We start from the raw sequence: 569,928 nt of genomic DNA, 5'->3' as shown, positions 1-569,928 counted from the left end.
GGAGTATTGTTGGTGGCTTAACATGGCTGCTTCTCTTTCCTTCTCACACTGAAAATTCTATTCCAGAACCCAGCACGCTTAAAAGTACTTTCCAGGTCTATTGCTTCCAGTGCAAGAAATAGAAAGGCTGAGAGGGTGGCTGATTCCAAGGGGAAATACACTTTTAACGTATGATTGCTTTGTTGAATGAGCCACCGAGAACTCCAAAGCCACTGTTAATCAGCGGGTAGCAGCCAAGAAGACTGCAGCCATGTCAATGGGGGGATGTGGCCCGTGGGGGGGGGGGGTGCGGACAATGCTGTGAAACCACCTCATCCAATTGTCCAGCCCTCTGAAAACTTCTGTTTTAGTCGCAAGGAAAATGCTTTGGGGACTCTATTTTTTTTTAAAACTGACCCTGGTTTGTATGCTTTATGGTGCATAATGCTAGGTGTCAAGAGTATGTCTGACAGCAACATTACTGACACATTTTAGGAAATCCACCCTAAGGAAATGGAGGTGGGTGCACCTCCAGATGGACAGTCAGAGGGCTTGGGTTGGAATCCTGACTCTTGCCACCTTTGTGAACTTCAGCAGGTTTTTAATCTTCATCCGACTCAGTTTCTTCCTTGGTAATATAAGAAAGTTGATTGAAACCAAGAACTGCTAACCTTTTTCCATCTCATGAATCTCTTAAGGAGTCTGGTGAAATTTGTGGACCCTTTCTCAGAAGAGTATTTTTAAATACATATGCCACTCAAGCCCCAAATCTCATTGACATGGGACTTTCACCTGGTTAGTAGCAATCAATGCCCAAGTGGTGGGACTGGGATTGTCAAGAAAGGGAAAGAAGAAAGATCCCATCTCTTTGGTCTTTTGGGGTCTTCTGGCCTCCAGCTTCAAGAAAAAAGATCATGATGTCAACCTCTCTTGATGTCAAGGAAGGGAGAAAAAGACTGGGAAGAAACTAACATGTAAACTTTGCTCACAGCTGGCTACATTAGAGGCTTGGAATTTCCCTTTAGGTGAAATCTGGGACTCTCTTTCTCTTGGTTGAACTGTTACTTTGCTCCCAATGGGAAAGCTCCTTTGATCTGTATTATCTAGTCTATAGTTCATACATATACTTTCTCTGATTTCTGTTTTACTATTGACTTGGATCAATGTATTTCTTTGCTATTTACTTCATTATAGAATTGGTACTGTTGTGAAATTAAAAACACCGAATTACAATGGAATACTATTGTGCTGTAAGAAATGATGAGCAGGAAGAGTTCAGAGAAACCTGGAGGGTCTTACGTGAGCTGATGATGAGTGAGATGAGCAGAACCAGAAGAACATTGTACACAGTATCATCAACATTGAGTGTTGACCTACTGTGATGGACTATATTCTTCTCACCAATGCAATGGTACAGAAGAGTTCCAGGGAACTCATGATAGAAGAGGATCTCCAAATCCAAGAAAAAAAAAAAAAGAAAGAACTGTGGAGTATAGATGCTGATTGAACCATATTATTTCTTTTGTTTTGGGTGCTGTTGTTTTTTTTTTCTATTTTGAGGTTTTGCATCACTGCTCTGATTCTTTCTCTTGTAACAGAATTAATGCAGAAATAGGATTAATGTTATTATGTGTATATATATATATGTGTGTGTATATATATGTATATATAGAGAGATATATAGATATAACCTATATCAGATTACCTGCTGTCTAGGGGAGGGGGGAGGGAGGGGAGGGAGGGAGAAAAATCTGAAATTGTAAAGCATGTATAAACAAAAGTTGAGAACTATCTTTACATGTAACAGAAAAAATAAAATACCTCATACATTAAAAAAAAAAACCACCGAATTGAAATGAGCTCTAAAGGGGGCAGCTAGGTGACACAGTGGATAGAGCACTGACCCTGGATTCAGGAGGACCTGAGTTCAAATCTGGACTCAGACACTAGCTGTGTGACCCTGGGCAAGTCAATAATAATAATAATAATAATAATAATGCTATCCCTCATTGCCCTGCAAAAAAAGAAAAAAACACCAAAAAAACACAAAAGAAATGAGCTCTAAGGTCCTTTCTAGCTCTAAATCCTATGATTCCCAAAAGCTCAGTGTTGGAAGGGGTCCAGGAGCCACTGGGCCCCCCATACTGGAACAAACATATCCTGTACAACATACAAGACAAGCTGTCATTCATGTGTAATCCTGGCCCCAGACGGGGCCCTTTGATTGTGTGACTCCAGTACTGTTTTCCTTAAGCTTATAGAAAGACAGTGTGTCTCAGTGTTAATTATCCAGAGAGGGAAGTTCATTAGCTGAATTTGATATTTGAATTGTCCATCTGGCAAAGATCTACATGAACCACCAGCCCAGACCTTTTCATGTTTTCTCTCTGACTTAGTATTTTCCTAAGGGTCTTTAGTGTCTCCTTGGTCTTCCCTCCCATGCTCAGTCTGCAAGGACCTCAGCTGCTTCCCTAGCACAAGCCCACACTGCTTCAGGAGCACTCCTAAAGCATCTCCAATTAACTTTATCACTGCCTGAGTCTGAATTTAATCTAAGAAATGGAAACTTGCAGAAAAAAATAATATATTAAATCTATTGTCTACAACTATGATCTATACCTAGCTTATGGGCAGGTCGGTGGTGTGGTGGGTAGAGGGAAGGGCCTGGAGTCAGGAAGACTCATCTCCGTGAGTTCAAATCTGGCCTCAGACACTTACTAGCTGTGTGACCCTGGGCAAGTCACTTAACCCTGTTTGCCTCAGTTTCCTCATCTGTAAAATGCAGGTAATAATAGTACCTACCTTCCATGGTTGTTGTGAGGATCAAATGAGATGATAATGGTAAAATACTTTGCAAACCTTAAAGAACTATATAAATGTGGATTATTGTTATTATTAAAACTGCTAAGTACCTTAGAAGTCAATTAGCCCTTCCTCCATTTTGAAGATGAGGAAACTGAAGCTCAGAAAGAAGTCATTTGTCCAGGGTGACACAGGTAGTAAATTGGGGTTTTAATCCTGGTTCTCTAACTACAAGTATAACGTAATAGTCATGGATTTTCTGCTTCAAGCATGACCAGTTCCTTTGATCAATCCTCCTATGACATGATCTCAAGGTTTTTCACCATCCTGGAAGATCATCCCATAGTTCAAACTCTCATTCCCTTCTCCAGTTCATTTTACAGATAAGAAACCTGAGGCAGACTGGATTAAATGACTTGCCTAAGATCACACATCTATGTGGCAGGCACTGAAGGCAGCCTCTGCCCTCAAGGTGCTTACAGTCTAATTGGGAAGGCGAAATGCAGATTTATATGCTATCAAGCTATATACAGGATTAATAGGAAATAATAGAAGGAAAGTGCTGGAATAAAGAGGAATTGGGAAAGTTTCCCATAGAAGGTGGGATGTTATCTGGGACTTGAAGGAAATCAGAAGCCAGGAGGTGGAAATGAAGAGGAAGGGAATTCTAAGAATGGAGGGCAGATAGTGGGGAAAGGGTAGGAGCTGTTTGAGAACCAGCCAGAAGGTCAGTGTCCCCAGAACATGGGCCAGGAGCAGGAGAGGGTGTGGATAAGGTGTAAAAATATTAGGACAGGGGCAGCTAGGTGGTGCAGTGGATAGAGCACCAGCCCTGGAGTCAGGAGTACCTGAGTTCAAATCCAGCCTCAGGCACTTGACACTTACTAGCTCTGTGACCCTGGGCAAGTCACTTAACCCTCATGGCCCCACAATAATAATAATAATTATTATAATAATAATAATTATTATTATTATTATTTAGTTCTAAATACCCCAAACCACAGGCCAGTGAGTTTAATGAGGAGAAGTGCTGAAGCAAAGACTACCAGGCTTGGTGTCCAAAGATCCAGCTCAACACCCGCCTCTTCCATCTGCTGACTATATGACCCTGGACAGCCTTCTCCTCTATTTTTCTCACCTGTAAAACAAGAGGATTGGAATAACCACTGTCCAAGGTTCCTTCCAGCAATAAATGCTATGACCCCTAGTTAAAAAAAATTACTGCATGAATTATTAAAAGGGTGATTTGTGAATATTGAGAAAGGAAAGAAATAATCAATAAAAGCCAGCATGGGCTCCTTAAACACAAGTCACCCCAAACTAAGCTCATTTCCACTTGTGACAGTTACCAACCTACTATAACAAGGTCCCCATTAGTGCAAAAAATGAATCCCCAGAAGTTTCTCCTGATCCAAATCTGAACTATTCAAAGTATAATGATATTATATTGGTTCCAGCCCAATGGAAATATTCAGTTCAGATTACAATAATTTGGCTACTTCAAGGGATTCATTATTCCCACTAATCAGAGGAAGGAGAGTCACTGTGGCACAGGAGATAATAAGTTGGCTTTTCAGACAGGAAGAGCTGGGTTCAGGTCCTCCCTCTGACCCTACAACCTGTGAGGCTCTAAGCAAGTCCTTTAACCACTTGGTGCTGCTGACCACCAAGATGCTAACTTTGCCTCTCTTACTAGCTGTGTGACCCTGCGTAAGACACTTAACCCCAATTACCTCAAAAAAAAAAAAAAAGACTAACTTTTAGAATAGTTTTCAATCTGCCTTGATGGTAGTAGCTATGTACATTAATGAAATCATAGACCTAGACAAAAAATATAAAGTAGAATATAAACTTCCTGAGGATAGTGTTGTGCACATAGTAGGCACTTAATAATTCTTGGTGATTAATTAAGTATGGAGGCAGACCAGTACACTGCTGTCGGGTCAGCAATGGAGTAAGGACAATGGGGCCCTGCCTCTGGTCCAGAGGGCCTGTGTGATTCTAAACAAATCTCTTGACCACTCAGTGCCTCCTAACAACCTTCTCAGACTATGGTACCCAACTCTTGCTGATCTGCAGTGGAAAGGGGGATCTCCCAACTCCCACAGAGGCATAGGGTAAAAAAATCCTATTTAAATGAGTTCCGTGAGAGTGAAGACCTTTCTTCCTCTGACAATAATAGGAGCTACCTCTTTCAAGGTCCCCTCCAGCAGGAGGTAAGAGCTCACAAACACCTCCTCGCTTCTGTCCTGCAGCAAAGAGTGAAACAAGACCAGCTCAGGCTGACTTCAGCAGGGAAACAATATCTTGGCAGCCTGTTAACTTGGGTTTTCACAGCTGCCCCCAGGTCTCTGTGTGGGTGAGCTTTGCCCATTTCAACTGGCAACTAGCATTTGTGTTTTTAAAAAGGATTTTTACTTCCATTACTTGTATAATACAACCACAAAAAAGACCAAAACTCCACCCACCTTACCTCAAAACGCAAACCATCATACCCTTTGGACGCTTAAACACAAGAGACCTTATTCAGAGGCACCTAAAAAATAGGTCACAGTAAGCTCACATTTCTCCCGTGTTTTCAAGTTTGTAAAGCACTTCCCATCTATGATCTCATTTCAGCCTCATAGCAACCAGAATAAGAACAACAACTAGAATTATGGGTTTGCAAAGCCTTTACAAATATTATCTCATTTTGACAAGAAGAGGAGGAGGAGGAAAAAGAGGAAGGAGAAGAAGAGGAGGGGAAAATGGAGGGAAAAGACGAGGAAAAAAGGAGGTGAAGGAAGAGGAGGAGAAGGAGGAGGAACATGTCTATAACACTTTAAGGTTTGCAAAGCCCTTCCCAATATTATCTCATTTCAGCCTCAACACAACCCTGGGAGGTAAATGCTATTAATCCCATTTTACAGCTGAGAAAACTAAGGCAAATAGGGGTTACGTGACTTGCCCAAGGTCACACGGTGTCTGAAGTTAGATTTTAACTAGTCTTCCTTACTCCAAGTCCAGCGCTCTGTGCACTATGGCGCCACCTAGCTGTCTTAATCAAGGTGAAAAATAGGTGCTATAGATCTTAAGCACATTTTACAAATGAGCAAAGCTCAGAGGGTCTAAATGACCTTTCACTGGTCATACAACTAGTGTCAGAAGCAAAATTTGGGTGGTCCCAAGTCTTCCTAACTCCAGGTCTTAGCAATAAGTCATAATACCATTAGTGATATATGTATCAAGCACTACTGTAAGATAGACACTATATTAAGTACTGGGGATACAAATGAAACAAACACACACACACACACACACACACACACACACACACACACACACACACACACACACCCTGCTTTCCTTCAAGTAGTTTACATTCTGATGGGTAGAGCCAGAAGGGGAGACCCAAGGGGGAAGGAGGTTGCTGGAGAGGAGATAGCATAGTCGGGAAAGTGAAGAGTAGACCCAGCAATGAAGGGAGCAGGACCCAGCCCTATCACAAATGGTGGTCCAGACTAGGAGCTCAGAGGACCCCAGGGCAGAGGCATCTCCAGGGTGGAGGAGGCTGCCGTCATGGAAGTGCAGTGGAAGTGGATCAAGTCAAACTGAATAAAACTGAACAGTTATGAGAGTCCTGTAATTACAACACTTTCAATGGCATAGTGGTTAGACTTCTGGCCTTGGAGTCAGGTAGACCTGGGTTCCAGTCCTACCTCTAACACTTTCTACCTCTGTGACCCTGGGCAAGTCACTTCATCTCTGTTTGTCTCAGTTTCCTCACCTCCAAAATGGGAGCAATAATAGCAGCTCTTTCACTGGATTGTTGCAAGGATCATATGAGATAATGTTTGTAAAGCATTTTGATAGAATGTAAGGTGTCTGGTTGCTATGACTATTTCATTTTTGTTTTTCTATCTTGGTACATAGGCACGTAATAAATGTTTGTTCATTGATTAACAAACCTTAAAGCACCATGCAAATGTCAGATATTATTCTTAGTGTTGTTATCTAGTCTAGTTTTCTTTTCTTTTCTTTTTTTTGGTGAGGCAATGGGGGTTAAGTGACTTGCCTAGGGTCACACAGCTAGTAAGTGTTAAGTGTCTGAGGCCAGATTTGAACTCAGGTCCTCCTGACTCCAGGGCCGGTGCTCTATCCACTGCGCCACCTAGCTGCCCCTAGTCTAGTTTTAATAAGAAAAACGTATTGAAGCCAAGGCAAAATCCCAGAATAATAGAATGTTAGGGCTGGAAGGGACCTCGGAGGTCATCTACTCAACCCCTGCATTAGAGATAAAGAAAATGAGTCCCATAGAAATGAAGTGATTTGCCCAAGACCATAAGGATAGATGAAAAGGACTAAGAGTAGAACTCATGTCCTTAGAGAATCCTGGACCATTGGAGCTAGAAGAGACCACAAAAGTCACCTTCTCCCAGTCCCTCATTTGACAGATGAGTAAACAGAGACTTTGAGGGGTCAATAGCCTTGTGTGTGGTCACTGAGCTAATAAGTGGAAGAGAGGGCATTTGAAGCCAAGCTTGTTCTGATGCTGCTCTGAGCCTAACCCATACTAAATGCTTTAGGAGACTTACAATAAGTTTTTTTAAAAAATAGAAGATTAGGGGGCACCTAGATGGCACAGTGGATAAAGCACTGGCCTTGGATTCAAGAAGACCTGAGTTCAAATCTAGCCTCAGACACTTGACACTTACTAGCTGTGTGACCCTGGGCAAGTCACTTAATCCTCATTGCCCCACAAAAAAAAATAATTTTTTTAATTTAAAAAAAATAAAAAAATAGAAGCTATAGTCCCTGTCCCTGAGCTAATAATAATAAAAACTCTTGTGTTTATAAAGTCATGGGTGGTTTTTAAATATTTCACATACATCATCTCATTATATTCTCACAGCCAAGAAGCTGGAGGGCAAATAAAACCATCCCCATTGAATAAGTAGTTACTTTGACGTGCTGATGGACTTGTGTACTCACTGAAAAGTCTTCCTTCCAATGGTGTAAATTATAATCATAATAGCTGGCATTTAAATAGCTCAGTAAGATCTGCAAAGCACTTTATAAATATTGTCTCATTTTATCATTCCAACAACCCAGGAAGGTAGGTTCTGTTATTATCCACATTTTACATTTGAGGAAACTGAGGCAAACAGGGTTCAATCACTTGCCCAGAGTCACACAGCTAATAAGTGTCTGAGGTTAGATTTGAACCCAGGTCTTCTTGACTCCAGGCCCAGAGCTTTATCTATTACACTGCCTACCCATCTCTATACACAGCCCATCCATACCTTCTTTTACTAGAGGGTCATCTCATCCAGTAAGTCATCCAAAGGGATTCCACCGGACATGCTGTTGGCTTTTCTCTAGATCTTTTGACATTGTGTCAATAACAATGGAGTGTCCATAAGTTATCCTTACAGGACAATCCTGCCTTCTTTGCCGACTGCACATATCATTGGCCTCCTTTCTATTGCTTTTCCTGCCCAGTCTTCCTTGGTAACGTGTTTCAGCCTGTGAAGACCCATTGTCCTTTGAGTAACCTTCCATTTTAATTCTTTGGAGACCATTGACTTCTACGACTCAGAGTGATAGATGATCCCTGGGAGAATATGGATGTTAAAAACATCAGTCCCTGGAGTCATCAAGAGCACTCTGCAGTTTCCCAAAGATGAACCAGTCTGCTTGTTAAACTTATAACCCTAAAGTCAGTGGAGCACAGCAGAAATGGTGATGAATTTGGAGCCAGAAGACCAGAGCTTGCACTTGGACAGGTCTACTTACTACCCATGGGACCAAGGTAAGTCACTCAGTTCTCTGGGTTTCCTTTCCCTCATCTGTAAAGTGAGAGGTCAGATTAGATGACCTCTAACATCCCTCCAAGTTCTAAATCTTTCCACATTCAGGAGTTGACCTTTCAAGCATACCTTGTGGAATCAGCCTCATTACTGGTAGCCCTTCAAAAGAAATTCTCTCCCTCTCATTCATCTGCTGTTTTAAAAATCCCAGTTTTGGGGGCATCTAGGTGGCGCAATGGATAAAGCACCAGCCCTGGATTCAGGAATACCTGAGTTCAAATCCGGCCTCAGACACTTGACACTTACTAGCTATGTGACCCTGAGCAAGTCACTTAACCCCCATTGCCTTGCCCCAAAACAAAAAACAAAACAAAAATCCTAGTTTTGTATATTTGGTTTTCTGATAGCAGGGCAGAGCTATAAAATGACCCTCAGAAATGAAAGAAATCTCCCAGCCAGGAGCCCCAGCCTCCCTCCCCTGCTTATTGCCCATTATTCACCCTCCTTCATCCTTCATTCCAGCCCAGTTAGCTTCCTTTCTCCTCCCCATATGCAACATCCTACATCTGTTTCTGACCCTGCACAGACTGCCCCCCTCCCTGTGCCTAGAATGCACTCTCTCCATCCAGCACCATAAAATCCCTAGCTTTCTTCAGTGGTCAGCTCATGAGTAATCTCCTACCCAAGACCTTTCCACAACACCTCCCCATAATAAATGTTAAAATATTATTTTTGAATTTACTTTACCGAATACATTTCTCCCTAATAAAATGTAAGTTTCCTTCAGGGCAGGGACTAGACCACTTTTGCTTTTTGTATCCCGAATATGCGGCACAGTGCTTGACACACAGCAGGAGCCTAATAAATCCTTATTGAATGAATATATGAATGGGATCCAGGGGCTTCTACCCCCAGAAAGTCATCAGACACTTTTAATACTATAGTAGCAGAAATGTAAAATGTGGCCATCCACAGAGATGGGAACCATTTTTCTCTAAGGATTTGCCCTGTTGCAGACCACATCCAAGAATCTCAGCCCAGGCTCTGAGTTCTTTGTTGATAGGTAGCCACCCCAATCGGATGGAAGATCACATTTCCAACCAAGTATTAGCATATGGCTAGGTGGGACGGAATATGAAAGAAGCCTGCCCTCTAGCGGCCGTCAAATCAGCGCCCTTTATCTCAAGGCCTTCTGAAAGCAACCTCAATGGGATGTGTGTTATAAATAAGACAGTAGATGCCAGGCTGGAAGAAACATCAGAGGCCAATGGCCTCATCTTAGATTTAAGGAAACTGAGGCACAGAGAGGCGCCCTGACTTGCCCCCAGTCACACGAATGTACTATCTCATATTGTCTATATATTATCTTATTTGATCTTCATAAACACCTTGAGAAGTAGATGCTATTATCCTCGGCCTCTTGGCTGAGGCTGTTAATTCAGGGATTCTGTCCAAGCAGAAGGCTAACACCACAGTTCAGGCAGGGACTGGAGGGAGAGATGGGGAAGAGAAATGGCAGGAGGGGCATTAGAGGTTTCCTGTCTTGGAATCTAGGTTGGAAGAAATCTTGTGTCTGAGATGCATCTGGGTGAGTGTGTTGATTCTCCCCCCAACCCTAGCAAAAGTTCATTCATAGGGGCAGCTAGATGGCACAGTGGTTAAAGCGCTGGCCCTGGATTCAGGAGTACCTGAGTTCAAATCCAGCCTCAGACACTTAACACTTACTAGCTGTGTGACCCTGGGCAAGTCACTTAACCCCCATTGCCCCGCAAAAAAAAAAAAAAAGTTCATTCATACTAAGATAAAAATATTGCTGAGAGATTCACAGGAGAAGCACTTCTGGAAGTGCCAATAACCCTCTCTGCCTTAGAGAGGAATCCTCTGATCGCACAAAACAAGTTCATTGGGAATGGCAAGATCTTCCTGTTATTTACACTTGGCAGATCATAAAAGCAAAAGGAGTGGGGGTAGGGAGGAGCAAGAAAAATCAGCTTTAGTGCTCCCTGGTATTTTTTATCCCTGTTAAGGGCTAAAATTCTAGCTAAACTGTCTAAAATATCTAATGAGTGGTCGCCAATAAATTATAAGCTTTAGCAAGAGTTAGACTTTTAAGCGTTTATTAAGGAGAATAAGAATTTGGTAAAGAGAGAGAGAAAGGCCTAGATTCCTATCTATTAAAGGGAGAGCACATTTCTAGCTCCCTTCTCCGCCAGCGTCCTCAGGAAAAAGCCCCAGACTGAGCGCCAGTCTCTTCCTTCCTCCTCCCACCAGTCCGCGTCACTTCCTGAAGCCTGGTCTTGCCCTCAAAGACCTTTGCTTCATGGGCAGAACTCTTCTACAGTAAGTATCCAGCAGGTGGCGTCATTCCAATCGTTACAGTCCCCCCTGTTGTTCCTCAAGAAACAAAATGTTTCCTTGACGGAACAGTAAAAACAATATAATAACTATTGCTAACTAATAATATGTGAACAACAATATAGAAAAGGAAGAGAGGAAAGTTTTGTCCAGAGGGGCGATTTTTTTTTTTTTGTCCTCATGAACCGACGCTTTGACATTGGTCTTGCAAAGGGAGGGCCTCTGCAGAGAATACATGTTACAGATGGTGTATATTATAACAGAAAGAGAAAAAAAAACAACAAAAACAAATCAAAACTGTTCATTTAAAGTCTCTGAAAGTCTTTTCTCAGATGTCCTCTAGGTGTAGTCGTGGAATGGAAGTCTTTTCAGGAGTTGAGGTATGGATGCTGGTAATCAGCCAGGAAATTTCCTACAAAATTGAGCTTAACACAACTTTAAAATAGCTTTGTCAATAATAAAATCAAACAATGAAAGTTCTCAAAAACATGTCTAAGGGAATACAGAATCTTAGTTGTTACACATGAAACATATAATAAAACAAAAATTGAAACATTCTTTAAAATTATAATATTACTATAGTCCCCCCTCATGGAGGGTAATTGAGAAGACAATTGCTGCAATATTAATTTTTAAAAATAATTTTTATCTTTGTTTCATCACTTTTTGCATCATCTGCCTAATTATCCTCATGCCATTATGAGAAATTAGAAAATCTAATATAATTGGTAACAGGTGTCAAGGCCAAATTCAACACTGTTATTTATCATGACACCTGAGATAATTATGGGGGTTACCATAAAAGAACAGAGAAATGATGGGATATGAGCATTCCCACACTTGAGCAATATGTACTGCCCATACAGTATGCCAGGCTTAAAATAGGTGGATGGAATATATGTTCATGCCACCGAACATATTGGAAGAAACTGAGTCAGACTTAATCAGATGCATGGGATTGAGATGTCCATGGCATCAGGCATATAGGAGGGAGCATAGAAGCCAGGTGTAGAAGTGAGATGGGTGGGATGAATACTTCCAGCCATCTGTACAATATTGTGGGGAAAAAGAGAATAAAATATTAAACCAAGAGAATCCAACCTCAACATTTGTCAAAAGCCGTTCCCTCGGCCATACCTTGACTTCATGCATGTCTCCCCTCATGTGACAGTTCAGTGTCTGCTCTTGCATGTATTCCTCTTGTGATTGGATGGCATCTTGGCCAACTGGCATCTGATAACTCAGAATAAAGGCAATTAATGTCTTAAATGATAAGTTCCCATAATCCAAGTCTCATATGGATTTAAAATTGAGGATAATAAATGATTGCAAAAAATGTGAATACATCTTGACTCAAAATATAATATATAATTATGCAACAATTTCAAATAATACCCTTTTTTTTTACTTAGTATACAATTACTTTTGTGAAAAATCAGAACATACTTAAATACAAGTTAAAGCACAACAGAATCTCAAAGAACTTTTTTTTTTGAAAAAAGAAAACTTTTACAAATGTTCCCCTCTTTTTTTTTTTTGAATATGCTTATCAAAAATAATATTTCTAGAATCAATTTACACTTGCCATGGCAAACAATTTGCCAGGGAAATGCTTTAAAGAGTTTGATCAAATAATCAGTTGAGAAAAAATAACAAAAACAAACAACTCAGAATATGGGAGCACAATACTCCTAGAATTAACATTGTATAATAAAATCAAAACCATCTTGCAATGTTTCAAAATTAGATAGACAAATGAATAGAAGAAAATACACATGGAACAATAAAATACAGTGAAATTCAAACTAAGGAAATCTAAATGAATATGAACTTAATATCAATAAGAGTATTATAAAATATAAACTTGATCACATGACTATAAAAAGCTTTTACAAATATTCTCCTTGTTTTAGAAACTAAGTATAAGACACAATCTCAAAAGCATGAAAATCTCTATGAAAATAAACCCATACCATTAATTTCAAAATGTATATATAATAGCACAGAAATCCTATGTAACCTCTGAACTGATACTATTACTCTGAGTGAATTCAGAACACTTTTGATTCCGATATCTAAAATCCCCAATACTCATATCAATACCTTGCTGTTTACTTCTACATTTCTGTAAAATATATACCCTTCCATGGCAAAAGAAGCGGAGTCTTGAACTATGGTGATGATTGTCATTCTTATTCAGCTTAAGTTTTTCTTCTTTAACCCCTCTATATTGTCTGTCGGGCTTTTCACCATACAAACGCTTTATAAGATTACTAATTAAAGACAAAAGCAGGTTAGCAAAATTATGAACAAATCGAGCATATCTGGAATTTAAAGGGTTTTCTAAAGTTGTCTCAGAAGCACAGCCAGGCTGGGGAAGGGCTGAGCCTGAAGCTGCAAATGTAGTTAGAGAAAGTTGCGCATGAGCATTAGATCTCTGGACTTCCCAGGCGGGGGAAGCAATGGGCTTGGCCATGGGAGGAGTAGAGGGTGGGGTCTGGAGAGGAGGGGAGGGACCAGAGCAATTTGAATCAGACTTGATTTTGAACTCAGGCCTGGATTCCTCTTCCCCCACTTTGCCTCCAGGTGCTAGGGGATTAAAAGCTTCTAGAGGGTGGGTCATTGCCTCCAGGCATGCAAAATTAGAGCAACAATTAGTGTTAGAACTGGGAAAAGCTGTGGGAATCTCTTCAGGTTTCTCTGAAAAAGCATGGTTGGGAGAGGGAGAGATATTTCCTTGTGTGAGTAAGTTGCTGGCTCTTTTAACAAAAATAAAAAGAAAAATAGAAAATCCACAAAAACAAAGCATTAACATGATCTTATCTCCCATTTGTCCGGTTAAACAGACTAAAATCAAAAATAGGATAATTAGGGAGTTTAAAAGGTCCATTCGAAAAAATTTAAAGGAAAACACAGCCAGTACACCAGTACTTAGCAGTTAAAAGGGTAGGGGAAATTTCTTACCCAACCGGAAGATCAGAAGTGAGGTTCAGCTTTCCTCTTCGTGGTCAGCCATCTGTTAAGGGCTAAAATTCTAGCTAAACTGTCTAAAATATCTAATGAGTGGTCGCCAATAAATTATAAGCTTTAGCAAGAGTTAGACTTTTAAGCGTTTATTAAGGAGAATAAGAATTTGGTAAAGAGAGAGAGAAAGGCCTAGATTCCTATCTATTAAAGGGAGAGCACATTTCTAGCTCCCTTCTCCGCCAGCGTCCTCAGGAAAAAGCCCCAGACTGAGCGCCAGTCTCTTCCTTCCTCCTCCCACCAGTCCGCGTCACTTCCTGAAGCCTGGTCTTGCCCTCAAAGACCTTTGCTTCATGGGCAGAACTCTTCTACAGTAAGTATCCAGCAGGTGGCGTCATTCCAATCGTTACATCCCCTTCATCAAATCTTGTCCTAATCAGCTAGTTCTTACCTTATTCTTCTTGCTGAAAAGGAAGCTCAATAGTACTAAGAATGCACATTACTTTAGTGATGTCAGATTTCAGAATCTGCATTCAGAACAGCTCAAGCATCCCCTCCTAAATGAAGCCTTTCATGACACCCCCCCTGCTCCCCAATGTCCTCCCTCCCAAGAGGCAGCCTGGAGTATTGGGCAGAAAGTTATTTTTGGAGCCAGAACACTGGGTTCGAGTCCTGTCTCCGACATATACTGGCTATGTGACCCTAAATGGATCACTTAACCTCTAAGTGCTCTAGGCAACTCACTAAGTTGCAGAGATGATGCTTATCTACATTGGAACAAATTCCTCCTCAGGAGCCCTCTGCCCTGGTAAAATCACCAGTACAATTTAAAAAAAAAAATGTTTTAAGGCAATCAGGGTACATTTGTATGAAGCAGGAAGAGAAACATTAATTAAGAAGAGAGTCAAGATGAGAGATGAAGAAAGACTCAGAAAGGAAAAACTCTCGGAGGACAGTTGAAGGCATGGAATAAGACTGTGAGCTCCTTCCGAGTAGGGGCTATCTTTTTAAAATATATTTTTATCTATTTCATTAACCATTTCCCAATTACATGTAAAAAAATTTTAATGTTAATTTTTTAAAATTTTGAGTTTCAAACTCCCTCCCTCCCCACCCCCTTGAGAAGGCAAGCAATTTGATATCAATTATACATATGAAGTCATGCAAAACATATTTCCAAATTAGCCATGATGCAAAAGAAAACAGACAAAAATGTAATAAAAGTAAACAAAGTTTTAAAAATGTTGCTTTGATCTACATTCAGAGCTCATCGGTTCTCTCTGGGGGGGGAGGGCATCTTTTCATCATGAATCCTTCTGAATTGTCTTGGTTCATTGTCTTAATCAAGGGAGCCAAGTCTTTCGCAATTGATCGTCATTACAATATTATTGTTACTGTGTGCAATTTTCCCTCGGTTCAAGCAAGGACTATCTTTTAACCTTTCTTTGTATCCCAGTACTTAGCACAGTGCCTGGCACATAGTAGGTGTTGAATAAATTCTTATTGACTGACTGAAGTATATGGGGTGTTCAGGAGGACTAGCACCTCTGGTGTGAGAGCTTGCCAAGTCCTTTTCAGGGCTGCTCATCCACCTGTGGTGTTTACTTTTGTCCAACTTTCACCTATGGCTCCAAAAAGTTGTAGTATGTGCTGTTGCTACACCCCCCCCCAACCCTCCACCCTCGTCAAACTGTTTTGGCAGATGGGTTAAACCAGGTTGAAAGTAACTGACAGGCCTTACACCGGTTGGTGAGTAGGAGTATGTTTACCCCCAAGCATGTGAAGATTTTTCCCAGCAGAAGGGACAGATGAGAACAATTTGTTCCCACAGCCATGGAGGTGCTTAGAACTCGGGCAGACATACAAGACATCAAGGTCACCCACTGCATCATCAAGGTCGTCCTGACTTTTGTCTCGCCGCTAGACTTCTGGAAGAGAGAGGCTGATGACTTTGTGCAACTCTGCCTCACTTAAGTCTAATTAACAAGAAAGTCCAAACATTACCTGTGATGTCATCGGTCCTCAGAAATGAAGGATGAACAACAATATTGACTGACTGATCACAAGCAGAGTAGTTGGAGACTGGACCAAACAAAGAGAGGATAGATGTCAGGATGTAAAGGAAGGACGTAGAGGTGTTTTGAGGTGTGAAATAGGAGAGAACAAGGAGATAATTATCTTGATTTGGGCATGTTAACAGGAGACTCCTAAAACAAGATGGTGCCTGATGCATGGATAGACCCATGGTTTTTAGGAGACAACCATGAAGGAGTAAAAAGAAGAGACTCAGGTCTAGGAGTATAGATAGCCACCCAAGGAATAAGCATCAAAAGTGGGGGTTTAATCCAGGTCCTCTCATTACCTACTAAACCAGTAGGCTTTACAGCTCTTCCTTAAGAAACTTTTCTGGAGGAAGACCATCAGATTCAACACCACTGATGCTTATTTATCTGGGTCCATGTTATATCATTCCAATAGAATGGAAGCTCATTGAGGGTAGGGCCTGTTTTTCATCTCTGTTGCCTAACCTAATGTCTTGCACATAGAAATGAAGGAGGGAATGAACTCATGATTTCATTGAGAAAGGGAACTCCTACATGAGGAAACTCTCCCCTCCTAAAGCAAGACAGCCCCTCCAATGCAACGAGTTGTCTTAAAAAGTTGTCTTGAGCACTGAGAGGTTAAGTGAACTTGCCCAAGGTTGCACAGTCAGTATGTGTCAGACCTGAGACTTGAACTTGGACCTTCTTTATTGCAGAGGTTGGCTGTCTATACATGCCCCCACACTGCCACTCATAGCCTTGCTTGCTGAATTAATGCTTGCTGAATTGTCTCAACTCACCTGAAATAGTCCAGCCTCACATGGTTACAGAGGATTAACAGAAGTACGGACAGGCAGAGGCAGATCCTCTGTGTAAGAATAGCCCATCGGGGGGCAGCTAGGTGGTGCAGTGGATAAAGCACTGGCCCTAGATTCAGGAGTACCTGAATTCAAATCCAGCCTCAGACACTTGACACTTACTAGCTGTGTGACCCTGGGCAAGTCATTTAACCCCCATAGCCCTACCAAAAAAAAAAAAAAAAAGAATACCCCATTGGCCAGCAGGACCCAGAGTATGCAAATTCAGCCAGTGCAGTGGTCATGCCTGGCTCCCATCCAGTCGTCTCTCCCCGTCTGCCTTCAACTCCAGTTCCCTGGTAATATGTCTGGACCTTCAGCATCAGAAAACCTGCACTCAACCCCATGCTTTCCACCAATGCATCAGCTTCCATGGAGGCCCAACCTCAGCACACACCATCCAAGTCTTTCAGGGGATGTTGCCTCCAGCAAAAGTTCAGTCCTAAGCCTGCCTGTCTCCAATGAGTCCTTTGCTGCCACGCTCAGCAGGTGCCTGGAGGAGACCTATTTAAGGCTTCCCACACAAGCCTACTGTGGAAAAGGTTTGGGACAATTACTGCAAATTTATGGAGTCCCTTGGACAATTCAGAGGAAAGCTCCTGGAGAAAATGAGAGCTCCCCTTATGGATTGGCCTGCTGAGCTAATGTTTGCGGAGCAGAAGGGGCTAGCTAATTAAATCAGAAACGCACCCATGGAAAGCCGACATTTCATTTACAACTTTCTTAAAACCAGCTTCCCATCTGCCTGTATAAACCCCCAGTGAAGGCAGACATCACACAGAATGGGGATTTGTTATCAGAAAAGCAGTTGGCTTAATTTAAATATGATTTATTCTTAATAATAATGCTTATGCAAATAGAGTTGGAAATCAACTGGTTTAGCTAGAACAGGAAGAGATTTTTGAGGTCATCTAATCCTGGGGTCATAAGGTTTGGAACCCTAGAGGTCATTTGACCCAATTCTCTCCTTTTACGGATTCATCAGGAAGTGAAGTGGCATTGCAGATAGAATGGTGAACTTGGAGTCAGAAAGAGCTGAGTTCAAATCTTCCCAGACACCTCCCAGGCCCACGCCTCAAGGCAAGTCACTAAATCTCTTTGGATCCTTAATTTCCTCATTTGTAAAATGGCGATGATAATAGCACCCAACTCCTGAGTTGTGAGGATCAAATGAAATGCTTTGTAAATGTTCATTTTAACTCTATTTCCCTCAGATATCAATGTGGGATAAGGAGGATAAAGCAGTCTTTCCCCACTGCAATCCATCCATCCTCCATTCAGCTGCCAGAGAAATTTTTCTAAAGTACACGTCCGGGGCAGCTAGGTGGATAGAGCATCGGCCCTGGATTCAGGAGGACCTGAGTTCAAATCCAGCCTCAGACACTTAACACTTACTAGCTGTGTGACCCTGGGCAAGTCACTTAACCCCAATTGCCTCACCAAAAATAAAATAAAGTACATCTCTGATCATGTCACCTTCTCTCCCCAACTTTGGGAACTCTAGCAGCTCCCTATTATCTCCAGGGAGGCCATCTTCAGTCCTTCTGATCTATATCCGGACCCAGATGGCTCTGAAGGAGAGAGTGAGGCTGGTGACCTTGCACAGCCCTGCCTCACTTCAATCCAATTCAGTGCAAGTCATGACATCACCTCTCCAATATCATGATCCTCCAGAATGAAAGACAAACAACAACATTATCTCCAGGATCATGCATAAACCCCTTCACAACCTGGCCCCTTTCCAGCCCCCATACACCTTAGCTCCCTCAGTACATTCTACATTAACTGACCGGATGTTCCTGAAACATACTCCATCTTCTATCTCCATGCCTTTGGCTGGGATGTTCTTCCCCTTCTCCTCCACTTCTTAGCTTCCCTGGCTTCCTTAAAGACTCAGCTCAAATCTTGAGTTAAGGAACTTGCCCAAAATTACCTCACTAGTAAGTGGCAAAACCAATATTTGAAATCAAATTTTTCAATCCTCATTTTTTCATCTAAATCCTATGAGTCCAAATCTAACACTCTTTCCACAACACTGTTTCCTACTTCCACCCTAGGTGTTCCCCCTAAGGATAGTCCTACCTGTAATAATTCGAGCAACTCCCATTCCTATGGTGTGTTACCAGTTACTCTACAGTGCTTCCAATAGAAGGGAAATGCTCTGAGGACAAGGAACTCGAGTTTACTTTGCCTAAGATTGCCTCTTTTTAAAACGGCATTTCCAGAAAAAATGTGACTCACCCAAAGTTGAAATTCTCTGGTCCTAGGGTTAATGAGCAGAAACCAAGTCAGCTAAGCAGTATTAGCAAGGGACTGAATAAACAAGATAAGGTACACATATGCACATCTCACAGATTGGGTCTGTTTTTATTCCTGCAAAATTCCTTCTTTGTTTTGTTTTGCTTTACCTTTTTTTACTTTTAAAGAAGGGACGTGATTGGTGAGAATTAGAGAAAAATGGTCTCCCCCCCTCTACTATTTATCTGGCTTCTAGAGCCCACTCCAGTGGTGAGGTGCCCTACATTATATCCCAGGAGAGAAGTCGTTCCCATGACTTGGCATTCAGCTCAGGCAGGCATCATATTTGCTTCTGGGTCAGCATCCCAGGTTTCTGAATTTCCTCAACACAGTGATGCTTTGTAGGAATGAGAGAGAGAGAGAGAGATTGCAAAACCCCATGGAGAGCCTGCCTGCTCATCCAATAGGACCAGAGATAGACCTATGACAACAAATTCAGGGATTTCTTTGAAGCCGGTCCAGGATTCTCAAAGCCTCCTTTAAAATGTTCAGAAGAGAGAAATAATAACCACCAGAAGCCATGCCGCTAAAGAACCCTTATTCCTTTCTTGTTTTTCCAGTAGACCCCACGAACCTTTACCAACTGAGGTTCACAGATTAAATTGATGGTAGTGGAAGCAGTTGTTGGTACAATGTTATTTACATGATGCTTTGTTGTTGGTTTCTTCCCCTTTAAAAAAATCCTGGCCAGGAGATCTAAACCTCTGAACTGGGCCACCTCCCCTCAGTGGTTCTCCAGATGGTCGGGATTCCGGCTCCTGGTGCAATGAGGTCCTCTCTTTCCCTCCCCCCTTCAGGTCTTGGCATTTGTTCCCCTCAGAGTGAAGGCAAAGACAAAGGCAGTTCTGAACAGATACTGGATGGTGCTCTTCAGCACAGCCAGCAAGAGAATCTTCCTTAGGTCTGACCCCTTCCTGCCCTTGCAAAGGACTGATTCTATTTCACTGGTTCCAGTCTAAGTCCTATCTAGTCCAACCAGCATTTTTAAAGTACCTACTATGTTCAAGACCCTGTGCTAGGTCCTGAAAAGAGAAGGGAGAAGGTACAGACACAGGATTTCATCAAGAAGGTGAATTCCTGGTGAAGAAAATCTCTCTGCCAATACCAAGCAGCACCTTCTGGGCAATTTATAATCTTAGAGAGGTTCCTAGAACTGCATTGTCAAAAGCACAGCCCACGACACTCCTGAGTATAATCTAAACCAGATTAAAATGCAACTGGGAAATATTTAACAAAATGTTATATAGAGATAGATATAGATCAATTCATATCTAATAAATCATATATGTAATACATATTATATATAGAATACAATCCTGCTATTATACATATAATATAATGCAATATATCACTATATGGCATGACATAATAACTTATAATGCAATATAGCTCAAATATACATTTCTTTTATGAGATATTGTTATGTGAAAAATGTATCAAATGAGATAACATGTATAAAGTGCTTTGCAAACCTTAAAGAGCTATGTGCTCATTATCATTGTTGTTATTCTATAGGAGTTACAACCCATACACAGATAAGTATATCAAATTTCAGGAGAGGGAGAACTATAATCATTAGGGAGATGAGAAAAGGGTCTCTCTTTTCTGTTCTCTCTGGTCCAAAGCTACTTAGCGTAGTTTGTGTAAGGGCACTCTTGGGCAACAGTCTGGTGATGCCTATGGACAGACCCCTTCTCAGAAAACATTAAATAGAATTACAAAGGAAATTAATTGTTCTGAACTACATTTGTCAGAATACTTAAAACAATCCCTGGTTCCCAAATTAAAGCTCATCTCTAGGGGCCAGAGGTCTTGCCCTTCATGGGTGATGACAACTGAACTGAGACTTGAAGGATGCCAGTGCAGAAGAACCAGAAGGCTGAGTTCAGGGAACAACAAGACCAGTTCACCTGGAATGTAGATTGTAAATTCCATTGGATTATAAATTTCTTGAGGGATTTTGCCCTTTTTGTATCCCCAGCACTTGGCACTATGCTTGGTACACAGTAAGCACTTAATAAATGTTTATTGATTGAATAAATGGGGATAAAACACAAGAAGTATGAATAAATAGAAATCTGGGAGCCAGGTTGCAAAGGGTTCTAAAGGCCAAGATGAGGAGTTTACACCTAAAATCAACAGGGAAAAGTCTTGGTTATATGGGTAGACTTCCTGGGAGAGGGAAACATGGTGATGTAAGGAACACTGGCTATCCTGACCTTCTTCACTCTGCCTCAAGGCCAAGTAGGTTAGAATTCACCCCTCTCCCAGGATTTGCCAAAATCCTTAAGGGATTGGGAGGGGGAGGGTTCATCTAGCCTCTTTCCCAATGGCTTCAGCCCTCATTGATGGGGCTCCCTTATGTAAGTGGTCTTGGAGTTGTGCTGTATGGTCTTGCCCTTGTAGGTTATATGTGCCCACATGAGTTTGTCTATATGTGGCTCAAAGGGAGGCAAGAACAGATACCTATAGTATCTCCTCCCCTCACCTTTCTTCAAGGGAGGCTTTGATTCCAGCCAGGATGGGGAATGGGAGGTTTGAGGCTAGAGGCCAGCCACTCTGCTCTTCTCAGAGATAAGAAGCACTGGGATAGAATTATGTCTATTTGCCCCCTTAAATATTTTTACTCTAGGGGAATTATTTTTTATGTTCAAGATGCACTCTTGATTGCTATTCTTTAACAAGGAAGAAGGATCCCAAGTTATATATCCAAGGCTTGACTCCTTGCCCAGTGAATTCCAGTTCCACAATAAACATGTAGATAGCAAATAGCAAACAAACCTACTTATATAAGCCCATGGCAAAACAAAAATCAAAGAAGGCAGAATATATGTCGAGTGCCTTAAAATGGTAACACCAGAAACTAATATTTATATTTGTTGTTGTTGAGCCATTTCAGTTGTGTCTGACTCTTCATGACCTCATTTGGGGTTTTATTGTCCAAAATGCTGGAGTGGTATTGCCATTTTTCTCCAGCTCATTTACAGATGAGGAAAACAGGCAAACAGAGTTAAGTGACTTGCCCAGGGTCACACGGCTGTCAAGTGTCTGAGGCTGAATTTGAACTCAGTTCTTCCTGACTCCAAGCCGGGAGCTGCTCCAGGCCGCCTAGCTGCTCCCAATACCAAGTGAATGAGCTCTCCCATTGGAAACGAGAGACTCAGAATTTATGCAAGCAGAAGATCCCCAAAGTGTAGCAAGCTGAGTTGATGCAAGTGCCCGCCTCTCTACAGATTGTCTTCTTCCTAGAGTCTTTCTCTCTCCGAGGTCCTGAAGTCTGGAATGGTGTGACTTCTCTCTTGAAGGTGGAAACCACAGCACGATTTTTCTTCTCTCTGGCTCTCACCAACTCTGCTCATGAGTCAAAAAGTAATATATCTCCACCAATGAGGAGAAAGTCCCCTACAAATGGGCTTTGAGGCTCATTTTGGTTAAAAAAAATTTTTTTTTCAATAAGAAACAATAGGGGGCAGCTAGGTGGCACAGTGGATAAAGCACCAGCCCTGGATTCAGGAGTACCTGAGTTCAAATCTGGCATCGAACACTTGACACTTACTAGCTGTGTGACCTTGGGCACACCATTTAACCCTCATTGCCGTGCAAAAACAAAAACAAAAAAGAAGCGATAGGGAGCCACTGAAACTTAACAAAGAGGGAAATGACATGGACAGACATACTTTAGGAAGATTTTGGAGGTGAACCATTAGTGAGTAATGATAATTTCTGGTCATTTTGGTCACCCTCAGGGTCAAGGCATAGTCCAGGGGTCCTGGTCACTTGTAAATGAACCTAATGATCTTTTTTGTCCAGTACACATCTCTTCATCTTTTTCTTAAGAATAATGTAAGTGCCATACCTGAAATCAGGAAGACTCATCTTCCTGAGTTAAAATCCAGTCTCAGATACTTACTAGCTGTGTGACCCTAGGCAAGTAAGTTACTTAACCCTGTTTGCCTCAGTTTCCTCATCTGTAAAATGAGCTGGAGAAGGAAATGACAAAACCACTCCAGAGTCTTTGCCAAGAAAGTCATAAATGGGGTCACGGAAAGACAGACATAACTAAAGAACAACTGAAATAGAATAGCTAGACCTGCTTCTGGATTCAATTCAATTCAATGAGCATTTGTTATTGTTGAGTCATTTCAGTTGCATATTTCAGTGGAACAAGAGCAGCTTGAGGGGAGGGACTGTTGCATACTTGTCTTTGTAACCCTAGTGGCTAGAATGGTACTTGGCAGTCAGTCTGTCATTCAATAAATATTTATTAAGCACCCAGTTGTGCCAGCCTTCTCGCTAAGTGCTGACACATAATGGAAACTGAATAAATGCTTGAAGCTAGATGGTGAACTGGATGGAACATCAGAACTGAAGCCAGGAAGACTCATCTCTGTGAGTTCGAATCTGTACTCAGACACTTGGTAGCTATGTGACCCTGAGCAAGTCACTGACTAGCTCTCCTTCCCCTGCTGCGGTGAAATACACCTTGTTTTGTTAAATATCAGAGATATTCTACAAGTGTCTCTCTCATCTCATTGAACCTGAACCACCAGCCCTGCCTGAATCAAGCTTATCTTAGGATTCATTTGTCATGAAATAATAACTAATAAGAGGAACTGAGGAGGAAGAGGCAGGACATCCTTGACCCCTATTCCTTGGAGACCCAGCAGTTTTCCTTGGCTGGAGAGATCCACTGAGGCACCTCTAAAGATCTTAGGCTATGCAAAGCAGTGTAATCAAAGGAATTGAGCTGAAATTGTGATGTAACTTGAGTTTGAATTTCATCTTTGTGCCTCACTCCTAGTGTCACCACTACCAAATTACTTTATCCCTCTGGTTTTCTCATCTACCCAACAAAAGAGTTGGGCCATATGAACTCTGAGCTCCCTTCCAGCTCTGGAGCTAGGAACCTAACATCTCTGCTTCTTGAGAAGTCTGGGAGGCAGCCTCCAAATGCTGAACACTACTTGGTTTCTATAACAGCTCAGGATCAGATACACAAACTTAGCTTAGAGAAGAGGACTGGAAGGGAGTGACTAACAGCAGCATGTGTCACTCAGTGAGGCAGCATCTAAATTTGTGAGATTTCACTGGAGGGTGTCACTCAGGTGCCACTAAGCCCCTCTCCAAGCTGAAAACCTACTAATCCTCACTGTTGAGAAGGTGGGCAGAGTACGTGGGGTGGGGGTCCTCTTAGTCATAACCATGGTCCTGTCTCGGAAGAAAAGATTTTTGGAACAAGATAAAGGAAAGTCTAACCAAATGGGTGGGGGAAGGCTTGAAAGTGGAGAATATCATAGCTATATTTGGAAATCACCTTCAACGCTGACAAACCTGATACAAGAGGCAACCCTTATTCAGAGCTGGCTTTTCTGCAGAGGCTGAGACTGCCTATAGTTTGTGGGGTTTTTTAATGTTAAGCCACCCAAAGTGGGTGTTATTTACTGCTGAAGAGAGTAGAGAAGGTGGGGAGTGAATGAGACAGGAGCATAAATCTGCAGATGGCATCTTAGCTACAAAATCCAAACCCAATTTGGATACAATGTGGTAAGCCATTAATTAGAGAATTTCAGAGCTAGAGGCCAGCTAGTTCAAACTAAACTTGAAACAGGATTCCTTCTACAATCCATTTGACAACTGGTCCTGCAGCATAAATCCACAACCTCTGGAGACTACCCATTCTACTTTGGATTAACTCTCATTGTTAGGAAGTTTTTCCTTGAATCAAGCCAAAACTAGCCTCTTTACAATTTACCCCTGCTGCTCCTGGCCCTGCCCTCTGTCATAAAACAAAACTAGTCTAATGTCCCCTTCACTTAATGATCCTTCAGCTACTTGAAAAGTTATCCTGTCCATGTCCTCACCACCATCTTTAGTCTTCCTTTCTCCAAACTAAGTACCCCCAATGTGGCACAGACTCACCTTCACTATGTTGGTTTTCCTCCTATAGATGGAGCACACCAATTCCTGTTCTCACTTCATCCACCCATCCCACTGCAAGGACATAGCTAAAAATTGTTTGGTTCCAAGGTCCTCCTCCACCTTCCCCCCCCCCCAAAAAAAATACTTGGTAAAGGATGGCCAGCCTCTATGAAACTGTGCATACCCTTTGATCCAGCAATACCACTACTAGGTTTGTATCCCAAAGAGACCATAAAAAAGGGAAAAAGAGGGCAGCTAGGTGGCACAGAGGATAAAGCATTAGCCCTGGATTCAGGAGGACCTGAGTTCAAATCCAGCCTCAGACACTTGACACCTACTCGCTGTGTGACCCTGGACAAGTCACTTAACCCTCATTGCCCCTCAATAATAATAATAAATAAAAATTTAAAAGGTAAAAGGACCCACATGTACAAAAATATTTATATCAGATCTTTTTGTGGTATCAAAGAATTGGAAACTAGGGGGATGCCCATCAATTGGGGAATGGCTAAACAAGTTGTGGTATATGAATGTAATGGAATACTATTATGCTGTAAGAAATGATGAGCATGTGGATTTCAGAAAAACCTGGAAAGACTTACATGAATTGATGCTGAGTGAAGTGAGCAGAACCAGGAGAACATTGTATACAATAACAGCAACATTGTGCAATGATCAACTGTGACAGACTTGGCTCTTCTCAGCAATGCAATGATCCAAGACAATTCCAAAAGACTCATGATGTAAAATGCTCTCCACATCAAGAAAAAGAACTATGGAGTCCGAATGCAAATTGAAGCATACTATTTTCACATTTTTTGTTTTTTTCTTTCTTGTGGTTTTTCCCTTTTGTTCTTATTCTTCTTTCACAACATGCATAATGTGGAAATATATTTAACATGATTGCACATGTGTGGCCTATATTGGTTTGCTTGCTGTTTTGGGGAGGGGAGAAAAAATGGAAGGAGGGAGAAGAATTTGGAACTCAAAATCTTACAAAAATGAATGTTGAAAACTTTATATGTAATCAGAAAAAATACATATATATATTATTAAGTGAAAAAAAGGATAGCCAGCCCCAATAAATCTTTTTTTTTTTTTTTTGGTGAGGCAATTGGGGTTAAGTGACTTGCCCAGCGTCACACAGCTAGTAAGTGTCAAGTGTCTGAGGCCAGATTTGAACTCAGGTCCTCCTGAATCCAGGGCTGGTGTTCTATCCACTGCACCACCTAGCTGCCCCCCCCCAATAAATCTGAAGAGGTTTATCACTAAGTAGACCAAAGATTCACTTTATCACAGCAATTCTTGAATACCATCCACCAAGTCATAGAAACATCGTAATCAGCATGGGTGGAGAGATTTGATGAAACTGTGACTTCTTGGAGTACTGAGTCGCAAAAGAAAATGAACTGAATAACTACCACAGCATTTATTAAGTATCTGGCCCTGTGTGGAAGTATGCTATTTTGTATAAAATGACTTGAACAGACAGTCTCTCTACTCTAAGGGTTTCCCAAGATAAATTGGAATGATTCAGAACATACATCTATTGAACAAATGCATAAATTAATTCAGTTCAATTAAGCAAGTATTTATTAATCATCTGCTTAGCATAGTGCCTGACATGTTGTAAGTATTTAATAAATGTTCACTGATTGATTGTTTGATTGAGTGATTGACTGCCAAGAATTAAGGTAGGTGCTGGGGATACAAAGACAAAAAGAAAAAGGAAAGAAAGTACAGCCCCTGCCCGCAAGAGTTTACATTCTATGAGTAACATAGTCATATTCTATTCAAGCAAATGACTAGATGCATTTAAGCAAGAATTCTTAACCTAGGTTATAGTCGTTAAACTATATTTTAACATTATTGGATTCCTTTTTAAAGCATAAATTAAAATTTTAATTTCATGCATTTAATTTATGCATTTTTTTGGTGGGGCAATGAGGGTTAAGAGACTTGTCCAGGATCACACAGCTAGTAAGCGTCAAGTGTCTGAGGCCAGATTTGAACTCAGGTCCTCCTGAATCCAGGGCCAGTGCTTTATTCACTGCCTCACCTAGCTGCCCCCTAATCTGTGCATTTTTTAAAATTCTACAAGAGGTTCATAAGCTTGCCCAAGGGGTTGTTGTTGTTGTTTCTTATTCAGTCAAGTCTGACTCTTCATGACACCGTTTGGGGTTTTCTTGGCAAAGATACTGGAGTAGATTGTCATTTCCTTCTCTAGTTCATTTTATAAATGAGGGAACTGAGGCAGAAAGGGTTGAATTACTCGTCCAGGGTCACATAACTACAAAGTGTCTGAGACCAGATTTGAACTTAGGAAGCAGAATCTTCCTGACTCCAAATCTAGTGCTCTGCGTGCTGTAGCATCATTTAGTTGGCCAAGGACACCATGACATAAAAAATAATCTGCCCCTGGTTTAGTGGGATGGTGAGAAAGGAGGAAAAACTTTTCTAGTCAATCAAGGAAAGCTTTGAAGAGGCAAGATTGGGAACTGTTTCAATAACAGAGAGAGGCTAACAATTCAAATTTATGCAGCCTTAAGGTTCATAACATGTTTGGCATGCATTATTTCATAATCCCCATCTTTCTACAAAGCATGGAACAGGTGTTACCTCCTACTCCAGATTGTCTGCCCTGGTCTCCCCAGTTCTTTCCATGGTCTTCCTCTTGAAATTACTTAGTATAATTTTGTGTAGGAGAGACTAACCAGAGGGAGCCAAATCACTCAAATCCCCTCACAATCCATATCACGAAATGACATGAGGGACTCTTTTCTAACAAAGGTCCACTCCCTATAGTTTCTGCAAAGCAGGTAAGCGACACAGTGCACAGTGGTGAGCTTGGAGTAAGGAAGACCTGAGGTTGAATCTCACCTCAGGTACTTACTGGTTGTATAATCCTGGGCAAATAATTTAATATCTCTGTTTCTTCATCTATGAAATGGGAATAATGTGAAAGGGTTATTGTAAGGATCAAGTGAGATAACAGATTAAAGTATTTTCACAAGCATATCAATGATAGCTATTATTATCAGGTGGAAAGAGTAGGTACCTGCATATGCCTGGTCAGTCAATACTTTCTTGTGTACAAATTACATTGCCCCCTTAGAATGCAGCTCTTGGAAGACAAGTATTGTTTTTTCGTTTTTGTTTTTCTATCTCCAGCCCCTGGCACAATGCCTTGCACATAGTAGGTGCTTAGTGAATATTGAATTGAATTGAACTCTCAAAGCGACTCTATGAGAAGCAGAATAAGCAATATTATCCAGATTTTACAGATTAGGAAAACAAGGTTTGGTTGAAGAGGCTAGATTGACTGGCAAGTCAATGTGATAATAGTAGCCATAATAGTGAGCATTTATATGTGCTTAAGGTTTACATAGCACTTTCAAATATTGATCCTTATAACTACCCTGGAAGGTAGGTGCTGTTATTATCCCCATCTTACAGATAAGGAAACTGAGGCAGATAGAGATTTTAATGACTTGCCCAGAGTCATAGAGCTAATAAGTGTCTGAAATGGAATTTAAACTCAGGTCTTCTTGCCTCCAGATCTAGTGCTCTGTTCATTGTACCACCTAGATTTAAGTGATCAGTTTGGAATCTCCAGTGGTCTTTTCACTACTCCATGTTAGAGCAGGGAGGACATTCCAAGCAGAGCCTGTGGGATGGAAGAAGGCAGACTAAGGACTGGGATGATCAGATGGAGGAGGCAATGAGAAGTGGAAGGACATTTGGGAGGCAACAGGAGACTACCAGTAAGATGAAGTCCAGGGAGCCCTTTAAAAGAAGGAGGCTAGGGGCAGCTAGGTGGTGCAGTGGTTAGAGCACTGGCCCTGGAGTCAGGAGGACCTGAGTTCAAATCCAGCCTCAGACACGTAACAACTTACTAGCTATGTGACCCTGGGCAAGTCACTTAACCCCTATTGCCTCACCAAAAAAAAAAAAAAAAGGAGGCTGTACAAAAAAAAAAAGTACTGTAATGGGAAGTGATTATAAGTTGCTAAGGCAGAAGAGGAGCATGGGCCACTCTCAAGGAGGAGAAATAACAAGTTGATTCATGGAAGCCTAACATCCTAGCAAGGAGAGATGTGTGAAAGACCTGAAACCCATTGGCCTGACCATCCAAAGAACTGTATCCATTTGGCGGGGGGGGGGGGGGGGGGGGGGGGGGGGGGACATTATAGTAATTAGTAATTGAGTAATTAGAAAGCATCCAAAAGACACGTGGTTGAGATTGTGACAGGGCTGAAAATGGGGCCATACTGAAATGAGTTGAGACAACTGGAAATGTTTAATCTGGAGGAGAAAAGGCTCAAGGAAGGACATGGCTATTGCCTCCTGGTGTTTGAGGACTGTCAAGAGGAAGAAATTTGAGACTTGCTCTGCTTAGCCCCAGAGGGCAAAATGAGGAGCTGTGGGAGGAAAGGCAGATTTAGGGTCAATGTGCAGAAGAATTTGCTAACACATAGCTCGTCATTCAGTGGCTAGAGATCTGGCAGCCTCAGGCCCTGGATTAGTCACTTAGCCTCTGTTTGCCTCAATTTCCTCATCTGTACAATGGGGATAATAATAGCACCTACCTAGCAAGGTTGTTGTAATGATGAAATTATATAATATTTGTAAAAGCTCGTGGCACACAGAAAGTGACATATAAATGCTTACTCCCTCCCTTCCCTCCTTCCCTAACAGTGAAAACTACTCAAAAGTAAAATGCTCTGCCTCAATGGATAGTGAGTTCCCTGTCCGCAAAAGATGGATGCCAAAGGAGTTTGCCACTGTGATGGAAGATCAGGCATTGTTCCTGGAAAGGAGAAATAACTTTTGGATAGAAAGATCCTCCAAATCCCCCTGCTTGCCAATGAAACTGTGTTGATTGCCTCAAGCCCCGAGGACATTGCAAAGCAATCTGTAATCCCTGAAATGAGTTTGGCCACACAAGAAAGACCAAGTGAATGAGAAGCAACAACAGCAATAATAGCAAACATCTGTTAGCTCCTGCTATATGCAAGGCACTGAACTGAGAGCTTTCCCAAATATTATCTTGTTCCGTCCTCACAACAACCCTGGGAGGTAGGTGCTGTTATTATCCCCATTTTCCAGATAAGAAAACTGAAGTAAACAGTGGTTAAGTGACAACTAGAAAGTATCTGAGGCCAGATTTCATCTCAGGTCTTGCTGACTCCAGAGTAGGTCTATCCACTGCACTGCGTATCAGGACCATAGTGGGAAATCCACACAGAACCTACCTGCACATCAACTTTGTAATCCATGATGTGAAAATAGCACAAGCAATTATGATCCTTTCAGTGAAGCAGCAGGAAGGATTAGTTATGACAGTGTAAGGTTAGCAAGTAGAATCTCAAAGTTGGAAGAAACTTGAAAGTCATCTGGTTCAGCCCTTGGGTTTGAGAAGCACGATGTTCTTTCTATTCTACCAGAGAAGCCTTGGCCAGGCCTCAACCTACATGGTCTATGAGAGGGAAGATATCACCATGGTTACATAACCTCACTAGGAGAGAAATATCGTTCGTTGCAGGGGCAGGAGAGAATCTGGTCGGCCTGGAAAGGATGGAGGGAGGGAGAAGCCCCTTTGAAGGGATGGAAAGAAGTAACTTGGGTATTTGGAGAAAGAAAGTCAGAGTGAAAAGTTTTAGTTTACTGTCCTCACAGCCTACTGGAACCCACATCTCCTCTTCCCCAGTCCTGAGCTAGCATCTGAGTTCACCTTCCCCTCCCCTATTTCTAGTCTGCTGAAGCCATGAATATTTAAATTTTAGCACCCTCTAAATTTTCCACCCTGGGGGAAAGTTCCTATTGCCCCACCCTAGTTACTTCTCTTTATATGGGAAGGACAATAGTAGCAGGATCCTTTTATTTCTTGAAATAAGAGAACAGCATATTCCCTGTCATCCAAATCTAATTACTGCAGCAGCCCTCCCACCCCCTTCCCCACCAAAGCCTATATATACCCCCCAAGGATATGGTTTTTGAGGCTCCTGCTGTTATGGAGAAAGACTAGTCCTCTGAATGACAAAGCTCAGCTTGGAGCCGTTTAAGGAAACAGAGCAGCCAGGCTGGGGATCAAGAGGGAAGCTCCGAGTTAAGATGAACAACATCGGGGGAAGCAGCCTATATATGGAGTTGGCAAGGGAGTGACAGCAACTGGGGTGAGCCATTTTTGTCTTTTAGGCAGAGGGGAAACTTCGAACTTAGCAACAAAACTGAAGGCTGGCTGCCGAGCTCACCTCCCACCCCTCTGGCTCCCAGCTCCCTCTCAGGTGATCCCAGGCTGCTATCAGGCAGGGTCGGCTTTTGAAGATTGAATTCTAATTCCCAACAATGCCAAACTCCCACAGAGCTCAAGGACCTGTGGTACAGGGGAGTGCTTACTAAGGATTCTTGGTATGCTATGGAAACAGTTAGACTTAGGGTCTGGAATTTCCAGCCCATCTCTTATTCGCTCTGAGGCTGTGGACAAGGCAGGTGACTTCTTGGAACCTCATCTTCCTCATCTGTAAAATGAAAGTATCTCCAGTCTGTGGTAAGATACAAATGCAGAAGGTCAGAGCTTGGGGAGACCTCACAGGCCATATGGTCCAGTGGCATCATTGATGGTTGGATGGGAAGGTAGGTAGCACTGGAGTGGTTAGAGTGACAGGCCTTGAATCAGGAAGATTCATCTTCCTGGGTTCTAATCCAGCCTCAGAAACTAGCTGTAGGACCCTGGACAAATCACTTACCCCTATTTGCCTCGGTTTCCACATCCATCAAATGAGTTGGAGAAGGAAATGGCAAAGCCCTCTGGTGTCTTTACCAAGAAAACCCAAAATGGGGTCATAGAGTTGGACATGCCTGAAACAACTAAACACACATCATTTCATCCATGTGAGCACCCCTCCAGCAGCGCAGATCATAGCCCATCCTGTACCATTCTTCTCTATTTTCTCCCAGAAATCCACCAATGGGGGAGGTGGCCAGTATGGACCCAGTGTGGACCCAGCATACCCAAGGCCTTCCGTCCCTCCTCTGTCTCTCCTGATGTCACATTGGCACCTTTCTTGAGATACCCATTGGTTATCTCTTACTAAATGATTTTTTTTCTGCTAATACATCTCTCTGTCAGTGTAATAACCCTCACTACCTTCAAGACTTAAGAGTCTTTCCTGAGCCACAATGCCCCATCCTGCCCCACCACGCTCTCCCTCCCTAAACAACCCTGCACTCATTGTGCATTTATTCTGTATCTACTTAACTTGGGTGACCCAAAAGTCTTATGCTATTAAAGCTTTAAACCGCACTAAGACTTTGCAGACATGTTGTATCTGTACCTATGCTCTCATCTGATAGAATGTAAGTTCCTTGGGGGCAAGAACTTTGTATCCACCAGTGCTTAGCATAGTGCCTGGCACATAGTAGACATTTAACAAATGCTGACTGGGTGACTGGTTGACGTCCTTCACACCATTTGTCAGAGCAATTTCTCCTTATAGCCTCTGTTAACCAAAAAAAAAAAAAAGAGAAAGAAAAATCACAAGTTTGTGAGATATGCGTTGCAACTGGATTTATCACAAGAGAAATGAGTGTGCATGTGGCACTTACTCCTCCACCAAATACAAAGGAGTTCACAATCCAGGCTGAAACTTGCATATTTATGAGTTGCAACAAAGTGGGAGTTGTAGAGAACAATCCCCTCCCAAATGGGAGTGGCATGGGAGGAGGAAGGGCGCAATAGGGGTGGGGAAAAGATTCATCCACTCCTGAAGAGGAAGAGAAAGGGAGGGGGACCAGGAGTAAAGCTGCATGCCTCTCCCTTGGGAACTGCTAGACTATGAAGACAGAATGGTCTGCTTAGCTAAAAGGGTCCCAGGTGCACAGTTTCTCAGTCTGGTGCAGACTGATTGGCATCTATCTTGTTGCTGGTTCCACTCCCAAGGATACATAGGGAGTTCAGCTAGGAATGCAATCAACAAATTATGTCAGCTCAGGGTGGGGGAATTGTCCTTGACACATTCAGGGCCCCTTGGATACCCGGGTCTATTGTTTCTGGAAAATATGGCAACTCAAGGAGTCAGGTTAAGTTGGCTTCAGGGCAATACTTGCACACCCAGAATGCACTGCTCCATTGTCCTTTAAATGATCTTCTCTCTTGAAAGTGCACTATTCCATTACTTCCATAAGCTCCCTGGCCTCAGTTTCCTCATTTGTAAAAAGAGAGAGAGAGAGAGAGTTAAATGAGATGGCCTCTGAGATTCCTTCCAATTCTAGATCTGAGATCCAAATACTGGGGGTAAAAAGGAGAAGTTTGGGGTCATGAAGAGAATGGCACAACCCCCACCCCCCACCAAAGGCAATGCAGCCCTCTTTTGTCCTCTTGTTCGATGTTGGACCAGCTCATTAGACTTCTTCACTGTCGGTCCAACATGTATGCACTGATGGGTCAGGTCTATGGATTGTCCAGCCAACTCCATATCATAGCCTAGACAAAAGATGCTTTTCATCCACTTGTGTTACCCCCCATTTTGAGACAAAGTCTCCAATGTTCTTCTTTATGGGTGACTTTGTATGGATGAAATCAAACCCTAAAACAATCCAGAGGCTCCCAAAAGAGATCTATGGTCACTCCAAAGAGATTGGCCCTGCTTATAAAGAGAAGAAAATTGCATCCCAGAAAAAGGGAAGGAACCTTGATGTCACAACAGACCTGGACTTAGAAGGCACATCTGAGGTTGAACCCCCTCATCTTACAGATGGAGAAATGGAAGCCCAGAGAATTAAGTGACACTTCCAAAGTCACACAGCTGGCAAACAGCCTATACTCCAATAGGATTTAGAGTTGAGCCATCCAGTCCAACCCTTTCATTTTACAAACAAGGAAACTGAGGCACACAGAGATTTAAAAGTTTGCCCATGGTCACGGTCAGAATTAGAGCTCAGATGATTGACTTCAAATGCAGTGCTCTTCTCTATGACACCAGGCTGTATTGTGAAAGCCTTCCAACACTGTGATGGGAAGACAGAGGTAAGATGTTTTTATCAACCAGAACAACCTAGATGAAAAAGGAAACTCAAGCAAGCCAACTGACCTAGAGGCATGGAGCTTGAAAGCACCAGCCAAGACCATACCCAACAGCCTCCTCTCTCAGTGTGTGGTTAGGGCAGAAGGTAATTTTACTCTTAATCACTGAGTGAGCTGACTGGCCTCAGGGGATACATTCAGTGAAAAGGAGGTCATAAAAAATAAGGACATTGATAAATCAATCAAGGCCAATTATATAAGCAGAGAGGCATGGGATGAACAAGAACTCTAGAGAAAGAAAACTTGGGTTTAAATCCTATCTCTGGCACTTAGTACCTCTATGACCTTGGACAAGTCACTTAACCTCCTCTGCCACAGTTTCTCCATCTGTAAAATGAGAGATTTGAACTAGATAGCCTCTAAAATGTCTTCCAGATGAAAAGAGATGATCTTACTATTCTGAACAAAACTAATTCTGACATTGATTAAGCACTTACTATGTACAGAACACCATACCTGCACTGGAAGAGACCCATAGTTTAGGCTATACTCAGTTCCTGCCCTCATGTAGCTTACAGTCCAGAAGAGTATGACAACAACATATTGTTATTGTTGAGTTGTTTCAGTTGTATCTGACTTTCTGGGGCCCCATTCATGGTTTTCTTGGCAAAGATTCTGGAGTGGTTTTGCCATTTCCTTCTCCAGCTCATTTTACAGATGAGGAAACTGAGGCAAAGAGTGTTAAGTGACTTGCCCACCATCACATAGCTAGAAAGTGTATGAGGCTGGATTTGAAGTCAGGTCCTCCTGACTCCAGAGCTGGCATTCTATCCAATGTGCCACCTAGATGTCCCTATGTTGACGAAAATATAGATATCTCTAATAAGCAATATGACATAATAAATTCACAAGAAAGACAGCATGTGGACAAAGCACTGAACTTAGAGTCTGAAAGAAATGGGTTCAAATCCTACTTTAGATGCTTATTAGCTAAGTGACACTAGGCAAATCACCTTGACTTTCTGAGGTTCAGTTCCTATTTCTGAAAACTTGGGATGATAAGATCATAGATTTAAGGCTGGAAGAGACCTTAGACAGCAGTGAGTCAAACCCCCTCATTTAACTGAGGGAGAAACTGAGACCCAAAGAGATAGAGTGACTTGTCTAAAGTCACAAAGTTAGGAAATATCAAGAGCTAGGATTTGAACCCAAATCCTCTGACTCGAAATCCAGGCAGCATCTGTTTTTAAGGATGGGTAAGAATTGAACAAAGAGGGAGAGAAATATAGGTAATAGCAAGAGCATAGACTGGGAAACAGGAAGACCAAGGCCATGTTCAAGGCACAGAGAGTTATAGGGTTGGAAGAGAAATAGAGAGCCCAAAGAAAGGACAAAAAAGATGGAGCGACACCATATCATGAGTTTCTGGTCAGCAGCCGTGGCTCCCAGATCCTGAAGATGCACTGTTCTTGTGGTGCTCAGCAAGTTACTCTCCCAATGTTTCCAGTTGCTCTAGACAGAGCTCTAGATGGGCCAAGGGCACAGGACCAGACCAAGCTAAATTTGCCACCTTCTATCTCTGTGTGATTGGGAGGAGATGAGAGTTTTGCTTGTGCCATAGGTGCTGGGAGTACTTTTTAATGATGTATTTTCTTGACATCACCCTACTTTTTTTCAAATTTTACTGCTTCGCCTTTGATTATAACACGAGATCGAAGTGATTTGTTAGCAATGGTTGGTTTTTTAAATGGGTAAGGAGCTGACAATGGGAGTAGAAAATTACCCAAACAGAGTCTGAGGGTAACAACAACAGCTAACATTGACATTAACCTTAAGGATTGTAAAGTGTTTTCCAAACATTATCTCTCTTATTATCACTGTACTGTCTGCTCTCCAATCACCCTCCTTTCCTAGCCTGCTCCCTTCTCTGCAGTCACCTGGATTCTACCCCTGCAGCCCCCCTCCGACCAGCCCTGATATGTCTCCCATGTCATGTCCTTGAGGGTAAGGACCATATTTTTGCTTTTCTTTGTGTCCTTACCACTTAGCACAGTGCCTAATAAATGCTTGTTGTCTGACTGACAAGTGAGATTTTACCTTATCTTACTGAGGTGGAGGTCTTCACACAACTTTCCATCCATCTTCCCATTAAAAGTTCCTCTTTGGTAGGAGCTATTACTATTCCCATTTAGAGATGAGCAAACTAAGGCTAAGAGATAGCATGACTTGCCCAGGTTCTTACAGCTAGGAAATGTTTGAGGTGGGATTCAAGTAATGGTGTCACAATCTCCTGCAGTATTTTGGAGGACTTGAATAGGGTAACTTACATTTAGATCTATTGGTTACACAACTTGGCAGGAATGTGGTACAACCTAATATAAAAAGTGATGGTGGGGCAGCTAGGTGGCGCAATAGATAGAGCACCGGCCCTGGAGTCAGGAGTACCTGGGTTCAAATCCGGCTTCAGACACTTAACACTTACTAGCTGTTTGACCCTGGGCAAGTCACTTAACCCCAATTGCCTCACTAAAAAAAAATTAAATTAAATTAAAATTTAAAAAGTGATGGTCCTGTCATAATAACTAGCATTTAAGTAGTACTTTAAAGTTTGCAAGAATTTTACAGATATCATCTCTTTATCCTAACAACAACCCCCTGGGAGGTAGGTGTTGTTATTATCCCCATTTTACAGATGAGGAAACTGAGGCAGAGGCTAAGTGACTTACCCAAGGTCACACAAGTAGTAAGTGTCAGAGACAGAATTTGAACTGAGGTCTTCCTGATTCCAGGTGCAGAATTCTATCCATTGTGCCACCTGGTTTCCTCAATGATCCACTTCTATCCAGACAGATGGACCAATGGCTCATCCCAGCTTCCTTTTCAGCAACTGGTACCACCATGGGATCCTGTCTCTAAGCCAGGCAGTCAACTGTCTTCTCACATGATCAACAGCCTCCAGGACACAGAATGTGATTGTGCAAGATTCTGCCCACAGACCTTGGGACCCTGGGAGACCTCAGGACCTGCTGTACCCTGGGAGACCTCAGGATTCTGCCCTTCATTCTTCGTGGACTGGCATCCTCTGGAGTGCTCTTCCAAAGGGGTTGGTTCATACTGTGTAAATGTGGATGCAATTAATAAAGGTTCCTTTGCCTCTCTGGGCACATTCCCCAAGTCTGCTTCTATCCTGCTGGCTTTGATGAACAATGGACACAAATTCCAAAGCCTATAGCATAACTGTAATGAATGGGGCACTAGACTTTGGGTCTGATGCATAAGTCATAGGACAGTGAAGGGAATAAGCATTTATTAAGCACTTACTATATTCCAGGCACTGTGTCAAGCACTTTACAAATATCTCATTTGAATCATCATTGTGACAGTCATCTCTTCCTCATCTGGAATGCCTCTGTGCCCTAGTGTCCTCATCCATAGAATGAAGAATTTGGACTCACGGACTTCTTAGGTCCTTTCCCGTTCTAGGTCTATGATGCCATGATCCAAACCCTCCTTTGCTGAGCTGCATACAGGAACTCTGCTCTCACATGGGATTCTTGACACTGACTTTGACCTTCTGGACCGTTCACTTTGTGGAATTGGGCTGTGAAGTATGTTTGTATACATGTATGTGACTATATCTTGGGTTGGTGGGTATATAGCATATAACATGCATTCCTAGCTGGGTTTTAAAGGTTCTTGTAATGCCTCCTTTGCATCCTTTGCATCTTCTTATCTTTCCTATTAAACAAAATAGGTCCTTTGGTAGGGACCATGTCCCAGGAACTCTCCTTGATATCAGAGGAGGAGCTCTCTGAGGGCAGGGGCTTTGTCTCTCCTATAAGACCAGGGGTCTCCCATCAGTCATGGGCTTGTGTACCCACCACCATGCTAGAGACCAGGTTGTCTCCACAAGCACAAGTGTTTTCTGATATCAAGAAATCTTTATCCCTCTTTAGCCCTGGAGTTCCCTGAATCCTGTGATTATATGAATTCTGGGAAGCCAGAGGTTCTCTGAACAAAAGCACTGAGCCTCCCTCAAGGAGGTGGTCCCCGAGGGCAAAGACTGCTGCATCCTGACCAAACCAGAAGCAGAAACTCTCTCTTTGCTCTCTACTATGAAGCCAGTGACTGTTCCCCCCTTCCTCCTGCCAGCACTCAGCAGGGGGCTCTGCTCACAGTGGGTGTTCAGTGGGCACTGGCTATGCATTGACTGAGTCAGGGCACACCTCTACAGATGAAGAATTTTGTGAACCATCTTTCCAAGAGGCAATAGTCCTTCCCTATTCCTCTCTGTGTGCCCACGCAGAGGCCGGCATCCTGAAGCTGCCCCCCACCCCCCAGCCAGTAAGTGAGATTCAGGATTGCTTTGATTCATCCCTTTCCATGGCATGTTCTCAAGTTAATTTAAAAGATTATTGCTTTCTTAAAATACAGGCCTCCCCCCGTCAGCTAATTTGGGTGCTTTGCCAAATATATATAATCTGCTGGTTCTCAGATCTTACTTTTTTTAAAGGAAAAATAGTCTGAATCATTAGAGAAATTTTAGCTCCTGGCACCTAAAAGAAATAAATCATCAAGTTTGAAAGTAGAATCGGACCTTCTTTGAGGTCATCTAGCCTGAAGGAAAGAAATCCAGTGAAAATCCCCAGCCTAAATAGGACCTGTGACATGGGTACAACCTTCTTGAGACCCCCCCCCCTACACACACACACACAATGCTTTATGGTTCTAGGGATCACTCCCCCTCAGCACCAACATGTGACCTCTCCTGTCCATCAAGTTCCAGCTTCTTCCTTCATGCTATTGGAGGTCAGGAGATGATGGAAGAGGCACCAAAGAGTCATGAGTGGAGGGGACAGACTTGGAGCCAAGAAGCCATGGTTCAAATCCTGTCTCTGTGGGGCAGATGTGTCTGTGAGACTTTGGGAAAGTCATTTCCACTCTCTGAGGCTGTTTCCCTACCTGTAAAAAAGGGGACGGTGGTGCTAAATATTATAGGATTGTTTCTGGGAAAGTGCCTCAGAAATTAAAAACCCTCCAGAAGGAGGAGTTCAGAGAAATCTGGAGGCTCTTGCATGGGCTGATGATGAGTGAGATGAGCAGAACCAGGAGAACATTGTGCATAGTATCATCAACATTATGTGTTGATCAACTGTGATAGACTAGATTCTTCTCACCAATCCAATGGTACAAGAAAGTTCCAAAGGACTCATGATGGAAAAGGCTCTCCAAATCCAGAAAAAAAAGAAAGAAACTGTGGAATATGGACGCTGATTGGACCATACTATCTCTTTTGGTTTTGGTGCTGTTGTTTTTCTTTTTGGAACTTTTTCCTTCTTTCTCTGATTCTTCTTGTATAACATGACTAATGCAGAAATATGTTTGATGTTATATATCAGATTACCTGCTGTCTAGGGGAGGGGGAAGGGAGGGGAGGGAGGGAGAAAAACTTGAAATTGGAAATCTTATCTAAACAAAGGTTGAAAACTTAAATAAATAAATAAATTTTAAAATTTAGGGAAAAAACCCTCCAGAAAGGGGAGTTAACATTATGATGAGGCATCCAGGCAGCTCAGTGGACAGAGCCTTGGCCCTCAAGTCAGGAAGACCTGAGTTCAAATCCAGCCTCAGATACTTTTGTTGTTCAGTCATTCCAGTGACATCTGACTCTTCATGATCCCATTTGAGGTTTTCTTGGCAAAGGTACTGAAGTGGAGTTTGCCATTTCCTTCTCTGGCTCATTTTATAGATGAAGAAACTGAGGCAAACAGGGTAAAGTGACTTGTCCAGGGTCACACAGCTATTAGGTGTCTGAGGCTGGATTTGAATTCGGGTCTTCCTGACTCCAAGTCCAGTGCTCTGTCCACTATGGTGTCACCTATCTGCCCTCCAGCTCACTTACTTACTTACCAGCTGTGTAACTCTGGGCAAGCCACATCACCTATAACTGCATTATTTTCATTATCTGTAAAATGGGGATAATCATGGCACGTATCTCCCAGGGTTGTTGTGAGGATAAAATGAGATATTTATAAGGTGCTTTGCAAGCCTTCAAGTGCTCTATAAATGCTTTAATATTAGTAAAATTTAAAATCAATCATTCTTAATAATATTGATTATTATTAATAATATTTGTTATTAGTTATTGTAGTTGTTGTTATGAGTATCCTATTTAATGTCCATGGGGCTTTCAAGTGACACATGGGAAATGACAGGGTTAAAACTGGGCTGGAGGGGCGGCTAGGTGGTGCAGTGGATAAAGCGCCGGCCCTGGATTCAGGAGTACCTGAGTTCAAATCTGGCCTCAGACACTTGATACTTACTAGCTGTGTGACCCTGGGCAAGTCACTTAACCCCCATTGCCCTGCAAAAAAAAAAAACTGGGCTGGGGGGCCACTTGGACCCCATGATTCCCAGAAGATAGCAGAGGGCAGAAAATGACAGTCCACAATCATTTGCTAAACATCTACTTTATGCTAGGCAATGTGGGAACAAAGACAAAAGAAAAACAATCCCTGCCCTCAGGAAATTTAAATTCCAAACAAGAGAGAAAACATAGAAGAATTCACAAAATAAAAGCAAGATTTGTTTGTCCTTCGCTCTCAAAGAGGACCATGACATCAGGAGGTGATGTCATGACTTGAAGTGAATTAGATTTAAGTGAGGGAGGGCTGTGCAAGGTCACCAACCTCACTTTCTCCTCCAAAGTCATCTGGGTCTAGTGGCAAGATATACATCAGGACAACTGGAGATGGCCCCAGATGTTTGAGGCAATCAGGGTTGTGACTTGCCCAGGGTCACACAGCTAGTAAGGGTCTGAGGTGAGATTTAAACTCAGGTCCTCCCAACTTCAGGGCCAGTGCTCTATCCATTGTGCTACCTAGCTGCCCCAAAAGTAAGGCAGTGTGGTACCCAAGAGGCATTCATTAATAGCTGGAGTGATCGGGAAAGGCATAATGTAGGAGATGGTATCTGAGTCAAACTTTGAAGGAAGCTAGGGATTTTAAGATGTGGCAGTAAGAAGAGCAAGTACTCCAGGAATGCCAAGTTCAGGAAACAGCAAGAATGCCAGTTTGACTAGACTAGAGATTTCCTGAAAGGGAGTGATGTATGTAATAAGTCTAGAAAGGTGGGCTGGAGCAGCTAGGGGGCACCACAGTGAACAGAGCAATGGACCTGCAATCAGGAAGACAAGTCACTTAACCTTGGCTGACATTTCCTCATCTGTAAAAGGGGCATGATACTTCCCAAGGTTGTTGTGAGGATCAAACAAGAATCTATTTGTAAAGAATTCTGGAATCCTTCAAGTACTATGTAAATGCTAGCTAACTATCAATATATCATGAAGGGCTTGAATACCAAACAAAGATATCCATATTTTACATTAGAGGTAATTTCCATGGGCATTGGACAGACCTGGCCAAGGGACTGACATGTTCATTGTCCATGTTCGGTTGAAAGGAATGAGGTTGAAAAAGACCCCAGTTGAAGTCTGCACATGAAAGCTGTCAGGAATATTGTAGAGAGAAATGACTAGAGCTCAATGGCCTCTAAGATCCCTTCCAACCCTAAGATTCTGTGATCTCAGAGAAACAAAGGAAACCCAGTCATGCATCCTGATTGAGGGAACAGAATGGATAAAATGTAGTCATCAGTTCCAAAGGGCAGGCATGAAGAATGCCAGTGAAAAAATCATGATATGTGGGAGAAGCTGTGGAAAAATTGGAAAACTAATGCATTGTTGGTAGAGTTGTCCAACCATTCAGGAGAACAATTTGGAACTATGCCCAAAGGGCTATAGAACTGTGTATACCCTTTGAACCAGTAATACCACTACTAGGTCTGTATACCAAAGAGATCATAAAAAAGGGAAAAGGACCCACAAAAATATTTAGAGCAGCTCTCTTTGTTGTGGCAAAGAATTGAAAATCAAGGGGATGCTCATCAACTGGGGAATAGTTGAACAAGTTGTGGTATATGAACATAATGGAATACTATTGTGCTATAAGAAATGATGAGCAGGCAGATTTCAGAAAAACCCAGAAAGATTTAAATGGATTGATGATGAGTGAAGAGAACAGAACTAGGAGAACATTGTACATAGTAACAACATTGTGTGATGATCAACTGTGATAGACTTTGCTTTTCTTGGCAATACAATGATCCAAGACATTTCCAAAGGGCTCATGATAGGAAATACTCTCCATATCCAGAAAAAGGATTGTGGAATCTGAATGCATATTGAACCATACTATTTTTTACTTTTTTTGGTTTTTTTCTTTCTTGAGGTTTTTTCTCTTTTCCTCTGATTCTTCTTTCACAATATGACTAATGTGGAAATGTTTAATTTAATTGCACACATATAACCTATATCAGATTGTTTGCTGCCTTGGGGAGAGGGTAGGGAAGGGAGGAAGTAAGAGAAATTTGGAACTCAAAATCTTATAAAAATGAATGTTGAAAACTATCCTTATATGTAACTGGAAAAAATGCTGTTAAGGAAAGAAAGAAAGAAAGAGAGGGAAGGAGGGAGGAAAGGAGGAAAGGAATAAAGAATCATGATATTGAGGAATTGGGCCAAGAACTAAAGCAAAGAGCTAATCAAGGTGAGCAATAACATAGTCTGGAATAGCAACATTTCAAGTTTACAGTCAACATGCAACCACGAAAGACAGGCAAAGCCAGAGAGAAATCACAGCTGAGACACATTGGCCCTGTGAGGCTTCTGCTGTCTGTCCTGGTTAGTAGGTAAATGTTCAAAGCTAGAGAAAGATCATTCAGAATCAAGGATTTCAAAGACTTAAAATTATCCATTCGTCTTTGACTCCTTCCTCTCCCTCACTCCCCACACCCAAACAATGGCCTCCAATGTCTCTCATGTCCGTGCCTTCATCTCTGCTCATTTGGCCACCATCATAGTCCAGCCATTTATCTTCTCTTGCCTGTATTTTAGCCTCCCTCCAGTCCCTCCCCTCTCCAATCCACAAAGACACAAAAACCTCTTCCTAATGGCAAAGGCATGACTGCATAACTCTCTTGTTCAGTACCCTTAAGGGGCTAACTATTGCTTCTTCTTTTTTTAATTTTTTGGGTTTTTTTAGTGAGGCAATTGGGGTTATGTGACTTGCCCAGGGTCACACAGCTAGTAAGTGTTAAGTGTCTGAGGCCGGGTTTGAACTCAGGTACTCCTGACTCCAGGGCCAGTGCTCTATCCACTGCACCACCTAGCCACCCCGCTAACTATTGCTTCTAAGATAAAACACAAACTCCTTGGTGTAAGAATTTTTCAGTTGAATCTCACATCACTATGTATTCTCACCTTCTATGTTTCAGACAAGCCTAAATGCCATTTCCCAATCTACCCCTGCCCTCTCCCACTTCCCTGCATTTGTGCAGGAAATGCTGCAGGTCTACATGCACTGGCTCTCTTGTCCCTGTCTACTGAAATCTTTTTTCTCCCCTTCCAACTCTAACTCAGGTGCCTCTTTCTCTATAAAGGTACCCCTAATCCCTCCAGTTGAAAGCAATCTTGGGCTCCTCCAATCTTTCTAGAGCACTTCGTCTGGACCTCTAGTTTCCTTTATAATACACTCTGTGTACACACACCACATGCATAGTCCATATGTCTTAGCCCATCCCCCTTATTACCAGGTAAGCTTCCTGAAGGTAGGGGCCATGCCAGTTTTCATCATTACAAATCCCAGTGCCAATTACAGAGCCTTGCAGATAGAAAATACACAATCTGGGATTTTGGAATTGAATTGAATTGAAAAGAATTATTGATACTATTTTCACTTTTGTTGTCACTTTTTTGGTCATTGTTTATTCTTTCTTGCATTTTTTTCCTTTTGTTCTGATTCTTCCCTTACAAAATTACTAATGTGGAAATGTGTTTAACATGATTATAACATATAACGTATATCAGATTGCTAGCTGGCTTTGGGTGGGGGGAGGGAAGAGAGGGCAGGAGAAAAATTTGGAACTCAAAAAAATCTTTATATGTAATTGGAAAAAAAATTAAATAAAATAAAAAATACACTAAAAAATAAATGAATTGTTGAAGAGGTTTTGAGGTCATAAAGGAGATGGTATGAGCTAGAAAGCTGGAGGGGAAATTAAAAGCAGGTCATCCAATCCAATTGCCTAATTTAACAGAGGAGAGAACTGAAGTCCAGAGGGGTTATGTGATTTGTCCTAAATCACATGGGTAGGAATATAAGATAAGGAATTTAGAGCTAGAAGAGGCCTTGGGATTATATTATTCAACCCCATCATTTTTCAGAGAGGAAGTGACTCACCCAGGGTCACACAGGTAGGATCATAGATTTAGGCCTGGAGAGGACCGACCCCATTAACTAAGGACCAAAGAGGTTATATGATTGGTAAATCATATATATATATATACATATATATATATATATATATATAGTGATCCAAGACAATTCCACAGGACTCATGATGAAAAATGCTATTCACATCCAGAGAAAAAACTGATGGAATTTGAATGCAGATTGAAGCATACCAATTTCACTTTATTTTTTTCATATTTTCTTTCTTTTGGTCTGTTTCTTCTCTTACAACATGCCTAATATGGAAATATGTTTTACATGATTGCACATATATAACTTATATAAAATTGTTTACCATCATAGGGAGAGGGAGGTAAAGGAGAAAGGGAAAAAGTTTAGAGCTCCAATTTTTCAAAAATGAATATTTAAGCTTGTCTTTACATGTAATTGGAAAAAATAAAATACTATTAAAAAGAAAAAAATCATGGTGCTGAACAATGATCATGCACTTTTGACTTCTCATTCGAAGTTGTTAGCAGTCACACTTGACTATTTCAACACCAGCTTCTTTTCCCATCCCCATTTATATCACATTATCCTGGAGAGCTTGTGGCCACTGCAAACTTGGATATTTCACAATGCCTTCCCTGCTTTATTAAGATATTACTTGGGGGCAGCTAGGTGGCGCAGTGGATAAAGCACCAGCCCTGGATTCAGGAGTACCTGAGTTCAAATCCGGCCTCAGACACTTGACATTTACTAGCTATGTGACCCTGGGCAAGTCACTTAACCCCCATTGCCCCACAAAAAAAAGATATTACTTGGCCATGAAACCCCCACTCGTCATATTTTTCCTTCCAAAGAAGTACCTACTTACTCTTACCTTTCATTGCTATATCCAAATCAGTTCCCTATTCACGACCCAAAAAACAACAGCAAAATAAATGCATTACCACTAAAAAATTCCTAAATATAATTTGAGGGTGAGAGATTAAAGGAAATTGTCTTGCAATTAAACAAATTAGCCAGGCACAGTGGGTGCCAGTCTGTAATCCCACCTACTGAAAAGGCTGAAGCAGGTGGATTTCTTCAGCTAGCGAGTTCTGAGCTGCAGTAGACTAATTCAATCAGGTGTCCACTCTAAGTCTAGTATCAATATGATGAGTACCTGAGGGAGAAGGACCAGGCTGTTTAAATAAAGGCCAGTTGGTACAGGTTGGAATAGAGTAGGGCAAAGCTCTCATACCAATTTGAGTGAAATCAGGCCCATAAGGAGCCCTGCATTTCCAGACTGAGTAAGGGAGATCTAGTCTTTTTTAAAAAGACAGATTAATGAATAAAATAATCATTTGTTATGTCCAGATGTTGGTGCCTATGACCATAGCTCTTTGGCAATGTAATGGGTTCTAAATAAGGAAAAAGAGGAAGAGATATTTCTTGACTTCCTGGCTCTTGCCATATAAGGCAGACAACGTGTGTAAACATATAAAAGAGAAAAGTAGATGGAAAAGCTTGTAAATTATATACTTGTCAGGGGTGAATTATTTTGGCAACGTTCTTTCGGATGCCATTCCTCTAAGTGCCTTCCTACCCCCCTCCCTTTGCTGATCCCAGTGACAGCTGTCCCTCCCTTGTCCCCGGGCATTCTCTGCTTCTTTGTGTGCCAGCAATATTTCCAGCATTAACCCTCTTCCTGGTTCTTCTTTCCATGTCACAAATCTGGCTCCTTTTGCCAGCTGCTCTGATTCAGTTTGGAGAGTTGACTCTCTGTCTCTCTGTCCCTGTTTCTCTGTTTCTCTCTGTGTGTGTCTCTCTCTCTCTGTTTCTCTCTTCCCCACTCCATCCCACTGCCCCCACCAATTACTTGAAATTCAATAAACCAAATAAATTATTTTTCCTTTCTTTTGAGTAGGGGCTTCAGTTGCACAATATCTCATCCTCTGAAGGGTCACAAAATGGAAAAGAGTAAGCACACAGGGATTAGGCAGCTGCTCCCAGCTAGAATCACAAGGAACAGAAAGGCTCTGAAGGATATTGGGGAAGAGGTCCCATGTCTTATGTGTTTCCCCATAGCTTTACATCAGGCTTTTTTCTAAAAACAAGGGATAAATGCTTGGGAAGGACAAACCAAAAAACTTCATCCAAAGAGTTACTGCTCCTCTGTAGTTCTCTGCGAGGCATCTTCAGAACCTTGGACAGATCCCTCATAACAATTCCTGTGCCATCTTTCCTTCTAGGTCAGTTTCCTCTACAATTCTTCACCTGAGCTCATGCAATGGAGGAAATGTGCAAACAGCCTTGGTTGGTTGGTTTCTTTGCTTGCATGAATACATTCTTCCTGGCTCCTGTGTATCTTTTTGTTTGTTTGTTTATTAGGCAATGGGGGTTAAGTGACTTGCCCAGGGTCACACAGCTAGTAAGTGTCAAGTGTCTGAGGTCGGATTTGAACTCAGGTCCTCCTGAATCCAGGGCCAGTGCTTTATCCACTGTGCCACTTAGCTGCCCCTGGCCCCTGTGTATCTTTGCAAAGCAAGGAAAATAGATGAAAACAAGGACATCTAAGGACTGTATCCATCTGAGAGGGGGGAGGAGGAAAAGAAGGAGAAGAGAAGGAAAGAAAGAGGAAGACAGGAAATAAGCGATAAAGGGAGAAGATTCTTAATGGGGAGGGCTGGAAGGGAGATGTATGAGAAAACAGATGTTTGTTAATCAAAAAAAATTAAAAAGAAAGGGAAGAGGAAGGAAGGGAAAGAGGTTGAAAGGAATAGAGGAGAAGAAAGAGAGAAGGTAGAAGTAGGAAGGGTTCAGTGATTAACAATGTTTAATAAATGCTTGTTGAATTGTATCAAAAAGAGGGAAAAGAGGGGCAAAAGTCAAAGGGAGGAAAGAAGTTAAGGGAAAGCGAGGGAGAGAAAAGAACATATGGAGACTGGAGAGGGAAAGAGAAAGATTTGGAAATTAAATGAAATAATATGTGTAAAGCTTTTTGTAAACCTTAAAGTGCTATATACATGGTAGCTATTGTTAGTCTAAAGAAAGAGGAGGAAGAAATATGAAGGGAAAGGGAGAGGCAGGAAAAGGGGGAAAAGGTAGACATTGAAGTACATCATTTTTTTTTGGTGGGGCAATGAGGGTTAATGACTTGCCCAGGATCACACAGCTAGTAAGTGTCAAGTGTTTGAGGCTGGATTTGAACTCGGGTCCTACTAAATCCAGGGCTGGTGCCCTTTATCCACTGCACCACCTAGCCGCTCCCTGAAGTACATCTTTAAACAGTAGTAGCATTGTGGCACAAATAGCCACCTTGGTATTAATTTTTAAGCTAAGAAATAATTTCAGCCATAGCAATTTTGAAAGTGCACACATATGATTAAATGGACCTCCTGAACTGGAACATGATGGGATGTTTACATCAAGGTGAATAATAACACCATAGTCATTTATGATTGAAGATGACACTTCTCCTTCCCTATGGCTGCAGTTGGAAATATGCCCAGACCCCTGTGCCCACTAAAGCCTCCAAACTTAAAGGACACACCCTAAACCTGGGCTACAGCTCAGGTCTGACCCCATTGATCCCCTAGACGGAGTCCTCATTTACCCTCCCCTATATCCCATAAGGTGTTCGCCAATCATGCAGGCTGATGTGCTGTGGTGGGGAGCAGGCTTCTGGAATGTTTTCTCTGCATCTCTCTTGCCTCCTGTGCCTGAGACCCTGCAACACCTGCCCCACTGAAGTTCCAAGGGAATTCACCACATGCGGCCAGCTAATCACAGTACCAGGGTAAGAAATATTCCCTACCCTCAAGACACTTACAATTCAGTTGAGGAAGTGACTGACAGGTGTTAAAATTAAGACCACCACAATGAAACATATGCCAAAAAACTCCAGAAATATTGAGAGGTTGTAGAGGAATGATCTTAGAACATTTGAGTTGGAAGAGACCCTAGCTGTTATCCCTTCCAACCTCTTGCCCAATGAATGTGTGAATGCTCTTTCTTTATTCTCTTCTCATTTCCCCTCTCTTCCTCTCAGATAGATACTGGTTCTGTTTCACTCCATTTTACAATACTGCCCCAACCACTGGTTATACTTGCATACCTTCATTGACAGGGAAATCGCTACTTTACAAGGCAGACCATTCAACTGTTTTGAAGCTCTAAGTATTAGAAAATACATTCATATGTTAAACCCAAATCTGCTTTCCTGTAACTTCCACATATTAGTCCTAGTAGAGCTTAGATATGAGGAAACACATAAGACATGGAGCCTTTTCCCCAATATCCTACAGTGCCTTTCTGTTCCCTGTGATGCTAGCTGGGAGCAGCTGCCTAAACCCTGTATGCTCACTCTTTTCCATCTCTTGCCCCTTCAGTGGAACAGAGGATGAGATTTTGTGTAACTGAAAAAAGCCTCATCCTCAGAAAAAAATCTTCAGTCACTTTAAGACAACTAATATGTCTCCCCTCAGTCTTCACTTCTCCAAATTAAACATTTCCAGGTCTAGAGCCTTGTATATCATGATTCCAGTTCTTTTGCCATCTGAATGAATCTCTCTCCTCAGGGTATGCTCTAGCTCTTCAATGTCCTTTCTCAAACATGACTCCTAGCAATGGACTTAGTCCTCTAGGTGTGACCTGACCTGGGCAGAATACAGCAAGACTATGACCTGCCCTACTCTGGACCCTCCATATTCCAGTTAAGTCAGCCTGAGTTCCCACCAGCTTTTTTTGGCTGCAATTTGACATCACTGACTCACATTAGAATGCAGTACACAAAAAACCCCAGGGCTTTTTCACAGGATGTCTAACCACCTCTAACTATGTATCTCAATTCTATATTCTGCAAACCATTTTTGTTTTTAACCTAAAGGATCAGAATCAGGAAGGATTAGTCAGGGAAGATTTCCTGGAGGTGAGTTTTGCATAAGGATTCACAGAAATGGGATCATAAAAGCATAGATTCAGAGCAGGAGAGAGCCACTCCTTAGACTCATGATGTCATTGAAATTCAAGTTGATTCCCAAAGAGATCATTAAAAAGGGAAAAGGACCCACATGTACAGAAATATTTATAGCTGCTCTTTTTGTGGTAGCAAGGAATTGGAAATTGAGGGGTTGCCCATCAATTGGGAAATGGCTGAACAAGTTGTGGTATATGAATGTAATGGAATTCTATTGTGCTGTAAGAAACAATGAGCAGGAGTTCAGAGAAACCTGGAAGGACTTGCATGAACCAATGATGAGTGAGATGAGCAAAACCAGAAGAACATTATACACAGTATCATCAACATTATGTGTTGATCAACTGTGATAGACTAGATTCTTCTCACCAATACAATGGTGCAAGAAAGTTCCAAAGGACTCATGATGGAAAAGGCTCTCCAAATCCAGAAAAAATCAATGTGTTGGTTAGTTTTGTTGAACTGGGATTTTTTCTATTTTTTATTCTTAGTTATAAGGGAGTCTATGTAAGGGGAAAAGATATATTAGGAATGTAAGTTATATAGAAATAAAAGATAACAAGAAAGCACATTTCAAAAATAAAAACAAGAAGAACCACATTGAAGCAGGAGACATCCCCTGCCTTAGGTAGCTTCCAGACTGTTGGGAACAGTTCCCACTCAGGGGAAAGAAACATGCTCCCTAATCTCATGGAACTCTACCAGATGAGGTAACGCAGACCAGGACTTTATGGAATCCCCAGTCTATAGAGGCAGGTAACACATGGGGCTGCTCTCTGAAGATCCTCCCAAAGGTAAGATATTCAAGCAAAGGCTGGATGACATCCTGTCAGGGATGCTATGGGGGAGAGGTGGAGTTTCATGTAGCAGGCAGGGGGTTAGCAACCTCTGAAGTTCCTTCATTTCCAAAGTTCTAGGAATCCAGCTGGCTTAAAGAAATATAATAAAGGGGCAGCTAGGTGGCACTGTGGATAGAGCACCAACCCTGGATTCAGGAGGACCTGAGTTCCAATCCGGCCTCAGACACTTGACATTTACTAGCTGTGTGACCCTAGGCAAGTCACTTAACCCCAACTGCCTCACCAAAAAAAACAAAAACAAGAAATATAATAAGGGTGATATCACACCTCTACAACAGCAGCAAAATTCTAAAAGATTAATATAAAATTTTTTAAAAGATGAGCAGGATGCTATCAGAAAAACCTAGAAAGACTTACATGAGCTGATTCAAAGTGAAATGTACTGTATATAACAGTAGTATTGTAAGATGATCTACTGCAAATTAGTTAGTTATTTTCAGCAATGAAATTGCAATGATCCAAGACAACTCTGAAGGACTTATGAAAAATGCAATCCATCTACAGAGAAAGAACTGATGGTATCTGAATATAGATGGAAGTATATTTTGTTATTGTTGTTGCTAGTTCCTCGTTCTAAATTTTTTTGTCTGCTATGTTTTATACAACTGTACATGTATAACTTATATTGAATAGCTTGAATTCTTAAGGGGGGATAGGGAGAAAGGAAAAAAATTTTGAACATAAAGTTTTAAAAATTGATGTTACAATTTGTATTTACATGTAAGGTGGGGGAAATTCTAAATATAGAAAAGAAAGAAAGAAAATCTTTTAAAAGATTAATATAAAAAAATTTCTCTCCCTCTCTTCTCTCTACTTCTCTCTCCCTGTCCCTCCTTTCTATCTCTCTCTCTCCCTCCCTCTTCCTCTTTCCTTCTTCCCCCATTAAAAGTCCTCCTCCCACCGCTGCCACCACCACCACTAGCACTACTGCTGCTGCTGCTGCTGCTGCTGCTGCTGCTGCTGCTACTACTACTACTACTACCTCTAAATCTATGATCTTCTAAGAAAGTCTCTCTCATGTGTCAGGTTATATTGTCTGCTCAAAACTCCTACTATATCACAAAGTGCTAAAGGTCTACATTTGGCTATGATAGCAAAGATGAAATGATAGATATGAAATCAGGATGCCTAAGTTCAAATCCCACGTTTGATACAAATTAACTGTAAGACCCTGGGCAAGTCACTTGACTTCACAGTCTTCAAATCCTCATCTGTGAGTAGGGCATAGTAACACCCACACTACCCGCCTCACTAACCTTTAGTGAGGAAATGAAGCAGTCTATAAGGATGAGTTAAGGGAGGCTGCAGTGTGGTTAAGGGAGGATGTAGAGGGTATGACCATATAGATGCATCCCCTATCCTTTTTTTGTTTTGTTATGGTTTTTTGTATTATTTAATCATAAAAGTATTTTATTATTTTCCAGTTACATATAAAGATTGTTTTTGACATTTGTTTTCATAAGATTGTACCTCACCTCCTTCATTTTATTTGTTCCCCCTAACAGTCTCATGAAGGAGCTAACACAGGTGTCATTGTTCTCATTTTGAAAAAGAGGAAACCTAGGAACTGAAAAGCTGAGGCAATGCCAGAGAGGACACTTGAAATCACATCTCTAGGCTCCAAGCCCAGAGGCAGGTCCCTTGTTCAATGTAGTAATATTCCCCTTAGGGACACCAGGGATGACTGGCTGAGGGTTGGAGGCCAGCAGCTCAAGATTTCAGCCATTCCCCTTACCCCGTGTCCCCAATATTTCAGAAACACTATTGAGAAGTCATAAACACTTGGGACCCAGGAGTAGCATCTGGTTACAGCCATGCTGACCCATTGCAGAGCCTCTCCCTTTATGGCCTTATCACTGTGTCTTCTTTGAGGGTCATCCCCTCACTGTAGAGATGAAAGGTAAATCCAAAGGGAAGCCCAATTCTCACTCTCCTTGACCCCTGCCAGTTCTATTTACTGCTCCTTTGGAAATGAAGCCTCCTAGAAGGAAAAGGGCCAAGGTTAACTGTTGAAGCCCTTCATTTTCTGGTAGACCTACCCAGCCAGATTCATTAAGGAGAGGGCTGTTCTGTTGCAACTACCACCAGGACCTCCCTCATCCCCCTGGGATACCTGGATTTACCTGCTCTTGTATGTTGGTGAGAATCAAAGTTTTCTTCCCTTAAATTGACCCAGATATGCTTAAAAAACAACAACTTATATACGATAACAAAAGGCAAGAATAAGAACCAAGAAAGAAATCTAGGAGCCAAGATGCTTAGGAGAGTCTCCATCCACCCTGCCTTTTTTGATAGATGAAAATCTTAAATTCAGAGAAATCAAGGAACTTGTCCCAGAATCAAATGGGCAATAAATAGGTAACTGATCCATCAATGCCAATCTGACACTCTTCATCCCTACTGCCTCTCCCCACACTAATTTGTTTATGTTAAATCTATGTGAGTCTATTACTACTGTGAGACAGGGAGGGGAAAGCTATACCTGCAATCAAGGGTTCAAATCCTGGCTCACCTGTTTGAGTCTTACTTTCCATGTCTGTAAGATGGGTATATTGTCACCTGCACTATCTCTCTCATGAGGTTTGTAAACCTGAAGGTATTACAGAAATGTGGGGTTTTATTTGAGATTAAATAAAGCCTCCCAGTGAGTATCCTGGATTCATCGCAGCTTCTGTCCCCACTTTCTTCCTGGGGCAGGACTTTACATCTTTATAGTCACTTTCCTGCAGCTCGTTGCATCAAAGGATGAGGTGGGGGCTGGAAGGTGGGGAGAGTGGCAAGCAGAACTCAGCTCCAGATTATTCTAGGAAACAAACAAGTTGTTTTGCTCCGGTTTTCCGGAGTTGCTAATTAGCGATTTTTATTTTGGGCGGTGTTCCTTAGAGCTGTCAGACAGATGGAGTAGGCGACTAGCATTCTGGGAGGGATTGCTAACTGATAGGAGCTATACATTTCCATCCCTGGCACCTTGGACCCCAACTGGAGCCACCGTGATTGAAGGAGCCCAGCTAGTCCCTTTGGATTCAGTCATTCCCTCTCCCATTTGATGCCCCCAATCTATGGGAGAGATATGATCTGAAGACTGAAGCACCCTCTGATATAAAAGGGGGAAAGCAGGTACTATTCTTAGGGAAACCTAGGGGAGAAAATGTCCCTAACCTCAAAGAGTCCTTGGTCTAATGGGTATATTTGACTTTCAGTTGGGAAGATCTGAGTTCAAATCCTACCTCAGAAAATCAACATGATTGTGAGAAAGCCACTCTCATCCTCAGTTTCTTCATCTGTAAAATATAGATAACAGACTCCACTTCATGGGGTTATTGTGAGGATAAAATAAAATATAATATGTCAAATGTTTTGCAAACCTTAAAGCCCATGTAAACGCTAGCTAGCTAAGATGGGAGAGACATAGTTTCTGCCCTCAGGGAGCCCCAAGTACAGGAGGAGAGACTTGCTACCCTGTCTTGGAAAGCTTCCATTTCTTCTGCAAAAGGTCTTTCTAGCTTCTCTCCAAACCTGCTAGGACCTTCCCTCTAAAGATTGCCTTCCATCTACTCAACATATATCCTCCATTACCTATTTATTTACATGTTGTCTCCACCAGCAGAATGGAGTTCCTTAAGGTAGGTGACAATGTCTTTGACCTTCTTTCTACCCCCAGTCTTTAGTGCAGTGCCTGGCACATAATAGGTGCTTAATAAGTGCTTGTTGATTGATTGAGTGATGCCAGACAGAATGCAAATGGAGAAGACATGGAATTCCTCCCCACAAACAGTATGACCAATTTTAGTTGAAAAGAAAGCATATTGGAGAATGATTTAAATACTAGCACAAAAACACAACTTGCATAAAGAATCACAGCGTAATTGAGTGCGAGATGATGAAGACTAGGGAAAGAAAGTCCTTCAGTTGTGTGCAATTAGTCCAAGAAGGCTTCCTAGAAGAGATGAGTCTAGTGCAGTAAGGACATGTGTTAATCTCCTAATAGCAGAGCCTGGAAGTGAGATTGATTTTCTTGTCCTTCCCTTAAGAAAACATAGCGGCAAAAAAAATTAATTAATTAAAAAATTTTAAATTAAAGAAAATTAAAAAAAAAAAGAAAACATGGAGGCTCATGGCATGGACCCCAACTCGAATTGTAGAATGGCAGTCTATTGAAGAGACTACTAAGGCTCAGGCTTTGCTTTCCTGAGAGTAGACCATGAAGAATTTAGGTAGTGGGGGAAGGGCACAAAGCACACCAGAAGATTGGAAGGGACTCAGAAGAGGAGTGTGTCTTCTAAGCCTAGAAAAACTTGCTTCCACTTTGACTTCTCCTGTGTGACTATAGGTTACTCATTTAGCCCTCCCCATTTCAGTTTCCCATGTCTGTAGAATGTGAATCATTCTGATCAACTTTTCACCTTATGACAATGCTCTGAACTACTCTTTATTACCATTAACAAGTGAATCAATTGGCAATAATTAAATTCCTACTATGTAGCAGGCATTGTAAGGAAGAGAAAGCACTGTAAAACTTGGTCCCACCCTTAGGTTGGGAGTTGGGGTGGGGGGGAAGAGGTCCTTTCACCCATTCTTCTAACTCTGGGTCAGATTGGACCTTCCAAAAGCAGGGTTGCCTTTTTTCTTCTTCTTTCTCCCATAGACCCTTAGACTCTGCCCCTGGAACCACTCTGGGTTCTGATGGGTGAGCTTTCACTTTATCTTGCTCAAAATAAGGTCTCCACATACCAGCTACCATTCCCATACCATGACACAACACCTCCCCTTCAATTATGCCTTTATATGTTGTCTTCCCCCATTAGAACATATAAACTACTCAAACACAGGGACCATATTACTTGTTTGTACTTGAATGCCCACTGCTTAGCATAGTGCCTCGTAGTAAGCACAGAACAAATGCTTTATCTACCATCTATCCATCTATCTTCTATCCATCTCTCTCTATCTGGGGCAACTAAGTGGTACAGTAGATAGAGAACTGGCACTGGAGTCAGGAGGACCTGAGTTCAAATCCAGCCACAGAAACTTGACACTAACTAGCTGTGGGACCCTGGGCAAATCACTTAACCCCAATAGACTCAAACATCTGGACCATCTCCAGTCATCCTGATGTATATCTTGCCACTGGACTCAGATGGCTTTGGAGGAGAGAGTGAGGCTGGTGACTTTGTACCTCACTTAAATCCAATTCACTACAAGTCATGACATCACCTCCTGAAATCATGGTTCTCTTTGAGAATGAAGGACTATCAACAACAATGACAATTTCTCTATCTCTCTGGTCATCCATCTATCTATCTATCCACACAATGGTCCATCCACCTCTCCATCCATCCATGTATCCATCCATCCATCTTTCTATTTCTCCAACCATACATCCATATATACATACATTAATCTATTATCCATCCATCCATATATCCATGTATCTCTTCCTTAGCCCTCCACCTGAGCACCTCGGTATTATATGATCAGTACTTCATATCACTTCCTCCCTCTCCATTCCACTCTTGCCCTGAGCCATTCAAAGTATCTGGCTGAGATATGAGTTGGTGCCTGGGTTGTAGGTATAGTTGAGAGACTGAAACACCCTCTGATATGAAAGAGGGAAAATAGGCCCTATTCTTAGGGAAATCCAAGGTTTTAAATATACCTCAGAGCCACTCAATATATGACCTGGAAGGGACTTGACATATTTTCCAGCTCAATCCCCTCATTTCACAGATGAAGGAAGTGAGGCCTAGAGAAACAGAGACACAGCCACCGTCCCACAGGAAATGGAAGAGCTGAAACTCCCACCTGGGTCTTCTGTGTCCCCAAATCACAAATTCTCAGAATTGCAGGAGAAGCCTGAGAGAACCTAGTCCAGCTGTGCCTATTCAGGAACTGTCCCTCCAAGACCCATGAGAAGTGGGCTTTCATCCTCTGCTTAAAGTTCTCCAGTGGCAGGGAATGTCACCTGTCTACTTTCAAATAGTTTCCCTGGTTAAGTTGGTGACTTTTCCTGAACCAGAATTTGCCTCTAAGCCATTACTGCCTGTTGCTTCCAAGTCAAATCCATCTTCCCTCTCCTACCTTTGCTTTACTAGTGGGAAGGGATGAGAAGATTTTTGGGGGACAAGTTTCATTTCTCCAGGCTACAGAGGCCCCGAAGAGACAGTGAGCTCTGCAAAACATCATAAATGGAAAAGACCCCGGTACCATCAAATGTCCCCCCTCCCCACCACTGCTCTCCAATGCTGCCCTTTACTTCCTTAGGCTCAGTACTGCCCCCTCCAGCCTCCTTTGTTCAAATACCAGGTTTCTCTGAAACAGAATATACAGTCCTTTGAAACAAGAAGGCCTGGATGTGCCCATCTCGACTCGAGGACCCTGGCATTTGGAGGGCAGAGAAGCAGGGGGGAGAGAGGACAGAGCTGACAGAGACAAGCTTCACTTCCTGATCTGACTAGTCTCCATTCCATATAATTGGTAGGATGTTATTGTTTTTTCTTGTCTGTTAGACTTAATTAGAAAAAGGAAGGGGAAGGGATAGAGAGGGAGGAAAATTGAGAAAAAAGAAAATCTGGGGCCCTTCCCTCCCATCTACACCTGTTTATTCTCCCATTCCTTCTCCCCCACCCCCACTCCCCACCCCAGCCCTGGAGTCTGCCCCAGGAAGTGGGAAGCACTAACAGATCGTCAGATCTCATTGTCAGGCGTAGCTATGGAGACCAAGAGCTGTCCTCGAGGGTGATTAATTCTGCCTGACAGTTATCTTTTTAGGGCTTTTAAAAAATTATATTATTATTATTATTGTCTCCATTAACATTCTCCTCCCCTACCTACCTAATTGTAGTGTCTGTGTCCCTGTAGTGTCAGTGACCCTGGGATCTGAAAGGTTCTGCCACCAAGATCAAAATCTATGACAGGTATAATTTGAGGTGAAAATTATGTGAATCAAGGCCTGGGATGGGGCTGCATATCTGTCCTCCAGTCTAGCTAAATTGGAGGGGCTCAACCCCATTATTCTTGACCACAGTAACTTTCTTTACATATCCATTGCCAGTCCTTCCAATGCCACTGTCTACACCTGCTCCAGTGGCTACTGCCACCATTCAGTTCTTACAATCTCCCAAACTTATAAGGTTACCTGGACACTTCCATCCTGGAATACTCTCTTGTCTAAGGCCAGGAGAAAACAAGCACAAGAGACTGTGTGCTCATAGCGTGGCCATGCCTGGGTAGAAAACAGGGCAGCTACTCAAAAAGCCTTCTCATTTGAAAAACAAGAGGCATTGATAGAGAGAGCCAGCTAGACAGAGACACACAAAAAGAAAGCCAAAGACAGAGAAAGAGAAAGAGAAAAATGAACAGACAGAAATAGAGAGACAGACAGATACAGATAGAGAGATAGCAGATAGAGACACACAGAAAGAAAGAGACAGATGGAGAAAGAAAAAGAGACAAATGGACAGACAGAAATAGAGACAGAGACACAGAGAGACAGACACAGGCAGACAGAAACAGAGATAGAGACACAGAGAGAGACAAAAGCAGAGATAGACAGACACAGTCACAGAGAGGGAGGTAGAGACAGACAGACAGAGTGATGGCTGGTGATCCCTTTTGTATGTACAATGAGTTCTAGTTCAGCCACCTCTTTCAGTTCTAGTCAATTAGGAGACTTGTCATCATCACACAATACAAGACTGTTCATCTCAACACTGGAAAGTGTCTTCCCCATGTTTCTCTAGTCATTGCACCAAGCAAAGAATGGGTTATTACTCTGGGTAAGAGTTTCCTTTTAAATAAGACAGATGATTTCTGAGGTCTCTTCTAGTTCTAAATGTATGATCTTATTCTAGCTCCACCTCCAGGACTACCTTCCCAACTCCTACTTGCCTTGGCCAAGACCCTAGAGGGTGACTGGACCAGATACTGGAATAATAACCCATCACCTTCTCCAATAGACCAAGGCACTCCTGCCACATCTTCTTCCTTGCCCACTCCCAAACACACACTCCATTTTCCTGTTCTAGACCCACATAGCACATAGAACCAAGGTGCCCTCGAGCATTTCCCTGATCTGGCATTTCATTATTTGCACAGTGAAAGGACTGGATTAAACAATCTCAAAGCCCCTTTCAACTCTGACATCCTGTGATCATAGACCACTATTCCCCCTCCCCCCAATTAACAGATGAGGAAAATCAAGTCCAGAAATTGTAGGCAATTTGCCTAAGGCCACACAGCTAGAAATTTATAGAACCAGGTTCTGGACCCCGACTCTCCAACTCCAGAACCTTTCCTCTTTCTATTGTACCAATGTGTCTCTCCTTGGGCTCCTTCCAGAAGAGGGAAGGGAAGGGAGGAAATAGAAAAGGATGTTTTTCATCACCCATTTATTCATCTAAGAAATATTTCTTGAGCCACTCCCCCCAGCTCTCTAGATATGAATGGTAAATTTTCCCAGTCCTCCCATCTAAACACACAGTTCATTCTCCTATATCATGCCACTCCTCTCCTCCATTCCTCCCTTTGCCTAAATAGATCATCGATACTTCATGGTCTGGTAACTCAGCTCTTCTCAGCTTTGTCTCATTGATGCAGCTGCCATCATCCTCTTCTGAGCCCATTCCAGTATCTGGTCCAGCCACCCTCTAGGGTCTTGGCCAAGGCAAGTAGGAGTTGGAAAGGTAGTTCTGGAGGTGGAGCTAGAATAAGATCATACATTTAGAGCTAGAAGAGACCTCAGAAATCATCTGTCTTATTTAAAAGGAAACTCTTACCCAGAAAAAGGGTGGTAACCTGCCCAAGACCACCCAAATGTCAGAGTCAGGACTGGAAACCGAGTCCTCTAATACTAAATCAAATTCCCACAGTCCTATAAATCTGTGGATGAACATAGGGTCTAATCTGTGGGTGCATTAAGGCATCAATATAGGACCAGGGGCAGAGGTTGGTCCCTAGGTAGGGTAAGTCTATGACAGGGCTTAGGGTTCATTCCATGGCTAGTATTAGGGTTATGGGTCAAACAGTAGTCAGGGTCAGTGGTCAGATGGTATTCATTTATTCAGCTAACATTTATGGTCTAGAACAAATGGTCAAGGCAACTTGGAGAATGGAACTTGACTTTGTCAAGTCCTAACCACATCCCTTAATCCTGCCTGTCTGTTAACATAGTAATAATAACAATAACAGCACTTTATGGGACACATTACAGCTAATGAGGTAGCTCATGAAAGCATTACAGTAATATCCCCATTTCACAGATAAGAAAATGAAGGCATGGGGAAGGGGAGTGTCTTGCTTCATCCAAGGACACACAATGACTCTAGGGATTCATGGCCAAATCCCCCAGGTTCTCAATCCTGACAGAGAGTGGTGGAGTAGAGCATCCCTTACTGAGAAATGACTGCCCACAAAGCTGCAGCCTTAACAATTTTTTTAAACAAAAGGAATGGGGCATCAATAAGAAGAGGTTGAAAAAAATCACAGTAGAAGAAAAAAACAGCAGACGGCCTGGGGATGGTCAATCTGGCATGTCGGTACAGGGGGGAGGACTAACCTGCAGAGTAGGAAAGAAACCTGATGGTGGAGGGGGGGGGACAAGAAAGGAAGAGATCTGGAGGGAGGGGGCCACACTGCAGAAAAAGACTCCAGGTAACCATTCCAGTAAGGGTGGGCCTTGGTGGGCCTAGGGCCAGAGAAATGCATCCTTTATGTCCTTTGTTCCGTTGGGTTCATTCAGGGCCAGGGCGGAGTAACCTGGCCATAGGCCCAGAATAGGGATTAGAACTGAAACCCACGTGTCTGAAACAGACACAAAGTTTGTATAATCCCTGGCTCAGCTCCCACACCAGGGCCCCCCTGTGATTTGTCTGCATTTTACATGAGCTACGCAGGAACACACTAAGTCTCCATGTCTGCACGGGTGTAGGGAGGGAATATCTGGGCTCCAAGAGCCCAGAACAGGGATGATGCCTGTTTAGGATTCATGAGCTGTATCCACACATTCGTGCGAGGGTGTCTATAGAGAAATTTGTTCTTTCAAAAACATTATGTTTACTATGGATTTAACCACCTCAATAAAAATCAAAGAAGAAAATCATACATAAAACCATAAAATCCCAATATCTATTGTTTTCTTACTGTCTTTGTTTCTCCAGTGTCTAGCACTGGCCCTTGCTCATGGTAGGTGTTTGATGGTAGATGCTTGATGAATTAAATTTGTACTACTTATAGGCTGCAAAAAAAGAAATACATACCTATATGTACATATATATATAATTTAACAAAATATTTAAATTCAACAAACATTTATTGAGTAGTTACCATTTGTAAGACATTATACCTATATAGCATCAGAGCAGAGGAAGGAAAATGTCTCTTCCTTCAAAGGACATTCCACTGTTGAATTCAAGTAACAAATGGTCACCCAATTTGGCTGAGAAGTAGAATGTATGAAGATGTGAATGAAGCAGAGTGAAATCAGTCTACAACTGTAGTTTGGAGTCATTTTTAGAGGGCCTTGAATGCTAGACTGAAAATGTGTATTTACTCTGAAAGCAATAGTAATGCCCTTCCTTGGACTCTTGGACCAGCCAGTGAGAGCTTGCTGAGCCCTTTTCAGGGCTGCTCAGCCACCTTTGGTGTCCACGTATCAGCCAACATTCACCTATGACTTCAAGAAGCATGGGCAGTGGCCACACCAGGAAAACATCTTGACAGACTTAACCAGTTTGAGGGTAACCAAGAGGCCTCAAACCCGTTGTGTTGACTCAGGGAAATGTCTTCTCTTGGCAGAATGGGAAGATGGGATCAACTTGTTCCACCAGCCATGAAGGCAACTGAAGCAAGCTCTGTGGAACACTTGATCAAACATGGAAGCCACCAAGGTCATCCACTGCATCCCAGGCCATTGCCAGTTGTCCTGATTTTTGTCTTACCACTGGACTTCAATGACTCTAGAAGAGAGAGGTTGATGATTTTCTAAGCTCTGCCCCACGTAAATCTAATTCACACAGGAGTCAAGACATAACCTTCTGACATCATTGGTCTTCTTTGAAAAGGAAGGACAAGCAACAAGAGGAAGAAAACAAGCTCTTAGAGATTTTCCTTTAACACTGATCTTTGCCCTGGTGTCCATCAAGTGGCTGAAAGAGGAACTCCACAGCTGTTCTGGGCCTCCGGCCTGGAATCCACCTGCTTTCACCTCCCCACCCTTTTCCTTGACCCTGGGGAAAGTTCCAGAGACTTGCTGTCTGACCTCCCTTAGCTCTCTACCTGATTATTATTCTGACTATGAAAATCATCCCAAATGTCAACCTCCCCCCACCCCAGACAAATTCTACCTTGCAGTTCTTGTCATGATGGCATCAGGTTAAACTTCAATTTCTAAAAAGAGAACAATGGGGCAGCTAGGTGGCGCAGTGGATAGAGCACCGGCCCTGGAGTCAGGAGGACCTGAGTTCAAATCCAGCCTCAGATGTTTGACACTTACTAGCTGTGTGACCCTGGGCAAGTCACTTAACCCCAATTGCCTCACTAAAAAAAAAAAAGAGAGAGAATAATGTAAAGGTGTGTCCAGGGGCTGCAATGGCAGCCCATTGAGGGTGTGTCCTGGACAATATAAAATGTTGAATTCTACCTTTTTGGGGATTTGTTCAGGCAAAATCTCCCACTACCACCCCCAATCCTGTCACCCAAGTTTTAGACTGGAACTTGGTTGTGCCTTTGCCTTTGCCCTGCTGTCCATTGTGACTGAGAGAGACCTCCCTGAGCTGTCCTGTCCCTCCTGGAACTTTGCCATGAATTCTAGAGGAAGTCCACAGAAGCCACCTCCAATTGTCTCAGGAAATAGGAATGGATTCTCTTCTAGAGAGATTCTCTTCTCTAGAGAGAAGGAATCCTTCTAGAGAAAGGACTTAGAAATCTCTCCACATGCTTGGTTCCTATCAGTCCATCCCCTTCCCCAGCATGGGCCAGGTCTCCACAGCAGTGGGAGAGGGATGAAGGGATTTCTTTCTCTCAAGCTGTTCCTCAAATAAGAGGAGCAGCCCAGTGTCTGGCTCTCTTCCTTCCTAGTACCTGTGCCCTGGGCATGACTGATGGGTTCAGAGCTTAAACTACTTTGGCCTTTCTGAAGCTCTGGTCTGGACCCTAGGAGAAGTTGGCAGTCACGGCCTAGAGGGCCTCCACTCACAATCCTTTGATTTGCCCTGGGGGTGGGGGGTGGCAATGCTGTCCTGGTTTTGGTGAGAGGTCTCAGTGTGCACAGCTGTGTGAGTGAATGGAATGATTGAACTGAGGGTGTGTCTCATGAGGGAATGGGTGAATGTGTGTTGAGATAAACAGATGGATAAAGAGGAGGCAGCTCAGGGGAGGAGCTGGCCTAGCTCTTTCTCTTCTGTCTCAGCCTATAGGGCAAGTGGAATCAGACTCTCTGGTTTGGGTGCCCCTATAAGAGTGGGAACCTGGCTGCTGTTCTCCATCTCAGGCTCTGGAGATGCCTGTCTACCCATGAGGGAAAGGGGCAATAGCTGGGATACTCGGCCTTGGCCCTGGCACCTCTGACCCTGGGGCTTCAGAGTCTGAACCCTGGAGTTATCCTTGGACACTGGTCATGCCCCTGGGGGAGGGGGGCAAGAGCACAGAGGTTCAGACACCAGAATTTCAGCTCCTTGTATGTAGGGATTGTTTCATCCTTTGTTTTGATATCCTCAGAAACTAGTACAGGACCTGATACATAATAGGCCCTTTATAGCCAGCATCTATATAGACCTTTAAAGTTTGCAAAGTACTTTACAAACGTTATCTTATTTGAGCTTCACCACAACTCTGGGATGATGTCCCAAAGGCACCGTGGGCAGGAAGAAACCTTGGGATTTACATATGGAGTGAGAGGAAGAGGACCTAGGGCGCAAGGGAGAAGTCTGAGGGGCAGAGGAGGAGAGAGAGATGGCCGCCTAGCATAGTGCAGCCTCTCCTCACCCACCCAGGCTGACATCCACTCTCCAGCTTTCCAGGATAGGCAAGAGCTAGGTTCCCCCCTCTCGGGGCTGCATCCCCTCTTTTTTTTCCTCCCCCCATTCAGGCAACAAAGTCTATGAAACTCCCAACTTTTAACAAGTGATGATCATTTCCTCCTGGAACTTCCTGGACCATATCCCAGTGGAGGGGGTGGGGAAGAGAGGGCGGGGTGAGAATTATAAAAAGACGAAATATTTTTAAAAGCCCAAAGCCAAGAGGCAGAACACCACATCGGGGTGTGAACAAACGTGAATATACACACTCACAGGAATACAAATGCAAACTGCCACACTCCGACACAGAGAGAAAACCCAGATCCACAGAGGAGTGGTTGGGGGAGCAATCAAGGTGGCACACACACATAGATGCGCACACAGGTGCACACTCAGGGAAACACACATTCATGGTTTCCTGTGCGAAATCATGGATTCACCCAGGAAGACTCAGCTCTCCCTCTTATCCCTCTCTCATCCCCACTCCCCCCAAAAGCGCAAATGTAAAGCTTTGCACGTACACACACAAACACACACACACACACACACACACACACACACAGCCAGCTCTGGGCAGGCTACGTCACCCAGCGAGCTTTCCTTATCGGGACTCCCTGGACCACATCCTGTGTCCATATTTGGGCATTTACGTCACAGCGACCGGGCCGGGGACTCCAGAAATGGAAGCGGCCCCGGGAGGCGGAAGACCCGCGCCAGCCCAGCAGCCAGTATATAAATGGGGGCTGCAGGTTGGGGGAGCCCAACTGCACCTTACTAAACGCGAGGAGCCTGAGCCCGGACCCCTAGCTGCCGCTCCAGGAGGGAATCCCCAGAGCCCCCAAGCCTCACAGCCTGGCAGATCTCGATTCCCCAAAGCCCAAAGCTGGGAGGCAGGATCCCTCCGACCGCAGGGTACCTGTAGGGAGCCCGGATCGGCATTCCCCTACCTCCCAGAGGCAGTGTCCCCAGGGCCCCTTGTGTGCGTTTCCCCATCCTTGAAGCCCGGGCCCCTGTTCCGCCATGCTGAACATGAGCGAATTCTGCCCAGAAGCGCTTTTCGCCAAGTACCCCGAGGGATGCGTTGAGACCAGCCAGGAGACTTTGCGACCAGGGAGAGACCCCTCCCTCGCTGGCTTCCCGGGAGGTAAGGAGAACCCCCCAAACAGACACACAAGCTAAAGAGAGAAAAGAAGCCCCTCTTTTCTCAGCATGGGGGACAGTCAGGTCCCGCAGGTGGCGGTAGCGGGGATGGATGGATGGATGGATGGATGGATGGATAGATGGATGGATGGATGGATGGAAGGATGGATGGGTGGATGGATGATGGACGGATGGATGTGCGTATGCGTTGGCAACCAGGGAACTGAAGCATTGCTATGCACAATGGTTCAGGAAAGCGGAGGAGGGAAGGTTGAGCCCTGTGGGGGTGAGAGTTGGGGATGGTCCCTCTCCCCCAAAGTCCCCAGATCAGCAATGCTGCCATCTCGGCGTGAGCCCTTGCGCTTATCAGGGTCCATCTGCGTGGGCATGCGTGTGTTCCTCCGTGTGCATGTGAGAGATGTTGTGTGTGTGCGTGGTCATCGTGTGCGTGCACCTCTGTAGATGCCCCCGTGGCTCGCTCCCACCCAGCTACAAGGGCTGCAAGCTTGCCTTGGGTCTCGGCGAGCTTTCGCGTGACCGCCTGCGGGCACAAGCCTGGTGCAGCGATATTTGTGCAAGATGGGGGGCAGGGAGGGGGGGGGGGAGTGAAACCTTGTGCACTAGTGTTTGCTGGGGCAACGCAGCACAGCCTGAAAAGACTTTCAAGTCAATCAGGTCTCCCGAGCTTAGGAATTTGCTTTGCTGACCCTCCCCACCCCCCTCCTATCTCTACCCTCTAACGCCCTCGGTCTCCGCTGTTCTCTCCCTGCAGGTGACTTCCTGAGCTCTGCGCTAAGTGGCGCCTGTGACACCTCAGATTATTTCTTTCTAGAGGGTCCCTCTCCCTCACCCCAGCCGGGTCTCAGTTACACTGGCAGCTTCTTCATCCAGGCCATTCCTGAGCACCCACACGACCAGGAGGCACTGTTCAACCTCATGTCGGGGATTCTTGGTCTGGCTCCTTTCCCTGGGCCGGACGGGGCGGTCCCTCGGGCTCCGCTGGACGCCCTGTACGCTACTAGTCCTGACACCTCGTTGCCTGGGCCCTTGGACCTCTTCCCGGCTGACCTGGGCTCCGCCACCTCCTTTCCGGAGACTCCCTGGGAGACCTCGCCGACTGCGGGCACCTCCCCGCAGTGCCTCTACGAGCCCCAGCCGTCCCCACCCGACGTAAAGCCGGGCCTCCGAGCCCCTCCAGTCTCGCCTGCCCTGGACGCCGCTTCGACCTTCAAAGCCCCCTATGGGCCTTGGGACCTCTTGTCGGCAGGCGCTCCTAGCTATCTGCCCCAGGGAAGTTACCAGCCTAGCCCCGAGGCTGGCTTCCCCCCGCTGGGCTCCAAGATCGAAGATCTGCTGCAAATCAGCTGTCCCGCGGACCTTCCTGGCCCGGCCAACCGAATTTACGGCGGCACCTACGATGCTTTCTCCCTGTCCACCTCCAGTCAGCTGCCCTCGGGCGATTTTGGGGAAGGGGGCGAGAGCCTAGAGCCCGGGCTCAGCCTGAGCCCCCCAGGGGAGGGCGGCGGCGGCGGGGACCTCCTAGGCCGGGCCCAAACTTCCCCACTCAGCCTCACCCTCCCCGGCCCAGCCTCAGACTTCTCGGTAGTGCCACCAACTACAAATGATTTCCCCGGGGCTGAGCAGCTCCCAGCACCGACGGCAGCCCAGGCGCAATCGCAGCCGCCGCAGCCGCCACAGGCTGAACCTAAGCGTAAGGGACGGCGGGGCGGCAAGTGCAGTCCTCGCTGTTTTTGTCCTCGGCCCCATGCCAAGGCCTTCGCCTGCCCGGTGGAGAGCTGCGTCCGCAGCTTCGCCCGCTCAGACGAGCTAAACCGCCACCTGCGCATCCACACGGGCCACAAGCCTTTCCAGTGCCGGATTTGCCTGCGCAACTTCAGCCGCAGTGACCACCTCACCACGCACGTGCGCACCCACACGGGTGAGAAGCCCTTCGCCTGCGATGTGTGCGGCCGTCGCTTCGCGCGCAGCGACGAGAAGAAACGTCACGGCAAGGTGCACCTGAAGCAGAAGGCCCGGGCCGAGGAGAGACTCAAGGGGCTGGGCTTTTACGCTCTGGGCCTCTCCTTCGCAGCCCTCTAGGCTCTTGTTCAGTTCTCCCTGCAGCGGGTCTGCGCCACGAACAGAGAAAGCCTACTGTCGGCACTGATGTCAGAGGGACAAACCCTCGACTAGCTTCGTCCTCATTCGTCACCCTTTGAGCTGGGGACCAGCACCCCAAGGATCCTCCAATCCCATTCCTCTAATGGGTCCCGCCATCCCCTCTCCCCACCCCAATCCCGTCTCCCTACTGCCACTCCGGATCAACGCCAGGGGGCGATCTTGGTTTTGCTCGGCTTTGCCCGAGGGTCGCCACAAGTTGGTTTCAGCGAGTGTGCCCAGCCAAGCCTGGAAGGTTAGCTGTTCAGCACCACGCCCGAGGACAGCTCCTCCGGAGCTCCTGGCCCAGGGAGCCCTATCTCTCCTATCAGGCACTTTCTTTATTTACACAGACTCAGGACACGGACGATTGTCTTTTCTACTCTGGGTCCCGACACCCCTCACCCCGCGCCCAGACGCGGGGGGGAGGACGGAGGTATAACCCTCGATCCAGCCCACTGGACGGGGTAGGGAGGGCGTTTCTTTGTACAGATCTGTCTGAGCGACCATCGGGTACAGCGTTCGGTTTTCTGGTTATTTATTTATCGATTTTGTAAAGCAGATGCTGCTCTCAGGCAGGTGATAAAGCTGTGTTTATTTTTGCAATTAAAGCGTTTGTGAAAAAAAAAAAGAAAAAGGTCCGGTCGCTAGCTTCCTTCAGTTTGCTGCAACTTGCCGCCCTCCCCCCCACTCGTTACTATGAGACCCCTGGTCTGTCTCTGCCCAATAGAGGGGAACCTTTGATCTAGTAGGAAGACTACCTGAGAACTCCTTCCCTCAAGGAGAATCTGGTCTGAAGGAAAGAGACTCAGCCTTTGCCCTCAAAGAGCCTGGTTTGATAAGGGTCTTGAGGATGGCCTTTGGCTCTTCAGAAACTCATCTGATGGGGACAGTGACACACACAGAGAGAGAATCAGGTACATACCATAGCAGCTCACAGGACTGTTGTGAGGATCAGATGAAATGTGTAAGTAATAAAAAAAACTTAGCAGCAATTAATATGTAACTTACCTTGGACCAACCTGTTGGGAAATGGGTAGAATCTGCTCCTGGAGGAATTGGATCCCAGATATCTATCCCTCTACACATATCAGAATGACATGCATGGGACAATATGGCCTAGAGCCTAGATTGCCAGACTTCAGAGGCAGGACTTATGTGCAAATCTTACCCAGGAATTAGCTTTGTGATTCTAGGCAAGCCATTCAATGTCTCTGAACCTCAATTTCCCTACCAGCAAAAGGAAACTAGTAATAGCATCTACTCACAAAGTTAGTGTGAAGATTAAATGAGATATTATACTGTACATAAAACAATGTGCAAACCTTAACTCGAACTATAAATTGTCAGCCATTGTTATTGTTATATAATATCACATCCAGTCAGAATGGTAGAAGAAAGGAGTACTTTGGGAATGATTGGAGCAGCATGACATCATAGGGTGGAGTTAGTCTGGGAAGGTTTCCAAAAGGAGGTGAGTGGTGGAGTTGAGTTTGGAAGGAATCCAAAGATAAAATTTGGTAGCAGAGAACCAAGAAAAGCTGGTTTCCAAAATCATGCCAGGGCAATTGGACACAATGATAATAATATACACTAAATTTAGTCTTTGACATAGCCTTGCTGTGTGTGTCAAAGAATCACAGGCTCTGGAAATGATATAAAATAAATCCTTCATTTTACAGATAATGAAATACACATATTTCTATTACATGTAATGATGACAATCAGAACTCATTTGTATAGCACCTGACCATTTACAAAGTTCTTTCCTAAATTCCAGTGGGTAAACATATTCTTAACCCCATTTTACAGATCTAGAAGTGTGCCTGAGGTATATCATAGCTATATATATATATATATATATGCATGACATATAAAAGCATGATATATAATATGTACATATATACACATGCACAAATACTTTATAATATATAAAGATAAAAATGGTTCTGATATCTAGTTGCTTATTATTAAGGAGATCCCAGCTTCTATGCTCCTGAGACCTTTTCACCCAGTAGTTCGATTGTGATGCTGATAGGTGACAGCCTATATGGGGCTTTTAAGATTTGCAAAGCAGGAGAAGTGTAGAGTTTTGTAATAGGTTCTGAGTTTTGAATCAAATAAGGATCAACTATCAAATCTGCAACTTATTTCTTAGTGTTACGTTGGCTTCCCCATCTGTAAAATGGGGGCAATAATTCTGAGTTGCTTGTCTCACAAAGTTGTAGGGGAAATACTTTCTCAACTGAAAAGTGCTATATAAATCTGCATGTGTAATTTTTAAGAATAGGGGATGGAAAGACTATACCTGTGATTCCATGGCTATAAGGAACTCTCAGGTGAGGAAAATCCCTCCACCAATGCAGGTTGGCACTTCTCTACAATGTAAAGTCTTAGAGAGTTGTTCATAGTCAGTATGTATTATGGACAGGATTTGAACCCAGGTCCTCCTGGCTTCAAGTCTCTCTATAAACTAGACCAATACTGCTGTTATTGTTGTCATTATAAATTTGTCCTCTGTGAAAATGAAGGGATTGGATTATGACTTCAAAAATCTCTGCCACCTTGTGAGACAGGTGAGATCCTCATCACTGGGAAAGGCAGACCACAGAAATGGGGCACAGGTTTGAGATACACTCTGAACCTCATTTTCAAAGGATTCCACTAATAATGGTTTTAATGGAGGAAGCTGCTCTTCCTCCAGGTTTTAAATTCAACAGCCTTGCTGGAATACAAACAGTTGCTTAACATGCCTGTGGTTCAGGGGAGGCTACTCCCACAAATAGGAAGGGGCCCCCTCCCCAGCTCTGCTTAAACAACCTTCATAAACTTAGGAGTTCTTGCTATTTTCCTCTATTCTGGTGCCAAACCTAAAACTAACCTACACACACACACTTTCCCCAACAGCCACTAATGGGAATTAATAGCTCACATTTATATCATACTTAAAGGTGATTTCCTCACAACAATCCTGTGAAGAAAAGTCGTGTGAATATTATTCTCATTTTACAGATGAAGCAATTGAAGAAACTGATTTGCCCAAAACTACAGCTAAGTAATGTTTAGAACCAGACGCCAATCAGGGTCTTATGTCTCTAAAACCAGTGCTCCCTCCACTTTACCAGGCTGCCTCAGGCCTTTTGAACTCTAAAGTTACAGACAATCTGTCTATCATCAGAGACTAATTTCCATGATATGACAACCTCTTAATATTCAAGTGAGGGGGCCGCTAGGTGGCACAGTGGATAAAGCACCGGCCCTGGATTCAGGAGGACCTGAGTTCAAATCCAGCCTCAGACACTTGACACTTACTAGCTGTGTGACCCTGGGCAAGTCACTTAACCCCCATAGCCCTGCCAAAAAATAAAAATAAAAAAATATTCAAGTGAACTGGATTCTTGGCCCCTTCTTCTGATGCACCCTATGTTCTCTCACTTCTGGTGACACATGTGTTTACCAAATAAAGGACACGAACAACCAGAGTCTAGAGATGCTCCTGGTTGGTCCCCTAGTCACCATGACAAAGATACTGTGCCAAAGAGGATTGGTTGCTGAGCTGAGGCCACCACTTGATTTCTCTTCCCCCATTTTCCAAAGTGTGGTTTGGAACTCCATTATCTTTCATGGACTCCTAGCAAGGATATAAGAGGATTTCCTTCCCTTCTCCATGCCCCCCACCCAGGAACAGGGTTGCTATAAGCAATATGATGGTAAGAGAATGTTTTACTAAGTTGAGCCTGAGACTGGATCTCAAATCTTTCACTGCTTTTTCTGCTTTGTGTGTTTTTCCTGAGTACAGGTAACCCAGCATCAATCCTGAAATAAATGTTCCTAGACTTGGTAGCTACCTTGCAAGCTTGAGAGGTCTAAAGTCATTGAGAGGTCCAGCCAAGGCACTGGTTGTCCAGTGGGAGATGCTTCCTTCACCTTTGTTTTGGAGGAAAAAACCATCACACACACACACACACACACATACACACACACACACACACACACACACACACACACACACACACACACACACACGAGAATGAGCCATGCATTCCTGACTGGGCAGAAGATATGGGTCTTGAATGAGTACCCAGACAGTACATATCTGAGGTCTGTTCAGCAATCCTAAAACTCTCCTGAAAGTCTTTGCCTCCCTGAAGAATATAAAAGTAGTTTCATACTTCAACTATTTGTCAATCAATGAACACTTTTGAGTCATTTGTGTTTGAAGTATTTCTTTTGTGGTAGAAGAAATAGAGCTGTTCTGCAGTGACCTTATATCTACTACTTTAGGGACATTGAGTATTTTTTAGAAGGGACCTTATTAATACTCTTTTGAAAACACCCTAGACATGAGCCACACCTCAACTTTAAGAGATTTGCCCCAGTCTGGAAGTTCTACTCTGGGCTGAGGACAAAATGAGCTCAATAGTTCAAGAAAATAAGTTTCTAGCTTTATCTTATTGTACTCCATTCTACATCCCAACCCTCTAAAATATATGTATGTGTGTATGTATGTATTGTGTGTTATGTGCTCTTGTACTTTCCCACTGCCACTTTTGTTCATGCTGATCCCTGTGCCAGAATATCCTGTCCTTGCCTCATCCTTTGTGGAATTCAAAGCCAATTCAAATGCCTTCTCCTCTATCAAGCCTGTCCCCCGGTTGTCATGATCTTTCACCCCTTCAGATGTGATACAGGTGCTGTTTTGTCCCTCTCTCCTAAACTTGCATTAATGTATTCTTTCACATTTCAGTTATCTGCATTCATCTGTCAGCCTCATGCTATGAGCTCCAGGTCTAACCAACTTTGTCTAAGGACTACATACCACGGACCTTCACTCCCCCACCCTACACTAGGCTGTGTACACAGAAGGCACCTAATTCATGTTTGTTGAAATAAATGAAATCATAGGATCTCAGAATATGAAGAACCCTCAGAAACCACCTAGTCCAACCTGTACCTGACCAAGAAGCCCCAATTGTTTTTCTGAAAAGGTCATCAGACTTTGGCTTAAGGTCTGTCGGTGGCAGGGAACCCTTTGCCCTCTAAAGCAACCCATTCCACTTTCAGATATCTCTAAAGAGAAAGAAGTTTTTGAGCCTAAATCAGCAACACTTCAACTTTTCCCCATGGCTGCTTAGCGCTGCCTTCCGGGTCAAACAGAACAACAACAAGAATAACACTAGCTAACAGTTATGGAGATTTAAGGTTTACAAGGTTCTTTGCATGTATTATCTCATTTAATCTTCACAACTACCCTGTGAACCGAATACTATTATTATGCCTATTTATAGAGGAGAAAAGTGCCCAGGTCATTCATCAGCAAGGTCTGAGGCAAGATGCAAACTCTTGCGCCACCTAGCGATTATTGGAAGCCACATGCATATACATTCTTGAAGATAACAATTCATTCCCATTCCCTACCCTGCAACTCACCCCAACTTTTCTTGTTCTTGTCAGAACTACCTATTTGGTCCTTTTTTATGTGGTAGCATTTTATACAAACATATCTATATACACGTTTCTGCTGGTCTACGTGTGTGTGTGTGTGTGTGTGTGTGTGTGTGTGTGTGTATATATATATATATATATATATATATATATATTACTTTCGGCACTAGACGTAAAAATTCCCTGGGATGGGGAATCCTTTGGCCTCTATCTGTTCTCCACTTGAGTTAGTCTCAGAGACTTGCCTGGGGCACTGAGAGGTAAGTTCAGTGGTTTGCCCAGGGTAGCAGAGACAGGACCTGAACCCAGGATCTTACAGACTCAAGACCCTTGTTCTCTGCCCCTCCTGGAGATGTGTGTGTTTCTAAACGTATTGTTGTAGTATATGAAAAACGTCCATTTTATGCAAATTAACAGAGGACCATGGTGTGATCAAGTTCTGTGCTTAGGTCCAGGAAGACCCAGATTCCAAGACTAACTCTGGCCCTACCTGTGAGAATCCTGGACAAGTCACTTACCTTCTCCACTCCTTAGGATTCCGTTTCTAAGTCATTGAAGAAATCCCCTTTACCTTGCGTATTCAAAGCTGACAGCACCATAGACGTAGGCCTAGAGGGGACCTTATGTAGATTTTGGTCCGATCCCCGCATTTTGTAGCACTTTTTCCATATGTGTAGAAAAATAGCATCAGTGATTGGATAGATAGAAAGGCAGGCCTAGTCAGGAAGACCTGGGTTCACGGCCCGCCCCTCACCCTGGTTCTATGACAAATCTCGTAACCTTTCAATGTATGCTGGCAATCTCTACGACTAGAAGTTAGGATCTGCATTGGTAGGGGGAGTTTGCTATGCCGCTAAAATCACTGATCTGGGAAGGCTTTAAAAAATGCCCATGTAGGGGGCAGCTAGGTGGCGCAGTTGATAAAACATCAGCCCTGGATTCAAGAGCAGTTCAAATCCGTCCTCAAGCACTTGACACTTACTAGCTGTGTGACCCTGGGCAAGTCACTTTTGGGGGGGGGGCGGGGTATGGGGGTTAAGTGACTTGCCCAGGGTCACACAGCTAGTAAGTGTCAAGTGTCTGAGGCTGGACTTGAACTCAGGTCCTCCTGAATCCAGGGCCGGTGCTCTATCCACTGCGCCACCTAGCTGCCCCCTGGGCAAGTCACTTAACCCTCATTGCCCCACAAAAACAAAATGTCCATGTAAACCATGTGTGTATATAAGCATGCATATAGGTATTATACTCCCAACTAGACTATAGACTTCTAGAGGGTACGGGCTCTTGCCTAGCCCATACATACTTCAACTTACAGGATCCATGGTTTTGTCAACAAGCATGGGGTTTTTCAGGCCAAGAAGTTCACCATAGAGCTATGAGAGACCTCAGAGGTCACTGAGTCAAGCCCTTCATTTGAACCCAGGTCCTCTGAATCCAGAGCCAGGGAATATTCTTTCCACTGTACTATAATGCCTTTCACCATATGAACAAACTATGAATGATCCTCTTGGAATTTTGATGGGCTGGTCCTTAGCTGAGAGACCTATGAGCATTAGCCTTGGGGGAAGAAGCTAAGTTTTTCTAGCTCCATAGAAACTGTCTGAGCTCATGTTCAACTAGTGGAGCCTTGAACAAGTCAGAGTCAGGTCCCGTGCTTCAGTGAGGCATAAAGGCTAGTCTTTGTTGGAAGTCTACCTCTCAAAAGGCATTTAATAGCTATTTTGCTCAGTTGAACTGAGGAAGGTTAGAAGAGGGGGGATGAAGGATTGGAGAAAGAGGAAGATTCATAAGGAGGTGGAGTTGGGAAGGAGGAGCTAGAGGAGGTAGGGAGGAGGGAGAGCATTATTTAGGAGAAAAGGAGAGGAAGAAGAGGGTGGAGGACAGTGAAAGTGAGAGAGGGGATGACAACGGGGCAGGTCAAAACAGAAGAGGTGAATAAAAGAGGGAAAAGGAGGGGCTCTGGAGGAGAATGAAGAGGAGCAGGAACAGAAGCAAGAGGAGGAGGAGAGAGAGGAGGAGCACAGGTGAGAGCCCAGGAGGCGAGAGACAGCTGCTGAGGTTCATAAAGAGCACAGCTCAGGATGGCTGTGTCTCTGTGTCTCTCTTTGCCAACCTGTCTGCCTATCTCTGTCTCTGGCTTCATATTTCTCTTTGTCTCAGCTATTTCCTTCTGTGAATGTGTAAAATGCCTCTCTGTCTCTACATCTCCCTCTTCCTGTCTCTGGCTTCATTTTTCGATGTCTCTGCCCCTCTGGCACACAACTAGGTAGGTTTTAAGATAAACATTTTTAGAGCCAGAGTTCCCATAACAACCAAGTGGGAGCTGCTTGTCTGTGAGATATGGCGTGGGCATACACACACACAAATGCACACAAACACAGACACGCATGGATTCACACACAGAAATGCACATAAGCAGATATACAGAAAAGATTAAAAAATGGAGATATATGCAAACAGATACACAGATCCACACAAACACATAAAGAGATTCACACAGACACCAAACCCATATACACACAAACCAGATGCACATGGATATGGAAACTGGAAACAGAGAAACCACACAAACACATCGAGATACATACAGAGATATACCCAATCACACAGAGACACAAAGGCACACAGACCACCCCCAAAAGCAAGATTGTATACAAATACAAGCACACAGGTATACACTGACACCCCCAGGAGATACACACAGACACAGAGAAACACAGGGACTCAGAGGCACATGCAGATCCATGAGAATAGATGAAGAGGGGGACAAAGAGGTTGAATTATAAATAATGAACCAATTCTACAAACATTTATTCAACAAACATTTAACCAAGATATAAATCGATGTCAAATCAATCAATTGATTTGACCAATCAAAATTTGCCTTTAAATGACATCCAAGGGGGGCAGCTAGATGGCGCAGTGGACAGAGCACCGGCCCTGGATTCAGGAGTACCTGAGTTCAAATCCAGCCTCAGACACTTAACACTTACTAGCTGTGTGACCCTGGGCAAGTCACTTAACCCCAATTGCCTTACTAAAAAAAAAAATGACATCCAAGGTACAGGTAAATATGTGGAGGGCAACCAAATTTAGACAGGATGTTCACTTTTGGAAACCCTTGAATGAGGCCCTTGAGGAAGTCATTTCTTCTTTGACCAGTCCAGGGATCCTTCTTGGTAAAGAGACCAGTTCAAGAGACAACCCTGGGGGCAACTAGGTGGTGCAGTGGGTAAAGCACCAGCCCTGGATTCAGGAGTACCTGAGTTCAAATCCGGCCTCGGACACTTGACACTTACTAGCTCTGTGACCCTGGGCAAGTCACTTAACCCCCATTGCCCCGCAAAAAAAAAAAAAAAAAAAAGAGACAACCCTTTTTTATGTTGGAATGGGCCATCATCCTCAGGTGTTTCCTGCTCCAAACTTCCTGCACTGGTCCTGGGAACTAGACCAGGAGAGCCAGGGGAACTAAAGTGACCCAATGAGCCATATAGTCAGATGTTATGGCTGCCAGATGTAATGATGGTGGCATGGGTTATCTTGTCTCCAAATCCTGGCAAGATCTGAGCCTTGAGTGTACTTGTGAGGAAGAAGTACTTATTGCATGAATGAAGAACCCAGGAGAGAGCACGTGCAGTCACTGACTGAAGCCCACATAGAACCCTGGAATTGTACAGGATGGAAAAGGGATTAAGTACAGAGTCTATTCCATGTTCATAGTGTGGGAGGCGGGGCAGCTAAGTGGTGCAGTGGATAGAACACTGGCCCTGGATTCAGGAGGACCTGAGTTCAAATTCAGTCTCAGACACTTCACACTTACTAGCTGTGTGACCCTGGGCAAGTCACTTAACCCCAATTGCCTCACCAAAAAAAAATACAAAAAACAAAAAACAAAAAACACTTCATAGTGTGGGAGGAAAGAAGGCTGTGGGGCCTAGCTCCTCAGAACCCATTCAGTGTTAGACTCTGGACAGAGTAGGTTCTAGGACCAAGCAAGAGCTAGCAACCCTTTGCCATGGAGCTGGCTGGTACAGTTATGGGAGCCTTGGTTCCCAAAGCCAATCCCCACTGAATGATATCAGCACTTGGAGAACAGAATGAGGAAAGAGTCCCAGGAGTCTCCAAGTGGGAAAAGAGCACTCAGGGAAAAATCAATGTCCCCACTCTGGAAGTAAAAGTCATTGGCAGCAAATGGCAAATGCTTGTGAGTGTGTAAATGTATGTCCATAATAGATGGAAAGAACTGCATAATATCAGAAAGAATCTGTGGATCTAAGTTCAAATCCTGCTCTCCTATTTACTGCCTTGTAACCTAGGGCAAGTTATTGACCTATAAAATAAAAGCCTTGGGCCAGATGACCTCAAAAGTCATGCTTCTAAGGGCAGCTAGGTGGCGCAGTGGATAAAGCACCGGCCCTGGATTCAGGAGGATCTGAGTTCAAATCCAGCTTCAGGCACTTGACACTTACTAGCTGTGTGACCCTGGGCAAGTCACTTAACCCTCACTGCCCTGCAAAAAAACAAAAACAAACAAACAAACAAAACAAACAAAATCATGCTTCTAGCTCAAAATCTACCATCTGAGAAAGCAAGCTCCTTAGCCTTTTTTGTGTCCTGGTCCCCTTTGGCAGTGCCTCACCAAGCTCATGAACCCCTTCCTGGAACCACGTTTTTAAATGCATAATAAAATACCTAGGATTAATTACAATGGAAAGCAATTGAAATACAGCTATCAATTTTTTGAAAGCCATGTTCCTGGATGGACTTCAGTTTAAGAACCCCTGCTCTAGAGCACTGGCCCTGGATTCAGGAGGACCTGAGCTCAAATCTGACACTTGACACTTACTAGCTGTGTGACCCTGGGCAAGTCACTTAAGCCCAATTGCCTCACACACAAAAAAAATCCCCTACTCTAAAGAGTGGGCAACAAAAGATGGAAACAAAAAAAGTTTGGCCTTATACTGTAAGGGATGCTAAAGTTAGGAATGAGCTGAGCTTGGCAATGATTCTGGTTGGTTGGTTATTGTCCTTCATTCTACAAAAGGACCAAAATGACACCAGTACTTTTGAGTCGAATTACAGTGTGTCTGACTGGCTGATCAGACCAATACAAGCTCAGAATGCTCTACCACAGGTCGAGCACAAATAAACCATGTGAACATTTGGGTTGGATTCTCTACATTTGCGCATCTCACATTTCTTTTGAGCTACTTCAGTTCTATTTTGCTCACAGAGTACAGAGCCTTCTCTGATGAAGTGGTCCTGTGCTAGTGTCTCCCATGTCATGCAATCAATCCCAAAGTTCTTAAGAGGCAATGAATTTAAGGACAACACAAAACGAATAGGGGATCGTTTTATCTAGATTAAGAAAAACAGGATAGGACCACTGCCCAGAGGGAAAGAAGGGATGATAAAGGATGATGGGAAGATAAAAGCACTGGATGCTTATTTACTTCCACTTTCTCTGCCAAAGAGAATGGTCTCTGATGAACTGATGCTGAGTGAAGTGAACAGAACCAGGAGAACACTGTACACTGTAACAGCAACATTATGTGATGTTCAGCTGTGATAGCCTTAGCTCTTCTCAGCAATACAATGATACAAGACAAGTCCAAAAGACATATGATGGAGGAAAAAAAAAAACAAGAAAAAAAAAAGACACATGATGGGAAATGCTCTCCACCTCCAGAAAAAAGAACTGTGGATTCTGGATGCAGATGGAAGCAGACTATTTTCACTTTTGTTATTGGTGTGTTGTTTCTTCTTTCTTGAGCTTTCCCCCTTTTGTTCTGATTCTTCTTTCACAATGTGAATACACATGTTTAACATGATTGTGATGTATAACCTGTATCAGATTGCTTTCTGGCTTTGGGAGGGGGAAGGGAAAAGGGGGAGGGAGAAAAATCTGGAACTCAAAATCTCACGAAAATGAATGTTGAAAACTTTACATGTAATTAGAAAAAAGTTAAATACTATGAGAGAGAGAGAAATGGATGAATAAATATATTATGAATAAAGGAATGAATACATAAATAGAACAAATGAATGATTAAAGGAACAAATAAATAAGTGAATGATTAAATAGGTGAATGAATAGCTAAGCAAATGAATAACTAAATGGACAGCTAATAAATAAATGATTTAATTAACTGACTTGTTAATTAATAAGCCAAGCTCCCCCGTTTGGCACTTGAAACCCATCAAAAATTGACCTGCAGGGGCAACTAGATGGCGCAGTGGATAGAATACCTCATCTGTGCTTGTTAGAATCCCCATTTCCTCCATGGCTCTGCTCCAATACCACCGTGCCCGCACATAGGTCTTGCCTACCTTCTCCCCTTTCCAAATTACTTTGTATTTACTTTGAGTTTATTTCTCTGGGTTCACATTGTTTCCCATTTAGAATACAAGCTCCTTGAAGACAGGGGTCATTATGGTTCTGCCTTTGTATCCTCAGCACTGGCATGGGGCTGGCATATAGTGGGTACTCAATAAATGCTTTGACTGAATTGAATGTATGATAATAATAAAATAAGTCAGGGGCAGCTAGATGGCGCAGTGGATAGAGCACCGGCCCTGGAGTCAGGAGTACCTGAGTTCAAATCCAGCCTCAGACACTTAACACTTACTAGCTGTGTGACCCTGGGCAAGTCACTTAACTCCAATTGCCTCACCTAAAAAATTTTAAAAATTAAATAAAGTAAGTCAAATTTCTATCACACATTAAGCTTTGAAAAACACTTTTCTCACAATTCAGTGTGTTGAATCTGATGAGAATTATTATTCTTATACAGATGGGGAAAGGAGGGACTTAGTCACTTCATGAGGCAGCCTTTCTGAAAGAACTGGGGGGCAGGTGTCACGGCTGAGCCACTGTCAGTGGCTTGAAAAAATATAGAGAATGGGAGAGGGGTCCCAGAACTGGAAAAAGGCAAACGTCGGGGCAGCTAGGTGGCACAGTGGATAGAGCACCGGCCCTGGAGTCAGGAGTACCTGAGTTCAAATCCGGCCTCAGACACTTAACACTTACTAGCTGTGTGACCTTGGGCAAGTCACTTAACCCCAACTGCCTCACAAAACAAACAAACAAACAAAAAAAAAAGGCAAACATCCCCTACTTCAGAAAAGAAGAGAGTAGAACCTACAGACTGGAAGCCAGTGAGCTTGACTTCGATTCCTGGCAAAATTCAAGAATGGCTTATTAGAGGAGAGATGTGAGCATCTCAAAGCAGTGATCACACAAAGAGCCAACATGACTCAATCAAGAACAAGTGATGGCAGATTCACCTTAGTTCCTTTTCTGATAGGGTAACTAGACTGGTAGATGGCAATTCTACAAATAGGATATACCTGATATTTAGCAAAGTATCTGACAAATTCTCTTAGCCTTTTCAATTGATTTGTTGATCTTTAAATTTTTTCAACTTAAAATTTAATTTTTTTAATTAATGAAAATCTAGTTTCTCTCCCTCCCACTGGAAAAAGAAAGAAAAACAAAAACCTCATAACAGATAATTATGCTATATTTTTTAGAAAAGATGGAGGTGTGACCTAGACAAGTGAAGAAAACCGATTGGATGACTGATCTTAAAGACAAGTCATTAATGAGTCTATGTCAACTTGGAGTCCCCTTGGGTCTGTTCTTGACCCTACAGTGTTGGCCATTTTTATCAGTGACCTGGATAAAGGCATAGTTGGCAAATTGATCAAATGTTCAGGTGCCAAATTGCTAGGAGAGAGAGTTAACATGATGGATGATCAAATCAAGGTTCCCAAAGATTATAATGTGCTAGAAGGAATCAATTCTAACAAAATCCAATTTAAGAAGAGATAAACGTAAAGTCTGATGAATGGCTTAAAAAATCAGCCTCACAAGTACAAGATGGAAGAGATATAGCCAATGGCCAGTTTGTGTGAAAGAGATCTAAGGCTTTAATAGCCTGCAAGCTCCCCATGAGGAAGAGATTGGCTATTTTCGCCAATGTGAGCAGCTGAACTGAGTACCCAGAATGTGGGAATTAATCTGTCTGGTATGTCCTGGTTAGACCACATCTAGAGCATAAGGTTCAGGTCTGGGAATGTTTTAGAATAAATACTGGCAGGCTGAAGACTATCCAGAGGTGAGAACCCAGTTTGATAAGAGGTCCTGATTCCAAACCATAAAAGGATCCATTGAAAGAACTACCTGAGGAAAGAAAGGAAGACTCAGGAGGAACTCGAGCTTGATCTTCAAGGATTTGAAAGATCATCATGTGCAAGGATTAGTCATGTTCTGCCTGGTCTCCCAGGACATAACTTGTAGCAATGGGTGGAAGTTACAAAAAGATCATTTTAGGTATGATGTCACCAAAAAAAAACAAAAACAAAAACCCATCCTATCAATGAGAGCTGTCCAAAAGTGGGATGGTCCACTTTGGGAAATAGTGATAAATGGTTACTGGTCGATTATGTAGAGAGAATTCCTGGTCTGGGGCAGGTCAAACTCGATGTTCTCAGAGGCTCCTTCCAACTCCAAGATTATGTCAATAGCTCAATGAACAAGGGAGAAAACAGGTCCAGACAAGAAAAAGAGATTTTTTTCAAAGTCACCAGAAAAGAGATTTTTCCAAATTCAAATATCTGAACCACGAAGGAAGATTTCTCCAGCAACTGAATGAAAGATGTGTTGGAGATGGGAAGCATGGAAGTCCATTAAGATAGTTCAGGAGATGGGGCAGCTAGGTGGCACAGGAGATAAAGCACTGGCCCTGGATTCAGGAGGACCTGAGTTCAAATCCAGCTTCAAACACTTGACACTCAATAGCTGTGTGATCCTGGGCAAGTCACGACTCTCATTGCCCCACTCAAAAAAAAAAATGATAGCTCAGGAAAAAGGAGCTGAATAAAGGAGGCAGCAGTGGAAATACTGGGAAATTTCTTTAATGCTCCATTTGCTTATAGCAGACATAAATATGCAAAGTGCATATAATAGCATCTAAAGGATCTAATAATAGTCAGCATTTGCAAAGCACTTTTAAGGTTTGCTAAGTGAACTTAGTTGATCCTTACATGAACCCTAAGAAACCAGAGCTATTATTATCCCCATTTTACAGATGAGAAAACCAAGGCAAATAAAGGTTAAATGATTTGTGCAGGGTCACAATGCTACTAAGTGTCTGAGGTCAGATTAGAACTCAGGTCTTCCTGTCTCCAGGCAAATCACTCGATTCACCTTTCCACCTAGTCATCTATATTTACAGGATTGTTGGAAGGAATAAATAAAATGATAGAGAAAATGATCCATAGACTTAAAAATATTCTATATTCCTATAATAACATTCTATAATTCCCATAATCCTATATTCCTATACTTCCTAATTCCATCTTTTATTTGTATCGCTTATCATCTATCCCATGTAAGAAGTTCTTAAAGACTATGGACAAATTCTATCTTAACAGCCATTTAAAAAAAAAAAACTATGGTGTAGATGTATTTTAAGAGCTCATTGCCCTGTTTAAAAAAAAGTCCCTGTGGAACTATGGATAGCATACTTCCCCTCTCTGGCCCTTGGTTGCCTCAATTTTTTGTTGTTGTTGTTGTATTTTCAGGGCAATGAGGGTTAAGTGACTTGCCCAGGCTCACACAGCTAGTAAGTATCAAGTGTCTGAGGCCCAATTTGAACTCAGGTTCTCCTGAATCCAGAGCCAGTACTTTATCCACTGTATCACCTAGCTGCCCCATTGTCTCAACTTTAAAATGGATGCTAAGGTCCCCAAGAACTGTAAATCCCAGGATATATGTGAGAGATTAAATCATGGTCAGGGGACTCAGTGGGCTTATATTTCAATGTTATTTGAATTATGATATTAATTATTTAATGTTATTTAACATTTAATATAATCACAATGATTTTTTTGGTGAAGGAATAGAGGTTAAGTGACTTGCCCAGAGTCACACAGCTAGTAAATGTCGAGTGGCTGAGGTCACGTTTGAACTCAGGTCCTCCTGATTCCAGAGCCTGCGCTCAGTGTTCTATCCACTAGACCACCTAGCTGCCTCAATCATAATGATTTTTAAATATTTTGATGGCATTACTATTTTACTAATTGGTTTTCTTTGGATCCCATATATTTCACTCTATTCCAAAAAGAGGTCCCTAGGCTTCATCAGACTGTCCAAGGGGTCCAAGATGACAAAGGGTAGACATCCCCCACTAGTCCAACCCCTCATTCTAAAGATAAGGAAATGGAAGGCAGAAATAATGTGACTTACTTAAGGTCCCCCATGAAATTAAATGGTAGAGGAGAATCTGAAATTCCAAATCTACCACACTAGTGAGCTAGTGAGCACAATTATAATTCTGAGAGAATAAGCCCCTACCTAGTTCACAGCTATGCAGCAGCCGGTAAATAATCAGGGAGCAGAGCTGGGATTGAAATGGAGGGCCTCTGATGGTCAGTTGGGGTGCCCTTTTCCCTTTGACATGCTCAGCTCTTTGGGGAACAGCTCCAGAAAGGTGATTGGTGTACCAAAGGGGGAGGCCTCCCCTACTGCCCCACCACACCCAATCCCACCACAAAATACCCATACTCCCAGAAGAGAGAGGAGGTGGTGCTATAAATTCAGTTCAATTCAACAAATAAGAGCCTACTGTGGTGCTTAAGGGCTGGCGCCTTCGGCACCAAGCCTTGATGCCGGGCGCCCTCTGATGGTCAGCGGAGAGGTACCGGCCGAAAGGCTGCAGGCTTGGCAGAGTCCTCCACGTGTGGCAGGTGCGCCGGGGGCATCTCACGCTTCTCGCTGCTTCCGAGGCCGTCCAGGCAAACAGCAGGATGGAAAAGGGCTGGACGATAGGGATGTAGAGACCCGAGGCCGTCTCTCCTCCCTCTCTATCCCCCCCCCACCCCCAATAAAGGTGCTTTCCCTTGCAGCCCAGGCTCCAGGTGTTAAGCACACCTGCACGCAGCCCGGAGGAGGGATAGTCCGGGCCCGATACTTCCCGAAGGTCACCCTGCCCCTCTCTGATCCCTGACCCTTCCCAGGCAGGAAAGCAGGCACGGACTGGGGGTCCCGGGAGTGGCGCAGAGCAGAGACCCGGGCGGAGATGAGGCAGAGCTGCGGCCCAGCCTCGGACCCGGCACCAGCTCTGCCAGACTGTTGGCTCACAATCCCAGGGCCAGACTAGGAGGCTCCCAGGGCCCGTGGTGCGTTTCTAAGCAGAGTCCAAAAGCGTCTACCCTCGGCTGACCTCCCCCTCCCGAGGTGGGCTCCTTCCAGCTTCCTGGGGCGGTGGAGAGGGGTCTTTGGCTTTGAGTGGTGAGCGGAGGAGGGCCAGAGGCCCCAGAACGAAACAGGAACTGTTTGGAACTTTGGCGACGGTCCCTAAAGGGGGTGAGGGGTGGGGAGGGGGCGGTGGTGGTGGTGGTGGTCCACATCTGGAGCTGCCCAGGAGTGGGCGCGGGAGCTCGCGTAGAGGACACAAGGTGGGGGGTGGGAGATGCCCAGGAGGAGGAGCTAGGAGGGCTCCCTCGGAGCGCCTGCGGGGGCGCAGCCTCCATCCCCACCCCGCCCACCTGCCCCACACCCCCGATCAGGCTCGGCCCTCCCTTTCCTCCCTCCACCCCACCGAGGCCTGGCTCTCCCGCGCTGCCCACCTGGGAAGAGGAGGTGGGCTATGGAGGCTCGGAGCCGAGCCGAGCCGAGCCGAGCCGAGCCGGGCCGGGCTGGGCCGGACCGGGCCAGGCTGAGCCGAACTCTGTGCTGGGCGGAGCTGCGCTGAAAGGTCGGAGGCGGCGGCGGTGGCTGCCACTGCTGCTGCTGCTGCTGCTGCTGCTGCAGGGCGGGCAGGGCAAGGGAGGGGGAGGGGGTTCGGAGCGCCCAGCCCCCCGCAGCCCTGACTCCGCCCCTTTCGCCCTACTCCTTGCACACTCCTCCCTCCCATCCACCTCCTCTCCTTCCCTCCTCCTCTCCATCCCTCCTCCCTCCTCCATCCTTCTCCATCCTCCCTCCTTCACCCCCCTCCTCCCCGGCGGCGCATCTGTCTGGGCGTCCCTCCCTCCCCCGGTGCAGCCCCCGGCGGCGGTGGCGGTGGCGGCGCTGTCCGCTGCGGCTCGACTCGGTGGGAAGACAGGCTTGGCCGCCCCTCTCCCGAGGGGAAGGGAGGTAGAGGCAGGAACAGCGGCCGGGGACCCGGGGAGGGCAGGGCAGGCGCAGGTACCGACCCCTAGCGCGGACCGACAGACCCCAAGCCTGGGGGCGTTTGGGCCCCCAGCAGGGTCCCACCTCGGCCGGCCCCGGAGGAGGTAAGTCAAGGGGAGCCGGCGGCTGCGGAGAGGGAGGATGGGGAACCCAGATCCCACCCGCACCTCTTCTTCCTTCCCCAAGATCCCCCAGCACCGTAGCCACTGGGCCTGGCGCGACCCGAAGGTCTCGGGAGACTGGGGGCGGAGTGGGGGGGAGGGCTGGGGGGGGGGCTGGCAGTGCGGGAGGGAAGGGGTTAATGCTCCCTGGGCGGGGGAGGATTAAAAAGAGAACGATCGGGGCTCTAGAGGCTGGGCCTCCCCTCCCCCTCGGCCCCTGGGTTGGGGACCGATGGGGGGAAGGGAGCATAGGACGCGATTGGGGAGGGGGCGAGATTTGGGTATGGAGGAGGGGCAAAGCTGGGCCCATCCGAGGGCCCTGAAGCCACCAAAATGGAGGGGGAGAGGTTGAGGCCGCGTGGGAAAGGTCAGCTCCAGTCCCTCCCCACCCTGCAATCCTCCAGATCTTCCCCCACCCCAACCTGCTTCTAGAACAGAGGGGGAGGGGCTGAGGCCAGGCTTGGCACCTGTGTGTATGTGTCTGTCTGTGAGCATGGGGGTATTCAGTGTGAGTGTGAATCTGCTTCTCTCCTGGCTTGCACGTAGGTGGATGTATGTGTGCACGTGTGGGGGTCAGGTCAGTCTTGTTCATGTATGCAGCTCGGCACATATGTACAGCCAGGTGCAGCTGGTCTCAGAAGTGTACATTGGGACTACATGTGTGTCTGCACATCTGTGGCATGGTCTCTGGATCTGTCTCAGAGTAATGTCATGGAGCCTGCTCTCCACCACAAGCTGCAATAAGTCGATGGCACTTGGGGTTACATGAGTCTGCATGGGACGCAGACTAGAATCTGTGTGGGCATGTGGGCGTATTTGAGGCTGTGTATGCGCCTGCAGTTCATAGGCAACTCTGTGTGTGTGTGTGTGTGTGTGTGTGTGTGTGTGTGTGTTTATACAGGAGATGCAGCCCACCCACACACCCCTTTGAAAACTGGGGGAAGGACTTCCTGGAGGCAGGAGGCTGGATGAGTTGACCCAGGGACCTTGCAGGAGGGCACAGGGTTTCTGGAAGTTCATCCAACCCAGAGCTGGGGGGAAACAGGACTTACAAGAGGTTGTCAGTCAATGACCCCTTAAGACTCTGGGGGCCACACAAGGTCCCAGGCTTGTGGTCCGCTTGGAAAATCGGGATGAGGAGAATTATGGGCAAAATTCCAGCAGAACCAGAGCATTTCTTTTCAGGACACCGTGCTGATCTCTGGGGGAACCAAGTAAGATAAAAAACGCAATCTGTCTTCCAGAGGTTTTCACCACATTCAAACAATTGTTCTGTCTGAGATATATGCAGTGTAAATAGTTGGTCATCCCAGAGGGCCAAGCTATGGGGAAGGGAAGGATTTGAAGTGAGTCTCCTAGGGAACCATGGAAACCAACGGCAGGTGAGGGGCACACAGCGTTCCAGCCATTAAAGCACAAAGGCCCAAAGTCCAGAGATGCATCGTTGGGTTTCAGGAAGAACAACTGTACCTGGATTGCAGAATGAATGGAAGGAAAGAAGCAGAGAATGAAAAGACCGGGAAGGGAGGAAGGAGCCAGCTTAGGAAGGGCTTTAAATGCCAAGCCAAGGATTCTATATCTGATACTGGAGGAAGAGGGAGCCACAGACACTTCATTAAGCAAGGGGCTGACATGGCGGAACACGTGACCCAGAGAAATTGCCTTGGCAGCCAAGTAGAGAATGGATTGGAGTATTCATAATAATGAAGATAGCTCACATTTCTATCGGGCTTCCCATGTGCCTGGCACAGTGCTGAGCCCTTTACAGGTATTATTATCCCATTTGAGTAGGAAGCGTTGAAGCAGGGAGAACAGTCAAAAGGTTCTTGGAGCCTAGTCAAGAGGTAATGAGGGGGTTCACCATGACTGTATGAGAAGAAAAAGGGAAGGATATAAGAGATGTTATGAAGGTAGGAACGACAAGACTTGGCAATAGGTCAGATATATGGGGTGAGGGGCAGTGAGGAGTGGAGAATGGTACCAAAGTTCTGACCCTTGGTAACTAGGAGGAGGATGGTGGTGATGCCTTCAACAATAAGGTGGGAAGAGGGGAGGGTATAAGTGGAAAGATAATAAGTTCTGCTTTGGTTTAAGATACCACCTGGTGGCATGGGACCGGAACTCGGAGCGGGATTAAGGCTGGGTATACAGATCGTGAAGTTATCTGCATTGAGAGATGAGTGAACCTATTGGAGCTCATGAGGTCACCAAGGGAGAGAGTATCCAGAGAAAAGCTCGCCCAGGACAGAGCCCAGCGGGGGAGGGGATGCCCATGGTTAGTGGGCATGACCTAGATGAAGATCTAGCAAAGGAGACAGAGAAGGAGCCACCAGACAAGTGGGAGGGAAACCAGGAGAGAAAACCTAAACAGGAGAGAGTCCCTAGGAGGAGATGATGGTCGAATGTGTCCAGTGTTGCCAAGAAGAGTGAGGACTGAGGAAAGGCCTTAGATTTGGCAAATACAAAATCCCTGGGAGCTTGGGAGGTAGCGGTTACCGTTGAATGATGAGGTTGGTGGGAAGGCAGATTACAGAGTTCAGAAGAGAGAGACAGAGGGTGGACACGCCTTGTTTGGTTCTGGTGGGTTTGGGCTCAGATGTAATGATTGGTTACTGCTCTCTTCCCCTTCCAGTTATGTTGGATCCGTTCCCTTGCCTGCGCAGTGGGATTGTCTCACTTTTGTCCCTCTGTCCAAAGTGCCCGACACTAAGCATACAGTAGGTGTTTATTAAATGTTGAGTTGAATTTATATCAGAAATGTGTAGGACCTAACGGGGTTGAATTTAGGGGGCAGCACCACACTTCAAAAGACCCTAGCCTCCAAATCTCCCACCTTCAATTCAGTTTCACTTTTATTAAGCACCTACTGTATGTGGGAGGTGCTGTACCAGCTAGTAGGGGAGATAGAGAGATGGAGAGGACACAATCTTTGCCCTCCTAGACATTATAATCTAGCACAAGCACGACTAAGGATCATAGGAAAGAAGCCTAAGTGCATGAAGCTGGGGCTTTCTGAGGCGTGGGGGAAGGGAAGGAGAGAAATCATAAAGGGCACCAGGGGCCAGAATGTGTCAAAGGCTCCAGGAGCTGGCTGAAAAGAATGGTTTACTTGGTGCCTGGAAGACCTGAGGCACTTGCCTCAGGCATTTACCAGCCATTTGACCCTAGCCAAGTCACTTACCTCTCAGCCTCAGTTTCCTTTTCTATAAAATAGGAAAACAATATCACCCACCTCCTCGGGTAATTGCAAAGACCAGATGATATAAATAACATGTAAATTAGAGTTTTGCAAACCTTCACTAACAATAGCTAGCATTTACAAAGCATGTTAAGGTTTGCAAAGCTCTAATTTACATGTTTCACATTTGGTCCTCACAACAACCTTGAGAGGTGAGTGCTACTATAATGTCTTAAAGAGCCATAAGCGTGTTGTCTGCCGAGAGAATGAAGAATTAAAAATGCATTCGTTAATAAGCCAATGTCAACTTAGGTTAGGGTTGATAGATAGTTTGCTCCATTGATAGCTTCAGGATATCAAGAGAAATCAAGGGGGCAGCTAGGTGGCACAGTGGATAAAGCACCAGCCCAGGATTCAGGAGGACCTTAGTTCAAATCCAGCTTCAAACACTTGACACTTACTAGCTGTGTGACCGTGGACAAGTCACTTAACCCCCATTGCCCTGCAAAACAAAACCAAAATAATAATGGATGAATGAATATATATCTATATAAATGAAAGAGAAATCAAGGAAGACCATGAGCATCTTGGGTGGGCCACCTGGGGTGAACTTGTGAGAAGAGGTAGAGGAGAGGTACCTAGGATGGACAGGCATGGATGGGATGGGCACGCCTGGAGGGAATACCCACATCTCATGAGATTGCAGAGCCACTGGAGTCAGCTTGGAGGGAGGTCTCTAGTGGAGTACCCAATGAATCTGACATGGCCTTACATTCCTTCATTTTATTTTTTATCAAAACCTTAAATAAAGACATAGAAGGCATGCTTATCAAAGTTTCAGATGACTCAAGCATGAAGGGATAGATAACATGTTGGGTGACTGTCAAAATGCAAAGAGATTTCATCTCTCCCATTGCTCAGGCTAGAGCTAATGAGATTCAGTTGAACAAAGCTCAATGCAAAGTTCTACACTGGTTCAAGAAATCACTTTCACAAAATCAAGTTTCATGGGATCTCAGGTTTATAGCTGGCTTGAGAAGGGTGAGGGCTGACTTTACAGATCATCCCACCTAATCTCATCATTTTACAGATCAGGAACCTAAGACTAAGAGAGTCTAAAGGACCCAGGTGCCCTAAGTTCTACAAATCCACCAATTATATAGGTAGTGACAGAGCAGAGATTTGAACTCAGGTTCATTGACTACACACTTAGGACTTTTCCCAAACACTGAGCTACCTCCCAAATAGGAGAGGTCTGGCTGCAGCCTTTAGCTGCATTCACAGATGCCTAGCAAGGTGGTGCAGTGGAATAGAGTGCCAGGCCTGGAGTCAAGAAGTCACATCTTCCTGAGTTCAAATCCACCAGCAAACACTAGTAGGGTGACTCTGGGGTCACTTAACCTTGTTTGCCTCGTCTGTAAAATGAGCAGGAGAAGGAAGTGCCAAACCACTCCAGTATCTCTGCCAAGAAAACCCCAAATGGGGTCACTGAGTCTTACATGACTCAAAAATACTGAACAACAAGTATAATCAAAAGAGAAAATATTTATAAAGCACTTAGCACAGTGCTTGGCACCTAGGAGATGCTTCATAAGTTCTGTTCCCTTCTCCACCCCCTTCAAATGTGTCCAGAATTAGGAAAGGTCACAAAAACAAAAACTGATCAAATCTTTCTGAGGGCAGCTAGGTGGTGCAGTGGATAAAGTGCTGGCCCTGGATTCTGGAGGACCTGAGTTCAAGTTCAGCCTCAGACACTTGACACTTACTAGCTGTGTGACCCTGAGCAAGTCACTTAACCCTCATTGCCCCACAGAAACAAAAACTGATCAGAATTAGGGAGGGAAAATTCCCCACTCTGCCCTGGACAGACACATCCGGAGTATTCTATGGGGTCCTTGGAACCAAGTTCTAGGAAGGCTATTGACAAGCTGGAGTAAGGCATCCAGGAAGGTGAAGGGCTTTGAGATCATCTAAGAGCAAGTGGACAAAATATGGCGGAATCCAATCCTATTCTCACCCCCAAACTCATGTCCCTGTTGATATCTCCATTTGGAATCTCCATCAGCAACTCCAACGTAACTTATCCCAGACAGAATTCATTATTTTCCTCCTTACACCCACTCCTCCTCCAAAATTCCCTATTGCCATGGAGGACACTACCATCCCAGTCACCTAGGCTTGGAACCTAGGTCCTCCCCCTCCATCACTCCCCAAAGCCAATCAGAACTGTCTGTGAGTTCTGCAGTAGGAGATGGTGGGTTCCTCCTCCCTGGAGGTCCTCAGGCAGAGGCTGGAAAGCCCCTCACCGGGTAGATCATAGAAGGCATTCTTTCTCCAGTTTGGGTTCTACTAGATGTTCATTGAGATCTTCTTCAGCTCTGATATTCAGGGCTTCTGCTCCTGATTAGAATGGAATACAAACATATTTGCACCCAAACCAGTTGAGCCCAGTTGAATAAGCATGTTCTTCACTTTTATTCAAAGGAGAGGAGAGGAGAGGAGGTGAAGATACTGGACATCTTAGGGAAACGAATAAAAGAAATAGGAGGCAATGGAGAATTGTAATTTCACCATTTTTCCTGAGAGCCAGCTTTGTTCTGAACCTATTGAGAGTGAGAGAGAAATCCTGTATGTGCATGTATGTGTATGTGTGTATATATATATGTATATATAATTATAAGGTTTGCAAGATGTTTTACCTATGTTATCTGATTTGATGTTCATAAAATCCTTCTGAGGAAGATACTCATTTTTTGGAGGGGGTGGGGTCTGCCAGCCCACAGTCAACAAGCATTTACTAAATATTTCCTACATAATACCAGCAGCAGCTGGGTGCTCAGTGGAAAGAGTGCCAGGCCTGGAATCAGGAGGACCTGAGTTCAAATGCAGCCTCTAGACACTAGCTGTGTGACCCTGGGCAAGTCACTTAACCCTGTTTGCCTCAGTTTCCTCATCTGACAAATGATCTGGAGAAGGAAATAACAAACCACTCCAGTTTCTTTGCCAAGAAAAACCCAAATGGGGTCACAAAGAGTTGGACATGACTGAAATGACTGAAGAGCAAGAAAAACAACACATAATAATTATATATAATGATAATAATGAGATAGAGAGAGAGAGGGAGCAGCTCAGTGGCAAAATGGGTAGAGCACTGGGGCCCGGAGTCAGGAAGCTGGTGGTTTTCAGTCGTGTCTGTCTCTTTGTGACCCCATTTGGGGTTTTCATGGCAAAGATACTGGGGCAGTCTGCCATTTCCTTCTCCAGCTCATTTTGCAGATGAGGAAACTGAGGCAAGCAGCCAGCAATCTATTTGCTGGGGCATCTAGTTGTGTCCCTCAGTCTGGCCTCAGACACTTACTGGTATGAAAGTCATTTAACTTCTCTTTGCTTCGGTTTCCCCGTATATAAAACAGGGATAATTATAGCGTCTACCTCCCAGGGTTGTTGTGAGGATAAAATGAGATAATATTTGTATGCTTCTTAGCACATAGTAGGTCATTAATAAATGCTTGCCGCCTTCCTTTCTCCCTACTATGTGCTTATTGCTGTGGATACAAAGAGAGGCAAACATAGTCCGTCCGTGTCTCCCCCACCACCACCCCCGCAGGAGTTGGGGAAAGCATACAAACCAATGTACACAAAACAAGCTACCTACAGGATAAATAGGGGATCATTAAAAGAGAGGGGGTCCTGGAATTAAGAAGACTTGGGGGGCAGCTAGGTGGTGCAGTGGATAGAGCACTAGCCCTGGATTCAGGAGTACCTGAGTTCAAATCCGGCCTCAGACACTTAACACTTACTAGCTGTGTGACCCTGGGCAAGTCACTTAACCCCAATTGCCTCACAAAAAAAAAAAGAGGACTTGGGGACAGCTATCCCTCTATCCACTAAAACTTGCTCCCTACAATTGTGTCCCCCCACAAAGCCTATTCCCCTGAATGGGTTGGCCCAGGAGGGGGATGGGGAAGCAAGCTTCGAAGTTTAAATAGGTTGAGATTATGTGCAGAGCATGATAAAAGTAGGAAGAGGTAGGGGATTGGAAAGGCAAGTGCAACTGGATGACAGAACCAAAGAACTGGGAAGGGCTCAGGGATGGATGCTAAGATAACACCAATAGGGGGCAGCTAGGTGGTACAGTGGATAGAGCACTGGCCCTGGAATCAGGAGGACTTGAGTTCAAATGCGGCCTCAGACACTTAACACTTGTTAGCTGTGTGATCCTGGGCAAGTCACTTAACCCCAATTGCCTCACAAAAAAAAAAAAAGATAATACCAATAAAGACTGACTTGGGAGATCAGAGGAAACACCTGTTGAGAGAAGATTGATTGATTGATTTCTGTTGGGTAGAGCCAGCTGTTACTCTAGACCATGGAAATGTCTCTGCCCAAAATGAATAAAGGACCGTGTGTTACAGTGAGAAGTACCTTGGCTTTGAAGGGAGGGGACCTGGGTTCCACTCCCAGCTGTGACACTGCCTGAGTGACCTTGGGCAAACTGACTCACTTCCCTGGGCCTCAGTTTCCTTATCTCTATGGTGGGGGAGTAGACAATTTCTAAGGTGCCTTCCAGCTCCAGATGTGTGATCCTCCTCTCCATCGAGGATCCTCTGTCTCCTTTTGTCCCTGTCTCTTCCTATCTCCATCTGCAGCCGTCTCTGCCTCTGAATATCTTTGCCAGTGCGCCTCTGCGTGCTTCCTTGCTCCTTCCTCCTCTGGACATCTGCCTCTCCTCTCCTTCCTTTCTCCGCTCCCATCTCAGCTGATCTCAGACAGCTGTGCCTCCCGGGGAGATGTGTAAAATCCTGACCAAAATATCCTGAAGGATGATTCATAGTCATTCACGACCCATCCATCCTTCAGAAAAAGGGAAGGCCGGTTCAGACTTGTTCTGCTTGGTCTCAGAGGCCAGAACAAGGAGCAATGGGTGCAAGGCACCAATTTGGGCGCGCTACAAATAAAAACTTCCAAATAATTGGCCCTGACACAGAGTGGAAGGGCTGCCTTGAGGGGACGTGGGCTTCCCCTCGAGGAAGTCTTTAAGGAAAGCCTGCACCAAACAGTAGCGGGGTTGTTAGAGTGGGGCTTCCTTGGGGGTGTAGATTGGACAGATAGCTACTGAGGTCCTGACCTACTCTCACCCTCCATGGTTCTGGATGAGCTGAGACGTGGGGAGCTGTCTGTGGTCCTAGGAACTCACTCCTAGACTCATCCTTCCACTTGCCTACTGCTTCCCCCCCATGGGTACCTCCTCTCCACGTCTCCAGCTCTCTTTTGTATATGGTCTTCTCCCACTGGATTGGAAGGTTCTTGAGGGCAAGGCCTGATGCACTTTCATATATTTGTATCCCAAGTGCTTAGTACAGTGCCTAACACAGAGTAAGCACAAATCTATCTGTCTAGGAACCTCTTAGGACCATATATTTAGAGAAGGAAAGAAACTTAGACAAAAAGCTCATTTTACAGATGGGAAAACAGAGACCCCAAAAGATGAGATGACTTCTTTCCTTAGTCTTCTTTTCTTCACCCCTCCAATCACCATACTGGTCAAGGAGCATTAATTAAGCACCTACTGTGGGCACCATGCTAGGCAAGATCCTTGTTGTTTAGTCATATCAGTCATGTCCAACTCTCTGTGACCCCATTTGGGGTTTTCTTGGCAGAGATATGGAGGGATTTGCCATTTCCATCCCCAGCTCATTTTATAGATGAGGGAACTGAGGCAAACAGAGTTAGGTGACTTGCCCAGGGTCACATAGCTAGTCAGTGTCTGAGGCCAGATTTGAACTCATGAAGATGAGTTCTCAAGCCTAGTGCTCTATCTGCTTCACCACCTAGCTGCCCTGTAGGCATGATCACTCCTCCAAATGTCCGAGTGCCTTCTCAGTGGCAGGATCTATGTCCAGGCAGAGGAGGGCATCCCTGCAATCACCGAGGAGTCAGGCCACCACTGATGTGTTTAGTGTCTGGGCCTCCCCATCTCCCCTGTCGAGTTCCATTTTAAGCCTCGGCTTCATGGGGCAAGTGAGATGGCAGTCAGACATGGGCAATGTCTAGGAAACCAGATGACCTGAGGAGAGGATCCAGGAGCACACACGTACCACACATCACTATCCGATAGCCATGTTCCAGAGCACTTTCATATAAACTCAATGTTTATCATTTGAATCCTGGCTCTTAGGGAGTAGCCCATGTGTTCATTCATTCAATCAATGGCCAACAAGCATTTGGTAAGCACCTTCTGGGCACTGGGCTGAGGGCTAAGAATACAAACAGTCATCTAGGAATTGCTTACTGGGAATGGAGTAAACTTTAAATGGGGTATGGTGCTTACCCCTTTAGTGGTTATGGTCCAGTAGGTGGCAACGACACAAATAAGACACAGACTGTGATATATGACATTCCACACTAAGCATGTTAGAGGCCACTCTGTAAGAATGAAGATACTCCTCTGTAAGGATTTTGGCTAGGCAGTTCTTACCAACAGGGGAAAATCAGGGAAAGCTTCCTGTAGGAGGTGGCATCTGAGGTGGACTTTAAAGACTGGGTGTTGAGCCAGAGGAAGGAGAAGGAAAGAAGCTTTTACTAGACACCTACTAGTGCCAGACTCCATGCTAAGCACTTGACATCTATTATCTCATTTGATTTAGCAAGTGAAAGGAGAGAGGCAAGGCATTGCTCACCCCCGGGAAGGGTATGAATCGAGAAGTGGGACAGCAGAGGATGACAGTTCGTGGGACAGGGCCCCAGGCATCTGGACTTGACTCACTAGATGACAGTCACCAAAGCTTGTTGGGCAGGAGAGCGACATGACCAGATCTCATTCTACCCTCGCTTTAGATTTGGAAGTGACCTTCTCAGTCAGGTCATCTTAATCTGGAGTAGGTGATTCTGTGGTTTTTTTAAATGTTTTGATATTTTTGTATTTTAATATAGTTGCTTTCCTTTGTAATCCTGTGGATTTTATCTTGTGCATTTACGGATATTCTGAGGAGGGTCCTTGGGCTTCACCAGATGGCCAAAAGGCCATCCCTGATCTAGATCATCTAGGGGCAGCTAGGGGGCTCCAGGGTGCACAGAGCACTGGGTCTGGAGTCAGGAGTCAGGAGTCAGGAAAATTCATCTTCCTGAGTTCAAATCTGGCCCTGGACACTCCCTAGCTGTGTGACCCTGGGCAAGTCACTTAACCCTGTTTATCTCAGTTTCCTCATCTATAAAATGAGCTAGAGAAGGAAATGGCAAACCACTCCAGTATCTTGGCCAAGAAAAATCCCAAATAGGGTCACAAATAGTTAGATGTGACTGGAAACAACTGAACAAAAGATAATCTCTTCCCCCCCCCCTTTGTTTTATAAAGGAGGAAACTGAGGCCCAATAGGAGTGAAACAAGTTGCCCAAAGTCATTCAGGGAGGGAATGGCACAACTGGGATTTGAACTAGGCCCCTTTCACTCCAAATCCATCCATTTTTCTAGTGAAAGATGAGTCTGGAGGCAGCAAGGTGAAGGGAGATGTCAGGAAAACCTGGAAGGAGACCCTCTCTGGGCCCCATAGGTCAGGATTAGAGCAGGAGGTGGGAGTCACAGGAAGGCCAACTTCAGCTCCATGGGAGAAAAGAGTTTTCTCACCATTACTGCCATCCAACAATAGGATTGGCCGCGTTACTGAGTTCTCTGTCACTGGAGGTGTTGATTCTGTGGAGGTGGTGTCCCCGGCTGTCCCCAATGCCTAGAATGCATTCCCACAGCACCTCCCCCAGTGGGAACCACGGCCATCCCTCGAGGGCTGAGCTCAGCAGACACCTCCCTGGATGGGGGAGCGGGATTAGGCTGGTTATTAAAGTGTCCCACCCCCAGCCCTCACCCCAATCACTGGGACCCTGTGAACACAATGTCTCCCCTCCTGGAGGAGGTTCTATTTTTTATTTATATCGCCAGCATCTGGTGTACATTAAGCACAGAATGTGCTCACCTGCTTCCCCAATTTCCTCTGGGGTTTTGACGCTATCTCCCCTTCGAACCCATCACTCTTTATTTGTTTGATTGCTTGTTTGTGTGAAGGTTATATCACCTAGTGGAAGGTAAGATCCCTGAAGGTAGGGACTATTTATATTTATGTCTTTGGTGCTTAGCCCTATACCTCAAGCATAATCTGTTTTTGTTCAGTCCTTTCATTTCAGTGATCCCATTTGGGGGTTTCTTGACCAGATACAGGACTGGTTTGCTATTTCCTTCTGCAGCTCTTTTTTTTTTTTTACATATAAGGTATTTTATTTTTTCCGTTACATGTAAAGATAGTTCTCAACTTTTGTTTATACAAGCTTTACAATTTCAGATTTTTCTCCCTCCCTCCCCTCCCTCCCCCCCTCCCCTAGACAGCAGGTAATCTGATATAGGTTATATCTATATATCTATATACATATAGATATAGATATATATCTATACACACACACATATATATATATACACATAATAACATTAATCCTATTTCTGCATTAATCCTGTTACAAGAGAAAAAATCAGAGCAGTGATGCAAAACCTCAAAATAGAAAAAAAAAAAACAACAGCACCCAAAACAAAAGAAATAGTATGGTTCAATCAGCATCTATACTCCACAGTTCTTTTTTTTTTTTTCTTGGATTTGGAGATCCTCTTCCATCATGAGTTCCCTGGAACTCTTCTGTACCATTGCATTGGTGAGAAGAATATAGTCCATCACAGTAGGTCAGCACTCAATGTTGATGATACTGTGTACAATGTTCTTCTGGTTCTGCTCATCTCACTCATCATCAGCTCACATAAGACCCTCCAGGTTTCTCTGAACTCCTCCTGCTCATCGTTTCTTACAGCACAATAGTATTCCATTGTATTCATATACCACAACTTGTCCAGCCATTCCCCAATTGATGGGCACCCCCTCAACTTCCAATTCCTTGCCACCACGTAAAGAGTAGCTATAAATATTTTTGTACATGTGGGTCCCTTTCCCCCTTCCATGATCTCTTTGGGAAAAAGACCCAAAAGTGGTATTGCTGGGTCAAAGGGTATGCACAGCTTTATCGCCCTTTGGGCATAATTCCAAATTGTTCTCCAGAATGGTTGGATCATCTGCAGCTCTTTTTACAGATAAAGAAATTGAGGCAAACAGGGTTAAGTGACTTGCCCAAGGTCACACAGTTAGAAAATGTCTGAGTCTGAATTTGAACTCAGATCCTTCGTCCTGATTCCAGGTCTGGTGCTCTATGCACTGTGGCGCCACCTAGAGGTCTCTCAAGAATAGCTGGTGTTTGTTGAATGGATAAGCAATACAGTTCAGAGGAGGAAAAAGAGGTCAGTGGTAATTGACAGGGTGGCCAGGAAGGATTCATAGAGGAAGTGGCATGAGCTGGGCTTTGAAGGTTAGGGTTTGGTTGGACAGAGGAGTGGAAGAAGAGGCTTCTGATGAAAAAAAAGAAGAGGCAGGAAAGTTTAAGGCCTCTTTGAGGAGGCTCTGAGCCAAGGGAGAACAAAAGCTGCGGGGTGGTGAGTTGTTGGAAATAAAGATGGAGCTTTAAGATTGGGCTAGGTCCCAAAGAGCCTTGAATGCCAAACTAAAGAATATAATCTTGTTCTGATGAGTAACGGTGAGCCAAAGGAAGTTTTTGGTCATGGGAGTCTCATGATAAAAAATATAACTGACTTTTATATAGTGCATTAAAATGACAAAACCTTTTCTATACGGGATCTCACCTGAGCCTCCCCACAACCCTCTAGGGGGCACAGTGGGTAACATGCTGGAGTTGGAGTCGGGAAGACCTGAGTTTGAATCCTGTTTCACAAAGTCCCTCAGTGGTCCTGAGTAATCGCTTAACTTAACCTCAGTTTTCTTATCTGTAAAATGGAATGATGATGGCATCCACCTCCCAGGGTCATCACGAGGCTCAGGTGAGATCATTTACATCTGAAGTACCATATGGATGTTAACTTATTATTGTCTCCATCTTACGGATGAGGGCCCCAAAAAGCAGTGCATTTAGAGTCAAAGGACCTGGGTTTGAATCCTACCTCTTTGCCCCCACCCTTTTCCTCTCTGTGCCTCAGTGTCCTCATATGTAAAATGAAGAGGTTAGACCTGGTGGCCTCTAATGTTGCTTCTATATCTCGGATCCTTTGAAAGAAAAGAAGGGAGGGGGAACCAAAGATGACTCTGAGATCAAGCCTGGGGAAGGAAGAGAGTGGTAGGAAGTCAGCCCTAGGAGTTTCTTTGAGGAGCGGGGAGACCTTCAGAAAAAGGACTTTAGCATTCAGAGGGGCCTTAGAGGTCATCTGATTCAAACTTTCCATTATGCCAAGGGGGAAACTGAGGCCCAGAGAGGTCAATACACTTCCCAAGGTCACACAGCCAGTCAGTAAATGAACCATGGCCTCATGTGGCCCAGAACCTACCTGGTTAGAGATGTTTCCACTTCAGTGGGCTACTCCCTGAGCAAGAGTTTGGTTTTAGATAATGCTGACTTTGAGGTCATGCCAGGGGACATTTTCACTCTCCAGGCGACAGAAGTTCGTCAGTATGGGCCTGGAGATGAGGTTTTTGCAACAACACTGTGAGAGAATTGGTATTATTCTTTCCCTTTTGTTGATAAAGTGGTTAGGTGAATTAATTGCTCAGTTGCACAGAGCACCAGGCCTGGAGTCAGGAAGACCTGAGTTCAAATCCAGCCACAGATACTTACTAGCTGTGTGACCCTGAGTGAGTCACTTAACCAAGTTTGTTTTGGTTTCCTCATCTGGAAAATGAGCCAGAGAAGGAAATGGCAAACACTCCAGTATCTTTGCCAAGAAGACCCCAAATGGGGTCACAAAGAGTCAGACACAACCGAATAGCTTCCTCCCTCCAGGTCTAGCACACTATCTAGCACACTACCGTGTCTCTATAGTATACATCATATATGTATGCACATATAGACACGCATATGTGTTGTGCACATGCCTTCCCATCTTGGAGCCTCATCCTGGCATTTAGGGAAGGAAAGGACCTTAGAAATCATGTCTCCAAAGAACTTCGGTAATCACATACAGATGGGGATGAGAGAGAGACAAGATGCTGATGAAGGAGACTAAGTCTTAGTCAGAGAGCTGGGAGGAGAGCTTGCCAGGAAGGAGGCGCTGGCTGATAGCTGCAACAGGTCGATGCCACAGAGGGGCAGAGGATGCAGGCAGAGAAAGGGCCCTTGAATGAGGAGATGGTTAATGAATGAATGACCTTGGAGAGAGTGGGCCAGACTGCAGGGTGGGGAGTGGCGCAGAGAGGAAGAGATTCTCCACCACAGAGGTTTCCCAGGGTATGGGGTGAGGAGGCAGGCGGTGAAAGGAAGGACAGAGGTGGGGTGGGTGGGGAGGGTGAGGGTGCAGCTATGGGGCAGGGGAGGAATGGGGGATGTGTTTGGCAGGCTGGGGGAGAGAGGGAACCCTGGGAGGACAGCTGCTCAGGCAGCCACGGCTCTCCTGGGCTAGGAGATGGGGAAGTGGGGACAGGAAGCCCTTGGTGGAAAAAAAAAAAGAATGGGATACAGATGTGGAAGGAATGCCCAATTTTGAGCCAGAGGGCCTGGGTTCGAATTCTCGTTCTGCCACTTCCTTAGTGGTCTTAGACAAGTTGTTTTGCCTCTAACTCCGGGCCTCAGTTTCCTCAATTTAAAATGAGGGACTGGATGCCCACAAAGGTCTCTTCCATCTCTAAACTGATGGTCTTGTGGACTCAGGATACCTGGAACAGGAACAGAGTGCCGCGAGCACCTGGGCTCAAATCCCACCCTGATACTTTGTAGCTGTGTAACCTTGGATTAGTCACTGTCTGCCCCAGTTTCCTCATCTGTAAAATGGGGTAACAGCAGCAGCTACCTTAACAGGGTTAAGGGAAGGTCATCTACATATACGGTTTTGCACACCTTACAGGGACCCAGAGAGTGGCCACCCTGCTAAGCCTCTGTCTAAGCCTATCCCCAGGAGGCCAGTCCTCGGAGCCTCAGCCACTGGCTGGGGGCTCAGAGCCTGTTTTCTACCCTTCAGAAGGAGCCTGAAGGCCCAGGTTCATTCCTAGGGACCTTCCCAGAGGAAATTCTCTGTTGGATCTTCCTGGGGCAGGGGTGATGGGGGACACCCCCCATGGAGGTAAGCCCTAGAAACCCCATCCCCCTCCACATTCCTTTCCCCCTTTCTTTGAAGGGGGTATCACTTCAGCAGGAACCGCTTCTCAGAGAGGCTGTCAGGAGCCTTGTGCCCCCCCCTCAGCCCCGTGTAGAAGGGTGAGAGATAAAGGAGGAAGGGGCAACATGGACGTGCTAATCTTGGTCTCTTCTCTTCCAGGGTCTCTCCCCTACAGCTGGCCTGATGCCCTATACCTGCCTGGCCCTTCCTGGTGGGGCTCCCCAGCCTCCGGCCATGAACTTGCCCTGAGCCAGCCCCGCCCCTCGGGCTGACGGGGCGGGGCTGCTGGGCAGAGGGGCCCCCCTGTGAGGGTCGGGGTCATGGCCTCTCTAGACCTGCCTTACCGTTGCCCCCGCTGTGGGGAGCACAAGCGTTTTCGGAGTCTGTCCTCCCTGAGAGCCCACCTAGAGTACAGCCACACCTACGAGACCCTCTACATCCTCTCTAAGACCAACAGCATCTGTGACGCAGCTGCTGCTGCGGCCGCTGCAGTCTTCCCCCTGGCACCCGATCCCACCGCCATGTTGGCCGTGCCTGGTGCCCGCCGGGATGTCTTTGAGAGCACATCCTTCCAAGGCAAAGAGCAGGGGGTGGGACCCCCAGCCCAAGCTGCCCACCACCTGCACCACCACCACCACCACCCCCCTCTCGCTCGATTCCCCGGAGACTTGGTCCCTGCAGGAGTCTCCTGTGAGGACCTGGGCGAGCCTAGCCTTGTGCCCACCACGACCCGCTATGCCCTGCGGGAGATCGAGATCCCACTGGGTGAACTGTTTGCCCGGAAATCGGTGGCCTCTTCGGCATCATCCACGCCACCCCCTGGCCCAGGCCCCGGCCCCAGCCAGGCCTCTGCCTCCCCAGCCTCTCCATCCCCAGCGGACATGGCCTATGAAGAAGGCCTGGCCCGGCTCAAGATCCGGGCCCTGGAGAAACTGGAAGTGGACAAAAGACTGGAGCGTCTGAGCGAGGAGGTTGAGCAAAAGATCGCGGGGCAGGTGGGCCGGCTACAGGCCGAGCTGGAGCGGAAGGCGGCCGAGCTGGAGAAGGCCAGGCAGGAGAGTGCCCGGCTTGGCCGGGAGAAGGAGGAGCTGGAGGAGCGTGCCACCGAGCTCTCCCGCCAGGTGGACGTCAGCGTGGAGCTGCTGGCCTCGCTGAAGCAGGACCTGGTGCGCAAGGAGCAGGAGCTGACCAGGAAGCAGCAGTGAGTGAGCGCCACCTTTTACAAGGCTGACTGGCCTCATGTGTGCCTGTGTGTGCCTGCATGACTGACCGGGTGGGTGCCGTACCTCCCCAGAAACGTGCCTGGGCTCAGAGATGGGGCTGGACCTAATAAGGAGAAATTGAGGAGAGAGGTAATCACTGTCCATCGACAAGCATTAATGAAGCACCTACTGTATGCCAGGCATGGCGCTTAGCGCTGTAGAGATAAAGAAAGGCAAAACCAGCCCCTGCCCTCAGGGAGTCCCCAGTCTAGTGAGAGGAGACAGCCTGTGAAGCAATAGGTGCATACAAAGTATCAACAGAACAGATGGATGGTCATCTCAGAGGGAAGGCATTAGCTTGTCTTTACAGACGATGGGAGTTGAGATGAGTGATGTGCTGGAACGAGAGCTGGGTTCAAATCCTTCCTCTGACACATTGTCACTGTGATGTCGAGCAAGTTGGTTATGCTCTCGAGGTGCCAGGCAATGCCTATAAGGTTAGAAGTTGCCATAGAGGGAGTTTTCCTGGGCAGGGACGAATCTCTGCCCTGGACTGAAAGGCAAGTCTTGTCCCAGGGTTCAAGATTGTCCCAAGTACAGGATCAGGAGGTCTGGGCTATGTGGGAGTTTGTCTGAAGGACCCCTGGGGTTGGGGTGCTGTGATTTTCAGCTGTGGCAAGAGAAGAAGGGCTTGTAGGGCTAAGCCTGGTCAGAACACAGCTAGAGGCCTTGGGTACCACATTTAGAAAGGATGCTGATGAGCCAGGGTCCCGAGGAATGGCACCAAGGAGCCGAAGGCCCCGAGTCCATGGACTCGTCTGCACTTCATTTGGAAGAGACGAGGATATGTGGCTTGGAGGGAAGAAGACTCAGCACTGACAGAGGGGACAGGTGGCCTTCCCCCCCTCGGCCATCAAGCATTTATTAAAGGGATTAGATGGCTCTGACCCCACAGGGTGGAAGCAGGAGTAATGGGGGGAGAGGATGGTGCTAAGAGGCAGGTGCAGGCTGGATGTCAGGAAGAACTTTCTAACAAGAGCTGTCCGAAAATGAGGTGCCCCCCCCCCGGGAGGTGCTTGAACTGAGGAAGGGGTGGGACCGATTGGCCCCTGAAACGGTGCACACGCGTGCGTGTGTGTGTGTGCGTGCGCGCACACGCGCACGCATGTGTACTGTCTCCTCGCTGTCATACCCGCCCCCCAGGGATCTCCTGAGGTCTGAGACATGCAGGGAGCTTGGGCTAGGAGGTGGGGGGACCCAAAGTGAGGGAGTTCTTGGAGGGGGGATCACAGAATCTGGAGGTAGAAGTGACCCTGAGGGCTGCTGAGACCAGCTCATGCCCAAAAGGAATCCCCCCCAGCATACCCTCCCCAGGCTGCCCACCCCACTTGGGAGTAGCTCTCAATGTAGGGAAGCCTTCCCCAACATGGAGCTCAAAGAAACTGACTTCTTGGCCATCCGCCCACCACTCCTCCCATCCTCCTGTGGACTCTGGATTCCTGGGGCCCTTCCTAAACTGTGCCTAGAATTGTTTTTGGTTTTTTTGTTTTTTTTAGTGGGGCAATGAAGGTTAAGTGACTTGCCTGGGGTCATACAGCTAGTAAGTGTCAAGTGTCTGAGGCTGGATTTGAACTCAGGTCCTCCTGAATCCAGGGCCAGTGCTTTATCCACTGCACCACTTAGCTGTGTGCCTAGAATTGAACATGATGTTTCACATGGGGCTGACCGGGGGACCCAGGGGTCACAGGCAATAAAGGCCCATAGAGGTCATAGGTCAAAGTTCACCCCAGAGATGAGGAGAGATTCAGGGGTCACAGGTGAAGGACACAGATGCTGGGCTTCCAAAGGTCAGAAGTGAGGAAACATCTAGGAAACATGGATGAGGAGGTTCCCTGGAGGTGGGGGGTGGGCCATAGGTGAAGGTTCCCCTAAGAGATAAGGAGATATCCAGGGATCACAGGTTAGGGAATCCTTGGGGTTCACACCAGAGGATCATAGAGACAGGGCCTCTAGAGGTCAGAGGTCAGGGGGTTCCCTGGGGGTCACAGCCAACAGGTTCATCTGGGGACAACAGGGGAGCCAGAAGTTGCTGACAGCCTTCCTTCACCCCGCAGGGAGGTGGTTCAAATTGACCAGTTCCTGAAGGAGACGGCCGCCCGGGAGGCCAACGCCAAGGTGCGCCTGCAGCAGTTCATCGAGGAGCTCCTGGACAGAGCGGACCGAGCCGAGAAGCAGCTGCAGATCATCAGCAGCAGCTGTGGCACCACGCCCAACGCCAGCCTGGGCCGCAGCAGCGTGCCTGGGACCAAGGGCGCCAGCAGAATGGTGAGTGCCCAGCCAGCTCCCGGACTCCCAGGCCAGGGCGTGGAGATGCTTCAGAACTATTCCATTCCATGCCTATAAGAATGGGCGCCCAGCAGCACCCCCTGAAGGTCCCCCAGGCCACGACCATCCAGCAGTGCCTGGAATTCCACCATTCAAGTTCAAACAATGCATCAAATACTATCCTCTCCACTTCTAAAATACCAGGGTCCCCAAAGGAAGGAACAAAATAACAGCTAGTCTTTATGTAGCATTTCACAGGTGAGGAAACAGGTCAGGAGAGAGGTTAAGTGACACCCAGGGTCACACAGCCAACATGTATCAGGGGCAGGTCTTGAATTCAGGTTCTCTGGGCTCTGAGACCAGCTCCCTAGCCACTGTGCCCCCTGCCCACTGGTAGTTAGAGCATTTCTGACGGCTTCCATAGCCCGATGGGAGGCTGGCATCTTCCTCCCATCACTGGCTATCTCCTCCAGTGCCTCCTTAGGTGGCAGTGGTCCGGCCGGCCAGGAAAGGCTCCCAGGCCAGACCCATCCATGGGCCTTGGGCCTGTTTCCTGGACACAAGCTGAGAGCAGAGGGGCATCCCCAGGTGCCCATGAAGACCCTCTGTAGCACAGAGGGTTGGGGCCTCCACCGGTGAATGACTTGTCCACCCCCACAAATCAGCAGAGGCTGTGACGGGACGCGCAGGAGGAGAAACGGTGCTGATGGGCTTGGGGCGTCCAGTCCCATCTGGGACCTGCTGACTGTGCCAACATGAGCAGCCAGAGCTGGGAGGGACCTCAGATTTCAGATCTTACAGATGGGGAAACTGAGGGCCAGGGAACTTAGATGACCGGCCCATAGTCATACAGGTTTAAATAAACGGGCTGTCACTAGTTAATGTCAGCGCTAGTAAGGCCTAGAGCTGAGGCTGAATCTGCTGCTGTCGGCCAGAGAGAAGGAAAAGGGTGGGGCTGCAGGCCCTCTGGGACCTCACCTTCCTCTGAGGGGTGGGCAGCCAGCCATAAGAAGGCTCTCCCAGAGGTGCTTTTCCCATGGGCCTCCCGGGGATTCAGTAGCATCTCCCTCTGGTTGGAGCCGCTCCCAGGCTGAGCGGACCAGGCCCATGCGGCCCAGGAAGGGGAAGCTGAAGTCCCTTTGGAGCCTGAACCTGGTCCAGGCCAAGAGCTGGCACCAGAAGAGTTCATTCTGGACTGGGGTCCCCCAGTGGACCCTTGGGGTCCCCATCTCTGGGGTCCTCCCTTCCCTCAAGGATGAGACTGAGCAAGGACCCCCTCAAGGCCCAAGAGCTCAGGACAGTCGGGGAAGGGAGGGTGGAGGAGGGAGGGATGAGGCCGGGAGAGGGGTCAGGAAGGGGACAGGGAATGGGGGAGGGGCAAAGGCAAGGGTGGGCCAATGACACGGGAGAATTTCATGGAGCTCTCTCTGGGTCTGTGTGTCTGTCTTCCTCCTCTTTCCCTCTCCCTCTTTCTCCTCTTCTTCTCTACCATTCCCTCCTTGTACCTTCTCTATCCTTTCCTTTCTCTTCATTCTTCTCTTGGCCATCACTCCTTCCTTCCTCGTTTTTCTCTCCCTTCCTCTCACTTCCCCTTTCTCTCCTTTCCTCCTGTTCCTTCTTTCCTTTCTTCCCTCCCTTTGTCTCTTCCTTCACCCCTTCTCCTCCTCTCTTTCTCTCCCTCCTCTTCTCTCTCTTCCCCCCTCCTCCCTCTCTCCTTTCTTCCCTTTCTCCTTTCCTCTCTCCCTCCTTTCCCTCTTTTCCTTCCTCTCCTTCTCTCCCTCTCTCCTCCCTTTACTCCCTCCACTCTTCCCCAACTCCTCACCTATCCCTCTTCTCCCATTTGATCATCCTCCTCCCTCCCCCTTTCCTCTTCTCTTCTCTCTTGTTCCTCTCCTTCCTCACCCTGCCACGCTCCCTTCTTTTCTCCCGTCCCTCCCAATCCTACCCTCTGCCCCCTCCCCACAGCGGGACCGGCACTCAGGTCCCATCATGCACAACACATACGCCGTGTCTAACCACCGCTCCTCCTCCAGCACAGGGTAAGCTCTTGCAATCCCAGCCCCCCACCCCCCAAGCACCCCTTCCCCATCCTACCCCCACCCAGCTATTCTCCCGGGAAAAGCTGTTGACCTTCCACTCTCCCTTCTTCAGCCATAACGGCAGAGCCTGCACTGACCTGTCTGCTCCTCTCTGATCAATCTGGGAAGGCTTCCTGGAGGAGGGGGAATTTTGGAAGGTTGTGTTAATAGTGGGTCGTCCTTGACTGGGGCTTCCTCAGAAAGCCCCTCCTCACTGCTGCCTCCCCCCAGGGCCTCCAGCCGTGCAAAGGCTGTGTCCCAGAGCTCCGGCTGCTACGACAGTGACACGGCAGACCCGTACCCCTCGGAGGAGGCGGCCATCGGGGACAGCGGGGCTGGAGGACCCGGGGCCCGGGCTGAGGGGGGAGGGGGCTTTGAGAGGCCCCAGGTACCCCGCAGCTCAGGCCTGAGGCGCCAGGCCATCCAGAACTGGCAGAGGAGGCCTCGCCGGCACAGCACAGAGGGTGAAGAGGGAGACGTCTCTGACGTGGGCTCCCGGACCACAGAGTCTGAAGCCGAAGGGCCCTCCGAAGCCTCGGCCTCTGGACCCACGCCACCCCGAGCCCTGAGCAGCTGCCGTCTGTCGGGTGAGTGCCCAGGCCCTCCATTCTTGGGGTTTGGGAGGGGAGAGACAGGGAGACGCCGTCCGCAGCCTAATGTCCTTTCCTCCCCTGACCCTCGGCACCACCTTTCCCACAGCAACTCCCTGCGATCCAGGGTACGGGGTAACGAGCCCTTACCGGCTCCCCAGTCAGAGGGTCTTAGTATCCCACCTCTGATGCTCACTGCTTGCGTGACCTTGGGTAAATCGATTCAGTCACGTGGGTCTCAGTTTCCTCATCCGTAAAGTAAGGGGGTTGTACTGGAAGGCGTCTGAGGTCCCTTCTAGCCCCTCCCCCACCCCCAGCAGAGAAGGGAAAACTCACCCGTGTGTGTATATGGCTCAGCTCGTCATAACGTGGGAGTGAAATGACTGTTTCCATTTAACAGAAGGAGGACACTGAGGTCCAGTGGTTTACCCAGGGCCAATGAGAAAGTCAGGGGCAAAACCTATGCTTCTGCCAAAGTAATTTAAGTTCCAGAAGCAGAGGGGAAGCACAGAATAGATCTCTTCAGCCACGTGGCTGAATATTTCTTGGCCCTTGGTGTTCCTTTCTCCCCACCCCTTCCTCTATTTAAAGGTCTATATATGGACAGGATTGGCTCCCCCTACTCCCCAGCTCACTACCCATGCTCTCCAGGGGTGTCCATGGCCCAGCCCCCTCCTCCCCCCAATGCCTGACATGCCCCCCTGTTACTGCCCAGCTCCCCACCACTCCCATCCTTGCCTTCTCCTCCCCTACCCCATGCCTCAGTTTCCCCACCGTGCACCCCGCTGACACTGTGTTAGGTCCTCCAGCCCGCTCTGAAGGGGGCAGCGGGCGGGGCCGGCAGGCTGATGGTGGCAGCCCTTCACGCTCCAACGAAGTCATCAGCCCAGAAATTCTGAAGATGCGCGCAGCCCTCTTCTGCATCTTCACCTACCTGGACACCCGGACCCTCCTGCATGCTGCTGAGGTCTGCAAGGACTGGAGGTTTGTGGCCCGGCATCCCGCTGTCTGGACCCGTGTGCTGCTAGAGAATGCCCGCGTCTGTTCCAAGGTACTCAGCCCTGCCTCCCTCGCCCTTCCATCCTCTGCTCTCCCCTCCTTCCAACCCCTCCCAGCTGGTCACTGCCATCAGCACCATCTCCTTGTAGTTCATGGGACACACAACCACCTTAGTCATGTTACCCATTGGCCAAGACCCTTCAGTGGTTCCTCATCATTCAACTGTTATTAAGCACCTGCTGTGTATAAAACAATGCACTTAGCACTGAAGGGGGAGAGGGAGATACAAAGTTTAGATTCCATTCAAGTCACCATTTATTAAACCCCTATTACATGCAAGGCACTCCACTAGGCTGAATGGTGGTGGGATGAGACACTGACACAGATAACAATAATATCCAATATTTACACGATATTTCTGAAAAAGACAACCAAGCAAACACCTCTCACTTTGGACCCCATGTCTAGTCCCCCATATCTATAAAATACTAGAGGATAATCTTAGCTTACATCAAAGGCGTCCTTGATACAAGGCTTGAGAAATAGACCAGCTTTGGCCAAAAAAAAAATTCCTCCAGTAGACCACATTTTTATGGTAACAGAAAGTACAACATCCCACTGTGACTCAATGCTTCTGGACTATTTTTACAAAAGCACTTGATTCAGTAGAACAAAACATCCCCTTGAAGGTTCTCATACAAGGTGTCTCCCATGGATATGCCAAAATTATACCAGCTTCCTTGAGAGATCTGACAACAAAGATAACTTGGTTCAACCCTCTGACTATTCACATGAGAGGTTATCCAACAAAGTCCCAGTGGACGGAGGGATTCCCAATAGACAGTGACACCCCACAGATGCTCCTGTTTGCAGATGAAATTGCCCTGATTAAATCAATTATAAGAACATGAGATCTGTAATCACTCTGAGAAATTTGACCTAACTATGCACATAGAAAACACCAAGTGGATGAAGAATACCGATTGTCCATGCGTGTTATGTCTAATATGTAGTTGGGTGGACAATCCAACTGGAGCTTGTCTATCAGTCCACGTGCTTTGAATAGAGATGGCACAAGGGTAATGAGACAGACCCTAATTGAAAAGAAGTTGAGCATACCAACCCCTTTACTCCCCCAGTCCGGGTAGTAAGAAGAACGGGCTCTACTTAAAATAGCCGCTAGGGACAGGTAGGCAGTGCAGTGGATAGAGCTCTGGCCCTGGAGTCAGGAGGACCTGAGTTCAAACCCAGCCTCAGGCACTTACTAGCTGTGTGACCCTGGGCAAGTAATTTAACCCCAACTGCCTCCCAAAATAAATGATGTAGCTGCTATGTTGCCCCACCAAGTTCATTTCTGAACTTGGCATTACTACTGGATAAATGGGCTTGACTCCTGCTCTTCAAAGTTCAGCTAATGCCTCACCTGGTAACAAATTCTGTCCTATCCTCCTTTCTCCAGACTTGTAAAGGTTCACTCTTCCAGCCTTTCACACTCCATTATGTCATACCTTTTTGCAATATTCCCTCACCTAAAACCAGGAAAAAATAAACATGCAGAGGCAAAAGACCAGAAGCTCATATTTGCGGCCACGTGGGGACCCAGGCGGGAAGATTATGGTCTGAGGTCTCTCTCCCCACCCAGAGGCTTAAAACATGTATTCCTTTTAATTGCATCCAGGCAGGAAAGAGGCCAAGAGTTGCCCTCTTGGGAGATATTAGCCTGACTCTCAGTTCCAGTTCAGCAGCTAATCAAAAGGATTTTTCTTCACCTTATGGTTAGTGGTCCAGAAAGCAGACATAATACTTAAGCCTGTACCAAAGTTCACATAAAGATTACAGGAACCAAATACTCTGCAAAGGCTAGGATTGACCAAGCCCCTATTACACATGAAATTGAAAAACTTTTACACAAACAAAATTAATGCAACTAAGAAGGGAAGGAGTCAACTAGGAAAAAATGTCTATGTTGCATATCTGTGATAAAGGTGTGATATTAAAGTTATATAGACAACTAACATAAAGTGTCTAGACCACTGGGCTTGGAATCAAGAAGACTCAGCTTCATGAGTTCAAATCTGGGCTCAGACACTTATTAGTTATGTGACCCTGGGCAAATCACTTGACCCTGTTTGCCTCTGTTTCCTCATCTGTAAAATGAGCTGGCAAAGAAAATGGCAAACAATTTAGTATCTATGCCAAGAAAACTCCAAAAGGAGATGGACATGATTGAACAACATTAATTAATTAATTAATATATGAATGAATAAATAAATAAATAACCCCCAAAGCCATCCCCCAATAGATAAGTGGGCAAAGGATATAAACAGTTCTAACCAGAATTGTGGACTTTGGGCAACTACATGAAAGAATGTTCCAAGTCACTAATAACGAGAGAAATACACACTAAAAGAAATCTGGGGGCAGCTAGGTGGCGCAGTGGATAAGGCACCAGCCTTGGATTCAGGAGGACCTGAGTTCAAACCCAGCCTCAGATACTTACTAGCTGTGTGACCCTGGGCAAGTCACTTAACCCCCATTGCCCTGAAAAAAGAAAAAAAAAAAAGAAATCTGAAGTCTCCCCACACACATACTCAGCAAACTGGTAACGATGACAGCAGTTGGAAATAGTCATGTTGGTGGACAGTAAGTAGATCCAACCATTCCAGAAAGCAATTTGGAATTGTGCCAAGGAAGGACTAAAAGTCAGTCCCCTTTGACCCAGAGATTCTACCACTAGGCATGGGCACACTCCAAGGAGGTCACTCATGTAAAGAAAAGACCCATATCCTTCAGAATATTTATAGCAACAATTTTCATGGTAGCAGAGAAATGGAAGCAAAGTAGACATGCATCCACTGAGGAAGGGCTGAATAAGTTGTGGCCCATTAATGTCATGGAATGTTACTACCCTGTAAGAAATGATGACTGATGAAGACAGAAGCATGGGAAGACTTAGATGAACTGATGCAAGAAAAGGCAGCAGGGCTAGGGAGGCAACACATGCAATGACTTCAGTAACATGGTTGTAGGAAGAGGAACCACAGATCAAGTGAGACTGGAGGCTGTTAAATGATAATGACCAAGCTTGTTCCCAAAGAAAAAGAAGAAAAGTCAGCTTCCCTCGGTTCTTTGCAGAGGTGGGGCACTGTGGGTGTGGAATGCTATAGATGATACCAGACCTTTTTGCTGGATTATTAGTTTGGCTGAACAGGTTTTGTTTTTTGTTTTCTGGGGGGGGGGGGGCTTGCTTTTTGAAAATTCTTTGTCGTGAGAAATGGATCTCTGCAGGTCGATAGGACAGTGGACAGAACGCTGAGTCTGGGGTCAAGAAGAGCTGAGTTTAAATTCAACCTCAGATGCTTACTAGCTGTGTGACCCTACAACAGTCACTTAATCTCCTATCTGCCTCAGTTTCCCCCTCTGTGAAATGGGGATAATAACAGTTGTTGTGAGGATCTAATGAGATAATAGTCACAAAGTGCTCAGTACATAGTAAGTGATCAGGAAATGCTTCTTCCATAGTTCCCTCCATGAGGGAGAAGGGAAGAGGAAACAGTGGGAAGTCTAGATCTTGTAAAAACAAAAGATATCCATAAAACTAAAAAAGAAAAAAAGACCTTCTCCCTGTTCTCGGAGGCCCAGCATGATCCCCACCACCTCCCCTTGTCTCTCCTTTCTCCATCCTCTATATGGGGGCCATTGGGCTTTTCTGCACGGTCTCTCTTGTTCTCCATCTCCTGTGTGGGAGGAAGGCCCCTCTCTCCAACTAGACCTTGCAGTTGACAACTTCTTTGTACACCCAGGGCTGAGCGCACAGTAGGTGCTTCATCAGCCTTTTGGGATAGGTTGATTTTCCAGCCTTCCTCTGCCTTCCCTCTCTGGGTGTCTCCAGGGCAGGTGCCCCGGTGCCCTCTCACGTGCCTCCCCTTCTCCCCTCCCAGTTCCTGGCGATGCTGTCCCAGTGGTGCACTCAGACACATTCACTGACTCTGCAGAACCTGAAGCCCAGGCAGCGGGGAAAGAAGGAGGGCAAGGAGGAATACCTGAGGAGCACGAGGTGGGGGAGCATGAGGGCTGGGGACGGGACGGGTAGGAGGCCAGACTGGGATCTAGAGGCCAGACCCAGGAGGTCCATGGACAAGCCAGATTATGGTGGAATTAGGCAGGGGTGGGGGGAGTGCCACATCTTTGGTCTAATCCAACCAAGCATTTATTAAGCACTTAGTGTGTACCAGGAACTAGGCTAAGTCTACAAAAACCAAAACGTGTCACTACTCTTACATTATACTGGGAGGATAGAATATGGAAGTCAAAAAGAACTGAGTTCAAATCTTGCTGGCTGTGTGACCCTGAGCAAGTCACTTTAGTTCTCCCTCAGCCTCAGTTTCTTCATTTGAAACATGGGGACACTAATGGCATCTACATGATAGGACTTTTGGGGAGACCAAATGAATAATATATGTAAAGTGCTTTGTAACCTAAGTGCTAGATAAATGCTAGCTGTTATTATTAGAAATGAGGAAACGGTGACTTACCCAAGTTCACACAGGTCACATCTGTTAGAGAATGGATTTGAACAGGTGCAGAGTCAGCATCCTCTCCACGTTGCCTCCTCTGGGCCTTGGTTTGCCCATCTCCAACATGCTGACCTCTACCATCCCCACCAGATCAAAATCCATGAGTGAATAATTTCCTTCCAACAAAATGTAAGCTCCTTGAGGGTAGGAATGGCTTTTTTTGTTTATTTGTTTATTCCTTGTATTCCCAATACCTTGTACATCTTAGAGACGTAATAAATGCTTGTTGGACTAGACAATAGAATTGGTGTCAGGACACTGTTGGGTGGCCTCCTGACCTCGTGGCTACTATTCCCAGGGGGTGCCTGGAAGCCGGCCTAGAGTCTTTACTGAAAGCTGCCGGCGGGAACCTGCTGATTCTGCGCATCTCCCACTGCCCCAATGTCCTCACGGACCGCTCCCTCTGGCTAGCCAGTTGCTACTGCCGGGCCCTGCAAGCTGTCACCTACAGGTGAGTCTGATGATGGGCAATGCCTGGGGTTGGGGTGGAGGGGGCATAGGGGTGATCCCACAAGGCAAAGGAGGATGCCTCACCCCCAAATCTCTCCAAAGCCACCCCCAAATATCATTTGGTTACTAAGGTTCTCTGGTCTCTATTGCCCCTAAGAAGCATTCTCTGACCCCCTGGTCCAAGATGACCACTGGTTTACGCCACTATTTCAGTGGCATAGTGAGAGGCAGTGGGTATAGAGGCAGGGACACTGGACACTTATCAGCTGTGTGACCTTGGAGAGGTGGCTTAACCTCTCAGGACCTCAGCTTCTGCATCTGTGAAATAGAGATGATAATACATACACAGCTTTCTTCATAGGAGTGTGATGAGAAAAGCTCTTTGAAAATGTTAATACATCCTGGATTCAGGAGGACCTGAGTTCAAATCCAACCTCAGACATTTGACACTTACTAGCTGTGTGACCCTGGGCAAGTCACTTAACCCCAATTGCCTCACCAAAAAAAAAAAAAGAAAAGAAAAGAAAGAAAGAAAATGTTAATGCACACACCCCTTCCCTCCCTCCCTCCCTTCTTGGCAGAGGTGGGGGACTGTGGGTATGGAATGCTGCATTTACAGTCAGACTCAACTGCTGTGTTTGATAGTTTTGCCAAATTGTTTTCAAATTTTGCATATTCTGTGTTACACGGAGATGACTCGCTGGGGAGGGGGAGGGATATATTTCGAAAAGAAGGTCATATAAAAACAAAAGATGTGATTGACATTTTTAAAAGAGAAACCCTCCTTGCACTGTGTGGCCTCCACAGAGGGAGGCAGGCAGAAGGGCTGGGTGAAGGCAGCCTTGGCCATGGAGCACCCAGGAGTGGTCAGAAGTGGGCCCTCACTCCGGTTCTCTTCCCAACAGGAGTGCCACAGATCCCGTAGGCCATGAAGTCATTTGGGCCCTGGGGGCCGGCTGCAGGGAGATCATTTCTCTCCAGGTGGCCCCTCTTCACCCCTGGTGAGTAGGCCCAGGGGCTGCTGGGGGGTGGGCACCTGATCCAGAAAGCCCCAAGGTGAGGCACTCAAACACAGGGGAGAGGGCAGGCAGCTCAGGCACAGAGCATAAACACCCGAGTCTTGGCTCCACATGTTGGAGCAGCCGTGCTTGTATAACACACTGATCCCTCCTCTGAGCCTTAGTTTCCTCAGCTGTAAAAGGAGTGATTTGGACCCAATGAGCCCTAAGGTCCCTCCAAGCTCTTATTCCTATCATTGCACAAGTCAGCACATCCCTGAGCCTTAGATCCATCATCCAAAAGATGGGCACAGTATCATTCAACACGACCCCCTTAACAGGGTGGCCATGAGGACCAAGCAATCTTGTTTATGAAATGCTTTGTAATCACAAATTACCTCTCTCCTCTCAGCTTAAAAACAAATTTACTGATGGAAAGATCATGAAATTGAAACAATACAGCATGGTGTAATAGATAGAAGATAGATAGATAGACAGACAGACAGACATAGAGATAGATAGACATAGAGATAGACAGATGATAGATAAAAAGACAGATCGATTGACAGATAGATGATACATAGATAGATTGATTGATAGATAGACATAGATGATAGACGGAGGGAGAGAGAGAGATAGACAGACAGATAAACAGACAGATAGATACAGATAGATAGACATAGAGATAGATAGATGATAGATGGATAGATGCATGATAGGTAGATGATAGACACACATATATGTATTATTTCGTGTATATAGTATAGCATTTAATATGTATAGTTTAGTATCTAGTGTGGAGTATATAAAAATAGAATAACCAAACTTGGCCCCAAAGAAGAGACATGAGGAGGCACCTCTCCTTGCTTCTCTGCAGAGGTGGGGGACGATGGATGTGGAATGCTACATATGTCAGTCTTTTTTATGCATTGGTTGGTTTTACCACTGTTTTTCCCCTCTTCCTCCATTCCAGTGGATCAATGAGTGAATATTTATTAAGTGCCTTTGTTATCCAGGCACTGTGCTAAGCACTGTAACAGACTCTCTGAGAAGGGAGAGGTGAAGGGCTACATTGGGAAATGCAGGTGACAGAAAAGCAAAGGTATCAATAGCTGTCATTGACACTTTGTTTCCCATGACTCTTCAAGAGAGCAGACACATGCTAACATCAACAGGGGAGTGGCGACCAGGGAGGGATGCTTTGGCTTAGCACGTTTCAAGGATAGGGAGGAGACTCAGAGGAAATAGATTGATTTGCCCTTTTCAGTGGCAGTAGTCATTAGATTGTGGTCTCAGAAATAGAAAGTGGCTGGGAGGGAAGGATGGGATAGAGAGGGGGAAAAGTACCCCTGGTGAGGAGATGTCCAGGGAGTAAAGTGAAGCATGGTTGGCACCTGCCTGGATATTGGAGGTGACTGAGGTCTTCCCTTGTCAGGAAGGCATGGCTCTTGGCAGGGCTGGAGGGTGGGGCAGAGAGGAAGGGGGTGAAGTCCTGCCTTCACAGGGCCCCCTAATCTAGAACAGGAGAGAGTGGGGCAAGGAGGTGAGGTCGTATGCAAGAGGGAAGAAAGGCCTTCGCCATCCTGGGTGTCCTTCCCAAGGAGGACACCAACATTTATCAGGATGCACCTCAAACCTCAGTACCCAGAACTAACCACGGCTCTACATGAAGTCTGCCGAGGGCAGAGCACAGTGGGACTGTCACCTCCCGATGTGGGGAAGCTCTGCTCCCTCTCGATGCAGCCCACAATTCTGTTAGGTTTTCTGGCCTCCCCATCCCACGGCTGACAGGTCCCATTAAGGCTCCAAGCCTCCAAAGCCGCTAAATCTAAGGACCACTGAGGAGTTAATGGGGACAAAGACAAGGAGACTATGCAGGATTAATGATGAACTTTGGCACAGACTGAAGAAGCAGCAGCCATCATGGGGAGGCATGGTGGGATAGGTCAATCTAGGAAGCCTTTCTGGAAGAGGAGGCATAGGAGTCATCGCCAGATTAGGGGCTTGGGTTGAGGACATTGGGTACTTCCAGTGGCCATTCTGACCTCTCTCCTTGCTCCCCACTTTTGCTCCCCCCACCCTGTCTTCTAGCCAGCAGCCCACACGCTTCAGTAACCGGTGCCTGCAGATGATAGGACGGTGTTGGCCCCACCTAAGGGCCCTGGGTGTGGGAGGAGCCGGCTGTGGTGTGCAGGGCCTGGCATCACTTGGTGAGTCCCCCACCGAGGGGAGAGCAGAAGTCCTTATTCTTGTGGGAGGGAGGGGGACTTTCCTGGGGGCCCCTTCCCCTGAGTTATTCCCCTCAGGAAGCCAGATGATCCATGCCTCCAGCCGGGGGCAGGGGGGCCACAACTTGGGAAAGAGGGAGGATCTGGTGGGGACCAAGGAGCAGGACCCAGAATTGAGCAGGGGATAACCCAGGGTCTACCCTTAGAGAGGAAGGGGTGAGGGCATGAAGACTGAGGTTGTGACTTAGCAAGATTGAAGGGAGGCTAAGAAAAGTCCCCTAGGGTTTTTAGTGGTTCGTTTCCAGGGGTTGGGGTGAGGGGAATCCATTCTAGTTGCAGGGAAATAATGGGAACCCTCTCACTGAGGCTGGAGATTGGCTTAGCCAAGGAAGGGAGGCTGTGGGTCAGGTGAAATCTGGGGACTGTCTCTCCTTAATGGGGAAGCATGGCTGGCCAGAAGACCGAGGAAGTTACGACCCAGCCCTGATCTTCCCTCCGTTTCCCTCTACCCACCTCTAGCTCGGAACTGCATGAGGCTTCAGGTGCTGGAGCTGGACCACGTGGCAGAGATAACCCAGGAGGTGGCCGCTGAGGTCTGCAGAGAGGGGCTGAAAGGCCTGGAGATGCTGGTGCTCACAGCTACCCCAGTCACCCCGAAGGCCCTGCTGCATTTCAACAGTGAGTCACCCGAGGAGCCAAGGGGATGCCTCACAGTCAACATGCCCCACCATGCTTGGTCTTGTCCTGTCATGGCTCATGTGTCAATCACATGCCAACATAACCAATTACTGTGTTGAGGGGGACTCTAGGAGGAAATCAGTGGGGACTAGGGCTGATGGGGAATTAGGTTTTTATTGAGTTTCAATTCTGGGGTTCTTATCTCCACATGTCAGAGCTTTGCACATGGAGTGTGCTTTGTAAGTGTTTGATGGGTGAATGGATGGGTTAATGAATGGTGGGATGGATGGATGGTTGGATTAATGAGTAGAGGGATAGAGTGATTAATGAATGGAGGGATGGATGGATGGATGGATTAATGAGTGGAAGTAAGGATGGATAGGTGGATTCATGAATGGAAAGAGATGAGTGGATAGATCCATGAATAGAGGGAAGGGTTGGGTGATTGTATTAATGAATAGAAGCTTGGCTGGGTTGATTAATGAATGACTAGAGTGATAGATGGATTAATGAATGGAGGGATGGATGAGTGGATGGATTTATGAATGAATGAAGGGAAGGATGGATCGATGAATGGATGGTTGGATGGATTAATGAACAGAAGAAAAGATGAAAAAATGCATAGTTTGCTAGTCCTCTGTTAGTCCAGGGGAAAATCCCCCACTCTTCTTTGACATCTGAGTTTGGAGTATTAGTGTAATAATATATATTAAATAATAATAATAATAATATATGTTGACCTCCAGTGCCTGAGAGGTTCAACAAGATATCTTCCTCTCCCATTCCCCAAGCTCTGGGTCATTTGCCCAGCCAAAGCCTGTATCATCTCTCCCCCTGCTCTTTCCCAGGTGTTTGCCGGAACCTCAAGTCCATTGTAGTACAGATTGGGATTGTGGATTACTTCAAAGAACCTGGGAGCCCAGAAGCCCGGAAGCTGTTTGAGGAAATGGTGACCAAGCTCCAGGTGAGAAAGTTGGGGGGAGGCTGTGCCTGACCCCCAAAATATTTTTTCTAATACCACAGTCACAGAACTTGCTTCTGGGGTGGGGTGTATAAAGGCTTCAGCCTCCCTAAAATGGCCAGGACCCAGGGGAGGCACGGTAGAGCTGGGGGCAGTCCTAAACAGAACCCCTCTTATGCTCTAAGCAATGTCATGTGACAGCCTTCATCTGAGGACAGCCTGAGATCCTGAAGCCCCTGCAGGCTAGATGGGCAAAAGCTACTGCTGGCCTGCTGATGTTTATAAACTCCTAAAGGGGGGGCAGCTAGATGGCGCAGTGGATAGAGCACCGGCCCTGGATTCAGGAGTACCTGAGTTCAAATCCGGCCTCAGACACTTAACACTTACTAGCTGTGTGACCCTGGGCAAGTCACTTAACCCCAATTGCCCCACAAAAAAAAACAAAACAAAACAAAACAAACAAACAAAAAATAAATAAAAAAGCAAAATAAAAATAAATAAATAAATAAACTCCTAAAGGGATGGAAAGTTGGGCATACATCTTCCTTCCCCAAACCCCAGACACAAAGGCCATGATCCTCAGGGAACTAGCCCTGTTTAGAGCATGGTAAGATGACAAAGATGAAAAAATGTAATGATGAGAGGTGAATGAGGACAGTGGAGGCAGCTAGAGACAAAGGTAAGTACATCACTTCCTAGAGCCCCAGTGGGCATCATTACTGTGAAGGATTCCCCAGACCACACATCCTGCACCCAAGAGCTCTCTTGCCTCCCACACCTACACCTCTCTTCTTATTATTTCTGCTGGGGTTTTTTTTGTTTGTTTATTTTTTGGGTTTTTTTGTGGGGCAATGAGGATTAAATGACTTGCCCAGGGTCACACAGCTAATAAGTGTCAAGTGTCTGAGGTCAAATTTGAACTCGGGTCCTCCTGAATCCAGAGGTGGTGCTTTATCCACTGCACCCCCTAGCTGCCCCCCTTCTTGTTATTTCTTTTCTTTTTTTTTTTTTGTGGAGCAATGTGGGTTAAGTGACTTGCCCAGGGTCACACAGCTGGTAAGTGTCAAGTGTCTGAGGCCGAATTTGAACTCAGGTACTCCTGAATCCAAGGCTGGTGCTTTATCCACTGCGCCACCTAGCCCCCCCACCCCTTCTTGTTATTTCTAACACTTCTATGCATCAGCCTGAAGATGGTTGGCGATGGCGTCCCAGTGATCTCCTAGTCACCAAATCTGATGGGTTTTTCTGCCCACCTTCTTTTTCCTAACCTATCTGCAGTGTTTGCCATCCTTGACCCATGCCCTCATTCTCAATACCGCTTCCTTCCCCTTGACAACATACCAACAGGTGTTTATCCAGCCTTTGACTGAAGACCTCCAAGGAGGAGGAAGCACCCCCCAAGGCAGCACATTTTCCTTTGGGAAAGCTCTCCTTGTTAGCAAGTTTCCCTGGCATCCAGCCAGTGTTCCTCCTTCTGCCCCCAGGATGAGAGCAAGTATGCCATCGTGGGGTAGTGAGAGTACTGGACTTGGGGTCAGGAAGACCCAGATAATTTCTAGGTGTATGATCCTGGGCAACTCACTTCAGCCACTCTAGGCCTTAATTTCCTCATCTATAAAATGGAAGCATTGAACTAGTGACCTCTGAAATCCCTCCAAATCCACGACCCCCAAGGACCCCTCCGGCTCTCATCTATGTTCCAATAAGCCTCTTCCCTATTCTGCAAGACAGCCCTTCAAAACACTTGAAGACAGGTCACCCCAGAGGTCACAATAGATGGCCCTTTCTAGAGACTTCTCAAGTAAACATTGCACTCCTTTGCCCTCTACAATCTGGTGCCACCTTTCCTTTTCCAGGTTTATCAACTCTTCCACATACCAGATGCTCCAGCCATAGTAGACTGCTCACTTCCCCATGTGTGAGACCCTTCCCAACCCAGAAAAGCTATTCCGGGTTCCAGATTTTCTGCAAGTCTGCATCCACTCAAAACCACAGCTCAGGGCCCCCACCGATGTGTTCGCTCCCATTAGTCAGCCAAAGGACCCAGATCACTAAGAAAAGTGGGAATAGAATCATCTTCCTCTTCCATAAATCTTAGTCATACTGTCCTGCAAATACACAGGCCATTAGTGGGAAGAGTAAACCCATAAAGGGATCATATAGGGGACACACACTCAGAGAACACGTAAAAGAAAAACACAATAGACACACCAAGGTCTTCTGGTCATTACATTGCCCTCCCTTCTGACACCGTTCTTAGACTTGCACCTGGGTGTCAGGCCACTTCTCCGAGGCTCTCTCTCTGTCTGTCTCTATCTGTCCCTCCCTCCCTTCTCTCCCAGCATAGCCTCCAGGGCCTTTTGAAAGCCAAGCCCTCACACAACCAGTCCCACGGACTAAAACAGAAAATCTCAGCTGCTTTCTCATCACAAGGAGAGGCTTATTAACTCCCAGTCTTCTCCTACAGGGGCTTAGCTCTTTTGGAACACAGAACAGCCAGCCAGCTAATTAGAACACACAGACCTTGAATCTATCAGCTGCGATTAGAAGAATCAAAGTCATTTCCCCAAAGCTCTGACTTTTGAGTCAAAGGAACTTTCTGCTTCTAATATTCAATTGTATCAATGTGGGTGCTCCCTCTAGAAGCAGTAGGTGTTCTAGTGGATGGACTGCTAGGCCTGGAGTCAGGAAGACCTGAGTTCAAATCCAACCTCAAGCACAATAGCTGTGTGACCTCAGTGAGTCATTTAACCTGTATTTGTCTCAATTTCCTCATCTGCAAAATGGGGATAGTAGGTGCACCTACCTTCCAGGGTTGTCAAGAGGATCCAGTGAGTTAACCTACATAAATCCCTTTGCAGATTTCAAAGTGCTGCATCAGTGTGAGTGATCATTACTGATGGCTACCCACCTTCAACTATTCCCCTTGTGCTACTTTTGTCCGTGTCATTCTATAATTTCATAGCAGGGGATCCACCCAGCATGAAGGGGCCTTTATCCAGGGTCTCTGGGTTCAAATCCTGACTCATATACTCACCAGCTGTGTGACCCTGGGCAAGTCACTTAACCTGTAAGATAAGGATCATAGTAGCACCTCCCCCCCCCAAGGATATTGTGAAGATCAGATAAGATAATATTTGTAAAGTACAATGTCCAGCACATAGTAGGTGCTTAATAAATGCTTATTTCCCTCCTTCCCTCTCTTGACACCACAAGAATACCAATAGAGGATGGGCATCAACCAATTGCTATAACTGACTCTTGCCTGTGGCCAACCTATGTTCTCTTCTCTTCTCTTCTCTTCTCTTCTCTTCTCTCTCTCTCTCTCTTTCTCTCTCTCTCTCTCTCTCTTTCTCTCTCTCTCTTTCTCTCTCTCTCTCTCTCTCTCTCTCTCTCTCTTTCTCTCTTTCTCTCTCTCTCTCTCTCTCTCTCTCTCTCTCTCTCTCTCTCTCTCTCTCTCTCTCTCTCTCTTTTTGATCCTACAACTATTATGCTTCTCCTGCATAATTCTGTGTCTATAGTGCAGCAGAGTCTGATCATGGCCGCCATGTACTCTCCAATGACCCCTGCAGGATCCTCAATATCCATTCTTCTGGGACTGCTGTGGCCTGTGATGGTCACAATGTCCTAGAAGAATGTCACTTTATTTGGGGTTTTGTTTTCAGGGAAAAACTTAAGATTGCCAAAAGAAGTGGATAGAGCACCAGTCCTGGAGTCAGGAGGACCTGAGTTCAAATCCAGCCTCAGACATTTGACACTTACTAGCTGTGTGACCCTGGGCAAGTCACTTAACCCCAATTGCCTCACACACACAAAAAAAAAGATTGCCAAAAGAATTGGGGGGGGGGCATCTAGGTGGCTCAGTGAATAGAGCACCAGCCCTAGAGTCAGGAGGACCTGAGTTCAAATCTGGCCTCAGACACTTAACACTTACTAGCTGTGTGACCCTGGGCAAGTCACTTAACCCTCATTGCCCTGCAAGGAAAAAAAAAAAGAATTGTGTGGTTCCCCGAATGGAGCCTGTGCTCTTCTTGTTCAATTCTGAGCCCATCTTGTTGTCCATTTACAGTGTGTTGGTGTATACATACACTCATAATTAGAATAATAACTAACATTTATATGGTGTTTACTATGTGCCAGGCACTGTGCTAAGTACTTTTTGCAAATATTATCTCATTTTATCCTCAAAGCAGCCCAGCGGTGTGCAGTGATTATCTCTGTTTTACAGATGAGGAAACTGAGGCAAACAGGTGAAATGACTTGTCCAGGATCACATAGCTAATAAGTATCTGAGGCCAGATTTGAACATATGTGAGCAAATACACACATGTGCACATGCAAAAATACATATACTTTGGATGGATGGATGGATGGATGGATGGATGGATGGATGGATGGATGGATGGATGGGTGTTTGGGTGGATGGATAGATGAATGGATGGGTGGTGGGTGGATGCATGGATGGATGCATGGATGGATGGATAGATAGATGAATGCATGGATGGATGGATGGATAGATGAATGCATGGATGGATGGATGGATGGATGGATGGATGGGTGTTTGGGTGGATGGATAGATGAATGGATGGGTGGTGGGTGGATGCATGGATGGATGCATGGATGGATGGATGGATAGATGAATGCATGGATGGATGGATGGATGGATGGATGGATGGATGGATGGATGGATGGATGGGTGTTTGGGTGGATGGATAGATGAATGGATGGGTGGTGGGTGGATGCATGGATGGATGCATGGATGAATGGATGGATGGATGGGTGTTTGGGTAGATGAATGGATAGATAAGCTCTATAGGGAAGCTATTCAACTGTATAACATTGTCCAGACAGTAGGAACTTTTCATTCACTTGGTATTTCATTTGTGGATGGTGATGCCAAACTCTTGAGAATGATTAGGGATCTCATGTAGGTGGCCTTGTGATGTCTCTGGGCTTGAAGCCATCAGCACAATATAATTTGCAGATAGTGTCTGGAAGGCTTCACCAATCCACAGCCTTCCATGTAACTACAAGATGGTTGTCCAGGTCTGAAGCACCCACTCCCATTTTCCTAGACCCCTAAAATCTTTTGGGTCTCATCATACAATTTCCTCTCCACAGTCACAAAAGCTGAGCAGACAAGGTCATTGTCTCCCTCCAGTTCCATGTTCCAGTTTGTTTGTTTTAATTAAAGAAGCCATTGTGGAAGAGGGGAAAGAGTCAAAGGGCCTGAGTTTGAATTCAGACTCTGCCACTCACTACCCACATGACCCGGAGTGGGTCACTGCACCCCTCTTGACCTTGTGAAATAAGGGGGGGTGGGCTAGATGATCTTTGAAGACTTCCAGATCTAAATCTAGGATCCTTTGAGCCTGTGCATATGTGGTTGCTAACAAACCTCCCAGACTTTAAGTTGGTCCATGTTTTCCCCAACAATTAAAAAATTTCACTCCCTACAAATTCTGTGGGGTATACCACGATACCTGTGTATATACAGAGAACAGAAATTAGCCGTAACATAGTTCTCGGTAACCTTCCCTACATGAGTAACCACTTCTCCCATTTTCCCCTTGAGCTTATGGAAGGCCCTGGCTGACAATTCAGTATGCACAGACCATCGACCTGTGGTCCCATACTTGGGTTTGTGGGAGGCTCAGCCTGAATCTTATAACCTCTCTCCAGGCTGTATAAAATCCCTCCATTCCCTCAGGGCCTCCACCACTGGAGTATTAGTTTAGAAAGGGGCTGTGTCTGGATTTGTCCTTCCCCATTGTCTGAACAGAAGAATTCCTGAGTCTGGGACAGGCTAGACTGAGTTCTCTGACCCTCCAGTAGGTACCAAAGGCTCATAGATCTAGGGTTGAAAGGGACCTCAGATGCTGTCTACTACAACCCCCTTATTTTATAAATAAGGAAAATGAGGGCCAGGGAAGTTAAGACACATGTCCAAGGTCACACAGGTAAGTAAGCATAAGAGGTAGGATTTGAACTGTGATGTTTAAAATCTAAATGTGTGGTCACCTTAAATTAGAAGCTTTAGCACCAGCCTTTGGGCATTAAGCATTTATTAAAGCATACTAGTTATTAGTAAAAAGGAAAACACGTGGAGTTCAGAAAGTGAAGAAAAGGCCTATCTAGCCTAGAGTTCCGGCCTGGTCTAGTTCTTCCTCAAGCCCTCCATCGCCAGCCTGCTTCAACCATGAACTTCCCCTCAAATTGAGTGTGGAAGCTTTTTATAGGTCCAGATCAGAGGCGGTCCTTATACACTGCTTCGAATCATCCAAATCCATTGGTTCACTGGACTTGAAGGTGGTCTCCTGTTGAGTTCAAAGTCCTTAGCTTCTGAAAACAATACCGTCTTAAGGGCTAGCCAGGTGTGGTTACAATCTAATTAACCTAAAGTAGGCTAATCAGCAGTCAATCACTCTCACTTAATTCAATCAATTTAGATTAATCTCCAGGTAGACCTTTGAGTATCTGCAAAATCCCATTATTTTCTCACAGAACCCAGATCTAAGTCCTCTGACTTCTGAGCTAGGGTTCTTCCCACATCATCCCTGTACCTTCCTGCATGTAGGATGTTCAGTTTCTTCCTCATCTGAATCATTATCTCCTGAGCTATTATTATCTAGCACTAATGGCTTCTGCAAATTTTAAGAAGGTAAATCTTCCCAGAATCCATTTCACCAACATCCAATTCTCTTTTCCTCTGATCACCAGGGGCTCTCACTACCTCCCCCATAGGCAATAGGAATTTGCAATGCATTGTTTTGTTTTGTAGGGCCCGTCCCCTCTCTGGGATTACTTTATAGCCTGGCAAGGGGCCCAACCTTTGGCGCAAGGCCGCTTCCCATCTATCCATTATCTCACGTGCCCCCTGCACATCAAGGTTTCTTTCAGAACTCTCTGCCCTTGCAGAGACCATGAATTTGGACATTATGCCATTATTGTAACCATCAGAGCTTTTCTGAACTGAAGCCCTGGTTGGCTGTAGGTGATGGGTGCATTGCCCTTCATCCAAAGACAAGCACTACTGATGGCCCACTTTCCAATGGGAGTCCCAGTTGACCAGCTGCACTTTATGAGACAGAGGCCTGTGTGTCACAGGTAACCTTCATCTCTTCTATGGGTATCACCCTCTTTTCAAAGTCACAGGGCATGTTTGATCATTGGTCTTCCCTATACTAGAGTGTAGACTGAACTCCTAGCTGGCTGGTGCCTCAACCCACCCTTGGCAGGCAGCATCCAAGTCAGTGCTAATAGACTGGGGTCAGTACTTGCTCTGGTCACATACTCAAAAAACTTCTCCGGGGCGGCTAGATAGCACAGTGAATAAAGCACCGGCCCTGGATTCAGGAGGACCTGAGTTCAAATCTGGCCTCGGACACTTGACACTTACTAGCTGTGTGACCCCGAGCAAGTCACTTAACCCCCATTGCCCCACCAAAAAAACAAAGAACTTCTCAATGATGGGCACCCCCCTTCAACACCAAGAACTCCCAATTTGTGTTTGGGGTAATAAGCCTCTCACTGCCATAGAGTTCTTGTGACTATGATTCTCTTGGCACGAAGCTGACCCCATGTCAGGCTAGTGTGTACATGCCATGAAAATTTACCTGGGGCTGCCTAAGGCAACATCAGCCCTTGGGGGAAGCATTTTACCCAGTCCTTGGTTCCAAAATTTCCAAATTGTGTGAATGGGGTTGGTCCAAATTGACCCTTCTTGCCCTCCTGCATTTGGTTCTTCCCAAACATAAAAATAAGATTGAAGTTGTTAAGAAGCTTAGGAGTGATAACATCATAATAAATTTGTGAGGGCTACTAAGCCCTAGGAAGATCTTTAGTTGATGAAGACTCCTCGGACATGGCCACATGGCTTGCGCCCCTACTCGAGGTCTATATTTACTCCTTCTTGAGATGCTGCCACCCACATACTCGACAGAGGCTCTTAAAAACTTGCACCTGGCCACTGGCCCTACAAACCCACATTTCCCAACCACTCTCATTCTTTGTTCATGTTTCACAGAGGAAGAAGTCATTCTGATAACACGAGAGCTCCTTGAGAGCAAGGACTCTCATTATTTTTTTTTTTGTCTTTGCACTCCCATCACCTCTCAGGGGGCCTGGCACAGGGCAGCTACTTAACAAAGACACATAATTGACAGATTGATTCAGATGTGCCTATCAGGTAGCTCGTGTGCCCTAAGCCACTGAAACATGGCTGGTTCCCTTTGGGGCATCCTTTCAAAATGGTTGAATTCTGTTGAGCAGATAAAGGCTATCTTCTTCTCCCTTGTGCTGAAGTCAGGAAGATAGAAGTTTGAATCCTGCCTTAGACACTCACTCTATGCGACCCTGAATAAATCACAGCTGTCTGCCTCAGTTTCTTCATCTGTGAAATGGGGATAATACCACCTACTTCATGGGATTGTTGTTAGAATTGAATGAGATATTTTTAAGGCATTTTGCAAACCTGAAAACAACGTATATGTTTCTATTTCTCCCTTTTTCTCCTTTCTTCTTTTTTTTCCAATAATAAAAACCACCAGCTGCCTAAAAAGCAGTCCAGGGCATCTTGAACTCCCAACATGGTAGGCTAATGCACTTTACTTCTTTCATCCAGTATCCAATACACAGTCTGGAACTTCCCAGGCTTTTCCCATCTTACCCCTTTGAACATGCAGGTGCCATCAACTCATACTTCTCTCACTTGATCTCTCGGCTCCACCGCATCCAAGAAGGCATTCTTCTGAGGCCAATCTTGCCAAGGTCGGAGGTTATCGAAGCAGAACCTAAGTTGAACATTGCTCTTTGGGTACACCACCCACCTCACCCAGGCTGTGATATCGCTCTGGCATTGACAAGGCAGTTGATAATTCTTCAGGCACTGGAGCCTGGCTCTGCTATCAAGAGGTGGAAAAGCCAGTGCTCCTTCAATATTTGCTCTCACCCCTGACTTCTATCTATCTTTCTATGGTCTTCCCACAGGAGGTGAGAATTGTGAGCTTTCAACCCAATAAGAACAGTGTTCTTCTAACACTTTGCCAAAACTAGAGTTGGTCCCAGTCAATACTGATGTGGAATCACAGAATTCAGAGTTGGAAGGAAGCTCAGTAGCCACCTAGTCCGGCCCGTACATGAGAGGACTCTCCGCTATGACAACCAATCCAATGGTCCTCTGGCCTCCATTGACACCAGAGATGTTCATTTGGTCTGGATATGAGTCATGCCCTCCTGACACCAACATCCTCTTTAGAGAACTTCAGTCTCCCCTCGTATAGCCCAAATACAGTCAGTCTCTACCCGTTCCATACAGGCCTGACCCCCAAAAATATATGCTGATGAGGCATCTTTTGCATGTTTTGGAGAATGACTAGAATACAATCCTCCCTGGGGTGACTAGCCAGCACAGTGTACTCTACATCATCAGTCTTCAGTCACTGCTGAGTCCTATGACTCAGACAGAGAGAACTCAAAGGAATGTGGTCTGGGCCCAGCTTGGTGTTTGGAGTCTGAAGTGCTCTCCCTCCTCACCCCCATAAGCATTTCATGAGGTTGCTTTAGTGGATCTCGGTTTCTTTATTATTATTTTGTTTTTGGTGAGGCAATTGGTGTTAAGTGACTTGCCCAAGGTCACTCAACTAGGAAGTGTCAAGTGTCTGAGGCCAGATTTGAACTCATGTCCTCCTGAATCCAGGGCTGCACCACCTAGCGGCCCCCTAGTAGATCTTGGTTTCTAATGGACATTCAGTGCCTACATTCTCCTCTTGAATGTACTTGGTTATATGTCATGGGGGAAAAATAAATTACTAAATCTTTTTAAGAAAAAAAAGATGGGGGGCAGCTAGGTGGCGCAGTGGATAGAGCACCGGCCCTGGAGTCAGGAGTACCTGAGTTCAAATCCGGCCTCAGACACATAACACTTACTAGCTGTGTGACCCTGGGCAAGTCACTTAACCCCAATTGCCTCACTAAAAAAAAAAAAAAAAAAAGATGTACTTGGGGGGCAGCTAGGTGGCGCAGTGGATAAAGCACCAGCCCTGGATTCAGGAGGACCTAAGTTCAAATCCGGCCTCAGACACTTGACACTTACTAGCTGTGTGACCCTGAGCAAGTCACTTAACCCTCATTGTCCCTCAAAAAAAAAAAAGATGTACTTGGCATTCATGTGGCTAACATAAGCTAGCCTGTACCTCTAGCTTGCCTCTGCTGGTCCTCTTCTTGCATCAGGCTGCTCCAAAGGCCCTTCTCCCTTCCAGGAGAGATAGCTCTTCCCATTTGCTCTTCCGTCAGCAGACCTGCCTTGATTTCCCACAGCAGAACTTGATTTCAGTGACCCAGACCGGTAAAGATGTCTTAGAACCCCATGGCGCTGTTTTCTGTTGTATTAGCAAACCTTTCTTCCTCTGTTACTCTTCTTCCACTTAGATTGTACCAGTTCTGAGTAGCTGGGAAACTGTCCTTTTCATCAATGAAGTCGTAGCTGTATCAGCAACAAAGTGCCACGTACATTCTTGAGACCTTGAGCCAGCCTGGTATATAGAGGTGCTGCCTCCCTGATCATGACCCTCCATAGCACAATGAGAGACCTCGCCTCCTGCTTCTTGGAGATGGCTAGGCACGTCACGTAGGTGTTGTCTGCTTTCCCCATTCTAGCAAACCGGCTGTTCAACAGTCAGTTCCCATTTCATCAACAGACATTTATTAATGCTTATACCAGTAAGCTTATGGCTTGGTAGATTCTGGTGTCATCTCAGCTACCTTTTTTGTAATACTAAAGTTCTAGATTTTCCCACATCTTTCATATTTGTATCTTCCCTCCTCCTGATAACTTAAAAACCAGTCCCTTGATGTCCTCAAAACTGTGTTGCTTCCAGAACAAACTTATTCTGTCTCTTCTTAGTCTAGACCTGTCTGTTTTCTTCAATTCCAATTCCACTTCCCTTCTGGCCACATCTGGGACTGTGATTCTAGAAACCAAATGTGACACCTCCACTTTTCCTTGATAGTGAAAAGAGTTTGCTATAAAAATCTTTGTAGATCTTTTCCAATTTTCTTCTGTCTCTCAAACTCCTCTCCTTTTTATCCTTAAAGGCCCTCAGAATGATGGTGCTTAAATTGGATCTCTCACCCTGCTCTTCACTTGTTTTATGAGTCAATATTGCTTGTGAGCATCTTTCTCTGTAAGATTTTACAGATGTACACATTTCTCTGCTTTCTACCCAAGGCAATGCACTAAGCACTGGGGGTACAAAGAAAGGAAAAACCAGTTTTTTTCCCTCAAGGAGTTCACATTCTAATAAGGGAGACAACACGGAAATAACTCGGTAGACACAAGATTTATTCCAAGTAAACGGAAGGTAATTTCAGAGACAATGGCCACAGCCATTGCCTTTTCAACATATGCACTTCCTAAGCAAGCCCCCAAGACCCTCCAATAATTACCCAGGTTCTTCTGTGTTGGTCCCATACCACCCACTTATCACAACTGTGATGTTCCAGCCAGGACTCAAAGGATTTATTAGATGAGGCCACACCCCTACAAACCTTTACCTCTTGAGTTCCATTTATTAGAGTTGGTTGGTGTACCACCTTAATGCCTGTACTCCATCCTTCACCATTGATGCCGTATCTGGATTTGCTGGAGTTGTTGCTATCATTGCACCATGATCCAATGAGGATAATACATGAGTAGCTCTAGGTGAGGAGCAGGGTTGTGAGTTTGAAAGAGAGCTTGTCCTGGGTTCAAATCCCAGCTCTTCTGTTGACTACCTGTGTGATCCTGGGTGAGTCACTTACTTTCCCTGAACCTCAGTTTCTTCGTCTGTAAAATGAGGCTTTTTGAATAGATGGCTTCTGAGGCCCCTTCCAGTTTAAGATCTATGGATGATCTTTGATATTCTTCTAAGAAGCATGGCCTTCATTTGTCTCTTCTTTCACCAGGAAGTCCCCAACCTTTCTTACTAATAAGTCTTGGTCATATTCATCATTAAGGAGTTTACCAAAAGAATTCCTAAATAATCCCATTAATAGTTGTTCCCATGAGACTATCTTGTTGTTTCAAGAAGTGTGCATAGTACCAGTGCTCTATCTCCAGCCCTAGAATCCGTACCCTGTACTTTCCATCTCTCCCCCTCTGCCTTACCAGTTGTTTCCAGTATATCATTGTTATCATAATCAAGTCACCTTTACAACCTTAGTATGAATTAGTTCTCATAAAAGAGCCCCAAGATTCTAACCACATCCATGGCAGTTCCTAGACCTGATTCTTAAGCCCGATGTCACCCAACCATTCTGTAGTGCTGATAAACAACCTGAGTGCATTTTCCACACAATAGAATAATAGCTATTTTCAGTAGCTGGGCTGACCTGTATACACAAAAGCATGCATCCGAAAGCCTCCTGTTCATTTGTGACCTGAAGATGGAATTTTTTTTCCCTCCACTGGATGCCTGCATTAAATAGGACAAGTGAAATGGAGGTCCCAGATAAGCCTAAACAATCTAGCACCTGGAGCATCCCTCTCTTGCATGTGGCATCCCCAAAAATCTATGCTAGTTTCAGGATATTGTGTTGATCAGCTTAGCCCCAGAATCTGAGCATCAGCTCTTTTTTCAAAAGGCAGAGCCATTCCTTTCCAACCCCCCTAGTCATCAGGCTAGGAAAGAAAGCCTCAGCTACTTTCTCTTCATGAGGAGAGACATATGTCATCTCCCATAGTCTTTACTTTCCAGGAACCCAGAACAGGCCATGTGGCCAATTAGCGCCCACGGGCATTAGTCTGTGTGTGAACTCTTTCCCTGGTCACAGAATTATCTCCGTCGGGAGCCTGGGGAGGCCTCCCCTTCAGTTGGAGCCAGTTCCTGAATGCCATCGCACATCCCCAGCAAATCGTGTTAGGGGCTGCCTTCCAACCAACTGAAAAGGACTGCTTGGTTCTCCTGAGCCCCTCCTCCAACCAAAATGCTCTGGGCTTGCCATGCCATTGAAATGTATTGGGGGAGGGGAGAGGGGAGGCACATGATCAGATCTGGCATAGGAAAATCACTCGAGCCGCTGTGGAGACATCATGTCAGTCCAAAGCAAGTCCAGTCACATCCATTTACTTATATAACTTTCCTCTTACTTAAATCTTCCTTTTTGAGTTACATTTCTTTTTTCTTTCTTTCTTTCTTTTTTTTTTTTTTTGTTGCGGGGCAATGAGGTTTAAATGACTTGCCCAGAGTCACACAGCTAGTGTCAAATGTCTGAGGCTGGATTTGAACTCAGGTCCTCCTGAATCCAGGGCAGGTGCTTTATCCACTATGCCCCCTAGCTGCCCCCAATCACATCCACTTACAAAACAGATTAACAATACTCCCTCCCTCCCCCTGCCCCAGCCTAATGGGAAGGGGTGAAAACCCCTTGAAAAAGTACTACACAAATCCTGCCTGGGGTAGCACTTTCTTAACCTTTCGTGGCATAAAATAAAATATGTAGGATTACAAAGGGATCCAGTTAGACTGAAATACAGTTACTGAGATAGTAAAAAGAAAGTTTATGCAGCCCTGATTTGTGTTTCTAATAAGGAGGCTTCTGGAAGGCATATGAAGTGCCACCCCCCCCCCAACCCCAGCCAGCTGCTGTCCTCCTTGGAGTCCCCTCCCCACTCATCCTGGGAGAGCTTTCTGGCTATTTGTGCACCCTGTGTGAATGGAGACCCTTGGGCCAGGGGAGGGGGCGGCTTGTCACCAAGAGAGTGGGGTGGGGAAGGGAAGGCCAGGCCTCTGGCTCTGGGCTCCCAGGATTTCCCACACGGTGCAGAAGTGACCGGGTTCTTGGCCCTCTGTCCTCTCCCCAGGCACTGAGACGACGGCCAGGATTCTCCAAGATCTTACACATCAAGGTGGAAAGCGGATGCTAACCCCGGGCAGGGGGGTGCCAATGGGCGCCCCTCACCCACCACCTCCACCCGGAGGCTCTGGAGCAAACCCAGGCCTCCCTCAGGCGACATCTTTGGACACCCCCACCCAAGGGAGGCAGGTTTGGACTTGACTTCGACGGGCCAATTAGCAGATGCTGGTCTTGGGACCAGAGAGACCTGGGTGCCCTCCTGAGGCCTTCTGTCTGAGCTCTGGGTCAGCCACATGGAATACCATCTGCTGTGGAGTCGATGGCTGGGGGCCCTCTTCTCCTTCCTTGAGACCCAGGAGCTGGGTGCCCCTTTGCCTAAGCCCCCACCCCAGGGCTGCCTCCCCCACAAGGGCTCTTGGACTGAAGCTACCATCTCCTCTTGGGCCCCTGATGATAACCTGGGGCAACGTGCCCAGCTGACCCAAGCAACCCCATGAGAACAGGGGCTGATCCTAGGCCCCACAGGGGACAAGAAGCTCCAGTAACCAGCAGACAAAGGCGCTGACTCCCTAGCCCCTGGCCTGGCCCCTTCCTTCAGGGGGTCCTGCAATAAATCCCAACTGCCTCCCTAGACCCTTGGTCTCTGAGCCCCACTACCCAGGGCTGCCTCCCATAGCAGATCTAGCAAGGCTATGGGCCACGAGGCACCCCTTCATCCTCCCATCCCCAATTGGGGGAGGGTGCCAACACCAACCTCAGTCCCAGTGGTGCATCAGGGGAGCAACCCAGCAGGACCCTGGGTCCCTGTCTGCCACCGGCCTCCATGGAAACTACAGGTGGGCCTGGGTGGGGTGAGATACGCTGGGACCCACGGCAGCTCTCTTTGGGGGAGGGGGGGAGAAAAAGAGTTCAACATCTTAGGCCAGACCCCAAGCCCTCTCTCCCCGACCTTGGGGAACCTGGCCACCTCTCCAGACTCCAGGGGACAACACCAACGGCCCCCTGTGTTCCCCTGCCAGGGCTGTCTCCAGCCAGTCTGGGCATCTCCGGGCAGAGAAGACAGAGTTAGTATTTATTTCTGTAAGAAAAGACGATCCAGAGATTTTAAAGCAGAGTTATATAATGTGCATGTTTCTGAGCTCTCCACTCTAGCCCTTGCTCTTGACCTTGACCTGAGCCCCCCAACACACACAACCCCACCCCAAGCCTCTGCCTGAGGGGAAGCCCAGGGGTCTACAGTAAGGAGGTCCTAGGCAGGGAGCCGCGGAGGCCTTGTTTGGTCCAGCCACTTTGTGCCCTGAGGGCCACCAGCCCTGGCAGAGAGGGAGCTGAAGGAAAAGCAGGCCTGGGATGGGGGGGGGGGCGTCTATAACAAATTGGATGTTTTAGGACATTGGCATATGGTCGAGGCAGAGGAGGCAGTGCGTAGGCTCACCCCAGGGTCTGGAATGAGGCTTCCCTAAGAAGTCACTTCTGATTGACTTGGGTCTGGGACCTCTCACCCGGGACCCCCTGTTGGGGGCTCCCTGTCAGGGAATCTGGCTCTGAATCTAGGCTGGGGAGAAGTCTGCTGACCCCTGTGTTTTCTCTGTCTCTGTCTCTCTTTGTCTCTCTCTGTGTCTGTGTGTCTGTCTTTGTCTCCAGCTGTCTGTGTGACTCCATCTCTCCCTCTCCCTCTCTCTCACTCCTCATTCTTATTCTGGCTCACAGAGAGGCCAGGCCCCATAAACCAGGCACACTTGTTCCTCAGAGCAGTAGGAAGAAATCCAAATTTGGAGCCAGGGGACTCTGCCAATGACCAGCTGTGTGACCTTGGGCAACTCTCTTCCCCTCCTTGGGTCTCAGTTTCCCCACCTATCAGTGAAAGGGGTAGCAGCTTCAGAAAAATGAATCTGTATGATTCTCATGGTGTCCTTCACAGAGCTCAGGGGAGCAGGGTGGCGGAGGGGGAGGGGGCCTTCATGTGCTAAGTTCCTCTAGCTTCCTAAGCTGGGTCCTTGCCTCCTATCCCGTGTTTCCCCCTCTGCTGACTGGGCCGTCTCAGCCCCGCACACCTGACTGCTCAGTTTAAAGACATCCCTGATGGTTCTGGTCTTGCCCCTGCTCCATCCTCTTCTGGGGCCTAATGCCCGGCCAAGGCTCAGCTGCCCCAGCAACCTGGTGGGATATCCCCCAAAGGCAGCCGTCAGCATAGGGCTCTCCCACCCTCAGGCTCACTCGGTGGTCCTGCCTCACTCCATCTCTCGATGTCTCTCTGTCTGACTCCTCTCCTCTTTGTCACCCCCCCCCCTCAGGAGCCTGGGGGCTAGAGGATTTCTGTGGTACTTCACCTACGCCTTTCAGAGGGAGAAGAGCCCCCAGCCCCACGACCTTCTCTCCAGGGCAACCCTCCCCTCCCACCTCTACCCCAACCCTTTCCAAGGAGGGAAGGGCAGGGAGAGGAGACTGCAATGAGAAAGTACAAGGCTCTTCTAACTATCCCCCCTCCACCTGGTGCCTGATGTCACCACCAGCCTTGGGTGGGTGGCCACTCCTCGGGCCCTCCACAGCCCTCTTTGCCAAGGGGTGCCCAGGAGGAAAGACTGGTCATCTCTAGAACCGAATCTCCACCTAAGATAGCAGCAGCAAGAGCTGCTTTGACAGCTGGACTCAGGCAGAGGACATAGGGATAAGTGCCCCCTCTGCCCTCTGCTAGATGTGTGACCTCACGAGTCATTTCCCTTCTCTAAGACTCCATTTCCTCATCTGTAAAGTGAAGGAGGTTGAACCAGGTGGCCGCTAAGGGCCCTTCCTACTCTAAATCGGAGACACTATGACCCTTCCTCCCTGGTCCCTGGGAAAAAGCACAAGGGGGTCCTCTCCTGGCTCAGGGACATCTGGCTCCTCCCCACAGCCCATCGCCCATATGGCTCCCAGGCCCCGGCCAGAGACCCTTGCTCCCGCAGCCTCCCTCCTGCCTTCTGACGGCAGGGCCCAGTAAGAGCAGGAGGGGTGTGTGTGTGTGTACACAGTACTTGAAGGCAGAAGAACACTGCAGGCAGGCGTCTGGTTCTCTGTCCTTCCTGACATGGTCACCAAGCTTGGGGCAGGATGGGGCCAGGCCCCTGAGGAGGGTGGATTGACTTCCTTCTCCTGCCCTCTCCAGTCCTCCCTTCCGTCGGGGCTCTGTGTGTGTGTGTGTGTGTGTGTGTGTGTGTGTGTGTGTGTGTGTGTGTCCATTACACTGATTCATCTGGGGGTCACAAGTACATGGTCCCGGAGTCACCAGGTTTCCTTCCTGGCCTCGCCGTTGCTTCTGGCCTCAGTTTCTTCATCTGTAAAATGAGGGGGTTGGTGGGACAGGGAACACCTAAAGTCTCCTCCAGAAGCACGGTCCTGTGGCAAGGACAGTGGTGTGCCTTCCCCAGGCGTGGTGGCTTCTCTCTGTCCCCTTGTAACTGTCCCTTTGCTTCTCACTGCCAGGTGGCTCCAGTCTTGCCCATACCCAGGCATGGGTGGCATCAATGCCCGGGAGGAAACCCAAGCTTCAGCTAAAGTCCCTCAAAGAGAGAGAGAGACACACACACACACCCTCATACATACATACATACATACACACACACCCCCTCATACACACACACACACACACACACACACACACACACACACACACACACACACACACACACACTACTGGTTTTTCTGACACTTCCAGGGCCTGGGGACTGAATGTATTCTTGGTCCTTCTGAAGCTTTTGGGGAGGAAGGGGGAGTGAGGGTCACAGTCCACTCTCCCCCGACCCCAATAGAAGGATGCTTGCTACCTGATGGGGGAGGAGGAGGAGACGATTCCTCACCAACACAGATCCGGGTCTGGGCGGGGTTTTGTTGGTTTTGCCTTTGTTTGACAATCAGTTGGAGCTTAGGACGGTGACCATTGAGTTCAGTGAGTTGGGTCCTCAGCCCTGACCTCCTATTCCCATCATCCTCAGGAGCCAGGGTTATTGGAGTGGGGCAGCTCCAAGCTCTGCACTTGGAGGCCCCCCTGGTCAGCAGTCCCTCCCCCAGGCCAGGGTCTTAGGGTGTCTGCCTGAAGCACTTTATTTTGGCCCTCAGAGCTACCTTTCCAGAAGTGTGATGCTGAGATGGGGGAGGGAGGTGAGAGAGGGCCCCGTGTCAGGGGCCAAACGGGCATCCCAACTCATCCCGATGACAATGAACTCAGGCCTGAGTGGGGCAGATGCCAGATCTGGTGGGCATCTGGATAACCTCTAGCTTTGCCCCCCTTCCCCAATATAGTTCACTTGAACTCCTTAGCAAACAATTGTGGGGAAGGGAATCCAGCCCCTCTCCCCCAGTTTTGGGCTCCCCCAGTGGCCTCACTTCTCCCTTATTGGAGCAGAGAGACAGCTGCATTAGCCTCTGCGGAGGGCCCCACCTGAACACAGACCCAAGGAACTGATGGGCCCCAGGGACTCTACAGACTGCCAGGGTATGCCGAGCCCAGCCTGGCGATTGGTGCCATCAGGCAGGCCGGTATATTGTAACTAGAAATGAGGGGCGCCTCCCTAAGCCAAGGTGTCCCCCACCCACCATGGCGTGCCAACCGCCTAGGAGGCACTGTGCAAACACTAGCTCACCGCCCACCCTGCCGCAGCCCAGGGCCGACACTGATCTCTAGATTTCTACATGGAGTGTGTATATAGTATTTATTAGGGATGGACATATTGATTCTGTTCTTGGTCCCAGTCCCACCCCCAGGCAAGGAGGGAGGGGAAGCTCAGAGCTAAGTGAGTTCCTGGGGCTAAAACTGAAAACCCTCTTCCCCCACTGGCTGGGCCCCAGCCCACCTTGGTCCCTCCCACTAGGGCCTCTGACAATCAGGCCAGATCTCCCCGCCCCCCAGCCGTCCCAAACAAAGATAGCACAGGGTTGCAGAACCCCACCCCCCACCCAGGTGAGCCTGACCACAGAAGGTTCCCAGGCACCAGGCAGGAGCCATGGTCTTGGGGGTCTCCCTTTTGTTTCGCCCCCTGCCCTGGGGGCTCTGCTCCTGCATCACCCATAGATGCACTTTGGTGTTGTTGCTTTGCCGAATGTATTCTGAGCGTGTACGTTATTTATGAGGACCTCATTCGGGCAGCCCCGTTGATGGCTGGGCGTCCAATAAAGATTCTGAAAACCGACTGTGGCTCCCTGGGCACAGGCTGGGGGGCGTGGGAGATGTACACAGTAGGCACCAAATAATTGCTGACTGGATAGCCAGAATGATGTAATGCCAAAGGCACTAACTAGACTGAGAGGCAGAGGACCTTGGTTCCAATTCAGGCTGGGATACCGGGTACCCACAACCTTGGCCTGGTGACTTCCTATCAGCAAAATGGTAGGACGCCAGCCCTGCCAGCTCCCCACCCTGCAGCCCCTGGCCCTGCCTTAAGGAGCAAGCCCTCCCCCAGCAACCAGCCCCCTTTCTGAGAGCAGAAGGTGGCTCCTGGTAGGCTAGGCCCATCCCCTTCCTGGGCGCAGGGGAGGGGGGCAGCACCGCCTGTGTATGGACATTAGGGCAAAGTCTGGCCTTTAGCAGGTCGGGATTCCTATGGGAGCAGGCATGGATGGGCCACTCAACTGGCCTGGCCGAGGGCACAAGGGTCAAGTAAGCAAGGACCCCTAGTGGTCCTCCCCCCATGCTGGGCGGGGGAGGTGGGGTCCTCTTCCCACTGAGGCCTTTGTCTTAACACCCTCCCCAAGGGGCAGCCCATCCGCTCCCCAGGGTAGGCTCCAGACACCAGCAGGAGCCGCTGGACTCAAGGTCCCCTTCCTGGCTCGCAGCCCTTCCTTGTCCACGCTGCCCTCCCACGGGACCCCAGAACTGAGCACAGGCGGCCAGAGGACCAAGGCGGACCCCTTTGTCCCTCTGCCGTGGGCCACAGCAGGGCTGCCCCCAGCATTGGACCTCGACATGTCACTGCTGCTCCCCCCACTGTAAAAGGAGGGGGGCAGGGGTGGGGTTGAGCTTCTAGCTCAAAGGCCGGGGCACCTCAGATGCCCCAGGAAAACCCTCCCCACATTCAGTCCCTGCCCATCCCACAAGCTAACAGCCTCCCAAGCTCTGCCCCGCCCCTGCTCTGGCCGGGGCGGGATGAGGCCAGCAAACATCCTACCCAGGCAGCCTGTGGCAGGCTGGAGACTGAGGGCCGATCCATCGGGGAGAGGCCACCCCCTCTTCCGGAGCCAGCAGAGGAGCAGCCCCTCGCATCGGGTCCAAAGAAGCCACCCTCAACAAGACTCAGGCCTTGAGTTTTATTTAAATAACCTTCCGGGAGAACAGAGTCAGGCGTGTTTGTCCCCTCTTGCCCCTCAACCCCAGCTAAGTGTGCCCGCCCTGCAGACAGATGGGAGAGGCAGAAGGGCCTTCTTCAGTGGGGGCGCCCCCGGCCACGGCCACGGCCCGCAGGGGGCCCGTCCACAGTGGAGCGTGGGTTCTTGATGGTCTCGTCCACAGACACGATGAGGCAGGCGGCCTCAGAAGCAGCCGTGAGGGCGTTGATGCGTACCACGGCGGGCTCCCACACAAAAGCTTCAAAGTTGTCCGCTATGTCCTCATTGTTGATGTCCACACCGTACCACATGCCACCCTGAAAGAGACAGGACCCTCCATCAGCCACACAGGGCCACGGCCAGGGGCAGGGGTCTCAGGCCCAGACACCAGCCAGGGCCCTCTTCAAAGCCAAGGGCCCAAGGAACGAGCAAGCTTGCCACAGCCTGGCCAAGAGCCACGGCAGGGACAGCCTGGACGGAGGCGCACCAGGGAGGCCCTGCCCACGGCCCCCATGCCAACATCCACCACCCAGGACAAAACCCAACACTCACACCAGCAGGACTAGAGAGGGGTCCACAGGGGCCCACAGGGTCCCGGGGCTGAGACATTAAAATAACTTGGATCCCGCACATGGGCACAAGGTTATCTCGCACCCAGACCACACCCATGGATCCTCTGGGCATAATGAAGGACGATGGTCAGTGTGGTCTGATGTGTGAGGAGTCACCACTGTATAAACAGGAAACCACCTCAGCCAAGTAAGCCTTTGTAGAATGCGGAGGTCCGTGTCGTGTTCCCCCCCCACCCCCGCTCTCGGGAGACCCCATGACCTCCCAAGGTCAAACAGCAAGTATGTGGCAAGGCCAGGCCATGCTGTCCGTCCCCCCCACCCGGACCCCCGGGTGCAGGGTGGGGCACCCACCTGGGCGTGCTTGGCCCGAAGCTTGTTGAGGATGTTGGTGGCATCGAAGCCGGCGTTGTCGCACAGCTGCCGGGGAATGATCTCCAGGGCCTTGGCATAGGCCCCGATCAGCAGCTGCTGCTTGCCTGGGATGGTCCTCGAGTAGTCCCGCAAGTACTTGGAGAGCTCCATCTCAATTGCACCCCCTCCTGCCACCACTGAGTCATTCTGAAGAGAAAGCATGGCCGACAGTGGGGCAGGATGCCCACGGGACCCGCTGGACCAAGAGCCTCCAGGAGCAGGAGAGCTGTGCCAGCTGTCACTCTGGACTGGACACGTGACCCGCCCCTGCGAGAGCCCCCAACACAACCTAAGCAGGCATAACCTCCCCACTAACCATGCCTGGGATGCTGCCGACACGAGGAAGCTGATGTCCCAGACCTTGACGGTCCCCACTGAGCAGGTGCCCCCTCAACCTCAGCGGGACACGTTTCCTGCCCCGCCTTCACCCCACCTCCCTCTCAAACCTCGAGCAGCGGTCCCTCTGCTGTCTGGCCTCCCATGTCCCCAGCCAAGGCCACGCACCTTGATGGCTCTGCGCACAATCATGATTGCATCGTGGAGCGAGCGCTCCGTCTCCTCCATGAACTGCTCGGCGCCCCCTCGAAGGATGATGGTGCAGGTTTTGGCCTTGGGACAGCCGGTAAAGAAGTTGTACCTGGGGATGGAGAAGGCCCCAGGACAAGCCCCCATTCATTCTTCTGCCCACTCACCCTCCTCCAGCCTGCCCAGTGCTCCCAGCAGCAAGGCTGGGCTAGGACACCCCACTGCCAGATCTCTCTCCCCCAACCCCCAAATCCCCAGGCTCTGGTGAGCAGGACAAGCCTCCTGGCCCAACCCAGACACACACACACACACACACCTCACCCACCAAGTGCAATGGCAGCCCCAGGATTTCAGAGCCAGCCAGCAGTCCCATGCCCGCTGACCCTGTGCCCAAGCGTGACCCTGGCACCTTGCCTCAGTGCTGCCCATCAGTCCCCCCCACCCCCTACCCCCCCCCCCACAGAGCCAAGCTCCCTGCGTCTCTGCTGACTACAGCGAGTCAGAGCAGCCCAAGACCCCTCACCTCTCGCCTCCAATCTGTGTCTCCTCAAACAGCTGACAGCTGCCCAGCACGTCCGGGGTCAGAGAATTGACACTGGTCTGGATGGAGCCCCCACAGGCCTGGGGAGGAGAGAAAGCAGAACCGTCAAGGCCTGAGCCCAATGGCTCTCCTCAGAGCCCCTCCCTGCCCCTGCCCCTCCCTGCGCCCCTCAGCGCAGTCCCAAAAACGAAGGGACAGTGGATAGAGCACCAGCCCTGGAGTCGGGAGGACCTGAGTTCAAATCTGGCCTCAGACACTTAACACTTACTAGCTGTGTGACCCTGGGCAAGTCACTTAACCCCTATTGCCTCACTAAAAAAAACAAACAAAAAAAAACGAAGGGAACAGCTACAATGCAGATTGTAGCTCTCCCTCCTCAGGGAGCGAGAGCCCAACAGAGGAGCATGACATACAGTCACTGGGCACGCTGGTGGGGGTCCTGCCTCTGAGCCCTGCCCTGCAGCTGTGTGGATGCCTGGGGGACTCTCCTAAGGGAGGGGGGAGCAGCCAGCTCGATAGGCTCCCCCCAAACCACGGCAGGGGAGCCTGACAAAAGGCCTGGGCCACAGCATTCCTTGGGATTTCAGGGAGCAGCAGACGCCCTCCCTAATTATACCCTGCTTAGGATGACGGGAAAATGAGCTCTCATCGCAGGCCCCACACTTCAGACTCAGGAGTCAGATGGCCCAGGAGCATGCTGGGGGCTTGGGAAAAGCTATCTGGGGATCAGCCATTCGCCTCAGAGCCTCCCTGGTCACAAGGTAAATGGAGTAAGGTTGGGCTCCACAACCTCCCAGCAGCACCCATGGGGGCCTAGAGGCCACCCGCCCCACCCAGAGCCCCGCCCAGCAGTTACCATCATGGTCCTCCGCAGATCCTCCTCCGGGACACGGCCAGCACAGAACATGTCCCGGTCAGCGAAATACTGAGTAGCCACATCACCAATGGGAAGCTTGGACAAGACAACTTTGGCCCCCGAGCTGTGAATCTTCTCTAACTTGTCATATAAGATGTTCCACTCAGCGTCTACGATGGCCTGGTAGTCCTAAGCAAAGGCAAGAACGAAGGCTCAGGGCCCAGCTCATCTTTGCACCCCACTCTGGTCCTTCCAATCTGGGGGTACCAGCCAGCAAATCAAGCCCCGAAAAAGGTCAGAGACCACCATGAAGGATGTAACCCCAGAGAGGAAGACAGATCCCCCCAGCACAGGCACAGGGAGGGCCCGGGTCCCTGCCGCCTCCCTCCGGCACCCCCAGAGATGCCTTCGGAGAACCACGCCCCTGGTCACAAGGGTGGGAGCTGACCGGAGCCTCAGGCACACTCCTTGCACCCCACTCCTACAGCCCAGGGGTGAAAACAGGGAAAGCAGCATAGACCAAGGAGCGATCGTGGGCTGGCGGCCCACCGCTTGGGGCTCGCAAGGCCCACCTCCACTGTGTGCACTCGGACTTCGGCATTGTCCTTCTCGGCCTTCAGCTCCAGCTCGACGTTCAGCAAGGCGATGGTGGGGTTGGTGTACTTCTTGGGCTGCATCTCAAACCCAGCATACGAGAATGTTTTCTTGAAAGCAACACCGGCCACCAGCTGGGACTCCTGTAACAAGTGTGCGAGGTGAGGCCAGGAGCTGGGGAGCAGAGAAGCCACACCAACCCAACTCCCCGGGACACTGCCTCCACCTCAGGACACTCAGTGCAGCTGGGCCAGCAGCTCCCAGGGCAGCCCCTCCCCCATAAGGCTCCCTCAAATGGGTGGGACACACTTCTCCTTCTGAGAGTCACTGCCCTGGAGGCCAGCAGGACCCCAGACTCTTCTTCAGGGTATGGTCTCCCTACACCCTTGTCAGCTTCCCAATGTCTTTCCAGATGTGGCCCGGGCAACCACAGCCTACCTACTCATTCAGAAAACCAGGCCTCCATTCAAGGGACCCAGTACTGACTGCATAATGCCAGGGCCCCTGGCTGACCTGGAAGGTCACACCCGATTCACCAGATCCCAGCTTTCTCCTTGAAGAATTAGGAACAGTCTAGAAAACACCTGTCCTACCTCAAAGGAAATCGCACCGGTGGCCTTGTTTCCCTTTAGAATCACACTTTATTTTAGGAAATGTTATTTCATTAATTTATTCATATTCCTGTGCAAAGTGTGTCTTTCCTTAGATTTTTTTTCCTTTTAAAAAAAAACTACTGGCTGCTGAAGTTTCCTCAAATAAGCATTTCTCTGTAAAGCAGACGAAAAGCCAAACCGCATCTTTCCCACTTGAACTGCTGCTGCCTCGGGCCGCGAGCACATGTGACTTGGGGGGCTGCTGGCTGGTGTCACCGCCCCCCACCCTCAGCCTCCCTCCTCACGGTAGGGGCCTGTCCTTCCCAGGGCCAACATTCCCACTCCACGGCCATTGGGCAGCTCAACCCAAAGTTGCTGGTTCTGTTTCCTTTAATGAGCCCCCCGGAACCCCTGAACCACCCAGAATCCTCCATGCAGGAGGCAGAGCCTGCTCTTAAGCTGGGCTGCACAAGCTCAATGTGGGAATGGCCTGGTCGGTCTGTGGCCTCTGAGGAGGCCCCGTCCCCTTCCTCAGCTCACTCGGACCCCTGCTCCAAGTCTCAGCAATGTCCTCCAGAAGACACGATGGACACGGAGGGCAGGCCAGACCTTATTTCCTCCTCTTCCTCTTTTTTTTTTTTTGAACAGGCAGAAATCTGTTCTGTGTGACGTACAGAGATCTCTGTGATGGTTTCAGAGAGAAGATTTAGGGAGAAACGTGGGTCTCCTCAAGGTTCAGTGACTTGCAGTCTTCTTCCTGGCCACTCGATGCCTACAGTACAGGCCACTTCCTCTTCAGAATCACGGTCAAGCCGCGAGCGCAGCCCACAGGCGAGGGCACGGGCAGTGTCTCCTCTGCCCAAGGCTGGTTCCCTCCCCATTCTTTTCTGATGACCTGAGTCCGTCCAACACTGCCCACTCTTTTCTGCCCTCACCAGCCATCAATGGCATTCTCTCACGACAGGGCTTTCACCCGCAGGTGACCTCTGATGGCCACATGCCCAGCAAGACTGGCGGCCGGCCAGCAGCCCCCTGCAGCGCGTATGGCTGTCTGGATCTGAGGACTCCAGCACTGTCATTTCAAGTTCAGGATGAGCCAGGTGATCTGACACGGCAAACTGCTTTCAAAGATGGTGCCAACAGTGGCACAGCCATTAGAAGAGAGCGTCCAGTTGGCTTCCCTTAGCCCAGCTTCTACCAAGTGGGGTGGCTCAGAGACCGTCCACAGCGCCCTGTTCCCCCAAACAAACCCTGGCACGGGGGCCGAGGGACCGGCCACGCTACCACACAAAACCACGACAGATTCACTCGGCAACTTTCGCACGTCACCAGTCCAGAGTGCCCAGATGACACGGACACTGAGAGCCCCACGGGCCTTGGGCGACACCAGCACTCACCTCCAGGGCACCGCCCTGAACCTTCTTGATGCCAATCATCTTGAGCTGCAGCAGGTCATCGAGCATCATCACAGCATCCACCACCATAGTGGCGAAGGCGGCTTTCTGCTGGGAAATCAGCTTGGAACTCAGCGCGGTCACGGCACACTTCTCAAGCAGTCGCCTCTGTTCCCTGGCACACACGGCAAGTCAGGGCCCAGCCCTCAAGGGCCGCCTGCCCCCTCCCCTCCCTGCCAACCCTTCCCATTCCACCTTTCAGACGCATCACCGGGGACAGATGGTGCCTGTGGGCCCGAGAGCCCCCAGGACGCCCATTAACTAAAGCCCACGGACTGGCACTTGGCTCGAGCTGGGCTGCTTCCTAGAGCACCCCAGGCCCATGTGCTGACTACAACATGTTTCTGCGTCTGACCTGCCCCGGAGGAACCTAGGACTTTGGGGATCAAGCAAACTTACTCTTTGTCTTCATTCTTTACAGTCACAGCAATCTCCTTGATCTTGTTAACTGCCTGCCGAGAAGAAGGAAAAAAGCCACTTCATTTGGGGCCCCAGATGTTTGAGCGTGAAGCTGCTTCTCACTAGTCCCCGTGAATGAAGGTCCTTTCAAGGCCCTGCCCCTGCCCTGCCCGCTGTGTCGGGGGCCAGGCCAATGCCAAAGGCTGGCCACGGCTGGGAACTTCCAGAGGCTCTGAATCAACTTCAAAGCACTTTGTGATTTGACAACACCTTCAAGTACGTCTTCAATTTACCCTCACAATCCCGCTGAGTCTGGACAGGAGCTAACACCCTACGAGGGGACAGCCTTGCCCCCAGCCCCACAGAGAGTTCAGGCCTGGAGCACAGTCTCCTGGCTACTGTTCCTAATGTTCCTCCTGTCTACCACCCCAACCGCAGACCCGGTGTGTGGGGAAGACACACAACCCTGGCTCGGGAAGATCAGGAGCCACCAACTGTGGCACCAGGACATTTTCTTCTCTCCTAGAAAAGACAGTAAGCCCCGGCCATGTCCACCACAGCCCAGGCTTCACCTACCAGCTGTGTGGCCGTGCGGAAAGCCCGAATGATGATCTGGGGGTGCAAGCCCTCCTCCACGTAGGACTTCACTTGCTTCAGGAATTCTGCTGCCAGCAAAGTCACTGAAGTGGTCCCATCGCCAACCTGCAGCCACAAAAAGGCTTTATTCCCAAAGCTCAAGTGGCCCTGCCATCTGCCCCCACCGCCCCCCACAGTCAGGGCCGTTGGGCTGGGTCCCTCCCGGGGCTTCCCAGGCAGAGGCTGGAAGAGCTTAGTTCTAGGGCCCAGAGGGAGCCGGGGGAGGGGGGGGGGGTCATACGGTCCAACACGTGACCCAGAGAAGGGAGTGACTTGTACAGGGGCACAGGCAGGACTTGAATCCTAGAGAGACCATCTCTATTCATTTGTTCACAAAAATCCCTTTTACCACAAAGTTTAACAATTAACAGGCACCACAGAGGCAGCCTGAAGGCTGAGAGAAAAGCTTTCCAAGCCCAGGACGGGGTGTTCCCTCATCAGCCCAATGCCTGGCACACAGTAGCTGCTTAATGAACTGCCTAGCCATTGGTGGATTCACCCAGGACTCACACCGGCCACCGAGCGCAGTGGTGCTCAGACACTGGGAGGTGTTACTGTCCTCCCTTTCCATCCTGTCCAGGCTAGCTCCCTCACCTCAGCATCCTGGGACTTGGCAATGTCCACCAGAGTCTTTGCGGCAGGATGGACGACATCAAGGAGCTTCAAGATGGTGGCACCGTCGTTGGAAATTGTTGCTTTGCCTGGAAGGGACAGCAATGGGTTCAGGCCATTTTCTTTCTTTCTTTTTTTTTTTGGGGGGGGGGTGGTTTGCAGGGCAATGAGGTTAAGTGACTTGCCCAGGGTCACATAGCTAGTAAGTGTCAAGTGTCTGAGGCTGGATTTGAACTCAGGTACTCCTGAATCCAGGGCTGATGCTCTATCCACTGCTCCATCTAACCGCCCCATTTTCTTTCATCACATCCAACCCACACCCAGACGCCGGGGGCAGCAGCAGACAGGACCATGGCCACGGCTCTGACGTGTCAAGTCCACAGTGGCTGCCTGGCCACCCTTTCCTCCAGACACTCCTCTCTGCACCTCACAAGTGTGGAGCATAACGTCACCAGGCAAAGACAATCCTGGGGACGCCACATGACTTGGGGAAGGGGCTGCAGGAGCATCCCTACCACATGTCACAGAGGCAGCATGCCACCGAGAAGAGAGCACCAGAAGGCTTGGGTTCCAATCCTGCCTCTGACACTTACTAGCTGTGGGACCGAGGCAAGTGACTTCACCTGTGTCTACCTCAGTTCTCTCCTCTGTAAAGGGTCATTAGGGCCCAGAGAAGGGGCTTCCAACTTCTGGAAAAGCAGGCCCCAGCCTCCTGGGGCCACCAGGCCAAGCGTGTAGGAAGGCAGGCAGCACGGTCACTTACCCTGCATCAGGGTAGCCACAAACATGGCTGTGCTGCCTCTACTTCATTAAAGAGGCCTTCCCCGCTCCTTTCAGCCAGCGGAAATCCTCCCTCCCTCCCTCTGCAGGCCCATCTTCTCCAGCTCTCCCAGATTTTCTCCCCACACTAACCTCCCTGCCCTGGGAACATCTCCCACTTCCTCTCTGTGCCCCCACACTGGTTCAGTGTCTGTGTTTTCTGCCCCCTGTGCAGGGTTTTTCCTTCCTACTATCCGTCACCCTTCAAACAGCCTGATGAAATGACCTCTACGTGTGCCCTGAGAATGGGCGGCCAAGAAGAAAGCAGTGCCCAGACTCACCTCTGCCGTCGACGATGAGCTTGTCCATCCCTCGGGGGCCCAGGGTCGTTCGGACGGCCTCTGCGATCACCTGGCAGGCGCTGATGTTGCTGACGAGCTGAGGGATCCCTTGGGAGCTGTCCGTGCCCTCCTTCAGGAGGATAACTGGCGTGGGCTGCAGAGAGAGAGAACGGACCAGGGCCAATGGGTAACCAGCAGAAACAGCACATGCGACTATACCTTTGGAATGGGTCGTTTTCTTGCCTTCCACAGGTAGGAAAGGGAGAGAGTATGGAACTGGAATGTTTTTAAACTTAATTTTCAAAGAGATTTAAATACACCCTTCACCCTCCCCCAACCCCATCCTGCCAGCGCTGCCTCCAGGAAGAATCAGGCCACTGGAATTGGGATGAAGCAGGAGGGAGGGGACCCTGTCCCTTAGATCCCTTGTCTCAGCATCACAGCTCAATCAGAAGAGCAGATGGGGCCCCAGGGAGAGCCATCAGTGCCAAGCGCTTCAGGTGCGATCCAGGGATGTTTACCACAGAATGGTAACCAGCTGGCAGCTGAGGGGTGGGGGGGCCGAGGGTGGGGGACAGCCTTCTTTAGCTTCTTAAGCAAACACCAACCCGCCCATAGCCCAGTGTCCTTGGTCAAACCCCTGAGTTTTGATGCCCTTTCGAGCTGACACCATAGAACTCCCCCAGTAAGGAGCCCTAATGGCTGGCTGAACACCATTCTATATTGTCCAGAGGTGAGAAGAGATAACCAAGAGGTTCCTGGAGTCCCCAAAGTCACAGTACCGGGGATGTCGAGGCTACTCTCCCAAGACATTCTTCTTCATCTGCAGGGACTCCCTGGGATTTAAAGCAGCGAGACGCCTAAGAAAACTACTTAGCATTTATAAACACTGCTCACCATGTGTCAGAGGAAACGAGACCTACCAGAGGGAGAGCAGGCTCAAAGGCACAAGATCTGGGTTCAAATCCTGCCTCTGACAAATGGAGACTGCAGGACCTTGGGAAAGTCCCGTTACCTTCAAGGCGCTAGACCACTCTCTAAAAGTAGCAAGCTGCCTTGGTGGAGGGAGAGTCATCAGTCGGGCCTACTGAACACCAGTGAAAGCACAGGTGATACTCCCATCCTCCACGCGCCAAGTTGGAAGGAGAACAATCTCTGCCCTCCAAGAGGACTCACTCTACCAGGGGAGAGCCTCCCTTTTCAGAGCCCACTGTGAGCTGGTGAGCTCGAGCTCTCTAAGAGGCCTGGCTGGAGAAGCCAAGTCCGGAGAGAAGCTTTCTCTCCTGCCTTTTTGGCTGTTTTAGGTGCCTGAAATGCATCAAGCACTTCAAAAATGCTTGCTGAGTGACCTAGAGGGCTCCACCATCAGCAGGGACCTGGGCTTCTCTGCCACACCTCCCGCAGTGACCCCAAGGCACACAAGCATGACTCCACCCCTAGAACTGGCGCTGGCCTTGGGCTGGCAGGGGAAAGGTCCATGAAGAAAGGTGGGCCAGGAATTACCCACCTGCCTAGGCGGCCAGTAAAGGCTCTGAGTCCAGGCCAAGGTCAAGTCGAACACAGATGGTCAGGCCAACAGCGAGGCAGCTGATGGAGAAGGTGTGGCTGGAGAACACAGCAGGATCCCCAAAAGGGCCTGCCTGAAGGCAACAGTCCTCAAGGTCTCCCCGACCACTGCACCCCAGAAGAACTTGGGGAGCCCTGGGAGATGGAAGCAGGGACAGAGGCCAAAGGGGAGGGAAGCATCCACAATGCCTCCTATACACTCCCCAGATGTAACAGGCAAGGAAGAAGAGGAGGAGAAGGAGGAGGACTGGCACTCACGGCCTATGACGCTATCAAAAGGGAAGGCCCTGCTGTCTGTCAGGAGATCAGCACATCCGTCCAGATCTTGGACAAGACAGAGACTCACAGCTTCTGAGATGGAAAGGGTGCCCAGGGCCATGAGGACCCAGGCACCCCGCATCCTCTGAAGAGGAAGTCTGGACAGTCAGAAAGCCTTTCCTTAGCTTCCGCTGGAGCAGAAATCTGTATCCTGAACCCCCTTCCATCCCCTATCAAGGAGAACAAGTCTGGTCCCTCATTCACGAGATGGCTAGAACGTGCTCATCCCTCAAAGTAAACATCCCTTTCAAGCACTGTCTTCAGATGATCAATGCCCTGCCTACCACATGGTGCCCAGAACTGTGCCCACTGGACCCCAATGTGGCCTGGCAGGGCCAGACACCAGGAAGGCTCCATCACGTCCTTAGTCCTGCCCTGCTCTGTGACCTGTTTAACACAGCTTGCCTTCACAGTAGGCGTTTTCCCCCCAAAGCTCTCTGAGGCAGGGGTTCCCACCATCTTGAGAAAGAGGGGGGCTGTCTTTTTAATAACAAAAAATATCAAAGCCTTCTGTGTAACAGTCATTTTTCTAGTGGTTTCTGTTCATTGAGAAAATGCTTGATGCAGGGGAAGCTAAGTGGCGCAGTGGATAGAGCACCAGCCCTGGATTCAGGAGAACCTGAGTTCAGATCCAGCCTCAGACACTTGACACTAGCTGTGTGACCCTGGGCAAGTCACTTAACCCCCATTGCCCCACCCAAAAAAAAAAAAAAGAGAGAGAGAGAAAGAAAATGCTGGATGACAAAGAGCTACCCTGAATTTCCTAACACTTTTAAATGAATGGGTGTTTTTTTCATCACAACACAGACACACATTTTAAAAAAGACAGACACAGAGTGTGCTTAGCTCTGGGGGTACAAAAAGAGGGAGAAGAAAGTCCCTGGCCCCGGGTAGGCAGGTTTGCTGCATATCTGGATCTGCAGTAATTCTGCAGATTTCTGGAGGGAGGAGCAGCTACAAACTCCAAGACTCCATCCAGCCTCAACATCCCATGCTCTGGTGGCCCGCTGCCATCCCACTGTGATCCTGTGACTTGTACAAGCTGAGAACTTGGACCTCTTACCCAGTCATCAGGACAGAAAAATAGGTTTATTAAAGCATACACTGGGATGTCGAGTGGGCCAAGTGCTTACAATCTAAACCAAACAATCCAGAGAGCAGGAAAGCCACAGGACCACGTGCTGCATAGAAACAAAGGAGGAGAGCAAGGACAACAAGCGTGGGCCCTAGAAAACTACACAACAAAACTGCTTTCAGTTACAGGGGCACTTTCCCTCGGGGTCAGTTTATTAAAATTACCGCCTACGTTAGACTGCCACTTAGGAAAGCTGCAGATTTAGCACAGTGGTCAAGCTTGACTCCAGTGGAGAATGAGGCCTTCACCACAGGGTGGCCTGGGAACTGAGGGGTGCAGAGCGGAGGGCACACATGGAAGGAAGCCTATGGCTGAATTACTGTTTTCTCTCTTTTTAAATCTCTGGAAGGAGGGATGGCTGAACAGGGAAATACTAGCCACAAATGGATATAAATACAAAAGCCATCAATAATGTGTTTATTTCTATGTGTCCTGGGCTTTTTCTCTTTTGTTGTTGTTTGTTTGTTTTTTCGGGGCAAGGAGGGTTAAGTGACTTGCCCAGGGTCACACAGCTAGTGTCAAGTGTCTGAGGCTGGATTTGAACTCAGGTCCTCCTGAATCCAGGGCCCGTGCTTTATCCACTGTGCCACCTAGCTGCCCCAGGCTTTTTCTCTTTTATATTCAGCTGTAAAGCCCTTTAAGGTTCCCAAAAACCTCAGGTGGGTATTATGCCTATTGGTGAGATGAGGCTGAAGCAGAGAGGTTAAGTGACTTTCCCAAGGTCATACCTCTAATAAGTCAGAGAAGAGGAAAACAAGGTGGAAAGCCAATGCCTTGGATTGGAACTTGGACTTCATATTTCATTTTCAGTTCAATACACATCAAATGCCTACTTTGGGCAGGAGGATTTTAGGCCCCGGGGATGACAAAACGGAAAAGAAAAGTGACCTGCCCTCCAGCAGCTCCCATTTCATAAGCTCTCAAAGGGAAAAAGGAGGGAGAAGCCAGACAAGGAGCCTTAGGGAAAAGTGGGGAAAGGATGGAGGGGTGAGAGCCTTGCCCTGGGCTGAGTCCTAAAGGAAGGTCAGATGAAGGATGAAGATTATCCTGGGCATGAAGAGAGAGGTATCCAGAGAGGAGGGACTGAAGACAAGGAGACTTTCTTGGGCCCAGGCAAGAGAAGGGAGGGATGAGATACGGCAATGCAAAGAACAGCACATGGGGCCACTGAGGGGCGCCTGGACCTCCCCTGGCTGTTGGGGGCCAAGAGCCTGGTGGAACTGGGGGGGGGGGGGGGGGGACGGATGACTCTGTCCCAAGAACGTCCCTCTCCGCTGCAGCTTTGGGCATTCTCTTCCTCTGGACCACTTGTGCCTGGGGGGGTATTGGGTTGCTGATTTGAACCTTCGGGTGGACCAGCTGGGACAGTGGGGCCCTCAACAGACCAGACAGGCCAGCCTGGAGGTAAGGCCATGAATGGACAATCAGGGGGAACTGTCCAGAAGCGCTCCTCCCCCATCTGGGAGAGGAACTGTGCACTGTCATTGCTCTCCACCCCTTGGAATTCCCTGCTCCCTGTTGAGGGTCAGCTCGGATGCCAAGGCCTAATATAGATCTTTATCTATCATCTGTGTGTGTCTGACAGTATATGTATTTGTTGAGGGAATACCACAGGTTTATAAGGTATCTTAGAGGCAACTAGGTGGTAGAGTGGGGCAGAGCCCTAGACCCGGAGTCATTGTGTGACTCAATTTCCTTATCTGTAAAATGGGGATCTTCCCAGAGTTGTTGTGGGGATGAAAGGAGATAGCTTTTGTAAAACTATCACTTTCCCCATGACAGAATTGTGGGGACCAATTTTTAATTGGGGAGTGTTAGCTAAATGGCTCGCCGCAATATTGAGGCAAGGAAGGAGACCGGCAGCCTCCCTCAAAACAGCCTCCCTCAAAACAGAACAGGATTTATTTTAACAAGAACTAACTTAAAAAAAAACCAACAACAAAAACAGGATCAGTAGGATCAAGGGAAAGGAAATAAAATGGGGAAAGGGAAATTATAATACCTGTAAAGATACCACTGCCCAGGAATCAGCTGAGAATACACAGAACTCCTGTGGTTCCAGTGTCCAGCTAGAATGCCCAATTCTCCTCCCCCAATCCCAGAAAAACCCCACCCTAACCCTCACTAGGCTTCCAATCATTATAATTTTGCCAGGCCCATGCAGGTGTTGGGGAGTGGTGATGACATGAGGTGCCAGGGCCATGGCAACAGCTACAACCAGTGGGTGGAGCACCGAGCAGTTTGCGGAGCCTGTGGAGCCCAGGCATAAAAACCTCAAATAACAATTCTTTACAGAATATAAGCTCTCTGAGGATTGTGTCTATTTCCCTAGCACAGAGGGCAGCTTTAAAAAGGAAGAGGGGCAGCTAGGTGGCACAGTGGATAGAGCACTGGATGGGGAGTCAGGAGGACCTGAGTTCAAATCTGGTCTCAGACACTTGACACTTACTAGCAGTGTGACCCTTAACCCCAATTGCATCACCCCCCCCCAAATAAAATAGTACAAAAGCATTAAAAATAAATAAAAAGGAGGGGAGGGGAGAATGTTGGAGGAATGGATGAGAGCCAGACCTAAAGATCTGAGAATCATCTCCATAGAGATAATTGAATCCAAGTGATAGAGATGAAAGACCCATGTTCAGTGGCCAGAAAATGGATGATGAACCAGCAAAGGGGCCTAAGGAAGAGGAAGAGAGAAGGGCAGGGAGAGGAAGAAATAGTGAGAAGAGAGGAAGAAGAGGCAGAGGATGTAGGAGAGAGGCAGAATGATCGATGGGTGGGGCGGGTGTCAAAGCCCCCACCTAACAAATCACTGTGGTCCAGTGACATTTATACCAGGCATGAAAGGCTGGGTCAACATCAGGAACACGATTAGACAATGTCCATAAAGAGCAAAAATAAATAAGAAAGAACGCGGCCTGCGCAGGCATGAATGAATGAATGACCAGACTGAACGCCCAGGGCAGGGACTTTCTTCAGCCTCTCTTTGCACCCTCAGAGCTAAGCACAGTCTGTTATACAGTAGGCGCTCTATAAATGCTCATTGGCTGGCTGGAGGCAGCCGGTTAACAGCCCGCGACAGTTGCAACCCGTTGGAACTTTGGGGTCGATGGGGTCCAACCCCTTCCTCTTGGGTTAGAATTCAGAGGACCAGACTGAGAGGCCCGCGTTCCTCTGCCCTGGGTTCGAATCCCCGGCGGTATCCTAGCAGAGGTGGGGGCAGGACAGGCGCCTCCGTCTCCCTCTCTGAGCCCGTTTTCCCCACCGTCTCTCTGCAGCTCCACAACTACCCTCGGGTTCAACACAATTAGTTCTCTAATAACCCTCGTGGAACCCCCCCGCCCGGACTACAGCTCCCAGCATGCCCCGCGCCCGGGGCCCGGCGGCTCCTTCAGGGCCGGGCCCCGGAGCATGCTGGAAGTCCGAGTCCCGAACCGGCCCCCCGCGGCGCGCTCCTTCCCCGGTCCGGGCCGACCGTCCCCTCCCGGCGGCCTCCCGGCCTCGGCCCCGGCGCCGCGTGGCCGCCCCGCTCCCGATCGCGGCCAGCCGCTTGGCTCCGGCCCGGCTCGAGAGGCTGTGCCAGGCCCCAGGCCGCGGCTGGGCCCAGAGCGCGGCTGTCGCGCCGAGGCGGCCCCGGCCCCGCTACACCGGCCCCAAAGGACGCATCGGGGCGCGGGGAAATCCTCAGGCACCACCCCCAGCCGCCCGGCAGGCGCCCCGAGACGGATGGCAACGGATGGAGCCGGCGGCCACTCACCATCATCTTGGACTGCGAATCGGGAGCCCTCCGGTGGCCCGCTGCTCTCCCTACTCTGGAAGCCTCCGGCGGCCCACAATCCCTCGCGCGCCAGCGCGGCCCAGAACCTTCGGCGCGAAGCCGTTGGATGCGCTGAGCCAAGGGGCGGGGCCCTCCTGTGGCTCTATGGTTGGAGCTTCCATAGAGTCGCGAGCGAAGGAGAGAAGGGCTCCACGGACCTCTAGGCGCGCGCCCTCTTCCGCTGGGAAGGAAGAGGCTCCACAGGCAGAGAGGCTTGGAATCTGTTCCCTAGACGAAATATGCAAAAAGACTCTTTTTGGACATGGCCAGTTACGAGTTTTGCTTGATTATACTTACTTGTTACAAGGGTTTGGTTTTTCTTTTCTTTTTTCCGGGACGGGAGGGAGGTGAGGGGAGAAAAAAGAATGCTTGAAAATTGGAAAAAAAAATTCAATACTTAAGTCGGTCAATGATCATTTTAGTAAATGACTATATGCCAAGACTGCACTAAGCTCTGGGGTTGTATAAAGAAGTAAAAGTTCCTGCCCTCAAGCAGTTTACAATCTAATGGAGAAAACAAGCAAACAATTATGTACGGACAAGGGCAAATAGGAAATGGTGGAAGAACTAGAATTAAGAGACTGGAAAAAGCTTAAAGTTAATTTTAAACACATGTTGCCTAGGGGCAGCAAGGTGGTACAGTGGATAAAGCCCTGGATTCAGGACGACCTGAGTTCAAATGTGGCCTCACACTTGACACTTACTAGCTGTGTGATCTTGGGCAAGTCACTTAACCCTCATTGACCCGCAAAAAAAAAAAAAAGAGAGAGAGAAAGAGGAATGGATGAATAAATATATTATGAATAAATTAATGAATACATAAACAGAACAAATGAATGATTAAAGGAACAAATAAATAAGTTAATGAATAAATAGGCAAATGAGTAACTAAATAAATGAATGACTAAATGGACAGCTAATAAATAAATGATTGTTATTGATAGATTTTGTTTTACATTGCCTAAATTTGTCCCCTCTAAACCTCCTCCTCCCCCTCCCAAATAACAAAGAATAATAATTTTTAAAGAAAAAGAGGAAGAAAAAAAATCAACAAAACTGATCAAAACCAAAATATATACAGTGTTTCATACCCATGGACCTTATACTTTATAAGCATCTTTTTTCTCCTTTGGAGCCTTGCTTGTTCTTTGTTAATTTCATAACATTTGCTTTATCACTGTTGCTCTTTTTACATTGTAGCCATTATATAGATTGCTTCCTTGGCTCTGCTAATGTCACTGCATCAGTTCTTGTAAGCCTTCTCATGTTTCTCTGTATTCATCATATCCATCATTTCTTACAGCATAATAACATCCTATTACACCCATGTACCACAATTTGTTATAGTTATCATTATTATTAGTCTTCTTAATTTTGTAGGCATTTTTTGTTGTTTTGGGTTTTTTTACTACTTGATAACTATATTTCAATATAATTGGTTTCCTTGATAATCATAGGTGTTTTCTTTCCTTTCTGGGGCGGGGGGGTGAGGCAATTGGGGTTAAGTGTTTTGTCCAGGGTCACACTGCCAGTAAGTGTTAAGTGTCTGAGGTCGGATTTGAACTCAGGTCCTCCTGACTCCAGGGCCAGTTCTCTATCCACTGCGACACCTAGCTGCCCCAGGTGTTTTCTTTTAAGCATTTAAAAAATATGATTCTCAGGAGGAGTCCATAGACTTCACCAAACTGAGAAACTCAAAACAGAGAGGGGGGGGGTGGTTAGGAACTGTGATCTGAACCTAATCTAGTCAAACTCCTCATTTTTAAAAATGAAACTGAGAGGGGCAGCTAGGTGGCACAGTGGATAAAGCACCAGCCCTGGATTCAGGAGGACCTGAGTTCAAATCCAGCCTCAGACACTTGACACTTACTAGCTGTGTGACCCTGAGCAAGTCACTTAACCCCCATTGCCCCGCAAAAAAAAACCAAAAAATGAAACTGAGGAAGTGACGTACTCAATGATACATGAAGGAATAAATATCAGGAGAGGAATTTCAACCTATGGCCTCTGACTCCAAAGCCAGCACTGTTGCTATTTGCTGTCTGATGTATTGGAAGGAACTGGCTTTGTTGTCTTGGTCTCAGGAGATCCTTGCATCTCTGGAACTTACTAGCTGTGTTACCCTGGACAAGTCAGGCTATCTCCCTGAGACTTAATTTCTTCATCTGTAAAATGGTCAGTGAAGTTCAAATGAGATCATGTATGGAAGTGTTCTCCAAACCTTAAAGCAGTATATAAATGCTGATTACTTTTTTTTTAAGTGAGGCAATTGGGGTTAAGTGACTTGCCCAGGGTCACACAGCTAGTAAGTGTTAAGTGTCTGAGCTGGATTTGAACTCAGGTCCTCCTGATTCCAGGGCCGGTGCTTTATCCACTGCGCCACCTAGCTGCCCTACGCTGATTAGATTACTCTTATCATTTGGGAAGGGCTTGCTGTGACAACTTATAAAGGCTAACTTGCAAGCTATAAGCTCTTCCCAAGGAACCCTAATCAATACATGAACCATATCAGAAAGCATTAACATGTCTACTATACACCAGACCCTGTTTTAGACCCTGGGGATACAGAGACAGAAAGACAATAGTTTCTATCCACAAAGAGCTTGCATTCTAATGGAGAAGACGACATGCACATATTTAGGTTTGTACATAACACAGAGAGAGGAGATAAATGGGAAATAATCTTGGAGGGGAAGGTACTAGCTGCTGGGGGCTGGGGAGAAGGGGCACTTCATCTGAGTGTGTGTGTGTGTGTGTGTGTGTGCGTGCGCGTGCACGCGCGCACGCGAGCTCTCTCGTGTGTGCACGTTCGAGTGTATGTTAAATGACATGATCAGACCTAGGTTAGAAAAATCATCTTGGTAGCTATGTGCATGAGGGACTGGAATGGAGAAGAGATTGAGACACCACCCAGGAGGCCATTGCAATAGTCCTGGTGAGAAGAAGGAAGGAAATAAACATTAAGCACCTACTATGTGCCAGGTGTTATGTTAAATAATTTATAATTACGATCTCATTTGATCCTCACAACAACCCTGAGAGAAAGGTGCTATTATTATCCCCACTTTACAGATGAGGAAACTGAGGCAGACAGGGTTTAGTGACTTGACCAGGGTCACACAGCTAGTGAGTGTCTGAGGTTGAATTTCAGCTCGGGAAGATGAGTCTTCCTGACTCCAAGCCCGGCACTCTATCCATTGCCTCACTTAGCTGCCTCATGTGAGAGGTGGTTTAAATTTGAGTGGTGGCTGCGTGAGTAAAGAGAAGAATATATATGAATATAGATGTTGTGGAAGTAGGAACAGCTAAATCTGGTGGCTGATTGTATGAGGTGAGGATGAGTAAAAAGAGAACAGGACTGAACCTGGGTGAGCAGGAGGATGGCGTTGCTGTGAGCAGAAATAGGAAAGTTGGGAATAGAGATGGGTTAAGAAAAGATAGTGTGGGGCAGCTAGGTGGCGCAGTGGATAAAGCACTGACCCTGGATTCAGGAGGACCTGAGTTCAAATCCAGCCTCAGACACTTGACACTTACTAGCTGTGTGACCCTGGGCAAGTCACTTAACCCCCATTGCCCCGCAAAAAAAAAAAAAGAAAAAGAAAAAGAAAAGATAGTGTGGGGCAGCTAGGTGGCGCAGTGGATAAAGCACTGACCCTGGAGTCAGGAGTACCTGAGTTCAAATCAGGCCTAAGACACTTAACACTTATTAGCTGTGTGACCCTGGGCAAGTCACTTAACCCAATTGCCTCACTAAAAAAAAAATAATAATTAAAAAACAAAAGATAGATGTTTCAGAAATGTTGAGTTTGAGATGTCATGAGTTCCCTCTCCTCCCCTCTTCCTCATCTCTTCACAGCCAGGTCCCCTCTGACCCAGGTCCCCTCTGCCCCTCTTTCCTCTTCCACCTTTGTCTCCCATGATGAGGTCTCCTCACTCCTTGCCAAGACTAACCCCTCTACTTGTTCAGTTGATCCCATTCCATCCCTTCACCACCAAAAGATGGTTCCCTCTGTCATCCCCACTCTTTCACTTTTCTTTTTTTTATAACTTGTTTTGTTTTGTTTTGTTTATGTGGAGCAATGAGGGTTAAGTGACTTGCCCAGGAGTCACACAGCTAGTAAGTGTTAAGTATCTGAGGCTGGATTTGAACTCAGGTCCTCCTGAATCCAGGGCTGGTGCTTTATCCACTGTGCCACCTAGCTGCCCCCTCTTTCACTTATTTTCAATCTCTCCTCTACTGGTTCCTTCTCTTTTGCATACAAACATGCCTTTGTCTCTCCCATCCTCAAAAAACTCTCACTTGGGGGCAGCTAGGTTGTGCAGTGGATAAAGCACCGGCTCTGGATTCAGAAATACCTGAGTTCAAATCCAGCCTCAGACACTTGACACTTGCTAGCTGTGTGACCCTGGGCAAGTCACTTAACCCCCATTGCCCCGCAAAAACAAACAAACAAACAACAACAAAAAAAACCCCTCTTACTTGACCCTTCTCCTGTCCTTTTATATCTCTTCTGCCTTCTCTAGCTAAAAGTTCTCAAAAGATCGTCAACAACAAAGTGCTTTCACTTTCTCTCTCTTCTTAACCCTTTACAGCATGGCTTCCAACCTCATCATGCTACCAAAAATGCCCTCTCCAAAGCTGCCAGTGATCTTAGTTGCCAATAGCCCTTTCTCCATCCTCATTCTCCTTGACCTCTCTCTCTGCAGCCTTTCACACTGCTGATCACCTTCTTTTCTTTGATACTCTCTTCTCTCCAGGACACCATCCAATTATGGAGAACTCTGAAATTCCTTTATCTAACCATATTCTCCTCTCATTCCATTTCTTCCTAGGCCTCACTCCTCTTAAACCTTTTCCTTGTCCTCATGATGACTTCTCATCACTGAACACATCAGTACGTTAGTTGGCCACAACCCTCCTGCTCTGACAAGTGTCTTCCCTTAGCAATCTGGACCCCTTAATGAGTCAGTTGAACAACTACACACTATGTATGCTTAAATCTCTGGCTCTCTGGTCCTTGCTGGACCCAAGCCCTGGATAATAACTCCCATTATCACCATCACTGGCTGCTAAACAGAGCTAGAGGAAGTCACAATCCTATGGTGACTGGGTCCATTACAAGCCCTCCCTGAAGGGGGAAGAGCTTTTGACTCCTCCTTAATGAACTGCCTCTCCCACTCCAGGGCAGCAGTGTGGATTTGAAGGAAGACCAGGACTCAAATCCTGCCTCAGATACAAACTATAAGTTCCTGGGCAAGTCACTTCATCTGTTTGCCTCAGTTTCCTCACCTCTAAGGTGAGTCTATGATTTCCAAGGTCCCTTTCATGTCTGATGTGGGATGGAATTAGGGTCAAATAGATTGTGAGTCATCCCAAAAGAATTACAAGACTCAGTGACTCAGTTTCCCAAGTTTTATTGCAATACTGTGAGTGACCACGGGGGGAGAACCAGAGAAGTGGAAATGTATCTCTTGTGATGTTTAAAATCTAAATTGTGGTCACCTTAAATTAGAAGCTTCAGCACCAGTCTTTGGGCATTAAACATTTATTAAAGCATGCAAGTGTTCACAAGGAGTTCAGAAAGTTAAGAAAAAGCCTATCTCGCATAGAGTTCCAGCCTGGTTGGGTTCTTCCTCAAGTCCTCCTCCAGGAGCCTGCTTTAATCAGAAACTGTCCAGCAAGCTGACTGTGGAAGCTTTTTATAATTCTGGAACAGAGGCGGTCCTTACACACTGCTTCAAGCTGATTGGTTGGCATCATCCAAATCCATTGGTTCTGAAGGTGTTCTCCAGTTGTGATTACAATCCAGTTAATTTGAAGTAGGCTTAATCAGCAGTCAATCACTCTCACTGGATTCAATCAGTCTAGATTAATCTCCAGGTGGGTCTTTGAGTATCTGCTAAATCTCATTAATTCATCACACTCTCCAGTAGGGAAAGGAAAGACAGTTATATTTATAGTGTGGATAAATTGATTATTAGTCTCAATATAATAATCTCTATTTGGGGGAGGTACAGGGGAGGGCTTATCCTAATTTAGAGTTCTTGGGGTCCTAAGCCAACCCCCGAGGTGGGTACCTTTTTTCATGGAGGTGTGTTTTGGGGGTTTACACATCATAAGGTGAATCTGGGGACAAATTTGGCCTTTTCTGAACATGTCTCTTTCTGGTTCCCATGGCTAGTTTCAAAATATCTTCATTTATCATTTATTTCTAATCTAAATTTCTATAGTTTGTCATTTTATCATTGTTCTATGACCTGCCCCTTTATGTTCCCGTTATGGGTACTGATTACTGTGGGTAAGAGAACCTAGCATCCTGACTTGTAAGTTATCTATTAACTGAGGTCTGAATCCCTTTTAGAGCTCATATCAGAATTAGAGCTTGGGTCTTAGGTTTTTCTGTTAACCCCTTTTTCACCTCCTACATCAATGTCTAGACCTAAGATCCTACAATTTTCTCCTCAAACCTTTTTTTTGGGGGGGGGGGTAGAGTGGGCAATGAGGGTTAAGTGACTTGCTCAGGGTCACATAGCTAGTGTCAAGTGTCTGAGCCGAATTTGAACTCGGGTACTCTTGACTCCAGGTCCGGTGCTCTATCCACTGTGCCACCTACCTGCCCCAAGACACCCCAATCCTTCAGGGGTATTCCTAGGACCCTGAGGTGAAGAAGTGGCCATCTTCTGGGGGCCAATTTATCAGCGGGAATAGGAATTGGGTACGTAACAAAGCAGGGCAAGGGGAAGGGGGTAGTACACATGCCAGTCAATAGCTTCCACTCTAGGCTCTTAGTACTCCGAAACTCGTTGACCTCGGAAGGGACCATTCAGCTGACTCTTCCCCCCGTCCCCTGCTGTCCCAGGCCAGGACACGATGTTTGGGGAACCTTAAAGTGTGAAAGAAACGCAATCCTCCCCGTGAGCTCCTGGCGCAATTTCCTGCTTCCCGTTTATTCGGGATGCGTTGGTAATCCCGAACAAAGTTGTAGAGGCGTGGGGAGGAGCCAAGGTGAGACTTGGGCCCAATCAGATCTCAGTCCCGCTCCCCTTCCCCAATGGCTCGGGACAACGGCCAGAGGAGGCTCCGAAAGTACTAGGCTGTTGACAACCATTTTCACCAATCAGCTCTCACTCACGCTACTCGCTGTCGCCAATGAGCATAGGGCGTAGGAGATCGGTGAAAGAAGGTGGGGGCAGGAGGCGGGAACAGAGGATATTGAAAGGCATTGAACCCAATCATCCCTAGGCGTCTTCCTCAGTAACCAATAAAGTGAAGGGGGCGGGAGGAGACGGTCTATCGACGGGTGTTCTTCCCAATCAGACCTCGCACTCGGTCCTCCAATGAACGTAGGCAGCGGGGGCCGGGGGCGGGCCGACCGGAACAGCTGTCAGGAGGCGCGCGGTCTGGAGGCGGCGGCGGCGGCCCCGGGAGCGAGTGTCTCCGGCCCGCCCGAGATGGTCCGGGGCGTCGCGGGCTGGGGCTGCTTCTGGCTGTGGTGCTCCACGTGTGTGCTGGCCCACGGTGAGCCGGGCCGGGCCGGGCGGGGACGGGCGGCCCATGTGCCCAATGTGCTGGAGGGGTGGAGGTGGGGGGCAGACTGACCTCTGACCCCCCCCCCTTTCGGAGACCTGGACTCCCCGCGGGACCCGGGGCTGGGGCTCAGTTTCCTTATCTGTCACATGCCCGGCCACGGAGGGAGGGGTCAGACCCTCCCTCTGTCGCTGAGCCCCGGGGACGCTCGGGGCCAGTCCTGGGATCCCGCTCCAGGCTGGGCCCCTCACTACCTGTCCGTATGACCTTGGACAAGTGGCGCCCAGGCTCCGAGCCGCATTTCTCCCCCCACCCAGACGACGGGCCGGACACGACGGCCTCTGAAGCCCCTTCCAGCGCTGTCTCTGACCTCATAAAGTCCCTGCCTCTGCCCGGGCCTCAGTTTCCCCCCCTGTAAATGAGCGGGTTGGACTCTGCAACCCCTTCCAGCGCTGTCTCTGACCCTATAAAGTCGCTTCCTCTGCCGGGCCTCAGTTTCCCCCCCTGTAAAACGAGTGGGTCGGATTAGGTGCTTCCAGCTCCAGCTGTGATCCTAAGACTTGCCTGACATGGCAATGGATAGAGCCCTCGGTTCAAATCCTGACCCACTGCCCAGGTGACCTTGGGCAAGTGGGGATTTACCCGAGTCCAATGAGGAGTTGGGACTCAGAGATCGCTAGGGCAGGAAGAGATTGGTGGGCTGGGAAATTCACTTCCAAAAGACAACTTTCGGTGCCTGCTTCCTGCAGAGAAACCCGAGCTGGGAAGTAGGGAAACCTTACAAGTGTGGTCACGTCTGACGTGTTTGAGGGGCCTCCCTTCTCGTCGGGGAAGGGGGGTGTAAGGTACACCGGGCAGATGGATCCCTGCGTCACCCCAGGGGGCCAGCTATATACAGGGGAGGGGGCCGGACCTACGGTCTCATTGGCGGAGGGAGGGAACGCCCCCTCTCTGAAACTTGTAGTCTGGGAGAGTCGTTTGGGGACGCTTGGCGCGGACACAGGTCAGACATAGCGCTCTTCCTCAACCCTGCGCCCTTGACAACTCTGGTCCCGATGTGGGAGGCGAGCGCCGTGGGGGGTCTGGGAATAATGGCAGAGCAAGTCCGGTGCTGACCAGATGTGGCCTAGGAGCCGTCAGAAAAGCCTCTGCCGGAGTCTTAGGGGACCCATGGGGGGCCCAACTCCTCTACTGAGAAAGGAAGCCTTTGCCCTAGATTACAAAGGCCCCCGCTGGGGACACCTCGGATTCACTTGCCCTACTTTCGACTCCCCATGTACTTACTCCTTCCTCACCTGCCCTTCTTAAAATTCCTTCATTGGGCTCAAGGATGAGCCTCTGAATCTGAATCCAGGATGCTGCCCTTAATAGACTGTAAGCCCCTAAAGGTGGACAGTGCTTGGAATCAGGAGGACCCTGAGTTCCAGCCCTTGTTGTTCAGTCAGGACCCCATTTGGGGTTTTCTTGGCAAAGATCTTGGAGTGGTTGGCCATTTCCTCCTCCAGCTCATCTGACAGACAAGGAAGACCAACAGGTTGAAGTGACTTGCCCAGGGTCACACAGCAAGTAAGCATCTGAGGCCAGAGGCACGGTGGGCTATCCACCGCACCGCACTTCCAGCCCTTCCTCCCACTTACTAGCTGTTTGACCCAGGCAAGTCAATTGACCTCTAAAATGAAGGGGATGGATGCAATGCCATTCAAGGCCCCTTCCAGCTTTAGATCTATGATGAAAGTGGGCAACAATCTTCATTTTGTCTGCCTTCAACCCCTGGCATGGTGCCTGGCACAGAGTTTTTGTTGAATCGGTTGGATTGTTTTGGTAACAGATACCGAATGTCTATCTTGGCAACTTTAGGCAAATCACTTCCTCACTCTGGGGCCATTTCCTCTTCTGGACAATGAGGTGCAGTTTAGCCAGAGCGTCCGAAGGATCTCGGCCGAGTCTTTGGACTGGGTTCCCGGCCAGGGCAGTGCCACACTTCCAAGCCCAGCCCTCCCTCTGAGGTTCCCACAGGAATATTGAGATGCCAGACAACTGTATAAAGTGACCAAGAGGATCCCTGCAGGAAGCCAGGGCGGTGGGCACCTGCACCCAGGAAGCCCAGAAACTTCACTCTCCTTAAGTCAGACTTCCCTAGTCCAGTCCTGCCGTCCACCAACTTGGCCCTAGGCCCCACTGGAAATGGGAGAAGCCAGGACCCCAGCTCTTCTCAGTGCTGTCCACCCTGCCTCCCCTTTTGCCTGGAGGCTCCCGGGACAGGGCCTGAGCCTCCCCCCTCAATAGAGCTCCCTGATGGCAGGTCTGTGTCCTCCCCATCACATCAGGGGCTCCTTCAGGGCTCAGCCCTGACGATATCCTTGCAAGTGAGGGGATGGACTAGCCCGTGCTCCCCCTCCTGGGCTGTAAGGCTTGCAGGCCCCCCAGTCTCTCACCTCTCTGCCTCTCCATAGGTTTGCGCATCCATGAGTATCTGTACTTCCAAGTGCTGAGCCCAGGGGACATTCGCTACATCTTCACTGTCACTCCTGCCAAGGATTTTGGGGGTGTCTTCGTAAGTGCAGGCCTAAGACTAGGGAGCCTTGCCCCCTCTCCTTTCTGCCTGGGGGAATTGAGGCTCACTCCCCTTCTGATCCCCATCAAGGGCTGGACCACCCCAGAGCACATGCAGTGCCCCCTGAGGGCCTTACACCGTCCTAGGCACAGTGGAAGCAGGCAGGCCCTTCAGAGTACAGAGTCCAATGAAAACGGGAGCCCCAGGTTCTTCTGCCCACTGTGCCCTGCCCTGGCTGCCTCCCTGGCTGAGCCCCTGCCCCACCTCTCTGCCCTTGGCTCTTTGCTGCAGAGCTCCATGGTCTGTCTCTGTTCTCCAGCACACCAGGTACGAGCAGATCCAGCTTGTCCCAGCCGACCCCCCGGAGGCCTGTGGACCGCTCAACAACGGGTTCTTCATCCAGGACCAGATTGCCCTGGTGGAGCGGGGGTGAGGGGCACGAGGCCGGGTGGCAGAGGATGGGGCATCAGACAGCATGGGCCATGGCCTTGGCAGGCCAGGGTTTGGGGGTTTATGGATGGGTTTGGGATTTGCTTTAGTCCACTTTCCACATGGATTCTCCCTGTCCAGGTGCCCCCTGCTCTTCCTGCCTCCTCACAGCCTCATCTCTCTGCCAGGGGCTGTTCCTTCCTCTCCAAGACAAGGGTGGTGCAGGAACACGGGGGTCGAGCAGTGATCATCTCTGACAACGCAGCCGACAATGACAGCTTCTATGTGGAGATGATCCAGGACAGCAGCCGCCGCACGGCGGACATCCCCGCTCTCTTCCTGCTGGGCAGAGATGGGTGAGGGCCCCCAGAGGGAGGCAGGGGCCACACTAGGCAAGGAGCCCGAGTCTGCAGGGAGAGAGCTTCCCCTTGTGGGTCTTAGGAGGGGTCCTTCACTATGGGAGGCCTGTCAGGTAGGGAGCCCCCCAGGTGCAGCCTTCTCTTCTTCTCTCAGCTACATGATCAGGCGTTCCCTCGAACAGCACGGCCTGCCCTGGGCTATCATCTCCATCCCTGTCAACGTCACCAGCATCCCAACCTTTGAGCTGTTGCAACCACCTTGGACTTTTTGGTAGAAGAGACACCGGGTCCCCCGACCTCAAGACTCTGCACTGGGAGAAAAGGAGGCGCCAGAGCCTCTAGCTTCCGCTGCTTGAGGCCAGCCAGCACTGGGGGAAGGGAGCCTGGGACATGCTGAGTGAAAAGGGGGCTCCCATCCTCTGCCTTGGCTAAACAGATGTACCACTGACCTCTTCTCTCCATACCCTGCCTCACCCAAGGTCCCAGGCCTCTGGGGGACAGTGCCCAGAGATGCCATGGGCTGGACCAGTCACAGGCTGGGTGGGGCTAAGGGACCAGGGAGGTGGGGGCAGAGAACAGTGCTGTTCTGCTGAGGGAGGAACAAAGGGGGAAGCCCCTTCCCTCACCCCCCTGGGCAGCCACCACTGTTAGCACAATAAAGCCTTCCTAGATTTGTAGGGATGTGGTTAATTATCTGCCTCTCAAAAGCTGTCAGAGCCCCCAGGCCTCTAGTCTGAGAGGGAAAGGGAGGTGTCCAGACTCCTGGTGTGTGTGGTGGCCAGCCCCTCACTTCCCCAGGGACCTTCAGCAGGTACAGGAGACAAGAGCAGAATCATGTTTAAAACCCAACCAAATGGGGCAGCTAGGTGGCGCAGTGGATAGAGCACCGGCCCTGAAGTCAGGAGGACCCGAGTTCAAATCTGGCCTCAGACACTTAACACTTACTAGCTGAGTGACTCTGGGCAAGTCACTTAACCCCAATTGCCTCACTAAAAAAAAAAACAAAAAAAACCCCACCAAACCTTTCTCGGGTTCAGTAGAACTGCTTTCTCCTATACCCGCTAAGGCTTCCCAGCCTGTGCCCAACAGACCCTCAGACTGGGGCCTGGGGCTGCCTTTGAATCTGGCCTCTGGCCCAAACTAGTGTTTGGCAGTGCCCAACAGCTCCTGCCTGCCTCACCTTCCTCATTTGTAAAAGGAGAATTCCTGAGTTCACAAGGTCACTGAGAGACTCTATGGGGCAGAGGACTACCTATGAATGCCAGTTACTAGGGAGTGGGCAGGGCATGATGGGAAGGCCCCCTCTGGGTCTCAGGGTAAAAGCTTTCTACCAAGGTAGAATGCCCCTGGAGGAGCCAAGAGGCATGGGGGGGGATGACCTTAGATCCTCAACCCCTCCCACCTGCATGACCTTGGGAAAGTCAGCCACGCTGACTGAAGGGGGGACAATGACACCCATTCTCTGCTCCCGAGGTTGTTGGGAAGTGCAAATCCTGTGCCACAGGCACTTTGCAAACCCCATGATGCTCTGAAAAGCTGTGGTTCCTGCCACAGTCCCCCAGCCTCCAGGAAAAAGCTGGATAGGGGGGTGAAGGGTGGGGGCCCATGGGAGGCCGGGACAAACTGACCCCAGCTCCTCTCTCAACCATACAGAGGGGCCGGGCCTGTTCACCAGTCACGGTTTATTGAGAACACTGAACAGTAGGGTAGGGTGGTGGTCAGCATGGCATGAGCACCAGGTGGGGGGGGGAAGGTCATGTGACATGGCCCCTCAGGGTGGGGGGCAGGGGGGAGAGAGCACACATTCCTTTCACCTGGCATAAGGAGTAAGAGCCCTGGGGCGGAGGCAGATGGCCCAGACCAATGAACGGCCCCCCCTAAGCCCAAGCGAGGGGCAGGCACTGTTTAGATCCTTGGGGAGGCCGGATGGAGAGCCCCAGGTGGAGCCACCCTAGCCCCTTTAGGGGGTCTCCACTGCCCTCCTCGGTCCCGGAAGACTGCTCACTTCCCTCGGTCCCAGCTGTTACCGAGTCTGCACACACAGCACCAAAGGTGGGAAGGAGAAGGGCCTTGCAGGAACACAAGCTCCCCGAAGTGCCCGAGGCTGGAGGCTCAGTACAAATGGTCTCCAAACTTGGCTGGGGGGGGGGGGCAGGCAAACAGGGGCTCCCCCCTCCCCAGGAGAAGACCTAGTGCTCGCCCCCAGTTGTCTGCAGGGCCCGCTCCTCCCCTTCCTGGGAAAGGGTCCAAGCCCCAGCCCTGCCCAGGCAGGGAAGAAAAGGCACAAGATGAGATTCTGAGGGCTTGGGGAAGGGCTGAGGAGCCCACAGGCAGGCAGGGAGGGAGGGAGGGGAGCCCTGCCCAGCAGAACAGGCCCGCAGCCATGCCCCGGAGGGCCAAGCGGCCTTCCCTGCGGCTGGGGAGGGCCAGGACACCCCCACATGGAGAGCGTCCAATAACTCAGCTTGGTTCCCAAATAAATACACCAACAAGGGCTGGGGTGGGCAGGAGTTCCAAGAGCCTGTGGCCAATCCTGGCCCCCAACTGGAATGCTCTCAAGGGGAGGGCCTGGCCCCCACCTGGGCTGCACCACAGGCCCAAGGTCCCCAGCTTTGCACACAAAGCTCCCCCTCTGCCTGGGCCTGGGGTCCTGCCCACCACCTGCTCCCTGGGCAGCCAGACTGGGGAGCAGGGAGGTCAGATGCTCCGCTCAGGATGGGGAATGAGGTGGGGGGGCGGCTCCCAAAGCCCCCTTTCCTGCAGGAGGAGGTCAGGGTGAGGGTCGGGGTGTCAAACATCAGTCATCTCATCCTCCAGCTCGGCATCCTCTGGCTCACCCTCCTCCTCCTCCTCCTCCTCCTCCTCCTCAGAGGTCACGCTGGGGTCCTCGGCCTCGGCCAGGCATTTGGGGCAGGAGCAGACAAACAGGTAGTTCTCCCTGTGGTGCAGGGAGCCTGCGGTCAGGGCCCTGGGGGAGCGAGTGCCCCCCCCCATGCCCTCCTTTCCTTCTGGGCTACCTGAGAATCTTGTGACGACTGTGTCGGCTTCGCTCACGTTGGCAGCAGTCCAGGTAACTGATGCAGATTTCCTAGGGGATGGGGGGGATGGCAGGGGGGGACAGAGAGACAGACAGGGCCCTCCCCTCAGCCTGGTGCACCACCACCCCCGTGACCCTCAGCTGAGTCTCCCTGTCTGCCCACTAGCCTGGGTTCAAAACCAGTCTCTCCCTGCTTCCCCTTGGGGAAGGGGTGCTGTGTGAACAAACTGGGGGGCAGGGGCGCTTACTTGGAGGGAGGCCCTGGGCCCCCCAAGTGGGACGTGGGAGAGCCAGGGGCTGCCCTGGAAAATGCTCCAGGACTAAGTTTTTTTGTGGGTTTTTTTTTGGTGAGGCAATTAGGGTTAAGTGACTTGCCCAAGGTCACACAGCTAGTAAGTGTCTGAGGCAAGATTTGAATTCAAGTCTTCCTGAATCCAGGGCCAGTTCACTGCGCCACCTAGCTGCCCCAAGGACTAAGTTTTCATTCTGGGAGACGGAAGGACAGCAGGTGCGGGGGACAAGGAGAGGAGGTGGGGGGACAACCCTGCTATGAGCCTGAGCCCAGACAGCCCTTCAGCCACCCCCCCCAACCCCCCCACTCCATCCAGGGCGCTGGCCACACCCCCATTACCTCTCCAGGTTTGATGTCTTCGAGGGCCATGACATGGAGAAGGAAATTGTTTTCTGGGAAGGAGGTCTCTGCATTGGGGACACAGCTGTGGTTGCCTGAGAAATAAGGGGGGTCAGGAGCATGGTAAATAAAAAAGGCAGCCAGTGGGTCCCATGGCTACACGTCCTCACAGCTTCCAGGACGCTGCCTCCAATCACTGAGGTGCACGGGGTCCCAGGGTTACCGCCAGAAGGGGCCTATGAGCAATCCTCCCTTTATGGGTGGGGAAGCTGAGGCCAAGGTCACCCAGCTGGTCAGGGAAGCAGCTTCTCCACCTCCAAAGCTGGCATTCTTGCCAGGGGTAGTGTGGCCTCCTGAAGGCAGGAACGGCCCAGCACAGTGTCCAGGACACAGCAGGTGCTTAATAAACGCTCAAAGATCCAGCCCAGCCCAGCTCAACTTGGAGAGGCTCTTGACCAGCAGGGAGCTGGGAGGCCAGGCCAGCCCCTCACATCTGGGAGAAGTGGAGGCTGTGCTGGAGGGTCAGTGAGGGCAGCCCCGGTCTCCACCTCCCCACCCTGGCCCCCACCGTCCCACCAACTCTGAGCCAAGGGCTCAAAGCCAAGACTTTGTGGGATTCGTTTTCACTGGCCCAGAGCGGAAATAGAGTATTTCCTTCACTCAATTCTTTAGAAAATCATCCTTCTGAGGACGGTGTCCACGCTTCACCAGGCCGCCCATGTTCGGGTGAGCCCCACAAAGGGAAGACCCTCTGCCCCCCTGAGACATTCCCCAAGGTCAGGCAGGTGGTGCCCAGCTCCCCTTCTGTGGGGCAGCCTGGGACATCCAGAAGCGACTGGGAGGTGCGCAGCCCCAGGGGGCCCGCAGGGAAGATTCCCTTCCCCCCTTTGTAGGTGGCCCGCTGTAGAGCTCAGCACTGAGGGGGCAGACGATCTTCACCCCCCACCCCCACCCCGACCACTCACAGCAGCTCTGGAGCACAAAGAGCCCAGATCCTTCACAGTTGAGAAACTCGCCGTTCACTGCAAGAAAGACGGACAGACGTGGCAGCGGCAGACACTCCTGCCGTGGCTCGTGACACCCAAGCTGGCTTCCCTTGGGTTCAGGCTCACCTCCCCCCATGAACACCCTGCCTCCCACCCAGCCGGGGCCTTCCAGGCGTGGCTGCCTTGGCCCCTCTCGCTCCCATCAGACAAGGAGCTGTCTGGGTGTGGGGTGAGGGGGTGAGCAAGCAGCTCATCCCTCTCCTCCATGCCCTGCCCACCTCTCTCGATGTCCTTGTACAGCTGATCAATGAACGCATCCAGCTGCTCACGTTCCTGGGGCTTCAGGTTAAGGGCGTCACAACCGTGGACCCACTGACTCAAGGAACTGGGGGACATGGAGCAAGCCGAGCATTGGTGGATGAGGAGGGAACCCCCCCACCTCAGAGCCACCCTGTGCTGGGCCATTCCTGCGTTCATGAGGCCCCACTCTATCCCTGCCGAGAATGCTGGCTTCGGAGGCGGGGGCGCTGCCTCCCTGAGCAGCTGAAGCTGCAACTAAGGGAGGCAGCAGAGGTGCTGACCCAGAGCGCCAACACTTAAGAGGTGCAAAATCAGAACCAGACTCAAATAACAGCCTTTGGGAGCTGGACTGAGGGAATAGTCGGTAAGAAGAGAGAGCTGCTGGCGGGTGAGCCCCAGCCTCCATCTGTCTTCAGTACTGGCTGAGGCCCACAGTAGGCGGGAGGGCAGGACCCTAAATGGTTAGCTCTAGCTCAGGGCACATCCTGTACCTGCCTCCAGAGGAGTCTGCCCCAAAATGCACTCCAGACACCCCAGTCTCTTCACCCCTGCCCATGCCAGGGACCCCAGAGAACAGGTGGCACCTCCTACTGTCCTTGGCTCCTCCGGCCCAGGTCCAGTCCAATTGCCCGCCTTCCCCCTGCCCCCCAGGAGACATCCTCGTTACCTGGTCCCAATTCCTTGGCCGTTGGTCCCAACAAGAGCAAAGAGTGACCGGAAACCCTCTGGCGTAAACCACTGCACATGAAGTCCAGAGAGAGATGATGAGGTGAGTTGCAGCCCTGAAGCTGCCCCCTCTCCCCTGTCTCTGCCCACTAATGTTCTGCACACTTGGACAGCCCTCAGACTTCTGTTTCCAGACTTGCAGTCTCCCAAATTCCAGAAATTTTAAGAGTGGGGGGGGGGCAGCTAGGTGGCGCAGTGGATAGAGCACTGGCCCTGGAGTCAGGAGGACCTGAGTTCAAATCCAGCCTCAGACACTTAACACTTACTAGCTGTGTGACCCTGGGCAAGTCACTTAACCCCAATTGCCTCACTAAAAAAAAAAAAAAGAGTCAGCAGGGAACTGTTGCCCATAGGTACCCCAGGGGCTGTCCTGTGGGTGAAGGGGAACTGGGGGACGGCGGCTCTTCTCTCTGCCAAGGGCAACGTCCTCCTCGCCCCCTCCCCACTTCTCCCTCATCCCCACCTCCTAGCCAAAACCTTCTTGGCCAATCTCCTCGAAAAAGCCACCACACCGGCGGCCTCCACAAGCTCTCACTTGCTTCTTAGTCCTCTGGCCCAAAGGCCTCAGGCGGCAGTGAGGGGGCCTAGTGGTTGGCTGGAGTCAGGAAGCCCCAAGTGCCAGTCTTGCCTCAGACCTTCCCTAGCTGGGGGAGCCCGGGGAAGTCCCTGGACCCTGCCTCAGCTTTCTCATCTACAACACGGGTTGTAAAGCACTTCAGCACTGAGCTGGCGCACACGAGGGACAATCTCATGGGTCACCCCTGCTGCCTCTGACCCTGCTGCTTCCCCATTCTCCTGGACACTCACCACGCTCCCTCTGGTTCTGCTACTGTTTCTTCTGGCCCCTGCCTGGGCCCCAAGGCTGCGCCCGGGGCTGCCCCCCCCCCGTGCCCCCCAGGCTGCCCCCCCTGCCCCCCCCAGGCTGGTCCCGAGGCTGCCCCCCCCCCGCAGGCTGCCCCCCCCCACTGGTCCTGCCTCCTCACTTTCTGTCTACACCCTCTCACTTGGCCTCAATTAAGCCACCCTGGGCCCAGGCCTGAGCTCCCCGCTGAGCCCCGGGCACAGATCCCCGGCTCCTCCTGGACATCACCACGGGCTAAGGCAGAACCTGTCTTCCCGGTCCCTCTCAACAGAAAGAGATCCTGCAGGCCAGAGTGACTGGGAGAGCCGCAGCCACGCTGCGCTCTTAGAGCTTTCGATGACACTCCGATCTGGCTTGAGACCTTGAGGCCGTCACTCTATCTGCTGACTCAGCCAGGCTCAAAGCCCAGGACCACCTTCATCTACTTCTGAACCCCCCCCCAGCCCTCAGGGGACAGCCTCGAGGCTCTCCCGGGCTGAGCCATCTCCTCCACAGATGCCAGTGAGCCCGGCATGAGCTAGCCCCTTCCTCCTTACTCCCATGGATTCCCACAGCCTCTGAGCGAACAGGGGGCCAGTGCACAGACTGGCCCCTCCCTTCTGCAGGAGGCCTGGCCTGGCCTTGCCCTGGCTAAGCCTCCCCCACTCCCCCTGCCTTGCATGTACCCAGGGACCTGCTGTCTCCCCCGACAATGGGAGCTCCTGGATTTGCTTTTCCTCATTTCCCCAGCACTTAGCCCCTGTATTCAGCAGGCACTTAAAAATGCTTATCACCATCGACTGCTGTCCTACACCCTGGCCTGTCCCTCTTCACACGTAGAAAGCCAGGCTGCAGCCAGGCTGGGAGGCTCAGAGTTCAAAGGGGAGAAGGGACTCACCCGGCTGAGCTGCTCTTCATACAGGGCTTCGGTGAAGAGTCTTCTCAGGAGCTCCAGCTGGCCCTGGGGGGGGCAGAGGGAGCAGAGATGAGAAAAGGTCTGCTCCGGGAGCGCTGGGGGCCCCACTCCTACGTCAGCGTCCTGGGCATCAGGGCCAGGAGGACGGACCTCGGCGGGTCCACCAACAGCCCTCCTGGTTCAAGGGCAACACCCCCTCCTATCCTCTGAATTCCCCAGCCACTCCAAGAGGCGTGCATCGGGCCATGGAGGGGCTTGGGTTCTCAGATACAGAGCGAGAAGGAGCCTGAGGGCGTCCAGAACAGGCCCCTCAGAGGACAAAAGAGGCCCCTGGAGCTGACCCCAGGAAGACAGAGGCCGGAGTCAGACCCAGCATCCTCAGAGGCCTGGCAGGCCTACGGGACCAGGAGCTCCCTGAAGGGAGGAATGGGGCTCAGAGGAGGTGGCTCCCGCACCCCCACAGACCCACTGACACACCCCCTGCCACCCAGGCTGGCCAGCGACGCTCCTCTATCAGGGCAAGGCCTGGGGGGACCCAGGACTAACCTTAAACTTGTCTCCCAAGAGCTTGTGAACAATCTCTTCCTCCTCGTTGGCCGTTTTGTTACAGAACTGGGAGAAGAGTTTGATCCATCGTTCCTTATCCTTCGCCTACAGGGCACAAACAGAGACACCCCCAGAGTTACGTGGCCTTGGGCTTATGTGCTCCCCGACCCCCACCCTGGGCACCACTGGCACCTACCCTGGAAGGGGAGAGCGGGGAGAAGGGGGAGGAGGCGATGACTGACACTCACCTGCTTCACAGTCGCCACCATGCGGGCCATCAGCATGATACTGGCTGTCTCAGGGGGGTAGTGGACATTCCTGCAGGGGGAGAAACAAGCTTGGGTCAGGAACGCCTCCCTGAGGGTGGCCTGGGAGTGACTGTTGTTACGTCCCCTCCTCACCCAACACAAAAGTGGGGAAGGCGGGTGCAAGGCAGGCCTACGGACTTCACTCTTGGGAGACCGAGGGGCCAGGACCCTTGGAACGACTGCCGGGAGGGGCCCAACAAGTACCCTCCAGAGGACCCTCGGCGCAGAGAAGGATCTAGCTGTCCTACCAGAGCCCACGTCCGGAGCCGGCAGAGCCAGGCTGGAGAATGAACTCGGCGGCCCGGCCCGGGGAGCCGCGGCCAAGGATGAGTTCAAGGGAAGGCGGGAGAAGGGCAGGTGACTGACCTCCAGGCTTCCTGAAGCTTGTTCAGAGGATGCTCAGGGTCACTCTGGGAGGGGCCCAGGCACAGGGCGCGGTGGTACTGCTCCAAGGCCGCCTGGCGACACTCTGCGCTGCAATATGCCACCTGCCAATCAGAGGGGGGGTCCGTGAGGGCCCCAGGTTGGGGGGCAGGGGCAAAAATTAACAGGCCTGCTCTCAGGGAGCTCACAGTCTATGAGGGAAGACAGGACAGGTAGGCGGCAAGCATTTGCTAAAATAAAATGAAATTATATATGAGTTTAATGGCCAAGCTTGACCCTAGAAAAATCATGAGGAGACAGCCTTCGTCCTTTCACTGGAGACGCAGGGGGTGGGGGAGACTGGAGTGGGCATCGGGGGCGGGGCTGGTTTGGGTCCCCGCTTTTCTTCCTCTTTTAAAGTCTAGGGGGGGTGGGTATCAGTATGTGGGAGAGGCACAAAAATAATTGTTTAAAAGGCCACAGCCCAGAAAGAAAAAAAAGATCATGGCCCTTTGAATCAGGCTGACTCTCCTTCCCTTCTCAGTAGGCAGAGGTGGGCCTAAGGAGGAGGAGGAACACAGCATGGAAGGGTAGGTGGCATTCGGGGGCATGGGGCTTAGTTTTATTGGATTGGTTTGTTCCTCTGCTTTTATCCTTTATCTTAAGGGCTGGCTCCCTGGGAGAGGGTTGGATCAACCGTGGAATGCAGGTGATGTCGAAATAAGACACAGATTAAAAATTCACTTCAAAAACCAGTCAGTAAAAAAAAAAAAAAACAGTCAGTAGGGGCAGCTAGGTGGCGCAGTGGATAAAGCACCAGCCCTGGATTCAGGAAGACCTGAGTTCAAATCCAGCCTCAGACACTTGACACTTACTAGCTGTGTGACCCTGGGCAAGTTACTTGACCCCAAATGCCTTACCAAAAAAAGAAAGAAAGAAAGAAAGAAAAACCAGTCAGTCGGGTGGCTATGTGGTACAGTGGATAGAGCACTGGCCCTGGAGTCAGGAGGTCCTGAGTTCAAATCTGGCCTCTGATACTTAACACTTACTAGCTGTGTGACCCTAGGCAAGTCACTTAACCCCAATTGCCTCACCAAAACAAAAAACAAAAACAAAAACAAAACCAGTCAGTCAGGGGCAGCTAGGTGGAGCGGCGGATAGAGCACCAGCCCTGGAGTCAGGAGGTCCTGAGTTCAAATCTGATCTCAGACGCTTGACACTTACTAGCTGTGTGACCCTGGGCAAGTCACTTAACCCCAAATGCCTCACCAAAAAAACCCCAAAACAGTCAGTCAATGAGTGTTCATGAGGTGCCCATCATGCACCAGGCCCTGAGCTTAAAGGAGGGCACTGTGCACAGGCCATGCACCCACAGAATATGCACAGACTAGTGTGGTACAAGAGAGGCCCCCACCTCCCTTCCTGGCAGAGGCGGGACCCCCCACTGGGGATGCCGCAGACACTGCCAGACTCAGGCTGGCAGCTCTCCCTTCCTCAGCCTCCATCACAAGTGACGGCCGTTTGGGCAAGGGAGGCAGGGATGGCAGAGGGACCCAAGCGGACCGAGTGGCTGCACGAGAAGGGAGGACAAATGCCTCGGGGCTCTGCTGGGACTGGCCAGAGGCTGCTCCCATCCAAGGCCGAGCTGGTCACAAGGTGGCCTGAAGCGGCTCCATCAGGTCGAGGGAGCGTCTGAAGGTGAGGGGCACGAGGGGTTCCCCTGGCAGAGAAGGCAGGCGCTGGGCCATCCCCGCAGGAGTCAATACACGGGCAAGGAAAAGCACGACCAGGCTGCTCATCTGGAGGAGGCAGCCAGCTTTCCCTCTCTCCGTCTCCAAAGACTGGGTCTGAAGGAACAGGGTGACCAGCAGCCTGGGGGGAAGGTCCCAGTCCTCATGCCCCATCTGCCCTCCCCCACTGTGCCCCCTTGAAGCCTCAGGCTGTGGGGCTATAAGATTTGGTGACTAGTCCCCCAAGGTAGTGACAGCCCAGCAGGTACCACCCCAGACTAGGAGTGAGGAAGCCCTAAGACACGCTCTGGCTGGGTGACCCTGGGCAAGTCACTTCACCCGCCTGCCTCAGTTCCTGCTCCTGTCAAGTGGGGATAATAACAGCATCTATCTGGAGTAGCGGTAAGGACCAAAGGCGAGAATCTCTGTCAAGTGCTTAGCCCAGTGCCTGGCCCACAGTCGGCACTCTATCAGTGTTAGTGATAACTGGGGTTAGACCCCAGGACCAGCGGATGCTTGTGAAGGGCACTGACAGCTTCAGAGACGCGGGTGTCTCCCCTGAGAGAATGGAAGCTCCCCAAGGACCAGGCCTGTTTATTTGGGGGTTGTTCCTACATTCCCACCCACCCCCGAGCGCACATTTGCGATGAAACAAGCCGTGACGCGCTCTCAGGTCAGGAGGGGCCCCTGGGGTCTGGCCCAGACCCAACCTGATCGAGAATCTCCTCTGGGAGAAGCACCAGGGCCTGTCCAGCCCCTAAGCAGGCAGGTCTTTGTGAGCTACTGTGACCAAGAAGGCCCCAAAGCCTTTGACCACAGGCCACAGGAGTGAGATGGCTGACATTCAGCTCTGCTTGGAAGAGCCTTTGAGAGCCACGGTCCCCTGTCTGCTCCAAGGAGGCCCCCGGGGACATCAGAGGAAGAAGATGATCCTGTGATCCTAAGGGTGCTCCCTACAAAAGTGAAGTGGCCATTCTACCACAGCCGTGGTGGCATGCTTGCACTACCTACAACTCCGATCGCCTCGTACAAAACAGCCAGTGTTCTTCTCTCTCCTAGTCCTGGGCTTCCCAGAGTCACATGGGCAGGTCTTATTTTCCCTAGACCCTCTCATTTATCTCCATCTCCCCAACATCAGGCTCTCCATAATGTATACAAGCACGTGATAAATGAATTCACTAGTGACACAAACATATGGGCAGGGGGGCTAGATCTCCTACTCAGGAATTTCAGATGAGGAAGGGAGAAAGGGAGAAATTCAGACCGAGGGGAAAACCCAGCCCTGCCTTCCAGGTTATAAAGGACTCTGCAAGAGCCTTTAGGCACCAGAAAAGGGTCGGCTGTTTTTATTAATGTTGTCACGGATCGCTAGCACTGATAGAGGTGACATCTGCTACCTCCTTTGATCTCACCACCTACCACCACCAAGCCTAGATGGTGAAACTGAGGCACAAGAGAGTGAAGGGGTGTCCGGGTCATCAATGGCAGCACCCACCGGGAGGAAGGGTTTTGGGGGAAGCGAGCAGGACCTATCGAGACAGTGAGAGAGCTGTTTTCAGCCACAGCCACCCTGCCTCCCCACACACCCAGAGGCCCAGAAGAGCCACAGTCTGCACTGGCGGAAGGCCTACACCGAGGAGACCAGTTTCCTTCTGTACTCAAGTTGGCCTTTGCATCAGCTGAGGCGACCCCTAATCACCGGCCATTCACAGCCGCTGAGCATAGTAACATTTACACCGACAACCTCAGCAGGGAAGCGTGAGGATGTGCTGAGACCACGCCCCAGAGTCCTCTGCAGCACTGAGGGAGGCTCAGAAACGGGAGCTGTCGCTGCGATGATTTCTATAAGAAAGCTGTTCTCCTCTCATTGGATGGAGCTCAGTGGGAAAGGCTCCTGCGACAGCTGCTAGGCAGCCCTTAGGCTTGTGGCCCCAGGAAAGGGGAGGAGGCCAGAGCAGCCTCCTGGGGGGAGAGGAGAGGAGAGGAGGCCAGAGCAGCCTCCTGGGGGGAGAGGAGAGGAGAGGAGAGGAGGCCAGAGCAGCCTCCTGGGGGGAGAAGAGAGGAGAGGAGAGGAGGCCAGAGCAGCCTCCTGGGGAGAAGGGAGGAGAGGAGGCCAGAGCAGCCTCCTGGGGGGAGGGGAGAGGAGAGGAGAGGAGAGGAGGCCAGAGCAGCCTCCTGGGGAGAAGGGAGGAGAGGAGGCCAGAGCAGCCTCCTGGGGGCTTCTGGAAGCATGTGGACACAGTCCGAGGAGCAGAGAGGGTCTGACAGGATGAGAGGGCCCCTCTCCCCATCCCCCCTCATTCTGGTCTCCTCTATCCACATGGTTTGGAGGTACCTGAGTACTTGGTATGGAGATGTGTATTAGAAATGCTGTGGACAATGATGGGCAGTGGGCTGGGGGAGGTCTCCAACCAGCGTCTAATAGAAATTCTGACCACTGGGTCATGTCCTGCTGGGCATTCAGTAGGTGCTCCAGTGATGCGCTGACTGGTCACTATAGCTGAAGGTTACCCATCAGGGATTACCAGTGATCCCAGACCCGACCTACCTCACGTGGCCATTCATCCACTGCTTCCTTGCCAACACATTGTGGACACTGCCCTGGCAGGCCTTGTGATGCCCCTGGAAGCACTGGCCTTTTACAGACCCCAATGGGAGGCGAGTTCTGGTGACTGTTGTCACTACATCACCGTCCCAGCAGACTCTCCGTAAAGGCTCAGGGAGCCTGGGGGGACCTCACCTTAAACCCTCCAAACGGAAAAGACCTGAGAGGTCACTGAGTCCAACCTCCTCGTTTTACTGATTGGGAAACTGAGGCCCACAGAGGGAAGAGACTTACAGCTGGTATCTTGCCAACTACGTCTCCCCATCTGTCAAACAGGGAAGCAAGGACCCCCAGGATGGCTGCTAGTCCAACGTGCCCCTTGGCTGGCTCGCTGTAGCCAGGCTGCCTCGAGCGGCAGCTGCCTGGGGTCCCCCCTCCCAAGCTGAGCCTCACCTGGCAGTGGGGGCACATCTGGTGGAGCTCCTTGCGGGTGCTGCATTGCTCGGGGTAGGGCAGGGCTGCGGCTCTCCTCCCGGACAGTCTCTGGGCATTCTCTTCTGCGGTCTCCAGGGCCCGCAGACAGTGGTCACAGGCTGGCACAGGGGGCACACACACAGTCAGGGGCCCTTGCCCCCCGGGCAGACACCTCCCCCAAAGCCCATCTCCTAGGGAGCTTCCCCTGCCCCCCAATATTTAACCTGATGGGCGGAGCACTTGAGGACCCTTCACTCCAGTTTCCCCTCCCTGGTCCCCTCCAACACTGGACCATGGCTTTCTGTGGGCAGGGACCCTGTATCCACAATCAGTCCAGGGGGCCCGAGGCACGGCTCTTCATCTTCCTCCTCCTCCTCCTTCTTGCCAGCCCCCCAGCCTCTGAACGTGGGGCGGGGGACCTTTCTGAGGCCCATGAGCAGCCCACGCACAGCCAGGGCTCCTCTGGACTTCTAGGGGACCACCACACTGCCCGCTTCCCACCACAGAAGCAGCTCAATCAGCCTAAATGCCAAGCGCGTCCAGACCCACAAATGATGGGCTAGAGGCTGGCCTCAAGCCCTGTGCAACCACAGGGACTCCCTGAGCCTCAGGGACCTGATCCATCCAATGGGGATGAAAGTGCACCCGTGGCACCTCCGCCAGCCGTGGCACCTCTGCCAGCTGCCCCACCTCCCAGGCCCGGGGAAGACAACAGGGACGAAGCGCTTGGTCGTCATTTGGAGCTCTAGTGTTCCCAGGCAGGGAAGGTGAGAGGGGAAGCTAGTTTGGGGAGTGGATCCCTCACATACACCTGAGTCAGGAGAGGCAGAGACACTAGGATCTGGGTTCTGATTCTGCTCCTGACCCGTCCTGGCTGTGTAGCCCTGCCCAGGCCCCCCCAGGCAGCTCTGTCAAACCCTCCTTGGCAGAGCTGGCAAGGTTCCCACAGGCAGGGAACACTGCCCACAGGGGCCTCCTCGACTGTTCTGGTAAAAAAACATTTGAGACTGTACCGGGTGCCCCTTCCCCCGAGAGCTCACGTCCTGCTGTGAATGTCTGTAAGACCCTCTGAAAACTCTTGAGCTCTGTGAGAACATCTTGTGTCTATTTTAGGGAGGAGGAGACTAACAGACAGGATAATGTGCCCATAGTCAAGCCCCAAGAGGAGGCTGAACTGCAATGGAGAAGGAAGAGGGGCCCAGAGTCTCAGGTCCAGGCTCACATCTCTCCCTCTCTGCCCTTAGCCGGGCACCAGGTCACTTGAGAGAAATGGACCAGACTCCCTGCCCCTTCCCAGCGGCCCCCAGCAATGACCACTGCGTCCCTGAGCTCAGGGACAGGATCTGTCTGCCCTCGGCTCTGCGTTCCAGCCTGGCCACTGCCCGTGAGTCTAGAGTCCCATGATGTTCTGGCCACAATCTCATCACTACAGCTCTGCAATTAGCAAATTAGTCTCAATGGTAGAATGAAGGTAACAGGGAAGAGGGGCATTTCATCACAAAGGAGTGTGTACATGCATGCACGCACGCACGCGCGCGCACACACACACACACACACACACACACACACAGCAAGAGGCACAAGGGATCTCACACACATGGGCAGGAGAGGATGGCTTACCCCGATAGTGATAAAGTGCATTCCAAAGGAACTGCGAGGCCACCAGCGGCCTCTCCACAAAGATGGTCTCCCCTTTTTGGACTGGCCTTGTAGCAAAGAGCCCCTTCCCCTGCACAGACAAGAGAAAAGACGGCTTGGTGACCCCAGGGCCTTAGCTCAGTGCCCGACACACAGAAAGTACCCAACAAGCCCGTATGCAGTAAGTGCTTTTCTATGTTCCAGGCGCTGTGCCATGCTTTGGGGAGCAGCCCCTCCCTCAGAGAGCTGACAATCTAACCTCAGCGGGGTGGGGGTGGGGGAGAATACGGACCCTCTATGACCCCATTTGGGGTTTTCTTGCCAGAGACTCTGGGGCGGTTTGCCATTCCCTTCCCCACCCCATTTGACAGAAGAGGCAGACAGGGTGCAGTGACTTGCCCAGGGTCACCAGGCTAGAAGTGCCTGAGGCTGGATGTGAAGTGGGGCCCTGACTCAGGGTCTGGTGCTCTATCCACTGTGGCGCCACCTAGTGGCCCAATCGAGATAGGGCCTCCCTGTTGGTCCTGCAAAGACAACCAGTGCCGGCCCCAGGGGATGAGAGTCCTCGGTTTCCAGGGCCATCCAGTCCAGGGGCAGGACAAAAGTCCCAGGATGCAGAGGATGTCTGACCAAGCGCTAGGTGCTCCTCGGCTCCTGCCTCTCAGCCGTCACGACACCCCCAAGGCCTTGAGGCCCACCTTCGGGGCAGCCACCGACACCAAAGGTGGACAGCAGCAGCCCTCACACCGCACCTCCCCCAATAGCCATACACCCCGGGGCAGTGAGGGGGTCCAGCGCATTGAGCCCCAGGTCCGGAGTCAGGAAGCTCCGTCCTCCTGCGGTCAAACAGAAGCCCCAGGACCCTGGGCAGTGCCTTCACCCTGTCTACCTCAGTGTCCTCATCTGTCAAATGAGCCGGAGAAGGCCATGGCACACCTCTCCAAACGGGGTCACAAAGGGTCAGGCGTGAGTGAGCAACAAAGGCCCATCAGACCCCGGGGATGGAAGCTGGGCTGGGACAGCGAGAGCCTGGGGGCAGGCGACCCCAAAGGCGAGGGCGGGAGGCTTAGACATGGGGCCTGAGGGCCTAGGAGGAAGACCTTGGCCGGCCTCCGGGATGGGGGGGTTAGAGTTGGGCTCTGCTTTGGATGGGGAGTTTCAGACTCTGCCGGACTCTAGCTGTCCCAAAGGCCCTGGAGGTCAGCAGAGGCTGGGCCGGGACAGGTGGGTCTGACGAGGTCACCAGAGGGAGAAGACAGGGGGACCCAGGCCCAGGGGGGCCCCCAGGCAAACAAGGAGAGGCGGCATCTCCAGCCAAGCTACAGGGTGTGGACTGACCCCCCCCCGCCCCCCCCCCCCCCCCGCCGTGGGCCCCCCCCCACGCTAGCCCTGCTCCGGGAGGGGGCGGGGCTGGGAAGGCCTCCAGCAGCGATGGGGGGGGTGGTGGAGGGACGAGGGGGGCAGGCTTGCACAGCGGGGGGGGGGGGGCTGGCCGAGGATTATACAATCAGAGGGGGCAGGGTCGCAGGGGGGGGTCATACACTGGAGTGAATGGGTCCCGTTCTCATCCCCCCCACACATACTCGGGGCTTCTTGGGGAGGGGTCATCTGTCCGCCTCAGGGCGGGGGGGGGGGGGGCTTTCATTTAACCCCACGACCACCTATGCAAGGCCCAGGCACCGAATGGGGGGTCCCCTCTACTCGAGAGCCAGACAAAGGGCTCCGGGGAGATGTGGGCGGGGGCCGGGGTGGGGGTGGGGGGCGGGACGGGGCCCCCAGGGAGGCGGCCCCTCCACCACCGTCTTCCCGGCCTGGGGCCGGCCAAGGCAAAGGCACGCGTGACAGCGGCCGGAAAGGCCGGTCGGCAGCGAGCGGCGGACGGTCCGGAGCCGGACGGGGCGGCGGAAGAGGCTGGCGGGGGCCCCGGGGAGCCGCTGGAGCCGGAGAGACGCGGCCACAGCCGAGCCTGAAGAATCGCAGCCCCGCAGCAGGGGGCGGTGGGGGAAGGGCCGGGACGGGGAGGCTCCTGGGGGGCCGGGACGGGGGTCCCCAGAGGGGGCGGCGGCGGCTGGGCCCCGGGCCCGCCTCACCTTGGCACTGCTCACGAAGCGGACCTCCACCGGCCCCCGGGCCTGGCCCGCCGCGCCCACGCAGAAGGAGAACATGTCGCACATGGAGGCCGCCATCTTGGGGGGGCCGCTGGCACCGCCCTCTGACACTTGACCCCACACCGGCCCGCCCTCCCTGCGCACGCGCTGCTCTGCTCCCGACTCGGCCGACTCCTCGAGGCCACCGGGGCCTGACCCCGCCCTCTTCCTGCAATTCCTCTTCTGGCTCCGCCCTCCTCTCATCTTCCCGCCCACCCAGCTCTCATTCCCTCACTCTCTCTCTGACCTTGCCCACCCTCTCCTGCCCGCTCTAGGGCTCCGCCCCGCCCCCTCGCCAGCTCCCCTCCCAGTCGTCTCCGTAGCCCCACCCTCTTCTGCTTTCTTGTTCTCTGGCCCCGCCCCCCAAGGTCTTCTCCATCTCTGGCCCCGCCCCCTAAGACCGTCTCCCTCTCTGGCCCCGCCTCTCTTCTCTCCATGCCACGCCCCCTCCTGGTTATTAAGCGGAGGGGGCGGGGATCTCTAGAGATCCTCCAGCCTCAGCATCTCCCGCAGTGTTACAGGTGTGCAGCACCGGTATGACTCCCCCTCCTCTCTCTGTTGTCCTGGCCTCCTCCATTCCTCAACTAGGACCCTCCCTGAGAGATGGGGATCTCTGCCTTCAAAGCTAACAGCCAAGGGGTCTTCTTTCTGGGCCCTTCCGTCAGTCCCCTACCCACTATTACCCAATCTACTGTAGGAGGGCCCTAGGCAGCCCCTCTGTACATCTCCTGAGACCTGGAGTGATTGGCCACGCCCCCTCCACAGGTGCACCCACCTGCCTTGGAAGCTCCTCTGCCCCATCTCACTTGTGCCCTGCTCTTCCCCTACAAGGCAATGTCAGAGGCTCTCCCCAAGGTCACCTGCCACCCCCCCTCCCCCCCTTCCTTGTCAGCCTCAAGCTGGAGACCAATTCCTTGTATTGCTATCTCCTGAATGAACCAAAAAAATGAAGGAAATCAGTAGATACTGTCACTGGAAGGGTTTTTCCATTTTTCTTAGCAAGGTTCTCCCTCCGTGCCCCAGCCTTGCCTCTGGTTTCCTTCAAAGACAGGAGGCACTTTTCCCCATTTCCCCCTCTGTATACCCATCCTGCATGTTGACCCCCAGCACACAGAGCCTAATAAAGGCTTGTGGACTGAAATTAGATGTTTATTTGCATGACTGGAAGAGACTCCTGGATCAAAAAATTGAGAATGATAATAACAGCTAGTATTTGTATAAGCACTTTAAAGTTTGCAAAGAGTTTTACCAATATTTGATCCTCACAACCCATTGAGGTAAGTGCTGGCCCCATTTTAGGGAGAAGATAACTGAGGCAAGAGGTTAAGTGACTTGATAACAGTGACCCAACCAGTAACTCTTCTAGTTTTTTGCCCCAATTAACCATTTGCATTAACCAAGGCTGACTTCTTGGAATTGTGACTTTACCCTTTGGCCATATGTGTTCGTTCTATAAGTGTGAGCCAACTCTTCTGTGGGACCTTGCGTGTATGTAAAAAGAGAATGTGTTCCTGGTTTAGGGGGATATTTCTGTAAAAAGTCTACTTTATCTGCTTAGCAAATACCCTTTGTAAAAGTGGATAAAATTGGGGCGGATAGGTGGTGCAGTGGATAAAGCACCGGCCCTGGATTCAGGAGTACCCGAGTTCAAATCTGACCTCAGACACTTGGCGCTTACTAGCTGTGTGACCCTGGGTAAGTCACATAACCCCCATTGCCCTGCAAAAAAACAAAACAAAAAAACCCAAAAGTGGATAAAATCTGGCTTGGGTAGGGTCTTTTAAAAAAATACTTTAATCTTATTTTATTTTACTCTTTCCTATAAAACTCCTCTACATTTCACAATTTTACAAAGTTCTTTACAAAGTTCAAAATCCAGGACAGAAATTATATTGTAGCTTACTATAAATGTATCAACCCCTCTGGATCGACTTCCCTAATATCCAGGCTTGGGCCCCAGAGGATAATTCACTACTCCTCTCCTCTGGGTTCTAAGGGGTAACCCTAAGGTGCTAAGGGTTCTCAAGTACTACAACTCAGGAACCCCCATGCAGAACAATTAGAAGGTTCTTGGAACAGCAGAGAGGAAAGGAAAAGGAGACGAACACCTGCAAAGGGTGGGGGCAGGGTGTAGTTTGAGGGGAGAGAAGGGGACATCCAGGAGAGGGTATGAAGGTGGACAGGACAAGACCTGGCAAGAGATGGGATATGTGGGGTGAGTGCAGGTGTCCAGAAGTCAAGGAGGACCCCCAAGTTGCAAGCCTGGGTGACTGAGGGAATGGTTATGCCCAACAAAGAAATGGGGATGTTGGTAAGAGGGCAGGGTTTGGGGGGAGAGAGATGTCTGCAGACTTTGGGATGTGTCCAGTATGTGAGATGCTTCCAGGATGTCCAATTGAAGAGGTCTCCCAGGTGGTGAAAAGCTAGAACTCAGGAGAGGGACTAGGGCCGGATCTATAGACCTTCTGTCTAGAGAGGCTGCAGTACAACTGAGGTGGGGGGATGAGAATATGGACAGAGATGTTGAAAGGAACGCCCTGATCACTGACCCACTGAAGACATTTTATCACCAGCCCCTCCCACTCCCCCCATAACTGCCTCCCACCCCAGTAGAAGGCTTCTCGAATTCAGGGCCCGTTGGTTGGGTATTCAGTGTCTTGCAGCTTTTTGTTGCTATTCCAACCAGTGCTTTCATCAATGTGGGGGTCTCCCTGTGTGAAAACTCTTTTCACTGATGAAGATATTTACCTTATTCTTTGGGAGCTTCCTGGGGACACTGAGGGACTAGTCCAGTGACTGGCCCAGAGTCACACAACTACTAAGTGTTTGAGTCGAGACTTGAACTGAGGTCTTCTTGTCTCCAATGCCACTTGGTTGGACATAAATCATAAGAATTTAACGTTTGTAGAATTGAACTACTGAAGGATGGTTGGCTGAGAGAAGTGTGGCCAGCCCAGCTGGCTTCCCTTGGAGATCCGAAGATCCTGACGTGCCTCCTGGCAGCCCCTCTGAGGGGACAAATGCTGTGGAGCCACCTCCTTCCCCTCGGAGACTGCCAGGGAGGCTGGGGGCTGAGTGGGATCCACAAGCCCATGGCCCTGCTGATTGGAGGACAGGACAAGGATAATGGCTGGGCATTCTGGAAGATGCAGACTCCTTTGGGCAACCTAAGAACACAGCATCATTTATTATAAAGTCCTAATTCAAATACATAGACCCAGCACCTGTATGAATGAGCCCACAGCCCTTCCAAAGCCAGGTGGTGAAATGAGAACAAGTGAATGGCCTCTCCCCGTCTAACCTTCCATCCCGGAGGTTGACTTGGCTCTTAGGTTAGCCCCTACCCTTCTCTAAACTGTGGTTTCCCAAGAAATCCATGCTCCCCAAGCTTCTAGGGAAGGGGAAAGATGAAATTTGGAGGAGAGTAGAGAAAAATAACCCAGGTAAGAATGGGTTAAGTGCTTCCTCGCCTCCCCCACTCCCTCCCTCTGAGCTCCTGGGAGCCAGCCTTCAGCTGGGGAGGCCCAGTCAAGAGGCCCCCTTGCCCAGCCCAGGGGACCAATAGACACACCTGCAGGCCCCCTTCCTTTCTCCACCTGCATTTTCCAGGGCCTCAGCAAGAATTAACCCTTCCTTAGAGAGGCAGGATGTAGACCCAGCCTCCATATGTGGTTCTTAACCCACTGCTTTGACAGGACAAGAATCCCTCACTCTTTGATAAGGGCAAGTAGTGGGAGCACAGATACAGAGCCCCTCAGGGGGCATCTCTTCCCTTTTGTAAGGGACTTTACAGCTTTGTAAAGTGCACTTAGAGTCAGAAGGACCCAAGTTCAGATCCAGACTCAAACATTTACTAGCTGTGTGACCCTGGCAAGTCACTTAAGCCAGATTGCCCTTTCCCCAGTGTCTTCCACCTCCCACTTCAACTCTGGCATTCAGAGAATAGTTTTGTTTTGTTTTTTTGTGAGGCAATTGGGGTTAAGTGACTTGCCCAGGGTCACACAGCTAGTAAGTATTAAGTTTCTGAGGCCGGATTTGAACTCAGGTCCTCCTGACTCCAGGGCCAGTGCTCTATCCACTGCGCCACCTAGCTGCCCCACATTCAGAGAATAAATAAAAGGATTCATGGGCAGGAGGGAGGACCCTGCTAAGAAACCAGAGCATAAATGCGGACCCAATTTCAGACAGTTTTTATGCCTTTCTCACAAATCCTTTGGCAAACATGGATGGAGTAGAGGAGAGCGTGGTGGCCAGCAGTGACCACAATAGATGCTCTAGCTCTGCCTCGCGCCGCGGGCCCCCCCCCCATGCCTCCTGTGACCATGCCTCAGTTTTATCATCTGCAAAAGAGAAAAATTAGGCCATGGTCTTTGTGGTCTTTCCCAGGCTGGGATCCGCGATCTGAGCTCACAAATATGGGTCCCTGCAGAGGGCATCTTGTCTCAACGTCCTGTTTTACATCTGAGGAAACTGAGGCCTGAGCAAGTGAAGTGATTTGTCCAGAGTTGTGGTATCAAGCTTTCTCAAACAATAATCTGATGGCCAAAGAGACCAAGGACTCTTGACCTCACTTTGGGGAAGACAGAAGGCCTCTGCCCCCTTGGGTCAGGCAGACAAGGGACTGGGGATAGACACAAGGCACAAGAAGGGGTAAGGAATTAGGCGTGACGCTTGTCTGATTGTCATTTCCCACTTCCTGCTCTTTGCTCTCCCAGGCATCAAGGAGGGAAGACCAGATTAAGGTAGGGGAGCTTTCTATTTCACAGGAAGGAAGTTTAAAGTCAGGGGAAAGGGACAGAGCCATCGAGGAGACTGGAAGGAGCCTGCTGGCTCCTGAGTGTCAGCCCAAAGCAAGGCAGAGGAGGGGAAGAAGGGGAAGGAAGACCCAGCTAAACGACCCGGGTCCACTTCCCACCCAGGTCCACTTCCCACCCGGGTCCACTTCCCACCCGGGTCCACTTCCCACCGGAACAGAACTAAGTCAATGGGGACCAAGGTGGGGGGTGTTACATACCATCTTTGTCTTCTCCGCTGCTGCTGCTGCTGGGCTCCTGGGGTGACATGGGTGGGGAAAGAGACACCTGGGCAGGGCCGGGCACCTTTTTCTTCTTCTGTTCCAGGCTTTGCTTTCGACCCTTTATCCTGCGGTTCTGGAACCACACCTTCACCTGTGTTGTAGGTGAGGGTAAGACCAGAGGTTACTCTCTGAGCCTCCATCTCCCCTTGGGGCAAATGCCAGGGGGGGTCACCTTTGCTGAGAAGAGGCAGAAACTTTGAAGTCACAAAGCAGGTTGGCGGGTGGGTCATACCTTCATGGATAATCAGAAACACCACATAGAGAAACAGTCTCTTGGGCTTGGCTCTGGGAGGCATCTTGGGATCAGCTTAGCTTGGCATGCAAGGCTCACGGCGATCTAGCTCAACATCCCCTCCCTGGAAGCCCACCTCCACCCCAGCTCCTACATTGCAAGTCTTCTCTGGAAGCCTCTTTTCTGTGGTAAGAAGGTTTCCCCCCACCCAAGATTATACCAACACAACACAAATGCTGGGGGGGGGGGTGTCACTGAGCTGGAAAGGCATTGGACGAAGAGACAGTCCTGCCATTCTCAGACCAGCTCAGCTCCTCACCAGATGGGTATCCTCCTGCCTGGTGAAATGATGGATTCACACATAGCAGGACTGCATGAATAGGAAGGTGGGAGGCAAGGGCAGGGGCTTCCCACCTGGGTCTCTGAGAGATGCAGCTGCTTGGCTAGCTGAGTCCTCTCCGTGCCCACTAGGTATGGCTGCTTCAAGAAGGCCTTCTCCAGTTCCTCCAGCTGCTCAGAGCTGAACACGGTTCGGCTCCTCTTCCGGCTTGACTTGGAGCTTCCATTTATCTTGTTCAGGAAGTCGACCTGGCCCCAGGTAAAGGGTCCCTGCAGGGCTGAGTGCTCAGCTCGCTCCAGTCCTAGGAAGGGAAGAATCCAGCAGTCCTGAGTTTATAGGCAAATCCATCCCCACCCTCAAGCCTCCCGCACAAAGCAAGCAGCAAGCATTTATGAAGGCCCTACTGTATACTGGGCACTCTCCTATGCTGGTAATGGAGATACAAAGACAAAAAACGAAATGGCTCCGCCCCCAAAGGGTTTACATCTATGTTGGGGGAGGGGAGATAACAATTCATTTAAAGCCCCCCACCAGCCTTCATACTCTACTCCCATCCACTCACTCATTTACTCACTCTACTAGCCAGCCAGTCCACTAGGAGGTTCTTAAGCACACCACCTCACCTCCTGTCCCTCCAGGTCTTTGTGCTGGCTGTCTACACCTGGAGGGACACTGGCTCTTCCTCCTGGCCTGCACCTTTTAGCTTCCTTAGCTCCTTTTCTTTGTTTTTGTTTTTGTTTGGGTTTTATTTGGTGAGCCAATTGGGGTTAAGTGACTTGCCCAGGGTCACACAGCTAGTAAGTGTCAAGTGTCTGAGGCCGGATTTGAACTCAGGTCCTCCTGAATCCAGGGCTGGTGCTCTATCCACTGTGCGCTACCTAGCTGCCCCCCCCCCAATATACTATTTTTTTTTTTTTAAAGATAATCATGACCTTTCTTCTTGCTTTCTCCCCTTCGCTCTGGCCAGATGGGTGATTTGTTAGAGCAGGCCCAACGGTTTACAGTTCAACCTTTAAGAGGAAAAGCTGTGGGGTGGCTAGGTGGCGCAGTGGATAGAGCACCGGTTCTAGAGTCAGGAGTACCTGAGTTCAAATCTGGCCTCAGACATTTGACACTTACTAGCTGTGTGACCCTGGGCAAGTCACTTAACTCCAATAGCCTCACCAAAAAAAAAAAAAAAGAGGAAAAGCTGTGATTCTAAGCCACACACTCAACTTCTTGCCCCTAATATCAGCCAATGGTCACAAAGAGGAGAGAAAGGGATAAAGTGCTCAGTGTAATCTTCACTATGAACTTTGGGGAGAAAGGGAAAGGGAGCCAGTTAGAGATCTTCCCAATTCTCTGTCAGGGCGATATGCTAGAGTTGGGAAATCCTCCAAGGATCCTGGTCCCTGCCGGGCATTGAGGCCCCAGGGTAAAAATCTGTTTTCCATTCAATAAACCCATCAATACACACACACACTATTCGTGCATGCATCTAAACACACACACACACACACACATATGAGAGAGAACAACCTGCAGTGTACAACAAATACAGATTAAACAACCTACTGTGTGCAAAGCCCTGGGCTAGGCTCAGTTTCCCTTTTAGAAGGCTTCAGGCCAGAGATTTCCTGAAAGCCACCATGGGGAAATTGGAAACTATCTTCCCAGAGGTTTGCCTGGCCAGGGCTTCTAAAGACTTAGGCCTGAGCTCCCAGCCTTTGGCCCTGAAAAGAAAGTGTTGCTAAAGGAATCACCTGAACTAATTGGGTTTTCCCCTCCTCTCTCAAGTGGCCCCATGCTGGGAAAATCCCAGAGGGCTGTCTTTGTCACCTGACCATGTAGATTTAACTAGCTCCTGCCTCCAGATGTTTAAATAGAGAGCAGGGAAGTGTTTGTAAAAAGGCCAGAGCGCTCAATTAAGACAGCTGTGGACTGGCAGAAAAGAGGGAGGGTGTGTGTGTGTGTCCCACCAAACCAGGAACCCAGGGGGATGGAATGAACCACTCCCTACCCCATAACTCCAGGATGGACCATGAAGTGCCACAATTAGGGAATGGGAGGACAGTCTTCTAGGACAAGCTGCTGGACAGATCAGTGAGCAGGACTGTTTACTAATCTGACCCAGAAAACTTTAAAAAGTATAATTTGAACTTGGTTATGCTTAATAATAGCACTTATTGATGAGATTATGAACAGCATTTATTTCCATGGTACGTTAAGGTTTACAAAATGATTTATCTGTGATCTTTCATCCTCACAACACTTCGAAGGAAGTGTTTACAGTCAATTAAGTAACACAAATTTATTAAGCACTAACTGTATACTAGGCATTATGCTAGTAGCTGGAGAGTGATACAAGGACCACAAAACTCCCTCCGAGAATAAGGAGATATTATGTGACCTATATCAGATTGGTTGATGTCTTGTGGAGGGGGGAGGAAAGGGAGGGAGAAAAATTTGGAACTTTAACTCTTATGAAAATGAATGTTGAAAACTACCCTTACATGTAACTGAAGAATAAGGAGATAGTTCTCCTCTACCCTGGCCTGCTCAGGCTAGGTCTAGAGGGTGGTGCTTTGTCCTGGGCTACACAATTTCTTTTTGGTGAGGCAATTGGGGTTAAGTGACTTGCCCAGGGTCACACAGCTAATGTCAAGTGTCCGAGTTCGGATTTGAACTCGGGTCCTCCTGAATCCAAGGCCAGTGCTTTATCTACTTCGCCACCTAGCTGCCCCAGCTACACAATTTCTAGATGCTAATAAACAGGTGAAGGTTCAGAGAAAGGCAGCCAGGATAGTGCAGGGCCTCGGGGACTCCTCATAGGAGGGTTTTGTTGCCTGGAAAAGAAGACTAAGGGGAATAGGAGAGCTGGCACCAAGTATTTATTTGGGTTTTTTTGCGGGGCAATGGGGGTTAAGTGACTTGCCCAGGGTCACACAGCTAGTAAGTGTCAAGTTTCTGAGGCTGGATTTGAACTCAGGTACTCCTGAATCCAGGGCCGGTGCTCTATCCACTGCGCCACCTAGCTGCCCCCTGCCACCAAGTATTTAAAGGGCTGTCTTGCGGGAAAGGAGTTGGATTCAATCAGCCAATAAGCATTGATTATTTTAATTATTTTTTGCTTGTTTTTCTGTGGTGCAATGAGGGTTAAGTGACTTGCCCAGGGTCACACAGCTAGTATCAAGTGTCTGAAGCTGGATTCGAATTCAGGTCCTCCTGACTCCAGAGCCAGTGCTCTAATCCACTGAGCCACCTAGCAGCCCCCTAAGCATTGATTATTATGTGCTAAGGGATGGAAAATTGAACTGTGCTTGTCTTCAGGAAGCTTATACTCTCTGAAGCTTAGATCTAATGGGGGGAGGGAGGACAGACACAAGGAGGAGATACAAAAACAAGGTAATGAGAGGAGGCAAAGGCAGGAAAGGCCTCCCTCATATATAGTTGAGGAGGGCTGTGAAGGAGACGAAGACTTCTGAGAGGCAGAGGAGGGAGAGTAGTTTGGGTATTGGGGTAGCCCTGTGCAATGGCCTGGATATAGAAAAGGACAAGACAGACAGACAGAGACAGAGACACAGAGAGGAGACAGGAGAGACAGAGACACAGACATAAGAGAAACAGAGAAGAGAGAGACAGAGAGACATAGGAGGGAGACAGAAACAGAAAGAGAAGAGAGTCAGAGAGATAAAGACAGAGACAGAGAGACACACTTTCTCTAGAAAAAGAGACAAGGGGAAGAGCATGTAGAGAAGCCTGGGAAAGCAAGATGGCAATGGGCTTTGAATGCCAGACTGAAGAAGTTTGTGTCTGACAATAGACTTGCTCCGTTTGAAGACAGAACGGGAGGGGGGGCGGGGGAAGCTAGGTGGCACAGTGGATAAAGCACTGGCCCTGGATTCAGGAGGACCTGAGTTCAAATCCGACCTCAGACACTTAACAGTTACTAGAGGACAACCAGAGAAAATGCCCAGAGTTGGGGCAGCTAGGTGGCGCAGTAGGTAGAGCACCGGCCCTGGAGTCAGGAGTACTTGAGTTCAAATCCAGCCTCAGATACTTGATACTTACTAGCTGTGTGACCCTGGGCAAGTCACTTAACCCCCACTGCCCCCCCCCAAAAAAAGACAGAACCAGGATAACAGGACCAGCAGCAATGGGTTTAAAGGCCCAAGAAGCAAACTGCTAACAATTGTCAGGAAAAACTTCCTAAGGATGGGAGCTGTCCAAAATGGAAGTCAAAAAGCCCCCCTCACAGAAGGTCTTTGAGCAAAGGCATGTTCTCTGAGGTCTCCTTGGGAGTAGGTAGGAGCTGGACTAGACCTCCGAGGTCCTTCCAGCTCTTTCTATGAAGCCAAGCAGTTGTGGCCCCCGAGGATGTTACTTACATGAGACAATGAGCACAGACATTCCTCATGAGGGCTGCCAGATTTCCTCCCCTGCTGGGGTAGACTCCCTCTACAAATGCAGATGGACTATAAGGGAAGTCCCATAGAGTGACTGGAGGCCCACAAAGGTTAATTAACTTGCCCAGGGTCACACAGTTGGTAAGCATGGGGAGGGGGTGGGGATTGAGCCTCCCCATTCGTGACTCAGAACCCTGAATTCCATAATAAAAGCTAACACATATAGCACTTTAAGGTGGGCAAACACTTTCTTGTCTGCTGAGGCTCGAATAAGACATTACATCTTCCAGCTCTTTGCATTTTCTCTGCCTATCCCCCAGGTCTGGAATGATCCCTTTACAGTCTCAGCTAAAATCCCACCTTCTGCAAGAAGTCCCCCCCACCCCCAGTGCTAGTGCCGTCCCTCAAAGATGCATCCAATTTACCCTGTCTATCTGGTTTCAGAGTTATTTATGTGTTGTCTTCCCCATTAGACTGTGACCCTCTTGAGGGCTGAGACTGTTTTTTGTCTTTCTTTGTATCCTCGGGGCTTAGCACAGCACTAGTTGACAATTTATCTCATTTAATCCTCACAATAAGCCTGGGAGGCAGGTACTATTGTTATTTCCATTTTACTACGGAGGGAACTGAGGCAGACAAAGGTTAAGTGACTTGCCCAGGGTCACACTGTTAGTATGGTTGAATTTGAACTCAGATTTTCCTCCAAGTCCAACATTCTATCCACTCTAGCACCTAGCTAGCTGCCTCCTTCTTATACACTCTGTTTTGCTGCCTCTACTTCTATAAAACGGGTAAATAATGGCATGACCCACCTACCTCCCAGGGCTGCTTGGAGCACAGAACAAACAAGCAAAATGGACAGCTAGGTGGCGCAGTGGATAGAGCACCGGCCCTGAAGTCAGGAGTACCTGAGTTCAAATCCGGCCTCAGACACTTAACACTTACTAGCTGTGTGACCCTGGGCAAGTCACTTAACCCCACTTGCCTCACTAAAAAAAAAAAAAAACAAGCAAAACATTCAAGAGCCAACAACACCATATTTTTGTTGTTCAGTCATTTCTTCAGTCATGTCCAATTCTTCCTGGCCCTTTGTAGGGTTTTCTTTTTCTTTTTTTTTTTTTGCAGGGCAGTGAGAGTTAAGTGACTTGCCCAGGGTCACACAGCTAGTGTCAAGTGTCTGAGGCTGGATTTGAACTCCTGAATCCAAGGCCAGTGCTTTATCCACTGTGCCACCTAGCTGCCCCAGGGTTTTCTTGACAAAGATACTGGAGTGGTTTGCCATTTCCTCCTCCAGCTCATTTGGCAGATGAGGAAACTGAGGCAAATAGGGTGAAGTGACTTGCCTAGCGTCACACAGTTAGGAAGTGTCTGTGTCTGGATTTGAATTCAGGTCCTCTGGACTCCAAGGCCAGTATTCTATCCACTGCTACACCTACCTGCCCAACAACATTGTATAAAAATACTATGTAAATGTGACCTATTGTTGGAGTTTAGACTAGGGGTTCTTAACCTTTTCTGTGTCAGGGATCCTTTGGGGAGTCTGGGGGAAACCTAAGGACCCCTTCTTGGGCATAAAATAAAATACATACGATTACAAAGGAAACCAATTATACTGGAATACAATTATCAGCATGTAAAAAAAAACCCACAGCAAAAAACCTAAGACACAGACTCTAGGTTAAAAGCCCCTGCTTTAGACTAAATGGGGGGCAGGGAAAAGGTCCCCACAAGCTGAGTAATCACTGAAGGTTTCAGTATAAGTCAGCCTTGAACTAGGCTTAGAAGTCAGTAGTTCCTATAACTTTGAAATTTTCTAGAGGGAAGGGAAAGGTGGATGAAGATTTAACTACTAAGATTACTAGGAGGGAACCTTGAATTCTAGACAAAGCGGTAGGGGGCAGCTAGGTGGTGCCGTAGATAGAGCACCGCCCCCGAAGCAGGACTGGAGTTCACATGCGGCCTCAAACACTTGATACTTACCAGCTGTGTGACCCTGGGCAAGTCACTTAACCCCAATTACCTCACACACACACAAAAAAAAACAAAACAAAACGATGTAGTAACCAGCTGGACTATATGGTCGCTAGAGCACTCACTGGGCCTGGAGTCAGGAAGACCTAAGTTCAAACCCAGCCTCAGACACTTACTAGCTCCGGACCCTGGGCAAGTCCCTTAACTTCCGTGTGCCTCAGTTTCCTCTCCTGTCAAATGGGAGTAATGTTAATATCTACCCCCCAAGGGGCAGCTAGGTGGCGCAGTGGATAGAGCACCGGCCCTGGATTCAGGAGTACCTGAGTTCAAATGTGACCTCAGACACTTAACACTTACTAGCTGTGTGACCCTGGGCAAGTCACTTAACCCCAATTGCCTCACTAAAAAAATAAATAAATAAAAATAAATTAAAAAATATCTACCCCCCCCCCCAAGGTGGTTGTGAGGATCTAAAGAGATATTTGTAAAGAGCTGTGCAAAACTTAGTAGTAGCAGAAAGTAGCTGTTATTTGAGTCCAGCATGATTTAATGTAGGAAGGATTGGTTCTGAATCCCTGTACCCTGCTGTTGGAGTGCTAAGCCCCTGGCAAAGGAGCCCAAGTGTTACCCTGACTCTGTGGGTGGGGAAGAGCAGGGAGAGACAGAGCTCTGTAGGTTAGGAGCCTTCATCCGGGCACCCTCCTCCCCATCTACTCTCAGGTGGAGAAGTCAATTTCTTTCCTTTGCATCCCATGCTCAGACACTCCTACCGTTAAGATACCAGAGGTCCAAGGTACCAGGCTGCTCACAACCCTCCAGTTCCAGGATGGCCGCAACCCTATACCAGAGACGGACAGATAGATGCACCGCACTGACCTGAGGGGTCAGGGCCGGCCCTTACCTTTGACAGGGCTGGCGACGTCTGGAAAGACACCAGCGGGGTGCCGGACTTGGGCCGCCGACAAGAGGGTCTTAGGACAAGGCTGGTACACATAAAGATTGGAATAAGGGGACACCCAGCGCACAGAATAATCGCAGGACAGCCGCCAGTTCGGGGTGAACGGGGAGGTCGGGGGTTCTCCAAAGGCCGCAGAAACCCGAGGGGATTCCCGTGGCTGCGGGTTGGCCTTGGACAAGATAGAGTCGATGGAGAAGGGCAACTTGGAGGAAACCAAGGGCCGCTGAGGGTCAGAGGGGCGTCTGCCCTCATCATTCTGGGTCATGCTGGGACCCCTGCCCGCGGGCCGGGGGCGTGGGTGGCGAAGATCGGGAGCAACCTGGAGCAACAGAGGGAAACGTAGATGAGGAAGATATAGAGGGAGTGAGAGATTTAACCCCTTGGACAAGAGCCAGACGGCTGGAGAGGCGGCTGGAAAGTTGGAGAGAATGGCACAGAGCGCTGGCGAAGAAGAGAGCACGCTCACCTAATCGTCGGGGCGGTGGAGTGGAACGCCGTCGAAGGGCCGACGGACAGCCTGGCAGTGGCCGGCCGGGCTCCCAGCGGACAGCAGACTTGGAGCCTCCGGGGTACCAGAGTCCAGGGATAGATGTTGGGGCAGCAGGTGCTGGCCCGGGCTAGAGGCAGAGCCGGGACGGAGACGGGAGGGCGGTTCTCCACTCCAGCTCCTTCTTTCCCAGAGCAAACCAGCAAATGCAGTCCCGGGAGCCAGGAGCTAGTCTGGGAGTCGGGGGCGGAGTCCGAAGCTTTTTAAGGCGACCCCCTGCCCACCAGCTCCAAGCAAAAGGAATCATTCACATGCAAAGTGGGAGGGCGTTCTTGGAATTTGGAGACCCAGAGTCCCTCACACCCCCCGACCTCCCAAACCCTCGGCCTGCGGCACCCTAAGGCTGGGGAGGGGCTGGAAGCCTCGAGAGCCTCAGGCACCTGGGAATCCGGGACGTTGAGGGTTTCCTAGCTCTTAACCCCGAGCCGCTCCTTCCCCTCCCCCCACAAACCAACACTCCCACTTCCGTATCTCCCCCGCCCCAGACAAGAAGGGGTGGGTCCTGGGAAATTGAAGCCGAAGTCTGACTGGACCTGAGAAAGAGGTGTCCCACTACTCACCTCTTTTCTTTCTGCGGACCGAACTTGGAAAAGATTCCAAGGTGGGGGTGGACATAGCAAATCTGATACCTTGGATTTGGCTCCTCATTCTAACCTCTCGATAAATACTTTTCAAATCAAATTTTATTTTTATATAACATTTATTTCTCCCCTCCCCCAAACAAAAACCAAAACAAAAAATCTTACTACACATATGCCTTAGTCAAGAAAAAACAAATTCCCATATCAGCCATGTCCAGAAATAGGCGTTTTCTTTTGCATCCTGAACCCTCTGTGTCAAGACGTGGGCAGCACTTTTCATCGTCTATCTTTTGGAATCCTAATTGATCGTGTTGATCAGTTTTTGAGCCTTCCACAATTGTTTCTCTTTACAATACTGATGTCATAGCATAAATCTTTCTCCTGCACTCCTCCATCATACAATCTTCCCAAGCTCTCGATAACTTCTTATATCTTCCCTTAACCAACATCTTCCCAGACTGGCCAAGTCTTAAAATATGTCTAATTTAGTATCTTGAATCCATTCATCTCTTTGTCAGGAGGTGAGTAGCATGATTCAGCTTCAGTCTTTTAGAATACTAATAATAGCTAGCATTTATGTAGCACTTAAGATTTGCAAGTGCCTTGCAAATATTATCTCATTTGATCCTCACAAAAATCCTGGGAGGTAGGTGCTATTGGTTGGTTGTTGTCCTTTGATCTCAAAGAGGACCAAAATGACATCACTGTGTTAGAGTCAAATCACAGCACATGTGACTGTGGCTGACAAAATTGAGGAAGACAGAGATTAAGGGACTACAGAGTTACACAGCAAATAAGTGTCAGAAGTTGAATTTGAATTCAAGTGTTTCTGATTCAAGGTCCAACTGAGTCACATTTTATTGGAATTGAGGTTACTCAAGTTGTTCCTTAATTAATGGACACCCTCCTAGTCCTTCAGTTATTAAAGCAAAGATCTCAGTGAAAACAAATAGAGGGTCCAATTGCTGAAGTAGAATGATGAGCACTTTGAGGGTGGCCATTACAGAACTCATGTTAGGTAAGGAGGGAAAAACTGTACACTAGATTTGAGGAAAACAGATTTCCAAGAGTTTAGAGAAAGAATAGGTAGGATCCCATGGTTTAAAATTCTACAGAGAAAGTTGATGCTAGGAATACAAATGATTCTAATGGGGAAGAAAGGGGAAAGTCATTCAAAGAGAGATGTCTATGCCAGGAAACTGACCAACTTAAATTCTTTCATCCTATTTGAGAACAGGCCTAGTGGTAGTATCAACTGGGTATGCTCAGTTTTAAGAAGGTTGTACTACCTGATCTCTAAGACTCCTCTGGATTTGAATCTATGATCCTATGATTTGTGATAGGAAAATACCCCTATTTTCAAAAAGAAGGGAGATAGCATAAGGTTTTTGCTATAGGTCAATGATCTTGACTTCAATTCCCATTAAAATTCTAGGACATATCATTAAAAGGATGGTTCACAGATATGTAGAAAAGGAAACAGTGATCAATAAGACCCAGCATTACTTCATTAAGAACAGGCCATGCCGTGCTAACTTTATTTCCTTTTTTGGACAGATTTACTAGACAGGCAGATTAGGGCAGTTCTCTAGACAGAATTTGCCTTACTTTAAGCAAAGCAATTGACAATCAGCCATGCTCGTCTTGTGAGCAAGATGGAGAGATTATGAGCTGAATGAGAGCATAGTCAGATAGATTCAGAGCTAGTTGAATGATCAAACCCAGAGCAGTCATGAGTGCCACAAGGATCTCTTGTTGGTCTTTTTGTTTGATCTCCACGACTTGGATAAAGGTATAGATTAAACCCACATATTTATCAGAGGTGGAGGTATAGAAGCCTCCACCAGTGAAGAGTCTGCCTGGGAGGCCCCCTTGGCAAAGTGTGCCTGGTGAAAGCATCAGAATAATGGATGGATTGGGGGTTCAATACTCACTCCCTCACTAGACGTGTGATTCTCCAGAAAATCACTACCTTTTTAAGCCTAAGAGGGAACTGGAATCAATTTGGCTCTAAATCTATTATCTTAGGGACATTTTAATAAGGCAGATCACTCAAGAGGTTTTGGTCAATGAGACCAGTGCACGCCAAACTCAAGAGACCAAGTCAGTTTAGGGGAGGAGGGGAGGCATCATAGAGTTAGAACTGGAAGGGGTCTTACTGCATTTTACAAATGAGGAAACTAAGGCCTAGAGAAATGGGGTCACGCAGTATATTAGGTAGTTTTTGAATTGAGGTTATTGCTAATTAAGGATGAAAACAAAGGGGGAAATTGTTGAGAGGGGGGCATTTTTCCAGATGTTCAGGAAGGTCATATCCCACCCTGACCCTTTATGATGAACTCAAAGAGGAAGGCCTGAGTCTATCCACCTGCAGGGGTTGGGCCCAAGGGTGGGTGGTTGGGGGGCAGGGGGGGAGGGTGGAGGACATGGGACTCATATTCAGGAAAGCAGGTGGGGATAAGAGAAGAAAAAGGATGGAGGAAGAAGAGGTGGAGGCTTGGGGAAGGGTCACGTGGGGACAGGAGGGGCCCCAGATGAGAAGTTCTGAGAAGACAGAAACCCCTCCCTTCCATCCTGAAGCACCCTCTGCAGCAGCACAGTCAAGCCTCATTTCCTAAGGGGGAGCTGAGAAGTCCCATCCCCTCCCCCAATCCCCTCCAGCTCCTCCCTCTGTAACACCCCCTCCCCAACACACACACAGACACTGGCCACCCTGCTGGGCTCTTTTTCCTTTCCTGGGAAATCTCACACCTCCAATGTATTGCAGACCAGGCTGCCAGTCCTTCCCCCTCACACCTGAGACTAATCACCTCCAGCCACCACCACCACCACCACCACCACCACTTGGGGAGGGGGGGCGGGGAGCGGAGCAGGGAATCCAGCCCGGAGAGCTACTGCTACATCTGGCAAGACTGGCCCTGCTCCTGGATACTGGAAGCCTAGGCCCCCCATGACTGGGCAGGCCACCCGTTCCTGGTCCCTGGACCTCCCCTCCTGACGTGCACAGACCTCTTACCCATTAGCCTTCCATTTCCATCCCTCTTCTCTTTGCGCCTTCTCCAGTTTTCTCCCTGGGTTCCTTTGCCTGGGCCCTTAAACCTCGACGTCCTTAGACTTCCATTCATGTGGTCCTGGAGCAGCTCGGTGCTTCAGAGGTTACACCTGACCCCATCATTTTACAGCCTAGGAAACCTCATGGAGGCCAATGACTGCTCATAAATGGCAGCGCTAAATCGGGAATTCCAATTCCTAATCCAGGACTCTCTGACCTCCTCCCTTTTTCCCTCTCCCCCTTGTCCGGACAACCTTCTGGAGCCCAGAATCCCCTCCCTTCCCGGGAGCAGTCTGAGTCAGGTGAGAGTGGGGGGCGGTGTAAATGACACCATCCCCATGGAAGATTTTTTCCTAAAGTGGCACATTAGCCTACCTGTCCAACAGCCCTACCTGGGGCACAGCATTGTCCTTATCACTGAGGTGGCTGGGGGGGGGGATGGAGCAACATTTGTTCCCTCCCCCCTTTCCTCCCCACCCCAAGCTGGCTTTATTTTTTTAATGTAATTAGTGTTGTTTTTTCCCAATTACACGTAAAGATCATTTTCAACATTCATTTTGTATAAGATTTTGGGTTCCAAATTTCCTTCCTCCCTCCCCTCCCCACTCCAAAAGAGGACAAGCAATCTAATAGGGGTTACACATGTCCAAGCTGGCTTTAAATGGCTCTTTCTCTTAGACAGGCATCCAGTATAATACCAACCTTGGGGCCATGCAAAGGGGAGCCCCAGCCTTCTGTCCTTGGATCATTCGCCAACCCTTTTGTTTGACTGACTCTGGTCTTAGCCTCTCTGAGCCCCTGGCCTGAGAGTGGGCATACCTACTGACTCCCCCACCTCAGGCTGACAGAGGAGGTGGGGAGGGCAAAGACAGCTCCCTCCCCCACTGGCATACCTGATTCAACATTATCCAAAAGCTTTGGTTCCAGGCAATGGTCTTATCCAAAGCCCCCCTTTTTTGCCACACTCCAACCCAGGAAGTCCCTACAGTGCCTCTAGGCCTCCTCCCTACTGGGTCCTCTGTGCATTTCTCAGTCTTAGAATCTTAGATGAATGGAGGGATGGATAGATAGATAGATAGATAGATAGATAGATAGATAGATAGATAGATAGATAGATAGATAGATAGATGGATGGATAGATGGATGGATGGATGGATGGATGATAGAGATATAAGGATAGATAGAGGATAGATTGATCAATAGATAGATGAATAGATAGATGGATGAATAGATAGAGATATAAGGATAGATAGAGGATATATTGATCAATAGATGAATAGATAGATAGATAGATAGATAGATAGATAGATAGATAGATAGATAGATAGATAGATAGATAGATAGATAGATAGATAGATGGATGGATGGATGGATGGATGGATGGATGGATGGATGGATGGATGGATGGATGGATGGATGGATGGATGGATAGATGATAGAGATATAAGGATAGATAGATGATAGATTGATCAATAGATAAATGAATAGAGAGAGAGAGAGAGAGAGAGAGAGATGGATGAATGGATGTTTGGAGGGGGAGCAGCTCAGCAAAATTAATCACATCAACTGGGTAATTCGTTTGCTCTTTCACATTCACAGTCCTCAACTCTGCAGAGAGGTGCCTAGTTTTATCTGTTCTTAGAGGGTCCAGCTTGGTTGTCTCAAGCACAAAGTATTTAGTTTCACTCTTCTTTCCTTTTCATTCACCTTTTGTATATTGTTTTATTGGTTCTGAGGGGGTACCAGGTCTCCTTTCCTCCCTACTTCCCCAATCCTCCAGCTCCCCACCCTGCCCTTCATCGAGTGTACCACCTGGGAGCTGGAAGGAAGGCGCCCTAGAGAATATCTAGTTCACTCTTCAACCCATTTCTTTTTTTTTTTTAAGTGAGGCAATTGGGGTTAAGTGACTTGCCCAGGGTCACACAGCTAGTAAGTGTTAAGTGTCTGAGGCCGGATTTGAACTCAGGTACTCCTGACTCCAGGGCCAGTGCTCTGTCCACTGCGCCACCTAGCTGCCCCCAACCCATTTCTTCTACAGAGATGGAGACTGAGGATCAAACAATCAACATGGATCAGAAGTAACTTGTCTGGTCAGGGTAAGAAAGCAGTGCTGGGACAGAAACCCAAGACTGCAGACCCACAGTCATGACCCTGGATCATCTGGACCTTGCTGTGGGGCTGTTCCATCTAAGTCTTTCATGGATGCTTCTCTCTCATCTACTTGGCTGGCTGCCTATCTCTGCCAACAGCTTCAGCCTTCCCAGTCAGCTCTCACTGGGATCTCATTCATTCAATCCCAGACTATTGGAGTGCAGAGCCCAGGGACAGACACCCTGGGGTTCACACACAAAAGCTGCATCAGACAGTGGCTGTGGTCCTTGCCTTTGAGGCATGTGCAGTGGATTTGAGGAGACAGGATGCACACAGCAGGACCCAAGGGCCCAAATCCCAGGATGAGTTTGTGCCCCAAACTGCCTACAAAGTCAAAAAGGGACAGAGGGATTGGGGTCAATTAGGGTTAGTCTGGGGAGTCTTCCTGGAGGAGGAGGCAGAGGGGACAGAAGGGGATCAGCAAGGTTTCCTCTCCCAAACAGATGGTCATGAATCCTTTTCTTTCAGTAGAAGAGTTTCCTGGGAGGAAGCAGGAACAATTAGGATAAGATGAGGTTGGGGAATTGGCCCAATAACAAGTCCTCAATATATCCTATTGATAGATGTAGGACAAAGAACTCTGGCTCTGCCACTGGGGCCTCAGTTTCCATATCTGAGCAATGGGTCTAATGAGACCTTCTTTCTTCAGGCTGCTGTAAGAATGGAATGAGATGGCGGCAGATTAGAGATTTAATTTGCTTTATAACCTGAAAATGGCAGCTATTAGGGACCGATTGATCAATATTCTATTTGTTCCCTGGGGGAGTCACTGAAAATTTAGGGCTGTACATTGCTGTCCAGAGACACAAGATAAGGAGAACTCTGGCCACCCCGGACAGTCTATTTGTATTGGCAAGACACATCCAGGAAACCGAGAGCAACGAAAGACACAGGACTATGGGAGGTAAGTCAGCTTGTAGAAGTGCCAGGCTTTGTCCCAAGTGCTATGGAAACAGAGAAAGGAAAAACAGCTCCTCCCCTCCAGTCTAATGGGGGAGACCACATGCAAACAACTAGGTACAAACAAGATAAGTTAGAAATGATCTCAGAGGAAATGCACTAGACACAAAAGACTGTTTTCTCTTCACATTTTTATTGTTCAGTCCCATCTGACTCTCCGTGACCCCATGTGGGGTTTTCTTGGTAGAGATACCAGAATAGCTTGCCACTTCCTTCTCTTGCTCACTTTACAGATGAGGAAACTGAGGCAAACAAGGTGAAGTGACTTGACCAGGGTCACTCCACTAGTAAGTGTTTAAGGACAAATTTGAACTCGGGTCTTCCTGAACTCCAGGCCTGGCACTCTCTCCATTGCACTACCTAGCTGCCCCTTAGTTCATACAGAAAGATGAAAATAGTGTGAGATAAAAGTGACAGAAGGAGGCGCCTACCTGTGTGACCCTGGGCCAAGTCACTTACCTTCCCAAAGGCTGTTGCTTTTTCTAAAATGATGGGTTCTTAATTAGCTGGTTTCCAACTTTCCCTTCCAGTCTTCCTATAATCCTGGAACCAGTGTGGGCCAGAGGTTTCAATTCAAGCATTCATTAAACATCCATTGTGTACAAGAAAGAATTCCCAAAGGACACAGGACTTGAGTCAAATGATAAGCATGTATTAAGCACTTACTGAATGCTGGGTCCTCTACTAAGAACTGTGGGGGACACAAAGACACATAAAAACATGGCTCCTGTTGTCCAGGAGTCTCCTTCCAATGGGGAGACAACATGCAAAGCAGCTACAAAGGCACAAGTTACACGGAGGGTAAATGGAAGAAAATACCTCTGCATCCATCCAAGATGTATACAGTGCAAATGGAGGTCAGCCTTCTCTCATGGTTATCTGTAGAAATAAATACCTGTTCTTCCTGGGAAGATTGGATTCCATTCATCTGTATCAGGCTCTGCCGAGTTCTTGGGTTACTAAATCATTTCTTCTTCTTCTTCTTCTTCTTCTTCTTCTTCTTCTTCTTCTTCTTCTTCTTCTTCTTCTTGCAGGGCAATGAGGGTTAAGTGACTTGCCCAGGGTCACACAGCTAGTGTCTGAGGTCAGATTTGAACTCAGGTCTTCCTGACTCCAGGGCCAGTGCTCTATCCACTGCACCATCTAGCTGCCCCTACTAAATCATTCTTAACCACATTCTTCAGGAGGTGGATGGCAGGGGTGGGGGGAACAACAAATGGCCAACTAAGAAAAATACCAACTATATAGTGGTTGGGGGCATCAGGAAAGTCTTGGTAGATTGTAAACTCCTCGAGGACGGGACAAAATCTGGATCCTTAGAACCCAGCACACAGTAGGACCTTTGCTAATTGGTTGGAATCAGTCGGGTAACCTACAGCAAATAACTGGCTCAGCCCACCTTCCTCCCCATGGCTCTTTTCCCTTCCCCAGCCCCCCTTCCAACAGCCTGTTCTCTCCTCATCGACCCCCTCCTGGGGAGAGAAGGGAGAAGATAGGGGGTTTATCAAGTGCTAATGAGAAACCGGTCTAATTTCCCAGAATTAAGCAAAGGGAGCCTGCCTAGTGTTGAGGTATGGGGGTATGTACTGAGCTGGGAGAGATCTGCTAATAGCCTGCCTCCTACCTGCCTGTTCTGTGCCTCAGTTTCCCCTTCTCTTCACAGTAGAGGCTCCGGAGGAGGCAAAGAGGAAGAACATAGGGCTCAGAGACTGGGGTGACCCCTGATCTGAAGGGAGAGATGTTCAGTGCCATTCACGAAGCTCATGTTAAGCATACACCGAATTCCAAGGACTTTAACAAAAGATGGGGGAAGATACCAACTCTAAATGGCAGGCCTCCACCCTCTGTTAGGGAGATAAGCGTCAAACCCAGGTGAGAGCAGAGCTAAGCCAATCCTCTCATTTTACAGATGGGGAAACTGAGTCCTAGGGAGAGGAAGTGATTTACTCAAACTCAGGGTCCCGATCTCGCTCTTCTTCCTGCCTCCTCCCCCCTCCCCTCCCAGGCCAAATCAGAAAGAGCTCTAGTATTTGAAGAGGAAGGCGGAGGTCACTCTAATACCAATTCAAATAGGGTTGATTGGGGCATTAGGAGAAGAAGCTGAGGTATGTGTGTGAGGAGGGGAAGTCATTAGGACCTGGAAGATTAAGTGATCATTAGAGCTGATCTTGGCCCCAGGGAAAAGTTGTAAGAACACTCCTCCTCTCTTTGTAGAGGTGGGGAACTAGGGGTCTGGAGCACGGTGTACAATGTCAGAATTGGCTAATATTTGGGTTAGATACAAAATGGGTTTTTTTCACCCTCTTTTCTTCTTAATGTTTTAGGGGTGGCTCTCTGGGAAAGGGAGAGGGGAGGGGCATCTTGGGAAATGAAGGAGGTGTGAAAACAAAAGATATAGATTAAAAAGTAAATTAAAGGTGGAGAGGGGGCAGCTAGGTGGCACAGTAGATAGAGCACTGGCCTTGGATTCAGAAGGACCTGAGTTCAAATCCGACCTCAGACACTTGACACTTACTAACTGTGTGACCCTGGGCAAGTCATTTAACCCTCATTGCCCTGCAAAAAAACAAAACAAAACAAAGAAAACAAAGAAAAATAAGTGGATAAAGCCCAGGCTCTGGATTCAGGAGGATCTGAGTTCAAATTCAGCCTCAGACACTTGACACTTACTGTGTGACCCTGGGCAAGTCACTTAACCCTCATTGCCCAAATACAAACAAACAAAAAAGTTTAAAGTTTTAAAAAAAGTAAATTAAAAATAGTTTGAACAGGGCAGGATCTTAGACGCCATTCCCATTACCTACCTCAGTCATGTTTTACTAATGAAGAAGCCAAGGCCAGAGAAGTTGGGTGAGGGGCCCCAGGTAACATAGTAACAGAGTCAGATGATGGAATTTGATTGAGGCCTTAAAAAATCGGTGGGATTTCAGTTGGATGGAGGGATGAGAAAAGGCTTGGGGCCCACCAGCAGCCCCTTTGACTTTATGGCTTCAGGGTGTGGATGTTGGGAGCTTTTAAGTTAATACTTCTTACAGGGCTGCTCTGCCCTCAAGGGGCTCTAGTTGGGGGGGGGGGGAGATCCTAATAATGACCAGCATTTGTTTATGTGGTGTTTGCTTTAAAGTGAATGTGACCTCATTAAAGCACTGTATAAATAAATGTCCCTATTATCTGAGCCTCACAAAGGCCCCAAGAGGAAGGTTCTACAGGCAATGGTGTCCCCATTTTATAGATGATTAAAATGGAGGCTTGGAGATGTTACATGATTTGCCGGTGTGGTCACAATGCTATTAAATATCAGTGGCAGGTGAAAGACCAGCCTAGACTTGCCTGATGATGAGTGAGATGAGCAGAACCAGGAGAACATTGTACACAGTATCAACAACATTATGTGTTGATCAACTGTGATCAGCTTGATTCTTCTCAGTGATACAATGGTCCAAGATAGAAAATGCTCTCCAAATCCAGAAAGAAAAAAAAAGAACTGTGGAATCTAGATGCAGATCGAACCTTTGTTGTTGTTGTTTTTCTTTTTTGAGGTTTTTCCTTTTTGCTCTGATTCTTCTCTCATAACATGACTAATGCAGAAATATGTTTAATGTGATTGTACATATATAACCTATATCAAATTATTTGCTGTCTTGGGGAGGGGGCAGGGAGGGGAGGGAGGGAGAAAAATTTGAAACTAGAAATCTTATAAAAACAAATGTCGGGGCAGCTAGGTGGTGCAGTGGATAGAACACCGGCCCTGGATTCAGGAGGACCTGAGTTCAAATCCGGCCTCAGACACTTAACACTAGCTGTGTGACCCTGGGCAGGTCACTTAACCCTAATTGCCTCACTAAAAAACAAACAAACAAACAAAAAAACCCAAAAAACCCAAATGTCAAAAACTATCTCTAAATGTAACTGGAAAATAATGAAATATTTATATGGAAAAAAAGAAAGAAAGACCAGCCTAGGAGAGCTAGCGTGTGGTGGGTGATGAATGGGAGGATCTCAGAGGAGGGATGATGCTACTGGAATTGGGCCTTGAAGGAAGATTTAGACAAGTGGAGAAGAGAGCCCAAGGCATTCCAGGCTGAGGTAACATTGTGAGCCAAGGTCCAATGACAAGGATGATAGTGGAAATGGGGAATGATGAATAGGAGCATGACTTAGCCGTTCTGATTCTTCTTTCACAACATGACTAATGTGGAAATGTTTACTGTGATTGCACATATATAATCTAATCAGATTGCTTGCTGTCTTGGGGAGGGGGGAGGTAAGGGAGGGAGAAAAATTTGGAACTCAAAATCTTATGAAGGGGCGGCTAGGTGGTGCAGTGGATAAAGCACCGGCCCTGGATTCAGGAGTACCTGAGTTCAAATCCGGCCTCAGACACTTGACACTTACTAGCTGTATGACCCTGGGCAAGTAACTTAACCCCCATTGCCCCGCAAAAAAAAAGAAAAAAAAATCTTATGAAGACGAATGTTGAAAACTATCTTTAGATGTAAATGGAAAAAATACTATTAAGGAGAAAAAAAGAGAGCTGAGAGAAGAGACTCAGCAGGGAGGAAAGAGGGAGAGGGATGACGGAGCCCAGGAGGGACCATGGAGGGCATCAAATCCAACCTTCTCATTTGATAGATGAAGAAACCAAAGAACAAAGAGCTTCACTGAGTTATTCAGGTAACACAACCAGGAAGTGTCAGAGGTGGGATTTGAACCCAGGTCTTCCTGACTCTTAAGTCGGGATCCTCTCTATCCCATCAGTTAGCCTCTCCACACTAAAGATGTCTCTATGGGCTCAGACCTGGGCTGCTGGGAAATCATAGTTGTACTATTTGCTAGACACAAAGGCTCAGGAAGGTAGTCAGCCAAGTAATTATACCTTACCTTGCCCCCCTGCCCCTCACCCCATGCCACCCCAGGCAGGGATGTGACCGGATACCACCTCTCCTTAATCTCTCTCAAGCCTGGGCCAGCGCCTTGCACGGCACTCTTAGGACAATGGGATCAGGTACAGAATCCCCCCGGTTTGGATTCTCTGGGAAGTATCAGAGCTAGAACCAGTCCCCAGAAGCCCAATGACCCAGCCTTCAAATCCTCCAAGTGGAATCCCCTCTGTTTCTAATTAGCAGGGCAGGCCATTCCCAACCCCAGGGCTGCCCGGATAGAATCCCCTACTGGGGAGGTCAGAGACCCAGCTCTCTGCTGGGAGGAAAGGGGCTCAGCCAGCCTCCTTGGGTCCAGCCCAGGCCCTCTCTCCATACGCTTTGTTCCAATCATTCCCTGTCTGTCTGGTTCCCTCCCTTGTTCCCTAAGTTTCCTCCATCCCTGCCTCCTTAAATCAGACAGGATAAGCAGGACAGCATTGACCTGGGGGAAGACTTCAGTCATTCCTTTCTTCTCCTTTTCTCTTCTTTCCTTTCCTCTTCTCGTCTCTTCAGGAGTAAGAGGGAAAGGACAGACTGTTTCAGGCACCCAGGGTTTCATCGGCTCATGGTATTGAGAGCTGGAAAACATATTAGAAGCCATTTAATTCAACCCCTTTATTTACAGAAGAGGAAACGGAGAGGTTGTGACTTGTACTGAGGACCATGCTATTTGGAGAAGGAAAGGACCCTCAGAAGTGCTCTACTCCACACATTTTATGTGTCAGGGATCCCTTTGTCAATCTGGCAAAGCCTATGAACCCCTCCTTTGAATAATGTTTTAGAATGAATAAAATAAAACACACAATGAGGGAGCTCTTTAAAGGTTACCTTATTCACTAACCAAAGGTTAGTAAAAAGAAAAGCATATATATATTTTTCCCTATCCAAGATCACATGCCCTGTGAAATCTATCCATGGACTGCTTTGGGGTCTAAGGACCCTAAATTTAGAACCCCTGATCTAGTCCCGTGCTCTTGTTTTGTAGATTGGGAAAATGAGGCCTGAAAAGGTTGTGATTTGTCACTCAGAGCCTACTTCTGATTCCAAAAATGGAATTGACAAGCAAGCATTTATTAAATGCTTACTGTATGTCAGACAAAGACCAAAGTGGAACTAGTCCCTGTCCTCAAGGAGTTGACAGTCTAGTCGAATAAGTATCTGAACAATCTAACTGGATCACTGTCATTCTCCCACTCAATCGAGCTTCCTTTTTGTCTCTAGGATGCAATGTAAACTCTTTTAATTGTTTTTTGGGGGGGTTTTGGTGAGGCAATTGGGGTTAAGCAACTTGCCCAGGGTCACACAGCCAGTAAGTGTTAAGGTTAAGTGTCTGAGGCTGGATTTGAACTCAGGTCCTCCTGACTGCAGGGCCAGTGCTCTATCCACTGCACCATCTAGCTGCCCCTTTTAATTGTTTTGTTTGTTTTTGTTGTTGTTGTTGTTTTTGGTTTTTTTGGTGAGGCAATTGGGGTCAAGTGACTTGCCCAGGGTCACACAGCCAGCAAGTGTCAAGTGTCCAAGGCCAGACCCGAACCCAGGTCCTCCTGAATCCAGGGCCAGTGTTCCATCCACTGCGCCACCTAGCTGCCCCTTGTTGTTTTTGTTTTTGTTTTGCAGGGCAATGGGGGTTAAATGACTTACCTAGGGTCACACAGCTAGTAAGTGTCAAGTGTCTGAGGCCAGATTTGAACTCAGGTACTCCTGAATCCAGGGCCAGTGCTTTATCCACTGCACCACCTAGCTGCCCCTTTAATTGGGTTTTAATGTCTTATGAAGGCTGAACCAACCTGTGCTTTCAGCCTCATTTCTCTCTCCCAGCTGTACAACTTAAACAAAGTGGCTCCATTTCACTTCTTCACACAAGCTACTCCAATCTGCTTTATTATCTTTATGTTGTCTATACATCACTGTTTTCTGTTGTCTCCCTCCCTTAGACTATTAACTCCTTGAGGGTAGGCAAGAGCTGTCTTTTCCCCTTCTTAGTATTCCTAGCACTTAGCACAGTGCCTGACACTCAGTATCCGATTAACAAATTTATCATTCCTTTATTAAATAATAAAATTGTTATTGAGTTTATATTAAATTATTTGATTATTATTTTATTAACCCATTGACCCACACTGGCCATCCATCATGCTCAGGATGCACTCTCTCCTCATTGCCTTCATCTCAGAATTTCTCTCCTCCCACAGGATGCAGCTCAAGCACCACCTTCTACATGAAGCTTTTCCTGTGTATATGCATGCATGTATTCATACATATATATATATACATGTGGATGCATGTATTGTATATACATGTGTTATGTGAGTCTCTGTGTGCGTATGTATGTGTGTACTTGTTGCTGTTGAATCTTTTCAATCCTGCTTGTGACCATTCCACCAACTCACTTTTAAGCACCTTCTCCATCCTTGCTTGTTTTCCTGTTGAGTTTGATGTATTGGGTAGCTAGGTGGCGAAGTGGATAAAGCACCAGTCCTGGATTCAGGAGGACCTGAGTTCAAATCTAGCCTCAGACACTTGACATTTACTAGCTGTGTGACCCTGGGCAAGTCACTTAACCCTCATTGTCCTGCCAAAAAAAAAAAAGTTTGATGTATTTCTCCATCAAACTATGTGTGTGTTTAAACCCTCTTCTATCCACTTCAAATGAGTTATCTTATGTCCCCTCCCCCTTCCTCCCTATTGGAATACTCTTCTTAAGTACCCAAATGATGAGAAACAGCAAATTCCATTCCTTTCTTCTTCCTTTCTATACTAATGGATTCCTTTTATCTTCTTTTTCTTTTCTTCATATCCTCTGAACAGAACCTCACCAATCACTCCATCCACCCTTAGGAGCTGTTTTTCTTTTTCATCTCCCTCAACATCTTTTAAAAGACTTTAAGATTCAGAAGGAAGACTTGTTTCTTCTCCTATTATAATGTTAGCAGTACATCATCCTACACTTTTTTCCTATTGCTCAAATAAGTTTATCTTGCTGAGTTTCTTTGAAATCTTGTATTTGTATTTCAAAGGCATGCTTTTTTTTTCCCCATTTGCCAGGGTTTTCAGGGAGTCTGGTGATCCTTTAATTGTCTATTCTTAATCTGTTTTCCAGATCAGTTAAAAAATATCTTACATTTTCCTCTATTTTTTCATCTTTTAATTTTGTTCTTATATTTCTTGCTGTTTCATAGAGTCTTTGATTTCTTTTTAGTCTCTTCTAGTTTTCAGGGACTCCGTTTCTTGAGTAAGGTTGACCATTTTTCTCTTCTATGCTATTCATCCTACTTCTAATTCTTTCATTTTAAATCTTTTCATTTTCCTCTCTAGGTATTCATGTATTCCTTGTGGAAAATTAATTTTTCCTTTGAGTCCGGTTCTGGAGTTACTGGTACTTTCTTTGGGGACATCTCAAGATTTGCTATAATTTTTTATGTAGGTGGGTGATTTTTCCTCCATCTTAATAGTATTTCATTTTTTCACAATTATATATAAATATAGGAAATAACATTCATTTTCGTAAGATTTTGATTTCCAAATTTTTCTCCCTCCCTTCCTTTCCTCCCTCCTCCCCAAGACAGAAAGCAATTTAAAATGTTATACACACACACACAGAGTCATGTTAAATATATTTACATATTAGTCATGTTGTGAAAGAAGAATCAGAACAAAAGGGAAAAACCTTAAGAAAGAACAAACAAACCAAAAAACTGAAAATAGCATGTTTCAAACTACATTCAGGGGCAGCTAGGTGGTGCAGTGGATAAAGCAATGGCCTTGGATTCAGGAGGACCTGAGTTCAAATCCAGCCTCAGACACTTGACAATTACTAGCTGTGTGACCCTGGGCAAGTCGCTTAACCCTCACTGCCCCACAAAAAACAAAAAACAAAAACAAACTACATTCAGACTCCATAGTTCTTTTCCTGGATGTGAAGAACATTTTCCATCATGAGTGCTTTGGAATTGTCTTGGATCATTGAATTGCTGAGAAGAGCTAAGTCCATCATAGTAGATCATTGCACAATGTTGCTGTTATTGTGTACAATGTTCTCCTGGTTCTCCTCCCTTCATTCAGCATCAATTCATGTCTTTCCAGGTTTTTCTGAAATCCACATGCTCATCATTTCTTACAACACAATAGTATTCCATTACATTCATATACCACAACTTGTTCAGCTATTCCCTAACGGATGGGCTACCCTCCATTCCCAATTCTTTGCTACCACAAAAAGAGCTGCTATAAATATTTTTGTACATGTGAGTCCTTTTCCTTCTTTTATGATCTCTTTGGGATACAGATCTAAAAGTGGTATTACTGGGTCAAAGGGTATGCACAGTTTTATAGCCCTTTGGGCATAGTCCCACATTGCTCTCCAGAATGGTTGGATTAGTTCACAACTCCACCAACAATTCATTAGTATTTCAATTTTCCCACACCTTCTCCAATATTTATCATTTTTCTTTTTTGTTATATTAGCCAATCTGGTAAGTGTGAGGTGTTAGATGAGAGTTATTTTAATTTGCATTTCTCTAATCAATAGTGATTTAGAGCATTTTTTCATATGGCAGTAGATAGCTTTGGTTTCTTCATCTGAAAATTACCTATTCATATCCTTTGACAATTTTTCAATTGGGGAATGACTTGCATTCTTATAAATTTGATTTAATTCCCTATATGTTTTAGAAATTAGGCCTTTAGGGGCAGCTAGGTGGTGCAGTGGATAAACACTGGCCCTGGATTCAGGAGGACCTCAGTTCAAATCCAGCCTCTGACACTTGACATTTACTAGCTGTGTGGCCCTGGGAAAGTCATTTAACCCTTACTGCCCTGTCCAAAAAAAAAAAAAAAGAAAAGAAAAGAAATGAGGCCTTTATCAGAAACACTGGCTATAAAAATTGTTTCCCAGCTTTCTGCTTTTCTTCTAATCCTGGTTGCATTGATTTTGTTTGTGCATAAACTTCTTAATTTAATGTAATCAAAACAATGCATTTTGCATTTCATAATATTCTCTATCTCTTCTTTTTTTTAATTTTTAAACAAATTTAATATTTATTTATTTTTAGTGAGGCAATTGGGGTTAAGTGACTTGTCCAGGGTCACACAGCTAGTAAGTGTTAAGTGTCTGAGGTCAGATTTGAACTCAGGTACTCCTGAATCCAGGACCGGTGCTCTATCCACTGCGCCACCTAGCTGCCCCCCTCTATCTTTTCTTTGGTCAGGGTGTTTTTTTCTTTTTTAATTTACTCATCTCTCCAGTTGCTGAACTGGAGCTTTGTGTGGGGGTGGGTAGCTCTGCCTGATCTTGAGATAAGTCCCATTGGCTGACCTTCACTTTCTAGTGTTAGGCCTCTCTGGATCTTTGAGGTCCAGACCTCAGGACCTTTTCTGACATCCCAGAAAAGCCTTACTTGCTTATCCCCAGGGCTTCCTGGGTCCCCATCCTGGGGCTTTCTTCAGGGAACCCTCTGGCCTTGTTGCCTCTAGTCATGTTGGTAGACTTTCCTTCTATTACCCTAGGGCTTCTGGTTGAGCTCCTGGGCAATTCTGAGGTGGGAGGAATCATTGCATCTTCTTGTATTTCTTCATCATCATTTGATCTGGTGCAAACTTCAAGGTTTTGTCCCTAAAGGTTTGTTGGACTTTGGTGGTCTGCCTCTTGCTTAGGGGGCCATCTTGGTCAAAAGTTCCTACAGGCCCTTAGTCAATGCTTTTTGACTTGGCTCTACTTCCAGGTTTTTATCTCCTAACACCAGCAGCCTCTCATTCACTTACAGTAATAAATTTAAATATAAATAGTTACTGAGTTCATTGCACAAGCATTCATTAAGTACCTAATTGAACACCTACTACCTTTGTACTTGGAGTAGAAGATTTAAAGACAAAAGCTAAACAGAGCTGGCTTTTAAGGAATTTACATTTTCCTTGGGAAGGAGTACTGGGAAAATTTGAACAAACATAATTAGAAAGAGTGCTGAATTACTAATTATAAGAACTCCCACTTACCAGCTGTGGTTAGAAGAAGACCAGTGACATCATCCAGTGATGTCTTCATTTGCCAGTGAATTGGATTTAAGGGAGGCAGAGTTAAACAAAGTCATTCGTGTTACTCTCTATTCCTGAGTCACTGAAATCTGGTGGCCGGATAAAAGTCAAAGCTACTGGAGATAGCTCCGGATGCAGTGGGTGATCTTGGTGTCTTCCGTGTCTGACCAAGCTCTATGCACTCCACAGTGCCTGCTTCAGCCACTTTCATGGCTGCTAGAACAAATTGTTCTCATCTACCCATTCCTTCAGGGGATGGTTGGGGTAGACATCTCCCTAACTCAGCAATGTTACTTTTTTTTTTTGAGGGGCAATGAGGGTTAAATGACATGCCCAGGGTCACACCTATGAATTACTTTCAATCTGGTTTAGCCCACCTTCTGAGATGTTTTGGTGGGGTGTGACCATTGTGCATGCTACAGCTTCTAGGAGCAATGGGGGAGAGTTGGGTGAAAGGCAGATGAACAACCCAAAAAAGGACTTGGGGTATGTCCTCACTCCAGAAATGCTGCCTATATGACCTTAGTTAAGACATTTCCCAGGGGCAGCTAGGTGGCGCAGTGGATAGAGCACCGGCCCTGGAGTCAGGAGTACCTGGGTTCAAATCCGGCCTCAGACACTTAACACTTACTAGCTGTGTGACCCTGGGCAAGTCACTTAACCCCAATTGCCTCACTTAAAAAAACCCAAAACAAAGACATTTCCCCTTCTGGACCTCAATTTCCTCATCTGTAAAATAAAGAGATCATATTGGATGACCTCTAAGAGCACTATCCATTCTATGATGCTATGAAGTAAATAGAGAATATATAAAGATGGGTTATTAATATTACTTTAAAATTATCATTACCTTCTTCATAAGGTTGGTGAAAAGATCAATCAGGGTGAGAGGAAGCTGACTAAAAGCTATTCTACAGCTGATAAATGGTCAAAGGATAGAAACAAACAGTTCTTTCTGACAAGAACTGTCAATTTTTTAATAGCCACATGAAAGAATGCCGTAAATCACTAATAAGAGAAATGCACATCAAAACAACTTGAACATTTCACTTGATACTCAGCAAATTGCCAAAAGATGGAAAATCAATGCTCATGTTGCTTGTTGGAAAATACACATAGTAGTGCATTGTTGGTGGAACTGTGAATTAGGGTAGCCATCTTGGAAAGCAATTTGGAATTATGCAAATAAAGTGACTAAACTGTCCAAGATTCAAAACAGGAGGCATATACTCCAAGGAGGTCACTTATAAAACTGAAGTCCCCATTTATACCAAAATATTTATAGCATCTTATTTTGTGGCAGCAAAGTGGAAACAAAGCAGATGGTTAAGCAAATTGTAGTTTTTGAATATAATATTACTGCGCTGTAAGAAATGACAAATATAATGAATACAGAGAGGCATATAAAGACTTACCTGAACTGATGCAAAGTGAGCAGAGCCAAGAATATACATATAATTTACATAATGACTTCAGCAATGTAAATGGGAAAAAAACAACCACCTACAAAATAATCAAAAGTGAATATTACAAAATTACAAAGACTAAGCATGGTCCCAAAGAAGCAAGGAAAAGATCACCACTGTATTCCTTTGATGAGGTGGACAGCAGGTCCACAGGCCAGGCCAGGTACATTACATTTATATTGCCAGACTTCTTTGGTGTGTTAATCAGTTGTCCTTATTTTCTTCTTTTTCTTTAAAAAATTGTTTTCATGGGGCGGCTAGGTGGCGCAGTGGATAAAGCACTGGCCCTGGATTCAGGAGGACCTGAGTTCAAATGTGGTCTCAGACACTTGACACTTACTAGCTGTGTGACCCTGGGCAAGTCACTTAACCTCCATTGCTCTGCCCAAAAAAACAAAAACAAAAAAAGAAAAAAAAACTTGTTTTCATATGGGATGGCTCTGTGGGAGGTGATAGGTGGAGGGAGACAGAGGGGAATTTATGAGGTGTAAAAACAAAAGATAACAATAAAAATTTCTAAAAATGAAAGAAGCTGGCATCTAGGTCGTGCAGTGGATAGAGCACCAGCCCTGGATTCAGGAGGACCTGAGTTCCAATTTGACCTCAGACACTTGACACTTACTAGCTGTGTGACCCTGGGCAAGTCACTTAACCCTAATTGCTTCACAAAAAAAAAAAAAAAAAGTTGCGATTCAATGAAGTGATCCAAGGTCTAGTCTCATAATCTCATCTGAAGCCAGGCTAAATGGGAAGAGTCTTGATTGTTTTCCTACATCTACCCACACTTGCTCTTACCTCCAGTGCTTGTCTCTATCCTTTCATCCCAACCCTGTGCTTCCTGTCTTCAGCCAAATGATTCCCCCACACACTATTTTTGGGACCAAGTTTTGCCTTAGAGGATGCTTTCTCCAATGGAGAAACTGAGGCTTTCAGGGAAATTAGACTGGAATGGCTGCTTTAGGTGTCTTCCCTTCCTATCCTCTTCCTGAAGCTGTCTAGTCAGAAGAATTCTGGATTTAAAAAAAAAATCATACTTGAAAGAAATATTTAATTTCAGTTAGAAGTTAATGAAAATAGGGGCAGCTAGATGGCACAGTAGATAGAGCACAGGCCCTGGAGTCAGGAGGACCTGAGTTCAAATCCAGCCTCAGACACTTAACACTTACTGGCTGTGTGACCCTGGGCAAGTCACTTAACCCCAATTGCCTCACCAAAAAAAAAAAAAGAAGAAGTTAATGAAAATAAAGATGTAATATTTTTTTCATTCAAGTCCGAGGACTTCCAGAATGCAGGTTAGGGACCTCTATTTTTTGGTTTGAAACCCTAGTTGAACTTCAGGTAATAGAGAGAAGGGAAAGAAGAAACCACCCCCTCTTCTGTCTCTGCATCCTGAGCCTGGATGGGGATGGAGGACAGAAATAGAGATTTTCATTCCATTCGAGATTCAGGAAATTTAGGGGAAGGGAAACTAGAAGCTGATAGACTATGGAGGTCCCCTTCTCCCCATGCCATAAAATGATTTTTTCAGTTTTCCTGTCCTCATTCTCCCTATTTACCCATGTTTACAACATTTTTTTTGGTGGGACAATGAGGGTTAAGTGACTTGCCCAAGGTCACACAGCTAGTAAGTGTCAAGTGTCCGAGGCTAGATTTGAACTCAGGTCCTCCTGAATCCAGGGCCTGTGCTTTATCCACTGCACCACCTAGCTGCCCCTTATCCACCTATTTTTAGACCTGCCTCTTCTCACCTTTCCGCCTCATTTCCCTTCCCCCTTCTCCCTGTCTCCTCTAGCCCCCATCTGTACCCCTTTCCTTTCTTTCCTCCATCCTCATTCTCCATTTCTCTTCTCCCTCTAATCCCTCCCCTTTCTCCACCTCTCCCCCTTTCTTGTCCCTTCTCTCCCTATCCTCTTTCTCCCCCATTCCCCTCTTCCCATCCCACTCCTTCCTTCTGTCCCCCTCTTCTCAGTCTACACCCCTCTTCTTCCCTCTCTCCTTCCAGTCTCTGTCCCTTCTCCCTTTCTTTCTTCTCCCCCTTCCCCATCTCTCCCCTTATCCTGCTCCTTCTCCTCTGTTCCCATTTTCCCTGTCTGTCCCCTCACTTTGTCTTCCCATTCTAAAACCCTTCTCATTTTCCCTTTCTACATCCACCTGTTCCTCCTTTCCCAGCATCCCCTCCCCCATCCCCAAACTAAGACTTTTGGGCCCCCTGGAGAACCTTCATTAGGAGCCCTTAATGAGTCACCTCAGGCTGAGATTACTGGGAGCAGGAAGTGGGGGGGGGGCTGGAAGAAGGACTTTCTTCTAGCCAAGTTCCATCCTCCCCTTCCCAAAATGACACAAAAAGTACGTGTGGGCGCAAGTGCAGACTTTGGGAGGTACACCTCCCTCCTAAACAGTCCCCTCCCCAATCTGACACCCCAGTGCTGTGGGGGAAGGACAAACACAGCCGTATTTGCAGAAGAGTACAAAGGCACCCCTGGGTCGTGGGGAGCCTGTGTGTGGGTCAGCTCCTCTGTAAGAAGGAGGAAGAATATGGTTAAGAATATAACTGGTCCCACCTTCCCCACTTCCCTCCGGTTCCCTCCTCTCCAAATTGCCACCCCTGGTTCCCTAGCTGTGGGCTTTGAAAAGATTGGTTAAGAATTGTTCTCAGAATAATAATTAATAAAAATTAAGTGCTGCCATGTTCATAGCAATTTAAGGTTAGCAAAGAGCTTCACAGACATTGTCCCAAATGAAGATTCACAAGCATTTGGCAAGGTGGGGAATGCAATTGATAATTTTACAGATGAATAAACCGAAGCCCAGAGGAGTTGAGGCCAATTTGTGAATCTCCTGGTAACATTGTCACTCTGGTATACTTGAATACAAGTCAATGAATCTTCTCATACTAAAACAGAGCTGCCTCAAGCATTTATTCTGTGTTGGTTAAATGCAGAAATTAAAATGTAAATCCCATCCAAAAGGTTAAGCTATCATCATCTCCCCCGGCAGATTTTGTTTTGTTTTTGTGGGGCAATGAGGGTTAAGTGACTTGCCCAGGGTCACACAGCTAGTGTCAAGGGTCTGAGGCCAGATTTAAACTCAGATCCTCCTGAATCCAGGTTCGGTGCTTTATCCACTGCGTTACCTAGCTGCCCCCAACCCTTGCAGATTTTAAAAGAATGGCAATTAGTGAACTGCTTGTGAAACGAGACTTTTATTCCATTCACCCCTTTTTTTGACTGAAGTGATTATAAATTCCTAATGTTTAGAAAAATGTTGGTTTCAGAAAGAAGACCTGGGAATGTGGGTCTTTTAAATCACACTAACAGACAGCTTTATGGAGAAAAACTTTTTTCTAGTTAGCCAAAGAAGACAGACTCTACTACATATAAGTGGACAAATGAATGAAGAGAAAGTGACCATGAAACCATCTTCAGAATTATAACAAAATAGCCACATTCAAGTCTGGCTCCAATAGCAATCCACATGGAAATGAGTGGTTGTTGGCTACCACCAGCATAGGCCAGTATTCCTGCTTGTGACTAGAGGCAAGGCTATGGAAGTTTTCAAATGTTGCCCCTTAGGCAATACTCTTAATTTGCTGGAGAAATGGGGAGGTGACCTTGCATGACCTTCCCTCACGTATTTTCTTGTATATTCAGGGCTGGGCAAAATACAGCCAAGTGCCCTCCCACCATTTTCTTCCTTCCTTCCTTTTCCTTTTTTTTTTTTTTTTTTTTTTTGCGGGGCAGTGAGGGTTAAGTGACTTGCCCAGGGTCACACAGCTAGTGTCAAGTGTCTGAGGCCAGATTTGAATTCAGGTCCTCCTGAATCCAGGGTCAGTGATTTATCCACTGTACCACCTAGCTGTCCCCTGTTTGCTATCCTTTAAAGGGGAGGGTACTCTGAGGTTACATCCACAGGCTTGGTTCCTTCCCACCAAATGCTAGTTACACAAAAACCCATCACATATAGTGAATAACAGTAAATGTGTTTATCCAAGAGAAGAACAAACAAATGGGAGAAGTTTCACAGATTAGACAAAGGGGTCAGCAAACTGTGGTGGGGAAATTGGTAACATGACCCTTCATGACTTTCACTTTTGTGCATTTTGTGGTACATTGAGGGATCAGCACACTGGCCATTGAGCTCAAAATCAGCCACCTGCTTTTGGGGAGATGGTGAGGGGGGTGCTGTAGGGAAGGTATAGTCAGAAAGCTAAGAATAATTTTCATATTTTAAACAAGAACGAAACTTTATTTTTATTTTTTAAGTGAGGCAATTGGGGTTAAGTGACTAGCCCAGGGTCACACAGCTAGTAAGTGTTAAGTGTCTGAGGCTGGATTTGAACTCGGGTACTCCTGATTCCAGAGCCGGTGCTCTATCCACTGCGCCACCTAGCTGCCCCAAAACTTTATTTTAAAACATAAAAATTCTTTTTTGTTGTTGTCTTTTTTTTGGTGAGGCAATTGGGGTTAAGTGACTTGCTCAAGGTCACACAGCTAGTAAGTGTCAAGTGTCTGAATCAGATTTGAACTCAGGTCCTCCTGAATCCAGGGCTGGTGTTCTATCCACTGCACTACCTAGCTGCCCCCAAAACATAAAAATTCTTAATCTGTTCTTAGTCAAGTTGAAAATGGTGGTTGGATGGGGGGCAGCTAGGTGGCTCAGTGGATAAAACACCAACCCTAGATTCAGAGGACCTGAGTTCAAATCTGGCCTCAGACACTTGATACTTACTAGCTGTGTGACCCTGGGCAAGTCACTTAACCCCAATTGCCTCACAAAAAAAAAAAAAGGATGAAATGGAATCAGACCATAAATGCAGACCATTCTCTGGTCAGGTGGGTGGACAGGCACCAAGAGCCCCATTCCAAAGAAGAAAGGTTCAGAGACCACATGGTAACATAGTAACTATGATAATAACAATAACAATAAGCTTCCTAATTGACTACACCTAATAAACAATGAGGAAGCACACCAGTGGGGGCTTGTGAATAAATGCCAGTACTTGAAAGATGTCCCAACCCCTCAGGGTTACCCGTAGGACCCTGAAGGGTAAAGAAGCCAGTTTGCCATTATGAATGGGGTTTGGGAAGGCAGCTCCAAAGGCTGAGCTGCACTCACAACTGTGTGGCGGATTTACCTGCATCACCTCTTGTTCAGACCCAGCTTTCCTTCCTTCCACCTTCCATTCTACAGCCTCCACTTTGGCACTGTTCTGGCTTAGTTGTTTCCTATATGAGTGTCCCGGATTCATGGAATGTCAGAGCAGAGAGAAATGAGTGTCAGTATCCTAAGAATGTAGAATCTTAGAGCTGGGAGAGACTTCGGAACACAGAATGTTAAAGCTGGGGCTCAGAACATAGAATGTCAGAGCTAGAATCTTAGAGCTGGGAGAGAGTTCAGAACACAGAATGTATGAGCTAGGAGGACCTTAAAGCCCACCTCATCCAAACCCCTTATTTTGTTCATCAAAGTTACAGAAGGGATGGGGCTCCTGACACTTTGGCGACCCCTCTCCTTCTCCACTGGGAAGGGGCCTGTCTTCTCTTTCCTCTTGCTTCTCCCATAGCATTTACCTCAAAGCTGGTTACTGGTCACCAATTATGGAACCAAGTGTGCTCCAGCTGAAGTTAGGTCTGTGTGAGTGGGGAGGAGGAAGAAAAGAAGCTTCCTCCAGGGGGTGGGCAGGAAAGCTCTTTGAAGGAGCTGTCTTGGAGCTGGGCTCATGTGGGGATCAGTTGGTCAAGATATGGGGCAGAGGGGCAGCTAGGTAGCTCAGTGGATAGAGCACTGGACCTGCATTCAGGAGGACTTGAGTTCAAATCCGACTTCAGACACTTGACACTTACTAGCTGTGTGACCCTGGGCAAGTCACTTAACCCCAATTGCCTCACCAAAAAAAACAGAAAAGAAAAGAAAAGAAAGATATGGGGCAAAGGGAGGTGTGGGCATGGCTAGACCATTCACACTTAGAGAATCATAATCTTGTTACCTGGAAAGGACCTCAGAGACTATCTAGTGCAAGGCTTCTTAAACCTTTTCTACTCTTGCCCCCTCCCCCCTTTTTGGTGGGGCAATGAGGGTTAAGTGACCTGCCCAGGGTCACACAGCTGGTGTCAAGTATCTGAGGCTGGATCGAACTCAGGTCTTCCTGAATCTAGGGCTGGTGCTATATCCACTGTGCCACCTAGCTGCCCCTCTTTACCCCTTTTTACCCGACTGCGGGTATGTAAGTATATAAAATAGGTATGCAAATCTAACATTTACTGCCAAATTTTTCATGACCTCTACATTCAGTTATGTGACCCTATATGGGGTCATGACCCACAATTTAAGAAGCCAGGGTCTAGAGCAATCCTTTCCTTTTACAGCATGGTACAGTGGATTGGGCCCTGCACTTGAACCCAGGAAGAGCTGGGTTCAAATCCTGCCTCAGACACCTGCTAGCTCTGGAACTAGTCTCTCTTAGTGACTCCTCATGCATAAAACAAGAGAATTGGGCTTGACAGTCTCTGAAGTCCCTTCCGATATGTTCTGCATACCTACACATATATAACCTACATGAAATGGTTTGCCTTCTCAATGTTGGGGAGGGGAAGGAGAGAATTTGGAACCTAATTTTAAAAACAAAAGTTGAAAATAGTTCTTACATGTAATTAGGGGAAAATAAAATAGAAATAAAAAATAAAGTTCCTTCCAGCTCTAAAACTCGTCAAGGGAAAGTGAAATAACCCCTTGGGGCTACACCAATCAGAGCTGGGGTTGACCTCCCATAGAGATGCCTTCGGGCGTCTAGTGAGTGATGGAGGCAGGAACAATACGCCCCCGCGAGAGTTTATTAACCTATTTAGCCACCGAAGTGATTTTCCTAAATTGTGTATCTGATCCTGTCACTTCTCTACTAAATAAACTCTAGTGAGTCCTTCACAATCTGGCCCCAATCTACCTTCTCAGTCAGTAATAATGTATAAAGCACTTACTATGCACCAGGACCCGTGCTAAAGGCTGGGGACAAAGAAAGAAACAAGACAGTCCCTGCCCCCAAGGAGCTCAGGGTGTGATGGGAAAGAGCTATGTACAAACAGGATAAAGTGGGGATGATCTGAGGGAAGGCACCGGAATGAAGGGGCATTGGGGAAGGCTTCCTGTAGAAGGCGGGCTTTTAGCTGGGACTTCAAGGAAGCCAGGGATGGCAGGAGGTGGAGATGAGGAGGGAGAGCACTCCAGGCATGGGGGATGACTAGTGGTCATGCCCAGAGTAAAGAGATGGAGTATCTTGTGTGAAGAAGAGTGAGGAGGGGGCAGCTGGGTGGAGCAGTGGATAGAACCCCGGCCCTGGAGTCTGGAGGACCTGAGTTCAAATCCGGCCTCAGGCACTAGCTGTGTGACCCTGGGCAAGTCACTTAACCCCAATTACCTCACTTAAAAAAAAAAAAAGAAGAGTGAGGAGGTCCACGGCACTAGATCATAGAGTACCTGGAGGGTGTACGTGCGGTATAAGAAGCCTGGAAAGATAGGAAGAAGCCAAACCAAATTTCATATTTGATCCTGGAGGTAATGGGGAGCCACTGGAGTTTGTTGAGTAGAGGAGGGTGATGCCATCAGAGCTGCACACTGGGAAGATCCTTCTGACTGCTGATGGATGGAGTGGGGAGAGAGGCTGTAGGCAGGGAGCCCAACCAGGGGGTTACGGCCATAGTCCGGGCAGTGCCGGAGAAGAGAAGGGAGTATAAGAGAAATATTACCCAAGTAGAAATAACGTGATCTGGCTAAAGATCAGATAGATATGGGGAGTGAGAGAGAGGGAGAAGTTAGGAAATGGGGAGGGTTTGCAGGGAAAGTCCATGAGCTCTATTCTGGACATGTTGAGTTTAAGATGCCTACCAGATGTTTTGTTCAAGAAGTCTGAAAGCCAGTTGGAGATGTGACTAGAGGTCAGAAGAGACAATAAAGCTAGCAAAATAGAGCTGAGAGTCATCTGAAAGGAGATAGTGACAGAAAAGGATGTAAACAGTCTAGCAGGTTGGACAAATTTTATGAAGGAGGAATTGATAGCCAGAAATATGAATTCTTACTTTTTAAAATTCAACTTCAAAAGTATAAGATGGGAGAGTCATGGCTAAACAGCAGTTCATGTAAAAAGGATCTGGTCAGTTTCGTGGACCACAAGCTCAATATTAGCCAATAATGTGATGTGGCAGCCAAAATAAATCTGACATGGTCTTAGGCTTTGCCAATAAGTGTATAGTGTCCAGAATGAGGAAGGTCATAGTCCTACTATTCCCTCTCCTTTTTGGTCCATGTCTGGAGTGTTTAGTTCAATTCCTGTTTTAGGAAGAACATTGGCAAGCTGCAACACATTCTCAAAGGAGAGGAACCAAGATAGAAAAAGGACTAGGGATCATGCCATAGGAAGATGAAGGAAGTAGCTAGGAACATTTAGCCTGGAGGAAATAAGATGATGGATGTGATGGTTGTGACCTTGAAGTATTTGAAGGGATCTGCTTCATTTGGAAGGAGTATTGCTCAGCCTCTGAGGAAAGAACTAAGAGCCTGGAAAGGCAGTTACAGAAAGGCAGATTCTTGTTCATCGTAAAGAAAAACTTCTTATCGATTAGCGCTGTCCAAAAATGAAGTGGGGCTGCCTGAAGAAGTAGTGAGCTCACCGTCACTGGAGCTCCTCAAGAAAGCTGTACGCCCTGAGGGTTGTGGGGTGGAGGGATGAATAAGGGTCATAGGGGTGTGTGTGTGTGTGTGTGTGTGTGTGTGTGTGTGTGTGTGTGTGTGTAGGGGGAGACAGGGGCAGAGTGACCTGGTGAAAATGGTAAATAACATATTTATTGGCTAAGGTTGGCCAGAAGAAGTGAGCGAATACCCTTTTTTTTTGTAGAGGTGGGGAGTTTGGGTATGAAATATTGAGGATCAATGGGTTGGAAGTTTTGCTAAGCTCTTTTTTTTTCTATTTCCTTTAAAATCTTTGTAACTAGGAATGGTGAATGGATAGGAATATATTCCAAAATGAAGGTGATGTAGAAAAGAGTAATAAAAATAAGATTAAAAAAAGAAAGAAAACAGAAAGTGGGAGCTGGGTGGGTTGGAGGGATTTCATAAAGGATACCTTAGGGCTTGGTAACCAAGACAGAAAGGAGCTTAGTGATGGTGTTGTATGATTTGAGGAGGTAGGAAGAGACAAGAATTGGTCCTTGACATATAGATAGAGAGATAGAGAGATAGAGAGAGAGAGAGAGAGAGAGAGAGAGAGAGAGAGAGAGAGAGAGAGAGAGAGAGATATAGGTAGACAGACAGATAGATTCATCCATCTATCTATCATCTATCATCTATCTACCTACCTATATTTATATAGGGACAGAAAAGGATGTAAACAGTCTAGCAGGTTGGACAAATTTTGCGAAGGAGGAATTGATAGCCAGAAATATGAATTCTTACTTTTTAAAATTCAACTTCATCTATCTATCATCTATCTACCTCTATCTATCTATCTATCTATCTATCTATCTATCTATCTATCTATCTATCTATCTATCTATCTATCTATCTATCTCCATCCATCTATCCATCCATCCATCCATCCACCCATACATTCATACATCCATCCATCTAATCTGAAGTTTAGAATCTAGGGTCATTTTTATATAGAGGGACCTTGTGTGAGGGAGGTCTGGGTTCAGATGGTCTAACCTATCCTGGAACAAGAATCTCCCACTATAACATACTCAATGATGGTCATACAGCTTCTCTATGAAGAGCCCTATTAAGGGGAACCCACTCCCTCCTAGGTCCAAATATGTCTCTCAACAACTTCCCTACATTGCTCCTAGTTTGCCCTTAGTTCCCTTCTATCCCAAGTTCTTTCTTTAATCATCCCTCATTCATGAAAAACACTTCTATGTAAGAGTGAGGTTCCATCCCCCATCCCCAGTGAACATAATCACAGAAGGCCCAGACCCTGTGCCTCCCCCCAAACTGAAACTAAGTATCAAGTAGGTGGGAATAAGCTCTTGATCGATTTGAAACTGTTGTCATTCTCCTATCAATGTTGGTGTTCCATCATTTGTGTTCAACTCTTCCTGAGCCCATTTGAGGTTTTCTTGGCAGAGATACTGGAGTGGTTTGCCATTCCCTTCTCCCCTCGTTTGACAGATGAGGAAACTGAGGCATAAATAGGGTTAAATGATTTGCCTATGGTCACACAGCCAGTAAGTGTCTGAGGCCACATTTGAGCTCAGGAAGATTCATCTTTCTGATTTCAGGCCTGGCACTTCAGCCACTGTGCCACCTTTGATAATTAGATAAAGGAAGGTAGCCTTGGAAACACCTTGAGATAGACCCGGGCACTAAACAGTAAACAGTCAAGTAGTGGTGGGACTTCTAGGCAGAAGAGGCCTACTCTGGAGGATTCCAGTTTGAGAATTAGAGCTGAGTTCTAGTGAAGAAATCCCTCTAGGGGGTGGGGAACCTCCCAGGAAACTGGCTCCAACCCTCATTCTAGAATACATCCAACTACTACCACTAGACTGGTCCAATCCTTGGCCAACTCTCAACTGGCTCAGTGGTTTTTTGTTTGTTTTGTTTTTGGGGGTGAGGCAATGGGGGTTAAGTGACTTGCCCAGGGTCACACAGCTAGTAAGTGTCAAGTGTCTGAGACTGGATTTGAACCGGGGCCGGGGCTCTGTTCACGGCGCCACCCAGCGGCCCCTTTAGTGTTTTTTTTATACGGCTCCAGGGCCGTGGCTTGATCTTCTCAAGCAATCCCAAGATGTTTCTTGTGTGACATCATCTGCCTTTCATCTAGTTGGCCCAGAACCTATAATGATTCAGGATTTTCATTCTTGGACTGGCAGTGAAATGCCATCTTTGCACACAAGCATAGCTTGTCAATGCCCTTCTTAAGTGATGGTGCTCAGAACTGAACAGGACACCCTAGAGATCGACTGACCAGGGAAGAATACATTGGAGCCATCAGCAAACATGTCTTGAACACGATGCCTCACCTGTTTTGTCAAAGAGGTCCCAAAGTATGTAGAACAGGGCAGAGAGTGATAGATTTGTTGTCAGAGGGCCAGGACTGAAGGCCTGGTTCTGACACTTAACCAGCTGTGTGGACTTGAGCAATTCCCTGAACTTCCTTGGTCTTTGTTCTCTCATCTGCTATAAAAGGGAGAGGTTGGACTAAGTGGTTTTGGAGGGTTTTTTCCACCTCAGAAATCTATGCCTGGCACAAAGTAGGCCCCTTATGATGCTTGTTAATTGATTGCTTTCAAAAGTCTAAGTTGGGGGCCACTAGGTGGTAAAGTGGATAGAGCACCAGCCCTGGAGTCAGGAGAACCTGAGTTCAAATGTGACCTCAGACACTTACTGGCTGAGTGCCTTTGGGTAAATCACTTAATCCCAATGAAGAAGAAAAAGAAGGAGAAGAAGGAGGGGGAGAAGAAGAAGAAGAAGAAGAAGAAGAAGAAGAAGAAGAAGAAGAAGAAGAAGAAGAAGAAGAAGAAGAAGAAGGAGAAGGAGAAGGAGAAGGAGAAGGAGAAGGAGAAGGAGAAGGAGAAGAAGAAGAAGAAAAAGGAGGAGGAGGAGGAGAAGGAGAAGAAGAAGGAGGAGAAGAAGGAGAAGAAAGAGAAGAAGAAGAAGAAGAAGAAGAAGAAGAAAAAGAAGAGAAGCTAGGTGGTACAGTGGATAAAGCAACAGTCCTGGATTCAGGAGGACATGAGTTCAAATCCTGCCTCAGACACTAAACACTTACTAGCTGTGTGACCCTGGGCAAGTCACTTAACCCCAATTGCCTCACCAAGAAGAAGAAGAAGAGTCTATATTGGAGGGGCTGGTTGGATGGACCACAGCCACTTCTTGGTTTTCCCCCATATTTTTTCATATGAGGGTGTAAGTTGCCAGACTGTGGGGCAGACAGGACTTAGTAGGGCAGGGAGTTTGAGCCGGGCAGCTAAGCAACGGCCAGCTGGGGCTTGTTTCATGTTTGCCAACCAGTTGAAGATCCTGTCCGGAAATATTCTTGTTTGTTTCTAACCTGCTCTGTTTGCAGTTCACACTTGCAGGGAAACCTGCCCCCTCCTGGGGCCTGGCTTCAAACAGACCACCCCTGGTTAGGTCTCTCTTTTCCCCACCCCAGCCCAGGGGCACTGCAATGATCTGGCCCACCAGGAGGGCAGACAGAGGCCCAGGTGGGTCAAGAGGGGCTGGAATCCTTATCTGTAAACTCCTCGAGGGGTCCAGATCCTGGCTTCTGGCTGGAGAGGCAGCAGAGCCTGGGGGCTAATCTCATCCTAAAACTGGGTTTCATATCTTGCCTCTGAGACTTAAGCAGCGCCACCTGACCCAGAAATGGTCATACCCTTGATTTTCCATCCCTCACAAGCATTCCAATTCCAGGTTAAGTCCTGGAGTTCTTTCATCTGGTCACAAACATTTATCGTTCCATCTTTACCTCTGCCTCTTCACCCTTCACTAGGTTCTTCATCCTCAGAGTGACCTCTATACCCTCAGCCCCTCACTTCTTTCCCAGGTCTTTACCCCTCCATTGCCTATACCCTCCTTGATTCCCCATCTTGATCCCCTGGAAAACCAGCTCAATGCTACATTATCTTTTTTTTGGGGGGGTGAGGCAATTGGGATTAAGTGACTTGCCCAGGGTCACACAGTAAGTGTTAAGTGTCTGAGGTTGGATTTGAACTCAGGTCCTCCTGAATCCAGGACCGGTGCTCTATCTACTGTGCCACCTAGCTGCCCCCTTTTTTTTTTTTAAATAATTTTTTTCCGGGGCAACAAGGGTTAAGTGACTTGCCCAGGGTCACACAGCAAGTAAGTGTCAAGTGTCTGAGGCCAGATTTGAACTCAGGTCCTCCTGAATCCAGGAACAGTGCTTTATCCACTGCACCATGTAGCTGCCCCTTATACTATCTTTTGTTCGATCACTTTTGTTTTTGCTGGGCAGTGAGGGTTAAGTGACTTGCCCAGGGTCACACAGCTAGTGTCAAGTGTCTGAGGCCGGATTTGAACCCAGGTCCTCCTGAATCCAGGGCCAGTGCTTATCCATTGCGCCACCCAGCTGCCCCCATACTATCTTTTGTTAATCCTTGCCCCCTTGCTCCATTTCCAAAGAAAGCACACCCTGGGTCACTTCTACCAGCTTCCATGTAAAGATGAATGGAGCTGTAGGAAATAATGAAACCTCATTCACCAGGTGCACTACAAATTAACATTATCTAATTCCAATTATTCTCCTCCTCCCTGATCGATCAGCTAACCCACTCATCAAGGCGCCTGTTCCAAAGCACCTTGTGCTTGCTTTGGCTTCCCATTAGATCCATTCTCTCTGCCCTCTTACCTGTGGACACCCCACCCCCTGGCCAAATGAGACCATTCACACAGAGCTCTCCCTTCCCTTCTCCTCTCCACATTTCCCATCACCCCAACATCATCCTTTCCTTTCTCCTCCTTCACTCCAGTCCCACATGAAAAGTGAGCCCTTCTGCTTGCTGAAGTCACCCCCTCTATCTGGTACCCTTCCTCATGCTTCCTCTCATTCTCTCTAGCAGACTGCCCTTACTATCTTCTCCATACTCTATCCTTCAATCTTTCCCTCTCTACTGACACCTTCTCTGATGCATACAAGCATGACCAAATCTCCCTCACCCTTAAAAAATCCTCATTTGCTCCTACCATCACTGCCACTGATCATCCCAAATCTCTCCTTCCCTTCTCAACTAAATTTCTCTGTCTATAATTGGTGCCTCCTCTCCAGCTCCTCTCATTCTCTTTCTCATTTTCTCATTCTCAGAAGCCTCTGCCATCTGGATTCCCAACCTCATCAGTCAACAGAAACTGCCCTAATCCAAAGTGATCAGTAATCTCTTAAATCGTCGGATCCAATGCTGGAGCATTTGCCACTCATGATCACCTCCCGGATACCCTTTTCTCTCTAGTTTTTCATCATATTCTCCCTTGGTTCTTAGAGCAGCCAGGTGACTCAGTGGAGAGAGGATAATCTAGACTCAGGAGGATTTGAGTTCAAACCTCCGCCTCAGACTCCCTAGTTGTGTGACCCTGGGCCAATGACTTGGTCTCTGCTTTTGTTTTCTCAAGTGTAAAATGGGAATAATAATAGCAGTTACCCCCAGGGTTGTTATAAGGCATAATAAATTAGGGGATATTTCGAAAGTGCTTTCACGCAGTAGGTGCTTAATAAATGTTTATTTCCTTTCTTCTCCTACTAGTGGGATGGGTCTTATTGAGTCTTAGTTTATCTAAGATCTTCCTCCAGGCTATTCCCACTGCCCTTGGGTGTCCTCTGAGGTTCTGTCCCAGCCTTCTTCTCTTTTCCTTCTATGCCACCTCTTTTCTGTCAATCTGTCAGGGATTCACTTATCTTTTCTATGCGGATGATTCTCAGAGAAGGAAGAGAGTTTAGAGGCCGTCAAGTCCAATGCCAAACTCATTCAGAATTCTCTCTCCTACATCTCCAACAACTGGTTGCTGAGGCTTTTCTGAAAACACCCAGCTCAGGGGAACCCCCTGCCCACCCAACCTCTCTTTGGATCAGCTCTAATTTGGGGGAAGTTTTCCCCAGAGATGTCAAGTCTCCACTTGCTTCTTTGCAATGCCCATCCAAGGCGGGCAGGTCTGTCCTCTGGGGCCAAGCAGAATAAAGCCCCCTCTTCCCTTTGAATCCCTGATTCAAAGGTCATGCCTGATACCCTCTCAGTTTTCTCTTCTCCAACCATTGCTCAAATACCATGACCTCAAAATTCACCAGTCACTACGGAGCATGCTCCCCAGCTTAGTTAGCTGTGTCCTTTGTAATAAGTCCATGGGTTCCTCAAGTGATAGCTGAGGGGATAGAAAAAGTAGGATCCTGTACCCAGTTCTGCTTCCTGCAAGCTTAAAAAAACAGGAGGCCACCCTCTTCACAAGCAGCTCCAAACCACCCAGCGTCAGGCTTGAGAGGGTTGGATGAGAAGGAAGCCCTTAGGGGCTGGGGGTCTGAATTCTAGGACATAAGATGAAAACACTTGGAAGGGGGGACTGGATTGACATTTCTTTAGTACGAGAAATCCTAGTGAGAAACTCCCTCTACCAAAGCAGACAGACATCACTTCTTTTTTTTGTTTGTTTGTTTGTCAGGGCAAGACTTGCTCAGGGTCACACAGCTAGAAAGTGTCAAGTGTCTGAGGCCAGATTTGAACTCAGGTCCTCCTGAATCCAGGGCCAGTGCTTTATCCACTGTGCCACTTAACTGCCCCCAGACATCACTTCTGCAATTGGCTGCCCTAGGACCTGAAAAGTGAAGTGATTTTTTCTAGGGTCAGCTGACTATATGTGTCAGAAGGGTGGGACTTGAATCAGTCAGTCAAGAAGCATTGCACTCCATTGTACTAAACCTTTAGGATTAAAAAAAATAATCCTTGGCCTCAAGGAGTATAATAATTATGGTGATTGATAACATTTACATAGCATTTTAAGGTTTTAAAAGTGATTTACATATTTATCTCAACAACCCCTAGGAAGGTAGATGCTAATTATTATCCCATTTTATGATGTGGAAACTAAATCGAGGATAGATTACAGTAATTTGAGGGCAGCTAGGTGGCACAGTGGAGAAAGCACCGGTCCTGGTTTCAGGAGGACCTGAGTTCAAAGCTGGCCTCAGACACTTGACACTTACTAGCTGTGTGACTGTGAGCAAGTCACTTAACCCTCATTGTCCTGAAAAAAGAGAGAGAGAGAGAGAGAGAGAGGGAGGGAGATTACAGTAACAAGCTCTGGGTCACATGGCTAATAAACATCCATTACTCCATTCACTGCCCCACCTAGCTGCCAGGGATAATGTTGAGACAGAAATGACAAGATTTGGTGAACAACTGGATACATGGAAGGAGTGAGAGAAAGGAGTCAAGAATGCCACAGAAGTTGAGAACTTGAGCGGCTGGAATAATAATGGTTCTCTAGACAGTATTAAAGAGTTTGGTCGGAGGGGAAGATTTTGATGGAAAGAGAATAAATTCTATTTTAGACATATTGAGTCTGAGATGCTCATGGGACATGCAGCTCTAGAGAGAGAGAGAGAGACAAAGAAAGGCTGGATGTGAAGGTCTAGGAATCATCTGCATAGAGATGATGATAGAATCTCTAGGCATTGATGGGCTCCCTTGAGAGAGGACAGATAGAAAAGGGGGGGTCCGGGGCAGAGCCCCCCAGGGAAATCAACAGTTAGCAAGCTCACTGTGCTTAAAGATCCAGCAAGAGAGACTGAGGAGGGGGCAGCTAGGTGGTGCAGTGGATAAAGCACTAAAGCACTGGCCTTGGGTTCAGGAGTACCTGAGTTCAAATCCAGCCTCAGACACTTGACACTTAACTAGCCGTGTGACCCCGGGCAAGTCACTTAACCCTCATCGCCCCGCAAAAATTAAAAAAAAAAACAAAAGAGAGAAACTGAGGAGTGCTCATACAGGTAGGAAGAGGAGAAGCAAGAAAAAGCAGAATCAGCAAATACAGAGACTATGTCAGGAGGGAGCAGGTGGTCAACAGTGTCATTGTTGTTTGTCCTTCATTCTTGAAGAGGACCCTGATGTCATGACTTGCAGTGAATTGGATTTAAGTGAGGGAAGGCTGTGCAAGAACCCCAAGCTTATTCTCTCCTCCAGAGTCATCTGGGTCCAGTGGCAAGATGTATATAAGGACACCTGGAGAGAGCCCCGAATGTTTGAGGCAACTGGGGTTAAGCGACTTGCCCAGGGTCACAGAGGTAGTAAGTGTCTGAGGTGAGATTTAAACTCAGGTCCTCCCCACATTGGCACCAGTATTCTCCACTGCACCACCTAGCTGCCCCGGTCAACAGTGTCAAAGGCGGCAGAGAGATCCCAAAGGACGAGACCGGAGAAAGGATCTTTAGACCGGCCAATGAAAAGGTCATTGGTCATTTGGAAGACAGAAGTTTACATTGAAAAAACATTGAAAGCCAGACTGCAGAAGCTTTAGAGGGAACAAGGAGAGAGGACACGAAAATAGATTGTAAGTGGCTTTTTATTTGGGGGGGGTAGCTAACAGTCACAGGATGTGCATTGGGTAATAAGTTTCCTTGGAATGACCCTCAAGGGAGCATGTCAGTAGAAGGAGAGAATGGAAGTGGCAATGGGTAGAAATGACCAGTGAGTAGAAATGATATATGTGGAGTGAATGCGTATATTTATATATGTATGTATATGTGTGTGTGCACACACATATATGCACATACATATATGTATGTGTATGTAGTGACTGGTGAGCTTTGAGGTCACAGTATTTGAGCAATGGTTGGAGAAAACTGGGAGGGCATCATAACAACTTACCTTTGAATCAAGGATTCTGCTTTATTCTGCTTGGCCCCAGAGGACAGACCTGCCCACCTTGGATGGGCATTGCAAAGAAGCAAGTGTAGACTTGACATCTCTGGGGAAAACTCCCCCCCCCCCCAAGTTAGAGTTGATCCAATGGGGAGGTGGTGGGCTAAATGGAAGGCAGGGAGTGCCCCTGAGCAGGGTGTTTTCAGAAAAGCCTCAGCAACCAGTTGTTGGAGATGTAGGAGAGAGAATTCTGAATTTGGCATTGGACTTGACGGCCTCTGAACTCTCTTCCTTCTCTGAGAATCATCCCCATGGAAAAGATAAGTAAATCCTTGACAGAAAGGCAGCATAGAAGGCTGAGGACAGTCTCTGAGGACAGGAGGAAGATCTTAGATATACTGAGACTCAACAAGACCCATCAGACAAGTAGGAGAAGAAATAAACATTTATTAAGCACCTACTGTGAAAGCACTTTCTAAATATCTCCTAATTTAGTATGACTTATAATAGCAGTCACCTCCTAGGGTTGTTATAAGGCATAATAAATATTTATTTACAAGTATTTAAAAATCATTTATTGATTGATTTTAAAGAATAAGAAACTCATTACATGTTTGCATAAATATTTTAATGAAAGACAACTATATTACTCAAAACAAATATATCTAGTGAGAAGAGTGGCATTGTTTTACATATTTTGGCAAACCTCTTTAATGTCTATCTGGCTTGACACCTTGAGTCTCCTAACTGCTTCTTCATGTAATATGTTGCGTTGTGTTTAGATTGTAAGCTCTTTGAGAGCAGGGGCTGTCTTTTGCCTCTTTTTGCTTTTTTTTTGGGGGGGGTTTGTGGGGCAATGAGGATTAAGTGACTTATTCAGGGTCACACAGTCTGAGGCTGGATTTGAACTCAGGTCCTCCTGAATCCAGGGCGGGTGCTTTATCCACTGTACCACCTACCTGTCCCCTTTTGCCTCTTTTTGTATTCCCAGTGCTTAGCACAGTGCTGGGCATAGACTAAGTGCTTAATAAAAGTTTATTGACTGACTGGTTGAAGAAATGAAGAAATGTGGATAATCTTCCTTGGTACTATACTAAGATGCAATTTAATAAGGTGGTACCTTATTAAAGGTTAGTTGCAATGTGGAATCTGGAAAACTCACTATATATTTCTAAGAGAATGAGTGAAAAGGGCAAATAATGTCTTAGTATCATTATAAAAATAGTTTTGACCTCTCATTTCCCCAATAGGTTGTCAGGGACCCCCAGGGAGATAGGGACCACACTTTGAGAACTTTTGTTCTACATTTTTACTTTGGAGAGAGGAGTGGAGAGAGGTTACTTGAGGGAGACGGGGAGAGCACTGAATCTTTTTACTTTGATATTGACCTTCTTACATAAGCCTCAGTTTCCTCCCTTATAAAACAAGGGAGTTTAGCTACAGCAGCAGTTTTTAACCAGGGATTCATAGACTCTCAAGTAGTCTAGGGATAGATTTCTGGAGGTTCATGAACTTAGGTGGAAAAAAAAAGTCACACCTTTATCTTTACTAAACTCTAACTTAAATCTATCATTTCCTTCCATTATGAATTTTGGGAAAAGCCCTATTCCAAGAAGGTCCATGGGCTTCAGTAGATGCCAAAGGAAAACAGGATACACAAAAAAGTTAAGAACCTTTGGGCTGGAGGGAATCTCTAGGGTTCCTTCCTAATTAGAAATCTAGGTGTGTGAAGACTGGGATTTAGTTCCATCAATTAAATTCAGCATGCATTTATCATTCTGAGTCAATTACAATGACTAATTGATCTAAGCCTGTTAGCAGGACAGCTGGCGGCAGTTAGTTAGAGAACAGAAGGGACCTGTAGGGTGGGTGCCTCATTAATTAGGAACAAAATGGTGTTGCTGAGAATTTCCAGCAGGTTGCACCCACTTGGTCAGTGGGGCAATCTTTGGCCTATCGGATGATTGGAATCTAGAGGATGGTTCTCAGAATCTCTGAGCTGGAAGACACCCCAGGGAGCATTTATAGTCTATGCCTGAACAAGATCCCCTCTACAGCATACCCAACAGTCACCCAGAGTTTGCTTGAAAACTTACAGTAACCTCACAATCTGTTGCTTACATGAAGCATATTTTTTTTAAAAAAACAAAGACATCCACAGAATAAAAATGAGGGGCTAGAACAAAATTAACTATGCATCAGGTGAATCCAAAAAAGCAGGAGTTACAATCATGTTATTAGACAAAGCAAAAACAAACATTCACAAAATAAAAAGAGATAAACAAGGAAACTGCATTATGCTGAAAGGAACCATAGAAAACAAACCCATGTCAATTTTAATTTATATGTTCTAAGTGCCATACCATCTAAATTCATAAAGGAAGAATTTACTGAACTACAAAAAGACATAGAGAATAACACTATCATATAAGGAGATTTCAATGTCCCTCTCTCAGCTTTGGATAAGTCTAGTAGACAGATAAACAAAAGGGGAAAAAAATAGAACTGAACAAATAGCTGGAGAAGCCAGAGCTAAAAGACTTATAGCATCTTCTAAGCAAAACTGCTAAAGAATATATCTATTTCTCAGCACCCCTTGGAACTTTTACAAAACCGACCATAAATTAGGACACAAAGATATTGTAAACAAATGTAAAAAGGCAGAAATAGTAAATACATCTTTTACAAACCATAATGAAATAAAAATAGTCATCAGTCCAGGGGAGCATCAACAAAGATCCTGACCCAAGTAGAAACTTAACAATGAAATCCTAAGTAATGAATGACTCAAAAAATAAATCATAGAAATAATAGATTGTGAGTATGACCTGAGTAGCTGATCAAATCTATGTTCAGAGGACGAGTCCAGCTACTCATGGAAAGAAACATCACTGGCAGCCTGGATATATTGGGATAAAATTTTTTGACCATGGCAACCCATGAAACAGGGAAAAATAGAAATTGGCCCTCAGTCCTTGGTGGGTACCCTTCAGCTTCTGCAATGATGAAATTGGAGTGGCAGAAAACAGCAGAGCTAACCAAGAATAATATGGTTATTAGTCTATCAAAAGACCTCCATTTGACTGTTGGTTTTTAAAATGTGAGATCCTTGTCAAATGGCCAATAAGGGGGCATATTGCTGGAAGGTCTGAATAAAACTAATTTTGACATCCTCACTATAAATGAAAGCAGATGAAAGTTAGTCCTTGGAGAAGCAAAGGAAGGACTTGGTGGAGTGGGTTTTATTGTATACCTCAAAGCTATATGAAATAATATTTCATATTAAAGCTGGCCATCATGTATTGCAGTACAGATGATAAGTATCTGCAAAAAAGCAGACTAATGAAAATCAACGTAGGGGCAGCTAGGTGGTGCAGTGGATGGAGCACTGGCCCTGGAGTCAGGAGTACCTGAGTTCAAATCCGGCCTCAGACAATTGACACTGACTAGCTGTGTGACCCTGGGTAAGTCACTTAACCCCAATTGCCTCACCAAAAAAAAAAAGAAAGAAAGAAAGAAAGAAAATAAATGTAGCATACATACCAACATCAATTGCTCTGGGTGAAGTAGTGAATAAAGTCTATGAAAAACTGGAGCCTTCAGGTCAAATCACCAGTTGAAAGGTGGGAAAAGGTGAAGATGAGAAGAAATAGATGGGAAGGTATGGTTCAGGAAAAAGAAATGAGAGGCCAATAGCATGTACATTATACAGAAGACTTACCCCTATCTCTATCATAAACCCTTCAAAAAAGGAATTGGTAGGTACCGAACATAAATTTTTTGTTTCTTTGGTTTTTGTTTTTTTTCTGAGGCAAGGAGGGTTAAGTGACTTTCCCAGGGTCACACAGCTAGTAAGTGTCAAGTGTCTGAGGTCAAATTTGAACTCAGGTACTCCTGACTCCAGGGCTGGTGCTCTATGCACTGCGCCACCTAGCTGCCCCTGACTGTCTCTATTTTAACAGATGAAAGGACTTACCATGGACGTGACAGTTATCCCTGAGTCACTTGCCTAGGCACAATCAGTTTATAAACATTTATTACTTGCCTACTGTGTTCCAGGCACTGTGTTAAGCACTGAGGATACAAAAAGAGGCAAAAAACCCTCCAGGAGTTCACAATCTAAGTCTAAATTGAACTAGATAGTGATTGAAGTCTCTCATATTCTGTGACTCAGTAATTATGCAGAAAGGGGGGAAAGTTCCCTATACTGACCACCAGAGGGCGTTCGGAGACTGTGAGATTCCTAGGCAACCATCTAGTCTCCTGGGTACCCAAGGTGACCCAACTCTTGTATAATCAGGCAGAGCGCACAAGAAGACACAAATCATGCCCTAGCATCCCCTGGATTTTAGAGGAAACTTCCCCATGGAAGGAAAAGGCATTTCAGAAGTACTTGAACCTAAAAGAGGAGATAGAGAACCTTTGGAAAATGCATCCGAGGAGCCAGAAGTTTCAGTTTGGTTGATGGTCTCCTTGCTTGATTCACAGAGGCTGGAGGGGAGAAAGAGAAGCCAGTTGTGCTAGAAAAGAATGGCAGAGATGCAAAGCAGGCCTCTGGGAGGAGAGGGGAAAGGGGTGTGAGGAGGAAAGGGTAGGGGTCAAGGGCCACTGTTTCCAAGTGTGCATTACAAGGGGAATGCTGGGCAGCTGTTACTTGTCTCCCCATCTCACCTGAAAAAAAAAAGAAAACAGACTTAAAGAAAGCAGGAATGATGGTGGTAGGAGAAAGGAAGAACTTCCTGACCTTCCAAAAGGAGCTAGAACCCTGAAATGGGCCGCTGAGGGTAGGGACCTGGAGATTTCCAACTCAGGAGGAGCTTAAGGAGAGGACAGCTATGAGGTAAGGACTTAGGCAGTGAACTGTGTGGAGGAGGGGTTGTACTGAATGGCTTATCAAGACCTCCTGTGCCATCTTTACAAAGACGTTATGAACATGTGATCAACCAGTCTCTCCAGTGGGGAAAAAAGGTGACCATAAGGAAAGATACATGATGGAAGAGGAGAGTTGGAAAGGAGAGGCTGTGATGGGCCAGGGGAGGGACTAGTGGAGTAGACAACTGCTGACATTGCAGGAAAGAGGGCTCTAGTCAGAGCTACACTGTTGGAGTCAGACTGTAAAGGCAGTGAGACCTTGGAACTGGGGATCCAGGGCTTTGCCTTCCTGGGGACTTAACATAACCTGAACTTAACAAATGTTAATAAACACGAATATTTTCATCTACTACTACCACTACTACTACTACTACCACCAGCACCAGCACCACCAGTTTCAGCACCATCACCTCTCCTCCTCCTTCTCCTTCTTCTCCTTCTCTTCCTTCTCTTCCTTCTCTTCCTTCTCTTCCTTCTTCTCCTCCTCCTCCTCCTCCTGCTCCTCCTCCTCCTCCTCCTTCTTCTTCTTCTTCTACTTCTTCTATTACTACTACTACTACTAAGCATTTAAATGATGTTTTAAGGTTTATAAAGTGCTTTGCATATGTTGTGTTACCTCATTTGATCCTGGCAACCCTCCGAGGAAAACTGAGGCTTGAAAGGTCTAGTAACACAGCTACTAAGTGTCCAAGGCAAGATTGGAGCTCGGGGCTTCCAGCCCCCAAGTTGAGCACCCTATTATCCACTTCCTTTTTGAGGGCTCTAGGTGGTTCTAGGCAGCACGGTGGGGGCAAGAGGAAGAGGTAGACTCCCAGCATCTCAGAATCATCTAGTCCAATCCGTGCCTGACCAAGAAGCTCCCCTACCTGGAACACCCCTGACAGAAGGTTCATAGGGGAATGAGCTTGGCGTGGAGCTGAGACTGAGCAGATCTGCAGGAGGGGGTGCCCTGGTATGTTGGGTGGGTGACAGAACCGCAGGATGGAGGGCCTGGAGCGGCAGACTTGGGAGTGTTGACTGTCTCTCTGACTCCTAGCCTATGCGTTAGAAACCCTGGATTAATGGGTTTCCCAGACACCTGCCTCAGAGGGATTGTTATAGCCTGTGTCAAGTCATTCCCCAAACCAGATGTGGACTGAACAGTCAACAGATGTTTCTCAGCAGGGGGGCTCCAGACCTCTGCCTGATGATCGCCAGCTGCTGAACCAAGCACCTATTTGGCCACCAGGGGGCTCAGTATTACCACAGATGGTGTCTAGACTTCCTCCTGCCCGGCCAGTCCACCCTAGGCTATCCAGGGTCTGAGAGCATTGTTCTTCCTTTTCCCCTCTCATCCCACCCCAACTCACACATCTGGAAAAGGACCTAACATCAGGGTTCCCCACACCCACCAGCACACTTCTCTTTGCTAAGCACAAAATCCACTCCAGCTTCCCTCCCCTCTCCTGGCCTTAGAGTCTAATAACAGGGCTCCTGGGGCTTCATTTGAAACCTTTATGGGTCTGGTCCTTTGTGAGGGCAGCCCCTCTGCCAAGTCCCCCCATCTCTCTTTTCCCAAGGCCCTTACCTAGGCCTCCAGCCCCATCCCAGCAGGAACGTCTGGTAGAGGTTACGGCACCCCAGGCAGAAAGTGTGGAAGGAGAGGGAAGGGAGGGGGAAGATGAAGGTAGAAGGGACCATATTGGGATGAAGCCTGTTTTCATACTCAGCTCAGGGACCTCCTCTTCCTGGAAGCTTCCCTAGATTCCCTAAGGTGTTAATGCGCTCTCTATCCCCTCTCATTATTTCCTCTATGCTCAAGAGATATAAGCTTCAAGCTGTTGATACCACTAGCCTCTCTGGGAAACAAGGGCTCATTTGGAAAATGTCAATTTTTTTTTCTACTGGTGCCATATAATTGTGAGAAGGGAAACACAGCAGTCCCCAAAGAGTCACTGAATCAGAGAGATGGCTGTAGGTACTAGGATACAGCCAACAGTCCACTGCAAACACTAAAGGAAGCTACAATTTATCAACTGTGATGCTTGTTGAAAACTGAGTGTTTTCACACAGTTCCCTAAGCCTATCATGCTAGCTCTTCTCCCATCACACCTACTCACACCCATCTAAATACTACCCTTTTTGCGGGGTTTACCTCAGAACCCTCTTCCTCCCGGAAGTCTTTCCCAACCAATCCAGTCCACACTGATTTCTTCTTGTTTGTTTGTTTGTTTTTGCTTTTGCAGGGCAATGAGGGTTAAGTGACTTGCCCAGGGTCACACAGCTAGTGTCAAGTGTCTGAGGTGGGATTTGAACTCAGGTCCTTCTGAATCCAGAGCCAGTGTTTTATCCACTGTGCCACCTAGCTGCCGCCCCCCCCCAACCCCACACTGATTTCTTCTTCCTTTCCACCCTTATATTATGAATTCCAGAAAGAACACAGTATTCTTGATGAGGTCCAAAATGGACAGAGTATAGTGGGATGATTGTTCCCTTTTCCTAGAATCTATACTGCTCTTATTACAGTCCATGATTACACCGGCTTTTTTGGAAGAGAAGGGGGCTGTCATTCCACACTGCTGACTCACACTGAGCTTGTATTCCGCTAAAACTTCCAGATGTTTTTCAGAACCTATCTAGCCCTGTTTTCCCCAATGTATGAAGACCAATATCCTAAAGAGGGAAACAGTGAGGGTTGTAGTGGGTGTGAGCACAGCATAAATGTAATGAAGAGCTTTGATATAGGGAACTTCCAGGTGAGGAAACACTCTCTCCCAGTGTAGGTTGGCACCTTCTCTGAAATGTAAAGTCTTGGAGAGCTGCCTAGGCTCAGCCTTGAGAAGCTGTATCTTACCCAGAGCCACACAGACTGGAGATGTCAAAATTGGGACTTGACCTCAGATTTCCCTGGCTCTCTCTCTACTCACTGTAGTAATTCTGCCTCTGTCCTGAATGGTCCTGAACATCTTCTAATGTCTCCAATTCTAACAGCCCCTAAAATGAATGCCCATCTTTGAGTTCACTCCACTTGCATCCTTCTCTAGCTGGTCTTCCATTTCTTTCTCCACCACTTGTCCATCTCTCTTTCTGTCTCTGCATTTCTGAATGTGGGAAGGTTTTTCCTTTATGTGGGACTGAAATCTGCTCCCTCTTCACCAAACTCCCTCCCACTGCTCCTGGTTTTGTCCTCTGTAGCCCAGCAGAATAAATCTCCATGTCTATATTTTTCTCTTTCTACTCTTTGCCCATCTGCTAGTCTCTCTGTCTCTCTCTGTCTCTGTCCTTCATTCCTTTTTCTTTCTCCCTCTTTGTCTCTTTTTGCTCTCTCTCCCTCCCTCTCCCTCTAACTTTCCTCCTTTTTCTCCTTCCTCTCTGTTTCCCGTCCTTCCCTCTCCTCTCTTTCCATATTATTTTCTCTAATGCTCTCACTTTCTCTCCATGCCCATGTCTTTGCCTCTGTCTCTTAGTTTTTATCTGTATTATTTCCCTATCTTATTTCCTCCTGGCTTACTCAGAGTTCTATTTATTCTCAAGGTATTTCACAGCCTGGGCATTTCTCACATTCCTACTTTATTGGGGAATTGTGTGTCTGGTCTTGGGCACCCCTTTTTGATTGGTTCTTACCACTTGGGTCACAACCTCTTGCTGTCTATGTTGGACAAATTCAACCCAAGCTGCTTGATTGCCTGATACCACCAGACAACATAACTGGGGCTATCCCTGTCTGAAAAGAGAACCCATGTGATACATCCAGTACCAAACAATGTGATGTATTAGAAATAGTGCTGGATTTGAAATCAGGAGTTCTGTGTTCAAATTTGGACTCTACTACTTATTTTTTTTTATTTTTATTTTTAGTGAGGCAATTGGGGTTAAGTGACTTGCCCAAGGTCACACAGCTAGTAAGTGTTAAGTGTCTGAGGCCACATTTGAACTCAGGTACTCCTGACTCCAGGGCCAGTGCTCTATCCACTGCACCACCTAGTTGCCCCCTGGACTGTACTACTTATGACTTGTCTGACCTCAGGCAAACTACTTCCCCAGTATTCTCTTGTATAAAATGAGGGGTTGGACTAGATGCTGCCCCCCTCCCAATCCTCTCTAGCTCTATGAAACTATCATCCTATCTTCGTCATCTTGGACAAGTCATTTAACTTCTCTGAGCCTCGGTTTCCTCCTTTGTAAAATGAGGGGGTTGAATTAGACTGCCTCTAAGGTCCCTTCCAGCCTTAGAGTAGGGTACAGTGACTAAATAAGCCTGAAGGTCTTTCCTGGATCTAAATTTGTGAAGCCACTTAGAAACATCCCAGCAGACCTGTGGCATGATTCCAATGAGCTCCTCGGGCCCTTGGCCATGCCACTTACCTTGTCTTGGGTGAAGGGACGAGGCGGGCTCATTTTCTTCTGTAGTAAAATTGGCCACCACTCTCACAGGGTTATTTTGAGGGTAAAATGAGACGAAGTATGGAAAGCCCTTTGCAAATGTTAAAGCACTGCATAGTTAGGGTGATGACAAGGAAGATGATGTCTCTGTCTGGAATCAGTAAGGCAGGATGATGATGTTGGGGTTAAGTGACTTGCCCAGGGTAACACAGCTAGGAAGTGTCAGGTGTCTGAGGCTGGATTTGAACTCAGGTCCTCCTGAATCCAGGGCTGGTGCACTATCCACTGTGCCACCTAGCTGCCCTAAAAAAATTTTTAATTAAAAAAATGAAAAAGGAGAGAGACAAATTTCAGCACAGTATAACCAAAGGAAAAATATTCTGTTGGAGCTGTCTAAAAGTGGAATTGAACTACCTTGGCAGGCAGTCAAATCTTATTGGATGGATGACCATTTGCTGGAGATATTGTAGGGGATTCTTGGTTAAGCATGGCTTGGACTGTATCGTGAGGTTTTAACTGGACATCCATGAACTTTTTTTTTAAAGCAGTAAACATTTTTATTTACGGGTTTAGTTACAATTTTGGCTTCCAATTTTTGATCCTTCTCTCCTTCCCTCCCCTTTCCCCTCCTTGAGGTGGTTAAGCGATCAGATATGGGTTATACATGTAAAACATTGCCATATTAGAAATAAAACTCGAATAAAATTGAATAAGAAAACTTGAATAAAAGAAAAAATGAAAGTTCTTCATCAAACAATATTGGTGTCTCTGTGCACAATGTTTTCTTGGTTCTGCTCACTTCACTATACATCAGTTCATACAAGTCTTTCCAGGCCTTTCTGAAATCATCCTGCATGTCATTTCTTATAGCACAATAATATTCCATCACCATCATATACCACAGCTTGTTTAGCCATTCCTCAATTGCTGGGCATTCCTTTGATTTCCAATCCTTAGCCACCACAAAAAGAGCTGCTAGAAATATTTTTGTACAAATAGGTCTTTTTCTCCTTTGGGGGATGTCTTTGGGATATAAACCTAGCAGTGGTATTGCTGGATCAAAGGGTATGCACAGTCCTATAGCCCATTAGCTTTTTAAAAATACACTTTGATAGCTGTATTTTAATGTGATTGGTTTAATTTATCATTCCTGGTATTTTATGTTTAAACATTTAAAAATATGATTCTAAGGAGGAATGTATAAGTTTCCCCAGACACTGCCCAAGGTGACTAGGACACACAAAAAAAGCTTAGGAATCCCTGAACTACATGACCTTTGAAATGGTCTCTTGAGATTCTGTGATTTCAATAACAATAATAACTTGACTTTTATGTCACAGCTTCAAAATCTGCAAAGTGAGTTACAGACATTATCTCATTTGATCCTTACTATAGCCCTGGTGAGATAGTTGCTGTTATTGTATTATTATCTTGCCATTTTACAGATGTTCTGTCACTGTGAGTGATGGATGAAACAGTCTCTGAAGAACTGAAAATGAAACTCATTCCAAGGGCAGTGGAGGAGGTAAATGGTGGGTGTGAGATTCATCTTAGAATCAGAGAATTCCAAAGGAGACCCATGTGATCAGAAAAGAAAATGCACTGGTCACGTGTCGAGTGACTGATGGTTACTTATTGCCTTTGAGCTCCGTTGGCATCTTTGTGATGCCAAGAGAACACAAGGAAGGATCCCAGCAAGTTGGGTACACCCCTTTTGTCTGATTTATCAGATGGGCAGGCATGGATCTATATGTATCAGGGGAGAGAATGCCTACATCTCTGAGATCCTAGAGTCATTGAACATTTACAGATGAGGTTAAGTGAATTGCTCAGGATTGCATAGCTAGTAAGTGTCTTAGTTTGGAGTTGTACTGAGGTCTTCTTGCCTCTGCCTTTCTATCGACACAGTCAGCCCCATTGACTTCACTACCAATATTGACAAGCTGTGCTCAGAGCAGGGAAGGAGCCCATCTAGATGGGCAGCTAGGTGGTGCAGTGGATAGAGCACCGGCCCTGGAGTCAGGAGTTCAAATCCGGCCTCAGACACTTAACACTTACTAGCTGTGTGACCCTGGGCAAGTCACTTAACCCCAATTGCCTTACCAAAAAAAACAAAAAACAAGAAGCCCATCTAGAGGGCTTCATTGGGTCTTCTATAGTGAATTCCCAGCACCCAGAGTGTGGCCGCAGTATCTAGTTCCAACACTGCCCTCATTCTCTATCCTGTGCCCATATTTCTTGACTGCTACCTGCACACCTCACGTGCAGGAGCCATTTCCTGTTCTTCCCTCCTTAGGGAAGAGAGAGGCTGATGGCTAGTTCCGTGGTTAAGAAACCCATTCTTTTCTCCTGTCCCTTTTGGGAACTGCTTAGGGATATGTCCTCACTCTCCTTCCCAGCTCCCCTCTGGTGGGCTCTTAGAAGGACATCTGGGCTAGAAGGGAGACAGCTGCGAAGGGGGGGTGTGGGTCTTGTGCTTGACCCCGACAGGAGGGGGCCGTGGTTGGACTCGGCGGCTGCCCATCGGCTCTGGAATTTCAAAGGCATAGTCATGGCCAAACACAACCAGCGTGGAATTGAGGACAGGGGATTTCAGGGCGGCCGGTCTGTTTGTCAACAGCCCTCCTCCCCCCAGCCGGTCCCCCTAATCTCTGATACAATTGCAAGTCGGCCGCTGCGTCCCCGGAGTCCTCCCCTGCCCGCGCGCCGGGCCAGGCATCGGGCTGCAGCCTCGCTGTGTCCTCTAAGCTGCCGCCCGGCTAAGCCTCGCAGGCAAGCGCAGGGCACGTCGGGAGGATTTGAAAGCAATTGCCCTTCTTCTCCCCCCGTAATCCCCAGTTTGGGGCTGGGCTGGCCTCCCCTTCTGGAGGGCGTCCCCCGCCCAGTCGGCATCTCAAATATTGATTGGCTCGTTAGTAAGGCTAATAATGTAAATAGAATTATGTCGGCAGGCACTGGGGATGCCTGACGGCTTTGCTCCGGGGTGCCCTCCCCTCCAACCTTCCTCTCCCCACCCTCTTATGTTCCGTGTCCCTCTGTCACCCTCGGTTCTCAGCATCATCTCTGTAATCATCTTCATAGCATCATCTCCGTCCCCCATTAGAAAGTAACAGGATCTCAGAGCGGGCAGGGTACCCAGAGGTCACATCAGGTCAAGCAGGCTCTGTCCCTGCTTTAAGACTCCAGAGAAGGGGACCTCGTAGACCAGCAGCCCTTTCTACTTTGGGGTGGGCCAACAGTTGGAAAGTTTTCTCTTCCATGAAGCCTAAATCTCTCTAGTCACATCTGTCACCCATCCTCCTTGTTCTGCCTTCCTGGGCCAAGCAGAGGAAAGCGAATCCCTCCCTCTGTCAGACCTTCCAACGCTTTCAGGCCGCTGTGAAGCAGATCCCCAAGTTTGCTGTTTCCCAAACAAAACTTCCCTGGTTTCTTCAAGTCCATGTATGCCATGTTTTTAAAGTTCCTTCCCCTTCCGGCTTGCCCTTCTCTCACTGCCCCTTGGCATGTCAATGTCCCTTCTAACATGGGATCCCAAACTGGGCACAGGATTCCAGCTGTGGTCTGACTAGGACCACCTTGCCACAGATCTGGAAGGAGGCAATTAGAGATCACACCTTAGACCAGGCTTTTCATGCTGGGGAGTGCCCATGGAGGACTCATTTGGGGTTGGGGGAGGCTAACAACATCAGCAAAGACTGGGAGCAATTACAGAAGATAGAAACAGCATCGGGAGAGACTGGGAGCAGTTACAGAACTGAAGACTGTTAAAAGTGGAGATGGGTCTTGGAAACCATCAGGCCCAGCCTTCCTCATTGAAGATGAGGAAACAAACCCAGAGACAGGAAGTGAACCACTTATAGTCACACAGCTAGTTAAGAGCAGGGTTAAAATGAGAAGCCACTTTTTTGTGTCCCAGTTCTTTGTACTATTCATTAAACTGTTCGGCCTCTCTCCTTGGAGTACAGATCCCTGATGAAGCGTTGTGAAGATATGCCTGGGAGGCATTGTGAGGATAGCATCACTCATTCATTCATTTATTCATTCAACAAACAAACAGATATGTATTTAGCACCTGTAGATATCACTCTCTCACACAACATCCCATTAAATGAGCTAACCCTGGTTGATCATATTCCGCAGCATCCTCATCCACTAAAACCGTTGCTAATTAGTCCCTACTGGTGGGTGCCTTTACTCAGATAAGGGGCATAATTAGTTCAAAACAAAGGTATTTATTACGATAGAAAAGTAAGAAACGTAGTAATAGAATATTTAATAATAGCTAATATTTATATAGGCCCTTAAAGTTTACAAGCACTTTACATATATCATCCCAAGCTTTTAAACAACCCTGTGAGGCTGGTTCTATTAATATTTCCATTCTATAGATGAGGAAATTGCCATTGAGAGGTGAGAAATGACTTGGCCCAAATCACATGGCTAATAAGTGTCCAAAATCCGATCCCAGTTTACCTTCTGAATCTCATCTCCCATTCATTCCATCCCCAACCCCAACTATATTCTGTTCTACAGTCAAACTGGACTCCTCACTATTTCCCAAATAATCTAGTGCTTTCCTGTGTCCTGGGATGCTCCCATCTCTTTCTGCCTGTCAACATCCTGCCCATCAAATATGCTTTGACAAAGAAGAGGCCAAAATAACTCTATCTGTGGATGATGTGAATTCAGATTTAGAAAACCCAACCAAGAAGTTAATTAAAGTAATGAATGAATTTAGCAAGATAATGAGATAGAAGGTAAACCTCTAATAATTGTCACATCTTCTCTGAATATTTATTCTGTGTGGCAGTCCCTTCCAGACTGGTAATCCTGTTCCAGGTGCAGCCCTTACATCTGTCACCCGGGGAAGTAACTAACTCCTGGAGAGAAGGGACCGGCCATCCCCTCTAAGTCCCCTGTGTAGGGCAGGTAGGCTAGCTTAGCTGAAGCAGCCAGCCTCTTGAGGAGGCAGCTTGATCCAGGCAAGTCAAACCATTCCCACTTTGACCACCTTCTCCTCTTACATGCTGATAGACACAGCCCAGGACTCTGTACCAAGAGCCTTAAGTTCCCAGGCCAGTGCCTTGAGCCACCATCCTGGGAAGTGATCTCTGTAGACATCAGCTTGGCAACTGCTCCAGCAGGAACTGCAGCCACAACTTTTTTTTTTTTTTTTTTTTGCGGGGCAATTGGGGTTAAGTGACTTGCCCAGGGTCACACAGCTAGTAAGTGTTAAGTGTCTGAGGCCGGATTTGAACTCAGGTACTCCTGACTCCAGGGCTGGTGCTCTATCCACTGCGCCATCTAGCTGCCCAGCCACAACTTTTGAAGACCCAGGCAAGAAAGCTGTGGTCACCAAAGTCCTTGGCCTGACAATATCAGAAACTGATGTGATTTAATCAGTGGAAATGGCATTGAGGAAGAGGCCTGACCATCTGCTTTGATGCTGCATCCTAGGGGCCACGGGCTGACTTAGCTGAAACCTTCTAGATATGTTGTCCTCTCCCCATCAGAGTGGGAGCCCCTAGAGCTTTGCACACAGTAAGCATTTTTTTTGTGGGGCAATGGGGGTTAAGTGACTTGCCCAGGGTCACACAGCTAGTAAGTGTCAAGTGTCTGAGGTTGGATTTGAACTCAGGTCCTCCTGAATCTAGGGCCTGTGCTTTATCCACTGTGCCACCTAGCTGCCCCCACACAGTAAGCATTTAATAAAATGCTTCATTCATTCATTTTGAAGCAGCTAAGAAGAGTAATGAATGGAGTACTCAGCTTAGTCACCCATTCCCCTGAGAAAAATGACTTCAAGTTCTCTCTCTCTGTCAAGGAGTACTGAGGTTATAGTTTAGTGACTAATAACAATAATAGAGATATATTTGAGACATGACAGAAAGGCTCCTATTATTTTCAAAATACTACTACTCACTTCTAGAGACTTATAAAGACGTGGATGATACTTCCAGAAGGAACTTAGTATTGGGAAGAAGTACTCCAGCTTCATCACAGCTACCCTTCAAAAAGCAAAGGATTTAAAAGAGAAAAGCCATTTGGGAAGTGAACAAACACATGGTTAAGAAGATGTCGTCTGAGAATGTGATTTGGATTTCGAGACCGTGACTTAAAATATAAAATGACAGTCTCTTGGCCAGGGACGGAGGGTACTGAACAAGGGCTGGTAAAAATGTATTTGCCTAGCATCTCGCATAAGGGCTTTAGGAAGGGAGGAGGGGAGGGGGAGGCAGAAAACAGGCAGTACATGTCTATCAACCTAGATATCACAGAAAGTAGCTACATGTAGGGAGAAAAAAGGAGAGGTAGATATGGGAAAATCCATAGGAGACAAAATCTAACAAAGGAGTAAATAATAAAATATATAGTAACATGTACTATACACATTATCTCTATCTCTGTCTCTGTCTCTCTGTCTCTGTCTCTGTCTCTCTCTCTCCATCTCTCTCTCTGTCTTTGTCTCTTGTCTCTGTATCTCCATATATCCACATGCAAAGCCTATGGGTAATAAGCAAGAAGAACTACAGGCCCTAAACCAAGGAGGGCAGCTGAGTGGTGCAGCAGACAGAGCACTGGGCTTGGAATCAGGAAGACTCATCTTCCTGTGTTCAAATCTGGCCTCAGATACTTCCTAGCTGTGTGACCCTGGACAAGTCACTTAACCCTGTTTGCCCCAGTTTCCTCATCTGTCAAATGAGCTGGAGAAGGAAATGGCAAACCACTCTAGGATCTTCGCCAAGAAAACCCCAAATGGCATGACTGAAAAATGACTGAACGACAACAAAGCAAGGGGTGGGGGCGGAATATAACCTCATAGGTATCACTTAACTTGGTGGGATGACTGAAATATATATACCTTGGAAGGACATAACTAATTCAAAAGAAAGGAGAGAAGAAAAGGATTGTGTTGTAATGTCAGATAAGAAAAGCCAAGAACCACTAGAGGAAGCATGGTGGACACCATTGAGGTGAAGACCAATGAGAGGCAAAAATAGAAGCGATAGATAGTATAGTGTCAGCAGAATAGACAACAGACCATCTGGGCAGAAAGAGGAAACAGAGGAGGGTTTCAGGAAAGGCATGACATAGTGGTAACGAGGAACTTCAAATACCGAGAAACTGCTGAGCAAAGAGCCAGTAATTTCTAATTTTGCCTTAATGATCATTTCATTCTTCAAAAAAGTAGAGGAACCAAGGAGAAGTAATTTTATTACCTGATTTTTAACTTATGTGTTGGAACTGATTGTTGGGATAGGAATGATGGGCTATTTCCCCTGATGTATGATACAGTGGGGGAAGTGATGGACTTGGAGTCAGGAGGTCCATGGATAGGACTGATGACTACTGCAATCCTTTCTAGCTGTAAATCTGAGATCTCATGCTCTCATTGTCATAGAGAAGGGGTTCTTAACTTTTTGGGTGTCATGGATCCATTCCACAGTCTGGTGAAACCTATGGTCCCCTTCTCAGAATAATGTTTTTAAATAATTGAAGGAAATGCTCAACTTCAATTAGAGGATGATAAAAATAAAGATGTATTTTCCCCCTCTAAATTCAGAGACCCCTTGTTTTTACTCTATTAGAATATATTCTCCTTTGGGGCAGGGACTCATTCTTGTCTGGATAATCTCCGGACTAAGTACAAAGCCTGACATACAGTAGGTGCTTAATAAATGCTTGGTGTAGTGCAGTGTTTCTCAAACCATAATGCAGTAAACTCTAAAACATCCTAAGTTTTAAAAAAAATTAACTTTATATTGTTAGTTAATATGCATTAAAATAATTTTAGAAGATTTTACAAGAGTTTTAGCAAAGTTTTGTTTAAATTGGAGGGTCTGTGGAAATGTTTGAGAACCACTGGTGTGTTGGATTGAGCTATGAACTTGAAGTCAGGAACAACTGAGTTCAAATCCAGTCTCAGAGACTTATTACCTCTGCAACTCTGAGCCGACTACATAGCTTCCCAGAGCCTCAGTTTCCCCATCTCTAGTACTGGCATAATCATAACAACTACCTCCAAGGGTGGTTTTGAGGATCAGATGAGATAACATATGGAAAATAATCTGTAAACCTTTAATGTTGTTGTTGTTTGTTCAATCACATCTGACTCTTCATGACATCATTTGGAGTTTTAGTGGCAGAGATATTGGAGAGGTTTGCCATTTCCTTCTCCAGCTCATTTGACAGATGAAGAAACTGAGGCAAACAGGGTTAAATGACTTGCCCAGAGTCACACAGCTAGTAAGTATCTGAGGCTGGATTTGAATTCAGGGCCGGTACTCTATCCACTTTGTTGCCTAGCTGTCTTCAAACCTTTAAAAGTGCTAAATAAACATTAGCTACTATTGTTTGATTGGTTTACCTATGTTTGGGAATCAAAGATGGGACAGGTCTGCTTCTTTCTCATCAGAGTATCTGGGATGAGAATAAGAGGTGACAAAGAGAAAGGGGGGACACAGAGAGAGAAAAAGAGAGGGAGGGAAGTGAAGGGTAGAGATAGAGGAGAGAGAGGTAAGGGAGAAAAAGAAGAGGAGAGAGAAGGAAGAGAGAAGAAAAAGGAAGGGAGGGAGAGAGAGGAGGAAAAAGATGAGATGAGAGGAGAGAAAGGGAAGAAAGAAGAGAAAAGGAAGGAGAGAGAGGAGGAGAAAAGAGGAGAGAGAAAAGAGGAGATAGACAAACATACAGAGGGAGGGATGGAGAGAGAGACAGACAGAGAGACAGAGACAGACAGAGAGAGACAGAGAGAGACAGACAGAGAGAGAAATGGACAGAGAATTTATACTTTACTTCTGTTTTTGTTGCCAAGGAGAATGATCTTTGGACTGGAAAGGACAGAACAAATGTGGCTGCTAGGTAGTTGCTGGCCAAGATAAGTAAGGAGCTAGTAAGAGAGCAGCATCTCAAAGACCTTCCTTGATAACAAGCTACATTCTCAGGCACAGAAAGAATTCCGAGATGTAAGCACAATCTTTGAACATCCACAAAGAATGGGGAAGTAGCACCAGGACTGGAGTAGGGCAAATGTCCCGATATTTGAAGAAGAGAAAAGGGCGTTGCCTGTAGACAAGCGGCCAGTGAATTCGCCTTCTTTTCCTGGCAAAATTCTGGGGAAATGGTGAGTGAACATCTGGAAAAGGAAGTGATGCCCACAAAGAGCAAGCCTGGCTTCATCAAGACCTAGTCATGCCATATTCCTGCTTTGATAAGGCTGCTAAACTGCTAGACCAAGAGAACACTATAGATGGAGTTTACTTAGATTTGCAGCAAGCATTTGGCAGTCTCTCATGTTTTTCTTATGGAAAAGATGGAAAAAGGTGGGATCAGTGATGGATTCTGAATTAAATCTGCTTGGAAGAAGGTCTCCACCGGAGTGCCCCAGGGATTGGTGCTTGGATGTGCGCTGTTTAATGTTGTTATAGATGATAGGGATTAAAAATTTAAAAAAACAAAACAAAATAGGTGGTGTGCTTATAAGATTTGTAGATGGTACAACACTGGGGTTGGAGAGGGGGGAAAGAGTTAGCTCCCTCGAGGGGTGTCTTAAGGGAGAGGGTTCAAGGGGGTAAAACTAGGAAGTTGCAAAGAGGCAGATTTAGGCTCAATGTCAGGAAAAGCTTTGGCTGCCAAAGGTCGTGGATTCCTCCTTCCTCTTTTTCCCCTTTGGGAAGCACCTTGTCAAGGAAGATGCTGAGGGAGTTACGCTCCAGCATGAGTTGCACTAGACTTCCGGGACTCTGAAACTGATTCCGCAAAGTCAGCGCGTGCCTCTGAGGGGGCGGTCCGGCAGACAGGGCCCCTGTTCCGAGGCTGGGCATTCCACAGCAACGGGAAGGGAGAAGGGAGGGAGCGCAGTCAGGGTCAGGAGGGGCTCCGGGAAACTGAAGCCTGCAGGCTGATGGCAGTGCCCAGGGCCCAGACCGAGTCCAGATGGCGAAACCAGGGATGACTTTGCCCATTTACAAAGCGCCGCTGGCACCATAAACTCTGGTGTCAGTTTACTGGATTGGGAGCTGAAAAGGGCCTCAGAGCTCACATATTCCATTGGAAATTGATTTTTCCTCATCTGTACTTGTAAGAGGTTTTTTGTTGTGTTTGATTTTTGTGTCATAGCTGTCTCTGGCTATGCCCTCACCCCCAGGGGTGTGTTGGAAGCAGCTTGGTTTAGAAAATGTTAATAGTGTGGATTACACTCAAAAGTGTGGCCTAGGGGGAACCTAGGTGGCACAGTGGATAAAGCATCTGACCTTGATTCAGGAGGACCTGAGTTCAAATCTGGCCTCAGACACTTGACACTTACTAGCTGTTTGACCCTGGGCAAGTCACTTAACCCTCATTGCCCCCCCCAAAAAAGTGTGGCCTACAAATATGTTTTGGAGGTTCAGGGAGTGTTCAAACATTTGCCAGCAGACTGCTGTGCCCAGGGGTTCTTTTTTTTTTTTTTAGTGAGGCAATTGGGGTTATGTGACTTGCCCAGGGTCACACAGCTAGTAAGTGCTAAGTGTCTGAGGCCAGATTTGAACTCGGGTACTCCTGACTCCAGGGCCAGTGCTCTATCCACTGTGCCACCTAGCTGCTCCTGCCCAGGGGTTCTTAACCTGGGACCCACAGGCCATGGATAGATTTCAGGGCATCCTGGAACTAAAATAGGGGGAAAATGACATCTTCATATTAATAGAATTGGTTTCCTTTGTCATAACTTGTTTTTTATTTTATGCATTTAAAAGTAGTCTTCTGGGGCAGCTAGGTGGCACAGTGGATAGAGCACCGGCCCTGGAGTCAGTAGTACCTGAGTTCAAATCCAGCCTCAGACACTTGACACTTACTAGCTGTGTGACCCTGGGCAAGTCACTTAACCCCAATTGCCTCACTTAAAAAAAAAAAAGTAGTCTCCTGAGAAGGAGGTCCATAGTCTTTACCAGATGACCTAATGAGTCCCCAGCAAAAAAAGGGTTAAGAACCACCCCACCCTGCCTGGACAAATTCAACCTTCTCATTTTACTGAGGAAGAAACTGAGGCCTAGGGGCAGGGGGAAAGGATGAAGAGATTAGCTGAGGTCACAGAACTGATGAGTAGCAGAACCAGACTTTAAACCCTGCTCCTAGGGCTCAAGTCCAGGGTTGATTCAACCCTGAAGGGATTCCTGTATGAAACTGATTGGTACCAATCTAATAAGGTGGAGTCTGATAGGGATCAAAGTAAAGCCTTACCCCTGGGTTTCAGGAATTAACTGTGGTCAGCCTGCAGTTTGTCCAAAAAAGATCCAAGGGTATTAGTGGACCACAAGCTCATTATAAGTCAGCAGGTATGAGGCACCTGACCCAACAATAAGGTGTCCATTCCTCTGTACTCCACCCTGTTCAGCCCATTTCTGGCATATTATGTTCTGTCTGTGTTTAGAAAGGATAGTCAATGAAGCCCAGGTGTGACTCTGGACAGTCTGGCAAATTGGGTTTGGGATCGGAAAGAAATAAGATGCTTGTAGATTGTGTAACAGTTAACAACAGGAGGTTTACTTGGTTATAGCAGGGAGAGGACATTCAGTAAGGATACTGCATTGATTTGATTGGGTGCAGCTTCTTTGCTTCATGTTTGGCCACACTGGCCTGGTGACTGTGTTTAGGACACTGGGGACCTCCATCAACAGCTCAAATTCTGGTCTCCTGAGATATTTCAATATCAGGACAGTTTTCCTCCCTATTGTGAGTATCATGAGGCTCTTAGGAGAATCAAATAAGATCATATTGGGAAAGCACTTTGCACATCTTAAAACCTTGAGTAAATGTGAGCTATTATTATTGTAGTCATTCAGGAGAGGGCTAGAGCAGAGGTCCCCACCTAGTCCCTTCCAGCTCCAGCAGTCCACAGTTCTGTGGTTCCCCTTCTCCTTTCTTCTTCCCCCCAATATACCATGGGATGACAGGGTCATACCTGAACTGTGTCCTCTGTCCTTGGGATGCTGCCGGGGCCCAGCTGCTCCTCTTTCTGGGAGGAGAAAGACCCATTTACTTGGGATGTGGGTTGGGGGGGGTAACCTAGAAAATTTCTGAGAAAAGGCACTTTTTTTCTCACAAAGCCATTTTTGAGTTTTTCCAAAAACAATCAGAAAAGATGCTTCTCCTCGCTCCCTCCACAATTTCTGTTTTTCCCCCCAGGGCTTCACATCTCTAAATATACCAAATATAATTTTATGACCAATCTCAGCTATACATAATACATGCCTAAACTCATCAAATGACTTCAACTCTTTAAAGGGCTCTAAAAAAATCTCTATAGAATCTATTTCTGTGTTCACAAAGTTTGCAGGCCTCCCTTGCCCCCCTCCTCTATCCCTGCCTACCCCCACCTCCCAACTAGGGCCTCCACATTCCCCATTTCCATTTTCTGGACATTTAGAAGTCTCAGTCCTCCGGAGCCTTAGAAGATAGACCAGGGCATAGGTTAGCCTTGCCCATACCCACATCTTTTAGACCTAGAGAAGGGAGGGGACAGGGAGCTGATGTCCCCTGCCTCACCCCCTTGTAGGGACTTTGAGGTGATGAGCTGAGGTGTTGGAGAGGTGAGGCCGAGATGGATGGAGGACCAGGAACTGCCAGATTCCCTGGAATGAAGGGCCAAGGGAAGGAATGCATGTCACTGAAGAAATACGTGGAAATAAACCTTAGGAAAGCCATTTCTCTCTGAATTTCAATCTCCTCATTTGTAAAATGGAGTTGGACTAGATGGCCTTGAAAAATCCTCTCTAGCTCCCAGAGTCCACATTTTAAGGTCTCTTCTTCCCCATAGCAGACCAATGCTCAGCCTTGAAAAACTCCAGAAGTCATTGGAAATGGCCTTGCAATGTGGGGATCTAAGTGGCACCAGACACCTGATACTGTAGCCAGGAAGACCTGAGTTCAAATCTGACCTCAGACACATACTAGCTGTGTGACCCAGGACAGATCTCTTGACTTTTGTCTGCCTCAGTTACCTCAAGTGTAAAACAAGAATAACAAGAATGCCACCTACCTCCCAAGGTTGTTGTGAGGTTTAAATGAGATAATATTTGTAAAGCACAGTCCAGTGCCTGGTATACAGTAGGTGTTTAATGAATGTTTGTTCCCCTCCCCCCTCTCCCCCTTATAACCAAGACTTGCTATTTGGGTTAAAACTGTGGGCAAAAGGGCCCTGCCATTGGAGGCGGAGACGGGGGAGGTATTAGTCAGACTTCCCAGGGGACAGTTAGTTCTACTCTATTCTGTAGCCAAGGGTTGATGACAAATGCAGGTTAATAATATCAAGCACTTTAAAGGGTTGCTAAAAAAAGATACTCATATGTGTCTTTACACATACATGTGTATGTATGTCTGTGTGAGTGTATACACACATATGTACATGTGATGTATATGAATGTGTGCAGCACATTTGATCTCCCAGTCCCCCCCACACCCCAGCCTTCTGACTCCCTTCTAAAGGTCTTTATTTCAATCCCAGAGGGCCACAGTAGTAGACTGGGCCCTAGCTCCAGCCACTGACTGACCCCTGACTGACCGACCTTGGCCATCGACACTTCCAAGGGCCCGGTGCTTGAGAACCGACCTCCATGGATTCCCTGGACCTGTGCCATGTTCTGGAGGGATCGTAGCTGGAAGAGACGTGCACCGAACCCAGCCCCGGAAGAAGGACGGCCCACTCTCATTCCGGCCTCTTTGATCCAAAGAGCCAGAGCCCTTTCCCATCCCATGCTAATCCCACAACCAAGTTAGGACCCCGGATGTTTCCGGTCCCCGGCCGCCGGCAAACTTCAGGGGTCCTAGATTCAATTCTCTCGCCTTCTTCCCTCACCCAACCCAATGGAGACGCACTAGGGCAGCCTCTGCTGCTACTGGATCCAGCACCAGCAAGGGGACCAAGCAAGAAAGGAAAAAAGCCTGAGAGTTCCAGACCTTCAAAGGTCACAGAGGAAAAGACCGGTGGGAGGGAAGGAGGAGGAGGAGGATTAGAGAGGGGAGGAGGCCGGGCAGAGGAGGAGGGAGACTGAGCCTCCTCCGGCCCCTCTCCGTAAAACAAAAAAACATTATTTCTCCTATTTCCTTTTCCCGAGATTAATGATAAACTGTCCATCCCCCCCAAGAAACTGATAAAGGCTCTAATTTAACTGGGAGGCTTAGAAATGCCATTTCTACGCAAAACAGGGAGCCCGTAATAAAAATGCAGCTCCGCGCGCCGCTTGATGGAAAAGCGCAGCGTCTCGGAGCCCCCACTCCCAGCGACCGGCCGGGATGCCCGACAGCTAAGAGCCCGGCTCGGCAAAGCGCAATCATATTTTAGTCAAAACAGGCCCAGAGCGCTCGCAGCCAACTGTAAATTAGCATCTGAGGGCAAATATGCAGCCAATTTGAGATAATGAGGCCTGATTATGCCATCCAATGAATGTTAACGAGGCGGCCCAGGCGGTGGGCGCCTTATCTCTCCGGCCTTCCATTTATTTTTTTAATCGCCTCGCATTTGAACTCTTTATTTGTTTTTGCTTCTACTTATTTTCTTCCCCCGCTCCCCCGCCCTCCTGCAGCCCTCCCTCCTCCTCCACCGCTACTCCTGGGGCTGCAGGACCTGACTCCCCAGCCCAGGTCTAACTCCCACCCTCACCTCACTGCTCCCAGTGAGACCCTGTCCCCTGGGCTCCGGAGGGAGGAAGGAGAGACGTGTGACCCTCCCAAGTCTAGGGAAGGGTGACCGCAAAGAAGCGAGACACAGAGCTGGGTCACCCCGTCTTCCTTTGCCCCTGGGCCCACTGGACAGGGTCTTGGACTGGGCATCAGAGGGGGATGCAGGGCTCCTGTGTATCTCATGGGAGCCCCCTGGTGTGAGAGGGGTGCCGATTTTGTGCCCCTCCACCTCTACTCTTATGAGGAGACCCACCTCCTGTCCTCAGAGATTCCCTGGTCTTTGGGGGGCAGGGCACAGCCTCTGCCCTCCTGTACCTCTAGATCAAGGGAAACACACAACTCCTACCCTGTCTTCTTGGAATTCTGGGTCTGTTGAGGGATGCCCCATCCCCCCATCCCAGTGAGTCGGGCATTTGGCAGCCAGCTGAGGCAACGGCACATCCAGGCCTCGAAATAGCTTGGGAACAATTGCCAAGCAAAGAGAATCCATGGGAAGTCAGGAGGATCAGGGGAAAGGTCCCTTCAGGGTCAGCTTCTGAAACCAGCCACCAGGTCACCTGGGAATCAGAGGACCTGTGTTCAAATCCCAGATCTGCCTGTGTGACCTTGGACAAATTCCTTAATCTCTCTGAGCCTCTGGTAGACAGGGTGGGCTCCAAGTGATATTTTCAATAGAATTGGTTGCCTTTGTAACCTTGTGCATTTAAAGACACGATTCTGAGGAGGGACCTGTGGTCTTCACTGGACTGGGTGATTGGGTTTAGATGAACTCCCAGGTCTCCTCCCAGCCCAGATGCCCCAAATCCCTTTAATGTTGTGGAAATTGCATCCTTTTGCCACTTGGCAAGACTCCTGTGGAATGTTGTTATCTTTTCAGGGAACTTGGAGCAAGGGCAGGATTTACCTGGAGAACTGAGGAGCCATCCATCTGGGAAGGAGGCTTTCAGAGACAGGACTTGGGACCATCCTCTATAAAGTGAGTGACAGTCCTGTGACCTTCCTGGGGCCATGACTTGAGGCTGAAGGCCTGGGAGGGTCTTTCTCATGGGCAGCTGAGTGTTTCCTGTGTTTAGTAAATGTCTCCACATCTGAGTTCTCTCTTCCAAAACATATCCCTTCTAGAGCTGGTGCTGCTGGGGGAGGCTGGAGAGAGAATGGCATCCCTGGATATGGGAACATGGTAGGTAGGAACAAGGGGTCCCCTTCACACTCTTACAATCAAGTATCCCACCCCCTAGAGCCTGGGGCTTCAGTTACCGGCTGCCTCTGAGGCTAGAAGGCATTAATTTTTTTTTTTTTTTGGTGAGGCAATTGGGGTTAAGTGACTTGCCCAGGGTCACACAGCTAGTAAGTGTGAAGTGTCTGAGACTGGATTTGAACTCAGGTCCTCCTGACTCCAGGGCCGGCGCTCTATCCGCTGTGCCACGTAGCTGCCCCCCACATTTGATTCTGATAACAACTCTGAGAAGCATGTTCTTATTTATAGATGAGGAAACTAAAGCTCAGTGAGGTAAGGTGACTCGCCTAACACCACATAGCTTGTCTCACAATAAGATCTGAACCCAAGTCTTTCTTAAATCCATTGAATACTCCCAAGAGTATTCCCAGGCCTCACTCACTCTGTCAGGTGGGACCAGTGACTCCCTCATTCTGGATCCCTGTGCCCCTTTGGTCCTTGGGAAGGGGGCAGAGCCCAGGGATAAGAGAAGTGAAAGGCTGATTGCCAGTGTTCATTCTCTCTGTCTCTGTCTTTCTCTGTCTCTCTCTCCATTTTGTCATTCATTCCACCCTTTCTTTCTCTCCATCTCTTCTTCATTCTCTCTCCCACTTCCTCCACTTTTTCCATTTCTCTCCTTTTCCCTCTGTCTTTTTCTCCCTTTCATCTCCCTCTCCTTCTCTCTCTATCCTTTTCTTTTCTTCTTTCCCCCTTTCCCTCCCTCTCTCAAACTTTCTATTTATCCCTGCCCCTTTCTCCTTCCTCTTTCATCTCTTTTCCTTCTCTCCCTCCCTCCCTCCAACTTTCTATTTATCCCTGCCCCTTTCTCCTTCCTCTTTCATCTCTCTTTTCCTTCTCTTCCTCCCTCCCTCTTATTCTCTCCCTTTCTCTCCATTTCTCCCTCTCTGCACCTCTCTCTCCCTTCATTTCATCCTCCTTTCTCCATCCCTCTGTCCCTCCCTCTTTCTCTCTGGCTTTCCTCGGATCAGCTCTTTCACTCTCATAGACATGTTTACTCACACGCTGTCTGGGAAGTGCGAATCTTCCCTAATGGATGCTTTACCCAATTAAATAATTATCACAGGCACATTTGCAGGAGCATCCTTGGCACTGGCTGGGTTGTCTCCCTATTCTCAGGCTCTCTGACCAAGTGTCTCTCCTCACTCACAGCCCCCTGAATCCTTCCCTGGGCTCTGATCTGAGTCTCATTCATGATAGGACCAGAAGGAACAGTAAGTAGGTACCTTAGAGACAGACCATTGAGGAGCTCTTAACCTGGGCCTTGTGAAATTGCTCTTCTTAACCCCTACCTCCAACATGTTGATAAGTGTATTTCAATATAATTGGTCTCCTTTGACATCCGATGTGTCTTATTTTGTGCATTAAAAACATTCTTTGGAGAAGGGAGGCGGCAAGGATTTGGATGAGAGAGAGAGGGAGAGCGAGCGCATCCCCTGTAGGGGACGGGCAGTGAGGAAGCAGGGATACCCAGGTTTGGTTCAAGTTCAGTGAAGAACTCAGACTGAATGATCCAGAAGAATTCTGTATCATGGCAGGGTGGGAAGTGGATTTGAAGTCCTGAGGTTCAGGTTCCGATCCCAGCTGAGTCATTTATTGGCTGTATGTCCTTGGGATGAATCAGGAAGACTCACCCTCCTGAGTTCAAATCTGGCCTCAGATACTTTCTAGCTGTGTGACCTTGGGCAAGTCACTTCACCCTGTTTGCCTCAGTTTCCTCATTTGCAAAATGAGCTGAAGAAGGAAATGGCAAACTGCTCCAGTATCTTTCCCAAGAAAATCCCAAGTGGGGTCATGAGGAGTTGGACATGACTAAAAAAACCACTCAACAAACAAACAAAGACCTTAGACCTTCTCTCTTGCTCTCAATTTCCTCCTCTCTAAAATGAGAGGTGGGGTTTGAGCTCAGTGACCTTTAAGGTTCCTTTCAGCTTTTGACCTAGGATACTCTGAGCCCATGTGGAGGGTCAGCCAGTGGAAGCAGCAGCCTAGTGATAATAATCGCTACTATTTATAGAGCTCTTTCAGGTTCATAAAGCACCTTACATATACTCTCTCATTTGATCTTATGAACATCCCCTGAGGCTACTGTTATTACCCCAGTTTTACAACCAAGGAAATTGAGGCTGCTAGAGATCAAGTGACTTGCCCAGGGCCATACAGGTAGTGAGTCTATGAGATGGGATTTGAATTAAGGTCTTCCTTATTCTAAGTCGCTCTCTATCCACTGCCACCCATCTGCCTGCAGCTAGGCTAGGATGCTGAATGGATCCTGCCTCTGATTAATTAGCCATGTGACCATAGATAGTCAATTCACTTATCTAGAAATGGAAGTCCGGAGGAAATGACTTGCCCAAAGTACGTTGCTAGTTAACTTCCCAATATCCCCATCTGTCAACCAGGGATAACAGTTGCCATGTAGTATGGGCTGTAAATGGCTACCGGGAGGGCCGAGATGGGATGTGCCCAATCTTAAAGGGCTACAGGGACATCAACAAGATGAAACTGGGTGGGAGAGGGAGAGAGAGGGAGGGAGGGAGGGGGGGGAGAGAGACAGAGACAGAGACAGAGAGAAAGAGAAAGACAGAGAGAAAGAGACAAAGACAGAGAGACAGAGAAATAGAGAGAGACAGAGATAGAGAAACAGAGAGACAGAAAGAGATAGAGAGAGCCAGAGAGCCAAGAGAGCTAGTCTGTCATCTGGGGTTTAAATCTTGCCTCATAAATAGCCCTGTGATTCTGGGCACATCCCTTCACCTCTTGGGGTTTCCTGGTGACCCTCAGAGACTAGAAGCTACAGGTGAGTTGTTGATCTGTATGACTGGAGGGAGTGTCCACTCAGGGATTCCCTGTCCCCATGGAATCACAGGTCGGGGCTAGACCCCCAAATGACCTTTAAATTAAATGAGCAGCAGGACCAACCCTTTCAGCTGACTGAGAATCCGAGTTCTTAAAGACCACTCACTCCTTCCCTCCATTACCTGCATTCTGGGGTTGGGGGTCCTAGTGTGTGTGGGAGGGGGTGACCATGCAGTAACCACTGAATTAAGCACCTGCAGCTGGAGAGCCTGGGTAAGGGCGGGGCTTACTTTGGGGACAGAGAAAGTTTAGGGAAGCACCTGTGTAGACAGGGAAGATAATAATCCCTATTTTACTGATGAGAAAACTGAGGTTCGGAGAGGTCAGGAGGTTCATAGATCTAGAGATAAAGGGACCCCCAGGTAATCTAGTCCAACCCCTTCATTTTACAGATGAGTAAACTGAGGTACAGATAAGTGGAGAGACTCACCCAATGTCCCATCACTGCTGTCAGAGGCAGACTTGACCCTAGGTTTTCCCAACTCCAAGTGGGTTCCCATTGGTCTACTAGGGGGCAAGAAGAGAAGATCAGGTGAGGGATGAGATCTGCGATCTTGTCCATGTAGGTGCGCCTTTACTTTATCATCATAGATCCATCCCAGGGCTCTGATTCTCTGTGACCACTTACCAAGTCCTCTCACAAGTCCTCCATGAGGTCTTCACCCCAATGCACTGGACTCTTTCCCCTAGGGATCTTAACATTGTGTAGCCGCCTATCCATTAGCCATCTCCCGTGTTCCGATTAGAAGGTTCCTTAAAAATCATCAGTCAATGAATTGATCAACAGCAATCATTTATTGGGGTGCCCATTTTGTGCCAGGTACTGTCTAAGTCTGTTTTAGAAATTGAAGTCCAGAGGAAATGACTTGCCCAAGGTCACACTGCTAGTTAACTTTAACAGTGTTCTCCTGATTCTGGTCAATTTGGTCCAGTGGAATATACATTTATTAGCCACCTACTGTGTGTCAGGCCCTGTGCCAGGGACTGAGAATATAAAGGCAAACATCAATCAATCCCCAAGGAGTTTGCATTCTATTCATGATAGCCCTTTGACCACACAACATAAATATTGGTTCAAGGACCAGGAATGGGAAAAGATGCTGGGGAGGTGAAGCCAAAAGCACAAGCTTCCTGCAATCCCAAATATCTAAGTGGGAACGGGGATTCTCCTTCCTTGGTTACCTAGACTAATATTGAATGCCCCCAATTTCTGGAGATCCTTCCCCGTGTTTAACCGCATAGGATCAAGGGCAGACTGTCTGCTTCCACTCCTTCACTCTATAGATGAGGAAACTGAGGTCCAGAGAGGTTATGTGACTTGGATAGGGTCACACAGCTGCAAAGTGGCTGAGCTGAGATTCAAACCTGGGTCATCTGATTCTGAATTCAGTGTTCTTTCCATACCCAAAGTTGCTTCCTGAGCCAAGCTTCTGTTGGATTTATCACCCTGAGAAGGGGCCCTACTTTCTTTTTCTTTCTTGAAAGGAGAAGACAAAGGTAAGCTACAGTAGAATGGATTTAGGTGAACTGACATGCCAGGCAGGGCTCAAAATGGAAATGAAAAGAGTGAAGATTTGGGAGTGAGAGGAGCTGGGTTCAAATCCTGCTTTTACCACTTACTGCCTGGGTGATTTGAGGGCAATAATAAGAATAGCTAACATTTACATAGTAGTAGCTCTTTAAGATTTGCAAAGCACTATATACACATATTTATATATATGTAGGTATACATATATTATCTCATTTGATCCTTACAACCACCTTGGGAGGTAGGTGCTATTATTATCCACATTTCCCAGATGAGGAAACTGAGGCAAATACAGGTGAAGTGACTTGCCGAGGATCACACAGCTAGCAAGCATCTGAGGCAGGATTTGAATTCAAATCTTCCTGTCTCCAAGTTCAGTTCTCTTTCCACTGTATCAATACTTCCTCTCTCTGGGTCTCAGTTTCCTTATCTGTGAGTTGAGGGGACTGGATTAAATGACTCCCTAACGTCTTTTTCAGCTCTAAATCTATGATTCTATGAGATACTGGAAAGAGGGCTGGGCAGCTAGGTGGAGCAGTGGATAGAGCTCTGGGCTTGGAGTCAGGAAGGCCTGAGTTCAAATCTAGCCTCAGACACTTCCTTTTTTTTTTTTTTTGAGAGGCAATTGGGGTTAAGTGACTTGCCCAGGGTCACACAGCTAGTAAATGTCAAAGGTCTGAGGTCAGATTTGAACTCAGGTCCTCCTGAATCCAAGGCCAGTGCTTTATCCACTGCACCACCTAGCTGCCCCTTCAGACACCTCCTAGCTGTGTGACCTTGGGCAAGTCACTTAACCCTGTTTGCCTCAGTTTCCTCATCTATAAAATGAGGAGGAAATGGCAAACACCACAGTATCTCTACCAAGAAAACCCCCAAATGGGGTCATGAAGAGCCAGACATGACTGCAATGACTCAACAACAAAAGACAGTTACCACTTCCCATTGTCTTTGTGGGAGCTTCCCCTTGGCCTCCTCAGACACATCTGGGGGTTGTTCTCTGGCTCAGATGGTCTGGGTGCCAGACCCTCAGGAGGCAGGGGAATGGATCTTGTGTGACATGATCTCAGGATTCCCTTTTAGCCTGAGGAAACTTAATAAGAAAGGAGGGATTGAAAAGAGATGGGCAGCGCTGCTGGTGACCACCAGGGGGCAGCGCTGCCCACATTCTGGGTTAGTCCTTGGGAATTTAGTAGACTTTCTCAGAGAGTAGAAGAACCCAGAGGCCCCCCTCTTTTCTTCCTGTTCCCCCATCTTAGAGAGAGACAGGGAGACAGACAGAGACATATCCAGGGAGGGGTCTCTGGACTCAAAGACTTTACAAAGATGCCTTTCCTCTTCGACCCTATCAAGGGTGGGAGGGAAAGGAAAAAAGATTGGGGGTGGAGGGGAGAGAGACAGAGACAGAGACAGAGAAAAGAAAGACACACAGAGAAAAGAGGCAGCGTGTACCAATTGAGTCAGACTGCCAACACCCTCAGACACCAATGGAGACAGTCTAGGACCCTGAATCCAAGAGCCCAGGCAGGGGCAACACCTCACCAGACCACATCCTGCTTCCGGCCCAGAACCCAAAGCCATTGTCTCAGCAACTGCTGTAGCCACAGCTACCGAAGTCTCAGAGAGGAGTATTCTCACCACCAAAGCCCTTGGCACGGTCAAGTGGCTTAACATCAGAAATGGATGGGGTTTTATCAATAAAAATGATTTTAAAGGAGAGGTGTGACCAGCTGCTTTGCTGCCACACCCTAAGGACCATGACACTTTTCCGTCTGACTTGCAGCTGAAATATTCCATCTGTGTGGTCTCTCCTATTAGAAAGGGGAGCTCCTGAACAGCAGGGCTGGTAGGGTTTGCTGTTTTTGTCCCCAACCCTCCTTAGCAGAGGGCTTTGAACCTAAGCAAGCACTCAATGCTTCCTTCCTTCCTTCCTTCCTTCCTTCCTTCCTTCCTTCCTTCCTTCCTTCCTTCCTTCCTTCCTTCCTTCCTTCCTTCCTTCCTTCCTTCCTTCCTTTCTTCCTTCCCTCCCTCCCTCCTTCCCTCCTTCCTTCCTTCCTCCCTCCCTCCCTCCCTTCCATCCTTCCTTCCTTTCTTCCTTCCTTCCCTCCCTCTCTCCTTCCTTCATCCAGGTGCTCACTAAGGGAGGGGGAGACCCAGAAAAAGGTCCATGGACTTGAAGACCTCCAGAGAGAAGCCTCTTCTCCTCATACAGTGGGAAAAGCCTGGAGTCTGGAATCAGAGAATCTAAAATCCTAAGCCTCTTTAACTCTCCAGGACTCAGTTTACTCCTCTGTAAATTGGGACGAATGGACTGGATAGTGTCTGAGGTCCCTTCTCGCTCAGAATCTATGAGCCTATCTATGATCCTCTATCCCCCCCACCTAGTTAGAGAGGTCCTTGCACTCAAGACCCCAGCAGGACCCCAATTTCCTCCCTTTCTCTGGGACCCTTGAGTGGGACAAATCTCCCTGCAGGGGTAGGAGGTGCTTTGGGGGTTCTCTAATTGGAGAATGAATCCAACCTTTCAAGTTCCCACCCCTTTCCCCTCTCTGGCTACTGCCCCCACCTGTCCTCCCCTGGGCTATGGGGCAGCAGGCTGGAACAAATGGTGGGCTGGGGGAGGGGTGGGGCTGGCCGATAGGACTGATAAGCCATGCTTCCTCCCCATTCCCATTCATCGTGGCCCTGCCCCCTTTATCTCCTCCATCTGTCTCTACCAGGTACTGGCTAGACTTGGCCTGGGTGAGAGTGGGGTCTAGTTAGGGTGGGATCAGACCCTGGGAACATTTTATTACTCTCTTATTGAGTAACCAGAACTGGAAGGAGGAATATGTCCATCTTAGGCGAAAGTCTAAAAACCTGTGCTCCCTGGGTGAGATGGTGCTTGGGAAGCCTTGAGCCTTGTAGGTAACATGGGATTCCATTATTCCTCCAGGTGATGGAGAACAGAGTTTGGGTACATTTCTATTGTTTTTTGGGGTGCTTTTTAAAAGTTTAGTTTAGTTCAGTGTTTTTTTTTTAGTGAGGCAATTGGGGTTAAGTGACTTGCCCAGGGTCACACAGCTAGTAAGTGTCAAGTGTCTGAGGCTGGATTTGAACTCAGGTCCTCCTGAATCCAGGGCTGGTGCTTTATCCACTGCACCACCTAGCTGCCTTTTGGGGTGTTTTTGTGTGTGTGTGTGTGTGGGCAATGAGGGTTAAGTGACTTACCCAGGGTCACACAACTAGTAAGTGTCAAGTGTCTGAGGCCATATTTGAACTCAGATTCTCCTGAATCCAGGGCCAGTGCTTTATCCACTGTGCCAGCTAGCTGCCCCGGTGCATTTCTAGAAAAGCAGGATAATGCCTGTTTTCTTGCCAACATTCTGTGCCCCAGTCGCCTGTGTTTCTCACCTACCCCAGGCCTCTCTGCTCTGACTACCTCATCCACTACCTACAGTAGCTGTTTCAAACCCACCCCTACCCAAGTCCCTGATCCCGTTCTTTTGGCCCCCACCTCTACACAGATGAGCTTCCTGCCTTGGTGAGAAGATGGAACCCATCTGGCCTCTACTCCCTCAACTCGCCTCCTCTCCAACTGAAATTCAATTGTACTCAAGTTCAATTTGTACCTGAATAAGAATTCCCCTCTACCACTGCAGGTCAGGGCTCCTCCAGGCCCAAGCCCCCAATTGACCCATTCCTCTTCCCCATCCATGCTTCCACTTCATAGGAAAACGGGGAGAGCTGGAAAGGTCCTTAAGGTCATTTAATCTGACCCCCTTGTAGATAATAATAATAGTTACAATTGATGGGGGGCACAGCTAGGTGGCGCTGCAGTGGATAAAGCACTGGCCCTGGATTCAGGAGGAACTGAGTTCAAATATGGGCTCAGACACTTGACACTTACCAGCTGTGTTACCCTGGGCAAGTCACTTAACCCTCATTGTCACCCCCCCCCCCCAAAAAAAAGAATTGATGTAGCAGTTTTCAGTTTGCAAAGTACTTTACAAATATTTCATTTGATCCTCACAACAATGCTTGGAGGTAATTCCTATTGTTATCCCCATTTTGCAGATGAGGAAACTGAGTCTGGGAGAAATTAGGTGCCTTGCTCAGGGTCACACAGCTAAGTTAGTGTCTGAGGCAGGATTTGAACTCAGGGTCTTCTTGATCTGAGTCTAGCACTTTATCCATGATACTACCCAGATACTGCTAAAGAAATAGTATGTTAGGGGGCGGCTAGGTGGTGCAGTGGATAGAGCACCGGCCCTGGATTCAGGAGGACCTGAGTTCAAATCCAGCCTCAGACACTTAACACTTACTAGCTGTGTGACCCTGGGCAAGTCACTTAACCCCAATTGCCTCACCAAAAAAAAAAAATAATAGTGTGTCCTGGAAAGGCCATTGATTTGAAAGCAGAAGAAGTGGGATCATCTCTGGCTTTGCTCTCTGAGACCTTGGGCAGATGACTTCCTCTGGCAAAATGAAGAAGATGAAACCTGCCCTGCTTCCCTGCTGAGGCTGTCATGAGTAAAGCCATTTGGAAGCTGGAAAGATCATGACAATGTGGGCAGGCTTTACCTTCCTTGGGGTCCCTGGGACTCTGCTTCCTAGGCTACTTGAGGCACCTGGGCAGAGATCTGTCACACAAAGGAGACATCGATGGCCATGCCTTGGAGAGGTATGTATGGGTCAGGCACAGATGCAGGAGCTCACGGATCCTTTCTGGCTGGGAGGCTCAGGGGCAGCTCTTTGGGGGAGATAGAGCTTTAAAAGTGGGCGCCTAGCTTTAGAGCCAGAAGGGACCTTTAGAGGCCATTGAACCCAATATTCTCCTCCCCTCATCTGTAAAAAGAGAGGATTGGACTCAGCGGGGAACAACCTTGGGAGATGAAGGCAGCAGTGGGAGAAGAAGCTCAGACTGTGGCCAGTCTCTCATTCCTCCCACTGCCATGGGGCTGTATGTGACAGAGAAAGATCAATGGAGAGGAAGAGGAGGGGTTTGAGATGGGAAGGACTAGTCATACTGTAAGACAGAAGGCCAGGGCAGGAGGAGAAGCAGAGGGGCTACAGGCAAGGATAGTCTGAGCGATCAGTACTGAAGATATGGGAAAGAGGAGAAGCTAGACAGCGATGGACAAGGGAAGGAGGGAGAGAATACGGGGCAAGACCAGAACCTTTGAGAGGCCAAGTAGAAAACTCATGGGGATAGAAGGGGACTGGGGAGGGGTCTGTGTCTTGTGTAAGGGGGAGAAGGGGAGAACCAGAGAGAATAGGGAAGCAGCATAGGACCATGGGAAAGTTATTAGCCTTAGGGTCGGGGTCCTGTCTCTGAAATCCTGGTTCTGCCACTGTGAGACCTCTGTGACCCTGGAAAAGTCCCTCCTCATCCCTGTGCCTCAGTTCCCTTATCTGTAAAAGAAGGGATTAGACCTGATGAATCCATTGTCTCTTTCTAGGTTCAGAGCTTAACTTTCCTCCTTCTTAGCCTTCCCGGACCTCCACTTTCTCACATGTAAGAATGGAGAGTGACATTTCATGGTCTCTGAGATCACCTTGTGTTCTAAATACAGACTCCTATTTTCTTATACCTGGATCATCGGTCAGCTTGAGAGGAAAGCAGACTCCTAAGAAGTGCCGTTCTCCTGATGGCCAGCAGAGGGTACCCTCCAACCAGCTCTGGGCAGAGATAACGTAAGAGAACTAGATGGGGGAAGGTGCTTAGCAGGGCAGTCAGGTTGGGACAGAGGAGAGGTTGTACAGAGAGGGGAGGTGCAGATCCCACAGGCTGGACCTTGGCCAGACCTTAGGAGGACGACTCCTTCATTTCCCACCCCCACCCCAGGCTCACCCCCAAGGGGAAGGGGGGGAAGAATGAAAGCGGGGCTCTCCTATTCTTCGAGATTCCCTGCCTCTGTCCAGTTTTCTCACCCCCAGGCTTTTCTGCTGAAACCCTCAAATACTGATTGAGAGCTTCCCGACTATGCAGTCATACTTGATGTACTGACAATTTACAGGGATCACACATTTCAGTGATATGGTGCAGGTGACAATCCCTCCAGGCCTGCCCATGTAGGATCTCACACAGAATGCACCCAGTGTCCGGAGGTCTCCCTCGATCTCATCTGACCCAAGAGGATAAAGATGGGCCCAGGGTGACCTGGCGCTCCCATTCTGTGACCAGCAGGCCTTTTTTGGTTTTTTTCCTGCTTCTATATTTTGGGATAACATCCTTCTTCGTCATCATCATCACCATCCTCCATCATTCCTCGTTTGTGGTGTTCTGCAGACTCTTCACCCCCACCACATACCTCTCCCTTGCCTCCTGGCTACTCCTCAGTTTTGATTCTTCTGGACCGTGGTATCCCGTGGCCTGTAGGCACTCCACACACCAACGCTGCTGGCAAGAACAGCTGGGGACGGCTAGAGGGCGCCATAGCACACAGAGTTCTTGGCCTGGACTCAGGAAGACCTGAGTTCCGATCTAGCCAAAGACACTTACTAGCTGTGTGACCCTGGGTGAGTCACTTAATCCTGTTTGCCTTAGTCTCATCATCTGTAAAATGAGCTGGAGAAGGATGTGACAAAGCACTCTGATATATTTGATTTTTTTTTTTTTTTGCGGGGCAATGGAGGTTAAGTGACTTGCCCAGGGTCACACAGCCAGTAAGTGTCAAGTGTCTGAGGCTGGATTTGAACTCAGGAACTCCTGAATCCAGGGCAGGTGCTTTATCTACTGCGCCACCTAGCCGCCCCACTCTGATATATTTGAAAAAGAAAACCCCAGGGAGCAGCTAGGTGGTGCAGTGGATAGAGCACCAGTCCTGGATTCAGGAGGACCTGAGTTCAAACCTGGCTTCAGACACTTAACACTTACTAGCTATGTGACCCTGGGCAAGTCACTTAACCCCAATTGCCTCACCAAAAAAAAAAAGAAAGAAAAGAAAAAGAAAACCCCAAATGGGGTCACAAGAGCCGGACATGACTGAAATGACAATAGCAACAAAAAGGTGGCGCAAATAAGATAATCACTCCACAGTGCTTCTTAGCACAATGCCTGACACACAGTAGGTGCTATTTACCTCTTGGTTATTATTACATCTATGCAGAAGGTTCCCAGATATTTGTCTCCAGCCTTGACCCTGATCTTTTTTCTGAGTTCTAGAATCACGTCTCCAGTTGTCTATAGAACACTCCTACCAAATCTCAAACTTGCTGTGCACCAGACCTAGCTCATTGTCTTTCCTCCTCAACCTGCTTCTTTTTCACCCTATGATTTCTGTCCATCTACTACATTATTCATGCTCTAAACCTTGGGGTTCTCTCAGACTCTTTTCCTGCACTTCTCCCTGCCCTATCTCAGAGGCAGCATAGGGAGGAACACTGGAGGACCTGGGCCCCAACTCTACCTCTGAAGCCTGTGTGACTTTCATCAAGCTACTCTGGGACTTAGTTTCCTCATAAAATGAAAGATAATTATACCTGTACCTCATGGGACTTTGGGGCGGGGGGGAAGAATAAGCATTTATATAGCACCTTCTATATGTCAGGCACTATGCTTTATAGATATTTTATATGGGGGCAGCTAGGTGGCGCAGTGGATAAAGCACCAGCCCTGGATTCAGGAGTTCCTGAGTTCAAATCCGGCCTCAGACACTTGACACTTACTAGCTGTGTGACCTTGGGCAAGTCACTTAACCCCCATTGCCCCGGGGAAAAAAAAAAGGTTGGATATTTTATAATACATATAATATTTATGATTTATAGTAGTTATATATAAATTAGTTATCATTTATATTATAAATATAATTGATAATATAGACATAATTGATAATATTATGAATATAATGTATGTGATTTAGAAATTGTGATTAATCATTGTTATTATCCTTCAGGGAGACAGTAAGCTCCTTGAGGCCAGGAACTCTTTGCTAAGCTTTGCATCTTGCTTTTTCACCTCAACAACACCACCCCTAAAGAGCCAAGTTGCAGCCCCAGCTTGCTGCTCATGAATTAAACCTGAGCAAGGCCTTGGGGGCCCACAGACAAACTTTAGCAGTTACTGTAAGTCAGCTGGCTCTCCCTCTCAAAGCTTGGCCAGCAGCTAGACCACCCACTCAATCCTTCTGATCAGCTGTGCCCCCATGTGGCCCTGCCTCTGCTTCCTCTTTCTCCTATCCCTTTATTGGGGAAGCCTTGGAACACCAGGCTCGCTTCAATCTCTAAGCCTTTGCTTGGAATTCCAGTTTTCCAATTTTTCTGTGGGATCTTGAGCAAGCCCCTTATTGCTTAGTTTTCTGGCATGAGGAAAGTGCGTTGCAAATCTTTGGCTATTCTGAGTTGCTGTATCATCTGTATCATCCTTCTGACCTTTAGCACAGGTTGCCTTGTGTCATTCAGCAAGTCGACATTTCTGGTAATCTGCATGGAACCTTCCCTCTAGGGCTACTGCTCAATCCCCCTCCCAGGCGGGGTCCCCAGAGGGTGACTGACTAATAGTCCCCTCAGCATTTTAGGGGTAACCCTGAGGGGCCGGAGTTTCTAGGTCCATCATGTAGGAGTCCCTGCTGTTATGACCTCAATTGATTACCAGTCAGAGTTAATTAGCTTTTAAAAATAGTATTTACTAAGCAATGACTGTGGTTACAGAAAAATCCCATCAAACCAGAGGCACAAGGTCTGTGGGGACACAGAGCACTCCTGTGGACAAAGGGTAAACACATTTTCTGGCTCTTGGAAGCCCTTTTCTCCCTTTGTGGAGTCCTCACAAAGTTCCCCTTTGGGATTATTCTGTGCTGGGCTCCAAGGGTCAGTGTCCTGTGTGAGCCCCAAAATTGATCAAGAGCTTATCCAACACACCTGGTTTACTTTTTCTTTTGGTGAGACAATTGGGGTTAAGTGACTTGCCCAGGGTCACACAGCTAGTATCAAGTATCTAAGGCTGGATTTGGACTCATGTCCTCCAGACTCCAGGGCTGGTGCTCTATCCACTGCACTACCTAGCTGCCCCCTGGTTTACTTTTTTTTTTCCTGGTTTATTTATTTATTCATTCATTCATTCATTTATTTTTGTGGGGCAATGGGGGTTAAGTGACTTTCCCAGAGTCACACAGCTAGTAAGTGTCAAGTGTCTGAGGCTAGATTTGAACTCAGGTCCTCCTGAATCCAGGGCCGGTGCTTTATCCACTGTGCCACCTAGCTGCCCCCCTGGTTTACTTTTGTTTTTTGTTTTTTGTTTTTTTTTTTAGTGAGGCAATTGGGGTTAACTGACTTGCCCAGGGTCACACAGCTAGTAAGTGTTAAGTGTCTGAGGCTGGATTTGAACCCAGGTACTCCTGACTCCAGGGCTGGTGATCTATCCACTGTGCCACCTAGCTGCCCCCTTTTTTAAAAAATTTATTTTATTTTATTTTTTTTAGTGAGGCAATTGGGGTTAAGTGACTTGCCCAGGGTCACACAGCTAGTAAATGTTAAGTGTCTGAGGCTGGATTTGAACTCAGGTACTCCTGAATCCAGGGCCGGTGCTTTATCCACTGCACCACCTAGCTGCCCCCCCGATTTACTTTTGATTGTTTGGTTGATTCCATCTGAGATGTTTAGGCCTTCTGTGATTGATTAATTATGGGGGCAGGAGTAGGGATGAACTCCTTTGTCCACCTGCCAAGGAGACCTTTTGCTACTTTGGGAAAAGGATTAGATGGGAAGATTTGTTTGTTTGGGTGTGGTTTTTTTGGGCTATATTTATTTTTACAGGGAGGTGAGGGATTTTCCATGGGGAATAATTGGGAAATGATATTAGAGTTTAAAAAAGATAATCAGTAAGACTGGGGAGAGACAAAGAGAGAGAAGGAGGGGAGAAACAGAGAGACAGAAAGTGAGAGAGAAGAGAGAGAGAGAGAGAGAGAGAGAGAGAGAGAGAGAGAGAGAGAGAGAGAGAGGGAGAGAGAGATCCAAAGTTGTTGTTATTGTTCAGTCATTCAATTAAATCTGACTTTTTGTGACCCCATGGGCCACAGCATGCCAGGCCTTTCTGTCCTCTACTATCTCCCAAAGTCTGCACAAGTTCAAGTTTGTCACTTCCATGACACTATCTATCTCATCCTCTGCTGTCTCCCCTTTTCCTTTTGCCTTCAATCTTTCCCAACATCAGGGTCTTTCCCAATGAGTCCCATCTTCTCATTAGGTGGCCAAAGTATTTAAGCTCCAGTTGCAGTCTTTAACCATGCAGTGAATTGCCTGAATTCATTTCTCCAAGTATTGACTGATTGGATCTTCTTGCTGTCCAAGGGACAAAAGCCTTCTCCAGCACCACAATTCAATAGTGTTGATTCTCTGGTGCTCAACCTTCCTTGTGGTCCAACTCTCATAGCCATACTTTGCTAATGGAAAAACCATAGCTTTGACTACACAGACCTTTGTTGGCAAGATGATGTCTCTGCTTTTAAGTCGGCTGCCCAGATTTGCCAGAGCTTTCCTTCCATGGAGAAAGTGTCTTTTAATTTCATGGTTGCAGTCACCGTCTGCGGTGACCTTTGAACCTAAGAATGTAGAGTCTGACACTGCTTCCATTTCTTCTCCCTCTATTTGCCAGGAAGTGATGGGACTGATTGCCAAGATCTTAGTTTTTTTGATATTAAGCTTTAAGGGGGTAGCTAGGTGGTGCAGTGGATAAAGCACCAGCCCTGGATTCAGGAGGACCTCAGTTCAAATCTGGCCTCAGACACTTGACACTTACTAGCTGTGTGACCTTGGGCAAGTCACTGAAACCTCATTGCCCCCCCCCCCCAAAGAAATGAGATATTAAGCTTCAAGCCAGCTTTTGCTGTCTCCTCTTTCACTTTATTTTTATTTTTAATTTTTTTACAGGTTTTTGGGGTTTTTTGCGAGGCAATTGGGGTCGTGTCTGAGGCTGGATTTGAACTCAGGTCCTCCTGACTTCAAGGCAGGTACTCTATCCACTGCACCACCTAGCTGCCCCCTCCTCTTTCACTTTAATCAAGAGGCTTCTTAATCCTTCACTTTCTATCAACAGAGAGATATCATCTGCATATCTGAGATTGTTGATATTTCTCCTGGTAACCTTAATTCTAGCTTTTGATTCATCCAGCCTGGCATTTTACATGATGTACTCTGCATAGAAGTTAAATAAATAAGCTGACAATATGCAGCCTTATCATACTCCTTATCCAATCTCAAACAAATCAGTTGTTCCATATTTGGTTCTAACTCTTGCTCCTTGACCCACATACAGGTTCCTCAGGAGACAAGTAAGATGATCTAGTGCTCCCATCTCTCTCTCTCTCTCTCTCTTTTTTGCTCCCATCTCTTTAAAGACTTGCCACATTTTGTTGTGATCCACAGAGTCAAAGGCTTTAGTGTAGTAAATGAAGCAAAGATAGATTTTTGGGGGGGAATTACCTTGCTTTCTCCATCATCCAGCAAATGTTGACAATTTGGTCTCCAGTTCCTCTACTTCCTCAGAAACCAGCCTGCTCTTCTGGTAATTCTTGGTTCCCATGTTGCTGAAGTCCAGAATCTTAAGCATAACCTTAGTGGGGTGTGAAATGAGTGCAATTGTCGTGAATTTGAATATTCTTTGGCAGTGCCCTTCTTTAGGATTGGGACATAAACTGATCTTTTCCAATCCAGTGGCCACTGGTGAGTTTTCTAAATCTGCCAGCAGATTGAGTGGTAGCACTTTAACAGCATCATCTTTTAGGGTTTTAAATAGCTCAGCTGGAATTCCATCAGCTCCACCAGCCTTATTGTTAGCAAAACTTTCTAAGGCACACTTCACTTCATTCTCAAGGGTGTCTGGCTCTAGGTCAGTAACCAACCATTGTGTGATGTTAAGATCTTTCTTGTATACTTCTTTTATGTATTCTTGCCACTTCTTCACCTCTTCTGCTTCTATTAAGTCCCTACTATTTTTGTCTTTTATCATGGCCATTTTTTAAAATCATAAAAGTATTTTATTATTTCAAGTTACATGTAAAGATTGTTTTCAACATTTGTTTTCATAGGATTTTGAGTTCCAAATTTTTCTTCCTCCCTTCCTTCCCTCCCCTCTCCCCAAGACAGCAAACAATCTGATATAGGTTATATATGTACAATCACATTAAACATATTTCTGCATGAGTCATGTTGTGAAAGAAAAATCAGAACAAAAGGAACAAAAAAAAAGTAGAAACAATATGGTTTGATCTGCATTGGGAACCCACAGTTCTTTTTTCTGGATGTGGAGAAAATTTTCCATCAAATCATGGCCATTTTTTGCATGAAACATTTCCTTAATAGCTGTGATTTTCTTGAAGAGATCCCTTGTCTTTCCCATCCTAGCATGTCCTTCTATTTCTTTGCATTGCTCATTTAAGAAAACCTCTTTACCTCTCCTTGCTATTCTCAGGAATTCTGCATTCACATGGGCATCTCTTTCTCTTTCTTCTTTCCCTTTTGCCTTTCTCCTTTCCTTGGCTATTTGTAAAGCCTCATCAGTCATTTTACTTTCTTGCTCTTCTTTTCTTTTTTTTTCTTAATAAAAAACTTTTATTAAGCATTGACTATATGCCACGCACTGTGCTAATTCCTAAGAATAAAAGAAAGACAAAAACATTCCCAGGAGGCTTATACTCTACCCCCACATAAACAGACCCTTTGCTTTTCAGTTCTAGAATTACAATCAAATCAATAGTATGACTTCTTTTTTGTTGTTGTTTTGTTTTGTTTTCGTTTCTGTTTTTGCGGGGCAGTGAGGGTTAAGTGACTTGCCCAGGGTCACACAGCTAGCAAGTGTTAAGTGTCTGAGGCTGGATTTGAACTCAGGTGCTCCTGAATCCAGGGCTGGTGCTTTATCCACTGCCCCACCTAGCTGCCCCCAATATTATGATTTCTAATGGAAAGGGTATATCTACTTATTCCCCTGTGACTCCAGTTACTGTAATTATCCATTGCTCTTATTTTCTTTGGGATGTTTTTTTCTGCTGCCTCCTATACAACATTGCAAACCCCTGTCCATGGTTCTTCAGTCACGTTATCTACCAGATCTAATCCTTACAATCTATTCTTCATTTCCACTTCATATCTGTAAGGGATGTTATTTAGGTCAGACTTATATTGTCTGATGGTTTTCCATACTTTCTTCTATTGAAGTCTGAATTTTACAATGGGAAGCTAAGGATCTGAGCCACAGTTAACTCCAGGTCTTGTTTGTTTGTTTGTTTTGGTTTGGTTTTTGGTGAGGCAACTGGGGTTAAGTGACTTGCCCAGGGTCACACAGCTAGTAAGTGTTAAGTGTCTGAGGCTGGATTTGAACTCAGGTATCCACTGCGCCACCTAGCTGCCCCCTCCAGGTCTTGTTTTAACTAACTGTGTAGAGCTTCTCCACCTTTGGCTGCAAAGTATATAATCTACCTGATTTCAATATTGACCATCTGATCTTGTCCATGTGTAGATACACCTTTTGGGTTGTTGAAAAGGAGTGTTTGCTATGACCAGGGAGTGATCTTGACAAAACCTTATTAGTCCCAGCCCTGTTTCGTTTTGTCCTCCAAGGCCAAACTCGCCTTTAATTCCAATTATCTTTGGTTTCCTGCTTTAGCATTCCAATCCCCTGTGATGAATGTGACATCTTTTTTTGGTGTCGTTTCCAGAAGATGCTGTAGGTCTTCATGAAACTGATCAACTTTGGCTTCTTCAGCATCAGTGGTTGGAGCATAAGCTTGTATTACTGTGATGTTGGATGGTTTGCCTTGGATCCCAATAGAAAGAGCCAAAGACCTGGGTTCAAATCTCTAGTCCTACTAATTCCTATCTCTCTGACCTTGGGAGAGTCACTTAAGCTCCTTTGGTTTCAGTTTCCTCCTCTATAAAATGGGGACATTGGCCTAGGTAGACTCTTTGGCTCCTTCCAGCTGTATGTCTATGACCGTGTTGCCCCTTTAAGAGATGCAGTATAGCCTAGCGAATGGAAAGACAGCTATGGAGTTAGAAAGATTTGAGTTCAAGTCCCACTTCTGACAAATACTGGCTGTTGTGACCCGGGCCACAAACTATAAATTCCAGAGGGATGTTGATCTTCATTGCTCTAGACCTTCACTAGGAACTCCCTACATGGATGACATCACAACTGATGTAAAAAAATAAAGACTTGCATATGGATGTTAAAAAATAATTATTAATTAATAATAATTAATAAAAGACTTGCATTAGAGGTTAAATAATATTATTATTAACCAACATATAGCATTTAAGGTTTGTAAGACTCTTTGTAAACTTTTTCTCCTTTGATCTTTTTTTTATTTGTTTTTTTTTTATTTGTTTGTTGGTTTTTTTTGAGGGGCAATTGGGGTTAAGTGACTTGCCCAGGGTCACACAGCTAGTAAGTGTTAAGTGTCTGAGGCCGGATTTGAACTCAGGTACTCCTGAATCCAGGGCCGGTGCTCTATCCACTGCGCCATCTAGCTGCCCCTCCTTTGATCTTTGTAAAGAAGGTGCCTCCACTTTATAGGTGAGGAAACACAGAGATATTAAGTGACCTGCCCAGGGTCACACAGCTAGTAAATCTCTTTTTTAAATTTTTAATTAATTAATTAATTTGATGAGGCAGTTGGGGTTAAGTGACTTGCCCAGGGTCACACAGCTAGTAAGTGTCAAGTGTCTGAGGTTGGATTTGAACTCAGGTCCTCCTGACTCCAGGCTTGGTGCTCTATCTACTGCACCATCTAGCAGCCCTAAAACATTAATTTGATTTTTTTTTTGCGGGGCATTGAGGGTTAAATGACTTGCCTAGGGTCACACAGGTAGTAAGTGTCAAGTATCTGAGGCTGGATTTGAACTCAGGTCCTCCTGAATCCAGGGCTGGTGCTTTATCCACTGCACTACCTAGCTGTCCCCTAGTAAATCTCTTGATGTAAGTTCAAGCATTTTTGATTTCCAGATTTCATGAACTGTTTATGCAACATCTTCCATTATTCTATATATTCTACTGCTATGAAGTCTGGGAGGAAAGCTTTATTGTTTCATCTTCCAGATGAGGAAGTCGAGGCTCACTTGCCCAAGGTTATACGGCTTCATGGAGGTAGAACCAGGAAGCAGGTCTGTGCTCTTTCTCTTTGAGTGGTTCTCAAGTCCACAGATCCCTGGGTGGGAGGAGGGAAGGTAGAGAAGAGAGGAGGAACTGAGTCGTCCCCAAAGGGTGGCTAGCTACATTTCCCTTTAGGGTTCTAAGGGACTCTGGGCTTTTCTAGTACTAAAGCTAGTTCAGAACCTTTTCTATTATTAAGCCCCTACTGGTGTGTTCCACTCAATGAATATCAGTTCATATCAATTAGGCAGTAAGGCTCAATTCGATTTTAGAAGTAGGTATTAACTCAGGCAGTATAGTAAAGCTAGATGCTATGAAGTTTAAGTACATCCAGAGTCCAGGGGAAAGTGGGCTCAAGTTTAGAGCACAGGTCAAAATATGGGTAACTCACAGCTCTTGTAAGTCCTTTTGCGGCAAGTCTGGGCTTCTTGTAGAGTCCTGAGGCTACTTTTCTTCAGTGTGTTGAATTTGTCCTTTGCTTCCAGTGAAAATACTACCACCAGCCTCTGCTGTCCCAGGGACACTGTTAGGACTACAATAAGAAGCCTGAATCCTTTGACCTACTCAAGCTCTCAAGGTCCTCCTCTTGTCAAGGGGGGTGGGGGGAGGAGACTGGAGCACTCCCCTCCTTCCCCAGATGATTTCGTCTCAGGGACTTGGCTCTCTTCTCTAAGATCCCAGGCATGGGAATGCTAGATTCTGAACTGACTTGCTATTTTATAGAAGATGCAAAGGCATGACAGGATATATATTAATTTAATGCCCTTGATACATTCATAGCTACTTCAGGTAAGAGTGGGATGATGAATTGACTCAGTTGACTCCCACTCTTATAAGAGAATCATGACTTTAGAGTTGGGTCATAGAGATAAAATAGTCCAACCCTGTTAGTTGTAGATGAGAAAGACTGAGTCCCAGAGAAGCTAAGTGATTTGCCCATGGTTATAACAGGAAGCTCAGCATCCATGTCCACCTAACAAGTAAGCAAACATCTTTCCTGGATGAAATAAACAACACACCTCACACAGAGATCGGTGACCACTCCTCAAATGCATGTGGATGCTATTTTGGTTAATAGAATATAAATCCATTGGAAAGAGTTACTAAATTCAAAGATGTCTCTTTTTAAATATGACTTATTTATTTATTTCACTTAACAGTCCTTTGTTTTTCCCAATTACATGTAAAGATAGTTTTAAGCATTCATTTTTGTAAAATTTTGAGTTCCAAATTTTTCTTCCTCCCTTCCTTCCCAACCCCTTCCCCAGACGGTAAGCAATCTGATATAAGGTTACACAGTGTGATCATGTTAAACATATTTCCACATTAGTGAAAGAAGAATCAGAACAAAAGGGAAAAACCAAGAGAAAGAAAAAACCAAAGCAAAAATAGTATGCCTTGATCTGCATTCAATTTCCATATTTTTTTCTCTGGATGTGCATAATATTTTCCATCATGAGTCTTTTGGAATTGTCTTGGATCATTGTACTGCTGAGAAGAGCTAAGTCTATCATAGTCGATCATTGCCCAGTGTTGCTATTACCGTATACAATGTTCTCCTGGTTCTACTCACTTCACTCAGCATCAGTTCATATAAGTCTTTCCAGGTTTTTCTGAAATCCACCTGTTCATCGTTTCTTACAGCACAACAGTATTCCATTATTTTATATACCACAACTTGTTCAGACATTCCCCAATTTCCAATTCTTTGCCACCACAAAATGAATTACTAGAAATATTTTTGTACGTGTGAGTCCTTTTCCCTTTTTTATGATCTCTTTGGGATTTAGACCTAGTAGTGGTATTGCTGAGTCAAAGGGAATACACAGTTCTATAGCTCTTTGGGCATAGTTCCAAATTGATCTCCAGAATGGTTGGATCAGTTCATAATTCCACCAACAATGGCATTAGTGTTCCAATTTCCCCACATCTTCTCCAACATTTATCACTTTCCTTTTCTGTCATATCAGTCAATTGGATAGGTGTGAGGTGGTACCTGAGTTGTTTTAGTTCAGATTTCTCTAATCAATAAGTGATTTAGAACATTTTTTCATATGACTATAGATAGCTTTGATTTCTTCATCTGAAAATTGCCTGTTCACATCCTTTGACATTTGTCCACTGGGGAATGACTTGTATTCTAATAAATTTTATTCAATTCTCTATATATTTGATAAGTGAGGCCTTTATCAGAAACACTGACAGTAAAAATTGTTTCCCAGCTTTCTACTTTCCTTCTAATCTTGTTTGCATTGGTTTTGTTTGTGAAAACACCTTTTAATTTAGTGTAACCAAAATGATCCATTTTTTATTTCATAATGTTCTCTATCTCTAGTTTGGTCATAAATTCTTCCCTTCTTCAGAATCTGACAGGTAAACTATTCCTTCCTCTCCTAATTTGCTTATGGTGTCACCCTTTATGTCTAAATCATGTAGCTATTTTGACTTTATCTTGGTATATGGTATGAAATGTTTGTCTATGCCTAGTTTCTGCCATACTATCTTCCAGTTTCCCCAGCAGTTTTTGTCAAACAGTGAGTTCTTTTCCCAGAAGCTAGAGTCTTTGGGTTTATGCATAGATGTCTCTTGTCCATGAGCACTTTCTCAATTGATGAATAATAGTAGTGTCATTGTCATTATTTTGGGTGCTTAAGAGATTGACAATCACAAGAGGTCTTTGAAAGAGTTGAGACCCATGATCCTCTGCTGCACTTTCTTGGTACATAGTAAGCATTTAATAAATGATTTTTCACTGATTCACTGATTCATTGACTCATTCATTCACAGGATTTAAAACTAGAAGGACCTTTATAGACCATCTAAATTAACTCTCTCATTTTATGTGTTAGGAAACTAAAAGTCCAAAGGGGGAAGTGACTTGCCCAGGTTCACAAAGGTGTCAGAGCCATGATTAAAACTAATTTATCCCAGCTCCAAATCCAGTGCTGAATTTCTGGGGGGGTTTTGTGTGTTTTTGTTTGTTTGTCTTTGGGGGGCATTGAGGGTTAAGTGACTTGCCCAGGGTCACACAGGTAGTAAGTGTCAAGTGTCCCAGGCCGGATTTGAACTCAGGTTCTCCTGAATCCAGGGCTGGTGCTTTACCCACTGCACCACCTAGCTGCCCCAAGTGATGACTTTCTTATACCACGTTGACTTTGTTTGGTGTGGTGCTGTTGGTGAACGAGGGATGGACTGGGGGAGGGGTACCCATGCTCCTCCCTTCCCTTTGTACCACCATGGCCTTGGCTGAAGGCAGGAGGATGTTCCAGATTTAACCCTTTTGTTTCCTGTGGTCCAGTTGGGCAAAGCTACTGGGCTCAGATGAGTCAGGATTCTGAAGACATCATCATGGCCTACAGAATGGCCTCTTCCTTTCTGACCAAGTGATGAGAGCAACAGCTGGACAAGAGTCCTGAGTTCAGGTAGGCCTTTCCCACTCTACCACTAAGATGTCTCCTGTTTGGGCAATGAATTGATCAGAGAATTCCTGCTTCGAGGAAAGTGATTGGTCTCTTGTGCTCAACCCCCTCCCTGGATAGAGCCTTGAATGAATAAGGGACACAGAAGCAAGATGGTCCTGTTCTCAGCAGCCCCTGGCCAGATGGAGAAGAGAGACTGCCCTGATAGTACTTATACAACAACATAGGGAAAGTGTGAATTACCAACTGACTCCATAAATACCAGATCAATGAGTACTGCAGAGGTTCAGAGTAAGAGAAAGAATCACTGTGGGGTAGGGCTAATTTGAGAAGACTTCCTGGAACAAGAGGAGGAGCTTGTTGGGAAGCAGGAGATGGAGAGGGGTTCAAGGAGAGGAGAAGGGAAGGAGTGGCCCACAGAGGTGGGAAGAGTCTACGATCTGATGCCAGGGAGGTGAGTCAGGCTGCCTGGAGAGGAGAGAGATGTTCCATCCATGAGGTCACTGGCAGCTAGGGTTGAGCTCATGGTGAGCCAGGGCCAGCAGAGCATGAGGTGCCCAAGCTGGCGTGGTTGGCTCCAATGTGGGGATGCTGAGTCACAGGGTGGTGCTGGGCTCTGGGGCGAGCTCACCCTGTATTTATCCACTGCAGGCAGGGACAACTCAGGCCAGACCTCCCCTGGGATCCAGGACACCTGGCTTCTGTTAGAGTGTGCAGGAACCTCCTCTGGGGCCCAATTTCCTCTGGACTACTGCCTGTTTTAAGAATAATGCCTTTTCAGTCTTCAAAGAGGCCGTGTGGCTATTTCTTCCACAGATGTACACGATGATCCCCTTCATGCCTTAGCAGACAACTTCAGGAGCTGGTGGGGCTAAAAACAGTTCACTCCCTTGCGGCCAGCCCCAGGCAGACGTGACGACTGTCTCTGAACTTAGCATGGCTCAGCCTCTGAGGACAAATGGGCCGTTTATTACCAGGCCTGTCCTTGGAGCCTCTGTGCTGTGGTTGGGCAGGCAGGGCCTGCCAGAGCTTGCCTGCCCTTGGCACAGCTTTCAGGATGCCAGGGTCCCCACCCTGCCCTGGGAGGCACTAGAGCTGGGTTTCAGGAGAACTAACAGAAGAATCCAGGCATCCCCTGGAATAGGCTGGCTTTGGTGTAGGTGACCTCCACCCAGCCTCACAATGGCCCTCAGATGGAGACAGCATGGGGGTTTTAGAGATGAGGAGAGAGAGGCGAGTGACTTTTCTAAGGGGACACAGCTAGGCTGTAAGGTTGTGGGGAGGGGCTGGAACCCAGTTTCCCAAATCCCAGACCAGTGGTCTTTTCCTAAAACTACCCTGCCTTTCTCAGCCAAGAACTCCATTAACTTTCCAGTAATTGCTCCACAACCAATCAGTTAATCAACAAGCATTTATTAAATGCCTACGATGTGCCAGACTCAGTGCTAGTCTCTAGGGGACCAAGGGCAAAAATGAAATAGTCCCTGCCCTCTATGAACCTACATTATTGGGAGTGGGGAATAATATGTAAGTAGAGTCTGGTACATGTTCCGGGGGCAACTGATTTGATTTTCCATGTGGAAAAGACCAGAGAGCCTGGAACACTGGCTCTGGAGTCAGGAGGACCTGAGTTCAAATTCAGCTTCAGATACTTACTAGCTATGTGACCCTGGGCAAGTCACTTAATCCCAATTGCCTAAGAAAGGAAGGAAGAGAGAGAGAGGTCTAGTCTGCTAAGGCCAGCCCTGGATTTTCATCTTAGCTATCCATGGTCTGGGTCCCAAAGTCTGGCTCTATAGTCTCTCTCTGTGTCTCTCTCCCTCTCTGTCTCTGTCTCTCTTCCTCCTTCTCCCTCTGTCTCTGACTCTGTGTCTTTCTATCTCTGACTCTATCTCTGACTCTGTCACTGTCTCTGTTTTTCTCTTTCCCTCACCCTTCCCTCAGTCTGACTCCTTTGCTTATAGTGTACAGTGAGAGATCATCCTGTGAGAGGAGAGACCCTGGGTCCTCCCCCTCCAAGGCCAACATGTGGCCCCCTGAATAGTGGCCTCAGATCTTTGCCCAGCTCAGAATTCATTGAATTGCTTCACTAGCTGAAGGCAGTTAATCTGGAGACTCCAACCTTGTGGGTTTTGGAAGGTCAGAACAGCAAGCCCCTGGAAGCCTGGACCTGCTGGGCACAGTTCTGAGCAGGGAAGTGGCCTAGTCAGACCATTGCTTCAGGAATGTCTCTTTGGAAAGTGTGCAGGTGGTGGACTGGAGAGGGAAGAGACCTGTAGCAAATGAAACCAAATGAGAGATTATGGCAAAAGTCTAATGGAAGGCAATGAGGGTGTGAAGTAGGCTGATGGCCATCTGTGCATGTGTGGGATAAGGCTTGGCCATGAATTGGATCTGTGGGCCTAGGGAGAGGCATCCAGGAGGCAAGCCTGGGAGGCAGGACGGTGCTGCTCATGGCAGGAAGCTTTAAGGAGAGGGAAAGAGAAATTCTGTTTGGCCATTTTGAGTCTGAGATGTCTCTGAAGTGTCCAAAAGGGAGGTGGGGATGAGAACCTGAAAATCATCCATGGAGACATGATAATTGAGCTCATGGGAACTGATGAGCTCCTCAAGACAAATTAGGCAATAGAGAGAGAAGAGAAGAGCGCCCGGGGCGAGCCTTGGAAGATGACAGAGCAGTTCTCCATCCAAGGCAGGAGCCCCCAGGACTACCCCATGCTGGCTGAAGCCCTTCTGGGAGAGTTCATCTTCCACACATCCCCTTCTCTCTGTACAATAACCCAAAGGACATAGGAATGTGTAAGTTGGTTCAGGATGAACTTTTCCATCCGGTGGGTAAGACAAGGGGCAGCCAGCTTGAGTTACAGACCTCACTCCTTGCACAGGTGAAGAGGTTTCAGCCGTCTCCTTTGCCGTTCCCCATACAACAAAGCTCAGTTCCAGGTGCCACCTTTTAAAAAGGACATCAATAAGCCCTCTCTAGGAGGGCAACTGGCATGCTGGGAGGTCTCAAATTTGTGGCATATGAACACTGGCTGAAGCACATGAGGATGTTAAGCCTGGAGAAGAGAAAAACTCAGGGGAGACAAGATTGCCTTCGGGTATTTGAAAGGCTGTTTTGGGGCCACAGGGGATAGAACAAGGAGCCATGAGTGGAAGTCACCAATAGACCAATTTAGGGTCGATGTCAAGAAAGACTAATAATAGAACCATCAAAAAGTGCAATGGGCTAACAGGAGAGGTGGTGGGTTCTCCTCCTTGGTGGGCTTGAAGCTGAAGCTTGAGAAGTAGAAAGCTCTGGGCCTAGTTCAAATTTGACCTCGGGCACTTACTAGCTATGTGACCTGGCACAATAATATCCTGTTATCTTCTTATAACATAATTTGCCTCAGTTTCCACATCTGTCAAATAGAGATTACAATAACACCAACCTCTCAGGGTTGTTGTGAGGATCAAATGAGATAATATCTGCAAAGCACTGAGCACAGATCCTGGGTTAAATCCAATTCAGGCACAAGTGAAGACATCACCCTCTAATGTCATTCGTCATCTTTGAAATGAAAGATGGACAAGTGGGTGCTAAGTAAATGCTAACTATCATCATTGCCATCACCATCACCACCATCACCACCATCACCACCATCACCACCATCATCACCACCATTACCACCATCACCATCACCACCATCACCACCATCACCATCACCATCATCACCACCATTACCACCATCACCACCACCATCACCACCATCACCACCACCATCACCACCATCACCACCATCACCACCATTACCACCATCACCATCACCATCACCACCACCATCACCACCACCATCACCACCACCACCATCACCACCATCACCATCATCACCATCACCACCATTACTACCATCACCACCACCATCACCATCATCACCATCACCACCATTACCACCATCACCATCACCACCACCATCACCACCACCATCACCACCATCACCATCATCACCATCACCACCATTACCACCATCACCACCACTATCACCATCACCACCATTACCACCATCACCACCATTACCACCATCACCACCATCACCACCATTACCACCATTACCACCATCACCACCATCACCACCATCACCACCACCATCACCATCACCACCACCATCACTATCACCACCATTACCACCATCACCATCACAACCACCATCATTATTAGCTGGATGACTACTTCTATTTGGCTTTCAAAGAGCTTCATAATCTGGCCCCTTCCTGAATTGTCTTCTTACACCTTACTCCATGTCTTCTGTGATTCAGTGACACTGGCCTCTATCTCCTAATTCCAGAGTGTTTTCATTGGCTGTCCCCCATTCCAGGAATTCTCTATCTCCTCATCTCCATCTTCTGTGTTCCCGGGCTTCCTTCAAACCTCAGTTAAAATCATCCTCTGCAAGAAGCCTTTCCCAGTCTTCCTTAATCTTAATGCCATCCCTCTGAGATTATCTCCATTTATCAAATACCTACTATGTGCCAGGTACTGTGCTAAGCACTGGCTTTGTCCATAGTGGTTTCATGTTGACTTTCTCATTATACTATAGGCTCCCTAAAATCAGGGACTGCTTCTCCCACTTTCCTTCCCTCTCTCCTCTCCCCCCTGCTCAGATCTCTAGGGGAAAATATATGCAGGACACACTTTTAAATTCAACCCCTACTATAAACATTTTCTCCATCACTTTCTTAAGTCTAGACAATCAATAAAATGATAAATCAACGTCTGATTCATGACATTTGTCAATTTCTGAGGTGTGAATGCTCCCACTGAAAATTGAGCAATTGACTCTTCAGTGCTTGGGAAGTATGACAGCAGCAGACTCTGAGTAGGGACAAGTAAACCAGCATTACTTGTGCCTGAAAATGTCCATCTCATTCTGCACCTTTCTCTTTGTCGAGAGATGGGAAGCTTGCTGGATCACTGGTCTTGAGGAATTATGATTCTTCATTGTACTGATTTGGGCTCTCAAATCCCTTACAATTTCCTTCTTGTAATCATTTATAATTTGTTTCCTTGAGTCTGATCACACCGCTCTGCATCAGTCCATATAAGTCTCCTTGGGAGTTTCTACATTTTGCTCTCTCTCTCTCTCTCTCTCTCTCTCTCTCTCTCTTTTTTTTGGGTGAGGCAATGGGGGTTAAGTGACTTGCCCAGGGTCACACAGCTAGTAAGTGTCAAGTGTCTGAGACTGGATTTGATCTCAGGTACTCCTGAATCCAGGGCCGGTGCTCTATCCATTGCGCCACTGCTCTATCCATTGTGCCACCTAGCTGCCCCTTACATCTTGCTCTTTAAAAAAAATATTTTCTTAGGGCACAATAATATTCTATTACATTCATATAACATAATTTGTCTAGTCCTTCAGACTTTCTCCCTTTATATAAGTGTGATCATTCCTCTGGTTCTGGTTGTTTCACTTGATATCAGTCCATTCATTTTTCAAGATTTCTCTGAATTCATCATATTTATCACAAGAATATTCCATTCTATTCATGTACCCATTTATTCCCTTGGCCATTATGATGATAAAAATGTTAAGCAGTTCAGGGCAAACCAGAAATCCCTGGCTCGTTGCACCCCAGACTCCTTCCAAGCTGACACTGGACCATTAAGGATTTCCCTTTGAGTCCATTCTTTTCATTTGTTTTTTTTTGTTTGTTTTGTTTTGTTTTGTTTTTGGGGGGCAATGGGGGTTAAGTGACTTGCCCAGGGTCACACAGCTAGGAGTCTGACAGTCTTTTAACCAGTCCTAAATCCATGTAAATGTTATCATCTATTCTATGTCTCTTCATCTTTTCCACAGGAATAACGTGAGTTATTTTATCTCACATTTTGTTAAAATCTAGGTAAATTTTATCTACAGCATTCCTAGACCTAGCAGTTAAATAACCCTTCCAAAAAGAAGCAAATAAAGTCAGTTTGCACGTCCTGTTCCTGAAGAAGCCCTGCTGGCCCTTTGGAATCACCGATTCCCTTTCTAAAGGTGCTGCAATTATTTCTTCCATCATTCCTTCTAGAATTTTGCTGGGAATCAGAGCCAATGATTTGCAGACATCATTCTCTTCCCCTTTTTGAAAACCTGGGTGCCCTTTGCCCTTCTCAACTCCTGTAGAATATTTGCTGTTTTTTAAGATTTTTCTACTATCACAGGTGGTGGCTCAGTGCTTACACCCACAAGTTCTTTCATTTGGACCAGGTGATTTGGATCTCTCAAGGGTTGCTAGGTGCTTTCTTGCTGTCTTTTTTTTTTTTTTTAATGAGGCAATGGGGGTTAAGTGACTTGCCCAGGGTCACACAGCTAGTAAGTGTGAAGTGTCTGAGGCCGGATTTGAACCCAGGTACTCCTGACTCCAGGGCCCTTGCTCTATCCACTGCGCCATCTAGCTGCCCCTTTGTTGTTGTTGTTGTTTTTTGTTTGTTTGTTTGGTTTTGGTTTTTTTTTCAGGGCAATGGGGGTTAAGTGACTTGCCCAGGGTCACACAGCTAGTAAGTGTCAAGTGTTTGAGGCCAGATTTGAAATCAGGTACTCCTGAATCCAGGGCCAGTGCTTTATCCACTGTGCCACCTAGCTGCCTCCCTCTTACTGTCTTCTGAGGTGGATTCTCGAGGTCTTCTCTTATGCTAGTCGAGTCCCTCTGCGGGACCACCCTGCTCCCAGAGCCTGGCAGGGTCTTCCCTAACAGATCCCTTCTGGTATCCCTCTCCCTTTCTGGCTCCTCCTCTCCTCCCCACCCCCACCCAATTGGGGTATTTGCCCCCAGACCCAGCATCGCTAATTACAGCTTAGCACTGTACTTACCCTGTGTCCTTTCTCTCTTTGGTCCCTTTTGGTCTTTCATACGGACGCCTCTTTGTCCACCCTACTCTAAAGGCAGGTATCCCTGGAGGCTTTCTCTTTATGCTACTCCAAATTCCCCTTACTCCTCCCCTCCAGGCTTGTTTCTCCCCTTATCTCTTTCTCTGTTTCTCTTTTATCTGCCCTTTTCTGTCTCTACCCCTCTTCTCTACCCCTCTCTTTCTGTTTCTTGTCGATCTCTCTCTTCAGTTTCTGTCTCCCTCAACTGGATCTATGATTTCATTGGTGTTGTTTGTCCTTCATTCTCAAAGAGGCCCATGACAAATGTCATGACTTGTACTGAATTGGATTTAAGTGAGGAAGGACTGTGCGATGTCACCAGCCTCACTCTCTCCTCTGGAGCCATCTGGGTCCCGTGGCAAGATATATATCAGGACAACTGGAGATGGCCCCAGATGTTTAAGGCAATAAACATTTCACTGGTATAGAGAATCCCTGGTAAGAAAATTCCCTTTATGACTAACGATCTTACAGCTTACACAGTAAGAGAGTTGGGAATTTAGAGGTTAGTAGCTAGCATTTATATGCATAGTATAAATTTAAGGTTTGCCAAACTCTGTTTGTGTGATCACATATGGTCCTCACAACACCCCAGGGAGGTAGGTTCTACTATTATTCCCATTTTACAGATGAGGAAAGGAAGGCTGAGAAAGGTTAAACAACTTGCCCACAATGAAGCAGTTGGTAAGCAAGTGTCTGAGGCTAGATTTGGCTGATGGTCTACCCACTGAGTCCAGGGTAACTCAGCCAGGATTGAACCTAGATCTTTGCTCCAAGGGCAGGTTTCCAGAATCTCCAGAGCTCTGTTGTCTTCCCGATTTCTCTTTTTGTTTTCTTTTTCTGTTGCGGGCACCACCATCCTCCTGGGTGTGAAACCTTGAGCAACTTAGAACTTCCACCTCTATCGTCAACCAGTATTTATTAAGCACCTACTATATGCCTGGCACTGTACTAAGAATGGGATATAAGGAAAAGCCCCCCCCCCAAAAATCCCTCCTCAAGGAGTTCATAGTCTAATGGGGGAGACAACATGAAAACAATTAAGCACAAACAAGACAAATAAGTCGTAATAGGATAAATAGGAGATAATCAACAGAGGGAAAGTACTAAATTACGTGGACTGGGAAAGACATCAGGGACTCCAGGAGACAGAGGAGAAGGGAGAGAATTCCAGGCATGGGGACAGCCAGGGAAGACTTCCAGAGTAGGAGATGGGGGAGTGTCTTGTGTGAGGAACAGCAAGGAAGGCACAGGATCACTGGATTGCAGACCATGAGGAGGGAGTAAGGGGTGAAAAGACTGGAGAGGCAAGAAGGGGCCATGTTATATAGGGATTTAATAGTCAGACAGAGGATTTTATCTTTGATCCTGGAGGTCATAGGGAATTGTTGGATTTGGTTGAATGAGAGGGGTTGACATGGTAAGACCTGCTCTTTAGAGAGCTCACTCTGAAGGTGCAACTAGGTGGCACAGTGGATAGCACATGGGCCCTGTAATCAGGGGGAACAGAGTTCAAATTCAGCCTCAGACACTTATTAGTTGTATGACCCTGGGCAAGTCATTTAACCCCAATTACCTCCAATATATATATATATATAACTTTGTTACCTGAGTGGAGGATGAACTGGAATGGGGAGAGATTTGAGAGAGGGAGAGAAATTTGAATAGTCCAACTGTGAGGTAATGAAGATTTGTTCCACTGTGACGGAAATGTCAGGAGGCAGAAGAGGAACTGTAAAAGAGGTGTTGGGAAATTAAAATGGACAGGTCTTGGCAACAGATTGGATGTAGTTGAGTGAGAGAGAATCAAGAGTCAAAGATAGCTAGGGATGCTAGAGTCCTCAACCCTTTTCTGATAGGAAAGGTAGTGATAGGAATGGTGTGTCCACCTCAGTTGGCAGAATACATTATTCAAGTCCTGGGGGCTTCTCCCCCCCATCTCCACCATTCCTTCCTTTTTCCTGCTGAGTTAACAGTTAACCAGTAAAGCATGTTCCTCTCAGATAAGAACAAACTAATTCAGGCCCTAAAGGTTTATTCCCACTCCCCAAAATTTCCCTTCCTTTTTTCCCTGCTGAGTCAACAGAGGTTTTCTAAAATTAGAGAACAAAGAATTGTAAAATCTCAGGGTCTGGTTGTCCCACGGGGTGGAGGCAGCAGTGGTGCCATATCTGGGGGGGGGGTCTACATGTTTAGAAGTGTCCAGAAGAATGTGAACCCAGATGGGGGAGGGACCCTGCGTTAGATCTTGGATAAAAAGGGGAACTTCACTGGAACAAGTTGCACCACTCCTTTGGAGTGTCTACCCGTTCTTGTAAGATCGAGAATAAATGGCCTTCCTTCTTTGCACCAGACCGGGAGTCATGCCTCAGTTTACCCATTTCTCACAGTAGGGAGAAAAGAGGCTTGGGAGTGGGAATAGGGGAGGGAAGATAAGTTCTGTTTCAGACATTTAGAGTTTAAGATACCTATGGGACATCAAATTCAAGGCATCCAATAGGTAGTTGGAGATGTGAGACTGGAGATTGGGAGAGAGTTTAGGGCTAGATACATAGATTCGAGAATCAGCATCGTTACTTTCAGTCATTTTCAGTTGTGTCTGACTCTCCATGACCCCCTTTGGAGTTTCCTTGACAAAGATACTGGAGCAGTTTGCCTTGTCCATGCTAATTGAATCCATGGGAATTGAAAAGAACACTGGCAGGCACTATAAAGGGAGGGCACGGGACACAGTAGGCACAATAAATGCATATTGACTGGGAGCAGGGATTGCCTCTTACCTTTGTATGTCCAGCACTTATCAGTGTCTGGCACATAGTAGGTACCTAATTAATGCTTATCAAGTAACTGTGATAATATCATTGAGTGTTTTTTTTTTGGGGGGGGTGAATATGTTGGAAAATCACGACTGCAGAATACTAAGTGTTGCCTCAGCTGAGATAGATTGATCTGAAGCTCTCGGCTGACAGTTCAACCAGCTTTTCAGTCTCTTTCAAGTTGGTGGGGTAACCAGCGTTGTAGTGGAGAGCAAGCACTGACCCAGGGACTTGGCCACATCCCCAGAACCCTCCAGGCCTGGGTGCTTATAATCCCACATTTGTCAACATCTCTGCTTCTCAGAATGTCTGTGTGATTGAGATTAGGAGAAAAGCAAGGTTACCTGGAGAGCCTTCTTCATGCCCAGCCAGAACCAAGCCAGCCCTTCTTCTTGCACCCTTGGGGATCGCTGTGTCATGGATGGAGAGGTCATGAAGTCTGGCCCTCATGTTGAATCCAATCCCATTTCTATAGAGGAAGAGGCCCCAAGAGGTGACACAGTTTGCCTAAGGTTAAATGGAGCCATGATTAAAATGTAGGCTGTCTGGGGGCAGCTAGGTGGTACAGTGGATAGAGCACTGGCCCTGGAGTCAGGAGGACCTGAGTTCAAATCCAGCCTCAGACACTTAACACTTACTAGCTGTGTGACCCTGGGCAAGTCACTTAACCCCATTGCCCCATTTAAAAAAAAAAAAGAAATATAAAATGTAGGCTGTCTGACTATAGCCAGTGGTTGTTTTTTTTTGGGGGGGGGATTTTGTTTTTATGGCATTAAACCTCCCGATTGTCTCTCAGGCTCTAAAGATTTTTGTTTTGTTTTGTTTTTTGATAATTGGGTGGGACAGGATTGGGTGTGGGGGGTTTGGACCAAAGATCTTTGAGGTCCTCCCCTCTGCTCTAGGAGTCTGTGCTTCTCTGAGACTCCTCCCCCTCCTCTTCTAGGCTGAACCCCACATAGCACATCAAGGCTCCCCCGGAGGGCCCCACCCTGGCCTCTCTGCAACAGCTAGGAGGAAATGCAATCTTGCCAAATCGGGCCTTGAAGGGCCAAGGGTGAAGGAGGTTTGGTCAGGATGGCCCCATCTTCCTGCCGGGTCACTGCCAACATCCAGACCGGACGCTTTCTCCACACTTTGAAGGCCACCCAGGGAGCCCACACCCCCACACTCACTATACAGGCAGACCTCATTCCGTGTAACAACCAAGCCAGGCTAATGGTCTCAGTGCCTAGGTTGATCTTCTTAGGGTGGACAACAGCCCTGGGAGGTAGGTGGATAGAATGCTGGGTATAGACAGGAGACCCTTCCCTCACATCCGGATTCTGACACTTGTGAGCTGTGTAACACTCAGCCCACTGGACCTCTCTGAGGATCAGTGTCCTCATCTGTGAAATGGGCGTAACAACACTTCACAGGGTTGTTGTGAAGCTAAAATTAGAGCAAGAGAGTAAAGCATTTCACAAACCTTAAAGGACTATAGAAATATCAGTTATTATTATAGAAAACCAAGGGTAGTTAAAGAAACACTTGATTGGAAGATAAGATCTAGCTTCTGACACCCACTATATAAAAGTTGGCTATTGATATTACTGTTGTTGTAGAGTAGAAATCTCCTTCCATTGCTGTCCCCATTTTAAAGTTCACAGAAGACAAATGTCCTGAAATATGCCATTCCATTCCATTCTATTCTATTCAATGGAGTTCATTCAAGGCCTTGTGAGTGCTGGGTTCAAATCAATACAATTCAATTCGTATTTGCTGATACAAATACAATATATCAGGTCCAAGAATTGCCAACATACTCAGGCAGATGCCAGGCATATAGGAGGATCTTGAATGATCAACTTTGGAAAGAAATCCAATTTCTGGCTTGTGGGGGCTCTCTGAAGGCTCCATGATGATGTCATCAGTCCAGATTAAACAACCATCTTGGCAGTCATTTGTATCAAAACTGTGGGACTTGACATGAGGTCACGAAACTGAATGTGGGGGGTGTGAAAAGTCTGGCCACAGTAAAAGGTCACATATACCTATTTTATATATCTATATACCCGAGGTCACATAAAAATTTCTTGGGCAAAAAGGGGTCTCGAGAGGAAAGAATTAGAGAAGCCTTGATCTATGCCATTCAAAATCTTTCTCTTCTAGGCTTGCTAGGGGGTGCCGCAGTGCACAGAGCATTATACCTGCAGTCAGGAAGTCCTGAGTTCAAATTTAGCTTCAGATACTTTCTAGCCGTGTGACCCTGAGCAAGTCACTTCATCTCTGTGAGTGTGCCTCAGTCTCCTCAGCTGTAAAATGGGGATAATAACAGCATCTAGTTCCTAGTGTTGTTGTAAGTATTGAACGTGTTAACATATGTAAACTGCTTTGTCAACCTTCAAGGGCTGTATCAATGTTAGCTATTATTTTAAGTATCTGTGCAAATTGGATCCCATGATCATGTCACATAAAAAACAAAACAAAACAAAACCCAACCAACCCAACAACTTTGAGTCCTCAGAACAGTGCCTTGAATATAGTAGATGCTGAATAAATGCTTGTTGAGTGGAACTGTGCCCAGCCCATTGCCAGGCTTACTGGGGGAGACCAAAGAAGAGGACCTCCTGGTAAATGGGATGGGTGGGTAGAGGTCATTACACAGGCGACAGGAAAGGAACAAGTCTGGAAAGAAGCTAATCAATTCCTTAAGTGTTTAAGCAAATTAATTTGGTATAAATCAAATCCAATTAGAAATGTCTCCAGGGAGCTGCCTCCACAAAGGGAAATTATCCAGCTCTCCTTTTGTCTGGTCTGTAAAGGTCCTTTCGACCACTGAGACATCCCTTACCTGTGTGATCTTGGACAAACTGTTTAACCTCTCTGGGACTCAGTTTCTTCATCTGTAGAAATGTGGAGGTGAACTAGGCAGCCTCTCTAGACCCTCCCAGATAGAGACTTATGGTGCTAGAGGCCGAATTACTTTGTAAATTCTTTTTTTTTTTTTGGGTGGGGCAATGAGGGTTAAGTGACTTGCCCAAGGTCACACAGCTAGTAATTGTCAAGTGTCTGAGGTTGGATTTGAACTCAGGTCCTCCTGAATCCAAGGCTGGTGTTTTATCCACTATAGCGTCACCTAGCGGCCTGCCCTACTTTTGCATAATTTTCCCTTCTATAAAATGAAGACAATCCTGCCTTCCCTCACTTACCGTATGCAACTGTTTTGAGTATTAGGTCTCCTGGCTTGCAGGACAGTGGATGAAGGAGGGCGTCCTTGGGACAGAAAGCCTCGGAGCCAAGTGTACCAGGGCTCCATTAACTTCTGGCAGATAAGCTTGAGGCCTTAGGCCTCAAAATGTCCAAGAATGTTAAGCCTAGAAGGGAGGGCAGAAGTCTGTCCAGATACTTTATTTTATACTTCAAAAGATCTGTGACCTCACTGATGTGAGCATTCACTCCACTGGTGCACATAGCAGCCCACCCTTGGCCATGTTTGTATCCTAATCGTGTGCTGTGAACCTTGCTGGGGGGTCTTTTCACATGATACGGCACTGTTGTTGTTTCTAAGGTTTTCTTATTCTGAATTTAACAAGATCCAAATAAAATGGGTCTTCTCAATATAGTATAAGCAGAAAAAAGCCTTGTACATATACATTTGAATCTCTATAGCCTGATTTTTGCTTGAAAAAATAGTAATAAACATTTTTATTTATCATTTTGAGTTCCAAATTTTATCCCTCCTTCTCTCCCTCCCTCCTGTCCCCTGTCCCTGAGGCAGTAAGCCATCAGATATGGGTGCTTTTATCTTAAAAGATGCAACATAGGGGCCGCTAGGTGGCGCAGTGGACAGAGCACTGGCCCTGGAGTCAGGAGGACCTGAGTTCAAATCCAGCCTCAGACACATAACACTTACTAGCTGTGTGACCCTGGGCAAGTCACTTAACCCCAATTGCCTCACTAAAAAAAAAAAAAAAAAAGATGCAACATAACTCAAAATATAACTTTCAAAGTTGTCCCGCTTGTCTGTGATTCTCACCTTCCTTCCATTGTCTTTTTTGCATTTAGAAACACTTTTTTCTTCTTTCTCTTTTCTTTCTCCTCCTTCCTTCCTTCCTTCCTTCCCTTTTCCCACCATACTCCATCACCCAGTTGAGAAAAACAACAAAAATCCTTGTATCAAGTATATGACAAGAGAAACGAATCCCCACATCATCTACTTCCAAAAAAAAGTGTATCTCATTTTGCATCTCGAGTCCATTCCCTCTCGGTGACGAGGCGCGTAGCTGCACTTAATTGACAGTCCAGTGCTTAGCACAGTACCTGGCACATAAACACTTAATGTTTATTGACTATTGAGGCTACTTACTAAATGAAGAGAGGATACTTTTTCAGCACAGGAGGCAGTTTTGCACATCATCAAAGGAATTAGATTATAAACTCCTTGAGGACAGGGATTGTCTTTTTCTTTCTTTCTTTCTTTCTTTCTTTCTTTCTTTCTTTCTTTCTTTCTTTCTTTCTTTCTTTCTTTCTTTCTTTCTTTCTTTCTTTTTTTTTTTTTGCTGGGCAATGAGGGTTAAGTGACTTGCCCAGGGTCACACAGCTAGTGTCAAGTGTCTGAGGTCAGATTTGAATTCCAGTCTTCCTGAATCCAGGGCCGGTGCTCTATCCACTTCGCCACCTAGCAGCCCCCATTCAGTCATTTCTGATCATTCATGGCCCCGTTTGGAGTTTTCTTGGCAAAAATACTAGATTGGTTTGCCATTTCCTTCTCCAACTTATTTTACAGATGAGGAAACTGAGGCAAACAGGGTGAAGTGACTTGTCCAGGGTCACACAGCTAGTGTTTGGGGCCAGATTCAAACTCATGTCTTCTGGACTCCAGGCCTGGCACTCTATCCACTCTGCCCCATAGTTGCCCATCATCCTGTATACTATACACAACAATTTGTTTATCCTCCTTAGTTTTCAGTGCCAGTTTTCTTAGTGGCTGTATCACACTGTTGACTCTGATAGAACTTGTAGGCCCAAACCTTTTTCAGACCTTAGTGAATGACCTCCAGTGAGAACCCCTTGACTCTATGCACTGCTCATTCCCCTCGGCAGAATCGGGCACAGGATGCAAGTGTACATGCCTCTGAGTGTGAGGAAGAGAGCTGGTGTCAGGGGCAGAATCTGAGAGCAGAAGGTTTCATCTTAGCTCCCTGTGCCTCAGTTTCTCCATCTGTAAAGTGAGAGGCCTGGACTGCATGGACTCCTTGGTGTCTTCCAGCTCTGAATATATGATCTCATGAGCTTGCAAAGGGCAATGGAGAGGGGGTCATGGTGGGCAGATTGTTGGCCAATGCAGTAAAAATGCAGATTGGAGGTGTGACCAGAAGAAAAGAGGGTCACACATTAAGAAGGCCTGATGACCTATAGTCAGCCTCCATGCTCCATTAGTATCCATACAAGGTATGGGGAAATCGAGGAAGGTCCCCAATGTGTGGGGGTGCCCCCCCGGGGCAAATTTAGGGGAGCACCTGGATCCGAGTCAGCACAGGGGGGCTGCAATCTGCATCGATGGAAGGAATACTCCCTTCCAGGAGGTCACAGTTCCATCAAGCAGGGAAGTACAGAGGACGGAGCTTTATTTGGAGCTGGATGAGACTTTAGCGGTCACTGAATGTCACTGTGTTATCTTTGCCCATGGCCAGGGCTTCCTGGGGCCAACCAAGGCCGGCCAGCAGCTCTAACTTCCCTTCTCGCAGTGATCCAAGCACTAATTCCTGGGCTCAAAGAGAACATTTAAATATTAATGAGTTTATTCATTTATTCACGAGCTGGCTGCTTCTTGTCGCCTTCTCTCTGGCTGGGCCTTGCTTGCTAGCTCTGCTCCCTCCATCCCTGTGCCCCTGAACACATTCCCTGTTCTAGGTTAACTCCCCAAGCTCCTGGAATGGGGCCATGGTTGGGGTGGGGAGTGGAGGTGGCTTCACACACTGTATGTGGGTGATAATGATGACTGATGATATGCTGGGAAGGACCCAGGCTTGTGACCCTAGTGGGTGGGTCTGGGTTAATGAAGGTAAACAGACTGGAGAGGCATAAGACCTCAGCCCCACTGAAAAGAAGGGATCCTATTTTACAGATGAGAAAACTGAGGTACAAGGAGGTTAACTGTTAGGAGGACCAAGGCAAACAGCAACTAAGTGGCAGAGCCTTGTTTGAAACCCACACCTTTTCAGCTACTCTCTCCTGTCTTGAACCCTGTCTCCAGGAAGCTCCCTGTCAAATTGGACTAGCAGTGTGGAGTCCCGGAGAGATTTACAGTCAGAACATCAGCCAACAACTAACTGAACCACCCTGGGCAAGTCACTTAGTCTCAGTTTCCTCATCCCTAAAATGGGACTAAGTCTAATAGAAGTCTCTAACTCCCAGGGTTGCTGTGACTTTGTAAAGGATGACACAAATGTGAGTTATTCTGCAATTGAGCCTGTTGAGGAGGGGAGAGCCCTGGGTTCTGGCATCAGAAGACAAAGTGAGGGGGCTGGACCATGTGCCCTCTGAGGTCCCTAGCAGCGCCCAGAGTCCCAGCCCAGCGCTGATCCAACCAGGGTGAGGTCAACGTCTCCCTGTTTTTGTACCCCTAAAAAGAGGACAATGCTCCTTGCATAGAGATGATTGCAAGGGTCACAGGGGAGAGTGTGTGTATTGTATTATGCCCCAGACAGATGGTTTGGGCACCCTGAGAATGCGTCCTCCCTCCCACCCCGGGCAGATTGGGGACCCTCACACTTAGTAGGTGGTTTTCCAGAGTCCATGAGGCAGCAAAGCTCATTGCCCTTTGTCCAACTTGCTGAAGACCCCCTCCTCCCCCCCTTAGTCCCAAGCCCCAAACCTGAGGCTTCCCCACTTTGGTAGGATCCTCCCCTCCACCCTGTCTTTGCTGGCACAGACTTCAAGAGCCAACCTCCTCGTTTTATAGATGGGGAAACTGAGGTGAAGCAGCTTACCAGCTCAAAGAATTAGAGTTGGAATGGGGCATGTTTGGCCCTTTGTAAGCGATTAATGTTGTTTTTGTTTGTTTTTTGATGAGGTAACTGGGGTTAAGTGACTTGCCCAGGGTCACACAGCTAGTGTCAAGCATCTGAAGCCAGATTTGAACTCAGGTCCTCCTAACTCCAGGACCCGTGCTCTATCCACTGTGTCACCTAGCTGTCCCTTAATGTTGTTTTTGAAGAGGATCTGGCATCACCAGGGTGGTCTTAGCCTAAGAAATGCTTCTTGACTGGACTTAGCTGCCATTTACAGATGAGGAAACTGAGTGGTAACTTGTTTATGAACAACATCCAGCTCCTAATAGGCAGGATACGAACCCAGGTCTTACCGACTCCAAGGTACCCATTTGCTACTGCAAGCCCACTGTGGCTCTTCATAAACGACTGCTGATTGATTTCGAGTGACAGTGGCAGAATTTGAACCCTGCTCTGCTGACTCCAAAGCTGGCCTGTTTCCTTACTCCTGCCCATCTCTGTGGTCTGGACTTGTTTCAGTGCTTTCCTCCAGAGCTGGGCTCCTCCTACTGCCCACTCAGGCTTCAGTTTGGTGCCCACTCAAGGCTGGGCCCCTTTACAACCCCTATGGGGGAGGAGAGAAGGAAGGGAAGAGTTGGAAAGAGGGGAGGGGCGGGAAGTGGAGGGCTGGGAAGGGGAGAAGCTGGGGAGGAGTACAGTAGGGAAAGATGGGTTAGAGGAGGGGAGGTCAGGAAAGGGGAGAGAAGGGTAGGGGAGGAGAGAAGAGGGTGAGGGCAGAAGAGGGGAGGGCAGGAAAGGTTAGAGAAGGGTGAGGGGAGGGAGGGGAAGGGCAGAGCCCGGGGTGGGGTGGGGAGCCAGCGTTGTGCCCCCTCCCTTCTCTTCTCTGAGGGCTCCCCACCCCTCCCCATTCGTGGGAGGGGGCGGGGCAGCCTCGGCTCGGCTTGGGCTCTGCACCGCCCCTCCCCCCGCCCCGAGGACGCTACGAAGGCAGTTCTCTCCGGCCCCGCCCTCTCTGCTCTGCACTGCAGTTCACCGCATCGCAGGCCCCGCCCCTCAAGGCCCCGCCCCGGACCAGAAGACCCCGCCCCGGCTCCGCCCCCAGACCCGCCGGCTCCGCCCCGGCCAGGGCCGCCCGGCGCTGCAGCGGCCGAGCGAGAGGCGGGCGCGGGGCCGGGGGCGGGGCCGAGAAGTGGGCGGGGTTAGTAGGGGGCTGGTCTGGCGGTGACGTCAGTCCGGGCTCGCGGCCGGCCGGCGCGCCCCGCACGAGCGGAGCAGAGGGAGCTGAGGGAGCGGAGGGCGGCTCGACCCCGGGGGCCGCCGCCGCTGCTGCCGCCGCCGCCGCCGCCGGGGCCGCGCCTCTTCAGGCCGCGGCTCGCGGGGCCCGGGTCCTCGGGCGCGGCCATGGCACTGCGGCGCAGCCCCGAGCCCCCCGGCGGGCCGGCGCGCTGGCTGCCCACGCACGTCCAGGTGACAGTGCTGCAGGCCCGCGGGCTGCGGGGCAAAGGCACGGGGGGCAGCAGCACGAGCGACGCGTACACCGTGATCCAGGTGGGGCGCGAGAAGTACAGCACGTCGGTGGTGGAGAAGAGCACGGGCTGCCCCGAGTGGCGCGAGGAATGCGTCTTCGAGCTGGCCCCCGGCGCGCTGGACGGGCTGCTGCGGGCGCAGGACGCGGCCCCCGCCGGCCCGGCCGCCGCCCCGGGCCCGACCGAGCCGGCCTGCGAGCTCGTGCTCACCGCCATGCACCGCTCGCTCATCGGCATCGACAAGTTCCTGGGCCAGGCCACCGTGGCCCTGGACGAGGTTTTCCGCCAGGGCCGCGCCCAGCACACGCAGTGAGTGCGGGGCCGCCGGGCCGGCGGGGGGATAGGGAGGCTGCGCGGGACCGGGCGGGGTGGGAGGAGGGGGACTGCCCGGCCCGGGCCGGCGGGGCCAGCTCCCGTGCTTGCAGTCCCCAGGTCTCCTCGGGAGAAGCCGGCTCCGCTGAGAGAACGAGCGAGAGCGCTTTGAGTGTTACTTTCTTACCTTGTTATTTTTCCTCTGTGGTTGGGAGTGGGGGGCGGGGGCCGCGGGCGGGTTTCTTCTGGCTTTTCTGTAGGTTAACTTGGGTATCCTTTTTGGCCGCCGGTTTGCTCCCGTTTATTTAGGACTTTAAGGTTTCCTCCAGTCATGGATTTAGATCTGGGACGGGGCCGTGGAGGCCCACCCCCTCCTTTTACAGAAGAGAAAATTGAGGTTCAGACCGGTGAAATAACTTGCCCGTGCTCATACAGCCAGTGACTTAGTGTATGTATAATACGCCTACTTTGTAGGAGCAGAACCTGGCAGGACTAGAACCCAGGACTTCTCCACTCCCCAGTCCTGTCCCCTGGCTAGGCCTCGATCCTTTTCTCCCAGGTTCCCTGTGGGAGCAGCCTAAGCGTTATTTTCCCAGATAAGGTAACTGAGGCTCACTGGCTGGGTGTCAGAATGCTGCCTCTTGGGAGCCGATCAGGACTCCTCTTCTGGGATGGATGACTTAACTGGCCTCTTCCATTAGATTGCAACTTCAACGAGAACACCCCCCCCCCTCGTCTTCCCATCCCTTGGCCCAGGACCCTGATCAGAGCAGGCACTGGATCAAAGGTTTCTAGGTGACCACTGACTGGCCAGGGTTTGGACTCGAACCCCGATCTCCTCACTCCCAGGCGGGTGCTTTAGTGAAGTGGGGTGAAGGGGGGGTGGTTGATGGGAGTTCTCCAGGGCTGGAATGAAGGGTGACCCAGAGTGGAGATTGGTATGGCTGGTCCAATGACCTCATCCTCTTCTTTGCTCTGCCCTAGCTGGGGTGGGGGTGGGGTCACACAGGTTGATCTGGGGGAGTAGGTAGCAGCCAGGTAAACCCCAGGAGTTGTGACAGGCCGGCCCTTGTGCAGGGAGAGCTTAGGGAGTGGATGTCCTCTCAGTAAGTAACCCCCAAGCCTCTTCCCTCAGGTTCTGGCAGATTCTGCCAGGCCCTCCTCTCTTTCCCCGGAGCTGACATTGCAGTGAATGAGTCTGTTTCCTCTCAGGGCCCCTGGGGGAGAGGAGTGCCTGCCTGGTGCAGGGAAGCAGGAAGGTGGGGAGCCACGGGGTCCCATGCAGGCTGCAGAGCATCTGTGTGCGCTCATTAAGCCTTTGTTTTATGCAGGTGGTCTAGGGAGAGGGGTTGAATCTGGGGGGCATCAGGGAATCCCCTGGGCTCTGCCTTCCCAGGAATCCACCCAGCTGCCTTGAGGCACCCCCCCCCCCCAGCAGCGGAGCAGAGCCTGGGATCTCTGCAGGTGTGAGTGGTTGGAGCCAGTCTTGGGAGGGCTTCTTGGGGGGGGGTGTCCAGGGTACTTTTCCCCTGTGTCCATCAAAAGGAGTTTGCATGATGTACAAGGGAGAGGGTGAGGGGTGCTGTCATCTTTGGCCCCATCCCTCGCAAGACTGGCTCTTGACTCGATCCTCCCCCTCCCTCTTCCCTCCTGACTTGCTGTTAGGTGGCTGGATGAGGGGTCATGTGGTCTGTTTGCATCACCCAGCCGGACCGCCGGTGTGTCTGGGCCAGCGTTATGTTAGTCTCCCCCCTCCCCCCCTTCCCCTCCTTCCTGGTTCTGCAGTGGCTCAGAGATGATCTGGAGCTGAGGGGACCCTTCAAAACCCCTCTACCTTGAGGGGATCCTACCCCTCCATCGTTCTGCCTTCTCCCCCAGTCCTCATTTTGTCCTGCTCAGCCAGCCAGACCTGGGGCCTTCTGCCCTGTCACCCCCTTCCTAGTTAAGGGAGCAGGAGTGGGGTAGGGTGGGAATCGGGGGTCTCCTTGGTTCTCAAGCTCCTCCTCCCTCCCCCAACTCCATCCAGACTGAGTCTCAGTTCCACTTGTAGGGAGGGCAGTTTCCCCATTGAGTCTGACCCAGCCTCCCCATGGAATTACTGACAGATGGAAGGGACCCTTTGGAAGGGCTGCAGGATTCCCCTTTGCTGAAAGATTTCTTCGGTGTAATAACAGCTAAGAATAGCTGGTTTGCAGAGCACCTCACTTAGATGATCTCATTCGCTCTGACAACAGTTGTGTGAGGTGTCGTGCTATTATTATCCTCATTTTTCTTACTGGGAAAGTGAGGCCCAGACAGGATTTGGCTTGGGTCACTCAGCTACCCTGATCTCAGACTGGCTCTGCACTCCAGGCCCAAGGCTTTCTATGACCCTCTCCCAGCTCCCGGGGCTATCCCAACACTTAGTGCTGGAGGGAGGCGTTAGTTCCTATCTTCACTGCCTGGAGGTTAGGCCCATCTGAGAAGAGCTGACATTTAGACTACCTAGGTGAAGAGCTCAGGCCTCCTGTAGCCTCTCTCCCCCGTCCCCTCAGCCCACCGGAGGCCTGGGCTCTTCATCCCCAGCCCTTTCTTTGCCTTCGTTCTTCCATTTCACCTGGCCCCCTTCAGCCTGTGCTGGTGCTCAGACCCCATCCCCAGATCTGGAGGAGCCTCACACCCTCCCCTCCTCCAAAGGGGTCCCTGCCTCAGGCTTGGGAAAGCCCAGGGTAGTGGTTTCTGGCACTCTTGAAACCCCCCAGTCTTGGCTTGTCCTAGGTGAGTAGGGGACCTCCCTCCCCAGAGAAGAGACTGCCCACTCCTTGTTGTTGTTATTTAATTGTTTTCAGTTGTGTCGACTCTTCATGACCCCATTTGTGATCTTGGCAAAGACACTGGAGTGGTTTACTATTTCCTTCTCCAGCTTATTTTACAGATGAGTAAACCGAGGCAAACAGGGGGAAGTGACTTGCCCAGGGTCACACAGCTAGGAAGTGTCTGAGGCTGGATTTGCACTCATGCCCTCCCTGACCCCAGGGCCAGCATTCTATTCATTGCTCACTCTAGGAGCTCACTCCTTTGGGGAACCCTGGGTTCATGTCCCCTCCCAGACACTTGGTAGCTGCATGGCTGCCTCATTTTTCTTATCTGCAAAATGGGGATGATACCAATAGCCCCTACCTCACTGGGTTCTGGTAAGTGTCCCCTGATCTGATGTATGTAAAAAAGCTTGGGTTCTTCTGATAGAAGGGAACTGCCCAGAGGGAGTTTTAATCTCTGTTTTCCCCACAGTTATTAACATTTTAAAAAATGTTAGAAACCTGGTGTTTATCCAAAAGTCACACAATTTTGAATAACTCCGATGACGTTCTTTTTAAGGCCAGAGTTAAGTAAGATAAACATGGAAGAAGCCTAGCATTAGTGGCCCCGGCTGCAGCCTTGTCAGTGAGACCCTGAGGGTGCGTCAGTGTTATAAAGGGGAAACAGATCTTTTGTTTGGTCTGTAATGAAGAGTGGGGGTAACCAGCCTGGATGATGGTTCCATTTCACTGAGGGGGAACACTGAGGCCCAGAGGGCCGCCTCAGGGCTATGAGGAAGCTGGCTAGTGGCTGTGTCCGGGAGCTCCATGCCTGGGGGTGAGCCCCCCCCCATGAGGGAGATGGGGCCCCAGGAGAGGCCCCGGGGAAGGGGAGTGAGCTGCCCGACTCCGCCTGCTTCTTCCTCCTGGGTGCCTGGCCCAGTGGCCTGCCTTGCTCAGCCTGGAATGCAGCCTCCCCTCCCTCTCCCTCCCTGTGGCCACTGCCTGGACCTTAGCCACATTCCAACTTCCTGTTTGTTGGACGGTGATTGGTGATGGTGACAGTGACTGGGGCATCCCCAGCCCTCCCCCCCCTCCCCCCAGCCTGCATGGGGGTGGGGAGAGGGGGCCTGGGGGCCCGGGGGACTGGGGCTTGGCAGCCAGGTGACCAGAGGGGAAGCAGCAGGATCCAGCTCCCTAGAATAGTGTTTCCAGTCCTAGCCCTTGTTTTTCATAAAAACAAACCCTCCTCTCTCTTCCTCCTCTGTCTTAAAGATGTGGAGCCCCCCGGCTGACCCCTCAGCTGCCCAGGGGAGGGGCACAGGAAAGGGGAGAGTGAGTCATTCGGGCCTTCCTGGCCAGCCTGCTCCAGGAGCGGGGGAGGGAGGAGGTCAGGGAAATTGGTCTGCCAGGTGGGGGAGTCAGGGGCACTCGTGGACATGGGTCTTCGGGGGGAGACAGCCGGTGTCTGCTCCGAGTCCATGGGGCGGTCACCGTTTGGAGCCTGAAGACCTGGGTTCAAATTTTGTTTTTACCCTTTTCCTCTCTGAGCCTCTGCTTCCCTATTTGTAAAATGAGGGGTTTGACCTGGAGGGTGATAAAGTCCTTTCCGTCTCTAAATCCTTTTGGGAACACCGCCCCCCAGTCTAATTGGGGAGCCTCTGATCTAATGACTGGAATACTCAGCCAAGTTCCAGAAGACAAACTCTGACTTTTCTGGCCTAACTTGTTCAGTGGGAGTAGGGGGCAGAAGTGGGGAGGGGTCTGATCCCTGTCAGGGTCTCTTAATATGCTGCTTGCCTGTGTCACTAGGCCAATGTTAAGGGGGAGGGGACAGACACTTGCTAGCTTTGTGACCCTGAGCAAGTCCTTACCTAATATGTGCCTCAGTTTTCTGATCTGTAAAATGGTTAGAGTAATACCTGATTGCAAACCCTAACCCCACCTTGGGTCTTTCAAGCCTTGTTTCATGCTCTGTAAAAGAGGGGGGAGGGGTTCAGCTGGGCCTGGTGGCAGATGCCTGTCACCTCTAGGCCTGGGGGAGGCTGGTGGCGCCTTGTATTGGGGAGGTTATGAGCTGCCTGGGTGTCTGCACCACGGCAGGCAGAGGGATGGTCTGGGCTGCTGTGATGTGCTCTTGGTCTCCAGGGAGAGTGGGCAGCCCATCCCCTCTCCAGGAAATACCCCATTTTCTTGGCATGGGGTCCAGAGCAGCATTCGGGGGCTTTTGTATAACTGGGGAGCAGGGGGTGAGAAGAGGAGAGAAGCTAGGCTTCTGAGCATGGACAGAGCTTTGAGAGGCCTCTCCCTCATTCCCCTGTCTTCAGCCTTCAGAGAGAGAACTTCCCTTGGGCCCCGGTGACTTCTGCGTGTGGCTCACCCTTGAGGATGATGGGAGGACTGTGGAGCCCTGAAGAGCCAGCTAGCTCCTCACCTAACACAGGAATGTTCCCATTTTGCCTTTGCCCATGGTTTCAGGTGTGGGTGTGGAAGGTTTTCTTCAGGGCCCTTGGTGCCACTTGCCATCCATGTGTCAGAAAATGGGCAGGGGATGGACTTAGCTGAGGTCACGCCTAAGGTCGCACTGGCCACCTTGAAGGCGGGGGGATATTGTTGTGACCGTGACCGATCCTTTTACATTTGGAGATGTCTGAGCGGAGTTGGCCCAGGCAGGAGGGGAGGGGCAGACTTCCCTTTCTCAGATCCCCTTGCATCACTGGGGCTCCATCCTGTCGTCAGGGGGTGTGCCAGGCCTTGGTCTAGCCGCTGGGGCCCGTGACCTGCATCAGTCTCCTTTTTCCTCTGCCTGGTGCTGGCCACACTTGCTGTGGTTGCAGTTCTTCTGAGTGACCCTGGTGTCATCCACCCTCCAGATGTTTCCCCTGCCTTGGCTGGAGACAGAAATCATGTGCGTGTGTGTGCGTGTGTGTGTCTGTGCACGCGTGTGTCTCTGTGTGTGACTCTCTTCACGCCAGGCTCCCTCAGAGAAGCAGCTTCTGTATTCTCTGGGAGAAGGGCTCAGGGCCTGCTGGCACTGCAGGCAGGGCTGTGGGGACTTGTGCCCACCGCCTAGCCCAGAGCCAGAGGGGGAGTCACGGGCCTGCCACTGCCTAGCCCCCAGGCCCCTTCTGGCTCTCTAGCTTTGGGGCAGTAACTGGCTCCTACCTTCCTGGGCCCATTTATTAAGCACCTACTATTTGCCAGGTTCTGTGCAGTCACAAGGGATGCAGAAGCACGTGAAGCTCCCTCTGCCTGTGAGGAGCTTCCTGTCTAATGGCCCTCTGAGCCAGTGGTTACCCCCCCTCCCCCAAGTTCTCAGGTGCCCCTCCCCCAGGTGAGGGCACTTATACTGGTTGAGAAATACCCCAAATGAGAAAGGGCTGAGAATTTCCTTGGGCTTTGTGGCAGCACAGCCCCAAAGGAACCTTGGGGCCATCTTCATTTTACAAATGAGGAAACTGAGGCCAGTCTGGCATTCTTGCCACAGTACTGTTGCTGTCAGTACGTTTGCCTCTTCATTCCCCTGAGGCTTCAGAGAGAGAGGACCTCTGGTGCCGTTCTCTTCTGGGGGCAGACATCTTAGCTCTTGCTGTCCCCCTCTATTTACCCCCTCTCCAGCATTGGTGTAATGGAGAGAACTGGGTTTGGACTCAGGGGAGCCCTGCTCCCAAGCACACAGGCACAAGGCCTAGGCACCGAGGATGCTCCCTGAGGGCAGGGGCTGTTTTTCATGTCTCTGTGCTCAGAGGGCATTTAACACCCATCTGGGTCAGGAAGGGCAAGGGGCACCTTTGGTTACGGGGCCTGCCCCCGTCAGCAGAGCCTGCTCTGTGGCCAAGGCCCAGGGTGGCCTTGCCCGGCCCCTTTTGTATCTCCAGTACTTAGCCCAGTGCCCAGCGCAAAGCGGATGCTTAGTAAATGTTTGTTGACTGATAGGGTCTGAGAGTACACAGGAAAGACCAGGCCAGAGAGGGCCGGAGAGGTGATGGGACCTCACTCCCCAAGCTGGGGGAGATGGTGCTAATAAATAGGGTTAGAGAGCTGAAAAGGAGGCCCTGTCCCTTCCTCAAAGGTGCCAAACTTCCTGCTGACTGACATGTGCTGCAGCTGCCCAGAAACCAGGGAGGAGCAGGCCAAGTGTGAAGCCTTCCCAGAGTTGGGGGAGCGTCCTACAGCCCAGCCCTATACTGCCTGCCGTGGAACTCCACTTCTTCCTCTGTAAATGAGCCTGCAAGGGCCCCTCAGCCTTTCATTCTGAGACCTCCCACTCCTGTTCCGTGCTGAGATGGGTGCTGGCACTCTTGACGCCCGGTCCTGGGGACACTCAAGGGTCTCAGTCACTTCAGGGACTCTGAGGAGTTCCATGATGTGTGTGCTGGCCTGGGGCGTGTAACCTCCTTCCAGGGGAGAAGCCCGGCACAGCAGGGCCGCTTCCCAGCCCCCTGAGTGCTAGATGGCACCTTCCAGGCCAAGCCCCTGCTTTTACAGTGGGGGAAACTGAGGTCCGGAGGGGCAGCACCTGGTCTAAGGTCACACAGCGGGGTAGGCAGGATTCAAACCCACCTTCCCTGACTCCAAATAACAGTTCTTTGTACTCTGTACATCGCTAGCTCTTGTAAAGACTTTATGCAAAGAAGAAAGATCCTTGGACCTTGAGCCCATTGCTGTGTTTACCACCTAGAAGGGGCCCCTCTGTGCTTCAGCTTTCTCAGGTGACCCTTCCTTCCACGGGGCTGTGAGCGCAGCCATGCAGGTAGCCCCTCCCCTCCCTGTGTCTCCTGTACGACTCTGAGCGTCTCCCCCTTCAGAGTGGGCCCTCTCTGAGGCCAGATGGATCCCGAGGGGCCTCACACCGGGTCTGCACAGTCAGGCTTTATAAATGCTGGTTGGCTACCTGATAGCCGTATGGATTGGAAGGGCTATAACTGTGTCACCTCCTACTGCAAACCAGCCAAGGTATCCTTGGCCATGACCTTTCACCGGGCTCTGTCCCGTGTGAGGAAGGACTACAGCCAAAAGTGGCATCGATAGACTTGGGTTTTATGTCACCTTGATTTCCCAGGCCACCCCTGACCCCTGCCCTTAATAACTCCACCCAGAGAGTCATCTTTTATGGAGGAAGGGAAAACGCATTTATTAAGCACCTACTGTGTGCTGGTACTATGCTAATCCCTTTCCAGTTATTATTTTGTTTGATCTTTGCAACAATCTTGGGGGGGGGGAAGGTGCTGTTATTATCCCCATTTTATAGGCAGAAAACTGAGGCACAAGGAGGCTAAGTGCCTTGCCCAGGTCACATGCCGGCTTTCCTCTCAAGTCTTTCTTACTCAGGCCCAACTGAGTCTAACAATATATGTCGTATTCCATACCCATAGCCCCCAACCTCTGCAGAGAAGGAAGGTGCAGTGGGATGGCTCTTTGGGGCCCATATTCATCATCATAACCACTCTTCCTGCCCCCCCCCCAATTATTTTTTCTGATGGTGCCTGAAAATCTTGCCTCCTTCTCTAGATCACTTAATCTCACAGAGATTATCCTTTCTTTGCACGTGAACAGCCCAGCTCTTTCTGACCTTACCTCTCTAGTGCAGTTCTCTGGCATGTTGAAAAGGGCATTGACTTTCAGGTCAAGAGGACCTGCGTTCAAATTCTGAGGCGTCCACTTTGTGTGACCTTGGGTAAGTCATTTCCTTGGGGCTTCAGTTTCCTTGTTGGGAAGAAGATGAAGGGGTTGATTGGATGGCCCCTGAGAGCCTGTCCAGCTCTGGCTTAGGATGCGGTGATGATCACCTTGGCTTGCAAACCAAAGCCTCATTGATGATGCCCACCTGGACTTTCAGCTGCCTTCTGGGCGTGGAAGATGGCTCTTTGCATCAGGGCATATCTCTAAGGTGAAGGAATGAGGCCTCGTTGAGGAAGCCCCCTCTGCCGGTCCCTGGACTGAGTCGCCCTGGGGTGGGGGTGGGGGGTGGTCCTTGCTTTCAATGAGCTCACCCTAGCTCTGGAGGAGAGGACACATAAGTGAAAGGTCAGCGACAGGACTGACAGGGCGGATGGCCCAGCCCAGGGGTCCAGAGGCAGAGCAGATGGTAAGGTCTGGAGCATCCTGGGAAGCAGCAAAGGCTGCAAATCATAAGGGAGGGAGTGGTTGACTCTCCTCTCACCTCAGCAGGGTCAGCAGTTGGGGGCGGGGCAGGGATAGGGGATGGGCCTCCCCCTGGGGAGGCTCTCACTGCTGCCCATAATATCCTCTAAGTGACATTTCTGTAGCACTATAAGCTTTGCCAGGTTCTTTGTGGTCATGATCTCACGTGGTCCACCCCAAGGTCGGGGGAAACTACGTGCCTAGTTAGGTGTCAGAGTCAGGCTTTGAACCCAGGCCCCAGTGAGACTCAGGAGCCAGTGATTGTTCCCCTGGACCTGCTGGCTGGCAGCAGGCCTTGTGAGAGGCACTGGGAATCCCATATGCTGCCCTCTGCTGGGTGGAAAATGCCAGTTAATTTGATAATTCCTTCTTTTTAAATTTTTTTTTTTTGGCTGGTCAGTTGGGGTTAAGTGACTCTCCCAGGGTCACACAGTGCCAGTTAATTTGAAAAGGAAGATGGCATTAACAAGGCAGGAAGGATGGGCTCAGGGAGGGCTTTGACCAAGTGCTCCCTGATCCTGGGAGAGACGTGAGGGAAGGATCCATATGCTTTGCTTGTCCCCCCCCAGCTAGGCCGAGTGTTCTTGAGGGCAGGGAATCCCTCCTTCCCTTCCCTCCTCCCTTGTGTCTGTTGTGAGGAGACTGAGATACAGACTGGAGACTCTTAGGGTCCTGCTGTGTGTGTAGCGGGGGAGAGGGGGTGGGACCTGGGTCAAAGCTTCTAGATGGGGAGGGGCTTGGGTCTCCTATAGAGGGGGAGAGCACCACATGTGCACTGAGAGGCCCTGGGTTCAGATTCTGCCTTTGCCACTTACTGGCCATGTGACCTTAGGCAAGCTACATCACCCCTCCAGGCCTCAGTTTCCTTTTCTGTAAAACGAGATGGCATGTAAGGTTCCTTCCGCTCTCAATCTGTGACTCTGATATCTTCTAGCTTCTTGTAAGGTTCCCATGTCTGCCCCTTCCCTCCGAGCAGCCTTGTGCCTATCAAAATCTCCCCTTCCAGGAAGTCTCCCAGGCTTGATGCTCCTAGCTCTTGTGCTTCTCCTGAAGAAGGCCCCTCCCTAAGCCCTGTGTGAGAGCTCGGCTCATTGGGAGCAGCAGCTTTGTGAATCCTCTGCCTCAGAGCGGGGAGGGTGACCAGGTCTTGTGCAGTGGGGCAGGGCTAAGGTGTGGGCTGGGGGGGGGGGTCTTCTGCAGCATCAGCAGGAAGAAGCCAGGCCCCTGGGCCGAGAAGACTGTGCCTGCAGACTGCTTTGTCCTCCCTCTATACCTGCTCTGTGTGTGCAAACCCCGCCCTCCCTCTGCCCAGGTTAGTCAAGTTAGGGACCACACAGACTAGAGAAAACCAGCCTGTGCAAGGTATGCCGAGACTGCAGGCTAGGGGGATAGTGGGATGGCTGGGCCGAGGCCAGAAGCCCCTGTCCTTCCCCTCCCCACTGTGAGGCTCAGACCGCCTCAGTGCCCTAAGCTGTCAGGTGAGGGGCTGGATAAGATCAGACACGTTTACGCTGGTGTCCACAGACCCCCAAGAATAGACGTAAGGAATCTGAGCTTGAATGGGGGGAGAAGAGGCGTCTTTATTTTCACCCATCTTTGGTTTCCTTTGTAAGCCTGTATGTGTTATTTTTTGCATTTAACAACATTCTTCTGGCCTAGGTTCCTAGACCTCCTGCCAGAGGGGGCGCACATGTGCGTGTGTGTATATCCCCAGCACAATTTACCGTTATGAGCTCTAAGGTCCTGCCTCAGCCCCGGTACTTCAAAAGCATTACTGAGGCAGGAAAGTGTTATAAAGAGGATTTCCTTGTGCAACATTGGGCTGCTTGGAGAGAGGCCTGAGCCCTGGACTTGGGAGTCAGAAGGACTGAGTTCAAATCCTGCCCCAGGGTTGTTGGGAGGTTACGGTGCTAGTGAGGTGCTTTCAGACCTTAGAGCTCCTCCACCAGCCTGGTGTTAGCGAGCTCTCACTGCGCGCTGGCGATGCCAGGAAGGCAGATGGGTCCTTGCCTGCACAGAGCTTTCCTTAGTGGGGAAAGGCCCATGGAAGGGGGATGGAAGGCGATCTGACAGGGAAGTCCTTAGCAGCTGGGGGGCCGAGAGCAATGAGGCAGAAGAGAGGAGAGAGTAAATGAATGGATAACGCATTTATGAAGCACCAACTGTGTGCCCAGCCCTGGGCATACAGACAGAAGAGAAAGCCAGTCCCTGCCCCTAAGCAGCTCCCAAGGTTTCCGTTGCAGGGCAGGCGGGTAAGGCCCCCTGGTCCTGAGGGAGCAGCGGCAGAGCAGGTGTCAGGCTGCTTCTTTGGTGTCATGTCTAGGGATAAAATCATGTCGGTTTCTGATGTTGAACCTTATGACAGAGCAAGGCCTTGGGGACCAGGGATCCCTTCCCCGGGTCTTCAGTAAATGAAGCCCCTGCGGGCGCTGCTGCAGGCTGTGGCCACATGAGGTGGACGTCCAGTGACAACTTGGGCTGCCTCCATGAGGTTGTGGGGGTGGTCCTGCCCCACCTCCTGTCTCCCCCTCAGGGAGCCTGGGTTGGTGGGACATCGTCCCCTTCTCCACAGGAGCCCCCTCCTCAGATGACAACCATGAGGCCTGTGCTGGTTTGGGGGTGGGGTCGGGAGGGTGCCACCATCCTCAGGGCTCTCATGGGGCTGGTGACAATTGGCCAGCAGGTGTTGGGGGAGGTGATATGGGAAGGGACTCCTCCCCTGGGGGATGGCTGGGGGGGGGTCCTGGTGGTTTGGGAGGCTCTGCGCCTCCCAGTGCTCTCAATTTTGGGGGTCACGGTAGCCTCGACCTTGCTGCCTCCTGCCTCCCCGGGGGCGGCCTTGCTCCCTCCACGGGGCACCAGCCTGCCTTCTGAGTGGCAGTTGGTTGACAGTTGGTGGGCATGGCTGGCCCCTTCCCCGCTACATGATTCACTGGAGGATGGTGGAGAGAAAGAGGAGAGGGCATTCCAGGCTTGAGGGACGCGTCCATGACACAGGCCCAGAGAAGGGAGAGTGTCATGTTTGGGGAACTGCCGATGGGCCCCTGTGAATAGCTGGATTGTGGTGCGCATGGAGGAGCGTGTCCAAAGACTGGGGAGGTAGGAAGGGGCTGCTGGGGGATGGGGGGAGACAGATTTAAATGTCGGGGTGGGGGGACTAGGGAGCCACTGGAGTTCACTGAGCATGACATGGTCAGTCCCATACTTTAAAAACCCCTCTGACACCGGAGGGCAGCAGGCTGCCTGGCGGGGAGGGGGCGGAGGCTGGGGAGCAGTTGGAAGACCGTTGGAAGGGTCAAGGCAAGAGACAGCAGGGCCTGACCTCGGGTCATGGCTGGTGGGTGGAGATAAGGATACTCGAGTGGATGGGCACTCTGGGAAGGCAGACATGAGATGGGGCCTAGGGGTGAGTGAGGGTGTGAGGGCATGGGCCTGGGTGACTGGGAGGATGTCGGATGTCGGTGCCCTGGACGGTGATGGACAAGTTGGGAAGAGGAGAGGGTTTGGCAGGGAAGGTGATGAGATGTCTATGAAAAATCTGGCTTGAGAGAACTCAGGCAGTTGGTGAGGGGAGCCTGGGACTTGGAGAAAGAGGTTAGGGCTGGATATAGAAATACAGGGATCTACATGTAGATGCCAATAGAATCCATAGGAGCCTGTGAGGTCACTGAGGCAGATGGCGGAGAGGGAGAAGGGAGGTGGGTCAGGACAGAGCCCAGGGTAGCACCTGGCTTAGCCTGTGCGACTTGGATGAAGATCTACCATGGAGACTGAGAAGGAGCAGTCAGAGAGGTAGGAGGAGACCCGGGAGAGCGTGCCTGGTGTCCACAGCAAGGGAGGTGTCTGCCCATTGCCCTCTGCCTTGGTTGGGCAGGGTCTGCATTGCATTTTGGAGGGACTTTGCTAGGCCAGGACATCCTGGGTGGGAGAAGGCTCATGTTTCCTTTCTTTTTTTCTTTAAAAAAAAAAAAAGTTCTGTCGATAACTTCTGTCTATTCACCTTCCCTGCCACCCCCAAGCCCAACCAAACCAAAGGGATCTTCCCTTTCCCTTCAGTGCCTGGGTCTGATGGGGTATGCAGGCGTCTTCACCGGCAGTCCCCCACCCTGCTACCGTCCTCCACTCCAAGAAAGATGGAATTCCTTTTAGCGAACTTTTTGTTTCTTCTTGTCCTTTTCTGGTCCTGCCTCAGGGCCTCCTTCATGCCGTAGAACGATGGACTGATTAGAGATAGAGCGATGGACCTGGGTGCGAAACCAAGTCCTACCTCAAATGCTTATTGGCTATGTGAACTTGGGCAAGTCACTTAAACCTCCCTCGCCCTCAGCGTCTCCCTTGAGCTTGTCCAGCTCTTTTGACATATTTGGGCCGGAAAGGAGATGATCTAGGGGTGTGTGATTACTCGGTACGAGAGGACCCCAGGGACTTAGTAAGAGGAGCAATGCTAATCTGCAGCAGTGTGTACTGGGGGAAGACCCCTGGGCTTGGGACCGGGACAGCTGGGTTTGTTGATTTAGCAGGCATTTATGAAGCCCCCTCCTCAGTGCCAGGCACAGTGCCCGGTGCTGTGGGTACAAAGAAAGGCTGCTCCCTGGGAGATCTTGGATTGATGGGACAGAGGTTGGGCCAGCCTCCCTGTGCTCCGAGATGCAGCGACTGTTGTGTCCAGCACCCCAGATTTACCAATGAGGAGACTGAGGGCCAGGCAGGATTAGAATCCCAAATCTTTGATTCCAGAGCTAGTCTGCTCTCTGCTATATTACAGAAAAGATGGCCTTGCTTCCCTGGAGGTGGCCGCTGGCCTGCAGTCGGGAAGACCTGGGTTCAAATCCAGCTGCGTGACCCTGGGCAAGTCCCTTCACCTCTGCCCGTTTCCTCATCTGTGAAATGGGGATGATAATAACAGCACTTCTGTCCCAGGGTTGTTGTGAGGATCCAGTGAAATAGTCATTGGAAAGCACTCAGCCCTGAGCCTGATATACAGTAAGCTCATGTGACTGTGCACTTGTGTGTGCCTCAGACGCGGGGCTAGGGCTGCGCTGAGCATCCCCACTCTGGCCCTCCCTGTGGCCTGGACGTCAGTAGCCAGCATCGCCGGCTGGTGTTCACATAGTGTTAGGTCAGGGGAGTGTGGGCAGAGGAGATGGCTCAGGACTGGATGTTCTTTTGGTGCTGCCCTGACCCGCAGCAGGTACGGTAGCTTGGTTGCCTGCCTAGCCAGGAGGACCTGAGTTCAAATCCAGCCTCAGACACTTGACACTCACTAGCTGTGTGACCCTGGGCAAGTCACTTAACCCCCATTGCCCCGCAACAAAAACAAAACCAAAACCCAAACTTAATTGCTGAGCTATAGGCAGCTATGTCTAAGGTGCCGAGATGGTGGTGATTGGCATTGGTGGGGGGAGTTCACTCCCCTGGAAGTTCCTTATACCAAGAAAGGCCCGTTGTTACTGTCCCCTGTCCTTTCTCTGCAGGGAGTAGGATAAATATTGTGGCTTAAGTGCCCCCCCCCCCCCAAGAGTTTCTCAGCATGGACTTTGTGTCTTGGGCTCCTGGGCCTAAAGGTTTGTTTTTCTTAAAACAGAACCCTGCCCCCTCCCCACCCCTCCCCACCCAGCCCTTTGTTCCAGGGCCTCAGGGGGCTGGGCTATTCCCTAACACCCCCCCCCCTTCTTACTTATACTAATAACATGGAAAAGTTTGCCAAGTCTTTTCTTACAGTGGGAAGTTAACCTCAGTTAACCCCGGTTAGCTGGTAGACCTGAGTTCAAATCCTGCCCCCCCCTTACTCACTAGCTGGGTGACCCCAGTCACTTGACCCCCGTTTGCCTCTATTTCCTTATCTGCACAATGGGGATGATGACAGCATTTACCTCCCAGGGTGGTTGTGAGATGGGGTGAGGTCCTAGCATGGTGCCTGACACACAGCAGACACTGACTGCCTAAGGATTGCTTCCCGGCCTGGCCAGTCTCACCTCCAGGAGACAGAAGGCCCAGCCTTGAGCCATACCTCTCCTGGGGGCTTCTCCCTGCCCTTGGAGCCCCTTGAGCTGCTCATGGCAGGATCTGGCCTCCCATCCAAAGCCACGGGGTTGTAGTATAGGCCGTCGGAACACCACTAGCATTTTTATTTTCTTTTTGGGCAGGGCAATGAGGGTTAAGTGACTTGCCCAGGGTCACATAGCTAGTAAGTGTCAAGTGTCTGAGGCTGGATTTGAACTCAGGTCCTCCTGAATCCAGGGTTGGTGCTCTATCCACTGCACCACCTAGCTGCCCCCCGCCCCGCCACTAGCATTTTATACTTGAGGAGACTGAGGCCCAAGTGAGGTGAGCAGGAGTCGAACTCAGATTGTCTGGCCCCACCATCCCGCCTCTCCCTTGTCTTCACCCCAGGCTGGCCTCCTTCAGGGGACCCAGGCAGAGCTCTGTAGTGGTTCCCCCGGAGATGATCTTAGAGGCGCTGGGGTACAGAGAGGCCTTGTGATTGGGGATCGGAAGTCTGGAGCTGGAAGACTCTTAGGCTGTGGAGGCCACCGCCCCATTTTACAGATGAGGAAACTGACTCCGAGAGAGATCAAGTGCTGTCTGAGGCAGGCTCCCTGACTCCAGGCCCTGCCAAAGTCTGGCGTGTGCTGGCGCAGCCCTCCCTTTGGGGCCTTGGGCAGGAATCCCAGAGTGTGGTTGGTAGAGTTGGGGCCTGGCACCGGGCACCCTGGAGGCCTCTGCATGTGGTGTGCCCATTATTACACATGGATGACCTGTGAGCTAGAGTTGTGGACGCTGCCCTGGGACTGGGCACATGGGAGATGCCCTGTGCCTGGTGACTGGGGCCGCCAAAGCCCCAGCCTGTGGAGGGTGCGGGGGCTCCGGCCTCCTGCCTGTCCCACCAGCCCCTTGATGGCGATAGCCCTGCTGCCTCCTCCTTATCCCATCCCTGGCCCTCCCCGTGAGGCCATGCGCTCCCTGAGGGCAGGGCACAGCTAAGGGCTTAGGAGTGTTTGCAGGGCGCTTGGGGTGAATTTGCTTGGCTCTTTTCTAGATGGAGAAACAGGTTTGACCAGGTGCCCTCTGAGGGCCTGGGGATCTCCTGGGCCTGCCTGGCGCCCAGGTGCTTGTCCTTCTGTGCCTGAGGGCACATCACAGCATGTCTGAACCTCAGTTTTCTTACCTGCAGAATGGGGATAAGGATAGGCGGCTTGTCTGCCACGTGTTGTGGTGTGCGGTTCCATGAAATCATGGATGGCAAAAAGCTGATGCCCGGGGTCCCCGCCCCCAGGCTTGACTTGGTGTCTGGTGAGGTGGGGGGATGAGCACGGGTCGCTGGGAGTTGCTCAGGCTGTTCCCTGAGTCTGGGAGACTCCATGGCCTGCTTGGCCACCTCTGGGGTGACCGGCGGGTCCTACACCCACCAGGGGCCGCAGGGTTGTGGAGGAGGGAGCAGCTCCAGGGCAGGAAGGACCTCCGAGGGCAGCCCCTTGGGTTTACAGCTGAGCAAGCTGAGACCCGGGGACCTTTCAGGGCAGGGCTTCTGAACCTTTCTCTGCTTGTGACTATTTGTACGTGACCCTGGGTGTATGGGTGTATAAAATAGCTATAGATAACCTTTGGCTATTGCCACATTTTTCGTGACCCCCCTCATTCAGTTATGTGACCCCATCTGAAGAAGTTCCACGTTAGGGAATGGGTATTTTCAGTCTGCTGTTGCAGGCTCTGGGGTCATTGGTGCCAAGCTGGAGGGGACCCCTGAAGGCATGCTGCCCGAGGAAGCTGAGGCCCTGTAGGCAAAGGACTTTGCTTCCAGTCTCTCCAGCTAGCAAGGAGCACAGTTGGGATTTGAACTCAGGTCCCCTGACTAAATCCAGCACCCTGACCATCCAGCGTCAGGTGTGGCCTCTCAAGGGTCGCTTCACAGGGTCGGGGTGAGGGGGTGTCAAGATGCACTGAGGAAATGGTTTTGGAATCGAGAAAGTACAGGACTCCTGCCTTTGGTGGCTTTCTGCCTCAATTTCCTTGTCTGTAAAAATGGAAGTTAGGCTACCTCCCGTCAAACCATGTGGAAGTATTTCTGCAAAGTCAGTGAGCAAACATTCGATGCTTACTCTTTGCCAAGCAGTGGGCTCCAGCCCCAGAAATAGTAAGAGAGGCAAAAGCAGCCCCTGCCTTGTGAAGCAGCGGGCTCATCTGCTGCCTTCTGCTTTAGGCCCTGGGTTCAGATCCTGCCCGTGCTGCTTCCCAGCCATATGATCTTGGGTTGTGTCCCCTCACCCCCCCCCCCATATCTCCCTTTCCTTATCTGTAAAACAATGGTGCTGGAGTGGTGGCCCCCAAGCCTTCCCAGTGTCAGAGCTGTGGTCCTGGCTCCTCTGTGACTAGTGGAGACAGTGGGGCCTGGTCCTGGGTTTCTTTTCTCTGGGTGACCGGACCTCTGGGGGGAGGAAGCTGTGGATTCCTGAAGAGAAGTCACCATCTCTCCAGTTCCCCTGGGCTTGGTCGGCTCTGACCTCCCTGGGGAGTGGCTGCTTTCAATTCTTTCAGCCCATGGTGATCCTGGGTGAAGGAGACCATATCCCAGGAGGTGGGGAGCTGGGCCTGATGCCCGTTCATCCATCCTGGGGCAGGGCCGGACCCTTAGGCAGCAGAACCCCAACTTTGTGGGGCCTATGGATGCAGCAGCCACATTCTGAAAATATTGAGTGACCTGCATTTGTGATCCAGACTCCTTGGTGGTTTAAGTTATGGCATTTTCATCTTAAAAATGAGGGCTTTTGGAGTGCTGTTGGACTGGGGGGGGTCTGCAAGACCCAAATTCAGTTTTGGTTTTTTTGGGGGGGCAGTGAGGGTTAAGTGACTTGCCCAGGGTCACACATATTTGAATTCAGGTCCTCCTGACTCCAGGCCCGGTGCTTTATCCACTGCACCACCTAGCTGCCCCCCCCCCCAATTCAAATCTTGCCATAGATTTGTGGCCCTCTGTGGCCCTGGACAAGTCATTCAACAACTCTGTGCCTCAGTTTTCTGATCTGTGCAATGGGGATAGTGAGAGTCCCTACCCCACAGGGTTGTCATGGGAAGTCAAACAAGGTGATTTAGGTAAAGTGCTTTGCAAAAGAACCCTTAGCTATCGCTGTTGTTATTTTTGTACTGCCCTCATTTCCAAACATACCCTTCCTTCTTCCCCAGGCCAGCCAGCCAGGCATCAGTTGTTTTTTTTTTTTTTTTCCATAAAATAAGAGAAGGAAAAAAAACTCTAGCACCAGTAACCACCAGAGTCTTCACTCAAAAAGACCAGGGCAGCTGAGTGGTGCTTTGGATAGAGTGCCGGGCCTGGAGTCCGGAAGACTGGAGTTGAAATCCAGCCTCAGACCCTTAGGAGCTGTGGGACCCCAGGCAGGCCACTTAGCCCCGAGTGGCCTCAGTTCTTCATCTGTAAAGTAGGGACACACCAGAGAAGGGAATGGCAGAACACACCAGTGTCTTTGCCAGGAAAATCGTGGAGTCGCAGCAACAACAAAGACAGTCCCTGCTCTTAAGGAGCCTTCATACAGGAGCGGGGCTCAGCCATAAAAGGGAGCTGAAACAACAGGAGCATCAGGAGTTCAAATCCAGCCTCAGGCACTTAACGAGTCCTTTGACCCACTTGACCTCCACCTGCCTCGGTTTCTTCAGCTGCAAAATGGGCATAATGACTCACCTGTGTCCCAGGGTTGTGGGGGTCTTTGCACATCTTAAAGCCCTGCATCAGTGCTGGTTATTATTATTGTTATTATTGAAGGAGAAGCTGAGAGGGTACCATGCGGGGCAAGATGGAGAGGTGTTCTGGGGCTCGTGTGGGACAGTGGCCTGGACTGGAAGAGAGTGTGATGGCTGCTTCTACAGATGGAGGCCATTGGAGGGAGAGGCCCCAGGGAGAAGAAGACCTGCCAGCTATCGACCACGAGGAGGCCTGGGGGGGCCTGGGCTTGTCTGGGCTCCCGGGGTCCCATCAGTGCATGGTGTTCCCTCCAGCTCCCAGCCCGGGTCCTAGGGATGGCCCCAAGGCCTGGCCAACACCAGGGTTTGGCTGGAGGGCGGTGGAGGGGCCTTGGGAGATGGGGGGTGAGGCACCATCAGAGGAGGGAGCTGGGGCTGCTGCTGAGGCTGAAGCCGGGTCAGCCTCCTTGGTGAAGTTCCTGGGCTCAGGACGGGCCTGCAGTGGGGGCTGCTCTGCCTGGCAGCCCCTCAGTAATGAGACAATAACAGTAACAGCTAGAGTTTCTATGGGAGTGAGCCCCCCATGGCCATCTCATTTCATCTCCACAGCAGCCCCAAGAGGTAGGTGCTGTGCTTACCCCATTTTACACTTGAGGAAACTGAGGCCAGGTGACTTACCCCAGGGTCACCCGGCTAGTGTTTGAATCTGGATTTGAACTCGGATCTTCCTGACTCTAGGTCTGGTACTCTTTCTGCTGCTGCCCCAGCTACCTATCGGCTTTTTTTTTTTCCTAGGCAATGAGGGTTAAATGACTTGCCCAGGGTCACATAGTAAGTGCCAAGTGTCTGAATCTGGATTTGAACTCAGGTCCTCCTGAATCTAGGGCCGGTGCTTTATGCACTGAGCCACCTAGCTGCCCCATTCAATAGGCTTTTTTTTTTTTTTTTTGGTGAGGCAGTTGGGGTTTAAGTGACTTGTCCAGGGTCACACAGCTAGTAAGTGTCAAGTGTCTGAGACTGGATCTGAACTCAGGTCCTCTTGACTCTAGGGCTGGTGCTCTATCCACTGCACTACCTAGCTGCCCCTCAATAGGCTTTTTGTTTTTGTTTTTGTTTTTGTTTTTAGTGAGGCAGTTGGGGTTAAGTGACTTGCCCAGGGTCATACAGCTAGTTAAGTGTTAAGTGTCTGAGGCCGGATTTGAACTCAGGTACTCCTGACTCCAGGGCCGGTGCTCTATCCACTGTGCCATCTAGCTGCCCCCCTCAATAGGCTTTTAACAGCTTACTCAGTGCCAGGCACAGTGCTAGGCACTATTGGGGGAGACAACATATACTCTGGTAAAGCAAATACAAAAAGTGTTTAATAAATAGAAAACAACTGTGGGGCGTGGGATTCTTGTAGGAAATAACATATGAGCTAATCCGTAAGGGGAGTTGGGGGTATTGTATATGTTCTGTCATCCTGCACTTATTAATCACCTGCTGTCTGCTGGAGGTACAAAGGCAAGAGCCTGAATCAGCCCCTGCCCTCAGAGGCCTCCCACTCTGCAGGGGGAAACAGTGGTTCTCCATGAGTCAGTGTAGACAGCACCAATACAAGTTGGGGGGCAGCAGCTGGAGAGGCCAGGAAATCAGGGAAGGCTTCGTGGAGGGGGTGGCGGCTCTGGAGCTGAGCTTTGAGGAGAGCTAAGAGGGAGGAGGGAGGGTCTGCCAGGCACGGGCACAGGCTCACTGAGGGTGTGGATCACAAGTGGCCAGTTTTGTGGGACGGAGCTTCAGATACCAGAGGAGCTTGTTTGATTGGAGAGGCAGTAGGGAGCCAGGGGTGATTCTGAGAGGTTGAGTCAGCGGTATCAGCAGCTACGTGGGTATGGGGCCAGAGGTGGGGAGGCCAGTGAGGAGCTGAGCAGTGGCTGCCCAGACCTGAATAATGGGGGGCCATGGGCAGGGGACGGGCAGGAAGGACGCTCTGCATCTCTCTCCTCCTGTCCAGGCTTCAAACAATTGGCCCTTTCCTGTGACCCCCAGCAAGGAGCTGGAGGTGACCCTGTTTGACTGGAAGGACAGCAGTACCCTGGATAGGAACAGGGAAGGGAGGGAGGTGGGAGGGAGGTGGGAGGGAGGGGAGCCACGCTCTGCTGCCCACACGTGAGGCCTCAGTGCCCAGGCCAGTCAGGCCCTGATCCTCCCTGGGATTTCAGGTCACTTCCTGGAAAACTTTTCCCTGGAGCAGTTGGTTAACTTTCATTTGCTCTTGGTTGGTGGGAAGCAGGGTTTTTCAGCCTGGGGAGCGGGGCGCAGGAAAGGCCTCTATGGTGACTCCAGCTTTGTGGACCCTGGGCACCAGGGGCTGGGCTGGGTGGGATCCTGAGATCCTATCCCTTGTAGGCCCCCAGGTCTCCTCTGCCCGAGAGAGGACTGTGAGGTCGTCCCAGGAAGGGCCCCAGACCAGCTCAGGCTAGCTAACTTCACTTTCCTTTCTTGGGCCTCAGTTGACTCATTTGTAAAATGAGGGGGTTGGACTGGGTGGGCTCCAAGGCCCTTCCAGCTCCAGCCCTCCTCCCATGGTGAGAGGTCCCACAGCTATGAAATGTTTCCCAAGTCCACTCCCATGCCACAGTGCTGTTGTTGGGAAGAGTCTAAGAACAAAATCATCTTGGCAGCAGCCCTCTGAGTCGGTGCTATCATCACCCCCACTTTCCAGATGAAGACACTGAGGCTGAGATGTTAAGTGCCCAGGGTCACACGCAGCTAGTAAGTGTTAGGAGCCGGCTCTGGACTCTTCCTGACTCCATACCCAGTGTTCTCCCTCCTGCTGCCTCTGAGAATGCACTAGGACGTGTCCAGGAAGCTGAAAGGGTCGTGGAGGCTTGGCCTTAGAGGCTGGACGGTCTAGGCCTGCCGCCTGGGGCCTTGGGGGAATAGGGGGGTCCTAGCTTTGCCACCTTGAGCCTTGGTGCTGAGAGACGAGGTCTTGGAGCCGCTGGTCACTGTGGCGTGGCACAGCGGGGGGTGGGGTCTGCTTCTCCCTCCCTCTTCCTCCAGGGCCCAAGCTCTGTTAACCCCCCCAGTATAGGGCTCTGTATAAATGAAATGGGTCCCCTGGCTAGGAAGGAGTTTCTTGTCATCAGGGGAATCCAAGCCACAGCTGGATGATGAGCTCAGGTAGGAGTGGGTGGGCCTCCAAGCATCCCTCTCACCCCTGGTGCCACCCTGAGTCTGCCCTGCTGAGGCCGGCCTGTGCTGACCTCCCTTCCCCCCTTCCTCTCCTCTCCTCTCCTGAGCTGAATTGTAGGCTCCCTGGGGGCAGGAGCCTCTTCCTGGCCTAGATCGAGCTTCTTAACCTGAATGTGGGGGTCGAGAACAGTCAGGCACTAAATGTTTGCTTTGTTCCATACTTATTGTGTACGCCTATATACCCGCGGTCCAGTAAAAGGGGTCACCAGTGGAGCAGCCCAAGGCGGGCACCATTCCAAGGGCCCGGGCAGGATAGGAGCCCCTGGCCTGATCCTAGCAGATCAGGGGGCCAGTCTTTGAGTTCCCTCCCCTCCTTTGACAGATGTGACTTACCTGAGGCCCCAGTCACTGGCCGAGGTAGGATTTGAACTCAGATCTCCCTCGGGAGTCATTTCTCTCTCCAGGGGCTGCGGCCAACTAAGAAACATTTACTTAGTGCGGCCCTCAGGGAGGTGACATCCATGCATTGGGGGGTTAAGTAACACACACAGAGGGAGGGTGGGCGGAGTAGAGGCCCCCTTTCTTCCTCCTGTCCCCAGCAGGGGGTGGCGATTGAAATGTACACCCCCCCTCTGACCCCTCAGCCCTCCCCCCACTCAGCCCCAGGCGCACTAAGGGGCCGTGACTCCTTCCACATTCCTTTGGTTCTGTCTTTGCTCTGTGGGGGTGAGGGGGATAGAGCAGCTGCTAGCCCTTTCCCGGTGCCCACATACCGGGAGCTTATCCAAAGCCTCCAGGAGATTCCTGGGCAAAGAGCCTGGGCAGGTGACTTAGTCTCCTTGTGCCTCAGTTTCTCCATCTCTAGAGTAAGGGCCTCAGATCCCCGAGCCGTCTTTGCCCACCCCCCAGTGATAAGAGGTAGGCTCTATGAGGGCAGGAAGTCAGGGGCCTTGGCTTCAGGGGCAGCCTTTGGCCCGTGCTGGCTCTGGGACCCTCGGCCTCTCCGTGCCCGTAGCCAGAATGTCTGCCTTACATGAGGGGTTTGGACTTGATGACTCGTGTGGCCCCTTTCAGCTCTAAATCCATTATCAGGTGGTGGGGAAACTGAGGTGGCCAGAAGTGAAGGGACTCACCTAAGGTCCCCCGGGGGCTCCGCAGCAGAGGGGAGCCCAGGCACTGGCTGGGAATTCCTGATGTGGCCGAAGTCGCCGGTCTGCTCCTCCAGCAGCAGCTTCCCGGGCCTGCCTTGGTGGAGGCATTTCCTTAGTGCTCCCATTGGGGGGAGGCCCAGGTTCCAGAATCGGGGAGGGGCCGCTCCAGCCGGGTCGGCCAGGGTCACAGCTGGAGGATTTAGGAGGGGCATTGCTAATTTGGGCCTGGCCAGAAGCTGCCCTGGGGAGCTCACCTTCTAAGGGTAGAGGTGACATCAGCACAGAAGATTACAGAGTAGGTAGCCTAATGAGGGAAATGACAGCCCTACCTCCTTCTCCCACTCCAGAGCTCGGTGTGGGGGGACACGTTAGGTTGTTCTGCTTGACCCCCCCCCCCCGCCCTGAGGGTCATGTCAGGCTCGGGCTCCATGTCAGAAGAAGCCCGCTTCCTGACCACTGGTGCCCTGGGCCCGAGCGGGTGGGCTCCCGGCCACAGAGGCCTCCCTGAGGTGTCCTTGCATTAGAACACCCCAGGAGGCAGGCCTGGGGAACGTTTTTGGGGTGCTGAACCTCAGCAGTTCCCCGGGCCCCTCACACACCTCCCCCCACATCGCCAGGCACCTGCCTTCTGCCTCTGCAGTGGCCTCCCCACTCCCACAGGTAACCCGCATCGCCTCCTCACAGGGCTCCCTGCCTCTGGTCTCTTCCCTGCTTGTTCCTTCAACACATTGCTGCCAAGCTGGTTTTTCCTTAAGCACAGATCTGACCGTGTCACTCCCCTACTCAATCAAGTCCGTGGCTCCCTATTACCTCTAGACTCTAATATAGTATTTCCCTGGAGATTGTTACAGGTGAGAGGTAGTGGTTCTTAGGTATTCCTCAATAAAACTTTCTCACACAGGCCAGTTAGAATTAAAGTAGTTTTTGATTTGGTGCCAGGAAAGAGAGAAGTCAGAGACAGCTTCTCAGGGAGGAAAAAGAGTCGGAAAGAATTTCCTCCAAAGACAGCAGGATAGATTGGGGGGAATGGGGTGGAGTGGGGAAAGCTTGGATGCTTGTCCTATCCCTGAGAGTCAAGGGGGGTGCTTTTTTTGAAATGATGGTCCTGACCTTTGGGGTTATCTCTGTCTCCTGGCTCCAGCCAGGTTTGTAGATATACCCAGCCAACATTGATGCTATAAACCTTGATCTCCCCTTGCTTCCTTCTCATGTCTGTCCTGCCATCTGGTCATCTTTCAGTCGGCTTCTCACAGGAGAAACCCCCGTAATGCATTCTAAGCCTATGTCAAGATTCTTGACTTTTAGCTCCTCCAAACACATTTCCTTATTATTTCTTCTAACTTTGTAAAGTGATCCTTTAGTAGTGTGGTTGGTATGGCACTGAATAAGTAAACTAATTTATGCAATATTACTGTTTTTATTATTTTGGCGAGCCTTCCTGTGTATAATTAATGCTTCTTCAGTAATTGAGGTCTGTCTTTATGTAGAGTGTTTTGTAATTTTAGCTATACAGTTCCTCTGTTATGCTTTTTTTTTTTTGATGAGGCAATTGGGGTTAAGTGACTTGCCCCAAGTCACACAGTAGTAAGTGTCAAGTGTCTGAGGTCGGATTTGAACTCAGGTCCTCCTGACTCCAGGGCCGGGGCTCTATCCACTGCACCACCTAGCTGCCCCTGTTAAGCTTTTAATGGACCTTAACAACCTTGCCCGGACTCCTTGTCTTTCCAGGGTTATTAGACATCCCTCTCCCTTGTGGACTCCTTGGTCCAACCAAACTGGTCTTCTCTCTGTTCTTCCCATCTAACAATCCACCTCCTGCCTTTGGGCTGTATTCTGACCATACCTATTGTCTGAATTGCACTCTCTGAGGCCCCTTCTTCCTAAAAGGTGAATCCCAAGCACTGACTCCTGCAGCGAATCCTTTTCGGATCCCCCTCTGCCTCCTCCCCTCCCCCAAACTAGCTTGTGGTCATCTGTATCTCCAGCACTCAGTCAATACGTTTATGAAGCGATTGCTCTGTGCTGAATTCTGTCCTGAAAAGCTTGTGTCTGGATATGTTGACTCTCTCATTAGACTGGAAGGGACCACTGTCTGTTTGCACATAGTAAATTGTTTGCCGATTGACTGACGGTGAGAATCCAGTCTTTCCTTGGAAGTTTGTTTGTTTGTTTGTTTTTATTTAGTGAGGCAATTGGGGTTAAGTGACTTGCCCAGGGTCACACAGCTAGTAAGTGTCTGAGGCCAGATTTGAACTCAGGTCCTCCTGACTCCAGGGCTGGTGCTCTATCCACTGTACCACCTAGCTGCCCCCCAGTCTTTCCTTGGAACTGTTAGGATGTACAGTGGGGAGAAGAGGCGGCGTGCTGGCTGGGCCTGGAGTCAGGAAGACCTGAGTTCAAATCCGGCCTCAGACACTTAGTAGCTGTGTGGCCCTGGGCAAGTCACTCACCTCTGTTTGCCTTAATCCTCTGGAGAAGGACATGACAAACCACTCCAGTATCTTTGCCAAGAAAACTCCATGGCCAGGATTGGTGTGTGGTGCTCCACAGGGTCACAGAGAGTCCGACGCATTGAACAACAGTAGTGGGGAGAGCAATCATTGTCCCACCCTCAGGGACCCCATGCCGTGGGAGGCGGAGGCCTTGAGAAGGGCCCTGCATTTGGGTTGTAGGCACCTAGCCTTAGCACCAGCAGGGACCCTTTTAGTCTTTATAGAGGAAGAAGATGAAGCCCAGGAAGGGAGGGCCGTCCAAATTTGAACCCAAGCCCTGATCTAAGCCTTCTGTTGTTGCACCACGCTGACCCAGAAGGCTTTGCTTCCCATGTTGGCCTTGGGCTTGTTTCTGACCCTCGCTGGGCCTCTGTTTCTTCATCTTGAAGGGCCCACGCCCGTTCCAAATTTTAGGATCCTGGATGCATGAAAAAAAGTTACCAGCACAGAAGGTGCCGATGGGGATTGAAGTATAGGTCAGTTGGTAAGTGATGGGCGGGGGTGAGGGTGAGTAATATTCAGGGAGGGTCCGAAGTGGGGCTTTCTGGTTCCGCTCTGAGAGGTCCTGCATGGGGAGGGCTAGAATTGGGAGGAACTGGGGGACCTGCTGGGGAGTGGCCTCTCTCTGTCTGCCCTCCTAGTGGCCCATCAGTCTTCACTGGGATGGTTCGCCCTGGCCTAGTAGGCAGCAGGATTGCGGTCCCTCTTGGCCAGATTTGGGGCCGGGGCTTCGGCTTCCTCACTTTTTCTGCCCTGGCGTAGCTCTGCCCACCCACTTACATCCTTGAGGCTGTTCTCCAGCCCCCCCTGACTCCTGGGTCGCTGCTCTGGGCCTCCCACCCAGCCTGCTCTGCTGCTTCTGACCCTGGCTGAGGGCTCAGTCCCAAGTCCATCCCATGAGGACTCTTGGACTTTGCCAAGGGGGGAGGCATTTGGGTGAGGCCCGAGGAGTGGGGGAGTGGCGCCTCCTGGTCACAGGCCATGGCAGGCCCCAGGCTCCCAGACCCTCTGTCACACCCAACACTGGGCTGCTGAGTGCACCCGATAAAGACAGATCTGGTTGTCCGCTCTACCCTTGTGGCCTTTATTTCAATTCCTCTGCCTCTAGTAGCTGTACCCAGGGGGCACCACAATGTGTAGAGCCCTGAGTTCAAATGCAGCCTCAGACACTGAACTAGCTGTGTGACTCTGGGCAAGTCACCTCACCTCTGTTTGCCTCGGTCCCCTTGTTTGTAAAATGAGGGTAACAGCGGCCATAAGTGATGATCGGATGAGATGTTTACCCTCCCTGCTGGCCGTGGTGATGTCATCGGGCGGCTGCTGCTCCTCGGGAGCCGGCAGCCCGGCACATGGCGTGGTGCCCATCATGGAGTTGGTGCTTCCTTAGTGTCTGTGGCTTGACTGAGCCCTCTCAGGGCTCCTCTCTGATGGGGCAAAGGGGGATACGGGCCAGAGCCCAAGCAAACTGCTGTCTTCCCACCCCGTGCCCCAATGTCTGGGGCTTGGGGACCATTCTCATTCAGTTCAGCCTCATTTATTAAGCGCCTACTGGGTACCGGGGCAGGGAGGAAGGGCACAAACACCAAATGAAACAAAGCCTGCTCCGGTGGAGTCAGCTGGCCGGGCGGTGCAGTGGGTAGAGCATGGGGGTCTGACATGGGAAAGACCTTAACTAGCTGTGTGAGCCTGGCCAAGCCCCTGATGCTGCCTGCTTCAGTCTCCTTACCTGTGAAATGGTGAGAATAGTAGCATCTACCCCCACCCCACCCGAGATGATACTGGCAAAGGGCTTTACAAACCCCGAGTGATGTCAGTACCAGCTATTATTGCGACCATATGTAGGCACAGATGCACAAATGAATAAACATAAAGCGCTTTTATTTGGAAAGTGGAGGAGAGTAACGGCCGAGGGTAAGAGGGACCGGGAAGGGCCGTCCCTTGTCACTTGACAGACCCCAGGGGGCCTTAAGTGAGAGGCCTCCCTGGCTGCCTTGGGCCCGGCAAAGTGAGGGGGTTGGGCCTGATGCCATCTGGGGTCCGGTCCAGCTCTGACCCTACATGACCCTGGGTACATGACTTGACCTCTCTGTGCCGTGGTTTCCTTATTTGTAAAATGGGGGGTTGGGCCAGATGCCCTCCCAGGCCCCTGCCAGCTCTCCATCAGTGGTCCCACGATCTCCATTGGGAAGCTCCTTTGGAGCCAGGGCTTGGGAAGAAGCGGAGGGCTCTGGCTTCGGGGGTGCCAGGGGCAAGGGCCCACATGGCTGAGGGTGGGGGTGCTTAGCTAGACGTCCAAATTGGAGTGCCTTAGAGCAGTAACAAAACCAGAAAGCTGGGTACAGGACCAGTGTGGAGCAAACCCCAGAGGTCAGAGTGTGCGCTCCTGGAGGGCAGGCCCTCTCTCTGTGTCCTCAGTGGTCAGCACAGTGCCTGGGCACTCACTTGGGCCTTAATAAATGTGTCGGTGTATGCCAGGCATTCTGCTCAGAGGAACCTTGGCTAGGGCGAAGGAGGGGGGACTCCCCTCAGAAGTGAGGCGCAATCTCCTGAGGAGGGGGCCCTGTTTGCAGGGAAGAGAGGGCTCTGTGCACAACAGGGAAGATGGGTGGGGGTCTCCAGTTACACTGTGGGGGAACTGGGGGGGATAGTTTCTCTTGCTCTCTCTCTGGGTCTCTCAGTCAGTGTCTCTCTCTCTCTCTCTCTCTCTTTGTCTCTCTCTGGGTCTCTCAGTCTCTCTCTGTCTCTCTCTGGGTCTCTTGGTGTCTCTCTCTGGGTCTCTCAGTGTCTCTCTCTCTCTCTCTCTCTCTCTCTCTCTCTCTCTCTCTCTCTCTGTCTCTTTGTCTCTCTCTGGGGGTCAGACTCTGTCTCTTTCTGTCTCTCTCTGGGTCTCTCTTCTCTCTCTTCTGCCCGCGTAGCCATCTTCCCCCCTCTCAGGTGTGGGGCTACTTTTCTCTGTCCTTCCCGTGCTGTTGAGGCTTGGGATGCTCCTGCTGACCTCATCTCTGGGTTGTGCCAGGGGGTGAGCCTTGGCAGGCGGCTTTTGTCTTGGCCTCAGGCCCCCTGTGGGCTATTCTTTCCCTGGATTCTAAGGGCCTGAGCATGGAACTGTTCTGGGCTGGGCAGAGATGATTCAGACCAGGAAACATAGGCATGCCTGGCCCAAGTGGAGGATGTGGGACGTGGGGTTCTCTGTGGACTCTCCGAGCCCAGTCTGTGTGGGGGTGGGGGGTGGAAGCAGCTGGGCCGCAGGAGGGAGCTCAATAATAGATCGCTGGGTGGCTCGGGGCTTCTTGGGTGCCACCTGGAGGCCGTTAGCCTCCTACACGGGGCAGCATCACCTTCCAGCACAGGTGCTGCTTTCTACCACTGTGGAAAAGCTCAGGCAGGATTTCCCAGCTGGCTCTGTGTGTAATGGGGCATCTGAGCCCAGGGAGAGAGGGGGAAGCCGGCTGTGGGCTGGGGCCGGGGAACGGGGGTGTCTGGGTCACCACTGGGCGCGGCCCTGACCTGGGCGCTGCCCTGTGCCCCCTCCCCTGCAGGTGGCATAAGCTGCATTCCAAGGCCGGCAAGAAGGAGAAGGAGCGTGGGGAGATCCAGGTATCCATCCAGTTCACGCGCAACAACCTGAGCGCCAGCATGTTTGACCTGTCGGTGAAGGACAAGCCACGTTCGCCCTTCGGCAAGATCAAGGACAAGATGAAGGGCAAGAAGAAGTACGATCTGGAGTCGGCCTCGGCCATCATCCCGAGCAGTGCCATGGACGACCCGGACCTGCTTGGAGGCTCCAGCAAGAAGGCCAAGGCCAAGACCTTCTTCTTGCGCAACAAGCTGCGCAAGTCCTCCCTCACCCAGTCCAACACCTCTCTGGGCTCCGACAGCACCATCTCCTCCACCAGCGGCAGTCTGGTCTGGCCTGGCTCTGAGTACCTGACCCGCTCCCCAAGCCGCCACAGCCGGCTCTCCACCGACGGAGGTAAGCGGGTGGGACGCTGGGAGGCGTGTCGCGTGGGGAGGCGTGGCTCGGGAGGTGGGGGAGATGTGTATGGCGAGTGGTGTGGCATGGGGAGGCGTGGCGCCAGGGAGGCATGGCCTGGGAGGTGTGGTATGAGGAGGTGGGAGAGGTGTGACATGTGGCGTGGTGTGGGGAGTTGTGTGGTGTGGGGGCTGCCTCTCTCCCACCTGGTCCCTGGGCAGGAAGGTGGGGCACAGCTGATAGGGAGGAGATGGGGAGTAGTACAGGTGTGCTCACGGGGCACACGTGGTGCACCTTGGGGGTCACTGGGAGCCCCCAGTCTGGTATGGAGGATGGAAGAAGCCAGGGGCAGAGGAGAGTGGGGAGCCCAAGAGGTGCCCACCTGCCCGCCCACCTCCTCCAGCACTGTGCCCTTCCCTCTCTTCCCCTTGCAGGCCGGGATTCCGCTCCGTCCCCCAAGCTGCTGACCCACAAACGGGCTTACAGTGATGAAGTGAGCCAGGTGCAGGCAGGGCTGCCCCGGGCCGGCCACGACCCGGGCTCCGGTTCTTCACTCTGCATCAATGGGAGCCATATCTACAGCGACGAGCCGCCGGCCCCACCAGCCCACCGGGCCTCCATCTCCGGCCCTTTCCCTTCAGCCAGTTCCCGGGCGGAGGAGGGCATGGGGCCCTCGGACATGGCGCCCTGGGGCAGCTCTGAGGCGGGGGCTGCAGCAGGTGTGGGCCCAGAGGAGGAGGGTGCCCGGCGGGCAGAGGGGAAGCCCATCCAGGTGGCCACGCCCATGGTGTTCTCCTCCGCATCAGCAGAGAAAGAAGACCCGAGGAAGGAGGAGCGCAAGCCCCGCATGGGCCTGTTCCACCATCACCACCACGGCCTTGGCCGCAGGGGCTCCCTCGGGGAGAAGATGGGCCCTGCCTCGGGTGCCTCCCCCCACCCCTCCTCCAGTGGGGAGGAGAAGGGCAGGAGCGGCTGGTTCGGTTCCCGAGAGGGGAAGGAGCACACCCAGAAGCCCAGGTGAGACCCCGGGGGTGGTGGCCTCTTCAGCGGTCATGGGGAGAGGGCCCTGGGGCAGCCTCTGAGGGTTGGGTCACACATGACACCCAGTGCCCAGCTCTGGGCTGGCATAGGCAGGGTCACCTCTCCAGGTGCTGGAGGAGGCCTGGTCTGGTAGAGCGCTGGTCCAGGGTTCAAATTCTAGTTCTTAATCAGATGATTCAGGCTCCCCAGGAGCCAGTGGGCATTCTTGACCTCCCAGGGCTGTAGAATGGGATGGTGACCTGCCCCTCTGGCCACATTTTCCCTGGGGGTCCCAGCACTGGCAGTGTTAGGCCAGACAGCATGGAGCAGGATGCCCTGCCCAACTCTGCTCCCCCCCTTACCCCCAGAAAGGCAGGATGGGGGCCATGCCCTAGCTCTGTCCACCCCCAGGCCTCCAAACCCCAGCCAGGCAGGGCTGGGACCCTCGCCCTGTGTCCATGGGCCCCACCCCAGGGGCTGTGGGGAGGCTGTCCGTGCAAGAAGCAACCGATAGCATTGTTTGCCAGCCAGCTTGCCCAAGGCCCCCGCTCCATCTCTGCTCTGGGCCTAGGCCCATGGCACCCTCACTGGCCCCCAGCAGAGGACAGGGCTCCAGGGCCACCTCACTGACTGCCCAGACACCTGGGCCTGAACCTGGGGGACTCCCAAAGTGGGGGCACAGGCTTCCTTGGCCCGGCTGCTTGGCCTGTCTCCCTGCTGTTGGTGTCTCTACTGCTGCCTGTCGTGTGTGCGCGTGCGTGGATGTGTGTGTGTACGCATGTGGATGTGTGTGTGCGCACGTATATGTATGTGTTTAGGGTGTGAATGTGCACGTGTATATGCATGTGTATAGCACAGATTGTGTTGTGCATGAGCGCATGTACACATGTGGATGTGTGTGTGTCTGTGTGCATGTGCGTGCCTGTGAAAAGTGGAGAGGATAGGTGCAAGGAGGGTGCTCTGACCTCTTGCTTCGGAAGGAACAGGGAGGATGTGTTGGGAGGTGATGAGGAGATGACCCTACTCTGAGCCCCTTGTGGACAGGAAGCTGACATTTTGGGCGCTGCTGCGTTGGGGGCCTAAGCTATGGCCCACTCATTTGTAGGAGAGCTGAGGGGGTGGGACGCTCAGGCTAGGGGGAGGAGATGGGTTGGGCCTGGTCAGTGTGTTAGGGGGCAAGGAATGGGGAGAAGTGCGGGGAGGAAAGAAGTATTCTGGGACCAGAGAATGTCTTTGTGGAAGTTGGGGGGAGATCAGGCTTGATCTTAGTCTCTGACCCTGAGGAGCTGAGGATAGATGGAAAGCCCTGGGAGATGGCCTAGACTTAGCGAGGTCAGGCACTGGCTGGAGTGCTAGACCTGGAGCCAGGAAGACCCGAGTGCAAATCCTGCCTTAGATCCCCACTAGCTGGGTTTTCTCTGAGGTTGGACTCAGTGTCTCTAAGAGAGGCTGCAGGGATGGAAGGGAAGGCCCGTTCTTCTGAGGGTGGCGAGCATCGACTTCCTCCTGGGGCCCACGGGATGTGAGCTGAAGCCGGAGCAGCGACAGGGTGCGGGGCTCTTCGTGTCATGTCACTTGGACCCTGGCACTCCGAGGGCACAGCCTGCACCAGAGGCAGAGGGAGGGAGGGATGATGGGCAGAGCGTGCCTGTCTCTGGGTAGGCGCGCCCCCTTGTGCCCAGAGGGGCCCCTGCCCGGGGCTCAGGCCCGATGGGGAAGAAGGTAGCTATTTCCTTTGAGCTTGGAGCAGCACATGAAATGCAGGCCTAGGAGAGTGTGGGCTTCCCCCTCGTTTTCCACCCCCCTGAAAAACAAGGAGTGTCAGTTAATCCCAGCTCTGCCCTAGGCCAGATTGCCTTAATTTGTTGAGAGCAAGGTCTGCAGGATCTGGGTTTGAATTCTTTTGCTGCCCCATGTCTTGGTGAGCTTAGGCACAAGTCACTGAAGTTGTCTAGGCCTCAGCTTCCTGGTCCCTTTTAGCCTCCCTCCCAAAGCCTTCCCTCCCTTCTCCAGCCCTGGGCTCCCTGGGGGTGCTTGCGAGGAGCCCTCACGGTCATCTTGTGGCTTCCAGCCCCACAAGATGACCACATCCTATGTCCTTGGTGTCCACGGGTCCTCCTGCAGGGCAGGGAGCCGTCCTCGGCTTCCTTGGTGGGGGGGCTACCTTGAACTCAGGAAACTTTGGTGCCTCCGTGTGACCCCAGGGAAGAAATGGCTTGTTACACTGGAGGGCTTGGGGGTGTCTCCTCCTCTGGGCTCTTGTGCAGCTACTGGCCAGCTCCATCCCCCCCTCCCCCCCTCCCCCCAGTACCCTGGCCTGGCAGGGGCACACTGACACAGGAGGCTCTTGCCCCCTGCCCTCCCTCCTTGAGGAGGAAGACAGAGAAGCAGAGGCTCATTTCTGGCCTAGGTCACTCGCTAGTGAGTGGGGGAACTTCTGGCAGTATTCCTCCGCACCCTGCTGACCCAGCCAGGGTCCAGGAGGGTCAGAGCTCAGCCTCATGGACTTGGGCTGGACCCCGAGGGAAGCGGGGTTTGGCTTTTCTCAGACTGGGCTTCTGGGAGCAGGGTCTCGGAGGCGGGAAGGCCCACGGGATGGGTTTGAGTGGAGCTGTGCAGAGGGAGCCGAGAGGAATGTGGAGAGGGCCTTGAATGCCAGGCTGAGTCTTCAGACTCTGGGGCAGGGAGTGGATGGGGGTGAGGAAGATGGATTTGGCAGCTCTGTCCAGGGCTGGGCTGGAGGGGGCAGATGCAGAGGCAACTGGCTGTGGGAGCCTAGGGCTGCCCTAGGAGCACTTGCCCAAGGCCCCAAAGCCTTGGGGATGCCCATGTTCCTGACCAGAGCTGGGACTGTCCCCGGGGCCTCCTCCTCTGCACCGGAGGAGTCCTTTAGCTTCTGCCCTTGGAGGCGCCTGCGGGGAGCCCTCCCCAGGGGCCCAGCTCCTGCTGTCATAGCAACAGGTTTGTGTGTACCCCCTGGGGGCGGGGCGGGCTTGCTGTGGCTCCATCTTCCTTCTCCTTTCCTCCTTGCTGAGTGGCACCAAAGGTAAGGAGGGGGCGTTGTGAAGCCAGGTTGGAAGAGAGTATGGCCCCAGCTCCCGGCCTCCTGAGCCCCATTGCTGAGAAAGTTGCTTGTTTGGGTGGGGCAGCACCTGTATGTGGGTGGGGGTGTCGGGGGCCAGCTGGGGGAAGCTGGCTTCAGGAGGGGGGAGGTCCCAGCCCTCCCCCCACCCTGCCCTGCCTGGCTCCCATGGGGCTGGGGGGGGGCAGAGCTGGCCAAGGGTCCATCCAGGCCAGCGTGATATGGTTCAAAGACCAGACGTGTGCTCAGGGGTGCTGTGTTTGAGGTCAGGTCATTTCCTTCTTGGCCAGAGGCCCTGGGTTCAGATCCTACCTCTGCCACCTTGTGACACTGGGCCTTGTTTTCCTCGTCTGGTAAATGAAGGAGTGGGGTGGACGGCTGCTCGAGCTCTTGGCTGCACCTCCGTTTTCTCTGTATGAGGAGAGGGTTGGACTGAATGACTTCTAAGGTCTCTCCCAGCTTGGGAATCCGGACCCCCCCCCAGAGAGCTTTGTGCTGGGGTGGAAGAGAAGCCAGGGGGCTCCTGGGAGTCTCCCCCAGCCCAAGAGGGAGGAACCTCCTGATCATGGGAGTGAACGTCTGTGAAGTGCCTGGCACACAGTAGGTGCCACCCCCATCCCCCCTGCACCAAGGCTGGTGGCTGTGGCCTGGTCTCCTCAGGCAGTCAGGTGGAGTCCACGGACCCTCCTCAGAAGGAGGTTTTTACACTCCCCAAATAAAGTCCATAGGAACACAAGGGCGTGCCCCCATTGAACCCCCTGGACCCAGAGGTCATGAGGGTCAGCCCCTGCCCAGCCTGAGGATGTGGGGCCTGGAGGGAGGAAGGCCCAGGCAAACCCCCTAAGGAGATGGAGAAGGGGGGACACTAGCATGGGCCCGAGTGTGGCCGGCTGAGCTGAGGTCGCCCAGCCGGGGTGAGGCCCGACAGCCCTGTGTGCCAGGCAGCATCACCGTCAGCCCCATTACAGATGAGGAAACCAAGATGGGCAGTGGGGAAGTCACCTAGCCAGTGTCTGAAGCTGGATTTGAACTTGGCTCTCCCTGATGCTGGCCCCAGGAAGAGCAGGACAGGGCAGGAGGAGGAGACGGGGGAGTGACAAAAGAAGGAGCCCCAGAGCCCAGGCTGGGAAGAGAAAGGAGAGGGTTCACCTGCAGGGCCCTGAGGGAAGGGAGGGGTCCTGGGCCGCATCTGTTAAATGCTTTGTGCCAAGCGCTAGGAGCACGGTGAGGCACGTGCGTGCGCGCCGCAGAGGGACGCAGTGCTAGAGAAATGACCGGGCCCAGCAGAGAGCCGGGCCTTGTGGTCAGGAGCCCCCCGTGCGTCCTCAGGCTGATGACCTGGGGGGGATTGCTCTCCTCACTCACCCCCGGAGGGAGTCTGTTAGTGGAGAGGAAGCTGGATGTGGTCTAGTTCCTGTGTGACTGTGGCCAAGTCGCTGACAGTCTCTGGGCCTGTTTCCTCTCCTGCCAAAGCGGTGGTTGAGGTCACCTGGATGATCTCCAAGAGCCCCTCCAGTGAACTCCAGAAATAGAGGCCAAGCCCCTGCATCAAATCCTCCCCACCCCCAGCCTCCAACAAACAAAGTGTCCCCAGCGTCCTTTCTGCCCCTCCCCAGGGCTCAGCAGGGCTCTGATTCCCATCAGCATGAAGGATGCCTCCTCCCCCAATTCTGTCAAATGGAAGGAAGAGCTGGAGGCCCAGGTGGCTGAGTGTGTCAGTGTTTAGAGCAGGTGTCCCTTTGCTGACCCCTTCTCTGAGGTAGAGGCGAGTGAAGATGGAAATGGAACTTTTCTTTCTTTCTTTTTTGGGTGGGGCAATGAAGGTTAAGTGACTTGCCCAGGGTCACACAGCTAGTAGGTGACAAGTGTCTGAGACTGGATTTGAACTCATCCAGGGTTGGGGCTTTATCCACTGTGCCACCTAGCTGCCTTATTTTTTTTCTTTTTTCTTTCTTTTTTTTTTTTTGCGGGGAACTTTTCTCTATTTTAAGTCGATGGGCCCTGGGTTAAGAGCAGAGGAAGACGGAGCCCAGACTGGAGCCCATGGCCCTTGTTCTTTCTGCTCTGGAGCCTGTGACCTCGGGGTAGCCCAGCTTTGGGAAACTCACTTTATGTTTCAGTTTCTACTATAACCTAGGAACAATAGTGCGTCCATTATCAGCCTCACAAGGTGGTTGTAAGAAAAATACTTTGTAAACCTGGGCCTCAGTTTTCTCCTCTGTCAAGTGAGGGGATTGGACTGGATGAAGGCTGGTTGCCTCAGTCTCTCACCTCTGACCTCTGTCCAACCCAGGTGTTCTTTATTTTGTATTCTGAGGGGAATTGGGGCGAAAGCATAATTTTTAATCCCTTCTTAGGACAGGGTTTTTATAAATGCATAAAAAAGGGACATAGGAATACAAAGGAAACTAAATATATTGAAATATAGCCCTCCAGTTAAGAGTTCCTGCCTAGGGCAGCTAGGTGGCACAGTGAATGGAGCACTGGCCCTGAAATTGGTAGGACCTGAGTTCAAATCTCACCTCAGACACTTACTAGCTGTGTGACCCTGGGCAAGTCACTTAACCCCAACTGCCTTAAACATCCTGGGTTAACTCCAGTTGTCCTGATGTATAACTTGCCACTGGACCCAGATGGCTCGGGAGGAGAGAGTGAGGCTGGTGACCTTGCCCAGCCCTCCCTCACTTAAATCCAATTCACTGCAAGTCATGACATCACCTCCTGATGTCATGGTCCTCTTTGAAAATGAAGGACCTGGCAGCTAGGTGGGGCAGTGGATAGAGCACTGGCCCTGGATTCAGGAGGACTTGAGTTCAAATCCGACCTCAGACACTTACTTCACACTAGCTGTGTCACCCTGGGCAACTGGGCAAGTCACTTAACCCTCATTGCCCGCCCCCCCCCCCCCAAAAAAAAATCCCACCGAGAATGAAGGACCAAAAAAAAAAAAAAACCTGCCTAGGATTATGGGTGTGTCTGAGATGCCTTAGGGATATGTAGTAGAGAGTTACATAGCTCCGGTTCTGGATTTGACCTTGGGGTTAGGAAGGCCTGCCTTCAGATGAGAGAGCATCTAGTTGTTAGAGCCAGGACCTGCTCCTGGCAGTGCAGAGCATGATGGCCTTAGAGGTGCTGGGCCCATGTGGCCATTAGGTGTCAGAGGCTGGACTTGAACCCAGGGCCTCTTGATCTGGAGGCTAGCTCTCCATCCCCAGGTCACCCCACGTAACCCATTGTGTGTGTAAAAATGAAAGGCACTGAGCTGTCCCCGAGTTGTGGTACTGAAGGACCTGCTGCCCTAGGCCCCCTCCCTCTGTGGTCAGTACTCCAGATTGGGGACCAAACTCAGGCCTCCCATGGGTGCAGAAAACCCTCTTTAGTTTGTCAAACGTTTCCCGACTACATTTCCATCCCTCAGAAAGTTTGACAGTGGGTCTCCAAGCTTCGGAGCAGGCCCAACGGGGATGTCACCACGTAGTGGAAGGGCTGGGTGGGAAACCACATGCCTCTCTGTGATGTCCGTGAGCTTGCTTCTGTAGAACTGGGTCCTGTACCGGAGACCCTGTGCGCCCTGGGAGCAGGGAGGCCCTGGGGTCGCAGCCCACCTCTGGTGACCTCTCCAGACCTGAGGGGGTCATGTGGGGCGACCCTTAAGGTCACACTAGGCCCAGTGCTTGCTTGGCTCCTCGGCCTTGGAGGGATAGGGGTGGGGGGTGTCCATAGCTACCTCCTCTGTCCCCTCAAGCTCTCCTGGACTAGCCCAGCCAGAGGCACTACCCAGGGGTCCAGGCCCACAGCTGCTGGAGGATATCCAGGGAGTCCGTGGGTGTTTGTGGGCGTGCTCTGCGTGTGTGTACCCCCTGTTGGTGGGTGGGGTGCCCTTTCTCCCCTCTCACTCCCGGGCCCAGCCCAAGAACTTCTTACTCACTAGTCACTTAATAAATGCCAGTTTGTGGACATCAGAGACCCCAAATGCTGGGTCTTAGGATCAGTGTAGGGCTACAGCTTGGGGGCAAATTCCTTGCCTGCCCTGCCCCCAGTAGGGTTTCTCTCCTGGCTTGACCTGCCTTTCCTGCCAAGCCAGATTGTTTTCTGTCTAAATCCTGTAGGGCTTGGGGCAGCTTTGGGGCCACAGACTCTTCCCCATAGTCATGACCTTAGAGTGTGAGTGTGTGTGTGCGCTTGTACACATGAAGGTGTGCATGCTGAGTGTGCTTGTATTTGTGCACATGAAGGTGTGTGCACACTGAGTGTGCCTGTGGGGGGTGGGTGTGCATGAGTGCACATGAAGGTGTGTGCACACTGAGTGTGCTTGTGGGAGTATGTGTGTGTGTGATTGTGCACATGAGTGTGTGCTTGTGGGGGTGCATGTGTGCGCATGTGCACATGGAGGTGTGCATGCCGAGTGTGTATGTGTGCACACTGAGTGTGCCTGTGGGGGGTGGGTGTGTGAGTGAGCGTGCACATGAGGGTGTGCATGCTGACTGTGTGTGTGTACATGACTGCATGCTGGTGCATGAGTGTGTGCATATATGTGTGCATGCTCGTTGGTATGGGTGGGCCTGCAGCAGGACCAGACATTAACCAGGAGGCCCGTGGTTTTGTCTCCTTCCGCAGCCTGGACGTGTCTCCTCAGGTAGAACCTGGCCCAGATGCGCCTGCGCCTCCTCCGGGCAGCCTCCCCTGCTCCCCCCCTGCTGCCGCTGCTCGCACGCTAAACACTAACCTTTTTGCACCCGCTGCTGCCGCCGCCGCCTTCGCCTCCCCCCCCTGCCCCCTCCCCCAGATGTCGGGGATCCACCAATCCATTCCTCCCCTCCCTGCAGAGCAACCCCTTCTTTGAGGAGCTCGTGATGGACAAAGAGTTAAAGTATACTTCACCTGCTCGCTCTCTCCCCAGTGGCTCGCTGGTAGCGGCCCCCACTGTGTCCTCCCCGTCGGAGTGGGACGACTCCTTCAACGCCTTTGCCGCCAGCAGGCTGCCCTCCGATGCTGGGTGTGGATTCTCAGCCCCAGCTGCAGAGTCAGGGCTGTTGGAGCCAGAGCCAGGAGCCTGGGGAGCGCCCCGGACCGGCGGTGACAATGTGGCGATGACAGCAGAGGCCCGAGAAGACCCCAGGGGAGGGGGCAGCAACTCGGCATCGACCCTCGAGGCTCCCGGCCCCCCGAGTCCTGATGGCTGGAGTGTGACTGCTGTGGGCTGGGAGTCCCCTGTCCTGCAGGGCCCCAGCCCATCCTTGTCAGCCAGACAGCACTCCCTAGGGCAGAACACAGAAGAAGGAGAGGGCCCCTCCCGGGCTCCGGAAACAGCCCCCGAAGCTGCTTGTCCCGGTCCCTTAAGGAGAGAGAACAGTGGCCAAGAGAGGTCCTGGAGCCCAGGAGCCTCCGAAGAGCTGGAAGAAGAGACTGCGGCCCGGGAGAGCCAGCTTTCCCAAGAGTTGAATGTAATTACCGATCTATGGTCGTCAGAGATGATAAACATCCCTCCCGTGTCTAAGAGCCCCCCTCCCATCTCAAAGAGAAACTGGGAGCAAGAAGAGAACCTTTGGGGGCTTCTGGATGAGCCACCCTCACTCTGGGGGCCTGACTCCCCCTCTCCAGGAGACCCAGCCAGAGAAGTCTTTTCACCCCCCCTTGAACAAGGGGAGGGGTCCCCTGCGTCCCAGCAGGAGTCATCTGAGGAGCTGAGGCCTGGGCCGCCCCCACCCAAGCCACCGCGCCTTTTCACACCCTCGAATTCCCAGAATGAAGAGAGAGATGTGAATCCCAGGGGGCCTAGCAGAGAAGGGATGGAGCTGCGTTTCGAAGACATCTTCCCAAGCCTCCGGGCGCTCAGCCACCGGGATGAGATGGAGGGGGCTGACCTGGCTCCACAAGAGCTGGACACCCTCCGCTCTGGCAGCCGCTGGGAGCCGCTGCCTGAGCCGCTGCCCCTGCTTCCTGAGCCCGGCCCTCCACCAGCTGTCCCGGAGCTCCCTTCCCCATCGCTGGCCTCCAAGCACACTGCTGACCGGGGGCAGCCTCTCTGGGCAGCTGAGGAACCAGAGTCAGGGCATCTCCCAGATACACCTGAGCCCCCGGGCTTCCTGGCCGCCGCTGACCTGGGGCAGCCTCTCTGGGCAGCTGAGGAACCAGAGTCGGGGCATCTCCCAGATACACCTGAGCCCCCGGGCCTCCTGGCGGCCACTAACCTGGGGCAGCCTCTCTGGGCAGCTGAGGAACCAGAGTCGGGGAATCTCCCAGATACACCTGAGCCCCCGGGCCTCCTGGCCGCCGCTGACCTGGGGCAGCCTCTCTGGGCAGCTGAGGAACCAGAGTCGGGGCATCTCCCAGATACACCTGAGCCCCCGGGCCTCCTGGCCGCCGCTGCTTCAGTGAAAGAGCCTATCTGGGATTCCAGCGGTGACGACGATGACACCTTGAGCCCTTCCTTACCTCACGGGAGCCCGGCCTCCACCATCCTGCCGGCCTCACTCCCCGCCACCGCAGATGAAGCATCTCCAGCGCCCCCCAGCCTAGAACTCGTGGCCCCTCAGGACCCCACCCCTGCCCCTCCCCTCCCTCCCCCTCTCCCTTCTCCATGCCCAGCCACTAATGTGAGCAGGAAGCCTGGCCAAGAATCCCTCTCTCTGCATGGAAGCCGGCCCTTATCCTTCTCTACCCCGGCCCTGGCGGACTTCCCCACAACCCGAGGCCCCTTCGAGTTCCCCTCGCCCATCGAGGGCTCCCCGAGCCCACAGTGGGGCATCGAGACCCCTTCCACCCTGCTTGCGCTTCTGCCCCTGGAGACACGACCAGCTGAGGAGCCTCCGAGCCAGCGCGGCACCAGGTGAGGGCCGCCCCCTCTTGGGAAAGGGGGATGGGCTACTGTTCAGAAAATGAGGGCGCTGGGCTAGATGGGGGTCCTCTGTGTGTCTGAAGTTAGAAACCCCTCAGCTTGGCCCGAACCCAGCCCACGGTGGGCGGGCTGACGGCCCGTGTCCTGGCGAGGGAGGACCAGAAACCAGGGTGCAAGTGGGTCTGACGAGAGAGGGGCCCGAGGGTGCAGTCAAGGCCAGGCCTCTGGGGAGGCTGCCTCGGTGGCAGCAAACTGGCATTTTGGTGGGGCTGGCTGGTGGCACGGACAGGACAGGGGGCCCTGTGCCCTTGAGCAGCTCCATGGCCTGGGCTAGGCCATGTGTCTTTGGGAGCAATACTGAAAAAGCCCCATAGATGGCGGTGCTGTTCCACCCTACTTTTTTTTTTTTTTTGGTGGTGTGGTAGCTCTTTCTGTGAATCTTTGTATGCCTTTTTCCTCTCCTGTTCCCCTCTCTCCCCTTCTCCCCTCTGCCCTCCACCTCCCCCCCTTCATTTTACCCCCCTCCCCTTCCTTCTCTCTCCCTCCATGTGCTTGCTGGGTTTCTGATAATTGGACTGGATGACTGTTGAGGTCCTCCCAGCTCAGATTCTGTGGGATGGTCCCTGTTGGGGGTGGGGGTGGGCAAACATGTATGGGACAGATAAGGATCCCACATTTGGTAGGTTTTGTCGCCAAGGGATCCCTGCAGAGTTGGAGGGAGAAGTGAAGCCAGCTAAGGCTTATGGGTGTATCAGAGAGGGATGAGTTTGACATCCCTGGGCAAGTGTATGCTGGGGGAGTAGAAAAGGTTCTGAGTTCAAGTGTCAGCCCTGCTACTGTCTGTGTAACCTCTGGGAAGTTCTTCAGTCTTTTTCAGCCTCAGTTTCCTCATTTGTCAAATGAGAGGTTGGTGATGCTATTCAAGGCCCATTCCAGGCCTCTCCTATGGTCTTATGCCTTACAGCGTAGACTCCAGTGGCAGCTTCTGCCCTGTGGGTGAGGGCTTTCCCTAGGATCATCTTGGGTCTCTTTATGTGGCTCCCAACCTGCCCTGGAGTTTGTTAGGAAAGAACAGTGGTCGGGACTCATTAGGTGAAAGGGAGGGAGGAGAGCACTGGCTCTGGAGTCAGGAGGACATGAGTTCAAATCCGGCCTCAGACACTTAACACTTACTAGCTGTGTGACCCTGGGCAAGTCACTTAACCCCAGCTGCCTCACCAAAAGAAAAAAAAAAAGAAAGGGAGGGAGGTGAGAACAAGCATTGAGGAAGCACCTCAGGTGTGCAGGCCCTGTGCTAAGGGCTTTGATCCTGAAGGAATGTGGAGGGGCTTGGGGAGCAGCTGGCTTCCAAGCTTATGATTCCCCAAGTCTCAAAGTAGGGGTGTCAGAAATGGACGGGACCCCTGTTGGACTTGAAGGTTGACTGAGCAGTTCTCTCCCAGGGACCCTGAGGGGCAAGGCAGGTGGGTGCTCATCCACCCACTTTATGGATGATGCAGCTGAGGCTTGGGGTGAGAAGGGAAGCTCAGGTGTGGGGCTGCCCTTTCTTCCAGCACAGGATAGTGCTCTTCCTGCTCTCCGGCCTTCTTTATTCTCATGACCCTGGTGTGAGCTTGGGGCCCAGCTGGTCTAGCCGTGGACCATCTGCATCTGGGGGAAGACAGTCTGTTTGGCTGAAATGATCTTTGGCATTCCTTTCAGTTGGACGTCTGACTAATTTTATCCCGCATCTGTGATAGAAGCAGCATGGTCTGATAGGAGGGGAGCAGGCTTCGAAGTCAAGAAGGCCTGGCTTTTGATCCTGCCTCACTCAGACTCACTTGGGGGCACTGAGCCAAACTCTGGGGGCCCTCGGCCTTCTCTCCTTATAAACCCAGTTTCTGATCTGCATTGGGAGAGGAGATTTGTACAAGGGCATTCCCATGCACCAAAGGAATCAGAGATCCAGACTAAAATTTTAAAAAAATCTCTGGTGGTTAATTATTTCCGAAAACTCCCTCTGAGATGATCCCCAGTTCATCATGTCTGCAGCTTGTTTGTACATAGACCTTAGCGTGTCTCCCCCATTAGACTTTGAGCTCCTCGGGAGCAGGGACTTCATTTTTTTACTTTTGTTGTATCTTCAGCTCTTAGCCCAGTGCCTGGCACATAGTGGGTGCTTCAGAAATGTTGAGTGACTGAGTGACTGACTGACATGCACCGTTTTGTTTGGTCCTTATGCCAGTCCTGTGGGAGAGGAGATAGGAGCCAGTCACAGGAACAGTACTAAGTATTGGTGATGCAAGGAGAGTAAAAAACCATCACAGTCCAGTAAGGAGACAACATGTAAACACTTGTGTGTAAATCTTAGAGGGAAGGCACTAGCTTGGGGGAACCAGGAAAGGCTTCCTGCCTCTTAGCTGAGGAAGGAGAGCTTTCTAGGCCCAGGGAGCAGCCGTGGAAGAGCCCAGAGTTGGGAGATGGAGGGTCAAATGGAGGAAGAAAAATGGAAAGGCTGGAGAGGCAGGAGCCGTCCAGGCCAGGGAATGCTGGCCGTGGGGCTTAGATTTGACCCTAGAGGTCAGAGGGGCTTTGACAGCCGAGTGGTGGGTGAGTTGTAGTGGTGAGAGATGGGGACGCGGTCAGGGCAGGTCCTGGGGCCGAGCCAGGACCAGAGTTCAGGGCTTCCCTCCCACAGCCAGCCTGGTGCCAGGCTTAGCCCAGAAAATGTTGGTGGAGGCCCTTCTCTCCGACTTCTTCCATCGCCAAGTGGGCTTCATCAGATAAAAATTAGATAAAGTATTCAGTGCTTCCTCTGTTTCAGCATTGTGCTGAGCCTTGGTCAGTCAGTCAGTCAACAAAACCAAAAAATGTCAGCTCTTGAGGGACTTACTGAGGGAAGACAGCACAGAAGGAGGCGAAGAGAGGAGGAAGGCACAGTGATGATAGCCACGTCTAGACCAGCTGTGGCCACTAGAACCACATTGGGGCACAAAAGTCACCCTGTAAAGAAGGAAGGCAAGTGAGTCAAGAGCTGAGCCCAGATAGGAAGAAGTCAGCGTGGCGGGCACGGGTCCTTTCTCAAATGGAGGTTCCCAAGAAGAACTCTCTAGTCAGAGGAGGCCGCCAAGGGGAGTGCTACTCCAGCCTGAGAAGGCAGGTGCAGAAGGCCAGAGAGTTTGGTTGGAAGACCCAGGACCCCCTTTCCCTCTCCCTCTTCCTGCACCTCCTCCTCTAAAACATAGGCTCTTCCTTCTCAACTACACAGAAGTGAAAATGGAAGAACAATCCTTCTCTCTCTCTCTCTCTCTTTTTTTTGCAGGGCACTGGGGGTTAAGTGACTTGCCCAGGGTCACACAGCTAGTAAGTGTCAAGTGTCTGAGGCTGGACTTGAACTCAGGTCCTCCTGAATCCAGGGCCGGTGCTCTATCCACTGAAGCGCCACCTAGCTGCCCTGAACAATCATTCTCACAGCCTCCTTTCAAAATGAAGCCTGGAGTCCATATCCAAGTCTTGCCTTGGGCAAGACCAAGGACGGGTCGTCTAGTCTGTCAGAGGCATTTATCACCTGTGGGGCTTTGGCCAAGTCCTCCAGTCTCTTCATTTAAAGTGGGGGGTTGGGGGGCAGCTACGTAGCACAGTGGATCGAGCACTGGCCCTGGATTCAGGAGGACCTGAGTTCAGATCAGGCCTCAGACACATGACACTAGCTGTGTGATCCTGGGCAAGTCACTTAACCCTCATTGCCCCACCAAAAAAAAAATAAATAAATAAAGTGGGAGGTTGAGCGACATGATGTCTAGGGTCCCTTTTGATCTTTGATCTATCACTTCTAGGTTTGCAAATAGTATATAATGGAAAAGACAGAAAACCAAAGGACCCCGAGTCTAGCTTGCTCTTCTGCTGTTCGGTCCCCATTGAATTTTTCAGTCATGTTTGACTCTTTGTGACCCTGTTGGGGGTTTCTTGGCAAAGATAGTGGAGTGGTTGCCATTTTCTTCTCCAGCTCATTTTACAGGTGAGGAAACTGAGGCAAACAGTTCAGCAACTACTTGCCCGGGGCCACACAGCTGGGAAGTGTCTGAGGCTGGATTTGAATTCGGGTCTTCCTGTCTTCAGGCTTGGTGCTCAGCACTGTGGCCCATCTAGCAGAACTGAGAGCCCTATTTCCATTGTAGTGTGGTATAAATCAAGACTTCTTAAACTTTTCACTCTGGACCCCTTTTCGCCCAAGAAATTTTTCTGCAACCCTGGATATCTAGGTCTATAAAATAGGTATACATAGTCTTCTACTGTCGCCAAATTTTTTGTGACCCCATGTGGGGTTGCTTTGGTATAAATCAGTAAGTCAGTAAGCATTGATTAAGCACCAGCTGTGTGGTAGGCACTTAGCTAAGTGCTGAGGACACAAAGAACAGCTCCCAAGGAGCTCACCAATAGACAGCAGGACAAGAGGGTCGGGAAAGGTGGCATTTTCGTTGGGACTGGAGGAGGTCCGGGAGGTAGAAGGGGCCAGAGCCTCGAGATGGAGGGTCTTGCTCACAGCCAGAGTGCTTGGGGTGGTAGGTGTAAGAAGGAGAGAAAGAGAGGAGGGGCCATCTTTGGACCCCAGACTTGAGAGGGTTTTCTATTTGATCCTGGAGGTGATGGGCTATTTCTTGAATGGGGTGACATTGCTATCAGCATTGCTGGTGACCGGAGTCTTATCAGAGGTAAACCCTGAGCAATCCTACCTCCTCCCACTTGAACTGACCGTCCTAGTCATAGAATGGAGGCAGTATTTGGTCCAATGCCCTCATTTCACCAAGGAAGAAAATACCTAGAGAAAAGACTTGTGCAGGACCACACAGATCCTATGTGACAGTCAGGATCAAACCTGAGGCTTCCATTCTCCCAGACCTCTTGAGCCATCTCTCCCCAGCTGCCTCTGCTTCTGCCGTCATGGGTGCAGTTTCAGTAACTGCCACTGGGTGGCGCCTCCGTGTCGGCGCTAAGCTTCTTTTTAGTTGGCTATTGTCCCTGTCGTGGTGCAGGGAGTTTTCCTGAGCCCCAGTCCAGCCTCAGACATTTCCTAGCTGGGTGAACCTGAACCATGCACTCATTGCCGCTTAGACTCAGTCTCCTCCTCTGTAAAATGGGATAATAATAGCACCCACTTTCCAGGGCTGGTGTGGGGATCAGACAAGCTCATATTTGTCAGGTGCTTTGCAGACTTTAGAGCATTATACAAGTACCAGTTATTGTTCTCCTCACATCAAGCCGGAGACTCTCTGAGGGCAAATTCCACTCTTTGCTTCTAACTCTGACCTCAGGGGCCAATCAGAATGCAGTCTAGTTAACTCTTCTACCAGGTGGCCCTTCAGATACAAGAAAGGAGGCCTGCACGTCTTCTCTTGTTCCCAGTTCCTTTCCTGATCGCATCGACTTCATTTCGAGGTCCCTCCAGATCCGGGGGTGTGTTCCTCTACGTACTCTGCGGTTTATCAGTGTCCCTTCTAAAGTGTGGTGCTCAGAAGAGAACGCGTAGTTCTCCAGATGTGGCTCATGGGCTCGTCTTAACTTGTTCAGCTTCCAGATCCCACTGTTGCCTCAGATTGGACAGGTAGCCTAGAAAGCCCAGTCATTCTCAGACAAGCTGGTATCTGGTATGGGTGAGGCTGATTATTTGAAGCTGTAGAAGACTTTACTTTTCTCTCCAACAGACTTAGCTCAGTGTTGTGGTCTGCTTGTGAGATCTTTTTGGAGTGGAACGCTCCCTGGATGCATGGCGATGGATTTAGCCTTAATGTCATCTGCAGATGCTTGCCGTCCACAGGCCTTCGTTGTCATTCATTAAAGTTTTCCACATCTGCAGGCTGGGCGGGGGGGATTTCCTGCCAAGCTGATATTGGACCGTTAACAACCGAGTGACTGCTTTTTAGACCTGACCACTCGGCCCATCCTGAATCCACCTTGCTGGACAGTTGTGTGGCCCACATCCAAGCATGTTTTCCACAAGAATAGCATGAGAGCCATTGTTAGCGGCCTGGCATGTAGTAGTTTTCAAGAGTTACTCACATTTCCCTTGGGTGTGTCTCAGCCCCGGTATAGCAGAGGTTACACTTGACCCCAGATTTTCCTAACTTTGAGGCAGGCTCTTTGTCCATTGGCTCTTGCTGGCTCAAAAACCTACAGAAAAGTCGACAGATTCAGAACACTGCCACTTCCCCGGCCACATTTTTGGCTATTTTTTTAGGGTTTTTTTTGGTGGGGCAATGAGGGTTAAGTGACTTGCCCAGGGTCACACAGCTAGTAAATGTCAAGTGTCTGAGGCTGGATTTGAACTCAGGTCCTCCTGAATCCAGGGCGGGTGCTTTATCCACTGTACCACCTAGCTGCCCCTGGCCGAGTTCTTGGATAAGTAACACTGTCACCAATTTTTCTCAGTGAAATTCAAATGGAATAATTTTCTTATGCACTTATGCATACCTGAAAAAGGCATGTGTGTGTCAGCCTCAGCCATGGGTTAAGAATGAAGCCCTCTGGTGTCGGAACACCTTAGGCAGGCAGGGTGGCATAATGGGAAGAGCCCTGGCCTTGGAGTCTGGCTACACCCAGCTGGGTCTCTTGTCTCTGACACATATCAGTCATGACCTTGGTCAAGTTGCCCAACCCTCCATTTCCTCATCTCTGTGATGGTGATGAACCAACCTGTTGGTGCCTCCTCCTGGACTGTTCTGAGGGTGCCTTTCCCAATTCCTCCAGCTATTAGTAACTAAAATCATTTTGCACTTCTTCCTCCTTGTTTTCTATTGACTTGTCTGTGGACATCTTGTTCCTCCCACCCACCCTGGGAGAATATAAGCTCTTTGAGGGCAGGAGCTGTTGGGTCCCTGGCATGGACTGTGCCAGTCGCTTCACTTGATCCAAATCCCATCCCTGTGGCTAAGCAGGGCAGAGGAAGAAAGGAAGGCCAAGGGAGGGGAAGTTGTGGGACTGAGTCTGTGCTGGGAGTGAGCAGAGCAGCTAGGATGTCGACCCCTCTGTTCCTTCATTAGACATTCTGTGTTCCTTGGGCCTGTCACTGCCCACTTTCTGCTCCTGGCCCCAGCCTGCCCTGACACTTTCTCCTTAGTACAGTCTTCTGTAGGAACACTGCCCTGGGCCTTCAGTAAGAAGGATCTTTTCTTATTCAGTCATGTCTGGTCTGTGACCCCATTAGGGTTTTCTTGGCAGAGATACTGGAGTGGTTTGCCATTTCCTTCTCCAGCTCATTTTACAGATGAGGAAACTGAGGCAACCAGGGTTAAGTGACTTGCCCAGGGTCACACGGTAGTAAATGAGGCCAGATTTGAACTCAGGAAGATAGGTCTTCCTGATTCAGGCCCAGTGCCTGTGTACTACAGTGCCACCTACCTCATTTTCCCCATCTGTAAAATCAGGGAGGTGCACTACCAGGCAGCCTTGGAGGTCTCAGCTCAGCGTTGTGATGCCCTAACCTCTTTGGGCCTTATTTTCCCCATCTGTAAAATTGGGGGCTGGATGGGACAGCCCCTGAGCCTCTCTATTGGCCTAGATTTCCATCCCAATGATCCTTTTTGGATAAGATCTGTGTCCTTCCAGCAGGCACCTCCTCCCCCATCAAATTTCATTGCTGCCTGTGAGATTAATTGTTCATTCCCTAACTTGGTGCATTTGTGTCTGGATATGCGAGACCTTGCATCTGGTTGTATTCTTGGTTCTCTTGGAGTTCTTCCACTGCTTCCATTGTTGCTCATCTCCATGGCATCCAGCATACTGTACACAAGCCATTTGGCTCTTCAGTTTGGTTTGTTGGCTTTCTGGGTTTTTTAACTGCACACCTGATTCATTGATCTGTTTTCTCTCTTTTCCACAAAACTGGTCAGACATAAACATTGAGCTGCTTTGGAGAATTGAGAGGTGGAGTGGTTTGCCTGGAGTCACATGGCCAGTTTGGGTCAGATGGGGGACTTGAACCCAGGGCTCTCTGACTCTTAAGTCTTGCTCTCTATCCAGCATACGATGCTGCCTCTCTGGATTAGATTTGCTAGTCAGACAACTAGCAATTATTAGTTGCCTACTACTTTTGGCAAAGTGGATAACAGAACATTTGGCTTTGTGTCAAGATTCTTCTTCCTGAATCCAAACTGCCTCACTTACTAACTGTGTGACCCTGGGCTAGTCACTTCACCCTGTTTGCCTCAGTTCCCTCATCTGTCAAATGAGCTGGAGAAGGAAATGGCAAATATACTCCAGTATCTCTGCCAAGAAAACCTCAAATGGAGTCACAGTCAAACACGATTGAAAATGGACTCAACAGCCTTTGCCAAGCACTATGCCAAGCATTTAGGATACAAAGAAAGGCAAAAGTCCCTACCTTCCAGGAGTTTGCAGTCTTGTGGGGGGAGACAACACACCAAGAACTCTGTGAGACAGGATGTGCACGGGACGAACGGGGGACAATCAATATAGGGAAGGCCCTCGCATTGAGAGGGCTTGGGAAAGGTTTTCTGGAGAAGGTGGGATTTTAGCTGGGCTTGATGGAAGCCAGGAGGGGGGATGATGAGGGACAGCCGCTGAAAGTGCCCAGTCAGGAGATGGGAGTTGGTGGTTCAAGGAACAGCAAAGTGATCATAGAGTGTGTGGAGTGGGATGCAGTAAGGGGTAAGAATCCTGAAAAGGTGTGTGTGAAGGCCGGGTTATGAAGGGCTTCAGATGCTGCCCAGAGCATCTTGTATTTGTTCCCAGAGGTAACAGGGAGTCCTCGAGTCTATTGAGAAGGGGGGGAGGTGATAGGATTGGACCTGCATTTTAGGAAAAGCACTTGGGTGGCTGAGCGGAGGATGGACTGGAGTCAGGACAGACTCGAGGCAGGCAGTCTCCAGCAGCTATTGCAATAATCCAGGCATGAGGTGATGAAGGCATAGACTTGTAACAAAGTAAAATATTTAAATGTATTGACTTTTATAGTAGAACTTGTAACTTTTTATATCTCTAAAATTTTTTTATGACATTGTATCTCTTTGTTGCAATCATGTAAAAAAAAATAAACCATGATTTGGCATTGAGTTCAGAAGAGTTTGATCCATATCCCTTAATTCTTCATCACCAAACCATATGGGCCCACTGGAAGCAAAAAACAAACAAACAAAACTCCCCCAAACTTTTTTCTTTTTTTTTTTTTGGTGGAGAGGGGAGTGGAGTCGCTGTCTTACAGTTTAATGAACTTCCCTGTATTTTGGAAGCTCACTTAGGCTTCTACTGGACTACTGTTGTGGTATGGAGCTTTGAATGAAAAAGTGAGGTTCACCAGTAAAAATGACCTTTTTCTAGTCTTTAGTATTTGAGTCTTTATGTAGTCTAGCCTATGACAGGTATTTTTTTCTTCATAGCAACAGTTGGCAACTTGTAAAACCGGTTTTCTAAGTGTTCTTTTAGTTTTAAAAGCCTGGGACACAGTACTCTAGCAGAATCAATAATGCCTTCTAACCATCAGGTTCCTCTTTGCTTGTTTTCTGAGGACTAGTTCATTTCAGGACAATACTTTGTTTTTCCTTTTGAACCACATTTTCCTTTGGGCCTTTGTGCATCTAGTACCACCTCATCACAGGCTTTGATGATCTTGAAATGCTTGATTTTCCCACACCAACATCCAGTGCAATATCTCTGATGGTCACTGAAGTGTGCTCTTTAAAAGCTACAACTTTTGCACGTATCCTTAAAATAATATTCCTTTTTAAGAACCACACAATTAAAAATGAAGTCATGAAATATGTGCACGGTACAAAATCCGAAACTTAACTCACAGAACACTAAAGGTGGAGAAATCAGCCCAGTCTGGCTTCATGTGGCTAAGGTCAGAAGTTCTAAGTCCAGTGGTAGTAGAAGCACACACCCATGAGAGCCTGTCAGCATTGTTTGTTGTTCCGGGTGATCTGCACACGATGATCGCTTCTTAGTCAATGTTTGTTGGATGCAATTTAATTGTTGTTTTAAACACATGATTAAATGCCCCTGATGCCCCTTCTGAGATTCAGTGATTGTGTTTCCGAAAGGTCCTGGAATATTTTATTGATGTTCTCTCAGAGCCTTTTTTTTTTTTAGTGGGGCAATGGGGGTTAAGTGACTTTCCCAGAGTCACACAGCAAATAAGTGTTAAGTGTCTGAGGCCGGATTTGAACTCAGGTCCTCCTGAATCCAGGGCCGGTGCTCTATCCACTGCGCCACCTAGCTGCCCCTCAGAGCAGTTTTAAAACATGACTGCCCAGATAAAATTGCCACTTCCTCCTCCAGATGATGCCATTGCTTTTGGTGTGATTTCCCTTCAGAGGACCACCTTTGAGGAAGGGTCCCCAGGATGGTGGAAGGCCTTATGAGGAGGGCTTTCAGAACTGGCCGGGTCTGGTCTGGAGCAGAGAAGTCTTGGGGGCTGAGATAGATAGTCTGGCCAGCGAGAGGGTTGTGTTGGGCCGCAGAAGGCAGGAGCAGGAGCAGGAGCAGGGGGTGCATTGCCGAGCAGAGGCTGTCTGCTGTCTGGAGGTGGAAGGGGCTGGCTTGGAAGGGTTGAGCCTGGGCTGGTGACTCCTTGGGTTATATTATTGTGAGTGTTGTGGTCCAGGTGCAGAGAGGGCTGGAAAGCCTTTAAAGCAGCATCCCATCAAGGCCCCCTCTGACAGCTCTCCCCTTGTCTCCCCAGCCCTCACCCTGTGAAGCCCCTCAGCTCGGCCCCACCAGAGGGGGTCGTGGACAAGAAGCCACCTCGCTCCAGCCTGAGCTCAGCCCTGACCAGTGGGTTGGAGAAACTCAAGACAGTCACGTCAGGCAGCATTCAGCCTGTGGCCCCCCAGGCTGACCAGACAGCGGAGTCCAAGGTGAAGCTAAAGGTGAGTGAGCTGAGCTTGGGCTGGGGCGGTGGGGCCCAGTCTTATCCTGACTGGACCTAGCAGCCTCTTTTTTTTTTTTTTTTTTTGGTAAGGCAATTGGGGTTAAGTGACTTGCCCAGGGTCACACAGCTAGTAAGTGTCAAATGTGCAAGGCCAGATTTGAACTCAGGTCCTCCTGAATCCAGGGCTGGTGCTCTATCCTAGCAACCTCTTCCTCCTAGGCCCAAGGGGGCTTCCTCTTTGGTCCCTCTGGAGCCACTGATCAAAGCCCCCACCCTTGGGGCCTCATGGCAAGCGCCCTTGTTAGCAGACACCGGCTGTGCATGCCTGCTCCAGCCCCTCTCTCCCTGCCACAGCCTGGGCTGCTCCCTCAGTTTAACTTGAGTCCTTGCACAGATGGATCCCTCAGAACAGAAGCTCGCTGAGGCCAGCCCCCATGGGTGGGGTCGGGGGAAGGGCCTGGCTGCCTTCACTCAGACCTTGGCTCTGCTTGGTAGCAGGACCCCTCGCAGCCTGACCAGTCGGCCAGGTACTACCACCTGACCCATGATGAGCTGATCGCCCTGCTCCTGCAGCGAGAGCGGGAGCTGAGCCGCCGCGACGAGCACGTGCATGAGCTGGAGAGCTACATCGACCAGCTGCTGGTGCGCATCATGGAGACGTCCCCGACGCTGCTGCAGATCCCACAGGGGCCTCGGGCCCCCAAGTAACGCCCCTTCCTCCATCCCTGGCAGGGGCTCACAGGCACACCCACACCCCCCCACCTACAGACACACACAGACCCCCACAGGCCGGTGGTCTTCCCAGCAGAGAGTTTACAGCGGATGTGTAGGGGAGTCTAGGTCCCCCCCTGGCAGGGCAGGAGCCAGGGCCCCAAAGGGACCTCTCTCCACTCCCCTCGGAGCTCTCCCTGCTGCCAGGGACAGAAGTATGAAGGGAGGAGGCCTCTCTGCTTGGGCCCATTGGGTTTGGGGGCTGCTGGGGCTGGGGTCAGGGTGTAGTCTTTCAAGGACAACATGGGGCAGTGAAGGGGGTAGTGATCCTCCCTCTCCCTGTCTGAACACAGTTGTTCCTACCCCCTGCCCCAGCTGGAGTGACCCACCTCCCACTCCCCTGCCCCAGTTACTGCCAGCGTTACCTCCTGGAAAACAAGCTGCCAAAATGTGAGCCTGGCAGCCAGCCGGCTCCTCCATCACAGTGCGGCTGCGCTCCCCTGTCCCCCCACCCCCATGTGTGTCTGTGTGTGTCTGTGTGTGTGTGTGTGAGTGTGTGAGGCCCCGAGGTTCAGTTTGGGGGAGGTGGAGAGGCAGCTGTGGCTGATGGGTGTTCTTTGGGTCAGCTTATTTAGGGGAGGGGTTTGGGTTCTGTCATTCCTCCAGGCCTCCCCCCAGGTCTCTGAACCCAAGCTTCCTGTCTCTGGGGTTCTTCTTGGATCTGTCTGGGTTTTGATGTTTAAAAGCTTCTCTGTTCTCTGCTTACCCGTTCAGATGCCAAAACTCTGCAGCCCAGCGGGGTTTGTACTTAGAAAAAAAAATCATTAAAATGTCAAATGTGCCTTGTGGGGAGGGGCCCAGGCAGGGGTCTGGACTGAGGTCCACCTGCCCCGCCTCCCTTTCCATGATGGGCACCCCGCTCCTCCCTGCTGAAAAGAAGAAGGGGGGCAGAGGCTCCTGGCCACCCCTGGCCATCTGCCTGCATAACTCTGAGCACCTCTGACTCACCTCTCCAACCTGGAGCTGAGTGTGAGAAAGGGGGGGGCACAGGAGGGAAGCTCGGGGAGGGATGGCCCAGGAAATTGGGGAAGGGGCTAGTAATGTTTGATGCCATTCCCCCTCCCCCCTCCCCCTCTCTCCTCCATGAATTACTAAGCAGCAGATGAGTGCCCTTGAGACTCCCACTGAGCTGGGTGCCCCCCTCTTCCGCCCCCTCCCCAGTTATTGCTGGCCTGCCCCTGCCTCCCACCCTCCCTCCCTCTCTCCTAGCCAAATTGTCTCATTGGAGGCACTGGGATGCTGCACTTTGGGGAGGGAAGTTCTCAACTGCCCCCCACCCCCCCTTGCCAGCCAGCCAAGCTGCTATTCTCGCCCTCCCCACCCAGCTGCCTTAGTTAACCGGGCTGTGTTGCACTTTAAGCATTTGTTCTGTGTCCCATGTCCCCCAGTTGGCCCCCCCCTTCACCTGGCAACCCCTGGGGCCTGGCCTCAGCCACCTGTCCTCCTGCCATCTTTGAGCTGACCCTCTGGGCAGGTGCACTGGGGCAGCTTGGAAGGGTGGGAGCCTGGGACCCTGTGTGGGATGGCAGGCTGAGGTGGGTGGGCAAGGCTGCTCTTGGTAGGGCTTGAGTCTGCTTTTGGAGAGAGGAAAGCCCTCTGTGGGTGTGTGTATGTGTATATGGGGTTTGTTTTGGTGTAGGGATGAGTCCCTGCAGATAAAACCAGTGTCTTCCCCTACCCAGTAGCCTCTCTCAAAAACCCCGTTGGAGTCATTCACAGCCCTGATCCTCCCCCTCCCCCCACCATGGAGCCTGCAGACCTCCAGGAGAGGGAGGGTAATGAGGAGGTAACTCCCCTTCTTGAGGCCCAGCCAAGGAGAAAAGGACCCTGACCTTGCCTGGGCTTTGGGAGGGGGCCCGAAGTCCACAGCCAAGCCACAAGGTTTGGCATTGAAACCCAGAGTTCTTCTATGTTGTCTTTTTGCCCCTGGCCCCAGTTGAAGGCCCCAGGAGAGGGAGAGAGAAGGGGGAACATTATTTTGCTTCACTGTTTGTCTTCCTTGTTGCAGTTCATGTTTCTAAAGAGCTTGTTCTTTGCGTTTTAAGCACTTTACAAAGAATAAAAATTGGATTCCTCTATGATGGGTGGCTCTGTCTAGTTACTGGGTCGAGGGTGGGGTGGCTCAAACAGACCATGGGGGAGGAAAGCAGCTGGCCTGTGCTACCTCTGGGGGCTGCCCAGGATGGTACAACAGCCTGACAGGTCACACCAGACTTCTTGCACCGGCCATGCCAGGTGTAGGGGGCACAGAGCTGGTCCTCACCATTGTACACGCCAGGAGACTGAGGCACTTGGCGGTTCAGGGGAGGGTAAGAAATGTGCTCAGGATCACACTCCTAAGTGTGGGAAGCAGGGAAGCAGTTCCAAGACCATCAGACCACACTGCCCCCATTTCCCTGTGAGCCATTGTCATGGTCAGACAACCACTGAGATTCCTCTTTTTGATTCGTCCCTGGGCACAGGACCGTGTCTTGTCAATCAGTCCACGTGTCTTCATTTTTGGTTTGGCATATGTAGATTCTGCCGTCTGTGGCTCATAACAAATAATAGCTAACATTTATGTAGCGCTGAGATGTGCCAAGCATCTCATTTGATCTTTACAACCACCCTGGGAGGGAGGGCCTATTGTGATCCCTGCTTTACGAATGAGGAAACTGAGACACAGAAAAGGGGAGGGAAGTGAAGTGACGGACCCAGAGCATCCAACTAGTAAGTGTCCCCGGCTGGCTTTGTACTTGGGTCTTACTGAGGCCTGGCCCACACTCTGGTGCCCCCTGCTGCCTCTACTGCGTTATGGTAGGCAGCGTAGAGCGTGGCCTATTGGTATGGGCAAGTCTGGGGTTCAGCTCTGTATTTGATGCTGTGTGATCCTCTGGCAACTTTTCAGGGTCATTCAGTCCATTTACTAAGTTACAGGCAGGGTACCATCTACCCCGTATTTGTATTGATGAACCCATGATGTCACAGACTCCAAGAACCAACACGATGCTACAGAGCTGCAGGCCCCTTAGACACTCTAGTCAGACTCCTTCCCTTACTTTTCAGGCAAGGAACAGACCCAGAGAGGTTGTGTTAGCTCAAGGGCACACAAGTAACACCTCAGAGCTGGGAGTGTAACTCCGGCTCTCGGCCTCTGAGGTCCAGCATTATTCAAGTCAGTAATGGCATACTCATCGTGTTTCAGGCCCTGCACTATACCCAGGGTGGGATGCAGGAGAGCCCCAGGGCCCAAGGAACAAGACAAGAAGCAGGCCCACTGCCCATTAGCAGAGGCGTGCCCCAGGAGTCAGTCTGGACCGGAGGGTCTTAGACTTTTTTTTTTGGTCATGGACCCCTTCTCAGAATGATTTTTCTTAAGTTCACAAAATAAAATGCATGGGATTACAGAGGAAGCCAAGGGCTAGCGAAAATAATGATGCATTTCCCCCTCTCCCCCCAAGTTCATCATTATCATCGTCGTTGTCATCATAGTAGTTATATGGCACCTACTACAGGGCTCGGCATTGAACCAAACACTTTATACATAGTATCTCTCCTGATCGTCACAACAGCTCTGGGTCGTAGGTGCTAACCGACATTTTACAGTTGAGGAAACTGAGGCAAACTTAATTGACTTGTCTGAGGTTGCACAGGAACTATCTGAGGCAGAATTTGAACTCGGGTCTTCCTAACTCCAGTCTCAGATGACAATTCACTGGTGAAGAACCCTGGGTTTAGAGGCTGCCTAGCTCCCTTTGAAGGGAAGTTGCTTCTAGGCCTGATTCTTTTTTCCTTGGACACCACAATTAGAATGGGAACTCCTTGAGGGGAGGGAGGTTTTGACCACAAAGTAGATGCTTCATGAGTGTCTGTTGGCCTCACACACCTCTCACCTCCATACCCACCGCTGCCTGCGAGTTAGCCTGGGAAGTCTTAGTGGCAGTGGCTGGAGATGACATTGACCTTATAGGAGGTCATAAGAGAAAATCAAAGTTTGGGGGCCATCAAAGGAGCTGATGGGCAGGTCTTTGCTTTTGTGCACATAAAATCTAGCCAATGTGGCCATCTGTTTCAGAGTCATCAGACAGACCCTGCCAAGGTACTGATAACCACACTTGGCTACCCATACCAAGATGGCCGCTGGTGCAAATCCCCAGCCCCCATACTCTGTGGGAGACGCTCTGGCCTCTCTTGGCTCCCCACTCTATGGTCTTTTCCCGGGAGCATAGGTAGAGGCGCAGGAAGAAAAACTACGTCTTCCACAATCCCCCGCACCGCCCTGACGCTGCGGTTGGCTGCAGCCAATGGGGAGAGGCGGCTGCGGCGGGGGCCGAGGAGGGACATTTTAAAAGGGCCGGGGATTGCAGGCATCAGTGGCCATGGCGGAGACTGCGGCGGCGGCAGCAGCGGCGGAAGCCGCCTCGACAGAGACCCCTCCTTTCCAGCTGGGCAAGCCGCGCTTCCAGCAGGTGAGGACCAGGGCGGGACGGGCTGCTGAGCGAGGGAGGGGGTGGCACGGGACGGGCGGCCGAGAGGGGGGCAGCGGCAAGCCGGTGTCTTCCCCCCCTCCCCCCAGCGCCGGGGTCTGCAGCCCACGGTCACCGGCACCAGCTGCTGCAGCCGCGGGGACCGTGGCCGCCGCCGCCTCTCTGCCATTGGACAGCAGGGTGGGCGGCCACTCTTTCTCTGGCTTCCTATTGGCCGCTGGTTCTGTCGTTCTCTAGGGGATGGCTCCGTCCACTGACAAACTCCCGAGCTGCCCTGTGATTGGTTGGAGCGGGACCGGGGCGGGATATGATTGGAAGAAGGGATTGGTGGGTCCAAGGGGGTTCTCCCTGGGCTGCGGAGCCCGGGACCCGAAGGTGACAAGTTCAAATCCCACGAGCGGATACGACTTTGCTACTATGTAGCTATCTTTGGACACTCTCTCTCTTCCAGCTCGGGCCAGGCCCGGCACATTTAGGGCTGGCCGACTCGAAATCCCGGGGCTGCAGCCTGAGGATCACTTATGCTAGCTTTGCCGGCGCAAGGTTCTTGATACCTCTGGATGCCTTGATCTGGCCAGTGCCCTTCAGGGACCCCGGGTTGAGCCCGGGATTTCGCAAGCAGCCCCGATGATGTGACCCTGGGTCTGAGCATTGTCTGGCCTTCCTTTCCTTTCTCTGGGTGGTCCGGTTCCTGTGACCCCATGTAGTGCTCTCAGGGTGGAGAGTAGGGGGCTTTATTTTGGGAAGGACCGCTCGAGGAGGAGTTGTGTTGAGTGGTAGGCAGATTTACTCCCAGAAGCCAAAAAGGGGAGTGGGAGGTGGTGGTGGTGGTAGAGGAGGAGGAGGAGGAGAATAATGCTGAGTCATCATCTTGAACCAGCACGCCAAGCTGTAAACCTGATTGTCTAGTTTCCCAGAGGAACGTCTCAAAAGTAGCCTCTGCGGTGGGGACAAAGGACAGTAACAGCAGAGAGGGTGGGTGAGGGGAGCTGGGGCCGACCCCTGCCTGCCTGATGCTTGGTAGCCCAAACCCTTAGCACCTTTTCATCTCAGAGGGCCTCCCTGCACCCTCTTCCTCCCTCCTCCCCCCCACTCTCCATCCTTTGACTGGGAATGAGACATCCCAGTGGTATGGGGGAGTGGGATGAGCACATCCTGAGAAGATATCCATCATAACCCGTTGGTAGCTATTAACCAAGGGGATGGAAACAGGAATAAACTGACCCCTGTTCAGGTTATCTCCTCCCTGCTCTCAAACCAGAGAAGAGACGGATGTGTGTGTGTGTGTGTGTGTGTGTCTTGGTTTCCTTCCGAAGACAGGGAGGTTTTCAGAACTGCACCCTGGGACTTCTTCAATAAGCCTTCCATTTGCAGGCATTCTTGAGTTTTCAGCATTTTGCCAGCTCCCTGAGGGGTGAGCAGCTGAGATTTCTCTCAAGGAGTAAAGGAGAAAACAGACTTCCCTAAGAAAAAAAAGCATCCAAACACCAAGATTCTCCTGAGCTGAACTTGAGGGTTGTTGAGGATAGAGGAGAAAATGGGAGAAGCCAGATTCTAGAGAGACTGGAGAAAGGAACTCAGAGGTAGAGTGCCCAGGGGCAGGTGGAGGGGGGTGGGGGTGGGGCTGCCTTGCCTGGGATTATTCATGGAAGGAAGGGGAAAGGGAAGGCCAGGAAGAGACAATTGATTTATTAAATAGGGGAATGGGTGGCTGTGATGCCTTGGGGAAAACTCCAAAACTAACTCAGTTACTCCTTCATGGGTTTTAAAATACATTTTTCTGGGGGCAGCTAGGTGGTACAGTGGATAAAGCACCAGCCCTGGATTCAGGAAGACCTGAGTTCAAATCCAGCCTCAGACACTTGACACTTACTAGCTGTGTGACCCTGGGCAAGTCACTTAACCCTCATTGCCCCACCAAAACCAACAACAACAGAAAACATAAAATACAATTTTCTGGCTTTCTCCCCAAATAAGACAAGATGGCCTGCATAGGACCTGCTAAGATGAGACTGGAGTCTATCTCCCTGCCCTTGTGGGAGGAGGATGAAAAAGATAAATTGGTTTGCAAAAGGAGCCTTAGTCACTTGGGGCAGAGAGACTTTCTGATCAGACATCAGAGTATGCCACTGCATTACTCACTTGTTTGGTCTTTTAAGAAGATGGGCTGGGGGCTGCTGCCCTCCCCAGAGAAAAGGCCATTTTCTCTCTGGGCCCAGAAAGCCTGTGTATGGATCTTAGGATCCCAGATCTGGGACTGGAAGAGACCTCAAAGGTTGTCTTGTTCCCCTCCCACCCCAAGGGTTTTACAGGTCAGAAAGAGAAAATAATTTGGCTTAAAGTCACACATGTAGTAAGTGGAAGAGCTCAGATTTGAACCCAGGTCTTCTGAGTCTAAGGCCATGGATTTAAACCCTAGTTGGTGCAGTGAGTAGAGCACTGGGTGGAGTGCTAGACCCAGGGTCAGTAAAATCTGAGTTCATATACCGCCTCAGGCCTGAGGGATTTAATTTCTGTTTGCCTCAATCTCTTCATTTGTAAATTGGGGATTATGATAGCCCGACCTCCTAAGGTTGTTGTGAGAATCAAATGAGATAATATTTGTAAAGCACTTAACACTGTGCCTTGCACATAGCAGGCACCATATAAATGTTAGCTATTATTACTAGAAATATTTGGAAGCAGTGGAGACAAAATGACTAGAATTCAAGGAACTCTGAAACAGTGGTCATTCACTATAATTCAAGTGCTAGGAAGTGCCTACTATGTGCCAGGTACTGATACTAGTGCCCCTACTATGTGTCAGGTACTGTGTGAGGGACTGGGAATACAAAGGGGGAAAAGCCCCAAACAATCCCTGCCTTCAAAGAGTTAATGAAGAAAACAATATGAACACTAATAAATGGATCTAAACTATGGGGACATGGATTGGACTTGTGATGTCACTGAAATAGGGAATAAAACTCCCTCTACTAAGGTGTAAGGCTAGGTCATTGAGTCAGGCAATTAACCACATTTTGAAGTGTTAAAATGCTAGTCTCTGATAACTTAATACAGAGGTGTCAGAAAGGCCCCTAACATTCCCAAGTGTCACTCAAACCAGATTAAATATAATTGGAAAATATTTAACAAAATAAATAAAAATACATTAGAAAAGAATGTGAATATGTAGTTTTCTAAGTGAATGTGCAGCTCAAAGGGATTCTATTTGAGTTTGACACCATTGCCTCAATTAACAATAGTTTCTAAAAACTAATGAAGTGTGAACAATTCATTGTTATCAACTGATAGTCATAGGGAAAATCACACTGGTGGGGGCCCATGAGCTGTGAATACTAAAAAAGACATATTTCTAGCTTCTCAGGGTTAACTCTGAAGGGATGCAGTAGCTGCCTTTTTGGGACCCAGCCTGCCATCACCAGTCAGGGTTGGAAGAATAGCTTCAGCACATGTGCTACATTTGCAGTTTGGAGAGCTGGCCAGGGTACTGAGATATTCAGTAACTTTCCCAGGGTCGCAAGGGCAGGATGTGTCAGAGGTGACGCTTGAATTCAGGTCATCTTAACAGAAGTTGGCTCTCCATCCATTATGCCACACTGTCTTTCTTGTTTGTTTTTGTTGTTGTTGTTGTTGTTTTGTGAAGCAATTGGGGTTAAGCTACTTGCCCAGGGTCACACAGCTAGTAAGTGTTAAGTGTCTGAGGCCGAATTTGAACTCAGGTCCTCCTGACTCCAGGGCTGGTGCTCTGTCCACTGCACCACCTAGCTGCCCACTGTCTTTCTTAAGTAAATACAAAATATACAAACATAATTTCAGGGTTGGAGGAGGCCAGTGACCCCCTGGGGAGATCAGGAAACACCTCGCGTATGAGGTAACACTTGAGATGAGTCTCAAAAATAATATCAATTGGGGAACTGTGTGAAGGGATAGATTGGAGAGAGCAGAGACTAGAGCCAAGAAGAATCAGCAGAAGGTTATCACATTAGTCCGCATGAGAAGGTCTGAACTAGGCTGGTGACCATTGGAGGGGAAAGAAGGGGACATATATGAGAAATGTTGTGTTCAATTGTATTGGGTTGCTTTTTTTGTTTGTTTTTTAGGTTTTGTTTTGTTTTTTGGCGGGGCAATGGGGGTTAAGTGACTTGCCCGGGGTCACACAGCTAGTAAGTGTCAAGTGTCTGAGGCTGGATTTGAACTCAGGTACTCCTGAATCCAGGACCAGTGCTTTATCCACTGCGCCACCCAGCTGCCCCCAATTGTACTGAGTTGTGGAGATAGAAGTAACAAATTTTGGCAACTGATTGGGTATGGAGAGCTCAGGTTTACTTCAGAGTTGTGACTTCAAGGATGCTAGTGCCCTCCATGTCTCTGTGGATTTGTGGGGAATGAGAATGGGTTCTGTTTTGTTGAGTTTGAGATGCTAATAGGATGGACACCCAGGAGGCAATTTTGGAGGCACTTGGTGATAGCAGATGGAGCTCAGAAGAGAGACAAGGATTAGATGCATCGATTTGAGAATTTTCTGCATAGAGGTAGCAGTTAAAACAATGGGAGCTGATATATTTGCAAAGAAGGGGAGAGGGAGGCCAACAAAGGGTCCTGGGGTATTGTTGTTCAATCACGTGCAACTCTTCATGACCCCATGGACCACAGCACATCACCCCCATATATCCTCCACCATCTCCCAAAGTTTATCCAAGTTCATGTTCATTGTTTCCATGACACTATCTATCCAAGCCATCCTTTGCTGTCTCCCTTTTTCCTTTAATCTTTCCCAACATTAGGGACTTTTTTATGAGTCCCATCTTCTCATTATGTGGCCAAAGTCTTTAAGCTTCAGAATTTGACCTTCCAGTAAATAGACTGAATTAATTTCTTTAGGTATTGACTGATTTGACCTCCTTGTAGTGCAAGGGACTCTCAAAAGTCTTTTCCAGCAACACAATTGAAAAGCGTTGATTCTGTGGTGCTCAGCTTTCCTTGTAGTTCAACTCTCAAAGCCATACTTTGCTACTGGAAAAACCATAGCTTTGTCTACAAAGACCTTTGTTGGCAAGGTAATGTCTCTGCTTTTTAGTCTGCTGTTAGACCTTTGTTGGCAAGGTGATGTCTCTGTTTTTTAGTCTGCTGTTCAGATTTGCCAGAATTTTCCTTCCAAGGAGCAAGCATCTTTTAATTTCATAGAGTCTTGGGGTGCATTTACACAAAGAATGAAGGACATGGATGATAATCCAGCAAAAAAGACTGAAAAGGAACAGACAGGTAGGAAATAATGAAAAGGAAGTACAGATTGCAAGTCAGCAGAATTCATAGGGCCCCAATGAAGTAGACAAGGCCAACTCACTTGACACATCAACTACATTGATGACATCACACTTTTTTTTTTAAAGAGATATAGGAGAGGCAGCTAGATGGAGCAGTGGATAGAGCACTGGCCCTGGATTCAGGAGTACCTGAGTTCAAATCCGGCCTCAGACACTTAACACTTACTAGCTGTGTGACCCCGGGCAAGTCACTTAACCCCAATTGCCCCGCCAAAAAAAAAGAGATAAAGGGGCATTATACCCACAGGTACCATTGACACTGAGAGAATGGCAATATTATGCAACTATTATGTGATGGATGGTTTGTAACTAATAAGCTATTAAACTTTAATGAATTTAACTCTCTAAAAAACCAAGTTCATAGATCCTATGAAATCTATCCATGACCCCATGGTAAGGGTGGGAATGTGAACCCCTGTGATAAATAAAACACAAAGATAAACAAGAAAAAAATTTCGGACTTGTGGATTTCTGAAGAAACTAAACTTAGTAGTTGTGTGGAGAGAATTGAATGAAACAATCCAAGAAAAATTTGTTTTTCCTCCCAAATAGGAGATTCAAAAAATCCTGTTCCAAAGTACAAGTAAATCATAAATACATTCAGAAATGTAGAAATGAATTAAAACTATATTTAAGAATCATAGTCAACAAGAAACAATATGAACAAATGATAATACTCTCTGAAGGCTAAAACATGACTTGCTGAATAATGCTTGGGTTAAAGAGCAAATCGTAGGAACAAAGCAGTCCATTAAAGATGATGACAATATCAGTAAGCATATCCGAATTTCTGGGTCAAAGCCAAAGCAGTACATGGAGGCAAATTCATATCTCGGAATAATTATGTTGACATAAAAGAGGAAATTAATTAGCGCTTTGTAGTTAAAGAAATGAGACAATGAACAAAGTAATAACACACAAAATAAGAGATCACAAGAAATCTTTAAAACAAGAGAATGCATCAAGTAAATAGAAATAAAAGAAAAATTGTTACTAGCGAGCACAAAGAGGTAGTATTAAAAGAGCCTAATGAAATTTTATGCCATTGGGATATTTAATCCCAAAGAAGAATGAGAAAAACTAGATGATCAAAATTGAAGGGAAAAAAAAAGGGAGAAACCACAATGAATACAGCAGAAATAAAAAGACTATTATGGGGGGCAGCTAGGTGGCACAGTGGATAGAGCACCGGCCTTGGAGTCAGGAGGACCTGAGTTCAAATCTGGCTTCAGACACATAACACTTACTAGCTGTGTGACCCTGGGCAAGTCTCTTAACCCCGATTGCCTCACTAAAAAAAAAAAATTAAAAATAAAAAAAATTAAAAAATAAGAGACTATTATGTGCAGCTTTTTGTAATAAAACCTAGACTATGAAAATGTGGGAAGGATATTTACAAAAAAATGCTTGATTGGGTCTGTGAAGAGTACATCATGACCCATCCCTGCCTGTGTACCCCTTCATGCTCATGTCAGTCAGTAAACAAGTGCCTACTATGTGCCAAGCATTGTGCTAAATGCTGCAGATGATACAAAAAGAGGTAAAAGACAGTCCTTGCCCTCAAGGAACTTACAATCTAATGGAGGCGACAACAAGAAAACAAATATGTACAAACAAGCTATAACCAGAATAAATTGGAAATAATTGACAGAGGAAAGACACTGGAATTAAGAGGGGTTGGGGAGGACATCTTTTTTTTTTTTTTGCAGGGCAATGGGGGTTAAGTGACTTGCCCAGGGTCACACAGCTAGTAAGTGTCAAGTGTCTGAGGCCAGATTTGAACTCAGGTACTCCTGAATCCAGGGCCGGTGCTTTATTCACTGCACCACCTAGCTGCCCCCTGGGGAGGACATCTTGTAGAAGATGGGATTTTAGTAGAGATTGAAAGGAAACTGGGGAGGTCAGTAGGTAGAACAGAGGAGGGAGATTTTATTCACATCTTTCCATGAGTTTGCCATAGAGAATCCACCTAATGAGTAGCAGGCCTGTCTTGCTTTTATTTGACATCTTGGAAAAATCCCTGAAACAGAGGACCATCCAGTCATCATTCCCATTGGCATTCCTTGCTCTTGCCAAGTGATCTGCGCAACTCTTTTTGCTCATGTGTTTCTTCTATGACATCTTTTATGTGGCTTCTTCCTTGATTCTGCTTGCAGCCCCCTCATGCCCAGTATGTGAATGTCCATTGCCCTTTTGGTGGTCCTCAAGAATTCAAAAATACCCAATTTGACAAAACAGGAAATAAGCAACCTCAATAAATCCCATTTCCAAGGGAGAAATTAACCAGGTCATTTAAGAACCACCACATGGACACTGGGAATAGATGAACATCATCATTCAAAGACAAACAGTCCCTATAGTGTATAAACTATTTTCGAAAATAGAGAAAGATGGTATTCTCCCATGACTCTCCTGGAGGCACATATGGTTCTGATACTGAGATGTGGTAAGGTTGAGGCAGAGAGAGAAAATTATAGGCCAGTCCTTTTGTATCCTATTGCACATAACCCTCAAAAGTTATTACCTCTGAGGCAGCTAGATGGCGCAGTAGATAGAGCACCAGCCTTGGAGTCAGGAGGACCTGAGTTCAAATTTGGCCTCAGACACTTGACACTAGCTGTGTGACCCTGGGCAAGTCACTTTACCCCAATTGCCTCACCAAAAAAACAAAACAAAACAAAAAAAGTTATTACCTCCAACCTGAGGCCTTCTTCTCTGATTCCCTCCAGTTATAGGTGCTCCCCACCCCTACCCTTCCCTCATCACCCCTCACTGAAATTATTCTATATTTACTTTGGCTGACCTTTGTCTTTACTTATCTATTTACCTGCTATATTGGGTACATATATAATGCAAGCATATTGAGGGCAGGGACCGTTTTGTCTTTGTCTTTGTTTCTCCAGGGCCTACCTTGTATGCAGTAGGCATTTAATAAATGCTTGTTGAGTTGAATCAACCTGTGATTCCTTCAGTTGATCCATTAATCTATGATTGATTCATTCACTGAGCATCTGATTTGTACCAGGCTTTGGGTTAATGAGAGTTAATCCATGTGGATCACCTTGTGAGAGACCCTAGTCCTGGGCCTCTTGGGAATCTTCCCTGGTGGGGCACCTAGTGTCCTCAGGACCCTTGTCCAGATCTCTTGCCATTGCATGGATGGAGGCTTTGGTTCTTCAGAGACTGGCATTGTAGCCATAGTCGACACTGAAAGGATATTGCTGTATTTGTTTTGGGAAAAGAGAAATTGGGGGTCATTAAAATCTGCTGTATGGCTGACCCAAAGTGGTCTAGCCTGTCCTCTTCCTAATTCACACTGGGCCAGGTGTTCCAAGATGGTGATACTCAAGTTCCTCACTACCCACAGAGAATCCCTTGTCCATTTGGATTCTCTACTAGACATAGATATGTTTCTTATATATATATATATATATATATATATAGTTTTTATTACATACACTATGATTAGACATGTTATGTGAGTTTGAACCTGTGATTTTCTAGACCAATGTAATTGATAAATATCCATATGCAATGTTAAAATACTATCCAGGGGCAGCTAGGTGGCACAGTGGATAGAGCACTGGCCCTGGATTCAAGAGGACCTGAGTTCAAATCTGACCTCAGACACTTAACACTTACTAGCTGTGTGATCCTGGGCAAGTCACTTAACCCCAATTGCTTCACTAAAAAAAAAATACTATCCAGTAAAATAACTATATCTATACACACACACACACAAATTTCCTATAGAAAACACTCAGTTTTATACACATACATGTGTGTATATGTTTATGTGTGTGACTCAGTATGATCAAGTAGGATTTTATGTCAAGAAGCCAAGGAAGGCTCAATAATAGGAGAATATTCAGCATAGAAAATCTCCCCCTGCCTCCCAACCTTGTTGTTGTTCAGTTGTGTCCTACTCTTCATAGGTTTTCTTGGCAAAGCCACTGGAGTAGTTGGCCATTTCCTTCTCCAATTCATTTAACAGAGGAGGGAACTGAGGCAAACAGGGTTAAGTGACTTGCTCAGGGTCACACAGCTAGTAAGTGTTTGAGGGCAGATTTGATCTCAGGAAGAGGAGTCTTCCTGATGCCAGGCCAGGCACTCTATCCACTGAACCACCTGGCTGGCCCTCCCCTCCCCACCATCTACGTGAGGAGCTCCCATTGGGGAAAATCCTTTTACGGCAGCAAATCAGCAACTCTAATGTGGTTTAGAGTGACTATATCACTAACCAAAGGTTCAAACACATAAAAAAGTCATCATTATATCAACAGTTGCAGAAAAAGGCCCTCTTCAATGACAACATGCGTGTTAAAACAGAGGCCTCGGATTCAAAAGATTTTTCTTTAGCATTGATGAAACATATTCTCTTAAACCAAGATCTTGTGCTATCTATGGAAGAGTCAGAGCTTCCCCACCAAGAATGGAGGCAAAGCAGGATCGTTCACCCTCACGCTTTCCTTCTAATCATAATTTTAGAAATGCTCCGGGGTTATCCGGCAAAAGAAATGAAGGGAGTAAGCAGTGAAGAGTTTAAATCTCTCTCCTTGCAGATGATACCATGGCCTATTTGAAAAGCCCCAGAGCCTCCACAGAAGCACTAACTGAGATAATGAATGGTTCCAGCAACCACGCAGACAATGCCCTTTGAGCTGCTATTCACTGGGAGCAGCCTGGGATTTAGCATCTCGGAAAAAGGGTCACTTCTCAGGAAGAAGGGGCACTTTCGGGCAGCCTTCAGAGCTGGGTTTCTCGCTCTGGGATCTATAGATAGATTTCAGGGAGTCAGATGGAAAGAAGGCAGATCTTTATTTTCACTCCCCTCTAACAGAAATTTAGCGTTTCCCTTAAGTATTTACAAAGATTATTCTGAGAAGCGAGCCATAGTCTTTGTCAGACGCTGCCCAAAGGGGTCCAGGACACAAAAATGGTTAAGATCCCTGAATTTATGGGGAAAAGATGACTAGGTTGGAGATCATGTGACTATCCAGAGCTCCGAAGTGCATAGAATGGGGTAATTAGGCAGGGAATATGGAGGTACTGGGGTTCAGGTTTTGGAGCTGGATGCCCGGGTTCGAATCCAAGCTCTGTTCCTTATTTGTGTGGCCTTGGGCAAATCACTTAGCTCTCTGGGCCCCAGTTCTTCATCTGTAAAATGGAGGGGTTGGCCTGAATGACCTCTCAGTCCTTCCAGCTTTAAATCAATGATCCTATGACCTGGAAATATTGCGTGTTGGAGGGGATGTGGGAAAGCTACAATGGTGGAGTTGTGAGCTGATCCAACCATTCTGGAGAACAATTTGGAACTATGCCCAAGGGGCTGTAGAACTGTGCATACCCTTTGATCCAGCAATACCACTGCTAGGTTTATATCCCAAAGACATCCCTCAAAAGAGAAAAAGACCTATTTGTACAAAAATATCTATAGCAGCTCTTTTTGTGGTGGCTAAGAATTGGAAATCAAAGGGATGCCCATCCGCTGGGGAATGCCTAAACAAGCTGTACTGTTCCATAACTGCCTTCCATCTTTATTCAACCAATCAGGTATTTATTAAGTACATACTATGTGGTAGATGATGGTGATGGAATATTATTGTGCTATAAGAAGTGACAAGCAGGATGACTTCAGAAAGGCTTGTATGAACTGATGTGTAGTGAAGTGAGCAGAACCAAGAGAATGCTGTGCACAGAGACAGCAATACTGTTTGATGAAGAACTATGAATGACTTGACTGTTCTCAACAATACAATGATCTAAGACAACCCCAAAGGACTATTGATGAAGCAAAGTATCTACCTCCAAAGAAAGAACTGATATTGATGGAACAGACTGAAGCAGGATAGTTTTCACTTTCTTTCATTTTTTTTCCTCTTTTGATCAAGTTTTCTTGTACAAGATGACAAATATGGTCATGTTTGACATAATCACACATGTATAAACCCATATCTGATTGCTTGCTGCCTCAGGGAGGGGAGAAGGGAGGATAAAAATTGGAACCCAAACTATAAATAAAAATGTTTGTTACATTTTTTAAAAAAACCACTAAAAAGGAAAAAAAAAGAAGCACAGTCCTAGGCTAGGTGCTGGGGGAAGGTTAGGAGAGAACCCAGAGTCCTTTTTGATGAGAAAGCACGGGTTTCTCCTTGAGAATCCCTCTAGTGTAAAAATTGTTTTTGGTGGTGGCTGGTTTTCTGCATCTTTGATCTCAATAGCTCCCCAGTATGAAAACTCCATTCACAAATATGGGGTAGTGGGGCAGCTAGGTGGCGCAGTGGATAGAGCACCAGCCCTGGATTCAGGAGGACCTGAGTTCAAATCCGGCCTCAGACACTTAACACTTACTAGCTGTGTGACCCTGGGCAAGTCACTTAACCCCAATTGCCTCACTAAAAACAAACAAACAAACAAAAAAACCAAGTATGGGGTAGCAACTCATCTATAAACAGAGTCTTTCATGGGCTCGGTGCCCATGAAAGGTTAACTGGTCATGTGTGGGGTGGGGGTCAGAGGCAGGGTTTGAACCTGTCCTGACCTTCCTGTCTCCATCCCTTTCCCCATGACATTGCTCTGTTCTTCCTGATAAGTGAATCCAATATCCGCATGAGTAAAGCTGTGCTCAGAAGCCCACATCAAGACATGGCCAGCAAACAGTTTTACCTACCTAGTGTGTTGATGAGCTTGTTGTAGTGTGAGATTGTAGGCTCCTTGAGGGCTGGGCCTGTCTTTTGATTCTTTTTTGTATCACTAGCACTTAGTACAGTGCTCGGCACATAGTAGGTCCTTAATGCTTATTGACTGACTGGTCTGTCCTGTGTTTCCTGGCTCTACCCTTTCTCTTCTCCAAACTCCCCAGGGAGAGCCATGCCCTGTGCCTTCTTGCCCAACTGCTCCCACTTTTTCTAGCTGTGGTGGCTTCCAAAGAAGGGGAAAGCTGTCTCACAGCTTTCCCCCTACTCTTCTGTCCCTGAAGCAAACACACGCCCTTTTGAAGTTCTCTCGGGTGTTTGGGTGCCAGCCACAACAGGGAAACAGACAGGAGTGAAAGGAGCAGACGAGAAGAAAGTCGACTAGTGTTCAGAAGTCTCGATTCAGGAGGGAGCTGTGTCGGGCTTTGCTGGGGATCCACATAGAGCACATCATGGTTCTTTCTTGCATCCTTGGGTTTTGCTTCCACATCCTTTTGGTTCTGGAGGCCAGCCTTTCCCCTTATCCCTGGGGGGGTCGGTGCTGCTGGTTCTCCTTCTCTTTGTAATGGAACCCTCCATTCCGGAGCCTGCCCTGTTTGGCCTCTGACCACAGCAGGGGGAGGCAAGGGGTGACTGGACCTTCTGACATGCACAGGATTGAAGTCAGATGCCCCCACATCTCAGAGACATGTGCAGGCCCCGCATCTGTTCCATAACTGCCTTCCATCTTTATTCAACCAATCAGGTATTTATTAAGTACATACTATGCAACAGTCAGGCGGTACAGTGGATAGAGAGGTGGGCATAGAGTTAGGAAGACCTGAGTGCAAATTCAACCTCCAAAGCTTCCTAACTGTGTGACCTTGGGCAAGTCACTTCATCTCTGTTTGCCACTGGAGAAGGAATTGGCGAATCACTTCAGTATCTTTGCCAAGAAGACAGATGTCCATGGGGTCCCAAAGAGTTGAAAATGACTGAATAACAATGATCATGTGCCAGGCACTCTGAGCTGGGGATTCAAAGAAGAGTAAAAATAGTCACTGCCCTCAAGAAGTTCACATTCTAATGGACGAGACAGCATGTACACAACTAGGTCCAGACAAGAGGGGAAGGGAATAGCAGCTGAGAGGACCAGGAAAGGCCTGATGAAGGTCAGATTTAAGTGAGACTTGAAGGAAGCAGGGAAACTGAGGCAGAAGAGGGAAAGGAGAGCATTCGAGGCACGAGGGACAAGTGCAAAGGTATGGAGACCTCCTCCCCCCCTCCAAGACAACTGAGAAGAGAGGGAAAGTCCTGAGGATTTTAAATGCCTGGTGACGTCAGTTTGATCCTGGAGATAATAAAACCACTCCCAAGCATTAGGAAAAGCATTTTGGTGTCTGAGAGGAAGATGGACTGGAGTGGGGAGAGACTGGAGGCAGGCCACAGACCCACAGTCCAAGCTAGAGGTGAGGAGGCTTAATTAGGTGGGAGTCAGAGAGTAGAGAAAAAGCATAGAGCTGATGAGATCACCAAGGGGGCCGTCCATGGGTAGGGGAAATGACATGGAGGGGGAGCTAATAAAGGAGACTGAGGGGTGTTTAGACAGGCAGAAGGAGAATCTGGAAGCAGCAGGGTCAGGAGAGGGTGGCCCACAGTGGCAGATGCTGGGAAGAGGTCATGAAGGAGGAGGACTGAGAGATCATACAATTAAGAAATCACTGGGGGGCAGCTAGGTGGCGCAGTGGATAGAGCACTGGCCCTGGATTCAGAAGGACCTGAGTTCAAATCCGGCCTCAGACACTTAACACTTACTAGCTATGTGACTCTAGGCAAGTCACTTAACCCCAATTGCCTCACCAAAAAATTTTTTAAAAAATCATTGAACCTGTGAACCTAGAAGTAATTAGATAGAGTGGTTGGAGTTAGGAAGACCTGAATTCAAATCCTTCCTCAGGACTTAGTTGTGTGACTCTGTGCAAGTCACTTAACCTCAGCCCCAGTTTCCTCATTTGTAAAATGGAAATAATAGCACCTTTCTCTCAGGGTTGTTGTAAAGATCAGATGAGATAATATATCTGAAATACTGTGCAAACCTTAAGGTGCTGTGTAAATGCTAGCTATAATAAGTCTGGAAGCGTGTATCCTTGAGGGGATACTCGATACCACCTCAAACAAGACCAGGGAGTAGGTTTATTACCTCTTTGGGTCATCGGTCTTTAGCAAGGGACCAATCTTTCTCACCTGAGAGAGAACAAGAAATGAGGAGGAGGTAAGATGGGAGAAGACTCTTGTTTTCTTTTTCATTATGGTGGTGATTGTGGAAACTGTTCTCCTTGCCCTGCTACCTTTGCTGTGTTCATGTAAATCTTAAGTTTACCTCATCTTCACATTTATTATTTCTTGTGGCATGTTTATATTTATCAATGTTCTTTCTTTTTTTTAAAAAATAAATTTTTATTGGTAACCTTTGGTTTTATATCAACTATACCTCTCATCTCATTTCCCAATGTATCTTCAGTGTAGCTTATGAGATACATCTCCCAATGTATTTCTTTCCCCAGTGTGTCTCAAAGACATATCTCCCATTGTATCTCATTTCCCAATGAATATTTCTCCCTTATATCAAAAAATGAAAAAACAGAAACAGTTCAGCCAAACTAACCAACCCATTGGAAAAAGCTTGACATATGCTGTAATCAACCCTGGTAGTCCCCCTCCGCTGAACAAGTGGGCAGGCACCTTCTCATATCTTTTCTTTAGGGCCGAGCTTGGCCATATATTTTCTCAAAGCACTGGGTTTGCAGTGGTTTGTTCTATTTCCATTGCTCCAATCTTGATGTGTTTCACTTTCCTGGTTCTACTTACATCACTTTGCATCAGTTCATATAGGTTTTCCCATGCTACCAGTGTTCTTTCAATAATGGAATCACTGGGGCAGCTAGGTGGCGCAGTGGATAAAGCACCAGCCCTGAATTCAGGAGTTCCTGAGTTCAAATCTGGCCTCAGACACTTGACACTTACTAGCTGTGTGACTCTGGGCAAGTCACTTAACCCCCATTGCCCCGCAAAAAAATAAAAAATAAATAAAAATAATGGAATCACTGGTTTTCTTGGACTCCTAGGATGAGTTCCCATCCCACTTCCTCTGCTTAGAGTGAAAGTCTTGAGGTTGGGACAGAGTGAGCACTTAGTAAATGATTGTTGACTGACAGGACATATGAAGGAGGTTGCCTCTCTAGGGACTCCTGCATCCCAGAAGGCCCTGGGGAAACCTAGTTGATTGACTGAAGCAAGAAGTTATTGCTTTTGACTGATGTGGAAATAGCTGTTTAACATAAGTGTAATATATAACCTATATCTTATTGCTTGCTGGCTTCAGGATGGGGAAGGGAGGGGAGGGAGGGAGAAAAATTTGGAACTCAAAATTTTACAAAGATGAATGTTGAAAACTATCTTTATGTGTAACTGGGAAAAAAAATAAAATAAAATACTATTTAAAAAAAAAAGAAGTGATTGCTTTAGTCCAGGTGTCCCCTCTCTGAATGTCTTTCCAGGAGGCTTCCCCCGAGTTTGGCTTACATGACCCATGTTAGTTTGGGGAATGTGGTGAGTGTTTCTGGGTGTGAACACATTAGGTATTTGTACATGCATCAGGGTGTGGGTGTGCACACCTGCACGGGCATCAAAGCGAGCCTCTATGTATGTGCAAAGAGGTATTTTTCTCTAGCATTCCTGTCATGGGTGACTGTCTGCAGCTGTTGGCTGAGCCACTGACAGGCCCCAGTTTGGCTAATTGCAGGGTTGGGTGCTAGGGGGAAGGGGTACAACACTTTGTCCCCACCCTGACAGGATTCACACAAGGCCCTTTTAGGTGCTCAGTGGCTCATGCACAGCTGTAAGCAGCATTGCCAGGAGGGCTGAAGGCAGTGCTTTAGGCCCAGCCTGGCAGCCTCTGACAGCGAGCTGGCTTTGGGAGCACAGGTGATGAGTCAGTAGCAGCACGTCCTCATTTTCTCCTAGACCTGCTCTGGTCCAGTGCTGGACACCCCCTGCCAGGCTGAGATAGGGGAAGAACAGGATGCTTAAAGCAGTGGCCTGGTTTGGAATCATCCCCAACTCGTCTCCTTCATTCCCCATGTCCACTCAGTTTCCACATCTAATCAAAATTACCTCTGAAGCTTTTCTCAAACTCATCTCTTCACTCATCTAGTCCTCACCCCAGTTTAACATCCAGGAGGCTGGATGGGGTCCAATGGTTTCTACCTAGGTATGGTTTGGTGCAGGCTAAATCTTATTAGTAAAGTCCTTCAGTTATCTAGATAAACAGATCTGCCTCTGCCCAAGATTCTTTGACCCAGATGAATCTTACTTTCAAGGAGAATTGGACCTTGGAGTGGGGGAAGGGGAAGAAAAGACTTAAGAAAGGAGGGGAGTGGGGCAGCTAGGTGACAGTGGATAGAGCACCGGCCCTGGATTCAGGAGGACCTGAGTTCAAATTCGGCCTCAGGCACTTAACACTAGCTGTGTGACTCTGGGCAGTCACCTCTGGGTGCTTTAGGCTACCTCCTAAGAAACTACATTGCAGGGAAGCCACAGCCCTGTGTTGGCAGAGGGAATTTCTGGGAGTTCCCTGTAGCAATACACTCACAGGACCAATGGCTGCCCCATGTGGCAGCCACTGCACCAAGGGCTGGGATTCAAAGACTAAAGCAGGACAGACTCTGCCTCTGAGAGTTTCCATCTCCCTGGACTGCCAGCTGCCTGGTACAGAGCCTGTGGCTGCTGAACGTCAGCGAAGGGAGAGAGCGCTTGGGTTTGGGGTGGTCCCTGAAGGAAGAGCCGGTCCTCCTTGTCATCCAGCAGTAGTGACTTGGCAATGCCTGCCCCTGGGAGGCCCAGGCAGCTGGTAGAATGCTGGATTTGTAGTGCAAAAGACCCAGGTTCAGATCCCCTCCCCCGCTGCTGACTACCCATGTGACCTTGGGTAAGTCACTTAATTTCTCCCCTCACCGATAAAATGGAAATACATAACACATGATCATGTGGAGACTCCCCTCCCAAGAAGAGACCTCAGAGACCCTCTCCTTTTAAGGGTTTTTAAGGTTTCTTTGCCCGTGGGTTATAAGGCATTGTCAGTTACAGATCAACCCAAAAGCAAATACTATAACAAGAATGGATGCAACAGAGGCATCTTGATAAGATTACAGGATTCCAGAAGAGGGTTTGGCAAGGATGAGGATGCCCAGATGTCACTATAAGATAGGGATTTACTGACACTAGTAATGCAGTGTTTGATAAACCCAAAGACTCCAGCTTCTGGGATAGGAACTCAGTATTTGACAAAAACTGCTGGGAAAACTGGAAGATAGTATGGCAGAAATTAGGCATAGACCAACATCTTACACCTTATACTAAAATAAGGTCAAAATGGATACATGATTTAGACATAAGAGGTGATACCATAGGTAAATTAGGAGAGAAAGGAATAGTCTACCTTTCAGATCTTTGGAAAGGAGAACAGTTTATGACCAATTTGCATTTTAAAATGCAAAATGGATGATTTTGATTACATTAAAATAAAATTTTTTTGTACAAACAGAAGCAATGCATCCAAAATTAGAAGAGAGGCAGAAAGCTGGGAAACAATTTTTGTGACCAGTACATCTGATAAAGGCCTGATATAGGGAACTAAATCAAATTTATAAGAATCCAAGTCATTCCCCAATTGAGAAATAGTCAAAGGATATGAACAGGCAGTTTTCTGATGAAGAAACCAAAGCTATCTATTCCCATATGAAAAAATGCTCTAAATCTCTAATGATTAGAGAGATGCAAATAAAAACAACTCTGAGGTACCACCTGACACCTATCAGATTGGTTAATATGACAAAAAAGGAAAATAATAAATATTGGAGAAGCTGTGGGAAAATTGGAACACTAATGCGTTGTTGGTGGAGCTGTGAACTGATCCAACCATTCTGGAGAGCAATTTGGAATTATGCCCAAAGGGCGATAAAGCTGTGCATACCCTTTGACCCAGCAATACCACTTTTGGGTCTTTTTCCCAAAGAGATCATGGAAGGGGGAAAGGGACCCACATGTACAAAAATATTTATAGCTACTCTTTACATGGTGGCAAGGAATTGGAAGTTGAGGGGGTGCCCATCAATTGGGGAATGGCTGGACAAGTTGTGATATATGAATACAATGGAATACTATTGTGCTGTAAGAAATGATGAGCAGGAGTTCAGAGAAACCTGGAGGGTCTTGTGTGGGCTGATGATGAGTGAGATGAGCAGAACCAGAAGAACATTGTACACAGTATCATCAACATTGAGTGTTGATCTACTGTGATGGACTATATTCTTCTCACCAATGCAATGGTACAGAAGAGTTCCAGGGAACTCATGATGGAAGAGGATCTCCAAATCCAAGAAAAAAAAAAAGAACTGTGGAGTATAGATGCCGAATGAACCATACTATTTCTTTTGGTTTTGATGCTGTTGTTTTTTTCTATTTTGAGGTTTTTCATCATTGCTCTGATTTTTTCTCTTATAACATGACTAATGCAGAAATAGGATTAATGTTATTGTGTGTGTGTGTGTGTGTGTGTGTGTGTGTATATATATATATATATATATATATCCTATATCAGATTACCTGCTGTCTAGGGGAGGGGGGAGGGAGGGAGAAAAATCTGAAATTGTAAAGCTTGTATAAACAAAAGTTGAGAACTATCTTTACATGTAACGGGAAAAAATAAAATACTTTATTAATTAAAAAAAAAAGATAAGGATTTACTATCCTTAGGGAAAAGAAGTCACTAACTAGGGTCTTTTATCTGCTAGTTCATTTTTGGAGTTCAGTTGAGGGACATTTTGCTCCTATTAACCCAGAGTTTCATAAATATACTTTTGGATAATAAGGTACCTCCATCAAATCCAGGTGATCCATATATTCTTATTACTAACATTGAACCCAGCCCCCTCCTGCCTCAGACTTTACAGACTCCATCCCAGCCCCAGCCTCTGCTGACCCCAATGTCCACAGCAGCCGGGAACATTGGAATAAGTGGGTCTGGTGTGCTTGGGGAGGGCACCAAGAGAAATTCATACTGACCTGAGTGGAGGGGGGGCAATGGGGCGATGCTGGGAGATGAGACCGGAGAGGTCAGCACCCTTTGGTGCCTGGGGCGTGGGAGTGACGGGGGCTGGGCATACAGGAGGGATGGAGCTGCCCTCGCCTCCCTCCTCAGAATTTCAGTTTTAGTGCCCAGGAGCCTGGCAGCCCAGGGCTGTTGCCAAGGGCTTAGAGAGGAAGGGGGTGGGGAAAGAAAGCTTGGGAAACTGGAGGTGGGGAGGTGGGGCGGGACAGTGGACTCTCCCAGGCTGCTGCTATCCCTTCTGGCCTTTCCTCTCTGGCTGGTCTCCCTGCTTTTTTCACACCCTCCCCACCAAGACAGAAACAGATGGGACACACAGAAAGACAGACAGACCCACCCAGAGGCTTCTGTGTTCATTTGGAGCCAGTGCCCCAGTGCATTGGCTGAGTTTTCCTCCTTGTGCTTCTCTGTTGAGGGTTGCTGTCCGTCGCTCCTGTGTCACAACACTGTCCTAAGCCAGAGACAGGACTGGCTGGGCACCACTCTCCTTTTTCTTCTTTTTGGTAGGTACCATGCCCATCCCCCTGCCTAGCTTCAAAGGCTATGGGGAGGGAAACTGGGGGATGAAGGCAACATTGGCGCTTCTAACCCTTCCTCTGTGTCCAACCAAATAATCCCCTCCTCAGTGGATAGTGCACTGTGCCCGGCACTAATGGGAGGTACATAGGAGATTTGGGCCACCCTTTTAGGGAGGTTCTGGTCTGATGGGGAAAGATGCAAGGCCTGCCCTCAGGGAGCCTCTAATCAGGTGGGGAGACACAGGTCCTGTCCTCAGGGAGCCTCTGATCAGGTGGGGGAGACACAGGTCCTGCCCTCAGGGAGCCTCTGATCAGATGGGGGAGACACAGGTCCTGCCCTCAGGGAGCCTCTGATCAGGTGGGGAGACACAGGTCCTGTCCTCAGGGAGCCTCTGATCAGGTGGGGAGACACAGGTCCTGCCCTCAGGGAGCCTCTGATCAGGTGGGGAGACACAGGTCCTGTCCTCAGGGAGCCTCTGATCAGGTGGGGGAGACACAGGTCCTGCCCTCAGGGAGCCTCTGATCAGATGGGGGAGACACAGGTCCTGCCCTCAGGGAGCCTCTGATCAGATGGGGGAGACACAGGTCCTGCCCTCAGGGAGCCTCTGATCAGGTGGGGGAGACACAGGTCCTGCCCTCAGGGAGCCTCTGATCAGGTGGGGGAGACACAGGTCCTGCCCTCAGGGAGCCTCTGATCAGGTGGGGAGACACAGGTCCTGCCCTCAGGGAGCCCCTGGTCTAACAGGGAGATGCAGCCCTTGACCTCAGGAAGCCCCTGGTCGTAGAGACAAGGGATGGGCGAAGGAGGAGGAGAATACTAGTTGAGGGAGAGGGGAGAGAGGGAAGTGCTGATGGCGTGAACAAAGAAGCCTTCCCGCAGATAATTGAAAAGTCTCCGCTCATGCAGAGCTCTGCACCTTAGGGGAGAGGGTGTCACCTGACTGGTTTTCCTCCCCTGCCACCCCGTGCATCCTCCACTCAGCTGCTGAGGTGGCTTTCCTGTGGAGCAGGCCTGAGCATGCCACGGCTCCTGGAGGAGCGCTGGGCCTGCACCTCAAGTCTTCTCAGCCTCCAGGCCTCTGTCCTGCTTTCCCAGGCTCTCCATTGCCGTGTCTTCCAATCATGTTTGCCCCATCCCTGGAAGGCTCCCCCCTTTCACCTCTGCTGTCCGCTAGACTCAGCCCAAATCTCCCCTGCGCCAGAAAGCCTTTCCCATTCTCCCTATGGGCTAGTGCCTTCCTTCAGGTCTGAATGTATCTGGCATGTGGTTATTTACATACTGTCTTCCCCATTAGAATGTGAGCAAGCTCTGTCTTTTTGCCCTCTTTTGGATGCCCAGGGGCTTAGCACGGTACTTGGCACAGAGGAAGGGCTTAATTGGTGCTGCAGGCGTTCAGTGTGTATCTAACGTCCAAGCGCTGGGGCTCTGACTGTTCAGAGGGCCAGAGGGGGAGAACACTGAGAGTCCTTGGCAGGTGTTCTCAGGTGATCCCCTACCCACCATCCCTCCTTCCTGCTGCCATGTTAGGAGGCTCAGTGTATGTCCAGAGTGGGCTGAGGCTCATCTTGAGATACATAGGCTTAGCAGGCTACACAAATGCCCCAAACTCCATGAGCCACCTCTTCTTGGTAAGTGAGAGGGCATGGTTTTGGTGAGATAGATGTCCTGGAGGTCACAATCATTGACTGATGCAAAATGTGGATGAGATTTTGGTTGGGTTTTTCATTGTCGAGGGAGAAATCATTTTAATCTCTTTTCTCCTTCCCTCCCTGCAGACTTCCTTCTATGGCCGCTTCCGGCATTTTCTGGACATCATTGATCCCCGGACTCTCTTTGTCACTGAGGTAGGTGGTTGGCTCTTTTTCCAGAGAGGTCCCCTTTACTAATCCTTTCTCTTCCAGACCCTGAGAATTCCCAGACCAGCAAGCATCGTTTCTCTGTCTCTGGGCAGGACCTTGCCTTTCTGTCCCCCCCAAAATGATCTAACCTCTTTTCTGCCTTTTCTCCCCCTCAGGTGGTATGGATATAAACATTTTTGCTTTTTTTTTTTCCCAGTGTGCTTGAGAAGTGGTACAAAAGGTATCAAGGGATCTGTGGCTGGACACCTCAGGTGCTAATCTGGTACTTCCTTAATGTTGAGATTCAGGGGATGGCTTCCAATCCATTGGATGAATCTTTCATGGGAAATTAACGAGAGACCCTGGACAAGGGTCAGATGGGATTATAAAGCATTGGTAGGTTATGATCTGTTCCAATGGAAGGACTTAATTAGGGCCATTCATGGTAGCAGTTAGAATGAGGGGATTCTGGAAGAATTTGAAATAAAGAGATTGATCAATTTCTCTTGCCCCTTTTTAGTTCCTTCACTTGACTGCAGACGCCTCCCTAGGGCCTTTGCTCTGCACACAAGAGTCCTGTGTCCAAGGGAGATTTATTCAAGCAGAGTGTTTGCAGTGGGTTGCAGTGGGGCATCTAAATCTCTCAGTCACCCGGATTGGGGTAATGGTCTGTCAGCTTCCCCCAGATGAAGATGGTGCAGGAGCATCAAGGATGGCTTCCCAGATTTCCCATTTTATATAAGAAAAGTCCCATCTCTGACATATGCCAAGGGGACACTCTTCTTTATGGGGGTTCCAGGATGGGAGTTGGATTATAGAAAGGGATTTCAAATCTCTACTCCAACCCCTTCATTTACAGATGAGAAAACTGAGGCCTCGAGTGCCTCCCTTTAAAGGACTGGCCCAAGGTCACACAGGTAGGAAGTATTAGAAATGAGTCTCTTTCCACATTACCAGGTTGCCTCAAATTCCAGACCTGTGCTTCAGGATCTTTGAGTACAGTCAGTAGGCAAAGTGAATGAGAGGGTAGAAATGGAACATTTCTTAATGTCCTGAAGGCTGGTTAAAAAGAGGAATTTGGGGTGGTCTCATCAATGATGCCCAGTGTTGTGGGACTATTTGGGCCCAAATGGATGCTTTTTGGAGTTAGTATTGGCAAAAAGGGGGAGACCACTCAACTGGGTTTAGGGGTAAGAGCAAAAAGCAAGGGACAAAGAACTCTTCCGGAATGTGTATTAGTCATTTGGGAAATCCTGGGAGAAGGACCATGGATTATTATCCCGAGTATCAAAGAATCAAAGACCTCATTGAAGTGTTTAGGGTTTTTACCTTGGGAGTCTGTGTGTGAAGTTCTAACCCAGAGGAAAGGGAAAGAACCATCCCATACATAAACATCTCAGCAAGGGAGAAAGGTTCTACTTCTATAGTAAGTAAATGTAGTATTTCATAAATATATACAATGGGTAAATGTGTAAATGCATGTAAATGGATAAGGGGTGAGAAAGAGATGCCCTGGGGAAAAAGGGGAAGGGATGGTAGAATGGGGTAAATTATCTCATACAAAAGAGGTTTGAAAGGAAAAGCTTTTACAGTGGAGGGGAACATGGGGGTGGTGGTGGCAGATAGTACTTGAACCTTACTCTCATCAGAATTGGCTCAAAGTTGGGTATGGAAATCTATCTTGGGGCAGCTAGGTGGCACAGTGGATAGAGCACTGGCCCAGGATTCAGGAGGACCTGAGTTCAAATCCAGCCTCAGACATTTGACACTTACTAGCTGTTGGCCCCAATTGCCTCACCAAAAAAAAAAAAAAAGAAAAAGAAAAAGTAATCTATCTTGCCCTACAGGGATGTAGGAGGGGAGGGGTATAAGAGAATGGGAGGTTATAGAAGAGAGGTTAGATTGGAGGAAGCAGTGATTGGGGGAAAAAAGACTTTTGAGGAGGAACAGGGTAAAAAGAGAAAGAAGGATAAAGAGGGGGGATAATAGGATGGAGGGGAATACACAGTTAGTAATCATAATTGTGAATGTGAATGGGATGAACTCATCCATAAAAAAGAAGCAGACAGCAGAGTGGATTAAAAACCAGAATTAGACAACATGTTGTTTACAAGAAACATACTTGAAGCAGAGAGACACACACAGAGTAAAGGGAAGAGGCTGGAGCAGAATCTATTATTCTTCAGCTGAAGTTAGAAAAAAGGCAGGGGTAGCAATCATGATCTCAGACAATGAAAGAGCAAAAAGAAACCTAATTAAAAGAGATAAGCAGGGAAACTGTATTTTTCTAAAAGGTACCATAGACAGTAAAGTAATATCAGTGCTAAACATATATGCACCAAATGGTATAGCCTCCAGACTTTTAAAGGCAAAGTTAAATGAGTTACAGGAGGAAATAGTATAACTATAGCAGTGGGGTACCTTAACTTTTCCCTCTCAGAACTAGATAAATCTAACCAAAAAATAAACAAGAAAGAAGTTAAGGAAATGAATAGAAGTTTAGAAAAGTTAGATATCTGGAAAAAATCGAACGGGGATAGAAAGGGTTAGACATTTTCTCAGTGGTACATGGCATCTACCCAAAAGTTGACCATGTATTAGAGCATAAAAACCTCACAACCAAATACAGAAAAGCAGAAATATTAAATGTACCCTTTTTAGATCATAATGCAACGCAAATTATATTCAATAAAGGGCTATAGAAGCATAGATTAAAAATTATTTGGAAACTGAATAATAACTAAATAATAGAACCCCAAAGATTGAGTGGGTCAAAGAACAAATCATAGAAATGAGCAATAATTCCATTAAAGTGAATGACAACAATGAGACAACACGTCAAAATGTATGTGTTGCAGCCAAGGCAGTACTTAGGGGGAAATTTATATCTCTAAACAGTTACATCAGTAAAATAGAGAAAGAGCAACTAGAAAAAGAGTGAGCTAAAAATCCCCAATTAAACACCAAATTGTGTGGTGAATGAAAGACTAAGAAAAAGGTTCGATCTGAGCATATCAATTTATTAAGCAAACTGGTACCAGACCTCTTCAGCTTAAGCTTGGACCCTGAATATAAGGGAAGATAGACTTCAAATAAGGCCAGTTAGAGAGGCTAGGTGGTGCAGTGGATAAAGCACTAGCCCTGGATTCAGGAGTACCTGGGTTCAAATCTGGCCTCAGACACTTGACACTTATGAGCTGTGTGACCCTGGGCAAGTCACTTAACCCCCATTGCCCTGCAAAAAACAAACAAAAAACAACAACAACAGCAACAACACCCCCAACAAATAAGGCCACTTAGTTAAAAGGAAATAATACAAAATTAGGTAATCTGATTTCTAATTAGATGAAATATTAGGAACTTTCCAGATTGGGAGGGAGAGAGTGAAGGGGTGCAATTCCCTGAATTTAGAAAAAGCAGTGTCCCACTCCCCCCAAGTATCTGTAAGCAGTTAAAGGAACATGGAAACATCAACTGATTGATCAGTATGGGGCCAGTTTTCAGATACAACATATTGATATACAATTGTGCTAAAATTCCTTGCATCAATCAATTTTTGGATCTGACTAGGTTTTTGGTCAGCATAACCTAGGTCCTTAGCTAAGAGTCTCTAAAGTGCAGGTAGAGGTGTTCCAGTTTCCCAGGCATGTAGGGATAGCTCCAAACAAGACAATAAAGTTTTTGTCTCAATTCCCACAATTGAATAAAGTTTTCTCACAAGATAGAAGTTGGACTAGACCCATATTTGAATAGAAAAGAAACTGAGCTGGCTCCAGAATTGAGTCACAAGATGGAGTCAGAGTGGTTCTCTCAGTTCCCACAATTAACCACTTGCTGTCTCAGTCCCCATAGTTCCCTCAATTTCCTCAATTGGAAATCCTGAAAATCAAAGGAGAGATGAATAAAATTAAAAGTAGGAAAACCATCGAACTAATAAATAATACCAGGAACTGGTTTTGTGGGGAGAAAAAACAATAAAATAAACTATTGGTTAATTTGATTTAAAAAAAAAAAAAAGAAAGAGGAAAACCAAATTACCAGTATAAAAAATCAAAAGGGTGAGTTGGCCACCAGCGAAGAGGAAATCAAATCAATTATTAGGAGCTACCAACTACATGCTAACAAATCTGGTAACCTAAGCGAAATGAATGAATATTTGCAAAAATATAAATTATCCAGATTAACAGAAGAGTTAAATAACTGTACCTTAGAAAAAATCCCCAGGACTGGATGGATTCACAAATGAATGCTACCAAACATTTTAAGAACAATGAATTCCAATACTATATAAATTATTTGGAAAAATAGGCAAAGAAGGAATCCTACAAAATTCCTTTTATGACACAAACATGGTGCTGATACCTAAACAAGGAAGAGCAAAAACAGAGAAAGAAAACTGTAGATCATTTCCCTAATGAATATTGATGCAAAAATTTTAAATAAAATCTAGCAAGGAGGTTACAGTCATATGTTGCAAAGATTATAGACTATGACCATGTGGGATTTATACCAAGAACTCAAGACTGTGTCTATATTAGGAAAGCTATCAGCATAATTGACCTTATCATTAACAAAATCAAAAATAATACAATCATCTCAATAGCTGCAGAAAAAGCTTTGACAAAATATAACACCAATTCCTATCAACAACACAAGAGAGAATAAGGATAAATGTAGCATTCCTTAAAATAATAAGTAGTACTATCTAAAACTATCAACAAGCATTATCTGTAATGGGTATAAGCTAGAAGCCTTCCCAGTAACTTTAGATGTGAAGGTTGCTCATTATCACCACTATTATTCAATAATATATTAGAAATGCCAGCTATAGCAATGAGAAAAGAAAAAGAAATTGAAGGAATTAGAGTAGGCAATGAGGAAACAGAAGTACCACTCTTTGCAGATGATATGATGGTATACTTAGACAATCCTAGAGAATCAAATAAAAAACTAGTCGAAATAATTAATAACTTCAGCAAAGTTGCAGGATATAAAATAAGCCCAAATAAGCCATCAACATTTCTATGTATTATCAACAAAAGTCCAGCAGGAAGAGATAGAACAAGAAATTCCATTTAAAAATAACTGTAGACAATATAAAATACTTGGGAATCCACCTGCCAAGACCAATCCAGGAGCTCAATGAACAGAATTTCAAAACCCTTTCCAAACAAAGTCAGATCTAAACAATTGGAAAAATATTAATTGCTCATGGGTAGGCCAAGCCAATACAATAAAAATTATAATTCTAACTAAATTTACTTATTCAGTGCCATATCAATCAAACTACCAAAGTTTTATTTTATTGAGTTAGAAAAAATAACTTTTATCTGGGTAACAAAAGGTCAAGAATATCAAGAGAATTAATGAAAAAAAAAAACCGTGAAGCAAGGTGATTTAGTTGTATCAGATCTCAAACTATATTACAAAGTATTAATCATCAAAACAATCTGCTGCCAGCTAAGAATAGAATGGTGGATCAGTGGATCAGTGGATCAGTGGAATAGATTAGGTATACAAGACACAATAGTAAATGACCATAGTAATCTAGTGTTTGACAAACTCAAAGATCCAAGATTCTGGGACAAGAAATCACTATTTGACAAAAACTGCTGGGAAAACTGGAAAGCAGTTTGGCAGATACTAGGTATAGACCAACATCTCACTCTGTATACAAGGACAGGATCAAAACAGGTACATGATTTAGATATAAAGGATGATATCATAAGCAAATTAGGGGAGCATGGAATGTCATACCTGTCAGAAGATAAAATATAAAGAACATTCATTATAGGAGGTAAAATTGATGATTTTGATTACATCAAATAAAAAAGGGTTTGCACAAACAAAACCAGTGGAGCTAAGATTAGAAGGAGAGGAGAAAACTAGAGGTGGGGGAGGGGGTAAGGATTTTATAATAAGTTTCTCTGATAAAAACCTTATTTCTCAAATATAAATGGAACTGGGTCAAATATGTGAAAAATGAGTCATTCCCCAATTGCTAAATGGTTAAAGGATAAGTTGGTTCTTAGAAGAAATCAAAACTATAGTCATGTGAAAAAATGCTCTAAATCACTACTGATTAGAGAAATACAAATTAAAAACTCTGAGGTGCTACCTCATAACTATCAGATTGGTTAATATCACAGAAAAAAGAAAATGACAGATTTTGGAGGGAATGTGGAAAAACTTGGATACTAATGCACTGTTGGTGTAGTTGTGAACTGATCTAACCATTCAGGAGAGCAATTTGGAATTATGCCCAAAGGGCTATCAATAAAAATTATGCATACCCTTTGACCCAGAAATACCACAACTAAGTCTCTATGCCAAAGAGATTTTTTAAAAAATAAAAGGAAAAGGATCTATATGTACAAAGATATTTTTAGCAGATCTTTTTGTGGTGGCAAAGAATTAAAATTTGAGGGGATGCCTATCAACTGAAGAATGGCTGAACAAGTTATATTATATGATTGTGATGGCATACTATTATGTTATAAGATATAATGAGCTAGATGTTATTTTTTTCATAAAAGTATTTTATTATTTTCCAGTTACATGTAAAGATAGTGTTCAACATTTGTTTTCATAAGATTTTTGGTTCCTAACTTTTCTTCCTCCCTCTCTTCCCTTCCCCCTCCCCAAGACAGAAAGCAATCTGATTTAGGTTATATATGTACAATCACATTAAACATTATTTCTTCATCAGTTGTGTTGTGAAAGAAGAATCAGAAAAGGGAAAAACTTCAAAAGAGAAAAACAAAAACAAGTAGAAATATTATGGTTCAATCTGCATTCCGAATCCACAGTTCTTTTTTCTGGATGTGGAGAACACTTTGCATCATGAGTTCTTTGGAATTGTCTTGGATCAATGTTTTGCTAAGAAGAGCCAAGTCTATCACAGTTGATCATCACACAATGTTGCTGTTACTGTGTACGATGTTCTGGTTCTTCTCAATTCACTCAGCATCAGTCCACTTAAGTCTTTCCATGTTTTTCTGAAATCTGCCTACTCATCATTTCTTACAGCACAATAGTATTCCATTACATTCATAAACCACAACTTGTTCAACTATTCCCCAATTGATGAGCATTCTCACAATTTCAAATTCTTTGTCACCACAAAGAGAGCTGCTATAAATATTTTTGGACATGTGGGTCCTTTTCCCTTTTCTGTGATCTCTTTGGGATACAGACCTAGTAGTGCTATTACTGGGTCAAAGAGTATGCACAGTCCCATAGCCCTTTGGGCATAGTTCCAAATTGCTCTCCAGAATGGTTGGATCAGTTCACAACTCCACCAACAATGCATTAGTGTTCCAATTTTTCCACATCTTCTCCAACATTTATTATTGTCCTTTTTTTGTCATATTAGCCAATCTGATATGTGTGAGGGGGTACCTCAGAGTTGTTTTAATTTTCATTTCTCTAATCAATAGTGATTTAGAGCATTTTTTCATATGGCAATAAGATAGAGCAAGATGGTTTTAGAAAAACCTGGAAAGACTTATAATAACTCATGCAAAGTGAAATGAGCAGAACCAGGAAAACATTGTACGCAATAATAGAAGTATTGCACAATAATTAATTGTGAATGCTTAGCTATTCTTAGCAATACAATGATCCAGAACAATTCCAAAGGAGTCATGATGAAAAATGCTATCCATCCTCACAGAAAGAACTGGTAGAGTCTGAATGCTAATGGGAACATACTTTTTTCTTTATTTTTCTTGTTGTTTTTTTTCTCATGCAACATGGCTAATATGGAAATTTGTTTTGTGTGACAGTACATGCATAATCTATATAAAATTGCCTTCTCAAGGAGGAGGGGGAGAAGAGGGAGGAAAGGAAATAGTTTTTACATGTAATTGGAAAAAATAAAACATAAAAATTAGAAAAACAAATATTGATTATTGGGCTCACATTTGCCGTTAAAACAACAACAACAACAGATAAGGAAAAGCTTACATGGCTTATTCAAGAACCAGCCATCCCAGAGTAATTGGGAGGCCAGGGAAGTGCTGTACAAAACATTTGAATCAATTCCAGCAGAGCACCAGACAATCTATAATGTAATGCTTGTGGACAAAATGGAGAGATGTGTGTCAGATGTTGGTACTCTTGGGTGTGTAACTGGACCCAAAGAGTGACGGTTCCACACCAGCCCATGGCAGATCCCTAGTAGAGTGGCTGAGGGGACTTCTCCTTAGCTCTGTGCTCATCAACATTTTTGTCAGTGACTTAGATGAAAATATTGATGTTGTATTTGTCACATTTGCAAGTGACACGAAGCTGGGCAGGCTGGCTGCCATGATGTTTGAGAGAGTCAAGATCCCAAAGAGGTCTTAACATCACAGAACATTGGGTTGAAATCAATAAGATGAAATTTAATAGGGATAAACGTGAAAATCCTATTACTTGCATGGCTTTTCATTAATACAAAACAGGGCAACTTCAGGGTGTGATGTCTAAAATCTAATGCGTGGTCGCCTTACCTGCCCCCAGAGTGTGTGTGTGTGTGTGGGAGAACCAGCTAAGTTTACTGATAAATTTGGCAACAGCCCAGGCTTTTAAGTATTTATTAAAGTATATTAGGGGTTAGCAAAGAGAGAGAGAGAAAGTCACCTTCACCTAGCTATCCAAGTGAGTAAATTTTCACAAGTTAGGAAACCTGGCTACCTTCCCCCTTTTTCTGCCACCACCAACTCCTTTCCGAACCAAAGAGACCTCAGCTACTTCTCCTGGAAGCCCTCTGTGGAACAAGAAGCAAGGCAGTCCCCACACACAGCTCTAAGCTAATTGGCTGGTCCATTGATTGATATGACTTACAGGTGGTCTATGAATAGAGGTAACTTCTGGAAGCCAGGCAGCTTCTGGATGCTAGTCATGCTTTCTTTTCAGGGAGGCATTGCCCTGATTCTCATAATGTCTTTCTTAGCAGGGGGTAGCACCCCGATTCTCACAATGGCTCGCTGACACTTGGTCTGGAAAAGGGGATTTAATGGACTATAAGTCAACAGTGTAACATGACTGCTAAAAAAGCTAATGCAAGCATGGGCTGCATTAGGGGAGACCTAGTGCCCAGGACCAGGGAAGTGAGTCTCTGTTGCCCTGCTTAGACCACACTGTACTCCTGGGACTGGGCCTAGTTGTGCCATATTTTAGGCAAGGACATTGCTGAGTGTCCAGAAGAGATAAGGCAGTATGATGAGAAGAGTGGAACCCTTGCAGTATGAGGATCCTTGGAGGAACTGGGAGAAAGGAAGGTTTGGGGAGGAGAAGAACATGGTACATCTTGAAGACTTCTTCCACCTGGCCCCAAAGGGCTGCATATGAAAAGCAATGTATAAAAGTTCCAAAGGAAGAGACAGATACTAGGTTCGGTTTAATGAGAGTTGTACAAAAATGCAGTGGTCTCCCTAAGGAGATCCAGGCTTCTTCATGACTGGGAGTCTTCATGTGGAAACCGAATGACCGTGGGAAATTTTGTTTAGCTCTGATTTGGATTACTTTGGATAGCCTTTGATGTGGTGTACCTGTGGAGTCAGTGGGACGCCAGTCTTGACCAATTCCTCATAGTCCTACAAGTCCTTCATGACTGTAATGGCTCTACGGTCTCTTCAATGGGATACTCCCTCCCTCTATGCTAATTGCAACCCATTCAAACCTTCCTGTCCTGTATAATTCTTGCTCACATTTTCCCATGAATCCTTCATAGAGAATCTATCCAGGGCCACCTCCACTTGTTCTGATCTATATCTTAATATGATATTTATTTGTTTTTTATTTTTTGGTGAGGCAATTGGGGTTAAGTGACTTGCCCAGGGTCACACAGCTAGTAAGTGTCAAGTGTCTGAGGCTGGATTTGAACTCAGGTCCTCCTGAATCCAGGGCCGGTGCTTTATCCACTGCGCCACCTAGCCGCCCCGTTCTGATCTATATCTTACCACTGAACCCAGGTGGCTCTGGAGGAGAGAGTGAGGCTGATGACCTTGCACAGCCACTTCACTTAAATCCAATTCACTGCAAGTCATGACATCAACAATTCAGGATGTCAAACTTGTTCCTTCCATTCTGTGTGTACCAGTGCATTATGCACATCTCTTATCTCTTGATCTTTACAGCACAATCAGCTAGGGATGTGCTGCAGCCAACTAGTACCTGTAATGATTATTAAAACTTCAGTGTGACCAATTACACTGTGTAAATCAGCAAACAATACAAATTAGAACATGGCTTACTGTTTTGTTAATTGTTCAAATCTAAGAAAGTGATGGAGAAAATGTGAATAATGCACATTAAATTCGTATGTCATGCTTACTCCTTCCCCCCCCCCCAAGCTGGTTGTTAAACATTTACTAGCACACCCTTGCAACCAGCCTGCCTCTTTTTTCATTTTTTTACCCCTAGGGCAATGAGGGTTAAGTGACTTTCCCAGGGTCACACAGCTAGTAAGTGTCAAGTGTCTGAGGCTGGACTTGAACTCAGTTCCTCCTGAATCCAGGGCCGGTGCTTTATCCACTGCAGCACCACCTAGCTACCTCCCACCTCTTTTTTCAAGAGTACATCTTGTGAATGAAATTCCTTGCACCCACTGTGTATAGACATAGCCCTTTGGGTCAAATCAAGTTGTGACTTTGATTCCTTAGTGACTTCAGAGCTTCATTATTTGCATCTATGCAGCATTGCCAGGAGAATATTTGTATTATAAAGCTGGTTGTGTGTGCATGTGTGTGCTTGCACATGTCTGTGCATGCATGAACATGAACATGCTCTAGAAAGCAGCATGGAGTAAAGGATGAGGTAGTTCCCCAAATCTAGTTTAGCTCTTTTTATCCTATTCTGTTCCCGATCCAACCCATGGCCTTTTTTAGAGTCTAAGACTGGCTTGTTGTAGTTTAGACAGACAGAGCATCTTCCATCTCTGATTTTTGCTGGATGTGTTATTAGGCTTTTCTCTTTTGAGTGATAATGGATCTCTTTGAGGAGGCTGTGTAATGCTGGGGCACAATACAAACAGGATGCCTGAAGCACTTGGTCCCCCTGTCCCCTTTAGCTGGGCCCTGCTCAGGATACCCTCTGTCCTTTCTTGAGTGCTATCCTCTTGGTTTTCTCCTTGGCAATAATGGTGAATAAATCACATCTATTTTGACAACTTAAGCCAAAGTCTCAGAGTTGATCTTTTGAGGGGCCTTTAGCCTTTGAAAACATGACTAGAAAGTACTCATTTTTCGTAATCTTTTCATTGTGTTTGAGTCTTTGTCATTGATCAATGGTCAGAGGATTCAGGGCAGGCTTCCAGAAGGAGAGAAGATGGAACCTAAACTGGGCTTCAAAGGCAGAGAAAGATTTGATTAGACAGAGAAGGGAAGGCTCTGTCTGCAAGAGAGGAGGATGCCATTATCTTCCTGAGATTCTTACGAGAGAAACCGGGCAGCTAGATGATGCAGTGGATAGAGCACTGGCCCTGGAGTCAGGAGGACCTGAGTTCAAATCTGGCCTCAGACACTTGACACTTACTAGCTGTATGACCCTGGGCAAGTCACTTAGCCTCATTGCCCCACAGAAGAGAGACAGACAGACAGACTAGACCCAGAAAGATTAAGTGATTTGCCCATGATCACACAACTACTGCGTGATGAATCAGCATTTGAACCCAAATCTTCTTCTTGACTGCAAGACCAGCGTGCGTGCTAGCCATTCTGCTGCAGATTCTGGAAAAAGAGCCCACATGTCTGCACTAGAGGGTTAGCAGGGGATTTCCCCAAGATCACCCAGGTAGTTAGTCTTGGAGACAGGATGTGAGATCTGACCTTGCCATAAAATTAACTTGGTGGGTGACCTCAGGAAGCCATCTTGGGGCCACCAGTCCTGGGTTCACCAGCTGGGCCCCAAAGAAGAGTAAGGAGCACACACAGCCAGCCTTCTCTTCTTTGCCAAGATGGTGGACCACAAATAGTGACATCCGCCGCAGGTGATGGTGGAGCTCCTTTTATCTGCCTTTTCATTCTTTGTGGTAGGGATGGGATGGCTCTCTTGGCAAGGTGGGAGGGATATATTGAGAAAGTAAGGTGATGTTAAAACAATGAATGTCAGGGGCAGCTAGGTAGTGCAGTGGATAGAGCACTGGCCCTGGAGTCAGGAGGACCTGAGTTCAAATCCGGCCTCAGACACTTAACACTTACTAGCTGTGTGACCCTGGGCAAGTCACTTAACCCCAATTGCTTCACTAAAAAAAACCCCAAAAACCAAAAAAAATGTATGTCAATTAATTTTAAAAAGAGATGACCTGAGTTCAAATCCTGGCTCTGCCACTTGCTTTCATGGCACTATTGCCAAGTTGTTTACACTTTCTCGACCTCAGTTTCCTATGCTGCTAAATGAGGGGTTTGACTAGGAGATTTGGAGATTCTGGGAAATCTTCCTCTAACCCCCTCTAGGCTCCAGTCTTCTACCTGTCTGGTTGTGCTCTATTAGCTATGGGCGGCCTCCACAAGCCCAGAGGATTAGGTGGATGTGGGCGTGGGAGGGGGGTTGTCAGCATCTTCAACTGACCATGCCAGGCTAAACTGCTCCTCTGCTGCCACTGGAGTGGGCACCTGGCTCCTGCCACAGTGGCCTTGGGCATGGGCTGGCAGGGGAAAGGTGCCTGCCTCTTTCTTGACAGGTGTGAGGTCACAACCATTGGAATTAGATTCTTAATTACAGGGTAAAGACACTCTGGCCAGGGAAGAAAGGTTGGAGATGGGCTGCAGCCAGGGACGTGTGGGGCCCATGTGACAAGCCCTGGGACAGGCTGTGAATGCATCTCTGTGGGAGGCTCTTCATTAGAGCAGGGCTGCTGGCCCCTCAAAGTGGCAGAGCACACCTCTCCAACAGCCCCCGCTACAGACCTGCTCTGGGCCCAGAAGATGGGAAGATTTCAGAGCTGGGAAGACTTTTAGATCATTTTGTTTAGTCCCTAACAAAAGAACAAGGAGTCCTTACTCATGAGCTTAGAACTGGGGGTGGGGGTGGGGAGCCTTGAACTTGAACCAAAGCCTTCAGTGGGGGTTAGAGGGATATTTGGGAGTCCTTTCTGTTAGGGTCCTTTTTTATTTTTATATCACTAACACTCCTTACTCTATCCCTCCCTCAGCTTCTTCTGGGGAGCCATCCCTTATTATAAAAGAATAAAACAGAGAAAAAAAGGGGAAAATGTAGCACAAAATAACCAACATATCAAAAAATATATAAAATGATAATATTATATTTTTCCATGGTTCCCCACCTCTACAAAGGAGCAGAGGGAGATGGTTTCTCATATTTCTTCTTTGAGGTCAAGTGTGGTTGTTTTCATTTCCCAGAATTCATTTTCTTTTTTAAATTAAATTTTGCTGATGTCTGTTGGTTTTTTATGTTGCCTTTCAGTATTCATCCCTCCCTCTCCAAGAGCCACCCCATAAAGCAAAACTGGGGGGGGGGATGAGGGAGGATGGAAGAGGAGAGGGAGAGGGAGGGGAAGGAGAGAAAGAGAAATCTGACATCTGAAATATATTCAGTGTGCCTGTTCCATGGACCATGTTCCTCTGCAAAGGGCTGGAGATGCGGGTCCTCTTCTCATATCTCTCAATTCAAGCCATACTTGTATTTTGTAATTTTACCTCCTTCATGTTGGGTTTTTCAGTGGGTGGCGGTTCTTTTCTTGTAGTCACCTCTGCATCAGTTCGTGTAGATCTTCCCATGCTTCTCCATCTCCATCACATACATTTCTCACAGAACATGAATATTCCACACTGTTCATGGACCACAACTGGCTCAGCCCTTCCCCTGTCCATGGGCAGTTATTTTGTTTCCAGTTCTTTGCTACCAGATTTGGGTTCTCTTGTTTCCTGATGGTTGATCTTTAGAACTACATTGTTATAGCCTCCATGTAGTTGATTTTTCTGCTGCTGCAGACTTCCTTCAGCGTTACTGTGTTCATCAAATTCATTGTTCGTGTATATTTTAGAATTTTCTCTCTTACCTACTATCACAAACAAGGAAATTTTACTCATGTTAAGTAAGTGTTGAGGTCTTATGATAACTGTAAGTGACTCACTATGTGTGTGACCTTAAGCAGGTCATGTCCCCCGCCTGGGCCTCAGTTTCCAGATGAGTTTCAGTAGCTCTCCATCCAAATTCCTTTTTTTGGCATTTAATGCCCATCATCACCTCACCTCATATCCTTCCCACTTTGCCAACCTTGGGAGCCATCCCTTATAACAAAAAATAAAAGGGGATACAAAGTGGCTCCACTCATCTTCATCCGGCTGACTGGTCTAGGCTGTGGCTCCAACTTATCTTTCTAGAATAACTTCATGTTGTTCCCTCTCATATGTTGTGTGCCATCCAGACTGGCCTACTTCCCCTTTCCTCATACACTGCATTCCCTCTCTCCCCTCTGTGCCCTTGCCCTGGCTGTCCCTCATGCCCAGAATGCCATCCTCCCTCCTCTCTGCCTTTTGGGAACCCAGGCTCCCTTCAAGGCTCTGGTTGTGTCCTCCTGTAAGAGCTTTGCCTGTTTGCCTTTCCTAGGGAGTTGTCAGCTTAAATAAATAAATAAATGAATAAATTAACGGATAGATAGATGAATAAATGAATGAACAGACAAATAAATAAATGCACATGCACACACATATACATAAATACACATGCATGTGCATACATGTGTATATGTGTGTATACATATATTTTTGTTGATGCTTTTTGTCTGTAAGTCGTCATTTTCTATACACATACGCCCCTCCCCCAAACTTGTGATGAAGCAATGGTGTCCATTACAGAAAACTCATCTGACCATATTGTCACTCCTCTGCTTTGCCATCTTCCACCCCTGCTGGGAGGGAGGAAACAGGCTTTATTAGTTAGACCTGCAGGATCTTCAGGGCTTTTGCTTTATGCAGAATTCCTCTTCCCTTTAGTAATGTCATTTACATTTTTGTTGTGGTTGAGTATTGCATTCCTGGAGCCTCTTATTTCACCCATTTCAGTTCAGACAAATCTCCCTTCTTTCTCCCGAGTTCCTCAGATTTGTCCTTTCTGTCTGCACAGTCCTATTCCGTTCCCTGTGCATGCCAGTTTCCCCCAGGTGAAGGGCACTCTCGCTGACTGAGTGAAGGTTTCACAATCTGCTGAGTCTCTTTCTCTGACTTTGGCTTCTTTGGGGTGTGTCATGCCTGTGAATTCGAGTGCTGGGTCAAAGGGTATGGGCTATTTGGTCACTTTTCTTGCATAATTCCATGCAGAAATCCAGAATGACTGGGCCAACAGCACCTCAGGGTGCCTGTGTCTCCCAACATAGGCTTTCCCTGTCCTTTGGAAGGTTTTCGGATAGTGGGATCCTCTGCCTCTGCATGTGAGGATGGCCCAAGTGTTGGAGACAGAGCTGGGCACTAGTGCCCTAGAAACAGGGAGACAAGAGCAGGCTTGGAGCCTTTGATCCCTGGATTTCTCTCTGAGACCTCAAGAGTGATGTGTTTCCTTCTCTCCCACGCCCACATCTCTTTGCTGAGTAAAACTGAGGCAGGGTCAAGGCTCTTTTGAATGTTTTTTTCCATGGTGGGGGAGGGAGGAGGGCTTCTTTTGGTGATGATGCCAAATGAGCTGGAATCTGGCCAGGGTTGTTATAGAAACTCTGGAGAATCCTTTCGAGAAGTGGGGGGGAAATAATGCAGAACACAGCCCCATTCATTCCCCCATTCATCACTCACTGAGCCTCATCCAGCTTCATGGAGGCTGCCTCAGTGACAGGAAACAGACTTGGAGAAGAGGCAGGAGTGGGGTGGGGTGGCTGCTCTCCTTGGCAAACTTGTGGGGAGGCAATTCTTTCTTAAATTCTGCTCTCTCCATGCCCTCTCCCCCCACCCAGTGGCTCCCTAGTATATCTAATTCAACCAATTCAAGATGGATGTTAGTGTCTTTCCCTGAAACCTGCCCTCCTTTTAACTTGACTTTTTCCTGGGGCATCACCATTGCCCCTGTCCCTTGTCTTTTGTTTGTTTGTTTGTTTTTTGTTTTTTTGTGGGGCAGTGAGGGTTAAGTGACTTGCCCAGGGTCACACAGCTAGTAAGCGTCAAGTGTCTGAGGCCGGATTTGAACTCAGCTCCTCCTGAATCTGGGGCCTGTGCTTTATCCACTGTGCCAACTAGCTGCCCCATCCCTTGTCTTTGAAACCTTGAGATTCTCTTTGATTTCTTCTCCCTCAACTCTCACATCCAGTAAAGCAAGCCAATTCTCCCCCATTCAGTGGGGCAGGCAGCAAATGGCAGTGTAGTGTAGTAGATAGAGCATTGCTCTACTTGGAGTCAGGAAGACCTAGGTTCAGATCCCATTCCGTGTACTCTGTAGCTGTGTGACTCTAGGCAAGTCACTTACTCTTGTTGTTCATTCATTTACATTGTGTCTGACTCTTTGTGACCTCATTTGGGGGTTTGCTTGGCAAAGTGGTTTTGCCATTTCCATCTCCACTTCATTTTACAGATGAGGAATGTGAGGCAAACAGGGTGAAGTACTCATCCAAGGTCACACAGCTAGTAAGTACCTGAGGCCAGATTTGAACCCAGGAAGGCGAGCCTTCCATCCACTATGGTACCACTTAGTTGCTGCACTCACTCTTGGTTATTATTGTCCATCCTGTCTTCTGAGAGGCAGCATAGCCTGGTCAGGTCAATAAGCATTTATTTAGTACCTGCCAAGCTGTGTGTTGAGGGTTGGGGATGCAAAGAAAGGCCCAAACCCAGCCCCCTTCCCAAGGAACTCATAATCTGATGGGGGAAACAACATGTCAAATCAGCCAGAGGCAGGATACGTTGGAGATGTCAGCAGAGGGAAGACACTAGGATTGTGGCCTGGGAAAGCCATCTTGCAGAACGGGAGACCTTAGCTGACCCTTGAAGGAAACTGGGGAGGACAGGGGGTGACAGTGAGGAAGCAATTCCAAGCCTGGGAGACAGCCAAGGCAAAAACCTGGAGTTAGAAAGTAGAACATTTTGTGAGAAGAGTGGGGAGTGTTGTACGGTATAAGAATACTGGAAAGGCCAGGAGGGTGCAGATTCTGAAGGGCTTTAAGAGCCAGACATGGGCTTTAGATTTTCTCCTAGAGGTGGTAGGGAGCCTGGGGGGCGGGGAGTATTGAATAGGGAGGAGACATGGTAGATATAGTTCTGGACTTGAAGTCAGGAAGACCTGGGTTCAAATCCCAGCTCTAACGCTTTTGAGCTTCGTGACCTTGGGTGAGTCCCTTTATCTTCCCTGAGCCAGTTTCCCCACCTGTCAAAGTAGGAAGAATGCTGGGAGTTCATTTAAGCCTCAGAGGTTTGGTGAGGCCCCAGTGACAGCAAATGCCAAGGTGAAAGAGCTGTTTCTAGTTAATGATGTTCCAGTACATTCTAGTTAATGATTATTCCCATGGTAATCCTCCTGGGCCTGGCTCTCATGACCATCCGGGGCTGCTGGAGGGATCTTCTTACCTCTGGTCTCTGGACCCAGCTCACTTGCGTAGGCAGGGATCCGGCATCAGCACTGGCAGACTGCTCAGAAATCTTCGGTGGCTCCCCAGAGCCTCCTGAGGCATGTTTTGGTCCTTTTTGTCAGGGATTAAAGGCCTTCCATGACCTGTCACCCACCTACCTTTCCAGCCTTGTCTCTTACCCATCACTCTGCTCTGTCAACTTCATGCTTTAAGCCCTCTGGATAGCTCTTTGACCCCTGGCCATGCCTCCTTGGCTCTACACACACACACACACACACACACACACCCTCCTGTTCTTCATCGGTTTTATCTCTGCCCATTTTATTTTATTATTTTTGGGGGGCAGCGTTAGGGTTAAGTGACTTGCCCAGGGTCATACAGCTATTATGTATCAAGTGTCTGAGGCCAGATTTGAACTCAGGTCTTCCTGAATCCAGGGCCAGTGCTTTATCCACTGCGCCACCTAGCTGCCCCCCTCTTCCCATTTTTTTTTTTTTTGGTGAGGCAATTGGGCTTAAGTGACTTGCCCAGGGTCACACAGCTAGTAAGTGTTAAGTGCCACCTAGCTGCCCCCCTCTTCCCATTTTTTAAAGCCCCCTTCAAAGCCACCTAATGTCCCTTGGACCTCATGAAGAATCTTTTTTCCTCCTCAGAATTCTTCATTGCCCAGATTGTGCAGTATTTTGTACCAGACCTGCTTTGCCCCGCTGCCTGTGAGCCAGCAGGGCAGGGACCCTGTCTCCACCAGCCCTTGTCCTTTCCCCAGTGCTAGTCATGGTGTTCTGCCCACTGTAGCTGTTTTATCAATGCCTGCCAGATGTCAGGTGTCAGACTGGTCCATGGATCCCGAGGTACCAGGATCCATTTCTTTCCTATGTTCCCTTCCTTTTATCTTGCAGTTTGGGGAAGGTGGCACAGAGGAGCCTTAGGAAGTAAGGAAGTAGAGAAGTTTAAGAAGGCAGCTAGGGGGGCAGCTAGGTGGCGCAGTGGATAGAGCACCGGCCCTGGAGTCAGGAGTACCTGGGTTCAAATTCGGCATCAGACACTTAACACTAACTAGCTGTGTGACCCTGGGCAAGTCACTTAATCCCAATTGCCTCACCAAAAAAAAAAATAAATAAAAAAAAGAAGGCAGCTAGATGGTGCAATGGTTAGAACACTGGCCCTGGGTCAGGAGGACCTGAGTTCAAATCTGGCCTCAAACCCTCAGTAGCTATGTGACCCTGGGCAAGTCAACTAACCTTTCTGCCTCAGTTTCCTCTTCTGTAAAATGGGGGTAGAACAGTCCTTACCTCATGCTTAGCACACTGTGTGGCACACAGCAAACCCTTTAGAAATGCTTGTTCTCTTCCCCTTTCCCCTCCTGCAGGCTCAAATCTTGGGTCACTGAGTCCCCTCCTGCCTGGCCCCTTGCCTACTCCTCTATTCCAAGTCACAAAGACTTTGCCTGTGACCAACCACCCAGGTTGTAGTGACTCTGCCAGGGTCACTTTGTCCTTGATCTGTCCTCAGACACTGTCCTTGGCTAGTCTCTCCCTGCCTGCGTCTCTCCTCCCCCTCTACTATCTCATGCTGGTGTATGGCTGGGACAGCCTGAGGGCTAGAGCAGGGGGGGCTTTCCAGTGGGTCTTCCCGAGTTGGAAGGGACTTATCTGTGCCTTTGCCAATGGCCCGTGAAGCTTTCTGACCAAAGAATCAATCGAGCATATGATAGGCATTTATTAGGCACCTGCTGTGTACCAGGCACCATTCTAGATGCTGGAACAATAAAACAGTGCCTACCCTCAAGGTGGGGATGTTCAGTTGGGGAACAACAGAGCTACATTTATATAGGCTCATCGAGGAAGTGGGGGGGAAGAATACAGCAGTGCATGAACTGGTGTGTTAAGGCAGAGATGGGTTGTGATCTGCATAGCCCCACAGTGGACTTTTGAAGTATTGAAGAAAGTCATAGCCCCCCACTCTGGGTAGCTTCCTTGAGACAACCAGCCCTCGCTGACTCCTGCTCTTAAGGTTTTTCTCCACGTTATCTCTGTTTCTGTCTCTCTGTCTCCCTCCATCTTTTTCTTCCCTTCTCTCTCTCTCTGTGTATCTCTCCCTCCCTCCTTCTCTGTCTAATTTCTCTAATATTGCTCTCCTCATCACTCCCACACTCATTTTCTCTCTCCCCCCCCCCCCGCCCCCGTCCCCGGAAGAATAGCTCCAGGCTTTGACTGATACTTGTTCTTTCTATCTTAAAAGTTTCTTGATATCTCTTGTCTTTATGTCATCTCTGTTTCTTGTCTTCAGCAACCTCTTATAACAAAGGATCAGAAAGAAGGGGGTAGGGGCAGCTAGGTGGCGCAGTGGATAGAGCACTGGCTCTGAAGTCAGGAGTACCTGGGTTCAAATCCAGCCTCAGACACTTAACACTTACTATCTGTGTGACCCTGGGCAAGTCACTTAACCCCAATTGCCTCACTTAAAAAAAAAAAGAAAGAAAGAAAGTAGGGGGTGGGAAAGTTAGTCCAGCATAACTGACACATCAGCTGAGTCTGGCAGGCTATGCCATGTTTAACACCCATAGTCCCCCACTTCTGCAGAGAGGGGAAGAAGGTATGTTTTCTCCTCTCTTGGGGAAAGGCTTGGCCATATTAATCTACTCTCACTTTTCTTCTGAGATGCTTGTTAACAAATATTTTCGTGTCTGAAACTCAGTATGTTATGGTTACATGGCTAGACTATGGTGTGAGCAGCTAGGTGGTGTAGTAGATAGGGTACTGGGCTTGGAATCAGGAAGACCCATCTTCCTGGGTTCAAATCTGGCCACAGATAACTTAGTAGCTGTGTGACCCTGGGTAAGTCACTTCACCCTGTTTACCCCAGTTTCCTCATCTGTAAAATGAGCCAGAGAAGGAAATGGCAAACTATTCCAGGATCTTTGCCAAGATCACAAATGGGAGTCACAAAGAGTCAGATATGAATGAAACAACACAACAAAAGACTATGGTACTTTCAACCCACATATATTTTGTGGGAAAGTCTTAAAAATTATACATACACACGTATACATACACATACATATATATGTACATACATATATACACACATATGCCACCCGCCATATTTGTCTCTGTAAAGGAATTTGGTCATCCTTGCATCCATCTTATGTCTTCTTTATGTTTGGCTAACTTGTAGGTTGGCAGATAATCTGTGTGATGGCCAACAACAGGGCCTACTCTTAGAATATCACAGAGCTGGGATTGGGGATGGGGGAAGGAGAAAAAACCCAAAGAAAACATTCTCATTCAATCATTCTCTCATTCTGCCAGAATTTATTAAGCACCTGTAGGGACATCATGCTAGGCACTGGGATCACCTAGTGCAAAATGAATTAGTTCCTGCCCTCAAAGGGCTTACATTCTGTTCTCCTTTCCATAGTCTGGAGTCTCAGAGCTAGAAGGCTATTGATGGATTTTGAGGGGCAGAGTACAGGGTTCTCCTTGATTGATTGACGGGAGAGACGTTGTTCTGGTGATCATAGGATGGCATTCTCTAAAATCGTGCCCATGGATTTCCAGGCAGGGGGGTAGCAGCCACAATGGCTCCCATAAAAGAAAACTTTCCTCATCCCCTGCCTTCTGAGCCGGGGGACGTTTTCTAAAGCTCTTTGTAACCCGGCGGAGTGGGAGCTTGCTGGCTGGGAGATGGGTTAGAGCTGGGTGGAATTTTAATTGCCAGCCAGGCTCCCCACTATGCATGTCAGCAGGCCCTGCTCAGACACTAGGGAGCAGTTGTTTCCCCAAGCATCTCCCTTCTCCTTTTGGATGATTCCCATCTATCTGCTCCTTAACTCTAACTAGGACAGTGACACTTTCTCACTTTCTCCTTCCTCTGTCCACTGGCTGTAGCTCCCTCTCAGGAGCTGTGATCTTGGCCTCCTCTGCATGTTTGGGTATCCAGAAATAGGCTGGCTGCTGCTTTGGAGTCTAATTGGGTGGGGCTTTGAAATTCGCCTTCCCAAAAAAAAAAAATCATCTGAGACAAACACCTCTTATTTCCTAGTAAAAGAGAAGTAAGATTCAAGTTTCCTTGAGTTGAGTTAAATAAATACTGAGCTGTCAGGGGCTAATACTGGCTCTTATCTTGGGGATCAGATTGGTGGGATGGGGAGGGGCTGGGGCTGGGGCATTCCGGGGGCCAGGGACGTGGAGGATACTATAGATGTTCTCCTCCCTCTGATCAGGATTTTGTTCCTATTTGTCTGTTTGTTTTTATGGGATTTCTGTCATGGAGAACTCCTGATAAGTAAACGCCCTCCACCAATGCAGTTGGCACCCTTCTGTAACTTAGAGTGTTATCTCTTGACTAAGAGGTCATCGATTTGGTCAGTCCCACATCCAACATGTAACTCAGGCTGCCTCTCTGTCTGCTAATGAACACTCCTTTGTCTGACCAGCACTTTTGCCCCAAGTGACAAGGAATCCTATGGTTATCCTTAAAGCAGGGAAGACGCTATGTGTTTGCCTGGGCTTCAGTGTCCTTCTCTTTTAAATGAAGGGAGAGTGCACTAGTCCCTCCCAGCTCCCACTGATCCTGTGGTCCTAAGTCCCAAAAAGGCATCAGGGAGGGGGAAGTCTGGAGAAGAAGGAAGTGCTGATTTCTGAGGGAGAAGCTTCCCTCCGTTGCTCTGACCTCTGCCAAACAGCTCGGGAGGCACAGGAGTGACTTAAATGGAATTTAATTCCACAGATACTTAGTAAATGTATGGTATATAGTAGGTGCTTAATAAATGTTTATTGACTGTCTACAGTGGTTCAAGAACTATACTAAGGGGCAGCTAGGTGGCGCAGTGGATAGAGCACTAGCCCTGGAGTCAGGAGTACCTGAGTTCAAATCTGGCTTCAGACACTTAACACTTACTAGCTGTGTGACCCTAGGCAAGTCACTTAACCCCAATTGCCTCATTAAAAAAAAAAAAAGAACTATACTAAGCATTGAAGAGACAAAAATTGAAACAGTTCTTGCCCTGGTGGGGTGGGGGTATTTACAGTATACCTAGAGAAAACACCCTACATACAGGCAAGTCTCTGCACAATATACATAGTGTAAATACAAAATAATATTGTATTTGGTGGGATTGAAAGGGGGATTTCTAACAACTGGAAGGGGATTGGAGAGACCTTACTTAGGAAGCTGAGTCTTTAGGGAACCTATGGAGGAATGAGTACATTCTAGGCATTGTTGAATATTAAAGTATAGTTTTTGTATCTGCCTGTCTCCTACAAACAGATCAGAGAAATAGTCTTTAATCTCTCATACAAAATTAATAAACATCAGAGAGATGATAATATCTTATACTATTTCCTACAAAACCAGATCAGAGACTTAATCTACTAACCAGATCAGAGAACATGATAGCCATACCTGTCTTCCTACTAAACAGATCAGAGACAGACAGAAAAAACCATAATATCAATTTAATTTTGTCCCAAGAAGAAATATATAACACATGATCATGTGGTGACTCCCCACCTAAGAAGAGAGCACAGGGGACTCCCCATTTCTAAGGGTATATATGTTTTGGGGGGGTTTTTTGTCCATAGGTTACTGGGCGTTGTAGGTTACAGATCAACCCCAAAGCAAATACTATAACAAGAATGGATGCAACAGAGGCATCATGATAAGATTACAGGATTCCAAAAAAGGGTTTGGCAAGGATGAGGATGCCCGGATGTCACCATGAGATAGGGATTTGCTATCCTGAGGGAAAAGAAAGTTACCAGGTAGAGACTTTTATGAGCTAGCTATCTGGGTTCAGTTTGGAGTTCAGTTGAAGGACATTTTGCTTCTGTTAACCCAGGGTTTCATAAAAAGTACTTTTGGATAATAAGGTACTTCCATCAAATCCAGGTGATCCATATGTAATGGGGGAAATGGGGTACGGGGTTGGGTTAGGGGTTGGGGTTCTTAGGAATTCCTCTTTAAAGAATTACACCCTCTTGCACACAAAAGTAGTTAAAATTAAGGTGATAGTTTATTTAGGGGCAAGGGAAGGGAAGGGGGGAGGAGGGAAACCATGAAAGAAATCCTTGGACTTCTCATGGGGAGATAGGCACAAAGCACGTGGCTCAGAGGTACCAATCTCCTTGAGCAGGAGACTGGCAGGTACTTTTATAGAGGACTGGTGGGGGGAGGGGTGACCATTTGACTGTGGAAAGTTCCTTAAGTGAGGGAGGACCATCCCCCACTGGTGGTGGCTAGAGGAATTGGGTAAGGGGTGGCTACGATCTCTCTTCCGGACACAAAGGCCACAGCCACACCCAAACTTATCTCCCCAGGGGTAAGGGAGACCAGAATGAAGGGTGGAGGTCCCAAAGCTAGCTCAGTCCAAACTGGTTCTGCTTATCTCTCTAGGCGTATCTGTCCTCTGGTTTAGTTTCTTCTAGGAGAAGATTCCTTGATGTGCCCCTGAGAACTTCTGGGGTACTCTGCACCCCATGACACATATGTGCATATTAATGGCATGGAGAGGGAATGTTCTAGCCACAGAACAAAAAGTCAACCAGGTTCTCTAAAACAGAATGAGGGGTCTGGAAAGATAGGATGGACCCTGTATGTGGAGGTTCTAAAACCAAGCATGGCTGAGGTTTGCATTTTATCATGGAGCAGGAGGGAGCCACTGACACTTCTTGAGCAGAGGAGTGATGGTCAGAGCTCTGCTTTGGGAAGATTCATTTGGCAGCTGTTGGAAGAATGGATTAAAGAAGGGAGAAACTTGAGGCTGGGAGAGGTTCCATCACAGGGGAAGAAAATCTGGGGAGGATGCTCTAAGGCAATTTTGTTCTGTGCCCTTCATGATTTCGCTTAGGGCAAGCCTTGTGCCTAGATGCTTTGCGAACTTCCTGTGGTCCAATGGATATGTTTGCCTGGGGGTGTGCCTCTGTTTGGTGTCTTGGACATAGCCCAATGTGGTAAATTCCTGAAGGACACTTACTGTCTTCCTTGATTCTCTGCCCTTTTCTCCCTAGAGGTCATGCCCAAGGTTTTCTTCTTCCCTCAGACCCTACCAGATCACAGCAGGTATCCTTTACTTTTAAAACAATGTATCTTTATTGATAGCTTTTATATTTGCATCACCTTTGTTTCTAAATATCTCTCTTAATCCTCTTCTCCTCTCCCCTCCCTTCCCCAGAGAGCCATCCCTTGTTACAAAATAAAAAAAAAGAAAAAGGATGGGGAGAAAAGAGGGGCAAATGCATTTTCTGCAAAGTCAGTCAACATATCAAGCATGTCAGACCATACATACAAAATTCCACATCCATAGACCTCCCACCTCTGCAAACTTTTCTTGACTTTGCTTGCTTCGCTCTGTGTCAGTTCATATAAGTCATCCTATGCTTCTCTGAATTCTTATTTCTAGTATAATAAAATTGGAGCTGGAAATGAGGGAGGAGGTGAAAAGGGTTAACAGATAACCTATCAATAGTACCTAAAAGGGTTAACAGAGAAACTTAGGTTTGTGTTCAGTCCCTATCAAAGTCACCATCAACAGAGACAGTAACTAGGGACCATTAACCATTAATAGCTATTAATATTCCTAGATGACAGGACACCAAGAAACCAGATTTTAAGTAAAGAGATACCATCAACAAAGAGACCCTCTGAGATTGACAAGTTTAAGCATGTCCTTGGGAACATGTGCAGAAAAGGCCAAATTTGTCCTTAAGTTCAACTTATGATGTGTAAACCCCCAAAATTCCAGGGGAAAAGGTACCCACATTGGAGGTTGGCTTAGGACCCCAGGAAGTCCAAATTAGGATAAGACCTCCCATAAACCTCCCACAAGAAGGAGATTAGGATAATGAAGAGATAATCAATTTTTCCATAGTATAAATATAACCATTTTCATCCTCCTATTCAAGACACCTCCCTGGTGGTCTCCCTGTGGTCACTTACAGTATTGCAATAAAACTTGGGAAAATGAGTCGCTGAGTCTTGTAATTCTTTGGGATGCCTCACGATCAATCTGATCACCTTAATTCCATCCCATATCAGAAAGGACCTTGGAGGTCACATAGATTTGTGTCAGTTCCCTAAAAATTTCAGATGTCAGCCTTTTGTCATGGATGTTTAACACAAATAAATTTTCCCAACCATATCTCCTGATTTAGCTCAGTTTGTTTAATTTATGCAAAAGCTTTTACATTGTATATAATTGTTATGGCCTTTTTTGTCTTTGCCTTTTTTTTTTTTTTTTTCCGGGGCATGAGGGTTAAGTGACTTGCCCAGGGTCAGACAGCTAGTAAGTGTCAAGTGTCTGAGGCTGGATTTGAACTCAGGTACTCCTAAATCCAGGGCCTGTGCTCTATTCAGTGCACCAATTAGCTGCCCCCTTTTTTGTCTTTTATGATCACTTTTATCCTGTATCAGGTTACAAATCCCCCTCCTTCTTCCCTCATCTGCAGTTGTGAAATGTGACTTTTCATATTTTGACCATTCATCCACTTGGAATTTATGATATGGTAGAAAATGCTGGCTGGAGAGAAATGATAATTAATAACCAATTATTTGGGGAGATCTAGTCTCCCTCCCCCTTTTTTCTAAAGTCCTGATTTAAAAGTTCAGTCTCATGATAATGAGACTAGACTAACTTTCTTAACAATCTTGTTCAGACTCCACCCAGGTGGTGAAGCCATTGTGTCCTACTCAGGTTTGGGTGGGGATAAATTCTTTGAATAGATTGCCCAGGGCTGGGTATGATTTAGAAGTAAATGATATAGGGGCATCTAGGTGGCACAGCTGATAAAGCACCAGCCTTGGATTCAGGAACACCTGAGTTCAAATCCTATCTCAGACACTTGACACTTACTAGCTGTGTGACCCTGGGCAAGTCACTTAACTCTCATTGCCCCATTTAAAAAAAAAAGAAGTAGTAATTGACATAATCAAGGTTCATTTGAATAGGTTCAGCCCCTCATTGTAATATCCATCCTCTCATTAATTGTTAACCAATCAGAGTGCATTGTCACTCTTGGGAATGCCCCTCTTCCAAAGGGCATATAAACCATGACCCCTCCACCATGATTGTCTTTGATCTAAGAGAGAGATGGCCAAATGACCATCCTTTTATGAGAATTCTGCCATTGCTAAAATAGTGATTAAATTACCCAGAAATTATAGCTTTCAAACTTTTAAATTATCACTGGTTTAACCAGTTTTCCCAACAGTTATTATCAATAGAGTTCTTTCCCTAAGAGCTTATGCCCTTGGGTAGATAGGACACTAGGTGGGTGTGTGCATTTGTTTCTAAGTCTCCAGCCCAACTAGTTAACAGGAATGCTAGATCTGAAGACAGAGGACCTGCTGGGTTCCCTACTGTCATCACTTTTTTTTTTTTAGTTTTTTTTTTTAAGTGAGGCAATTGGGGTTAAGTGACTTGCCCAAGGTCACACAGCTAGTAAATGTTAAGTGTCTGAGGCCGGATTTGAACTCAGGTACTCCTGACTCCAGGGCCGGTGCTCTATCCATTGTGCCACCTAGCTGCCCCTGTCATCACTTTTGTGACTTTGGGCAATGGAACACAGTGGCCTTCCTCTATAAATGGACAGGGTGGGACGAGGGGAGTTTCAAGGTTGTGTCCAACTCTAAATCAAAGACTCTGTGTTCCTCAAACACATTCTGCACTTTCCGGCCCCTACACCTGAGTCAGCAGTGAGATGTGGTGGCTGCCACCCCATCAGGTACAGTAAGAAGGACTGAGCTTAGGGGCAGCTAGGTGACACAGTGGATAGAGCACCGGCCCTGGATTCAGGAGGACCTGAGTTCAAAACTTGCCTCAGACACTTGACACTTACTAGCTGTGTGATCCTGGGCAAGTCACTTAACCCACATTGCCCTGCAAAAAAAAAAGGGCTGAGCTTCCAGGAGCAGGCTGAGGAGAGGCGTGCTGGGTTCTGTCCCTCTGGATCAGACCTATCTAGAGTATTGTCACCAGTTCTGCTTCAGAACGGCCTTTGTAGGCAGGAGAACATTCAGAGGATGGAAGTGAGGGTGCTGCAGGGTTGATGGCAGGTCGTGTGAGGGTCATCTGAAGGAACTGGAGCAGGGAAGACTCAGGGGGGCCGTGATGTCCATTCTTATATATGGGAATGTGGCATCCATTGCCTCTGGACCCCCAGAGGGGCCTCCTGGAGAAGTGGTGACTCCCCCTCCTTGGGGGTCTCTAAGAAGAGGTCCTGAGAGCCCTCGTTGGCTGCATCAGAGCCGGGATTCCTTTTGTGTTTGAGTTGGCCGCCCCCAACTCAGATTCTCAGTCTGCCCTCAGTGTTCTCACTGCTGAAATGCCTTTTCTCTCAGACTTCATCACTTGTTCAGACCATAGACCTTCGTTCTAGAGCAGGGCAAGTCAGCTAGTCCAAGCCCAGCGTTCATTATCCAGAGGAAACAGAGACTCAGGGAGGCGGAATGCAACCTGCTCATCGAACAGAAGAAGCTGAGGCCCAGATCTGGAGTAATTCGTGAATCCCGTCCTTCCTTCAAGGCTCAGCCCCAGGGTTATTTTTCCCATGAACGCTTCTTTCATTCTCTTTCCTGGTTTGAGATGTAATTCTCTCAGTAAAGAAGCGAGAGTCAAAGGAAGGCATTGCATACATCCTGGCCACATAAGCCCAGCCAAAGTGGCCCCGCTGAAGCACCAGCTCTTCCCTGAGGCCTTTCCACATATGCCTTAGTTGCTAGTGTCCTCTCCTTCAGCCAGTGAAGTGGCACAATGGACAGTGGATTTGGAATCAGGAAGTGCTGGGTTCAAATCCTTTCTCAGACCATTACTTAGCTCTGTGACCCTGGGCAAGTCACTTCACCTGTGTCTACCTCAATGTTCTCATCTATAAAATGGGGCTAATAACAGTTCCTACTTCACAGACTTGTTGTAAAGGTCAAATGACATAATATGGAAAGCACTTGTATTCTCCATGCCAGCCACAGTTCTTGGCACACTGTAGGTGCATAATAAATACTAGTTGACTGATTGAACGTGATGTAGTGGACAGAGCTGATCTTTGGAGTTAGAAGACCTGGGTTTCCATCCTGGCTCCAACACTTACTACCTGTGTGACCTTGGAGCAGGTCACTCCTCCTCTCCTGGGCCTGTTCTGTAAAATGAGGGCCCTGGGTGAGAACAGCTCCCAAGTGCCGTCAGCTCTGAATCTGTGGAACATCCTGTGACTGTGTATAAGTGTGTTAGAAAATCAACCCAGGGGCAGCTAGATGGCGCAGTGGTTAAAGCACTGGCCCTGGATTCACGAGTACCTGAGTTCAAATCTGGCCTCAGACACTTGACACTTACTAGCTGTGTGACCCTGGGCAAGTCACTTAACCCTCATTGCCCTGGAAAAAACCCAAAAACAAAACCAAAAAAAGAAAAGAAAATCAACGCAAATAATTGAAGTTGTCAGTTTCGTGTGTGATATTTTTTCTTATTGTTTGTGTATTTAAATATTCTAACTCAAGTTTATAATACTTTAAAAAAATAACTTCCTCGTTCAAGGCTCTTGGCAGCTTGATGGTGCAATGGATAGAGCCCTGGGCCTGGAGTCAGGCAGATTGAATTCAAATCCAGCCTCAGGCATGTACTAGCTGTGTGACCCTGGGCAAGTCACTTACTTCTGTCTGACTCAGTTTCCTCAGCTGTAAAAATGGAGATAATGATACCCCGTAAACTTCCCAGATTATTGTGAGGATCAAATGAGATTGTATTTGTAAAGCATTTAGCTCAGTGCCTGACACATAGGAGTCATTTAATAAATACTCATTTCCTTCCTGTAGTACTTATTTTTCTCTCTATGACTGTCTAGAGTCCCATCTCGTCTCCCTGCTAGATTGTAACCTGTGTGAGGGCAGGGACTCTGTCTCTTCATTGTTCTGTCACTCCCAGGCCTTATACCTCGGCTTAAGAAAGAGGGCCGAGAGGATGCGATTTGGATTAGTTTGTATTTATTCTCTCCGTGTTGACCCAGTATGTATTTAGCGCTCGACTTATTCCCTGGGTTGAAGAATAAGCTTCTAGTTTTATTCGTTATCGTAGAGTTATCGGGGCAGCTGGGTGGTGCAGTGGATAGAGCACCGGCCCTGGATTCAGGAGGACCTGAGTTCAAATCCGGCCTCAGACCTTTGACACTTACTCTCTGTGTGACCCTGGGCAAGTCACTTAACCCTGATTCCCTCACCAAAAAAAAACAAAAAAAGAATCATAGAATCATCTATCCCCCCTTAGCCCTTACAAAGGCTAATCTGTAGGTCTTTTTTTTTAGGTCTTCATTTTTTTAATGGCTGCTCCCTGTCTGTGTTATTAGCTGGGATGGAAGCTCTTGGGAGGCAGAGGCTATTTTGGGGTTCTCCTGGCTCCTCACACAGCACCGTGAGAGCACAGCGGGAGCCTGAGAGTATTTGTTGAAGATGAGAAAGAGGAAATCCAATGATCGATCGGGCCACTTTGGAAGCTTCATACCCCTGACTGCCCCCCTTGTATTTCTCTTCCCCTCCTAGAATCGTCTTAAAGAAGCCGTGCAGCTGCTAGAGGATTACAAGCATGGGACGCTGCCGCCTGGGGTCACCAATGAGCAGGTAAGCCTGCAGATCCCCAGCTGGGGTGGATCTGGGAGAGAGGGTGGAGGTGGTGGTGATGGCAAGGCGGGTAGTGCCAGGACTGAACCACCTATGGGCACACATACTCCAAGGTGAATCACCAAACCTCATTTTAACCCCAAGCCTTCCATTCTTAACCCCATGATTGCTTCTGCTAATCCTGGGAACCCCCAATGTCATTGGGATCACTGGAAATCCCCCCTTCACCTCTTACTTCTGCTCCCCATCTTCTGGTGCACCAGGTGGCTGGTGGGCTAATGAGGAAGCATCTCAGGTGAGTGAGTCACAGACGAGGAAGGAGGAAAGTGACAGGCTTGGCTAATGAGGCTCTGCATCATGTGGAGAGAGGCCCCTGGCCTCATCCAGACCACCAGAGCCTGGATCAACCCCTCACCGCTTTCCTTTTCTTTTTCCCCCCTTAAATTACTTGCCTAGGAAAACTTTTCTTCAGAGATAATATAGATGGAGGGAGAAGAAAGAGGGAAAGGGGGTGGGGGAAGAGAAGAGAGTCTGAGTTGAAAAAGACGACTTTAATTTTCCAGCTGTGTCCTTTTCCTAGTTAAATACCAGCACTAACTAACCACCCTGTTTCCAAACTGAGGATGCTTCCATCCTCTTCCTGAACAAATGAGACATTTTCAGTTGTTTTGTGGAGACTGGAAATTCCCTCAAAGTCCTTGAAACCCTGTGAATTCTCTTGAATACTGTGTTTCTTCCTCCCTGGAGGAGGAGCTTCATTATAAAACTATGGATCCCATCAAAAGGGTATTAAGGAAGTGGGCAGCACTGTGTGGTATAATAATGACAACTGGAGTGGATCCTTCTATGGTGCTTTTAAACATGCACAGTGCTTTGTATACAGTATCCTGTCTGAGCATCATTGCAAGCCCATAAAAGAGAAACTCTGGTTCTTATTATTTTCATTTTCAAGATGAGGAAAGGGATTTCGAGGTGGGAAGTGACTTGCCCAAGGTCACACAACTAGGAGTGTCAGAGATGGAATCCAAATCTAGTTCTTCTTGACTCTGCTCTGGCATTGGCTGCCTCCGTGGCAAGGACACAGGATTGGGAGTTAGACATCAGTGAGTCAATCAGCCAGTAAACATTTATTAGGCACCAGGGACTGTGCTAAGTGCTGGAGGTGCAGAGAAAGACAAGAGACAGCACCTGCTCTCAAGAAGCTTGTGACCCCAGCCTTTGTGACCTTGGGCAAAACACCTTTAACTCATCTGCACCTTAGTTCCCTCGTTTGTAATAGAAGGGGGTGAGACTAGCTGATCTCCAAGGTTAGATTCTACTCTAAAATTCTGTGATCCCCAGAGTCCTTGCTATAAGGTCATCTCCTATCATAGGTCCTGGGGGTGGGGGTAGTGTTGGTTAACCGGTCCATCCTCCTCAACACTCCCTTTTCCACAGTCCCATTTGGGCTATTTTATAGGCTGGGATAGCAGTCACCCTCTGCCCAGGTCAGCATGACGTATAAGTGAGGGGTTGGGCATTTTTGAAAATGGTACTTTGAGTCCAGAAAGGGGAAAAATGCAACGTGTGTGAACATCACCATACATGCATATACACACATATGTACATTTATATATACATATGTGTGCATGTGTATATTTTGCCGGAGTGGGGGGAGGGACACTTAACCCCATTGTTGTTAGTTGCTACCTATCCTTCCAGCTTCCTTACACACGACTTCCCCTCACACATGTTGCTGCCACGCTAGCTGACTTCTTGTTCCTAACATATAACATTGTACATCCACACCTTTGCCCTGGCCATCTCCCTTGCTTGGAATATACTCTGTCTTCATCTTGGTCTCATGAAATCCCCAATTTCCTTCAAAGTTCAGCTCAAGTGCTCCCCTTCTCCCACAGCCTCTCCCAGTACAGCTGAAATAACTCAGCAAAATGGTTGTATCTGAGAGTTGTATACCTTATTTTGCACCTGCAGTCCACCACTTCTGACAAGTGGCAGGTTTAGTTATTTCACTGTCAGTCATCTCAGAAGCATGGTATGGGTTTTGATGGATGCCTTAGCTTTTTCAGACCGCTGTCCTCCCCTAGATACATGTCACTTCATTCAGCCCAGGCTGTGGTACCAGAGCCTGTGTCCTGGTGCTTTCCCATCTAGTCCATTTTTAAAATTTTTTTTTTTTTTTAGTGAGGCAAATGGGGTTAAGTGACTTGCCCAGGGTCACACAGCTAGTAAGTGTGTGTTAAGTGTCTGAGGCCGGATTTGAACTCAGGTACTCCTGACTCCAGGGCCAGTACTCTATCCACTGCGCCACCTAGCTGCCCCCCATCTAGTCCATTTTTTGACCCTCAGGGTCAGGGTTTTCTGTCTTGTCTGTAGAGCAGGCAAAGATTGAGTAAGTTTGAACCACAGAATGTCAGAGCTGGAAGGCCCTTAGAAACCACCTAGCCTGCTGTACCCCCTCTCAAACAGTGCTGCTGACCTGGAAACCATCGCTCCTGGAAACTGGGACTTCTTGCCTCCCCAGTTAGCAATTTATGCAGTGGGTCTGGGGATCCAAGGAGGGGGGAGCTGGAGGTGGGAGGATGGGGAAAGCGCCTGTTTCAGTTATAGATATTATAAGTGAGGGCTTTGGGGAGTCAAAGTTTTGCCTGCTATGAGACTGTGCTAATTTCCAGACTAACAGATGGGAATTGCTGATCCAGACTAACCCCTTCATTTTACAGATGAGGACAACTGAGGCCCAGATGATTAAAGTCATTTGCCCAAGTTCACTCAGCTAGGGAGGTGCAGAGCGTGAACTAGACCCTAGCCTGCTGACAGGTAGTACAAAGCCCCTCTGACTCTACCTTCCCTGAGTAAGTGGCAGGCCAGGTTTAGGGCTAAGGCCCATGGTCTGGGTTTTAGGAGCCGGGTCTCCTGGATCTGCTTCCAGAGACAGCTACGGTGGTTCTCTCTTGGGATGAGAGAGGAGGGATGGAGGGGGCATGGCTGGCTACACTCACCTCACTCATCCAGGTGCCCCCAAAGTTGATTTCTCCATCTCCCCAGATGGTGCTGGTAGAGGACCAACTCCTGGGGGTCTTTGCTAGACCCTTTCACTTTATAGCTTCAGGAGATGATTCCCAAGAGCACCAGTGACCACTCTGCCGTGCGGTGCTTAAGAGCAGACCGAGCCTGTGCCCTCTGTTGGGAGGCCACGTGTCAAGGACTGGTGATTTTGGTTGGCACTCCCTTCACCACTGCAGATCATAATGACAGCCCACATAGAAAACAGAAGAGGCTCTTCTGGCATTCTCTCCCATACTGGAGAGGGTGGGCCATGAGGACGTTCCCCCAAATGTCCCCTTCTTCTCCATCTGAACTTAACTCCCCAGAATCTTAATTGGCACAGAGATAGACAAAGGGCCGTCTCTTTTCCCCAAACCTGCACTCTGGCCTCTTTGGGCACTAAAAGTGATTGGGGGCGGGGGGGAAGAGGAGAGAAACAAAAGAGGATGGGTCACGATGAAGCATTTATTAAGCACTTACTGTAGGCCCAGAATGGCGCTAACCACTGAGATTCACAAATAAGGAAGCAAGAAAGATTCTGCCCTTGGTCACTGAGGAATTTCTTCAAACTGGGGGCATGGGGAACAGCATATAAAGAAGAGCTGGAGGGGGTGCTTCTTGGGCAGGGGCAGTGTGCAGGAATGGCTGGGGGGATGAGGTGAAGGCCTGCTTCTGAGCAAGGGCAGCCAGGAGGGACCCACGGACAGCGTCCAAGTGGTTCTGCTGGCAGGGGTTGAAGAGGACACTTGGGGCATCCTGGTCACCATCTGAGGCATCTACCTTGGGTATAAATGGTGCCAGCCAGTGTGGCCTTGGGCTGGATCCTGGGAAGTGCCCTCCATCTCTATATTCTCCAAGCTACGGGGCCTGTCCTGCCACACAGATGGCTACTCTAGGGCATCGCAGTTTAGGAATGCCAGGGAGATAAATGACAAAACCCAACAAAAATGGAAAAAGAAATCCCAAGTCGTCCTTATGTCCTCCCACGGCCATAATGTGTGACGTTATGTTCACCTGTGTCCGGACCCCCTCAGGAGCCTGTCAGCTTGGGCCTCATTCACTCAGGGCTTTTGTTCCTTATGTCATATATTGGTGTGGCTTTTCCCTGTGAGGTGGAGCAGGGTGCCTGAGGGGACTCTGCGCCCATCCCTGTCTGCCTCCCGTCCTGCTTTCTGACAGTTCTCATCAGCAGGAAGTTTTCCTTGTATCTAGCTCCTCTGTTTCCCTGCCTCTCCTGCCCGCTTCTGCCTCCCAAAGTCCTTGAAGGCAGTGAACATGAGTCCCCCGCACCTTCTTATATCCAGGCCAAACATTCCCAGTGTCTGTAGCGTATGCGCCAGACCCAATTTCCTTCTTCCAGACAGTTTCAAGCTTGTCAGTGACCTTCCTGGTATGTGGTGCCCAGACCAGAACTGGCCCCCAGCATGCAGGTGAGGCCTGAGCAGGCAGAAGACATCAGGGCTCCCTGGTCTAAGGCAGCTCACCATCCTTATACTATCAGATTTGTTAGCTGGCCCACCCCCTTGATACCTCAGGCTGACCTTGACGTCCCCTAGAGTCCCTGGATCTTTTCCAGGACCCCTTCTCTTTAGCCCTGCCTGCCCAAGCCTGGCTTTTGAAGTTTGTTTTTTGAGCCCAAGTATAGTACTTGACATTTATCCCAATTCCATTTCCTCTCCTTGGAGTCAGCCCATCATTTGCAGCTGCCAAGATCATTTTGGATGCGGACTTTACCTCCAGTGTGCTAGCTCTCCCTCCCAGCTTTGGGACATCTGCAAATGGGAGAAGCCAGCCATGTCTGCCTTCACCCAACTCTTTGCTCAGGATGCTGAGCAGCAGAGAGAGCTTGGGGAGCCACAGCCCAGCCCAGCCCCAGCCCCTCCTCTGGAGTAATGTCATTAATGGCTGCCCTTGGGATCCACTATCACCCGTGCTCCAAACCCACTGAACTGGATTGTTCTCTAGCCCACTAGGACAATGTGAGACTTTTAAAATGTTTTTGCTGGAGGTATACCATGGGATTTTTCCACCCAGGGCAAAAAAATGTTGAGAAATGGGGTGACCCAGAGGACAGTCAGGGGGTGGGGCTGTGGCAGGGAAAAGTTGGGCAAACTGTGCTCCCTTTCTCTCCTCTTCCTCTTTTCTTCCATGACCCAATGACTTGCCTTCCTTAACCTCTCCCTGAGCCTTCCTTCCCCAGGAGGGTGCTTGGGCCAGCAGTGGATGGGGAGATGTATTTTGGGTTGGAGAGTTACAGGACTGGTGAGTGGTACCCAGGGTTTGGTACATCCTTTCCAACTGTGGTGGGGGCATTGATTTGTTTATAGTCCCAGAATGGAAAGTAGGGGCAGGGAAAAGATAACAAGGGAGGAAAGTGAAGCATTCAGGTCCTTAGAGACCCCAGGGTAGGAGTTTCAGAGCTAAGAGGGTTAAGTCTTCCAGGGCATGGTCCCTGGTCCAGGAAACAAGGCAATTGATGAGAAAATGGCGGGTGAATAAACAAAACGAAGAATCTCCCTCTGCCCCATGTCAGTGCCTGGGTCAGAACCCTACCCACCTTGCCCTAGTTGCAGCTCTAGCTTTCATTTGCTTCCTCCTCCCTCCCTTGTTTTCCCCTTTTCTTACCCAACTTTCTTCTTGGATTCCCCAATTTTCCCCAGATTATCCTCAGCTAATTTCTGAACTCTCAACTGATCCATTCCATTCTTCCTTATTTTCCTCTCGTTCTCTCCTCCCCATGAGGACATCTGCAAATGTCCCCACCCATCTTTCATCTACTGTTCAGCTCGAATCTGTTCCCTTTCAGTCCAAAGTGCCATTGATCAGCCACCAGAACCATTTAACTTAGCACGGTCATCACAGTCCCTTCTTTGGACCACCCACAAAGTGACAGAACCATAGAATTCCTAGAGCTCTAAAGTCTACAAAACCCTTTGTTCACAATCGCCTTGGGTATGTAAGCATTGTGATTCCCATTTTACAGCTGAGACAGCTGAGGCTTTGGGAGGTTCCAGGACTCTCCCATGTCTCTTGGCTCGTGGGTCTGCCTCTTTCCATTCTGGGGTGTGGCCTCCCAGCAAGGCTGGTCTCACAGATCCTCAAAATGAAAAGGCAGAACTAGTGATGGGCCCCCATTGCTCTCTAACAAGAGAGAGCAAGGCTGGGCATTGGGGAGAACTTTGTGATGCAAGGTAGATGAAAGACCCCCTTCTCTGCTGCTTGGGCTGCTTCTGAATCCTTTTCAAAGTGGGGACAACTCGTCTGTTAGCAGAGCAGTCATTCTGGAGAGCGTGGAATGTTCTCGATGAGTCTTCCTGAAAGAGCGTTTGGAACATGGAAACTCAATCTCCCTGTGCTGCTTGGCACAGGCCCATGACCTCTGGACTTCAAGGTCCAGAGCTCTAGACCTGCTTCATTTGACAGATGAGGACACTGAGGGCCAGGGCAGTAAATGACTTCTCCAAGGTCATACAAAGGCTCATAGATCCAAACTGGAAGAGACCTTGGAGGACACGTCGTCCAGCCCCCTCATTTTACAAGTGAGGAAGGTGAGTCCCAGGGAGCGCCCCTTCCTCTTCCCTCTACTTCAGGATTCCTACTCAATCAATCAAGAAGCATTTATTAAGCACCTACTATGTGCCAGCTAGTGCTGTGGGTACGAAGCCTAAAAAATGTCTGTCACCTGTCAATCATAACAACAGTGCCGGGCACATAGTAGGTGCTTAATAAATGTTTATTGAATGATTGGCATTTGCACAGCACTGGAGTCTACAATGCGCTTTCCATCCAGGAACTCATTTGAGCCTCATGACAAGCCCACTTTCCAAATGAGGAACCTGAGACCTAGAGTGGCAGTGACTTATCCAAGGTCACACAGAGCTAGTCAGTTCCAGCTTTGGAAGCTGAACCCTGGTCTTTCTGAATCGACTAAGCAGGACAGGGATGACTTCTCAGTGGTTTTTTTAGGGATCAGTGATAGAATCATGGAAGGTCTGAGTTAAAAAGTAAGTCAGGGCTCATAAGCCCCTACCTCCACCTGCAGTGTGAATGTCCTCTACATCATCACTTCCAAGTGGCTATGAGGCCTTTGCTTAAATACTTTCTGTGACAGGGAACTCACTACAGCAGAAGACGAGTCCTAGGATTATCTGATGGAAAGGGCCCTTACAGATGATCAGCTCTAATGTTCTCATTCTGCAGATGAAGAAACTGAGGCTCTGAAAAGTGAACAGCTTTGCCTAAGGTCACACAGATTCTTAAGTGGCAGAGCTGGGATTGGAGCCTACATCTCCTTGAATTCCCGACCCAGAGTTCCTTTGGCCTGTTATTGTCTAGGCATCTCTCTGAACCCTTCCACATGCTGTCTTTGTTCCCAGCTTGGGGCCCCCTATGGGGGAAACAAGTCCTCCAGAGTCGTTCTGTTCTGGGGAAAGGAGGCCAGACCGATTTGGCCTCCAGTGGCCTCTCTCCAGCCCCAGAGGGGGTTAGGAGAGGGGCTTTTGTTCTCAGTGTCTGAGATTTGGGGAAGAAACTAGGTCTCCTTCCTATCATCCTTTGATCAGTTCATAAAAGTCCACCCTGTCCCCTTTTGTCTCATTGTTTTCCTTGAAAGAACACGTGCCCACAGGTGGTGGGGGGGACGTAGGATGGTCACAGGAAAGGGGGTAGGATGTGGCATTCACCTCCCCTCGCTTTGCGGTATGTGCGAGCAATGACCGAGGGGCCATCTGGTGGCTGGTGGGGAACATGGGCGTGTGTGGCACGAGGCGGCCGCTTGGTCCCTCTGCCCAGAGAACAGATGGCCTCCCCCACCCCCTCCCGGCAGAAGCCTCCTCCCCCCACCTTGCCAGCTCCAGTTAGCTGCACTAATTGGGCTCCATCGATCCTTCCTCCTTGGGCCCTGACCAACCAAGCCATATCGTCCTTCTGGTCCTTGACAGTCACAAGAAGGGAAGGAGCAAACGCTGAAACGGGGCCCAGTGCTTTCTGGCCTCCCAGGGGATCTGACCTCCGGCGTCCCCTCTCCCCCAGCCTGTCGGCCTCCTGCAGAAGCCTGGCTCTGCACAGTGGTGGGCTCAGAAGCTCTGAAGAGATCTAAATACTTCCCAGTCACCCACCTAAGACTTTGGTGGCCTTCACAGCAGGAAATTCCCCCTGTGGTTGGGGTCTCTCTGGTCCAGCTCTCCCCTCCCATCCCTGACCCCAAATCTGGGAGGAGGGCCCTGCCCACGAGGGGGAAGCTCAGCTTGCTAAGGCTCAGGCAGAGAGGCCCCCTCCCCTCTTCCAGGGAAGGAGGAAATGAGGGCAGGGAACCTGTTTGGGCCCAGCTGAAAATAGCAGAATGTTTTAGCTCTCCCCACACTGGAAGCCTTAAAAATACCTTCTAACCCAGAGGCTTCTGGGCTAGGCAGTAGGTTTGACAGAAGCTTGGAGGCAGGGAGGGAGGGAGTGACTCATCCCCACTGCAGCTCAAGGTTTTTTCCAAGACAGGTGCATCCCTCCTACCCCATGTCCCATGCTCAGGCCTCTTCTCTGGCCTTCCCCTCGGGCCAGCCTGTTCCTAGGCAGAGAAGCCCACATGTGATCTAAGAGGCATTGTTGTTTTGACTCTCCTAGCCATTCTCCTCCATGACGACCCATCTCCCACTTCCTGGCCTTTGTACACGTTCACCCCCATGCCTGGAATGCCCTCCTTCCGCACCCCTGCCTGCCTTCAGGACTCAGTTAAAGGGTGCCTTCCCAGAAAGCCTTTTCTGATCCCCTGCCCCAGCTGTTAGAGCTGTATTATATTAGGTTATCTTGTGTTTACTTTGGAAATAGTTTGCATTGATTGGTCTGGGTACATATTGTTTCTCACCCTTCTACTCTCATTTCATTAAGGGAGACTATTAGCTTCTGAGAATGGCATAGTTGAAAGGGACCTCAGAGACCATCCAGGCCAACTCAAACCTGGCCAAGAATCTCTGCTCCAAAATCCCTGACAATCGGTCATCTCCCCCGGCTTGAAGACCACTGGGCAGAGGGAGCCTTCAGCCTCCTGGGGCTGCCCATCCAGCATGGCTTGAAGCAGGAGGAAGTACTTCCTGGTGTTTGGCCTACATCTGTCTCAGCAGTTTACACCCATTGCTCCTTCTGCTGTCTGGGACTACTCAGACTGTCTCCTCCCTCCTTGACCAATATTGTGTTCTGCCTTGATTGCATCCTTTTAGACATCACCTCTAACGATGCTGCCCATCCAGGCTTGCTCCTGCTGGATGACCCAGCCAGGTTCCTTCCAGGCCTGCCCAAGGGCTGTCTTCAATACACAGGAGACCTCGGTGCCATTGCTTTGCCAGCAGGTAGATGCCAGCAGAGCAGCCAGGCTGTCCTCAGTCATCATTTTTCTCCAGTTGTTGTTTGTTCTGATGCTATCCTTTACACTCATTTGTCATTTGTGACAGCAAATCGTGGCCACCAAGCACCTTCAGACAGTTTCATAAGAGAGCCTTCTAAATAAAGTTCCCAACCTCACCCCTCCAGGAGTCTTCTTCAGGCCAAACACGTTCAGTTCCTCCAGTCCCAGCCTGAGGCCTTTCACTGCCCAAGGTCCTTCCTGGGGTACTCAGAACCAGATGTGGATGTTAGCATACTAAGAGGCACAAGTAAGTAACTAGTAGTTGGTCAGTAAACATTGAGTAAATACCTACTAGCTAAGTGCCACTGCTGAGAACCAAAAGGGAAACACTGGATGACTGGTTATCTTGCCAGGCTTAGCAAACCACAGTTTGATGTGTTTCTAGCCCCTAATGGGGAGAGTGGAATAGCCGCTGGTGACAACAGCATCCATCGAGTCACAATAACATCTCTAGTTGTAAAGGAAGGCAGCTGCTTTGGTCTAGCTTCTGGTCGATGGTCATAATCTGACACTGGAAAGGTAAGATGAGTCTAGTTTAATGGTTTCCTGCTGGGACTGGGGAGAGGCGTTAACTTGGAAGGATGTTCTTCCTGGTTTCCCATCAACACCCATCTGACCTGTGTCCCATTCCCTCAGAGGCTTCTTTGCTTTCTGACCAAATGGATCTAAGCGAATGGGTCCTCTTGTATTTATGAGACAAGTTTAGATTCCTGCCTGGTAGCATATACATACTTTAAGAGGGTCCTTCTGGAAACTATATCCTCTGATCTTTGCCTACTTAAGGAAGATGGGGGTCTAAAGTCATATCTTGTAGGCAACCATTGCTTCTAGCTATTCATAGAGGCAGCTTTGCCGGGCAGAAGACCTTTTGCCATTACCTTATTTTGTGCTACAAAAGGGATAGGGAAGAGGGGAGCCAGGGGATCTCGCTCTCCAGGTTACAGGGAAGTCGTGCAGTGGGACAGAGAGGAGATGCCTGCTGACTAAATCAGCTTATGTCTGGAGCACAGTGGTTCTGAGGGTCACACTTCTCCCCTGAAGGTCCTGAGGCATCACCAAGAATAAAAATGAGGGTGAGACAAGCAAAGTGGGTAGGCTTATTAACCAATCAGTCGATAAATAGTAAATGCTTAACTAAAGCACCTACTAAGTTCCAGGCATAGCACCTAAGTGTTGCCAATACAAAGAAAGTTAAAGACAGTCCCTGCCCTCCAGGAGGTCACAATCTAATAGGGGAGACAATGTGCAAACCACTATGTACAAGCAAGCTATCTTGTCGAGTTGTTTCAGTTGTGTCCAACCCTTCAGGACCCATTTAGGGAGTTTCTTGGCGCAGATACTGGAGGGGTGCGCCATTTCTTTCTTTGGCTCCTTTGACAGATCAGGAACTGAGGCAAACAGGGGCAAGTGACTTGCCCTTCATCACACAGTTTGAGACCAGATTTGAACTCAGAAAGACGAGTCTTCCTGACTTCAGGCCCAGGACTCTATCCACTGCACCGCCTAGCAGCTCCAGACAAGCTCTATACAGGATAAACAGGAAATTGATGAACAGAGGGACAGTGCTGGAATGAAGAGGGGTTGGGGAAGGCCTCCAGGAGGAAGTGATTTTAGCTGGGGGTTGGAGAAAGCCAAGGAAGTCTGGCTGGAGGTGGAGATGAGGAAGAGCATCCCAGGTGTGAGGGACAGCCACTTAAAATCAGTCAATCAATAAGCATTTTCAAAGCACCTACTATGTGCCAGCCACTGTGCTAAGCCTTGGGGATACCAAAAAAGGAGAAGGGGCAAAAAAGGACCCTTTCTTTGAGGCTCTCATAATCCAATGAGGAGGACAAATAAACAAACATGCCCAAAGAAGCTTTATAATGGATAAAGAGGAAATTGTTGGTTTTTTGTTTTTTTGTTTTGTGCGGGGCAATGGGGGTTAAGTGACTTCCCCAGGGTAAAACAGCTGGTAAGTGTCAAGTGTCTGAGGCTGGATTTGAACTTAGGTACTCCTGAATCCAGGGCCAGTGCTTTATCCACTGCACCACCTAGCCACCCCGAGGAAATTGTTTTGAGAGGAAGGCAGTACAGTTTAGAGGGATTGGGAAAGGCTTCCTTTAGAAGAGGGAATTTCGGGGGCAGCTCAGTGGGGGCAGTGGATAAAGCACCGGCCTTGGAGTCAGGAGGACCTGAGTTCAAATTTGACCTCAGACACTTGACACTTCCTAGCTGTGTGACCCTGGGCAAGTCACTTAACCCTCACTGCCACACCAAAAAAAAAGGAAGGATTTCAACTGGGACTTGACGGATGCCAGAAAATCAAGGCAGCAGAAATGAGGAGGGAGAGAAAATGCTTGGAGCTGAGAGATGAGGGTCTTGTTCAAGGAAGAGCCAAGAGGCCACTGGCACTGGATTAAAGAGGACATGCCAGGGGCAGCTAGGTGGTGCAGTGGATAGAGCACCAGCTCTGGAGTCAGGAGTACCTGAGTTCAAATCCGGCCTCAGACATTTAACACTTACTAGCTGTTTGACCCTGGGCAAGTCACTTAACCCCAATTGCCTCACTAAAAAAAAAAAATTATAATAATGAAATTTTTTTTAAAAAGGACATGCCAGGGAGTAAGGTGCAAGAAGAGTGGATAGGTAGGTTTTGAAAGGCCTTGAATGCCTAGCAGAGCATTTTGTATTTCATCCTGGAGGTGATAGGGAATCCCTGGAGTTTACTGTGTGTATGTGTAGGGAGACAGGGTTGATGTGAAAATTCCTTCAGTTGGGAAATGGAGTGTCTTGTTCAAGGAACAATGAGTAGGCCAGTATCTTTGGATCAGAGAGAGAGAGAGAGAGAGAGAGAGAGAGAGAGAGAGAAGAGAAGAGAAGAGAAGAGAAGAGAAGAGAAGAGAAGAGAGAATATGTGTGTATGTGTGTGTTGGGGTTTGTAACGGGTGAAAAGATTGGAATGGTGTGTGGGTGGGGGCAGCTTATGAAGGACTTTGAATGCTAAACAGGATCTTATATTTGATCTTGCAGGTGATAGCAACAGCCCCTGGAGTTTATTGGGGGAGGTTGACATAGTCAGATTTGTGTTTTAGGAAGATCAATTTGGAAGCTGAGTGGGGGGATTGAAGTGGGGAGGGACTTGAGGTAGGGAGACCAACCAGCAGGCTACTGTAATAGTCCTGGTGTGAGGCAATAAAGGCCTGCCCCAGGGTGGTAGAGCAATGCCAGGAGATATAGGAGACATAGATGAGATATCACAAAGGTAAAATCATTAGGCTTTGACAACAGATTGGATTGGGGGAGGGTGTAAGAGTAATGAGTTAAGGATGATCCCTAGGTTGTGAGCCTGGAGGCTGGGTGGATGGTGCTACCCTCAAGAGTAGTTTGTCCTATGTGTAATAAAAGAATGATAATGGGGGGTAGAAAATAATAGGGAAGTTGGGAGGGAAAAGGTTTGGGGGAAAAGATAATGAATTAATTTTTAGAAATGTTGAATTAAGATGTCTTTGGACATCGAGTTCAAGATGTCTAAATGGGTATTTGGAGATGCCAGTGTGGAGGTGAACAGAGAGGCTTAGGGCAGGATATGTAGATTTAAGAATCATCTGTATAGAGATGACAGTGAATCCATGGGAGCTGATGAGATTACCAAGGAAAATATTGTATAGAGAGAAAAGAAGAGGGCTCAGGAGCAAGCTCTGGGACACTCGTAGTGGGTCTGACCTAGATGAAGATCCAGCAAAGGGGACTGAGGAGGAAAAGCAGAAAGAAGGGTCAAGAAGACATAGAATTTCTAGCAGCTTTTTGTGGTGACTAAGAATTGGAAATCAAGGGGATGCCCGTCCATGGGGGAATGGTCGAACAAGCTGTCGTATGTGGTTGTAATGGAATATTATTGTGCTAGAAGAAATGATGAGCAGGATGGTTTCAGAAAAACCTGGAAAGACTTACATGAACTGATGCTGAGTACAGTGAGCAGAACCAGGAGAACATTGTACACAGTGAACAATACAGTGTATGATGAACAACTTGTGAATGATTTGGCTATTCTCAGCAATATAAGGATCCAAGACAATCACAAAGGATTCATGATGGGAAAATTCTATCCACCTCCAGAAAAAAAAATTGATGGCATCTGAATACAGACCAAAGCATACTATTTTTCCCTTTCTTTGTTCCTTCATTCCTTCCTTCCTTTTTGAGTTTTCCACAGAATTACTAATATGGAAATATTTTACATGATTACACATGTATAACCCAAATCAGATTGCTTACCATTGCAGGGAAGAGAGAAGAGAAAGGAGGGAGGGATAGAATTTGGAATGAAAACCTTTAAAAAATCCCTAATGAATGTTAAAAATTATTTTTGCATGTAATTGGGGAAAATTTTTTTTAAAGCAGCTTGAACTAAAAAGAAAAAAGAAAATTTAGAAAAAAAGTATCAAGAAGAGGGTGATTAACAGTGTCCATGCTTTGAAGCTGTCAAGAAGGATGGGGATTAAGAAGAGGCCTAGATTTCACAATTAAGAGATCACTGATAACTTTAGAGAGAACAGTTTCAGTTGATTGATGAGGTCAGAAACCAAACTAGAGAGTTCAGAAATGAGAGGAAAGGAAGTGGAGGCATCTGTTGTGGCCTTCTCAAGGAACTGAACCACAAAAAGGTAGCAATAAGGGACTATAGCTACTGGAAATGGATGGATTAGGTGGGGGCTTTGAGAATGGGAGAGTCCTAGGCATGCTTGTAGACAGTAGGGAAAGAGCCAGTAGACCAGGAGAGATTGCATTAAAGTGAGAGTGAGAATGAAAGAGGAATGCACCTACTAGTGAAGACAGGATGGAATGGAATCATTTGTGCATGTAGAGAAGTTTGCCTCGGCAAGGAGAAGAGCCACCTCATTATGTAAGACAGATGCATGAAGGTGAAGATTGTGGCAAGAAGGCATCTGAGTGATGTGAAAGGAGGAAGAATGGAGAAGAGAAAGCTCTTGGCAAATGGCCTCAAGTTTTTTCAGTAAAATATGAGGCAAAGGTGGAAAGACTTGTATGAACTGATATATAGTGAAGTGAGCAGAACCAGAACATTGTGCGTAGAGAAAGCAATATTGTTTGATGAAGAACTGTGAATGATTTAACTATTCTCAGCAATGCAATGATCCGAAATAATCCCAAAGGACCAATGGAAAAACAAACTATCTACCTCCAGAGAAAGAACTGATATTGATTGAACATAAACTGTAGCATGCTTTTTTCCACTTTCTTTCATTTTTTTCTTTTATTCGTTTTCTTTTACAAAATGATTAATATGGTAATGTTTTACATAATTACACATGTATAACATATCTGATGGCTTGCTGCCTCAAGAGGAGGGAAGGGAAGGAGGGAAGAAGGGATAGAATTTGGAATTCAAAACTTTAAATAAAAATGTTTATTATTAAAAAATAGGGGGCAGCTAGGTGGCGCAGTGGATAAAGCACCAGCCCTGGATTCAGGAGTACCTGAGTTCAAATCTGGCCTCAGACACTTGACACTTACTAGCTGTGTGACACTGGGCAAGTCACTTAACCCCTATTGCCCTGCAAAAAAAAAATAGGTCACATCTGCATATATACACATAGGAAAATATGAGGCAAAAGGATCAGCTGAGAGGGTGGGGGGAGGGGTGCCATGGGAAGTTTGAGGAAAAATAAAAGGGTTTGGAAGAGCTTCTATGGTGAGTTGAGTAAGGAGGCATAAAAGGATTACCTTGCAGTGATGAGAGCCCAATTGAGGTTATGTAACAAATTTGCAATAGATCCAGTTCAGCAGTTTTGTGGTTTTCTTCAACTTTGTTTAGCAACACAGGAGTAATCCAAGACGGGATTGGCAGAGCACGTCTGTGATTTGATAAGGGAACAAGGGACTGAAGAGAAGAGGCTAGTGTAGAGTATAACTGATTTACCAAGTGATCAATGTGGAGAAAGGAGGAGAGTATAGCTAGTGCAGGGGTGATGGACTGGGAGAGAATTGAGTGGGCAAGAGATTGGAAGTCGTGGTGTAGAGGAAGAGCGGTGCTTGGTGCTTGAAGGCAGAAGGAGAGGTGAAAAACCAATAGATTGTGGTCAGATAAGTGGATTTTGAAATTCTTGAATATGGAGGTGATACATTTGTGGGGGATGGTAAGACCAAGGATATGGCTGTTTGTGTGTCTGAGGTGGAGCAGAGGAGTAGACCATGTGAAACGAGTAAGTTGAGGAATTGTGAGGCTAGGGTATTGGGGGGACATGTACATTGAAGTCCTCTAGTATGAGAATAGGAGTTAAGGAGGAGAGACTGGGAGCCAGGCACTGAATTCATTGAGGAAAGGAGGGAAGTATCCTGTTGGGTGTGACTTGACCCCTCACTCCCTCACATCTAAGCAGAAATTGCTGAGAAGGTGCTAACCTTCATTGGTAGAGAGAATTTCCTCCTCACCTGGGAGTTCTTCAGTGAAATAAAGAGGTCCAGGTCCCTTCCTTGGGTGTCAAGAACTGTACCAGGTGCTGTGGATACAAAGAAAAACATGAGATGGGATACTTAGTAGCTCACATTTCTACAGTGCTTTAGAGTTTTCAAAGTCTTAAGTGTCTACAGTATCCTCATTTGATCCTTAAACCACCCTGAGAGAGAGTTGTATGGGAAGTAGTTCTTATATCAGTTCTGCAGATGAAGAAACAGGTTTGGGAAGTGACTTGCCCAAGATCATACTGTTGTTAAAGGTGGGAGGTAGGATTCAAATTCAGCTAGACCTGGCACAGTCCAATACTCTCCACACTGCCACTCAGTCTTAGGCTGCATTCAGAGATACCATTTTGGGATACATGTTTTGATCTTAGGACCCCTTTAATCTCTTAACATGTATTGAGGACCTCAAAGAGCTTTTGTTTCAGTGGGTTGTTTGCATCAATGTTTACTATATTAGAAATGATAACATCTTAGCATTATTATGAAAATAGTTTCCATCTTATGAAGCTCCCGTCAATCACTAAACATTTATTAGGTGTCTACTTTGTGCTAGGCACTATGTTAAGTCCTGGGACATGAAGGCAGTTTAAGACCCACTGATGTACAGGGTCAGCTTGATGCTAATCCCTTTGTCCTCTGCTCTGGTCAGGCCACACTCAGAATCTTGTGTTCAGTTCTGGGTGCTGGTTGAGGAAAGACATTGATGAACATCTAGAGGATAAAGAAGACCCTTGAGATCATGGCATGTGATTAAAGGAAGGGGGGAGGTGTTATCCAAAAAAAAAAAAAAGAAAAGAAAAAAGAAGAGGAAAGAGACATGACAATTGGCTAAAAGTATTTGAAAGTCTATCACATGGGAGAGGGGTTGGACTTGTTCTGGTTGGCCCCAAAGAGGAGGGAAATGGGTGGAAGTTGTAGAGATGCCATTTGAGTCAATGCCAGAAAACCTTCCTAACCAGTCGAGTTGTTCCCAAATGGAATGAGCTTCCCCCTGGAGGTGGAGGGCTTCCTCTTAGTGGAGCCCTTCCAGCAGAGGCAGGGGAGCCCTTGGAGAGGGCTGAGATGGTCTAGACAGCCTCTGAAGACCCTTCATCTTTGGCATTCTGACAGTTTTCTCCCCTTTGTCTGCTTGGCCTCTCAGTGCTATAGACTCTGGAGCCTATTGTGTTCCTGCCTTCTTCCCCGAGGACCACATGTGCTCTTCCAAGCAATGTGGGTCTGAGGCCCCCAAAAAGTCAGACAACCCAAAAGGAAATCAGGTTGTGACTAATTTTAATTTAAAAGTGAAATCCACAAGGATGGGTTAAATAGGAATAGGGCCTCACAGTCTTCCTTTTCCTTGAACTTCCTCCTACTGGTTTCATTAAACACGAGTTCTTGCAGCCAGCTCTCAGTTATTCAGGGGCTGATGAGCTCCTGTGAATTCCCCCCCCCCACCTTGCTTCTGCCTCTACCTCCCTTCAATCTGCCTCTTAGAGATAGTATGTTTCAGGGGAAATGCCTAGACCAGAAGTTGGGCAAGCTGGATTCTAGTCGTCATTCTATCACTAAATAGCTGTGACCTTGGACGAGTCACTTAACAGGTAAGTAGGCAGCTAGAGCATTTATTAAGTATTTACTGTGTGCCAGACATTGTGCTAAGCTCCTTAGGGAGCTTACATTCTAATGGGAGAAGACAGTATATAAAGGGGACCTGGACAGGGCTGGGGCTGGGACGTGGCATGATGAAGAGAGGACTGGTATGCCCTGGAGAGCCTGGCTCCTGGCAAGAGAAGGCAGAAGCTCACCTAGCTGGGCCCAGTGGCCCAGGGGCAGAGTTCTGAGTTCCAGTGGGAGAGGGTGGGAGGGAATAGAGGAGGGATGGTGGCCTGAGCGGAGGCAGCTCTTGCATCATCAAAGCACCTGTCTCACCTACCCTAGGTGAGTCACCCACCATAAGGCTTAAACTAGGTAATAGAGATGAAAACCCTTTGAATAAGATTAGAGCGCTGTTCATGTGAGGCGTCGTTTGGACTTGTCTGTTTACTGGTGGCTCAGAACAGTACGTCTCACTATTTGCAAGGGATTCTGGGAGGAGGTTTGGCCGTAGAGGGGACTGAAACTTTTGGTCCAAGTGAGGGTTTTGTTTCTTGGTTTGTATTGGGGGGCAGGGGCAGTAGGAGAGAGTCCAGGCCTTGCTGACTGGCACTGTAAAGAGCTGTCAGATGTCCTGGATGGTGGACAGGCCAGTTGAAAGGGGCTTGGGATAGTTCCTAGGACCCTCCTGCTCCTGTCTCCCCTCAGCTGTGCCATGGTCTCATTCATTCTTGGGCTGGGATCTACCAGCACCCAGTCCTTGGCCCTGGGTTGCCACGGGAAGAAGAGAGCAAAGCCCAAGCCCCCAATCTCCCTGACCCCAGCCAGGATGGGTGTCCATTCTGGTCCCTCCCTGAGCAGCAGACATTCCAAGATGGCCCCTGCCCCTCTTCCTGCGCTAGCCCTGGCTGCATTGTTCTTCTAATTGGTGAAGCTGCATCTGTGTCCTCTGGGCTCCAGGAGCTTCCTCCGGGCCCAGCGGAGTGGCAGATTGGAGAGACAGATTGATGCTGGCAAGGGAGCAAAGGCAGAAGTGCAGGGAGGCAGAGTTGGGTGGGGACCAGCTCCCTGGGAGAAATCGAGGGAGGTGGGAGCCTGCATGGACGCTTTGGGAGGGGGCAGGTCTGGGATGCCTTGCCCGGATGAGGAGGAGACCTAGGCTTAAAAAGACATAGTCCCTGACCTTGAGGAGCTTGCATTCCAGTTAGACCGACCCTGGCATCTCATAATGTCAAGGATTTCTATTTCCCAGTGTACTTTCCCACCCACTGTCATTTATCCTCACATAAAACCTCAGAGGCAGGCTGGCCAGGGGTGACAGAAGCTGGGCTTAGAGCTAGAAGGGACCTTAGGGGCCATCCACTCCAACCTCTCATTTCCCACACGAGACCACTAAGGCAGGGAAGCTAATCACCCAAGGTCTCACAGCATTGAAGCCCAGCTCATCTGGCTCCAGAGCCATCATCCTCATTGGGAAGGTCTAAAAGGGAGTCCAGAATTGCACTTTTCTTTGCCATCTACAAACTCTCTCCTGACAGATAGACATCCAGCCTTTGCTGGAATACTACCACTGACAGGGAGCTCACTACCTAATCTGTCTCTTGACAATTGGAATTCTTAGGTAGTGCTTCCTCACACTGAGCAGAGGGCTGCCTCTCTGCAACCTGGACTGGTCGTCTTAGTTCAGGCCTCTGAAGCTAGAGGACTGAAGACCACTTCCTCTTACCTGTAATTACTTTTCAGATGTCCCTTAGGAGCCTGTTCTTCTCCAGGCCACATAGCACAAGGAAGGGACTTGAGCTGGTCCAAGCCTGCTCTTACTATAGTTCCTGCCTTTTGAATAGTCTTCCCTTTGTTGCTAGGCCTGAAGTGGGACCCCTCTCCATCCCCTTCCCCTTCCCCTCCCCCTCCCTTTCCCCTCCCCCCCTCCTCCCCTTCCCTTCCCCCCTTCCCCTCCCTTTCCCCTCCCCTCCCCCTTCCCTTCCCCAAGAGTTTTCCCTTCCCAGCATCTCACTTTCATCCCCTCCTGTCCACTCACACGATCACTTCTCCAGTTCAGGGCCTCATTGTCTGTCACCTGGACCATGCAATGGCCTCCCAATTGGTCCCCCTTGGCTCAAGGGTCTCCCCGATCCACATGGCTCTAAAGTTCCCATCTGATCATGTCCCTCCTCTACTCAGTAAATCCTAGTGACTCCCTGTTACCACTGGGATCAGCTATCAATACCTCTGGCATCTAAAGGCCTTTACAACCTAACCCCCATCTACCTTTCACTCAGTCAATCAACCAACAAACATTTATTAAGCACCTGCTGTGTGCCAGGCACTGTGCTAAGGGTAGGGATACAAAATGAGGCAAAAGACAAGCCCTGCCCTCCAGGAGCTCACAATCCAATGGGGTAGCAGACAAGCGAGTAAATAAGCAAAAAACAAGCTACGTATGAGATGAAAAGGAAATAATTGTGAGGGAAAGTACTAGAATAAAGCAGGGTTGAAAAAGGCTCCCTGTAGAAGATGGGCTTTTTGTTTGTTCATTTTTGTTTTTGTTTTTGTTGGGGCAATGAGGATTAAGTGACTTGCCCAGGGTCATACAGCTAGTGTTGTCAAGTGTCTGAGGCTGAATTTGAACTCAGGTCCTCCTGAATCCAGGGCCAGTGCTTTATCCACTGCACCACCTAGCTGCCCCCAAAAGATGAGATTTTAGCCCGGACTTCCAGGAAGTCAGGGAAAAAAGGAAGCAGAGATGAGGGAGAACATTCCAGGCATGGGGGACAGCCAGGAGGCCAGTGTCACAGGATGGAAGAGGATATGGTAGGGAGTCAGCTGTAAGAAGCCAACAAAGGTAGGAGGGGGCAGGTTATGAGGGACATTGAACCCCCAGCAGAGTGTTTGATCCTGGAGGTCATAGGGAAGTACTCTTAGCTTATTGAGTAGGACTTGCACTTTAAGAAGATCCCTGTGGTAGATGGGTTGGAGATGAAGCATGCAGGCCCACCAGAAGGCTGCTGCAATAATCCAGGCATGAGGTGATGAGGGCCTGCCCTAGAGTGGGGTCAGTGTTAGAGGAGAGAAGGGGGCCTAATGGAGAGATGTATCTGAGGTCTGATTTGAACTCATGTAGATCAACCTTCCTACCTCCAGGCCCAGCACTCTGTGCGCTATGGCGCCCCCTAGTGTCCTTAAGTATTGTCCCAGCTCAAGGCTGCCGCTGATAAATGCTGGCTGTATGACCTTAGACAAACCACTCGACTTCTCAGCATCCCGGGAAGGCCCCGAGTTAAGGATGAGGGAGGAGTTGGATGAGTGGTTCGTGGGTCTGTGTCTGGGGAAGGAGTCCCCAAGGACAAAAGTGAAGCAGCCCCTGCCTTCAAAAAGCTTCCGTTCTATGCTGTAAATTCTATCAGGTATCTTTTAGTTCTAATCTTACGTGACTGCTCCCAAACCTGTAAAATGACAAGGTAGCTGGTGCCATCTCCCTTTCCCATGTCTCAGGTCTCTTGTCTGCTCCCTAAAGTAATTCTTGCCTCTATTTCAGGCTCTGTTACCTATCTTCTCAGCCAGGGCTGGCTTTGCCTAGCTAGCAGAGGTGATGCAGGCAGATGCCTTCCTAGGACAGTAGATCTAAAGCTGGAAAAAGAATGATGATGATAATTCACATTTACAGGCTGTTTTAAGGTTTGCAAAGTACTTTACACATTATCTTTGATCCTTACAACAATCTTGTGGGGGAAAGGATTTCATTATCCCCATTTCACAGATGAGGAAACTGAAGCTGGCAGAGGTGAAGTGACTTGCCCAGGGTGATACAGCTAACAAGTATTGGAGCTGAGATCTGAACCTCGATCCCTGGACCCCTTTAAGGCTCTTCCATCACACCACACTGTTGTTAAGGACACAAATTTATCCTTGATATCCCCCCTGATAAGGGGTACCCAGGGAGAAAGGGACATTGAGCAGGGCTTGTGGGAGAGGGCACAGAAAGGGAAGTAGCCACTGGAGACAGACTTCCGTGGACTCTAGTTTGAGCAAGGACGGACGCTGAGTGTTCCTACCTCTGCAAAGTGTTTCTGCCTTGGCTAACTCGGGGTGTGGGGGGGGGAGGCGGTTAGAGTAAGGACGTCTGGAAGAGTGAGACCCTAAAGGTTCCAGGCCCAGGCCTGGGATGCTGGCCTCTGCTTGGTAGCTCCCTCAAACTGGCAAGATGAGGCAGTGTTCTTTGAGGGAACTTTGTTCGGAGGAATGGGGGCTGGTGGGTGTGGGCAGGAGGGTTGGGGCTTGCTTGGGGCTTGGGAGAGGGCTGCTCTCCTCCTGGTCAAGGAACAGTTGGGAGCCTTTAACCTTTCCTATTTTACCTTTTCCTGTTGCTTATGTTCCCCCATTCCTATGGGCCCTGGAATCTGGTCCCTGCTTTAGCCACGTCTGCCCAGCAGGAGGGGCTGCCCCCCACCCCCAGCAGACCCCCAACAGAAAACAATGAAAGGGCCCCTCACCAGACAGCTTCCCATAGGGGAGAAATGGCTTTTGTTGGAGTGAAATGGTCCATTGGCAGTAAATTGTCTGCCCCCCACTTCCCTCTCTCCTTTCCTTTCTTTCACTCTTTCCTTCCTTGTCCCTCCACCCTTTCTCTTCCTCACTTTTCTTTCTTTTTTCTCCTTTTCTTTCCATTCTTTTTTTCTGCCTTGTTTTCCTTATTTTTTCTCCCCCTTTCCTTTTGTTTTGTTCTCTCTCTCTCTCTCTCTCTCTCTCTCTCTCTCTCTCTCTCTCTCTCTCTCCCTCCCTCCCTCCCTCCCTCCCTCCTCCCTCCCTTTCTCTTCCCTCTTGTTCCTTCCCATTAAGGTGGTCATAGTTATTGTGGCATCTAACTATTACTAGTATTTATGTAGAATTTTACAAATATTAACTCATTTGGGGCTTACAACAACCCTGGGAGGCAAGTGCTATTTTATAGATAAAGGAAACTGAGGCAAACAGGGTTCAGTGACTTGCCCAGGGTCATACTGCTAATGCGTGTCTGAGGCCACATTGGAACACAGGAAGATAAGTCTTCCTGACTCCAGGCCCAGTACTCTATCCACTGTACCACCTAGCTGCCTTGAGTAATAGTAGCTAGCACTTCAGTAGTGTTGCTGTTGTGGGTTTTTTTGTTTTTTGTTTTTTATTTTTTTTAGTGAGGCAATTGGGGTTAAGTGACTTGCCCAGGGTCGCACAGCTAGTAAGTGTTAAGTGTCTGAGGCCATATTTGAACTCAGGTCCTCCTGACTCCAGGGCTAGTGCTCTATCCACTGAGCCACCTAGCTGCCCCTTCCAGTTCCCATTTCAACGCTGATCAGCTGAGCAGGTTTGCCAGGTTTGCTTATCTGTAAAACAGGCCTAATGATGCCTCTACTACCCACCTCATAGTGTTCCTTTGAGGAAAGAACTTTGAAGACCTTCAAGTTCCATACAAAGTAGCTCATATGAAGCTTCAGACTGCACTAAGACTTTTGGGACACCCTGTTTCAATATGATCATAGATTTAATGTCAAAGGCATCTAGTCCAGTCTTCCCGGTTTACAGATGAAGACCCTGAGGCTCAGAGACGTACAAATGTTTGCCCAAGGTCACATAGACAAGAAGCCAGGTCTCCTGACTCCAAATATAACACCCTCTCCCTGCCCCCCCCCCCAAATGTAATTTGCTACCTATCTCCTACAGTGCCTGGTACTCCCAGAACATGTCCTTAATACTTAGGTGGGAAGCAGGCCTAACACTACTTAGCTTCCCAGTTCAGACAAGATCAGAGTAGTTTGACCATAGACTCCCTGCATCCCCATTTCTAGTAACAGCTGCCATCCTCTGTCACCGAGGCTTAAACTCTTCAGGTCAGAGGATCTCAGATGTTTGAGCTACAAGGGACCTGACTCAAAGACCATCTTCTCACACCCCTTCATTTTGCACATGAGGGAACTGAGGGCCAGAGAGGGGGAGTCCCTTGACCAAATTCACAGATTTAGTAAGTGGTAGAACAGTGACAAACTCATGCTTTCTGGACATGCCTGGTGTAGTCCAGAAGACCTTAGTTCAAGTCCTGCCTTTGGTTCTTGATAGTTATGTGACCCTGGGCAAGTCACTTTCCTCATTTAGAAAATGAGATGTCAGTGCCCTTTTGAAGCTTCCTCCCAGAGTTGTGAGACTCAGAGAAGATAATATATAGAAAACCTTTTGCAAACCTTAAAGACCCATAAAATGTGAGTGCCTCTCAAAATTATTCTTTCACATACTCACATATCTCTAACCCTTCCTTCTCCCCCCTCCCTTCTACTCCATAATCAAAGCCAGGTCTCTCAGCCTCCTCCACTCCTTTTACTAATCCAATCCAGCCTGAACTAGCACTAGGTAAGGTCTCCCCCTTCCCAGGGAGCCACAGGGGACAGAACAATGCATTTGGAGCCATAACAACCCAGGTTCAAATCCCTGCTCAGCCACTTATTAATTGTGAACCATGGACAAGTCACATCTCTTTTCTGAGCCTCAGTTTCTTCATCTGTAAAGTGGGAACAATAAAACCTGTAGTGAGAGAGGAAGAGAACTGTGTACATGCTGCATAAATGTTAGCTATAACAATAAAAACAACAACAATAATTATTATTATGCGCCAGGCATTTTGCTAAGTGCTTTACAAATATCACATTTGATCCTCAGAACAACTCTTCAAGTAGGTGCTGTTATTATCCCCATTTTATAGTTGAGGAAGCTGAGGCAAATAGAAGGTAAGTGACTTGCCCAGGGTCACCCAGCTAGGAAGCGAATGAACTTAGGTTGGGAGTCAGGTTTCCAGACTCCAGGCTTGGCGCTCCCTGCACTCTGGCGCCCTCTAGCTGTGGCACATACCTCACAGGGTTGTGTTCTTCCTGGTGTTTTTGAGCAGATATGTGATTTCATCTTGGGGAGGAGCTCCCTCTACCAGCACAGGTCAGCACCTTTTCTGAAACTGAAAGTCTCAGAGTGGGAAAAAAAAAAAAAGTCTTAGAGAGCTGGCTGGGGCACTTGCCCAGTGACTCGTCCAGGGTCACACAGTCATATATATATATCAGAGGTGGGATTTGCACCCAGGTCTTCCTGGCTCTAAGGCTATGGCAGAGGTCTATGGGATCACAGCTTTAGAGCCAGAAGGGCCCTTAGAGACTTCTAGTCCAATCCCCTGTTTTACAGCAAAGGAAACTGAGGTCCAGAGAGGTCAGGAGACTTGCCCAGGGTCCCATAGCTAGGAAGTGTCCGAGCCAGGATTTGAACCCACATCTTCCTGTTTTGTTTCCAATAAGAATGTCTTTAAAGTCCTCTGCAAATCTGAACCTGTGTCAGGGTTTGCTACAGCATTGCAACTTAAAGTACACCACAGAAATGTCCATCACCACAACTGATATCTTTTCTTGTGCTTGTTCTGCTGCTGGGATGGCTTAATTTTCTTTCTAAATGAGGGGGTTAGACTAGATCAGGCCTTCTTAACATTCTGGATCCATGGGTAGATTTCAAGGAATTCATAAATTTGGATAGAAAAAATACATCATTATTTTTACTAACTTTTACTAACTTAAACATTTCCTTCAATTGTGAATTAAAAAAAAAAAGAATTTCTTGGAGTAGGTGTCCATGGGATTCTCCAGACTTATGCCACAAAAAAAGCTAATGGACCCTGGTCAAAATGATCTCCAAGGGGGCAGCTAGGTGGTGCAGTGGATAGAGCACCAGCCCTGGAGTCAGGAGGACCCAAGTTCAAATCTGACCTTAGACACTTAACACTTACTAGCTGTGTGACCCTGGGCAAGTCACTTAACCCCAATTGCCTCACCCAAAAAAAAAAAAGATCTCCAAGGTTGCTTCCAGCTCCATGTCTTATAATCCTCTGACTTCTGCTCATTATTATTCCAAATCTTTTTGGGGGGGGGGCAATGAGGGTTAAGTGACTTGCCCAGGGTCACACAGCTAGTGTTATTCCAAATCTTATACAGCCTTCAAGGCCCAGTGCCATCTATCTCCTCCAGGAAGCCTTCCCTGATAATGCTCTTCCATGATATTTCCCTTCCCTGCATTAAATTCCCCTAGCTTTTATAGCATGCATGCCAGCATCTACTCCCTGACTCCCATGGTTCTAGAAGGATGTGTGGTCAGCTTCGCTCCTCAACTGGCTAATGAGCTCATCAAGGAGAACTGCTTGCTTTTCACTTGATTAGCAGGCAGGTCTCTGAATGGCCAGTGCAGAAGGAGTAGGCTCATTTTGCTTGTCTCGGAGAGGTCAAGTTTCTTCTCACCCAAGCTCCCACAACATGGGTTGGGCACCCAGAGAGTAAAACTAGCATCCAGGGGGTGGAAGTTGCAGAGAGATAGATTTCAGCACAACTCAGGGAAAACCCAACATTTAGAAGTGTCCAGCACTGGAAGAGGAGACAGTGAGTTTCCCTATAATTGGAGGTTTTCATTTAAAGGTTGCATGGCCACTTGATCAGGTATTCCCAAGGGGATTTGTGCATCAGGTATGAGCTGGACCAGACAGCTTCTGATACCCTTTCTAACTGTATTTCTGTTATTTTGGCTCAGGCTGTGTGACCACGAGCAAATCTCTGCACCTCTCTGGGCCTTGTTCCTCTTCTATAAAATGAGGGTGTTGAAGTAAATGGTCTCTGACATCTCTGGTGCTGCTCACATTCTATTGTGAATTCCAGGCACTGTGAGGGACCAGTGGGAGCAGTAAACAATTTGCCTAGCTCCCTCATGTCATACCATGTGCCTCTGAGACTACTCCTGGTTTAATTTCGTCTATACCTTGTTTCTACAAGCTTGTTGGCCATTAGACTGTGAGCACCTTAAGGTCAAGGACCGTTTTTGCTTTTCTTTGTTTCCCCAGTGCTGAGCATAGCACCTGGCACACAGTAGGTTCTTTTGTTTTAGTTTTTAAGTGAGGCAATTGGGGTTAAGTGACTTGCCCAGGGTCACACAGCTAGTAAGTGTTAAGTGTCTGAGACCGGATTTGAACTCAGGTACTCCTGACTCCAGGGCCAGTGCTCTATCCACTGCGCCAACTAGCTGCCCCTTCAGTAGTGTTTTAAAGTTTGCAAAGTATATTATCTCATTTGATCCTTACAAGAACCCTGTGCTATTACTGTCACCACCTTACAGATGAGGAAACTGAGGCTGAGAGATATGAAGTGATTTGTCAAGGCCACACAGCCAGTAAAGTGTCCAAGGAAGTAATCACACCTAGGTCTTCCTGATTCTACATCTGTGATGGTCTCCTTAAATTAGAAGCTTTAGCACCAGTCTTTGGGCATTAAGCATTTATTAAAGCATACCAGGTATTCACATGGAGTTCAGAAAGCTAGGAAAAGGCCTATCTAGCCTAGAGTTCCAGCCTGTTCAGGTTCTTTCTCAAGTCCTCTGCCATGAGCCTGTTTCAATCATGAACTGCCCCTCAAACTTGAGTGTGGAAGCTTTTTATAGGTCTGGAGCAGAAGTAGTCCTTACACACTGCTTCAAGCTGATTGGTAGACATCATCAAATCCATTGGTTCACTGGACTTGAAGGTGGTCTGGAGTTGAGTTCAAAGTCCTTAGCTTCTGAGAACACCTCCTTAAGGGCCAGCTAGGTGTGGTTACAATCTGATTAACTTGAAGCAGGCTAATCAGCAAGGTCAATCACTCACTTAATTCAGTCAGTTTAGATGAATCTCCAGGTGGGCCTCTGAGTATCTGCCAAATCCCATTATTTTCTCACACATCACAGTCTCTACCCATTGCACCACTCTGTCTCCCTACAAAGGGCCAAAGAGCTGAGACTTGGTTCAGCTTCTCCTGGGTTCGGTGTTCCCCTGCTGCACAGGATCTTCCAATACTGCTGTGCTTTGTGTATGATCAGGAGACCAGAAACTGCCCACTGAATGTGGGCTTCACCACCTTCTAACCTTCTGCTGGGCTTGTAGGAAGTAATTGATATATCTTGGTTAATGAGGGTAGCACCTGCTGGGATGTGGCCGACTATGTGGAGAGAGAGTCAAATGAGAGAGACCGAGTCCTCAGAGGGCAACAACTTCTTGGTTTAACTCTGTCAAGTACTTGAAAACAGAGCCTGCCAGTAACACGACTGTCCATCCGTCTGTCTCTCTTCCACTCTCCCCCCACCATCTGTCTGTATATATCTGTAGCATCAGTTCATTGGGGACTGCAGCGAGAAACTTTCTCCTTGTTTCTAGTCAAACACAAGAAATAGGCAGCTCTGACTAGGGTCACCTAATACTAATGATGCTTATCACTGTATAATAATTCCGTAAGCATGGCTTAAGTGCTGTGCTGAGCTTCCCAACTTTGCTACTCAGCACCACCTACCTCCACTCCAGCCAGTCCCATTTCCCTGCCCCCACTAGAACTTTGGAATCCAGTACTGCCAGGCACTGCAGGTGAGCTTTTAAAAGCTTTCTCTTGACAAGAGGCAGGCCCCTTCCACTTCCGTGCCCCCCCCCCCCCCACAGCTCCTCCCAGATCCCCTTTACCAGTTATCTTCCCCAATTAGAATGTGACAGCCTTGAAGGCAGGGACCATCTTTGCTTGTATGTCTATCTCCTGTGCCTTAGCACATGATAGGTGCTTCATTGTCTCTGTCCATTATTTTTGTCACTCTCTGCGCGCGCGCCCACAAGCGCCCACCCGCAACAAAACTGAAAGCCATTCCTGCCTTCAAGGTGCTTACATTCTCTGGGGGAAGGGTGGAACAACAGATAAGAAAATACAAAATTCTTTGGGTTTTACAGCAGACCTGTTATCTCATTGTTTTATAAAACTCCTACCATCACTGCTCAGCACCTTCTTGGGGCACATTCAACATGCAGCAGAAGTAGGATTTGAACCCAGGTCTTCCTGACTCTGAGGCAGTAAAACTGTACAGAACACCAGGTTTATATTTAAAATAAATGCGAAGTTGAGGACAGCTAGGTGGTGTAGTGGAAAAAGCACTGGCCCTGGATTCAGGAGGACCCAAGTTCAAATCCGACCTCAGACACATGACACTAACTAGCTGTGTGACCCTGGGCAAGTCACTTATCCTTTATTGACCCCTCCCCACACACACACACACAAAGTAAATGTGAAGTGACCTGGCAGAGGTCACTAAAAGATCGGGGAGAATCCAGAAAGGTCTTGCCTAGGAAGTGGCCCATGAGCCAAGCTCTGAAAGGCAGGGATTTCAAGAGGGGGCAGTGAGGAGGTGGGGGATAGGCTGGGCAAAGGCATGAAGGTGGGAGATGGAATGACCTTAACAGGAAACATCAAACAGGCAGTTGTGGCTGGAAATTTGAGTGTGTCAAGAGGAGGAGGCACATGATATGAGTCTGGAAAGGGAGATTGGAGCCAGATTGGAAAGGGCTTTAAATGCCAAGGAGGAGTCCGTATTTTATTCTGAAGGCAATAGGGAGCCACAGAATCTTCTTGAATAGGGCAGTGACAGGTGAAGTCAATAGGCATTTATAAACACTGCACCAGGTACTGTGCTAAGGCATTGAGGGTACATAGAGAAGGGGCAAAAATCGGGTTCTATATGGTCAATAGCACTTTAGTGGTCCTGTAATATTTGGTCCTGGAGCTAACAGGGAGCCACCAGAGTTCATTGAGCTAGGGAGTAATGAGGTCAAAACAGCTTCCAGACTCTGGAGAGAATCTTGGATTCTAGGAAAATGGAGAAGTGAGATACAGGGAGACCAAGGAAGAGGTTGTAATAACAGCTGATGTTCAGATAGTAGTTTAATGTTTACCTATACTAACTCAGTTGCACCTGGCAACAATCCTTGGGAACAGGTGCCCTGAGTGCAAAGGTTGGGGTAGTGGTACTTGAACTCAGATACTCCTGACTCTCAGCCCTGCACCTTATCCCTAGTGTAGAGCAGGCTATTTTTGTCCCCCTAGAACCAGAATCAGAATCGTTGACTCCCCAGGCTAGACACCCCAGGCTAGGACAGCCTCATTTGACAGGTGACCTGGATCATCCAAAAGGTGGGGTCTTACCTAGTGGCCAGAGACTTGCCCATGAGGAGGTTGCTTGGCTCCCCCTGCTGGTTGATGGGTTATTTAAACAGCTGGTGCTGACTAGCATAGGACAAAGCCACTGGGCAAATTGCGGAAGATTTGATTTCTCCTAAGGGAAAACCCCACAAGAACCACTTTGCCTTCAGGGCTCCTACCTCTCCTTTCCACTTTTCCTCTTTGTCCAATGTGGTGCGGTGCAAAGAGAGTCGGATTTGGAGTGAGAGGTTCCTGATTCAAATCCTGACTGCCACTTACTAGCTGTATGACCTTGGACAAATAAATCACTTCCCTTGGCCTCAGTTTCTTCAACAGTGCAGAGAGGGGATTGGAACTGATGACCTCTGTGGTCCTTCCCAACACATTCTATGATCCAATGATCCTCGCTGCCCCAGGAAGAAACTGATCATTATGACGATGAGCAGCTCATCTACAATGAGGAGTCAGACCCTGAAAGTGTCCCTCCCTCTTCCCAGCGTCTTTGGTCCAGAGAGAATAATGGTGAAGCCAAAGGCCTGAAGCTCCAATGGTGCTAGTACTTCTAGATGAGGCAGCAATGGAGACAGGGAACATTTCAAAAGATACTTCAGGCACCCAAGTTAGACCCTAACATTTGGTCCATTAGGGGAATGGGCAGAGCTCTTACCTATTCATCTCTTGCCTACTCATTCAGGCAGGATCGACAGGGCACCTCCCCTTCCTTATGTCCCCTCTGTAACATCCAAACTCATTAACACCCAAACAGAGACACAAAAAGGGTAACTGGGATGGCTCAATGAGAAGGTGCAGAGTCCCCAGGAAGACCTGGGTTCCAGTTCCCATTTCTTTTTTTCTTTTTTTCCTAACTGCCCCAGTAGGTTCTTAATAAATGCATGTTGATGGACTGACTCATTGCCTGCTCTGGGAATGCCCTGGGCTAAGTCTGCTTTTCTTAGCCTTAAAACTCAGCTTGAAATGCTAATTCGCTTGGACTTTGTTGTTAGTGATGTTGAAAGAGAATTAATTTGGTTTTGAAACTTTCTTAGAATAGTAGATTTAGATCTTAATGGGATTTCAGACGTCATCTAGTCCAATCTGTCATTTTACATATGAGGAAACTGAGGCCTAGAGAGATGCAAAGTCACACAGATGATAAATGAGAGAGCTGGAATTTGAATGCAGGTCAATGGCTGGAAGTTCCTGAGAAGCAAAGTTGGGTTTGATGGAAAGAAACATCTCCTAACAATTAGAACTATCCGAAAATGGAATGTATGATCTTGTATATTCCCCCTGTTAGAGGTTTGCAAAATACAGGTTGTATGATCATGTCACGAAGAGACCATTCTTGGGTATAAAATGGACAAGTGGCTGTTAGTCTGTGATATTTGAGCGACCACAATTTACAACTGGATAAGACATAAGAAAACTAATTTTTGTTAGTCAACAGTTCATTCAGTTAGTCAACATTTATGTTTTTGTTTGTTTTGGGGTTTTGGGGGGTTTTTTGGTTTTGTTTTGTTTTTGCGGGGCAATGGGGGTTAAGTGACTTGCCCAGGGTCACACAGCTACTAAGTGTCAAGTGTCTGAGGTCGGATTTGAACTCAGGTCCTTCTGAATCCAGGGCTTTATCCACTGTGCCACCTAGCCGCCCCCAGTTAATCAACATTTATTAGGCACTTACTATTTGCCAGGCAGGGCTACAAGGAAAAGGAAAAAATATGACCCCTGCTCTCCTGGAAATCACAGTTTGAGGAAGGAACCAGCATGCAGACAGCTACGTATGTACACAATATATACAGAGATAATCTCAGGGAAGGCAGTGGGTTGGGGTGGGGAAGTGGAAAGAACCCTTACAGAAGGTGGGATCTGAGCTGTGTCTTACAGAAAGCCAGGAAGCTCAGCTGGGAGGCCTCAGGTCACCATCTCATTCTCAGCTCCACAATTTAGGCTCTAGCTTCTGTTGTATCTCTCGAGTCAATATACCAACACCTTGTTAGTATACACTGTAACTTCCTCATTGAGTTAAACTCCACTATCTTCTTTTTCTTCTTTCTTTCAGCTTTGGAGTGCTCAGAAAATCAAGCAGGTAATTTGATTTGGAATTCTTTCCCCTCACCTTGATGGCTCTCAGGCCATCCCTAGCTGTGGGCCAGTCCCTTCCTCTCCTCCCCCATTCTCATGAACTACATTCCAGACCACACTGGGGATTTCCTGAAGAAGCTCAGCCCCGCCTCCTTCCATTAGTGTCCGCGAGGTTTACTGTGAACTTCCTCTCTCCTCTTTGCTCCCATTGGAAAAGGGTGAATGGATAACCCAAATGCTGCCTTTGGTGCCTTCTGCTAGGGTCAGAACCCATGCAATAAATCAGTCTTGTGCATCCCAGAGGCTCTGGCCAGAGCTTGGCTCTAGGCACGGCCAGCGTGGGAGGGTCCAAAGAAGCTGAACTCTGTGTGTCCTGAATTCGTTCACTGTCACATGAACTAGCTCAGGATAGCAGGGCCTGCTTTGCCATGGTTGACCATATGCATTTTCTTTGGGGCATTCATTCTCTTTTCCCTCTCTCTTCCTCCACTGAGGCATCTCCCTCATTACCCCAACCCCAGCCCCACCTGAACTCTCCCCAGTCTCAATGCTGGGCTGTTTCCTGACTGTCTTGCAGGCCATCCTGCACCCGGACACCAATGAGAAGATCTTCATGCCTTTTAGGATGTCAGGTGAGCCCTTGGGGAGCTGTCTGTCCATGTGGGAAGCCAAAGCCCCCAGCACCAGAGCCTGAAAGGTCACTTCAGGTCATCTAGAGCAATCCCCTCACATGCAGATGAAGAACCTTTTACTTGTCCAAGGTCCCTTAGGTAGTATATGACAGGGAGGATTTGAATCCAGATCCTGTAACATAGCCAACGTTTTCCCCCTTGCACCACCCTGCCTCTGTTCTTCCCTTTGGGCTTCCTACTGTCAGTACCCATATGATGCTATCCATGCTCAGCCCTCACCAGGGCACAGTCCCCTGCCTACAGACATAAGGTTTATACCCTGCTTAGTTGTTCCACCAACCGTGGCTACCCCTTCTCAAGCTAGACCAACCACTTGGAAAGTGCACCTCTCCCAATCCTTTTTCTTGCCCTTTTTTATTTCCTTTTATCTATATATCTATATCTATATCTATATCTACACACACACACATATATTGAAGTCTTTTATATATATATATATAGAAGTCTTTGCTGCATTGCCACCCCACCCCCCATGCATCCAGGGATAAGTTGGTGCCAGCTCAAACCAGCTAACAAGAGCCTAGTGTTAAATTTTCATTGTGAACATTTACACAAATGCCACAAATCAGGGCATAATTTATTTTTTTTCTGATTGCTTAGACTTTAAAAAGTGAGGGGAAAATGTTAATAATGCAGATTGGAAAGTGTGTTCGGGGTGCATGTGTATGTGCATTTAAAGTAGCTGCTTGTTAAACATTTACCAGCATTCCCCTGCCTGTATCCTTCCCTTTCTCTCCTCCCAAAGGGCAGTCTCTTTTAACAAAGAATTTGTTTTTAAGTTCAGCAAAACCACTCAACACAGTGCAAAAGTTAAATGTAATATGCAGTGTTCCACATCCATGGGCCCCCACTTCTTATGTCTTCTTTGGGTTTGCCCTCCCTTCACAGCCTGCCCAACACCTCCTCCTGGCTCAGCCCAGATGAGCCAACCTTCTATGTCCTCTGCTCCAGCCAATGCCATTTACACTAGTCATCGCACTAAAAGGAATTACTGTGTGAAGCAACCCAGAAAGCATCCAATCGATCAGCTCACAGTATTCTTTAAGAAAACAAAGTATTAAAAGAAAAAAAAAGACAAAGTATTCAATACCTATGAAATAGGCTGAAATGGAAAAGTCTTGGCACTTAGTTGTCTAGGAAGCTCATTTCTGGATAAATGAGGTATTACTGTGATGCATGGGTTCAATTGGGATAATCAGGGAAGGCTTCCTGGAATAGGGAAGCTTTGGTCTATGTTTCATGGAGGGAAGGGACTCATTTTGTTAGAGGGGAAGGGAGAAGACAAAAGAACACACGTCTCTACCCTCAAGAATCGCCTGGTCTAGTGGGGGGATTACATATGCAAAGCTGGAACCTTGAATGGGTATGGTATTAGAGGTCAGAGCAGGAGGAAGCCAATGTTGCTGGACTTACCAGGAAGGGGGAGGGGCAGGAAGGGTAGGGCAGGCTTCCTCAAACAACTGGGTCTTGATCCCAGCCTTAAAGGATGGACAACTTTGGATGGCAAAGGTGCTGGGCTTGGAGGAGGTAGGTTTGAGGGCCAACTCTGCCAGTCACTGCCTGTGCCATCTTGGCCAAGTCATAAGATCTTATGGCCCTAGAAGGAAACTTCAAGGACATCAAGTCCAACTCCCTCATTTTACATAGGAGGAAACCAAGGCACACAGAGACTAAATCACTTGCCCAAGGTCACAGCTCTTAAGTATCTGAAGTAGGATTTGAACCTAGGTCTTTCTCACTCCTAGCCAGGGGTCTATCTATTACATCATCCTTTACTGGTGCTGGAGTTGGACAACCTGGGTTCTTATCCTGACCTTGACTTTGGATACCTTTGTGACCTTGGGCTAGTCACTTGAAGGTCCAGTTTCCAGGCCTTCATTTCCTCAACTGTCTCCATGGATTCCAAGAGTCCATCTTGATCTGGGAGTTATGATGTACCTTAATTCTTACCCTGGCCCTCGGTTTCCCTGTCTATAAAATGGGGAGTTTGGATGGCATATTCTCTAAAGTCCTTGCCATGTCTCTACCCATGAGAAGATAATGACATTGGTGGAGAGCAGCCTGGGGAGAGGGAATAAAAGTGATGTGCATTCCAGGCTGGGGGGATTCTGTGAGCCCAACACTCGGAGGGGGCCTAGCAAAGAGACTGGCCTGGCTGGAGAGGGTGTCTACTGTGTGTGAGAGGGAGACAAAGCTGCAAAAGGGAGGGGGAGTCCAGATTGGGGAAGGTCTTCTGCTACCTCCCGTGCCTCTGGAAAAGGCTGTGTATCCTCCACATCTGATGGTGCCTGGACTCCCAATGTCCCCCTGATCCCTCTTGTTGCTGTCCAGGGTAGATCTCAGAATGCCCAGAAAAGGCAGTTTAAAATGGAGAACCCAGGCTGATTTCTCAGAGGAAGTCTTGGGCTTGTCAGCACTGCCCAGGCTCTTCATATGAGAGTGCTTGGGAAATAAGGATGAGGTACTCATTCGCTTATTTGTCCTTTCCTTTCTCCTACAGGTTACATCCCCTTTGGAACACCCATTGTAAGTATCTTAGCAAGCCTGCCTTCCAGCTGCCATTACATAAGACCCCCCACCCCCAAGGTTCTTACCCATCATTGATCCAGCCAATGTGCCTTGTAAGCCTCTGTAGGTGTGGACTTTTCCTAGATCCCGTGGGGGAAAACGAAGAGAGTAGACTTGGTTCTCATCCTCAAGGAACGTACAGTCTTTGAGTGTAGGATGGTGGGACTGTCATTCCTCTGCTCAAAAGCCATCGATGGCTTCCTGTTGCCAGAGTGGGGAAAAATGTAAATTCCTCAGCTTGGCATTTAAGGCCCTCTGCAGTCTGGCTCCAACTTTTCCAGGCTTGATTCACAGTACTCACTCCCCTTCCCATACTCTACATTCCAGCCAAACGGAACTTCCAGCTGCTCCCCATGTTAACATTCTACCCGACCTCTGTGCATTGAAACCCCCCAACCCCACCCCCAGCACCACGAGATAGAGCACCGGCAGCTAGGTGGCGCCATAGTGCATAGAGTGCCAGGCAGAGTCAGGAGAACTTAGAGTTCAAATCTGGCTTCTGACACTTCCTAGCTGTGTGTGGCCCTGGGAAAGTCACTTAACTCCGTTTGCCTCAGTTTCCTCATTGGTAAAATGAGCTGGAGAAGGAAACAGCAAACTACTCCAGTATCTTTGCCAAGAAAACCCCAAATGGGGTCATGAAGGGTTGGACGGGACTCAAAGACAACAGCAACAACAACAGAGCCCAGAGTTTACAGACACTAGCTCTGTGACCCTGGCCAAGTCATTTAACCTCTGGCTGCCTCAGTTTCTTCAACTGTAAAATGGAGATCATAATAGCACCTACTTCCCAAGGTTGTTGTGAAGATCAAACGAGACCATATCTGTAAAGTGCTGAGCACAATGACTGCCATATAGTAAGTACTTAATAAATGCTTGTTCTCATCTCTTCTCCTTCCCAGTACCTTGCACAGTTCCTGGCACACAGTAGGTAAATGCTTTGTGAATTGAGCTCAACAAACATCCATCCATTGAGTCAAGAAGTATCTACTGAACACCTACTATGTACAATGTGCTGTTAGGGATATAACGAAGCAAAAGACAGTAAGGAGCTGATGGTCCACATAGATCTTATGGTGCCCAGAGCCCTGAACGCAGCAGGTGCTAGCCACACACCATCGTGTTGAATTGGATTGTGTGATTAGGGATCTGGTTGGGGGATATGGGGTCCATACATTGAGGTGTAGTCTGTGAAGACTTCCTGGAGGAGGTGAGGCTGAAACTAGAACTTGAAGCACAGATGGGATATGCAGAGGTGAAGAGGAGGGCTCAAGCAGTTCCAGACAAAAAGAACAATCTGAGCAAAGGTAATGAAGTGGGAGTGAACAGGGCATAGAGAGAGAAGGAGGAGACACACTTGGATGAGATGGAGCTGTGTGTGTGTGTGTGTGTGTGTGTGTTTGGGGCAGAGGGAGATGAGCTTAAAGAGATGAGATGTGAGCACAACCCTATGGTGGGCACAGAGTAAAGAGATGCAGATGCTTTGGCTCCTGGAGTTGATGCAGGCGGCACTGGTCTGCTGGAGGTGAGACCGTCCCCACCCTGTAGGAGCCCCTGGTCATATAGGGGAGACACAGCTCCTGTCCTCAGGGAGCCCCTGGTCTGCTGGAAGAGGAAGGATATATTTACACATGAAGAAGGCACCAGAAATGCTTGCAAAGAAATAGACGTGGGGCTGGAGATGAATGTGACAGAGAGCTAGCTCTCCCTGGATGCTGTGGGGCTGGGCATGAGTGAGACTGGAGATGCAGGTTTTTCCTTCATGATTATGCCTCTGGAAGAGGAGGCCAGACTGCCTCCTGCCCTGGTGAGCAATACCCTCCACTCCATCCAGCCCTTCACTTCCTTCCTGGCCTTCTGGGGGCCATCCATTAGACTGCCTTGCCCCAGAGTCACTCTCCTCTGCCTCCCTCCCACCTCCTTCCACACTCACTCCTGAAAGCCAGGGAGAAACAGGCTGGTTTTCTCCGGAGGACGCTGCCAGTTTACTCAGCAGATTTCACAGATCAGCTGGCACCCAAGTAGTACCTTATTTTAAGCTTAACATTTGAAGATGGAAACTTTTTTTTCCCCTTTGGGTGTGTAGTGAAGTGATCCCAATTTATACATAAGCACGGCAGCGAGTCCGATGCTGCAGGCTGAACGGTTTGGGGATTCTTTATTTGTGCGGCTGCTCTGGTTCAAAAGTCCCCTCCTCCTGGACATCTTCCCTGACCAATCCTTCTTGCTCTGATGACTCCATTGCCCTGGAATCAATCACTCAACAAGCATGTGCCCACTCTGTGTGAGACACTTTGCTTGGTGCTGGAAATACAATGACAAAAAGGAAGCTGGACCAGCCCCCGAGGCACTTTCATTCTATCAAAGGAAGCAACACTTGCACATAAATAAATGCTGAATAAATGGAAGGTATTGGGGGGAGGGGAACTAGTAACCAGGAGGATTAGGGTGGGCCTCATGTAGGAAGTGGTGCTTGAGCAGCACCTTGAGGGAAAGATTCACCAAGGCAGAAGTGAGAAGAAAGTACAGTCCAGGTCTGCAGAACAGCCTGCGCACAAGCAGATAGGAGAAGGCATGTTGTGTGTGAGGGACAGCAAGAAAGCCATTTGGTTAGACCATAGTGTGTGTGCTGTGGAATGTGTAATAAGTCTCAACAGGCAAGTTGGAGGCAGGAGGCGAAGATGCCAAATAGCATGGTTTATATTTGACTTTAGAGGCAAGAGTGAGCCATGGGACCTTCTTGAGCAGGAGAGGTGACATGGCCATGTCTGTCCTATAAGAATACTGTTTTGCCAGTTGTGTAAAGAGCAGATTGGAGAGGGGAGAGGCTGGAGGTAGGGAACTCAACTGGAAAGCTTATTTCAATAGTTAGGTGAGTGGCGATAAGGACTCAATCTAGGTTGGTGGCCATCTGAATTAAGACTTGGCAGCTGATTGGATATGGAGGATGAAGTGTGGTGAAAGAACATAAAGAATGTTGCCTAGGGGCAGCTAGGTGGCGCAGTGGATGGATTCAGGAGGACCTGAGTTCAAATCCGGCCTCAGATGCTTGATACTTACTATCTGTGTGACCCTGGGCAAGTCACTTAACCCCAATTCCCTCACCAAAAAAAAAAGGGGAAAAAAAAAAAAAGAATGTTGCCTGAAGCTGACAGTGTGTCCTTTTGTATGAGAACTAATGATCGTGGAGTTGGGAAAGACTTTGAGCCCATTTAACTCAGTTGGGTCTGACCTGAGCCTCAATTATCTATCCTGTACTTCACCAAGAATCTCCTCTTAAAACCTACCTAATAGATAATTATCCGGCCTCTCCTTGTGTTCCTCTGGGGAGGGAGGGCTCCCTGCCATTCCTCCCTTGGACCACTCTGACTGTAGGAAGTTTTTCCTAATATCCAATCTAAATCGGCTTTTCTCCAGCTTCTACCTATTGCTCCTGGTTATTTCCTAGTTATTTCCTTTGGGGCCAAGCAGAGCAAAGCTAACCCTTTTTCCACATGACCATCCTTGAGATATTTGAAGGTCATTATGGTATCGCCCCTAAGCCTTCCATCCTCTAGGCCAGATATCCCAGGTCCTCCTGTGCAGGGTGTATGGTCTCCTCACCTTTCTTGCCTCTCCCTGCTGGATATTACTCAACTTGTCAATGAGCTTCCTTAAATAGGACCCCCAGAACTGAACCGAATAACCAGAGAGGGTTTGGCCAGAGCGGGGGAGAGTGAGACAGTCACTCCTGAGGTTTTGGACACTCTGCATCTCAGTGCAGCCTGTGGTCAGAGAGTCCAACCCTTTTATTTTACAAATGAGAAAACAGAGGCCCAGGTTGGCAAATTGACTTACCTGAGGTCACACAGGTAATTAGTAACTAAGGTATTTGGATTCTAAATCCAATGGTCTCTCTACTCCAGGCTGCCATCTTCTGGGCAGGAGTGAAGGTGGCAGCTCTCCCAAAGGCGAGGTCATTCACCCATATTACCTGCTTTGGATAATGGGCTCCCCAAACCTCCTATCACTCATCAGACTCAGAGCTCTTTTAGGCCAGGGATTGTGGCTTTCCCATCAGAACAACAACTCCCTGAGGACAGGGATTATGAGGATTTTGGATTCTATTTATTTTGTGTCTCCATACTTGTTGTTTCCCCTCTCCCTCCTGGCCTCAATCACCTAGGGTACACATTGTGGTATAATGGGTAGAGTGAAGAAAACTTAGGTTCAGATCTCACTTCTGACCCTTGTTAGATGCATGATCCCAGGCTCAGCTCTCTGAGATTCAGTTTCCTCATTCATAAAATGAAGGTGTAGTATGTATCCACTAAAGGCTCTCATAGGGCTAGTGTGAGAATCAAATGAGATTGTGATAAGTAACAGCTAGTCTGACTTACATGCATGGTGTCATTTGAGCCTCACAAGACTCTGTGAGGCAGCCGCTCAATTTTACAGATGAGAAAACTGAGGTTCTAAGTGGTTAAATAACTAGGACCACACAGCTGGTAAGGGTCAGAGGTGAGAGTCAAACCTACATCTTCCTCCCTTTATATCTAGTCATCTTTCTGCTACAATGCTCTGCCTCTATTGATTATACTCTTGATTCCATATTTTCCCTGGGTCACTCATTCTTGTATCTGAGAGCCCTTCTCATGAAATTCATCCCCTGTATCTCATCTAAATTCTACCTGCTTCAGCTTAATCACAGTTGTTCCTGTCCCCACTGGAAAGAGAACTCATAGATAAAGCACCGGCCCTGGATTCAGGAGGACCTGAGTTCAAATCTGGCCTCAGACACTTGACACTTACTAGCTGTGTGACCCTGGGCAAGTCACTTAACCCTCATTGCCTTGACAAAAACAAAACAAAACAATAAAACAAAAATAAAAAAAGTAAAGAGAACCCAGCCATTTTGTATACAATCTCTTTCTCCCATCTCCTCTCTCCCTTTCCTTCTGCCTCTCTCTTCTTCCTCTCTTCCCCTCTCCTCTTTTTCCCCTCTCTCCATCTCTCTGTCTCTCCCTCTCTTCTTCCCCTCTTTTCCTCTTCTCCCCACTTCCTCCTCTTGCCCTTTCCTCATCTTCTTCTTTTATCCTCCTTTATGGGTTAGATAATTCAAGGTCCCTTCCCAAGGATCATGTGTCCATATCTGTAGAGTTGCAAGGGACCTCACAGATCATCTTGTTGAACCTCTTTATTTTAAAGATGAGGAAACTGAGACCAGAGAGGTTCAATGAATTGTCCCAATCATGCAGGTATTAAATGACTGGTCAAGGATTCAAACCTAGAACCTTTGGCTCCACTGCCCCTTTTTGTCTCGCCTCCTGTCCAGAGATGCTTCTTCTTCAAGCTTACAACATTCCACTTCATTCGCTATTCTCCTAAAACTGTAATTGGCATGCCTGATCTGGAAGTGGGCTTTGTCATACTCTGAATTTGCTCAGTGGCTGGATGGGCTCTGATGGATTCGATCTCCTTAAGAAGGCTAGTCCCTCCCATGATGCAGATTGCAGCCCCTGCTTACCCACCCATCTCGCCTACTGTTCCTGCACAATTCCTTGGTGACTGTAAGATGTGGCTTCATTGTTTTCTGTGAGTTTTAAATTTTCAGTTCTTTGGTCATTGGGTTACATATCTCACAGCCAAACAACATCCCTGGTTGACTGGTGGTATTAAAAAGATGGGCTTTGGACTTAGGGATAAGTTTGGGGGTATCATAGCACCCAGAAGGAAATGAAGCCTTAGTGACTTCAACCTATGAGATATGTGCACTGGCCATGTGTCCAACTGGCTAGACAGGGACCCTAGGAGTGGAGACTGGCCTGTGTTTCACATGTTTAGTCTATGGTTGGACATTCAATAAGAAATTTAGAAATTGTGGTCAAAGGACTAACAGAATGATTTGCCGCCCCTTGGTACCATAGAAAGAATCAGAGGATCTGGGTTCAAAACCTACCTCTGACAATTCCTTACCAAGGTGACCTTGGGTAGTTCCTTAGAGGGCTTTGCCAGCTCCAGGTCCATGATGCTGTGATCCTGTGTTCTCTTGCTGGTGGTTCATTGATCTTGGTGTCCACCAGAAGGCAGTCTGACTAGGGCCAAGCTCTTCCATCTCTCTCTCTCCTGGTCATGAAGGTTTGTAAAGATTAGAGAAGATCCATCTACATGGAGCCTCATATTAAAAAACCACAAACTTTTTTGCCCTCAGTAGCAAATACACTTTGTGAATAAGGCTCAGGTTTTCAGAGAAGGCCAGTTCAGACACCCCAATGTCCCCCTCATATCAAATTGACTCCCATTCTCCTCCAGCCATAATAATTGCTCATTCTCATTGTAAGTGCTTGTCTCACAGTAAGCCTGTGAGGTCAGTATGGCAAGTTGTGTCACCATTTTACAAATGAGGAAACTGAGGCCAAGAACACATCTGTGACTGGGAACTACCTAGCTCTACTGTTGGAAACCCAGTTCAAATTTTTCCTGTAACACTTTATTTAAAAGAACCCTAGACAGGGATCTCTGTCTTCTGAATTTTTTAAATGAAAGTTTTTTTTAATCAGCAAAAATTTGCTTTCTCATATTCTAATTTTTTATTCCTGATCTTGCGTGAAAATATAGGAAGCATGCTTATCAAATATATCTGTTCAAACTACCTTTTTTTTTTAAAGGCTAGTGTGGACATGTGGAATGATTTTCAAACCTTCAGGCACTATACGTTAGTTGTTTATTATCCTAATTGAAATAAGTGAGGTGAAACTAATTACAACTAAGTCTAAACTTTTGAGTCTGGGTTTAAGAAATCGTTTGTACAAATATTGAGGGAGATAGTGGGGTGGGGTTCAAATCATGGCTGGATCTGGGGTCAGAAGCCCTGAATTTCAGATTACCTTTCTTAGCTTCAATTTCCTCATCTCAGGATAGTAATACTTGTGCTAGCTCCCTCACTGTGCCACATGGCTGCTTCTAGAATAAAACTATGATGGTGGTAGCCATTCTGTCACAAGCAGAAGATGCTGGCTAATAAGTTTGAAGGTGGAAATACATGATGTGTGCCAGGACAGGGAAATAAAGTGTTGGATAGATTAGGTGGGGGCAAGATTATCAGAGGGTCCTCTTAAGGGCAGAGATAATCCTGATCATTAATTTTGTTTTTGCTTCACTTTTTAAAAACCATTTTGTAGAATGAGAAGCTTAAGCAAAGGGTGAATAAGTACATAGTCAATAAGCATTTGTTAAGCACCAGGCATTTTACTAAACACTAGGGATAAAAAGAAAGGGAAAAGGTAGTTTTCTTCTATCAAGGAGCTCACAACTTAATGGAAGAGACAAAAGGCAAACATGTACAAACAAGCTATTTACAGGAAGTAACCCAACTGAAAGATGGTCCTATATTCAAAGGGGATCAGGAAAGTCTTCCTCCTGTAGAAGCTGAGGGAAGACAGTAGGCAGAACCGAGGAGATAGAGCATGCCTGACATAAAGAACAGTCAGAGAACATGCCTGGAGTCTGTAGAGTGTCTAGTTTGAAGGGCCACAAAGAGACCAGTGTCACTGGACTGCAAGGCATGTATGTATGTGAGTGTGTGTGTGTGTGTGTGTGTGTGTGTGTGTGTGAAGATCAGTTTGACAACTGAATGGAGTATGGACAGAGGAAACAAGGTAGGCAGACGCCCCCCCACGCCCAAAGCCGATATTACAATAGTCTAGGCATGGTCTGCAGATGAGGGTCTGCAACAGGGTTGGAGTAGTATCAGAGGAGGAAAAGAGAAGCATTGAAGAGATACTCAGAGCTGAAATTGATCAGAGATGCTTTAGAAGAGAAATCTACAAGAGATACTTCAGAGTTGAAATTGATCAGAGATACACTAGAAGGGAAATCAACAAGAGATGCTTTAGAGCTGAAACCTACAAGAGATGTTGCAAAGGGAAAATTGACAGGCCTTGACAACAGATTGGATATAAGGAGTAAGAGATGAGGAATCCAGGGTGACTTCTAGGTTACAAGTTATATACTAATAAGATAGTTTAGCACTTTAAAATCTGTGAAGAGCTTTACTACATTATCTCATGTGATCTTCAAAGCAACTTTGTTTGGTAGGTGCTCTTATTATCCCCACTTTATGGATTAAGAGATTGAGACTGAAAGAATTTAGTACTTTGCCCAAATCACACAGCTAGTAAGTGTCTGAGGGAGAATTCGAACTCAGGTCTTCCTGACTCTCAGTCTAGCCCTCTATCCACTACAAAACCTTTATTGAAGGGGGGCCCTTAATAAGTGCTTGTTGTATTGACTTGAGAGGGCTAAGGGCTGTGTCTTCTGCCTGAATCCTTTGTCTTCTTATTCCAACACATCATTTCCATCATCCACTTACAGCCCAGGGGTCTCTCCAACTTCCCACCTCCCCCTAGCTTCTGACTCTCTGAACATCAGAGCAGGGGCAGGAGAAGCCAAGCCCTGTTGTGCCGCAGCCCCAGTGAAGCTGCCCCCCTCCCATCTCTCTTCCCTTCCCCCTCCCCACCCTCCATGCTCTGGAAAGGGCAGCGAGCGGGAGCGTGGGTGGATTGCACCCAGAGATATACATCTGAGAACTGAAGGGAACACTTTATTTTAGATTTGGGCTTTTTTTTTCTTTTTAAAGGGAAGTTATAAAATATCTCCTCTTGCTTCTTCTCTGAGTGTGCAGATGGTTCTGTGTTTCTGCCTAATAGGGGATAAAACTGCTAGTGCCTGTACTGCCCTTGCTATCCCTAGTTAGACTCTGAGCTCCTCCAGGGCAGGGACCCTGCTAATCAACAAGCATTTAGGTGGTGCCAGGCTCTGGGCTAGGCACCAGAGAGACAAAAACAGAAATGAGGCAGTCCTTACCCTCACAGAGCTTATATTCAACTGGGGGAGGCGGGGTGGCGTGTGTGTGTGTGTGTGTGTGTGTGTGTGTGTGTGTGTATCAGTGTGGTAGGCAGGGAAGGAAGCTTGTGAGTAGAGCCATTGGGCAGTCAATTGTCATGTCTTTTCCAGAGCAATGTTAAAGCTGAAATGACTAAACACACACACACACACACACACACACACACACACACACACCAACAAGAAATAGAAAGTGGAAGGGTGTGGGCAGACACAAACCAGGTCAGGGTGGATGGCTTGTTGTTCTAGTGGAAGGCTGGATGGGATGAAGCACTGCATGGTTCAGTGGTCTAGCCTGGGGCCAGCTAGATATCATAGAGGACCTCAGGGAGGATTCACTCACTCACCCTCCGGTCCCTGAGCAGTTGGGGCTCAGCACTGACCTTCCATTACTCCTCCCAACCTCCAGAGTCTTCAGTGCCTTCCTGTGCCTGATCTGCCCCTTCAGCAGACATTCAGGTATCCCCGCCCTCTTGTGCTTAGATCACTTCATAGCCTCGAGGACCATCTAGTCCAACTACCTATTTTTGCAAAGGAGGAAACTGAGGCCCAGAGGGGCTAGTGGGCAGCACAGCTGGGATTCTCTGACTCCAGGCTCAGGACTCCTTCCTCCCAACCTTGGGGCACTGCTCTTCTTACTCCCTGGCACATAACCTGTGCTTCAATCAGGCCCATCTCCTCCCGGACCTCCAAGTCTGGGGGGACACGATGCTTATTCCTATCTCCATACCTTGCTTTCTTCATGCTCTGCCCAATGCCTGGATTTTTCAACCTGCCTTTCTCCCATGCCTTTCCCCAATCTTTTTTTTGGTGAGGCAATTGGGGTTAAGTGACTTGCCCGGGGTCACACAGCTAGTAAGTGTCAAGTGTCTGAGGGTGGATTTGAACTCAGGTCTTCCTGAATCCAAGGCTGGTGCTTTATCCACTGTGCCACCTAGCTGCCCCCCCCCCCCCAGTTCAAATTCAACCTCAGACATTTGACACTTACTAGCTGTGTGACCCTGGGCAAATCACTTAACCCCCATTGCCCCACAAAAATAAAAAGACCAGCGTATGCAGAGCACTGGTTTGTGGTGTTTGTAAGCATGTCTCCCTTTGCTTATCCGCTCCTCCCCACCCCCGCCATGCAAAGGAAATCAGACTTACAGATGATACCTAACAGCAGTTCATCAAAAACTGCATTGATGTTTTGTTTAGCTTTGGAATATAACCAGAAACACAGATTCTCCCCTTCCCTCCCCCATTTCCCTCTCCCTTCCTCCTCCCTTTCTCTTTCTTCCTCTCTCTTTCCCCCCTCTCTCTACCTCTTTCCCCTCTTTCCCTCTGCCTCTCTCTTCTCCTTCTCCCCCTTTCACCCCCCTCCTCCTCTTTCTCTCTCTCCATTTCTTTCTTTCCCTCTCCTTCTCCATCTTCCTCCTTCCTTCTCTCCTTCCCTCTCCATTTTCCCTCTTGGTTCCGACTGGGAGATCGGGAAGGAGAAGGTCCTGGGTCTCCAAAGAATAAGCCATAAAATAACTAAGATTTAATCATATATCTATTAACTTTACATATGTCACAGCATATTTAAGAAGAGAGAATTCAAGACATGGAAAAGGCTTTAATGATCCCTCTAATCTAACTCCATAGTTTTATAGAGAGAGGAATTGCAGCTCAGAGAGATTAAGAGACGACTTTCTGGTTCCTGCCCCTGAGATTACATTCATACCACAGAGGCTCTTGTGTGTATATAAGTATTTGCATGTTGTCTCCCTGTTAGAAAGGAAACTCTTTGAGGGCAGGGATCATGTTCTTGTCTTTCTCTGTCTCCCCAATTCTTAGCACAGTGCCTGGCATGTAGTAAACCCTTAATAAATGCTTGTTGACTGACTGATTGCCTGACTGACTTGAAATTAGCTGTGTATTAGCACTTCTAAGACTGGAACTCAAAATTGGCCTTGAATCTCATCATTTAGGGCCAGGGCTAGGGTGAAGGACTGGACTTCTGACTTCAGTGGCTCAGGGAAATGTCCCTCATGAGGAAATGCTCTCTACCAAAGTAGGCTGATTACTTCTTTGCAACTTATCATTTTAAAGAGCTACTTGCTTAGGGCACTTAGAGGTTAAGTGACTCACCCAGGGTCTCCCAGACAGCATGTCTCAGAAGCCAGAATATTTTTCCAGCCTCATTTTTGGTTGGGGAGCTAAATATTACAGGGTAGCTTCTAATAGAAATTGTGAAGTGGCTTTAAGCTTACAAGATTTAATCCGATGTGGGCCAAGAAGTACATGTGTGTGTATGAGCCATTTAAAGTATTTTTTAAATGTTTAAAACATGGTTTACTAATGTGGCTGACAATGTGTAGGGTTTGATGTACTATACACTATTGAATGTTTATGCTTGTTTCTTGTGGAAAATTCTTGCCAAGAGAGCAATTTTATGTATCAGAATAATAAATAAGTCAATATGTGAATGAGACTGTACAAGTTTTCCCCATATGCGATTGTATTTTGTATATGGTACATGGCACCCAAACACAGGCGAAAGGTGAAATTGTCATATGTATGGAAGCATCTGTTACCATTCCAAACACTGGCTGATGTCAAGATCAACCGGTTTCTCTTGACCTCCACCGAAGGCTACGTTAATGGCCTATCTCATTAGAACAAACATCAATTTTCAGGATTATTACCAGTAGAAGAACCATTTGGGATTGGTAATTATCAGGTCTTCAAATATATCTGAGAGGTTAATTTACAAACCAATTAGTTACATTCTTCTTCGTTGATGTATACATTAGCTAGACTCTAGTGGCTAATGTCAAGATTATCAAGGAATTAGATTTTCTACAATGCCTACTATGTGCCAGGCACTGTGTTAAGCTCTCGTTGTTGTTACCAAGACTATCTTGTTTGATCTTAACAACTCTGCAGCATAGGTGCTATTATTATCATCCAAATTTTAAAGTTGAGGAAACTGGAACAAACAGAGTGAAAGTGACTTGTCCAGGATCGCATAGCTGGTGAGTGTATGAGGCTGGATTTGAACTCAGGTTTTATGTCTCCAAACCCAGTGCTCTGTCTCCTGAACCACAATGCTTCTCATTAAGCCTTTGGATCATATATGCACTAGCTATCTTTCATCATAAGACAGCTAGGTGGGGCAGCTAGGTGGCGCAGTGGATAGAGCACCGGCCCTGGAGTCAGGAGTACCTGAGTTCAAATCTGGCCTCAAACACTTAACACTTACTAGCTGTGTGACCCTGGGCAAGTCACTTAACCCCAATTGCCTCGCCAAAAAAAAAGAAAAAAAAGACAGCTAGGTGGCAAAACAGAGAGTGCTGGGCCTGCAGCTTTCGGAGTTTAAATCTGGCTTCAGACACTTAATAGTTGTGTGACCCTAGGCAAGTCACCTAACCCTATTTGCTTCAGTTTTGTCATCTGTGAAATGAGCTGGAGAAGAAAATGATGAACTACTCTAGCACCTTTGCCAAGAAAACCCCAAATGGGATCATGAGGAGTCAGACCGAAATGACTGAACAACGACATCTTTCATCGCATCACCTCAAAACCAGCAAAGTCCTGGTTAAGCAGCTAAACCTAGGAATGATTGTCATAAATAAATTATTCTAAATGATGATAGTTATGCCCGTCCCCCTTACCCCTTTACTCCTCACAAGGAGTCATCAGAGGTGGAGGGAACAGTTATTACCTGCTAAAAGGGCGGGGTTCTTTGCACAGGGCGGCCCCCAGAGGGAGGCCTCTCTGACCCCTTCTCTCAAGGCCAGAGCCCGGGTCTCCACAGACAGGAAGAAGCTGTGTCTTCATTCTCTCCTCTTTGTCTTACAGGTTGTCGGGCTCCTCCTGCCCAACCAGACCCTGGCTTCCACCATCTTCTGGCAGGTAACTCTCTCCCAGAAGCCCTCAGCCTCCAAGGGGAGGGTCCCAAACATTCAACAGCAAATACTCACGGAAGAACTTCCTGCCTGGCCATCCCTCCTCGTTCTGTTTCACAATCTCTCTAGTCCCATTAAAGAGAAAAATCAAGTGACCAATCAACAAACCTTGGTTAAATACCTGCTCTGTACCAGACATTGTTGGGGACCCAAAGACAAAAAACCAAACAAACCCAGTGAAATCCTCCCCCCTCTCCTGTTTGCACTGGCTGCCCTCCCTCCCTCCCTCCCTCCTTCCTTCCTTCCCTGCAAGGAATCCTCTCCCTCCTCCCCTCCCCTCCTGGCTTCCTGTAAGATTCACCTCCAGTTCCACCTCAGGCAGGAAGCCTTTCCTGGTCCCCCCCCTCTGCTGAAGCCTTCCTCTTGTATAGACCTAGTGATTTACCTGTGTCTCCCCAACTATAACGGCACCTCTTTGATGGCTGGGGGCTGTCCTTGCCTTTCCTTGTGCTTCTTCCCAGTGCTTAGCACAGTCCCTGGTATGTAGTAAGTGCTTAATAAATGTGTGTTGACTGACTGACTGAACACTGGGAGAGATGGCAAGTGCATAGATAAGGATCCCAACTAGACTTGTAAGTTCATTAGTAATAGGGAAAGCTTTCCAGGTGAAAAAACACCCTCTACCAATGCAGGTTACCACCTTTTCTACAACTGAGAGTTTTGGACGATTGTTTAAAGCACTCAAAGGTTAAGTGACTTACCCAGGTCACACAGCAAGTAAGAGTCTAAGGCCAGATATGAGCTCAGGAAGAGGAGTCTTCCGGACTCCAGGACTGAGCGCATGCACACATACACACACACACACACACACACACACACACACACACACACACACACACATACACACAGTTAGAAGAAGAGTATGCATTTGGGGTGGCACATCCCTCATTCCATACAGTCTCTCCCTCACCCTCATAGTCAGTACAGGTTGAGGGAAGGCAGATTCATTTGAATTTCAGCCCAAGCTGTAACTAATGAGGAAGGTAAGGCTGCTTCCCCCCACCCCCTCAGCACCACCTGGGTTGTGTCTGCTCACCAGTCATATTACAAATGCATTACAAAAGCAGGTGGAATAATTTTGGAAAATCTTTCTTTTGAGTAATTTAGGCTTTAGTTCTCTTGCAGCTAATTGAGAATTAGCTCTGTGTGTGTGTGGTGGGGTACAGGGTCTGACTCCCCTAAAGAAGTTGAGAAGTGGTTTGCAGTTAGTCTCTTAGAAGCACCCACCCTTCAGCCAGGTGTGCCATTTTTTAAGACATTCAGGGCCTGTGGCTCCTCCCTCCCTCCCTCTTTCCTTCCTTCCTTCCCCTGTATTTATTTAGTTCCTACAGGTTTTCCCACTTTTTAAAAAAATTCCTTGTATCGGTTGTTTCTTTCTGTGCAACAAGATTCTATTACACATGTAAGGGATGGTCTCCACTTTTTACCCCCAGTTGTATAATTTCCACAAAAAGTGCTCCTTGGTCAGCCTATGTGGGGTTTCTTCTCATCACTGATGGCCATGGGGGGAGGGGTGATTCACAGGGATGCTCCCTGATGACTCTCATCTCTTTGCAGTGGCTGAACCAGAGTCACAATGCCTGCGTCAACTATGCAAACCGCAATGCGACCAAGGTGAGCTCGATCAGCCCTACTCCCATGCGACTGTGGTCACAGCAGGGACTGGAGCCAGGTCAACTGTGGCTCCTGGGCAGGACCAGCCTTGTGGGAAGGCTGAGGAATACTTGTTTCTTTCTTCCTGTGCTCTCTTTCTAGACAGATTGATGCCTGAGATTCCATCATTAGTGATTGATTCCTTTGGATTGAGCTTTGCTCATTTCTTCCTGGGAGGGGGAACACATTAAGTCCCTAAGCCTTTAAATTTGTCCGATATTTTCCTCATTGAAAGATGTGTGACAGTCTAAGACTCCAAGAGCCTATGGAGGTACAATGCTACTTGTGGGGAACACTAGATTTGGGGTCAGAGAATCAGAGTTCCTATCTAGTCTTTGCTACCTACTACTTGAAAAGTAGTAGGATTGGAACTCAGTGCAAGTGGATTTGAACCTGGCCCTTCCACTTATTAGTTGTGTGACCTTGAGTAAGTCACATCTCTGGGCCTCAGTTTCCTTTTCTGTAAATGGAAGGGATTGAACTAGCTGATCTTTGAGCTTCTCTCTAGCTCTGAATCTATAACACTGTGATCAGTGGCAGTTATTATGATTAATGTTAACAGCTAAGGTTACCTCTCACACTGACAAGAGAAAGGAGAGCCTAGCGGATAGAACACCACTGAAGGACAGAAGCCAGATTTGAATCCAGGACCCTGGACTCTTTCTACTGTACATCTCCATACCCCCCACAGTCACATAGACAAGAGTGGCCTGAACACAGATCCTGATTTCTGCTAGCTTTTTCCATTCTCCTAAGATATACTTTGTGTCTTGACTTGGAGGCAAGAGAGACTTGGGTTCCCATGGCATCCCTGAGACTTGCAAGCCCAGTAACCCAGGGCAAGTCCCCCTCTCCAAGCCTCCATCTTCTCATCTGAGCAGCCCCTCTGTGGTGCCATTGTCCAACCCCGATGAGGTCATGCGTGACAAATGCTTTGCAAATCTAAAATCGGGATTGTTTTAATGACGATGTGATACCTGCTCTCCTGGTTTCAGGTGCCAAGCTGAAAACTCTCTCTCTCTTTCTCTCTTTTTCAGCCTTTGCCTGCATCCAAGTTCATCCAGGGCTACCTGGGAGCAGTCATAAGTGCTGTCTCAATTGCAGTGGGTAACACTTGTTTACCATTTATTTGTTGTATTGAAATCCCTTTCTCTGCCTCCCTAACCTTGATCTCCTTGAACACAGGTGCTTCCCACCCTTCAGGCTGCAGAGGTGCCATGAGACTCATTTCTAAAGAGACACTGGGGAGGAGAAGGGCTTTCATCTGCTTTTTCTTTTTCTTTTTTTTTTTTTTTTTGTGAGGCAATTGGGGTTAAGTGACTTGCCCAGGGTCACACAGCTAGTAAGTGTTAAGTGTCTGAGGCCGGATTTGAACTCAGGTACTCCTGACTCCAGGGCTGGTGCTTTTTCCACTGCGCCACCTAGCCGCCCCTTTCATCTGCTTTTTAGAGAGGTTTTCCTACTTTGACACGAGCTCCTGAGGGAGGAGGGCACCCCAGGGTGACCCCAAAAAGCAAGTGGGAGATCATACCACATTCCTCATGGAGAATGTTGGCATCCAAGATGAAGGGAGGGCACCTTCACATGAAGGCATTTGCATTCCTATTGCCTAGCACACAATAGGTGTTTCTTAACTATTGACTGAAAAGCCCTAGACGAAGCTTAGTGAATAAGGCAGCAGTGACTGCTAGAAATTGAGGGGGAATGAGATCTGTCTCTGGGCTGTGGGACAAAGTTCAAGGGTGACCCAGCCTCACCAGGGCAAAGAGGGAGCCAGCCTAAAATGGTTAACATACAAAAAAGCTCTCCTGGCTGTTTCCTTCCGTAAGAGTCAGTGTGGAGCTGGGAGAGAAGATGATGGCATCACCTGGAGGGGTGGAAAGGATTAGCTCTGTTTCTGAGGTGAGATAACTGAGGCCTATGGTGGTTTAGGTCCTTGGCCAGGTGAGTGGGTGGCAAAGTCAGGAGACGAGCTCAGGTGTCCTGCCTTCCAGACCACATTGTTCCCATCCTCTGTTCAACTGAACAAAGGGCTATGTCTGCTTCTGTCAGGATATTCCATACTGTATGCAACAGTGATGACGACCACTGCATATTATTTATATTATGAATAACACCAATAATTGTTATTCAATGTAAATAATACTAAATTAATTAGAAAATATTAGCAGGATAGCAACTTGTCTCAGGACCATTTCTATCTGAACACCATCAAAAAGGATAAAAATGAGATATTAATAACAGCAGCAGCAAGCAACTCATATTTATCTGGTCCTTTGGGAATACTTACAGTATGTTCTTTTAGAAAAAATTATCAGGTATTTTTCCCTTCTCCCCCAAACAAAAATAACAACAAAAACAAAATCCTTGTAACAGTATGCAGAGTCAAGCAAATTCCCATATTGGCCACATCCAAAAACATCTTATGGTACTTTCTTCCCAGTTTCTTCCCAGAACACTGAGGCATAGAGCTTAACTGACTTACTCCGGTCACACCTCCAAAGCTCTAGACAGTTATATCATTTCTTGCATTCTGCTGATCAGTTATTATTATCAGATTTTTTCTCAAAGAGTTTGTGTTCTTCTGAGAGACCTGTGATGCTTAAATTGGCTCTCTGCATCCTGTTTACAAGATCAAAATGTTCTTCTTGTCTGGAGATCATGTTTTCTTTGAACATTATTGCTTTTTGCTTCTCTCCTAGATTAGCCTTCACTTCTGTATATCTGCATTCCCAGTTAGTTGTCCACTCTTTTGTTTCTCTGGTGATTCTTGCCATGATGGATTAAAATTTTTCTATTCTGCCAATCATATCTGCAGGCCTTAAATTCTACTTTCACAATTCTTATTTCTTCTTTGAATCATTTGGAACATCCTGCCGGGGTTCTGTGAACACACACACACACACACACATACACACACACACACACACACACACACACACACTTGCACGTGCACTCCCATCCTTTGCCCCATCATCATCATCATCATAATAGCTCACATCACACTATACTAAGCACTTTACAATGATCAAATCATTTGATCTTCCCAAAATTCTGGGATGTAGGTGCTATTGTTATTCTGATTTTACAGATGAGGGAACTGAAGCAAACAGCTTAAGTGACACACAACTTCTCTGGATTTGATCCCAGGTCTTCCTGATTTCAGATCTGGAGCTCTGTGCAACATTGCACCACCTAGCTAGCTGCCTCATCAGGTGTTGATTCATTTTCCTTTGGCCTTTATTCATAGATGCCTGGACTCATTTAGCTGGTCTGGAAGCCATATTACTTTCTGTTATTAATGTCTTTTTTCCCTGTTCGTGTATCTATTTATGCTTAATGATTTTATCCTGAGTTTTCTTCCTCCTGATATCTTTGGTAATGCCATTTCCCTTATACTTTATTTCCTTTTGCTCACCTTCTGATTCTTTCCCCTTTGATTGAGTTACCTCATCTGTAAGATGAAGAATTGCACTAGGTGGGCTCTGAATTCCCTTCCAGCTCTAATTCAGTCTATGATGCTACAAAAAGCACCCAGGGAGAACCAAGGACACCAGTCCCTGCTCCAGCCAATCCACTTTACAAATATTTGTTCTGGGATCTTTTTCCTCAACCCTGTCCCAGCCTAATTCAGAGGGGAAAGGGTCTGTCCACAAGGGGGTCCAGGATACCTTATGACGACAGAATGTGCCAAGACCCTAGGAATGGTGATTTTCCCTAACTTGTAATCCTGGAAGGAGCCAGTAAGTCACACCAAGCCAGGCACTCAGGCTCCTGAAGATAAACTATCACTGATCCTTTCCTGTTTTGGAAATTTCTTTTCCAGTCCCAAATAACACTGTAATAATCTCCTTGAGAGTGCCTTGTACTCCCACATTTACTTCTCTTCCCTTTCTTCCTTTCCTTCTACATTTTCTCTTCTATCTCTAGCTCCTCATTTCTTCCCTCCTTCCTTTGGTTTCTCTATCTCCTCTTCTATCTCCCCCCTGATTTTCCCCCTCCTCTTTCCCCTTCTTCTATCTCTGCCCCCTTTTTCGTACCTTTCCACTCCACTTCTTCCTTCTCTTCCTTCCCACCTCCACTTTCTCCTCCTCCTCCTCCTCCCCCCTTCCTCTATCTCTTCCCATTCTTCCATTTTCTCTTCTTCCTTCTCTTCCCCCTTTGTTTTCCTCTTTTTTCTCCTCCTCCTCCTCTTCCTCTGGGGCCCAAGGCTAAATGTGATGGGGAGCACTCAGTGGGCCCTCCTTGTTTGCTGGCCCCTTGCTTCTCGATTCTCTGATCTCTGTTTGATAAGAGTAACCCTTCCTGGCTGCCTCCTCCTGCTCACGGCGAGGGTCCGGCCTTGACAGATGGGAGCAGAGTTTCTGACACGGATTATCTCGGGCTGGCTTTTCTCTTTTTGTGTAAATCACAAAACCGCTGGATAAAGGAGTTTTATTTTAGTTTAGTTTTCCTTGTTCCCTGGCACCCCAGGCCTGTCGGCCTCATTAACTGATCTCTGCTGTCAATTAGCTGTAAATCCCCTCCCAGGGTGAGCCTATTAGGAGGAGATGACCTGAAAACAAGTGTCACTGGCCCCAGTGGTTGGCCTAGTTCTGGTATTAATTAAAAGGAGCCCCTCCCCAACAGGCAGCCTGGGATGGAGAGATCTAGCAAGGCAGAGGAGAGGGGGAAGCACCCAGGCCTTTCCCCTACTCCCAGTGACAATCTTCTGGCTTCTGTGTCTCTTCCCATCACCCCCCACTGCCCCGGGAATCTGCATCCTCCACTATGCATGTTTCCTACATGGAGTTATAGGCCAGATAACCAGGCTTTAAGCCTGCTTTACAGATCCCGGTCAACAGCATTTACCAAGAATAAACTATTGAGAAGGACGGAAGGAGGAAAGGAAGGAAGGAAGGATGGAAGGAGGGAGGGAAGGAAGGAAGGAAGGATGGAAGGAGGGAGGGAAGGAAGGAAGGATGGGTGGATGGGTGGAAAGAGAGAGGAAAAAGGAAAGAGATTCCATTGAATTATTTTCCTAAATCCCACATCTTGCTATATTTTAAGAGAGGAAACTCTTCTCACTTGACCTAACTTCACCGTTTAATGCAACAGGTACACTTTGGATACCTACTGTATACCCACCCTTTTGCTTGGGGCTGTTGTAGGAGAAACAAGGAGAGGCCCAGCCTGCTCTGAGGCAATATCAGGTCTAGATAGATGGAACATTGATTAAATAAAGCATTTATTAGAAGATAACATTTTATTACGCCCTTATTCTTGCTAAGCTCTGTGTTAAGTGCTGGGAACACTAATATAAATAAACAAGGCAATCCCTACCTTCTAGGAGTTTACATTCTAGTAGGAGGCAAGAGAAAAACGTATAAGTTATACATCTTATATGACAATAATCAATGGTTATTAAGTGCCTATTATATACCAGAGGTACATACCCTCCGAAGGATGTGGGTTCCTACCTTAGGGTACCCACAGATGGCTGTGTTATTCTGTTCTACTACTTAGGCTTATGTTATCCCCCCCGTTCCCCCCCCCCCCCCATTAGAATGTAAGCTCTCTGAGGGCTGGAACTATATACTTTTTTCTGCTTTTTTTTTATCCCCAGCATAGAACACAATGGCTAGCACATGGTGGTGTTTAATAGATACTCTGTTGTTTGACGTTGGAGAGACAAACTGTAGATGCCTGAAAATTCAGTAACAGTGTAAGACCACAGCCTGTGGTCCTCCAAAACGGCCCAAAACTGTCAGTTCACTGAGCAGTATGGTCAATAACTGTAGCAAAGCCTAGAGAAGGGAAGAGGGTGTTTGTGGCTCAAACCCTTGGCACAGGAGACTTCCTGGAGTGAGTGACAAAGCCCTGTGTTTCATTGGGTATATTCTGCTGCCTTTCTCCCTGCATCTCTTGAACTGCTATCCATCCCCCTTGATGATCATTTGGGGGGGGGTTGTCCTTCTTTGCTGCCCCCCATTTATTCTATGGTATTTGGTCCTCCTTGCTCTAGTGTGGTTCTGTCCGAATCAGGAGAGGATGGCTTCTTCTACCAGGGGCTGAGGCCTTTGACTTAGGCCATGCCTACTAAATAGCCTGTGGAGATAAGATGAGGGGAGAAGGGGAGCAGAGAGAGACCAGGAAGGGGTGGGGGAGAGGAGGGATTCCTTGGTTTATTCCCCTGAGTCATGTGGGGAGGGACAGTGGGATCAATCCAATAAGCTTCCACTCCCTGTACCAGGGGGAGCGAGAGTTTCATCAGACACCCCCATTTTCATGATTGGGGCATCTAGGTGGTCCAGTGGATAGAGGCTTGGGCTTGGAATCAGGAAGACTCCTCTTCATGAGTTCAAATCCAATCTCAGACACTTACTAGCTGTGTGACCCTGAGTCAAGTCACTTCACCCTGTTTGCCTCAGTTTCTTCAATCTGTAAAATGAGCTGGAGAAGGAAATGGCCAAACTACTCCAGAATTTGCCAAAAAAAACACCAGGCCACTACTATGGTCCTCTGGAATCTTGCACTGATCTGAGATCATAAGTATTTCAAAGTTCTCCCTTTTCATTTTACACACATGAGTCTCAGGGGAGGGGTGGGGGGGGTAGGTGACTTACCCAGTACCGTACAGCAGGGTTTTCATACTTGTTAAGGGAAGTCAGCTGAGACTGGAGAATAGGGGGTGCCGACTTCTCAATTTTGCCACAGGTTGGCCCTACAGGGCATGCCCTGCTCCAGTCCCTATCCATTCCCACCTTGGAAGAGAGAGGGCATGGATGGTAGATCAACCACCCAGGTACCAATTAAACACCAATTAAGTACCAACCAAACTTGGTGCTTAAGCACATATCTGGCCCAGGCTACCTCTTGATAGTCATCCAGCTTAGGTTATTATGCATGTGTAACTCTTATAGGCACATGCTAAGTCTCCGTACTGGCTTGAAAATATTTTAATACAGACAGGTCCTTCCTGAGAAATCCACAGCCTTCTGTCCACTCCCCTCCCCCCAGAATCCTTTTCCTGAGCATGGCCCATCTGCCCACCGCTATGATATTTGTCTATCTGTTTCCCTCTTCCCCTTCTCTCCCCTCCCCCACCTCTGTGTCTCTCTGCCTCTGTGTCTCTGTCTCCACCTCTTTTTCTCTCTGTCTCTTTCTTTTCTTCTTTTTTCCTATCTCTGTCTTCACTGTCTCCATGTTTCTCTCTCTGCCTCTGTATCTCCATCTCTTTTTCTGTCTCTGTCTCTCTGTCTCCACCTCTTTTTCTTTCTCTGTCTCTCTCTTTTTTTGGTAGAGTAATGAGGGTTAAGTGACTTGTCCAGGATCACACAGCTAGTAATTGTCAAGTGTCTGAGGCCAGATTTGAACTCAGGTCCTGAATCCAGGGCTGGTGCTTTATCCACTGTGCCATCTAGCTGCCCCTGTCTTTCACTCTCTGTCTCTGTCTCTTTGTTTCTCTTTCTGTGTCTCTCTATCTCCATCTCCTTTTCTGTCTCTGTCTCTCTGTCTCTTTGTTTCTCTCTGTGTCTATCTCTATCTCTTTTTCTGTCTCTGTTTTTCACTCTCTGTCTCTCTGTGTCTTTCTCTGCCCCTGTCCCTCCATCTCTCTCTTTCTCTCTGTGTCATCCCCAGCCCCCTCCTCCTGGGCCCCCCAGCTCCTGCCTGTCTCTCACAGCAGGCACACCCCAAGTCCCCATGGAGACCCCTCCTGGAGGAGGGAACAGGAGGCCAAAGCTGGCCTCTCTTTCAGCCCCTCACCCCGATGCCTTGATCTCCTCCAGGCCTGGGCTGGCACTGACCTGGACTCTTGTCCTCTGTGGGGCCAGCCTGTGAGCTGGGGGAGGTGGTTCTGAGGCCGGGCATCTTGGGCAGTGCTCAGCAGCCCTCCTTCCTCTCCTCCATGGCGAGGCCTTGCCAAAGCGGCCGGAGCCCATGTTTAGTTCACTTTGATTTTGTGGTCTATTTGGGCGGGTTGTGAAAGCGCCCCACTGAGGCAGCCCTGCAGCCATAATTGTTTTCTCTTTTCTCAGAATCCTCCAGAATCCAATTATTAGGGCTGATTTTCTGATCGCTAGCTCTGTTCATGATGGGTCGGGTCGCCATTTCTGCCAGCTGGTTTCCCTTAAACAAGGCTCGCTGAGCTGGCAAGGAGAGGAACCAGCCGGTTAGTGCTTTTTCATTTTAATGGCTCCACAAATGCTATAGCCCTGAGGGCCCCAACCAGCCCCAGCGGTGGGGGGCTGCCTCCTGGCCCGTGTATACCGGAACATGCTGGGAAGTCCCTGGCCCAGGAAATCCCGGGCCTCAGCCCTACTCCAGCCTCTTCGTCTGGGGACCTAGCCTTCAGAAGAGGCAGAACTTGCCCCAGTGAGGGAGGGGTGGGACAGATGAGTGGCCCTGTCTCCTTCACCTCCACTAACAACAACAATAACAACTAGCATTTCCATTGTGCTTTAAGGTTTACCAAGTGCCTTACAAATATCTCATTTGATTCCCCCAACTGCTCTGGGGAACTAGTAGGTACTATTATTGTCCCCAGGCAGATAAAGGTGAAGTGACTTGCCCAGGGTCACACAGCTAGTAAGTGACTGAGGCAGGATTCAAACTCAGGTCTTCCTGCTGATTCCGAGTCCTTTAAATGCTTAGCATACAGGTTTATGTTTTATCCTAGAGGCAATAGGGAGTAGTGGAGTGGTCTGATCTGTGTTTTAGAAATATTAATTGATTTGCTCTGTGGAGGGTGGATTTAAGAGGTGGAGGGACTGAAAGTGGGGAGACCAGTCAGAAGGCTGTCACCATGGTCTTGGTGAGGTCCTGAACCAGGGTAGTTGACTCCTTGAGAGACACTATTTTACTAGGAAGGAAACAGAGAGACAGAGTGTTCGTGCCCACCCTGCTAGTTAGTAACTGAGCCAAAAGTGGAATCCAGGTCTCCTGCCAAAAGAAAGGCTTTTTCTTCTTATTCCTCCCTACCCACCCCAGGGCCTCTCCATTGGTTCTTCATGGAAGCCATGGCATGGTGTAGCTCAGTATAGGTCTCTCAATATTTTCCTTCAAGTTTAGAAAGGGCTTTACGTACAGGAGCCCATCGGATCCTCACAACAGCTCTATGGGGGCAGGTACTGTGCTCCTCATTTTACAAATGAATCTGAGGCTCAGAGCTGGCAGGTGACTTACCCAAAGTAACACAGCAGGGAAGTATCAGAAGCTAGATTTGAACCCAGATATGAGGTTCTCTTGCCTCTGGCTTCTTCAGTATGTTCTCTGTGCCACCAGCCTGCCTCTTTCTAGTGGTATCTGCCCTGTCTCCCTATAGGAAGGGGAATATTATTGATGCTATTATCAGTACTGATGGGCTAATTGACTTTGGACAGAAATCCTGCCAAGCCTCTGCTGACATTCTGCGCATCCCTTAGCCTTATCCTCGTAGTCGTACGACAAGCAGCGAGCCCACTACCCCGACACCCCCAATCTTCATTTCTAGAGTCTTGTGACTCACATTCAAATACCACCTCTTCCACTTAATGTGGATGGTCACCAGTGTGATTTCAGGCAAGTTAACTCAATATCTGGGCCTCAGTTTTCCTCATTGGTAAAAACAGACCTAAGCAGTTGGAATAAGTGACCCCCAAGGCCATTCCTTCAGGCTCCAAATCTCTGAAGATTCTGTTGGGACAGAAGTCACCGTTGTCCTCCCCCACCCCCAGTCCCTCAGAACGAGAAGGAGAGGGATCAGGAGCCCACTTTATTATGAAAATCCCCCCTCCCCCCTAATAGAAGTGATCACAAGGCCTGGCCTCTCCCTTCCCTCCCAGCCCTTTCTGCTTTGCCTTTCTCTTTCTCCCCCCCCCCCCCCTCCTTGGCTGCCTAGGTGAAGGTGCCCTGTGGATTTTTCTAATCCCAGCTCCCTGGCCCTGATAATTGTCTGTGATCGGTGCAGAGCCTCTTTGCTGACAGCCTGTGAATGTGGTGTGAGAACCCATCATCGGGGTGTGAGATGGAGTGGGGGCCGCCCATGGCCACACTCAGTCAGAAGGGACAGTACTGCATCTGTGTGTGTCTGGAAGGCAGCAGCCAGGGCAATTGCTTGTTCTGCTGACCCAGAAGGCCAGTGTTATCCCCAAAGTCCCATCCCCAAACTCTGAGCCAGGACCTAAAGAAGGAGAGGTTTTGTTGAGGTCTAAAGCTAGAAGAGACCTTTTGTCCCATACCTTCCTTTTACAGATGAGGAAAATAGGGCTCAAAAGTTAAGGGACTTGTCCAAGGTCACTCAGGAGGGCATGTGATGGGATGCTGGGATTCAGGGTGAGAGAGACCTGGGGGAAGAATTTCCAGGGAGGCTGAGAGCAGGCCCTTGTTGAATGGTCCATTTGGGGGTGGCTGGAGATATCCCCAAGTGGTGTCTCCTCTCATCCTGTCTGCCCAGGCACTCCTTCCTTAACCATGGCTGGTCTCCTGTGTTTGAAGTGAGCCACGACTTGGGGGAGAGGGCCTAACAAGTGAGGAAGAGGAATCAGGGTGCTTCAATGGAAACCTTGCTTTTCTCTGGAGTTAGCCTGGGCTCAAAGGCAGTTTCTGCCTCTTGCTGCTTGTGTGAACTGGGCCAAGTCACTTAACCTGCTTGGGTTGAATTATCCTAATCTGGAACATGAAGACATTAGACCAGATGACCTTAAAGTCCCTCCCAGTTACAGGTCCATGTTCCTTGGCCATCTCTCCATCTGTCCCATACTGCAACCTGTGGCCAGGGTGAACTAAGTGGGAAAGAAGGGGGGCTGTTCTGGGCTACGGAAGCTCAGTGGTCAGTACAGCTTGTGGACAGGGGTAGGTGACCTTAATTCTGAGGGCTAGAGCTGGAAGTGACCTTATAGATCACCCCCCCCCCTTTTTGCTTTTGGTGAGGCAACTGGGGCTAAGTGACTTGCCCAGGGTCACACAGCTAGTAAGTGTTGTGTCTGAGACCAGATTTGAACTCAGGTCCTCCTGACTCCAGGGCTGGTGTTCTATCCACTGCACCACCTAGCTGCCCTACCCCCCCCCTTTTAAAAATAAGGAAACTGAGGTCCAGAGATACTCCATGGGGATCTGCTCTTCCACCTCACTCTTTTCTCCCACGGGACCAGGGGCAGCGTGAGACCTGGATTCCCGTCCTAGCTCTAAGTGATTTAGGGCAGATACCTAATCTTTCCGAGTGTTAGTTTCTTCATCTCTAAAATGGGGATTATACTGACTCCACCCACCTCGTCCGGTCATTGTGAGGGAAGTGCTTTGTAAATTCTGCTTTGCAGTGCTCCATGAATCCGATTTGTCTATTAACCAGGGACCCTAGAAAAGACACTGGGCACACTCACCTGGATCCTTGGGACAGTCAGAGACAGAGGGGGTGAGTAATGGGGACTAAGGGGGTCAGAACCCTGGGTTCAAATCTTCACCTGCTATTTAATGACCTTGGGCAAGTCCCGGGGCCTCACTTTCCTCGTTTGCACAATGAAGGGTTTGGACCAGATAGGCTTCCTTCCAGCAGTAAAAACACGACCCTGTAAATTGGGAGGGATTGTTCCTCTGACCTACACATACAGCTCACTCCCAGGGCTTCCCTTACTCTCCAGGAGCCAGTAGGGGGAGCCCAAGCTCCCCTTCGCCATGGTCCTTGGGTTTCATGCAGGCCACCCCTATCTTCCCCTGGTGCTGCAGATTCTTGCAAAGTCTGTTCACATCTGTGCTCCCTCCTGGTAGCAGATTCTCTCCCAGACTTGCCAGGTTCCCAGCCACCTTTGTTCCCATTCCTTGCCCCCTCTCCCCATGATTGGTGGTCCCACTAGATCAGGCAGAGGGGATGGGATCCCATCCATTTAGAGCTAGAAGGGATCTGTTGGTTGTCAGACAACAAACTGCAGCTGGGGAGAACCTTGAAGGCCAACTCATTCAACCCCTTCAGTGTGCAGACTGGGTCGCTGGGGCCCAGGGGCTGAACTCATCCCATTTATTAAGCCAGCCAGCCAGCCAGTCAGTCAGTCAGTCAGTCAACAATCCTTTACTGAGTGCTTACTGTGTGCCAGGAAGTGTGCTGAGCACTGGTGAGGATACAGAGAGCAGTCCCTGCTTTCAAGGAGCTCACATTCTTATGGGGGACACAGCATGTGAGTAATAAGGTAGAGCCCGGAGATGGACAGATGGGAGTCTCAGAGGGAAGGCCCTGGGAGGGGCAGGTGGGGATAGGAAAGGCAGAGTCTGAGCTGGGAGACAGAGGCAGGGGTGGGGCAGCTTCTGCCCAATGGCTGAGCCCAGGTCTTAGGGTCTGGGGGGAGGATTTTCTAGAATGACTGACCTGGGAGATGGCACCGAGGACGAGGAACTGGGCAGAAAATGGAGCAGAGGATTCCACAGGAAGTCACATGTTCTCTGCCCCAGCCTTCCCACTCCCCGTCTCTGATTCTCCTCCTCAGCTTCCATTCTCTTATTCTGTGTCCTCTTTCACTCTCTCCTTCCCTGTCTCCTCTTTCCCCTTTCTTCTTGCACTCTTCCTCTCTCTTTGCCCCTCTGTCTGTCTCTCTCTCTGCCTGCCTCTCTCTGTCTCTGTCTCTGTCTCTCTTTCTCTCTGTCTGTCTCTCTCTCTATATATCCTTTCTCCTTTTCTCCTCTCTCTCACCCCCCTCTGTCTCTGTCTCTCTGCTTCTCTCTATTTCCTTTCTCCCTCTCTCCCTCCTTTCTTCTCTCTCTTTCTCCTCTTTCTCTCTCTCCCCTTCCCTCTCTCTCTCCCTCCTCCTCCCCTCTCCTTTCTCCTGCCCCTCCACACCCAGCACTAGTCAGTCACCAAGTCTTGCGGATTTTTCCTCCTCCTGTCCTTGCCTCTGTACCCCCATATCTATGGCCTTTATCACCCCAGGAGGAGGATGGTAATCTCTTTCCTCCTCCTCCTCCTTCTCCTCCCCCTCTCCTCCCCTCCCCCTCCCTTCCTCTCCCCTCTCCCTCCCTTCATGTAGCTCGGTATAAGTGTTAGGAGCAGAAATGACTGACTGGGGTGAGGATGACCGGAGGAAGGCTTGGGTGTCGGAGCGGGTCCTCCCCCAGGCTGCTGCTTCCCCCTGCCCCACCCCCCACCCCGGGCCCCGTTTCCTGGGCTGTGGTTCTAGGTCGCCCTTGACAGCTCAGGCTTCACCAGCCGGCCTGGCATCCAGTTGCATGGGCTCAGGAAAGGCTTCTACCCTAGCCTCCCTCCGCTCCCTTTTCAGCATTTGTCAGCACTTTGCCACATGAGTTGAGGACAGGAAGAGAAGCCCGGCCTCCTGCCTCCCCGCTGGGACGAGTCTCGGTGGGTGCGAGGGGGCAGCGCGGCCTCTCCTCAGACCCAGCAGCCTTCAGAAGAGCCTCGATTTGGAGCCCCATTGGGTCCAATCTACGTTTTACAGATAAGGAAATGGCACCCCAGACAGGAAATGGTCTGCTGAAGGTCACACAGTAATTAGTGACGGGGAGGATTGGAACCCAAGACCACTCAATCCTCAGTGAAGGCAGGACAGGAGGGAAGCTGGCAGACAGGGCCCGGCCCTACTTAATCCGTCCACAGGAGAGATTGCTGCAGACGAGGCCCAGTTTCCTCCATCCCTAAGTCATCAGAGCACCTCAGTCTAATCTTCCACTCGCTAAAATGGAAGATCGCTGGGCAGCAAATCCCGGAACCTCCGGCCTGCCCCCGCCGCGGTCTGGGCTGCCCCACTCTGAGCCCCAAAGCCCAGTTCAGCTGGGGGGGGGGGCAGTTTCTGAGTAGATGATACGGGAAGTCACCAGCTGATTGATCCTGGGACTTGGAAATGGAGGAGATTGGATTGAAATCCACCCCAACAGTGAATTTCATCTGCACAGCAGGGAGCGGGCCTGGATGGAGGAGCTGGGAGAAGGAGGCGGCGGCGGCTGGTGCGGCTGTGGCGGCCGGGGCGGCGGCGGCGGCAGCGGCGGGGAGGATGGCGGGCGGGTTCCCAGCAACAGCCGGGATGGAGCCGCTTAACCTTTTCAATTTAATAGGGATGCTCCTCCTTCGCTCTGCCTTCCAACTCTGGCCCGCAGCGTGTGAGGAAGGGGGGGATTGCGATCTGTGCATCGCGCGGGGCTTAAAATAAAGAGTAAAAATATAGACACACGCACACGCACACACACATACATATACATACATATATATATCTCCACGATCTGCAGGGTGGGTATGGCAGAGCGCGCTGCCTTTCCCCCACTGCGGGGAGGCCGGGGCATGCAAGCTGCCCTGGCATCTGCTGGGGGACGCGGAGACGGGGACGGGGCAGGGTTCGGGGATCTCATTCCCCCTCCCACCCCCCAGCAAGCACCGCGCCTAGTGCCCGGTGGTCTTAAGAGCCCCCTCTTCTTTCTGCTTCTCTGGCAGCACTGTGACGATGGCGGGCCCTCTCCTTTAAGTGGGGGTGGGGATCAGGCTGGCTACGGAAACAATCAATCAGCAAGCAATTATTAAGTGCTTACTGTATTCTAAGTGCTGGGTATACAAAATAAAAAACGAACCGGTTCCTGCTTTGAAAGAATTTACATTCTAATGGGGAGGACACTTCCTACATTCAACATCCATCCATCCATCCATTCATCCATCCTCCCATCCTTCCTTCCTTCCTTCCTTCCTTCCTTCCTTCCTTCCTTCCTTCCTTCCTTCCTTCCTTCCTTCCTTTTTTCTGTCTGTCCATCCGTCACCATCCACCTTTCCTTCCTTCCTTCCATTCTTCCTTCCATCCTTTCTTTTTCCTTCTTTCCTTTTATCCACCCTTCCATCCTTCCTTCCTTCCTTCCTTTTGTCTGTCTGTCCATCCATCCACTTTTCCTTCCTTTCTCCCATTCTTCCATCCTTCCTCCCTCCCTCCCTCTGTCATTCTTCCTTCCTCCCTCGTTTTGCAGCCTTTCTTCCTTCCTTGCTTTCTTCCTTCCACCCATCCACCCTTCCTTCCTTCTTCCTTCCTTCCATCCACCCATCCATCTATCAATGTAAATAATTAGGTACTTAGAAGACATCTATCTATAGAAAAATATCCTGTCTGTACCTAGTATGTATGTATGATTATATATTTATGCATGTATTTATACACACATATTCTCATAGGGAAGGTACCAGCAATGCTTAGGAGGGGAAGGGGAAAGACTTGAAGAAGGTGGGATTTGAGCTGGGTCTTGAAGGAAGCCAGCAGTTAGGGAAGAAGAGGGAAGCTTAGGAGAGGGAGGAGGGCTGGCCAGGACTGGTCAAAGCTTTCTGGAAGGTCAGAGAACTCAGATTAGAGATATCCCTTGTGCACTGTCAACCTCATGTTCTGTTCATTTGGAAGATCACTTATTTATAACTAAAAGGGGCCCTCAGGATCTCCCTTTCATTTTATAGAAACAAGACTCTAGAGGTCAGATGACTCTACTAAGGTCACACAGATATCTAGTAATTGGCCAGAAGGATCAGAACACAAGGCCTCTCTCTGATTTAACCAATCCAGAACTTTTGATGGGGGTCAATGATTTTCTCTCTTTGGGCCCCGAGTAGCTAAGACAAATTGCATCCACATTTTTTGACAGGGGAAGAGCATCCCTGGACTGGCCCTTCTTCACTTCTGTCCTTGTATCTACAGCACCTAATACAGTGCCTGGCACATAGTAGGCACTTTATAAATGTCTGTTGATTGACCGATTGAGTAGGAAAAGCAGTCATCAATACCACTGCTCCCCAGCCTACCTCCCCATCCATTCTCACCTCCACACCTTTGCCCATCGCATTCTCCCTGCCTGGAATGTTCTCCCTTCATGCTTTGCCTATCATGAGACTTTGTGGTATAGTGGACAGAAGTCAGGGAGATCCGGGTTCAGGTCCTGTTTCTATCACTGTGTGACCGTGGGCAAATCGCTTAACCCCTCTGAGCCTTAGCTCTCTCATCTCAAAAATGGGGATAATAATAGCACTTTCTTGCCAAGGATCTTGGGAAACTCAAAGGAGTCAATAAACATCAAGGACCTTGTAAGCCTTCAAAAATGTGGGCAGTAGAAAGTGTGGGGCATTTCCAGTACGTAGCTTGCTTTCTATCTATTTGTCTCCCCAATTAGAGTGTTTGCTCCTTGAGGGCAGGGACAGCCTGTTGCCACTTTTTGGAATAAGTTGCCACTTATTCCAAGGGCTTAGCAGAGCGTCTGGCACATAGTAGGCACTTAACAAATATTTATTGAACTGAATTAAAATGACTCCAACTCTCAGGGCCTCAGTTTCTTCATTTATAAAATAAGGAGATTGGGCTCCTTATTATTATCATCATCCATCTTTCAAGGCCTAACTCTAGCCCACCTTGTCCATGGAGCCATCCTGGTTTGCCTCAGCTGACACTAACATCTCTCTCTTCTGAATTCCCACTTCCTGTTTCGTCGGTATTATATACTCAGCCATTCATTCCATCAGCATTTATTGAGTACTTGGTGTATGCCAGGTACCATGCTAGGCAGTAGCATGCCTAGCAGGCAGACATGCCTCAAAGAGTTTACATTTGATCAGGGGGAATAGAGATTTATAGAAATATTTAGATTATGTTAAACTATGTTCAATAGAAAATAGATCAAATAGAAAATATTTATACATTTTATAATAAATGAGATCATATTTGTAAAAAAACTACTAGCTCAGTGCTGGAACACAGTAGGTATTTTATAAATGTTCATTCCCTTTACCTTCCTTCAAATATGCACATGGGAAATAGAGTAAATGAAAACTGGGTGGGGTGGGGCTGAACAATTTGATCTCCTTTCCCCGCTAGTGGCTCTATGAGTGTCTTGTCCCTCAGGCCAGCTGTGACTTGTCCCAGGCAGAGCCGTACTGTGTCTTTCCCGAATCACCCCCTGGCACCAGGCCCGGCCCAGAGAGGGCAACATGGTTGTAACTTCATTGATTGAGTAGATAGCCGTCAAAGGAATGGAGAAAGAAAACTTTTATGGTAAATGCCCAGGTTCCCTGAGCCTCCTCCCAGGGGGCACATTCTTCTCCCGTGGAGGAGCATGGAGCAGGAGTGGGGTAGCGGTGGGTGTGCAGTGGCAGCCAATGGTCTGGTGCACAGGGCATCCATCGGGTCACCCTGGGAATAGGGGCCCTGAGTCACAGATGGGGGCTTGGGATCAGGCAGGAGATAAGGTCCTGTTCTTTGCCCAGGGCCTTCCTCTCACCTCCTCTGGCGCTCAGTGGGTGCATAATGTCCTGCTGTGGGCGGCTCTGTCCTCTGATTTCTGCTCTCTCCTCTTTCCAAGGTGGGCCTTAATGCTCTGGTTCAAAGAGCAAACAAGTTCACCCCAGCCACCCGCCTTCTCATCCAGAGGTTCGTGCCGTTCCCGGCTGTAGGTAAGAGAGAGCTTGGCATGTGTGTGCCAGCCTCTGTGTGTGTGTATGTGTGTGTGATCACATCCAACCTGGGGCTCTCCTTGTCAGGGGACAAGTACATCTGGAAACAGCAGGAAAGCAGCTGCACAGGGTGTGATGAGAATGTCCCAAAGACCCCCAAAGGGTCCCCAACTAGCCCACCCTTTAATACATCTGGGCTCAATCCCCAAGAAAAAAACTGCATGACATCGTGGCTAGAGTATGGGACTGGAGTCAAGGAGGCCTGGGTTTGAATCTGCTCCAGCACTCCTAGCTGTATGACCTGGGTCACTGAACCTCCCTGAGACTCAGTTTCCTTATCTGTAAAATGGTGTAATAGCACCTGCCTTCCAGAGTTGTTGTCTCATTATCAATTGAGTTAATATCTGTAAAAATGCTTTAGTCCTGACTCTTTCCCACTACATGCCTGCCCCCCAGCTTCCTTTCTTCTCTTCTTCAGAGGGTCAAGGGCAGAGGGTTGTCCCAAGGCCATTTTTTACTCTTCTGCCAACCCTGTTTCAAGCCCATTTGGTTCCTGACCCCAAGCTTTCCCTGCAGAATAACCAAGACCTAGGTGCATTCCATCATATCACCCTGCCTACAAATGACTTATTCAAGGACTAGGGCTACAATTCAGACCCATGAATCCTCTCCACAGGCCTGCAGCCTGGGGCCTGGATTCTTTGTAGCAATCCTCGGTAGTCCAGTCCAGGGGAAAGACCCAGGAAGCAGGAAATTTGGGGTGCTATTTCTGGATCGCCTAGCCCCCTGGGCCTCTTGTTAGCAATCAAATTTGGAACATGGGAAAAATGATTTAGTTCTGGAGAGGATGTCGGAGACCATCTGATTCCACCCCAATCATTTTATATGGGAGGTCCAAAGACCTAATTGACTTATCCACAGTCACCCAGGTGATGAGTGGCAGATTTGGGATTTGAACCCAAAGTCTCTGATCCAACATTCTTTCTGACCCATCCTTCTGTCCCCTCCTTGATCTCATACTCAGGCGCATTGTGAAGAGCAAGAAGAGGGCATGGAAGTATTTTGAAAGAAGTTGGCAGCCCCTGGCAAATCTGGGAGTTTGCCAGGATTATTATTATTCCACAGCCCCACTCTTTGTTCCCTTGTACTTGCCAATAGGCTAATGAACTCCCAGGACTAATCACCAGGGCAGATCCTCAGATGACCCAGATAATTGCTGTGGCAACGCCACACGTTTAATGAAGTCTCCAGCTATTTTGGTAGTGGGCCATTAAAGGCATTACTCTTTAGGGCTGGCTTCGTTAAGGGGCCTAATTGAGTTAACTCTGTGCTTTCCCGGTCATTTGGATTTATGGGCCACATCGGGCACAAAGAGGGGGCGGATCACAACTGCCCTGGGCTGGCTGTGGCCGTGACAATGAGGCAAAGATTGAATCTTGACTCTGGAAGCAGGCTTAACCTTTGGAGAGGTAGGGTGTGTTAACCGGGCCCCTGCCATCCAGATGGCCAGTCAACCAGAAATTCTTGGGGCTCCCCCCATGAAATGGCACAAAAGGGAGAAGGGAAGAGAATAAGCATTTATGTAGTGCCTACTCTATGCAAGTACTTTACAAATATCATCCCATTTGACCTTCACAACAGTCCCTCAAAGTAGCTGCTGTTTGTATCCTCATTTCACAGTTGAAGAATCTGAGGCAAACAGAGGTTAAGCGATTTGCCCAGTTATACACTGCTAGCTAAGTATCTGTGGCTGAATTTGAACTCAGGTCTTCCTGCCTTCAGGACCATTGTTCTATCTGCTAGCCAGTGGATCTGCACTAAGAGAATTCTAGATTTTGGTGCTGACTACTTTTGTAGTTACCACCCAAGGTACCAAGGAGGAGATAGTATTTTTCTCTCAATCAAAAAGGATTTATTAAACACCTACTATATACCACATGCCTTGCTAAGTCCTGGGGATACTAAGAAAGGCAAAAAACGTTCTTCATTCTCCAAGAGTTCACAATTGAATGAGAAGGCTAGCCCCTGTATGCGTATCCCTGGCTTTGCCCTTGGCTACCTGTGTGACGTTGGACTCATATATATATCCCATTAAAGTTTGCAAAGTACTTTGGGTATATTATCTTGTTTGGCTCCAATCCACCCTCCACTTGGTGGCCAAAGCAATCTTCCTAAAGTGCAGGTCTGGCCAAGTCACTTCCCCCTTAATAAACTCCTCTGTTTCCCTATTACCTCTGGGGTGAAATAGGAAATTCAGTCCCTTTCCAGCTTTCTAGTTTTCTGACCTTACTCCCCAACAGAGACTCTGTGACCCACGGACACTGGCCTTCTTGACACTCCATCTATGATTCTCCATCTCCGGCCTCCATGCCTTTTCCTTATCTTCTCTGCCTAGAATGTTCTTTCTTCTTACTTCCCCTTCAGAGCAAAGCCCACCTTCTGTAAGAGTCTTTCCCAATCTCCCCAGATGCTAGTGATTTTCTCTGAGATGACCTGGGCTGACTGTGGCCATGACAATGAGCCAGAAATTGACTCTGGCTCTACATGCAGGCTCAACCTGTGTATGTGTGTGTGTATGTATATATATATATATATATATATATATGTATATGTCACACTGTAACTACCTATTCCTTGTAACTGTTTGTAGCACACAGCAGATGTATATGTTATAGTGTAATTATATTATCCTGTAACTATGTACTTATTATATTGTATTTACTGAACATCACAGGTCAGCTAGTCCAACTCCCCTCATTTTTCAGTCAGCAGAACTGAGGTTACGCTGTCACTGTCTAGCTGTTGCACTGTAACCATATATATGTTACATGGACCCAGTGAATTGCATGTGGTTTCCTCTCATGTTTTTGCCTTCTTTGTATCTTTGGCTTTTTGTGCGGTGCCTTGCAACAAATGCTTGCTGACTGATCCTCGCAACAACCCTGGGAGGTAGCTGCTATTATTTTCCGTGTTTTACAAATGAGGAAACTGAGGCAGACAGAGGTGAAGTGACTTGCCTAAGGTCACACAAGTAGTAAATATCTGAGGAAAAATTCCAACTCTCACTCCAGGTCTAGAACTCTATAGATGCCTAGGCGCTCAATCTTTCTTGACCTCAGTTCTGTTGGATGCAAAATGAGGGGAGCTGGACAAGCTGACCTCTAAAACTGTGATGTTCAGTGAATACAAAAGTTGTTACAGGGTAATTCGGAGAAGAAGCCCTGAATGGGGGGAGGGAGAAAAGGGGAACGACCCCCATGTAGCAGGTGGCTGAGTCCAGCTTTGAAGGAAAGGATTCTCTTTGGGTTATGGCCCTAGAACCAAAGCCCCTTTGCCTCCTTTTCTTTGACCTCTTTCCCTTGGTGACCTCGCATCAGCTCACATAACAAACTCCAACCGAAAGCATTACCTTCTGGGCAATCTCAGCAAAAGTCTACAGGCAACCTAGTCTCTGAGTCTGGCTTGATCATGGAGTCTTTGTTCATTCTTCTTCATGTTCTGAATTCTCCCATAGAGACCGTGAAAGAACATAGTTCCTCCCCTGCCAATGCTTAGGTCTGGCCCGCCAGGGCCCACACTCCCAACAACCTGACATGACTCCTTCTTCTCCTTATTATTCTCCCTAACGACTTCCCCTCTCCATTTCCAGTTTGATTCTAGGTGGCCTCAACCCCCAGGTTCTGCCTTGATGAATCCTGCCTTGTCTTGTGTTCTTAAATCTCTTCACTCAGAATACTTGTATCTGCCATCCATATTATTCTAGTTTCTTTTGTTTTTTAAGTGAGGCAATTGGGGTAAGTGACTTGCCCAGGGTCACACAGCTAGTAAGTGTAAGTGTCTGAGGCCGAGATTGAACTCAAGTACTCCTGACTCCAGGGCCAGGTGCTCTATCCACTGCGCCACCTAGTTGCCCTATTCTAGTTTCTAATGGAAAATTTAGGTCCATCCCCAGACTGTCATTGGTTAGCCCTCGTTAGGACAGAGAGGAGGAGCAGTGGCCTCAGAGGCCATTGGATCTCAGTTTCTTCACCTGTCAGATAGCAGCCCTGCCCTGCCTCCTTCTGGGAGTTTTTTGTGAGGATCTGGTATAGAACTTTGTGAAAATATACAAATGCAAGAGTTTTACCCTCGGAAGAATTCTACCATTGATGGGGGATACCACAGCCCCTTCCTCAGGGAGCCCTGGTATGAGGGAAAGAGATGCAGGCCCTGAATCAGGGAGGTTCTCGGTCTGATGTGGGGTGACACAGCAACCCCTGATTTAATTGGGCCAGACACAAGCACTGCCCTGAGGGAGCCCCTGGTGTTAATATGGGGAGACTCAGGTCCCTATCCTTGGAGCACAGCCCCCCCTCTCTCCACCCCCCCCACCTATGTGATAGGGGAGCCCAGGTATACGCAGTGTCAGATTGTCATTATTCCCCTTGCCCAGTCATTCAGTGAATCGGAGTGAGTGGGCCGGACCAGCTGATCTCCCTAACTCTAACGGAGCTGTGACTCTAACATTTGCTCAGAGCACTCTGTGTCCTCCCACCCCCAGGAGTCTCATCTCAGAACAGGCAGCCCCTCCTAGGGGAGTTAATGGTGTGGAGGCCATCTCACAGCCCACTCAGAGTAGTGGGCCTAGCAGCAGATTGGCTGTGTCATTGGCCTCCTAGATAATCAGGCTGTCCTACACCATGGAATCCTCAGGCCCTACTAGGGTGGGGCCATAGCATCCAATAGAGGTCACCAAGTCCAACCCCTTCCTTGTGCAGTGGGGGAAATGGAGGCCCAGAAAACATAAATGAACTACCCAGGGTCACCTGAATCTGAAATATGGTCCTCAGACTCCAGATTTCTTCTATGTTCTCTTTGCTGAACTTTGTAGAGTATCTGTCCACTAGGGAGAATCTCCTCTGGGGAGCTCCCTAGTTTGTGGGGGAGATAACTATCAGTCTCAGGGAATATCCAATGAGACACCAGTCACTCTCCCAGGGAACTTCCAGCCTGGTGTGTGTGTCGTGTGTGGGTGTGTGTGTGTGTGCACGAGCGCATGAGTGTAAGCATGCTAGAGCACAACCCTCACCTTGGGAAACACTCCCTCCAGGGTGTGCTGGTAAATGTTTAGCAACTGCCTCTCCAAAAAATAATAATAACTGCATGCACCACACATTTTGAAGTTCAAATTGCATCAGCCACATTTTCTCTTCACTTTCTTAAGTTTACACAATTATAATAGCTCAAGTCTTGATTTGTATATAACCTTTGCTGATTTCCGAGGCAATGAATACTTAGACTGAAAATTTAACAACCGCTCACTGGTTGGTGCTTAGCTCCTCCCTCTTCTCCTTCTTCAGTCTGCTGGGGAACCAGGACATGTGCAGAGAGAATTCAAGGAAAGGGGAAATGGGTTTCATTAAAAATACCCAATGTGGTCCCTAGCTGTGGCGGGTTTGTTTTTATTTCACACTCGCCTGCTGCTTCTTCCTTCTCTCCCACAAGAAAGATTGAACATGTGGTTGATAAAATATGGGTCTAGGAGCCAGGAAGGCCCAGGTTCAAACCCTTCCTCTGCTACTTATCAGCTATTGTGGCCCTGGGTAAATCACAGGCATAGATATAGATCAAGAAAATACTTTAGCGATTCTAACCTACTACTTTTACAGACAAGGAAACTAAGGTACCTTGCCCAGGGTTTAATCAGTTAATAAGTGTCTGATGGAGGATTTGAACTCCAGGTCTTCCTAAGTACAAGTCACTTACCTCCCTGAGCTTCTTTGGTCCTCTGTAAAAGGAAGGTGTTAAAAAAAAGGTGTTAGACTGGATAAGCCCCTTCCTGCTCTACCCAATGTGGTCCTTCATTTGCTGGGAGAGGAAGGGAGGGAAATCTATCAGGAAATGACATTTCTTTTTTTGTGGCCTTTAAAAATAAATAGTGTTTTTGCCAATTACATGTAAAGACAATTTTTAACATTCATTTAAGAAAAATTGAGTTCTAAATTTTCTCCTTCCTTCCTCCTTCTGTATAATAGTAATTGAATATAGGTTATATATGTGCCATCACATAAAACATAGGAAATATCATTTCTAAGGGAAGGTAGGTAGAAGTCAGGTTCTGTTTCCAGCTGTGGCTGAGAACACCTTTCTGGGCCTTAATTTCCTGCTCTATGGAGTGGGAGGATTAGGCTAGGCAATCTCCAAGACCATTTCTGTCTCTGATGCTTTATGATGCTATCAAGTCAACTCTCTGAGAGTCTGGGAACACTTTGATATGAATATCTTTTTAAAGTGTTATTCATAGGACAGCTAGGTGGCACTGCAGTGGATCAAGCACCAGCCCTGGATTCAGGAGGACCTGAGTTTCAAATCTGGTCTCAGGTACTTGACACTTACCTAGCTGTGTGACTCTGGGCGAGTCACTTGATCCTCATTTGCCCCGCCCCCCCAAAAGGTGTTATTCATGCCCTTGTAATTTACTCTTCACTTATTTTCTGATACACACATCTTTCCCCACCCCCTCACCCATACCAATTAAAGACTAGGTAAATAAAACCAACTAGGTGGTCTAGTGGATACAGTAATGATCCTGGAGTCAGGAGGACCTGAGCTCAAATCCAGCCTCAGATACCTACTATTTGTGTGACCCTGGGCAAGTCATTTCACTCTATTTGCCTTAGTTTCCCTATAGATAAAATGAGCTGGAGAAGGAAATGGCAACCACTCCAATATTCTTGCCAAGAAAACCCCAATGGGGTCACAAAGAATCAGCTAGGACTGAAAAATGAAACAAAAACAAGAAAAACCATCTCACAAAACTCTTTCTCCACAGAAATCCCTCCCTCTCTACTGAGAGAAGGAAGACACATCTGTTTCCTGATCAACCTTCCAAATAATATACTCATACTGGGAGAAAACACTTTGAATTTATATATCAATTCACACTTTTGGAAAATGTTATAACAATTTCTTAATAAATACATAGGCTTTTCTCCTTGTTAGGAAGGCTAATTCTTCACATTTCATTAGGTTATATGTCATCCCCATGAGCTAAGCTAAGGACAGGGGTTATCATACCCAATTCTTCAGACATGAAAACTGAGATCCAAAGATTTTCCCAAAGTTAGTTGATTGGTACAGCTAGGACTGCTGGAACCCGAGGCCATTCCCCTTTCTAGTGCACCATACTGGATTCTCTTTTGTAAGAACCTTAAAATCGGGGAAGGTTAATAAGTGCAGAGCTAATCAAATCCCCCATCACATCTGCAACATCCCGACTAAGCGGCTGTCCAGTCCCCTTGTGACCTGGCCCCAATTCATTCCATTTGGGGTCAGTTCTACTGGTGGAAAGGTTTTTCTTATGTTAGTGGAAAATCTGCCCCTGCTTGCTCTTCCTGCCTAGACCTCATTGGTCCCAGCTCTATCCTTGGGGCCAAGAAGAAAATATTCTAATAACAATAATTAAGGCTATTTGTATCGTCCTTCAAGGTTTGTGAAGCACTTTCGTGCAATCCATGTATCTTTTGATCCTTAGGACAACAATCTGAGACCAATATTGATAATGATGATGCCGCCTATTTTAAAATGAGGAAACTGAGGTTCTGATCAAACAACCACTGAGGGTCAGAGGTAGAATATGAATCTTGGCTCTGGGAACTCAAAATCAAGTACTTTCCCCACTGTTATCACACTGATTTTCTCAGTCTTTGCCCCCCAAGTCTTCACTTCTCCAGACTAAATACTCCAGTCCTTTAGCCAGTCAGTCAGTCAATATAATTAAGCACCTATTATGCACCAGGCACTGTGTTAAGGGTCAGCGGATACAAAGAAAGGCAAAACACAGTCCCTGCTCTTGAGGAGCCCTCAGTCAAACAGGAAAGACAACCTTCAGATATAAGTAGTCAGTAAAGGGAAGACAGAATGTGGTCCCTTGGAAGTAATCAGTAAAGGGAAGGTGCTGGAATTAGGGGGATTGCGAAGGCTTCCTGGAGATGGTGGGATTTTAATTGAGACTTGAGGGAAGCTACAATATTCCAAATGGGGTTTGGTCAGAGCAAGCTACATCAGGACCATCAGCTGCTTTCAGCAGTTACTTCTGTCAATTCAGTCTATGATGGGAATTCGCTTTCTGGCTGTTACATACCACTGGTGACTCACAGGGAGCTTCATCACTGCAGAACGTGAGTTCTTTTGCACTTAATCTACTTTCTAAACATACCTTCTGTCAGCTTTCCTGGGGTGATTGATTTTTTGAGCCTATATACAGAACTTTACATTTCTACCTAATAAATGTCATCTCTGTAGTGTCAGTTCTGAATTTGAAACTGTCAAGTTTTTTGTAGCTCTGGATTTTATACCAAATCTGATAAAAACTGAGGGCAGACCCCTCACTGTTTTACAGAGAAAGCCCAGGAGCTGGGAGGAATACCCCATGTTTCTCAGTGAATTCATTTAAAAAATAAATATTTGAGAGGCTTTAGTAGTATACCATAGGCAGCTATGTGGTATAGAGGCTAGATTCAAATACAGAGCACTGGACCTGGAGTCAGGAAGATCAGTTCAGACACTAGCTATGTGACCCTGGGCAGTTGGTTTAATCTGTCTGCCTCAGTTTCTTCATCTGCAGCACCTCCCTCTCAGGTTGTTGTGAAGACCAAAGGAAAGAATATCTCAAAAGTGCTTCTCCAACCCTGAAGTGCTATCTCTGTGTATCAGCTGTTATTGCTATTCCTCTAGCCCTTCCCTCTCACCCCCTCCCCCAAGATCCCATAACAACCAACTTCTGAGCAGTATTTTGAGCCTGGTAGAGTATTGATGCAAGTGGAAAATCTCGGTTATTGGAGGTTTCTATTTTTACAGGAGGTGTATGTGTATGTGAGAGAGAGAGAAAGAGAGAGGGAGGGAGAGAGAGAGATGGAAAGAGAGAGCTCGCTGGCAACAGAACTGATTAGGGACCCATAATTAATTTGTTTAGGCCTTAATTAATTCTCCAGTTCTTTCTTATTTGTGGCCTGTCATGGCTAATTGTGTATAGTTGATGAAGAGGTGGAATGAATGGTTGGGGGACCTGGGCAAACAGGCTAATGGAAGGTCAGGGTCTTCCCATGTAGCACATGGTAGAAATAGATGAAGGAAACAACCATCCCCCCCCAACCCCCCCCACCCCCCCCCCGCCTCCTCAGGTGCCCTCCAGATTGTTCCATTGGCCTCCCAATAGGTGGAGGAGTGCCAGGAGATTCCCCCAAGACAGGACAGTGGAAGGGGCATCTGGGAAATGGAAACATCCTGTGGGGTCAGCAAAGAGGAGGTTTAGGGGAGCCAGAGGTAAACAAAGGTGCCCCAGGTCTCAGGTTCAGCCTACAACTTTTGCAGCAGACTTCCCAGAGACTCTGTGTGCATTCGTGTGAATGAGAGGGGGATGGAAGAAGGGAGGAGGAAGAGGAGAGAGAAGGCAAAAAAAGAGGTAAGGCAGAGAGGAAAGAGATAAAGAAAAGGATGGAGAGAAGAGAAGAAGGGAAAGTTTAAAGAGAAAAGGGGAAAATAAACAATAAGGAAAAAGAAAGGGGGAGAGAAACAGAGGAGAAAGAGAGAGGGGAGGGAGGGAGAAGGTAGGGAAGGAGAGAGAGAGAGGAGGAGGAGGAGGAGGAGGAGGAAGAGAAGGAGGAGGAGGAGGAGGAGGAGGAGGAGGAGGTAGAGGAAGAGAAAAGCAGGGGAAGGAATGTAAAAGAAATGACAGGTGGGCTATCAGAACAACAAAAATACAGGTTCCTTTCCATAGGCAGCGAATTGCTTCTGTGCCGGGCTTTTCTTACGTGGATGTCTGCTTCAGGGCTCAGGTCCATGGCTTGGGTCTAGGGTTCATTTGTCCCCTGAACACCATCATCTAGCTCTTAGTGCCAAAGGACTAGCTTTCTTCCGTCAAAGGAAGTGCTCCCTCCCCTGGGAATTGAAGATATCCAGCACTGAGTTTACTACTTGCCTTGAGGTTAGGCCTTGATTGGGGCTTCCAGAGTTACTTCCTCATTGTTCAGGCAAAAGAAACTTTGTTCTTGTTTATTTGTTTTCAGTCGGGTCCCACTCTTCTCGACCCCATTTGGGGTTCTCTAGGCAAAGACACTGGAGGGGTTTGCCATTTCTTTCTCCAGCTTATTTACAGTGAGGAAATAGGCAAACAAGGTTAAGTGACTTGACCAGGATGGAAAAGCTAGTAAGTGTCTGAGGCTGGATGTGAATTCAGGGCTCACATTCTGTCTACTGTGCCACCTCAATGCCCTTCCAACAAAACTGCCATCAGCTTAAAAAAGATTCATCAGTGATCATCTGTACTGGCCTGGTTCAGTTGTTTGTTTTAGGGAGGAAAACTTCATGGTACCTAGAGACCAGTAAATTTCAAAATTCTACTGCTATGTCTATCAACCCATCATTCCCTCCTTCCTTCCTTCCTTCCTTCCTTATTTACTAGCCCTTGCTATGTGTCATACATTATATTAGAGAAAGGGGCTACAAAGACAAAAAAGGAAGCATTATTTTTTAGAACTTATAGAATGCTCTGCCTGGAAGCATGATGGTATAATAATAATGATAATAACTAGCTAGAATCTATATGGCACTTTATATATGTTATCTCACTTGATCTTTTCAGCCCTGTGAGGTAAGAATTATTATTATCCCCACTTGACAGATGAGGAAATTGAGGCTTAGAGAGGTTCAGTGACTGGTCCACAGTGAGAAACTCTCAGCTACAGCTTGTGATTGCCGGGACTGTAGATTTTGTTGAGCTAGAAGGGACCTTAGAGGTCATGGAGTCCAACCTCTTCATTTTACAGATAAAGAAACTGAGGCAGAGAGAGGTTTAGTGGCTTGCCCAGGGTCACACCACTAGTAAATGTCTAAGGTGGGATTTGAACCCAGATCTTGCTGGCTCCAAGGCCTGTGCTCTCCCTCCTCTACCACAATGCTATGCTCAGACCCACTGTGGCCTTCTGCATTATGAGAGCTCTACCCTCAGCAGGTAAAACAAACATACCTTTCCAAAGAAGAAGTAAGGCCCAGGATGGCTGATATCCTCTGTGGCTCAAGGGTGGATTATTGGATCACAGGGTTTGAGGCAGAAGGGATGTTAGAGGCCATTGAGTTAAATCTCCTCATTTTACAAATGAGGAAACTGAGGCACACAGGGGTTATGTGACTTGCCCAGGTTCGTGCAGCTAATAAAGGTCAGAGTCAAGATTTGGACCCAGGCCTTCCTGAATCCACACCCAACACTTTATCTGTTATACCATGTTAATTTCCTTCAGCTCTATGGACTCCCACCATGCATCTCTCCATTGCCTTTGAGGGGTATGGATAACGAATGGTGAATTTCCAGCAGGGGGAGCACAAGTTGAGATGTTCTTTTTTCTCTCAGCTCTAGGATTCTCTGATTATATTTGGAATATGGGGGGGGGGGGGGTGGGAGGGATCAAGACTTCCTAGAGGTGGTGGAACTAGGGCTGGACCTTGAAGCATGAATAGGACATGGGTGGGCAGAGGGTAGGAACTAGCCTAGGCTACCAGAATGGAGGGTCCACATTAGGGTGTGTAGAGGAGAGAGATATGGTTGAATAGATAGAGTGGAAGTGGACCACACAAGATCTTGAAAGCCAGCTAGAAGAATCTGTTCTTTGTCTTACAGACAGACAAAGGGAGCCAGGGCAGGTTGCTGAGCAGGAGTATTTTGTTGGAACTCCTGTTTAAAACTTGGGAGTCACTTCATGTTAAAATCTGGTTACAGATGATTATTTTAAGTCTCAAATTCCCAGCTGTGAGATAATAATTATCAATAATGAATTTCTAGGGGCAGCTAGGTGGTGCAGTGGATAGAGTACTAGCCCTGGAGTCAGGAGTACCTGAATTCAAATCTGGCCTCAGACACTTAACACTTACTAGCTGTGTGACCCTGGGCAAGTCACTTAACCCCAATTGCCTCACTAAAAAAAAATAATAATAATAATTTCTAGGAGAAACCCAGATGTGTTAGGGTTAGTGTTAGCTGCTCTCTCCCCCTCACCAGAAACCAGCCAGGGATGAGCCTTCAGCTTAACAAAAGGAAGGCAGATTGATGCTTCTGATTAGCTAGGGGAAGAAGCACACCTAGATGGTTGGAATTTGCTCCCTAGACCACCCCCAAAGTCATGTCAATCAATGGAGCTGAATGATGCTAACCAATGAGTTAGATCAACCTCTACCAAAATAAGGATAAAATTCCTGGGCACACCAGGGTTGCTCTCTTGGCTCTTGGCTCTCTTCTTCCTGGGACTCTCTTGTACTCTCCATGTTGGGTATATAATCGTTTAGGCCTGTAAGCCTGTGACTAGTGGGGAAGTCAGGGAGACACATGGTCAATACTTTATTAATATGTGATATTAATGAATAATAAATGCTTACTGCTAAAACTGGTGCACTAGCCATTAATTTATAAGTAGCAATATTTTAGAAAACCCAGCCTAGTCCCCCAATAATTTAATTAAAACATAGCCCTGGTTTTATGACACCTCAGTTATGAAACTCTAGGAATTGTCAAAAAATTAATTAAAAACTTGTAAAAATGTAATTATCAAAATGTTAAGTGGAGAAGGCATATTATGAAATCAAAGAAACATTAGGGAGTTATAGACCCAAACTCTGGGCATTCTTATCTTTGCATGACTTTTTCAAGAGACCTTCACATTTGTTCTCTCATGTCATTTTCCCACCAGGACACACCATAGTTAGAGAAGTAGTACGTCTCAGTGGGTAGAGCATTGCACTTGGCAACAGGATGACCTGAGTGTGAGTCGAGCTTTGTGGCCATGAACAAATAACTTACCCTCTCTGCGTTAGTCAGTCAATAGACATTTCTATGTGGCAGGCACTGAAAAGCCAACAAACAAAAGAAGCCAAAATGGGAATCCTGCCTTCAAAAAGCTGATATTCTAAAGCTTTACTATTTAACTGTCCCAGAGAACTCCTGGAAGTGAGGAGAGATGGTGTTTTCTGCCCGTTTTCTTTTTTTGTTTTTTTTGGTGGGGTAACAAGGGTTAAGTGACTTGCCCAGGGTCACATAGTTACTAAGTGTCAAGCGTCTGAAGCTAGATTTGAACTCAGGTCTTCCTGAATCCAGGGCTGGTGCTTTATCCACTGTGCCACCTAGCTGCCCCCTTCTGCCCCTTGTCTTTTTTTGTGTGTGAGGCAATTGGGGTTAAGTGACTTGCCCAGGGTCACACAGCTAGTAAGTATCAAGTGTCTGAGGTCAGATTTGAACTCAGGTCCTCCTGAATCCAGGGCTGGTGCTTTATCCACTGCACCACCTAGCTTCCCCCTTCTGCCCCTTGTCTTGAACCCAGGTCTTCTGTACATAAAGCCCCTTATTTTAATCTATTTACCATATAATTAATATGCTTAAAGTGCTTCAGAACCCTTATAGTTCTATATACATGTGAGTTATTATTGTTATTATGATTATTATTAGAAAGGGTGAGGATAATCTCCATTTCTGAGATGTGAAACTGAGGATCCCAATGACTTAGCCAAAGTCCCCCAGGAAGCAGGTGGCAGCACGGGGACTAGACCCATGGACTTCCAAGCTCCAGCCCAGGACACCCCCATGTGCTCTACCAAGATTGTAGAGCCCCCACGCTGAGCATCCAGCTTGATTTTTTTCATTGAGTTTTGATTTGATGTGAGAACATCTGCAGCAGGCAGGAACATATTTCCCCCGGGACTCGACTCAGCATCGCCGCCGTAGGAACAGAGACGTCCTCTCCTCGAGTCTGTGACATCTCTCGGTAGTGCTGCACCAATGTCAGTTATGCCTGCTTTTTGAATGGTGTCAATCCGAGTTGAAAATGTGCCAGCTTTCTTAACATCCTCACTAACAGACTGCTTAATTAACCTGCTGATACTGTCAATAATGGAAGGCGATGCTGTTGGAGAAGGCAGAAAGGGAGGGATACTTGTTTCTTTCTTCCTCGAAATTATCTGAGCTAGATGGTTCCTGAGGATTTCTTGGGTGGGACAATGGGGGCCCTTCAAAGATGGGAGGGTTGGGGCCCTGAGCTGCTTAGACCTTAGAGCTCATGAACAAGAGTCCCCTCAATAGATCCACAATCAGCCAACACTTACTGGGCACCTATTGTGTTCGAGGCTCTGAGTCTGGCATTGAGCATTCAAAGATGAAAAATGACATGGTTCCTACCCTCAACCAGCTTCCTTTATTGGAGAAAGAAGCATGTATATGATACAAATGTTTGCAAGATATAAATCGATCAACCAATCAACCAGCATTTATTAAGTGCCTATTGTGTATCTCTAGCCCTTAACTCCCCATTCTTTCTCTTCTCTCCTAAAGCCATCTCCCTACCCCTTCAGGCTGTACTTGGCACTGGTCTTCATCATGACAAGCCATGCTGGAGTGGCTTGGAGATGGCCAAGTCTTTCTCGATTCTCTTTCCTGTAGTCTTCTGGGGCTCCTTACCACACCCATTCTCTGGAACCCGAGCCCCTCAGTAGTGCTTCCTCCCTCTGTGTGGCTGTGAGCTGTGTCCTGCCCAAGCCCATCCAGAGACAGGACGTTGGACTGATGACCTTGGAATCATAGCATCAGAGATAGAAGGGAGCTCATGGCCGACATGGTCCCACCCATTCCCGAACTGGAATGATCTCTACAGTGTATCCGACAGGGAACTCAGGGGATATCACTGGGATGCAGATTATTCCCCACTTCACACACCTCCCAGAGCCTCAGTTTCTTTTTTTTTTTTTGAAGCAATTGGGGCTAAGCGACTTGCCCAGGGTCACACAGCCAGTAAGTGTCAAATGTATGAGGCTGGATTTGAACTCAGGTCCTCCTGAATCCAGGGCCACTGCTCTATCTACTGTGCCACCTAGCTGCCCCCCTCAGTTTCTTTATCTGTAAAATGGAGATAGTGGGATCTGCCCCAGTGGGTTGTTGTGAGGACCAATGAAGGAATATTAAGCACTTTGCATATCTTAAAAGTATCACAGAAATGAGATCAATCCTCATCCAGATTTTGCTTTCAAACCTCATGATGAGCAGCTGACGGCATTCACAGGCTGCTCATTTACTTCGGGACACCTCTCATGGTTAGGAAGTTTTCCTGTCATCTAGTCCAAATCTGCTTCTCCATAACCCCCCCCCCCCCCCCCCGTTTCTCTTGGTTCAGCTCTCTGGGGCCAAACAGAATCAAGCGAATCCCTTTCCCACCATTTTTGGCCCTTCAGCTACTCAATAGCAACTGCCCATCATGTGCTCTGTGATAATCTCTTCTCCTGGCTGGACATTCCCATTCTTCATGAGGGCGAATGTGATGCCACAGACAGAAATAGTCAGCAGGAGTAACCAGTTGAAAGGGAAAGACCACGTTAGCTTGGCTTTGGATTCACTTTGAGATGTCAATGGGGCATCTGAGGAGAGGTTAAGGAAGACCTTGAGACCCAAGTGACCCACTGACATAGGTGATGTGTAGCCAAACCAATCTTCAGACCAAGACCTGACTCCACACCCAAAGCCCTGCCCCCATGCCACATGGCCTTCCCATGCCCCCTTTCCTGCAGGTGCTCTGTGAGGATTAGCAATGGCAGAGACCTTACTCTCCCTGGCTTCCTTGCAGGCTCAGCACCCTATCTCATCTTCTGCAAGAGTCCTTTTTCAGTTGTCTCTCCCTAGTGCCTTCCCCTCTGAGATTTCCTTCCATCTACACTGTATCACTCTAAAATGTACCTTATTATTTACAAGTTGTCTTCCCAATTAAAATGGAAGCTGCTTTGCTTTGCTTTCTACCCTAGCACTTATCACAATGCCTGGCACACAGTAGGTGCATATTAAAACCTTTTAAAAAGTGATTAACTGAGTGGACAAACGAAGAATTAATGGACAATCAAAAACCAGATTCTAACTGGCTTTGAAAGGCATTTCCTTTTTTTTTTTTTAAAGGATATCTTCCTTCCTAATCCCATTAGGCTTAAACGGGATTAGAATGGATCTGACTCATGAGCTCACTAGCTGCTTGTGGGGCAAGAAACATAAGCCTGGAGCCTGCTTTGGGGGAAGGGGAGACGCTGCCCTGAGTGTATCTTCCCATCATTGGCCTTTGATGTAAGCCTGGATAATCCAAAAATTGGTCTTCGCATAGGAAGTGCTTCTTCACAGACCTCCAGGGTTATTTGAGTTGCTTAGATGGAGCTGTGACCCCATTGGCTTCCTCCACCTGTGTAAATTTTAGCCCATCTATGCTGCCCCCTCCTGGGCCAGGCTCATTCACAGCTTTCTGGGAATCCTTCACTGAAGATCCACCTGACCACACCACTTCAGCATCTTCCTCTGATTTTTTTTGAACTGTGGTGAGAATAAGGGAGGGAGGGACTAGACCTGTGATTTCATAGGTATCAGGAAAGTCCTTCCAGTGTGGGCCAGTTCCTTTTCTGCAGCAAATAGCCCAATAAAGTTGTCTTGAGCAAAGAGAGGTGACTTATCCAGGGCCACACAACCAGGACAGTAACAGGTTGAGCCAGTCTTTCCAATGCAGAAGCCTACTGTCTAACCATTCTATAGTTTTGCCTTCCTATAGAACAAAGATGTTCAAAGACGGATGGGCTCTTGCAACAAAGAAGAGCTCAAGGTTGAAGAAAGCCCTTTAGAGTTTCACAGAAAGCATTCAGCCCAGTTACTTCCTCCTTATCCATCCTGGGTCCGCCATCCATCTATAGTGCCTGACTAAGATGCACATGTATGTGCATGCATGCATGCACACATGTGTGTGGGTTTATGATCTTGCTTTCCTCCCTCCTCATTCCTCCATCAGGTCTCATGGAAGAAAATGAAAAGTTCCAGGGAAACAGGAAAACCAGGGAATAGAGGGCTCGATTTGAAGCCAAGAAAACTTGGGTTTGACTCTCACCTCTCAGGCTTACTAGTTGTATGACTATGGGAAAATCACTTAACCCTCTGAGCCTTGAGCACCTAAGACCATATTGTCAGAGAGGCTGCAATGTCATTAGAAGGGACTTTCACACCCAAATTACAGGCCTTTGGTACATTGATGGATGAATTCAGCAGGCAGCCCATCTGAGGAAGGGCTACATCTGACTAGTCAGTAACAGCTGACATTGACAGAGTATTTCAAAGTTTACCCAGATGAAATACATCATGACATCTAAGGCAAGCAGTGTGGTCCAGCAGAAGATGCATCAGATCTGTAACTGGAGGCTTCTGATCCCAGCTCTGCCACTTATGAGCTGTGTGATCTTGGTCGAGTCACTTCTCTCTCTGGCCTCAGTTTCCTCTTGTGTGGACTACATGGACCATGAGGGGCTCATCATGCTAGCTCAGAGAAGCCAAGGAACTTGGAGTCAGGAAGAGCTGCCCGGGCTCGTAACCTCCTATCCCATCATTAGATGGGATCACAAACATTATACTGTTGTAGAGAATAGGAAATGGAGGCTCGCACATGGAAGAGCTGACCCATGGCAACTGAGATACTGGAATGTCATTGATGATCACATCAATATGGGTATTCCTTTCAGCAATGTGCACTACAGCCCAGCCAGGACTGACTGCCCATCTTGAGTAACTCTTGGCCATGTTCTCCCATAGGATCCCCTGGGGGTCCATCCAAGGTACTGGTGGCCTCCCTCTGGCTCTTGTGACATGGCAGACAAGACAGTGGAGCACATGGGCTGGCCATCAGCCATCTCTTACTTTTGCCACATGACCGACAGCCCATCTTTTCATTCAGCCATTTCTTTGACAGCATCCTTTACTTGAACTCTCCAGAATCCCTTCTTTGTGATATGTTATAGTCAGCTCACATACATTATTGGCCTCTCTGCTGCCCCTCTGACTGATCTTCATGTTCAGTTCTTCCAAAGACTACACACACACGCACACACATGCGTGTGCATGAATGCACATGCATACAAATATATAATAAGCACCCACATATGTATGTATATATGTGCATATCTATATATACACACACACCATACACACCCCCCATTATGCACTTTAAAATTTAATCTGTGTTATTAACATTTCCCCCCCCTCACTTTTTTTAAGTCTAGACAGTCAACAAAACAATAAATCAAGCCCTGCTTTGTTGCACTTGCCAATTTCTGAGGTGTAAATGCTCACACTGAAAATTTAACAGTCGGCTCTCTCATGAGCCAGTCTGAGCTGGTTCCAGCACACCCCTGCCTGCAACCCATCATAACATGGCTAGTGATGTTAGAGATGGTCCATGAACCCAGGTCCTCCTGACTCCAAATTCCTTCATTTCTCTGAACCTCCGTTCCTGCTCCGTTCTACTGAGGGCTGAATGTTTTTGTTTTTTGTTTTACTTTACACTGGGCCTGGAACCTTCCCTTTCTAAGCGCATCACCAGATCACAGATCTAGACTTGGAAGGGACCTTGGAAGGTTATCTAGTCCCGCTCCCTCACTGGACGGATTAGCAAACTGAGTCGAAGAGAAGTTGTGTGTGCTCAGAGTCACATAGCTATTAAGTGGTAGAGCCCAGGTTCCAATCCAGAATGTCTGATGCTAAATTCAGGCCTCTTTCCACTATACCATGCTGTTGTCTCAGCCATCCTCCCTCTCACATTCCTGTGCCCATTTTCACAAGGAGGCAGCCCGGCCCAGAGAAATGTGATGATTTACTCAGGGACACAGTGAATCAAGGACAAATCTTTTCTGAGTCTCCTGCACTGGACTGGGTCTTCCTGATGTCAGGGGCTATGTTAGACTTTGCTCTTTGCTTTCTTCCCCCCCCATCCCATGTGGAATGCAAGCTTCTCCTTTGTACCCTCCCCCACTTGTCTCCTTAGCAATCTCCCTCCTCCACTGCCTGCCTGCTGCCCCTGCCAGGTGCTCAGTACAGCCCTGGGGCCTAGCTGTTTCACTGAGTCTACAATGAAAGCCTCTCCTCACCTGGTCCAGCCTGGCCTCATGGGACACCCCTGTCCCCCAGATGTGAGCTCCCCAGAGCCCCCTTCTCTTCCCACCCACCCCCACTAGCTCCAGACTCCCAGCACATATGCATCTCCTGATTCTCCCTCCTCTTGCCCTCCCCCCACCATACCGTCCTCATCCTCACTCTGGCTTTCCAACCACCCCCTCCTCCCCAGCAGAGGGAGTGTAAGCAGCAGGTGTTGACGCTAATCAGCGTTCACAGCCGAGAACTGCATTAGCTCCCGGGCTCACACACTCCCCAAAATTAAACACTCATTATACAAAATTAATTGACATTAATTAGCAAAAATTAAAACTTTAAATGCTGTGGCAACGTGCTTTTTGCGGGGAGGGAGGAAAGGAGCAAGACCACTCGGTGTCTTTTGCTGGCCACCTCTCCATCACCCCCTCTTATCCCTGCATTTTGATTCCCAAGCAGGTTGGGGGGAATCCAGCAACCCAGCCAGTCTGGGTAAGTCCCCAGATGAGGCCTGATCTGCCCAGGTGGGGCAGACGCTGCCCCATGAAGCAGATGGTGGTCCTTTCAGGACGTTTCACAGCTGACAATCTAGGAAGTCTCTCGGTCCGCCTAGCCCCCCCCCTCCCTTTCCACACCCCAGCCCCCCATTTCCAGAAGCAAAGATACCTAATTAAGAGATTGGGAACCATGGATCTCAGCTGCTCAGGCCCCTCTATGCTCTGGGGCTGCACTGGGAAGCAGATCCCAGCACCTGGCACGTAGTAGGTGCTTAATCAATGTTTGTTAGTCAATCGATCATCAGTGATGGAGAGCAGAACCAACCAGCAGCAAGGTTATGAAGCCAATCGATTCTGTCCCTAGCACCATCCCTCAATTCCTCTGTGCCCTCCTCCCATCCTCTAACCCAGGAGTCTCGCACCCATAGTGGGGTACATTTGGAGGCTCCAAACCTGTACTTGATGCTTCCTCACATGTATGACCTTGGGCAAGGGGCTTCTGCTCTCTTGGTGGGGTAACTCCTCACCTGCAAAATAAGGAATTTGCACTGGATGACCTCCAAGGTCCCCGCCGACTCTAAAGGGGGAATTCTTTGACTGATAGTGATAATTATAATTCTAACAGTAACAACAATGACAGCTAACAAACATCAAATGAGGGCCTACATGCTTGCACATTTCAAAGTACTTTATAAGTTCCAGTGGTCAGTAGACTCACACTCACTGAGGTCTGCATATGTACCTGGGGTGGGGGGGAGTGCCCCCCCTCAAGGAGCAGTGCAGGCGCCTGGGTGAGGAGCTGCTGGGAGGAGGATTTCAATGATCAGTGCAGAGAGGGAGCCCCTGAACTCCCTGGATTGGGGAGGTGCCCTCACACTCATAGGTCCAGAGAAGATACTGGTGGTAGGTGGTGTAGGGCCCTCAAGCCTTGTGTCTGTTCTGCCTCCCTTCTCCCAGCAAGACAGTGTCTTGTTTGTGCAAAGGGTGTCTTCAGGGCCTGCAAAACTCTGCAAACAGTCAGCATTTAGGAAGCCCCTACTATGCGCCAGCCCCACCCCACCCCATATGCGCCAGGCCCTGCACTAAATGCTGCAGATACAAAGAAAGGCAAAACACAGTCCCTACTCTCAAGAAGCTCAGTCTAATGGGGGGACAACATGCCAGTACCTATGAACACCTACCTACTCATCCCACTGACTGCTGCATTAGAACCTGGGCTCACATATTGTTCTGAGTTACCAGCAGACATGGGGTTAGTTTGAGGGACAGGTGAGACTCTCCTCTGATCATTTGAAGAGAGAAGGAGCACTAACCTCTGGCAGGGAGGGACTGAGCTGTGCCTTGAAGAAAGCTAGGGATTCTAATGGGCAGAGGTGAGGAGGGAGAGTATTCTAGATAAGGGGAACAGCCCAGGCAAAGGTGTGGAGGCAGGAAATGGCACCTCAAGTTTGGGAAACAACAAACAGGATGGTTTGGATGAAATTCAGAGTGCACAGCAAGATATAATGTAGACTGGATAAGCCTGGAAAGGTGGACAAGAGCCTGTTTGTGGAGGGCTTTAAATGCTAAGCAAGGGGATTACTTTCCCCAATTCCCCAAAGGCCTATGTTGCTTGGGGATTCTGGGAGGATTGCAATGGGACCAGCTACTGGTTACCATTTCCCTTTTTATTCACCCTTCTCCTCACCTAACTACTTCTCTTCTCTGCTTTCCCTACGCAGCAAGTGCCAATATCTGCAACGTGGTCCTGATGAGGCACAATGAATTGGAGGAAGGAATCGATGTCCTGGACAGCGATGGGAACATCGTGGGCTCCTCGAGAATTGCAGCCAGACATGTGGGTCTGGGCCCCAGGGATGGGGTGGGGTGGGGACGGGCAGGGAACTAGCCTCCGATCTCCTTCCTATTCAGTCAGCAGTCGTTTATTAAGTGCTTACTGTATGCCAGCCCCTGTTAAGTCCTGAAAATTCAAAGAAAAGCAAAAATTAGTTCCTGCTCTCCAGAAGCTTACATTCTAATGGGTGAGATGTGTAAAATCTAGACACATGCAAGACATGTACAGAATTATAGGAACAAGGGAAAGGCATTGGGCTGGAATTGGATCCCTAGACCTGAGAGTTCTGATTCTTCCACTTACTGCCCAGGTGATCTTGCATGAGTCATTTACCTTTGGGCTTCCCTTGGTTTCTCTGTAAAATGGGAGAGTTGGGTTCAATGATCTCTTGGGTCTCTAGTGGGGATCTTATCCTGGGACCCTGAGGACAGGCTTGTTTTTAAAAGGAAATGGCAGGGGGCAGCTAGGTGGCACAGTGGATAAAGCATCGGCCCTGGATTCAGAAGGACCTGAGTTCAAATCTGACCTCAGACACTTGACACTAGCTGTGTGACTCTGGACAAGTCACTTAACTCTCATTGCCCCACCAAAAAAAAAAAAAATAAAAGGAAATGGCAAAGCTCAGAACATTGTGAAGGGAAAGAAGAATGTTACGGGGGTGGGGGGAGGGAATCTTGGGTGCTTAGGGCACTAAGCACCTGGAAAGAGAAGTGGTAAAAATGAGAGCTGAAAATTGTGCCAAGAACCTTTGCTTTACTTTTCTCTTGCCTGGAACCCAGGCATAAGAGAGAAGGAGCTTTGTACCCTCCCCCCACCCCCCACACGTATCTATTGCCTTTTAAAAAAATTAAATTAACTCTTGATTGTCAATTATCAAACATTTATCTTTCTCCTACCACCGATGTCTTCCATTCTTAATTCATTTTGACAGTTATTAAGCACCTACTATGTGCTGGCCCTGGGAGTATAAAGACAAAACTGAAACAAACCTGCCCTCAAAGGGCTTCAATTTTCTTGGAATGAGCTTTATTCCTAACTCCTCATGCATGGCAGTCCTGCCATGAGAGTATTGAAATACTCTCATCCTTTTCTCTTCAGGCCACTCCAGGCCACTCCCTAGACCATTTAGCACTAACCCTTGGCAAAACTTGGAGGTAGAGGAAGGCAGTGTGACTTGGCTCTGCTGAGGCTTACTCTGGTGCCTGCTTCCCCTCCTGCCATGTACTGGCCCATAGGTGGTGTGGGGAAAAAAAGCAAGATCTGGAGTCCAAGGCCCTAGGTTCAAATCTTGGCTCTGCTACCTCCTAGCTATAGTCAATTAACCATTCTGGGCCTCTGTTTCCTCTGTTGTAAAAAGAAAGCATTGGAATAAATGATCTCAAAGGTCCCTTTCATGTTTAAATCTGTGATCCTGGGATGCTGGCCTGTCCTTGATGGATAATACCCCATCCTCTGGACCAGGGATTCTTGACCTCCCTCATATCATAGACCACTCTGGCCATATAGAGTGAAACTAATAGATCCCTTCTCAAAACAAATACAGATAGGTCTTTTCTCTGGTTTTTGATCTCTTTGGGGTACAGATGTAGTAATGGTATTGCTGGGTCAAAGGGTATACAGTTCGATAGCCCTTTGGGCAAAGTTTCAAATGGTTCTGCAGAATGGGTGGACGGACCAGTTGACAACTCCACCAACAGTGTATCGGCATCCCTATTTTTCCACATCCCCTTCAACATTTGTCATTTTCCTTTTCTGCCATGTTAGCCAATCTGATAGATGTGAGGTGGTAGTTCAGAGTTGCTTTAATGTGCATTTCTCTAATTAAGAGTAATTTAGAGCATTTTTTCAAGTGACTATTGATACCTTTGATTTCTTCTGATGAAAACTGCCTATTTATATCCTCTAACCGTTTATCAAATGGGGAATGGCTCTTATTTTTATAAATTTGGATCAGTTCCCTATATATTTCAGAATTGAGGCCTAGATCAGAGAAACTTGCGGTAAAAAGTTTTCCCCAGGTCCTGTTTTCCTTTTAATTTTGGCTACATTAGTTTTGCTTGTGCAAAAGCTTTTTAATTTCATATAATCAAAATTATCCATTTTACTTCCCATGTTCCTTTCTGGTTTGGGGGTATAAATTCTTACCCTATCCATAGATATGACAGGTAAATTTTTCCATGCTCCCCTAATTTACTTATTATATCACTCTAAGCCATTTATTCATTTTGATGCTGGTCTATGCCTAGTTTCTGCCAAACTGCTTTCCAGTTTTCCCAGCAATTTTTGTCAAATAGTGAGTTCTTGTCCCCAAAGCTGGGATCTTTGGGATGATCAAACCAGATTATTGTGGTCATTTCTTCTGAATCTTGTGTACCTAACCTATTCCACTGATCCACCACTCTTATTTCTTAACCAGTACCAGATTACCACTTTGTAATATAGTTTGAAATCAGGTATTGTTAGACTGCCTTCCTTCACATCTTTTTTTTTATTGCTTCCCCGGATATTCTTGACCTTTTGTTTTTCTGGATGAATTTGATTATTTTTCTAGCTCTTTAAATAATATTTGGGGGCAGCTAGGTGGCGCAGTGGATAAGCACTGGCCCTGAATTCAGGAGTACCTGAGTTCAAATCCGGCCTCAGACACTTACTAGCTGTGTGACCCTGGGCAAGTTACTTAACCCCAATTGCCTCACCAAAAAAAAAAAATTTAAAAATAAATAATATTTGGCTAGTTTGGTATTTCACTGAATAACAAGTAAATTCACTTAGGCAGAATTGTAGCAAGCACTTATTAAGCACTTCAGCACTGTTCTAAGTGCCAGGGCTACAAAGAATGATAAACAAAAAGCAGTCTCTATCTTCAGGGAGCTTGCACACTCATGGGGGAGACAACATGGAAGTGTATAATTACATATACAGGACATGTGGAGTAGAAGGAAAGTTACCTGAGAAGGGAAGACTCAGGGGGCTGGGAGGCCTGGGTGGGGCGGGGCTCAGAGGCATTGGTGGGAAGGGCTGAAGGGGCTTGGAGGAGGCTGAGGGGAGCAGGGCACTCCAGGCTTGGGGGATGGCTTGCTGGAACACAAAGAGGAGGAAGATGGAATGCCAAGTTCACTGAATAGTGGGGAGCCCAATGTGACTGGTACACCCAGCACAGGAAGAGGATGAAGGCTACAAAGGTGAGTTAGAGTCCATTGTGAGGGGCCTTGAAGTTGCATTTTATCCTGGAGGCAATGACGAGCCAGCAGGAGATAGTAACATGACCTAATTCATCTTAGAAAGGGATTTTGGCATTCACGTGGATGATGGACTGGAGCAGAGAGGTCAGAAGTAGGGAGACCAATTAGGAGGCAACTGCAACAGTCCCAGTCAGGCCTAGGGTAGTAATCATGTGAATTGAAAGAAGGTTATGGAGTCAAGAGATGCTGAGGGAAGAGGCTTGAGATTGATCAGATGTGAGTGGGCAAAGGCTTAAACTGAACATCGAGGCCGTGAGCCTGGGGGGCTGGGAAGATGGTGGTGCCCTCAACGGGAAGAGAGAAGAATGGCGGAGGGGGAGGAAGGATCAACTCCACTTGGGACATGTGTTTGATGTACCAATGGCACAGTCAAGTGGGAATGCCCAGCTGGTGACGAAGCACCTGCTTAGAAGAGAATTTTAGGCTGGAGGTAATCCAGGTGATCATTGAATTCCTGAGGACTGTCGGGAAACAACAAGGGATTGAAGAGGGCCCCGGGGCAATTCATCCATCAGCAAGCATTTATTCAGCAGCCAAGCGCTGGGGATGCAGTGACAAAAATAAAACAGTTCTTGCCTCCCTGCCCTCAGAAAGCTGCCATTCTTATAGGAAGACATGGACATATGGCAGTAGAAAAACCCTATAAATTCAATATAGATAAAGGTAGCCAAGTATTCAGGAAGAGAAGGCATGAGATAGTAGGGGATGGGATGGGGGGAATCAGGTTTCTTGCAGAAGGTAGGGTTGGAGCTGGGTCTTGAGGGGAGTGAGGGATTCTCTGAGGCAGGGAGGGGTGAGGAGGAAGCACATTCCAGTTATGGGATATGGTCTCTACAAAGACTTGGAGACACAAGATGGAGGACCATATATGTGGAGCAGAGAGAAGGCCACTTTGGCTGCACCAGGAAGTGGAAGTTGGCAAAGCATGGGTTGGGGGCTGGGCAGGTGGTGAAGAGCTTGAAAGGCTAAACAGAGGAGTTAACATTTTATCTGAGAAGCAGGATGGAGTCCTGGGGGACACCCACGCTAGGAAGGCAGGGCATGAATGATGGTCCAGCCAAAGGAGCTACACGGGTCAAGGAAGAACACCAGAACAGCAGCATCCTTTCAACAAAGGAGAAGAGAATGTCTGGATGGGAGGGGGCGGCTAACTATGTCAAGAAAGAGAAGAACTGAGAAAAAGCCATTGGCTTTGGCCACTAGGAGATCACTACCCTCCAGCTTGTGTGCCTACATAGAGAGATGTATGATGACACTGAAGGAATGAGAACTGAAGGGACTCCTGAGGCCATGTTGGCCTACTAGAGGCAGAGTGGTATGATGGACTTGGATTCAGAAAGACCTGGGTTTAGATCCCATCGTAGACACTCACTAGCTATGTGATCCTGAGCAAGTCACTTACCTTCTGTGCCTTCATTTCCTCATTTGTAAAATGACTCAGTGATTCCTAAGGCCCCTCCCATCTCTTATCCTATAGACCTCCTCATTGTACAGATGAAGGAACTGAGGCCCAGGGCTATGAAGGGACTTGTCCAAAGTCACATGGGTAGCTGGGATTTGAACCCAGAACCTAGACTCCAGAGCATAGCCTTGCTAATACACTATGGGATATTCTCAATAGCAGTTGCTTTCTTGGGTCCTTTTTGTAGCTACTTGGGGAAAGCAAGTATAGGGATGACACGTCCCCTGGAAGCATCTAGGATTGGGTATGAGGTGATTTGGCATCAAGTGCCCATCTCTGCCCATTCTCTGTGGCCTGGGCTGAATGTGAGCTCACCATGAGGGCCCCCTGAGCTTCTGCAGGATCCAGGCTGGGGTTAGACCAGGTAGCCTACCTGAATGTGAAGAGCAGGGGTTTAGCAGGAGCTGCTGAAGAATGAAAATGATAGTAGCCAAAAGCCAGGACCCAGAGGGACAGGTTGAAATGGGAACTCAGCAGGTCCCCCAAAGCAAGGCCCTGTCTGGGAAATCACTGCTGCATTGTGGGTGATTTGTTGTCTTAAGGCTCCAAACACCTGGCACCATCGTGAAAAAGTCAAGGGCCCCCCACTTCCAAAAGGGACCGTGACCTAACCCACAGAGATCCCCAGGAGGCCACGGGGAGACTGTTTCTGTCTCCTCTCCCCAAGTCACTCCATCGCCCTCACCTTGCCAAGCAAGCCCCAGCTGTTTTTTTTCCCTGTTCCTTCCAACACCTGCTTTTTGCTTCTTTCTTTTTTTTTCTTCTTTTAAGCATCTAAACTCTGCCATATGCTCATTTCCCCCCTCCCTCCACCCCCTGGCGGTGTGACAGCAGCGTCCTTGTCTCCTCGGTCTCTGTCCTCGCTCTTTCTCTGGATCTCAGGCAGCTTGTCATGGGGAGGAGGAGGGGGCCATTCCCACCCCGCACCCCCTGTATGCATGTACATATACACATCCCCTCAAACTCTCAGAACTGGCTCAGAAGGGTTAATTAAGGTGTCTACACTGGCTTCCACACTTGCTAAACGTCCCTGGCGGGAGTCTGCAGTCGAGGAATTTGGGTGTCTGGTACTAATGCATTTCCATTCCAAAGCATTGTTCCAGCTGATTTGAATCTGCTCTTTAAAAAACGTGTGCAGTAAGAGTGTGCATGTTGAGGGGTGGGGAGGGGGTGGGCTTTTTTTTTTTTTTGCAAAAGAACCACTTTCTAATGGATTCCATGCATAATGTTAGCTTAGTCTTGAGCGCCTTCCCTGTAAGATTATCTCTAATTTATCCTATATATATTTTGTTTGTATATAGTTGTTTGCATATTGTTTCCTCCATTACACCGAGCTCTTTGAAGGCAAGAACTGTTGGGTTGTGGGGGGGGGTATTTTTTTTTTTTTTTTGCTTTTCTTTGTAACCCCAGCACTTAGCACAGTGCCTGACATATAGTAGGTGCTTAATAAATGCTCATTGACTTGACTTGAATTGCTTTGAAGCCAGATCTACACACACACACACACACATACACACACTCAGAGAGCAGGAACTCCCATCTCTACTTCATTTGAAACAGAGCCGTAACTAGAGCAAGGTAACTGGAACTTTGTTTCAGAGCACCAAAATTTAAAGGGCATTGAAAGTACTTCCTCCACATAACTACTTCAGGTAATCTCCCTCACCCCCACTTCTTCCCCTATGACAATAATTCCTAATTATGAGATTGACTTTAAATTATACAAAGGGCTGTCTCTATAGACATCTGGTGATATAGGCAGTTTAAAGGTTGTTATCCCCATTTTGCAGCAAGGATGGATGATTTTGTAGGCATGATGAGGAAAGGGAGGTCTGGTGTGGAAGGGTTACCCTAGGACCCCAGCCCAGCCAGGGAACCTCACATAACCCTTTCGTTTGCCTCTGCAGGCACTGATCGAGACGGCCTTGACTCGAGTGGTCCTCCCCATGCCCATCCTGGTTCTACCTCCAATCATCATGTCCGTGCTGGAAAAGTAAGTCTGCAGGGTGGGAGTGGGACAGGGAGAAAGGAAGGGGGCAGCTGTGGACTGGCGAGCAGAGAGCTGGTCTGAGAGTCATTTCAACACTTGCCTCTACCTCTGTGTGACCCTGAGCAAGTCACTTGATTTCTCCATCTCTCAGGCAACTTGTTTACGACTATAAATTCAAGGGGGGCAGCTAGGTGGCACAGTGGATAAATCAGGACCTGAGTTCAAATTTGACCTCAGACACTTGATACTTTCTAGCTGTGTGACCCTGGGCAAGTCAATTAACCCCTCATTGTCTCACACACACACATACAAAAAAAGACTATAAATTCAGAAAAGATGCTGGCCTACAATAGTGGAGGGAAATTCCTCCCCTGGGACTTCCCTAAACTAATGAAATCAAAGGCACCACCCACACATCCATGGAAGCTCCTTCCTTGGGGGCAGGGCCTGTTTTTGCCTTCCAGGCATGGAGCAAGCACTGCATCAGAGTTTGTTACCAACTACCATGATTCATTTCAGTCCCACAAACACTGACAAAAAGTGCCTACTATGTCAACAAGCATTTATTAATGTCAGGCACCTGGGATTGTGGACAGAGCAAAACCAGCTCCTGCCCTCCAAGAGCTTAGAGTCTACTCGGTGGGGGGGAGGGGAGGATATAGCATGTGCTCAGGTAAGGAAAGACAAAGTATAAAATTGGGAATGAATTTAGGATATTTGGGAGACAAATCATCAAGGCCACCTTGGCCAGAGGAGGGAGGGCATGTGCTGAGGAAAAAGATTGGAGAGTGAGGCCTTGAAGGTCAGACTAAAATCCTTCATAGGAACTGTATGAGCCACAGAGAATCCAGGTAGGTTCTTAGGTGGGAGGGGGATTGCTTTGGGGAGACTGGCCTACAGGCAGCGTGCAAGATGGACCAGTGGGGAGACATGACTTGTGTGTAAGGGCAGCCTTATCCCCTGACCTAAGGTATGGCAGGTGCATTCATTTTATTTTTTTTCCCCTTCATATATGGATTTATTGACAGTAGATTCAAATGCATTCCAACATTCAAATTCTATGACTTTGTGATTTCTTTGTCTTCTCCTTTTCCTTTTAACTCTGGCTTTAGCTCAAATTTATTCCTCCTCTTTTTTTAAAAGTAAAATTTTTATTATTTTCCAGTTACATGTAGAGATAGTTTTCAATATTTGTTTTTATAAGATTTCCAATTTCAAATTTTTCTCCTTCCCTCCCCTCCCTCTTCCCCTCCCCTAGACAGCAGGTAATCTGATATAGGTTTTATATATATATACACACACACACACACACACATATATATATATATATATATATATATATATATATATATACACACACATATATATACATATATATATACACACATATATAATAACATTAAACATATTTCTGCATTAGTCATGTTATAAGAGAAGAATCAGAGCAAAAAGGAAAAAGGCAAGTGCATTTATTAAATCCTTACTGTGTGCCAGGTACTACGCTAAGCACTGGATATTCAAATATGGAAGAAGAAAAATAATCCCTGCTCTCAGGGAGCTTACACTTAAAGGGGAAAGGAAGAAGAAAAGTGGAGGGGGAGGAGGGGAGGGACAGGGTGAAGTACTTGATGTGGGGGCATGATGGGAAATCAGTCAGAAAAGTCCCAAAGCAATACAGCCAGGTGAAAAATGAGGAGCATAAAGCTAATAAGAGCTGGGGCAGCTAGGTGGTGCAGTGGATAGAGCACTGGCCCTGAAGTCAGGGGTACCTGAGTTCAAATCCAGCCTCAGACACTTAACACTTACTAGCTGTGTGACCTTGGGCAAGTCACTTAACCCCAATTGCCTCACAAAAAAAAAAAAAGCTAATAAGAGCCTAAGGTTGGATTTGAACTCAGGTTTCCCTGACTCTAGGTCCAGCACTCTACGCACTAGGCCACCTAGCTTTCTCTGAGCAGTTTAGTGGAATATAAACAATATTGTATACAGAATCCAAACCCAAGGTCTGCTACAGATGACCTTGGGCAAATATTCCTCTGTGAGCCTCAGTTTCCTCCTCTGTAAAACAAAGGGTTCTTTCAAGTCTCTATTGGATTACTCCAAGTCCATTAGACTTTCAGAAGGTTAGTCGATTGGTTATAGGTCAAGGGTCAGGTGAAAGAGGATAAGGTCATAGGGTCATATATCTAGTGGTAAAGCCATTTGTCCAACATCACATAGGTAGTAAGATGCAGGGCTGAGATTGGAACCCAAGTCCCTAGTCCCCCAAATTAGTGTTCTATGCCTGGCTCCCAGCCAGAAGGCCTGTGCTAGGGGGAAGATGGGCCCCTAGCCCGGAGGCCTGTGCTAGGGAGGATGGGTGGACCCCACTTGTCCCAGCTCCCTGATTCCCCGGGGCCAGCCTGGGCAGTTACCAGTCATCTGTGTCCATGCAGACCCACAGAAGATGGTGCTCACCTTCCCACATGCATCCCTCGGCTCCTGCATAGATTCAGGCTGGGAGTGGCGTCCGGGAGGCCCCTTCCCTGGGCAGTGATGGACAGAGGCCAAGCCTTCCTCCTGGACATCTCTGGCAGGTTTCTGAGGCTGCTCCCGAGGCCCCAGGCCCCAGAGCCGGGTCTTGCTTCTCTCCTCAGCCCGGCAGCTCACATCTCTCCATCTGCATATTTTAACTTGCCCAGCTGCCTTCCTCATCTCACGCCATTTTTTTCCCTGGCTCTCCTGGCATTTCTCCTCTCCTCCTGCTGTGGGTTTGACTCTGGGCCTGCCTTCTTGGCTGTTCAGAGAGAACTGGCTTCCCCCCCCAGCCCCTAAATCCTGCCCTCCTCCCCAGAGCCGTCCAGGCGGCAGCACCTGTTGGCTGAGGCCCTGGGGGGAGGCGCAGCAGAGGAGACAGCAGCAGCCCTGGGCTCACCCATTGGCACCTTTCCCTAAACCGCCCATCTGCACGTCCTTGGGAGCAGTGTAGGGTCACATGACAGAGCTAAATAGGTCCCCAGAGGCCGTCTGGTCTGCACCCCTCATTTACAGATGATGAAACGGAAGCCCAGGAAGATTCCGTTCAAGTCATACAGTTAATATGCACGACAGGTGGGATCAGAACCCAGGGTGTCTGGCTCTCGGCAGCACCGTCATGCCCATCCCTTCAGTCAGACCCCACTGGGAAAAGGAGGAGGGGGCAAGTCCCCTGAATTCTTTCCCAGGTCCTATTCTCTAAATCTGTCCAGGCTGCACTCTTCTCCCCACCCCCATAACCTCTGGTGATCCAGTTCAGCTCTGTTCCTTGTCTTATCACCCATAAGGCCTGGCCAGACCTCGGCCCTGGATTACAGCCACCAACCATTCTCCTTCATTCCTGTTCCTGTGCTTCTGGATAGAGCTGGGGGAAACTGCAAAATTATACTGAATCCGCTTCAAATGAGTGTTCCCTCCTCGACTGGGCCCTCCCTGCCACAAGGCAATCCTTCGACTCCTCCCAAATGGATTAGCCAGCACAGGGTTTACCCTGGCCCTTCCAAACATCCTCATCCCTTCTCACACCTCCCATGACACCCTCTCCCTCCACACTCAGAGGAAGACATTGCCTCATATTTCACTGGCAAAATGGAGACTGTTCACAGAGAGATTCTCCTTCTCTTCTGTCCAGCTCTTCCCTCCCTATTTCCCTCTTTACTCTAGTCTTGAAGAAATGGCCTTTCTCTTTACCAAGGCCAACCCCTTTGCATGCACAAGTGATCTCATCCCGTCCTATCTTCCCCAGAGCATTGCCCTCACTATCATCTCTACTCTATCTTGTTTTCAGTCGCTCCCGGTTTACTCCCCCATCTTTAAAAACCCTCACTACATCCTAGCTGGGCAGCATAGTAGATAGAGCGCCAAGCCTGGACTCAGGAAGACCTGAGTTCAAATCTAGTCTCAGACACTCACTAGCTGTGTGACCCTCAGTGAGTCACTTAACTCTGTTTACTTCAGTTTCCTAGTATGTAAAATAAGTTAGAGAAAGAAATGGCAAACCACTCCAGTAACTTTGCCAAGAAAACCACAAATGGGATCATGAAGAGTTGGACACAACTGAAAAATGACTGAACAACAGACCCTACCATCTCTCCTCCCCCTTCTCAGCTAATCTCCTTGAAAAAACCGTCTACATTTGGTGTCTTCTCTCTTTCTGTCTCTGTCTCTGTCTCTGTCTCTCTGTCTCTGTCTCTGTCTCCCTGCCTCTCTCTCTATCCTCAGCCTTCTGTGCCCCCATCTTCCAACCTCATTACTCCATTAAAACTGTCCTCTCTGGGCAGCTAGGTGGCGCAGTGGATGAAGCACTGGCCCTAGATTCAGGAGGACCTGAGTTCAAATCCAGCCTCAGACAATTGATACTTACTAGCTGTGTGACTCTGGGTAAGTCACTTAACCCTCATTGTCCCGCAAAAATCAAAAACAAAAGCAAAACAAAAAAAAACCTGTCCTCTTCAAAGCTACCAATGAGCTCTGAACTGCCCCCATCCAATGGGGCATCTTTTTTCGGTTTTTATCCTGATCTTTGATGCTGTTGACCATCCTCACCTCCAAGATCCTCTCTCCCCTCTAGTTTTCATGCCACTCTACCCTTCTTCTGCCTGTCCAATCTTTCTTAGTCTCCTTTGTTGGATCTTCATTCAGATAATTCCTGTGAATCCCCCATGGCTCTATCTGGAGCCCTTTTCTAGTTTAACTCTCTCATGGTGATCTCATCACCTCCTGTGAGTTCAATGCTCAGCTCTATGAAGATGATTCCCAGATATATCCCTACTCCCCTTCCCAGCCTCTGAGCCTTCAAACACAGTGTGCATCACCACCTCCCTCCAACTCTCCTTTCCCCCAACTTCCCTATTACTGACAAGGGTGCCGCCATCCTCTTGGTCACCCTGGCTCACTAACTCCAGCTCAGCTCGACGACTTAGTCACCCCCCCCACCCCCAAGCCAACCTACTGCCAGATCTTGTCATTTCCACCTTCCCAGCATCTTATGTAGCCAGGTGTTCATCAACTCTCACCTGAACTATTCCTCACCTGGACAAGAGGCCTCCCTTCCTCAAGGGCCTCCCTACCCCAATCTATCCTCCATCACATTGTCAAAGTGAGTTTCCTAAAGCACATATAGGGCTATCCCCCTACACAATAAATTCCAGTAGCTCCCTAGTACCTCCGAGATCAAATAGGAAGTCCTCTCTTTGACACTTAAGCCCTTCATAGCCTGGCACCTTCCTGCCTCACCAGCATTCATAGACTTTACTCCCTTCTAGGGGTCTTCTAGCTACCCTGGCCCACTGTGTGATCCTGATCCTCACATAAAACATTCCATTCATTCCCCATCTCCAGGCCTTTGCACTGGCTGTCCCTCATGCCTGAAATACTCTTTTTTTTTTTTTTTTTGGTGAGGCAATTGGGGTTAAGTGACTTGCCTAGGGTCACACAGCTAGTAATTGTTAAGTGTCTGAGGCCAGATTTGAACTCAGGTCCTCCTGAATCCAGAGCTGGTGCTCTGTCCACTGCACCACCTAGCTGTCCCTCCTGAAATACTCTTTATCCTCACCTCTCCCTTCTGCCTTCCTTCAATTATCAGTTCAAATCCCAACTGAGGGAGGCCTTTCCTGGTCCCTGCCTCCCTCCCCTCCTCCAGCTGTTGGTACCTCCCCCTCTGAGATTACCTTCTATCTGCTTGTACATGTCACAACTATGCCTGTGTATGTACCTAACATGTTGTCTCTGTCATCAGAAGGTAGGGTTGGGGGAGGGTCTTTCTTTTCTTTCTTTCTTTCTTTCCTTCTTTCTTTCCTTCTTTCTTTCCTTCTTTCTTTCCTTCTTTCTTTCTTTCTTTCTTCCTTCCTTCCTTCCTTCCTTCCTTCCTTCCTTCCTTCCTTCCTTCCTTCCTTCCTTCCTTCCTTCCTTCCTTCCTTCCTTCCTTCCTTCCTTCCTTCCTTCCTTCCTTCCTTCCTTCCTTCCTTCCTTCCTTCCTTTCTTTCTTTCTTTCTTTCTTTCTTTCTTTCTTTCTTTCTTTCTTTCTTTCTTTCTTTCTTTCTTCCCCTGCCTTCTCTCTCTCTCTCTTTCTTCCTTTTTGTATCCCCAGACACTTAGTGCAATGCCTAGCACATAGTAGGCATTTAATGAATGCTTTTGGCTGGCAAAAACAGGGAAGGTTGGGTTTTCTTTTAGAAGAATTCACTATAGGGGCAACTAGGTGGCACAGCGGATAAAGCACTGGCCCTGGATTCGGGAGGACCTGAGTTCAAATCTGGCCTCAGACACTTGACACTTACTAACTGTGTGACCCTGGGAAAGTCACTTAACCCTCATTGCCCGAAGAAGAAGAAGAAGAATTCAGTATAGAAGAGTGATTGGTAGTAAGCCTTTAGGTTTTTAAACTCTACATTATCCTGGTTTGTCCCTGTCTTGATAGTTTAGCTAAGACTCCCCATTCTGTGTCTTCCCAAAACATCTGACTTGCTGTGCCTTCTCAAATATACTAATCAGATCCTAAGCATATGAAGGCATAGATTCAGAGGAGATGCTTATTTTACAAATAAGGAAACTGAGGCCTAAGGAGCAACTCACCAGTCTTCTCTGCAGCTCAGTTCCCCCATCCTTCAAATACAGGGACTAGCCTTGGCCTTTACAAGGTGGCTTAGTGAATAGTCAGAACACCTGCATTCGAATCCTCTCTTAGACACTTACTTGCTGTGTGGCCTGAGCAAGTCACACAAGCTCCATGTGCCTCAGTTTCCTCATGTGTAAAATGAGCAGATTGGACCCTGCGTCCTGTAGGGTCCTTCACAGCTCTAACTCTCTGAGCCCATGAGCCCTAAGCCACACAGAGCTGGGCTTTGAACACCATTGCACTAACACACTATCCATCCCTCTGCACTGCCTCATCATATAGGCTGTGCTCATGAGGGATGGCAAGAGGGCAACTTTTTTCTGGCAGTCATCCCACTCCCCGTCCCAGGGAACAAGTATGCACTCAAACAGAGGCCCTCTGGAGGCAAGTGCCCTACCTATATTGCCTCAGGCAGAGGCCTGAATTGGAGAATCCCAAGGGAGGAAGGAGGTATTGCTGGCACAGGCTGGTGGGAGGTATAGGCTGTTCCAGAGATCTTCCTCACCCATCCCCTGCAGCGCCCCCTGTCTTCGAGCACACAGCTGGCATCATCATCTAATTGCTGCCTACAATGTGATACTGCTCATCTATTTCTTTGTAAGAGGGAAGAATCCCACAGAATCTGTCAGATGGGATATTGTAGTTAGCTCTTGTCATGTTTAGTTTAGCATGTAACACCTTCTTCTAGGCAAACACGGCTCCGGTTCAGTGATCCCGATAACTTGTACTCATCCGCTTAGCTGCTTCCATATGGAATAAATTGTGGTGCCTACTGCAAAGTGCGAGAGGCGCTGGCCAAATTACACCAAATGTAAACCACTAATGAACAAAGTGATGAGAGCAGAACCAAGGTGTATTTACGGCGAGCTGCCACAGGCTCTGTCTGGGGAGCCCAAATGGATGGCAAGGCCCCAGCTAAGGGGGAGAGTGTGCACATGCGAGTGGCAAGTGCCCCACGCTGCTATCCTCAGGTCAGCTCCTTCCTTCTTAGCAACCAACCCCCTGCTCCCTCTGGTGACAGGCTCTCCACCTGCCCCAGGCATCTCAGCAACAAGGCCAGGAGAGGGTTGGGAACAATCAGAACTCTCATTTCCAGAGCACATTATAAGGCTCACAATTTAATTTAACTCAGCAAAAAAATGTCTTCAGGTGTCTGCTATGTTCCAGGCACTACTGTGTGATACACAGGATATAAAAAGCCAATAAAAAAATAGTCCCTGCCCTCAAGAAGCTTACATTCTCCTGGAAGGAATTAGTGTATTCACAGGTAAGTAGGACAGGATAGGGTGGTGGGTAGGGTGGCTAATTTGGAATCAGGAAAACATGAATTCAAATCCCACCTTATGTTTTAGTAGATGGCAAAGTCGGTTACTTCAGTAAGTTAAGTAGATCACAGTGGGGGAAGGGGTATTCCAAACATGATGAAAACAGAGGTGAGAAGGCAGGACAAGCACATGAGAAGAAGAACAAGTACATCTGTCTGGTTTGGACATAGGAGATGTTTTGAAAAGTAGTAGAAGAGAAAGTTGGCAGCTCACACCCAGAAAATTGGCAAAGAAGATGAAAGATGGGAATAGTCAATGGTAGAGTGGTTGTGGAAAGTCAGGCACACTAATGCATTGTTGGTGGAGCTGTGAATTGGTACAACCATTTGGGGAAACAACTAAAATGTCCATATCCTTGGACCCAGAGATTCTACTGCAAGGCATATACTTCAAGGATTTCTTTGATAAGAAGACAGTGTCAGGGGAGCTAGGTGATATAGTGGATAGAGCACCGGCCCTGGAGTCAGGAGGACCCGAGTTCAAATCTGGCTTCAGACACTTGACACTTACTGGCTGTGTGACCCTGGGCTGCCCAATTGCCTCACTAAAAAAAAAAAAGAAGAAGACAGTGTCCATGTAAAATAAAAAAACTTATAGCAGCACTTTTTGTAGTAGCAAAGAAGTGAAAATAAAGAAGATTGGAGAGAGCTAAAGAAGTTGGGACACATGAATGCATGAACTGATGCAGAGTAAAGTCAGTAGAGCCAGGAAAGCAATAGATACAATAACTACAACAATGTAAATGGATAGAAATCAATAGAAAGTGATTGATGTAGAATTTGGGGGGGGGCAATGAGGGTTAAGTGATTTGCCCAGGGTCATGCAGCTAGTGGGTGTCAAGTATTTGAGGCCAGATTTGAACTCAGGTCCTCCTGAATCCAGGACCAGTGCTTTATCCACTGCAGCGCCACCTAGATGCCCCGTCTGGTATAGAATTACAAAATTATATGACCCCAAAGGGACCTCAAAGAGGATTCCTCCTCTGACTCCTTTGCAGAGCTGGGAAGCCCATGAGTATAGAACACTGCATATCTTTTCATGCATATATATATTCATCAGTTTTGCTGATTTTTAAAAACTTTTTAATAAATATTCTTTGTTATGTGGAAGAATATTGGGAGAAAATAACTGCTAAGAAAAAAAAAAGAACAAGAGAAGGTTGGGAGGAGGTTCTGAAGAGTCTTGGATGCCAGATTGAGAAGTCTGGACTTCATTCCATTGCCAGTGGTGAGCCATTCGATAGCCTTCAGCAGGGAACTGTGACAGAATCATGATATAACTAGGGAAAAATTAACTTGGTCTCCATGGGGAACATTGACTTTGGATGGAGCTGACCTCCATCCAGCAGCCCCGTTCTGTGAGAAAGGGGTGGTGGGATTCAGGCCACTAAGTCAGTGCCTGGCTGAGGCTCTAGATCTCTGTGGTGTCTTTTCTCTGCAGTGGCTCATGGTCTCATTGTCAACAGCAGGCTCTCCCCACCTCCCGTCACGAGGGCACTTCATGCAGAGGACATAGTCTTGAAGAGGAAATCACAAATAGCAGCAGTTGGTGCCAAGAGGCAGTTGGCTGTGGGGTCCAGCAGCAGAATTCAGAGCCAAGTGTGATGACTGATTTGGCTGTGGATCTGGGGTGATAGTTTGGGAGAAGGAAGAAAGCAGACCCATAGCCTACCAGAGCTTGGATCCTTAGCCCAAAAAAGTGATCTCATTCTGTAGAGAAGCACTTGCACTAAATTTTACAGATTTCTAGAATCTGAAGCCCAATTAAGACCTGGCACCTTGTGTGTTAATTAAGGGTGTTGGGTGGTTATTTTTTAAAAATCCTTCTCCAACCAAAGCCTTCCTCAACCTAATGAAGATGTTTTAGCCATTATATTGGGAGCCACCCTGGTTGGGAAGATGGCCTGGAAGTTGCACCTCAGAGCTCATGGGGAAGGTGCTTTTGGTAGACTCAGAGCCTTCCCAGATGACTGTAGGACCCCCAATAGGGCTGTAATTACAAAGGAGACCTCATCCAAACAGCCAGGCTAGGCTAGCATTAGGAGGAGTTGAACTGGGGAAAGCTGGGCTAAGCTTCTTCAGGGAGCCTGGGGGACAGATGAGTGGAGGAATAGATGGGTGGCTGAGTGGATAGGGAGAATCTTCCCTGCCCATCCTGCCGGGGAATGGAGGCAAAGGTGCAAGAGTTCAGGACTGGCTCTATCTGTGTGCAAGGATGCAATCCCTGCCCTCTTTCCAGTGACACAGAACAGACAATGATACTATGATCAGCACCTAGGCGGCCTGGACTTCCTGCCAACACACCTGGGGATAGCTCATCTCTTCTGTTGTGTCAACTGACAGAGAACTGGCCAGAGCCCTTTGGCTGGCCTGTCCTTCCTTTCCCTTTCAGTCATTCATCTGTTCATTTAACAAGCATTTTGAAGACATCTTCCCTGCATCTCTGCAGAGGTGGGGGTGGGGGGCCGGGGTGGACACGGGTGTGGTACACAACATAGTATCAGACCAATCCAATATATTAACTTTGCTAAACGTTTCCTACCTTACATTTTGTTCTTTTATTAAGGGATGGAGGGGGTTGGGGAAAAAGACACAGTGAGACATGTAGGTTATGTAACAACAAAAGGTGTCAATAATATCTTTTAAGTGACATGAAAAAATGTAATAAGCATTTATGGAGTGCCTACTAATGTGCTAGGCACTTGCTAGGCAATAGAGCTACTAAGACAAAAGGGGGGGAGGGAGGAAGGAAGCAAGGAAGGAAGCTTGTTAAAATAATGGATTTAGCAGATACTCAGGGACCCACCTGGAGATTTAAACTGATTGAATTAGATAAGGCTATGCTTACTAGATTATAAGCACATTGGGCTGGTACTTAAGGGTACTTAAGAAAGTAATTGTTCTCAGAAGCTAACGATTTTGAACTTTGACCACCTTCGGGCCCAGTCAACCAATCAGCTTGAAGAACCTGCCATTTCTGGGAGGGGAACAGGAAGGAGGAAGCCGCAGCTGTGCAGAGAGTTCAGTCTCTTTGGCTGGAGAGATGGTGGTGGCAGAGGACTTCAGAAGTGGAAGCTAGGGACGTTTAGGATTGTCAGACTATAGGAACTCTGTTCTCAATCTTTCTCTTTCTTTTACTATCTTTCAATAAACCCTTAAAAAACCTAAATTCATTTATCAGTGATCTTAGTTTCCCCCCAAACTGGGGGAACAGATTAGAACCCACATTTAGAATTTTAAATTACATGGAAGGAAGGAAGGGAAGGAAGGAAGGGAAGGAAGGAAGAAAGAAAGAGAAAAGGAAGGAAGGAAGGAAGAAAGAAAGAGAAAAGGAAGGAAGGAAGGAAGAAAGAAAGAGAAAAGGAAGGAAGGAAGGAAGAAAGAAAGAGAAAAGGAAGGAAGGAAGGAAGAAAGAAAGAGAAAAGGAAGGAAGGAAGAAAGAGAAAAGGAAGGAAGAAAGAAAGAAAGAGAAAAGGAAGGAAGGAAGGAAGGAAGAAAGAAAGAAAGAAAGAGAAAAGGAAGGAAGGAAGGAAGGAAGAAAGAAAGAAAGAGAAAAGGAAGGAAGGAAGGAAGAAAGAAAGAAAGAGAAAAGGAAGGAAGGAAGGAAGAAAGAAAGAAAGAGAAAAGGAAGGAAGAAAGAAAGAAAGAAAGAAAGAAAGAAAGAGAAAAGGAAGGAAGAAAGAAAGAAAGAAAGAAAGAAAGAGAAAAGGAAGGAAGAAAGAAAGAAAGAAAGAAAGAAAGAAAGAGAAAAGGAAGGAAGAAAGAAAGAAAGAAAGAAAGAAAGAGAAAAGGAAGGAAGAAAGAAAGAAAGAAAGAGAAAAGGAAGGAAGAAAGAAAGAAAGAAAGAAAGAAAGAAAGAAAGAGAAAAGGAAGGAAGAAAGAAAGAAAGAAAGAAAGAAAGAGAAAAGGAAGGAAGAAAGAAAGAAAGAAAGAAAGAAAGAGAAAAGGAAGGAAGTAAGGAAGAAAGGAAGAAAGAAAGAGACAAGGAAGGAAGGAAGGAAGAAAGGAAGAAAGAAAGAGAAAAGGAAGGAAGGAAGGAAGGAAGAAAGAAAGAGAAAAGGAAGGAAGGAAGGAAGAAAGAAAGAGAAAAGGAAGGAAGGAAGGAAGAAAGGAAGAAAGAAAGAGAAAAGGAAGGAAGGAAGGAAGAAAGGAAGAAAGAAAGAGAAAAGGAAGGAAGGAAGGAAGAAAGAAAGAAAGAAAGAAAGAGAAAAGGAAGGAAGAAAGAAAGAAAGAAAGAAAGAAAGAAAGAAAGAGAAAAGGAAGGAAGAAAGAAAGAAAGAAAGAGAAAAGGAAGGAAGAAAGAAAGAAAGAAAGAAAGAAAGAAAGAGAAAAGGAAGGAAGAAAGAAAGAAAGAAAGAAAGAAAGAGAAAAGGAAGGAAGGAAGGAAGAAAGGAAGAAAGAAAGAGAAAAGGAAGGAAGGAAGGAAGAAAGGAAGAAAGAAAGAGAAAAGGAAGGAAGGAAGGAAGAAAGGAAGAAAGAAAGAGAAAAGGAAGGAAGGAAGGAAGAAAGGAAGAAAGAAAGAGAAAAGGAAGGAAGGAAGGAAGAAAGAAAGAAAGAAAGAAAGAGAAAAGGAAGGAAGGAAGGAAGGAAGGAAGAAAAGGAAGGAAGGAAAAATAGTCCCTGTCCTCAAATAACTTAATTCTATTTGGGGGAACCAGCATATCAAACAATTTGAGTCAATACATATTAGATACAAAGTACCTTCAGAGGGTGACACTAGGGTGTAACTAGAATACATCTAATGTAGGAAGTAGCACTTGAACAAGGCCTTGAGTGAAGCAGAGGATTCCAAGCTGCAGAGGTGAGGAGGGGGTGTACTGTAGACATGGGGGACCTGCATGTTCACGGAGACAGGATTTGGGATGTTGCATGTGGCTGGAGCCTGGCCTATGAGAAGCCTGGAAAGGCAGGCTGCTACCAGGTGGTGAAGGACTTTGAAACCCAAGCAGATGAATTTGCTCCTAATCAATAGGGAAGCACTGGGGCTTCTTGAGCCTATGACATAAGCATTTCAGTAGCTTTTTTTTTTTTTTTTGGTGGGGCAATGAGGGTTAAGTGACTGGCCCAGGGTCACACAGCTAGTAAGTGTCAAGTGTCTGAGGTGGGATTTGAACTCAGGTCCTTCTGAATCCAGGGCCGGTTATTTATCCACTGTGCCACCTCGCTGCCCTTAAGTATCTTTTTTGTTTCCAGGCTTAGGTGACTCCTAGAAGACCTGCTGGGGATATGTCTAGGGGATCTGGTAAGGTTGGGAAGAGCATTACTTAAAAGGCCAGAGTCAGGGCAGCCAGGTGGTGCAGTGAATAAAGCACCGGCCCTGGATTCAGGAGGACCCGAGTTCAAATCTGGCCTCAAACACTTGACACTTACTAGCTGTGTGACCCTGGGCAAGTCACTTAACCCTCACTGGCCCACAAAAAAAAATTAATAATTTTTAAAAAGGCCAGAGTCTCCCACTGCATCTGGGGCCATTGCCATGTATCCTGACCTATGTCTTGTTACTGGAGTCTGATGACTGGAAGAGAGAATGAGGCTGGTGAGTGCACAGCTCTGCCTCACTTATATCCAATTCACTTGCAAGTCAAGAAAATATCACCCTCCTAATGTCATTCGTCCTTTTCGAGAACAAAAGACCACCACCACCAACACCACCAACACACAACGAGTTCCTATAACCCCCAAATTCAAAACTGTGCAGACAACCCTCTGGTGATGAATCTTCTGAGACCCTACTCATGGGTCACCTCCTACAAGAAGCCTCTTTGGATCCCCCAGTTGTTAATACTCCTCACCTTGTCTCCCCCAAATTTGTTTTCTCTGTATGTGCTGATTTCCCCAGTAGACTGTAAGCTGCTTAAGGGCAGGGACTGTTTTTCATCTGTGTCTTTATCCCTAGAGCTTCACAGAACACCTAGAACATAGGAAGTGCTTATTAAAGCTTTATTGTGTAGGAGTCAATGAATTAGGCCCACAGAGTAGGTTGTCAGGTGTGGCTGCCTTGCTCATGCCTGAAGCCTTTTCCATTTGATTGAGTCCCTCCCCTAGTAGAGCATAAAATACTCGGCAGCAGGGTTAGTGCACACTCCTCCCCTATACAGACCCTCTTCTGCCATCCTGGTCTTGGTGGCCCTTATGCAATATGCCATAGAATTTCAGCAGTCTTAAATTTTGTTTTGTAACGTAATGTTGGTGATTTAGAACTCCTCCTGGGGCCCCGGCGGCGGCTGAGAAGATGGGAAGGAATTCTTCTTCCTCGTGCCTAGGTCTAATCTGCCCCCCTCTCTCGTCCACTCCAGGACATTTCTCCTGCAGTCTCGTCCCCGGCTTCTTCTGCCCGTGCAAAGTTTCGTGTGCCTTGCCGCCTTTGGCCTGGCCCTGCCTCTCGCCATCAGTCTCTTTCCACAGATGTCAGAGGTCAGTAATGGGGAAGGGAGGGAGAGGGAATAACATCAAGGGTGGCAGGCATCCCTCCTGCCCCTTTAAACTCTGTTACTGGCTATTCCTCTAGCTTCTCGTTACCAAGTGCCCCATCTTGCTCCCGTGGCGTGGGCCTGGAGAAGCTCTCCCATGAGCTAGAAAAGATGTCATGCTGATAACAGCTGTTGTGTTTCAAGATCTAGAGACTGGGGTCGGCTGAGTCAGGGCCTGGAACTCATTACATTGAGCTCCTAGAAGTGGGAGTTGGGGATCACTCCCCTTTCCCTGAGGCTCTTAGCCTGAGAACTATATGCGTATGTATGTATATGTGTGTGTGTGTGTGTGTGTATATACACACACATACATATGTATGTATATAAATATAAAACATTATTTCAATATAATTGGTTTCCTTCATAATGCTATGCATTTAAAAATCATTCTTCTGAGAAGGGGTCGCTAGGCTTCACCAGGCTGTCCAAGAGATTGAGGACCTTAAGAAGATGAAGGAGACTTAGGCAGAGGATTGGTCCCTCTCTCCGATGGGCCTGAAGCGCCAAACCCTCATTGCATTCTATTCCAAAAGAATATAAGCATCTTGGACGCAGAGGCTGTTGGGTTTTTGTCTGGGTCCTCAGCGCCCAGTTTGCTGAAATTTAGCAGTGCTAACACACCATTTGCTTTTCTATGTCATTAGCACTTTTGGGTAGAGTTAAACTGATGTCTCAGGTGTCCAGTGCAGGTCCCTTGTCACATGTGCACATTGCCTCCCAAGGAGAGTGATGAAAGGACACCTCTCTCTGGTCCTTTGCAGAGATAGGGACTGTGGGTCTGGAACACCACATACAGCATCAGGCTTGTTCAGGATGTGAGTTAGTTTTACTGAATTTTTTTCTTTCTTTCTTGTTGAAAAAGTTATTACAAGGCTTCTTAAACTTTTTCCACTTGCAACCCCTTTTCACCCAAGAAATTTTTACATGACCCTAGGTAAATAGGTATATAAAATACGTAGGTATACAAATCAAACATTTACTGCCAAATTTTTTGTGACACCCCCCCCCCCACACATTCAGTTATGTGACCCCATATGGGATCATGACCTCACAATTTAAGAAGCTTTGTTTTATTGTACAAGGGAATGGCTCTCTGGGAAAAGGGATGGGGATAGGATGGGAACTGTAGGTATATAAATAAATATTTTTTAAAAGTGAGAGCCAATTCACAGTTGTTGGCCAGTACAGAGGCATGGAATTTCCATTAATAGGAATCTATAGTGGCAGCTAGGTGGTGCAGTGGATAAAGCACCGGCCCTGGATTCAGGAGGATCTGCGGTCAAATCTGGCCTCAGACACTTGACAATTACTAGCTGTGTGACCCTGGGCAAGTCATTTAACCCTCATTGCCCCACAAAAAACAAAACAAAACAAAACAGTAATCTATAACAAAGGATAACGCGCAAATTATAGAACCACCCTCCTTCCAACCCCAACCCCATTGATCCACCTTCTCAGTTCTGAACCAAGAGAATTCCAATAGAGTATAAGCCGCTTCTTTTTTTTACACAACAATATTTATTCATTCAACAAATATTTACTTATGTAAATCTGGCATCATGTGCCAGATTGAGTCTTTTTCTCATGGAGAGCAGTCTAGTAGGGGAAATAACATATATATGAGTACCTACAATACAAGGTAGAAGGTAAAAGTACAATGGGAGATGAGGTACAAAGTACTCTGGGCATTCAGCTGTGGAGTATATTTTGAAGTTTAATTTTAATATTCAGAATCTTAAATTTGCATTAAAATATATATCAATCAGCACACAATTATAAATAAAACTGAAGTTGTTTTAAAGGTATTTGTAGTATTATCACAAATGTTACATGAAAAAAGGTGTTTTTTTAAAAAAAATGTACTTAAGAAATCATTTCATGTTACTAGCTGTGTGACCCTGGGCAAGTCACTTAACCCTCATTACCCCTCACCAAAAAAAAACAAAAACCCCACAACATCTCATGAAGCTGGATTTATGCAAAGGCATGCTAGTGAATGTTTAACAACCAGCTCTCTGGGGGGGGGGGGGGAAGTATATTTAACCCAGTTTAAAAATTTTTTATTTTAATTTTTCTCAATTACATGTAAAGATATTTTTTGAGTTCCAAATTTTTCTCCCATCCTCCCTTCTCTCCTCCTTCCCAAGACCAGCAAGCAATTTGATATAGGTTATATATTATAATCATTAATGTTCCACATTAATCAAAACAAAATTAACTCACTTTTAAGTTTAATATGCATTATTAACATTTTCCCATCACTTTCTTAAGTCTAGATAATCAATGAACAATAAATCAAGCCCTGATTTGCAGAACTTGTCAATTTGAGTTGGTTGAGCTAGATCCAGCATAATGCTAATTTACAGGGGTGCTTCCATTCATAGGATCCTCAATTTAGGACAGAAGTGACTTAAGAGGTAATCTAGTGTATAAAGCACTGGCCCTGGATTCAGGAGGACCTGAGTTCAAACCCGGGGGCAAGTCACTTAACCCTCATTGCCTTGCAAAAACAAAAACAAAACAAAACAAAAAACAAGAGGTAATCTAGTCTAACCACTTCAGTTTACATAAGGAAATTGAGGTATAGAGAGGTAAAGTGACTTGCTCAAAGTTACAAGGATGCAAAATGAAAGAACCAGTATTCGTACTCAGGTTTGAGGATGCTAAAGCTAGGAATCTTTCCCATATATCATACTGTCTCTGCTCATTTGATGAATGTTTTCAACATTCATTTTCGTAAGATTTTGAGTTCCAATTTTTTCTCCCTCCCTACCCCTTCCCTTCTCCCCTCCCCAAGATAGCAAGCAATCTGATATAGGTTATGGGCAGCTAGGTGGCGCAGTGGATAAAACATCCACCCTGGATTCAGGAGACCTAAGTTCAAATCCAGCCTCAGATACTTGACACTTACTAGCTGTGTGACCCTGGGCAAGTCACTTAACCCTCATTGCTCCGCCAAAAAAAAAAATCTGATATAGGTTATATAGTACAATTATGATAAACATATTTCCACATTAGTCATGTTTAAGAGAAGAATCAGAACAAAAGGGGAAAATTTTGAGAAAGAAAAAACACAAAACCCTGTGAACAGTGTGAGCTTCTTGAGGGCAGAGGCTCTTATATTTTCATCTGTGTCCCCAGTGCCTAGGACAGTGCCAGGCACAATCTGTCTTGTGGAATTAAATCAAATTAAAATCCTAGAATTATGAAGTCATTGGTCTGGAAGCTGTCTTATTCAGGGAAGTCCAAGTGTCACAATAACCAGACACGTGATCAGAAACCCCTGGGTATGCTGGGAATGTGCGCCATGAATGTCGTTATAGAATTAATTCCAATACCATCCATTACAAGGACTACTTGATCCAAGCCTGCTCAGCACGATAGCTGGTGGTGGGCAGGTATGCATGCCGTAGTCAAGGCTGCTCCATGGAAGCTGGCTACCTCAAGACCACAAGAGAGCCAGCATTCTTCACTGTGGGTGCTCCATCCACCAGTGAAGTTTGCAAGGCATCAGTGAATGGTCTTCATAAATTGGCTGGAATATCCATTACGGTGCTGCCAACCCACCAAGGAGCCCCTCAGAACTTGTCTAGGCTGGTCCTCGGGTGACAAATCGGGGGAGAGGCAGCTTTGGTAGAGGGGACAACCAGGATGTTTCGTAGCTGTGTGACCTAAGCCAGCCCCTTTCCTGAGCCTCAGTTTCCCCTTCAGCAAAATTATGGTCTTTTCCCAGACTATACTTGAAGCTTCTTCCAGAGTTGGAGAAGCTGCCAGAGCTTATGCTCAGCTGGCAGAGATTTCAAGATCCCAGGGTTACCTCCACGCTACAATGAGGCTTTCATGAAGGGATGTATGTTTGCTAGCTAATTAAGTAAAAACTCCTTTGGCTGAGAACCTCAGGAAGGCCTCACCCCGAGCGGGCACCATTAGGCCCTTGGGCTACACAGGAGATTCTGTGGTTATTGTTGTTTAGTTGTTTCGGTCATGGCTGACTCTTCCTGACCCCACCCTTAAGGGAGATGGGGGTCTAATCTAACCCCCTCATTTTACAGATTGGGAAACAGAGGCCCAGAGAATGTCTCTGTCTACCAGCTCACAGGATCCACAACCTCCCTCTTCCAAAGGGGCTGGAACAACAGAACTGTTTATTCCCATTTTCAAGTGATTTGTTTAAAGTTATACTACTAGCCTGTAGCAGAATCAAGCGATTTAGGTCCCATGTCTCTTGACTCCCTGTCTAGGGTTTGGAGTCAGAATTTCAGTTGAAAGGAACCTCAGCTATGCGGAAAGAATCCTTGCTAACACACCCAGCCTCTGCTTAAGGCCAGCCCTCCTTAAGCCCACCCCTCCTGCCTCTCTGCCTTTGGACAAGTTTAAGTGTTAAAAAAGGCAACTAGATGGGGGGCGGGGGAGGGGGGGCGCGTTAGACTGCTAGATCTAGATTCAGGAAGACCTGAATTCAAATCTGGTCTCAGATACTGGCTGTGGGACACTGGACAAGCCACTTAACCCTGTTTGCCTCAATTTCCTCATCTATAAAATGAGCTGGAGATGGAATGGCAAACCATTCCAGTGTCTTTGGCAAGAAAACCCCAAATGGGGTCATGAAGAGGCAGACGGGAGTAAAACAACTGAACACCCACATCAATTGTTAGGAAGTTTTCCTGGATATTAAGCCTAACTTGGCTTCTTTGCAACTCCCCCACCTACACTCTCACCACTCCTCCTAGTTATGACCTATGGGACCAAACAAAACAAGTCTGATCTCTCTTTCACACATCAGCCTTTCAAGTCCTTGAAGAGAGCTAGCATGTCTCCCCTGAGTCTTCTCCAGTCTAAACCAATCCAGTTTTTTTCTCTGATGGACTCCAGGCAAATCGGTACCCTGCCAGCCTTCTTCTACTCCCCCACTCACCAATGTCCTTCCTTAGTACTCTAGATGAGGTCTAACCAGGGCAGAGGATGGTGGACTACAAGCTCTATCTAAGTCCACAATGGGCCAGCAAAGGTAATGCAATATTGGACTGCAGGGATGGGACCTTTGCATTTTCTTTATTTTTAAATTTTCTTTATTTATTTGTTCATTCATTTATTTATTTGTTTGTTTATTTTCGGGGCAATGACTTTGCAGGGTTAAGTGACTTGTGCAGGGTCACACAGCTAGTAAGTATCAAGTGTCTAAGGTCGGATTTGAACTCGGGTCCTCCTGAATCCAGGGCCGGTGCTTTATCCACTGCACCACCTAGCTGCCCCCTTTTTTGACTTAGATTGAGCTTGCAATCCACTAACACCCCCAGATCATTTTCAGACAAACTACTCTCTTAGCCCTGCCTTCCCCCATCTTGTACTTGTGAAGTTAATTTTTTTGAACCCAGGTGAAAGGCTTCACATTTATACCTAGTGAATGTCCTTTTTTTAGATCTAGCTCAGTGCTCTGGCCCATCAAGATCCTTTTTTGAGATTCCTAATGCTGCTGTCCATGTACAAGCTGTCCCTCCAACTTTGTGTCATCTGGATGGTTCAGCATCCTCTTACTCTGAGCCAAGAACTCTCCTTTATCATTTTCTTTGCCATGACTTTCATAAGGACTCTCCATTCCCAGTACTGGGCAAGGACATACCTAAGAGCTACTGGAGGCAGGGAGGGAATAGGTGGAGGATTCCTTTACACTTTCCTGCAGAAACCTGAGAAGGCACCCACCACACTCCCTTCTGGTAAAATAATGGAATTTGGCAGATGCCTAGGGGTCTCACCTGAATGACCTCGTTGGTTTGGGAAACTAACTAGGGATGATTGGATATGGGCCACACCTGGCCTGCCCTGAGTGCCGTATGCTGCTGATGTCAGCAGGGGAACCGCTCTCCACAGGCAGTTTGAAGGACCTCCCTTTTGGGGGAGGGAGAGTAAATACTCACTGAGGGGAGCTCTGCCTTTTTCTGGTCGGTGAGCTCCCAAGGAGCAGATGAGAGAGAGGTCTTTCCTGGGAGTTTTGTCCTGTGGGCCTTGGCTGCACAGCTGTCTCCCATTGAAACTACGGACCCCAGGTGGTGAGTTAATAAAATGAGCCCAGCTCTTTGAATTAGATGAGCTGGAAGCGAGTTTGGGGATTGTATAGACTTTTGTTAGAGTTAGGGGGATTGTCCATTCTCCTCTTTCCCTGTTCCCTTGTCCTTGGCTTTATTAATTTCATCTTTGCTGTGTATTTTATCCCCATTAATAAAACCGGATTCGTTTGTAGAAAAGAGGCTGTTAAGCTCCTTTCTTATTGGCCTGGGAGGAATGACTAAAAAGGCAGTTCAGATAGGAGGAAGTTTTGGACCTAGAGGTCCCTCATTATTTTCTGAACCCCAATATTATGGTGAGCCACCCAAATAACTCTCCGCGTATTAAATTTGGCCCCATACACCCTCATCCTTCCCCCAGGTCCCACAGTCTACAGCAGAGGCTAGAGGAAAAGTCCCCTTGTTCACAGGTGGACATTCAGTAGATATAAATGTGCACAGGTGATTGAAAGCCAAGCTCTTGGGATTTAGAGCTGAAAGGGGCCTTAGAAGATCATCTAGTCTGGTCCCCTGATTTTGCAGCCAAGGAAGTTGGGAAGGGGACTTGCCCAAGGTCACACAGGTGCCAACTCCAAGACCAAATCATGCACTCTTGGACTAGACCACAATACCAACCCAGCCGACATCATCTCTTCCACCCGCACTCCTGTTGCTACAGAATAAGGTCATGATCTGCATCTCCTGAGGATGAGCTGGTATGGGACAGTTCTTATATCCCTTTGCCAGTTCCCCTCCCCCCTTTCTGGAAGTCCTTCTATGAGTCTAACTGAGGTTCCTTGTGCTATTCTTCAGAGCCCTCACCTTTTGTCCCAGCTTCAGTGGAAGAGGAGAGCAAGGGGCTCCCTGTCACTGGTCATCACTTGTCCTTGGGGGGGGGGGTCATTTGTGGAGAACCCCCAGGTTAAGTTGGTTCCCAGACTTGCCTGACTCTGAGAGCGTTGGAGTATTCTTAGGACTGTGTGTGGTGCATGGCACCATAGCTACCAGCCAGTCATCTGGAGGGACTGTCTTTTCCCTCATGCTCGTCACACTAATTAATTCTCTCTAACAAGGTGGTTCCCTTGCCATCTGGGCTGAGCCGTGGGGATTGTGTGTCATGTCCCAGAAGTGGGTGGGATTTGCCACAATGAGTCTGGGCTTGCTGGGGATGACCCAACCTCACCCAAAGTTACAGAGGTCATCACCGTGAACATAAGCCACATAATTAATTAATTCGTCAATCAGTTAATTAAACAGGCCCTGGGGTAGGAATTGGAAGCCAACCATTGGAGCTGCTGTCCTCACCAAGTGATTGTTCTGGGCGGGGGTGGAGGGGCATCCCAGACCTCACCCCATACACATACATCTCATTTGGGGAAAGGGATCGCAGGGTCTCAGTCCTTCCCTTGGCAGCATGTGTGGGCCTCCTTTTTACACAGCACCTACAAGAATAACACCATTGGTGGTGGCATGAGCCTACTTTCCTCAGCCCCTGAATAATTCCCCATAGTCATCCATTCATGTCCTTACCAGTCCTCTTGTGCAAGGGGACGTCCTTGCTGCTATCTTACCTCAGTCCTTTCTGCTCTAGTTGACAGCCATTTTCTTTGGTCTTGCCTTATACAGAGCTACATTTTAGCTCAACAGGATGACTCTTCAGATGCTCGAAGACCATCATCATAGACCTGTCTCTTCTCTCCTTTTAACCCACCTTATACTTCATCCTCTGAGAGCTCAGTTGTGAGTTAGGCTCCAGATTCTAGTCTGACTCCCACCATTCAGGACCAAATTACTGCCATAGCCTCCTCCTACCTAGCTTCCAATTCTGCCCCTTTGATCCATCCTGCCCAATACCACAACATTAATCTTCCTAAAATACTGCATTCATCATGTCACTCCCTTGACTCACAATAACAACAATAACAAATATTTCAATAGTGCTTTCAGATTTGCAAAGTCCTTTACATGTTAACTCATTTGATCCATTATGGACTTAAGGAAAACATTCATGTTCCTCATCTAGCATTCAAAACCTCACACTGCCTTTCCAATCTTCTCTCCTGCAATGGCAGGAGAGAATATCAATCCATATCAATCATATCAATCAGTATCCAATAGCAGCTATATTTTTATTTCTAATGACCAAAGAATAATCTTGAATGATCCAGACTGTTTCCCCTTGGTATATGAGGGCTCCCTACTGGCAACCTGCAATATTTGTTGTTTAATGTCAAACTTCTAGTTTGAGTGTGGCATTTCTTGATACGTTAAATGCACTGTTTCTCTTTGTCAGTTTTCTATGGATGCTATCAAGCTGTACTCTTTCCACTGTTTCCAATACTTCTGGGAAATTTCCTATATGTTTTCCTGATGTGTAGTATTTAAGCTTTTTATTTCATCATGTTTTCCTGGAATAACATTGATTGACCAATTATCTTGAGCATTCTATCTTCAGTGCCAATTGCATTGTCTTGTAGTTATCTCAGGTTTCTCCCAAATATATTGTCTTTTGTTCTGACAGTCTTTCTTCTGCCTCAGAATTTTTGAATTTTTGATATATTCTCTTTTGGAAAATCTATTATTTTGGAATGAAAAATCTGTTGTTATATTTTCAAACTTACCTATTTTATGCAGCTTTAAAAATAATTTCTTATTTGAGAGCTCTACATTTTTTCTTAATTTCCATTATTTCTTTCTTCAACTTTTAGAAAACAACTCTGGTGGTCTTACAGTAATCCCATTACCATTTCTAGAGGTTTCATTCAGAGTTGTTACCATACTTTTCCTCATGACTTTTGAATATTTGTCTTTTACCCTCTAGTATTCTTTCACTTTGTAGCATCTTCTTGGTTATCTGCTAATATTCTTTTTTATAAGTCCTTTATTTTTTCTGTAAGGTCTTTCTTATAATAACTTCTGTCTCTAATGACTAGTCTCTAATGAGACTTTATTGGGTAGTCAGTCACCAGTATCTAATGAGACTGATTCTGTAATAAGTAGTCTTTGGAGCTCACTGTTGCTTTTACCTTTATTTGGCACATTTCTTGCTATTTTGGCATTACTTACCTTCCTGCACTCAGGCATCCAACCATAATTGTTGATACTTGTCACACATACCACTCCATGCTTGATCTCAATACTTTTGCATGGGCTGCCAGTCCTCCAATTCTGGAATGTTCTTCCTTCTCACCTCTGTATCATAGAATCCTTCTCTTCTTCCTTCAGGCCAATACCACCTTCTACACAAAGCTTTTCCTGACCCTGTCCTCTCAATTCCTAGGTATTTTATTTAACTATCGTGTTTTTCAGTCATTTTTCAGTGGTGTCTGACTCTTTGTGACCCCATTTGGGGTTTTCTTGGGAAATAGACTGGAGTGGCTTGCCATTTTCTTCTCCAGATCATTTTACAGATGAGGGAACTGAGGCAAATTGGGTGAAATGATTTACTCAGGGTCACACAGCTAATAAGTGTCTGAGGCTGGATTTGAACTCAGATCTTCCTGACTCCAGGCCTAGTGCTCTATGCACTACGGTGCTCCCTAGCTGCTCTGATACTTAACTACTTTGTATTTGTTTTCCTTATATTATGTATATGTTTATATTTGTGCTTGTCATCTCCCCTGATCCACTGACCAGAGACTGTTTCATTCATTGTATTTGTATCTCCAGCACCAAGTATTGTGCCCTTAATATGTGCTTATTGATTGTTTGTTGTGATGGATTCAGTCTCTTCTCCCCCAGGGCCAGATTTCTGACTCTCTTGCACCCTTGCCTTGTGCACCCCTACCTCCGTTCTCAGATTGTTCTTCCCCACTTGTTGGGGAATGCTCTCTTTGGCCTTTTCCACCTCTCTTGACCTTGTCCAAACCTTAGGACCCAGCTCAGGTGCTGTCTTCTCCAGTGGTACTCCTCAGATCCCCCCAATTCCCCCAGATCTCTCCCTCTTGGGAGGATTCTTGAGCCACTTGGGGGCTCTACCACTCATTTGACCTTTTTCCTATCTTACCTTCCATTGTTTAACTTTTCATTTGGGAATTGTGTCTCCCGACTGGGCCTTTTCCTCTTGCCTCATAGGTAACCTAGCATGAGTCTGGACACATTGGAATTGCTCAGTAATGATTTCATGATTAATACCCATAATTCCTGAGGAAGGCATGGGGATCCCCCAGGAAGGAAACAGACCTTCAAATTGGGGGTCACAATAGGGAAATCAAATGAACAGGAATGGATTGTGAATGTCCTTGATGCCAAGGCCCTTCCCTCTGGTGATTGGCCTCCATGGGCTTTAGGGATCTGGGTGGGGGTCTTCTACACATTCCAGGGCTGGTCTGCAGCCTGTAATGACCAAGGAACCCACTCTTCTCACCTCTTTAAAGGTCACTTCCATCAATATACATAAAATCTGGATCTGTCTGGACTCTTCTTATGGATACACATTTAAAAGTGGTTGAGTTTTCTTGAAAGCCATCCTTTCTTCCTTTTTGTTCCCTCCCTCCCTCTTTCACCGGTTTCCCTCTCTTTCCTTGTTGCCCTATGCTAGCTAATTACTATGGAGAGGTCAAAGCCAATCTATACTTCCTTAGGGGCCCTGATACCATCCTGTCCTACCATCTCTTGAAAAGACCACTCCCTACAGTCCATCCTTCCCCTGCTTCCTTGTTCCCCCATTCAGTGCTGTCATCAAACCATAAATCTAGTCCTAGAAGGACCATCAGAAGCCATTTAGACTATTTTACAGATGGGGAAGCTGAGGCTCAGAGGAATTGAACAGCTTTCTCAAAGTCAAACAGGGAACAAGTGTTTGAAGCAAGATTTGAACCCAAGTCTTTGGACTCCAGATCCAGTACTTTATGCACTATATGACACTGGACCCCCTCTGGAGGGAAATTTTGACTTCAAGGCTACTCTGCCGTACCATGAGGCTATCACAGCAGGGGGGCAGTGACTCCACTGATCCATGGCCCTATTCCTCTACCCCTAACATCGTACAAACCAACGCACAGGCTGCACTGACAAACGTATTAGGCACCCACTGGGTCTCAGTCAGGTTTGCACAGTAGTTTGTTGTAGACTTTCAAGAAGTGCAAAGCAAATTTATCTCCTTCCCCTCCCCAAAGATACTGTCTGCCCCTGCCCCCAGACTTCCCTATCTCTGGTGAATTACTGATACACGAACAAGGAAGGGCTGGGCAGGAGAGCTTTGGCACTCCCAGAGGAGCTAAGGAGACTCAGAATGGGCTAGAGATCAGAAAGTATCAAGATGGAGGGCCTGTGCTTGGGTGGTCATCATGAACTCAGCAGGAGACCAGAAGAGGTCAAGAGCCGAGTGGGCTAAGGAGGCTTCCTAGAAAGCATGGGGATGAAGCTGAGCTTTGAAGGATGGGGAGGTTCTGAAAGAATCCTGGGAGAGGATGGGAGGGCCCAGGAATATTTCCAGAGCATCAGATGAGGGAAGAGGCACGATCATCATAATCACCAACATTTATCCAGTGATGTAGGGTTTGCAGAGCTCGTTACAGATGTTCCTTCTGATCTGATCCTCCTAACAACCTTGTGAAGTGGTTGCTTTTAGTGGATAGATTACTGCACTTGGAGTCAAGAAGATCTGGGTTCAGGTTCCACCTCAGACACAAGCCATGTGACCCTGGGCAAATCACTTCATTTCTCGTCCCTCAGATCCTCATCCGTCAAATAAGGAGATTGTATTAAATGACCTTCCACTCTAAATCTATGATCTTGTGATGCATTTTACAGATAAAGAAACTGAGGCTCAAAGGGTTAACTAAGTCACCCAAGGTCATACAGGTAGTATGTATCTGAGGCAGGATTCAAACTCAGGTCTTCTCATCTCCAGACCCTTCCCCCCTACTCCCCACCCCCTGCCTCTACTCTATCCACTATGCTAAGCCCCCGGCTTCTGTGTAATACTTCAAAAATTAGCAGAGATTGAACTAAACTTTAGGGGCCCTCCCAGAATATGTACATGTGACTTGTAAGGCCACTGTGAGGTAGATGCTGTAGGCATTGTTATCTTCCTTTTTTCAGGAGAGGAAACTGAGGCACAGAGAGCTGATTTGCCCAGAGCCACAGGCTATTAATGATTTAATAAAATAATAATAGATTTAATAATGATCTGAAATAAATATAATAAAATAATAATAAACAATAAAAATTATTTATGAAATAATAATATAAATAAAACAATAAAATTTAATTAGTTAATAAAAGTTGAGAAGCAGGATTTGAAACCACTTTTCTTTTGACTCCAAATTCAATTCCAGCACCTCGTACACCCACCGGATAATGTGTCCTCTGAACATGAGAAGGGATCCAAGAGTTGGGACTGAGAGGAGCTTGGGATGGAATGCAATTTGCGGAGTGCTTTACATAGGATCACAAGACCACGGTATTACACAGGGTTAGGGTTAGAAGGGCCCTCAGATGACATGTGGCCACTTTATAGATAGGAAAACTGAGGCTGGGAGAGGTCAAGTGACTTAGGATCATGGATCATAGATATAGAACTGAAAGGGACCTCAGAGAGCATCTGGTCATTTTACGGTTGGGGAAACTGAGGCCCAGGGATGTTAAGCGGGTTGCCCAAGGTCTCATAGAATAACAAACATCAGAGGAGGGATTTGAACCCAGATCATCTGACTCCAGAACTGGGGACAACTTCTTTTTGCTGTACCACAGTTGCCTTTATTATTAAGTATCTTCTATGTACTAGATATCTGTTGTTGTTCAGTTGTGTCTGACTCTCTGTGACCCCTTTTAGAGTTTTCTTGGCAAAGATACTGGAGTGGTTTACCATTTCCTTCTCTAGCTCATTTTGCAGATGAGGAAACTGAGACACACAGGATTCAGTGACTTTCCCAGGATAACACAGCTAGTAAGTGCCTGAGGCTGGATTTGAACTCGGGAAGATAAGTCTACCTGATTCCAGCTCTAGCACTATCCGCTGCAGTGCCACCTGGCTGCAAAGACAAAAATGAAACAATCCTTGCCTTCCAGAGTCTGACAGTAAGCTGGGAAGGGGTCTGCATGTAAAGGAGAAGGAGATGAGGCAGAACAGGCATCAAGGGGCCCAAGTCGTGGACGGTTTTGATCCAGGATCTGGCAGGAAAGGCTGACATAAAGCATACAACCCTTCCCAGAAGACCCATCTCCAGGGCACTGAGATGCTTCCAGCCCTGCCGCTCTACCCTCTGGCCACTCTGGGAGAGGGAGGGAGAGCTGGCTTGGATGGGCAGGGGGCTCCAGAGACTATCTGGGACTGGACCCAGGTCTCTGCTCCTTCTGCCAAAGTGCCTTTCCCTATTCTACTCAGCCTCACTGAGAAAAGAGGAGGCAAGATAGAAATAACAGCCATGATAACATGATTGTAAGAACACTCATCTCTCATGGTAAAAGGGGCCTTGAAACAAGGGTACATGTAACATAGGTACATTTTCCTAGACACCTTCTGGAGACACTATATTCTACCATTGTTTTCCAACCTAGATCTTAGAAGGGGGTGGACACTGAAGCAAGAGAGTGATGTGGCTCCCCTCCACTTGGCTTGGTGGAGAGAGCTTTGCACCTGGAGCTTGAAAGACTGGGTCAGATCCCTCTGGGGACACTTACTAGCTGTGTGACCCTGAGCAAGTCACATAACCACTATGAGCCTCAGTTTACTCATCTCTAAATGCAAACTCTACTCAAGGATAGCTTTTCCTCCTTTTCCCTTCTCCCTTAAAGATGAGAGGGGCTAAGTTCTCCGAAGGCTTAGTATAGAAAGATTGGGGAATCTGCCCACCATGTTGTGTTACACACATAACATCCTTAATGCTCTATGGGAATAGCAGTTCTTTCATCCCATACTCTGAGGGCCTGGTGGGGAGAGCAGGAAGAAAAGCAGAGGAGCTAGACCTTGAGAACTAATTTCCTAAATGAAGGACTTGGGTAGGGAGAAGTGGAGTCACAGCACAGAAGACGGAGATGGTGCTTGTCTTCAGGAAGCTTTCATTTCTGGAAAGGCAGGAAGGACACACTGATTCTCACACATCAACTGCCCACATATTGATATTCACAAATGAGGACTCACCCCCCCCCCCATACACGGGAGTGCTCACACACATGCACATGCACAGAGTTCCCATGCTACTTTTCCTTTAGGTAGAATGACCTTGGTGAGGCAGTAAGAGAGGCCACCCAAGACTAAGAAGAGATATTTGGATAGAGAGGTGGCTCTTGACATACTTGGGCCCCTACTTGGCAGGGGTGGGGGTCACTGATCTGTTGATCTAGTGCTCCCAGAAATACCCTTCCTGCCCCCTGACCAATGTTCCAAGAAAGTTGGCACCTTTTTCTATCCCAAGGAAAGCCTTTAAGCCTTGGGGCCACTGAGTATCTATCTAGACATAGAGAAAGGCCCTTCTAGGCCTGCACCCTAACTATGTGTGGGGAAGGAGCTGTCCTGGGCAGGCCAGGTGTAGAACTGTCGTAGCATAGGGCAAGGACCACGGCTGATTGGTGCTTCGATGAGTGACGTCAAAGAACTGCAGATCTACCCCGACCCATCCCCCATGCCTACAAACCCAGCTCCTCTTCAGGGAATAGGAAGGAGAGGGGCCCTTCTTCTTCATCAGCCCCTCCACAGGATCCTTCTCTCCTGCCCCAGCCCAGGGCCTCCACTACAATTCCAGCTCCCTACCTTTGGCCACATTCCTCACAGAACCCCAGCCTGACTCTGGCTCTGTCTATCTGTCTGGGACTTCTTGTATGTTCTTAAAAGCTCCAGCCCCTCTGTCTTTTCATCTCTGTTTTCCTTCTCTGTCCCCTTTTTTTCTCTTCCTCCCTCTCAGTTTTCTTCCTCCCCACTGTTCTGCCTGTGACTTTGCTTTCTATACCTCTTGGTGTGTTCTCTCTCTCTCTCTCTCTCTCTCTCTCTCTCTCTCTCTCTCTCTCTCTCTCTCTCTCTCTCTCTCTCTCTCCCTTCCTCCCTCCCTTCCTCCATCTTTCTCCCTCCATCTCTCTCTTCTCACCTCTCACCCAATTATTTTCATCTTTCCTCAAACCCTGTTCCCTCTCCCCTACCCCCATTCCCTGGCTCTCTCTTTCTCAATTCCTTTTCTGTTTCTTCTCTTTTCCTCACCCTTCTGTTCTGCCTCCCTGTTCTCTCTCCCCCACTCCTTTCTTTGCTATCTCTCCCATTGTCTCTCTGTTCTCTATATCTCTCCAAACTCTATCTCTATTTTCTCTCTTATTCTTTTCATCCTCTGCCTCTTCCCCCAAACTCTCTATTCTCTGTCTCTGTCTCTTATCTATGTCTCCTCTTTCTCAACCTTCTCTTCTTCTCTGTTCTAGATTGTGTCCCAGACCCTATGTTCTGTCTCTGCTTCTCTTGTCTCTTTTCCCCCCTCTGTCTCTATTCTGTCTCTCTTCCCTATCTGCTGTCTTCTCTCCCTTGCTGTCTCTCTTACCCATCTCTCAATCTTTATACTTTATATCTCCTTGAAAACCCTGCTCCGTTGTCTCTCTCCCCTACCCCATCTTCTCTGTCTCTGCCTCTCTCTGTACCTCTCTATTCTCTGAATTTCCCTCTTTCCCTCCAAATTTCTCATTTCTCTGCCTCTTCTCCGTTCTTTGTACCCCTAACCTCCCCCCCCCCCCGCAGTCTTGCTTCTCTCTCCCTCCTCTCTCTCACAGTCTCTCTCTATTCCCTGTGTCTCTTCTACCCAAACTCTTCTCTGCTGCCTTTCTCTCTCCCTCGATCTCTCTCTTCTCTGCCTCTGGCTCTCTCTCCTTTTCCTGCTCTCTGTTCCCCCACCTCCCCCCTTTTCCCAATATTCCCCTGGGAGCTCTGGGGCCGCCGAGCCCGGAGTGCAGATACAAGGCTGAACCATTGTTTGACAATCTGTTTTCATCTTCATCTCGTTGGCAGGCTGCAGGAGAAATGCAGAAGGTTAATGAGGCACTGTGAGAGGGATTACTGCGAGGAGGAGCGGGCGGGCAGGCAGGCGGGCGAGCGAGGAGCCGCAGTGACAGGGAACCAGTAATTACTAATTAGGCGCAGTTTAACAGGAGGAAAAAGTGAAATCTCCTCTTCACCAACTGTCAATAATTAGCTGATTTGGTGAGGCTGAAATGTGTCCACAGTGAAAAAGGCAGCTTTTGTCCCTCAGACTTGAGCTTGATAGAGAGAAGAGGGTGTGGCTGGGGCACCCACCCTGTCCGGGGACAGTGCCCAGGGTGAGAGGGGTTGGGGAGGCAGGAGAGAAGGGCTGAGCCCCGTGGAAGTAGGAATCCTCAGCCTGGGGCTGTGGTCCCCATGTACTCCAATTGTTTCCAACACGATTGCCCCTGATTCCCTGGCTGACCTTGAATAAGTCACTTCATGTCTATGGGCCTCAGTTTCCTGATCTGCGAAATGAGGGAGTTGGACTAGATAGATGGCCTATGAGGGCCCTTCCAGCCTCAAGCCTACAGATGGGCACCCGGGTCCAGACTGAAGATCCACCTGTCTTATTCTAGCCTCATCCCATACCTGAGGACTAGGCAGGCAGAGAGAGGAGGTCTGCCACAGCTCTAGCACTCCTTACTCCACCATGTTAGACAGTGGGGAAAACCTAGGGAAGGCAGTTTGGTATGGTAGAGAGAATGCTGCACCTGCAGTCCCAAAGACCTGGGCTCAGACCGGACCTGGGCAAGTGATTGAAATGACCATAAAAATGCTGGTAGAACTCCACTCCCAAGGTTGTCATGATATTCTTTTTTATTTTGTTTTTTTTGGTGGGGCAATGGGGGTTAAGTGACTTGCCCAGGGTCACACAGCTAGTAAGTGTAAAGTGTCTGAGGCCGGATTTGAACTCAGGTACTCCTGAATCCAGGGCCGGTGCTTTATCCACTGTGCTATCTAGCCACCCCAGTCGTGATATTCTTAAAAGTTGTTTTGTGGGAAAGCTTCAAGTGCAATATAAATGTCAGTTATTATTTGTTGACTTGCCCAAGGTTATACAGTGAGTTAGAATCAGCCCAGGGTCCCCATGGCTCCGTCACCTGCTAGGGATAGAAGGGAGAAGAGGCCAAGACCTTATGTGTGAGATAAGGAGATGAACCAAATGGCCTTTAAAATTCTGTTTCAGCTCTAAATCCAAGGCCAACCTTCTGGACAACCAAGGAGGTAGCAGTGAGACATTAAGGACAGACAGATGGGTAGAGATGCCCATATTCGGACCTTCCCCAGAGAGAAGATGTGTAGGATGAGGGAAGGACTGGTAGAGTTAGGAGATGCAGTTTGAAGGCTCAGGTTGTTAGTTAAATTATCTTGGCACCCCATTTTATCCTCCCTGAGCCTCAGTTTCCCCATCTACAGAATCAGGATAATGAAATTCTTCCTACTGACTTAGAATGTCTTTGGGAGGATTAAATAAGATGATGTATGGAAAAACTCTTGCTGTCTATAAAGCCCAGCCTGGCACATGCGTGAGAAATGAGAACCATTGATATTTCCATGATGTTTATCCAGACCTAGGAATGCAATGGTGACACAGCATCATATGGGAGGGAACATAGTTGGAGGGAGTGTGTGTGTGTGTGTGTGTGTGTGTGTGAGAGAGAGAGAGAGAGATATCTAAACCTCTACCTGTACCAGCTGTTCTCTAGTGGGGGTGGGAGTGAGGGTTCACAGGCTCACAGAGGGCTGCTTCCTGCTAAGCCTGTTTGTTCATCATGCCTCAAGTGGGGGCTCTTCCGCTCATGGCCTTTGGCCTTCCCTTGACACCTCATCTGCCCCCCTCCTTCCCCACCCTATGCCCCTGGCCCTGGCATCTGTGGAACACCTGGCCTGTAAAAAAAAGTACCACAGAGGAAGGAAGAGCAGGCAATAAACTCACTGTAGTTTCAGCCTGGGGGCTCCCGAGAAAGTAGAGTCAGCCCTTGGTGGGGCTCTCCAGCTTCTCCATCCTCTCCATCTTCTGTCCTCGTGCCACTTAGCTCTGTGTACCCCTGTTCAACTCCCCTATTCCTCTGCTCAAGGCATAGCCTCAGAGATCTAGAAATAAAAGGAACCTTAAAGGTCATTGAGCTGAACCCCCTCATTTTTTAGATGAAGAAACAGACCCAGAGAGTTGACAAGGCCAGTAGTAAGTAGCAGAGGTTGGGATTTGAACTCAGGACAATGGACCATAGATTTAAATCTGGAAGAGGCCTTAGGGGTCATTTTACAGACTGAGGAATTTGAGGGTCATAGGGTCACACAGGAAGTAAGGGGCAAGGCTAGGATTTGGCCTTAGGTTCTCTGACCTGATCAGTCCCTTGTTCTTACCACTGTGCCACACTAACTGCTCCTTGATTCTCCTCACTTTCCCCATTGCAACCCAACAGACCCTCCCACAATGCAGAATAGGCATCAGGGTAGAGTGAAGGTGTCTCCCCAAGGGAAGGAGGCAGCTCCCTTCCAATGCTCTCCCCCCATCATGCCCTACATCTCCTATTCTTGTAAGAAATGACTGACTCTGCGTGATTGCCTTTTCTGAGTCTCCAGTTTGGCCAAGGAACTATGGATATAGTTGGGGGGATATCTCCCCCATTGTTTCTCCCCTCCTCTTGGGGGAGCTTTGGAAGCCCCCCTAAGCCAGAGGAGGTCCTTAGAGTTCAGTTCAAGGCCAGAAACAAGCTCTTCCAGCCAGCCCTCTCTGCTTAGCCCACTCGAACTTTCTCCTAGCCAGTAGTGACCCAGTTAACATGGTCTTTATCGGCATGCATCAACAAATAACCTTAAGACATTTCCGCTTGTGTATGTGGGTATGAGTATGTGTTCTCTAGACCACTTGACCTTGTGCTCCTCCAAGGTAAGGTCTTTATCTCACCAACACCTAACACAAGGAGCAATACGCATTCTGGGTTTAGCATTGTTGGCTGATTATGTGACCCTGAGTCTCTTGGGCCTCATCCTCCAAATGGGGAGAATCATTTCAGAGGCTCACACTGTGCCAGGTGGGAAATACTGGGGAGGTTGCAGAGTTGGATCCCTCCATGAATCCAGAGCAGTCCTTTCCATCTGCCAATGGAGAGACTTCTCTGAGGGTTGGAGAGCAAGATGGCCGCCACCTTTCCCACAGAACATCCCAAGTGATATTCTATACTTTTGTTTGAAAATGTTTGTTTGGGGTCTTTCTTTTCTGTTGTTTTAATCAATCCCCATTGAACTGCAAAGTGGGCTATTTTTGCCATCAGAAATCTGCCGTGTTCCCCGCCCGCTGCTTTCTTGGAGTTTGCCCACAGTACCCCCCGGGAGGGGACGGATTGGAACAGCAAACCCATTTGGAGACATCAGAAACACCAACGCCACCTGTCACATTGCCTGTGCAGTAATCCATCCCCCCACCTCATACACACACCCCTCCAGTTTGGCCTCAGGGGGGCAGCACCATCCAGTGCTGAGAGCTGGGCCAGGGGGGTGGGGGCCCAACTCAGCAAACTTCAACCCCCTCCTTTCCCCACCTCCTCCCTTGTAGGCTTAGTCTCTGAATCTCCCTAGATCATTCCTTCTCTCTTTCCAGGGCCCCCACTGTGCCCTTTCCATCCCATGCCCAATATAGCATAGCATCCCAGAGCTGAATTCAGCAGGAGAGAAAGCCTTGTGATAGGATAGTGAGTGAAAAGAGAAAAAACCTCAGTTACGAAGAGGCTTCCAGAGATGGGTCCAGAGGGTGGTAAGATCCCCAGTTTGTTGTCCAAAGCAACAACAGCAAAACCATTTTTCTCCATAATACCTTGTTTTCAAAGCCCTCCCCCATCTTCTGTGTGTTTTTATCCTCACACTAGCTTTGAGATGGAGGTTGGACAGGGACCAGGATCTCCATTTGACAGATGGGTAAACTGAGGCAGGGAGGGAGGCGGTCATTGATTCTGAGAGAGCTCTAGACAAAGGGTACTCAAAGAAAAAGGTAGATGCTCAGGCCAACCCACAGGGGAGAATCCCAGACATAGAAATAGAAGGGATCTTAGTAATCACCTAGGCTTACTTCCTCCTTTTACAAAGGAGGAAACTGAGGCACAGAGGAATCGTAAGATCCTAGATCCAGAGCTCATGGAAGGGAGCTCAAAGTCTATCTAATCCAATCTCCTTATTTTGTAGCTGAAGAAAATGAGGCCAATGGAGATGATGGGATATGATCAAGGTAGTGAGTGTCAGCTGGGACAATCAGACATTAATTAAGCCCCTACTTTATGTTATAGCTAAACTGGACATTGTCTCTCCTGTTCCTGCTTCCAGACACCACGGTTGGTTTGAGGTTACAAAGACAAAAGTGAAACAATCCCTGCCCATGGGGAGCTTACATCCTATCAGAATGAGACAGAATCTACCCATATCACATGTGGGGCTTTCTCTCTATGAGACATCTACTTAACTGAGTGCATTTCACTGAGATACATAGTCTGTAGAGGATAAACCCTCTGCCTTCATGAAGCATATAGTCTAGTAAAGAGATAACGAATAAAAATGGATAAGGAAAACATAACATTACATGAGAACTATTGTAAATAGTTTAAGGTAGTAAATAGCGCAGCAGCAAAATGGGCATCCAGCCTGGAGTCAGGAAGACACCTCTTCCTGAATTTAAATCTAGCCTCAGAAACTAGCTGTGTGATTCTGGGCAAGTCACTTCACCCTGCTTGCCTCCATTTCCTCATCTGTAAAATGAGCTGGAGAAGGACATGGCAAACCACTCCAAGATCTTTGTCAAGAAAACCCCCAGTGGGTTCATGAAGAGTCAGGTATAACTTGAAAAAAACCAACTAAATAACATGCTATGTGAGGTATGAAGGGAGAGTAGGAGTTCAATAGACAAAGAGAGAGAAGGAAGCATCTTAAGCACAGTGTGACCAAGGACATGGAAGTAGGAGAGGGGATGACATATTTGGGGAAGAGAGGAATATCCAGTTTGGCTGTGACATAAGGTGTGTGGAAGAGAGTGATGAGAGATGGGTGAGACAGAAAAGTTAGGGTAGCACCAAATTATACAGAGCCTTGAATGCCAGGAAAGGGACCTTGAAATTTACCTGGAGGCAACAGGGAGCTACTAAAATTTTTTGAGCAGATGGGTGACTGCCCCATGTTTGAGAAAGATTGTTTTAGAAGAAACATGAGAAATAGAGGGGAGAGGAGGCAAGAAGTGAGGAGGATTTATTACAATCATCCAAGTGGATAATGATGTGGGTTTTTATGAAGATGGTGGAAGTGGAATTAGAGAGGAAATGGGGGGAGTGGTCAAACATTTGGTAACTGATTGGAGTGAGAGGCGAGAGAAAAGGAAAAAAAAAAAGGTGGCCTGAAGTTACAAACATGGGAGACCAACCAGGAAGATCTTAGGATCCTACAAATAGAGTTGGAAGGGACTTCAGAGGTCATTGAGTTCACCTTCTCCATTTTACAGATGAGTAAACTGAGGTCCAGGATCATGTAGGTAGTAAGTGACAGGTCCAAGATTTAAACCTGGTTCCTTTGATTCTTTCTACTGTACCAGGTGATGACATAGAAAGGAATAGCAAAGTCAGAAAAAGGAGCATATTTAGGGAGAAAGACAGCAAGAATGGTCTTGACCATAATGAGTTTGAGACAGTTTGGGGACATCCAGGTTTAGAATTAGAAGTCTGGGAATAGGGGCAGCTAGGTGGCGCAGTGGATTGAGCACTGGCCCTGGAGTCAGGAGGACCTGAGTTCAAATCTGACCTCAGACACTTAACACAAGCTGTGTGACCTTAGGCAAGTCACTTAACCCCAATTGCCTCACTAAAATAAAAAAGAAGTCTGGGAATGGTTAGAGGAAAAGGATCCAAAAGTGTCCTCACACCTCTGAAGCCAAGAGGAGAGAATACCCACTAGATAGAAGTAATTAGCTGTGTCAAAAGCTGCAGGGGCTCAGGGAAGATGAGGGCTGAAAAAACCACCATTGGATTTGGTCATTGAGAACACTGGGGGCCACTGAGAAAGTAGCTTCAAGAGAGGAATGGGGAAAAAAGGCCAATTGGAAGGAACTTGGGTGACCTTGATTCTTTAGACGAGAAAAATCAAAGGACCATAAATCTACCTCTGGCAGGGAACAGGAAGGAAAGGGATCATTTCCATCCATCTTTTAAAATGATCCCCCTCCCCTGTTCAAACCTGTGGCCCTCCATGCCCCACCTTTGGCTACATCACTCTCACAGATTGAGAGGACATGCTGTGGGCAACCATTTTTCCTTTCTGATCCATGTGGCTGTCAGTGTCTCTCTGTGGACAGTGAGGAGGTGGAGGCAATGGGCATGGCTTTGTCCAGTTTATTATCAGTGAAAGGGAGAAAAGAAGTGGGATAGTCATTGGATGGGGTGGGGAGTGGAAGGGTGAAGGGAAAACTTTTAGGGAAGATGTGAGTATGTTTTTAGGCAGATGGATTTTTAGTTAGTGAGGGAATAGATGGATGGAAGAAGAAAGGGAAGAAGGGAGAGAGAAAGAAGGAAGGAAGGGTAGATGGAAGGAGGGAGGGAAGAAGAAGGGAGAGAGGAGGAAGAAAGTGAGAAAGAAAGAGGAAGAAAATTACTAGCTCTGTGACCCTGGGCAAGTTACTTAACCCTCACTGCCCCACAAAAAAAAGAGGAAGGAAGAAGAAGGAAGGAAGCAAGAAAAGAAGAATGGGAGGAGGGAGGAAGAAGGAAGGGGGAAGGAAGATGCGAGGAAGAGAGAAAGAAGGGAGGGAGGAAGAAGAAAGGGAGACAGAAAGGAGAAAGGAAGGAGGGAGAGAAGATAGGAAGGAAGGAGGGAAGATGGGAGGGAAGGAAGGATGAAGGAAGAATGGTAGGGAGGGAGGAAGGAAGAAAGAAACAAAGAAAGAAGTAAGAATAGATGGAAGGGAGGGAAGAAGAAAGGGAGAGGGGGAAGGAAGGGAGAGAGAAAGAAAAGAAAGAAAGAAAAAAGGAAGGAGGGAAGCAAGGAAGCAAGAAAAGAAGAATGGCAGGAGGGAGGAAGGAAGAAGAAGAAAAAGAAGGAGGAAGGAAGGACAAAGGGAGAAACATGAAAGAAGGAAGGAAGAGTGGATGGAAGGAGAAAGTGAAGAAGAAGGGAAGGAGAGAGGAAGAAGGAAGAGAGAGAAAGGAGAAAAGAGGGAAGAAAGGGAGGAGGGAAGGAAGGAAAGCATTTAGTAAGTGCCTACTATGTGTCAGACACTATGCTAAATAATGGGGATACAAATAGAAAAGACAGTTCCTGCCTTCAGGGAGCTGATATTCTAATGGGGGGGGGAGACCACATACCTGATAGTGGTGGCCAGGGAGGGATTTAGATCTGGGACACTGCAGAGAGGGTAAGTTGATGCATGGAAGCTGAATGTCCTGCTCTTTCCAAAAGCCATGACTCTGTTGATTTGATTACTGTGCCTAGAGCAAGAAATGGAAAGGCAGCAAGAGGTTCAAGTGAATGGCTGGGGAGAGATCAGGCTTGGTCTAGAGATCCACAATCTCATGTCCCATCTTTGCCACGTGCAAACTCATGTGAGTTAACTTAATTTCCCCAGGCCAAGATCAGATTCACTGGCCCTGGGATCCCTCCCAGTTTTAGATTCCTGGTTTTAGTGTGGCTACTCCCCTGAGCCTCAGTTTCCTCATGTAAAACTAAGGGGTTGGACTGGATCACAAGCATCAAACTAGAAGCCCCCGGCTCCCTGGGGGCTTCCCATGCTCTGCAGTGCCCCCAACCCAGATTAAAATGTAATTGGGAAATGTTTAGCAAAATAAATAAAAATACAATCAAACAAAGATAGTGCTAGTTTATGGTTTTCTCAGTTAATATGCAGCTTCAAGGACCTTTCTTCTGAGTCTGACAGAACTTTAGGTCTGAGACCCTTGGATTCCATGACGTACGTACATGAAGGCTCTCCCCATCATACATACATGCATGCATGCTTACGCGTGTGAGTGTACACACACACACACACACACACACACACACACACACACACACGGACCTTCCTCTCACTGATATCTCTGAGAAGATTTAATCTGTGAGCCTGACAACCACCAGCCTTCAATACCCAGCCCTTCTGCCCCTCCCCCACACACCTGGTTTGGGAACATCCTTGGGAAATTCTTCTTGCCCTTCCAGCTTAGATCATCTTGCTTAGCTCATGTTTTATTTTGTTTGGTTTTTCTTCAAGTGACCCTCACACATTCCTCTCGTACTTGGGGAAGGGGGCCCAGGGAGGAGGGTTCCCTGGTCAGCTGTCAGGAGGCTTCAGGGCCACATCTCCCCCTCCCCTGCTCCTGGTCTTGGAAGCATCCGGTGCCCCCAGTAGAGAAATTCTTGGGGGGAGCCTCAGGAATCTACCCTGTGTGAAACAGGAGCCAGGGAGGCCCATGAGCAGGAGGCCTTGTGTGCAGGGCCCTGCTTCTCCTCTTCTATGGGAAAGGTCACCCCCGCCCCTCCCCAGTTATTAAGAGCAGGGCATTCTTTATAACAGCCCATATTTTTACTACACTTTGTGGTTTATGGAGCGCTTTCCTCAGAATAACCCTGTGAGGTGGGTAGTAGAGACATTATTCTCCCCATCCTACTAAGGAGGAAACTGAGGGTCAGGAAAGGGCAGTGACTTACTCAGGGTCACCCAGCCAGGAAGTATCTGAGCTGGAACTCAAATTCAGGTTTTCTGGCTATGAGCTCTGTGTTCTGTCCACTCTGGCATGGGAGAGTGTGGTCTGGGGGAAAGAGCACAGACCCTGCTCTCAAATGGACCCACCCCTGACACTTCCCAGTTGTGTGATTCTGGACAAGTCACTTAAACTCTGTTTATCTCAGTTTCCTCTTTCTTAAAATAGGGATAATAACAGCACCTGCTTCCTACGGGTTGTTATGAGGATCAAATGAAATAATAATTGTAAAGTACTTACTTAGCAAAGTGCCTGGCACATAGTAAGTGCTGCATAAATGTTGATTATCATTGTTGCTGTTGTTGTTTTCTATTATTATTATTATTATAGATGTGAAGATCCAATGATATGTAAACTATAAAATGCTTTGCTAAGCCTTAATGCTCTATAAACATACCAACTATTGTAGTTATAATCATCCATATGATTTGAGGAAGTCATGTGCCCCTCTCTAGACAGGGGGATTGGGCTCAATGACCTCTAAGGTCATAGATTTAGAGAAGTGGTCTTCACAGTCATCCAGTCCACCTCACCTCCCAATTAATGGATGAAGAAGCAGAGCCCCAGAGGTGGAAGGTCACATAGGCAGCAAGTAACAGAGCCCAGATGTGACCCCACGGTACCAACATTCTCTCTCTAAAGCTCCGGGCCTTCCTGTGGCCTCCAAGCTCTTCCCAGTTCTGCCCTCCCCTCCCCCACCAGAGGCCATCCCCACCTGTGGAAGGGCAGAGTTTTACCCTGTCTCAGGGTCACTCAAAATCCCTGCCCCCCCCCCCCCGCCCCACTCCCACCCGAGCTGTCGGCCTTTGACAAAGGCAGCAGAGAGAGCACACCAGGACAGGTGAGAAGGAAGCTCTTTGTAGTGGGTAAAAGCCTGGGAGAAGGGGGCTCAGAGGGGGCTCGGGTGGTGGGGGGATCTGGTTTCCTGTTTATACCACCACACCTTAGCTCCAGGTTCAAAAATGTAAACTATCCATCTAGGACCATGCAGGTGTGTGTGCTGGGGTGGGGGTGGGAGGGTAGGGGGCAGCCCCACACACATTCCTAACTCCAGCCTCCCCCCAGCCCAAGCCAGAAGTCAAAGGGAAGGCCAAACATCCACAAAAAGCCCCAGGTTAACCCTTCCTGGGCCTCACAGAGAGCTATAGCTGGAAGGGACTTCCAAGGCCATCTAATCCAACATTGTACAAAAAAGGAAACTGAGCCCCAAGAAGCGACTGGCCTATGCTCACACTAGTAGTAAGACCACAGACCAGGTCTTCTGACTCCAAAGTCAATGCTTTTCCTACTGTGCCAAGGAGGGGAAACTGAGGCACAGGGAAGGAAAGCCATTTGGTGATCTTATCTGCTCCCATGGATTCCACCATCATCTCGATGCTAAGGATTCTCAGATTTCCCTTTCCCGTCCCAATCTCACATCTCCAACTACCTTTCAGACATCTCCAACTGGAACGCCAGTAGACATCTTCAACTCATTGCGTCCAAAATGGAACTTATCATCCTTTCCCCTAAACCTTCCCTCACTCCTATCTTTCCCATGACTGCAAAGGGTAGCACCATCCTCCCAGTCCCTCAGGCTCCCAGACTAGCGATCATCCAGGACTTCTCACCATCTCTCACCCCATCCCCCGATATGGTACCCAGGCCTGTCAATTTCACAAACTCAGGAGCATCCCATTGGGTATCTTGTCAGTTTCACCTCTGCAGCATCTCTTGTCGATTTCACCTCTGCAGCATCTCTTGTTGATTTCACCTCTGCAATATTTCTCTAATTCCTCCCTTCTCTTCTCTGATGCTGCTACTCCTCTAGTGCAAATTCTCATCACCTCATGCCTGGGCTATTGCCAGAGCCTTTTGAGGGGTCAGCTGGTCTCATATCTCTCCCCACTCCAGCCTATCCTCTGTCCAGACACTAGAATGCAGGTCTGATCATGTCACAAACACCCTGCCTCCATGCCCCCCCCCAACTCAGTAAGTCCCAGTGGTTTTATATCACCTCCAAAAACAAATATCCAGTGCTCTGCTTGACATTCAAGGCCCTTCATAACCTAGCCCTCTCCTACCTTCCCAGTCTTCTTACACCTCACTCCTCACCACATTCTCTTTAGTCCAGTGACACTGACATTCTGGTCTCTTGGCTGCAGGCATTTTCTTTGACTGTCCCGCGTGCCTGGAACATTCTCCCTCTTCTGCTCTGATTACTGACATCCTTAGATTCCTTAAAGTCCCAGTTAAAATTCCATCTCCCACAGGAAGACTTCCCCAACCCCTCTTAAAAGTAGTGCCTTCCCTCTGTTCATCATCTCCTATTTATTCTGTACATAGCTTGCTAGTGCATAGTTGTTTGCATGTTCTCTCTGCAATTAGATTTTAAGCTCCTCTGGGGTAGGCACTGTCCTTTCTTTGTATTCCCGGTGCTTGTCATAGGACCTGGTACAGAGTAGGAATGAATGAATGAGAAAGCTTTCATAAAATGCTGACTATGTGCCAAGCACTATGTTCAGAGGTGTGGATACATCTTACTTTCTAATCAAGGAGACATCACACAAAGGGGAGCAGTGACCAAGGAGGATCAGTTTGGTCCTCAAGTGTACCAGGATGGTGAATGGAGTCCTAGGGGAGTAGATTAACAATACCCCTCCAGGAACAATGACAGAGGTGATTTGATTGTGATTCACATTCTAGATGTAGAAGTGGGAGGGAAGGGCTGAGGTGGAGGTGGCTGGAGAGTAGAGAATGAAATGAAGAGTAGTAGTTGGAGCTGTGCAGAAGAGGTGGTCACCAGTTAGGACAGTGGGGGCCCCAAGGCAGTGAGGGAAGGGGAGAGTATGGAGTGATCTGCAGGGCTGTTCAGGGAAAAGCACTCACTCACCAGAAGAGCAGAGCCCCAATGCTCATTACTAGTTGCACAAACATAGGGGGCTCCCTATGAGCTCAGCCCTGGGCCCCATCCGACCAGCTCCATGTGAGCTTTTCCTGGAATCTTTTCATAAATCTTTTACTTTTGTGATCAGGATTGGGGTTCCTCTTGGAGTCTCCTGAACTTGTAGAGATCTCCTGGAGGTAGCATTCTTTGTCCAATGGTGCTCCCTTGTGATTCACTCAAGGGATTTGTCTTTGCCTTATAAAGGGATCACTTAGCATGGCCTCATTTGACATTTAACCTCCACTTAATGGGCCCTTTTACCATGCATGATCAGGTCTGGGAAGAAGAACCCCCTTCCATTACTCTGTACCAGGCCCCGTACTGGGTGGTAAGGATATAGAGACCAACAAAACAAGTACTGACCTCAAGAACCTTGCAGTGTGCTAGGAAGAAAGCCTCCTCTGACAGAGAAGCATCCTGTCCAGATGAGCCAGGGGATCCAGCCTTGGGCTGAAAGAAGCCTTGGAATACCTGCATCCCTGGTAGCCTTTAGGGCAAGAAGAGAAAGTCTGAACCTAAACCTGGGTGGTCTCTATGCTCGCTTGCATGGAAGCAGAGGGCTAGGCTGATAAATTCTTCAAGAGTCCAGGATTCCATAAGAATAAGCAGTCATCACTCACACTGAAAGCATAAAACACACAGGATAGCTAGTACAGGTAAGAGCAGTGCGGTTCAGTGGGTAGAGCACTGTAATATACTCAGAGGACGGGGGAGGGGTCTCATCCCAGCTCTGCACCTTACAACTCCAGGGACGTTGGCCAAGGAGCCTGCCTCCCTGTTCTGACCTCAGTTTACTCATCCATGAAATGAAGGCATTGGACCAGATATCTCAAAGGCTCATCCCAAATTCAAATGCTATGATAGCCAGCATACCTAGAACCCCCGGGTTCAGGCTTCTAATCTGTGGACCAGGGTCAGAGTGAGATTTCTCCCCACCTCCTCTTTCTTCAGTGAAAGCAGCCGGCCAAATAGCAATATGGCAGCATCATGGTTGGTGCCCCAGAAAGGGACTCAATGCCCCCCATCATGGGAAACTCCACCTCTAAACTTGTTCCTATTCCACCCCTGGAAGCCTCAGCTGTTCCCCTTCCCCGCTGACTTAAAGATGAAACTGAACACCTGCCTCATTTCCTCCTCGCCACCTTGTGCACTTCCCCTGTCACCACCAGCAGACTCCTGGCTCAGAGGCTGGTCTCTACCCTCACCTTCCATCAGCCTCCCATTCCCACCATCCTGAGAATGCAGTCTTCATACACCATTAGGTGTGTGTGTGGGGGGAGAGATGTCATTGCAGCTGAGCCCCAGTCAAAGTCCAAGCCCATATTTGGGGATCCTCTAACCCCCAGGGACAAGTGGGGGTCCACCCTAGCTATCACCAAATACCCAGCCCCCTAGTTCCAGTCTTCCCCTGCTCCTCCTCCTCCTCTTCGCACCAGAGGATGTATGACCAGGACTGCCAAGCCCTGTCCAACACTCCCATCCCCCTTTCTCCCCTGCTCCCTTCCTCCCTTCTCCAAGTCCCAGCTGTGGCCACAGCACCATTTGTTCTGCCAGCCCACGCCAGCACACGAAGCCAGCAAACTCTCCCTCACCCCAATTAGCTGCACCACTCCACAGGGGAGAGATGGGAGAACATAACATGTTTGTAGTCTTGACACCCGGCTGGGGATCAGTTTCAAGGTCACAGGGGCTGGGGCCCCCTGCCAGCCTCCTTCACTCATGACCCCTGTAACCTGTGTGATGCTCATTTACCAGCAGAGCCCTTGGTTCTGTCTGCCCTTGGGGCCAGAGCTGGCAACAGGCATCTGAGCAGCAATCCGTGGAGCACCTTCCCCTTGGAAGGACCACAAAATGTCTTGCTTGGATGGGGCCACCATGTCCAATCTATATCTGGACCAAAATTCCTTTTTCAACATAACCAGCAAGCTTTTACTGTTAACCGCCCCGTCCCCCTCCCCACCCCAGCAAGGGGAAACTCACCCCCTCCAGCAGACAGCCCATTCCTCATTTGGACAACTCTTATTGCTAGGAAGTTTCCCTGACATCGAGTCTTAATTTGTCCTTTAGCAACCTTCACCCATTCCTCCAAATCTAAGTCCCGTTCTCCAAGACAGCCTCAATGACAGCTCTCATGGCCCCCTTAGCTTTCTCCTCTCGGTTCTAAACAGCCCCAGTTCCTTTAATCAATCTGCAGATGACATGGGCTCCAGGCCCTTGGCCATTCTCATTGCCCTCCTCCAGACAATGTCCAGCTCATTGATGTCCTTCTTAAATGGTAGTGCTCAGAACTCCAGATCCAAGGACAGACCAGGGCTAAGTACTGACAGACTATCCCTGTCCTGTTCTTGGAGGCTCCCCTCTCAGCCTTAGATAACATCAGCCTTTGGGAGCCATTGTTGATTCATTTTGGTCCATTAAAACCCCCAAGTCCTTTTCAGATAATCTGCTGTCCAACCCTATCTTCCGCCATTTTGGGAAGTTCAGACGTTGATTTCTTGAACCCAAATGTAAATCTTTGCATTCATTTCTGCTGATCCTTACTTATCTCACTGGATTCAGCCCAATCTCCTGGTCTGTCCAGAGCTTTTGGGATCCTGATGGTCATCTGGTATGTTAGTCATCCTGCCCAGCTTTGTGACATAGGCAAGTCTTCTGAGGATTCTTCCTGATAGTTTATGTATGATATAACAACAGTAATAATAATAATAATAATGGCTAGCATTTATTTATAGAGCCCCTTAAGGTTTGCAAAGCATATTACAGATATCATCTCATTTTATCTTCACAACCACCCTGGGGGTAGGTGCTATTATCCCATTATTATAACATTGTAATATCATCATCTCCACTATTCTTGGTGCTTAGCACAGTGTCTGCACTTGATAAATGTTCACTGATTGATTTTACAATTGAGGAAACTGAGGCAGACATGTTGAATGACTTGAATGGAGTCAGACAACTAGTAAATATACAAGGCAGGATTTGAGCTCAGGGCTTCCTGATTGCAAGCTCAGCACTCTGTCCACCCCACCCCCTTGCTGCCTCTGTATGAGTTTAAGCCTTAAAAGGTGTTTTCCTCATAGCACCCCTGTGTCGTAGACTCTACAACTGTGATTAGCCCCATTTTGTAGAGGGAGCCATTCAGTACATAGGTGACCTGTTTTATAGATACAAAATCCAGAGTTCAGAGGTTAAGCCTCAAACCCCATCTCCTTACCCTTGGCTTAGCCCCCCTGAGCCATGAGAGGACTGGGTAGTCCCATTCAGGCCATCTCAGGACTGCTGAAAAAAAGACCTAGGAGTGATTGTGGCTCAATGTGAGTCAGCATCGAGACAGAGCACCCAGGAAAGCTAATGAGATCTTAGTATTTGTTGATATGTACCTTCTAGGAATAAGGATGTGACAGTCCCAATGTCTTGACAGGGCACGCCTGGAGTTCTGTGTTTAGCTCTAGGTCATGTGTTTTAGGAACATCATGGATAAACTGGAGGGTGTCCAGAGTAGAGTGCCCAAGAGGATGAAGGATCCGGGCCATGTCAGGATCAGTGGAAGGAGCTGAAAGAACCCTGGAGAAGGCTTGGGTGGGGAGGGGGGAAGGAGAAGAGGAGAACTGTCTTCAAGTATTTGAAAGGCTGCTTTCTAGAAGAAGAATCTGGACTTTTTTTCCTAGGTGGCCTCCACAGTTCAGAACCCACAGCAATGAGTGGGAGTTGTAACAGGCAAATACAGACTTGGCATAAGGAAAAGCTTCCTCACAATTAGAGCTGTCCAAAGTGAAATGAATTGTGGAACACAAAATGTCAGAGCTGAATGGGACCTTAGAGGCGATTTCGTCTAATGCCTTCATTTTACAAGATGCAGGATCTAAAACTCTTGGGAGAAGTGACTTGCCCAAGGTCACACAACCCAGTAAGACACAGAGCAGGAATGAGAACCCAGGTGTCCCATCAGTCCAGCACTCTTACTTTTATTTATTTATTTAGAATTTTTATTTTCCCAAATTACATGTAAAAACAAATTTTGACATCAATTTTTAAAAAAACTTTGTGTTCCAAATTCTCTTCCTCCCACCCTCCCCTCACTCCCCCAAGAACTCAAGCAATTTAGTATGTTAGTCCAGCACTCTTACTAACACTGTTTTCCTTTCTTTAGCATTATGTGCTCCCCCACCCTCACCATGACCTATTGCTAAAATGAGGGAGGTAAATGGAAAAAGGAGTCCGTTGGTGGACCTCCCAGTAGCCTTTAGGCTTAGCATCCCACTTGTTCCAGCCTCCAGGGAAGAAGAGGGATCTACCTGTTTTCTCTTGTCTTCCCTCTACAAGGGAAACCTAGGCATAGGCATCTTAAGAAAGCATAATGTCTTCTCTACAACTATGAACCTTTGACCTTGCCAGGAACCCTTTGCACCATCCCAGGAAGCATCCCTGTTAGTCTCTGAAAACCTCTTGCCCATCTCTCCTTATCCAACAATTTTTTTAAAAAGGAAAAAAATAATTCCTAGTTTTGCTGAAACCAGAAGTTTCCCTACAGAATGCAGTACAAACTCCACCACCTGGCATTCAGATTCCTACCTCACTCTCCAGCTGGTTCTCCCTCTATTCCTCTACACTAGGGGTTCAGTTCCCATTCAGGGGTATGTGTATCCTAGGAGGTGCCAAGACCCTGCAGGATACCATGGGGGATATTTGGTAAATAACTAGGCTGTATTAATTTATTGAAATTGATTTGTCACTTTATTTTGAAATCACCCTAATCATAAGCAAGTATCTCCTGCCTCCCAGTCAGTCTAAACCTATCTCTTGCCGACATCCCTCCTGATTTTACCCTCTAGGGTCAAACAGGACAAATGTAGCTCCATCTCCACATTTTCATGTACCTTCTCAGGCCATCATGCCCTCGAGCCTTCTCTCCTCTCCTCAGTCCCTTCAGCTGATCCTTTCCAGGTCCTTCACCATTCTGGTTGCCTTCTTCTGGTGTTCTCCAGCTTATCAAGGAGTGAATGTTTCATCTTCTGGGGCCAGAGATAAGGTTCACTAGTCGATGGTAGACAGGGAATGGGTTGTCAAGGAAAGCTTCAGAAGGAAATTAGTTTTGGATAACGTTTTGAAGGAGGCTATAAGCATGAGTTGAGTCGCCATGTTTTTCACCAAATCCCAAACCATTGCTCCTGCCAACCTGTTCTATTTGCTGTCTCCAAAAGTGTCCCCTTATAATTTCCTTATTTCATGCCTTTGTTTTGGCTGTTCCCCTAGTAATAGCATTCACCTGGAAACATCCAACCCCCTCATTTGGAAACTGAGACTCAGAGACGATCATAGGATCCTAGATTTCAAGTTGGAAGGGACCTGATGGGCCAACCCCTTCATTTTAGTGATGAGCGAGCTGAGGCCCAGGAGGCTCGGCACTTTGCCCAACACCACACAGCTAGTCAGTGGGAGAGCTGGGATTTGAACCCAGGCTTTGGACTCCAATCTCAGCACTCTTCCCACTTACTGTATGATATTGGCCTGGTCCTTCTTCTCCACCCTTCCTATTTGTAGTGTGTTTCCAGACCCAACCTCCAGGGGAGGCTTAGGGGAAGCTTCAGTCCCCAGTAGGAAAGGCTCCCTTCTCTGAACTCCCACAGTACCCATGCTCCCTGGGCACTTATCAGAGGCTGTGTTACCCACATCATTTGTTAATTTTCATGCGCACATATGTTATCTTCCCCAACTAGGGAAGGGGAAGAGAACAGACATTTGTTAAGGACCTGCTATTAAGTGGCAGGCACTGTGCTAAGTGCTTTACAATTATTATCTCTTTGATCCTCACAACAACCCTGGGAGGTAGGTGCTAATATCCTCATTTTACAGATGAGGAAACTGAGGCAGACAGAGGTGAAGTGACTTGCCCACAAGTAGTAAAGCTGGATTTGAATTTAGGTCTTCCTGGTTGCAGGCTCAGTGCTCTATCCACCCAACCTCCTGGCTGCCTAGATAGAAAATTCCTTTATGACTATGTCTTCCCAAGGCATGACTGTGTACCTGCTGGGGGTCACACAGGAAGGGAATGCCCCTGTCACGAGTCAGCTAGCACACTTGGGGCCTTTGGGTAGGAGCCTATGATGAGGCTGGTACCCCAGGGCAGCCCCACTTTCTTATGGCAGGGGTGGGGTCTGCTTTTTTTTTCTCATGGTGGGTTTGTTGGTGTTATCTTTTTCTTTTCTTTTCTTTCCTTTTTTTTTTTTTTTTTTTGGTGAGGCAGTTGGGGTTAAGTGACTTGCCCAGGGTCACACAGCTAGTAAGTGTTAAGTGTCTGAGGCCGGATTTGAACTCAGGTCCTCCTGACTCCAGGGACAGTGCTCTATCCACTGCGCCACCTAGTCGCCCCTGTTGGTGTTTTGGTTTTTTTTTGGGGGGGTGCATTTTTAAAATTTTTTTTACTTATTTTGTTAAACATTTTCCAATTACATTTTTTGTTTGGTTTTGGTTTGGTTTGGTTTGGTTTTTGCAGGGCAATGGGGGTTAAGTGACTTGCTCAGGGTCACACAGCTAGTAAGTGTCAAATGTCTGAGGTCGGATTTGAACTCAGGTCTTCCTGAATCCAGGACCAGTGCTTTATGAACTGTGCCACCTAGCTGCCCTGTTGGTGTTATTTTTAATGGATCCCAGAAACAAACAGGAACAGTCAAGGAACTAGCCCCAGGGCCAATTGATCCATTTACTCGTCGGCCCATGTGTTTGTGTTTGTAAGGAGTGGGGGGGTTACAAGTGCCAGGGTCATAGTTAGAGGAGGGTCCCACCTGTGTGACCTTGGGCTAGTGATGCTACCTCTCTAGGCCTCTGTTTTCTCATCTGCAAAATGGGAAGGGTGGAACTTGGACGAGATGAGTTCTAAGGACCCTTCTATTCTTTCATCCTATGCTCCTCTCTTGTCTTCCCATATGTTTAGGCTAGCCCAGGCCTGGGCAGTGCTAGCTAGTCAATAAACATGGTCCCCCCTACCTTTGAGTGACTGGATAAAGCAAGGCCAATCAGCAGGCAGCCTGTGTTTGGAGGAGGAATGGACAGAGGCTGGGATTCATGGAATAACTTCTTGGCTTCACTGTCCAGGCCTCAGAGGGCTCCTAGACTGAGTCTATTCTTCTCAGGCCCACTCCACTCAGTACTTAAGGGCTCTTGTGGGGAGGGTCCTGGAAAGGGTTTCCCTTACTGTTCTTAAGTACAACTTGTCCCCACCCCCATTATAAAGATGGGAAAATTAAGGCTCATAAGGTGGGGGGTGGGCCTCTCTGAAAGCAGTTTCCAAAGAAATGGTTACGATAGAAGAGTTTCCAGGCTCCTCTTCCCCTGTTTCCCAAGCTGAGACCACAAAGTCCAGGGATTGGGCCATTTCTACTCCCCCCTTCCTTGGGACAAGGGTCAAAAGGATCTCAGAGAGAGGGAATTGGCTACTCCCCATTGCCCCAGTCCATTGGCATTCCAGGGCTCCTGAGAGCAAGAAGACAAGATGGCAGGGGTATAGGCCAAGTCATGCTCTCAGAGGTAAGAGGGCCCCAGAAGGTAGGTATCATGTATCCATCATAAGGCCAATGGGTTCCTTAAATGAGGCGGCCATGATGTGATCTCCTCTCTCTTCTCCCATCTCCTTCCCCACCTACCACCCAGTATCAAATGCCAGTTTTCATGAGAGGAGACAGACAGACTGACTATTAACATGAATCAAGTAGCACTGGCCTTTTATGAAGTGCCTACTGTGTGCCAGTGGGGATACAGAGAGAGAAATGTCACAGTCTGTGCCCTTGAAGAGCCTACATTCACAGAACTCCAGCATTTCAAAGGGTCAACCCACACCTGAAAAATGCCCCTGCCCCCACAATGCACACATACCATTCAGCTTTTTCTTAAAGACCCACAATGAGGTGCAACTTGCCCTTTGGGGGCAGCTGTCAGAGCAAGGACATTTTTCCTTTTATCAAGCTGAATCTGTCTCTTTGCAATTTGTACTCATTGTTCCCAGTTCAGCCCAATAGACTAAGTCTGATCCCTCTTCCACAATCCATTCACATACCCAAAGACATTTGTCATATCCCCCCAAGGCTTCTCCTCTCCACACTCAATACCCTTCCCCTCCACCCTATTCCTTCCACCAGTCATCATTAGGCACTTCATAAGGATCCAAGGCACTTTGGTTTCCTGATCCCCCTGCTCCTGGTTCCCCAGCTTATTTTTTTTTGTGAGGCAATCAGGGTTAAGTGACTTGCCCAGGGTCACACAGCTAGTAAATGTCAAGTGCCTGAGACCAGATCTGAACTCAGGTACTCCTGACTCCAGGACCGATGCTCTATCCACTGTGCCACCTAGCTGCCCCAGTTCCCCTTCTTAAGCCATGGCACTGAGGACCAAGCACAGAACTCCAACTTTGCCATTATTGTAAAGGACACTACCATCTTCCCAGTCCCTCAGTTTCAAACCTAGGAATCATCCTGGATATCTCTCACCACCACCCCCACCCCCATATCCAAGCTGTTGCTAAGGCCTGTCCATTTCAGCTCTTGTAGATTTCACTTGTAGATTTCACTCTGCAGCATCTCTTTTTTTATTTTTAGTGAGGCAATTGGGTTAAGTGACTTGCCTAGGGTCACACAGTTAGTAAGGGTTAAGTGTCTGAGGCCGGATTTGAACACAGGTGCTCCTGAATCCAGGGCCGATGCTCTATCCACTGCACCACCTAGCTGCCCCTGCAGCATCTCTTGTCAATTTCACCTCGTCAGTCTCCAATATGCCCCTTCTCTCTTCTGTCCTCACCCAGGTGCAGATCCTCATCAACTCACACCTGTACTGTTGCACTAGCTTCTGGTGAGGGTCTGTCTGCCTCTAGTCTCTCCCCACTCCAATCAATTCTCCACTCAGCCACTGAAGTGATTTTCCTAAATTACAGCTCCAACCATGTCATCACCCCCACCCCATTCAGTAAAACTCCAGTGGCTCCCTATTTCCTCCAGGAGCAAATACAAAATGCTGTTTAGCATTCAGAGCCCTTCCTAACCCAGCCCCCTCCCACCTTTCCAATCTTGTTACTCCCTACTCCCCAGTACATTTTCTTTGATCCAGTGACACTGACCTCCTGGTTGTTCCTCACACAAGACACTCCATCTCTCTGCTCTAGGAATTTTCTCTGGCCATCCCCCAGACCTGGAATGCTTTTGTTCCTCATCTCCACTTCCTACCCTCCTGGCTTCTTTCAAGTCCCAGCTAAAACCCTACCTTCTGTAGGAAGCTTATCCCAACTGCTCTTAATTCTAGTGCCTTCCTTTTGTTAATTATTTCCTATTTATCTTTTAAGTCACTTGTTTGCATATAGTTGTTTGTATGTTGTCTCCCCCATTAGACTGTGAGCTCCTTGAGAACAGGGATTGTCTTTTGCCTTTCATTGTATCCCCAGCACTTAACTCAGTTCTTGGCACATAGTAGGCACTTAATAAATGCTTATAGACTGACTGACTGACCAGGGCAGAGGATGACTCCTTATTCCTAGAATCTATGCTGTTCATCATGTAGTCTAAGATTGAATTAGATTCAACGTATTCACAGCTAGAAATCAGGGAAGGCTTCATGAAGAAGAATGAACCCGAGCTGGTCCTAGAAGGAAAATAGGACTTTGAGGAGGCAGAGATGAAGATGAAGATGAAGATGAGACACTTAACTCATGTGAATGCATGAAGGCAAGAAAATTGAGTTTGGGATGGAAGTTCAGAAGATCAAAGATATAATAATTAATAATAATAATAGCTTGCATTTATATAGCATTTTAAGGTTCACAAAGACCTTTACAAATATATCATTTCATCCTCACAACAACCCTGTGAAATAAATACCATTATGATCCCCATTATACACATGAGGAAATTGAGGCAGAAGGTGAAGTGATTTGCCCAGCATCACAGTATAGAAAATATTGAGGGTGGATTTGAACTTAGGTTTTCCTCATTCCAGATCCTATGCTCTCTCCACTTGGACATCTAGCTACCAAGAACAGATTTAGAACTAGAAGGGTCCTTACAAGATCATCCAGTCCAACCCTTAATTTACAGATGAGGAAACTGAGTCACAGAGAGATCTAATGATTTGTCCAGAGTCCCAGAGCTAATAAGGATCTCAATGATGGTACCTCTAATATAAAATATAATTTCCTGTTTGGAATATAGAGTTCTTCAGACCTGACCCCTTCTTCCATCCCAGCCTCCCTATATATGACTCTATTCCATGCACTCTACGATTCAGCCATTTTGGTGCAATTGATCTTATTCACACAGGACACTCCATCTCCTATCCCCACACCATTGCATTGGCTATCACTCCACACCTAGAATTCTCTGCCTCCTGACTTTGCAGTCCCTGATCTCTTTAAGACAGCTCAAATACTATCTACTACAGGAGACCTTTTCTGATCCCCTTTCCCATTAGCCTAGCTGCTAGGAGCTGGCTTCCATCCAAATTTATCCTATATCTGCTTTGTACATGTCTTGTATTTACTTATAATCAGGAGCATGCTGGTAAATGTTTAACAAATCACTCTCCAAAGGGAAAAAATGTATGCATGACACATTTTAAAATTTAATCTGCACCATTAACATTTCTCCATCACTTTCTTAAGCCTAGACAATCAACAAAACAATGAATCAAGCCCCAATTTGTAGCTTTTACTGAATTCCCAGGTGTAAATACATGCTCATACTGAAAAATTTAACAGTCAGTTCAGGAGCCGGTTAGAGCTGGCTCCAGGAAGCCCTGCTTATGTTGTCTCCCCCAACAGAGTGTAAGCTCCAGAAGAAGTTTCCCTACCACATTCACATCCCCAGTGCTTAACACAGTTTTAGCTTTGGAGAGTCTGTATGGGGTAATATGATGTACAGACACAAAGGCAGGTGGGCCCCAGATTATGGAGGGCTTTAACTGCCAGGCTGAGGAGATTTTATTTTATCTAATAGAAAATGCACCAATACGTTTTTTAGTCCTGGGAGTGTCTTGATAAAAGAGGATTCAATTTCACCTTGGAAGGAGGTTTCCATTGGGTGAGGTGCCCCAGACTTCTGTGGGTTTCCCAGGAATACTTAACATTTTTAGCAATGACTTGAATGAAGGCAAAGATTGAGCTCCTTTAGATTTTCAAATGTCCCAAAACTGGGACAGTGACAGTCAGTATCCAGAAAGACCTTGACAAGCCAAAAAATTGGGCTGAATCTAATAAGATTGGTTGATTGTTGTCCTTTGTTCTCAAAGAGGTCCAAAATGACATCGCTGTGTTAGAGTCAAGTTACAGTGTGTCCGTCTGTGGCTGGTCAGACCAATACAAGCTCAGAATGCTCTACCATAGGTCGGGCACAAATAGTCCGTGTGAATATTTGGATGGATTCTCTAAATTTACACATCTAATAAAGTAACAATGGGGAAAAATCTAAAGTCATACTTGGAATCAAAGATTCTGTTTCACAAATATAAGAAGGAGAAGATGTGGTCAGGCAGTACTTTATGTCTGAAAAAGATCAGGGGTTTTAGTGAACCACAAGCTCATTACAGGTCAGTGTGATGGGGCAGCCAAAAGAGCTGGTATCATCTTTGGGCTGCATTAAGCAAAGCAGAGCTGCTACGAAAGAGACAGTAATCCTTCCGGACTCTGTGTTAGTCAGACCCCATTTGGAGTATCGTGTTCAATTATGGGCAAGATGAGGACAGACTGGAGCACATCCAGAGGAGGGCAACCAGAATGAGGTGGACATGGAGAAAAGACGCTTAGGGGAGGCAGGATTTCTACTTTCAAATATTTCAAAGGTTGTCATGTAGAAGGATTAGTATTCTTCTATCTGGTTTGAGATGGCAAAATAAGAAGCAATGGATGGAAGTTTCTGAAAAGTAAATTTGGACAAGTCAATAAGCATTTATTAAGGGGAAAGAGAAAGGAATTTATTTAGCACCTACTGTGTGCCAAGATATTTCTAAAAACAGATTTGAACAAGTCAATAAGCATTTATTAAGGGGAAAGAGAAAGGAATTTATTTAGCACCTACTGTGTGCCAAGATATTTTTAAAAACAGATTTGAACAAGTCAATAAGCATTTATTAAGGGGACAGGAATTTATTTAGCACCTACTGTGCGCCAAGATGTTTCTCAAAAACAGATTTGGAAAAGTCAACAAGCATTTATTAAGGGAAAGGGGACAGGAATTTATTATTGTTGTTCAGTGGCATCTGACTCTTCATGACCCCATATGGGGTTTTCTTGGCAAAGATACTGGAGTGACTTGCCATTTCCTCCTCTACTGGATTAAGACAAATAGAGGTTAAGTGATTTGCTCAGGGTCATACAGCTACAGAGTGTCTGAAGTTGGATTTGAACTCAGATCTTCCTGATTCCAAGCCCACTGCTCTATCCACCAAGCCAATTCTAAGAATTGATTAAGAACCTACTATATGCCAGGCACTATCCTAAGTGCTTTCCAAATAGTTTTTCATTTGATCCTCCCAACAATCCTGAAAAGTACTATTATGACCTCCATTTTTCAGCTGAGGAAACTGAGGCAGACAGAATTTAAGTCCAGGTTCCCATAGCTAGAGTAAGTGTCTGAGGCCAGATTTGAATTTAGTTCTTCCTGACCCCAGGTCTGGTATGCAATCCACTGAGCCACCAAGTATTAAATACTCACTATGTGCCAGTCATTTTGCTAAGTAGTAGTGTTTCATCAAGGAAAGGTCCCATTTCTTGAGGAAACAAAACGGGGACTGTAATGATTGGAATGACGCCACCTGCTAGAGACTTACTGTAGAAAAGTTCCACCATGAAAGGAAGGTCTTTAAGGGCAAGAACATATGTCTTTTCTTTGGCGTCAGGAAATGATGTTTGCTAGTGGTTGGAAGAAGGAAGAGCTGGGCGGTCTGACTCGCGCTCTTTTTCCTGGGGACTCTAGTGGAGAGCGGAGCTAGAAAATGTGCTCTCCCTTTAATAGATAGATGAATGTAGGCCTTTCTCTCTCTTTACCAAATTCTTATTCTCCTTAATAAATACTTAAAAGGTGGGTTGTGAGGGCCTCTGAGTGTCCCCCACCTCTGAGATCCCCTGGTTCTATGACCTGGGCTTTAGGGAGAAGCTTTCAGCAGCTCTGCAGAACAGGGATTGGAAAGGGGAGAGACAAGGAGGGAGGCCTCAGGGGACAGAGATGAGGGCCTGAACCCTAGAGGACATTGGTTGTGTGAGAAGAAGATGGACACAAGAGATGTCCCTGGTGCTTTATATTCTGCCATTAGCGTTTCATTCCCTGCCAGCGATTTGTATTAAAGTAGATATTCTTGGGGGAGAAAGGCACACCCAGCTGTTACATGCTGGTGGACTGGGGGGGGGGGCGTGGAGCCATGGACCAGGGATGAACCCGTGGTGAAGAAAGTCCCAAATGCAATGCAGTGCGCATTTATTAGACACTGACTGTGTACTAAGCACTGCACTCAGCCCTGGGAAAGCTGTATACCTAAATAGAACACAGTCCCTGCCCTCCCAGAGCTTACGGTCTATTAGGACAAAATCCATCATTTTCACCATTTTGCTGTTCCCTTCAGCCGGCATTCAGGATCCCTTCCTCAGGGGGAGCTTCCCTCTTAAGCCTGATTGGAGTTGGCAATGTCCTGTAATGGAAATAAGGATGGATCTGGACTCAGAAGAACTGAGTTCAAATCTAGGCTATCAACCCAGAGGGGTAATGTGATACAACAGGAAGGGCCCTCTATTGGAGGCTCGGGGAGCTGACTCACAGAGGGCCCCTCTCTGGGCCTCAGTTTCCTTCTCTGTAAAATAAGGTGATTGGATTTTCAGAGGGGTCAAATGTGCAGCCCCTGGTGGTTTTCTAGGGTGACATGCGGCCTGCATGGATCCACTTCCATTTGGGTTTGACAGGTCCGGGTTAGATGATCTCTAAGGCCCTTTTGGTTCTGAGTCCTGGGGAGAGCCCGGGAAACAGCTCGGGGATGAGGATCGAGTTTCAGACTCTTCTCTTTACAATGAGAAAGGAAGCCTAGAATGACACTCCCAGATGGCAAATGTCTCCTGTCCCCCACTGGCCCCCCACATGCCTGCTGGAGTAGCTCCTAACATGGAGTAATGGGGTGTGGGATCTGAAGTCAGAAGATGGGGTTGGTGACCTTAAACAAGCTACTTAACTTCTCTAGGCCTCACTTCCCCTCCCTGCCCCCACAAAATGAGGGGGTTGGGCTAGCAATCCTCCAATTTCCTTCCAGCCTCCCACCGCCCACCACCGGGCCCCCACAAGCAGCAGAAAGGGAAGGGGAGGGGAGGAAGGGCACCGCAAAAGGGGCAGGCCTCTGCAGAGTAAGGGCACGTGAGAGCGTGCCCCCTCCCAAGACCAGGGAGGCACGTTCTCAATCATCTGGTTAGCTCTCCCAGCTGCAGGGTAGAGGTGCACAGCCAGATGAGAGCCTGAGCCGGAGCTCTCCCCCTGGAGCCAGCCGAGGCGAGGGGGCCACACGGGACAGAGCTGGTCCCACGCCGGGGCCAAGCAGCCCCTCCGATTATCATGTGGGCCTCGGTGTTTCAGTGAAAGCCTCCATGGGAAGTTGCTAATAATGGCAGTAAGAGAAAATACGCTACATCTGTTATGGATAGCAGAACAAAATTAGCTGCTCACACCTCTGACATCCAAGATGTCTTAACTTAAAATACTCCTTGGCTTCCTTTGCATAATTTACTGATTATATTTAAAAGAAATACAATTTTGCAATTACTGTTCTTTCCAGCGTGATATCTATGCATCATCTCCCTTTTATGTTTATATATTTCTCCTTCATTAGTGCAGTCTGAAGGGTGATTAGGATTCTTCAAACATTTTACAGAGGTTAAACGTTGATTAAGATTTAATTATTACTGTAAATAGCTCGCAATGACATATGGTGTAAAAGCCTGGCATATGTGCATTTGAATAAATGAAGCGCTATTTCCCAGGATGCCTCAGTCTCTGCTTAACAGCTTTCCCGAAGGGTTATGTTACACCTCATGGTAAGATTGCTGGGATGTTATATTTTGTTGGTTTTTGCAGCTGAAAGCGAAGAACAGTTTTCCAGTTTTTTAAAAACATTGAATATTTTAAATACCTAAATTGTTTTGCACAAATTTTTGCTAATTTGTCTAACTAGGTTAAACATTTTCAAAAGCATTTCGATTTTGGAGCGTGGGCTCCGAGCATTGTGTCGGTGGCGGGCGTGGAGACTAGGGGAGCCCACGGGGGTGGGGGACATCAGGAGGTGGGGTGGGAGTGGGGGGATGGAGAGACCCCTGTGGCCGAAGGTGGGGAGAGGTACCCAGACCTCTCCCACCTGCTTTCCCCTTGGGCTGCCAAGCCCTCAGCATCATGGGAATCAGGGAGCTCACAGGGAGGGGTCCTGCTCCCCTCCCCCCTTTAAAAAGCCTGCACATATGACTTCAACCTATGATGAGACTTCCCTTCTGAACTCCAGGAGCATTTCCTATTTGATTCCCCTGTGCCTCACATTCTTCTTTGTTTCTTCCATGTGACTCTTGTCTCCTGAAGCAGGCTGTGAGTTCCCTGAGGGCAGGGACTGTCTGGTGCAGGGGAAAGCTGGCCGGATTGGGAGTTCAAATCCCAGCTCTGAGGCTTACTATCTGGGTGACTCTCAGGAATTCTCCCTGGGCCTCAGTTTCCTCTTCTGTAAAATGAAGAGGTTGCACTGGATGGCCTTTGAGGTCCCTTCTAGCTTCCAAGGTCTATGATCTTGTGTGGGCAACAAGAGGAAGGATCTCGGGCTCCTAGGCTGATCGATGTCAGGGACCTTCAAGGTCCTCATATGGCCCAGAGGAAAATGGGGCCCAGACTTGCAAGAAGTCCCAGAGCTGGGATCTGAAACTAGGTCCTCTGACCCCAGAACCAGCACTTTTCCCACTGCCGAGACCTGGCACAGGGTCGTACACCCGGGCACAGCTCCATATCCAATGGGACCTCTGATCACTGTCCATGCTCATTAAAAGATGGTGGAAAGGCACTGTAGGGTTCTAGGGAAGTAAATGCTGTCTTTCTTTTCAATAGAGGTGAAGGAAGAGAGGCAGGAGGAAAAGGAGGAGGGGGAGAAAGAGGAGAAAAAGCAAGAGAAAGGAGGAAAAGGAAGGGGAAAAGAAGGAGGAGGAAGAGGAGGAAGAGGAAAGGGAGGAAGAGGAGGAGGAAGAGGATAGGAGAAACTATTGTTTAGGGAACCAGACTTTGGCAACATTGTAGAAGGAATGATTAAAGGGATGGCTCATGATCACTTTGAAAGGGAAATAGCAATCACTGAGAGCCAGCATGAATTCAACAAGGACAAGACTTGTTCCAGCCTTGCTCTACTTGGCCCCAGGCACTGTGGGCAGAAGTTGCAGAGAGCCAGATTTTGGCAAAACTTCCTAATAACTCAGACCCTTCTAGGATGGAAGAGGCTGCCCCAAGAAGTGGTGGGCCATCCCTTACTGGCAATCATTAAACAGAGGTTAGATGTCCCCTAATTAGGGATGATATGGTGAGGTGCAGGTTGGACCAGATGGCCTCTGAGCCCCTGCCAAGTGGGAGAGTGTAGTGATTCTATTTGGTAAATACACTAAATTGAGTTAAGTTGAATCAATTCCCTTCCTGTTTTTCTCACCACTCTCAGCCAACTTCCTCCCACCCCACTGGACTCATTAAGACCTTGTAGGGCAGGCATGGTGGCTGTGGAGTCAGAAAGTCCTGAGTTCATGTCTAGCCTCAGACATTTATTAGCTGTAGGATTCTAGGCAAATCTTTTAACTTGTCTCTGCCTTGGTTTCCTCACCTGTAAAATGGGGATAATAATTGCACTTACCTCCCAGAGTTCTGAGGATAAAATTTTCTTGTTGTTCGGTCATTTCAGATTCTTCGTGACCTCATTTGGGGTTTTCTTGGCAAAGACTCGAGTGGTTTGTTATTTCCTTCTCCAGCTCACTTTACAGATAAGGAAACTAAGGCAAACAGGGTAGAGTGACTAACACAGGGCCACACAGCTAGTAAGTATCTGAGGCCAGATTTCAACTCAGGAAGATGCATCTTCCTGACTCCAGACCTGGCACTCTAGCTACCATGCCACCTAGCTGCCTCAGGATAAAATGAGATTGTATTTACAGAGTGTTTTGCAAAACTTAAAGTGCTACGTAAGTTGTTGTTGTTGTTAATAATAACAATTTTGGGGGCAGCTAGGTGGCACAGTAGATAAAGTACCAGCCCTGGATTCAGGAGGACCTGAGTTCAAATTCGGCCTCAGACACTTAACACTTACTAGCTGTGTGACCCTGGGCAAGTCACTTAACCCTCATTGCCCCCCCCCAAATAACAATTTTAAATTTTATTATTATTAGTAGTATGCTCCTCACTTCCATGAGTACAGTTCCCAACAAAAAATGGAAGACAAATTTCTGAGATTCTTTTTCAAGTCGGTCCCTTCCTTTCTTCTTGGCTGTTTACTCTGTCAGCATCTTCAGTCCCTGCTGTCCCAGCCTAACCCCTGCTCTGAGGTACCCACCATGCCACGTGAGAAGGGTAAAGGCCATCACAAATTTTCCTTTTTAGTTCAGTAAATATTTTTGAAGCCTCTATGATGCAGAGGACACTGTGCTCCGGGCTGAGGGCCCACAGATAAAAGGGGAGCTGTTTCTGCCCGCTAAATGCCTGCATCATCCTGGGGGAATACAAGCTTGTACACAGTTAAGCATATGTTGAGAGAGAGAGAGAGAGAGAATGTTCACAGCCTCTTCCTAGAAAATATAACACAAGGACATAGGGTGAAAGCTGCAGGCCTCCACAGAAGCCATCAGCCTTGGCCTAAGTAGCCATTAAAGTCCTTTCCAACTCTCACATTCTTTGTGTCTGATCATGTCCCACCTCATTTGGCAGATGAGGAAACTGAGTCAAAGAACTATTAAGTGTCTAGCCCAGGGTCACACAGCTGGTAAGTTACTGAGGTAGAATTTGAACCCAGGTCCTTCAGACACTGCCTCCCTGAGTTGAGACTTGAAGATAAGATTTTTTAGAGGGAGAAATGGGAAGGAAGTGCCCTTTTTGCTTGGGGGTGGCTTATGTGGACAGTCTGGGGCAGGAGATGAAGGGTTGACTGCTAATACAACTACCACCTATGGAGCCCCTCCTGTGTGCCTAGGTCTGGGCTCAGCTATTCTTGGGGGAAGAATCATGGGGTTCTTGGCAGTGAGCAAGCCTCCCTTTCCATCATCCCTGAAGAGTGGACATCTGCATCTTCTTGCAGAGTCCTAAGGAAGTGGTCCTCAGCATCTCCTACTGTCCCCTGCCTTGTTGAACCCATCTCTGGAGAGGCGTGCTCAGGTCTGGGCACCACATTTTAGGAAGGACAAGAGTATCCAGAGCAGAAGGAGGAGCTTAGATTTGACAAGCATTTATCAAGTGCCGACTATGTGCCAGGCACTGTGCTGAACAACCACTTTATAACTATCATCTCATTTGATCGGGTTGTGGTATTATGCCCCATTTTACAGTTGGGGATACTGAGGCAAAGAGGGCTAAGTGACTTATAGCCACTACATGTCTGAAGCTGGATTCAAACTCAGGTCTTTCTGATTTAAGGCCCAGCACTCTACCCACTGTGCCACCTAGGAGGATAAGAAAAAGCATGCTATATGATGGGAAAGTAATTGGGAAATGGTTAGCCTAGCTCTTCCTTCCCCCTCCTGGCAGTAGAGCCAGACTAGAAGGAGGTTAAGGTGGCGCTGAAAGGAGAGGTCTCCTAGAAAGCCCTGCTGGACCCAGAAGGGACCTTAGAAATTCCATCCATCCCATTCAACAAGCCTTTTATGAGGTAACTAGGATCACAGATCTAAAGCCATAAGGGACCTCTCGGGGTCACCTATCAGTCTATCCCCTTTATTTTACCCATGAGAAAACTGAGGCCCATAAGTGAAGTGACTTACCCCAGATCACACAGTTAATAAGCATCAGAAGTGGGATTTGAACTCAGACCTTTTGACTCCCAAACTAGTGTCCCATTAGGAAATAGCCTCCCTTATTGCTATTATCCCCAGTCTCTCTCACCCAGGACCCTGCAGGTGTCCCATTGCCATTGGTCACATGGCAGCTGTCTCCTAAGCTTGCACCTGCTAATTCAGTTCAGCACCTTCACATGTAAGCACTGCTCAGAGGCTTCAAAAAAGCCAGAGAGGACACAATGCTTCTTTTAAGGAGTTGAGCGGGTCCAACAGAACCCACATGTCTCTCTGAGACAGATTTGGGCTCCAAATTTAAAACACAGCTAGGATGATGATAGCACACTACGCCTGCTTAACCCATTATATTTTTCAGAACTCTATCTTATACAAAGCACATTGTGTGCAGTCTTCATAGAAACCCAAATGAGTAGGGGAGAAAACAAAGACCCAGGGAAGGCCTCCACAAGGATTTCATAAATGCTTATTATGTGTCTAGAACTGTGCTAAATGCCAGAGATAAAAAAAATTGTTTTAAAACGGTCCCTGTTCTCAGAGGTGTCTATGTCACAAACTCTACAAATTCCATGCTCTTCCTTGACCTTTCTGCACTGTTCAGTTTGCCTAAAGCCAATTTGTTATCATTTTGTTTAGTTCTAAAAAGTAGGATCTTAATGGTTCGACTGGTATGTCACTAAATCTAAACATTAATTTTAGGTAGCATCCTCAGGTTGTTGTTTTTTATATTGGCACTGTCCAACCATGGACAATTAATATCTCTCCAATTATATACCTTACTTTATTTCTTTGCTATTGTTTTTTTAATTTTCTTTTTACCCCTTTCTTTATTTATGTAAGAAATACTTTGTAGTTATTTTCATTCAAGCCCTGAATACACTTCAGTAGCTTGATTCCCATATATTATAGACATTTTGGTAGTTATTTCGAATGGATTTTTTCTCTCTCCTCTTAATTAGATTGTGTTAGTAATATACAGAAAGGTTGATGATTTTTTAAGCTAATTTTATGTACTGCTACTTTACTGAAGTTACTAATTTTTTCCGTTCATTTTTAGAAGAATCCCTGGGGCTGAGCAGCCCATCCAATCACCTGCAAAGATCTACAATTTTGCCCCTTCTCTGGATTTGCTTATTCTCCCCCCTCCCCAAGCTGGTTCTCTGGCCAAGTATCAAAATTTCACCACAAAGTTCAGCAACTTCAATGCTTGTCCTAACCTGCTGGTGGGTTCAGTCTCATCGGTAGCTATGTGACTTCATGCTGAGCCCACCTTTATCAAGTCAGCTCTCTCCCTCCCAAGTCAGCAGGAAAAACCAGACTCCCTACCAAGAGGGTTGGATTCAACCTCAAAGGACCTGGCTTCAGATCCTGGCTCTTTTCCTTACTCCCTGTGTGACTTTGGGGGAATCACTACCTCTCCTGGGCCTCAGTGTCCTCACCTGTTAAATGAGGTCAGGGCAGCCTAGATGATCTACATCTTGAAGTCTGTGATCTTCTCCTATTTAATAGTGTTTGTTTAAGCCACCTACTGAAATTCCTGATTCCCCTTGGGGAGAGCATCTCCCTCTCTCAGTTGATTTCAATTAACCAATCATCCAACCAATATGCATTTCTCAGATACCATTATGTTCTAGATATTGTACCAAATGCTGGGGATACAGAGGAAATGCAAAAATAGTCCCTCTCTTCAAGTTTACATTTTGATTGGGAAGACAACATATATAAATTAGTCCTGCTCGGGGAATCAGGCTCCCACCTCCACTGGTCATCTTGTTGATTCATCTCCAGGTACCATGCCCCCTAGCCAAGGGATGACTTTCCAGAATTCTATCACCACTACAGATTTATAATATCAAAAATATTTTACACATAAGGTAAAAATAGCAGACATCATTTTCACCAAGGGAAGAGGAGGAACTGTCCTACATGGGAGCCCAGCAGGAAATCCTTCTGTGAAGTGAATATTCTTTGTGGTTTATCTGGTATGAAAATACAGATTTTCATGCAGTGGGTTGAGTCAGGAATAGGCTAGGATTGGTTAGGCAAGGGCTGGGACTGAGAGAAAGAAACGTGCTGGGGCTCAGAGTCTGCATACTGATTGGAAAATGGAGTGTTCAAAGACCCAACTATGGGGAGATGGATGAATTTTTGGGGGGGTGAGGCAATTGGGGTTAAATGACTTGCCTAGGATCACACAGCTAGTAAATGTTAAGTGTCTGAGTCTGGATTTGAACTCAGGTCCTCCTGACTTCAGGGCCAGTGCTCTATTCACTGCACCACCTAGCTGCCCCGAGATGAATTCTTAATCAAACAAGGGATAGCAGCAATTCCAAAAGATAAAAACAAATCATTTTTTATTATGTTAAAGTCAAAAGCCTTTACAGAAACAAAATTAGTGCATCTAGAATAAGTCAACTGTGGAAAAATCTTTGTGTCAGATTTCTTAGAGAAAGGCATAGATTCCAAGATACATAAACCAGCAACAGAAATATAAAAGACCAAAAGCCATTCCCCAGTAGATAAGTGGCTAAAACACATGAACAAATGGTTCTTAAAATATTTGTAAACAATTCACAACCACATGGAAAGAATGCTCCAAATCACTAAAAATAAGAAAAAAATCAAATTAAAGCAACCCTAAAGTTTCACTTAACCCCCAGAAAATTGTCAAGGATGATAAAAGATGTGAAATGGCCAATGCTGACCCAGTTGTGAGAAGACAACAAACACATTCATGCATTGTTGATGGAGTTGTGAATTGGCATAACCATTCTGGAAAGCAACTTGGACTTAAGGAAATGAAGGGACTAAGATGTTTATACCCTTTGACCCAGAGATTCCATTACTAGGTATATACCCCAAGGAGATCACTGACAAAAAGAAAGGCTCCATATATACCAAAATATTTATAGCAGGATTTTTTTGTGTGTGGTAGAAAAGAAATGGAAACAAATCACTTTGTCCATAAATTAGAGGATGGTTAAACAAGATATGGCAAATGGATATAGTGGAATATTACTGTGCTGTAAGAAATGATGAACATAATGAGCATGGAAAAGCATGAAAAGACATATGAACTGATGCAAAGTGAAGTAGGCAGAAATAAGAAAACAATATACACCAGAGGTGCCAAACTAGATTAAAATGTAATCGGGGGGCGGCTAGATAGCACAGTGGATAAAGCACCGGCCCTGGATTCAGGAGTACCTGAGTTCAAATCCGGCCTCGGACACTTGACACTTACTAGCTGTGTGACCCTGGGCAAGTCACTTAACCCCCATTGCCCCGCAAAAAAAAAAATGTAATTGGGAAATATTTAATGAAATAAAATTACAAATATTACAAAATAATTACAAAAATTACAAATATAAACAAAATATATTTCAAAGCTGTCAATATGTGATCTTCATGTATAGATTAATGGACCCCATTTCCATTTGGGTTTGACACCCCTGATATACACAATAACTACAACAATGTAAATGGAAAAGAACAACCACCACAAGATAATTGGAAATGAATGTTTCAAAATTTCAAAGAATAAATTTGGCCCCAAAGAAGAGGTAGAAGAAGAAACCTTCCCTGATTATTTTGCATAGGTGGGGGATCCACAGGTGTGGAATATTATATATACTGTCATTTTTTTCAATCTAACCCATTTCTGCCAATATAATAAAAATGACAATAATACCAAGTTAATTTACATTTTAGTGTTATGCCAATCATATTATCAAAGGGATACTTTATAAGACTTGAGAAAATAATAGCAAAATTCATCTGGAAAAACAAAAGATCTAGAATATCAAGAGAAATGATGAAAAGAATGCAGATGGATGGGAAAGAATACTTCCAGACCTCAGACTATATTGTAAAGCGGCAATCATCAAAATCATCTGTTATTGGTTTGAAAATAGAGAGGTAGATTAATGGAGCAGACTAGACAAGAGAGAACCAGAAACTCAATGAAACTCAATAATCCAGTGTTTGATAAAGTGGAAAACTAAAGAGGAAAGAACTCCCTATTTGATAAAAGAAAACTTCTGGGGAAACTGAAAAACAGTCTGGCAGAAACTGGGCTTAGGTGTGGTTACACCACACTCCACAACAATTCTAAATGGAGAATTCATCTGAATATTAAAGTTCTTTCACCTTTGTCAGCTTTTAGTGCTAGACAACACTGGTTAATCCCTCCCTGTCTATAGTGCTCATTTCTCATTTGGCCTCTTACCTGCTCTTTTTTTTATTTTTCAGATTGAGACATCTCAATTGGAGCCAGAGATTGCACTGGCCACAGCCAGTCGGACAGTGGTGTACAACAAAGGCCTGTGAGTGGAAGCAGGTCCTCTGGCCAGAGAGGCAATTGAGCCAGAGGACCAAGTAGGGTGAGGGCTGGGGAGAGAAAATGTCAGCCTGCCCTCCTGACTCCAAGTAGTTGACCAAGGAGTTCCAAGCTAATACCACATCACTAATGTTGGAAAGGAAGTAACATTTTCAGAGAACCACCACCTTACAGGAGGTTGGGAGGTTAAGACAGTCATATTTTAACATAGGGAAGAAGGGGTGGGGGGAAAGCCTAGTGCAGGGGAGAATCGGATTTTATAGAAAAGAAATATTATAATCAAGTGCATTTCTGAGCCCTGGTGGGAAGCTTACAGAACCCATCCCAGCACAATCATGAATGAAGCTGGGAATAAATATATTGAATGCCCTAGGGAGAAAAATAAGGTATTGGGGGTTTTAAAATTTTTGTTTCTCTTTGTTTGGGGTTTTTAAAGTCAGAGTAGAGTCTTAACACTGGTTGATGCTACAAAGAAGCCATTTCATAGATGGTGGATGTGCATGGGAATTGGTCGAATGAACCTGTTGGGGTGGGGGTGGGGTGTGCATCACATGTTCTCCAGGGAAAACCTGAGCCCTAGAGCCCAATCTTGCCCTGCCTAACCTGGTATTCCCAGTAAACAGGATTTGCGACATGTGCCCTTTCCCCTACCCTTCTCTCCTTCCTTGAAGACCTGGAATCCAACTGGACTGGAACTTGAGACCCTGGGGCCTTCCCATGAATGGAACTAGGGAAGAATGTTCCTATCCCCAGTAGCAACTTTCTACCCTCTAAACTCCCCTCCCCTACTGGGGAAGCTATGGACCTGTCATCAGGGGCACCAAAGCAAGTCTAAATCCAGACCTTCTGGGAGACTGAGTGCCTCCACTTTGGTAGTTTGGGAAAGGGAGGCAGGAAGGGAGGCTACCAAGTATATGATGACATTGGAGGTTCCTTACAACTGTGAGTGATTCCAAGGCTAAGGACTGAACCATCCCTGCAATAAAATGTCAGAGGCACCTCATGTGCTACAACAGGAGAGGGATGAGGACTGGAGGGGGCTGGAGAATGGAGGAAGAAAATGATAGCAAGCCTCCCAGGGTTACAGTCTAAGCTAGGGACTGACTCTCTGGAGTGCTCCCCTGAGCCCTCTGGGACAGACTAGACCTGGCCTCTGGCCCCACATTCTAGCCAGGAGGGTCAGGATCGGACATATCCGCTGGCTTGGGCAATGGAACCACTCCAGGACTGCCTGGCACCACTTCTTCCCCCATGGAGGCCCATCACTAACGAGATCTCAGATGGCACCTTCCTGCCTATCCAGTCACTCAAGCTGTACCAGTGGGTCCTGAAGTTCCCCCGTCCTCTGCTTCTCCCTTATCTACTCCTACCTGATGGAGGCAAGCTCATCTAAATCCTCAGAAGTGACCCAGACATTGGCTCCCTCCAGCCTCCAAAGTCATTGCAGCTCTAGGGGTGGAAAGAATTCCCCTCTCCCTTCTTCCCAAGGAAAAGAGACCTAGGAGATAAGAATATGCCACCCCCTTGGGACAGGGGCCATGTAGGAAAAGCTATCTGGGATACATCTGCCCAGAAAAGATGCAACCGAGCCTTCCTCTCCTCTGGAGGACCAATGGAGTTGGGGGCCACAAAGCAATAAGACTCAACCTCAGGATGGATGTGCAACTGACCTGAATGTTTGGGCCAATTTGTGTTTATTTCCCCCAGACCACTCTGCCTAAGCAGCAGCCTGCCCCCTTAGACCTGGACCTCCCTTGGATTTGGGAAAACACCTGAAGCTTCTCCCCTCCCTCTCTTCTCCTGTTGCCCCTTTACTTGACTCTCCTCCCCAAGTGGCTTTTGAATCAGGGGTGCCAGCGCTGTTGCTCCTGGCTCCGGTCTGAGGCTGGATGCTTTAGCAGAAAGTCAAGAGCCCGGGGCTAGAGGTTTCAGTCCTGGCTTTTCCACTGATTTGCTTTGTGCCCTTGGTGAAATGACTTTCCCTCTCTGGGACTCAATTTCCTCATCAGTAAAATAGGCCGTGGTAGGAGAATAGGGACTTATATTGATCTTAGAATTCATTTCTAGCTTCCACGTTCAAAGCTGGATGAGGAGAAGTCTAGGCTGACGTCAGCCTGGGCGGATCCTGTGAGGGTTCGTTTTCAGAAAGACCAACAATTATTATCAATGATTATGTCAAAAGAAAAAAATCCCTGTTTTGATAACCATGATGCCTCAGCTGGCTAAAGCAAGACTAGCCTCTTGGAAGGGATCCCTGATCCAGGCCAAACCTTAGCTATGATTTCAGGGTCCCTGCAGCCCTTTGTCCATTCCTTAAATGCAGTCAGAGCTCAAAAGGGAGAGATTGCTGTGGCCTGGAGTGACCGCCTATAACTTCTTATTCCCTTACCTTAGGGCTAGGTCTCCTGTGAGATGACCCCGTCTTCTATGAAGAGTGACAGGACTGAAACAAGTCCTCTCTATCCAGCTTGGGAAAAGAGGGAGCCCAACTGTGCCCTGTAGAAATGGAGAGGAAAATCTGGTCTAGTCCCCTTGGCTCCAAGCTGGACAGCAGCAGCTCCACCAGCCCAGGGGAGCAGGGGTGTGATAGTCAGCTCACTTTACTCAAGGAGACTCCCTCCTGGCAGACTGAGCTAGGAAAAGAGGCCCAGAGAAGGGTAGCAACCTGCTGGAAGTCACACAGGAATACATTGAAGATCAAGTTGGGGATCAAGATGGGTGAGACTCTCCCTTCTCTTCTGAAATGTCAGCTTGTGGTACTAGATAATCTCTTGGTTTGTCATTAGGGGGCAAGAGTGCCAACCCAGTTCCCCTGTCCGGTCTCTTTGACCCACCCATGAGCCCTTTAGGGTGGGGGAGGCCAGAGCATCAAGGGACAGAGAGATCCCCAGAGCCAAGTATAGAGGCCAAAGTCAGTGTGTCGGTCACAGGAGAAGGAGGCAAGTCCCACTGCTTGGTAACTAGTCTGGACTTGGTGCCATAGTGACACTACCCTCACCCCCACCCCTGGTGGAGGGAGGCTCAATATGTGTATTGGGGGAGGGGAAGAAGGAGAGGATGTATTCTTGAATCTGGCCTAGAGCTGTCTCCTTTCTTCCCTACCTTGCCCTCGGCTGAGAAGAGTCAATTCCACTATAATGTGAACTTCCTCTAATTCCCAGGCTTTGAATGACTGGGTTTGGGCACAGGGAGCTGGAAGTCCCCAGCTTCCCTTCCAAGAGATTTAACTCAAAGCCTGGAGCCCTTCCCTGTCCCCCTCCATTTAGAACTGTGCACTTTATCTTGGGACACAGCTGCTAGCGGACATCCCCCGAGGAGATGGAGAGGGAGCCGCCAAACCCCACTATGCCAGTGGCCTCAACTTCTGACTGTCTCTTTCCATTGTCTTCCAACTGATTTCTAGCAATCTTAACTAAGTCAGGTGTCTTTTCTAGAAGGTGGGAAGGATGAGGGAGATGGTGGAGGTAGTGGAGGTGGCAGAAACCTCCTTTCCACACAAGCTGAAGATGGGTGGAGGAGTGATCTGCCTTTCTCCCAACCACTCTGATCCACCATACCCCCACCCCCACCCCAACCTTGCTAGGGAAGCAGCCTTGCAGATAACCACTGGCCCAGAATTTTCCTGCTTCTACCCAGGCCAGCAGAAAAGAATGTTGGCAGGCAGGGGAAAGGGCAGAATGCTCCCTGGTCCCTTGCAGGTTGATGGAGGGTGCCAAGTCTGGGGGGCAGGTGGGCAGAAGCAGCTTCAGCAACTACTGAACTCAGGGTTTTGGCTGCCCTGTGAAATAGCCCATCTGTAGAGGTTTCTCATCTTTCACCCAGCTGCTTCCAGATCTCCCACAGAGATGCAGGATTGCTATTCTCCCCAGGTTGGGAGGATGGCCCATTTGGGTCATTCAGATGACCAGGTCCCAAGGATCAGACATCAAGAGACTCCTCTAGAGGAGGAGAATGGACCAATCAATGTGTCTACCCATCCGCTCATCATCTTCCTTCCCTGCTCCAGCCTGGGTCCCTGATCCGGACAGCCTCAGCCACTGTGTGTTATCACGTCTACAAGAGTACCTTCATGTTCTGTTTGGGGGGGGGGGGCGGGGAGGGAGGGGTGAGCCTGTTCCAAATGGCCAATTGTCTTCCAGCCCAGTCCAGGGTTTAATGTGAATAACTGTACCGCCCTATGTACCTCGGTCAGACCAGGGCATTTGCCAACCATGGGCATAGAGTCTTTTTAACCTTCTGAATCAATTTCTCATTCTCTGTGATTTATGTAACACCAATAAACATCGAGGAATAAAAAGGAGTTTTAAAGCCCTAAGACTTGGCTTCTTGGATGGGGGGGGAGTCAACAGAGAAGTGGGGGAGGGTCAGTCAGAGGGAGGGGGAGAGGAGTGATGGGGGAGTGATCAGAGGGAGGGGGAGAGGGGTGATGGGGGAGTGATCAGAGGGAGGGGGGAGGGGATGATGGGGGATGGTCAGAGGGAGGGGGAGAGGGGTGATGGGGGAGTGATCAGAGGGAGGGGGAAGGGGATGATGGGGGATGGTCAGAGGGAGGGGGAGAGGGGTGATGGGGGAGTGATCAGAGGGAGGGGGGAGGGGATGATGGGGGATGGTCAGAGGGAGGGGGAGAGGGGTGATGGGGGAGTGATCAGAGGGAGGGGGGAGGGGATGATGGGGGATGGTCAGAGGGAGGGGGAGAGGGGTGATGGGGGAGTGATCAGAGGGAGGGGGGAGGGGATGATGGGGGATGGTCAGAGGGAGGGGGAGAGGGGTGATGGGGGAGTGATCAGAGGGAGGGGGGAGGGGATGATGGGGGATGGTCAGAGGGAGGGGGAGAGGGGTGATGGGGGAGTGATCAGAGGGAGGGGGGAGGGGATGATGGGGGATGGTCAGAGGGAGGGGGAGAGGGGTGATGGGGGAGTGATCAGAGGGAGGGGGAGGGGATGATGGGGGATGGTCAGAGGGAACAGCCTGGGGTGGGGGTGGTGGCCAGACAGGGGCCAGTTCTGGAAGTCCCCTTTCCAGAGGGAGGGTCACAATACTAGGGGCCTGAACCCCTCACTCTAGAGCCATGAGGGATTCCTGGGATGGCCAGAGAGAGGAGAGAAGGGGAGCAGTGGAGGACAGAGGAGGGAGCAGAGTTCCCAGAATGATCCCTTTCCAGGATTTCACCAAAGGTGGAGACTGTAATTTGTAGGGTCATGGAGCTAGAGTTAGAAGGGGCCCCAGAGGCCAGCTAGTCTATCCCCCTTATTTATATAGAAAAGGAAACTGAGTCTCAGGGAAGTTAAGTGACAG

General features: G+C 47.8%; 9 protein-coding genes across 13 annotated transcripts in view; 5 read left to right on the top strand and 4 right to left on the bottom strand.

Moving 5' to 3' along the window:
- Nucleotides 1–64,091, bottom strand: part of ALMS1 (ALMS1 centrosome and basal body associated protein) — a 198,875-nt gene extending 134,784 nt beyond the window's left edge. Inside the window, exons 1-2 of the mRNA XM_043981290.1 lie at nt 64,002–64,091; nt 63,740–63,895 (exon numbers count right to left, since the gene is read on the bottom strand). Of these exons, the coding sequence (XP_043837225.1) occupies nt 63,740–63,895; nt 64,002–64,091 (246 nt within the window). The remainder of the gene's footprint in view (nt 1–63,739; nt 63,896–64,001) is intronic.
- EGR4 (early growth response 4) lies at nt 63,817–70,110 on the top strand. The gene is made up of 2 exons (XM_043980109.1): nt 63,817–64,296; nt 65,065–70,110. Exons 1-2 carry the CDS (start codon nt 64,173–64,175, stop codon nt 66,390–66,392), a joined length of 1,452 nt encoding a protein of 483 aa, XP_043836044.1. The 5' UTR covers nt 63,817–64,172; the 3' UTR covers nt 66,393–70,110.
- A 13,619-nt stretch (nt 70,111–83,729) lies between these two features.
- On the top strand, nt 83,730–135,676 carry FBXO41 (F-box protein 41). Of its 2 annotated transcripts, none has more exons than XM_043985855.1 (13): nt 83,730–84,176; nt 99,752–100,793; nt 102,909–103,119; nt 105,085–105,158; nt 105,429–105,784; nt 106,597–106,838; nt 110,728–110,843; nt 111,662–111,814; nt 112,719–112,814; nt 114,903–115,021; nt 115,559–115,717; nt 116,566–116,681; nt 130,519–135,676. In XM_043985855.1, the coding sequence occupies exons 2-13, from the start codon at nt 99,913–99,915 to the stop codon at nt 130,579–130,581; spliced, it is 2,586 nt and encodes an 861-aa protein (XP_043841790.1). In that variant the 5' UTR covers nt 83,730–84,176; nt 99,752–99,912; the 3' UTR covers nt 130,582–135,676. The 2 variants fall into 2 exon arrangements, with proteins under 2 accessions (XP_043841790.1, XP_043841789.1); XM_043985854.1 differs by having other exon boundaries at nt 106,588–106,838.
- A 1,100-nt stretch (nt 135,677–136,776) lies between these two features.
- CCT7 (chaperonin containing TCP1 subunit 7) lies at nt 136,777–152,028 on the bottom strand. The gene is made up of 12 exons (XM_043987963.1): nt 151,878–152,028; nt 145,102–145,255; nt 143,984–144,090; nt 143,330–143,455; nt 142,754–142,806; nt 142,298–142,469; nt 140,286–140,450; nt 139,714–139,902; nt 138,840–138,937; nt 138,296–138,428; nt 137,732–137,938; nt 136,777–137,125 (listed from the first exon to the last, which is right to left on the bottom strand). Exons 1-12 carry the CDS (start codon nt 151,881–151,883, stop codon nt 136,907–136,909), a joined length of 1,629 nt encoding a protein of 542 aa, XP_043843898.1. The 5' UTR covers nt 151,884–152,028; the 3' UTR covers nt 136,777–136,906.
- Nucleotides 152,029–159,301: 7,273 nt separating this feature from the next.
- PRADC1 (protease associated domain containing 1) lies at nt 159,302–163,484 on the top strand. Its single transcript, XM_043990011.1, has 5 exons — nt 159,302–159,456; nt 161,919–162,019; nt 162,339–162,448; nt 162,637–162,804; nt 162,962–163,484. The coding sequence occupies exons 1-5, from the start codon at nt 159,390–159,392 to the stop codon at nt 163,080–163,082; spliced, it is 567 nt and encodes a 188-aa protein (XP_043845946.1). The 5' UTR covers nt 159,302–159,389; the 3' UTR covers nt 163,083–163,484.
- A 988-nt stretch (nt 163,485–164,472) lies between these two features.
- On the bottom strand, nt 164,473–180,092 carry SMYD5 (SMYD family member 5). Its single transcript, XM_043987735.1, has 13 exons — nt 179,939–180,092; nt 177,831–177,939; nt 176,190–176,329; nt 171,465–171,586; nt 171,039–171,108; nt 170,791–170,895; nt 170,227–170,289; nt 168,429–168,499; nt 167,740–167,846; nt 167,441–167,497; nt 166,476–166,570; nt 165,825–165,895; nt 164,473–165,745 (listed from the first exon to the last, which is right to left on the bottom strand). The coding sequence occupies exons 1-13, from the start codon at nt 180,032–180,034 to the stop codon at nt 165,598–165,600; spliced, it is 1,254 nt and encodes a 417-aa protein (XP_043843670.1). The 5' UTR covers nt 180,035–180,092; the 3' UTR covers nt 164,473–165,597.
- Nucleotides 180,093–182,910: 2,818 nt separating this feature from the next.
- Nucleotides 182,911–193,223, bottom strand: LOC122739624 (homeobox protein not2-like). Its single transcript, XM_043981289.1, has 4 exons — nt 192,902–193,223; nt 185,719–185,945; nt 185,010–185,163; nt 182,911–183,134 (listed from the first exon to the last, which is right to left on the bottom strand). The coding sequence occupies exons 1-4, from the start codon at nt 193,221–193,223 to the stop codon at nt 182,911–182,913; spliced, it is 927 nt and encodes a 308-aa protein (XP_043837224.1).
- Nucleotides 193,224–295,970: 102,747 nt separating this feature from the next.
- On the top strand, nt 295,971–350,595 carry RAB11FIP5 (RAB11 family interacting protein 5). 4 transcript variants are annotated; one of them, XM_043986600.1, is made up of 6 exons: nt 295,971–296,532; nt 325,506–325,939; nt 326,374–326,956; nt 334,942–336,870; nt 347,555–347,741; nt 348,239–350,595. In XM_043986600.1, exons 1-6 carry the CDS (start codon nt 296,099–296,101, stop codon nt 348,449–348,451), a joined length of 3,780 nt encoding a protein of 1,259 aa, XP_043842535.1. In that variant the 5' UTR covers nt 295,971–296,098; the 3' UTR covers nt 348,452–350,595. The 4 variants fall into 4 exon arrangements, with proteins under 4 accessions (XP_043842535.1, XP_043842538.1, XP_043842536.1 ...); XM_043986601.1 differs by lacking the exon at nt 334,942–336,870 and having other exon boundaries at nt 295,981–296,532; XM_043986602.1 differs by lacking the exon at nt 334,942–336,870 and having other exon boundaries at nt 295,985–296,532; nt 348,242–350,595.
- A 2,217-nt stretch (nt 350,596–352,812) lies between these two features.
- On the top strand, nt 352,813–568,948 carry SFXN5 (sideroflexin 5). Its single transcript, XM_043981949.1, has 14 exons — nt 352,813–352,962; nt 374,438–374,506; nt 404,517–404,594; nt 436,156–436,182; nt 436,756–436,810; nt 439,371–439,396; nt 452,147–452,200; nt 453,811–453,867; nt 454,944–455,009; nt 471,172–471,262; nt 492,424–492,539; nt 499,148–499,233; nt 513,482–513,599; nt 564,546–568,948. Exons 1-14 carry the CDS (start codon nt 352,873–352,875, stop codon nt 564,621–564,623), a joined length of 1,011 nt encoding a protein of 336 aa, XP_043837884.1. The 5' UTR covers nt 352,813–352,872; the 3' UTR covers nt 564,624–568,948.
- Nucleotides 568,949–569,928: the final 980 nt, after the last annotated feature.

Source organism: Dromiciops gliroides, chromosome 2 (assembly GCF_019393635.1).
Source record: "Dromiciops gliroides isolate mDroGli1 chromosome 2, mDroGli1.pri, whole genome shotgun sequence".
NCBI classification, from domain to species: domain Eukaryota; kingdom Metazoa; phylum Chordata; class Mammalia; order Microbiotheria; family Microbiotheriidae; genus Dromiciops; species Dromiciops gliroides.
The sequence above is the reverse complement of the archived record's forward strand: the minus strand, read 5'-3'. Positions and strand labels throughout refer to the sequence as shown.

Coding starts and splice junctions, on each gene's coding strand:
- EGR4 (XM_043980109.1), top strand. CDS start 64,173: ATGCTGAACATGAGCGAATTCTGCCCAGAAGCGCTTTTCGCCAAGTAC. Junction 64,297..65,064: donor CCTCGCTGGCTTCCCGGGAG/GTAAGGAGAACC, acceptor CTCTCCCTGCAG/GTGACTTCCTGAGCTCTGCG.
- FBXO41 (XM_043985854.1), top strand. CDS start 99,913: ATGGCCTCTCTAGACCTGCCTTACCGTTGCCCCCGCTGTGGGGAGCAC. Junction 100,794..102,908: donor GAGCTGACCAGGAAGCAGCA/GTGAGTGAGCGC, acceptor TTCACCCCGCAG/GGAGGTGGTTCAAATTGACC. Junction 110,844..111,661: donor GAATACCTGAGGAGCACGAG/GTGGGGGAGCAT, acceptor TACTATTCCCAG/GGGGTGCCTGGAAGCCGGCC.
- CCT7 (XM_043987963.1), bottom strand. Junction 138,938..139,713: donor ATCTGCGGAGGACCATGATG/GTAACTGCTGGG, acceptor TCTCCTCCCCAG/GCCTGTGGGGGCTCCATCCA. Junction 137,939..138,295: donor TTGTGCGCAGAGCCATCAAG/GTGCGTGGCCTT, acceptor CTTTCTCTTCAG/AATGACTCAGTGGTGGCAGG.
- PRADC1 (XM_043990011.1), top strand. CDS start 159,390: ATGGTCCGGGGCGTCGCGGGCTGGGGCTGCTTCTGGCTGTGGTGCTCC. Junction 162,449..162,636: donor ATTGCCCTGGTGGAGCGGGG/GTGAGGGGCACG, acceptor TCTCTCTGCCAG/GGGCTGTTCCTTCCTCTCCA. Junction 162,805..162,961: donor TTCCTGCTGGGCAGAGATGG/GTGAGGGCCCCC, acceptor TTCTTCTCTCAG/CTACATGATCAGGCGTTCCC.
- SMYD5 (XM_043987735.1), bottom strand. CDS start 180,034: ATGGCGGCCTCCATGTGCGACATGTTCTCCTTCTGCGTGGGCGCGGCG. Junction 170,896..171,038: donor TGGTGGCGACTGTGAAGCAG/GTGAGTGTCAGT, acceptor TGTGCCCTGTAG/GCGAAGGATAAGGAACGATG. Junction 168,500..170,226: donor ATGAAGAGCAGCTCAGCCGG/GTGAGTCCCTTC, acceptor CTTCATGTGCAG/TGGTTTACGCCAGAGGGTTT.
- LOC122739624 (XM_043981289.1), bottom strand. CDS start 193,223: ATGACCCAGAATGATGAGGGCAGACGCCCCTCTGACCCTCAGCGGCCC. Junction 185,946..192,901: donor CGTCGCCAGCCCTGTCAAAG/GTAAGGGCCGGC, acceptor TTCCCTTCCTAG/GACTGGAGCGAGCTGAGCAC. Junction 183,135..185,009: donor CAGCGGAGAAGACAAAGATG/GTATGTAACACC, acceptor TGCATCTTCCAG/AATGCCCAGCCATTATCCTT.
- RAB11FIP5 (XM_043986600.1), top strand. CDS start 296,099: ATGGCACTGCGGCGCAGCCCCGAGCCCCCCGGCGGGCCGGCGCGCTGG. Junction 325,940..326,373: donor CCGGCTCTCCACCGACGGAG/GTAAGCGGGTGG, acceptor TTCCCCTTGCAG/GCCGGGATTCCGCTCCGTCC. Junction 326,957..334,941: donor GAGCACACCCAGAAGCCCAG/GTGAGACCCCGG, acceptor CTCTCTCCCCAG/TGGCTCGCTGGTAGCGGCCC.
- SFXN5 (XM_043981949.1), top strand. CDS start 352,873: ATGGCGGAGACTGCGGCGGCGGCAGCAGCGGCGGAAGCCGCCTCGACA. Junction 436,811..439,370: donor CATGCCTTTTAGGATGTCAG/GTGAGCCCTTGG, acceptor TTTCTCCTACAG/GTTACATCCCCTTTGGAACA. Junction 513,600..564,545: donor TCTTTCCACAGATGTCAGAG/GTCAGTAATGGG, acceptor TTTATTTTTCAG/ATTGAGACATCTCAATTGGA.